This window comes from Cydia fagiglandana, chromosome 21 (assembly GCF_963556715.1).
Source record: "Cydia fagiglandana chromosome 21, ilCydFagi1.1, whole genome shotgun sequence".
Taxonomy (NCBI): Eukaryota; Metazoa; Arthropoda; class Insecta; order Lepidoptera; family Tortricidae; genus Cydia; species Cydia fagiglandana.
Window position 1 is genome coordinate 12,501 of NC_085952.1, and position 421,216 is coordinate 433,716.

General features: G+C 39.0%; 10 protein-coding genes across 10 annotated transcripts; 6 read left to right on the top strand and 4 right to left on the bottom strand.

Moving 5' to 3' along the window:
- Window positions 1-42,072: 42,072 nt before the first annotated feature.
- On the top strand, window positions 42,073-55,480 carry LOC134675109 (uncharacterized). The gene is made up of 19 exons (XM_063533271.1): window positions 42,073-42,286; window positions 42,357-42,436; window positions 42,780-42,928; window positions 43,298-43,531; window positions 44,098-44,205; window positions 44,296-44,478; window positions 47,536-47,629; window positions 47,991-48,137; window positions 48,457-48,592; window positions 48,756-48,933; window positions 50,610-50,847; window positions 52,030-52,512; window positions 52,547-52,768; window positions 52,803-53,024; window positions 53,059-53,280; window positions 53,315-53,536; window positions 53,571-53,792; window positions 54,871-55,092; window positions 55,127-55,480. Exons 1-19 carry the CDS (start codon window positions 42,247-42,249, stop codon window positions 55,478-55,480), a joined length of 3,756 nt encoding a protein of 1,251 aa, XP_063389341.1. The 5' UTR covers window positions 42,073-42,246.
- Window positions 55,481-58,579: 3,099 nt separating this feature from the next.
- LOC134675134 (THO complex subunit 3) lies at window positions 58,580-65,919 on the bottom strand. Its single transcript, XM_063533293.1, has 6 exons — window positions 65,628-65,919; window positions 61,456-61,577; window positions 61,083-61,218; window positions 60,017-60,282; window positions 59,716-59,816; window positions 58,580-59,455 (listed from the first exon to the last, which is right to left on the bottom strand). Exons 1-6 carry the CDS (start codon window positions 65,823-65,825, stop codon window positions 59,289-59,291), a joined length of 990 nt encoding a protein of 329 aa, XP_063389363.1. The 5' UTR covers window positions 65,826-65,919; the 3' UTR covers window positions 58,580-59,288.
- Window positions 65,920-79,258: 13,339 nt separating this feature from the next.
- On the bottom strand, window positions 79,259-102,968 carry LOC134675338 (titin homolog). Its single transcript, XM_063533545.1, has 8 exons — window positions 102,673-102,968; window positions 102,014-102,170; window positions 100,154-100,333; window positions 99,091-99,275; window positions 98,773-98,945; window positions 90,405-90,542; window positions 85,482-85,764; window positions 79,259-84,337 (listed from the first exon to the last, which is right to left on the bottom strand). Exons 1-8 carry the CDS (start codon window positions 102,869-102,871, stop codon window positions 79,548-79,550), a joined length of 6,105 nt encoding a protein of 2,034 aa, XP_063389615.1. The 5' UTR covers window positions 102,872-102,968; the 3' UTR covers window positions 79,259-79,547.
- Window positions 102,969-105,554: 2,586 nt separating this feature from the next.
- On the top strand, window positions 105,555-198,437 carry LOC134675339 (G protein-coupled receptor kinase 2). Its single transcript, XM_063533546.1, has 13 exons — window positions 105,555-105,982; window positions 123,772-123,867; window positions 183,481-183,593; window positions 183,885-184,032; window positions 185,197-185,402; window positions 185,781-185,970; window positions 186,263-186,395; window positions 186,735-186,870; window positions 187,195-187,335; window positions 196,785-196,988; window positions 197,218-197,401; window positions 198,018-198,115; window positions 198,300-198,437. The coding sequence occupies exons 1-13, from the start codon at window positions 105,931-105,933 to the stop codon at window positions 198,435-198,437; spliced, it is 1,839 nt and encodes a 612-aa protein (XP_063389616.1). The 5' UTR covers window positions 105,555-105,930.
- LOC134675025 (uncharacterized) lies at window positions 188,210-195,216 on the top strand. Its single transcript, XM_063533176.1, has 5 exons — window positions 188,210-188,556; window positions 188,922-188,996; window positions 189,701-189,790; window positions 192,022-192,683; window positions 193,485-195,216. Exons 1-5 carry the CDS (start codon window positions 188,453-188,455, stop codon window positions 195,200-195,202), a joined length of 2,649 nt encoding a protein of 882 aa, XP_063389246.1. The 5' UTR covers window positions 188,210-188,452; the 3' UTR covers window positions 195,203-195,216.
- A 6,247-nt stretch (window positions 198,438-204,684) lies between the features above and the next one.
- On the bottom strand, window positions 204,685-234,966 carry LOC134675035 (methionine--tRNA ligase, mitochondrial). The gene is made up of 12 exons (XM_063533182.1): window positions 234,655-234,966; window positions 234,295-234,393; window positions 221,275-221,456; window positions 217,849-217,968; window positions 216,192-216,300; window positions 215,302-215,420; window positions 214,834-214,985; window positions 214,261-214,466; window positions 213,323-213,517; window positions 209,741-209,859; window positions 209,284-209,442; window positions 204,685-206,670 (listed from the first exon to the last, which is right to left on the bottom strand). The coding sequence occupies exons 1-12, from the start codon at window positions 234,737-234,739 to the stop codon at window positions 206,539-206,541; spliced, it is 1,677 nt and encodes a 558-aa protein (XP_063389252.1). The 5' UTR covers window positions 234,740-234,966; the 3' UTR covers window positions 204,685-206,538.
- A 274-nt stretch (window positions 234,967-235,240) lies between these two features.
- Window positions 235,241-249,881, top strand: LOC134675106 (nicotinamide/nicotinic acid mononucleotide adenylyltransferase 3). The gene is given in 10 exon segments (XM_063533268.1): window positions 235,241-235,552; window positions 235,724-235,835; window positions 238,247-238,358; window positions 238,994-239,208; window positions 239,210-239,333; window positions 239,823-239,924; window positions 240,194-240,348; window positions 241,058-241,328; window positions 245,273-245,349; window positions 246,355-249,881. Coding segments are annotated over 10 exon segments (1,269 nt in total). The 5' UTR covers window positions 235,241-235,476; the 3' UTR covers window positions 246,380-249,881.
- Window positions 249,882-250,588: 707 nt separating this feature from the next.
- Window positions 250,589-257,493, bottom strand: LOC134675107 (beta-1,4-galactosyltransferase 7). Its single transcript, XM_063533269.1, has 3 exons — window positions 257,261-257,493; window positions 256,636-257,185; window positions 250,589-251,429 (listed from the first exon to the last, which is right to left on the bottom strand). Exons 1-3 carry the CDS (start codon window positions 257,355-257,357, stop codon window positions 251,174-251,176), a joined length of 903 nt encoding a protein of 300 aa, XP_063389339.1. The 5' UTR covers window positions 257,358-257,493; the 3' UTR covers window positions 250,589-251,173.
- A 12,534-nt stretch (window positions 257,494-270,027) lies between these two features.
- LOC134675137 (homeotic protein empty spiracles-like) lies at window positions 270,028-312,129 on the top strand. The gene is made up of 3 exons (XM_063533298.1): window positions 270,028-270,579; window positions 287,942-288,114; window positions 306,464-312,129. Exons 1-3 carry the CDS (start codon window positions 270,126-270,128, stop codon window positions 306,650-306,652), a joined length of 816 nt encoding a protein of 271 aa, XP_063389368.1. The 5' UTR covers window positions 270,028-270,125; the 3' UTR covers window positions 306,653-312,129.
- A 7,693-nt stretch (window positions 312,130-319,822) lies between these two features.
- Window positions 319,823-323,287, top strand: LOC134675340 (uncharacterized). The gene has a single exon (XM_063533547.1). It carries the CDS (start codon window positions 319,934-319,936, stop codon window positions 323,285-323,287), a length of 3,354 nt encoding a protein of 1,117 aa, XP_063389617.1. The 5' UTR covers window positions 319,823-319,933.
- Window positions 323,288-421,216: the final 97,929 nt, after the last annotated feature.

Below are 421,216 nucleotides of genomic sequence, written 5' to 3' on the forward strand. Positions count from 1 at the left end.
CGTTGCATGAATTATCTAACCGAAACAGCACTAACGCAACAATAAATAGCGCACACAAGAGCATTGTAGCCATCAGAGAGCAGGGACGAACCATTCAGTTCTGCTGGATTAAGGCGCATGCTGGCCTCCTCGGTAACGAGGAGGCAGACATGACTGCCAAAGCCGCAGCTTCCCAACATAAAATTCCAGATTATGCAAAATTCCCCTTGTCATATCATAAACGAAACCTTCGAATGGATACAGCCAAAAATACAGACAGAACATATCAAACCAGCACAACCGGAGCACACTTAAAACAATGGCTACCCACCCTAGAACATATAAATAAATTTAGACAATATTTTGATCTTACCTTTGAAATGACCCAATTGCTCACTGGTCATGGGTTTAATAAAACATATTTAAAAAGATTTCATATCATAGACTCCAACGAGTGCCCATGTGACGACGTCACTCCGCAAACCATGAGACATCTCCTGGAACACTGCCCAAGGTACCAGAAATCGCGTATAGAACATGAAATACTCTGCAACATTAACAACATAGAGCCATATAATATAGAACAGATAATAAATAAAGAAACAACAATTGACTCGTTTAAAAATCATATTAATCACATAATAAACACACTAAAAAAGTTTAATAATACGTAAGTTTTAAAAATGTACAACAGTAAAGTATTATGCTTGCTTAATTCATAATAGTATTTATAATAAATGTAATATACATCTTAATAGTAAAAATAACATTGACTACAATTCTTATTAACAGTTATAAACAGCATTGATTTAAGGTTACCCGTATCAATAGCGGGAACCTAAACATTCAGTAAAAGTCCAACGGTCGCCCGTATCCCTTGCGAGGGCCATTGGAACTATTCACAGCTTTCACTAAAAAAAAAAAAAAAAAAACCTAACCTAACCTAACCTAACCTAACCTAACCTAACCTAACCTAACCTAACCTAACCTAACCTAACCTAACCTAACCTAACCTAACCTAACCTAACCTAACCTAACCTAACCTAACCTAAAGAAAAAACCACAGGGGTTACAGTTGGAGTCCCACGACTTCGCAATCCCTGTGTTAAACTAATCGGCGTAATCAAAGATAATGCATGTGAACGCATAGTGGACGCATTGATAAAACAAAACCCCAGAATAATGGACGGCATTTGCGAAGAAGACAGGCATGCAAGATACATACGCAGTGTTAAGGGGCGAAATGACCTACTAAGAAATGTCGTGGTAGAAGTTAGTCCACAGCTGTATAACCGGATGATTGAACAGAAAGTTAAAATAGGCTATCAATCGGTCCCCGTGATGGACCAATCACCAGTCATACAATGCTATAACTGCATGGGTTTCGGTCACCGCGCAGCCAACTGCACAGTAAGTACCAAATGCGGGCGCTGTGCAGAGGAACACGCCACACGCAGCTGTCCTAAAACTTCCTCGGAGTTATGCTGCACAAATTGTCGTGGAAACAACAGCGATCATAGCCATCCTGCATTTAGCCAAGATTGCCCGGAGTGGATTAAGTGGGACCGGATAGCGAGAATGTCAATCCGGTACTGCTAAGGGCCTCCCTGCAGGAAACACAAAAGGCAACCAACACATATCAGTAATGCAGTGTAATCTGGGTAAAGGTTACAACGCTATGCAAGAGATGTTGCAAAGTATTAGAGATAATGAGTTCGACGTTATCTGTGTATCTGAACCTTATGTTGGTAACAACAAAACATTAGTTAGCAGTGTTGATGGATATGATATCTATCAACACTCTGGCAATAATGTAAGAACGAAAGCGTGCATTGCAGTAAGGAAAAAGTTTGGCAGCTATATCGGACTTACTCAATATGCTACCACAAATTTTGTAGTCGTTGAATTAACACACGCCGAAAATAATAACAAAAAACTGCTGGTCTCCTCGATATATGTTGAACCTGGGGAGGATCCCTCGAGCACGATGATGCTTCTGGAGCAATTCCTCCAACAAAATGCAAATAGGGAGCACATTGTGTGCGGGGATTTCAATGGATGGCATACATCGTGGGGATCAGCTAGAAATAATGATCGAGGAAAAGCTGTGTACGATTTAGCTGTCCACTTTGACCTAATAAATTGTAACTTAGGTAATGAGCCTACATATGAGACTATCACGCATGACCAAACGCGATACTCTATAGTTGATCTCACCTTTGCAACCCCTTATACAGCTAACAACATCCTTAGCTGGAAAGTAAATAATGAATTCATACCCTCCTCGGACCATCATGGAATCGAATTTTTAATTAAATTAAAACAAACAAGAAACGGCAAGAAAAAGTCAACATCTACATACAAATATAATACCGATCGAACAAACTGGGACAATTTCAAAACCAAATTAAAAGATAATATAGAAAGAAGTAACTTACATGTAACAAATATCGACGAACTGGACACAGCAGGACTAGATGAATTCATAAAGACTTTGACTAACGTAATCCAAAAGACTTGTGACTCAACTCTGACACTAAAAGCACCTCATCAGACGATTCCTTGGTGGACTCAGGAGCTGTCTGCCATGAAGAAAAATGTTATATTTCTACATCACAGACTAAGTGATCTTAAACGCAGCAATAAAGATCTCACTCATATTCTAAAAGAACTTAGTGAAGCCAGAGGGGAGTATGCTAATAAAATTCGAACCACATCATCTGAGCACTTTAGGGACTTTTGCAATCGTCAAGGCAAGGATGATGTATGGTCCGTTACGAATCGCCTATTGAAAAGTGCGCCACAACCGCAGCCGCCTGCAACCTTGAAAAGAGAAAACGGTACTTACACCACGTCGATCCTGAACACCGCCGAAACCCTCGCTGAGAAGTTTTTCCCCGACGACTCCGAGGCTAATGACAGCCCACACCACCTGCAAATAAGAAATATAATCAATAATAACAATAACATACAACCAGAAATAGAAAATAACGAACAACCATTCACAATACATGAAATAACCGATATCGTCAAGTATATGAGCCCTAAAAAAGCACCCGGCACAGATAACCTAACAGCTGACATCTGTAAACATTTCATAGAATGCTACCCAGAAATCACAACTAAATTATACAATAGATGCCTGTCACTTAATTACTTTCCCACTTGCTGGAAAACGGCGTATATTAAAACAATACCGAAACCAAACAAAGTTTGCTATACAGAAATATCTGCGTACCGGCCTATTGGATTAATAAACGTATTTGGCAAAATCTTAGAAAAACTTATCGCATCACGTCTTACATATTATACGGTGACAAATAATGCTTGTAGCGATAAACAATTTGGATTTAAGCAGCAGCGCTCTACCACAGACGCTCTCAATAGCGCAGTTAACAAACTCAAAGACTTTAAAAACGCCAATAAGTTAGTTGTTGCTATCTCATTAGACATTGCTGGCGCCTTTGATAATGCCTGGTGGCCTGCATTGTTGAAAAGACTGATAGATGTACAATGCCCCCATAATATAATTAGCATCATACGAAGCTACCTAACTGATCGAAGGATAATACTCAACTACTCAGACGCCTCTGTCACGAAAGTGCAAACCAGGGGATGTGTCCAAGGTTCAGTCCTTGGACCCATCTTCTGGAACACTATCGTTGACACGCTATTGGAACATAATCTGACAAACGACAATCATATCCAGGCATATGCAGACGATATCTTACTGATCTGCTCTGGTAATAATATACAGGAATTAGAAGAGAACGCCAATAGTCTATTAGATACTGTATTCAATTGGGGTATTAACAACAAATTAAAATTCGGGCCGGAGAAAACTAAAATGATCACGTATACACCCAAGGCAAAAGCAGCGAAAATATTTATGAATAATACACACATTCCTTTCGACAATCAGTTTAAACTCCTCGGAGTCATTATAGACCAGCACCTAAATTTTATTCAACACGCAGAATACACTATAAAAAAGGCACAAGCTATCTATAAAAGGTTATGTATATTTGTGAAACCTACCTGGGGCGTGCATGCTGCCAACATAAACACTATCTACAGGCAGGTGATCGAGCCCATCATCACCTATGCGGCCGAAATCTGGGGACAAGCTACCAATTACAAAAAGGTTTGCGATTCTCTTCTTAGACTACAACGCGGGTTTGCAATTAAAATACTTCATGGCTTCAGAACTCTTCCCACAATGCCTTCAATTGTGTTGGCGGGACTAACACCCCTACCCGAAAAAGTTAAAGAAGTGGCGTCTACAGAAATGGTTAAACGTACGAAATTAACTAATTACCTGCCTAATGATATTCATTATGACAAACGTGCACCGGTCACTGAGTTGTTGCATCCTGCTCGGCGACCAATTATAGAATTACAAGACATTAATAACCTAAATGACCTCGAACCCTACTACTCCACCGATATGCACAGAATATACACAGACGGTAGCAAGCATGATGGAGTGGTGGGGGCCGCGGTCATTATCCACTACCCAGATGGTCGGTGTAAACGTAAAAAACTTAAGCTGCACAACAGCTGCACTGTGTTCCAGGCCGAGTGTTTGGCTATAGAAGAGGCATGCAACATGTGTCACGTACAGGGACTGGAACAAGCTACCATCTTTTCAGACTCAAAGGCCGCGTTGCATGAATTATCTAACCGAAACAGCACTAACGCAACAATAAATAGCGCACACAAGAGCATTGTAGCCATCAGAGAGCAGGGACGAACCATTCAGTTCTGCTGGATTAAGGCGCATGCTGGCCTCCTCGGTAACGAGGAGGCAGACATGACTGCCAAAGCCGCAGCTTCCCAACATAAAATTCCAGATTATGCAAAATTCCCCTTGTCATATCATAAACGAAACCTTCGAATGGATACAGCCAAAAATACAGACAGAACATATCAAACCAGCACAACCGGAGCACACTTAAAACAATGGCTACCCACCCTAGAACATATAAATAAATTTAGACAATATTTTGATCTTACCTTTGAAATGACCCAAATGCTCACTGGTCATGGGTTTAATAAAACATATTTAAAAAGATTTCATATCATAGACTCCAACGAGTGCCCATGTGACGACGTCACTCCGCAAACCATGAGACATCTCCTGGAACACTGCCCGAGGTACCAGAAATTGCGTATAGAACATGAAATACTCTGCAACATTAACAACATAGAGCCATATAATATAGAACAGATAATAAATAAAGAAACAACAATTGACTCGTTTAAAAATCATATTAATCACATAATAAACACACTAAAAAAGTTTAATAATACGTAAGTTTTAAAAATGTACAACAGTAAAGTAATATGCTTGCTTAATTCATAATAGTATTTATAATAAATGTAATATACTTCTTAATAGTAAAAATAACATTGACTACAATTCTTATTAACAGTTATAAATAGCATTGATTTAAGGTTACCCGTATCAATAGCGGGAACCTAAACATTCAGTAAAAGTCCAACGGTCGCCCGTATCCCTTGCGAGGGCCATTGGAACTATTCACAGCTTTCACTAAAAAAAAAAAAAAACCTAACCTAACCTAACCTAACCTAACCTAACCTAACCTAACCTAACCTAACCTAACCTAACCTAACCTAACCTAACCTAACCAACCAACCAAAAAAGTGACCAAACAGTACCCGAATTTATTCATTTTTAGCACAATTTTAGTACTCGATGAGCCCGATTTTTTGATACATTACTCATTTTCATAGTCCTTCTAGTTCCATAAATATTCTAATTTTAACTTCTTTTCAAAAACTCACTTTTTCAAAAATTCATATCTCAGCCATTTTTCAACTTTACATAATTTTTCTTGTTCATAAAAATCACTTTTTGTAATTCCTAAATAACTGCATTCTTAAAATAGACTCTTCTTATACAACTACACTTAGAAATATCCAACTTTCTATACTTTTTAATTGCACCTGCCAAAAACCTACAGGCAATCTACATTTATATTAATATCTCTAAATCCAACCGATAGATTTTTCTGGTTTTTATTTTATCTGGTAAAGTAAATTTTTTCCATCTATTCTTGTCTTATATACTATTTTGCATCTCTTACAGTTTTTTGCATAACTTAAAAGTTTCCTTCCGTCGTATTTTAACCTAACTTTTTCACTTATTACAATAGTTTGTTTAGCGAATCTTATCTTAAAATTTTGAAACTTAGCATAAATTTAAAGCTCAAGAAGCCCTAGTTTTTGGTATTATTTATTTGTCTGTACGGGTTTTGGTTTCGGAGATATTTAATTTTTAGTAGTCTTGAAATTTTCTCAGTTTTTAAAAATTCTTAACTCGTTCGTTTTCTCTTTTTTTTATAATCTTACTTTACAATAAAATTTGCCTTAGTCATTCCTATAATTCTTTATCATAATATTAAATAGTTTTCTTAGAACTTCATAGACTAATTTTAAAATTCCCTCGATTTTTTGCGGTGCCTGTAAGAAATATAACGGCAATCGTTTTAAACTAAATTTTCTCCATTTTTAGCTGGTAGATTTCTCTTGTTTCAAATTTGTCTGATAGACTTTATAGTTTTTAACATTTTATTTAAAAATTCATCTCAAAAATCTTTCCTTTAGCCTCAAAATAAAACATTTCTTTTAAAATTTAATTTATCTGTAATTTCGCTAATTTTCATCCGAAAAAACTCAAATTTTGTTTGTTAGTAGCACTTTAGTATTTAAATTTTTCAGTATTAAACTTGTGTTGATATCTCTTCTAGATCATAAATTATAATTTTCTTTTTATCTGTATTTTTTGCAACCGAGAATAATGTTTCACACACCTCCCAACTCGCCTAAAAAAGCGCGATCTGCTCCTGCGGAGCAAACACAAACAGTAGAAAATAAGGAAGTGGCAAATAATGAACAGAGCCCCACCCTCCTCATCGATTTTGACTCAGAATCGGAAACGAATAATAGGCAAAACAAAACTTTCGTGGTAACGCGTGCGAAGATTCATGAGCAAACGCATACGGCTCATGCATCAACGCCGCTGCCTGCACCAGGACCGGCGGCCTCGAGGGTGGAACCGGATACCCCGACAGTGGTACCGGATGCCCCAATCACCACCGAGTCACAGTCACAGTTGCAAACCCCGGCGCCAAAACCGGCAAGTACTACTGAGCCCTCCGAAACGGACGGGCTTCCCTTGAGCGGCGAATCCGTTGCCAGCCCTAGCACTCGGAGTTCTAGTGGCAGGCTTAGGACAATAGTTAGACAAAAAGCTGAAAGAATATACAGCATTTTCAAACAGAACAAAAGTGTCACCAAAGGTAATAAGGCCGAAATCATTGAATGTGTTAAGGAAATGCAGGAAAGTGTGAACAGGTACAGTCAGGAGTGCGAAATAATGAGCGCAGAACGCCTAGTCGGGCCCGCTCCCACAACTAGAACCACCACCTGGCTTTCAAATCCTGAAAACTGTAGTTCTAATAAAGTCGACAGTGCGATTGCCTGCATACAAGAAGAACTAACAAGGATAAGGCAAGAACAAACCTATATTGGAACCCTGGTTGCCTCCGTGACGGGCGGCGCAGACCGACGGCTTGACACCAATCTCGGCTTTGACCTCAGCGGCCCTGCTCCGGGAAGACCCGATGAGCGCCTAATAAGACCCACGTATAGTGAAATAGCCAAAAAGCCAACTTTGGACGTCCCTAGAAACAACCCGGCCATGGTGGTCACGGTTGCCAACGCTCAAACTGGATTGGAGGCGCTTTCCACGTTCAGGAACGAGATTTCCTTCAAGAACACAAACTACGCCCCTCAGAAAATCAGACCGATTTCTAACAACAAACTTCGCATCGAGTTTCACAATGAAAAACAGTTGGACGAGACGATCACGCGAATCAATAACACCTTGAATATTAAGGCGGAACCTGCTCGACGTTTATCACCCATGATAATACTGAAAGGGATTCACAAAGATACCCCCTCACAAGAGCTCGTGGATATCATCATCACACAAAACCCTACCGTGAGAGACGCTGCAACGGGTCATGAGGCTATTCAACTTGTGTATACAAAGAAAAATAAAAATCCTAAGCTACTCAATGTCGTACTTAGATGCTCGCCGGGGACTTGGCGCGCGATGATGCATCTCGGCAGAATTAACATAGAGCATCAACGAGTACATGTAAGCGAACACTCACCATTCAAACAGTGCCTAAGCTGCCTTCAATTTGGACATACCAGAGTGCACTGTAGATCCACAGTCAAGCCCTGCTCGTACTGTGCTGACTGCACCCATACTTACAAAACCTGTCCGAATAAAAATCGGACCCCACAATGCTACAACTGTATTGGACACAACCAAAAGTACTCAACCAATCATAATGATAACCACACAGCAATCAACCCCATCTGCCCTTTGATTAAGGCAGCGATTATTAACCTAAGACAAAAGATTGAATATGTCTAATAACAATAACAACCAAACCGCTCCACACAAACCACACATATACAGTTGTTTACAAATAAATCAAGGACATGGACGTAACGCCTATCAAGAGACGGCTGTTGCCCTTGCCAACAAAGAAAATAAAATAGCATTTGCCTTTATTACTGAACCATACCTACAGGCCAAAACCAATATAATGAAATCCCCGCCTGGATACACAACATTTCAGTTCCCGTCTCCTGACCATCCTGTAAGAGCTGCCATTTGTGTCAAGGACTCTGGCATCTCTGCCTTGGGACACACAAAATACTCCAGTACTAACATGTGTGTCATACAACTGACAGATAAATCGGGAAAGAAAACGTATCTCACATGCGTGTACATTGAACCAAGACAAGACCCCCAAAATACTATATCTAAATTGGAAAACTTTCTCAGCCTTACTGCAGGATCCACACATATAATTGCCGGCGATTTCAACGGCTGGCACAGCCTATGGGGCAGCGCTGTCAACAATAGAAGAGGCAACCAAATAGCTGACATCATAATCACCAATGATTTGTCAGTATGTAACACCGGCACCACTCCCACCTTCGAAACAGTCACTAATGGTAAATTACGCAGTTCTATTGTCGATCTCACTCTGTATGAAGATAGAACGCACCAGAAACGCCTCTCCACCAAGGTAATAGAATGGAAGGTCGACCCTACTATCTGCCCATCATCAGATCACCATGCAATTACTTTTAAAATATCTACTGATACACACAAGTCTGCACAGTTTCGCCACAAAACAAAAATATCAACCTATCGCTACGACACGTCCAGTATAAAATGGGAAGAGCTGACTGACAACATTAGGGAAGCCTTGGTTGACAAACTTCCCTCTGAAGATTATATCAAAACCTGCGACGAGGACCAACTAGACTCTGTTATATTTTTCCTCACATTAGACATTACAGAAATGTGCGACGACATTCTGCCGCGTTCGAAACCTTTTCCCCAACGTCCGCCTTGGTGGAACGATGACCTCGAGTCCCAAAAAGCCGCGGTCGTCAAAAACCACCGCAGATTAAGCAAGGCTGTCCGGAGGAAACTACCTATAGAGGAAATTTTGAAGGAACGGGATGAGCTTCGCAAGAAATACTCGAGTGCCTGCTGCTCCGCCTCAACCAACGCCTTCAAGAACTTCTGTGAAAGACAGGGAAAGGAGGACGTGTGGGCTGTAACAAACCGCATTGTACGTTCACGACCTGCTCCACAACCACCTGCAACCCTCCTTCTCCCTGACGGCAGGCACACCGTAGATAGCCAGGACACTGCTGATGCCCTATTAAGAATTTTCTACCCTGATGACGATGCAAGCAGTGACACAACACAGCAAGCTCTTATCAGAGAGCAAATGGCTATCCCTCCTGATCAGGTCGACGAGCCCCCTTTCACATCGACAGAAATACTAGAGACTCTACAAACAATCAGTCATAAAAGGGCCCCAGGAAATGACCATCTCACTGCTGACATATGCCTACAGATAACCAAAATGTTCCCAGAAACAATCACATCCATCATGAACAGATGCCTTCAGCTAGAATACTTTCCGGACTCGTGGAAGGTCACAATAACGAAGATAATTCCTAAACCAGACAAGGCTGACTACAGCAAAGCATCTTCTTACCGGCCTATTGGACTGGTCAATGTCTTTGGGAAGCTTCTAGAGAAGCTTATAGTGAACCGACTCACATATCACATGTACTGTAATGGCAAGATTGTTCACAAACAATATGGATTCCGACTACAAACCAGTACCACAGCCGCTATCCGGGACGCCCTCGGCATTGTAAGAAATGCCAAAAGCTCAGCTGAACATACCCTTGCTGTATCACTGGATATAAAAGCGGCTTTCGACAATGCCTGGTGGCCGGCAATCTTCCGCAGACTGAAACATAATAACTGCCCCAAGAACATCTACCGCATCTTAAACAGTTACGTGACTGACCGAGTCGTACGGGTTGGCTTCGCCGAGCTGTTCTCAGAAAAACGAATGACTAGAGGTTGTATCCAGGGATCAGTCGTCGGGCCAATTCTTTGGAACTTGATAATAGATGAACTTTTAGTGACTGACATGCCCCCTGGATGCCATATTCAAGCCTACGCAGATGACGTACTACTAATATGCCACTCTAAGACCACCAGCGAACTACAAAACATAACTAATGATGCGATAAAGCGTATAACTGACTGGGGACGCAGCGTGAAGCTAGAGTTTGGCAGCGAGAAAACTCAGGCTATAGCGTTCACTAATAAAGCTAATAAAATATCTATCACGTCCGACAACACCCCCATACCCTTTGTAAACCATATAAAATATCTAGGAGTCATCATTGATAGCAAGTTAAAGTTCATTAAACACGTAGAATACATCATTGAAAAGACCAAAAAACTGTATAACAAACTTAAGAACCTAATTAGACCCACTTGGGGAGTCCATCCAGAAAATATAAGAACCATTTATCAACATGTCATGGAACCGGTGATCACATACTCTGCATCTATATGGGCAAGTGCACTCCAGTATAAATGCGTAAATGACAAACTGTTGTCCTTACAAAGGCTCTGCGCCATTAAGATAGCGCGCGGATTCAAAACATTGAATACTGCTCTAGCTATTACGCTGGCCAGGTTAGCTCCCCTACCCGACAAAATTAAATGCGTAGCTGAACTCGAAGACACTCGGTTACAGGGGCACACCTCCACTTTGCCCTCAGATCTCCACATCGAGAAACTCGCCCCCCCGTCTTCCTTGCTTCACCCCGCTGACAGGGTATCCATTCCGCACCAAGATATAAATGATCGCACTGAACACGCATTACTAGCTTTCTCCAGGGACAACTATAAAGCATGGAGAGTTTATACTGATGGGAGCCGTCATGACGGTAAAGTCGGGGCAGCTTTCGTCATTATCAAGCCTAATGGCAACATTATAGTCAAAAAATTAAAACTGCATGATTGCTGCTCGGTTTATCAGGCTGAACTATTTGCAATACAGGAATGCCTCAAGTACAGCTATCAAATAAAACCCATTATCAACAAGTTGCTAGTTTTTTCTGACAACAAATCAGGACTCATGGCAATATCTGATCCAAACAACTATAACCAAACAGTGGTAAACATACATAACCTTATATTTAACAGCAAAGCCCAGACAGATACGCACTTCTTCTGGAGCAAGGCCCACTGCGGCATACCCGGCAATGAAATGGCAGATGCGGCAGCTAAGGCGGCAGTTAATATGCATAAGAGCCCGGACTACAGCCTTGTGCCTATCAGCTTTGTTAAACATCATAATAAATCCAGATTATCAATAGCTGCACAACTTTTATACAATAACCCAGATCACTGCAAATACACCAAAACCATCTTTCCTACGTATGATCATATCAAACAATACATTACAAAATATACACCAAACTTTCATTCGACTCAGTATCTCAGCAATCATGGGTTCCACAAAGAATATCTTTTTAGATTTAAAATTACCACAAATGATCATTGCCCTTGTGACCCAGACGCTCAAATCACCCAATCGTTAGCTCATCTAATATATAACTGCCCTAGATTCTTTGTACATTCACAGGATCACATTATCATGTGTCAAAATTTAGGCGTAGATCCACTGGACATTGTAAGTGTGACTAGCAGAGAATCTTTGGCTGAAAGCTTTGACTCGCTATTGAAGTGCATCATAACAAGACTGAAGCACTTCAATGGCACTTGAACGGACACCTCGTCAGAACTAATTGTTGTATATAATGTTGTATATAAAATCTTACTGTTAATTGAAATGTGTTTTTTTATAAGAATGCTGATTATTGTTATTAATATAGTGTACTGATTATCTATCTCATGTAGTGTGTAAAAGGTTTTTGCGTCTACTCGCCTGCGTCCGTTTGCCGGGGCACCGGACTGGAACACGGCTCTTCCGGTGTCCCGGCGAGCAGACTGCAATTACTAATCAAATCTTCAACTAAACTTTCACCTTCTCAAGTCGGTAAAATAATATCGCCCTAACTATAAAGTCCTACTACCTCAATCACCCGATCCATCATTAGTCATATCAATTTTCTCCTTGCAAACAAATCTTAACTCCTCGCTCATCCATATGTTGAACACAAAGCGTACACCGTTAGCGCTGCGTGTCCAATAATAAAGTTCCTTACACCCAAAGGGGGAGGTTTTAGTCCGTAGGCGACTGGCGATGGCATTCCATCCTAGGGCGGAATGCCATCTTCAGTCGAGTCGGGCATGCCACCAGGACCGGCCTGGTGGTATCCAATGAGGATTTCCTTCACCTTCGAAAAAAAAAAAAAAAAAAAAAAAAAAAACCTAACCTAACCTAACCTAACCTAACCTAACCTAACCTAACCTAACCTAACCTAACCTAACCTAACCTAACCTAACCTAACCTAACCTAACCTAACCTAACCTAACCTAACCTAACCTAACCTAACCTAACCTAACCTAACCTAACCTAACCTAACCTAACCTAACCTAACCTAACCTAACCTAACCTAACCTAACCTAACCTAACCTAACCTAACCTAACCTAACCTAACCTAACCTAACCTAACCTAACCTAACCTAACCTAACCTAACCTAACCTAACCTAACCTAACCTAACCTAACCTAACCTCTTTACGACAAGAGAGTGCCAGTTACTGATCTATTACATCCCATCGTACGCCCACAAATTGAACTGAAAGACATAAACAACATGAATGACCTAGAACCTTACTACTCCACTGAAATGCACCGAATCTACACTGATGGTAGTAAGCACGATGGAGTAGTGGGGGCTGCTGTTGTAATACATTTTCCGGATGGCCGTAGCTTAACTAAAAAGCTGAAATTGCATAACTGTTGTACTGTGTTCCAGGCCGAGTGCTTGGCTATTAAAGAGGCATGCAACATGTGTCACGCACTCGGATTGGAACAAGCTACCATCTTTTCAGATTCAAAGGCCGCGTTACATGAATTATCAAACCGTAGCAGCACTAGCGCAACAATAAATAGTGCACATAAGAGCATTGTAGCCATCAGAGCGCAGGGACGAACCATTCAGTTCTGCTGGATTAAGGCGCATGCCGGCCTCCTCGGTAACGAGGAGGCAGACATGACTGCCAAAGCCGCTGCCTCCCAACATAAAATCCCAGACTATACAAAGTTCCCTCTGTCATATCACAAACGAAACTTTCGAATAGATGCAGCCAAAAATACAGACATAATATATCAAACCAGCACAACCGGAGCACACTTAAAGCAATGGCTACCCACCCTAGAAAATATAAACAAATTCAGGCAATATTTTGAACTCACCTTTGAAATGACCCAAATGCTCACTGGTCATGGATACAATAAAACTTATTTAAAAAGGTTCCATATAATAGACTCCAATGAGTGCCCATGCGACGATGTCACTCCGCAAACCATGAGACATCTCCTGGAACATTGCCCGAGGTACCAGAAATCGCGTATAGAACACGAAACACTCTGCAATATTAACAACATACAGCCTTACCAAATAGAAGAGATAATAAATAAAGAAACAACAATTGACTCGTTTAAAAATCATATTAATCACATAGTAAATACACTCAAAAAGTTCAATAACACGTAAATTTAAATTTTAAAGTACAACATTAAATCAACAAACCTGCTTAATTTATAATAGTATTTGTGACGATTACACAATAAACAGTACGACGCAACTACCCGCTAGCTTCACTCGGTGGAGAAGTGTCATGGCGAGCGGGTGGCTGGCGGAGTGCACGAGTGATAACAGTTGTTTCATTTAATCACCCAGTACACAACGGAGCCTGGACGTTACAGATGGCGACGAGGGTAAAATATTACAAAAATTACGGAAAGGAAAGGTAACGGTGGCGAAAAAAAAAAAGAAGAAACAAACCCAAGGTATTGTAACGGTTCGGGAAGCCCTATAGTGGTATAAAATAAAAGTAATAAAGAAATTGGTATTAACAAGTATATTAATTACACCAACAAGAAATTTAAGGTAATATTATAATAATAACTAGCTCAGTCGTAATTTAAATAAATAGGTATTAATTTTTTAGAGCACAGGGGGTGAGTCTGTGTTTCAATAGGCTGGAAGACCTTGGTAACTAGGGGTAAAAATATTTAAATATTGGGCGCCTTTATAAAATAATAAAAACCGTCTGACCTCCAGTTAGATAAGGAATGAGAAACGAGCCTTGCAGATTCGTGGTGGTGAGCTCAACCACTCCGGTGCCGCAGCCGCCGCCTCCGAACGTCCATGCTAGTTAAGCCGCCAAGGAAGCACCAGCTTCGCGCGGCCTGGAGCACATCCTTGCCCATACCGACGCCCTCGACTAACTGGGGTACTGAAGGGGTAAACGAAAACCTCATCTTGAAAGACCTCGTCTTGAAATACCTCATCTTAAAAGCCCTGCCTGAAGCCCTGCCTGAAGGCCTGCCTGAAGGCCCTGGAAATAATTTAAAAAACAATAAGTATGTGGCTTTGCCGATTCTCGACGAGAGTTAAAATTCACCAGAACGGTTGAGCAACTTACCCAATGCAGAAAAGAAGCCGGTTTGTAAGTCCGTGCTTTCATGTCGATGCATGGGGCCTTCAGAGGTTATGGTACGAGGAACATAATATTCTCCCTGAAAATAAGTAATAAAACAATAAGCACTGAACACGTCTCGAACAATTTGATACGTAGATCAAGAAAAATACTTACGATTAAGCGGTTTAAGCCGCGATTTAAACAATATGGCTCACTGGCCTTTGAAGAAAACGGATCGACATCCTACTCCATCACATCCGAAATAAAAATGACAGCTGACAGATCAAACCGAAGATACTTCCACTGCTGCGCTGCGTTTCGTTGCGCGCACGATGTAAATAAATACCGCCTCCAAAACTCGTTTCAATAAGAAAAGATACTTAATAATAATTTCCAAAAAGGAAAGAAGAACAGCAATTATACTTTTAATTAGGTTTTAATTTTTGTAAATTAATAAAATAAAACCTTTTATTTAAAAAAATGCAGATAGCGAGCTAACTCACGCCCTCTGTTGATCAATGCAAGTATTAAAAAACAGTATTACCAACGCTCAACGCTAGATGGCCTTTATATTAGAAACGAAATATATTAATGCCTATGAGGCTTTAAAAAAATGTTGTTACAGTACATCCCTCCCCGAATAAAATTTTGACGTAGGCAAAATTTTGAGCTGGTCTCCAGCTCCAAACATCCATCCGCAGAAAGTAAACAATAGTTACCCCGCACAAAATAATAAATTTAATAAAAAAAAAACAACCACCCAAATCGAACCCACGCACTAAACTATACTTACTTTATAAGGACTTGACATTCGCAAGTAAAGCTCTAAGCTACATTACTACGAAACGTCGCATCGCATATATTTCTTGGTGACATAACGAACGGCCCAGGCCGCGGGTTATGCGTCCAAGTGATATAGCGGAAGACGGCATATAGCCAAGTGAAATTAACTATAACTAAGATCGGTGACTGTACTACAACTAATTTAAATATATACAACGCGCATATCAGGCCGTGACTATCAGACGCCAAGGTCTGAACGCGGTAATCAGACAATAACACAACAACAATGATACGTTGACCAGCTGTGTCTGAACGACAGGCAGACGGTAACGTTCGAAACAACACGAGACACACAAGGAAGTCGACTGTACAGGCTCCATTTCAGGCAATGCAAGTCTGTCAGTCTGACACACAAAAATCCGATGTTTGCGGACAACGCTTTAAGGCGTGTACCACATAACAACCCCCTAACATCAACATTAACGTTCACGCATATGATTTAAGTCATACCGCAAAGCGTTAACAAAGAAGATGGCACTGCTATTAAGAGCTTGACGGTTTAAAGTCCGCCAAAACCCGACCAGCCAGTGCCGATTGGAATGCTGGTTTAAAGCGCCAGCACCCCGGTAAACACGCGAAGAGTCTTTAAATCGTCCTCTTCGCCCACCAACAACAAACAAACCACGTGCCTGAGTTACGTTTGCTCAGACACGATCGAAAGAAAGTAATACGTAAACAAAACTCCTGCACGCAACACATAAAAAAAAAACTCCTACCGAACATCAACAAAAAAACGCGCAATCACCGATAGTTAACTAATAAGTAAGTATTTACTCCATCTAAAGTAACAACAATAAGGAAAAACTCGATTTAAGTCGAGATATAGATAAGGAAAAGTAGGTAATTAACATAACTCCCGTACGAAACAACTACAATAAGATTCAACAATAAAGACAAACCTCAAAGAAATGAACCCGGATATTGTTAAATGCGCACGTTGGACTGAGTTAAACGATTAAAGAACTAAGAGGTCAACCAGTTATTCAAAACTTAAATGGATGTTACATTTTTTATTTTTAGAATCACCCTGTATGCTCTTCACATGTTTAACTTACTGTGTTAAAGTTCCAAAAGTACTAAATATTTAATATGAATATCTTGTGCTACCATTTACAAAACCGCAATTCACTATCATTAAGTTAGTAATAATATATTTAAGGTAAAAACAGCAGCAATAATTTGGCTGACTGTACTTAATTATTCTCCTACGCATCTATAGTGATTAATATTATTTAATATTAAATTAACCACCTTCCGGAACAAACAGTAATAAAACTAATAAATTTAGTACAACATTATAAAAAAATAAACTGCTGACTGTACCTCGTTCACATCAAAAAGACAAATTCATCTTCAACCATTAAGCATAAAAAGAATAGATAAGCTTGCGGTACTATTTGAAAGAAAATTTAGGTATAACTTGCTTGACACTTCACTTCGGTGAAGGAATAAAATAGGTAGGTATGGTCAGCACTTTTAGCAATTAAAAAATAAAACTGAATAATTATATTTGGTAACTCACTAAGCAAGGGTAAATAATTCCAACTGACTGTACTTTTAATACATAAGAAACCTCCTACAACAAAACATTCTAAATTAATTAATAATTTTTAACTAATATTTTAACAATTATTTTGCCAACCATACCAATGAGGATAAATGTACACTAAAATAGGTACAGAAATACTTGTAACACCTGTTCATAACATTCTACTTGAAATTATTTAACTTACTACCTTCATGACTACAAACTTAAGATTCATATAACACCCTCAAAAGTACAAATAAAATATTTAGATTTAATTACACAGTACCGCAACACTAAGGTAAATTAATAAGTAATTGTAAGAATACAAGGATGGCTATTGCTTTATAACCTCCTTTATACACATCACATGGTACTTAACCGCGTTAACTAACAAAGGAAATAATAAAAAGAATAATGGTCTTCCAGCTTGAACACACTAGAGCCACACGTAGGGCTGCCACTGTAACGGTTTGGGAAGCCCTCTAGTGGTATAAAATAAAGGTAATAAAGAAATTTGTATTAACAAGTATATTTACCATTCCAACAAGAAATTTAAGGTAATATTATAATAATATAGCTAGCTCAGTCGTAATTTAAATAAATAGGTATTAATTTTTAGAGCACAGGGGGTGAGTCTGTGTTTCAATAGGCTGGAAGACCTTGGTAACTAGGGGTAAAAATATTTGAATATTGGGCGCCTTTATAAAATAATAAAAACCGTCTGACCTCCAGTTAGATAAGGAATGAGAAACGAGCCTTGCAGATTCGTGGTGGTGAGCTCAACCACTCCGGTGCCGCAGCCGCCGCCTCCGAACGTCCATGCTAGTTAAGCCGCCAAGGAAGCACCAGCTTCGCGCGGCCTGGAGCACATCCTTGCCCATACCGACGCCCTCGACTAACTGGGGTACTGAAGGGGTAAACGAAAACCTCATCTTGAAAGACCTCGTCTTGAAATACCTCATCTTAAAAGCCCTGCCTGAAGCCCTGCCTGAAGGCCTGCCTGAAGGCCCTGGAAATAATTTAAAAAACAATAAGTATGTGGCTTTGCCGATTCTCGACGAGAGTTAAAATTCACCAGAACGGTTGAGCAACTTACCCAATGCAGAAAAGAAGCCGGTTTGTAAGTCCGTGCTTTCATGTCGATGCATGGGGCCTTCAGAGGTTATGGTACGAGGAACATAATATTCTCCCTGAAAATAAGTAATAAAACAATAAGCACTGAACACGTCTCGAACAATTTGATACGTAGATCAAGAAAAATACTTACGATTAAGCGGTTTAAGCCGCGATTTAAACAATATGGCTCACTGGCCTTTGAAGAAAACGGATCGACATCCTACTCCATCACATCCGAAATAAAAATGACAGCTGACAGATCAAACCGAAGATACTTCCACTGCTGCGCTGCGTTTCGTTGCGCGCACGATGTAAATAAATACCGCCTCCAAAACTCGTTTCAATAAGAAAAGATACTTAATAATAATTTCCAAAAAGGAAAGAAGAACAGCAATTATACTTTTAATTAGGTTTTAATTTTTGTAAATTAATAAAATAAAACCTTTTATTTAAAAAAATGCAGATAGCGAGCTAACTCACGCCCTCTGTTGATCAATGCAAGTATTAAAAAACAGTATTACCAACGCTCAACGCTAGATGGCCTTTATATTAGAAACGAAATATATTAATGCCTATGAGGCTTTAAAAAAATGTTGTTACAGTATGGAAATCCAAACCTAATAGCTACCGTATTTGTCCATTTCCTCCCGAGCTGCCGATTGTATTCAGGTAATACAAAATTTTGGGCGAGGTGATATTCAGTGTAATGAGTGACGTACGGTTGTACATAATACGAAAATATTAAAACTGCAACGATTTTGTTAGGCGGTACTTACGTAAGTAGGTTATGAAATTCCAAACTCACGTAAGAGGAGTATTAAAGGAACTAATGCAGAATTTAAATATTACTATAAAAACGTAGATCTAGTACCTATACCTAATTTTATAGCTTTGTTTACAATCAATGTTAATAAAAACAATTATGTATATGCACAGTTGATTTTGTCAACTGTTTTACATAAGAACAGTGGTTAACTTTACAACTATTATTGAGTAAATAATCGATGGTACGTAGCTCGGGAGGAATGTTTACTAAGCAAAGAAGAAATATACGCGTGCTTATTACACTCTTTGACAATGGGTACTGTGCGTGAGCCTGGTTACCAAATGTAAATCCAAAAGTGTAATCAATGCAAGATAGATCAATAATTGGGGTCACTAAAAAAATAAATAATGTAGGTACTCATTTTACATTATTCCTATGATGTGGCACCGATGTATTTATTAGCCATGAATTTTTCCATGAAATGACAGATACGAATATGCTGATAGTTTGCGTGTTACAAATACAGATGGTACATTCTTTATTTTCTGACTCAAAATTGTATATTAGAATTCATATGATATAAAGGGTAAATAATCAAACTACATTCGCGGAAATCACGATTATTATGAGTTGTGTATTTACCGTTCATACTTAAAATATACCGACCTACTTAGTCGTGTAATTAAGTACTACGATATTTTTACATGAGGGAACGTATAGAGAAACCAGCATATTAAGTCGGTATAGTTGTATACTTTTTATGGACCTTATGTCCTAAAAGAAATAGTGTTCGGTTAAAATAACCAGTTATAATCAATTGAAATGCTATTTATAGCACGATATGGGTATGAATCGATGTTAACTTGGTGTCGACTTAACATGTATTTTTATATACATAGGTATGTGCTGATTATGATAATAAACAATGCTAGCAGGTAACGGACCAGTTAAATTTTCAAGGACCGTTACGATGTCAAGTAAGTCAAGAACTATAGATAGCGTACTTAGACTGATGAATGCCGAGGGCTTTGTCATTGTTTTACTGTAGGAGTAGACACGTAAACTCAGCATCAAATGAATTGAGTAGTAAGTCGGAGTCGGACTAACAAGGAAAATAAATTGCAAGAAGTAAACTGTACATTACATCTATGCTGCAGTTGGTATAAGTAATAATTAGTAGGTTGAAACGTTCAACCGGTACTAGCAAAACAAACAATTAGTAGGTTGAAACGTTCAACCGGTACTAGCAAACAAATAATTAGTAGGTTGGAACGATCAACCGGTACTAGCAAAACAAATAATTAGTAGGTTGAAACGTTCAGCCGGTACTAGCAAAACAAATAATTAGTAGGTTGGAGCGTTCAACCGGTACTAGCAAAACAAATAATTAGTAGGTTGGAAAGTTCAACCGGTACTAGCACAACAAATAATTAGTAGGTTGAAACTTTCAACTGGTACTAGCTAAACAAAAATTAGTAGGTTGAAATCTTCAACTGGTACTAGCAAAACAAATAATTAGTAGGTTGAAACTTTCAACTGGTACTAGCAAAACAAAAATTAGTAGGTTGAAATCTTCAACTGGTACTAGCAAAACAAATAATTAGTAGGTTGAAACTTTCAACTGGTACTAGCAAAACAAATAATTAGTAGGTTGAAACTTTCAACTGGTACTAGCAAACCAAAATAATTAGTAGGTTGGAACTTTCAACTGGTACTAGCAAACCAAATCATTGGTAGGTTGAAATGTTCAACTGGTACTAGCAAAATAAAGAGTAGTAGGTTGAATGTTCAACTAGTACTAGAAGAACAAAAGAAATGATAAGCGAAATCATAACACTTATCTACGATACAAACAGAGAATAATTAGTAAGTTGAATGTTCAACTGGTACTAACAAACCTAAGAGTCAAATGTACCTACCTAGTAACTAGTCTAGTAGACGCGATAGTGGTGGTTGGTACTAACAATAGGACCTTATGTTATAGTTCGTCCAAATTAGTACTTAATAGTAAACTGACGCGATATAGTGTTGGTTGGTACTAACGACAGGATCCTGGGTTAGGTCGATTAGACGGATTCTTTAGCCGCCAAAACTTAATAGGGAGGCAAAATAGTCATAAACTGACATTATGTCAGTATAGAGTGACCTCCTATTATGTAATGTATTCATTGAATTCGGAATTATATACTAAGCAGTAAAGTTTAGTGCCTCTGCCTACTGTCCCAGTTAACTTAAGGCGTAGGTATAGATGTATGGCCTCGGGAATAGGCATATCAGATCTACTAATGTAGATTCAGGGTAAATTTTCAATAAAAAAAAAAAATAATAATAACTACGCCAGTTGGAAAATATTTTCTGTACCTAAAGTATTACAATTTAACCTTCTTCTAACTTATACCCGTATCATAAATTTACTGCATTTTACAGATGTTCGTATGGGTAAGAACTTGATGTATCAGCTTAAATAAAAAACGAACAAAGTCAACAAAGTCGTATAATATATTAAAATATATTATACGACGACTTAGAGGGTATTCCGGTAAAAGATTTTTGTAGCAATCCTGTTGGAACAGTTAGAAGACAGGTTAAAATAAATTATAGTTTATGAGAAACAAGCAGGTGACCAGGATAATAGTAATAATGCATGATGCGTAGGTAGCCGTGGAAATTGTGGAACACAGAGGCATGCCTAAACTGCCCAAATAAAACCTATAAATAGATGAGGATATACAATTCTTCAAAATCGTATATGACCCAGATTTCATATAATAAATCCCAATCCCAATCTATTTTAGACCCGGAATACATGATTCTATAGAATAATAATCAGGACAAAGCTCAATTACAAACCCAAGTACAACAGGTACGTAAATAGACGCTGGACCTGTCATAATACATCATGTCATGTAGTACCTAAAGTCAATGCTGTAAAAACGAAGTGGCGATGCGGGGAGCCTTACACGGTGAGGAAGCACTGCTTACTTAACTAAACTACGAAACTATAGCTACCCAAGGCAACCATGACTTAGGTACTAACAGCAAAACTCTAGTGGTCAGCGGTTAACCTAATGTCTTGTAAATAGACATACGACTTTTGTCGGTGAACAGTATAGATGACGAAGTCAATTTTTAACTACCTAGGTAGTAGGTACACCTACTCAGATGAAGATGAGTAATGTGTGTGATGTGATGACTAATTATAGGTATAATTAAGTGTAATTTAAAAGGCACTTTACCGGAAAATATTATATTTCCTTATTTCTGTCACATGCATAAACTTACAATAACTAAGGATGCTAAAACGCTTAGGTATGCGGTTGAGACAATACATACATGGAAATCATACATAGTCTCAGAACCGATACATTAAAACAAAGCAGAAACAATCTAATAAGTAAATACTGTGTGTAGGTGTAACCTACACATTATAAAATAAAAACAATAAGTATTCGAACTAACCGTGATTTTGGTCGCTCTCAATGACAGTTTGCCTGATTGATGTTTAATTTGTTGAGGCTAACTAATTAAGTAAAACTAGTAGATTAAAGTTGTAGCTTGAACCACTTCATTAATCTACCCAAGAGTACACATTTATTGTACTAATTAAGCGCTAAGACTCAAAAGACAAAAAAAAACCTAGGTCTTATCATTTAGAAACGTTAACCGTAACGATAAAATGGTAAAGTACCTGCCGGCCTAGCCAGGGTTATAATAATCACTATCGCTTCGACAACGAAAAGCTTTATGTCTCTCTATCACTCTTCCAAATTAGTGCGACAGTGACAGTTGCGTTTCGATCGCTACGGAGCGTGAGCGATTGGCATCTTGGCTACGCGGCCTGAACATTCGAAGTATACTCTGGTGTACTCATAGTATTTCATGGGATCATGGTTAGAATAATGCAATTCCATTGGTTCGTTGGAAGATGTTTATTAAAGTTAAATGACATACTTACCAATGGCAGGATATAGAAAGCAGACATACAAGGTGTATACCTATGTTTCAGGTTTATAAAATTTGTTGCAAGTTGTTGAAATAAACCGAAGAAAAAGTGTTTAAGTACAAATAATAATATTTATGTGACAGTCTGACAGTAATTATTGTGGAAATAATAATACAATACTTACTGGTCACAATTCAATTGAAAAATCAGCTTTCAATTAGTAAGGTGTTACGTTATTTTCATAACATAAATTGTAATCATGATTCTTCTCATAAGTAAGTTGCTAGAATAATATTACATCCGATATTATATTTGCTGTGTTACTTTTTGAGCAATAAAATGAATAAAATAAATATTTGGATTAATTGATGTCAAGATTATATTATTCAAGTATTATAGTTAAAGAACGATAGTTAGATATGTAGGTATGCAATGCAATAAGTAATAATAATGGTCAAATAGGCAGGTGAATCTTAGTAGGTACCTAACAAATTAATAATATATAAATCTATTTATATAGATTATTGTTTGCTTAACCTATTCACAAGTAAAACTAATCATACTTGTCGTGGTACCTCTACAACGAATGTAACATTCCTACTTTATTTGACCTTGGATTATCTACAAGTATTTTAAATTGCATTATACATATTAACATCATACAAGACATGTAAAACTGAGTCAATCAGTTATTGCCAATAAGTAACTAATGTAACGCTTGGCAAGTTTACAATGTTATTGTACCTAAATTATGAAATAGGTATTAATTAGTAAAATATTATATTGTATGCTAATGGAAATACCTGGAAATGTGTAAGCATCAAAAGGAAAATGCAGTAATTAAGGCGTTTAAAGTAAATCTTTGAGTTATAAGCAATTGAATAAAAAAACTCAAAACTGCAAATAGGAGAAGGAGAGGGACTGACACCTAAGAAGAAATTGTAAAAGTAAAATAATAGTTTTACAGATTTAAAGGCTTGCTAGTGTTGAAAAATATTTATTATTTAACTGTTGTAAAATGAATACATCCACACCTCGCCGAGTTTCTTACGCCGGTTCTTCTCGGGTCTGAGGTTAACCTTTCCGAACCGGTTGTAGTATACCTAGATTGGAAAAATAAATTAACCTAGCGAGTATAAAATAATAAGATAAACTGAACTACTGTTGCATGATAAATATATACAGTAAAATAAATAAATCATTATAAAAAGGGAGAGATGTGACGATTACACAATAAACAGTACGACGCAACTACCCGCTAGCTTCACTCGGTGGAGAAGTGTCATGGCGAGCGGGTGGCTGGCGGAGTGCACGAGTGATAACAGTTGTTTCATTTAATCACCCAGTACACAACGGAGCCTGGACGTTACAGTATTTATCACAAATGTAAAATTCGTATTAATAGTAAAAATAACATTGATTAAATCCTTATTAATAGTAATAAATAACATTGATTAAAGGTTACCCGTATCAATAGCGGGAACCTAAATATCCAGTTAAAGTCCAACGGTCGCCCGTATCCCTTGCGAGGGCCATTGGAACTATTCACAGTTTTATATTAAAAAAAAAAAAAAAAAAACCTAACCTAACCTAACCTAACCTAACCTAACCTAACCTAACCTAACCTAACTCAAAACCTAACCTAACTCAAAACCTAACCTAACTCAAAACCTAACCTAACTCAAAACCTAACCTAACTCAAAACCTAACCTAACTCAAAACCTAACCTAACTCAAAACCTAACCTAACTCAAAACCTAACCTAACTCAAAACCTAACCTAACTCAAAACCTAACCTAACTCAACACCTAACCTAACTCAACACCTAACCTAACTCAACACCTAACCTAACTCAACACCTAACCTAACTCAACACCTAACCTAACTCCGAACCTTACCTAACCACTCTATTTGTAAAATCACCACATGATTCGGTGGAAAATCTTAACAGCGCCATTTAACTTACACGCTCGTATTGATAAGTGCCATCTACCGGGCACACAAGGTACCGTTTTGTTTATGTTCGTAGACCCAATCTCACTTCATCAATAAGAAACATAAATATTACCTTTACATAAATTAGGACGGTCCAAAAAAAAAAAATAAAAAAAAAAAAAAATATTCAAAAAAAAAATCGCTTTTGTTTCGGAAGAAGTTTGTGAGTTTTAGGTTTTTAATGACTCTGTTTGCGTTGCGTTGCGCCGGTTTCTGAGGCGTCGTAGCGTGCCTGCCACTTATCGACCGTGTGTTGTCTAATAGACCTTATCGGCTCGCTGTCGTACTCGGGAGCGGTCTTCTTTCTAAGAGCTGCTTGCTTTGCCAGTTCATCTGCCCTCTCGTTTCCTGGCGTTCCAATATGAGTTCGCAGCCAATAGAATTTTTTGTCGGTCCCTTTTCTCTGCACTTGTGACATTCTTGTTTTATTTTTTGGGCCAGAGCGTGTGTCCTTTCTGGCGTTTTTAGGAGTTCCAGCGAGGATTTTGAGTCACTAAGAACACTGACGTTTGATCCGTATGTTTGTATGTACCCGGATGGTTATTAATTTTCTCTTTATTTATTTTTCGTCTTAAGTTAGGTTATTTATAATATGAATATAAAAGTAAAATATAAAATCACTTACAAAACAATATAAAATACATACTTATAAAAAAAAAAAAACCTAACGTAGGGTGCCGCCGGCAGCGGGGCAGAGCCCAAGCTGGCGGTGGTCAGGGCCGCAGAGTAAGGAACCTACGTACTATACGCACCGTGTCCAAAATTACCACCTTCTGCATCTGACCCTTGATCCAACCACTCAGCGAGACTCTCTCTAGGTGTTGGTCGAGACTCTTCGCTATGAGACCGTTCGCTTACACGACTATCGGAACAATGATCGTCTAGTCAACATCCCACATTGCGGTAATCTCATGAGCTAAGTCTAGGTACTTGCTGGACTTGTCCTTCTCGGCCTTCACGAGATTCTTATCATGGGGGATGGTGACGTCGACGAGCACGGTCCGGCGCTGCGATCGATCTATCAGCACGATGTCAGGCTTATTGACTACAATAGTCCTGTCAATGATGATAGATCGATCCCAATAGAGCGTCACGACCATTTTCGAGAACTGTTGTACGGCACTTCGCGGACCACAAGGCCGTATAGGAGGGCAAGCTGTGCTGGTGAATAATTCTGGCTACGAGATTATGTCTGTGCAAGTACTCGCCGTTAGCAAGATGAGAACAACCGGAGATAATATGCCTGAGTGAATCTCCGGGACAGCGGCATGCCCAACAAATGTCGACCGTACCGTCCTTCGGGATATATCTCCGGTAGTTATTCGTCATGATAACTTCGTCCGCAATTGCACAGGCAAAACCTTCGGTTTCTCCGAAGAGGTCCCCGAATCGTAGCCAGTTCACCGACGCCGGTGGGTCTACATCGGGTCCCATGAGGGACTTGTAGAACCGCCCGTGTAGCTGCTTATCCTTCCATAACGCCTTGCGGTCCTCGGTGTTTAGTACCACAGGTTTACGCCAGTTCTTGTTCGCCAAGGAGAGCGGCGTGAGGCCCCTGTCAGCTGCCACCACATCACGATGCATCCCACACTCGTTGTTGAGGAAATAATTCCTGAGATTGTACACCTCCCAGTTGTGGAGATTTTTGGCGTTTAGAAAGCATAACAGACGAACGTGGTACGTGGGTGCAGCATACGGTGTGTGGTGAGCAGCTGTCGGACCGTCCGATCCAGGGCATCCAGCTCGGTCTTATTTAATTTACTTATTATTAAAGGCGGTTAATGAACAAAAATGCTTTTATTTTTTATTGTGGTTATCAGATCACAATTTTATCGTCACGCTCCAGCAGGGAACCAAGGGAAAGTTCAGATAATTAAATAAAATACATAAATACCTACAAATATATGTGTTCCGCAATAATTAAATTATTTTATTATATTATAATATATTTATTTATCCATTAGCATTTCAATTATGTTTATGTTTAACGAAGATATTGAAGCTTCAATTAATCGCCATTTCGTTCCGCTGTGTGGCGTTTATCGATTTATAACATGATTAAAATCGACTTTTTACGTCCCTAAAAGAGCACACATATACGTTTATACGCACATACACAACCTGGTTCCACCTAAAACCGGGACACCTTGTTTTCAAGTCCATTTTGTCAACAGTATGGTTGTCCTTTTTTGACAAACGGCATTTTTAAAAGAACAAGGAGAGAGAAATAATACTAGTTGCTGCGCCGTCAAAGAGAATAGACAACGTTGGGGCCTTGGTCTTGAACTGAACTGAACGCGTCCATAATTGTTGCCAATTTAGATAATTCATGAATTTTCGAACAGCGCTAGAGCATGACAATTGACATTGACAGACGTCATCGATGTTAAGATAATCAACAAAAATGATAACACAATTTAAAAGCCAAACGAAATATTAGTTTCTAGGTGAATCATGCCCTAGCAAACTAACAGGAATAATTTACTACAGTTATATCCCTTCTTCAAATGAATTTAAACAGTCTTTGAGGTCAAAAAGAGGTTGGACTACCTAGTAGAAGCTTAGATGATTTGCATCTTTATCAGTCCGTAGCGTGATGAGTGTAGAGCGAGTGGTGGTGCGCCGCGCACGGCCCAGCGACGCGGCGGCGAGGGCGCAGCTGCTGCGTGACGCGTACGCCGCGCTCAACAACGACGCCTTCATGTATTTCTTCTTCCACGAGGTGAGACCGAGCCCTACCGGTGCTACCGGTTTGATGGCTTGAATGTAGGGCTGCCATCTCTAAATCCGCCAAGCGCAGACAAAAACTAAAAAAAACTCGGATATTTCGCGTAAATCTTTTCCCAGGACATGTAATTATATGGTTTTTACCTACTTTGTGCACAATAATGCCGGTAAATAATTAAATTCAGTAAGGTGTTTCCTCTCATAAGTCCTTTGTCTTTTCCCTGAACACTTTGAAAACCCCCCAGATGGTCCGAATAGTTTCCAAAAAAGAACAAACGTGGACGAATGGCAGCCCTACTTGAAACTTTAAGTAATCAGTTTTAGAGGTCAATCTTTGGTTTGTGTTGATAAGTTAGTCAGATATCAGATAGTCATTAAATCACATCATGACATTACATTAAATTTATTTAATTTACCCTGTAATACTCAAAAGCAGAGAGTGAACACCATTTAAATATAGTAAGAATGATTATATTGGTTTGAGTAGCTAAAGCACTTGTTGGCAGGCCACACTGCAAGCGGTAGTGCTGGTGGGTGCCGGGTTGTTCATATTCTTTGGCTGTGGACTTGGCACGCTGGCGGCACTGCCGGTGCTGGCAGCCGTGATCGTGTTCCTGGCAGTGCGATTAGCACATGATCATATGGCATCTGTACAGGTATTGTAATAATTACTTTATGAATTGAAAAAAAAATGGCTGCACTTAGTAAGAATAGTAAATTACAATTGTTAATTATTTTGCCACAAAAATCTCCTGGACTTAAATTTCTAAAAGTAACAGTAAGATGAATGAGCTCTTACACATTACAATGCTTGTTTATAATGTTAATACTTGATAATAGTTAGGATTAAGGTCAATGTGGCTAATTCTGTCATAGGGATTAATCCATCCACGAGACAAATAAATCTACTCTTTGATTTTCAATTGTAGGGATTGTTAAAAATATAGTTTTGTTGTCTATTCTCCACCAGCGACAAGTCGAAGATGACATTTACTGTAACTTATCTGTATCCGGTCTCTTGCAAATATGGCTTCCGCCCTCTAGCTGCCCAATTTTTGTGTCGTCCCTATTTTATTTATTTTTACACTTTTACATATATTTTTTTACAAGTTTTACATCAATTTTTTATTGTCGATCATATAAATAAAACAATATACAGAGGACATCAGTTTTATTTAATTTAATCACAAGATCTTCATCACGTGCCAACTGCTGCGCCAGCGTCTGCTTAACAGGTTAGAAACCCAGATTTTAGAAGATTCTTAGTGAACCAATATAGACTGAAAGTCATATTTAAATATTTCAAAGATGTCTGTGGAAAATGTATCAAGATTGGCATCAAATTTGGGCGGCGGTCACATAACCTCTATTGACCGACTGACTGGAATAGATAACTACATCCAATGGAAATTTGCTGTAAAAATGGTGTTAACATTAGAAAATTTATGGAAATGCGTGGAAGGTACCGACACCGATGCGGATCGCGACGCAAGGGCGCTGGCGCGCATTTGCTTGTCGCTGCAGTCGAATCTTTATCAACACGTGCGTAATTGCACTACAGCGAAGCAAGCTTGGGACAAGCTTGCGGAATGTTACGAAAACAAAGGATTATATCGTCGAGTTCTCTTACTGCGAAAATTGCATCGTGTGGAATACTGCCAATTCGCGTCAATGTCGGACTACATCAATAATGTCATGCTTTTGGTACAACAGTTGGAAGATATAGATAAAAAGGTGGATGACGAAGAGGTGGCAGAGATCCTGCTGTCTGGCCTGCCTCAGGAATACGACGTATTGGTATCCAGCCTTGAGACGGCGTGTCTCACTAATACTTTAAGCTCGGATGTGGTCCGCATGAGACTCTTGCAAGAGGAACACCGAAGAAACTCTGAGACTGCGTCATCTGCATACACCGCGACCAATAATAAGAAGAAGAAGAATGTAACCTGCACATACTGTAAAAAGCCGGGTCATGTGGTGAAGCGCTGCTTTAAGAGGAAGCGGGAACAGAGCAACTTAGAGACGGAAGGTCATACAATGCTTGCTGCTGCATTCTCCGCCATTACAACTACAGCATCAGACTTCATAATTGACAGTGGAGCGTCTCAGCACATGGTGAATGATGGGGGCCTAGCTATGGACATTAAAGAAAATATCTGCAATATTTCTATAGCCAACGGCCAACACATCCGCAGTGAATCTATCGGTAAGGTTCCTCTTTCTGATTCAGTTACCTTGCAAAATGTTTTAATTATTCCCAGTCTTTCTAACAATTTAATGTCTGTAAGTCAAATGACTCAGAAAGGTTATGTTGTTGTTTTTTCCAAAGATGTATGCAATATTTATAGAAGTTGTAAAACTACTGGCAACCCAGTTTTCTCTGCTACAAAAGTTAATGGTCTCTATAAATTTCAAATTAAACAAGGTGGGTCCTTACCCCAGGCAAACTCCAAGCCCCTGCATCTTAGGCAGGGGACAGTGAGTGCCTTCAAGGCTGATTCTTTGCCATTGAGCTTGTGGCATTTTAGGCTCGGACATCTTAATACAGCAAGTATACGCATGCTGGGTGATGGGGATCAGTGTTCTGGTGTTGTTTTACAGAAAAAAGACAATTGCCTGCGCAGTTGCGTCTCTTGTCTGGCGGGGAAGATGCATGAGTCATCTTATCCCGTGGCAAGCTCAAGACGTGCTACTTCTCCACTAGAATTGATCCATTCCGACGTTGCTGGGCCAATGCAAGTCAGCACATGGGGCGGAGCCCGCTACTTGTTAACATTCACCGATGACTGTACGAGGAAGACCTTTGGCTACCTTATGAAGTCGAAAAATGAGGTGAGTTCACACTTTATTAACTTTAAAAATATGGTTGAGAAGCAAACAGGGTTGCAAATAAAAGTTCTTCGTACTGATAATGGAACTGAATATTGCAACAATGAACTTACAAGTTTCCTAAAGAAAGAAGGGATAGTACACCAAACTTCTGTGCCTTATAGCCCAAGCCAAAATGGTGTATCCGAACGCGTAAATAGGACTCTATTTGAAAAAGCACGCGCTATGCTGCAGGAGTCTGGTCTATCCAATCGCTACTGGGGAGAAAGTGTAATGACGGCAATATACCTGAAAAACAGAAGTCCTACCAGTGCATTGGCGAACAGGATTCCTGAATGTGAATGGACTGGATCTCCTATAGATCTTAGTCATCTTCGCACATTTGGCTGCGTAGCATATTCTCTTATTCCTAAACAGAAACGGCGTAAGCTTGATGCTAAGGCTAAGCCCTACATCTTTGTAGGCTATGGAGAAACTTGTAAGGGTTATAGACTAAGTGATCCATCTGATCCTAGAGTAGTCATTTATTCAAGGAATGTGTCCTTTATTGAAAATGAGTTCTATGGAAAGAACACACAAAATACTGAAATAGGGCAAGCCAATCAAGAGCATTTTATTATTTATCATGATACAATTTTAAATACCAATCATTGTAATGATGAAATTTCAAATAACTGTGATACTAGTGATAAGTCTGATATAAATGTGTCTGAAAAAGTTTCTGATGCTAGCTCTTCTGATGTTTCAGATCAGGATATAGCACCACCAGCGTGGTCACCACTGACTGATCAGTACTGTACTGGCGAAGACAGTGCTTCCGACAACGGTGAGGAACACACTTCTCTGCCCGAGCCGGAAGTTGGGTGTCGAGGAGGAGGGTCGACTGCATCATCAGATGATGACGCGTCTTGCCCTCAACGCCCCGTACGTAGTACCAGAGGCAAATTACCACAGAAAATGAATGACTTCGACTTATCAGGTATGCTAGCAGAGGCCAGTTCGCCAGACGATCCTATTTCCTACGAAGAGGCTATGTCCTCGCCCGACAAAGAAGAATGGAGCAAAGCAATAAACTGTGAGTATGAAGCACTTATCAAAAACGGTGTGTGGGAATTAGTTGATCGGCCTAAGAAAGCTAACGTCATAAAATGTAAATGGGTTTTCAAACGAAAGTATGATGCTGCGGGTAAATTTAATAAATATAAAGCGAGACTAGTTGCCCGTGGTTTTACACAGAAGCAGGGAATAGATTACACAGATACCTTTTCGCCTGTAGTTAGGCACTCAACATTAAGAATTCTTTTCTCTCTAGCTACAGAACAAGATTTACAATGTAATCATATTGACGTTACAACAGCTTTTTTAAATGGCGAACTAGAGCAAACTATTTTTATGGAACAGCCGCAAGGTTTTAATTGTACGAATAATAATGATAAAGTATGTAAATTAAAGAAAAGTATTTATGGGCTAAAACAAGCTAGTCGTGTATGGAATGCAAAAATTCATAATGTATTGTGTTCTAATGGATATAAACAGAGCAAATGTGAGCCCTGTATTTATGTAAAAAGAACTCAAAGTGAATATGTCATAAGTGGGTCTCTATTGGTTCCCATAAATTTTTTGTTCCGATTTTTTCAGTTCATAACGTTTTCCATCATAATTTTTACTAGTCATATTGTCAATAGTCATAAAATTTAACAACATAAATTGTAATTCCGATTTTTGCAGGTCATTATTATTGTTAGGTATAAAATTTGTTACTCATAATATTCATAGTCCAGAAGGTACACCACTACATAATGTTGAAGGCAATAAACTCGCTTATAATAATCGTTGTAAGGTCTTTTATCGCAGGTTATAATGATAAGTCGGGGTCTCTATTGCATTCCCTAAATTTTAAGTTCCGATTTTTTTAGACCATTACGTTTCCGATCATAATTTTTATTAGTCATATTGTCAATAGTTATAAAATTAAACAATACAAATTGCATGCTTGCCTACCTACCTGGGGATTATTTTTTATTTGGCTTACTGATTTCCCCTCCATTTCTTATTTTCATTTTAAGCCATTTCGTCCCGCCAACGAGTCGACGGAGCCCCGCTTTGCGGGGCTCCTATTTCCGCTCTGAGGGACACAAGGTAACTAACGAACCTACCTGAGGAAATAGATTTTTTATTGTTTGCCTTACTGATTTCCCCGCCATTTCTTATTTTTCATGTAGCTTATTAAGCCATTTCGTCCCGCCAATGAGTCGACGGAGCCCCGCTTAGCGGGGCTCCTATTTCCTCTCTTAGGGACACAAGGTAACTAACGAACCTACCTGATGAAACAGATTTCTTTTGTTTGACTTACTGATTTCCCCGCTATTTCTTATTTTTCATGTAGCTTATTAAGCCATTTTGTCCCACCAACGAGTCGACGGAGCCCCGCTTCGCGGGGCTCCTATTTCCGCTCTGAGGGACACAAGGTAACTAACAAACCTACCTGAGGAAACAGGTTTCTTTTTTTCTTTATATGAAGGAGGATGTTATTGGTTTGGTTTCTTAGACGTAATTCACTTTAATCATAAAAAATGGGGGTCCCTTTGTTTGACATAATTATTGAAAGTCATAATGTTTAAATATAAACAATAATGTTTCATAGTAATAGCTCCTAAATATTAGAAACATTAAACGTTTTATTTGCCAAAAATTATGTTATTGATGTTTATGTCCATTAATCATAATGGATATCATTTTCTGACTATCGAAATTCGGAACAGTAAGTTTATGGGAAACAAAGGGATGATATTAAAACTATATGAATAACGACCATTAGTCCGATAAAATATATGCCTTAAAATATTTCTGAATAATTATTGATATACCTTTGAATGTTATACTCATCAATTTTATAACTTTTGTGATTATAGTGTTCAATATTATAGATGTTTAACATTAGAACTATGAAACGTTATACTTAACAAAAATTATGACTATTGATGTTTATGTCCATAAATTATATGGATATCAATTTCTGACTATCGAAATTCGACACAATAAGTTTATGGGAAACAAAGGGATCCCGTCATAAGTACTTGCTTTATACGTAGGTAGATGATTTTTATGTTTTCCATAATAACTGCATAAATAGTGTATTGGAGCTTTTGGAAAAACATTTTGAAATTAGACATTTAGGTCAACTTAAAAACTGTTTAGGCATAAATGTCACTAGACAAAAGGGTTCTTTAATTTTAGATCAATCAGACTATATTAAACGTTTATTGACTAAGTTTAATATGACAGAGTGTAAGCCGGTATCTACACCCATGGCTATTAATTCTAAGCTTGATAAGTCGGACAAATGTTTAGATGAAAATATATATAAGTATAGGCAATTACTAGGTTCATTGATGTACTTATCAGTCTGTACCCGTCCTGACATATCATATGCTTGTAGTCAGCTTGGTCAATATAACACTTGCTTTGGTATGGATCATTGGCGTGCTGCTAAGCGTATATTAAGATATCTTGCAGGTACAGTAAATTATGGACTTTATTTTTGTAAAGGGGATAATTTAAATATATGTGCCTACACAGATGCAGACTGGGCCAACGATTTATATGATCGTAAGTCATACACTGGTTTTGTTGTTAAAATTGGTGGCAACGTTGTTAATTGGGAAGCCAGGAAGCAGCGTTGCATTGCTTTATCAAGTACAGAATCGGAATACTTGGCAATCGGTAATGTGTGCAAAGATATATGCTTTGTTCGAAATTTCATGACTGAAATTGTTGACAAACCTATAGATGCAACAGTATACAACGATAACCAAAGTGCACAGAAATTGTTACTTGTAAAGGAATATTCACACAAAAGAACAAAACACATAGACTTGCGCTACCATTTCGTAAAAGATCTAATTCAACAAGGTTTAATTAATGTAAAATACCTACCAACAGAGAAGATGGTAGCAGATGTGCTAACAAAACCCTTGAGTACTGTAAAGCATAAAAATTGTATATCTGAATTGAGTATTAAAAATGTATAACGAGTGATTTTACAGGGCTAGCTATCTATCTTATTTCTTGTTATTGTATGTAAATGATAGGAGACATGTATGGTAAATTCATAATATAGAAATGTTTAAATTGTGATATATGTGTACTCTTGTCGAAGGTAGAGAATAAGGAGGAGTGTTAAAAATATAGTTTTGTTGTCTATTCTCCACCAGCGACAAGTCGAAGATGACATTTACTGTAACTTATCTGTATCCGGTCTCTTGCAAATATGGCTTCCGCCCTCTAGCTGCCCAATTTTTGTGTCGTCCCTATTTTATTTATTTTTACACTTTTACATATATTTTTTTACAAGTTTTACATCAATTTTTTATTGTCGATCATATAAATAAAACAATATACAGAGGACATCAGTTTTATTTAATTTAATCACAAGATCTTCATCACGTGCCAACTGCTGCGCCAGCGTCTGCTTAACAGGGATAAAAACAATTTGCTTTTGATTGCTTAAACTAAAAGTAATTGCTGCTTTGTTGATGAAATTATCAATTTTGCTCATTGTTTGAGAAAAATGCTAGTGAACGGAATAGTCCTTATGACGGAATTACGGGCTGTCCATAAATTACGTCATAGATTATTGACGATTTTTAAAATGTAAACCCCCCCCCCCCTAAAATCACCCAAAAATCATGCTTCGAATGACCCCGTTTCCTCCTACGTCATGCTACCATCATCCGATGTCCAGACCCCCCCCCCCCTCCTAATTTGAAATGGCGTAATTTATGAATGCCCCTTAGCCACAGTGACCTTACTACAACGCCTTGGGGGCAATTTCCGAAGTTTGTGTGTTCATATTATTTCCATGTATAAATGTCTCACAATGACTTATTTGAACTTCCATTATTACAATTATCAGATTCTTTTTTTGTCAATGGTAATGATAATAATGAAACTAATGAATGAAAGTCAGCGTCAGGGTCAATTGATATTACAAATATATATATATATATATATATATATATATATATATATATATATATATATATATATATATATATATATATATATATATATATCAACGTTTCAGGATTCTTAAAATGGGCGCATCGTCACTAATCAAAGCCCAGAAATTGACTTTTCTACATTTTTGTATAGTAAATTCGCGATGTTATTAAATTGATAAATTGTATAGGTTTACACCAAAATTAATTTGTAGCTGCTAGCTAAGTTGCACACAGAGATGTGAAAAATACTTTATAAAAAGTATTTAAATACAAAATACAAATACTTCCTTGATAATACTATTTCAAATGCAAAATACAAAATAGTTTTTGAATTTGTATTTTTTTTTAATTTTTAATTTTATAAAACCTTAAACATAATTAAAAACAAACTTAGAATAAAATTAACCTAAAAATATAAAACTACCTAAAAAACTAAAACTAATACCTAAAATATATATATATATATATATATAACATAATGTGGGTGATCTAGCCGAATATGTATATATTAGGCTAGATCACCCAGGTCCGAACCCTGTGGAAGGGTTCCCAATTTGTATTTAAATACAAAATACGAAATAGGTATTTTAAAAATACAAATACTTTGCGATAAAAGGTACTCTGAGTAGTGAATATCTAGTCTGAATTAAAAAGTATTACTCGGAATTTCCGAGTTGAAAAGACTCTCTTCTTCGAAATCAATCAATCAAATCAAATCCAAATCAATCCTCTATCTAAAGTGCAAATTTCTAGTTGTTTGCTCATATTAACCGGTAGGATGTAGGTATGGATGATGGTTTTTAATGGCCAACTTTTAAAGCGTTAATTTGTAATGTTTTACAGCTAGTATACCTAATGCCTCTCGTTAGTGTGATGAAAACGTCTCGTTTGTGTTTCACCAGGGCAGAAAAGTTTGTTCTCCTCTCTTGCCTTGAAACCCTCGCAACACTCAAGATTCCACTTTATTAACCACTCGCTACGCTTGTGGTCATGTGCGACGATACTAAACAGATTCAACAGTTCCTTGTTAAAAGAATGAGAGTTGCCAGGATTGTAACTTCAGAAGAGATTGTAACTCCTACCTACATTACCTACCTACTATAAAGTATTTTGTATTTTGAAAATAGAAAATAGGTCCCAAAAACTATTTCAAATAAAATACAAAATAGTTTTCTTCAAAAGGTATTTAAATACAAACTAGGTATTTTGCATTTTGTATTTGCATTTTAAATACAAGTATTTCAAATAAGCCACATCTCTGGTTGCACATATGTTTATTTTAAAACTGTTTGTTTCTCAATAAAACAAAAAAAAATTGTCTCGTCCAGGCTTCGCGCCTCCGCACGGAGCGCTCGGGCTGGGTGGCGGAGCGGCTTGGGCCGCCGCGGCCGCCGGGCAGCGCCGCGCCGGCGCGCGTGGCGGTGGAGCGCGACGCCGGCGCCGCGGGGGTGGCGGGGGTGGCGGGTGCGGGCGCGCTGGTGGGCTCGGTGTCGGTGGCGGCGAGCCGCGCCGGGGAGGGCGGGTGGCTGCAGGCGCTGGCGGTGGCGCCGCGCTGGCGGCGGCGCGGCGTGGGGCGCGCGCTGGAGGCGGCGGCGCGCGAGGCGGCCGCGCGGGAGCTGCGCTACGGCGCGCTGCACGCCGTCACCAGCACGCTGCAGCCCGCCGCGCGCGCCATCCTCCACGACGCGGGGTGACTTATCAAATCAAAATAAAATAAATCACATATCATTTATTATCAGGCAACTATAGTAGTATACCCTATAATGGACGTGGAACCAGTAATGGGACAAAAAAACATAATTCCTCTAAAATAAGTATCTAAAAGTAGTTTATAAACACTGGCTGTATATTATCATAAATAAGAGTCCTAGAGCTGTATCAGATTGAAGTTTCATTAAATTTGGTTATTTTTTAAGAAATTGGCGTCAACCCAAAAGTTGTCGTGTCACTGAAAAAAAATACCACTACGAATTCTTAACAACTTCGCTAAGAGAGGTGAGTTAATTTATTAAATTTTAATTAATTAATACTTGATGAAAACTAGAATGTGTTTTGTTAATTGCATTTACCATGAGATAAGGTATACAACACACTATGTTGTGACTCCACAGATGTAATAAAATAGTGGTATTTGGCCCAATCCCATTATAGGAGCTGTAAAACTGCGTACGTCCTATGATGGGACAATTGACAGAATGATGCTTGCCATGCCATAATTTCATGTTTAAACAATACAGAAGTAAAATGTAGTTACGAAATATTTCAATCAGGAGGTATTCTCGGACTTCGGATAAATGAATATCGTTTTTCCAAACTTGCCCTGTTAGTTAGTGTGGGTCCAATCTTGGTAGCTGAATTTGAGCCACTTTTCGATTTCCGATTCAGTTGAAATTTTGTGTAAGTACATAATTAAGTATGCAAATCGGATGATAATGTAATATTATGATAACATGGACCTGATCTGAGGGGTCATCCATTAATTACGTCACACGTTTAGGGGGAGGGAGGGGGTCAAGAAAATGTGACATATTGTGACATGGGGGAGGGGGGAGACACAAACTTTGTGACGTCACTTTAACTTCATCAATAACCGAAAATTTATTTAAATTATTTAGTTCGCTGTACATTTAAATAACAAGTTTTTAAAACGAAAATAGTTTTTAAGCGTTTAATTTTCTTTCCTAAGCAGTTTTGGGTTATAAAATTACTAATATTTATATCGTCAAAAATGTTTTGATAAAATATTAATAATACTTAGGTACTTACTTAATTCGATTTGGCGATTTCGTAGAAAAAATGTGACGTCACACTAGGGGGGCAGGGGTTTGCCAAATGTGACCAAGTGTGACAAGGGGGGGGGGTCAAAAAACCAATTCGTGTGACCTAATCAATGGAAACCCTAACTAATTGTGTTTGGGTATATTAGAATTGTCTCGATGGATCTAATACAATAATAATTGGCTGTGGAAAGAAAAATACATTCAGCGATAAAACCTTATACCAAAAATTGATTTTTTTGCCGTAATTTATTCCCCATTTCAATATTTTATACTGATAGAGCAATGTCCTTTATAGGGGGCCCATTTCTGGATCCACGCCCATTACCGGGGGCCCATTACTGGAGCTTTGGTGTCCATGACTGGAGAAAAAAAGCATAGTTTTAATTTGTTAAATATGTGGAAACTAATTGCAGTATCTTTGATACAACACGCCTAAAACATGAAAGACGGATAGGACTTTCATCTTTTAACACGCTAAGCGGTAGACCATTTACATGTATAAGGGAAATATCATAAATACTCCAAATTTCCTCTTAAATGTCCCATGACTGGTGCTGTTACTATAAGGCCCATAGATACATAAGTACCTTACAAACTAACATACATACAGTAGTAAAATCTTACAAGCTATTATATTATTTCGGCGACACGGCGGTTTCACTTATCGACCTTTTTATCCGACTCTAATTCCTACCATATTATATAAACTTGTAAACTCGTTTGTTGGCAGCGCGAGGCGCCTATAATTTGTAGGCGCGGAGGGTTACTTTACCTTAGTGATTATGAATTTCGCGTCTGACAGAATAATTGCCCGAATAATGTTTTTTTTTATTATCTCTTATTATTACATCGAATCATTTTTGTTATAAATGAGATTAATTTTTTACAGGTGGCAATGCACGGCGGCGTACGCGCGGCCGCTGCTGGGTGCGGCGCTGACGTTGCCGCTGGCGCGGCTCGAGAGAGACCTCGTCGAGCCTGCGTGACGTCACTGCACGGAGTGACGACACGGACTCGACGGACTGAAACACGACGTCGTCCCTCCACGACTGATTACTTGCTATTTGTCACTTGGCGCCTCACCCGGTGAACTATTTATGTCTAGCGACAAAAGAGACTAACGATAAATGACTAATAACAAATGCGAGGTGAACATATTACAGAAGAATCTCAACATTCCATCCAATTTTTTATTCAACTATATAAACATTTTGTAACCTGATAATAACGTTAAGAGTTTGATATAATTTTTATTTAAAGTGTGTTTAACACAAGCTTATAAACTATTACACCTGAGATTTATAAGTAACTAGTAACAATAAAGAGCGAAAATTTACATTAAAGTATTTAAAGTAGATTAAACAATGATTAGTTAAGTAATGAAGTGGGTACAGTCAGCAGCTGAAATAGGCAGGCAGGGACGACAATGTCACTCTGAACGAAATTATTACCAACGAGTAGTATATATTAACTACTGTGGCTACCTGTACCTACCGCGTCATAAATTCCGTGATAATCGACTAATTTTAAGTGATCGCAAGGTAGTTAAATAAGTGCATGTGAATTTGTTAATTTAGAGTTTTATGATCCGAGTGACCAATAAAAAAATTATACTTATGTGAACTGGTAATCCTTCTACATTTTTATACTTTACGATATTATATTATTACAAATTACTTACCTAAGTTTTTTTTTTTTGAAACCTTTGGTAGGATTTCTTTAAAAGTTTGTAAATATTAAAATTGTCATGAGCTTATGAGTGTGGTAAAGTAGATTTTAAATCCTTTTTTTTTTATGATTTTCATCATTTGCCAATAATAAAATTATTATTATAGTTGCTTAGGGGTCATCCATTAATTACATCACACGAATTTCTAGGTTTTTTGACCCCTCCCCCCTCCTTGTCACACTCGGTCACATTTGGCAAACCCCTCCCCCCTAGTGTGACGTCACATTTTTTCTACGAAATCGCCAAATCGAATTAAGTAAGTACCTGAGTATTATTAATATTTTATCAAAATATTTTTGACGATATAAATATTAATAATTTTATAACCCAAAACTGCTTAGGAAAGAAAATTAAACAAATAAAAACGATTATCGTTTTAAAAACTTGTTATTTAAATGTACAGCGAGTAAAATAATTCAAATAAATTTTCGGTTACTGATGAAGTTAAAGTGACGTCACAAAGTTTGTGTCTCCCCCCTCCCCCATGTCACAATATGTCACATTTTCTTGACCCCCTCCCTCCCCCTAAACGTGTGATGTAACTAATGGATGACCCCTTATTGTTGTTATTTACAACTAAGATTATATGACAACTAAAATTTACAACTTGTTTTAAATATTATTTATAAATAAAAATATTTATATTCTATTTTTATTTATAAATAAATAAACCTATAACATTTCGCTTACACCACAGAATAATTAAGAGAAACCTAGGGTAGTACTAGGTCCGGGCCTACTTGGCCAGTTTGGCCTTAGGGCAAACCGCCACTGGCTTATGTAAGTTATGTACACAAGAGCGATGAATGGGTCACACTGTTCGTTAAATTATACCAACACTTATTAATTAGATCCTCTTTAATGTATTATAGGTATGTAGAACTTGGGTAGACACTAATTAGGGGTCTCTTTAATTAATCTGGGGGCACGGCAGTGCCCCCGCCAAGTCGAGCAAAACAAAGACGCACGGCCGTACCATCCTTATCCCGAAGCGATTCAGGCGATTTTTGACTTCCTGTAATTGTAACATATAGGGCTTAACATGCTTTAGATATATTCTCAAAAACATCCAATTTGAACTTGTAGTTTAATAATTATTGTACGTCAAAGTTCCTAGTTTCGACACTGACACACTCACTCACGTACGATCATCATAATTCTAAGGTACTTCTAGCATACACACAAGCTTCAAATTTTAAACATAAGTAGTTTTCAGCTTACCAAGCCATAGAAAATCTAAAAATATTGCAAAATCAGTCACGTTTTAAAGATTTAAGAACTGCATAAGTAAGTTTGTAGAGCCATATAAATATATGGTATTACAAAGTTACTATTGCAGTTCCAACAAATAGTACGAGTATGAAGATGTGTAATGTACCTAGTTATTATATGTTTATAGTACGAGTAGGTTAATTAATACCTATGGCTATGAGATGAGTATGGTAAGGATATGTATATGGCATAGGTATGAGTGGCACTGACTAAAACAACCGACTTGGTTTTACATAACATCTCAAAACTTTTTTTGTAGTAGAAGAATTGCATTGCGAGACTTGCATCTTTTTACATGTAATGTTTTTGATGGGATTAATTTGTTTTAAATTGATTCTGAACTGAACAAAGTTGATAAAGCTTTCAACTAGCAACATTTTAAATATAAAGGAAAGCGAAGGCTGTCTGTTATCGATTAACGTCACTACAGAAGTGAAAGTAAACCTCTGCCATTGGACGCCAGCAACCTGCGGCGGTCAAGTAACCAATCACGCACGCGGGGCCTAGCCCGCGCCGCGGCCAACGAGAAAGCACTGACAACTTGACAAGTCAGCTGTCAAGTTGAAGTTGAAACCGGAAGTCTGCGCGAGAGTTGCGAAAACTTCGTACAAATAATGACCTTTGCGTAGAAAGTTAGGAACAATAAAAACTAGTGTTAAGGATTAACGTTAAGTGTAGCAATGTATTTAGCATGGCTAACGTTTCTAGTGCTGGCTACAGGTATGTTGTCGAGCTTTAGTGTGCGACTTTCTCTGTGTGTTGTGATGTTATTGTGTGCTGTTGGTTGCAGAGGGTTGGGCGCAGGACGACGACGACGACGGGCCCTACCGCGGCAAGCTGCTCGGGAAACTCAACTCCTACCATCACCAGGTACAACTCCACTTTTCATTCAAACACTTTAATACTTACTTCGTAATGTAGTATAAGTGATGACTAAGTTTGGAATTAATTTGAATCATTAACTAATGAAAACTGGATATTAAGTTGATTGCTTAACAATGTGCCTTGTTTATAATAATTATAATTTAAGCAAATTACTTTTATCTTGTGATTAAGGATGGTTTTACAAATGAAGTATTTAATATTATTTTTATATTTAAGGTGTAGGTCTATTATTCTTTCCTAATAACAATTTCGTGAAACACATGCATCCCATTTTTCTGTCAGCCCTGTCCCTGTGTCAAACAACCACTATAGTGAGGTCTATCTGCAGGTGACGGGTGAGGTGTATGCGGTGGATGACTGGACGCTGCTTCTGGTGAACTTCAACTATGATGGCACAGGGGATGACACCTTCTTCTGGGCTGGTGACTCAGCACGGCCTGGCCCACAGGGCTTCATTGTGCCTGATGAACACGGCAAGTAAGTTTAAAATAGACTCTAATAGAGTTTGATCATGCTGAGCTTGCTTTCTTTTGGCAGTAATATTGCAAGCATATCCCATAGACCCATACCTACCACTTGGCAAGAAAACATTGTTTGGTTGGACTCTATATATTATACAGAGGTGGCGGTAGGCGCAGGCCCTGCAGGCTTTGCCTTGCTATTCTTTATTTCTTGTGCCATCAGAGGGCCTTCTATATGTACTCGTCCTTGCCCACACCAAATTTTGGTCTTGCTCTGCCACTGAGTTGATTCAATTGAGTGGATTCATAGTTTGTTGTGTTTTAAAGCTTTGTTAATTAGTATTTTCTTATGTGTTAGACTACTTCTTGCTTATACACCCTACAGGACCAACATCCTGGAGCGGTACTACAATGCCGAGGTGCGCATCTCGCTGCCGGAGGGCAAGCGCGTGTCGCGGCTGAAGTGGTTCGCGGTGTACGACATCGCGTCGCAGAACGCGTTCGGCGACGTGTACGTGCCGGAGGAGTTCGAGGCGCCGGCGCCGCAGACCGCCGCGACCCTGGCCGGGACCGGGGTCTCCAGTGCCACCCTGCAGCTACTCGACGCCAAGACTATCCTGTGAGTGCACCACACGTTTTTGTACGAGCGATTTTGTTTGTATATTTTAACAGATTAATATCTACAAGAAGTGAAAACTACAGATGGTCTGATGACATCAAAACTGTTGCTGGGACAAGGCTGGTAAAAGACAGACAATAAAAGAAAATGTTAGAGGAGGCCTATGTGTTGCTGGAAACATTGATACAGGAATATTATTATTATTATGTCTTTCCATATCTCGGGACCATGGGGTTCCGGACCTTTGGGAGGCGTGCGTGGGGCCGAAGCCAACAGCGCAGAGCCCCTTTAAGACAAATTAATCTAAAGGCAAGGGATACACGTGGCGGATACCATCCCCGAACGCACAACGCACAATGTGATGCATCCATGCGTAACTTTTGCTATTTTTCCAGCAGGTTTTTTTTTCTACTATTCTGGCAGGCTTCTTTTTCTATTACTCAGAAATATTTCTGACCATTTGTCACAGAAAAAAAACTCCTATACCTGCAAATCTTTAGTAGATACGCGTTTATGCGGGACAACGGTGGACAACTCCTGATGCAGCGGTTTGTGGTGTGTTGCAGGGTGCCGGAGTTCCGGTACGACGGCGCGGGCGGCGAGGCGTACTTCTGGGCCGGCGCCGGCCCGCAGCCCAGCGCGCGCGGCTTCAAGCTGCCCGACGAGTACGGATAGTAAGTATACTACTAGTCACATAATACACAATATACATTTATATTGGTTTATGTGATACAGTCTATAAAGCGCTATGTGTATATGTACAGTCTGGAGCCGATCCCCGCGTACCGCGGCGCGGACGTGCGCCTGACGCTGCCGGGCGCGCACACGCTGTTCACGATCAGCTGGCTCGCCGTGTGGGACGCCACCGCGCGGCGCGCGCTCGCCTCCGTGCTGCTGCCCGAGCGGCCCAACGTGCCCCCGGCGCTCACCACCCTGCACCCGCACAGGTACTGCACTGTACATGCAGCCATATGTAGAGTAGCCGGCCCGGCCCGGCCCGGCCGCACGAGCTGTTCACGATCAGCTGGCTCGCCGTGTGGGACGCCACCGCGCGGCGCGCGCTCGCCTCCGTGCTGCTGCCCGAGCGGCCCAACGTGCCCCCGGCGCTCACCACCCTGCACCCGCACAGGTACTGCACTGTACATGCAGCCATATGTAGAGTAGCCGGCCCGGCCCGGCCCGGCCGCACGAGCTGTTCACGATCAGCTGGCTCGCCGTGTGGGACGCCACCGCGCGGCGCGCGCTCGCCTCCGTGCTGCTGCCCGAGCGGCCCAACGTGCCCCCGGCGCTCACCACCCTGCACCCGCACAGGTACTGCACTGTACATGCAGCCATATGTAGAGTAGCCGGCCCGGCCCGGCCCGGCCCGGCCGCACGAGCTGTTCACGGTCAGCTGGCTCGCCGTGTGGGACGCCACCGCGCGGCGCGCGCTCGCCTCCGTGCTGCTGCCCGAGCGGCCCAACGTGCCCCCGGCGCTCACCACCCTGCACCCGCACAGGTACTGCACTGTACATGCAGCCATATGTAGAGTAGCCGGCCCGGCCCGGCCCGGCCGCACGAGCTGTTCACGATCAGCTGGCTCGCCGTGTGGGACGCCACCGCGCGGCGCGCGCTCGCCTCCGTGCTGCTGCCCGAGCGGCCCAACGTGCCCCCGGCGCTCACCACCCTGCACCCGCACAGGTACTGCACTGTACATGCAGCCATATGTAGAGTAGCCGGCCCGGCCCGGCCCGGCCGCACGAGCTGTTCACGATCAGCTGGCTCGCCGTGTGGGACGCCACCGCGCGGCGCGCGCTCGCCTCCGTGCTGCTGCCCGAGCGGCCCAACGTGCCCCCGGCGCTCACCACCCTGCACCCGCACAGGTACTGCACTGTACATGCAGCCATATGTAGAGTAGCCGGCCCGGCCCGGCCCGGCCGCACGAGCTGTTCACGATCAGCTGGCTCGCCGTGTGGGACGCCACCGCGCGGCGCGCGCTCGCCTCCGTGCTGCTGCCCGAGCGGCCCAACGTGCCCCCGGCGCTCACCACCCTGCACCCGCACAGGTACTGCACTGTACATGCAGCCATATGTAGAGTAGCCGGCCCGGCCCGGCCCGGCCGCACGAGCTGTTCACGATCAGCTGGCTCGCCGTGTGGGACGCCACCGCGCGGCGCGCGCTCGCCTCCGTGCTGCTGCCCGAGCGGCCCAACGTGCCCCCGGCGCTCACCACCCTGCACCCGCACAGGTACTGCACTGTACATGCAGCCATATGTAGAGTAGCCGGCCCGGCCCGGCCCGGCCGCACGAGCTGTTCACGATCAGCTGGCTCGCCGTGTGGGACGCCACCGCGCGGCGCGCGCTCGCCTCCGTGCTGCTGCCCGAGCGGCCCAACGTGCCCCCGGCGCTCACCACCCTGCACCCGCACAGGTACTGCACTGTACATGCAGCCATATGTAGAGTAGCCGGCCCGGCCCGGCCCGGCCGCACGAGCTGTTCACGATCAGCTGGCTCGCCGTGTGGGACGCCACCGCGCGGCGCGCGCTCGCCTCCGTGCTGCTGCCCGAGCGGCCCAACGTGCCCCCGGCGCTCACCACCCTGCACCCGCACAGGTACTGCACTGTACATGCAGCCATATGTAGAGTAGCCGGCCCGGCCCGGCCCGGCCGCACGAGCTGTTCACGATCAGCTGGCTCGCCGTGTGGGACGCCACCGCGCGGCGCGCGCTCGCCTCCGTGCTGCTGCCCGAGCGGCCCAACGTGCCCCCGGCGCTCACCACCCTGCACCCGCACAGGTACTGCACTGTACATGCAGCCATATGTAGAGTAGCCGGCCCGGCCCGGCCCGGCCGCACGAGCTGTTCACGATCAGCTGGCTCGCCGTGTGGGACGCCACCGCGCGGCGCGCGCTCGCCTCCGTGCTGCTGCCCGAGCGGCCCAACGTGCCCCCGGCGCTCACCACCCTGCACCCGCACAGGTACTGCACTGTACATGCAGCCATATGTAGAGTAGCCGGCCCGGCCCGGCCCGGCCGCACGAGCTGTTCACGATCAGCTGGCTCGCCGTGTGGGACGCCACCGCGCGGCGCGCGCTCGCCTCCGTGCTGCTGCCCGAGCGGCCCAACGTGCCCCCGGCGCTCACCACCCTGCACCCGCACAGGTACTGCACTGTACATGCAGCCATATGTAGAGTAGCCGGCCCGGCCCGGCCCGGCCCGGCCCGGCCCGGCCGCACGAGCTGTTCACGGTCAGCTGGCTCGCCGTGTGGGACGCCACCGCGCGGCGCGCGCTCGCCTCCGTGCTGCTGCCCGAGCGGCCCAACGTGCCCCCGGCGCTCACCACCCTGCACCCGCACAGGTACTGCACTGTACATGCAGCCATATGTAGAGTAGCCGGCCCGGCCCGGCCCGGCCGCACGAGCTGTTCACGATCAGCTGGCTCGCCGTGTGGGACGCCACCGCGCGGCGCGCGCTCGCCTCCGTGCTGCTGCCCGAGCGGCCCAACGTGCCCCCGGCGCTCACCACCCTGCACCCGCACAGGTACTGCACTGTACATGCAGCCATATGTAGAGTAGCCGGCCCGGCCCGGCCCGGCCGCACGAGCTGTTCACGATCAGCTGGCTCGCCGTGTGGGACGCCACCGCGCGGCGCGCGCTCGCCTCCGTGCTGCTGCCCGAGCGGCCCAACGTGCCCCCGGCGCTCACCACCCTGCACCCGCACAGGTACTGCACTGTACATGCAGCCATATGTAGAGTAGCCGGCCCGGCCCGGCCCGGCCGCACGAGCTGTTCACGATCAGCTGGCTCGCCGTGTGGGACGCCACCGCGCGGCGCGCGCTCGCCTCCGTGCTGCTGCCCGAGCGGCCCAACGTGCCCCCGGCGCTCACCACCCTGCACCCGCACAGGTACTGCACTGTACATGCAGCCATATGTAGAGTAGCCGGCCCGGCCCGGCCCGGCCCGGCCGCACGAGCTGTTCACGGTCAGCTGGCTCGCCGTGTCGTTGAATAAATGATGTGTTTGTGTTCAGGTCGACGCTGCCGTCGTGCCGCCAGCTGCACCGCGACCTGCAGGTCAGCTGGGAGGTGTTCGGCAACCAGCTCACCATACAACTCGCCGGAAAGGTATCCACACACTGTCTGTCTGTTATACCTTTAACAGTAACATTTCGTCTAAAGTTGTCGACGGCTGATGATTTTCATTTCAGGCAAAATAATTACGCTAAAGTCGATCCCTTCTTTCTTTTTCCATTCCTGATGGTAAATACACATCCCTGATGGTATACATCCCTAGATCCCTTTCATACTATTGTATTTCATATTAGAGCGACACGATTATCACTGCTGTTTAGCAGCACTGGTGAAGTTTCCCTCGAAAATGGAGGCCAGGGACTGAATTTACCTGCTTTTGAAGTCCAGCAATGGAGAGTATAATCATCTTTTTCTGTAATATAAATACAAGTACAATGTGTTCGTTTGTTTTTAGATCGGCGATAACGAGTACATGGCGTTCGGGATATCGGGGTCGAGCGCGCGGTCGCAGATGCTGGGCGCGGACGTGGCGGTGGCCAGCTTCGAGCCCAAGTTCCAGCGCGGCCGCGCCACCGACTACAACATCACCGCTCTAGCACCGGTCGGTAACATGCTTCCAACCTCTGTCAATGCCCCTCAACCTTCGGCCTCGCTTTACATTACTGGACTTTGACATACTTGGAAGCTGTATTGGCCCCTATCTTCGCGAATTACAGTATTTATATTGGTCCATTGTTGAAAAAAAATGAGGATCCTACTCCCGCTGCGAGGCCTTATATGATATAAAAATATATCAGATGTCCCGTTCTACAATGGAATTCCGTCTTTTAATACTTTAAAGTATAGTATCGGATCTGATAACCTTGACACTCTGGCTGAAAACCTTGATAATATAATGAAATCCTATTCCTATACTCCAGTGCGTGCAAGTGTTAGGACAATGGCGCGGCGTGTGTCGCGACGAGCGGCTGGGAGCGCAGGACTCCAACCAAGTGTTCACCGCCTCGCGGACAGATGGCGTCACCGTCGTCACCTACAGGCGGACCCTGCAGCCCTGTAAGTAGTTAGAGTTCAGCCAAGTTAAGTTGCCAGCGATTTTGATAGCCCAGACTGCGCAAGTGTTATTTATGACGCGTGGCACTGACTCGGTGGCGTTAAACTGCTTTGTAAATGTTGTTCGCTCCTTAAATAAAGGACTAACTTAACTGAACTGTTTCAGCGGAGCCGATCGACCGCGAGTGGGTGACGGACAAGCCCATGTTCGTGGTGTGGGCCGTGGGGGCGCTCGACTCTGAAGACGAGCCGACGTTCCATCGTCTCTGGCCGCGGGCCGACGTCGTGCTCAACATCTCGCAGACTGCAGACCACTCCGCCGACGACTGCGTCGAGTTCAGCGTGTAAGTAGCCCGTGTTCGTGGTGTGGGCCGTGGGGGCGCTCGACTCTGAAGACGAGCCGACGTTCCATCGTCTCTGGCCGCGGGCCGACGTCGTGCTCAACATCTCGCAGACTGCAGAGCACTCCGCCGACGACTGCGTCGAGTTCAGCGTGTAAGTAGCCCGTATTCGTGGTGTGGGCCGTGGGGGCGCTCGACTCTGAAGGCGAGCCGACGTTCCATCGTCTGTGGCCGCGGGCCGACGTCGTGCTCAATATCTCGCAGACTGCAGAGTACTCCGCCGACAACTGCGTCGAGTTCAGCGTGTAAGTGGCCCGTGTTCGTGGTGTGGGCCGTGGGGGCGCTCGACTCTGAAGGCGAGCCGACGTTCCATCGTCTCTAGCCGCGGGCCGATGTCGTGCTCAACATCTCGCAGACTGCAGAGCACTCCGCCAACGACTGCGTCGAGTTCAGCGTGTAAGTAGCCCGTGTTCGTGGTGTGGGCCGTGGGGGCGCTCGACTCTGAAGACGAGCCGACGTTCCATCGTCTCTGGCCGCGGGCCGACGTCGTGCTCAACATCTCGCAGACTGCAGAGCACTCCGCCGACGACTGCGTCGAGTTCAGCGTGTAAGTAGCCCGTGTTCGTGGTGTGGGCCGTGGGGGCGCTCGACTCTGAAGGCGAGCCGACGTTCCATCGTCTCTGGCCGCGGGCCGACGTCGTGCTCAATATCTCGCAGACTGCAGAGTACTCCGCCGACAACTACGTCGAGTTCAGCGTGTAAGTAGCCCGTGTTCGTGGTGTGGGCTGTGGGGGCGCTCGACTCTGAAGGAAGGCGAGCCGACGTTCCATCGTCTCTGGCCGCGGGCCGACGTCGTGCTCAACATCTCGCAGACTGCAGAGCACTCCGCCAACGACTGCGTCGAGTTCAGCGTGTAAGTAGCCCGTGTTCGTGGTGTGGGCCGTGGGGGCGCTCGACTCTGAAGACGAGCCGACGTTCCATCGTCTCTGGCCGCGGGCCGACGTCGTGCTCAACATCTCGCAGACTGCAGAGCACTCCGCCAACGACTGCGTCGAGTTCAGCGTGTAAGTAGCCCGTGTTCGTGGTGTGGGCCGTGGGGGCGCTCGACTCTGAAGACGAGCCGACGTTCCATCGTCTCTGGCCGCGGGCCGACGTCGTGCTCAACATCTCGCAGACTGCAGAGCACTCCGCCAACGACTGCGTCGAGTTCAGCGTGTAAGTAGCCCGTGTTCGCGGTGTGGGCCGTGGGGGCGCTCGACTCTGAAGACGAGCCGACGTTCCATCGTCTCTGGCCGCGGGCCGACGTCGTGCTCAACATCTCGCAGACTGCAGAGCACTCCGCCAACGACTGCGTCGAGTTCAGCGTGTAAGTAGCCCGTGTTCGCGGTGTGGGCCGTGGGGGCGCTCGACTCTGAAGACGAGCCGACGTTCCATCGCAAGTATAAAATGTGAGCTTATTAGTTAAGTTGTGAAGGAAATGATTTTTGAAAAGAAGCATTGCGATGGGATGATTCGACGCAGGCGAATGCGGTTTCTTTTCGACTTTGTACAATTATAAGAAGAGGTTAGAATTTCATGGTTAATTAATTCAAGAAGACTATCGCAAGTTTTAGCTAAAAGATTTTTTTACCTTCTGTTTTGGTGCAAAATATGAGATGTATGTAATGTCGTTCGAACAGGGGCTCGTCATCGGCGGCGACGCCGTGGGAGACGGCGGAGCTGTTCGACCCGGCGCTGCGCGTGTTCTCCTTCTCGCTGGGCCCGGCGGGGGGCGCGCGGGGCGTGGCGGGGCGGCGGGGGGAGGGCGGTGCGGGGGGTGCGGGGGGTGCGGGGGGAGGGGCGCCGCTCGCCTGGTACGTCAACGGCCAGCTCGCGCCCGATCTACAGATACGGAGGGGGCTGCAATACACTTTCAAGGTGAGACTTTTGTTCAAATGTCAAACATATACACAATACAATAGTACATTATTGTCGAGGCTCGGAAGTAGCTACTTGCAGGCTGAGGATTCGTTTAATTGAATCTAGGGTGACCAGATACAAATTTCAAAAGTCCTGACAAAATTCCTGATTTTCGGCCGAAATTCCTGACATGAGCTGTCGCGGTCGCGGCGGCATTGGCATGCCGCGCGGCGCACCGTTAGTCCAGTTTCTACGTTATAACAGTGCGCGTGTCGTGTCCTTAACATGGCGTCTAGTAGCAAACGCCCGAGACTACTTTTACGGATGTTTTACGAATTAAATATCCGTTACTGAAAGAAGGTAGAGAACCGAGTGAAGTGTATTGTACAATATGTGACTTATGTCAGTAAACTGTTTTACTATTTTTTTTGTTATTTTGATTAAAAATATTATTTTACTGTGTATACCATTTTATTGTTTTGTTTATTTGTCCTTCGGGAAACGGAAATGCCAAAATTCCTGACATTTCCCTTTTCCGGCCGCATTCCTGACATATGCCTAAAATTCCTGACATGTCAGGAAAATTCCTGACGTCTGGTCACCCTAATTGAATCCGAAGCCAGCAAGTAGCCTTCCAGCCGAGTCATATATAGTGCTTTTCTCAAAAATGGTGCAAGAAATATAAATATCATAGAAATATTTTACAAAAACAACGTTCTTGCATATATATTTTGACAGAAAAAAGCACTTGCTGCCTTTTTATTTTTTTAATAAAAAATAGAAGTATTTTTCTGCCAAATATACGCCAACCTATTTGAGACATCTAAATAGTCGCGGTACTAATCATCTGTTTGGCTGTTTAATGGGCCTGTGCCTTTATTTGATATGGTCATTTCAACTTTTAAAAAGTTTGGAACTCGACAAATAATGGAATTTGTATGCAACATTGCAGTCCCAAAATCGAGACTGCAATGTTTTTAATTTTTTAATTTTTGACTGACCATAAACTACGCGCTTCGCAACCTATTTTTTAGACGGCAAAGTCGACTTTGCCGTCCATTTTTGAGGAAATACTCTTTATTGCACACCTCGTTACAGAAAACAATACAGAAAAGACGAGGTTAAACAATGGGCGGTCTTATCGCTAAAAAGCATATAACAGGTATGGTATGATTTATTTACAACGGAAATATGTTTCAGGTGTTCGGCGGCAACAACCCGCACTCGGCGCACGAGTACCACCCGCTGATCGTGTCGGTGGACCCGCGGGGCGGGCTGGAGCAGCTGCCCGAGGCGGCGCAGCGCGCGGTGCGGGTGCTGGCGGGCGTGCACTACACGCGACGCGGGCGGCTCACGGCCACGGCGGCGGGTCCGCTGTGCCTGGCGACCCCCGCGGCGGGCTCGGACCCCCGCCGCGCCGCCGACCACGCCACGTTCCGCGCCTTCAACCGCACGCTGCAGTGGAGCTGCGCGCCCGGCCCCGCCGCCGAGCTGCAGGTCGCCCCCAACGACACCTGGCCCGACCTCGTCTACTACAACTCCTTCACGCACGCCGGTGAGTCGCGTGACCCTTCAACCGCACGCTGCAGTGGAGCTGCGCGCCCGGCCCCGCCGCCGAGCTGCAGGTCGCCCCCAACGACACCTGGCCCGACCTCGTCTACTACAACTCCTTCACGCACGCCGGTGAGTCGCGTGACCCTTCAACCGCACGCTGCAGTGGAGCTGCGCGCCCGGCCCCGCCGCCGAGCTGCAGGTCGCCCCCAACGACACCTGGCCCGACCTCGTCTACTACAACTCCTTCACGCACGCCGGTGAGTCGCGTGACCCTTCAACCGCACGCTGCAGTGGAGCTGCGCGCCCGGCCCCGCCGCCGAGCTGCAGGTCGCCCCCAACGACACCTGGCCCGACCTCGTCTACTACAACTCCTTCACGCACGCCGGTGAGTCGCGTGACCCTTCAACCGCACGCTGCAGTGGAGCTGCGCGCCCGGCCCCGCCGCCGAGCTGCAGGTCGCCCCCAACGACACCTGGCCCGACCTCGTCTACTACAACTCCTTCACGCACGCCGGTGAGTCGCGTGACCCTTCAACCGCACGCTGCAGTGGAGCTGCGCGCCCGGCCCCGCCGCCGAGCTGCAGGTCGCCCCCAACGACACCTGGCCCGACCTCGTCTACTACAACTCCTTCACGCACGCCGGTGAGTCGCGTGACCCTTCAACCGCACGCTGCAGTGGAGCTGCGCGCCCGGCCCCGCCGCCGAGCTGCAGGTCGCCCCCAACGACACCTGGCCCGACCTCGTCTACTACAACTCCTTCACGCACGCCGGTGAGTCGCGTGACCCTTCAACCGCACGCTGCAGTGGAGCTGCGCGCCCGGCCCCGCCGCCGAGCTGCAGGTCGCCCCCAACGACACCTGGCCCGACCTCGTCTACTACAACTCCTTCACGCACGCCGGTGAGTCGCGTGACCCTTCAACCGCACGCTGCAGTGGAGCTGCGCGCCCGGCCCCGCCGCCGAGCTGCAGGTCGCCCCCAACGACACCTGGCCCGACCTCGTCTACTACAACTCCTTCACGCACGCCGGTGAGTCGCGTGACCCTTCAACCGCACGCTGCAGTGGAGCTGCGCGCCCGGCCCCGCCGCCGAGCTGCAGGTCGCCCCCAACGACACCTGGCCCGACCTCGTCTACTACAACTCCTTCACGCACGCCGGTGAGTCGCGTGACCCTTCAACCGCACGCTGCAGTGGAGCTGCGCGCCCGGCCCCGCCGCCGAGCTGCAGGTCGCCCCCAACGACACCTGGCCCGACCTCGTCTACTACAACTCCTTCACGCACGCCGGTGAGTCGCGTGACCCTTCAACCGCACGCTGCAGTGGAGCTGCGCGCCCGGCCCCGCCGCCGAGCTGCAGGTCGCCCCCAACGACACCTGGCCCGACCTCGTCTACTACAACTCCTTCACGCACGCCGGTGAGTCGCGTGACCCTTCAACCGCACGCTGCAGTGGAGCTGCGCGCCCGGCCCCGCCGCCTAGTGATGTGCCGTTCCCGGGAAAATTCCCTTGGTGGGAAAATTCCCGGAAACGTTCCCGGGAAAATTCCCATATGAAGGGAAAGTAGGGGAATTTTGAAATGGCGCATAGATATACTATTTTATTATCAGAAATTCAGTCAACACTTAGCATCTTAAACTTTGGAAAAAAACATTATAAACTGTATCTCATTCGCCTACGTAAATTCCCTATACTCCCGGGAAATTTTCCCTTTCTTCCCGGGAAATTTCCCATTCTTCCTGGGAATTTTCCCATAGTTGCTGGGAATGATTACTCGGCCAAAATACATTTTTTTAAATAATACGCCATTATTCAACAAAATCAATACAAATCATCACTGTTTAATCAGGGTCAAAATAAGTTAGGTACTAATAAGAATGGTGGAGTTCCTTAAACTTTTTACCAAGAAACTCTTCTACATACGAGTGTTAAGGACGGGTTCTTGTGAATGTTTTTGCATTACATTATCAAAATATCCAATAAAATAATCTGTAGCCATAATTTTTTGGAGATTTTTTTTTATATGTATCTATTTCTACGGAGAAAATTTCGAAATGATCTGACTTCGCATTGAGGTACATCGGGGGCTTAAAGTGATGCCATATATTTTTTTTGAAACATCTCAAGTGTCGAATGTTGTAAGCAAATCCACTTTCCAAGTGTTTTTTGGAAAGCCACTTTGCATTTTACGGTTTTTGGCTACTTTATTTTACTAAACGCAAACGCACTTGTCGTTACAGCTAGCTTTAATGAAAATTGTAATACACTTAATCTATTTCAATATTCCCCTGTTTGGGGAATATTCCCGGGAACACCGGGAAATTTCCCAGGAATTTCCCATATGGGAATATTCCTTGTTCCCGGGAAATTCCCACGGCACATCACTACCGCCGCCGAGCTGCAGGTCGCCCCCAACGACACCTGGCCCGACCTCGTCTACTACAACTCCTTCACGCACGCCGGTGAGTCGCGTGACCCTTCAACCGCACGCTGCAGTGGAGCTGCGCGCCCGGCCCCGCCGCCGAGCTGCAGGTCGCCCCCAACGACACCTGGCCCGACCTCGTCTACTACAACTCCTTCACGCACGCCGGTGAGTCGCGTGACCCTTCAACCGCACGCTGCAGTGGAGCTGCGCGCCCGGCCCCGCCGCCGAGCTGCAGGTCGCCCCCAACGACACCTGGCCCGACCTCGTCTACTACAACTCCTTCACGCACGCCGGTGAGTCGCGTGACCCTTCAACCGCACGCTGCAGTGGAGCTGCGCGCCCGGCCCCGCCGCCAAGCTGCAGGTCGCCCCCAACGACACCTGGCCCGACCTCGTCTACTACAACTCCTTCACGCACGCCGGTGAGTCGCGTGACCCTTCAACCGCACGCTGCAGTGGAGCTGCGCGCCCGGCCCCGCCGCCGAGCTGCAGGTCGCCCCCAACGACACCTGGCCCGACCTCGTCTACTACAACTCCTTCACGCACGCCGGTGAGTCGCGTGACCCTTCAACCGCACGCTGCAGTGGAGCTGCGCGCCCGGCCCCGCCGCCAAGCTGCAGGTCGCCCCCAACGACACCTGGCCCGACCTCGTCTACTACAACTCCTTCACGCACGCCGGTGAGTCGCGTGACCCTTCAACCGCACGCTGCAGTGGAGCTGCGCGCCCGGCCCCGCCGCCGAGCTGCAGGTCGCCCCCAACGACACCTGGCCCGACCTCGTCTACTACAACTCCTTCACGCACGCCGGTGAGTCGCGTGACGCTTTACGTCGTGTTTTTAAGCAAAAACCGATCGAGGGATTATCATTAAACTGGTTAGTTTAGGTAACGCGATCGAAATGTTCGAAATCTTTTGGAAACCGTTGTAAACGGAATAAAGATAGAATACAGATGGAACGGAATAAGGATATTATTCGAGTACCTAGGCATATTCCGATTCGCTTATGAACGTCGAATAAAGCTACACCAGCTCCGACCGTACGCCTCCGCCTCGAGAAGATTTAAGTCCCCTCTCGATTACGCTCCGAGAACGATGCTGAAAGATTAGTGTTTGTTTACTTACACCTAGACATGTTTTATTTAAAGACGTCGATGTCATCTAGCAGCACTATTTAATTTAAATAGGTTAGGAAAAAAAGAGATACATGTTTCCTCTAGACTAAACAAATGGTGTGTGTGCAGGTATGGGCGGACGCATCTTCGTGGTGGACCGGCCGAAGCGCAACCTGAACAAGAAGGGCAACGGCGCGGCGCTCGCCGGCGCCAGCCTGGCGCTGCTGCTGCTGGGAGCGGCCGCCGCCGCCACCCTCTAGACTACTCGGTAACGTGTACTAGGCTTGACAATGTTTACTTCATTAGGAGGCGGGCGTAAACTGTAGAGTGCAGCATAGGAACCCCCCGCTTTATTTCGAACATCATCAGTCCATAAGCTACTAAAATAGGTATACTACAGTCTTATTGGTAGGAAGTTTGTGGTCTACCTAAGCCGGTAGATGGCAACCTCCAACGGGTAAAGAAGTGTGTGTGAACCTGGTGGTGGCAGCCTCTATTTCAACGTAAAAGCTAATTTGGCATCAACTTGAACACAGTGAGTGTCAATATGAAAGTCATACCTATTTCGTAATAATTAATTAAGTTAGCTTATCAATGTCAGATTTCAGTTTTAGATTTAGTGTATGATTTTTTTAATAACCAGGATTTAAATAATAAGTATAGATTACAGGCACCTGCAATATTATGTTACTCTTCGAAGGCCGCAAAAATATCTGACACTATCTTATTTGTAGAGCCATAAGAGCGTGTCACATATTTTTGCGGCCTTCGAAAAGTAACATACTATTGCAGATATAAACTGTACTTACGTTTGGTTTGTTTTAATTTCAGAGACATCATTGTCCATGCAGTACTTGACTTTCGTCCTTCACCTCATAGCATAAGCAGCTTCTTGGTTCCGTCCACTAGTTGTTAAGTATTCCTTACTCATATATCACAACCAAATAGTTTAAACGTCGATCATAGGGCTGACTATTTGACTCGTATATTCAACATTGACGACAAACCATGTAATTAGACTGTTCGGTTGTGACGTGACAGTACCTCATACGTCACATAGTATTAGGTAATGATTAGGTAACACTCAACTCAATGTCTTCTTCTGTTACTTTTTTGAGTCAATTAGTATTTTATACCTTTGGAAAATATTTAAATACCTACCAAATGGGCCCATACTAGGGGCAAATGCGCCTACCTTGATACAATTGTAATTATAATCGAACTTATTTTAATATAAATCGAAAATGCCCTGTAGTTGACATGACGTGCACTGGGTGGTGGGTGCAATTATATTTTGGTTAAAGGCCCGCGTCAACCGTGATACAACTTTTCCCAGTAAGGAAAGGGAAAAGTTGGTAACAGTGCGGTGGAAGGACCTCTAACCCTTTACCGTTGTAGGTATCTAGCATCTAGGGTAGATTCAGACCCCAGGGGCGCGTGGGGGTATGGGCGGCCTTGTCCCGATTTACCTTAACTCACGGAATGTGCCCACACTTGGGCAAGAGTAAAGTATGAGAATTCCCTACAAGTGTTACTCTTGGCCCAGTGTTTGTCTTACCCCATCTGATCTTATACCTTTTAAGTACCTACATATTTTTGCTAAATTAATCGCATTGATATAAGTATTCGAAAGAAAGAAAAATTTATTTCATTTTTAACTACATACAAGATTAAATGCTAGTTGTTTACTGAAGTACAAGGATATCACTGCCAGAAGGTCGAAAATTTTAATAAAATAATTTATACCATACTAGCGACCCGCCCCGGCGTCGCACGGGTTAACAAACTATACACCTAAACCTTTCTCACGAATCACTCTATTGATAGGTGAAAACCGCATGAAAATCCGCTCAGTACTTTTTGAGTTTATCGCAAACGTACAGACAGATGCGCCGGGGACTTTATTTTATAAGGTGTATTGATACACAGAACCTATGATATAAGAAAAAACTATACAAGTTAAGTACATATTTATTTGATAGTATGCAGTCACCAGCAGAGCTAAGCAGGTGAGATCGTCAAAACAAAATGATAAAAACGGTCTTACTCCCTTAACAATAAAGGTGTTCCCAGAACATTAGGCACCTCGCCCGCTCAGCAACTACTGTCGCTGACTGTACTACCTATATTTTAAAATAATATGGCGGCTCAAAGCTTTTGCAATTATTACATAAGAATTCCTACAGAACTTTTTTGTAAGACTCGAATCGTGTTCACTTTATTGTATGTACTTACGATAGATCTCGTTTTTATACGATGTTTATTTTAATTTTTTATGTATACTAATTGCTCTTTACACTATACATTTAAATATATATAAGTATTTAAATAAAAAATTAAATATTTAATATAAGGATGCTGTATTTTTATTCGGTTGATTGACATTTGACACATTTGTTATATTGCAGTGTATTGGACACATTTGTTCTATTGGATTCCGACGTGTCGGAAGCCGGTGTTGCTCGAAGATTGGAATACATCAGTCAGCTCATAGATTTATGCGTTATTAGTTTAAGAGTCAGCTTAACAGACCCTATGTGGTTGCAATAAGGTTTACGAATGGTCACATCCCAGTCAACAAAACTATTAGTTTTGCTGACCGTACATATATCAGGATCGACAGGCGGCGCGCCGGCGCGGCCAATTAATTAAACATTTTTAGGAAAAAAATATTTATTAATCCTGCTTACATTGAGTACCTGATTATTATAAGTATTCTACACACATTTCGCTTTCATCCGGGATGGCAAACATTTATTTGCGCGTTTAGAACCTTGGATGAGTTGGATGACATCAGTCATCACACTCATTTTAATTTTGCATGTCTTTTAAGTTAAGTAGCTCAACAGCTGTTTTGAAGAGAATCACCCTGCAAAAAGACGGCAAGGTCAAATTTGCGGCTCGCGGCTCTTTTCATAGCCACAAATAACTTCACATTCACTTATGTAAACTATATATTGTCTCATTTACATTTAAAATGTCATATTTCACAATGATATTTACAAGAAGTCACTTATAGGTTCCATTCCAGACTCCAGACCAAGTGGCCGTTCTTGTCAGAGAGAGGGCGTCAATCATGCCAACCTGGACCTGGAGCCAATTTGTTTCTTTTTTTCTGAATGATGCAATCTTCATTTGTTTTAAAATGGACAAACCGGGAGAAAAGTAGTTTTACTGACGCTCTATTGGTCCTGGTTTGAAGGTAGTCTCCATAATTCAAGGAGCCAAAGACTCGTCTTAATACCTCTCGGAATGGCCCCTTTATGCAGGAGAGGTGAGTGGCTCAGCAGCCGGGTCCAGCCACAGTGCACTAGCTGCGGTCCTCGTTCAGCCCGCAGTGCTGTCGTTGTTCCTCTCGGGGTGGTAGCTGGCGAGTGGGTTAGTTGCGGTCCTGGTTGGGCAGCCCCCACAGCTTGAGGTTGCCGGCGTCCCTCTTCCTCTCCGGGGGCTCCTTGTCCTCGCAGGCGAAGGCGGCCAGGTACCGGCTCGGGTGCCAGGACACAGTGAATGTGGCTGCCGATACGGGGATTTCTGCTACTTTCTCTCCTGCGGATTAAATTCAGTATTAGTACCTAATAAGCAAATGATTCAGCACCATTTGGGTGTTTGTAAGCTTGCTAGGAAAGTTACGAGCTGAAGAACGCGCTACGCTTAGCGTATAAAGTGCTTTGTCCACTTTGAAGCGAACAACACCTACAAACAGAGAACCTGCCGAGCGGGTTTGTGGCAAGGAATGATGCTTCCTTCGATTAATTTATGAGTCCTTGGCATCCTAGAGGGTTCTAAGCCTGAAAAGAAGAATATACCTGTCTCCGTGTCCCCGATGTCTATGACGTGGTCCTCGCTGGCCGACGCCAGCAGGCGCCCGTCGAAACTGAACGACAGTGTACGCACCGGCCACTCCAGTCTGCACAAACCGCAAAGTGTTAGGTATTGTATAAGTAGCCTGACTCGGTGATCTAAATCTACCGCAACAATCACATTTTAAAACTATGTTAAATATCTGCCAGATGTCTATCGCTCTGGCATATTCGAGCAACAGAGAGGCAAATAGACGAACAAACTACGACTTATTTTAATGCTCCAAGAACATACAGGTATCCTCACCTGGAAAACACTCTAAGCGCGGCCAATTCTTGAGCATCCCACAGCGAGACCAAGGCGTCAGCCGAGCCGGTCGCGAAGTACCGGCCCGTGGGATCGTGCTCTATACATATACAGGTGCCCGGGTGCGCCTTGAGCACGGTCTGCAGCTGGAGCCCCGGGTAGGAGAGGATGTGCACGCAGCCCAGTCCGTTGGTCAGGTAGAACAGGTCCGAGCTGTTGTTCCACGAGATCTCGTTCACTTCGAAGTTGAATTGTTCCTCTGTCACCTGAAATGTTGTCAAGTTTTAGTGGGTATAAACTATAGTTCGTTTTTTTTAGCATTAGAAAGAACTTGTAAGAAGGTAAGCGATCTTGACAGGTCTTTTAATTGAAAAACCCTTTTAAAAAATCAAAAACTATTACTTAATAAAGCAGAAGAATATAAATGATCCTATTAGATTCATAATTGTTACATATTTGGCGTAACTTATTTTTAAAATGTGTTTTTCAATTAAAAGACACATCAAGATTGTTTACCTTATTTCTAATGCTAAAAAAAACGAACTATAGATAGATAAATATTTTACATCTTATTAAATTTTAAAACAACATCCACTGTACTGTACCATATGTTCCTTTTTTTTTTTTTTTTTATTGGGGACATCTTACACAGATCAACCTAGCCCCAAACTAAGCAAAGCTTGTACTATGGGTGCTAGGCGACGATATATATACTTATATAGATAAATACATACTTATATACATAGAATGAATAAACTGCGCCGTTCGGGGCCCACGCGATGTTGATGTTCTCGCCGTGCGTGTGTCGTGTCACTCACCACTTTGTAGGTGCACGTGTCTATGAACGACACCAAGTCCTCCTTGTTGCCGACGGCGATGCCGGCGCCGTTCGGGGCCCACGCGATGTTGATGTTCTCGCCGTGCGTGTGTCGTGTCACTCACCACTTTATAGGTGCACGTGTCTATGAACGACACCAAGTCCTCCTTGTTGCCGACGGCGATGCCGGCGCCGTTCGGGGCCCACGCGATGTTGATGTTCTCGCCGTGCGTGTGTCGTGTCACTCACCACTTTGTAGGTGCGCGTGTCTATGAACGACACCAAGTCCTCCTTGTTGCCGACGGCGATGGCGGCGCCGTTCGGGGCCCACGCGATGTTGATGTTCTCGCCCTTCGTCGGGATTACCGCCGCACACTTGCGAGATCTGTGAGATTTTTAATAATCTTGTGTAAGCGTCTTAATATCTTAATAGATTCTGTTCACGGCTTTGTGTAATGCCATGTCTTATTCTCTCTAGCTTATAACTCTCTGGTTTTAGTATATGGGCAGTTTATGGGTATTGCTACATATCAAATTAATTAATTTTAAATTACTTTATCATTGGTGTTATTGCTAAATATGTGCAGTGCTATAAGTAAAGGTATAGTAATTGTTAAGTGACCTGGTGTCCCAGATGCGCACGGACTTGTCCCCGCTGGCCGTGCTGAGCAAGTCCGCGTGCGAGGCGTGCCAGCACAGCTGGTCCACGGAGCCAGTGTGGCCGCGGAACACAAACTCTTGCACCTACAATAACAAACAATAACAACACTCCACTACAAAAGGAAACAATTCTAATTAAAATTGGTCCCTTCGTTTAAGCTTTCTAGCTAAATGTGACCTGTACGGTATAAGAGGTGTACTAAAAAAAAAAATTGTCTCAAGAGCTAGAACTTATATGGTAGGACACAATTCGCGGAAGTAACCCAAATTGACTCTTCCAATACCAATCATCCACTAATATCAACAATGTAGGTGTTCCTCAAGGGAAAAATGTTGTAGGTGTATGCATGCCAGCCACTGGTGAAATATGTGCTTCGCTTATTTATTATTTTTATTATTTTTTTTTTTTATTTACATGGAGAACCAACAGCTATAACTATGCTAATAACTACATCAATAGTGACACAGAGCCAATTATAGGATCTCACATATAGCAACATGTTAATATTTAACATTAAGTTAAATAGCACGCACAATGTTACATGGGCACATGCAATAATATATTGGCAACATTATGTATTAAATAGTAAAACTAATTACTTAATTTGGATTAACTTACACAATCAATAATTCAATGTAGTCATTGGATCATTGACTGTACCTAACAATATATTATATCTTTACATATGTTTAGCAAACAGCAACTGCAGTTATTATGACTAATTAATTAAGTTATGGTAAGTATGACTTAAAAACTAGATCTTAGATAATATAATATCTATATACCTAAACTATAACTACTTCGAGTTCGGGCATACATACCACCTGTCAGTCTTTTCACTTAAAGCAGCTTGTCACCAATTTACGTCTCACAGAAGGAATGGAACAGTTGAATATGTCAATATCTAGCTCTCTTGTCACATTATTTAAGCAACGACTGGCTCGAATCATAAAACTATTTTGCCTATATTTGGATGAAACACATTTAACTGAAAGAGGGGGGAAATAACGTTTAGACCGAGTAGGCGTATTAAATGAAAGCTTGTGTAGCAGTTTGGGGCAATCCAGATTACCACAAGTGATATTGAGAATGAAGGTGATGTCAGCTATTTCACGACGCTTATGTAACGGTATCAAATGGTGTTTTTTACAGATATTATAGTAGTAAGTTGAGTTATAAGGGCATTTAAGTTTAAAACTAAGAAATTTTAGAAACTTTTTTTGAACGCGTTCAATTCTATCAATGTAGGTTTTATAGCAGGGATTCCAAATTTGAGAAGCGTATTCCAGTTTACTTCTGACTAAGGAGCAATAGAGAACTTTCAGCGTCTTAGCTTGAGTAAAATGGACAGAGTTGCGCATTAGGAACCCCAATGATTTTAGGGCACTACTTACAATGTAATCAATATGGATATCGAAAAGAAGTTTTGAGTCATGTGTTACACCCAAGTCTCTCATGAATCCAACCCTATTCAATACTTGGTCTCTAAGCGTATAAGTAGTATGAATCTGGTTACGCTGACGTGTGAAAGTCAATGAGAAGCATTTAGATGGATTTAAGTCAAGCTTATTAGCTTTACAATATTCGTCAAGCCGCACCAGATCTGACTGGATAAGTAAAGAATCATGAGTTGATTTTATTTTTCTGAAAATTTTCATATCATCTGCGAAGCATAGGAGTTTGGAGTGCATAAAGCAGTCGCTGATGTCGTTAACAAATATATTGAACAGCAACGGTCCGAGTAGCGACCCCTGAGGGACTCCGCTCGGTACCGTTACCCATCCAGACATATAATTGTTAACAACAACAGCCTGTGATCTGTTATCTATATAAGATGAGAACCATCTTAGTAAGTCACCATGAATCCCTATGTCACACAGCTTCGATAATAATATGGAATGATCAATTCTGTCAAAACACTTACTGTAATCGGTATAAATTACATCTACTTGGAAGCCACTATCCATCGCTTCAGTGACATAATCATTTAGAATAATTAGATTGGATACAGTAGATCTACGCTGAAGGAACCCATGTTGGTTAAGGTTAAAAGAGTTCTTTAGAGTTTCATATACCTGATTATAAACAACTTTTTCTAATACCTTAGATAATATGCATAGTTTAGAAATAGGCCTGTAGTTTACTATGTCGGTTTTAGCCCCCTTTTTATGGACTGGAGTAATGTAAGCCGACTTCCATAACGAAGGAACAGTGCATTCTGAAAAAGAACGTTTAAAAAGTAACTCAATGGGGACAACAACAGTTTTAGCACAATTGATTAAAAACTGCGCTGGTAGGTCGTCTGGACCAGCTGACTTGGAAGGGTCTAATTTTAATAAAATATTGCTAAGTACTTCTTGGTTAACTTCAACGTGAGACAAGGTAACTGTGGAGTTGACTCTAGGGTTACTAGTCTTCGGATTTAGGTTACTAATATTTCTATCACTTGGTGGCGAAAACGTAGTTAGAAAGTAGTCAGAAAATGCACTGCATATCTCGGCACCAGTGTTAGCAACTTTATTATCATATTTTAAGCTACTGGGGATACCATGCGAACCAGAGCGCGATCTAATAAATGACCAAAACTGCTTTGGGTTTTTCACAATGTTCTCCTCCACCCGACGCATATACGCAACAAAACACTCCTGTTCAAGTTTACGGACTCTGTCTCTTAAAACGTTATAGGAAAGTAGGTCCGCTTTGTTTTTATATATCTTGTATTTTTTTAAAAATTTATACTTTTCTTTTATAGCCTTTTTAAGTGGAAATGAATACCAGTCGGGGAATGAGTCTGAGTGTATTTTTTTACTAGGTATGAACTTACTTCTTAGCCGTTCATAGGTTTCATAAAAGAAATCAATGCATTGAACAAAATCGCGTTTGGAAAACTCACACTCCCAATTAATGGATGCCAATTCATTATTTATGGAACCGTAATCACCCTTATTGTAATAATATTTTTTACGCGGAGCAGGCGGCAAGGTGTCGATAACTACGTATTTAATATATATAACTAAAGCTTTATGATATGGGTCTATAGGTACCAGGGGTTCGGTACACTCACATACGCTAACAGTGTCATTGGATAACACCAGATCCAACAACTTACCATATTGATTTAAAATTCCATTATATTGGCATAAATTGTGCATATTAATGTCATCTATGAAAGTACACTCATCACTGCTTGCATAACTAGACGGAACCATTGAAGTATCGCTTGCCCTCCATAATATACCACTCATATTAAAATCCCCAATTAATAAAAATTTATCATTGAGATTATTTAAAACGGCATAATTTAACTTATCTAAGTAATACGTTAGTTGTTGCGTGAATGTGTTACCCTGGTTTTGTTTGCATAGATATAAAACACATAAGTGAACTGTGACCGACCTTTTATTAATGTCCTTAAGTGACAGTGTAACCCACAGGTCCTCGGCTGAAGAGTTATAAGCTGGTTGTGGGATTACCGCCAACTCCTTGCGAGTGGCGATAATCACACCGCCACCCCGGGTTTGTCCCGTCAAGGATAGATCCCGGTCCCGGCGCCAGACCACATAGCGATCGTCGAATAGTTCCGCGTCCCGTATCCCGTCCACAAGCCATGTTTCGGTCAATACCACTATATCATAAGCAGCTAAACATAAATTGCGATAGAATGTTAGCGTTTTAGATCGAAGTCCCCGCACATTCTGATAGTAAATTGTAGGAAAGTTATTTATATTAGTAGGATTTAACGCCGAAAACATTTTTATTATTGTTATTGTAAACAGAGTAGTTAGATGATAAGTTAAATGTGACATTATCCAATAAATATGACAATGCAATTAGGCAAATGATAACTTATAAAATAATTGTTGATCATCTATTGAACTTAACCAACTTACCATGTTTTAAGCAAAATAAATGATTGATGATTATGAGCAATTCTTGTATTTATTTATATATTTCGAGCTTCTCGGAAACGGCTCTAACAATTTCGATGAAATTTGCTATATGGGGGTTTTAGGAGGCGAAAAATCGATCTAGCTAGGTCTTATCTCTGGGAAATCGCGCATTTTTGAGTATTTACATGATTTCCCAGATATTATAAACAAACATAACCTACAAACAACAAATAGCAAGCTCACCAGTCGGTTGCGCTCGAGATTGAAGATGGCGACGGTCTTGTCGAAGGAGCCCGAGGCGAGCTTGCGGCCGTCGCACGACCAGCCCACCGAGTGCACCTTGGACGAGTGCGCGACGTACTCGCGGACGGCGTTGTGCGACGCGAAGTACGCGCGTAACTCGGCCAGCTCCTTTATAGGAGTCTGCTTCGGTTCCTTCATGGTTGTGTTAGGATATAAAAGTGTATTAACCTAAATTATAAAGTAACCACGTAAATAAATATTCTCATTTGCAAACAACCGAGCGTAACAGGAGCAGAGCAGCGCCTCCGAGCCGGTTTGTTTGACAACTTTGACAATGGTTTATGGTTGGGTTTATAGGTTTGACATTTGTCGATTGTCAATTTAGGGTTACTACATTAAAAAAATGATGGATGCGTTCAGGAAGGACAGTAATGTTTTTATACTTGGTCAAGCAAATCTTGTCAGTAGAAAAAGGCGCGAAATTCAAATTTCCTATGGGACGATAACCATTTGCGCTTACATTTTTAAAATTTTCCGCCTCTCTTCAGACAAGATTTGCTTGTATATTGCGGAAATCTTCCCCGAAGAGAGAACAAAGGGAGGTGGAATCACAGATTAATCATTAATAATATGTAGCTAATCACAGATTAATAATATGAAAGAGTTAATGAATTGCCTAATAATTGAAGTAAACAATGCGCGAATTGAATGATTGCTTTTAGCATTATCCAGGCGATATCCCCACTTTAAGTCTAATAAGAAATAAAACAACAAAAATAATTAAGCTTTATTTATTTTTGACATACACGCGTATTTAGCTCTCAGGCTAGCGGCATTGAGCCATATTTGCGTTTCCAGATCTTGATCTGTGACATGAGTATGAGCGTGGGCGCGAGCCAAACCCCCATCATGAACGCGCCGTGCGCCAGCGACTCCTGCATGAGACACAACATTATTATTATCATTGTTACTAGACGGAATGACAATGCAATTAGGTATATGAGCAAATAAATCTTTGTCTTCTCAATGCTTAGGAGATTCGATTAGGTATAGACTATGAATATTCAGGAACTTTCTGCTAAAAAGGACAGGAAAGGTAGGTACTTACTATTATTTATGCTGTTTGTATTTAAGTAGTTTTTGACCAACGAATTTCCAAGCATACGCGTATAAACAAAGAGGAGTTGTGTTGGCGTGGAACTTACTCCAAGCGTGTGCGGGTGCCGCGGCGGCAAGCTGATGAACGAGGTGCACTGGTTCCACTTCCTCGCCGGCACCACGGTGCGGCTCGGAGCCCTGGCCGGCCCACTCAGGAGCGACAAACTTCGCAACATTATCATTACTTTAATTTCACAAGAAACAAGACAAAAAACAATACAGTATGCACGGCCAATTATTGACGCATCACTAATAAGTAGGTAAGTATAATGACAATGCGAAAGACAGGTGAGGTCGAAATTTAAATTTGATATTGTATGGGGTAAATAAATACGAGGAAATAGGTACAATAAGCTTCAAAAGAGGTAGAGTTAGACCAAGATAAGTCTGCAAAGATTTTGGTAGCGCACCATACTACCATAGCACACGCAGTACGCGTTGTTTATACCTAGCTACTTACATACATCATATCATTATTCATAGACGTTTAAAATAGAATAGAGTGCTAGTCTGTCTCTCTCTCTCTCATCAAAATCGTTGCATTCTTGTCTTGGTCTAACGTTACCTAACCTAAGTAGCTTTCTATCATAAGAATCCGTCTAAGCTAACTCTGCACCGATTTGAATAGAATAGTGAAGGAGCGCCACGCAGAGTCAGCTTGGTCCCACTTGAAGCTGCGTTCAATAGGTATCAGAGGGCCTGCCTCTAATTGTCTACCTACTTACCTCCAACATCGAAAAACGTGACCTGCCTTTCTATACTTATATCGCTCTTAGGCAATAGAGGTACTTAAAGTACCTACATAAAATAATGTTGATTATAAAGAAAGATGGTGTATAAAAGTCTAAAACAAATTTGGGCTTTGGATTGCACAGGTAATGTAGATGGCGCTTATACGGCTCCGTATATTTAACAAACCATATTCATACATGTAGGTACCTATATGACAAAAATTGGCATGGCGCGACAAAGCACTATCTATTTCAGCGGACAAACTCGGAGAATTCTTGTTTATCTATATATATAAATGCAAGTGTCCTGACTGACTGACTGATTCATCAACGCAGAGCCGAAACTACAAAAGCCAGAAAGTTGAAATTTGCACACCAGATTGCATTTATAAAGTGTACAAGAGATAAGAAGCGATTTTGAGAAATTCAACCCCTAAGGGGGTTAAAAAGGGGATGAAAGTTTGTATGGGGTTAAAGTTTTCTTTTAAGCTAGGAATTTGAAACTTCGTAAAAAGATATATTATTAAAATACAAGAAAACTAATTTCAGCATTTTTGAAAATTCATCCCCTAAGGTGGTGAAAAAGGGGTTGAAAATTTGTATGGATATCAAAAAAAATTTCAAGTGATGGACTGGAATCTTTGTATTTAGGGATATTATTAGAAGAAAGGAAAAGTAATTTCAGCGTTTTGTAAAATTCATCCCCTAACAGGGTTCAAAAGGGGATGAAAGTTTGTATGGGGTTAAAGTTTTCTTTTCAGCTACGAATTTGAAACTTCGTTAAAAGATATATTATCGAAATACAAGAAAACTAATTTCAGCAATTTTGAAAATTCAACCCCTAAGGTGGTGAAAAAGGGGTTGAAAGTTTGTATGGATATCAAACATTTTTTCGAGCGCGGGACTTGAATCTTTGTATTTGGGGATATTATTAGAAGACAATAAAAGTAATTTCAGCGTTTTGTAAAATTCATCCCCTAACAGGGTTCAAAAGGGGATGAAAGTTTGTATGGGGTTAAAGTTTTCTTTTCAGCTACGAATTTGAAACTTCGTTAAAAGATATATTATCGAAATATAAGAAAACTGATTTCAGCATTTTTGAAAATTCAACCCCTAAGGTGGTGAAAAAGGGGTTGAAAATTTGTATGGATATCAAACATTTTTTCGAGTGTGGGACTTGAATCTTTGTATTTAGGGATATTATTAGAAGACAGGAAAAGTAATTTCAGCGTTTTTTAAAATTCATCCCCTAACAGGGTAAAAAAGGGGTTGAAAGTTTGAATCCATTACAAATGGTTTAGAAACTTCTTAGAAAGGCATAATAGCCGATTACAAAAAAAAAGTGATTGCAACGTTTTTAGAATTTCAACCCCTAAGGGGGTTAAAAAGGGGATGGAAGTTCGTCTGCGGGTGCAAATTTTATTTTAAGCAAAGAATTTGAAACTTTGTAAAAACGTTTTAAATTAAAATACAAGAAAACTAATTTCAGCGTTTTTGAAAATCCATCCCCTAAGGTGGTGAAAAAGGGGTTGAAAGTTTGTATGGATATCAAACATTTTTTCGAGCGCGGGACTTGAATCTTTGTATTTGGGGATACTATTAGAAGACAATAAAAGTAATTTCAGCGTTTTGTAAAATTCATCCCCTAACAGGGTTAAAATGGGTTTCAAAGTTTAAATCCATTACAAATGCTTTGAAACTTCTTAGAAAGACATAATAGCGGATTACAAAAAAAAGTAATAGCAACGTTTTTGGAAATTCAATCCCTAAGGGGGCTAAAAAGGGGATGAAAATTCGTCTGGGGGTGTAAATTTAATTTTAAGCTAGGAACTTTCACTTTTTGGAAAAAAAGGTAATAAATTAAAAAACATGAAAACTAATTCAAGCATTTTTGAAAATCATCCCCCAAGGTGGTGAGAAAGGGGTTGAAAGTTTGTATGGAGATCAGATATTTTGTGAGTGCGGAATGCGGAACTTGAATCTTTGTATAAGGGCATAATAGGTACCTATTATGATCGAGAATACAAGAAAAGTAATTTCAGCAACTAACATCAAAATCCACTTGACTTAAAACTTCATACAACTTGCTAAAAAAGAAAAGTACTTAATTTCAATATTGCTTGGATATGAAAATTATAGGTACTAAAGATGTAAAATGTTGAAGATAAGATTCCTCGCGGACGAAGTCGCGGGCAACAGCTAGTTTATTTATATATATATTTCGGGGATCTCGGTAACGGCTATAACGATTTCGATGAAATTTGCTATATGGGGGTTTTCGGGGGCGATAAATCGTACTAGCTAGGTCTTATCTCTGGGAAAACGCGCTTTTTTCAGTTTTTAATGTATGTTTGTATGTTTTCCGAGCAAAGCTCCCATATAACCATTCCAGTCGCAGAATCATCAAAGTGGTAACTAAATGTCAGATGTGTCGTAACAGAGTCCACACAATGTGTCTAGAATTGTTTCGAAACAAAGTGTCGTCGCCGTGTCTACACTTTTCCGTAACAAGGTGTCGACACATTTGTGTGCACTTTGCGTGCGGTTTGCGACTAAATCTGACAGCAAATTTGTGACAGCAAATGTCAATATAAAATACCTCTTGAATACCAAGGTTTGTCAATTAGTGTCTCGTGTGCTCGTAATTGTAGTAAGTCATCATGGGCGATGCAAATGATAATAATCGACCGAAACCATATAGAAAAGTTTTTAAAGAAATGCAATATGCTACTTAGGTCAGGCAACGAATGCTCCAAAAAGTTGTAGAGGGAAATGCTCGGAACACAATTTTTGACTCCGTAACTTGGTTTGACAAGTTAGGAGGTGAACATATCAAAAGTCCCCGGCCGTAGCCCTTGAGCGGGGGGGGGGGGGAGAGAGGGGGGCTTTGAAGGTCTCATTTTCCGGTTTTTCGATTATATCTCGGAAACTATGCATCTCAGCGACATGGCTACTTATACAAAATGAAAGTTAATTTAATTTGTTACAAGTTTATTCCGTAAATTTTTTCGATATGTTGAATAGTTTTTGAGATATCCGCTCTTGAAGGTTTATTTAGGGCTCTCAATTTTATCTTGATATATCTATATCAGTGAAGGTGCTAGGCCGTGTTTGGTATCGTTTTCGTATAAATATGGGGTGCTGAATCCATTTAAGGTATCACATTGACACCATTTCACAAAAAAAAAATCTTTTTAGGGTTCCGTACCTCAAAAGGAAAAACGGAACCCTTATAGGATCACTCTTGCGTCTGTATTATGTCTGTCCGTCTGAATTCATAAAATAGTTCTTTACCTATAGATGACAGGAAAACCTATTAGAAATGTGCAGTCAAGCGCGAGTCGGACTTAATGTACGGAACCCTTAATACGAGAGTCCGACTCGCACTTGGCCGGTTTTTTTGAAACTCCTCTTGACGCTTAACCGCTGAACCGATTTCGTTGAAATTTGGTATAGAAATAGTTTGCGTCCCGGAACAGGACATAGGATAGATCTTATAACCAAAATCATCTTTTGAAGGCGTGAAAAGTGGCGTGGAAATTTGTACGGGAAATCAATAACCGCTGAACCGAAATTTGGGATGGTCTACATCTTTGATTTAGTTAAAAATTATAAAAAAACATGACTCCAAACCTAAACTTAAACAGTATTAACTTCAAGAAGTCAATTCTGAATTCCCCCCTACACCTCATTTCACACCTTTAAAGGATGATTTTTGAGATAACTTATTATGTCCTGTCTCGAGACTCAAAATATATGTTTACCAAATTTAAATTAAAACTGTTCAACTGTTTGAAGAGGAGTTTAAAAGAAAGTATTTTAATAAGTTTATATGTTTTTACTTCGGAATGGTGTCAATGTGATACCTTAATTAAATTTGGTACTGCGAATTTATACGAAAACGATACCAAACATGGCCTCGTAGCTTTACTGTTATAGAAGTCAAAATAAAATTGAGAGCCCTAAATTCTAATTACTTGGCCAAACTTGTGTAGAACGAAAAGGAAAAATAAAAGTCTTTGGCAGGAATATAAGACACAAATATATTTTTTTTTGCGTTATTATTTCAATCATCAAATATAAACAGACCTTGATTATATTATTCTAGTGAGAGCCTCATAGATAAACAAAAACATTTACTTAAAAAATTACAAGGTCGAAATGTCACGGAACTTGTGAGAGTAAAATGTGAAAAATAAAAACTTTTCAAAAAATCAAAAATCAAAAAGCATTTATTTCGTTAAATAGTATACAACATAACACATTCATGGTTGGGACTTCCTAGTAAGTATGTATGATACCTGTGACAGGAAGCCCCGCTCTTCTACATTTGTCTAGTACATTTGTACACAGTTAACGACAATAAAGTCTAACATTGTGCAAACGGCTATTATTTTAAGCACTTAAAACAAACTTTTATGACAAAAAAATCTGGACACACCCAATTGCGTCGAGGAATCATCTGTATTTTTGCTTGTTTCATTACCTCCTCGCTTCTTTTTTGTCCTTTGTATTCTGTAGCAATTTGTTAGATCTGAAAATAAAGATAACTTGCGTCGTCACGGATGTCGATCTATAGGTTTTAGGGAGTCCAGAATTCGAAAACGATGATCATTTTATAATCCAAGATGGCAGCTACGTATTTTGTCATAAAAGTTGTCATGAATATCGTTTTATAGGTTTTAGGAAGTGCCGATTTCGAAAATGAAGACCAGTTTGGAATCCAAGATGTCTGCCGTGCACTTTGTCATAAAAGTCGTCATGGATATCGGTTTATAGATTACCGATTCCTAGATTACTTTGTAATCTAACAATACCGAATTACTAAGTACAATTCCATTTGAGGAATCAGGAATCAATTTTTCGAATACTACGATTACTAGTAATAGAAATCAATGTCGATTCTTCATTAGGTACAGGAATATACAGGGTGATTCAGGAGACGTGAGCAGGACTAACACTGCGCATTTCGTAAATTATAAGCAACTGTTTCGTATCAGTATTAGTGAGGTTAACGTTAATTTTCTAGTCGTGGTGAAAAAAAAAAAGGTATTAATTTATTTACGACATGCATGGTCACCCTACAATTAGAATACTAAACTACCGATATTCTGTGTCAAATTGAATGTCATCGGTCTGGTTCCTTTTGACAACTCGTATCTCACTCAAGTTTGACAGTTTATTTTCTTCGTAATCTTAATGCTGTCATTACGGTTAAAGAGGTTTTATGTTTATTAATTAGGTCTTGTAGGGTGACCATGATTGTAGAAAATTAAATTTGCCCTCGCCAAAAAGTTAAAAAATAGGAAAAAGTGTGGTTGTTTCACCTAAATACGACGGTGATCGATCAATTATCAGTTACTGAGTGTGCAGGATTAGTCCTGCTCACGTCTCATGAATCACCCTGTATAAGTATTACTTGATTCATTTCAGATTACATTTCGTACTACTACTACATAAGTACTATCAAAAGTACATTTCGATAGTAGATATAGATGTTGTTGACTTACTAGGATGCATCTACCGATACCTTATTTGAAACAGGTGTGCAGATTTCGAAAATGATGACCATGACCAATAAAACGACATCCATGACGACTTTTAACATAGTGCATGGCCGCCATCTTGGATTCCAAAATAGTTATTATTTTCGTAATCTGCGCTCCCTAAAACCTATAAAACGACAGCCATGACGACTTTTATGACATACTGCATGGCCGCCATTTTGGATTCCAAAATGGTCATCATTTTCGAAATCAGGGCCCCCTAAAACCTGTAAAACGACACCCATGACAACTTTTATAATCTAGTGCATGGCCAGCATTTTGGATTTTAAAATGGTCATGATTTTCGAAATCTGCGCCCCCTAAAACCTATAAAACGACATCCATGACGACTTTTATGACATAGTGCACGGCCGCCATCTTGGAATCCAAAATAGTCATCATTTTCGAAATCTGCGCCCCCTAAAACCTATAAAACGACATCCATGACGACTTTTATGACATAGTGCATTGCCGCCATTTTGGAATCGAAAATGGTTATCATTTTCGAAATCTGCGCCCTCCAAAACCTATAAAACGACACCCATGACGACTTTTATGACATAGTGCATGGCCGCCATTTTGGGTTCCAAAATGGTCATCATTTTCGAAAGCGGGGCCCCCTAAAACCTATAAAACGACAACCATGACGACTTTTATGACATAGTGCATGGCCGCCATCTTGGAATCCAAAATGGTCATCATTTTCGAAATCTGCACCCCCTAAAACCTATAAAACGACACCCATGACGACTTTTATGACATAGTGCATGGACGCCATTTTGAAATCCAAAATGGTCATAATTTTCTAAATCTGCGCTCCCCAAAACCTATAAAACGACACCCATGACGACTTTTATGACATAGTGCATGGCCGCCATTTTGGATTTCTAAATGGTCATCATTTTCTAAATCGGGGCCCCCTAAAACCTATAAAACGACATCCATGACGACTTTTATGACATAGTGCATAGCCGCCATCTTGGAATCCAAAATGGTCATCATTTTCGAAATCTGCACCCCCTAAAACCTATAAAACCACACCTTTGACGACTATTATGGCATAGTGCATGGCCGCCATTTTGGATTCCAAAATGGTCATCATTTTCAAAAGTCATCATTTTATGACAAAGTGTTTTGCTACCATCTGCATGCAAGACATTTCTATTATTTTTACGTACAAAAATGGCCCCCTGTCAACTTTCAATCGAGATTTAATCGATAATTTATTCGATTAATATTCAGATTAATTCAATTTCAATCTATGTTAGGTCGACTAAATTAATCGCGATTAAAATTTGAGAATTAACTTTTTTTATTCCATTAATTAGTCGAATAAACAGTTAATCGATTAATGCCCATCTCTGACCACGGCATTTTTACACTTTGAGAATATCTGAAAAACAAATCAACACGAGGAGCCATTTTGCAACTCCAGTAACTTTGTTATAACTTTTGACAGCGCGTGTCATGTGTCAACACAGAGTCGACACAAAGTCGAAACATTTGCGACTACTTTGTGACTGCAATATTTCTCAGCCTTAAACCATATTTATACATCATAATTAACAAGTTTCGTAGTATGTAAAGCGTTATTTCTGTTATTTATAAAAAAAAAAAAAAAGTATAGTATACGCATCGAAGTACTATAAATGCATCAAATAATATAGTTATGAACACAGGCACTGAGAAGTAAACAATTTCATTTCTGGCTACACTAAAACAATGTGGTGGCGCGTTGATTATATTACACTTAGTTTATCAAATCACTCGAGCAGTTTAATCCCCCATAATTATTTAAGTCCTATTGTAATATAAATGCAAACAATATATAATTACGTCTTGTAATCCGTTTTAGAGATGGCGTATTAATGTCACTTATTTTTATTTAAGTATTTTTCCATCTGACAGTTTCCATTTGACAGGAACAAAATGAACGAATGAACGAATGATTTTGGCATAAAGTAGTCGCAAACCCGAAACAATGTGTGCACACGGCGACCACACTTTATGTCACTTTGTGTCATGTGTCGACCCTTCCCCATTTCTGGTAACTGTGTCGACACGGCGACGACTCTGCGACTGGAATTGTGACCGAAACAGACGGTGTCGACACAAGATGTGTCTACACCGCGTCGTAACGGCGACTGGAAATGGTTGTATGGGCTCGGTCTCCCAGATATTGATTTACTAACGTGGCGTGTGTTGGAATAAAACAAGTTATAGTAAAAATAACATTATTTACTTACCTACTTATGAATTAAGTAAATACTTAACACTACAACTATACTTAGGAGCAATTATCTTGGCTTCAGGCGCGGATCCAGCCCTCAAAAAAGGTTGTGGTCACAGCCACTCCAAAATCGGCCAAGTGCGAGTCGAGGGTACTTGATGATTCCCTGACCAATAAATTCGCAGAGGGATCGCAAGAGATTTATTTCAGTGTATACACAGCGCCACTTGCACCATCCCACTAACCCGGCGTTAACCCGTTAAACCGTTAACCCAGTGTCAAATTGTACTGGTAACCATGGTAACTCCAGGTTTAACCGGTTAACCCCGGGTTCGTGTGATGGTGCAAGTGATGACTGGCGCTTAGATAGATAACTACGCCACAAAAAACTCCTTCGGCTGTAAATTAAGAGCTGGCAATAAGCTGGAAATAATTGCCCCTGTTAGTAAATAATCTATATTCTTGCAAATAATTAGGGCTCTGTATTCAGCTGGGGTGCCTACCCTAATGATTCTCCGACCAATTTTTAGCAGATTGTCTATTCGCGTTGTAACGTTTCGCCAAAAATGGTTTCGTAGAGTCAATTATTCGTAAATGTAACTTTTGGTCGACTAACTTTGGTAGACTCTTGATTCACATATAATTCAGTTCGCTTCTGTGTAAATTAGCAGACCAATCATTAGAAGAATTTCATTTGGTAGAGTAATCTTTTCATCAAGCAACCTTCAGTCGAGTAACGTTTTATAACTTTTTTAAAGTTTTTGTCAAGTGGCACTCGATCATACTATATAAAGTATAATTACTGTGGACGGACACTGCCAGTATTTAAAGAATTAAAGGGTGTAACGAAAAAAAAACTGTAATCTTCAAATGAAAAATTTATGCAATTAACTGAAGGATTTTTGGATTTTAGTCGAGAGAACGGCACTGCAGGACGTAATGGTGGGTCTTACTTTGCTCATCGTCTATTAAAAAATGTGACTTTTTGTACGAAGGAAATTGTATGCTTTTTGACTTGGCCTAGAAATTAATACTTAACGCAAATTTTCGGTTATGTTAGCTATTCTAACTTTAGAACGAATCTAAATACTATGTATTTTGTTTATAGTTCGTTTCACTTTAGCCGAATATTTACCCCAATTTTTCACGTTAAATACGACGGGCATGCGGGGGCGGGCGCAAATTCTATTAAAAATATTTCTGATGGGTCACTTGTTCCTAGAGGTCTGCCGCTTCGAGACCTCTGTTCAAAGTGTTCAAGAGACAAATTACTAAATTAGTAGTATGGTTATTATAATATATGGTTATCTACGAGGTTATTTTAAGTGTATCGAAAGCAAGCATGGAGTATGTTGAAAATTTTCTTGCTATTTGGAAAAGACCAAATTTCAGTGATCTCTTCTATTCAGTAACGTCGTAAAACCAGAATTATTTGCACTATAATATATGTACATATAATCTAATAATAGGACTTTTAAATGCGATAAGAAAGCCGTCGTCATCATGCTTATAAATAAAATTACTACCGTTTGAAATTTACAGTTTTTTTTCGGCACAGGCTTTACTAACGATCGGGAACTTTAAAAAAATGCATTTTCTTATACAGTATGTTTTTTATAACAGGAGCAATAAATTAAACCAAAGGCTGTACTCCTCAAACTGACCAACATTTGTTCAGCAACTTGTGAAAATAACTCATGGTTTGATTTTTATTACACTTTAAAGTTTATTCTAAGACGCAATGTATTGCAAATTTTATTATGTTAAAAGCGTGACAAGTAACGTCAAACACACTGATGTCAGCGTACATTGAAGGCAATATTTATTTTGTATGAAAAAGAGGAAGTCTAAAAAATTCATAATTTTTAAAAGTTGCTGAACAAATGTTGGTCAGTTTGAGGAGTACAGCCTTTAGTTTAATTGATTGCTCCTGTTACAGGAAGCACCCTGTATTACTTACAGTTATTAACCATATTTTTAAGTGTACGGAGATTTTTTTGGCTCTGAAAAAAAAAATGTTAATAACTTGTAATTGTATATAATAAAAGTGTTATTTTATTAATAACTAAATTTTTATCCTCGTAATATAAATGTTTTTTTTTTTGTGAATTCGGTAAATGATACAAGTGTGTAAATAATCACAAAATAAGCTTCAAGGTTTCATTGTTGTTTTCTACAGTTTTCGCATTTCACCAGATGTTTAATTGATAACTAAATAGCATGGTTAATAAAAAGGAGGCAGAGTAAGTAGTGTACCTACCTATGGATGGACACCCTGAATAACGAAAAATTAAGCTTTATTCGTCTAAAGCTTTGCGTACAAAACGATGATTCCGAGGTCTTTGTAGACCCTGGAGACATTATCAAATCCAAAATATTTGCTGAAAAGTTGTACCAAGAATATTGTCGATAGGTACGAACCCTGCCAATATACAATATAATATCATACAAAAATATCAATTTTAACATTTATTTTAGATCTCTGGTTCCTATTTAGCTAACATGATAAAACTTGTCTGCAATAAAAGACTATTTAATAATTGTTCAAAAGAAATAAATAAGTTTTTGACATTGTCAATAGTTTATGATTTATGAACAAAATAAGGCCAAAATCTGGAAAATGTGCACATGAGCGCCTCTACACTTAAGTAGTCGGAATTTTACCAAAAATTGCATGCGATTTTTTTGTAAGGTATATGTAGCACTTTCCATACCCATATAGACATGCGCTCTAAAGCTCCTATGACAGTCAATTAAAAGCTGGAATTATTTTAAGAAATTGTACAAAAAATTCTGAATGTTTAAATTTAAGACTCCATAAGTTGACAATTTAAAAAAAAATGCTGTTTATTCTGTATCACTAATAATTTGAGTTGTCAGCTGACATAAATACAGCAAGGAGTTTTATTTCACTAAGTATCTGTACTGTGTTTCGGCCAATAGTTAATTTACTCGGGCAATTTTGACGTTCATCAAACGATAATTCTACGAAAAGTAAATCTGCGTATCGATCAACTGACTACTCTGCGTACTTATACCTAATGAAATTCTGCCAAAGCGTCTGCGATACCAAAATCGGCATAATTCTACTCGGGGAATCAATAGGGCACCCTATTAGGGTTGTGGGCATGCCCACCGTGCCCACAACGGTGGATCCGCGCCTGCTTGGCTTCTGTAATTAATTATACAAAAAAGTAAAATAATAAGTTACGTCAAAAGCAACTACTCGTAACGCGCGGGCTTACAATGTATTAGGTAATATAGACCTTCACGTATTCCAATAAGGTTTACTTTAGCGCGTTATATTTAAAAGGCGTATTTGAATGATTGAATAGTATACACCAAACCGAACAAGGGGTCATCCATTAATTACGTCACAGGAATTTCTAGGTTTTTTGACCCCTCCCCCCTCCTTGTCACACTTGGTCACATTTGGCAAATCCCTCCCCCCTAGTGTGACGTCACATTTTTTCTACGAAATCGCCAAATCGAATTAAGTAAGTACCTACATAAGTATTATTAATATTTTATCAAAATATTTATGACGATATAAATATTAGTAATTTTATAACCCAAAACTGCTTAGGAAAGAAAATTAAACGAATAATAACGATTATCGTTTTAAAAACTTGTTATTGAAATGTACAGCGAATAAAATAATTTAAATAAATTTTCGGTTACTGATGAAGTTAAAGTGACGTCACAAAGTTTGTGTCTCCCCCCTCCCCCATGTCACAATATGTCACATTTTCTTGACCCCTTCCTCCCCCTAAACGTGTGATGTAATTAATGGATGACCCCCAATGAAAGTTTTTGGAATAAGTATCAAACTAATAATTAAATTAAAGACGTCCATCTTCGTCATGATTCGTTATTAATTATCAAACTGCACAACGGGACTTAATCGCGTATTTAAGTTTTAAGATTTACCTCCGACGTTTCGAGGACGACGTTGTCCCCGTGGTCTCGGAGAACTTCGGTCTTCTTAAAACTTAAATACGCGATTAAGTCCCGTTGTGCAGTTTGATAATTAATAACGAATCATGACGAAGATGGACGTCTTTAATTTAATTTAATTGAAAATCGAAATGTCGGAGGTAAATCTTAAAACTTAAATACGCGATTAAGTCCCGTTGTGCAGTTTGATAATGTTTAATAATCGTGAAAGTTTAAATCAGTCGTTATTAATTATTACGAATCGGTTTCGCACAATAGGCACTTACTACTACCCTAACACAAATCTATCACATAGTCACTAGAATTGATCGAAACTAATCACTTTCGTTTCAGAATATTCTTCTCTTTTGTTTCGCAACAAACTCGGCTCAGCTGAACTGCCCTGAAACTCCTGAATGGCGCTTATATCTGGAAGATTTCTCTCGACGTATTTGCTGAATCGTTCTGGTTTATTTGGGTGTCCTTGGTTCTGCGGGGTGCTTGCATTTTCAAGAGGTTTCCAGTTTAAGTATGGGCTAGGTCTTTCTGGTTCCCTGTGCAAGGTGCTTATTTTCGGAAAGTCCATGGATTTGCATGGTTTTCCTTGTTTACTTGGATGTGCCTTGTTCTGTGAATCGCTTGGATCCTCTACGTATTTGCTGGGGTTTACCCTTTCTGGTCTCCTCTCTTGCAAGATGTTCACTACTTCCGAAAGGGTCACTTGTACAGGTTTCGTTCCTGGATACTTCTCCTTCTGTGAACGGCTTCCAACCTTTAAGTATATGCTGGCTCCTGATTGTTTTCTTCTTGGCGTTGTCTTTTGTGAGGCGCCCGCTTCTAAAAGACTCCCATCCATGGATTTGCTTGCTCTGTTTCGTTTTCTTGGTTGTGCTTGGTTATTAGAAGCGTTATTATCTTCTTGAAGACTCGAATTCATGTCTGTGCTGGCTATGTCAGAGGTCCTGTTTAGCAAACTGCTCTCTCCCCAAGATTTCCTTGGGTGCTTCTGACTCTGCAAGGCGCTACTATCTTGTAAAAGTCTCGAGCTTAAATATGTGCTGGATCTTTCTGGAGTGCTCCTCTTAGAGATGTTTCCTCTTGGAGGGTTTCCAGCTACGTTTTGGTGCGGTCGTGAGGCGCTTTGATCTTGAAGACTCAAGTCAAATTTGCTGCATCTTTCTGGAGAACCCTTCTTCGAGGCACATAGTTCTATAACACTCCCATCGGTGGATTTGCGAGGTCTTCTTCTTTTCCTTGGCGGCTCCTCGTTCCGTGAGGGGCTATTATATCCTTCATGACTCGAATCCAAGTATATGCTGGATTTTTCTGGGGTGCTCCTCTGCGAAGCACTCGCTTCTGAATGGTCCTCGTCCAAGGATTTAAGAGGTCTCCTCCTTTCCCTTTGGTATTCCTGTTTCTGTGAGGCGCCTTCACCTTCTTGGAGACTCGAATCTGAGTATGTTCTCAATCTTTCTGGGCTGCTCTTATCAGAGTTGCTGTCTTCGGAAACATTCCTTTCTAAGGATTTACGAAGTCTTGGTATTACTCGTTTTTTAGGGTGCTCTTGGTTTTGCGGGGTGTTTCTTCCCCCTTTCCTTGGATGTTCCTGGTTTCGTGAGGCGCGTTCATCTTGGGGATTTGATTTCTGCGATTTTTCTCCTGAAGGCTTTCCATCCACATACTTACGAGGTCTTCCCCGTTTCCTTGGTTGCTCTGGATTCTGCAATTTTCCGCCTATAGGCTTGCCATCAATGTATTTACGGGGTCTACCTCGTTTTCTCGGTTGCTCCTGGTTCTGTGAGGCGGTTTCAACGTCTATATGTGTCGAATCTAAATATGTGCTTTCACCTTCTATATGACCCGAGACAAAATATGCGCTGGATCTCTCTGGGGTGCTCCTCTGCGAGGCGCCTACATCTGGTGTGTCTTCGTCCACATATTCGGGCGGTCTTCCCCGTTTACTTGGATGCTCTTGATTCTGGGAAGTGTTATTATCATCTTGAAGTCTCGAGTCTAACGTATTGGATATTTCTGAACTTCTCCTTAAGGTTCTTCCGTGTTTCCTTGGCTGATCCTGATTTTGCGAGATACTTTTAGCTTCTGAGGCTTTGTCGAGTCTTTCTGATCGCCAATGCTGCGAGTCGCTTTCTTCTGAAAGACTTTTATCCGAGAATTTGAGGGGTTTTACTGGTTTCCTTGGTGGGTAGTGATTCTGTGAGGCGCTTTCGTCTTCTATGTCTCCGCTGAGAGTGCCGAATCTTTCTTGTTGGCACTCCGGTGAGTCGCTGTCTTCTGAAACACTTTCATCCGAGAATTTGAGGGGTTTTACTTGTTTCCTTGATGGGTAGTGATTCTGTAAGGCGCTTTCGTCGTCTATGTCTCCGCTGAGAGTGCCGAATCTTTCTTGTTGGCACTCCGGCGAGTAGCTGTCTTCTGAAACACTGTCATTCAGAAATTTGAGGTGTCTTCCTTGTTTCCTAGATGGGTCCTGATCTTGTGAAGTACTATTTCCTAAGTATTTTCTGGATCTTTCTCGTGTCGACTGCTGGGAGTCGCTGTCATCCGAAGGAGTTTCGTCCAAGAGTTTGAGGGGTTTTTCACGTTTTCTTCGTCGATTATGCAAGGTGCTTGAATCTTCTGAACTTTCGAAATTACAGTCCTGCGGGTCGCTAGTGTCTGAGATAAGATTTTCTTTCGAGTGTTTGGGAAGTTTTACTCGTTTTCTCGGCCGATTCTGTGAGGTGTTTGAATTTTTGCGGGGTCTTTCTGGACTGGTGTCCCCCGAGTCACTAGTGTTTGAATGGTTACCATCGAATGTTTTGCGAGGTATTCCTCGATTCCTTGGTAGGTCTTGGTTTTGTGTGATGGTTGCATCTTCCAAGTCGTTGCTGGATCTTCGAGGTTTCAAGTCCTGCGAATCTGAGTCACTGTCATCTAAAATAATTTTGCCCAGAGTTTTGCGAGGTCTTCCCCGTTTCCTTGGTTTGTCTTGATTCTTCGAGGTGCTGGACTCTTTTAAGTTTTTGCTGGACCTTTGTGAGTTATTGTTGTTTTCTGAAGTATTTTTGTCCAGGGGTTTTCGGGGTCTTCCTCGTTTCCTTGGCTGGTCCTGATCCTCCGAGGTGCTTGAATCTTCAGAGTCCTCGCTGAGTGTGTCAGGTCGCCACTCCTGGGAGTCGCTAGATTCTGAAAGGTTGCCATTCAAGGTTTTGCGCTGTTCTCCTAGTTTCCTTGGCCGGTCCTGACTCTGAGAGGCGCTTGCATTTTTTAAGTCTTTGCGGAGTCTTTCTGGTCTACAGTGTAAGCCACTTTCTCCTGAAAGATTCTTGTCCATGTGTTTGCGAGGTCTCCCACGTTTCTTTTTGGGGTACTCGTCTAAACGAGGCTTGTGTAAGGGGGGTCTTCCCATTTTCTTGGGTTCATTTCCTTTTCTTTGATTTTTGGGCAGTAGTTTGAGCATCTGTTTCTCGATTTCGGTGACGAGGCGGTAGAGGCGCAGCGGCGAGATGTCCAACACGGCAGAGCACTCCTTCAGCACGAACCAGAAGCTGCGCGACGAATTCTCCTCAAACTCTTTCTCCAATCTCCGGTCTGACTTCAGGAAATGTTTGTTGTCTTTAGGTCTTGCATATAATAACGTGAACCAGTAATTAAATCTGGTGATACGTTTCGGATCGTCCACCAAGTGATTGATATCGGTCTTTATGATCATTGCCCCCTTTTTCTTTATTTTCGGATGTTTCATCTGGCGGATGGTTTGGTCGAGGATGGCGGTGAGTTGGTCGTCGGGACTCGCGGCTCGCTCGGCCTCCGGGGGGAGCTCCTTCAGCTTCACGTACAACTGCTCGACGTCGTGCGTTTTTTCATCAAAATCAGCATCGTTTTTAAGAACAGGGTCGTAGGCGTGCTCTTCACACGAGTCTTCGTCGTTACTTTTATAATTTTTGGCTTCATTTTCAATAAATTCCACGTCTCTAGACTCGTCCACATCTCGGTCTTCCACGGCGTTTCCGTCCGCGGGGCGGCTAGGGTCCGCGAGCTCGGTCGCGGGCTCGATGACGTCGGCACTCTCGTTCGCGTTCGTGAACGCGCGCACTCGTTCCTCCACCTGGTGTAGCACGTCGTTGTGCAAGTTGCCCCTGTAGGCGGCCACGAGGTCCTCGACCTTGGCCGCATCTTCCCGCTTCTTGAGCCTGTTGGCCCAGTACTGCGTTCCGATGCCGTAAACGTACTCCCGGATCGGGGCCGCACTGGGGTACGTTTTCTTCATCTTTTTCGTCGGTTTCTCACCGAGAGGTAGATATCGCGCCGGGATCGGCACGTGGCAGTCTCTATAGGCGGCCGCCATCATCTCTTTGATGACCTCCTTCCTGTCGAAGGTGTCGGGGTCGAACCGCGGCTCGACCTCGTCGTCGCTATCGAATACGTCGCATTCGTCGGCGTCATCTTCGACGCCGGCGCTCTCAAAGTTGTCAACGTCGTCGCCCCAGTTTATATCACGTTTAGTCTCGTCGACGTCTATATCATCCTTCGAATCGGGTTTCTCGTCCTTGATCGGCATATCACAAAAATCATCGTCAAAAATATTCGTGCCCTCGTCCTCTTCCACAAAGGTCTCCAAGTCGTCATTCTCTTTCTCGTGTTCAGTGTCCGGGGAGCGGTACGGTGCGTCGCCTGGGGCTCGCACGTGCGCGGCGGCGGGGCGGGCGGCGCGCGCCCAGTGGCGGTTGGCGCAGTCCTTGACGTAGACCGGGGTGGCGTCGGCGAGGCTGCTGTACACGGCGTCCCCGAGCCGTCGTCCGCGACCGTCCTTCACTCTGACGCCTCGGAACAGCTTCCCGTGCCGGGAGGGCGGGGAGGGGAGCGCGAGGTGTCTGTACGCGTACTCGAGGGAGTATTGCGTGAAGTCCTCGTCGAGGAGCTTCCTCCGCTCGGCGGGCAGGAGGTGGCCTATGGCCCTCGCTATCGCAGTCTGAGGTTCCCTCGAGGCCATGGCCGGCCTGAGCTCCTCGAGGGACGGGACGCCGACTTCGTACCGCTTGGGGATCCTGTCCAATATCTCCATGGTCACTTGGTCGGTTAACCTCGCTTTGGCGCCCTTCTTGATAGCTGGATAACAGAAAATAAGAATTTATTGATTATTAGTATTATATTATAATATTTTTGTGACTATAATATTTATATATATATCGGAAAGTAAAAAGTTACAAAAGACAAGTTACGATTTCAAAGTATTTTTAACATTAAATTTTTTTAGCAGAGTATTATCCGTAAAATAAACGACATTTATGTCCAAATTACACTTTGTAAAGAAAGACGAATAATAGATCCAGACCAGATCCAGAGGTCGCGAGTTCAAAAATCCGAGTTTAATAGCATAGTTCGCAGACGTTTCTGCTCTTTAAAAATTAAATTAATAGTACGAGTTCTTTCTTATTTAGATTTAAGAGCGTTTTCACATCGGCCGATCCGATATCGGATGAGAGTAAAATGTGAGACAGATGTGGATTTTTGTATTTGTTTATTCAATTAACCTCTTCAGGCCCAAGGTCCTACCTGTAGTACTTAATCATTTCGATGAAATTTCAACCATAATGGAATAAGAATAGAGTTGCAATTGTTTTGTTTCGTTCAACTTTTAAATAAAACATACTCGACTCCCTGCATTGTAAGTTCAAATTTCAGTGGCAAATTTTGGATTTTTCATTTGTATGGCTGGGCCTTAGGAGGTTAATAAATAGCTAGTATTTCTTCTTCTTCTTCTTCAGCGTGTGTTCGTCCACCGTCGGGCATACGCCTCTCCAATCTCTCTCCATTTTGAGCGGTAGTCAGTCTCCCTTATCCGGACCGGTCTCGCAGTCTCTTTTATGTCATCGGATCAACGGGCGCGCGGTCCGCCCGGCCGGGGTCTCCACTCCGAAACGCACTCGCTCCACCGTTCGTCGCGAAGTCGGCACATACGCCCCACCCGGGCCCATTTTAGCCGGGCGACCCCGGGACCTAAAAAACCATAAACGACGCAAACGAGGCGGACCCGACGCCACACGGCGCACCCCCGCGGCCGCTCTTTTTATAGGCGCCGCCCGACATACGATATCGGAATCGGAAACACGCTTCCGATTTTAGCCCCGTCGGATCGACAATATTCTGTTCGGGCGCGAATGTAGGGCGACGTCCGTCGGAGCGCGCGGGACCGCCGAGGACGGCGCCCGGGCGCGCCCCGCGGCCCGACCGCGGCACCGCGGGATCTCACAATCCACATCCGACACCGGACCGGACGACGTCGTAGATAAGAAGGGACGGGCGACGTCGGTCTCACTCTTGTCGGGATCGTGCCGCCGCTCGCCGGCTCGCTCGGTGAAGTGCTCCATGGCGGCGTCGTCGGCGCCGCGCCGGGCGCGCGCCCAGGCGAGCGGCGCGGCGTGGCGCGCGGCGAGCGCGGCGCGCAGGCGCAGGTGCGCGGCCCACGCGAGGAAGCTGAACAGCCGCGCCGTGGGCTCCGGCGCCGAGCCGTACGCGAGGGGGTGCCCGGCCTCCTGGAAAACAAAAGGTTCCGACTCACCAGGCCCCCGTTTCACCAACGTGACAGGTGCGACGAATTGTAAAATCACTGTTGCTGACGTCACAGGCATCCGTGAACTACGGTTACCGCTTACCATCGGGCGGGCCGTATTCCTGTTTGCCACCATCATTGTATTATTTAAAAAAACTTTATGATATCGGAAAAAAACAGATATTTCTCTTGCTAAGTTTATGACAATTGTCACAAGAAACACTACAATTGTCACGAAATTCCGACATATAACTCATTACCTGTCAAGAATTACCTACAATTCTTCTAAATCTTTGACAATTAGGATTGTTCATTTTTTTTCAAATGTTCTATTTCGAAAACCATTTCGAGATATAAAGTTTTTAAACAGTTTCCGACATTTGCTGCGATATAATAATTGAGGATTGAAGATATTTCAACAAATATCCTTATGACCTTAGTTTGACCTTCTCCTGGGCTGAAGGTAAAGTCATTGCATAATAAAAGTTATCGAACCATAGTAAATAAATCCGTCACTAACGTATTGTCAAAGTTATCATTGTCATCGATTGTCATAACAAAATTTTTCAGTTAAACCGCTGCGCTTGTTTGTTACAATTTGATTTATAATTAATACCTAAACAGTAGATTTCATTGCTTAATAATATATCAAAAACCTTGTTCTTATGTGTGGGAATGATTCACAAAAATAATAGTTCGAATCCACGAAGACCTACGACGTGAAAGATGGTGCCGTGAATTAAACTTGGAATACCTACCTACTTCACGTGCTACACACAGTATTGCTGTGAGAATCACGTTGATGTAAGTATAAAATTATTATTAATTTACTACAATTAAGTATTTAAAAGCTCACTTTATTGGTAGGGTCGTGGTATCTATTTATTTTCTGTGGTAATGTAGCCAGAGTATCTAAAGGCAAACCGTTAAACAGAGATGGTGCCTACTAGAAAGAAGGAATATACAAGAATACATAGCCATACTCAAAATTCAGCCTGAAACTGCTTTAAAAAGATATAATTTCTAATTTCCAGGTACATCTTGCAGTTCAAGCTGCTGATATCATGGTGGACAAGACTTAATAAAGAGTTGTGAATAATAAAACATGTTTTTGTTTACCTACTTTTTTATTAATTTGGGAAATATGTTATAGGTATATGTTTCCAAAAAAAATAGTAACTTTACATTAAATGTATGTTTATCATGTTCTGCACGAGCATCTGACAATGATGGCTTCTTGTTGACCATCCAGAAGAGAAGTGTATGGTTTGTTATTTACTCTGTTCCCAGGCATTATTTACGGTCGTAAAGTATTACGACGATTAATAATTAATATGACGTTCGTTTCAATACAAAATGCTCAACTTTGTTCTGGGCCCAAGTGCAGTTACATATCTCACAGCTGTATCTAAATAGGAATCACGATGACCTGAAATAATAGGATATAATTAGCAAAATTGGCATGTTCCTAATATAGTAGTATAAGTATGTAGTATACAATATCCAAACAATGGTGACAAGCCGGCAGAAAGCACCCACCACCCACTGGGTGCTAAGCTACCTAGTTAGCAATGGACGCTTGTAACGATTTTATGAATCCAATCTTCTTACAAATCGAATCAGTTAAAATATATATGATGTAGGTAACTTACATTTGTATTTTTGCTCCCTTGATTTCAGCCAAGTTATGGTTGGAGTTGGATGCTATATGGATACTATGGGAGTTATATTATATAACTTAGGCAGATTTCTGGAATCAGCTTTCTCAAATTTATAGCGTAGGTATTTTGAAATTAATGATTCAAAATAAACGAGTTTTCCATTCCAGACGATTGTTATTTATAGAAACTCGTGACACTGCCATTGTCGACGGGTGACATTACAATCAATTGACAATGACAACTATTTTTTTAATGCTTGTTGTTGCTTGTGCATTATCCTAATCAGCCGACAACATGTAATTTACGAGAAGTCGTATCTCATATTTTCAATAAATTATAAATATTCAACCGAGCCACGAATTACTAAATCATTCAAATTGGTATCTTAAATTAACCTATATTTTTAGAAAATAAAATAAAAATGGGGGTCTAAAAAAAATGAACAATCCTAATTGTCAGAAACTTCGCATGAGAAATATCTGTTTTTTTCCGATATAATAAAGTTTTTTTAAATAATACAATGAAAACAATGAAGGCAAACAGAAATACGGCCCGCCCGATGGTAAGTGGTAATCGTAGCCCATGGATGCCTGTGACGTCAGCAATAGTGATTTTACAATTCGTCGCACCTGTCACCGATGTGAAATTGGGGCCAGGCGGGCCTCCGCCTCCTCCGGATCGCTAAAACTTAGGAGTCGTTATCGTTTATTCGTTAACGGGCCGGACTTTAGTTTTTCTTTAGTATCGCCGTTAAGATGCCGCCCTTCGCCCCGCTTCATAGTAGATCGTTAACCGAGGGTGGAGAGTGATCCGTTTTACCCGAGATATTTTCCGCGCCGATAGTTCGAGGGTGAGACGGTTACTTTTACCCGAGTTAAACGCTCCACTTTTCATTTCGACTATGAGGAGAGTCAAACGCGAGAAATGTAGGATGATTATTAGTAATTATCATTATAGATGGTCAAGCGAATCTTGTCAGTAAAAAAAGGTGCGAAATTCAAATTTTCTATGAGACAATATCGCTTCGCGCCTACATTTTTCAAATATGCCGCCTTTTTCTACTGACAAGATCTGCATGACCGACTATACATTACATTCATTCATTCGGTTTCACTTTTTAAGGCGCGTATACATTATGGCCGTTTCAGATACATCCCAATTTAAGATTGATTGTCTATGGTTTTCGATTTTTTTTCGATCAAAATATAAAAGGCGCCAATTTCAGTCATGCGGAACAGTAGCGTGCCTAGGGTTTTGGAGTAGGGCAAGCCGAAAGATATGTTTTCGTAATAACTGTCCAATCTTCACTCTTCGGGGTCAAATGCATCTGCTAGCGTGACGAGGCGAGCTAATCATAGCGCACGTCTGCTACGGAATGAATAATGTCATTTTGTATTTTGTTAGACAAATAGCTTGGTTTGTCGCTTTGAACATGTTTTTCTAGAACGCCGTCATATTTTAATAGCAACGATACAAGTTCCAAAAAATTGCCCCTATTTAACGAAGTGTTTGACTCATCGTGTCCTCTAAAAGGAAGTTCTTGCTGTGCTAAATGGCACACAATATCGACTAACCTCTGAAAAACACTACAATTGTTGTCAACACGCATGTTATGTTTTGATATTTCTTCTGATAATTGTCGCGACAAAGAGGCCTCGATCCTTTGTTTCCCAAAATTGCTAAAAGAAATCACTGCACACATATGTTTACCGGAATTCATGTGCCTCTTTATTGCTCCAGATAAATTATTTAAATCGTTATAGCCAGAAGTATTCCAAACGTTAATATGGTTCGAAAAAAATATGCAACACCAGCAATACATCTTATTTGTATGGGAACAACCAACAATCCAATGAGTTTTGTAGACGGCCCTACAGACATTTCTCTTACGCGACTTGACTGAGAAATACACAAGTCGGGTGTTGGTTTTGCCGCGGAAATTAGGTCCCGTTTTTCGACAAAGGTCAAAGACTTTACCTTGTTTTGGTTGACTAAAACGTGGACGCATTTCAAACCGTCACAAGGAACCACTTCTTGATCCATTGTTAACACTTATTAAACTAAGCGCCACAACAATGAACAAATTCACATTCACTATTTAATCAAATTCACATAAACAAACTTTCATTACTTTCGACTCGACCACTGACTCGGCTCAACTAAATAATAATACACTTGAAGTAAACGCGAACGCGCGCTGTGCGAACTTATGCAGCTAACTTCACACAAAATCCAAGCATAAATCGTCTTATAAAATTGCTATACATACCAACAAATAGTTACATCGTTCTTTGACGGTTTGTAGGCTGATAGTGCTCAGAGCGGGACGAAAAAGCAAGCACGGTTGCAAGCCAACGAGTGCGAGCTCGAGCAGGATAGCTAGAACATCCTCCGCCTAATTTAGTTCGCGCGGACGAGGCGCCACGCCGCGGCATAATTTTGCAACACGCTCGTGCCGCGGTTCGAGGCCGCTGTGGCTTGAATTTAATAATACGGGTTCGTTTGGCGCGCGATTTTCAAAATAATCTTTATTGATCTTATCACTACGTAATTTCGGTAAGGCAATTAGTTGCCTTAGGGCAAGCCCGGCTTTTGGGCTTGTATGGAAGTCCCGCCACTGATGCGGAAGCTAATATGAGAGCTTTTAACTGAATAATAATGGCATATATGGCTGTTAGCTGTTGCTCAAAGTAAAAATTAAAAAAAAAAAATTACTTTCCACCCTAGGGTGGGAAATGAAATTTTCCACCCGGTTATCAGCCTATGATAGGTGAACTTTCCGAACAGGAGAGATGAAAACTATTTTACCTTTATACGTTACCTCATCGAACCGTTCGTAGTCTCCGCCGTCCCGGGCGGTCTCGTGGTCGAGCCTTCCCTCCCCGGATCCGTCCTTTAAACACGCTTTAACCTTAAACGACATGTAGTCCTCGTCGGGAAGTGTTACGGTAGAGGCGGGTACCTCGTTGATCAGGTCCACGGCGTCGGAGAGCCGCCGCTCGCGGTCGTCGTCGAGGCCGAAGCACATCTTGAGCGCCACCACGATGTACGCCATCACCGTCGTCTCGTAGTCGGGGAAGTAGTCTCCTCCCAATTTCTCCTTTAAGCGCAAAAAACTTATTGAGTGGCGGATTACGAGCGTTATTCTCGATATATTTTAACGGACTTCAAAAAAGAAGGTTTTATTATCAATTGGATTGGATTGTTTTTTAGAAAATCTTTGAATGCAGTTTTGTTTCTGATGATGGGTTCCATGAGATCCAATTCCTCAAATTTTGATGGCTTCAGATCTAGACCTTGAAACTTGATACGTATTCGAAGCGCAAAAATGTATAGTGACATTGACAATTTGGCCAGACGGATGTGACAGTAACGAGTCTTACAGAATGATGCATTACTCCTAAGAAAAACTTAAAATTAAAAATGAAAAAACAAAATGAATTACAAAAGTCATACTTTAATAAACGGAACGGAATGAACAGAGTCGAGATATTTAGAAATAAACATCAAGTACTACATATTTACTCAAACTCAATCGCGGATAACTGAGCTCGTATTTTTTACTTTTTTTAGTACGCGATTAATCGCGACTAATCGCGATTAATGGGACTTAAGTCCCATTTAAATAATAAATAAAAACCGGGCAAGTGCGAGTCGGACTCGCGCACGAAGGGTTCCGTACCATAAAGCAAAAAAAAACGGAAAAAAATGCAAAAAGAAAACGGTCACCCATCCAAGTACTGACCACGCCCGACGTTGCTTAACTTTGGTCAAAAATCACGTTTGCTGTATGGGAGCCCCACTTAAATCTTTATTTTATTATGTGTTCCGTACTCCACATCGGATATCTTCATTGTTCATTGAGAGAGTAACGCGATCGTTGACCAATGATGCCGCTAGCGTCTATGTAGTCGCTCCGCCCCACGCCGTGACGTAGTTCCGCTTCCACTTCCTGCGAACCGTTGCTCGCTTCCCGCCACTCGCCACCGCCATGTCATTGTTTCGTCGACCGTCTTGACCGATGGTCCGCAAATATTTTTTGCGTATATTTTTGCAGCATGGTGCTTTAACATTTCCGATCCAAAGCTCGGTCGATTAAATAGTGAGATATGGCAGAGATCGCCACTATTAGTCTTTTGGCGGTCTCGCGATCGAAGTCATCGAACGGTGCTTTTCGATTCTACCCACTTTTTTCTTGCTAAATTAATTTTCACATTCCATGCTGCTAAAATCGTTACCGTTAACTCGCATTTTCGAGATCGAAGTAGGAAGTGCGTCAGTGGTTTTTTGTTAACAAGTGGTAACAAGTCGCTCCGCATCGGAGAGGGAACGTGCGGTCATCGTGCCTGCGGCGGCGGCGGCGGCGCCCGGGCGGCGCGGCGGCGGACGGCCTGCGCGCGCTGCTTTCGGGCGCCGCGCTTCGCTGATAAGGAGGTTTGGATTGTCTCGAACCATCCGGTGAGCCAGTTTAAGATATTCTAATTTTATTGGCGTTCAGAAGTTACTTCGACACTCGCGGAGGGTTCTCAGGCAGTAGCCTGGGAGTACCTCGTGTTGTTAGTTGCGGCGCGACCGGGGCGCCCCGTCCCCCGGCGCGGGGGCGCGGGCCCGGCGCCCGCCCCCGCCCGCGCGCGCCGCGCCGGCGCCGCGTCTTCTGCTGTCGTCCAAGGTGACTCCGAGACACCGCGACGCTGCGGGCCACGGTGGACGCCTCCAGTCCGCAGGACTCGGCGAGACGTCACACGCCCGCTCCTGTTGCTGCAGTCGCGGTGCGGACGCCTCCAGTCCGCGGGGCTCCGAGAGACGTCACACGCCCGCTCCTGTTGCTGCAGTCGCGGTGCGGACGCCTCCAGTCCGCGGGACTCCGAGAGACGTCACACGCCCGCTCCTGTTGCTGCAGTCGCGGTGCGGACGCCTCCAGTCCGCGGGACTCCGAGAGACGTCACACGCCCGCTCCTGTTGCTGCAGTCGCGGTGCGGACGCCTCCAGTCCGCGGGACTCCGAGAGACGTCACACGCCCGCTCCTGTTGCTGCAGTCGCGGTGCGGACGCCTCCAGTCCGCGGGACTCCGAGAGACGTCACACGCCCGCTCCTGTTGCTGCAGTCGCGGTGCGGACGCCTCCAGTCCGCGGGGCTCCGAGAGACGTCACACGCCCGCTCCTGTTGCTGCAGTCGCGGTGCGGACGCCTCCAGTCCGCGGGACTCCGAGAGGCGTCACACGCCCGCTCCTGTTGCTGCAGTCGCGGTGCGGACGCCTCCAGTCCGCGGGACTCCGAGAGACGTCATACGCCCGCTCCTGTTGCTGCAGTCGCGGTGCGGACGCCTCCAGTCCGCGGGACTCCGCGAGACGTTACACGCCCGCTCCTATTGCTACAGTTGCGGTGCGAACGCTTCCAGTCCAGCGGGACTCCGAGAGATCCGCGTGGCTCTGCGAGACGTCACACGCCCGCTCCTGCAGCTGCGGGCGCATCGCGGGTGGATCGCGCCAAGGTGAAGGCGGACCGCTTCTGCGTCCCGACTGCTCGAGGGGAAGGAAGGTAAGTTACGTGTAAGCAGTGGAAATGCTACGAGTACAGCGACGATCGCCGCGTTGGTTGCCGGCCGTCATGACGTCGCTGGTGACCTACGCGCCGGTGGTGGCCACCACGATGGCACCGCCGAGGGCAACAGCGTCGCCGTGATGATGCGTGCAACTACGAGCCTAGCCATCGGCGCCTCCCGTGCCGGTAACGTCCGTCACGCGCACCGGCGCCTGTCGAGCTGGCCGCCACGACGGCGCCTCTCGCACCTGAGCCTGGCGACGGTGGCCGCCATGATGGCGCCGCCCGCTCGATGACACCGCCTGCCCCCCGAGCTGGCCGCCACGATGGCGCCTCTCGCATTACGCATCGACGCGGCGGCGGCGGCTGCCACAATGGCGCTGCCCGCCACGATGATGCCGCCCGCCACGATGGCACCACCACCTGCGCACTGGCGCCTCTCGAGCTGGCCGCCACGATGGCGCCTCTCGCCTCACAGCAGTGCCTCCCAGACCAGCCAGCCAGACGGCGACCGCCTCATGCACCGGTGCCTCCCGAGCTGGCCGCCACGATGGCGCCTCTCGCCGCACGCACCGGCGCCTCCCGAGCCGGTGGCGGCGGCCGCCACGATGGAGCCGCCCGCCTCACGCGACAACGCCTCTAGAGCGGGCTGCCACTATGGGTCCTCGCCTCACGCACCAGCGCTTCCCGAACCAGTGGCGGCCGCCATGAGCCGCCCGGCCTCAGGCACCGGTGCCCCACCCCCCCCCCCCCGAGCCGGCCGCCACGATGGCGCCCCTAGCTTCACGCACCGGCGCCTCCCGAGCGGCGGCGGTTACCACAATCACGCCGATGCTGTTCACCGATGCTGCAACTACGACGATGTCGTCCCTTGCTCGCTGGGCGCCACAGTATCAGTTTTGTCCTGTCCACATGGTTCCATCGAGGTACGCAGGCGCCTATAGCTATGGTGCAGGTATAGGTATGGTATGGTACAGCACGAACAGACCGCTAAGCTCTTGGTTTCGGTTAAAGAATCCTCCGGCGACGGCAGACAAGGTCGTAAAGAGCCCCGTCCTAGCGCGGCTCGACTGCCCGGAGTTGAAAGCGGTAAGATATGTCGATACTCAGAGGAAAATACGTCGTGTTCCTCGGGCTTCATAAAGGTGCTGATCGACTTCGCTGTGTCGTTCGAAGCTCCTACGACTTCTCGAGGCCATGGAGTGGTCCAACCGGAGAACAGCTAGCGACAAGGCCCTGTGCGACCGCTCGAAACCGAGGTGAAAGGCATCGAAAAGGTCTGCAGACTTCACATAATTATCTCTGCTTGCTCGCGCTCTCCAGCTTAAATTCCGTCTTACAAAGACGAACTCGTGCGAAAAGCCATAATAAACAAAATGGGACAAATAAACCCGCTGCGCCTGAACAAGCTTGAGTTTCCGGTGCTAAGAGAAAGGGGCCAGGAGGACTCCAGCAGTTTCCATCTGTCTGTATTCGACTTTATCGAAACAGTTTTGTTACGCAAAGCGCCAAAATCGATTTTAGACTTGATTTCATCAGTTCGATTTCCTTAAAAGCATGCTACTAACTCGATGCCCTATACTAACCCCATCACGCTCCTAGACATCACGTGGGACACGCGGCACAACACACCGATTGAAAGTTTTCTTTTTCGCGACATACAGGCCTGCCTTGCTGCAGAGTTTCTCGCAGAAATGAGACTCAATGCCTTCTGTTCAGTCTCAAATTCACAAACTTTAGTTCATGGAGGAAGGTGAAGCCTTCGCAGTCCCCAGCAACACGGAGCTGCCGAAAGCCTCGCACCACTTTCTTCCTCATCTTATGCAAGCAGTCCGTTACAATCTCCAATATTGGTAGACAATGTACGAGGTAAGGCCCTTTCAGCGAAGAGTAACCGTTAACGGGCCGCATCTGCAGCGCTGACGACAGAAGTGTAAACATACAACCGCACCGGTACAGTATACATAAAACGACGGCGACACTACATCCCTTCCGTTACTACGGCTGTCGCAAAAACTGCTGATGCCAGCAGATCGTCTACAGGTCGCGCTGGTTGCTTGCTACTTGCCAGGTCGGTACAACCCCCGAGGGCAACGGTTTATCAAGAAGTCACTGCGCGCCCGAGTGGCAGCTGCGCCCAGCAACCGCCGAGACTGTCTTCACCTGACAGGCGCCTTGTTGGCCGGCCTCCGCTTTCGAGAGCCCTCGCACTGTGCCACGGTATTTCTTAACAGACTCATTGAACTGCTACCACGACCTTTGACAGCTGCCTGTGAGACTTGGCATGGATGTCTCCACCTCCCAGCCTAGTCTGTGTACTGCGACGGCGTGATAAGGAGTCTTAAAGCAGCTGTGGTAAGCTTGCAATTTACTGGCGGTCCTAGTGAACACAACGTCAGACCGCCCTCCCTTACGAGTCAACGACCTTAAGAATGAGGCGTAGCTCCTGTCAGATAGGACGCTCCAACACCGAGCTGGCGGGATCAGGAGTGACGTCCGCTACTGGCGTGACTGGCGCATGCATATAACATGCCAAGGTCTAACGCTACGTAGCGAACGAAACGCAACTGTCACTGTCTCACTAATATGGAAGAACCGGATATTCCCGATTCCGGTACTGTGTTTGTATAGAAAACAGTAACGGGAGCCCCTAGATCGTCCCCTTGTCTAGGCTGCATGTACGGCCACAATGTAGAAACGGTCTTTATGGTGCATCAAAAATAAGATCAACTGCCAGGTACCTCTATCTAGTGAAGTAGCGAGCTATCTCAGACGTCTATTTCTATTATCCATGTTAGCTTTCAGAACGATACTCGTTCATAAGCCTCTCACAAGTGCTGTGTATGAACCACTATCGGACACTATGCCTTCTTCCAACGCCATTAATAGCGAGACCAGCGCCTCCCAAAGCACCAGCTTGGGACGCGAGACATCTACTTGCCCTAATTTAAATAGCCCTACAACGTTAGGTACGTTAGAAGAAGTACGATAGAATAGCTGCCGCACTTTTGCTGTTAGCATCAGGCAGCAGGGTCAATGACCTTACTCTACTACACTGTAGCCCGGGCAATTACATAGATAACTTTAACGCTATTATTTTGTGTCCGAAATTCGGCTCTAAACCAGATAACGTGTCTTACCGACTGGACTCTTAGAAGCTCCGGAATAAAGTATAGACCCAGTATAAGTAGGTAGTCTGGGTACGTCACCTTGCGAGAATTACACAAAATGTTAGGGGACACTTCGCTTATTTCTTTCAGCCACAGTCTCATCCAAGCCGGCCTCGCCTACGATTGCTTTTGATCCACGATGTACTTAATAACTAAATGGCTGGAAAGCTACTCACTTAGCGATATTTTCGCTTATGTTAATTGGGAACATGACTCGCCGAGATTCTGCGGATCGGATACGATTTCGAATGAGAATTCTCTTAAACCAGTTTAACGTCAGATTCGAACCTGAGATTACAATTTCAATTCTCAATTTCCTGTAATTCACATTATAACGAGTCACTGTGATTTCATGGGTTGCAATATGGTGTATACATATTTATTCGTTCTCTGAGTTCTATGACAGTAGGTGTAGCCCTATCGCTTGCGCGCCCGCTAACTCGCCACCAGGAGATAATAAACAGGTCTCAATGAAGATATCCGATGTGGAGTACGGAACACATAATATAAAAATTTTACCTTCCAATAAAATTATTATTATGTTTCCTATCCACATCGGATATCTGAGTAATGCCTTCCTGGCAGGCTACTAGGCTACTTTTATGCCGACGGTACTTCTCAACAATGACATGGCGGTGGCGAGTGGCGGGAAGCGAGCAACGGTTCGCAGGAAGTGGAAGCGGAACTACGTCACGGCGTGGGGCGGAGCGACTACATAGACGCTAGCGGCATCATTGGTCAACGATCGCGTTACTCTCTCAATGAACAATGAAGATATCCGATGTGGATAGGAAACATAATAATAATTTTATTGGAAGGTAAAATTTTTATATTCTGTTTTTAGTATTTGTTGTTATAGCGGCAACAGAAATACATCATCTGTGAAAATTTCAACTGTCTAGCTATCACGGTTCGTGAGATACAGCCTGGTGACAGACAGACGGACGGACGGACAGCGAAGTCTTAGTAATAGGGTCCCGTTTTACCCTTTGGCTACAGAACCCTAAAAATTGCAAATATCGCGATACGTTAAATCGGCGTAGACGGCGTGGACGTCGAGTCCCGTAGATAGTGATGTGCCGTTCCCGGGAAAATTCCCTTGGTGGGAAAATTCCCGGAAACGTTCCCGGGAAAATTCCCATATGAAGGGAAAGTAGGGGAATTTTGAAATGGCGCATAGATATACTATTTTATTATCAGAAATTCAGTCAACACTTAGCATCTTAAACTTTGGAAAAAAACATTATAAACTGTATCTCATTCGCCTACGTAAATTCCCTATACTCCCGGGAAATTTTCCCTTTCTTCCCGGGAAATTTCCCATTCTTCCTGGGAATTTTCCCATAGTTGCTGGGAATGATTACTCGGCCAAAATACATTTTTTTAAATAATACGCCATTATTCAACAAAATCAATACAAATCATCACTGTTTAATCAGGGTCAAAATAAGTTAGGTACTAATAAGAATGGTGGAGTTCCTTAAACTTTTTACCAAGAAACTCTTCTACATACGAGTGTTAAGGACGGGTTCTTGTGAATGTTTTTGCATTACATTATCAAAATATCCAATAAAATAATCTGTAGCCATAATTTTTTGGAGATTTTTTTTTATATGTATCTATTTCTACGGAGAAAATTTCGAAATGATCTGACTTCGCATTGAGGTACATCGGGGGCTTAAAGTGATGCCATATATTTTTTTTGAAACATCTCAAGTGTCGAATGTTGTAAGCAAATCCACTTTCCAAGTGTTTTTTGGAAAGCCACTTTGCATTTTACGGTTTTTGGCTACTTTATTTTACTAAACGCAAACGCACTTGTCGTTACAGCTAGCTTTAATGAAAATTGTAATACACTTAATCTATTTCAATATTCCCCTGTTTGGGGAATATTCCCGGGAACACCGGGAAATTTCCCAGGAATTTCCCATATGGGAATATTCCTTGTTCCCGGGAAATTCCCACGGCACATCACTACCCGTAGATAATTAATCAATTACGGATACAATCATACTCACTTATAATCACTTTGTAAAATTTTACCTGTACAAAAAAAAATTAAATACCTGATTGCTTTAGAAAACTATTACTTAGATGAGTATAAACGGCCAGCATTTAATAAATACAACACGAGGAGGGTACGTGAAGGGAAGTTAATACAGCCTGCGGCGGTTAATTATTATGGGAAAAGGTTAAATAAATATTTAGTGCCTAGGCTGTTTAACGAAATAGGGTGGTTAAGAGGTAAACCTAGGTTAAGTAAGCCGATCCTTAAAAAGAGATTAAAAACATACCTTTTAGAAAATTAAACTTTGAGACAATGTGAAGACTTGTTAGGCATCTATGCATGTTAGTTTTTTTATATTATAATAAGGATTACCTATTGTTTAAGTTACTAATTGTTTTGTTTAGGTGCATGATTCCATTAGTTAAGTGAGCGCTTCATTCGCCAACAAACTGGTTACAGTTTGGCGATATTGTAAATTTTGTTTATGAGCATGTACCTTTTGTGTAAATAAATTAAAAAAAAAAATACATTTTCGGAATCTTTCAATCATCTGAAGCTTAAGATTCGACCGACGCTTAAATAAAGGGAGATCTTAAAAATAATAGGACACACCTTCGGCATCAGTTTCGTTTTCGCTTTGAACGGCACGGGGAGCAGGTCCATGAGCGCGCACACGACGGCCGCCAGCGCGCTCGGCAGCCGCAGCTCGCGCAGCTGCGCGCGCAGCACGCCCGCCACGTCCGGCGTCAGCGGCCCGCCCAGCGCCAGCAGCCGGCTCACGCGACCTGAACCCGGCGAGTGGATCACTTCTACTTACAGATTTCATTTTGGAGGAAAAAAGTTACCACTACTTTTGAAGTTATACAATTTCTAACTTGAAAAAAAAACGGCCTACAGGGAAACGGTTCGATTCGGAAATGAAAATCTTACACATCATGACGGGGAGGTAGTGGAAGACCGTCAGCGGGTTACAGTCGAGCGGCAGGGCGGCGAGCCGCGCGGCGCGCCGGCCGCGCAGCCCGGCGAGCACCTCCGCGGGCACGAACCGGAACTTGTCGGCGACGGGCAGCAGCCGCCAGCGCAGGAGCCGCAGGAAGTGCGACACCAGGATGGGGCTGGAACGATGCACGTTATTTTTTAGCCCATCTTGACGACGCTGAGAGCCGAAAAAGGCGTAGGTAGCCTAGCGGTTGTGCGATTTTCAATCTGGAGGTAGTGTTCAATTTTTGGCTTGTACCCGTTAATTTTTCGAAACTTCTTCTTCCTAGCGTCGTTTGTCCCGGCTTATTGTCAAGGCTCATGGAAGCCCGTGCTCCACTTGCCGAGCGGCTAATGAACCTAAGAATTGACGTCAGCGCTAGTTTATACGAAAGCGACTGCCATCTGACCTTCCGACCCAGAGGAGAAACTAGGCCTTATTGGGATTAGTCCAGTTTTCAGTTCTCTCACAAGCCGTGACAAAAAGCCGGGATACCACTTGAAATATGAATGGTCCATCTGGTTGTTGCAGACAATTTGCTCCAAAACTACAAGATCGATCTCTTGAAATTTGAAGGGAAATATTTAATGTTGATTTGTGTAAGATTGTCCAATAATATTTATTTTTGTTTGTTTTCAGGGTTCCGTACCTCAAAAGGAAAAAAAACGGAACCCTTATAGGACCAGTTTGTTGTCCGTCCGTCCTTAAAAACAGGGTAAAAACTCAATTACGACAAAGAAATGTTACGGCCGTTTATGCCGCAAAAACGGATATTTCGACACTTTCCACTTTCAAAGAATCATAGAAGAATTTATAAGGCACTTCCCGTTGACCTTCCCCTTCTTGATACCTACAACTATGAAAAAGTAATATCTTGATACACTATAAGTAAAGGGAAAATCTGAAAACAGTAAAATGTTATAAAAATAATATAAAAGTTAAATTTGTACGGAACCCTCGGTGGGCGAGTCCGACTCGCACTTGGCCGGTTTTTTTAAATTATGTTAGACACACCTGCGGTCGAAGTTGAGCGCCAGCGCCAGTATGGCGACCACCACGTAGTTGGTGACGCGGTCGACGCGGAGGGCCCTGGCCTGGAGGGAGCGGGGCCCGAGCTCCTCGCCCTCCGCCTCCTCCGCCTCCGCCTCGCTGGAGGAGGATCCGACCTCCAGCTGCTTGAGCACTTGATTGGGGCTGACAAGGGGGTGAGTGTTTAGACAAGTACACTTACTTACTACACTATCGCATTGAGTATCTGTTATGTTATGAGAGCTGTACAGTTATTATAAATACATTTACAATAGCACAACGTGCAATGTGGGAGGTAAGTGAGATATTACCCCCACAATAGTCTATAATATTCTTACCCCCCGTGTTACACACAATGTTTTTCATCACACTTGCGAAGAAAAAAAACTAAAAGTGACATTTCAAACATTTGTCTGCTATAGCAGACAAATGTTTGTTATTTCTTGACTGGTTAGGCAGCCACAATTGAAAATTGTGTAAAAATATTTTAAATGGCTATTAAATTAATCAAATGAAATAATTTAAAACATAAACAAAAATATAAAATTACAATCATCAGTAAAAGTAGAGCTCCCTTATACCGTGACATTAAATAAAATTTGAGTGGTTGGGTTGAGCTGGAGCGAGGCCACAAGGGTTGCTGAAGATAGGAAGGTGTGGTGCGAGCTTGTGAAGGCCCTTTGCACCTCTGGGGTGCCACAAGACAACATCAATAACAACATAATCCCTGTGAGAACAATACTTTTTTTTTTTTAATCTTTTTTTTTTTTAAGGGGTTTTGTCACGCAGTGACAATGTCACCCCCGTAATGAGATCTAATAATAATAATGATGTAGTAGTGAAGTATTACCTACACCACTACATCACATTTAAATATAGTTTGCACATCAACCTGGCCTCGCCTGATAGTGGCGATGCCAGGACGATGTTGCAACTACCTATGTTGGTGGATTTTATAAATGTCATGTCACTCCTCAGCGCCTCATTACGGACACATTCCATCAACACATGGTGAACATCTTCTATTTTATCGCACTCTTGGCAATTTGGTGAAGCCGCTAGTTTCATCAGGTGCTTGAATTTGTTTGATGGAATGTGCCCGGAACGAAGTCTGAGGAGTGATACTACCTGTTTCCTGCTTAGCTTTTTATCAAACCACGGGACCTGAGGGGGCTGACATTGAACTGTTCGGTACCAGATTCCTTTAGTGAGAGACCGCTTATCAAAGTATTCCCTCCACATCTGCCTGCAACTAATCCTAACTTTACCTAGTACTTCGCTGTGTACTGGTAGACAATGATATGGAATACCGTCGGTTATTGCAAGTTTTGCTGCTCGGTCAGCCTCCTCGTTACCCATGATACCAACATGAGAAGGTATCCACTGTACAATCACTTCCCTATTTAACGTACGAAGTTTGTTGATGGATTCAAGGATGGTGTAGGCTATCGGAAGCCCTCGACTGCTCGAGGGTAACCGAGCCAAATGTGAAAGGGCGCTCCTTGCGTCTGACAGAATTACACATTTGTTATGGTCTATAGACTCTACATATGACAACGCTTCGGCTATGGCAATAAGTTCACAGTGCATAATAGATATATCAGCTTGTACGTTAAACTTTCCCCGGAAATCCACCTGAGGGTCAAAAAAAGAGAACAATACTTATAGGCCTTTATACCCTTCAGTACACCTGCATGAAATAAGATCTTTTTCAAGCAAATGTGATGAAAAAAGTATTTTTACTCTTGGAGTGCCCCATTGTACTAATTTTATTACAGAGTGGGAAGGAAATTAGACACTTGTACAATCCAGCATTGTGATTAAACACCTTAGCTTTCCACTCACCCCATTGCCTCTCTTTTCTGGAACATCTTGATGTAGCGGCTCCAGATCCACAGCACCTTCATGCGCACACTCGGGGCCGCTCCGAGCTCGATGAGCAGCTCCGTCAGCCCAGCCAGGAGGAAATTGGACTTGTGCCATTTGTACCACTCCGGGCTCACTTTAAAAATTATGAACCATGAGAGAGTGTTTGTGTGGGGAGCATTTTGCCACCCATAATTAAAATGATTTTTTTAGTTTAAATAATGGAGAAACCAGTTTATAATAATTTTTATGGGATAAATCAAATCAAAAACCATTAGAACAAGTAAGTTTTACACTTAGTAGTAAAAAAAATACCTTCACAAATGTATGGTACATTTTATCAGTTTTTTTTGTCACAAGCAGCCAAATGCTCATAGCAGCATAGCATAGCTTGACTACTCTAGGGTTAACATTTTTTATTGTTTAAAGTTACACACTTAACAGTTATTATTATGAATAGCAGTTATTGAAGGAAATAAATATAAGAAATAACAGAAAAATATTAGCCAAGGATTAACTAGATTTTAAAGCGCTACGCTATTGATGAGCGTAAGCAACTTGTTAAGATGTATGTGGCCGGGCGCTAAGGCCAAGAAGGGGAACAATAAAAAAGCCAAAGAATAAAAAGAAACGCGTACTTTCCACTCCCTCCTTAATCTTGATGGAGTACCGGGAGCGGCGCGCGATGGTGAACGTGCCGTCGGCCAGCGCCTGGTGCTCCACCACGGTCTCCTGCACGTTCGTGTCCTGCGTGCCGCACTCCACGCAGTAGAAGAACCCGTCCACCAGCCGCGTCCTCGTCTCGCCGCACACGCCACAAGGGTCGCCTTTACCCATGCTTCTTGGTTTCCCTCCTACCTTATATCATAAACTTTACTCATTATTTATAAAGTCACTACACGTGCGTACGTGAGAAACGAAAACTCGCGGACTGTACGAGAAATGTCAAAGTCAAAGTCAAAAGAGAACGAATCGGACTGTCAAAACGCTGGCGGTACTGGGCGGTACTAAACCTATCTATTTTTTAATCAATTTCTGAACGAAAATATGATTTGCGATGTTGGCAACATTGAATTTCAATTGACGTGTTCTTCCTTGCCAGCATGAATGGTCTACTAAAATAGTAGTTTCAATTTAAATCAGTTTAGTCGTTGGTTGGTTTAAAAGGCCTCTCCAAGCGTATGTGATATATGTATAGTCGCACCAAACAAAGTTTGCGGATTTGATAGCCCACGCAGTGTAAGTGTTATGTATACGTCATAATTTCATACAAGTTTGACGTTTAAAATGACACTTGCACTGCGTGGGCTATCAAAATCGCTGCAGACTTTTTACGGTCTGATTATACATATTTATACTTGGTCAAGCAAATCTTGTCAGTAGAAAAAGGCGGAAAATTTAAAAAATGTAAGCGCGAATCGTTATCGTCCCATAGGAAATTTGAATTACGTGCCTTTTTCTACTGACAAGATTTGCTTGACCAAGTATAACATTTCACTTTGTCCTTAACAAAACTTTACACACATGCAGTGCATTATATGCACATGCAGAGTTAGCTTGGTCTGGCTCTATTATTATGGATTCATATGAAATGTTGCAATTTATGGCCTTGAATAACTAGACCCAATAGACCATAATCATTATTTATTTTAACCACTCATTATCATTTAAACAACTACCCATTTTGATAAAAACGATTACGCTGTATCCAATATGATCTTCTGATAGTAAAGTTGTGATGGCTTTAATCATGATTCAAACTGCTCTTATCAGTGGCGGATTTGCAGTCTTTGCCGCCCTAGGCCCCAGGCCCTGTAGCCGCCCCTTTCAAGGCACCCATAATATTGATTACATTTTGAGTAATTTCTTGTTACTACAGCGAATTTTTTGTCAAAATTTGCCGCCCCTAAATATCTTACCGCCCTAGGCCCGGGCCTACTGTGCCTTAGGGCAAATCCGCCACTGGCTCTTATTGTGATTTTCAGAAATACATGTTTTAACGGTTCGTCTATAGTCCGTCTTTTTTAGCATTAGAAATTAGGTAAACAATCTTGATGGGTCTTTTAATTGAAAACCACATTTTAAAAATAAGTTACGGCAAATATGTAACAATTATGAATCTAATACGATCATTTATATTCTTCTGCTTTCATAAGTATAAGTTTTTGAATTTTAAAAAGCGTTTTTCAATTAAAAGATATGTCAAGATCGCTTGCCTTCTTGCAAGTTCTTTCTAATGCTAAAAAAAACGAACTATAGTCTAGTTCATTTAGTTCAATTAAATGTATGTACCTATTCTAAACTCAAAACCAAAGAATATAATACTCACTAGGAGAAGAACGGTAACTCCATACAAAAAAATGTCCCCAACCGTTTATACTAGTGGCGCCGTCTTTGTGTACCAATGGAACTAAAGTTGACAACCGGTTTAGCCTGGCGGGTATTGGTAGGTAGTAATTCTGTTGATAACCATATTTGTTATCTTCATATCACGAAATATATGCAAGATGCAAATATTACCCCTTGTTTGTGGTATTATCAATTGATTTAAATAAAAGGCATATTTATGTTTATAATATTATATATATTATTTATTAAAAAATGTTTTACATATAAAAATATACACTGAAAACTGGCAACTGGCAACTTAATAAAAAAATAGACATTAATAAAGCGCATTCACAAAGTTTTCAGTACCTTTTATACAAATAACATTAGGCATGCCTACCTATTACACTTTACACACAGATACACTACACTTTACACACGGCATTTTACACAGATTTCCAACTTGTATTCATACATTTCTTCACGGTTAATTAATACGCTTTCCAGATGCGTTATGACTCGGTTCCTTCTGAACCCACTACAGTTGTAAATTTCACTCTGGCTGCTTCAACAGCCGTTGCTCCGCATTTAGCACATTTTCTATGTGCATTGTGTAATCCATGTAGGTACAGACTTACAGTCTTAAGTGGTACGTAGCGGTACACGTTGTATGTATTATTTAAAGAGTTAATTAATAAAATTTTCGTTATGAACTTTAACCACAGCAGTTGGACAGAGTCATTGACAAATATATTTTTTATTATGGTGGGTAGACGTACCTACCCTCCATATATTTTATGAACATTGATAAAGACAGTTGGAAGCAAATATTCATTATAAAACTTAATCGCATGTAATTAAGTTTTAAGCGTTTTAAGTCCCGTTTTATGATTAATATTGTATAAAATTCGTGATAATTTAAATCAGAGTTGGGAGCAATGTTGCTGTAGAAAAATGTTTTTATTTATATTACTCGCAACTTTTTCCCGGAGGCCAACGCACACATAGAAGCTTAAGGCGCACACATGCGCAATTATTTGGGGGACATGACTTTCTTAGGAAGTGAACAGGCCTTGCTCAAAACATAGGCCTACTTGTCAATGTCATTAAAATAGTACCAAGGAAAGTCCAACTCATGCCGCTATAGTAGAAAACCGTAGTTTTAGCGTATAGTGCGTATTTAGGGCTGGCAACCGCATTTACAATTTCTACCTCACAGTAATTTTATAGCGTTTCGCGTAGTCCGTCGTCAATAATTCGCTAATATTCGGGCGTGTTCACCGATTACGATCAAATAACTGAAACAAAGTGACCGCTTAGCGCCGCGGTGTTTAGTTTATTGGCACGCGGTCGCCTTGCAGTGAGACGTGTTCGTGCCACCACACCCTCGGAGCGCGGTGTCGGTGATAGTCGCCGAAGTGTTATGTGGTCGGGCTAGCCGCAGTGTCGTGCAGTGTGCGTGCGGGGTGCATTGATGGGCTGCAGGGGCTGGCGCAGCGCGGCGGAGCGGCCGCTGCGGCGAGACCTCGTTTGCCGGAAGGACGCCTCAACTCGCCACACTGGAACTAATGGAATTAGAGAACATCGTCGCCAACACAGTCTATTTGAAGGCCAGAGAAGGTATGGTCGCTTCTTATCGAGCTCCTGATTGCCCCGGTAGCCGAAGAGCTTGTAAATTTAAAAAAATAGGCGCGTGCTCGGAATTATTCATGACTACACGATTCTGTATTCAAATCAGTTAGTCTGGGGCTTGTCAAGTGGAAAATAGGCCCAGTTGTCTCTAGAAACGTCGTCTCACTTGGTAGTCTATATTTGAGAGCAATTTGAATGTAATGAGATATCAATTGCATAGGTTAACACTGTGTATCTCATCGGTGTTGATTACTGAAGGAATAAACACATTGAATGCTTTAATATCTGTAATATCATATTTAGCAGCAGTTGATGTTTGTAATGGACAAGGTTTGTGTGCATCTTCATAGGTAAATAACAGCTGAACTTATCCTATATGAGAGCTCTTTCAGCAAGCTTTTGACTCAATTGTACAAGATTAAGATAGACAAACCAACTACAATTGCATGCATGTGTAAGCTTGTTATTTACAACAAGAACATCATCAAACAAACATGTATATCTGGACACTGATCCAATCACCTGTGACAGGGTAACTGCTCTAGTGAACTAAATAAGGCCATGTCTCTTCCATTCCGAGCATGAAGGCACTAACAGTAAACACAATTCAGATCCTTACTTCCTTTTGGCCGTGTCTGGGGTGAAGTATCGTTTTACAACTCAATGAGTTGTGGTTGACAGTGCAGGCCACAGATAGTTTACAAATATTGCCTGACAGTTTGTAAACCTTACTGCAATGATATAAGGTGTACTATTGGTCAGCAAAGTGTGTTGCAGCTAGAACATGCATGTAATGTATGTACGTTTAGTGTAGAACAGTTTTATTGGATCATTAATTGGTTTATTGACTGACAGAAACTTTAGACTTTAGGGAGCAATCTATGAATATTGTATTTGTTTAGGTTTATTCCTACTAGTTTAGTTTCCAAGTTTCACAAAGTCGGTTTGTACTGCATGAATGGTCAGATATAGTGTGTTATTAGAGCTACAGAACAGATGATGATTTAACTGTTAAATCATCATCTGTTCTATAGCTCTGGGGGCAGTGAATGTGTTAAATTTTAACACATTCACTGCCCCCGATGCACATGTGCGTCCACCATCTTACAAGTTTGTTCCTAGGCCTCGCCCCCTGGCAGTGAATGCATTAAACACCATCAACAACTATAAACAGTACAAATTGGTAAACTTTTTCTTTATTTGTTTATCAAAAACTATGAGCTAGCTAGCGAGCTATTTGTCTTGTATCTCTTTTGTTATAGTAGTAGTAAACTATAGTAAAATCAACATGAAATGTTGACAGTAAGTAAGGTGCAAAAGTGTAAACATAACTTTGACATCAACTGAACAAAACTAAAATTAAATGTAACTTACATTAGGAGAAGGTACGTACAAAAGTAAACTTTTTTCCTAAGTGTCTATACTCAGGCAACTGATTTTTTGCAGATTTTATTAAATATGACCAAACTTGATATTGTCACCACAATATTCAATTAACCCTAAATTAACCTCGGGAAAATGGAATATTTTAGCCAACTGGTTAATAAAAATGTAAATGTGTGTAAAAGTTAATGGCAGTCTGGTACCTATAGTGATAGCTTATCACGGACTAATGAATGTTTGAGGCCGGTTCTCAGAACTTGAGTTAACAATGTTAATCTAATGTGCGCTTGATATTTACCACTAGCTTTTTTAAGGAAAAATAAACAGGAAATCTTGTACAATTGTGAAGAAAGCCAATCTCTAATCGCCTATAAGTAGCTGTTATGTGTAGTAGTAGTTGTGTTGCTTAAGAAATGCTATTAAAGATTTTTTTGGAAATTATAGGAGGCTGAGATTTGGATGAGATTATAAAATGTTTAGGTTGGGTGATGAAATATAATCTGTCCAAAAACAGCTACTAAGCATTTGAGAATATATGTAAGTACAAACATTTGTTAGTGGCACACTTGCTAATGTTTCTACATCTTCATCTAATCTTCCATGACTGTAGTACTATAGGCCTATTAGTTCTATCTAACTTAAATTATTTGCATTACCTAGGCACTACTAATCCTTCAAGACTTACTTTTACTTGTATAACTATTAGAGCTAACATTTATATCACCACTGTTTATTTACCAAGAAGTATGGTATAGATAGTGAATAAGAAAAGTATTATTACACTTCTTTAAAATACACATGTTAATGTTTAGAAAATATTCACTACATACAGGAACGTTTTTTAGTGGGACGGTGTGGGGAAATAGAAATAGGAAACCTATTTTAAACATCGTCATATGCCGCATCATCTCCTTTGTTTGTGAGCACAATATTAATATGATAACAGATTTATTTAACTCATTCACTTTTACGCTGCCGTCGTAGCCCGGGCATGGTGTTGTTACGGTTCTGGTGCGGTGTGTAGCGAAAATGCTTCAAGAGGCCAGGGCTCGGAACCGGTATTGAAATACCTGTTAATATCGTTCCAAAATCGTTATATTATTTCGTTCATTAAAAAACCGGTTAATTGATGGAACGCGAACTAACAAATTACGTTCTCTCTCCTAACTCCTAACCGGTAAGAAGAGGGAACGGAACTTTATGGTTCGCAGGGAACGATATAATACCGGTTACTCTTGGCTTTCGGAGACTCTCGGTTAAACTCGTTGTCATACGTGAAAGAGATAGCAATATTTACTCGTTCTATCTCGCTTCGATATTTTCTATTTAACCGGTTAATTTCGTTCCTCGAGAACGAAATGAGAACGTATATGGCATAAACCGTTATGTCAAAAGAACAGTTCTTTAACCGGTAACCGCAAACGGAAACGAAAACGAAATCCTTTTCGTTCCCGGGCAAATGACCGAAACCGGTTTGACAAATGAGAACGGTTTCCGAGCCTTGGTAGAGGCAAAACGAAATTGTGACGCTACAGTCCAAAAAAATACCCAAAAAAAATTATTATGAGAATTTGCAAAAGTAGCAGATTTAGGCAAAAAACTATCATTTTTCTACAACAAACCAGTCAAGTGGACTGATTAATGTTGCTAGGATTTTATTTCCCATAAATATGCATAAAACATAAAACTTTTCCTCTACTTAAATATTTATAGGTATGTATTTAAATATTTTCTATGGAGTTAAGGAATGTATGTATGTATCTTAGAGCATTTAATAACTGGAGTCGCCTTTAAGATCTTACGCCTCTGCCGAAAAACTTGCACAATTGTGCAAACTTTTGTATGGACTGACATGGCTATTTGTACGTTACGTACAAATCATGTAGACATAGCAATACATACATTTGACGTCCCCTCCCTCGCAAAAATCGGCAGATTGTTTCGTACAGAAAATGACAGCCATGACGTCTCCAGTTACTAAATGTTCTAAAATATATATCGATAGCAGTCAATATCTATTGATATTATGTCAGTCTTAAATTTTGCAAGAATATACCCATAAAATGACCCGGGTATGTCCTTAAACTACGTCCAAGATCACCGGTAGATGTAGATGTAGTGTAGGGACGCCCGGCCGGAAGCAGGCGGGCTGTCGATCGCTTGTCGCGTTCATTTAGCCCGGTTCCCGGCGGCATTCCCACACTATTCTCCTCAAATCTTCTTGTTTTCCTGCAGAACAGAAGGACATCTTTGAGTTCGACGTCCTTTAGTTCGTTTTCTTCTAGTGTGTCTCTACCGAATGTATTATATCGCGGTGCCGCGTACATAGTACATTCTGCTAGTAAGTGTAAGCTAGTCTCCTCCTTACCACAATGTGGACAGGAGGCGTCTCTACTAATTTCCATTATCTTAAGGTGTCTGTTGAGAGTATTGTGACCTGTAATGATACCTGTCAGTAGTCTCAGACTGCTCTTACCTAGTTTCAAAAGATACCTGGTTCTCCTGTGGTCTATACCTTTGATCATCATCTTCGACTGTCTGCATCCAGTCTCTTCTTCCCATTCTCTCTGTGCTTCCATCTCTTTTACCTTCTCTATGACTCCCTTCGTGACATCAGCTGACATAGGCAGAGCCGGTTCCGGACCTATGTACATATTCCGTCTCCGCCCCTATCCTCGCCAGCTCACCGGTGGACTACTCGACTGCGATCGCCAACCCGCCTGCCAAGCATTCACCCCATACAAGGGGGAGGCCTATGTTCTGCAGTGGACGTTTTATGGCTGAAAGATGAAGATGAAGACCCATAAAATAAAACGGTCCTTGCTTCTTAATACCTAGTTCGTTTCTAAATTTCCAGTGTCTAATTTAAAAAAGTAATTCTGTATATTGCAATAAAGGATTTCATGTCAATTTGGGAGCTGCACGTTCCTCAATGCAATAAGTGCAAACAATGCAAACAGTGACTCGCATAAATCGCGCATTACCGACTGAATAAAGCCGCATTTACATGAATTCGCCGTAAAACTGAATTGTGTACACTTGTACAGAACAGTAGTTTTATGTTGGCGCGCGACGATGCCAACTACCCGCTATCTAAAACTCCGAGATCTAAAATGTCAGAAATAAGGGCTTGTGTAATTTACTATTTCACATTCTTAGGTCATTATCACACTGATGCGGCGTCAGTGTGATAATCGCCTAAATTATCTTGCTGTCCGATAAGCTGAAATTAATATAAATTGAGTAGTAGTGAGGTACAAAATTAAGGACCTAGGTAGCAAAATAGACCTAGTTCACTAGGTAGCAAAATTTGTTCACCACGCCCTCACAATTCTAAGAATTCCATTTTTAGGGTTCATACCCAAAGGGTAAAACGGGACCCTATTACTAAGACTTCGCTGTCCGTCCGTCTGTCCGTCTGTCTGTCACCAGGCTGTATCTCATGAACCGTGATAGCTAGACAGTTGAAATTTCGACAGATGATGTATTTCTGTTGCCGCTATAACAACAAATACTATAAACAGAATAAAATAAAGATTTAAGTGGGGCTCCCATACAGCAAACGTGATTTTTGACCAAAGTTAAGCAACATCGGGCGTGGTCAGTAACTCAGTACTTGGATGGGTGACCGTTTTCTTTTTGCATTTTTTTCCGTTTTTTTTTGCTTTATGGTACGGAACCCTTCGTGCGCGAGTCCGACACTTGCCCGGTTTTTTTTAACCGCAAGCGTAGCGATTTTAAAATCCTTTGCTTGCTCGGGTCTTAATTAATATTAGCAATAGGACTAAACTTTCCTCGATTCTTATATATATTTCTTAGTAAAATAAATGAAAAACTTCATTGGCGAATGGTGGCTTTGAGAAAAATATTGTGCAGTAATATGTATGAAATAAGGTATTTTAACCCTTAAATACTTTTGTCACGAATAAAAACATTCTATTCTATTCTAAATGCATGTTTTTTTCTTTTTGCCCGAAATTTATATATGTATCACATAATTGTTTGCCGATTCTAGGAAAAATAGTAAAAAAAATATAACTTCGATTTTCACTGCGAAATCAGTGTTAGAAGTTGAATTAGCTAAATCATATTTATGTAAATATGTAATTTTCAGTAATATATAAATGAAATTTTTTACTACCATTACAAAGGTACACTATTTGTGATATACTTATGATAAAGTTTTTAAATATAAAATAATTACAAACCCCGAAAAAACCGTTCAAAGTCACATACTAAAAATTATCAACTTGTGGATTTTTCCAAGTTTGCCGACTTGTCGTCTTAAAACGAATGTAATTTTTATAAAATATAAATAATGCGTAAATTTAACCCTTCAATCATCACCCTATTACTTGACGTTTGGTATAAAGGTGCGTTCAAGAACGTAAGCCTTTTTATTTTAAAACCGTGAGCTGTTTAATGGTTTGTAGACATTTGGCAACACTATGCATTTAGGGTTAAACAGTAAGGGTCGGTTGCACCAAACTGTTCGTATCGTTAAAGAGTTCGCTAAATTTTTATGTATGGAAAGTTTCATAGTGGCGCCGGCTGACGTTGATCTGTCAAATGTGGTTGGTGCAACTGGCCCTTGGTATGTAAATGTTTGCCAATAGTTCCAGGGTCGGTTCTCGGACCGGTCACACTAGGGCTCTGCTTTTATTGCCCGCATCCTGCCCCATCGGGTTTATTTATATCGCGGCGACACTAGTCGCGAACCGATCACAATATGCACATGGCGAGGGGCCTATTTGCTAATCACAACAGTTAGGACCGGTTGCCCAAAACCATTTGTCAACATGATCGGCTTTGACCGCCAGAGGCGTCAACTGACGCGCAGCTACAGCCCAACATAGGTACCTATCAGCCTTCGTGCATTGGCGTTTGATATGACCAAATCAGCTGCCATTGAAGCGTATACATCATGTTTATATTGCGTTATGTTATGGTTATGTGATAATTTTGAAACAATAATACAATTTCGCATAACAACATTAAATCATCTCCGAACACGACGTCAACATCGATGTTCGAACGAATCGAAACTGAGTGCAACTCTTCAATCAATCAATCAATCACTTTATTTGCAATAGAACATACTTAAAGGCATGCAAATACAACCATACGGTGCACATTACATTCAACAAAAATATAATGAAACAATCACAACAATAATAATTCATTAGAGATATTAGGTATATATTTCTTCATTTCATACTGTTACTAACTACACGTCCCTCCTTGCGTCGTTATCCTCAGTGCTGAGGGTACTAACTACACGTACTACAACGCCAAACATCCGTTTCGTCATACAATATGCATGAAAGGGAATTTACTTTTAAGATATAAGTAAAATTGAGACACAGTTGGTATACGGTATCATAACAAGAGTTGTCTTCTAGAGAGATTAAGCGGAGATATTCGTTATCCATCGACATGCGAGTGGCTCGCTTATCTAAAGTGCTTTACTTAACTTGAGGTTTGGGCGACAGGGTTCCGTGACAGCTACTCGCCACTACATAGATTCATAATGAATAAAGCTCACCGGCTTAAACTAAGCTCTTTTCACTACATATACGGTGGCCCTAAGTTTTATAACTGTGACATATTGATAATTTTAGCAAACGTTCGCATTCGGGTTCGACGTACAGCTAAAGAAGAGTATTTTGAAGATAACATGTTTTGTTTAGTTAAATAACTGTAGTTTTACATCTTAATAACAATAACTATAGTCTGTATCTTTAGGTATTTAAATAAAAGTACTTAAACAATTTATACGTTTTCGGTTGCCCGGTTGGTTATAATTTATAATCTTATAACATTTTTTGGTTAACCAACCAAATACAAAACCAGATCATGCAGTCACTGCACTGCACAATCTGCCTTTATTTCATTTCATTTCATTTATGTAAGTAATATATACCTATAAGTTTCCGAAGGAACCCCGACTAAGTATTAGATAACATCAGTAACCGTAACGAGCGTCACCGAGATAACGGTCTGGCCACTTAAACTTGCAGTAGCTAATGTTTTTAAACAATGCTAATTGCTTTCAATTACATTGGTTCGTTTCGTCTAAGGCCCCTGCCTTAGAAACCCTTTTCTCGAACTTTTTACCTCGCGCCCTAATCAATTTTCTACACGGTGTAACATGAGCAAACCGAATAATTTTAACAGCGTATTCCTGGTCATATTTAGAGACAAAAATGTCCTCTAAACTTTTTTGAAATTCGCCTAGTTTCAGAGATATTATAAATTTATTAAAAAACAAGTTTTTATTGTTGCATAGTGTAAAAGGCCTTTTTGATGGTGATGTTGCTGCTATGGGACGTAGTCTAAATATCCTTATTGATAGATGTCAAAAAGTGACAAGTAACACTTTGCAAAAAGTAGGTTTTACGAAAAAAAAATGTAAAAATCAATTTTAAGTGACAAGTTTACCAATAACATTTATTTTTTATGTACAAATACATTCAAAAAAATTAAAAAACAACAAAAAAAATTTTTTTTTGGCGAAATTGACCTAAACTCATATTACATTTTTTACTTCTTTTGACCTCAGAAATGCGTGGTTAAAATTATTCGGTTTCCTCATGTTACACCGTGTATAGATGACTACCACCCATGATGAAAGAAAAACATCACACTACTTATATAATCTTTTTTATAAACTCTCTCGGTACAAAAAGTACTGAGGTTGACTGAAGTAGCATGATAAATAGAACGATTCATAGAAAATACGATGTAAAACAACTATGCTCTACATCTATATACTGCACGAATTAAACTCTCTATTACAAATTAAACTTGTGGACCATAGTTGTACTGGAACTGGATTATAATTTGGTGGTTTTAAGGTATCCAGTTTAGGCCCACTTTCCACAACATCCGCGACATGCATCAAAACTCCGCTCCATACAAGGAGTCCAATGAATATAAATCAGTAGGTGATCGATAAGCCGACCGGAAACGGCGATAATTACACTATCGGTCCTGACCGGATGCTGCCCCCACAACTTGATTAGGATTACAAATCCCTTTAAACAATTATTTACGCATATAATATGAATATTCATTCTAATGCAGAGTGGGGTTTTGTTATTATTATTAATCGGAACGATTGTTCGCACTTAATCTTCTTCTTTGTCGGTTCCTCAAGGCTGAGGGTCGTGACCGTCAGGAGTACAGTTCTTCACCACCGCTCTCCAAACCCCCCCTGTCTTGGGCCAGCTGTATTGCTCCCTTATCATTCCCGCCCTTCCTGCAAGCAGGTGTCTATGGGTGATTATAATTGCTTACCATCAGGTCTGCTCGTTTGCCTCCTAAATCATTAAAATTGTGAAATTAGAATACTGCTCACCACATCGGTTGTAAACAGTACGCTAACACTAGTGGTAATGGTAAGCACCACAGCCTACACAGTAAACACACTACACGCGCTACCCCAACGCCGCCTAACACTGAAAAAGCTCTGCTCCTGAACACGTCATCAATACGTTACCGTCATGTTTATACGTCAGTGACCACTAATCGAGCGGCCGCCGACCCCGCTCCTATTCCTAAATAAAACCCGTCTATACTCGGACCCCTAGACCCCTAACAAGTATATAGAATGAAGGCTCAAAGTATACTAGTTAGAAATGACTTTGATCGGGAATGGACGAGGCCATAACATTTTTATAGCGCGGTTTCGTCTCGTAAAAGCGAGCATTCGAAGAACCGTATTCTATTTTAAGTGCAATTACTATTTCGCGTATCTGATGCTTATTTTAGAACTCCCATAAAATTGTTTATCACGATTACTTTATTATCTTTCCGCAATCGTAATAGGAATGGAATAAAAGATCTATCGCATAAGTAGGCATGTATATGTATATTAAAAAGACAATATAATATTCCTGGCATTCTGCACAACGTTTTCCTATGTTATATGTGTTTGAGGTTTATATGACTGGGTTTGTATATCCAACATATTTGTCGACCTTTTATTACTAGTTTCACATTAGATTTGCGTGCACGTTTTGTTTTGTTTTCACTAGTATTTGGTATTCACGACCTTCCAGTTCGTGAGTGGAACGCGAATGGCGTAACCGGGCCAAAGGTGACGGGGATTAATTTAGTTTAATTAAAATAATATACATATACATTTAGTATGAGAGCGCTGGTAATTATCCTTATAAACTAGCGGTAAGAACTACGATTTTCAATCCGGAGGTTGCGGGTTCTAAGCTCGTACCTATAATATGACTTTTTGGGAGTATATGTACGAAACATATGACCAATTTATATAATGATATTTATTTTATTTAACCAATCGAGTGTCGCTGAAAGAAAACACCTTGCTTATTTGAGCGATATGCCCTCAGGAGTGGAATGAACGTAGTTTCGCCTGTGATCCGGCTCAAGGCCAGCTGAGAGGATGCGCGGGCGGGATGGCGCAATTGCGGGTCAGAGGCGAAGGGATTGCGTATGGTTTTGGGTACTAAATACCACCGTCAAAACTGTTAGTCAAAATGATTTACTACTAGCTTGTCCACGACGTTGTCTACGTGGTATGTTGATAAAGATTGATAAAACTATCCTATGTCCTTCCCCGGGCCTAAAACTATCTATATCTATACGTACCAATTCTTTTCAAAATCGGTTCAGTTGCTTAAGCGTGAACTGAAGAGGTATAACAGAACAGACCGACAAAGTTGCTTTCGCATTTATAATATTAGCAGGGATTAATTGAAGAGCCTGGAGTGTCCCACTGCTTGGCAAAGGCTCATTGAAGAATCATTGTGTCATTATATTGAAGAATCGTTCTTACAAGTAGGAAGTTTTGTTTGTGAATTTTAGTGCTTTCGTTTCTCAGGAATTGTACATAGTTGAAAAAGTAAACTTTTATAGAAGCTACATATTTGCATCGCGACACTGAAGCTTGTCCTCTCAAAACATGCTTGCCTCGAGTTTATAAAAGTTTATTCTGTAACCCCGCTGCGTAGAATTCTTACAAGTCTTACCGCATGGTGTCTTGCGATTTGGAAAATAGAATTTAAAGAAACACGTGGCATGAAACTCCACTCTTATTTCATTTGGATATTTGCGTAGAAATGCAACAGGTCATGTCATGTAATAGGAATATAAATACAATGGAAGAAATCTTACATTAATCGACTTAGAATAAGCTTGATAAAGTAAAGCTTGCTGTATTGTTCGTTTTGTATTATGCCCTGAAACAAATATCTGCTCTTATTCGCAAATAAATGCTTTTATCGGAATTTGAACACGGCTTTTGATTTATACTTGCGTGTATTCATTTAATGTTTGTCCACAGTCGTATTGGCTTAGCTGAACAACAGTTTACTGAGCTTGTAAAAATCTAAAGCCAATTCCAGAATTCACCGTCACCTTGTATCTTGTATCCAATGTCGTTCTTACAAACTGTGCACGTGCCAAGCGCATTCAAAAGAAAGCAAATCTAGTTTACCCCCGAGACTGAGACCTACACAATGTCGTCTTCTAAGCGCATTATTCTTGAGCGAAACCCGCGATTACCATCACAAAACCCTCCTTCACAATACACTTGTGCTGAATTCATCGCTTGAATAGAATGGTGAGCCCCCGCGATGTGTGCAAACTGAGTGGATGCCTGAGCGGGACGTCCATGTTAAACAAATGCTAACTTATACAAGCTGTTCTAATTCTAGGGATTTCAAGGAATGTCGACCCCCCGCTGGCATAGCCAAGCTGACGATCGTTGATAGGAAATGCCAATCGAAACTTAAATAATATATAGAAATGGTCACGTGACTTTTCGTAGTATTTGTTATCGCGATACATTTTTTCTTTTCGGTGGGAATGTGTCGTTCTAAATGTTCTAATGTGATTGTTATCTTGGCTAGGCCTCCAGAATCATCTTCATACTGGTTTGTGTTAGGCCAAAGATCGGTAAGTATACGTATAAGGGTTGGGAACGTCCAGGCTAGCCGGAGCCCGTTGCGGAATACCTACCAAATTGAAGGTCCTCTCTGAATATACAACGCTCCTAAGATAGTCTCGACACAGCGGAGGCGCCGACAGAAGGTCTGATGTAACTAAAAACGGCCGATAACCGTCCGTTGAGCAAAGTCCATTATGGGATACCTACCAAATTGAACGCGCTTTCTCCGAATATACAAGGATCCTAAATAAAGTTAATCTCGTCACAGAATGTCCCATTTTTAAGTTTTATTCTGATATCCGACAAAAAAATTAAAGGTTGATGGATTAGGTCTCTCGAGATCCCTTCACAAAATAACTTTCTAAGCTTCTTTTGAAACCTACAGTACCTCTGTAAACTAAGTAATGACAAAAGCGAACTAGGCTATCTTCAACTTTAAGCTAAGTATGATGACATTTCTGAAACATTCAAAATCCGATTTATATTTCATAGAAAACTAGAGACAGACCTAGTAGCAAAATAATATTGAAAATGTGATAAATACTCGACGATATATACGTATTGGGGTGAAGTGGCTTTAATCTCTCGCCCAACCCACCACGATAAAAGCCAATTTCAGAAGTACCTTTACGTGTCCTTTTTAATCTTCAGTTGGGTATTTTAACAGGACTGACTGTTATTTAGTTAAGTGTAATAGTATAGATAGGACTTCAATCTGAAGGAAGGAAGGGAGTTTGTGAGGAAGCCTCACAAACGACTTGTAAATGGCGTAAGTTGGCTACGAGTATATGGTTATTTCATTGTTCATCACCCACGATCGTGGGGATGCAAGTTGCGCTCCTGCATACAGTTTGTTTGTGTATAGAAGAGCCCTACAACACACGAATGTCCCCGCAGACCTGCTGTGCCTGAGCCCCTGGCGACCTTTCAACACGCTCACATATTTGCAGAACGGTTGAGCTGGAGTTAACTACCACATTTTGCTGGAATTACGCAGTTTGCTGCTTAGGAAGGCGTACATAGTCGTTTTTTGCCCGGTTTTATAGGGTGTTAACCGAACCTGAATGCTAAGTGCTTTTTGTCTCCATATATCCGGATCCATAGTCCGGATTCATCCTGAGGGTCGTGAAGTTGGAATCTCGAGACAGTGTGAATTTTAATTGTTTTGTGCTGAGCGTTACGACTGAACATCTAGCGACCTTGAAGGAGGAGTTTTGGTCGAAGGGTGTCAAGTTCCGGCGGTTCCGCGGCCGGCTCCCTGACACTGTGGGGTTGCGAACTGCATCGCAGCCAAAATTGTGCTTTTAGTTTTTAAGATATATTTGTAATAATATGTAGGAGAAACTTGCCTAATTCGTACCCTTTAAGAAAAAATGCTAATTTCGTGAAAATGCAACTAATTAAAAAAATACAAATGGTGGTTAAATAATGAAATGTATGCAACCGATTACCGTTCTGATGCGTCATGACACAACACGAGATGACACGCCAGGCAGAAATTGTGAATCCGGATTTACAATACAACTTGCAAGCTATCATGGAAAAGGCCGTGGATTGCAAACCGTTGTCGTCACGTTAACAAACGATTCGTAACCTTAATTTCAACGAGATAAGGTCTACCAATGGGCAACTAAGTGTAAAACATAACAAGGTCCTCCAAAACTATTTGTGTAACCATTAGAGGTCAAATATTTTTGAACTCCGTATAAAACCTTTATTGGCGTATTATTTTCCTGATTCCCTCGGCGTTAAGAGAGGCCACAAGTGTGTTTACTCGACGACTTTTGTCTGTTTACATTCGCGTTCAAGCCTCTCCGAGCGAGTGCTAAAGCTGACAAAACGTACGAGTGTTACGGTTAGGTTTTCGATTTATGCACATTAAGTCTTGCAATCCCTAGTACAAAATTGTCTCGGATATTTTGCACGCAAGCAAGATGTTGTGAAAGGAACAACCTGTAACCAAAAACAAGCAACTTGAGATAATTTCTACTTAAGCCCGTCACAGGCGTAACGATAATAATAATATCGGCAGATACCGTAAGATGCCGACAGATATCTTAGAGTAGGCATCGCTAAGCAGTAAGCACCACACACTCAACTATACCAAAATATTTGTCGGTATATTACGATAACGATATATTTTGGTATATTTCATCTCTCATAATGTAGGTGCTAGACAGAGAGCAATATACATTATTATATTTTGTCATAGTTGAGTGTGAAGATGAGAAAATGCCTTTCGATAAGATATCGTCTTCGTAAGATACCAACATATATTACACTACAGCTCCGTTACATTACAGAGTCCACACTGTCAAATAGTACGTAAAAGATATCGTAAGATGCCGCATCTTACGGTATCTGCGCATATATTATCGCTCCGTCTGTAACGGGTTATACGGCCACTTACATTTGTGTATGTTTGTTTGGCTTGAGTAATCACTAGCCATCAAATAGGAAAGCGACCGCATAATATGTCCGTCAATAACAAATGAAACACGACTTTAATCCCCGCCCACACCACGTTACATCTCCCTCCGACCAGTATTTTATAATTATAATGCTTATACTGGTCTTGTTACTGGACGATTTTGGTCGCACTTTTTTTAGTAGAAATTAGTCAACGTTTATTTTTAATAAAAAATCATTATGTATATATTCGTTATTTTAAATTAGAGTGACTTTATCCCGTTGGTGACATACACTTATTTACTTTGGCCACCTTGGCATAAGACATCTTTTAATTATAATCCAAAGACACCGATCTGCAAGTTCGCTCGATGAAAGGCAAATGAAGACGCCCTCAGAATGTTTTGCGAGTAATTATCGAGTCGGCGGTTCCTTTGCGGATTCTACGGTTGCTATTAAATATGAATAATCACTAGATGATTAATAAAACGCTATTCGCTTATTGAACGCAGCTGGTCAGTGAGAATCGGCGCACTCTATTAGTTTTTACAAAACTTACAAAAGCGACTCCCAACAATCCCAACCCAACCGACGCGACGAAGTTCCACTTCCAACTCAGGAAACTATAGGCTTTAATTACCTCTTAACCTATCACTAATACACAATATGTACTTATTATTGTTAATAACACGTCGGTGGCAAAGAAGGTTACATCCCGCCGATGGTAAACAGTCACCGTAGCTTATGGACGCCTGCAACTCCAATACAAGGGTGTTACATACGCGTTGCCGACCCTTTAAATACCCTTTAAAGTAGCCCGTTGAGAAATACTCGGCAGGGAGCTCATTCCATAGCCGGAGTGTCGCGGGAGGAAATTCCTCTTAAACCGCACAGTGCGCAGTGCGGGAACAGCTCTAGAATGTGATGGCTCCTCTACACGATGGGCCAAAGCCGGCCACTCCAAGGGACGCATTTATGCGTTAGAGGGAGCAAGTGATATTGCTATCTCATTCTACCGCATAGCTGCGTCCGTTGGAGTGGCCGGCGTTGGCCCATCGTGTAGGTAGAGGAGCCATGACCCTGTCGACAACGCTTACACCTTTTCCAATGTATACATTACGAGTATATTGTCAAAAGTTGACTATAGAACTATAGGTATACAAATCGACTACCACAAATCACTTATGGCCTGTATAGCGCGATCTACTTCAGCTGTCAAACTCGGAGGCACTATTTTACTTAGATACACAATTACACTCCATTCTACATCTTCTATTGGTAGTTTGGTGGATATGTTTTTGGTAGCTACATATATAAGTTGCCAGAGTCGCGAGTGAGAAATTCCCACGGTAAATGATTAATTCGGTTTAAAATTACCCGTTTCACTGTTTCATAGTATAAGAAATCATTGTTTTCAACGGAAATACTGTCTAGCGTCCTTTATGCGAAACTCGGTTGATCCTAATCAAATAAGGACCCAATAATCCCTACCGCGGTTACAGGGCCGAACAGTTCCCTATACACGGAGAGCTGGCGCCGGAAAATATTTAAAATGTTGGCCACGACGGGCATCTGTATACGGCTACCATCAGTTTGGCATTGGCATAAACGCTATCGTGAACGTAATTTGCTATTATCTCGCACATACTGACATATTAGGGGTCATCCATTAATTACGTCACACGAATTTTAAGGTTTTTTGACCCCTCCCCCCCATTGTCACACTTGGTCACATTTGGCAAACCCCTCCCTCCCCTGGTGTGACGTCACATTTTTTCAGCGAAATCGGAAAATCGATTTAAGTATTATTATTTTTTTGTCATTATATTAGTAAATTTATAACCCAAAACTGATTATGAAAAAAAATTAAACTAATAAAAACGATTATCGTTCCAAAAACTTGTTTTTGAACTGTAAAGTAATTAAAATGATAAAAATAAAATTTTGGTTACTGATGAAGTTAAATTGACGTCACAAAGTTTGTGACCCCCTCTCCCCCTTGTCACAACATGTCACATTTTCTTGACCCCCTCCCCCCCCCCCCCCTAAACGTGTGACGTAATTAATGGATGACCCCTTAGTGCGAAAGAGATATACAGTGTGGAAAGATAAGTCGGGCCCTGCTGGAGGGAAACTACTTTAAATCCTTAAGCTGGCTCATTTTACTTAAAGGAGACATTCCTTTATTTTTAAAAAGAAACAAAACTGCATTCAAAGATTTTCTAAAACTCGCTTGCCTCGCCCGGGACTCGAACCGGCTAAAAATTCCAAAAAATAAAAACTCGCAATTTTATTGTACTAGTCGATACAGTTAATGTTAATGATAACATTTCTCCAAGAAACATTAGGTCTTACACTCGTCTGTCGTACAAAATATCCATAAAATCTAATATTTAGTACTCAAGATTTTTTTAGACAGCCAAAATTGAAGAAAAGAAGAAAAATAACTTTAATGCAGCTTTGTTTCTTTTTAAAAAATATAGGAATGTCTCCTTTAAGTAAAATGGCCAGCTTAAGGATTTAAGGTAGTTTCCCTCCAGGGCCCGACTTAAATAAATAAATAAATATTAGAGGACATTTTTACACAAATTGACTAAGCCCCACGGTAAGCTCAAGAAGGCTTGTGTTGTGAAGACTTATCTTTCCACCCTGTATAAAAAGTAAATAACGTTCACGATAGCGTTTATGTCAATGCCAAACTGATGGTACTTAGCCGTACTGGTAGGTGTTGATCGGGCGTGCGCTGGAGGTTAGAGTAGAATCTCAGCAAAGGGAATTATCGAAAAACACTGTAGTCAATTTCATCCGCGCCATAAAGACGAATCGATTGACCATTGATAATTTTACTTCCTTTAACTGGCCTGTCATATTGGGCTCCGCTGTTGACCAGCTGCACACTAAACTACTATAACAACGAACGTGCAGACCAAACTGATATGATGACCGTGGATTCGTTAAATTTCTTACTCAGACTTGCACGATGGTAGGAATAATTAATATGTGTAGTCGTCAGTTTGGTTTGCGGATAGTCGGTACAGACGGGTTACGTTGATCTCAAAAATGTATACTTACCCTTATCCGGGGCTCTAGCTCTTAGTCTACTGGATAACTAGATTATCGAACCGGGAAACTAAACTTACCTATCTCTGTCACTGTTAAACTACGTTTTGTTTGAGTGAGGGTACCTACAGACAAATTTGTCGGTTGTAAAGACGCCATTAGTTCGCTTTTATCGCTTGGTTTAGGGTGATTTAATAGGGTTTGGCGGAAATAAGTCGATGTACTTGGTCAAGATGGAAGGCGTTTAAGAGCCAACAGGGGTAGTAATTTCTCCATACAAACGTACTCGACTGTTTCCTCCGTGGGTTTTGATGCTAGAGCAATGATTTTTTCAACACAGATTAATATTATCAATATCTGTGTCGGACCGTTTTGCTTTTTTGAGATTTTTGTTTTTTAAGGCGCTAGAACCCATCAAAAATGCCCAAAATGGCCTCATTGACTATGCCGTAATAAGAGGCGTAGTATTCAAAACTGATATCAATTAGCCAAAAAAGCAAAACGGTCCGACACAGATAATTACAAAATCATTTAGATTTCCAAATTTGGTTACGATTGGTTAAATTTTGGAGGAGGAAACAGTCGAGTACGAAACCTCGATTTTTGAGATTTTTACGCAGGATTTTTCACCTTGTCCTTATCGCACTAGTTTTAGGAGCCGCTTCCGTTAGCGAGACGGGTATATTTACGTAAAATATTTAAAACTCAGCTCCTGTTTCGTCTTAATACAAGGATCAAGAGGATATTGCCGGAATGACAGGGCATGTTATGGTAGAGTAGGACTACGCTATATTTTCACGCCAAGTACAGTAAAGTAAAGCCCTCTCCGACATTGTTAAGTATGTATATGTACAGGAAAACTATAACTTTAAATTTGTAAATTTGTACGGAACTCTCGGTGGACGAGTCCTAGTCGCACTTGTCCGGTTTTGTTTTTGTTAGAATTCAACGGTTTTCTACTATGTTGAGGTGTTTAACTTGTTGTGTTGTTTGTCGGCAGGTGGCTCCGATAGCAACAAGGGCAAGAGCAAGAAGTGGCGCAAGATCCTCCAGTTCCCTCACATATCACAATGCTTAGATATCAAAACAAAAATAGGTAAGTGCCCTACTCTTATACCTGCCTGCATGTTTATTCGAATACTCAGGTTAATGCGGAGAGGACCGTCTATCCGGTAAGCTGTCTCGTAGGTAGCAGTCCACTCTTGATGTGTTTGTGTCTGCACATACTCCATTTACTTACAGCAGAGGGAGCGAAGCTCTTCCTTTCTGTGTCTGACAGAAGTAGCTTTAGGTTTTTATGGTTTATTTTATTAGGCAGGCGTTGCATAACACTGAAGTAATTCGCCAAAAATGAAGTTGTTGTATATGAGAAATAATAAGGTTTTTAAGATGTCTAAATGATTAATGGAAGTGATGCCTCGGATAAGATCCGCAGTAAAACATTTCACCTTTGGAGTGCAAGGGTCCTCTTGTTACTCTAACCTGGTTAATGGGAACTTGATAGGATATTGAAAAGATAAAACCAAATATATGACATGCAATTTAATACAATTCGCTAACTACTACAATGCACTCCGCTTTAGGGCGGGCGCCGCTCAGAATACAATCGGTTTCTCTAAACTGTCGGCGGTTATGGGGTGACACTATAGTAAACCTTAATCTACGATCGCGAGAAGGACGAGACGCGGGGTTTTGGCCAAAACCTGGGATAAAAGTCTAGTGCACTCACGGGTACCGAACGTAGCTATCATCCACAGGCCCGCTGGTATTTAACGCAGCAGGCGGATCGCTGACGGTGGGCGGCGGGCGTTCCTCAAGCTCCGGCTTTGGCAAGCCCGGGCGAGAACAACCCGCGGCGCTCAGGAGTTCCACAAGAAGGACCCGCGCGATGAGACCTTGGGGTCGTCGGACCGCGGCAAGGCTGTCCGACACACGGCTCGCGGGTCAAGGCCGTGTCAATGCATTGTCGTGTATAAAAAATGAGGTTGTTGTGTATGAGAAATAATAAGGTTTTTAAGATGTCTAAATGATTAATGGAAGTGATGCCTCGGATAAGATCCGCAGTAAATCATTTCACCTTTGGAGTGCAAGGGTCCTCTTGTTACTCTAACCTGGTTAATGGGAACTTGATAGGATACTGAAAAGATAAAACCAAATATATGACATGCAATTTAATACAATTCGCTAACTATTACAATGCACTCCGCTTTAGGGCGGGCGCTGCTCGGAATACAATCGGTTTCTCTAAACTGTCGGCGGTTATGGGGTGACACTATAGTAAACCTTAATCTACGATCGCGAGATGAACGAGACGCGGGGTCTCGCCCTTTTCGCGCACAACACACACACACACGGCGCACTTTACATATATCCCAATCTTCCACCGGCCAGGGCAGGCGGCGGAAGGGGGCGAGGCGGTTTATTTCGATATTCAATTAGGAACTGTATAAATGCTAGCGTGCCCCAGTACCAACTCCCCATCCATTGTCGATTCTAGAAAAATCCCCCAGCCCTCCGTTTCGATCCATATCGACGCATCAAACGTCAAACCAACTTAAACCTTTTCCAAATCATATGACTCTCGAAAAAATATCAATGCTCATTAATACTTGTAATATTTTAACAACAACAACATTCATTTTTTATATACGACAATGGCGCCCGAAAAAAAGTTTTAAATATCAACCTGGTTGCTGTGAGCTTGGGAGAGCGATAAGATAAATGTATAAAATTAGTACCAGTTAAAAAAAAAAGAATTAAATGCAATTATTGGTCTTAAAAAAATACAATACCATTTAATTTGTAACTTTACTTGTGACAGAGTAGCAAATTTATTATTTATTGTAATTATTATTAGGCTACACTATGAATAGTTAGCATAGCGCTTAGCCACAAATTATTTTTTCTACCACGCTCCAGTCGAGAGCATAGTGGTAGTTTACTTCAATACTTCATATATCTACCGAAGTGTTATTAGCTTATAATACTTAGGTGCACACCCTGACACAAGTAAAGCAGCAATCTTACCGACATGTCGGAGGAGGAAGGGGACGAATTCCATGACACAGGTGCGAGGGAAGTCAAACCCCCCACCACTACTCGTGAATTAACAGGATTCAATCCTTCGTATGTCAATACACGACCGCGGGGTGCTGCTGCAGACGCCCACCCACCCGGCCCATCCACGCCAAAACCACTAGAGTCTATTTTACCATATTTGGGGGCTCCGGGCCTTGTCCGTCAAACCAACTCAACCTTAACAGGGGCAGTCACTACAACCCCTACGACGGGGACTACAGGCAGTACAGAACGCATCGTGCATGTATTGCGCGAGGACCATTTGCGGTCGTGGAATTTGAAATTTTCAGGTGACTCAGATGTCACCGACTTCTTCCTTAGGATTGATGACTACAGACGTAGCCGAGACACTCCGGAGCGCAAAGTGCTTAAATGTTTTGCAGATTTACTAAGCGGTAAAGCCTTAGATTACTATAGGCACATACGCGACGGAGTCTCCTCGTTGTCGGAATTGCAAGATCTTTTCAGATCGTTTTTTACATCAATAGACAATGATTATACTTTAGAAAAAACTATTCGAGAACACCGACAATCACCAGGCCAGTCATTACATTTTTACATATTGGAGATGCAAACTATGAATGCGCGGCTCACAACAAAATTATCAGAAACAACCTTACTGCAGATAATTAAACATAACATTTTGCCATCATATGGACACCTGTTGGCTGTCGACGACTCGAATAGCATTCAAAATCTTATTGCTATAGGCAAACGTTTTGAAGCTTATTCAGGCTTACCGGGGTCTACAAATAATTCCAAAACAACAAAACAAATAAAACAAATTAACGAAATTAAAACTTATAATCAGAGAAATTTCAAGAGCAATAATACACAAAGACAGGTAAATAATAAAAACAACCAACTCACTTGTAAAAAATGTAAAAAATCGGGACATTCATACCAACAATGCCGCACTATTCCAGGCATTGTTTGCTTTCAGTGCGGTCAGAAAAATGAGCTTACAAGCACCTGCCACAAGTGTAATCCTGCCAAGGGCAGACCAGCGCCGGAAGCAGACAATGTCCAAAAAAACTAGATAGACCAGGAGCCATCAAAACAATATCAAACACACTATATTTAGGTGCGGTGACTCCTGGTGTAAAGGCGGTTGAAGGAGATAACCGAATTTACATTGATTTTGAGGTACGAGAACGAATATATACAGGTCTAATGGACTCAGGAGCAAATTTAAGTATAATAGGGAACAATTACCATAAACATTTCTTAAATTTAGGATTTAATTTAATAAATTACACTACAACTGCGACTTGTGCAAACCGTTCTGTCGTTGAGGTCATAGGTAAAATCCTATTACCAATCAATTTCAGAGGGATGCTTTATAATATCATGTTTATGGTAATCCCAGAAGTATCTGATGACTTCATTTTTGGCATGGATTCTATATTAACACTAGAATTAATAGATCTTTTTAAATTAAAAGATATTCACCTTCTAAAAAGGAAAACATCACTTAGGCCGGAGTCACTAAAAACATTATGTGCCATAGTGCCAAAACATGATCTCTCCCCTCTCGAATCAATTCAACTGGACAAAGTAATAAATGAATTTAAGTCAATCAGTACAGAGGAGCGAGGTCTGGGTAAAACATCTCTAGTAGAGCACAAGATCACAACAACGGGGCCACCAATAAAACAACGATATTATCCGCTTTCACCGGTTAAACTGAAGGCTTTAAATGACGAAGTAGACCGGATGCTTCAGCTGGGCGTGATAGCACCATCTAAATCACCATGGTCTAACCCCGTTGTTATGACCCCAAAAAAAGACGGTTCCTGGAGATTTTGTTTAGACGCCAGAAAACTTAACGACGTCACAGTCAAGGACTCATATCCTGTACCATACATTAATTCAATTTTAGATAATTTACGTGGCACACGTTATTTAAGCTCAATCGACTTGTCGGCGGCTTACTGGCAAATTTCTTTATGTGATTCCGACAACGTCGACGGCTCCGGCACGTCATGTCAAAAATGTGCATTTGTGGTACCAAACCGCGGACTATTTGAATTTAAACGCGTCCCGTTCGGTATCTCGAACGCGGGCTGTGAATTACAACGTTTGGTAGACTCTCTTTTTCACCATAAATACGGCGAGAAGATATTCGCATATTGTGACGACCTTCTCATAGCCACCAATTCGTTTGAAGAGCATATCGTTATTTTAAATGACGTTTTTCAAGCTTTAAGCAAGGCAGGTCTAACTATAAATTTTAGTAAGTGCGAATTTTGTAAGTCAGAGCTTAGGTACCTTGGATACATAGTCGGTTCACAAGGTCTACTAACAGATCCACAAAAGCTAGATAGCATTAAAAATTTCCCGCGCCCAACAACCGCTAAGCAACTACGCGCATTTATAGGGCTCTGTTCTTATTACCGACGATTCGTGGCAAATTTTTCAACTATCATAGCCCCGATGACAGCTTTAATTGGCAAGAAGAAGGGTAGAGACACCGTAGACTGGACAGTGGAAGCAGAGAGGTCATTCCTAGCGCTTAAAGAAGCCCTCACCCAGGCTCCGGTGCTCGCCTGCCCTGATTTTTCCAAACCATTCCAGATCCATTCAGATGCATCAAGCGTCGGCATCGGGAGCGTACTTATTCAGGAATTGAGCGGTATAGAACACCCTGTAGCTTTTTATTCTAGGTTGCTTACGAAAACCGAACGAAATTACAGCACAACCGAACGTGAACTCCTAGCATTAGTGGACTCAATAAATCATTTTAGACCGTACATAGAAGGTAGCCGCTTTGTGGTGGTCACCGACCATATGTCGCTAAAATGGCTCAAAACGCTAAACAACCCTTCAGGTCGTTTGGCGCGATGGGCAATGCAGTTATCTTGTTTTGACTTTGAAATTAGACATAAAAAAGGCTCCATGCACGTAGTTCCAGACGTTTTGTCACGTATTGAGGCAGTAATATTCGAAGGAGGTTGCAGTTCTAAAGATAATTGGTATAATAAATTATTTAAAAATGTAGAAACAAACCCAGTATTTCATAAAAACTATCAAATAAAAAATAAAGTACTATTTAGATATTCAAAACCAATATCAAATTTACAAACCGAAAATAATTGGAAAATAGTTTTGCCTAGAGAATTAATACTAGAATGCATTAAAGAAAATCATGAAAAACTAACAGTACATCCTGGCACATTTAAAACATTATCAAAAATTAAAGAAAACTATTTTTGGAAAGGCATGTATGCAGACGTGAAAAATTATGTGGCCACGTGTGAGAAGTGTAAAGCATACAAACACTCAAATCAGCCTCCACATGGGCACATGACAAACCAGAAAAAGGTTAATAAACCTATACACACTCTATCTATCGACCTAATAGGTCCTTTAGTACAATCATATTCTGGTCACGTCTACATACTATCTATAGTTGATGTATTTACAAAATATTGTTGGATTCACCCACTTAGAACTGCAACAACTAAAACAGTAACTACATTTATAGAATCAGAAATTTTAAATAAAGAGGGAATCCCATGTGTTTTAATCTGCGACAACGCAACAATATTCCAAAGTAAACAATTTAAAGATTTTTGTGCCACACACTCAATACCAAGGATATTTTATAACGCATATTACGCACCTCAATCTAATACAGTAGAACGCTTTAATCAAACTATTGAGACCTGCCTAGCTATTTTAGTAGGACAAGACCAAAGGAACTGGTCCAAGTACCTACCGCAAATCCAGCTATCTTTGAATAGCACTATTAATATTGTAACGGGGCATACACCATTCTTGTTGGCAAAGGGGCGAGAGATGATGACGGATGGCATGCTGCATTCCATTAGGGGCGGTATTCCAAATTCGTTAGACGACCTCCAAATTTCCAACCGGTCCGATAGAGCAACTGCTCTCAACGAGATGGCAGATATCTTCCAGCGCGTCACTGATGCTTTGACCAAAGCGTACAAACAAAACGCGGTACGATATAACCTGCGCCGTAAGGAACTACGGCTAAGCGTAGGCGATATCGTATGGAGGCGTAATTTTGTACAGTCAAATGCAGCACACTTCTTCTCCGCAAAATTGGCACCGCGCTTCCTGAAATGCAAAGTCATTAAGAAGCATTCGGATGTCGTATATGATCTTCAGGAGATAGACACGGGTAAAATTGGAAAGTATCATGTCAAGGACATAATTAAAGTCCCACAAGGTGTATGTCACACGTAACAATTTATTTTATATTATTAGGGCATACTAAGATTTAGCCCATTCTTTTTTTTCAAGCATACATGCTTCTTTGACCCAACTGGTCAACATTTGTTCCAAGCATTTCCTAGGAAATCAAATTTTATAAGTAACTACATACCCTAAGGGCCCAGGGTGACTCAATTATGGTGGATATAATACACTAAGTAGGACATGGAAAAGAAAACCAAGTTTTTTCTTTTTCAATTAATGCAAGCCCATTGGCTGTATATTGGAATTTGATTTAAGTGCGGGTTACAAGTAACTTCCACTATCACTAGTATAAGTAATAAATAAAGACTACCAACTAGTAACCACATTATATTAGGGTACTAGTGGCTTTGTATTTGTAGGAATATAGGCATAGCAGAGCATGCTATAGTAAAACATAACTATTAGTATATCAATAGGTAGCATTACATTAGGAATAGAAATACATGTAATATACTAATTAATTAGAATAAATTAGCCTAATCAAAAATTTAAAATATATCAACTAGCCTCAAAATGAGAGTTAGCTCATTATTAACTATAGCGACTACATTAGACAACTTAAGACTATTTCAAAGGAAATCTAGGTTATATTTTTTAGTTGAGTAGCAGAAACCACAGTGTGGTGGCCACACGCTGTGATTTCTAATGTGAAACACGTGATAGTCATGATCTGACCACAGCATAGTGTTAAGAGGTATACGTCTACGTTATAGTTTTAGAACATAACATAGGTAAATTAAAGATAAATATTAAGTAGCATACGAAACAAATAAATATAGGTTTAGTGTCAAACGATAATAAATATGGAGCGCATGTATATGTCCGCATGTATAGTTAACGTCCTACTGGACCAGATGATTTTTTGGGAAAAGATTTTTTTTTCTCCGGTTACCCCGGCTGCCTCGGTTAAGCGGCGCTTAACCTCTTTGCCGAGAGAGGGGATATTGTAGCGATGCTACATATTTGCCTAGGATAAATACATGCTTTTCCATACAAGATAACCGGTACAACATGACTGTCGCATTTCCAACAAAATAACATACACCAGAGTATGACACTTATGTAAAACTATAATGTACCTTCTCAGCTGTAGGTTGTTTAGCATATCCTGCCTCCTGGTTAGCTGGTTTCGAAGAAACAAGTCTAAAGAGTATGCCACTTGAACGGAACTTGTCACCCAAATTGCGCGGAGGTTGTTGAACCAAACCTGGCTTCATGCATATCAAAATGATCCTCCTAGTCTACCTAAACTGCTCAAATAGGTCACTTCCTAATTTAATTAGTATTTTAGAATCATTTTCGGAATTTTTATGAAACATAAATAAGGTTGAAATTTTGACAGGAGAACTGTCAGAGAGTAGACTATGCGTTTAGTTACCGCATCGGAAAGAAGGTATTCTGAATGAAACAAGGTAGGAAACGTACGATAAAAATATAATTATTAGTAATTATTATTAACCACCTAAAATATTACAAGTATTAATGAGCATTAATATTTTTTCGAGAGTCATATGATTTGGAAAAGGTTTAAGTTGGTTTGACGTCTGATGCGTCGATATGGATCGAAACGGAGGGCTGGGGATTTTTCTAGAATCGACGATGGATGGAGAGTTGGTACTGGGGCACGCTAGCATTTATACAGTTCCTAATTGAATATCGAAATAAACCGCCTCGCCCCCTTCCGCCGCCTGCCCTGGCCGGTGGAAGATTGGGATATATGTAAAGTGCGCCGTGTGTGTGTGTGTTGTGCGCGAAAAGGGCGTAGCCCACCGAGTGCTTTCCGTGCCGCCGGCGAGCGCAAGCATGGCCGACGGTCGTGTTGCTCCGAGCGCCGTTGCGCGCTCCCTGATGTGCTGAGCGTCGTGGGGACGCTGGTTTTCACCGCAGGGCGCAGTTTCCAAGGCCTGTGGGCTGCGTGCCGCCTGGCGATCCCGAGGTGCTTCACACAGGCCCCCCCCCTTCACTTGCGTGGCCTGTCGACTCCGAGGCGCGACACGTTGGCGCCACCATCAAGCCGTAGGGCACGGCCTTGACCCGCGAGCCGTGTGTCGGACAGCCTTGCCGCGGTCCGACGACCCCAAGGTCTCATCGCGCGGGTCCTTCTCGTGGAACTCCTGAGCGCCGCGGGTTGTTCTCGCCCGGGCTTGCCAAAGCCGGAGCTTGAGGAACGCCCGTCGCCCACCGTCAGCGATCCGCCTGCTGCGTTAAATACCAGCGGGCCTGTGGATGATAGCTACGTTCGGTACCCGTGAGTGCACTAGACTTTTATCCCATGTTTTGGCCAAAACCCCGCGTCTCGTCCCTCTCGCGATCGTAGATTAAGGTTTACTATAGTGTCATCCCATAACCGCCGACAGTTTAGAGAAACCGATTGTATTCTGAGCAGCGCCCGCCCTAAAGCGGAGTGCATTGTAGTAGTTAGCGAATTGTATTAAATTGCATGTCATATATTTGGTTTTATCTTTTCAATATCCTATCAAGTTCCCATTGACCAGGTTAGAGTAACAAGAGGACCCTTGCACTCCAAAAGTGAAATGTTTTACTGCGGATCTTATCCGAGGCATCACTTCCATTAATCATCTAGACATCTTAAAAACCTTATTATTTCCTATACACAACAACATTATTATTTTTTATATACGACAATGCCCCCCGCATGACGTTTGATTCGAGAGGAGAGAGATCATGTTTTGGCACTATGGCACATAATATTTTTAGTGACTCCGGCCTAAGTGATGTTTTCCTTTTTAGAAGGTGAATATCTTTTAATTTAAAAATATCTATTAATTCTAGTGTTAATATAGAATCCATGCCAAAAATGAAGTCATCAGATACTTCTGGGATTACCATAAACATGATATTATAAAGCATCCCTCTGAAATTGATTGGTAATAGGATTTTACCTATGACCTCAACGACAGAACGGTTTGCACAAGTCGCAGTTGTAGTGTAATTTATTAAATTAAATCCTAAGTTTAAGAAATGTTTATGGTAATTGTTCCCTATTATACTTAAATTTGCTCCTGAGTCCATTAGACCTGTATATATTCGTTCTCGTACCTCAAAATCAATGTAAATTCGGTTATCTCCTTCAACCGCCTTTACACCAGGAGTCACCGCGCCTAAATATAGTGTGTTTGATATTGTTTTGATGGCTCCTGGTCTATCTAGTTTTTTTGGACATTGTCTGCTTCCGGCGCTGGTCTGCCCTTGGCAGGATTACACTTGTGGCAGGTGCTTGTAAGCTCATTTTTCTGACCGCACTGAAAGCAAACAATGCCTGGAATAGTGCGGCATTGTTGGTATGAATGTCCCGATTTTTTACATTTTTTACAAGTGAGTTGGTTGTTTTTATTATTTACCTGTCTTTGTGTATTATTGCTCTTGAAATTTCTCTGATTATAAGTTTTAATTTCGTTAATTTGTTTTATTTGTTTTGTTGTTTTGGAATTATTTGTAGACCCCGGTAAGCCTGAATAAGCTTCAAAACGTTTGCCTATAGCAATAAGATTTTGAATGCTATTCGAGTCGTCGACAGCCAACAGGTGTCCATATGATGGCAAAATGTTATGTTTAATTATCTGCAGTAAGGTTGTTTCTGATAATTTTGTTGTGAGCCGCGCATTCATAGTTTGCATCTCCAATATGTAAAAATGTAATGACTGGCCTGGTGATTGTCGGTGTTCTCGAATAGTTTTTTCTAAAGTATAATCATTGTCTATTGATGTAAAAAACGATCTGAAAAGATCTTGCAATTCCGACAACGAGAAGACTCCGTCGCGTATGTGCCTATAGTAATCTAAGGCTTTACCGCTTAGTAAATCTGCAAAACATTTAAGCACTTTGTGCTCCGGAGTGTCTCGGCTACGTCTGTAGTCATCAATCCTAAGGAAGAAGTCGGTGACATCTGAGTCACCTGAAAATTTCAAATTCCACGACCGCAAATGGTCCTCGCGCAATACATGCACGATGCGTTCTGTACTGCCTGTAGTCCCCGTCGTAGGGGTTGTAGTGACTGCCCCTGTTAAGGTTGAGTTGGTTTGACGGACAAGGCCCGGAGCCCCCAAATATGGTAAAATAGACTCTAGTGGTTTTGGCGTGGATGGGCCGGGTAGGTGGGCGTCTGCAGCAGCACCCCGCGGTCGTGTATTGACATACGAAGGATTGAATCCTGTTAATTCACGAGTAGTGGTGGGGGGTTTGCCTTCCCTCTCACCTGTGTCATGGAATTCGTCCCCTTCCTCCTCCGACATGTCGGTAAGATTGCTGCTTTACTTGTGTCAGGGTGTGCACCTAAGTATTATAAGCTAATAACACTTCGGTAGATATATGAAGTATTGAAGTACACTACCACTATGCTCTCGACTGGAGCGTGGTAGAAAAAATAATTTGTGGCTAAGCGCTATGCTAACTATTCATAGTGTAGCCTAATAATAATTACAATAAATAATAAATTTGCTACTCTGTCACAAGTAAAGTTACAAATTAAATGGTATTGTATTTTTTTAAGACCAATAATTGCATTTAATTCTTTTTTTTTTAACTGGTACTAATTTTATACATTTATCTTATCGCTCTCCCAAGCTCACAGCAACCAGGTTGATATTTAAAACTTTTTTTCGGGCGCCATTGTCGTATATAAAAAATAATAATGTTGTTGTGTATAGGAAATAATAAGGTTTTTAAGATGTCTAAATGATTAATGGAAGTGATGCCTCGGATAAGATCCGCAGTAAAACATTTCACCTTTGGAGTGCAAGGGTCCTCTTGTTACTCTAACCTGGTTAATGGGAACTTGATAGGATATTGAAAAGATAAAACCAAATATATAACATGCAATTTAATACAATTCGCTAACTACTACAATGCACTCCGCTTTAGGGCGGGCGCTGCTCAGAATACAATCGGTTTCTCTAAACTGTCGGCGGTTATAGGGTGACACTATAGTAAACCTTAATCTACGATCGCGAGAAGGACGAGACGCGGGGTTTTGGCCAAAACCTGGGATAAAAGTCTAGTGCACTCACGGGTACCGAACGTAGCTATCATCCGCAGGCCCGCTGGTATTTAACGCAGCAGGCGGATCGCCGACGGTGGGCGGCGGGCGTTCCTCAAGCTCCGGCTTTGGCAAGCCCGGGCGAGAACAACCCGCGGCGCTCAGGAGTTCCACAAGAAGGACCCGCGCGATGATACCTTGGGATCGTCGGACCGCGGCAAGGCTGTCCGACACACGGCTCGCGGGTCAAGGCCGTGCCCTACGGCTTGATGGTGGCGCCAACGTGTCGCGCCTCGGAGCCGACAGGCCACGCAAGTGAAGGGGAGGCCTGTGTGAAGCACCTCGGGATCGCCGGACGGCACGCAGTCCACAGGCCTTGGAAACTGCGCCCTGCGGTGAAAACCAGCGTCCCCACGACGCTCAGCACATCAGGGAGCGCGCAACGGCGCTCGGAGCAACACGACCGTCGGCCATGCTTGCGCTCGCCGGCGGCACGGAAAGCACTCGGTGGGCTACGCCCTTTTCGCGCACAACACACACACACACGGCGCACTTTACATATATCCCAATCTTCCACCGGCCAGGGCAGGCGGCGGAAGGGGGCGAGGCGGTTTATTTCGATATTCAATTAGGAACTGTATAAATGCTAGCGTGCCCCAGTACCAACTCTCCATCCATCGTCGATTCTAGAAAAATCCCCAGCCCTCCGTTTCGATCCATATCGACGCATCAGACGTCAAACCAACTTAAACCTTTTCCAAATCATATGACTCTCGAAAAAATATTAATGCTCATTAATACTTGTAATATTTTAGGTGGTTAATAATAATTACTAATAATTATATTTTTATCGTACGTTTCCTACCTTGTTTCATTCAGAATACCTTCTTTCCGATGCGGTAACTAAACGCATAGTCTACTCTCTGACAGTTCTCCTGTCAAAATTTCAACCTTTTCACACCTTCATATTCACTATTTATGTTTCATAAAAATTCCGAAAATGATTCTAAAATACTAATTAAATTAGGAAGTGACCTATTTGAGCAGTTGGGGTAGACCAGGGGGATCATTTTGATATGCATGAAGCCAGGTTTGGTTCAACAACCTCCGCGCAATTTGGGTGACAAGTTCCGTTCAAGTGGCATACTCTTTAGACTTGTTTCTTCGAAACCAGCTAACCAGGAGGCAGGATATGCTAAACAACCTACAGCTGAGAAGGTACATTATAGTTTTACATAAGTGTCATACTCTGGTGTATGTTATTTTGTTGGAAATGCGACAGTCATGTTGTACCGGTTATCTTGTATGGAAAAGCATGTATTTATCCTAGGCAAATATGTAGCATCGCTACAAGTCCTTATTTCTGCTTTATCCTTAAGCATCGACTTGGACAATATGGACATAATCGACACTCGTACTCGACATAACCGTCACGTACTCTCGTGGTGAGAGATATGACCCCGGTGTCCGTCTGGTTTGGGTCTACTATAGCCTGGCTGTTGCTAGGCGCATTTTTACCCCACTTGTGTCGTGTTTATTGTGAAAAGCAACGTTTGACAGCTGACAACTTGACAATAACACAGTTTTCCTTGCTGGTGCGAACGCGGTTAACCATACCGCGTCACCTACTTGTGAATAACAATGTATTTATGAATTTCCATCAACCCACAAGGTCCCATTACAAACGCATGAAGAGTTAATGGAACCAGTGTGATTGTGTTAGTTAAAAATTCGGGTTTTTAGGTTACAGTTCTCATCTTTGAAGTCTTGTAAAGGCTGTCAGATGAGTATCTGAATCTGAAGGTTGAAAAGGCAGCCCCTTTTACTTTTTTCAACCTTTAGAAATAATATAATGAGTACCATCGTCAAGATAACAAATTAGAATGGAATTGAACCTTATTGCAACAAGATAGAATCCATCAGTATCTAGTCAAGTGCGTTGCTGTTATCAACGTCCTCGTTGTTAAATTCGTAAACATTATTTCAACGACATCGGTTCTACGTTGTATTGCGGAAATGAGGCAAGGAGCAATTTGTTATCATCCCACAGTTCATTAAGCAATATTTCGAGTTTCAGGAGCCATTTTATGTTATCGTTCATACGCACCCTCATGGGTTGAGCACTTGTTAATATTGAGTTTTTTTATGATAAAGGAGGCAAACGTGCAGGCGTGTTGCCTGCTTGTAAGCAATTACCGTGGCCCATGGATACCTACAACACCAGAGGAGTTACAAGTGCGTTGCCGACCTTTAAGATTTGAAGGTTGTATCGGCTCAGAAATACCGCGGGCCACAGTTTAACTGTGCGAGGCAGGAAGTTGCTGGATAAACGCACAGTTGAGGACTGCCAACGACTGCCAATCACCTAAGATCTAAGTGGTGAATATGGAAAAGTTGTCACGTAGAGCGATGGCGGTTTACGAACTGATAGTGAACCGTGTTGACACTGTTGACGATTATACATCACTTCAGCAGCGGTAGTTAAATCACGCACGCCATCGCATTAGGAATATTAGTAGGATTAGCCGTCCAAAGCAGTGCGTGCGCGCAGGAAATCACTACTTATTGCCCCCGCATATACACGCAGGGCTGCCCTACACACACATTTCTCTACAACGTATATAGGGATTGCAATCCGGTCCGGCGGCCGGCACTTTTTAGAAGCTACCGGATCCGGTTAAAATCTCCGGATCCGGACCGGATCCGGGAAAATAGAAAAAAAGACCGCACGCAGCACCCACTGCGCGTTTTGGGTGAGATAAAGGCGACGGATAGAAGAAAGAAGTTAAACAGAATAAAGAACAAATGAAAAAATCTAAATTTAGTAAAATAAGAAGATTATTTAATATGACGATGATTGAGAACAGAAGAGGATTTCCTCTTCTTTCATGTTGGTGGCACGAATTGGCACGATACGACGGTTACTTAAATAATTAGAAGTAATAATTAAAGGATGGAGATGTCATGGAAGGCATTTGGAACGACCGGTCTGGCCTAGTGGGTAGTGACCCTGCCTATGAAACCGATGGTCCTGGGTTTGAATACCGGTAAGGGCATTTATTTGTGTGATGAACACAGATATTTGTTCCTGAGTTATGGGTGTTTTCTATGTATATTTATCAGCATTTATTTATCAATATACTATACGTATATATATCATCGCTTAGGGGTCATCCATTAATTACATCACACGTTTAGGGGGAGGGAGGGGGTCAAGAAAATGTGACATATTGTGACATGGGGGAGGGGGGAGACACAAACTTTGTGACGTCACTTTAATTTCATCAGTAACCGAAAATTTATTTAAATTATTTTATTCGCTGTACATTTAAATAACAAGTTTTTAAAACGATAATCGTTTTTATTCGTTTAATTTTCTTTCCTAAGCAGTTTTGGGTTATAAAATTACTAATATTTATATCATCAAAAATATTTTGTAATACTTAAGTCGAATTAAGTCGAAAAAATGTGACGTCACACTAGGAAGGAGGGGTTTGCCAAATGTGACCAAGTGTGACAAGGAGGGGGGGAGGGGTCAAAAAACCTAGAAATTAGTGTGACGTAATTAATGGACGACCCCTTAGTAGTACTACCTAAAGCTAGCTAGTACCCATATTACAAGCTTTACTTGGTTTGGGGCTACGAGTAGGTCGATCTGTATAAGATTGTCCCTAAATATTTATTCATGAATTATTTATTTATTTGCGATTTAGGTTATAAAACTATTTTCACTGATAAAAAATGACAGCAAGATAATATTGGAGCGCATTACATACAATTTTGGTTAAAAGTAAAATAGCTTGTTACTAGAATGGATGTCAGCGTTACAAATACATAATTCCATCAAAGAACAGTTACGAAAACTTGTCCTTTCAAGGAGTTCCATTTCCCATTCCATAATTATCCCATTAACAGGCTTTGGAATCTAATCAAATTTATAATTTTATTGTAAACGTAAGCAGAATGTGCATGATTGAATATAATAAAATTAATAAATGACTTAGATTTCAAATATTTATTTTTATTTTCAGATTGACGATGTGACACTTTTTAATACATAGTTTTATTTTATTGTTAAAAAGTTATTTCTTATTAACTTCAAATTGTTGTTTTATGACTATATTTGTAAAAATACCCTTTATTTCTCATATAACGCATAAAACTTGAAAAATATGTCATTTAATTAACTTTTCTCAAACATGCAATGAAATATTGATGTTATGTTCCTTATAATAGGCTGCGAAGTATGACGTTTCAGGTGCGGCTAGGACAAAAGGTCGTTAATGGAATTTCATACACATCTTGCAGGCCTAGGCCGGCAAAGTCCTCTTTTTTAATTTTCATTTCACAGATATTTGTGACACAGCATCGTGGCATTCATCCATTTAAAAAAACTAGAGGCAGTATTTGCTTTATGGTTCGTAATGACACTCTGCCACTACGCCTATAAAAAAAAAACAAAAAACAATGTTTGCTATAATTTGCAGTTTTATTTGTATAAAATCAACATGAACTTAATAAATAATACATTCTATAATTTTATAATTTTAAATTATAAATTTAACTACACAAATAAAAACATTTAAAATATTTCATCTAAACGTTAGCGATAAAAAGGTCTACTCAAACACGCGTAGTTATTTTTTTTAAATTGTTATGGAGGTAAAGTTGATCTTCCGCCAAGTCAAAGACGAAGTATGTATATGGTTACTTATGGCAATTTTATTATTTGAGAAACTAAGAAAAATGGCTTACAGTTTATTAGAAACAGTTTTGTGGCATATTTTAAATGAATGTAACTACAAATTCGTCAACACTGTGGAAATTATACTTATTTACTCCATGCATAAAGCAACGATGTATGTGAAACATGATATCAACATGAAAGACTATGTAAATCTTTGTGACGAAAACGACAGTCAGACGGATACAAGGTGAAAAAATCAAAGATACATGAAAATATACGGGTAGTAAAAATACACGACTCGTGTAAAACATACGCGTGATAATGATATAGGTACGTGTTGGTTATATTTTGGGTGTAGTTTAATTTTGGTTTTTTCTATAAATAAAACTTGGGATTCGTGGATTTTTTATTTTATTTATTTCATTGCATGTTTGAGAAAAGCACTATACATACCTCGGCGGGAAATGGGGTTGCCCGCGCTCAGACCTATCCGGCCTCGCTTCGCTCGGCCGTCTATATGTCTTCGGCCGGCAACCCCTTTCGTCCCGGCCTCTGTAGTAATGTACTATTAATATCCTTATACCTAACCGGATCCGGTCCGGCCGGATCCGGCCGGATTGAGCCCAAAATCCGGCCGGATCCGGCCGGATTGAAAATCAATCCGGTTTGCAATCCCTAAACGTATACCAACCCCCCTTCTGCTATGCCTTCGGCGATATAGACTTGCTCCCCCCTAATCCATCGGCTGGCGACGCCCTTGGTCCTATATCTAATACAATACTTATGCCCTGCTCTGTTTTCATTAAATACAATAACATTACTGACCATCATCATCATTCATTTATTTATTTGAATAACAATAATCATATTATATGTAATACATGTTTAGTAACTATTTATGTACACGACGCTTATCATTAACAGTGGCACAACTCAAAATGAAATGCTATTGCATTTAATATTCTATCTTTTACTGGTAAGATTTAAAATCGAATGGCATTTCATTTTGTTTTGTGTCACTATTCATGATAAGCAACGATATGTAGCATAGTATTTTATTTTATAATATTATTTATGTATGTATTTTATTTACGTTTGGACATTTTGGTTAGTTACTTTTAAAATGTTACTGTGCATTACGTAAGTTTGTCTATCTCATTTGCATTCTCCCCTCGAAGGTTGGCTGAAAGAGATCCCTTACAGGGATAAGTTCGCCTTTGTAACTTTATTTCTGTAAATATTATGTAAACCTGTGTTGTGTGCAATAAAGTGATTACTACTACAATAATCATTACAGCATTTAATCGCTAAATGCTGCATACGCCACCTGTCCCAGCGCTGAGCTAATCTCATCTAGAACAAAGTGACCCGCAATCTTCCGAACGTTCCGAATGTCGATGTCGTCCACGCGGCCCGGTCCACCCAACGACCCAACGCACACAGGCGCCGAGGCGCCTCTTTCATCCGGAATATTCCGCAAGTGGCCACCAATCCATTAACATGGTTCAACTCTTTAGTTTGACAATGTGGTGTCCCACGTCCAGGGGCATTCCACAAAAAGGTCTATTTTGTCGGGACGCGACGCTACGTAGTTGAAGTTAAAGCTAAGTTATCAAACGTTATTATGCCAAATATCAGTTTCTTAGTTTTATCACAAGTTCACAAGTGTTAAAAAATAGCGTCACATAACCCGATACTTCTGGATTGCCTATCTTGCAGCTTGGTGCAGCGGTGGATTGCGAGATTGCGACATTCCTGAGTATGGTGCTCTCCAGGGCTCTCTGTGCAATTAAGATTATATGCACAGCCTTTCACAATGCAAGTATTTAAGCACGTTCTTGAAATAAATCATATTATACATATTGCTGCATTGGCTACAAAACGCCGATGCAATATGCGATAGCTCTTCCCAAGTGTCTTTTTTTAACGAGCTCAAAGTTCAAAGGTTTTACTTTTACGTGGCACAATAAAAAATGTCGCCGTAAAAAATGGCGTAAAAAGTTGTTTATCTCCAACAAAGAGTTCCCCATACATTATCGGGGCACATTTCCCGGCACTAAAAGCTTCGGCGTAATTGAATTGACAGCGACTTTTTAATTTTCCTTATCGGCAGCGCAGCCCTGAGTTTATTGCGACGGCGCTGTAGGGCTGGCAGATGAGTCGCTAGGGATTAGAGTTGACATCTAAGTATTGTCTTTCGTTGCCGGCTGAAGGGTTAATACCGTAGTACCAATCTTGGGTGAATATGAGTTTTAGTAAGTACATACTTAATTCTTCTTCTTATCACACGGTTTTATTTAACTTGCAATGTTTATATTGTAGGTATGCGTTCGGGTCAAATCTTGCAGTTAGTTACCACACCACTCTTTCTTTACTTATATTACTCTATGGCAGTAGCGAGTTCCCAAAACGCGAAATAGCATAGATAGGTATCGCGGCAAAAAATTGACGGTGCGACGCGACGTCTCGAACGTCATCAGCGGAGCATGGCATGTCTGCATCCTAATTACCCCGCGCTGCGCGTGAGCATACTTCATTATTTACATTTTACATATTTAAGGCCAAGTAGTTGAAGTAGTGCACGGAAGTCCCGCAAGTGATATGGGACTAGAACAATTCCATTTAAAATCTCAAGAAAAGTACAAATAATAATAATAATAATAAATTTCTTTATTTCGGACAAACAAAAGTATCCATAGAGTGTTAGTAATACATACAGGCAAATATCTTAGAAACTAGTGTTAGTATTTTTAAATTTTAATTAAACATCTATGTTTGGCTAATTTATAATATAGATACCTGCCTACACTACTACTACAGCATAGCAGGCACCTATACTACAAACTGGGCTACACCTTTTATCAATTCGGTCCAATGCTTTAGCATCGGACAATCATACCTATCAGCAATTTCTTTTAGAATGCTGTTGGGACTACACCTCACACGACTTAGTAATGAGACTATATTTTTACGTAATACAGTCTGAAAACCATCCGTGTGAGCAGCCACAAACATGCCCGATGCAGAGCACCTACTAGGCAGTCCCATCAGCATTCTAAAAGCATTGTTATACTGTACGCGCAAGGCGTTGTAGGCTCGTTTCGTGTACCGGACCCACAGGCTGCTCGTGTACAAGGATTGACAGTACGATTTAAATAGCGTGATTTTTACATCACGTGAGCAACGAGCAAACCTGCGGGTTATCATATTACTCCGAACCGCCAACGCCCTGCGCTCCCTTTCTAAATCTAAATCATCCCTTAGGTCGCTCGTGAGGACGTGTCCCAGGTATTTAACCTTGTCCACGACTTGTAATGGGCTAGAGTTCAACATAATAGGTGGTACATAGTATGGCTTAATTTTACCCGCCTTAAATACCATCACCTCACTCTTTTTAGTGTTGTACTCTAGCCCATGGGTCAAGGCGTAGGCTTCGCAGTGGGCAAGCAGCTGCTCCAGCGCACCGACAGACGGGCTCAGTAGCACCATGTCATCGGCATAACTTAGGCTGTTGACACAAGTGCCCCCCACATAGCACCCAGCATGCATGCCACTCAGCCCGACTATCAGCTCGTTGATGTATAGGTTGAAGAGCTTCGGTGAAGTGATACCACCCTGTCTTACGCCACATTCAAGCCTATACTCACTGGATAAACTGCTCGCCCACCTGACCTGGTTTAACTGATTGCTGTACCAGTGCCTAAACAGTCCCACACACTCCGTCGGTATACCTGTCTCACTTAGTTTTTGCCAAAGCAGATCATAATTGACTCGATCAAATGCCTTGGACAAATCGAGGAAACAGGCATACACGGGGGTTTTCCTATCTGTATAATACCTGACCGTGTGCTTAAGACATAGAATTGCACTATCTGTGGACAGCCCCGCTCTAAAGCCAAATTGGCCGTCGTGTATATTTAGGTATTTGTCTAGCACATTGTCAAGCACACGGTCAAGTATCTTAGCTGTAGTGGTGGCGAGCGAGATAGGCCGATAGTTCGCCTTGTCAGATAGGTCACCCGTTTTATTTTTAACCACTGGTACAACAATCGTCCTCATGAGCTCAGCCGGAAGGTACGAGTGACCAATGCATAAATTGAGAAACAAAGACAGTACTCGAGGTAGGTGCACTCCTGCATATTTAAAGTGCTCTATACTAAGGCCATCATGGCCAGGCGACTTACCCCTCTGCATATTACTGATGACCGAATTAATTTGTTTAGAGGTAAAATGGATAAAACGCCCGGCCCCGACGGCCCTCTCATTAGCTTTTTGCTGGGAGACAGAATTTACATCAAGCAGCGATTTGACATTGAAGTGCTCTCTAAATATGTCAGCAATCTCCCCACAGTCCGACTTACCCTCCACACTCACCGGCAAGCCCGGCCTCACGTTCATTTTCTTAGTCCCATTCCAAAAATCCTTGAACTTTTTATTTTTGTGGGAGGTAGCTAGTTTGTCCATAAGGATCTGCTCCTGCCTGCTTTGACACCACTTAAGTCTAGATTTGAATATTTTCCTAGAATGATGCATAAGATCAAAGACCCTACCCTGACGTGGTTTACCAGCTAACTCCCACAACTTGAATTGAAGCCGGGCCTCCTTGTGAGCTCCTGCAACATATTTATTCCATCCTGCTAGACAGCGACCCCTGGCTCGCTTACCACATTTAGCTGTCACCTTCGCAGCGTTAGATAAGGTGTTAATGACCTTGATATACATGTCATCGATAACTTTACAGTGATTTCGGTTATCACACATCCCGTCACAACAAACCCCAAGCGAGTCAGGAAGGTCAATGTCCTTCAATTTACTATTACATATCCTATTATATTCATCAATTTGATCTATCTGCCTTACACCCCATATTACACCACTATTTACATATTTATCACAAATATTAATTACAGGTTCCAATACATTAATATTACATTCAATGAGCATAGGGAAATGATCGGACCAAAAAACATCGTACATAACCGTAACGTTGCTTATAGTATTCCAAGCACATTTCGTCACAATACAATGGTCCAACCATCTCCTACACCCATGTATGTCACTAACATATGTATACGTATCAGAGCCCACGCCCAATTTATCTATGTCCGCACATATCCATTTTTGCTCAGAGCAGAACTCCATCATCTCATTATAGAATGGCTCATTAACGTGAGCGTTATAATCCCCCAGTATAAACACCGCTTGCACATCATTATTATCTGCAATAGTCGAAGAAAGCGCACCTAAACACTCTGTGTACAACGGCATATTATCATTTGAGTCCGTAGGCATGTATATACACCCCACTAAAAAAGATACGTCACCAGTTAAGACTTTCACGAATGTTATTCTATCACTATCACACTCAACTATAGTTACCGCATTAAACGCACTTTTCCGCCAAAGGATACCCACTCCACCGTGAGGGCGCCCTTTCAATAAACCAGCAGACACGTCAACCGCCGATTTACCCGTCCACCCGAAGTCCTCATCAATCGTACTAAGAATAGGCAGGTCAAAAGGAAGAAGCCATGTCTCTTGCAACGCCACGATATCCGCACTTTTACACAAAGCTCTTATACCATCTATAGACCTTTTTGCCGACCTACAATTAAAAGTTATCATTTTGCATGTGTCTCTCATTTTTCGGTGTTATGAATTTCACTCGATTTAAACTCCGTATCTGCCACTCTCCCTCTAAACATAACAAAACGTCTAAAGGTTATACCACTAGGCCACAGGTTGTCATTTAGGTATTCACCCAATTTTGATTTACTTACATAAATTTTATAAGAGTAATAGCCCTTATCACGCTTCATGGCAATCCTTTGTAAAGTTACTCGATCTTGAATTTTTTCATATATATACTCAGATATATCTTTTTCCGATACCGATTGGTCTACGTTCGAAATAAACATTGGCACCTTAACATCTGCCGCTTTAAATTTCGTATTAAACGATGTTTTAGCACTCCCAGTTTTACCTATAAACTGGTTTCGATGCCGCCTATATTGAACAAGTTTCCATTCCTCATCCATCTCCTTATCCTTCCATTCACCTATTTCCGGTATACATTGGGCATACGACAGTTTATCGTTCGTTTGTTTCGTAACAATTGGTTTATCTTGCGAATGATTCTTATCTAGGGTTGACTCAGCCGACTTCATATTTTGCTTATTCTCATCTACGCCCGCATCGATAACAGGTTTTGCTACTGTCGATCGCTCCTGCTGCGCACACGTCGACTCGCTGCTGTGCGGGAGCGAGACGGGTAAGCACGGCTCAGGTATCTGAGCAGGTACGCGCATCGGGTCAACGGTCGCGGGCGGTTTCACGACCCCGCTCTCAGCATTCGCAGATAATGTCGAATTATTTGTATTTAAAGTTGAACTTTTAACGGTCGAATTATAAAGTGTCATACCGATTGGTCCACTATCTAACAAAAATGCTCCTCTTCTACGGTTAACATTTAAATACGATTCATGATGACTCATACAGGATTCCATATGTTCCTTATCTTTACAACTCTGCACATCTTTTATTAACGAATCAAGCTGATTTCGTGTCACATACGTATCCTTTATTTCTCGTATCTGACCCTGCAAGTTGACGATGTCCTTCAGCAGTCGTGTAACATCTATATTTTCAAAGTTGACCGGAGGTAACTTGTGCAGTTCCTTAGCTACAAATATGGGCAGTTCGTCTGTTTTTGTATTTTTGATGCACCGAATAATATCTTCAATGTCCCGCTCCAACTTCTCCTTCCTTCTTGTTATATATTTTTCATTTCCATTTAAACACTCATACAATAACTTCTTTGCCGTCTCCACATCCTCAGCCGAAAATCCCGTTGCACATATTCTCACTAAACTGACATCATCCATAACATTAATCTTATTTTGCACGAATGCTAGCACCTCGTTGATAACAATATTGCACGATGCACATTTCACGATATTAGACAGCGACATATTCGCAGCGCAAGGTCACCCTTACACGCGCGCACACCTCTCAGCGCTTGCGCGACGACTGTGAGGGGTGACAAAAAGGGGATTGCTTCTTTTTGAGACTTGAGACAAGAAGAGATTATCTACAATTCTAAATATACCCCCAATCAAATAGCCTGGGAATAAAAATCAATATTCAATTCACGCTGATTTCGTTGGACACCCTACCAGTGTTGGCATCAATCTGAACTAAATCAATCCGGATTGATCAATCGAATTGACGCGTCAATCCGAATTGATCAATCCGGATTGATCAATTCGAATTGAATCAATTCTGATTGACGCGGCAATCCGATTGAATCAATTTGAATTAACGCATCAATCCTCAATTCGGATTAAATCAATTCTCAATCTAGATTAACCATAGTCCCTAAGATTACTTTTCAAAGGTTTTTGGGACTTACTTACTGGACTTAAATTCGATATCTGAGGTTCCCAGAGGTTCGAAAACATGTTCCTGATGTCAGTATTGACTGATGTCCCTTTTTGGGACATTTTTCGAAATTGGCCGATTAAGTTCATATTCGTAATCGATGTCGACCATAGGTCCCTAAAAGTTTTTGGGACTTACTTACTGGACTTAAATTCGATATCTGAGGTTCCCAGAGGTTCGAAAACATGTTCCTGATGTCAGTATTGACTGACGACCTATAATTTTATTATTACAGGACCGGGAGTACTTATTTTATTTATTTTATATATTATTTATTTAATGTATCTTATTTATTTTATTTACTTGATTTACTTGATTTTTTTTATTCTTTTTATTTTTATTCTTTTTATTTTTATTTATTTTATTTATTTTATTTATTTTATTTATTTTATTTATTTTATTTATTTTATTTATTTTATTTATTTTATTTATTTTATTTATTTTATTTATTTTATTTATTTTATTTATTTTATTTATTTTATTTATTTTATTTATTTTATTTATTTTATTTATTTTATTTATTTTATTTATTTTATTTATTTTATTTATTTTATTTATTTTATTTATTTTATTTATTTTATTTATTTTATTTATTTTATTTATTTTATTTATTTTATTTATTTTATTTATTTTATTTATTTTATTTATTTTATTTATTTTATTTATTTTATTTATTTTATTTATTTTATTTATTTTATTTATTTTATTTATTTTATTTATTTTATTTATTTTATTTATTTTATTTATTTTATTTATTTTATTTATTTTATTTATTTTATTTATTTTATTTATTTTATTTATTTTATTTATTTTATTTATTTTATTTATTTTATTTATTTTATTTATTTTATTTATTTTATTTATTTTATTTATTTTATTTATTTTATTTATTTTATTTATTTTATTTATTTTATTTATTTTATTTATTTTATTTATTTTATTTATTTTATTTATTTTATTTATTTTATTTATTTTATTTATTTTATTTATTTTATTTATTTTATTTATTTTATTTATTTTATTTATTTTATTTATTTTATTTATTTTATTTATTTTATTTATTTTATTTATTTTATTTATTTTATTTATTTTATTTATTTTATTTATTTTATTTATTTTATTTATTTTATTTATTTTATTTATTTTATTTATTTTATTTATTTTATTTATTTTATTTATTTTATTTATTTTATTTATTTTATTTATTTTATTTATTTTATTTATTTTATTTATTTTATTTATTTTATTTATTTTATTTATTTTATTTATTTTATTTATTTTATTTATTTTATTTATTTTATTTATTTTATTTATTGTATTTAATTACTTTTATTTACATTATTTATTTCTTTTACTTTATTTCTTTTATTTATAATATAATAAGATTTATAATAAGAACACACCACACAGGTAGATATAAAGATAAACAGAGGAACGGCAAAAAAACTTGTTTATGCTGGAGGCTTCATAGATCGCTCATGCCAACCTCGGTTATTCAATAACAACTTGAATTTAAGTGTGCATAAAGATTACAATCGTTTGAACTGGTCAAAAACTTTATAATGAGGTAACTGAATAGACTGGGTTTTTATTTAGGTTACCGGTAACAGAGGTTAACCGTATCTGATACGGTTACCGAATCAAAGTGTTACCTTATCAGACGGTTACCGTTATGGTAGGTGTTTTTACAACCGCTTCTAAAATAACCCTATGAAAAACCCCGGTTAAGGTAACCGGTTCCTGTCCCTGGTAGAATCTAAATATTGCCGTTGAAACCATGTTTTGCACCTTAGATATCGATTTTGAATGCAAGCAGTCACTTTCAAAAAATGTCACTAAAATGTCCCGAAACAGGACACCTTTCAATATTGCAGTCGAAAAGATGTTTAGAAACCTCTGGCTACCTCAGATATCGATTTTAAACGCAATCGGGTAATTTCTAGAAATGTCCCAAAAAAGGGCATCTCTCAATATTTCCCTCGGAAACAAGTTTCGAAACCTTTGGGCACCTCAGATATCGATTTTGAACGCTATCGGTTAATTTCAAGGAAAATCCCGAAAATGTTCCAAAAAGGACATCCTTCATAATGCCGTCAGAAACATGTTTCGGAACCTTTGGTAAACTCGGACACCGCTTCGGAACGCATTTGGTCAGTTTCAAAAAATGGCCTAAATAAAAAGGACATTAGGTGTACATACAAAGTAATCGTCAATCCGAATTGACGATTGAGGATTGAGGATTGACCGGTCAATTCGAATTAACGATTAGTAATCGTCAATCTTCAATCAGTAGATTTAGAATTAGTTTCGTCAATCGTCAATCGTCAATTCGAATTGATCGGTCAATCCTCAATCGTCAATCGTCAATTCGAATTGATATTTTGCCAACACTGCACCCTACCAAGGGCGCAAAATTTTGATAGGTAATTTAATTTTTTTAGCTTTTGTTATCTTAATTTGTAGTTATAGGTATTTAGTTTTAGGCATATTATAAATATAACACTGTAGAATAGTTTTCTTGGAGGTGGGGCGTGCGGGATGAAGGCGAAATTAAAGGCTTGATTTCTAGGTGTTCTAAGTGTATTCCAGTCGGCGCTAATTAATTACAGTTATACTTAGACTAACAAACTATACTATACTAACTACCTAAGGCCGAACAGCGTCCTAAAGGACAGCAGTCGAACGCAAAGGTGTACTTGGAGATTTTTAACTATATAGTCAAATAGGGCCGGAAGGGTCCCAGAGGGTACACAGTCCGTTCGCCTAGCGACTCCTAACTAATTCTCCACTTTAACAATATTCGGTGTATCGGGTCCTTATTCTAGGAAAAATCTTAACACCGCCATGTAGGATTAGTATGCGCGCTGTACAGTGACATCTAGTGACAAGTTGGTAAACAGTTAAATTGTACGAACATGCGCGTTGCTTTTATGTATGTTGAACTATTTAGATACATTCGATATATTTTTAGGAACATGTTACATGATGTTCTGTATTTTTTACAGGTTTCAGAAACGAGATAATAATAATAATAATATAGCCGTTTATTTCCAATAGAAAACGATACATGCTTGATTCATTATAAAGAACATTAAGTAATTACATTTTCAGTAACTTAATCTAATTATAATCTAGTGTTATGAAAACATATTATTTACAATTCTATTTTTGCGACTTTATTATTATATTGTGTTTTTTTTTCTTGATTGTAACTATTTAATTAAATATTAAATTTCCACCTTCACATGGGATAGGGTGTCGTACGAGGCGACTAAGTCCACAAACGAAGCAAGAAGCTATTTCGTCTCAGCTGCACAGGGGAGATGGTCCTCTTAGCATTGGTTTGCAATCCATCTAGGAGAAGGATACTCCAAAATAAAACCCGGAATGGAGTTTCCGTAAGGCGCGAGTAGGGTCCAACCTGAAATATGCGGCAGATTCCTGCAGCTGACCTGTCTCCACACGTATTGGCTCGCCTTTCCTGTGGCATAAGACAGTGAAGCCGAGAGGGTAATGCAGGTGCTGGGCATCCCTGCGTTTCCTTAATTCCGTCCCAGGCGGTGTAGTGTATGTTACACCATAAATCGTCTGCAATAGACGTAAAGGCCAATGATGATGAAATATTAAATTCTATTGGATGCCCATTTATGGACATAGGCCTCCACCATACTATGTCATAATGTTATTTTCTGAGATTTTTGTTTTATTGCTTTTAAGTACTTATGTATTATTATGCTTTGTCTTTCCTTCGATTGTCTGGTTTAGTATGGAGGGTGCTGGTCTTCTACTCCCACGGTGACCAACCGGCTTGGGAGAGTTTTGTATTTTATATTCGTTTTGTTTAAATTTTCATTTCAGTAGTAGATGGAGTCCTTGTTGATTGCTATGATCTGACTGGTTCCGTGGCATTTGAATCACATTCTGACTTTGCGGATGGCCCGATTGTGCGCCAGTATGACGTCAGGGTGCTATTCGCTGCTGTTTTGTTTTTCTTACTCTTCCTGGTAAAGTTATCTTTGCTACGTGATGCGTTAGAGGTCTCCGGGGATGGCGACATGTTACGTTTGTTGGTATTTTGTTTGTTCGTTGTTTGTTTTAAAGGTGGTTTATTTTGTAAGATAACGATGCGATCGTATTTTAAAATAGCATTTTTTCCTTCTTCTCTTAGTGTTTTTAATTCCTCCGCTAAGGCTCTACGCTTTTCTAGTACATCGGGGGGGAAGTCCTCCTTCATATAGTAATTACTGTTATCTAAGCTTTTTTTGTTTTTTAAAAGTGTTATTTTTGAGCCCAGCGTTGATAGGGTTATCGCTATTGGTCTGACTTTATTTTCATCTTTTTTACCCCGTCTTGAAACAGACTCTATATCTGTTCTAGAGAGCTGTGTTTTCATCGTGTTGTTAATAATGTTCTGTATGTTTTTTTCTAAATTTTCATAGCTTGTCTCCGTTTCAGGTACTCCAAAAAGTAAGACGTTTCTTTTCCTTATTTCTTTTTCTAGGTATTTCAATCGATTTTCTTGTTTTTCAATTTTCTCTTCCATGTCTTGGTGTTTTCCTTCGAGAAAATCAAATCTATCATCTAACTTCTGTGTAATAGTATTTGTTATCCTATTTTCCATTTCCTTGTTATCTTGTTTTAATTGTTTCATATCTTCCTGAATAGTTTTTAACATGTTTATCAGCTCGTCCATTTTTAATATTTAATTCAGAAACGAGATATGCTAGGCCTATTAACGCCATCTTTATGCAGATAGGTGAACTATATATGTATGAATGTTCAAGATTACGTTAATCCAAATCTATACATTTGCTACGTTTTAGTAAAAATACAAGTGTTATGAAATGCTTAAAATCATAATTTTAAGACTCCAGGAACATTGGGTTTAAGAACAAAACATTGGGTACTAGTAGAGCCATCTTGTGAGGCGCAAGGAACTAAAAATTGCCTAGGAACTGAAAGCTATCAGATATACATTAATCTTAGTTTGCCTATTCGTTATGTTTACATAAAAAACTAGGCAACACATAACACAAGTTACACAAGGTTTTGGATTTTTAAAACTACGGGAAAGATAAAATATCGCTAATGTTTACATCGAAATCGAGGACTACTAGCGCCATCTAGTAGGCTCCATGTGAACTAACCATAGTTTATTGATATATTTGGGAAAGTTCGCGTTACAGTCTCCCCCTCTGGAACTGCAGACGACCCGGCGCGGTGACAGGAAAGTCTTTGTTGCGTTGAGGCCGTTAGGTGGACGTTTACTCGTGACTGCTGGTTCAGGGGTAGTCTTTAGGGGAACCCTCCCCCTCTTCGGTAAGACTGCACGTATTCCCATGACATATTTATAGTCTGTTACCGACTAAGCTTGGGCAATACATGCTCTATACGCGACGGCTGGTTCTACTGGGTTCCGGGAATAGAGCAAGCGAATTTGGTGATAGCTCGACTTCCGATTTTAGAAGAGTCTTCTCAGCGTCTTCGTACAGACAATCCACAATCTCGGAGAGTAACCGTCGAATAGGGGGGCCTCTAGGAAGTCTAGGGGTTTCGTCCTTTTGGGAGCGGGTACTTCCGGCAAATCGGCGAATGTAATCGGGATCAGTTTGTAGGGGACGGTAGCATTCTCGGAAGGTAGATCGGCGTCGAAGGGCAATGCTCGTTGAAGAAATGACCTTCTTGAGCAGCGCGTTGAAGAAATGCGTTCCGCAGGAGCGCTCTCTGACACCGACGATGCTGGGGGTCCCTTTGTTTCCCATAAAGTTTTAAGTCATAATGTATTGTTTGTCATATTATCGTTAGTCATAAAACTGAAACCGTTAACTTTTCAGGATTTTCATAAGGTTATTCTGTAGATAGGTTAGGTTAGGTTAGGTTTGTTTTATGGCAATCCTGAAAAGTTACGCTTTTCTGAGAAAAACCAATTATGACTAACGAAAATTCGGACAAACAATACATTATGACTTAGAACTATTTGGGAAACAATAGAGACCCACGATGCTGCTATGCCATGGTCATAACTTACAGCAGGGTCTGACCAGTAGGTCGATGAAGTACCCTCGTCATCCTCCTCTCCCAACTCGTAAATACTTGTGGGGTTGTCAATGAAGTGCCACGTCATCTGTGGCGCATTCACTATGATTCCAGCATCCTGTAGAAAAGGTATCCCCAGGAGTGTTCGTGTATCCCGTTTCCCAGGGAACACGATAAATTTGGTAGGTACGGCGCGGTCACACACGTTTACGACGCATTTCACCTTCAGGACTTCTTGCAACCTTCCTATTCCATCGGCAAGCGTCACTCGTGCGTGATCGACCGTGATATTACGGTAGCCACGCATTTTCAGGCAAGTGTAAAGTTCATATGACGCCACATTGCTCTTGGCACACGTATCAAGGAACGCTGTCCCCGTAATTGTTCCAATGCCGATGCCAATGATGGGACGCTTGCGTATGTCCATCGAGTCATCTTCAAATATGCCAGTGGCGCAGAAATCGACGCGTTCCGTCTTGGTCGTTTTCTTAGTTTCGGCACACTTCGGGCATCTGCTTCGAACTACGCCTGGCGTCCCACAACCGTAGCACGCAAAGATGGGCTGAGACGGAGACGGTGCCTGTGTCGTCGCCTCAGAGGCTGTAGCTGTGGCTGGTGGCAGCGCTTCAGCTTTTATTCGGGTTGCTGCACGTGTTGCTGCCTCCCTCTCCTTTTTACGCCACACGTCCTCAGTGTGGCCTTTCACTCGGCAGTAATTACACCGGATACGCTCCTTCGGTTTGACAGTTGGCGGTGGAGGGGGTTCGTCATCCATCAACTCTTCGGCCGACTGTGCTGCTTCCAGAAGGGCATCGAAGGAAAGAACGGTTTCCCTCGGAATCTTCTCCTTGATCCGCTTGTGAAGAGACCCGTACACCATATCGAGCTGCTGAGTCTCAAGGAGTTGTGGCTCTGGCATCTGTGCCAGCAAATCCCTTTGCTTGGCAACGAAGGTCTCGGTGAGCTCCTGAGGACCTTGTTCCGCCAAGCAAATCTGCTTATAGAGCATGTGTGCAGGCTTCTTGGGTGCAAATGCTCTACGGAGTCTGTTCTCAAAATCACTCCATGTCTTGACTGCGCTTCCCACACCATTCCACCAAACAGCTGCCGCATCCGTCAAGACTAGTGGCAAACTCTGCAGTGCATCCTCGTCGGTGATGTTCGCAACGCGTTTGAAGCACGAAGCCGCTGTTAAAAATGTTTGCACGCTGGTCGGATCACGTTCGCCGTTGTATGAAAACGTAGCCTTCGCGAAGGAACTGGATTTGGGTGGAGCCGGAGCTGGTCTTGCAGCACTGGTAATTGCTCCCAATAGCTGCTGGAACTGGCTCTCTGTCATGCTGACCGCCATTTCCACGTTTTGCCGCAATAGTTTCGCTCTTCGCGTCTCGACAGGCATATACCTTGCGACGTCACGGCACGGCCCTCACGTTGTGCGCCAGATGTAGAATAGTTTTCTTGGAGGTGGGGCGTGCGGGATGAAGGCGAAATTAAAGGCTTGATTTCTAGGTGTTCTAAGTGTATTCCAGTCGGCGCTAATTAATTACAGTTATACTTAGACTAACAAACTATACTATACTAACTACCTAAGGCCGAACAGCGTCCTAAAGGACAGCAGTCGAACGCAAAGGTGTACTTGGAGATTTTTAACTATATAGTCAAATAGGGCCGGAAGGGTCCCAGAGGGTACACAGTCCGTTCGCCTAGCGACTCTTAACTAATTCTCCACTTTAACAATATTCGGTGTATCGGGTCCTTATTCTAGGAAAAATCTTAACACCGCCATGTAGGATTAGTATGCGCGCTGTACAGTGACATCTAGTGACAAGTTGGTAAACAGTTAAATTGTACGAACATGCGCGTTGCTTTTATGTATGTTAAACTATTTAGATACATTCAATATATTTTTAGGAACATGTTACATGATGTTCTGTATTTTTTACAGGTTTCAGAAACGAGATATGCTAGGCCTATTAACGCCATCTTTATGCAGATAGGTGAACTATATATGTATGAATGTTCAAGATTACGTTAATCCAAATCTATACATTTGCTACGTTTTAGTAAAAATACAAGTGTTATGAAATGCTTGAAATCATAATTTTAAGACTCCAGGAACATTGGGTTTAAGAACAAAACATTGGGTACTAGTAGAGCCATCTTGTGAGGCGCAAGGAACTAAAAATTGCCTAGGAACTGAAAGCTATCAGATATACATTAATCTTAGTTTGCCTATTCGTTATGTTTACATAAAAAACTAGGCAACACATAACACAAGTTACACAAGGTTTTGGATTTTTAAAACTACGGGAAAGATAAAATATCGCTAATGTTTACATCGAAATCGAGGACTACTAGCGCCATCTAGTAGGCTCCATGTGAACTAACCATAGTTTATTGATATATTTGGGAAAGTTCGCGTTACAACACTTATTATAATAAATGAGTTTCGATCCCGCCAATGGCGTTTATCATAAACTTGTACTACAAAACGATTCCAATTTTGATAATCGTTTGTCTCTATTTACTAGTATCATATTATCACATTTGTGATTGTTTTCAAATTTCCATACAGCCAATGACATATACATAAGACAGTCTTAAACAACTTAATACATAAAAAGACGGCCTCGCCTTAAATAATTAACATGAGAGCGCAACAAAGTGTGCCCGCCATGCGAGGCATCATTTATTCAAATACAGAAATTGCGTGTTGTAAGATGATGCGGGCGACGCAAAGTTGTGATGTCGTGTGACGTCACACAGGCGCCATTAACAGTGCCTTGACTCCGTCCATACTGTAACGGCGCACAACAACAACAACACAGTCTGTTGGCCGGCACGAAACCATCTGTTAACTACAGCTTAGTAGTTTAAACCTCTTCAGGTAACATATAGACAGACAGAGTTAGTTTCGCATTTGTTATTTTAATTGTAGGTAGGGATACTGATTTTACTGATAGCCTAGAGGTAAGAGCGTGCGATATTCAATCCGGAGGTGTGTGGTTATTTAAGTACCAGTCGCTTTTCGGTAAAGGAAAATATAATGAGGAAACCGGACTTATCCCGATTGCCTAATAACTATGTAGTAGGGATACGAATAGTCAATTAACGGTGTAAAATCCATTTGGTAAATTTTTCAAGTGTGCACCGCTGCTTTCTGAGCATCCTGTGTAAGAAACCTCGACACCAATGATGAACTATGTAAATAAAATCCTAAGTAGCTTAACAACTAAAGTCCATGACTGTACGGTCAGCCAAGAAAATGGTCTACCACTTTTCGACTCTATCAATCAGAAGATAGAGTCGAAAAGTGGTAGACCACTTCCTTGGCTGACCGTACAGTAAATGCCATGCATAAATGTGTGTACACTTTATATTAATGGAATAACGTGAAAAACGATTCAAGATCAGATGATTGACGCAAAGATGTGATGTAACGACGTCATACAGAAGCTGTTGACGTGCCTTGACTTCCTGTAACGGCGTTATGTACTCAGTGTCCGCGACTACTGAGGGTTCGTGTATGACGTATGCAGATTATGTTATCTTTATTTAAGGTGTGGTTTGATGAGCTTTGACACTTAAGAAAGGTTAGGATTTATATTATCGGTTCTGTTGACGGCCTTTTTGTAACATGTCATCTGACGCAGTATTCACTTTTGCTGAAACTGCCCACAATTTGGTGCGTCTTGAGAGTCGAGTCTCGCTCAGTGTGGAATAGTCAGCATGAATAGTGGCGGATGAACAACACTCCAAAAGTATCTGCCCTTACTGGAATTATTTTCCATATAGAAACATTAAACATACTTCTCTCCAGTTCGCGTTCTAAAGTGTCGGTCACAGTCTAATTGTTCTGTATATAGGGATATGTATATTATTGTCAAGCTATCAGTAATTTAGAGAGTGGTCGATGCCTACTTACTTTTGACGCGTAGTTTGATCCATCACATACTTTTGTTTTGATTTTGATTGTAAGTGTAAGTACTGTACACATCACACTGACTCTAGGTACTGCTAACTCGAGTGTGTGTGTGTGTGTGTGTTCGTAAAACTTCGCTAACCCGTTAATGAGCAGCACTTTGATGGAGTTGTGCAAATATAATAATCTTGCGTAAACAAACCCCGCGTGTTCACTCTTATACCTATATATAACAGCTGACACGTGCGTTGTATAATTCACACACAATTTGACAGCTATTAGTGTCCAGGTATGGCATGTTTAGGTTTTCATAGTATTCTATGCTACACTGAGAGAAGAATCATTAGTAAACTAAACCAGGAATTAAAAAACAGTTCTGTACTGGGGGAAAAAATGAAGTTTAGTAATAATTATAGACGTTTTACTATTTCTGTAAAGTTTATTTATTTCTACAAACAGCTCAGTAATCCTAAATCTAATTTCAACAAACAAATAATAGAAATTGCAAGAACCAATAGAAATTGCAAAAGTCAATTTGTTCCTATTAGTTGTGACTCTCCTTGTCCCCGGATTAAGTTTATTTTTGTAATTCTAAGTGTGTTTTTGTTATCCTTTTCTCTCAGTGTATGTATGATTGCTCCGTTATTTATTTTTATGTTGCATTTTCTTTTACAGTTCTGATTATAGTTTTCAAAGCAAAAGTCGGACCAAGCTAACTCTACACGCCATTTTCAATGACTAAGTGTAGCCATGATAAGATTAATGATAAATTTCTATGAAAATATGTCGTTTATACTGACCACCACCTCACTTTAATCTATTCAAGTATTATGGGTTTGTTCTCAAAGTTATTTTTTTCTTTTGTTATCCCTTAGCTCGCTTTTTCTCGCGTGTTTCCACACTAAACAGCAAAACTTTTAACTGATCTTTTACAAATTGTCATTTAACTGTGTGGACGATGGTACTTGTCTAAAATTTACTTGTATCATCATTATCTCGTGTCTCGAGTACAATTTCCATGACCATGCCAGACTTACGAATTTCGAATTTTAGGCGAGGCTTATAATGTATATGTAGGTATAGTTTTAGTTTCATCGCCATTAGACAGTGAGAGAATAATATATGTAAGTTTTATCTGTTATCATGCCAACTAGCTATCACGTTAACACCACAATATAACTGGCTAATTAATCTCCTCAATGTATGTACCTCCTACTGTTTGCCTAACGCCACGCAACCTTATTCCCTCGATATAAGGTCGTTTATATTCATGTACATAAAAGATTAGTAAATGTGCGAGGAATTTCACAAGTCGTAGAAGCTAATGGGAATGTTTTTAGGACATTGTCGCAATTATAAAGCATTGAAGTGAGAATGGAAACGTAAGCAGGTTTAATATGACAGGATTCCACATTTACGAGTATTCGAATTAAGAAGGTTACTAATATCTTGTAATTAAGAATAAATGGAAGTTTCTCTGCCTCGGGCGAGATTTAAACTCGCAGCTCGCTGTAACACTGACCACCTACTTAGCTACAGTGGTGTCAGTGGTTGACACAAAATAAAGGGAATTTAAAAATGAGAACAGGTTATTTGTCATGTTGTGTTCAGTCAGACGACTCTGTTATACATATACATATTACAAACACGAAGTAGGCTCTACGTCTCTCGAAGTTCCCTGGAGCCTTGTCATATTAAACGCATTAGTCTGAGAACATGTGCATAGTTGTCGAAGTGTCTGCGACAGGGTCGCCCCTCCGAGGAAATACGACAGGAAAAAACATTTTTAACCCTCGGCCAAAATTCTCAGCTAAGGAGCTTTGGGTACCTTCACTACCTTCTAGTTGTTTATAATACATACATTATTAATATATTAATTGCAGTCTTGAAATCGTTTCGCCATCGCTTTGTTCACTTGCTAAATATGAAACTCATCTGTCATCGGTCTGCTTCTGCTGTTTCGCTTTAGGAAATCTTTTGTTTCTACTTATAGGCGATAATACAGACTAGTTTGAAATTTCGTATTCAACCGTAACTTCCGTAGGTCCTGGTCCGGGTATAAGGTCTAAATTCCTTAGATGTACGTGAGTAAGGGAGGCTGTGGCGTTGGCCCGGCATTTTCGGGCGTCGCCGCCGGCCCGCGATATTGCCCCCGCGGAGGTATGCAGGGGTCGGCTCAAGGTCAAGAGCCGAGGGCACGCTAAATGCTACTAAGGAGATAGATGCGAGAAACCGTATCGATACAAGTTTCACTTACATTTTTGACTGCTGGCAACATATTGAACGAATGGAATCCACCGCAGAAGTCGTTTTAAACTTTTTACCCCATTTTCGTCCCCCAACAAGAAAACTCTAATTTTCTACATATGTATGTAACAGCATAAATCTCAGGTTAAAAACGAATGCTGATTGTGCTAACTTTTATCAATGAGTATCATAAATCAGAATATTGTTAATATTCTCCAGAGAAGGAAGAGCGCGCGGTACCTCGCCTCGGATCCTGGCACAGGATATACATATTAAAGCTTAAGAGCCCTTCACCCAACGTGCACACTAGCGCCACACCTAAATAATCGTAATTATTTAAATTTAGCGAAATATATTGAAAAAAGGGGGCCGCTACGGACTGTATTGTGTATTTAAGTAACTTTTGAATACATCAAACTAGTTTTTAGTGTTCCGTACAAAACTTTGTTTACGGAACACTTATGGTATCACTTCGATCTTGCAAATCAGTTAAATACGTTTTTCTCAGAGACCGTTTGACATAGATACCTAAAATTTGGAACAGTTATTATGTTCCTGGTTTCGTCAATCTAGGTACTCAAAACAAAAACGGCCGTTTAAACTTTGGACGCATAGATTGACAAATCCAGCAACATAAAAACTAGTTTGATGCATTCAGAAGTTACTTAAATACACAATACAGTCCGTAGCGGCCCCCTTTTTTAATATCTTTCGTTAAATAATTAATTTAAATAATTAGCTGTGTCGCTAGTGTGCATGTTGAAGGTTCCAAGCACTAACTTTAAAATGATTATTGTGAAAGTAAATAAATATACATTTTTTTTATTTAACTCACTCATCCTTTATTAACTCACTCGAAGCTAATAACTCTGCACCGACTTTGAAATGACAAAGTGTGAATGACCATTCGAAGTACAGTCACCTGCAATAATATGTTACTCTTCGAAGGCCCCAAAAATATATGACACGCTCTTAGGGCTCTACAAATAAGATCGTGTCAGATATTTTTACGGCCTTCGTTGTGTAACATATTATTGCAGGTGACTGTACACCTAATATGGTGGCACCTCCACACGTTGTTATTGCAAAGTTAAATTAGTCCAACAGAAATTGGAATTTACTATTGAGCGATCGACTCTCCTGCGCCCAGCAATTGGAATAATTCAGACAACTCACTTCCTCACTTCACTCCTCTCTCTCGTTCCAACATCAACTGTATTTACTCAGTGTAAGGTTTACATTAGCGGAGTGCCTGGCGATGCCAATTTTAAATCAGCTTTCCTTTCATTAGGCTGAAACAATAAAACCAAATTAAGGCCTAATTATGCCGCTTTATCTTACTGTCATTAAATCGCGTCGCCTCACGAACGAACTGTAATTATAAATACAATTCTTACATAGAGCTCCTCTTGCATGTAGTTGTGTAGGTTGGTAAAGTTAAAATAGATAAAAAAGTACACAGTTTACAAAAATGCAATAGGGTGATCCAAAATAGTTATTTACAGCACATAACATAAGGTCCTATTTTCCCGCACTAGTGCGTGAAATAGCACTTTTCGTGCGCATGTCAAAAGTTTAACAGGAGTGGTCATTTCTCCATACAAACGTACTCGACTGTTTCCTCCGTGGGTTTTGATGCTAGAGCAATGATTTTTTCAACACAGATTAATATTGTCAATATCTGTGTCGGACCTTTTTGCTTTTTTGATATTTTTGTTTTTTAAGGCGCTAGCTAGAGCCCTTCAAAAATGACCAAAATGGCCTAATTGACTATGCCGCAATGAGAGGCGTAGTATTCAAAACTGATATCAATTAGCCAAAAAGCAAAACGGTCCGACACAGATAATTTCATAATCATTTAGATTTCCAAATTTGGTTACGATTGGTTAAGTTTTGGAGGAGGAAATAGTCGAGCACGAAACCTCGATTTTTGAGATTTTTACGCAGGATTTTTCGCCTTGTCCTTATCGCACTAGTTTTAGGAGCCACTTCCGTTAGCGAGACGGGTATATTTACCTAAAATACTTAAAACTCAGCTTCTGTTACGTCTTAAGGTTTACGATTACATATGTAGTTAACAGTGTAATGTACGCAGCTCCCGTCACGTCACGTTCGCGGACTTAATTAAAAATATTAATGAGCCCTCTCGCGCGCGTAACGTCGTTAAACAAGTATAATGGTCTCCGAGATAAGTGTGTAGGTGTCAAATGCGGGGTAGGTTAATAGATTACGCTTTTTAGCAATAAGACCTCCTGTTGTCTACCATACTTTTTTGTATGTCATATTTTTTCGATATTGGTGAGCGATAAAGAATATTTGTGACTAACACCAAAAGTCACTAACACCATTGAAATTATTGGACGATAAACCGTGTTACAAGTGTAATAAAGTCAAAAGTGCATTGTTACTTTAATTTTTTGATAGTACTTAGTGACTTTTGCTTATCACCTGACGATTTGTATTGATGACAAACTAGGGTCCAAACTAGGGTTGCCAACTTTTTTTTAGTGAAATATAGTATTTTGCAAAATTACATAAAAAAGATATAGTACACTGAAAGAAAATATAGTACAGTCAAGGAGATGGCTTAAAATAAATGAAAAGTATGCCAAACATCGCGCGTGTCAGTAGGCGTGTGTAAAATCATGGGTTGGACTAAAGCAAAGGGCACTTAGAAAAATAAATCATGCGAGTGATGTTATTACGACATCTATTTTTCATGACGTTATCGTAGAAATACGTTAAAATAAGCATTTTTTATTTGAAACTTTTCTCTAATATCAAAAATGGCCGAGATATTTAACCCGGAAGTTGAGAAAAATCTGGACATTAAAAATTACGATGGATGTTGTGTCATCATAACACCTATTTTTTGTTGTGTTACTTATTTTATAGAATACGCTAAAATAAGCATGTTTTGTAGGAAAAACTTTTCTCTAAATCAAAAATGGCCGAGTTGTTGGACTTTATATTTTAATATTTGAAGCCAGTGGCAACGAGCAAGCAAGACCTTTCTGGGCAGAGCCGACTTGGATATGGTTAGGTTAAAAGACTAAGGCGGGAGCAAAGCTTAGTCTTTGAGGTAATTTTTTTCAACAACCCAAAAAACGTAATTACACACATTACACAGCAACTTTCGGGTCAATATCCCGACTTTCGGGTCAAATATCTCGGCCATTTTTGACTTAAAGAAGAATTTTTCCTACAAAACATGCTTATTTTAGCGTATTCTCTACGATAACACATTAAAAAAATAAGTGTTATAATGACACATCATCCATCTAAATTTTCCAAGTCTTAGACTTTTCCCAACTTTCGGGTCAAATATCTTGGCCATTTTCGATTTTAGAGAAAAGTTTTTGCTACATAACATGCTTATTTTAGCGTTTTGATTGAATTTTTTCTACGATTCCTATACATTTTGCACTTTTGGTCAAAAATTTTCTGTCTTTTTTTGCACCCCCTTTGCTTGAGGCCGACCCATTGTTCCTATTATAATCCTTATTACTTTGATCAATATTAGATTATCATTTTGGTCATCCATTTCACAAGTAGTTTGTAATATTATTTCAATTTATTTCGTCGATGCAAAGTTACAAACTTCTGAAACTTCACATCACAAGATGAAAAAACCGTTGACAGTTGACTGAGCGCTGTATATGAGGACGTGACAGTGACACTGATAGTGTCACTTTTGACATAACACTCTTGACAGTAACATTGACATGTAGGTTCACGATCAAGCATGCAACACTCGCGCTTGTTCAGTTTAAGAACTTTGAGTTATGTTGTTATTTCATATTTATGAAAAAAAAAAAGCACAGCGTAAGGACCCATCGAAATATAGTATTTTTGCGTACTATATAGTATCCTAAAAATATATAGTACGCAAGGCCGAAATATAGTACAATACTATATTATATAGTACGGTTGGCAACCCTAGTCCAAACTAACTCCACGCAGAGTGATCACATTCTGATAGTCAGTGTCATTTCCAAACTCTGTCGCTTGCTAAGTCAGTGGCTCAGTGCAAACTCTGTCGCTGGCTAAGTCAGTGGCTCAGTGCAAACTCTGTCGCTGGCTAAGTCAGTGGCTCAGTGCAAACTCTGTCGCTGGCAAAGTCAGTGGCTCAGTGCAAAATTAGTTTGGTGTGACTATTACTCGTACCTTTAACCAAGGTAACCTATAGCGAGTAGTTAATGAACTCGCTGTAGGTATACCTATAATGAATGTCTATAATTACATACCGATTTTCCCACTGTTATCACATTGACGTATGAAGTACGTAATTGCTCTGCTTTATTTATAGTGGTTGAACTGTTGCCACCCGCCGCGAGTACAGCGTGGAAGGAAATAACAAACAGTTTTGAGTAAAATCCCCTCGAGAGCCAATGTGTACGTGTTATAAATAAATTTACATTATGGACTACTTAGGTAAACGTAATAATAATAATTATTGACATAAGGTAAAGGTAAAGTACATGTGGTTTTAATATATGTATTTCAATTGTAGGAGTATTAAACATTTTTAGTAAATGCCTAAATTATCTACATATGACGCCTTTACGAAACTACATCCAAAATAATTAAATAATTTAAAAATCAGCAATTACTCGTGTATACAGTGAATCCATTTTGTAAGTAATGCTGTAGGTTCCGTTGCTCAAGTACTAAATCTAGCTTATACCGTTATGACGTTTTATAAAGATTTCCTGATTTGATTGCTCTGTATGGAAACTACTGAAACTAGCCCATATATCGACGAGTCATTGTGTCTAGATTGGAAGATTTTTTTCCTATTAAAAAGGGCATTCCAATAGGCATAGTTTGGGCGAGTGGATAGCCGGCACTTTGGCAAAGTTCCACGGCTTCCATACCGTTCCCTCGCTGCACGTCGTTTAACTTGCCAACTTGTAACACAAACCGTTCTAAGAGGAACATTTCGTATATATGATAATAGATTTCGTATAGCAATATTGCTTAGGAACATAATTGTAAATTTGCTCCGTTAATAATTTCAAAATAGGTAATTTTGGCACGTTACCAAAGAGCAAGGGCTTAAGGGCCTCTATCAGGTATTGTATGTTCGGTAAGTCGGAGCTATTTTGGCATTGCTCTTTCTTGGATATTCGTAGAATGAGGTGGTCAAATCCTTATAATTAGATAAGCCGGTAGGAATAGAGTTCAACAGACGCTTCGGGTCAGATTAAAAAAAAAATATAAAATATCCTTTTCACACATTTTAATTAAAATTATATCAGCTTGTACCTCTGTCTCTGTCCCTATGTTTCGGGTATATCAGTTTATTTAAACGTTCAGCCCTCTCATTCATAAAACTTTACGGGTCTGATTTAGGTTAATTATGTTTTATCCCTTTCTTACAAATACATAAGTCAAAATGAAAGATATTTAAAGACAAACGATTCATAGCTAATTCAAGCCAGTAACGCTTTTATTGAATAACGCCATTAATATTTTACGCTTAGGGCAACCCACACTAGCGTCTTTCGAACGTCGGCGTCTTGCCAGCGTCTTGTCAGCGCCTGCACTGGGTTCTTGCCCCGCCCATGGTTCGAAAGACGTTAGAGACGTCGCGTCGCGGCTGGTGAAACGCTGGCGTGCGATAAACGCTGCTGCCGTCGCGCCGACGTTGCGTTGACGCAACACGCAACGCAAAAGTTGCGTCGCCATTGCGCGGGCGCTCGAAAGACGCTACCGTCTGTGTGGGGTGGCCCTGGGCCACCCCACATTTAGCGTCTTTCGAGCGTCGGCATCTACAACTCTATGGCCGCTGCTCGACGCAACGTCGACGCAACTGCGCAGCGACGTCATTTTCCATAGCGCTGACCAGACGCCGACGCTCGAATGACGCTAAATGTGGGGTGGCCCTAAGATTATTGCAAATTAATTTCTACACTGAGAGAAAAGTACAGTCACCTGCAATAATATGTTACTCTTAAAAGGCCGCAAAAATATATGACACGCTCTTATAGCTTTACAAATAAGACCGTGTCAGATATTTTTGCGGCCTTCGTTCTGTAACATATTATTGCAGGTGACTGTACAACAAAAATACACTTAGAATTACAAAAATAAACTTAATCCGGGGACAAGGAGAGTTAACTAATAGGAACAAATTGACTTTTGTAATTTCTATTAATTCTTGCAATTTCTATAATCTTTTTGTTGAAATTATATTTGGGATTACTGAGCTGTTTGTAGAAATAAATAAACTTTACAAAAATAGTGAAACGTCCATAATTATTACTAAAACTTCATTTTTTCCCCCAGTACAGAACTGTTTTTTAATTCCTGGTGATGATTTTTCTCTCAGTGTATGCAGGGGGCGTCACCTCTCTCTGCAGCTGACTGTACTTATGAGCAAATTTTATACTTCAGTTTACCTTGAAAAAGAAAATACCCACATCCGTCCGCTAGGACAGTGTCTGCAGAGATAATCTTATCACTGTGATATCACACACATCACCCGCGATCACGAAACTATATATGATACGCAATCAGCTGATTGATTGTGAGCGTTCAATTTGACTATTGATTGTTATCTTTCGCAGAACCAACTGACTTGACGTAGCACTAATTTCATTTATTTCTTTACAGGTAAGTGTGGGCGACAATAAAGGTAAAATAAGTTTAAACACGCTTCAAGAACGAATTGGATAACGCCATCAGGGAATGAAGTCAATAAATCGCTCCAATATTCCTTTGTTTCATGAACTGTAATTTACTTAGTATACAAACGGGCGACGGCGTATCAGGATGTAGGCCTGCTCCGCCAGCGTCGAACATTCTATCCAAAATACCACAAACAAAACAACAATCAGGTTTCAGCATTGTTAATGACGGTATTAGCACCATTGTTGCCAAAACAACCCGCTTGATCTAGCCGACTAACATGCCGCTAATAACAATGCTCTTTCCGACCATTAATCGACCTTATGTATTAGCATTAAGGTCTACGAATTGACAAGGAACAGTGTGAACGATGGAAAACTAAACTCGAGATCGAAAAGCTGTTTCACGCGCAGTTGAACCATAACAGAAAACATTGCTGGTGCTGCCAAGGCAGAATCATAGGATAACGAATTTTCATCACGCTTGCTCGTAAAAGGTATAAGTATTAGGAGTATGCTATAATAATAATAATGGTCAGCCGTGGATTCGAACCGAACAACTTAAATCCATAATAATGGGTATACTTAAGTAGTTGAACATCCCCGATCCGATAGTGCGTGGGTGTCTTCGGCAAGTTATTGGTTCGCGGACTCGATTACGGCGCTATAATACTGTGTGTATGTATTGAATTGGAAGCGATGCCTGCTCCAATTGGACAACTCTTAGCATTAGCAGCCGCCGTAACAGAAGCCAGGCGGTAATGTTCGGAGGTCGGCAATGGGTTCCGTCTATTTGGCATAACTTCCGTGACCCGAAACGCATCTGGCATAACCTATTTGGCAGAAATGTTTTTCGACGAATGTTAAATTTGGAGAAAGCTTCAGTTTGTACATATAATATGCAATAGGCCGAATGTTTGCAAGTCCGAATTTTAAATATACTACTATTATTTTGGCCGACTTTTGGTACGAATAATTTTATTTTGCATTTGTTTAAACTCGAGATCGAAAAGCTGTTTCACGCGCAGTTGAACCATAACAGAAAACATTGCTGGTGCTGCCACGGCAGAATCATAGGAAAACGAATTTTCATCACGCTTGCTCGTAAAAGGTATAAGTATTAGGAGTATGCTATAATAATAATAATGGTCAGCCGTGGATTCGAACCGAACAACTTAAATCCATAATAATGGGTATACTTAAGTAGTTGAACATCCCCGATCCGATAGTGCGTGGGTGTCTTCGGCAAGTTATTGGTTCGCGGACTCGATTACGGCGCTATAATACTGTGTGTATGTATTGAATTGGAAGCGATGCCTGCTCCAATTGGACAACTCTTAGCATTAGCAGCCGCCGTAACAGAAGCCAGGCGGTAATGTTCGGAGGTCGGCAATGGGTTCCGTCTATTTGGCATAACTTCCGTGACCCGAAACGCATCTGGCATAACCTATTTGGCAGAAATGTTTTTCGACGAATGTTAAATTTGGAGAAAGCTTCAGTTTGTACATATAATATGCAATAGGCCGAATGTTTGCAAGTCCGAATTTTAAATATACTACTATTATTTTGGCCGACTTTTGGTACGAATAATTTTATTTTGCATTTGTTTAAATGTCCGAAATGTGATTTGCATAATCTGTTTAGCATATTAGGATTTAGGCGAATATTAACATCGCAGAAAACGTATTTCGATTGTTTCTATTTGGTATAACTTGTATGATCTGCAACGCATCTGTCATAAGCTACATTTGGCAGAATGTTTTTCGACGAATGTTAAAATTAAAGAAAGCGTTGGCAATGTTTACCAAACTTTTTCATGAGCCTTTCGTAAGAAAAGACCACGACTACGAGTTTGTATTTATAGTTTTTTGTTAGAGTCCTGCTGTATTGTAAATAATTAACCCCAACGCAACAACACAACTCTACAACAAACCACAAAGTTAGTAAAAAAAAATTAAACTGTATATTTCTTTAAAAAAAAACGAATACATGCTTTGAGTAATTAGCTTAATCTATATTTATTTTAGATCAATGTTATAATCTGATTAAACTATACTATCAATCCAATCCAATAGAGGTAGATGTTCAAATTAAGCACTTTCAGAATGGCGGCCGGAGAGATTGGCCCTTGAGTCCCGAGGTCCCGGCCCGAACTTGATCCCGCCCACTCTTTACGACTCTTATTTCTAATTACGTGAAGCCTGTAAATATTGCGGGAGCGGCGGTATCTTTAGCTTTCGGTCGAGGAGGTCAGTGCACCTAACTACTTAACTATTTGTGGCGTAGAATCGCGATTCTACGGATTAGCTATATTTGGTAAATATCAATTAAGTAGGTTGAAGACCATTTAGTTCTTCCCAATTAATGAAAAATCTGATCGTCATCATTGATCTGATCGATTCCAACTCGCTACACCGATGAAGCTGTCACATATTTCTGTCTGATCTTTGACAGCGTGCAACATCATCTGACATCTGTAGAATTCCCATCTAACAAACGGGTTGAACGATATATGTATTTAGATGTAGTTTTCTGTAAAATAATGAGATACATCTAGGATTATTTTCAAATGTCGGGACATTTTTTTTTAACTTTAGAGTCTAAACTTTTGCTATAGGGTACATAGTTAAGTAAGTCTTTGAATTGGCAGGAAAGCTTGTTTTCCTCTCGTGGTGCACCCTCGCCTCGCAACGCTCAATTAGTTTTGGTTTGGATTAGCATCCCCTACCTACCACTACCTACACCTACATCACTTTTGCGTCGGCATTCTCTTTCGAAAAGGCATTTCGTGGTATTTCCGCACCACAAAATAAAATTTTGGTTTCTAAAATTCCTTCGGTCCCTCAAGTCATGCTTATTTATCAGTTTTGATTTGAAAACTTAAGACGTAGCTGACGTAGGTTTCACGTAAACACAAGTACCTACCTAGTTATCACTCAAAACAGGCGCCATCCAGAAATTCACCCTGGTTTACCTTACAATAGTTCTCAACACATTTTTAACCTGTTCATTTGTTCAAAGTCTTGCAAATTGCTAAACTTATAGGTACTCGAAGCAACTTAGCATACTTGCTTTAAAAACACTTCTTGGTATATGTGTATCAGTTACCAGTCAAGTTAAATGAATGTAAATAGGTGTTCAATTAAATGCTCCCACGATCTCCGACCTTACGGTCTCATCGTCGGTTAAATGTTCTCCAAACAGGAGCTCTCGTCCAAAACACTTTTATTATTGATTAACAGTCAACCTAATTACTGTGGAGTAAGGCTGACAGTCGATCAGTGTTTAGGCGGTGACCCGAGATAAGCCCGTGAATCACAGAGGCCCATTGACGTCCATATTTCGAAGCAATTACTTAATGATAACAAGTGAGTCACTCGTCTCATTGTGACGTCGTACAGGGTGAGAAGTCCGAATGGATCAATATCGGAAGTTTAAGAATGTTTTAGGTAAATTTAGGAGTAATCGTAACTCCTCCCCTCACGAAGAGGAGCCAACAATTTAGAAAAACTAGTGGTGACGGGAATGGTCGAGGGTAAAAGACCTAGAGGATAAAGTCCATAGAGATGGTCGGATCAGATCTCCAAACAGCTGAATTTACCGGTTACCACCGCTCTCCATCAAGCCACAGACCGAAACAGTTGGAGGCAATTCATAAAGTGCAAGTGGAGTCACGATCCTCTCAGCAATGGGGGAGCGATTAAGAAGAGAACCAAAAAAATTGCTGTAGCATTAAAAAAACATCGACGTCTGATCAGCCGACGGTACAGCATTCTATTGCGAAAGTTGGGTGGTTAATTACCTACTATAAGTATCTTTAAGTTGATAACATCAAGTAAAAAGAGCTCAGTATGAGTGATTGAATGATTGACTCTGAAAATGATCCACATTATCATATGGTAGTATTTGATTAAAAGATGATTACTTTAATTATTGTTATTTTTCAAGTAAAATTAATGTTATACTAAGTACTTATGGTCACCCTATGACTTTTGACATTTACGCTGTATGGAAAGCGACTAGACGTCACATTGAGTAGGGTCACCAAATTGTATGCAAAAATGTTTTTTCCTACTTGTCACCTGGAAAATAATCATCATTATTGGTGATAAACAATAATTAACAACATCATTAGGCTCATTTTTGGATTCTATATGATGTCTGGCTCTCTTGCTCCACGACCCCGAAATCACCCTGTATAATTGATACAAAAGCAGAATGATGGGTAATAACTAGAAGCGCTGATGGCCTAGCGGTGAGAGCGTGCTACTTGCAATCTGGAGGTCGCGGGTTCAAACCCCGGCTCGTACTAGGGAATGCAAATCGGTTATTTTTTGTATGGAAATAACCGCGGTTTCGGTTAATAACCGATTATTTCCATACAAAAAATAACCGAAAATAACCAATTTGCATTCCCTAGCTCGTACCAATGAGTTTTTCGGTACTTATGTACGAAATATCATTTGATATTTACCAGTCTCTTTTCGGTGAAGGAAAACATCATGAGGAAACCGGACTAATCCCAATAAGGCCTAGTTTACCCTCTGGGTTGAAAGGTCAGATGGCAGTCGCTTTCGTAAAAACTAGTGCCTACGTCAAATCATGGGATTAGTTGTCAAGCGGACCCCAGGCTCTCATGAGCCGTGGCGAAATGCCGGGATAATGCGAGGAAGAAGAGAGATGGGTAATAACTTGACTTAGAAATTGTAATTTTGGTACCAAATTTGAATATAAAACAGAGCCACTTTTTTCTTTTCTTATAGTAGTAGTAGTAGTAGTAAAACACTTTATTGTACAAAAAACAAAACAAAACAGGAAAAATAACATTCGTCATTAGTACAAAGGCGAACCTTTCTTATACCTTCTCTTAGAAATGTTTGCCTCTGCAATAATATTATTAATTGTGTCTCTGTGTTTTTTTAGAATAAGTGTTTTAACTACTGCTTCCACCCTGTATGAATGCTCTCGACTTACGCTCCTCGGTCAACGACCATTTTACCGACCGCAGACTAAAAGGCCTTAACTTACGATCCTAATATATCTACACATTGGTCTTTGTCGCATGTCGGCCGCTCTGGGTGTTTACGAACCAACAGCGATCGCATTGTATGTTTATTAGTTACGTAATGCGTCGTAAGTGTCGTAACTCCCAAACGTTGTCGTTTGTACATATGTAAATAATGTAATGTAAGACATAAGTATGAGCGCTGGAAGAGCGCTGGTGGCCTAGCGGTAAGAGCGTGCGACTTGCAATCCGGAGGTCGCGGGTTCAAACCCCGGCTCGTACCAATGAGTTTTTCGGAACTTATGTACGAAATATCATTTGATATTTACCAGTCGCTTTTCGGTGAAGGAAAACATCGTGAGGAAACCTGCATACATCTGCGAAGAAATTCAAAGGTGTATGTGAAGTCCCCAATCCGCATTGGGCTAGCGTGGGGACTATAGCCCAAGCCCTCTCGCGCTCGAGAGGAGGCCTGTGCCCAGCAGTGGGACGTATATAGGCTGAGATGATGATGAATACATAAGTATGTGTAAGTTCATATTAGTTCATATTTTAACATTTAATCAGCATTTAATAACAAATGACATTTACACATGTAATTGTTAAAGAATAAATGCACGATTTCATGTTATATCCACTAAAAACCTGTCAAACCTTCGTTTAACCGATGAATCATCTAGCGAGCGAAGTAATAGAAAAGCTATCGAATACGCTTCAGTTCCTCAGCTATCCTTCCAGTTATATTTCATGAGTTTCTCCATAAAAATTCCGAGAGTCATATTTAAACTGCCATCTCCGGTCCAAGTTTGAGATATATATGGCTGCATCGCCGCGTAACTAACTCGCGAAACGACAATAAAGTTGCTGATACCAACATTTCCAATAATATTTGTGAGTTTTTGGATGCATGTTTGGATAATAACATTTAGTTAATAAATGCTTAGTAAAGTGAAATGTCAATTTACCCATAAATGGGTCCTTAGAGCGCACACATTTATTTTGCTTTTGAAAATAGTCAGAAAAAAAGATGCGATGAGTTTTTCGCGAGATTTCGCGTTACATATTGATTTGTGCGACTGCTCTTATTCTTCAATTTAGCAAGTGATATATTGCCGACATATTTAACTGACCTATCGTAGACCGTGTGCCACCGAGATACGGTCTACCAAAAGTCAACAATGATCGCTGTTATTACAGAACAAGCAAACAGTGGATTGGTCGCGCTCATTCATATTGAGAGTCGTGACGCGTGACATTCCTTGACGGTTGTCACATCGGTGCTGGTGCCCTGCGGGTTTTCTGTCGCCTCCAATGTTTGTAAAGGTGGCGCCATACAAAAGATGGAGACAATACCGATGAATCATCAGTCATCAGTCAGTAGAGAAGGTGTAGAGTAAATGATGAACGCGAACATAATTTTACTTCGAAAACGAGGGTGAGATAATTTTCTGTAGAGTAGAATAAATAAAAAAACATATGTCTGTACCTACAACATGCATAACAAGAATAAGAAAATTGGCTATGTTTTTTATATTTGACATTCGGCCATATTTACGCATTAAAAACAAAAAAAATAAGCGAATGCTCAGGAAAACCCCTCTGGTGCTGCAGGTGTCCGTGGGCGACGGCAATCGCTTACCATCAGGATATTCGTCTACTCGTTTGCCTCCTAAACAATCGCGGCCGCCTTCGCGTAATATTGACAAGTAAAACACCAAACTTAATGACCGACAAACCAAAAAATCATCGCTAACCTTTTGGTGAAAGTATTTCTTGCAAAATAAACATTAGCCACCGTCAAGAGAGCAGGACAACTTAAGTAAATAAGTACAAGATGTTTAGTTTTGTATTTATTTGTGTACAAATGGCTTGAAGTGTTTAGGGCCGAGTGTTAAGTGCTTGTTAGTTTCAACTCGGTACTCGTTTCGAGTGCTTGGCTCTTGCTGAGCACTAACAATAAACTTCATTTGATAGACTTTATCTCGATGTAACATGGTTTATGCCTGGTCAGTTGTCTGTGTACGGACTGATCGGCCCAGCATCTAAGGAGGAACTCTTAACGCCTGTTTGTTTCAGGAGCATAAACAAGGTTTTAGCTGACTGTTAATTTCAGCTCCAAAACTCACGGAAAACACGGGTCAGGGTCGTAGCGTGGGAAATAAATTTAAATAAGGTGAGAAAATAAATCGATATAAATCGACAAAATTATACGTTTTAATGCCTATGTGTTTGTAATATAGTTTATGAATAGTTAGTGAACAATGTGAGCGAAAGTAACTGTACCTATATAGTTGAAGAGAATAGGAGATTCAAGTGAAGTGAAGTAAACTAACGGAGTTAGTAAGTTGGCCGCCAGCTTCAATCGTCTTATCTCCTGGATACGACTCAACTAAACTAAGTACTTGCCACTTGTACTGCTTACTTACCTACTTGAAGCATTGTTCCATTCTGATACCATTGTGCATGGATTTACTAAGGACGATCACACCGTCTTTTAGCTCCAACTGATACATACACAATACAAATTATTTTTTCTATGAACGTTAGTTGCAGGCGTCCATAGGCTACGGTGACTGCTTACCATCAGACAGGCCGCATGCTTGTTTTCCACCGATGTGGTATGAAAAAAAAAGTTAGGTAGAGTCCATGTAAGGTAAATTTACACCGACTTGAATAGAACAAAGTGAGGGAGCGGAGTGGGTGTGGTGTGGGAGATAAACGTCATATTTTCATAGAAATTTGACATTAATGATGACATTCTCACATTTGTACCTTTGTCATTGCAAATGCCATGCAGAGTTAGCTTGGTGCGACTCTACAGCACGTACACTTTGACTTTACTTATTTTTGCAACTATATCTATAAATATATATTAAAATCGGCTCAGTCTCCAATTCTCCATATCCATGTTTATGTTTACTTGGGAACGTTTAGTAATCAATTGTGGTAAACTCAAAGAGAAGGGAAAATTTTGGAAGTGTAAAGTATGCATTGGAAACAGGTCACAATTATACTTCCATTAAGAGTGCATTTTCATTGTTCTGAGAACTAGTGTATTAGAGAAGGGCGGAAATCATTAGTCGTTGTCTAATGATGAATTAATGCCAAGATTGATAACTGCTCTGTCAACAGTCGAACGACGATGAGAGCCGCTTCACTGCAAACTGAACCTTGACGTGAAAACACAAAGTTAATATTTGAGTTAACAAAAGGGATACTTCCATACTTGGGCCATAAGATATCGATTGCTATGCTTAGAATGTCACGACTCGATATTTTTTGTATAATAATATATTTGGGGACAAATCTCATACAGATCGTCCTAGCCCCAAACAAATGAATAATACATATAAGTGCATGTACATAGATAACATCCATAATCTAGAAACAAATACGTGTGATAAACAATATAAACACACAAGTAAATGCCCTTAGGATCGTACCAGGCGGACTGCAGCCCGACTGCAACTTGCATGGGAACTGCACGCCGACGTTGCAGTTGGCGTGCAGTTCCCATACAAATTTCAGTCGGGTTGCAGTCCGTCTGTATCGGCCCTTACCGGGATTCTCTCCCGTGACCTCCAGCGTCGTAGGCAGGGTCATTACTGACTAGGCCTTGGAGCTTCAAACTAGTACTCATAAATGGCTAACTGTTTAGCGTAATATTTCTTATCGCTTGTCACTGTAACAAGTTACCAAGTTACACGGATATACAGAACTCAAATGAATTGGCTGAACTGTATCTGTATTATAGATTTAAGTAATAAGTGTATTGTATACAAAGACAACACAACCCTTCTTGCAGCGTAAGCCAGAGCAGTTGGCAAGTTTACAATAACTTCGGCGCCGATCTCCTGATCCTATTCAAAAGCCAGTCTGAATCGACTGAGCTCAGTACTGTTTGAGCTCTCGATTCCTAGTACATGTTTATGTTAAAAACTTGTTTTTTTTTCTGTTCACATTGTTTGACCGTATTTAAAAAAAAAACGTGCACGTAAACGCACGAGTGACCTTATAAAGGTTTTTCCTTTTGAGGATTTGAAGCACCGACAGTCAGATATACTCTAAAATGGCAATATATTCCATTATAAGTCCTTGACCACGACTATTCCACCATGCCACCCAGTCTTCATTTGTACGCCCCTAACGTATAATCCTGTAGTCCCCAAAGCCCCACAGATTGTCACCAGATGCCGAGTAACGCTGGTCCCCTCGCAGAGCAAGCTTCGCGAACAGGCAGCTGTCCCGTGAATATTGGCCAGCTCTTGCTTCCATAAATCAATAGTCTAATTTCGCCGAAGTTAAATAAAGCCTCTGCCCTTTCGGCTGCGTCTACACAAGGCTTTCTCTGACAATTTAAATTCTCATTGCAGGTCCGATTTAAATAACAGGAGTCTGACTGATCGCACCTGCTTTCCAATTAAGAATCGAAACGGTTTTTAACAGAATTCCAAAAGAAGGAGGAAGTTCTCAATTCGTCAGGATGCTATTGTATGTATTATTGTACCAGTTTATGATATTCTTTTTTTGTTTGAAATATTGGTCCCACTGTCATTATGAAAATTTAGGATCACACCTAAAGTAATCAAGGAAACAGGGGCAGGAAAGGGTTTTTATTTTTTATAGTAACTAAAGCTGTAAAAACCATAAGTTTATGGTATTTAAACCCTGTTTTAAAGAAACCGATTTTTTTGTTAAAATTATTAATAAACAATATTGAAGCTTTTTTCAAATAACAAGGCACATTGAAACATATAGAATGATGAATAGACACAACGACGCTCCTGTATGATGAAGGAAGAGTAATATTGATGTTCCGCTCAATTTGGCACAGAACACATCCATCTTGCATACATTTAGGAAGAACCTACCTACTGATAAAATCAGCTCCTTATTCTATACCAGTATATATTCCATACCAATATATTCTAGGGTGTTTCATTTTTCCGAATTTTCGAGTTTCACCTGACTGCTCGAATTCTTGTTCTAACTGATAAAAAAATATTATACGTTAAAAAAAATGAAAATCGGTCAACATTTAGAGCAGTGGTTCTTAACCTGGGGGTAATTACCCCCGTGGGGGTAAAACTGGTATTTTACGGGGGTAATAAACTAACCTAATATAATAATACAACAAACGTACACGTTTTATTTTTTATTACCATTGGGAGGAGGGGTAAAATCAGGTTCCCTAGTTAGTCATAGGGGTGACCGGACTGAAAAGGTTAAGAACCACTGATTTAGAGGTTGCACAACATCAACAAAGATTTTTCAAATAACCAACGACTCTACATCGGAGGGTAGAAAATGGTCTAAGCGGCTACCATCAAAGCGGAGAGTAGTGTGATAATGAACCTTCTACATATAAATAAATTTTAAAATTAGTAGTAAACTTGGATTTTGGTTACTCCATAAATGTTCTAATTAAGATTTTTCAGTTTTTCCACCTGTTTCCAAAGGAAAAGTGCTTTTATCGTATTTTAGACGCAAAATTCAGTTTTCTCATTCGATTTCAGTATTAGATCAGTATATTTTGTCATTTTAGAACATAGTTCATTTTCACGTAATGTATGGGTTTCTCACTCTACCTTTTCAACATGTGCAACCTCTAAACGTTATTCGATTCTTTTGAAAATTGACATAGATAGTTTTTAGTCTGGGGAGACTCCATTGGTGAGCAAAGTCAGGAAAAATATCACAACTTTTTTTCTCCATACAAAAGTGAATCACCCTATATAATTCTAACAATTTATCACCACTGGGTAGTTCCGAAAGGCAATATCAAGAAGATTATTTATCGAAAAACCCTTATAACTATCAAGAAGCTTCATCGTAAAACGCTGACTCGATTCATAATGATGTAAATATTCATGTTCTGTCCGCTTCATACAAACTTATCCTATAGGCTCCACACTGGACGTCACATTTGGCATGTGAACTTCGCGAGGCCCGACTAAAGCAAACCAAGCCCCATCTCTAAGATGGCCCTTTTGCAAATAAAATGTCCTCGTTTTCGTCTATTTTATAGTCCCAAAATACCTCTCGTAAAATATCTCGCCAATTAAATATAAGTATAAGTACACATATACCTATTAACCTATCTATGAGTACACATTGACACGCTGTGAGATTTCTCTCTCGGAGGATGTTCAAAGACATTAAGTCCATTAGTGAGGACAAACTTAAAGCCTTGTAGCGCCTTCATGAATAACGCCATTAGTTATCACTGAACCCTGCGGCTTGCATTGGGTTTCATTAGTTCCCATCGGAAGTGGAACCCTAAAAATGTTGGTGTGCTTGAAGTTATAAAAACAAAAATGTGTCCCGACGAATTTACCGTGTTTCTGACGATATACTGCCTGATGATTTTACATTACTCGGTTATTTTGGTAATAGCGTGACTATCAGGAGGCGTATTCTGATATAGTAATAACAGGATACAATACAATACAAAGACTCTTGATTGCACAGCTCATTACAGAAAACAATACAAAGATTACAGAAGGGAAGGGGTTAACCAACGGGATATTAATTTGATCTGGATTGGTTATGGATGATCTACCAGGGTTAAGTGACGTTATTGGATGAAGAAACACCTTTTCTCCGGCTGCTACGCCAGATCTCCCGCTTCTTACGAGATACCGTGCTACGCGCTACAGGCGCTACGGCGTAGCGCTACGCCATTTATTAGCATTGAGGGCAATTCCAACTTACAATCAGATCAGATATCAAAATGTTGTCATTTTAATTTGTCGTTATGCATGTTGCGTTGTTGTAACAAGACTTACGGCGCGATTCGAACTTTAAGATATCGCGCCGTTAGACATTCACTAGAAATGAAATAGTAAAGATATGTGACGTTCCACGGCAAAAGGTACCTTATGGCAGCTGGCGCTTACGCTTATTATTAACGCCGCTCCAATATTAAGTCGGGGTAGTGGTACCTTTCGCCGTGGAACGTCACATATCTTTACTATATCTTATCTAGTGCATCTCTTATCCATTTCCCGAATCGCGCCGTTAATCACCAATAGGGTGATAAGGAAGATTTGAAATTGCGACCTAGCAAACTCTGCAAACCATTTTCAATGCGTTTATAACGACCCTCCTTGACTTTGTTCTACCCGAGTCGGTGCGGAGTTAGCTTAGACGGACTCTACCAACATTTTCCTTGTGCCAATTTAGTAACAGTTCAGATTCCCAGAAAGCCATGATCCGCATGAATAACGGCTATTCCTGGCGCCGACATTAATTGGAGTCATTGTGGCATTAGCGCCGACTATTTATTCTGAGTGTCCCTCTACTTGATGTGCTAAATTCTCTTTTAACACGACAGGTATTCGCGCTCAGGCTGTGCGATTTGTGAAAGAGTTTAAAAGACTAAAAAAATATCAAAAGAAATATGCTTAATCTTATTTTATTTGACAGTTGGATACTGCGCCATGCTTTGCGGTAACTCGATTGTCAAACAGTTGTTTATGTTTGTAGTCGATCTGATTAATCAATTAAATTGTCAAGTAATTGTTGTGAACAGACGAATTCTGTTTTGGATCTTGAAAGAGCGATAAATCAACACTGGACCATAATGCGCTGACCCGAGTAGATGTATTCCTGGCGCCGCGCCAACGTAATTAATTGGCTTCAAATGGCGAATTAGCGGCGACTACCGACTATCCAACAGTTGAAGTGCGGAATCATTTCTATTAAAACGTTAACACATTCACTGCCTGTGGCTCGCTAGGCGGGTTTTCTATTTATAAGCGCTTTTCGCTACATACGGGTTTTCCCGTGTTATCGACTACGCTCGTAGCTCGTAGCGCGTAGCTCGCGCTGGCGGTGAACGTTCACTTCTTCTCTGCGTATTAGGTACAAGGATCCTGATTGAATTTTGAGTCATTTTTTTTTTTTTGCTATATACAGCACAACCCAGGTTTGAATCCACGATGCTTGACCGCCACACACATATGGAAGGTTAAGCGAGGTTCAATCATATTGCACACTGAAATACATAGTTTCAGTCAGAGCTAGTTATACCTATTTAAATGTAGTTAGTGACAGTGGTGACCCCCGCCCCCCGGGCCCCGGGGCCGGGCCGGCAATTGATACCAATTAGATATGAATTAACGCGACACGCCCGATACGACCCGACTGCTGTACCTACTTGCAATATTCATCACTGCGGAGACATGCAGTACATTACTAATAGAGGCCAGGAAATATCGGGATACCGGCTAGGACATGGTGGTTCGCAGCCTATTATCACGAATACAATTTTTCAGCGTAGGTTTGAGAAAACATATGTATATGATTTTTTAATTTTTAATGAAAGAAAACACGAGTTCGGGTAAGATTTGGACTTGCGACCTTTTGGAACACCGGTCCAATCGCTGTTAACAAACCGTTACCGAAGCTACCGAAGAGAGCGAGTCTGACCAAGCGAACTCTGCATAGCATTTGCGATGGCAAAGTGTGGCGATGACATCATTAATGTCATATTTCTACGAGTATACATATAAACATTTACACTTATATAACGACATCTCCTCACTTTGTTCTGTCCAAGTCAGTGCAAACTTGATTAATAAGTCTCAATGAATGAACATTTACTTATTACTTGTAGGTACTTGTCGCGGCGTGAGTCCATGTATTCCCAAGCCATTATAATTACAGAGATAGCCATCGCTCCACGTAGAGTAGGTTATCGTATTAATCATATATGAACTCAATGCGATTAAATTTTCATTATTACAGGGCGGCCGAGCGGAGCGGAGCGGTGATAACAAAGATTAATAGCTCGTTAATAATAGCCATTTTTTTATTTTTAACTATCGTACGGTTAGTACGCATGCGAAATATCGCTTGAAAAATTAACTCCTTTTTCAAAACTATCCCTTTCGCTTGCAGTCCATTTTCAAAACGTTCCATCTGCATTATGTTCTTACCTACTATTAGTCGCTAAATTTCCTCAATGCAAAAGTCTCTATTTGAAAATTTACTTTTGCGAAATATACCTTTTAGAAATATAGTGCAGGCTCTCTAGAACAGTGTCGTTTGTATTATTATTAGACCGCAGTTTGACTTTTGATCTTTGAAGTAGAGAGTTCCTTTAAGAAACCCCAATGTTGACAGGCTTCAAAGTTGTACCGTTCCCCACCAGTTTCTTGACCTTATTACATTTTGATATATTCGCCGTCGAATTCACAACTTTATCTCACATTATTGATTTAGTGTTTTCAACAATATTAATATTTAATATCGCCTGTTCAAACGAATATCATGTATTAAAATAATTCTATGTGATTAAATGTTGATTATTGTCGCGGGCGGCGGAGTGTTTCTCGCGTTATAAGTATGATTAACAGCCAGTAACGAATCTACTAATAACCATATTTTACTATTGATTGTTGAATGAATAGTGAAAACTTGACAATGCTTACTGCTGCTGACCTATATTCAGATACAGTCACGACTCGGATATAATGGCTTATTTTATGTACTCGGTATACGATGCGCTTTACCACTTCTTATTTCTTTGAATGCTAAGAATCCTTATAATCATTATGTGGATCGTTTGTTGTTTTCAATATACCGTTATCTATATCGTTATAATAATATATTAATCAGTTAATATTGTATGAGATTATCCGACGTGGCGAGTAGCTGAATAAAGCAGCGGCGTGAATATTGTATTAAGTTCACGATTGCCGGGATTACGGGCTATATGTAGCCCGTATGCGGGCTTCATAGAATATTCACTGCCGGCGTCGAGAGCGCGAACTTGACGACTGATCTTTAGTGGACCTTATCTCCTTAATATAAGTTAATATAAGGGTTGCGAATGGTCAGCGAAGCGAACTATCCCTGATTTAAAGCAGGGAAACTTGGTAACATCCCAACTAGCAAAATCACGCTAACAACAGTCTCTAGACTACAATTTTGTCACTCTTATATTGATTTTATATCATCGTATAAGCCCGGGTTTGGGCACAAAGCATAAGCGTATTTATTTTAATATCGTTCAAATATCAGTCTAATTGAATGTTGTTTGCATTCACAGTAATCTTTTTCAAAACTATATTAAGCTGCTTTAGGCTAATATCGCTTTTACGTAAGTATCTTGTAAGCCTACATAGGCTTATATTGGTCGAACGTAAGTATCTTGTAAGCCTAATACATAGGCTTATATTGGTCGAACGTAAGTATCTTGTAAGCCTACATAGGCTTCTATTGGTCGAACGTTAGAATCTTGTAAGCCTAAATAAGCTTATTTTGGTTTGAAACATTATATTTGTGAAGTATAAATACGGGTGAAATTAACTGCAACGTGACAAAAACAATATTAGTGTAAGTGTTTATCAAACTTTTTATGAATTATGTTTAAATATAATAACGTGCTGTTTATCATCGTCTGTTTATGTTTCAGGGTAAGTATTCACATGGGAAAATATTATTTATTGTAAAGTAGACCCTGTTTTACACTTCAAACTTTATGCGCCTACTCAAATATGGTATTTGAATATTTTTATAATTATTTTATTTCTTTATTTTGTATTGATAGTCAGCCATTGATGTAGGTGCATTTTTCAAGCGCACTATTAGAGTATTTTAAGCATTCTGAATACAAATGATGTGGCCATGTTGAATTACTTATACTAACAATAGTGTTCCCAAAAACGATTTAAGATCAAACCATCTGATATTGATCTTCTCTATTGTGATATAAGTGTCTTGATCTTATATCACTCTAATATCTTACTAAAGTGCTGCTGTTGATCTTACTATAGCTTTAGTAAGATCAGAAAAGTACGTACTTACAGTGTTCTTATGCTATGTTAATATTAGTCTTACATTCTTACAATAGCATTTAGAAATCTAATATAAAATCAAATGAACTAAGAGAATGAGGATATAAGACCAGGTACTCTCAAGTTCAATGAGACTTCGTAAAATGTTGTTGTAAGAGCAAGAGGCTTATAATAGTATTATGCTATGTTGATATTAGTCTTACATTTTTATAATAGCATTTAGAAAGTCTAATATAAGATCAAATGAACTAAGAGAATGTGGATATAAGACCAGGTACTCTCAAGTTCAATGAGACTTCATAAATGTTGTTGTAAGAGCAAGAGGCTTATAATAGTATTATGCTATGTTGATATTAGTCTCACATTCTTATAATAGCATTTATAAAGTCTAATATAAGATCAAATGAACTTAGAGAATGTGGATATAAGACCACGTACTCTCAAGTTCAATGAGACTTCGTAAATGTTGTTGTAAGAGCAAGAGGCTTATAATAGTATTATGCTATGTTGATATTAGCCTTACATTCTTATAATAGCATTTAGAAAGTCTAATATAAGATCAAATGAACTTAGAGAATGTGGATATAAGACCAAGTACTCTCAAGTTCAATGAGACTTAGTAAATGTTATTGTAAGAGCGAGAGGCTCATAATAGTATAATGCCATGTTGATATTAGTCTTACATTCTTATAATAGCATTTAGAAAGTCTATTATAAGATCAAATGAACTTAGAGAATGTGGATATAAGACCAGGTACTCTCAAGTTCAATGAGACTTAGTAAATGTTATTGTAAGAGCGAGAGGCTTATAATGGTATTATAAAATGCTCTTATATACATATATAAGACTAGGTAATAAGACTAAACTTACTAAAGTGCGTATTAGCTTGTCTAAGACTAATATAAGAGCGATGACAAGTTCAAAACAAAAATAAGAGCGCTATAAGCTCACTACTCTTATAAAGTGCGCAATCTGAGACTTTTTTGCTAGTTGGGATATTTCTGTGTTGGGTAAAGCATTGAGATTTTGTCGTTTATCATTATAACCAAAATATTTGTGTTTGAGAAATATCTACGTGTGATTATTATATTTTGTTTAAAACTAAGCGTACTGGAGTCTTTTGACCTAGCATTTTCCTATGTTAACCTAATAGTGCTTATTAAAGTTCATATACTCCTATATCCACTTTGTTCTAGCATTCTAGCAAATATCATAATTATCATAAATATCCATATTTCAGCGTCTTGTTGCTCACTCCTGCGCGCTGCGCATAGGCCTCTTCGTTCCCGTCTCCCACCCGTATCCCGTTAATACCTTTTAAATTGATACATATATACGAGTACATATAACAAATATAATATTTCTACTTGTGCTTCCTCTAGGATCACCGGATTACAAAATGAAGGTTAACTTTCCGACCCGATATAGACATACAAATGGTATCTTTATCGTGTAGCGTCCGTCTAACAAAGCTATCAAACTGCACCGACTTTTGTAAAGTCCCTTCATATTTAGTTTGGTCCGACTTTGCGTTTACGAGTGGGTATGTAGTTTTACCTCTGCTTAATTTATAACTTAGTTCCCAAAGTCAGAATGCACCTGGAAATTAATTATTTATTTCTGCTTGTTACAGATGTAGGTTACGACTACGTGGTCGACCAGCAGCCGATCGGCAAGCTGCTGTTCCGGCAGTTCTGCGAGCGAACCAAGCCCGAGTACCACAAATACAACAGCTTCTTAGATGCGGTCAGTATCACTACGAGTACAGACAGACTACTTGAATCTCATCTTTTCCGCGACAAAGATACGAGTACACATTTAAACTCTTCCTCCATTGCCTCGTTTCCGCAATCGGAGTTTAATGGCTCCTCTACAGGATGGGCCAACGCCGCCGGCCACTCCGAGGGACGCATTTATGCATAAGGGGGAGCAAGTGATTTTGCTATCTCATTCTACCGCATGGCTGCGTCTCTTGGAGTGGCCTGCGTTGGCCCATCGTGTAGAGGAGCCATAATGTAGACCGTTGTGCATTTGCAGGCGGAGCGATACGATGTGGAGATGGAGGAGACGCGGACGGCGGTGGCCGTGGACGTGTTCCGGCGCTACCTCACCGACGAGGACGGTGAAGCGGTCACCGACGTCGTCGACAAGCAGGCGGTCGACGACGCGAGCTCGTCGCTGGAAGGTAACTGTCTCCAGCGCTACCTCACCGACGAGGACGGTGAAGCGGTCACCGACGTCGTCGACAAGCAGGCGGTCGACGACGCGAGCTCGTCGCTGGAAGGTAACTGTCTCCGGCGCTACCTCACCGACGAGGACGGTGGAGCGGTCACCGACGTCGTCGACAAGCAGGCGGTCGACGACGCGAGCTCGTCGCTGGAAGGTAACTGTCTCCGGCGCTACCTCACCGACGAGGACGGTGGAGCGGTCACCGACGTCGTCGACAAGCAGGCGGTCGACGACGCGAGCTCGTCGCTGGAAGGTAACTGTCTCCGGCGCTACCTCACCGACGAGGACGGTGGAGCGGTCACCGACGTCGTCGACAAGCAGGCGGTCGACGACGCGAGCTCGTCGCTGGAAGGTAACTGTCTCCGGCGCTACCTCACCGACGAGGACGGTGAAGCGGTCACCGACGTCGTCGACAAGCAGGAGGTCGACGACGCGAGCTCGTCGCTGGAAGGTAACTGTCTCCGGCGCTACCTCACTATAAGAGAACACATTTGTAAGGGCGATCGAAGATGTTTGCTGTATGCCCTCAAACATCACTCTTGATGAATGTAGGACAATCTTTTATTCATGGCTTTTGAAGTTACGGGGAAGAATCTTTTGATGTTATGGGCAAGACTGTCATGCGGCATCAATCATGATGGTTTATCATTAATCCTAGGATTTTCAGCAGAAGTATTTTTGGACGGCGTTTGTAAACGACACTGGTGGAATAGTCATGTGTAATGTAATATATATATACGCTATAATATTAAGCGCTGGTGGCCTAGCGGTAAGAGCGTGCGACTTTCAATCCGGAGGTCGCGGGTTCAAACCCCGGCTCGTACCAATGAGCTTTTCGGAACTTATGTACGAAATATCATTTGATATTTGCCAGTCGCTTTTCGGTGAAGGAAAACATCGTGAGGAAACCGGACTAATCCCAATAAGGCCTAGTTTCCCCTCTGGGTTGGAAGGTCAGATGGCAGTCGCTTTCGTAAAAACTAGTGCGTACGTCAAATCATGGGATTAGTTGTCAATCGGACCCCAGGCTCCCATGAGCCGTGGCAAAATGCCGGGATAGCGCCAGGAAGAAGAAGAATATAATATATATATACCTAAACACATTTTTTTCTTATTCCAGCCGGCTCAAAAGACATCTTCAGCACGTGCATACGATGCGTGAAGAACTTCCTCGCGGGTACGCCCTTCTCGGAGTTCGAGCGCTCCATGTACTTCCACCGGTATCTGCAGTGGAAGTGGTTGGAGGCCCAACCTGTGACGCAGCACACCTTCAGGATGTACAGGGTGCTCGGGAAGGGAGGGTTCGGAGAGGTTTGCGCTTGTCAGGTGAGTGTCCTTGGACTATCGGCAGTGGAAGAGGGGTTCGAAGCCCAGTGTGTCACCTAACATAAGTTCAGGATCTAAAGCGAGGTTTGCGCCTTACACACGGCGTCTGTCTACAGAATGCCCTAATCGCGTAATGTCGCACATTAATATTAGTCTGGTTTTCAAACAGTTTAACTTTAAGCTGACAACAGATCCCAGTCCTCATTGTGCTTTTAAGTACTGACAGTGTACGAAAATCCTGGAATCACAGCCATCCTGGGCCAATAGGCCAGTCCTGGGTTACTAAGGCCATGTCTCAGTACTAAAGTATATTAAATATTATCTTTTTAAATATTTCTAGACTGAATTTATCTCAAACCCATGTGTTAATAATGCCAGGTGCGCGCGACAGGCAAGATGTACGCGTGTAAGAAGCTGGAGAAGAAGCGCATCAAGAAGAGAAAAGGAGAGGCGATGGTGCTGATAGAGAAGCAAATACTCCAGAGGATCAACTCCCGCTTTGTCGTCAACCTCGCCTACGCGTACGAGACGAAAGACGCGCTCTGTCTCGTTCTCACTATTATGAACGGTGAGCGCTCTTTTTTGCCAATCTGCCTTTTCCCCATACAAGGACACTAGAGGAAAACAAATGGTAATGAGTTTTTTAACCTACTTAAGCTTTGGGTTGGGTCGCTGACTCAACAAAACTATTTGTCTTTTCTGGCTTCAATAAGTATTCACTATTCATATTTTGTTTAGTCTCAGACCGCTTCCCTTCCCATCTCTTGTATCTTTACATCCGCATTCCTTTTTGCTGTCGTCTCTGTACTGTTAACTGAATGTTATTTCTGGTTTTGTTATACTGATTGTTGTGATGGCAGGAGGCGACCTGAAGTTCCACATCTACAACATGTGCGGCGCCGACACGGGGCTGGGGCTGGAGCGGGCGCGCTTCTACGCCGCGCAGGTGGCGTGCGGGTTGGAGCACCTGCACAAGATGGGCATTGTTTACAGGTACATTTTTGCGATTTTCTTTTGTCTAATTCTGAAATTTTGAAGTCTAATCTTGACAGTTTATCGATGGTACTAACTAGTCTGTGAATCTAGAAATGGCCTTAAGCTAAACACAATAAAGCAGTGGCTGTACGATTTTTTTCTATCTGTTTGTACAGTCGACGTTAAAGATATGTGCACTTTTGCACCATACTCCCGCATTGTTGTTACGGTCTTTACATGAATTTAGTAACGTAATAAGGATTAAGGAATTGTATTTAAACCAAATTGTCTAAATATGAATCCGAAAACCATGCACATGCGATCTGTGTGATGAAAATTTTGGTCCATCCCGTCCAGGGACTGCAAGCCGGAGAACATCCTGCTGGACGACGCGGGGCACGTGCGCATCTCGGACCTCGGGCTCGCCGTGGACGTGCCGGACGGCGGCTCTGTGCGCGGCCGCGTCGGCACCGTCGGCTACATGGCACCCGAGGTAAACATCATCACCTCTTTAATTGGACTCTTTCTCCCTGTCTTATCATGTTTCCTCTACAAAAGCCTCCTTTATAGTGTTTATACACTGCGTAGGTTTTGTTACCTGTTAAAAATACGAAATATAGCTTAGTTAAATAAAATAAATTGAAAATGTACTGGCGCAGTCGGTAGGATGGTGAAATAAATGTTTTCTACAGGTCGTCTTTGGTTACTAATAATGTTCTTTCGGGCTCGATTAGTCAGTAAATCTTTCTTATTCTAATTTATATTTTTTGTAGGTGGGATCATTGTCTAGTAATTTAACAGCTGTGATCGATTTCAGGTGATCGACAACGAGCGCTACACGTTTTCTCCCGACTGGTTCTCGTTCGGCTGCCTGTTGTACGAGATGCTGGAGGGACGCGCGCCGTTCCGCGCCCGGAAGGAGAAGGTCAAGAGGGAGGAGGTCGACCGGAGAGTCAAGGTGAAGATATTAATAGAATGTCGTACAAGTGTCGCACTATTATGTACATACAAGTTATAAAATGAAGGACTATGTTGAAAATGTACGATATAATAATAAATAATTCTTAAAAAATTTAGGGATCATTTATGTATCGCGAGGCTCAATATTAGGTAGGCGCGTATCCGTCGAAAGAATTTTAAATTTCGTTAAGGTGAAGGGGTGGGCAAAACCGGAAAAAAGAGGTGTCTTTGTCGAAATAGTTTGGTCGTATTATGGCATATGGTGGTCTGGAAAGTGATTATTCCTGTCGAAAATACACTCTAGTATTGGATAATGTAATCGTTATGTGTCTGTCTGTTATAATGAAGTCTAGAAAGTACATTTAAAAACTAGTTTTAATAAATACTTATATGCATTTTATTCCATCCGGACAGAGTTTTACGACAGCAATTTTTTTTAACTTACTTGTTAGACCTTTGTCTATTTTCTGAAAGTGCAGTTTTCTTCAAAATAGTTGTATTTTTGGTTGTAGACCCAAAACCACCTAGTGCCTACGAAATCGTCGTACTTAATCGTCGGACTACGATTGCTCTGTATATTGCGCAGGCGCTTTTATAGCGTAAAGATAAAAATATTACACGAATATATACCATGACATAGAATAGAGTATACCCTTTTAAAGAAAAATCTAATATAATGCGTAAATTATTCTAAAAAAAAATAAAAAACGATCTAAATTAATTTAGTAAATAACGTGGATTTGAACATACTTTGTTTTTAAAATTATTAGATAAAGGTTTTGTACCGTTTAGCAAAGAAAGAAAGCGACGTTGCAAGTTCGTGCATTGTTCGAAATCGCCACGAGCGCTTTGCGCTGCTGCCAGACTGCTTCGTTGTTTGTTGTTTGGACATTTAGAAAACTTGTCAATCTTGCTTGCCATTGTGTTGTTTATAGCGTTCCGCGACGATTCTGTCTGAGTTAGCGTGTATTCCTTATCGTTTTATTCCTGTTACTTGTTATCATTCGTTGTTATTGTTTTGTTTGTTATTGAACTTAGTGTTTTGTGTGGTACAAGTCGTTTCGTACTAATAACGTACGTGTGCGTACGTACTTTATGTTTGAAAATCCCTTAGAATGGGAAACAAGAAAGGACGAAAACCTAGTGCATCAGTGAGGTTGAAGCGGAAACGTATAAGCAAATATGCTCTGGAATGTCGTAACAACAAAGCCGCTGCACAGTAAGTACCTACCTACCTACAATAACAAACTTACCTCTCGTGACATAGATCCGTGCGTGAGAGTATTGTTTTTATTTTTATTATAAAGGTTACTTTCAATGATCAGACAGGCCGAATACTAGGGGTTTAGTCTAGCAGACCAATAAAAGCTTGCAGCGATTTTGATAGCCCACGCAGTGCAACTAGTGCAAGTGCTATTTATAATTATATTTTCATAGAAGTTTGACGTTTACTGATCAATAACTAGGTACAATAGAATAATTTCCTTATTTTATTATTATTGCCTAACAAAATAAGACTAATGATCTCGTTAATTGGATGGAATCTTTATAGTATAGCTCAAGTACACTGTATTTTTCTTCTAGGCCACCTGATCCACATGACCAAATTGACAGTGAAGTGTGTCATTCTGTTCAAGAAACCACAAATCAACCTGAACCGTAAGTATTATTAAATTTGGATGAGTAATAATAATAATATTAAGTAGGTACTTATGTTTAATTTTACCTCACAGCCAGGTTAGCCTGCATTTATGCTAGCTGGAACCAAACTGGTGGTACATACCCGCACCCGCAGATATTCATACCTTACCCACATGTCAATATTTAACAAATTCCTTCCAGCATGGTTACCATTGGAACCATATTAGTAAGCCTCTGGTATCTATTTTTGAAGTTTTCAATGCGTTTTTCTGTCGTTACTTAAAAATGGTAATAAATTGCATTAGGTACCATAGTGTCTGTAGTCAATAAGTCGGGCAGCAGCTCAAAATTTCTGTAAAGCAGATACAGATGGACTGCAACCTAACTGCAATTTGTGTATGATTTGCACGCCAACTGTGATGTCAGCATGCAGTTTCCATACAAGTTGCAGTTGGGTGCAGTCCGTCTGTACCGGCCTTAAGCTGCTCATTTTAAGTAATACAAATAAATCATTTTGTGAAATAGGTCCTGTGTCTGGTGTCCATGTCCCAATATATATCTGTAATTTAATTGAGTTGACTTGTTTTAAGCCGGAAATTGTAAATAAGTCAAAATACAAACATGTTTTTCAAATAGGTTTGCCATACATGGAGTCGGTCACATAATGGAGCATGATGGTTACTTGTTTAATTACAGCTTATTTATATTTTTCATTGTTGCAGATCTTCTGCTCATGGAGATAATTTGAGTGAAGACACTGAAGGCAATGATTTTATTATAACACCTGAAAATATACCTACTGGCCCTGAACAGTAAGTAAAGATTTTATTTTATATTTATTACATGGGTTGAAAACATTGACATATATCTAAAGATGGGCCTTACGGGCGTTAATTCGTGAGTGACACTGCTGAACTAGCATCATTCTTAGTGTAGTGCCTGTAAGGATCTATATATTTCAATGGTTCAATAGCACTGTTCAATAGTTATTTGTTTTACAGGGGGGCAAAGTTGTTGTTTAACCGCTCATGCTAATATTGATGCCCGAGCAAGCGAAAGATTCCAAAATTGGAAAAATGGAACCTTGAGCGTTGCGAGGGTTTCAAAGCACGAGGGTTAAACAAAGTGTGAAACACAAAATTTTTCACCACATCAAACTGAAGCAATTATCAAACGTAAAATATCAAACAAAATCAAACCAAATCCAAATTAATGTTATTAAATGTTTATCATCCAAAATCATCATTTAAAAGTCAATTCTACCAGCAAACCGCTACCGCTTCCAGGACCAGAGGCGACACGACCTAGATCTGCCGAAACATAGATTAAGAAAATCTGCTCTCTACTTACACATACTTAGGACCTAAACTTTATAATAAGATCCCAAGGAGTATAAAAAAACGTTCACACCAACTTAGGATTTATATTAAAACTGAAGTCGTTTTTAATCCAAAAGGCCTATTATTCCGTTGCTGAATTCTTGGATGAATAGCTCGACGATAAATATTATTTTTAATTTTTTATGACATTCTGAGAATTTTATTGTTGTATTTTTATTCTTTAACCGACTTCCAAATCTCAAAGAAGGAGGTTATCAATTCGGTTGTATGTTTTTTTTTATGTTTGTTACTCCATATCTCCGTCATTACTGGACCGATTTTGAAAATTCTTTTTTTGACTGTATGTATATGCATACAGATTGGTCCCGTTTTTGTCAAAACCCAGTTCTGATGATGGGATCCATGAGGAATCGAGGGAACTCCTCAAATCTTAAAGGCATACATATTGTGATTTTTAGGTTTTTATCAACAAATAAAGGATATACATCCAAAAAAGTGACATTTGATGAAGTGGAACTGCTGATGATGATCAGAACGGAACTCTTCAACGACGCATAGCTCGCGTTTGGCGATTTGTCGTCTTCGTTATGTTTATTAAGCAAGTTAAGTTTTTGAGACACATTTTTGTCAAGCTCGAGTTCTGATGATGGGATCCATGAGGAATCGAGGGAACTCCTCAAATCTTAAAGGCATATATGCGTATAGAGATTTTTGTATTTACATCAGAAAATCAAGCATTTTAATTAAAAACTGTCGCATTTGATGAAGTGGAACTGCTGATGATGGCCAGAATAGAACTCTTCAACAAAGCAAGTTAAGTTTTTAAGCCACATTTTTGTCAAGCTCGAGTTCTGATGATGGGATCCATAAAGAATCAAGGGAACTCCTCAAATATTAAACGCATACGTATAGATTTTTTTGTATTTTTTATGAATATGAACAAACATAAGAAAACAACTCAAAATTTGCATTTGATTACAATGATTACTTTGCCTCACATGTGAATAAAATGCAACTTTGCTATCAGTTTTTGAAGTGCAAAGTAAGCCTTTCCGAGCTGGTGTGGTGAAAAATAAGTGAATAATTGTATCCCAACAATTGGCTGTCGTTTTAACTCGCCGACAAAAGAATTGAGTTAATAGTTCGTTTTTTTTTAGCATTAGAAATAAGGTAAACAATCTTGTTGTGTTTTTTAATTGAAAAACACATTTTTAAAATAAGTTACGGCAAATATGTAACAATTATGAATCTAATACGATCATTAATATTCTTCTGCTTTCATAAGTAATAGTTACTGATTTTTAAAAAGCGTTTTTCAATTAAAAGACATATCAAGATCGCTTACCTTCTTGCAAGTTTTTTCTAATGCTAAAAAAACGAACTATATATTGGTGCCAAGTTCTGTGCTGTGTATAAAATCCTGTAATTAAGGAACTTGGCTTTGATTTTGTAGCCTAATGAAAAAAGGGAACCTATTTCTTACAAACTACTTAATACATTTTTCTTCCTCACTCTGTATAAGATAAGGTGGGTGAGAACCTTTAAGTTTTTGTGATCTCTAAGATGTGCTTATGACTCCCTTCTCCCAGTGAAGCGATATACATGTGAAACTGTATTTAATGAAATATTTCTAAAAGTTTATTTTTAAAAGGTAGTTTTAATTAATTTGTTGTTATTTTATTAATAATTTTCTATAATTTCAGTGGCCACGAAACAAAATATGGCAGGAGGATTGTCAATGTGGCCCAGTTCTTTGACAAGTTACAAGAAATATCTGCACATGGCCCTCTCAATTGCGGATTACAATCAGTTCAGATCATATCAGAAACACGAACTGGTCTTATCTCACTTTACACATTGGAGTGCAAAATGTGCAATATGAGGTTTCATATTCACAATGACAATGCTGCTGATACATTGGACTTGAACATTAGCGCAGTGGCAGGCACAGTAGCAATTGGGTGTGGCTACACTCAACTCACTGATTTAACAGCTGCTATTGGCATACCTCCAATGTCAAAAAATATATTTTCTGCCAGAATGGCGGTTGTACACAAAAAGTGGGAAGAAGAATTGTATAAATCAATGACCCAGGCTGCTGAAGAAGAACGCGAATTAGCTATAAAAGAGGGAAGAGTCAATTCTGAAGGCATTGCTATCATAGATGTGATAGCTGATGGATGTTATTCCAAAAGGTCCTATAGAAAGAATTATTCTGCTTTATCAGGTGCAGCTGCTATTATTGGCAAAAGGACTAATAAAATATTGTATGTAGCAATAAAAAACAAGTATTGCTCAATTTGCTCTGTAGCACAGAGTAGAAACATAGATGCAAAGGAACACAATTGTTTCAAGAATTACTCAGGTAAATATAAAGCCCACGTGGGCAGCGTATGCAATGCATTATGGAATCTGGACTCTGAAAGTTGTGTTGTGTTGCGTATGACAAATATGTTTCTAAGCATATAAATATCAGGATTGAGATTTCATAATGCTTACCCTGTTAATGGTTACCCAGGGTCACTTTAAAAACATGATTTATAGTAGGAACCTATCTAAATATATAATAAATAATAAAAATAAAAATAAAATAAAGCCCCTTCTGTAATGGATAACTTACTAAGCTAAAAGTATAAAGTGTTGCCAAGGTGTGTGTGTGTACGTACTTAGACAAGGGCCAGAACAGAAAAACATCAATAAATAGTTCATTGACCCTATTTCTTTTTTTCGTTCCTACTGATATTATAGGTACCATGTTGTTTATCTAAAATTTTAAAATATGCTAATAGTATAAGGAAACCTACGGGTATCTATTGTTTCCCAAATAGTTTTAAGTCATAATGTATTGTTTGTCCGAATTTTCGTTAGTCATAATTGGTTTTTCTCAGAAACGCGTAACTTTTCAGGATTACCATAAAACAAACCTAACCTAACCTAACCTATCTATAGAATAACCTTAGGAAAATCCTGAAAAGTTAACGGTTTCAGTTTTATGACTAACGATAATATGAAAAATAATACATTATGACTTAAAACTTTATGGGAAACAAAGGGACCCCGGAAACCTACACATAATACGGTTACAATTATTCTCTAAATGTGTATCTATTTACTATTATGTAATCATCTAATTTTGTTTTACCTACATATTATGCATTTGTTTCAGGGCCCTCTACTGGAATGGAGTCAGAGATTTTAGTAGAAGGTTTCAAAAGGAGCATTGATATGCATAACCTCATATATGGAAGGTTGATATCGGATGGGGATGCTAATACTTATGCAAAAATATTGCAGACAAGACCATACAAGAACCACACAGTGGAAAAAATTGAATGCCGGAATCATTTACTGCGCAATATGTGTAATAAACTTGCTGCTCTGCAAACGGACACAAAGTATCTCCTGAAATTCAGGAGATATGTGATCAAAGACAGAATTAAGTCAATCAGAAGAGTCATCGTCAAAGCTATAAAAGAACATAAAGGTACAAATAATGTTGATCGTCTTTATCGAGACATTGTTACAGCACCCGATCATGCTTTTGGCATTCATACAAAATGCAAACCATACTTCTGCAGCCAAAATAATGAAGATCAAAAAATAGACCAGGACTTTTTCAGCAATAGTATTTGGCAGCAGATAAAATCAATTATCAGCCAATTTGCTGTCCATACGAGGAGTTTAATTTTTGATGTTGACAGCAACGCTGTTGAGAGATATCACAGCATTGTGGCAAAATTAGTAGGAGGAAAGCGGATTAATTTTACACAAAGATACCAATATCAAATGAGATGCAATGTAGCAGCGTTAACGTTTAATACGCAAAAACCTTTATCCGTGCTGCACAAAGCAATTGTAGGACGAAGCCCTCGTAACGAAATTGCGAGAAATGAAAAAAACAAAGCAAAAAGTCGTTTGCTAACAGCGAAATACCCGAGAAAGAAGAGGAGGTTATTTCAAAAAGAGGATACAAGAAATTATGGCCCGGATTGCTCAAAGCCTGATATCGACGATCACATGATGATTAAAGCCAAACAAGACTTTTTGAAAAATCTTGAAAAATCCAGCGCTGAACGAGAGAGAATATGTCGAGATACTATTCTACAAGCAGGCAGTAGCGAATGGCTTGAGTTGCGACGAAATATATTGACCGCATCTAATTTTGGCCGCGTAGTCAAGAGAAGGAAAAATATTAGCTGCCAAAATATTGTGAAAGATATTTTGTACAAAAAATCCATTGAACATGTGTCTTCTATAAAACACGGAAAAGACCATGAAGCAGACGCTTTGCAACAATTAGCGCATCAAGAAGGAGTCAAAATAGAGCCATGTGGACTGTACATTGACTCCGTAGTCCCATATTTTGGAGCAACGCCAGACGGATTGATTTCAGATCAAAAAATGATAGTCGAGATAAAATGCCCAAAATCGGCCTACAATATAGGATTAGAAAAGGCGATCGAAGAAAAAAAAATCCCGTTTTATAAAATGAATAAAGATGGTGTACCACAAATAAACAAAGAACACAATTGGTATTACCAAATTCAAGGCCAACTCCATGTTACTCAAATGCAAAAATGTCTGTTCGCAATTTGGTTAGGGGCAAACTTCCCGGTGAAAACCGAAACAATATTAAGGGACGACAAATTCTGGAAGGAAAAAATGGAAAGGCAGCTAACAGAATTTTATTTAGATTGTCTTCTGCCCGAAATTATTGACCCCAGGCACACACGGAAAATGCCGATTAGAGACCCCGCCTACATAACAGAAGCCATTAATGAGAAAGAGAGGAAGAAAACCTCTGCGCCACCAAGAAAAAGAAAACTAGCTGAAAACAGTGAAAACATACCACCGCCCCCCAGCCGTCGTAGTCGCAATAAATAAACGATAAAAACTGTTTTATTTGTATTATTCCAAATATAACATTATAGTGTTCAAAATTACACGAAGAAAACCGAGATCTTGGTTTTTATTTTAATTCTACTAGGTAATGCAAAAATTGCTTTTATGTCTATGTGTAATTCTGAACACTAGGAACTTTTTTATTTTATTAATTACCTTTCCATGGCCAGTGGTGAATTTGCAGTCTTGGCTGCCCTAGGCCTCAGGCTCTGAAGTAAATAGTCACGCTTTGGGATTGTTGAACCATTTAGACTCCTCACTAAATTGCTTATTCAATACGTACGCTATGGAATGTCCAATTTAGCTAGAGCCCTAAATGGATCAACAATCACGGAGCGTGACTGTACTAGCCACCTCTTTCTCAGCACCTACCAATCCTACCATATTATTATAAACTGGCCACCCTAGGCCCGGGCTTTAGGGCAAATCCGCCACTGTACATGCCTGATATAGGGGATAAATGGGGATATTATTAATCTCATCGGTCACTTATACCTACATAGGACCGAAAAAAATATGGGCTCTGAAGGGACTCTACCTTGAAACGTTGAGATAGCTTGCTCAAATTAAAGTTCGTTATTTTTAGCATTAGAAAGAACTTGCAAGAAGGTAAGCGATCTTGACAAGTCTTTTAATTGACAAACGCTTTTTAAAAATCAGTAAATATTACTTATGAAAGCAGAAGAATATTAATGATCGTATTAGATTCGTAATTATTACATATTTGCCGTAACTTATTTTTAAAATGTGTTTTTCAATTAAAAGACGCATCAAGATTGTTTACCTTATTTCTAATGCTAAAAAAAACGAGGTATAGGTACAAGTAGAAAAAAACTGAATGCAGTTTTACTATAGGTACATATAGCAAAATTAAAAGAATGTTTCCTTTTTACGTAAAATAAGCTAAGTATTATATTTATTTGGTATTATAAAGATTTAAAAGGTAGTTCCAGGGCCCATAGAATTTTTCTATTATGTATAGAGTTGACCTAGGGAAGTCTGCAACGATTTCGATAGCATGCAGAGCAAGTGTTATTTTATACGTCATAATTTATTTCATAAAAGTTTGACGTTTAAAATAACACTTGCACTGCGCGTCCTATAGAAATCGATGCAAACTTATCTTGGTCTAACTCAAGTTGTTAGATCAGCAGTTGATGTGGAACAGAAACTTTATTTCACTTGTCTTGTCATTTATTTATATTATTTTACCTGTATAAGCGCCATCTGTTTGTTAAGCCGCGCGACTGTTCAACGATAGTCGCAATAGCGCTATGGATCTTAACTCTTGAATAAATACAGAGATGGCGCGCAAATCAAAACCAATCGATACAGACATCCAAGGGCACTTGCTTTACTATACACCTTAAACTCGGAGAAAAAACAGAATCCAAAAAGTTTCACACATTATATTTTTCGACGAGGACGAAAGCGAGTAGAGGGTCACAAGAGACAATACGTCAAGGTTCAGAACTCGCGGCTTCGTTCGATTCATATCGGATCAACGTAACATTCAAATCTAACGGAAGTTTGAAGACGGCCCCTTTCGACATTTCGATTGCAGCACGAGCAGGAGAAGTACTCGAGCAAGTTCAGCGAGTGCGCGCGGTCGCTGTGCGCGGCGCTGCTCGCCAAGAGCGCCGGCGCCAGGCTCGGCTGCGGCGCGGGCCGGCGCGGCGCGGCGCACGTCAAGCAGCACCGCTTCTTCAGCTCCCTCAACTGGGCCCGCCTCGAGGCCGGCATGGTGGACGCGCCCTTCGTGCCCGACGTGAGTACCGTCCGCGTCTACCGCCGAGACGACCGCCGAACTAATATTATCGGCCCCGACGCCTTTCGATTGGACTGTTTCGTTGCGTAAAACGAAATTATTGATTTTATTTTAGTTATTTAATGCGATTATGGTTTCGCGGCATTCCGGCATAAAACTATCGGTGCGCCGGGAAATTTAACTTAAGCTCGCGAACTGTTTCATTAATAGATAACGTGTTCCGTTTCAGCCGCACGCGGTGTACGCTAAAGACGTACTGGACATCGAGCAGTTCTCGACGGTGAAGGGCGTGGCCCTGGACGCGGGCGACGACACCTTCTACGGCAAGTTCAACACCGGCTCCGTCTCCATGTCGTGGCAGACCGAGATGATCGAGACGGGCTGCTTCACCGAGCTGAACGTCTTCCAAGCGGGTATGTGTCGCTCGACAGGCGGGTCACTCCCAACTTTGACACTGATCATAGACGTAGTTATCTAATGTGGGTTGTGCTTTACGTTACGTTGACCACCAAAGACGACAATTGACACTCGCGACAATATCAATCTTCATGCATTAGATTCAAAATAAAGTGCCTGACGTCGAAAGGGTGACATGTGCGACGGTGAAAGGGTTAACTAAATATAATAAACGTTAACAGTGTTTGTAATTTATTTGATGCCACTAGAAATAATTCATATTCTATAACTCATCACGGTGTGATGGAATTTGACTCAAAACGACCAAACTACGAGTTGTATTGACGCATCTATTCTGCTAATATTTCTAAAGCGTGATTAATATTTAATATATCTTGTGTCATTACGGTGTATTAAAAGTTTCATTGGATAGTGATAAAATTACGAGTAGTTTTTGATGCGTGCTTACAATTTCTTCTGTCTGACTTCTTTACTCACAGAAATAACTCATCACGGTATGATGGAATTTGACTCAACAACGACCAAACTACGAGTTGTATTTAACGCATCTAGTAACTTATCTTGTGCAATATATTAAATAAAGTTTATAGTACATTGGTTATGTCTGTGCAGGCGAGGAGCAGACGGAGGCGCCGACGCCGGACCTGCAGCTGACGGCGGTGGCGCCGCCGCCGCAGGACGACAAGGGCTGCTTCGGCTTCGCGAGAAGGGTAAGCTCTGTGTTTCGTGTTCAGACGGATTTGCAGCTTATACATGCACCTCTGCGAACACTTTTGAGGCGTAAGTGTAGACAATTTTACTAAAAAAATACTTATACAGTCTATAAACACTTCCTCGGTCGCCCACATGTTCTCGTTTTTGAAATCTAAGTACTTACACATTTTGGTTTTCCAGGTATTGTGTCCTACCAAGAAAGTCCCGGCGCGGCTCCGCGTGGTGCCTGTTCCCGAGCACCTGCTGCAGCCCTCGTCTCCTGCACCGCAGCCTGCTGCGCCTGCTGCACCTGCAGAACCCCCGCAGGCTCAGAGCTGACGGACCGACGCAGACCCTTAGCGCGGTGTTCGGTCCCAGTGCCGCCGGCATCCACAGAAAAATGAGGTTGACTAAAAGGACGTCACGAGAGTGATTCAAACTACGGCTATCGCGTTTTACGTCTTTCCGTATGAGGTGAAGGACCGGCGACTTAGATGTTGAGTTTGAGAATTTTTTTATCGGTGAGTACGCTTCTAGGTCGAGATGAAATACTTCTTTCGTGTTAGTTACCCGCCAAACACAAATTGTAAATTAGTGCTATCGGTTGACCAAAATCAGCTGCAAATGGTGTTAAAGATATGAAAATCGGCACGATTCATCTTTAGGCCATTTGAATCAATTCGACCCGTAGCACCAAAAAAAAAAACAAACGGAAAGGAGTTATGACGTACTCTTTTTTTTGTATGGAAAAAGAAAAAAAATTGATCAGAAACCTATTGTGTGTGGTATTAAATGAAAGGGCATTTTGAGCCGGTTCTAAAAATATATCACATTATTATATTTCCGTCACTTGCATTCAATTAAAATTAAAATAATTTTCAAAACATACCAAGTTTGGGCTCCTCCAGATACGAAACCGTTGAATTATTTTTTGTAAAATATACCTAAAGTAATACCCAATATCCTCATATCTAACCCCAAGAAATAGGTTTCGAAAATATTTAGTCTTAGTATTTTTTTTAATTTTTTTATTATTACAAATTGTGATCTATCAATCTATCAATGAACCGACCTCCTAGTCTTGTTGATAGTGACCCTGCCTATGAAGCAGGAGGTCCCAGGTCCGAATCCTGGTAAGGGAATTTATTTGTGTGTTCATCATCATCATCACACAAATAAATGCCCTTACCAGAGCTTGTATATATGTGTATATGGGCATTTATTTGTGTGATGGTGATGATGAACACACAAATAAATGCCCTTACCAAGATTCGAACTTGGGACCTCCTGCTTCATAGGCAGGGTCACTATCGACTAGGCTAGGAGGCCGTTTCATTGATAGATTGATAGATCACATTTAGTAATAATAAAATTAAAAAAAAATATACTAACCCTAAATATTTTCGAAATATGGAATACACATATATTTATTGATACAAAGTCAATCTTAAAATCTACTTAAATAATTTACATGCAATTTCCTAACTTAAAATCTAAACATATTACTAATATACCATCCTACTTTTCGAAATTAATTTCTTGGGGTTAGATATGAGGATATTGGGTATTACTTGAGTTATATTTTACAAAAAATAATTCAACGGTTTCGTATCTGGAGGAGCCCAAACTTGGTATGTTTTGAAAAATCTTTTTATTTTAATTGAATGCAAGTGACGGAAATATAATAATGTGATATATTTTTAGGACCGGCTCAAAATGCCCTTTCATTTAATACCACACACGATAGGTTTCTGAACAATTTTTATTCTTTTTTCATACAAAAAAAAGATGACGTCATAACTCCTTTCCGTTTGTTTTTTGTTATTGGTGCTACGGGTCAAATTGATTCAAATGGTCTAAAGATGAATCGTGCCGATTTTCATAACTCTAACACCATTTGCAGCTAATTCCCAAATTTGACGGTGTACCGCTATTACTAAATCAATGTGACCCATAACTGTGAGCACCTACTAGATTTCGACCGCAACATGGAATAGGTATTTTATGACTTGATGGAGTATTTTGACGACGTTTCGCGGAAGGAAATGTATATAATTTATTTATAATCAAATTATTAATCGGAAATACGGTGGCCGAATTTCCAACGCTCCCACATTTTAAATTATAAGAATAAATGTATTATTGATACAATGATCATCAATCGTGAAAAAATGTCTACGATTCAATAAACAATAATTCCAAGATGCGTTACCAATGAAACGCGGCAGTTATTTATATTCGACTATCGAGCCGATAGTCGATTTTTATATCGATTATCAACCGTGTCGTGTGTCGATGGACTTTCCCGAACACGCGCTTGACAAAATTGTACATACTTGTATAAGAAGTTGAACGATTGTGGCCAGTGTACGTAAAGCAGAAGATTAAGGTTAAAAGCGTTTTGTTCGGGAATGTAGCTTTTTTGAATTTTATATCGTGAAATGTATTAAACTTGTGACGAAAATGTAAATTTAATCGATTTTTAAGACATTGAACAACAAAATTAACCTTTGAAACTTATCTGATATGATGCATTTTGCAATGTACCTGTCGGTTCCGCGCGTGTGACGACATCATGAACAATTTAGTTATTTGTAAGTAAATGTTGATATTTGCAGTTTTCTCGACTGATTTTTTGCTTCGTATTATTTCGGGACGAGTATTATGTGAACAAAACATATGTATAAGTGGTATTTATGTAGTTATTTTTTACGCAAAACTTTGTCGGTGTGAAGTTAGATGGAACCATTTTTTTTATTAGTACCAAATTTTGCTAAAATATTTCTTTACATGCCAGATACCGTATACAAGATGTAGTCTTCGCACAAAGTTTTTCTAAAATATATTTTTAACAAATATTTTTGTAGCTTTTTATGGCTGACTTCACACCAATAAAGAATGTACAGTGTCCATGAATTACATACATATTTGATGTACGTATGTGGCAAACAAGGTGCTCATAAATATTCGCGCTCAGAAGTTTTTTAGCACATTGTTTTGTACATGTACATACATCGGAGACGTTAAACCTTCATGTATGTTTGATGGCGACTGTACGTATCCCGCGCTCGACTGTACTCCTCTTGTATCGGAACGTCGGGTTGGTATTGAATTTATATTATTTACATGACTTTTGAAATGTATATTTTTGTAGAGGACGAATTTATATGTTTAGGCTTTTCGGACATGTTTATATAGTGGCTTCCGGAGTAGGTTGGGTCAGGAGTTAATGCACAACGGTGACACTTTACAATAGACCCTACGGCATTGTTATAAGGTTCAAAATAAGATACTTAATTGTATTCAACTTATTATTCTCTAGAATGCAACATACTGATGACAGGATATTGAATGTTTTTAAATTTTGACCGTTAGAAGTACCATCAAACTATCCATCGGTGGACCTTATGCCTTTTGTAATAAGGTCCATCGATGGACAGTTAAGAGTGTTGCTGTTTGTACAAGGAGTAGTCGTATCCGACAATTTTGAACTTTAATAATTAATTAATAAAGTTCATATTTCTGTCATCATTAATTTGCATGCTATTGTCAAAGGAATTGTACTTTAGAGGTTACAAAGTCTAGTGACGTCATCGTCCGGGGTGTGACGTCATTATACGAGATTAACTCAGAGCAATAATTATGAAACGATGTATATTTGGGAGTTGTTCCAAAAATAAGTACCTTGTCACAGTAATGTCACTTCGCGGTGTAAATGTGTCAAATTTATAAATTGACAGGGTACTAATGTAATCTGACAGGACAGATAGAAACGTCTGATATATGTTTGTAAAGTGAGTGTCAGATGATTCCGACGTCGTGTCAGATGTTATTGCGAGTGACTAAGGGGTTCGGTGTTTATAAATATAATATTATTAAATTTAACTCTGTATAGTTGTAAAAATACGTATATCTATTATCTATACGCGGCTGTGGGGTCGAGTATTATTCGATTTGAAACGACTACATGTTAATTTATCGTACCAAAACCGTATAGGAAAATACGAAATATCCTTCTTAAATGAAAACATAACATAATACATGTTTCCACTTTATTTGAACGTTATAAGAAATGTATGTTTACTACTTTGGTTGTATAATATAATTTAATATAAAACTTGGCCCTTTCGGGCTATCCTGCCCGCGCCCACAGTCCCACGTATTGCACAAACTTTTGGAAACCGTTTACCGCATGATATTGAGGGCGCCACTGTCCTGCCGAGTAGATAAGTATTGAATTTGGTGTGTGTTGTGTGTCAGGAGAACGAGCGGCGGCGGTTGATTTGTAATGTCTTCAATATTAATTATTTTCTTATAAAATATTCATAAATAATGACATTAATGACTTATATTTAAACTCATTATTAAAACTGGACATTGAATAGAAATATTTGACTATCAATAAAAAGGTAAAATTGATTATTTACTCTGATTACTAGCCTATAAATTGGTGTAAAAAAAACACTTAAAATAATCGACAATCAAGTAAACAGATAAAATACTTTCTTGTATTTTTTGCGTGTGAACTGTAATATTTGCTATTGACAAGTTTATTATTCGTATATACATTTTCATTAATAAAATCAATGAAAGATTTAAAATATTTAAATTGTTTGTACGTATGTGAAGTATTATTATGATGCCGTCGTCGCTTCTAACTCACAAGTCGAAAAGTATTGCCATAGCGTAGGCCACCCACAGCAACCACTGGCGGGCGACGACTCAAAAGTTTCCATTCAAAAAATTCTCCATTGGTTTTTTTTAGAATTTTCCGAGATTAATCCAAGTGGAAGCATTCGCATGACCCTGCGTAGTCCGCCGGTGAAGGGGTTGGGATAGTTCCTAGGAGCTTCAGCTAGTATCGCCGCTCGACTCGCCTTGCGAGTCGCACCCGGAACAACCCGCGAGGCGGGGCCGCAGGGCAACTGCTTAATTTATGACGTCAGTTGGCTTGGATAGCGGTTCAATTTAGATTATCATATGAGCATTTCCAAAAATTTTGTACAGTTTAAAGGTGCTTTGTGGATATGTTGTGTAAACAGTACCTACTCAGAATCACAAGCTATTTAGTCCGAATAGGAGGAAAAATGAGATAAAATTTCAATTGATTTTCCCATTAAGTTCTCGTAATACCCACAAAGTATAAAAAATTGATACAAAATGAAAAAAAAAAATTCAAGTTTTATTAGAAATTCATTCCGATTGACGTCCTAAAATATTTGACAAGTTTAGTGGCCTGCGAGCGGCGAGTGCAGTCAGGTGTCGGTGTTCGCCAATTTGAGCATTTACCTTTTACCGATTTTGTAACATTTTATATAATTGTACCTACTATTTGTAATCGTTCATACCTGTACTATACTCATCGACTGCATTTGACTCGGTGTATTGGCTGATCGGATGTAGGGCGAATCGTCAAAGAATACCTTTTTAAGAATGGTTTAAATAAAAATACATAAGAATATTTTAATTCATAATTTGTGGCAAATAACTGAAAATATTTACAGCAACATAGTTTTGGTGTATTTCCATTTATCGCCAGTGACCGCCGCCATACATGAAGCGAGGACAGATGGGAATAATTCATATGAACGCACCTATTCCCGTCTGTGCCCGGCGGGGATATATGGGAATACATTATAATTTTAGAGACGTCACCTACAACAGTGATGTGGCTTTAACCTTTGTATAAAGAGCAACGGGTTTATAAAACTTGTCTCTGATCAAAATAGGGTAAACTACCCTATTACCGGCACCCTGCCAATAGTTGGCACCTATCAGCAGTGAGTTCCTTCAAAACAGGTGCCAATTACTAATAATGTTGAGTGCCAAGCATGGCTAGTTTACCTGCCTTGTTGCAACCGCGCCGCGCCGGGGCCCTCGTCCGATCGGCGTTGAGATATTAGTTGTAGGTAGGTCTTCGTCGGCTGTAAGTAGCTTAGTATAGCGGGATGTTAGCTTGACCTGTTAGTCGTTATTGCAGTATTTCCATGCAAATATTATTATTTCATAAGCGTATTCGTAAATATAAATTGACTCCGATATATTTGATGTTTTATTTTTATTCCTTTACCGCAATTATGCTAACTCTACCGACTTTCATTATAGTTCGTAAACTTAGAAGACATAACCAAACGGAGACTCCTTGTCTGTAATTTTCGGTACAATAGTCTGCCGATTTTGGTATTGTCTTGGCTCGTCCCATTCGTTTTTCGTCAAGTTCTTAAATTAGTCCTATTCTGCTTTCGTCACTCATTCTATATTCGTCACAATTGTCGGTGGCTTTCAATGTAGAGTGAGTGACGAAAGCAGAATAGGACTAATTTAAGAACTTGACGAAAAACGAATGGGACGACCCAAGACGATACCCCGATTTTTGCGGGGGAGCGGCACGTCAAATGTATACGTAACGTACTCGTAAAAATAGCCATGGCAGATAAACGTCAGTCCATACAATGTATATGACCATTGGCCGCCTATTTTCGACAGAGGGGAACCCACCTGTTGGCTAATCCGTATGGTTATATCCTCCAAGAATTTAAAGGGTACTTAGGGGATGTCACAATACTGACGATAAATGTCAAACACATTAATCGATTAATATCATATGTATTTTATAGGTCTTCCCCCTCTTCCCCCAGATGCCCCAGCTGGCGACGCTCTTGTAAGTATTACTTTAAGGTACCTAGGTGAGATATAAATTTAAATGTAAACAAGTAGAAGTATAGGGATCTATCATGGGTAAAAGGCACGAAAGACTGTTTAATTCAACAACAAATGTAATTGCAATTAAAATAAATAACAATCAGATTTACAAATACCTACACAAATGCACCACATATACATTGACTGAAGGAGGTTGAGATAAAATGTCAACTCCTCAAATACTTACAATACTAAAGTTAGCAAAGTGAACACATTGAGATATTACGGTAAACGAGCCTATGATTGACACGTCACCACTGTTGCGTTAAACTTGAAGGTGCCAAGCATTGGCAGGGTGCTTGATATAGGGTAGGTTATCCTATATGATAGTTACACAGGTAGAACTATTTATTAACTGTAGGTACATTAGGATTGGCAAGAAAATAAATTAACGATAAATGTACGAGTAAAACAATAAAAAGTTCTGTATTTCACCTTGCGGCAAGCGGTGCGGGTGATATTATTTATAATTTGCTAAAAATATGTGTAAACGCCAAGTACAAGACTCATAATAAATTACTGGACTAGTCACTTTTTCCTTCATAATTATGATCACTATTTCAGCTTACAAATTACAATAAAATTAGCTGTCGTACTGATAAAACCGACAATGATTTTAATTTGCACGTTGCAATTGCAACATTAGGTACTACATTATAGCCAGCAAAACTATTAGCTGGCGCACCTGCATACATATGTATTTGCATTTGTGTAAACGCGTTCGGCTTTAAAATGACCTGATACACCTTACATATAATATGTTATTGCACAATCATTAAACAATCCCAGTAACATATACACCCACTATCTGTAGATAATGACGAGATCATTGCTGACACCCTTCATTTGGTATTGTTCTTATGAACGTATTTTATGACCTTAGTATATTTTCTAACTACTATTGAGCACTCAAGAAGCTTGAAAGTCTTGAAACATTATTTTCTCTTTTTACCAAATTAAGGGTTTATTTGTGTGAAGCGTCTATAATTGGTTATGATAGACTTTTTTCTGGAAATCTTCATATACAAAATGCCCCATTTGTGGTAAAAATATTAAATGCGCGGTGTTTGTCTTTTCTTGCACTGGAGCAGTTTTCCAGTCCACATGATCAACGGTCTAATTTAATCTTCCACGGTGTCGGTGTAAGATCAAATCACTCAGTTTACAATACAAGTCTCTCCCCATACTTAAACTTAATCTACCTACCTGATAATATAGTACAGTCAGAATTGAATAAATAGCGACGCCCAGAGTTGCCAAATGTACCGGAAGACATTTAATTGTATGGTAACAAAGATGTGTGGTGATATATTTAGCCACTTTGGCCGTCACTATCTATCTAGTTTCCCCAAACTAGTATGTACACTCAATCTAAACAACTAGGTACTCAATTAATTATAAGATGCAATATAGTCTCGACGAATTTCTTGCCTGTCCCATATCGGGATGTCCTCCAATCGAGGGGGGATTTAAATCTTCTCGAGGTAGAGGTATGGTTATATAGAGCCGGTGTAAGAAATGCCGATCGACTACCGGTCACACAGTCGTCGCAGTCGACGTAGGCTGGAGACTACCTCCTCCGAATACCTTCTTTAGTCGCCGCAACTATCATACGCAAAGACGCCGGGGCCGATGACGATGATGAGCTTTATTTGACGTTCATAAGCGCATTGGAATATGCCTACATGAATAATAAACTATCTTGACCTCAATGTCGGTAAGGTGTGTGTGAGTCAGTTCACAGCGCGGCCTTCTTCTTGTTCTGCGGCGCGGGTTTCTTGTCTGTGTAGAGTCGCGGGAACAGCAGGAACTTGCCGCCGCGGATGTTCTTCGTCTCGTGGATGGCGCCCGCCACCCGCCACGACGGCGTCTGCACACACATACCACCACATTATACGAACGAAGGAAATGCCTTCATGACTGCCAAACATTTACAAATGCATAAACTAAAAAGATAGAAGAAGAAGAAAGAGAAAAGTATACATCTAATGTGATGGAATGTGATTATCATTAGATAAGATAATATTTTATTGTCAAAGTTGTGTAAAAAGTATAACATGTTATAAATATAAATGTATCAACAATTTTGCCCATTTCGAGCGTACAATAAATCTTATATGACTAAATTAAATATTTTATGAAGGTTTTGTGTAATCTGAATGCTCTGCTGTATTGATATGTTTCCCCACACAAACATTACTTATGAGAAAACCGAAACAACGTAACCATAATACGCTAAACCACAATATGTACCTTGTGTTATGGCATGAAATGGCTTTTGTAAGTATATATGTATTGTATATTATTACATGCAATGAAGCTCACCTCACAATGCTCCCAGCTCCTGCAGTCCTTGGGGATCAGCAGCCGGTCCAGCAGGCTAGTCGCCAGCTGCAGTATGACGGGCTGCAGCACTATGGCGGACACCCGTAGGGTCTCCAGCGCCAGGTGTAGGACTACATCCAGCTCGCGTTGCCGGTTCAATGCTCACCTCACAATGCTGCCAGCTCCTGCAGTCCTTGGGGATCAGCAGCCGGTCCAGCAGGCTAGTCGCCAGCTGCAGTATGACGGGCTGCAGCACTATGGCGGACACCCGTAGGGTCTCCAGCGCCAGGTGTAGGACTACATCCAGCTCGCGTTGCCGGTTCAATGCTCACCTCACAATGCTGCCAGCTCCTGCAGTCCTTGGGGATCAGCAGCCGGTCCAGCAGGCTAGTCGCCAGCTGCAGTATGACGGGCTGCAGCACTATGGCGGACACCCGTAGGGTCTCCAGCGCCAGGTGTAGGACTACATCCAGCTCGCGTTGCCGGTTCAATGCTCACCTCACAATGCTGCCAGCTCCTGCAGTCCTTGGGGATCAGCAGCCGGTCCAGCAGGCTAGTCGCCAGCTGCAGTATGACGGGCTGCAGCACTATGGCGGACACCCGTAGGGTCTCCAGCGCCAGGTGTAGGACTACATCCAGCTCGCGTTGCCGGTTCAATGCTCACCTCACAATGCTGCCAGCTCCTGCAGTCCTTGGGGATCAGCAGCCGGTCCAGCAGGCTAGTCGCCAGCTGCAGTATGACGGGCTGCAGCACTATGGCGGACACCCGTAGGGTCTCCAGCGCCAGGTGTAGGACTACATCCAGCTCGCGTTGCCGGTTCAATGCTCACCTCACAATGCTGCCAGCTCCTGCAGTCCTTGGGGATCAGCAGCCGGTCCAGCAGGCTAGTCGCCAGCTGCAGTATGACGGGCTGCAGCACTATGGCGGACACCCGTAGGGTCTCCAGCGCCAGGTGTAGGACTACATCCAGCTCGCGTTGCCGGTTCAATGCTCACCTCACAATGCTGCCAGCTCCTGCAGTCCTTGGGGATCAGCAGCCGGTCCAGCAGGCTAGTCGCCAGCTGCAGTATGACGGGCTGCAGCACTATGGCGGACACCCGTAGGGTCTCCAGCGCCAGGTGTAGGACTACATCCAGCTCGCGTTGCCGGTTCAATGCTCACCTCACAATGCTGCCAGCTCCTGCAGTCCTTGGGGATCAGCAGCCGGTCCAGCAGGCTAGTCGCCAGCTGCAGTATGACGGGCTGCAGCACTATGGCGGACACCCGTAGGGTCTCCAGCGCCAGGTGTAGGACTACATCCAGCTCGCGTTGCCGGTTCAATGCTCACCTCACAATGCTGCCAGCTCCTGCAGTCCTTGGGGATCAGCAGCCGGTCCAGCAGGCTAGTCGCCAGCTGCGGTATGACGGGCTGCAGCACTATGGCGGACACCCGTAGGGTCTCCAGCGCCAGGTGTAGGACTACATCCAGCTCGCGTTGCCGGTTCAATGCTCACCTCACAATGCTGCCAGCTCCTGCAGTCCTTGGGGATCAGCAGCCGGTCCAGCAGGCTAGTCGCCAGCTGCGGTATGACGGGCTGCAGCACTATGGCGGACACCCGTAGGGTCTCCAGCGCCAGGTGTAGGACTACATCCAGCTCGCGTTGCCGGTTCAATGCTCACCTCACAATGCTGCCAGCTCCTGCAGTCCTTGGGGATCAGCAGCCGGTCCAGCAGGCTAGTCGCCAGCTGCGGTATGACGGGCTGCAGCACTATGGCGGACACCCGTAGGGTCTCCAGCGCCAGGTGTAGGACTACATCCAGCTCGCGTTGCCGGTTCAATGCTCACCTCACAATGCTGCCAGCTCCTGCAGTCCTTGGGGATCAGCAGCCGGTCCAGCAGGCTAGTCGCCAGCTGCAGTATGACGGGCTGCAGCACTATGGCGGACACCCGTAGGGTCTCCAGCGCCAGGTGTAGGACTACATCCAGCTCGCGTTGCCGGTTCAATGCTCACCTCACAATGCTGCCAGCTCCTGCAGTCCTTGGGGATCAGCAGCCGGTCCAGCAGGCTAGTCGCCAGCTGCAGTATGACGGGCTGCAGCACTATGGCGGACACCCGTAGGGTCTCCAGCGCCAGGTGTAGGACTACATCCAGCTCGCGTTGCCGGTTCAATGCTCACCTCACAATGCTGCCAGCTCCTGCAGTCCTTGGGGATCAGCAGCCGGTCCAGCAGGCTAGTCGCCAGCTGCGGTATGACGGGCTGCAGCACTATGGCGGACACCCGCAGGGTCTCCAGCGCCAGGTGCAGGACTACATCCAGCTCGCGTTGCCGGTTCTCCTACAAATACAAATGGGTTCATGTTATTTTGTTGTTGATTTTCTACAAGCTTTTATTTAACTTGCAATGTAGTTATTTGATTTGAGGTGGCGATTGGAACTTTCTGATTAAACAACGCAACCTAATTGTGTTTGGGGTTCTTAGAATTATCTCGATGAGTATTCGTTGCCAGTGAAAAGAAAAGTACAGTCAGCGATAAAAGCTTGTACCAACAACTTAATTTTTGCCAAAAACTTATTTATAATATCCGGATTGATTACTTTGGCTGTAACACACACACTTTATAATAGGTGATCACCTTGCGCAGTTCCCAGGGCTTGAGCGCCTCGAAGAACAGGTTGCAGGCGTGCAGCGTGGCGATGGCCTCGTCCACCGCCTTGTAGAACTGGTACGACGAGTAGTATTCTCGACATTGCTCTACAAACATGGACAGGCTTTTATTTACATTTATTTTATCACACTCACCTCTCGTATCCCAGGGACACTTTTACCGACAAAATAAAACTTTCTATGGGAAGGTCAAATTTGTGTATAGGTAAGTTAGTATGGTAATTAGCTATCACAAAATATAGATTGAAATTAACGACTGTAATGACTGAAGACTGTAATGTAAATGAAATTATGAGGCACCAGTTACAAATATATAAATGTATTTTTTAAGCTTTAATTGGATGTATGCGACGTCTCGCCTTGCGAGTTGAGCGTCCTCAACCTCGTACTGAAGGGTACCCGCCTCGCGGGTTGTTACCTGGCAATCTTTCCACTCTCGTGAGTAGCGCTTGCGCGACGTCCCGCCTGGCGAGCTGCGCCGCCTCGGCCTCGTGCAGCGCGGGGAACTCGCCTCGCGGGTCGTTACCTGGCAATCTCTCCACTTTCGTGAGTAGCGCTTGCGCGACGTCCCGCCTGGCGAGCTGCGCCGCCTCGGCCTCGTGCAGCGCGGGGAACTCGCCTCGCGGGTCGTTACCTGGCAATCTCTCCACTCTCGTGAGTAGCGCTTGCGCGACGTCCCGCCTGGCGAGCTGCGCCGCTTCGGCCTCGTGCAGCGCGGGGAACTCGCCTCGCGGGTCGTTACCTGGCAATCTCTCCACTCTCGTGAGTAGCGCTTGTGCGACGTCCCGCCTGGCGAGCTGCGCCGCCTCGGCCTCGTGCAGCGCGGGGAACTCGCCTCGCGGGTCGTTACCTGGCAATCTCTCCACTCTCGTGAGTAGCGCTTGTGCGACGTCCCGCGTGGCGAGCTGCGCCGCCTCGGCCTCGTGCAGCGCGGGGAACTCGCCTCGCGGGTCGTTACCTGGCAATCTCTCCACTCTCGTGAGTAGCGCTTGCGCGACGTCCCGCCTGGCGAGCTGCGCCGCCTCGGCCTCGTGCAGCGCGGGGAACTCGCCTCGCGGGTCGTTACCTGGCAATCTCTCCACTCTCGTGAGTAGCGCTTGTGCGACGTCCCGCCTGGCGAGCTGCGCCGCCTCGGCCTCGTGCAGCGCGGGGAACTCGCCTCGCGGGTCGTTACCTGGCAATCTCTCCACTCTCGTGAGTAGCGCTTGTGCGACGTCCCGCGTGGCGAGCTGCGCCGCCTCGGCCTCGTGCAGCGCGGGGAACTCGCCTCGCGGGTCGTTACCTGGCAATCTCTCCACTCTCGTGAGTAGCGCTTGCGCGACGTCCCGCCTGGCGAGCTGCGCCGCCTCGGCCTCGTGCAGCGCGGGGAACTCGCCTCGCGGGTCGTTACCTGGCAATCTCTCCACTCTCGTGAGTAGCGCTTGTGCGACGTCCCGCCTGGCGAGCTGCGCCGCCTCGGCCTCGTGCAGCGCGGGGAACTCGCCTCGCGGGTCGTTACCTGGCAATCTCTCCACTCTCGTGAGTAGCGCTTGTGCGACGTCCCGCGTGGCGAGCTGCGCCGCCTCGGCCTCGTGCAGCGCGGGGAACTCGCCTCGCGGGTCGTTACCTGGCAATCTCTCCACTCTCGTGAGTAGCGCTTGTGCGACGTCCCGCGTGGCGAGCTGCGCCGCCTCGGCCTCGTGCAGCGCGGGGAACTCGCCTCGCGGGTCGTTACCTGGCAATCTCTCCACTCTCGTGAGTAGCGCTTGTGCGACGTCCCGCGTGGCGAGCTGCGCCGCCTCGGCCTCGTGCAGCGCGGGGAACTCGCCTCGCGGGTCGTTACCTGGCAATCTCTCCACTCTCGTGAGTAGCGCTTGTGCGACGTCCCGCGTGGCGAGCTGCGCCGCCTCGGCCTCGTGCAGCGCGGGGAACTCGCCTCGCGGGTCGTTACCTGGCAATCTCTCCACTCTCGTGAGTAGCGCTTGTGCGACGTCCCGCGTGGCGAGCTGCGCCGCCTCGGCCTCGTGCAGCGCGGGGAACTCGCCTCGCGGGTCGTTACCTGGCAATCTCTCCACTCTCGTGAGTAGCGCTTGTGCGACGTCCCGCGTGGCGAGCTGCGCCGCCTCGGCCTCGTGCAGCGCGGGGAACTCGCCTCGCGGGTCGTTACCTGGCAATCTCTCCACTCTCGTGAGTAGCGCTTGTGCGACGTCCCGCGTGGCGAGCTGCGCCGCCTCGGCCTCGTGCAGCGCGGGGAACTCGCCTCGCGGGTCGTTACCTGGCAATCTCTCCACTCTCGTGAGTAGCGCTTGTGCGACGTCCCGCGTGGCGAGCTGCGCCGCCTCGGCCTCGTGCAGCGCGGGGAACTCGCCTCGCGGGTCGTTACCTGGCAATCTCTCCACTCTCGTGAGTAGCGCTTGTGCGACGTCCCGCCTGGCGAGCTGCGCCGCCTCGGCCTCGTGCAGCGCGGGGAACTCGCCTCGCGGGTCGTTACCTGGCAATCTCTCCACTCTCGTGAGTAGCGCTTGTGCGACGTCCCGCGTGGCGAGCTGCGCCGCCTCGGCCTCGTGCAGCGCGGGGAACTCGCCTCGCGGGTCGTTACCTGGCAATCTCTCCACTCTCGTGAGTAGCGCTTGTGCGACGTCCCGCGTGGCGAGCTGCGCCGCCTCGGCCTCGTGCAGCGCGGGGAACTCGCCTCGCGGGTCGTTACCTGGCAATCTCTCCACTCTCGTGAGTAGCGCTTGTGCGACGTCCCGCGTGGCGAGCTGCGCCGCCTCGGCCTCGTGCAGCGCGGGGAACTCGCCTCGCGGGTCGTTACCTGGCAATCTCTCCACTCTCGTGAGTAGCGCTTGTGCGACGTCCCGCGTGGCGAGCTGCGCCGCCTCGGCCTCGTGCAGCGCGGGGAACTCGCCTCGCGGGTCGTTACCTGGCAATCTCTCCACTCTCGTGAGTAGCGCTTGTGCGACGTCCCGCGTGGCGAGCTGCGCCGCCTCGGCCTCGTGCAGCGCGGGGAACTCGCCTCGCGGGTCGTTACCTGGCAATCTCTCCACTCTCGTGAGTAGCGCTTGTGCGACGTCCCGCGTGGCGAGCTGCGCCGCCTCGGCCTCGTGCAGCGCGGGGAACTCGCCTCGCGGGTCGTTACCTGGCAATCTCTCCACTCTCGTGAGTAGCGCTTGTGCGACGTCCCGCGTGGCGAGCTGCGCCGCCTCGGCCTCGTGCAGCGCGGGGAACTCGCCTCGCGGGTCGTTACCTGGCAATCTCTCCACTCTCGTGAGTAGCGCTTGTGCGACGTCCCGCGTGGCGAGCTGCGCCGCCTCGGCCTCGTGCAGCGCGGGGAACTCGCCTCGCGGGTCGTTACCTGGCAATCTCTCCACTCTCGTGAGTAGCGCTTGTGCGACGTCCCGCCTGGCGAGCTGCGCCGCCTCGGCCTCGTGCAGCGCGGGGAACTCGCCTCGCGGGTCGTTACCTGGCAATCTCTCCACTCTCGTGAGTAGCGCTTGTGCGACGTCCCGCGTGGCGAGCTGCGCCGCCTCGGCCTCGTGCAGCGCGGGGAACTCGCCTCGCGGGTCGTTACCTGGCAATCTCTCCACTCTCGTGAGTAGCGCTTGTGCGACGTCCCGCCTGGCGAGCTGCGCCGCCTCGGCCTCGTGCAGCGCGGGGAACTCGCCGCGCGGGTTGAGCGCGGCGCCGCAGCAGCGGGACACCAGGTTGCCCAGCGTGTCCGCCAGCTCCGAGTTCACCACGTTTATTAACTTGCTCTCACTGTAATCTGAACACATAAACAAAACATGAAAGAAGTAAAACACTTACTGGGATCTAGATCTAGGGATAGGACTAAAAAGTTTTTGGCAAAAATTTCATTTTTGGTACAAGCTTTTATCGCTGACTGTACTTTTCTTACGACAGACAACTAATACTCATTGAGACAATTCTAAAAACCCCAAACACAATCAGGTTCCATCACAGAGTTCCTATGGCCACCTCCTGTCTCCATCATCAGATCAGCTTGATGGTATGTACGGCATTGTCATCCGATTTATTTATACATGCATGCAAAATTTCAGCTCAATCGGAAACCGGAAAGTGGATCAAATTTAACTTGCAAGATTTGATTACAGACAGACAACGGTCAGGTGAAACTAAATAAAAGCTTGTAAAAACTCACTGGGATCGCTTTGTAACGTAACAGGAAATATTTTAATCTCCAGTAATCAGAATACTTCGTGGACAATAATATTTCCCAAACATTTGGACATCTTGATACTGTCTAAAGTCTACTGGGAGATATGACTACCCTGAGTGAAAACTGTGCCTATTGCATACTTACATACCTACTTATAGTAATGTCCCCTCTCTTCTCTAAGCAGGAAATATCGTAAAGACTCTCCTGTAACCGGTGTATTTCGTGGACAGACAACATTCCCCAAATATTTATACATGTCGACACTGTCTGCGGTCACCGGACCATCGGGGAGGCGGATCGGGTCAGAACTGCGCCTACCGTATACTTACTGGCATCGCTATGTAACGTGCCCTCTCTCAGCAGGAAGTATCTCAGAGCGTCGCCGGTGACGGGCGTGTTCCTGGGACAGACGACGTTGCCCAGAGACTTGGACATCTTGACGGCGTCGACGGTCCAGTGCGCGTGGCAGGCGAGGCGCCGCGGCGGGTGCAGGCGCGCCGCCATCAGGAACGCCGGCCAGTACACCCCGTGGAATCTGCAATAGTATATATGTACCTACAGGGTCATTTTTGGACCGTCAGCCATATTGTGCGAGGGGATTAAATAGGTCATACTGAACAACTTTTTCTATGGGACCGACCCCGCAATCCCAAAAAAATTGGCCTTCCCGTAGAAAACGTCGACATCCTCTCGACCAAAATGTAAGAAACGGCCAAAATATTTTTTGTGACTTCGGAGTTGGGCTCATAGAAAATTTTGTTCATTATGGCCTACCTAATCACCTCGCACAATATGGCTAACGGTCCAAAAATGACCCTGTATATTGTAAAGCGAGCTGAAAATTTGCATACAAAGGAATTCATTGATAAAGTGGGCATGCAATGTAGCAGCTACCGTCGTACTTGAGTATATCCTTCCCCACGACGTGGACGTCGGCGGGCCAGGCGCGGCCGCGGGCTCGCACGGCGTCCTCGTCCGGGTACCCGGTCACGGTGAGGTAGTTGACCAGCGCGTCCAGCCACACGTATATACTCTGGTTTTCGTCGCCTGGCACCTGGGGGTAATGGTGTCTCCTGCGTTACTCTTAAAATTGTGGTCTCTTAACTTTAAAACATTAATTTCTTCATAATCTATGCTTACGGGAACGTGGCATATAATTATTTCAGTAAAGATTATTTTTTGTCTCCTGCGTTACGGCAACGGTGACAAGATCAAAAGAGACTCGAGCGATCAATAATTAAAACGGGACTCAACGCGCATACATAAACTTGAATATAACCTCCAAGGTTTCAATTGCGACCAATTGCATCCCAAGAGTTTTTTTTCATTTCCATTGTTTTAAAGACTAACTGTTTGAAGAGTATAGTTACCCGGATAGCCCAGTGGACCCGCGAGGCGGGTCGGCTGACGGAGATGTCGGGGAAGTAGGTCTCCCGCTCCAACTGCTCCTGGAGCTGTTTCTGGTACTTGCTGGGCGTTATCACTCCATCTACAATAATATAAACACTAACACTAAAGTTGACAAGCCGATAATAATCGTTTGTCCCTTTCCGACGTATTGGTATGATGGAAAGGGACAAACGGTTATTATCAGCTAGTCAACTTTAGTAAACGTTTATGAATAAGGGGGTAAATTGTCACAACACTTCCTCCCTTGGCCAACTCATACCTCCGAACATTCGAGTTTTTGTTGATACAATCGATTGCGGAAAAATACTACTGACCTATATTCCGAGTCCGGACTCAACAAGTCAAAGGAGTACCGTATTCTTAGATTTAGTTTCGTTTTTTAGTATGTGGTGTTGGCGAAGACTGCTGCGCATACCTTGCACAGCTAGAAGAACTAACATCTCTATTTTGGAAGAACTCAATATTACCACAAGGCTCTCCAAAGCATGCCATGAACGAACCCATAGATTTTTCGGACACATTATGAGATCACCAATGCATGATATGGAGAAGTGTATCATCTTGGGGCGAATGAATGGCAAACACGCTCAGGGTGGGGCTCGTAAGAGATGGTCTGACGCCATGAAGAAGACGAGTGGCGGCAGCCTGCACCGCGCGTCCACTTGGCTTATGACCGCAATCAATGGAGAGACGTTGCATGTGGTCGCGATCCTCAGCATTGAGGGAACGAGGAAGAAGAAGAGATTTACGACAAATATTTATTTTTATATAGTTTATAACCTATATTTAAGTATGTAACTAACACCTCTGTGGAGTCCTGGTGCTCTGAAACACAGATATTGGTGTGTACCTGTTTTGAGCCACCGCTGTAGATGTTCCCGGAAGGCGCTCAGCCGGAACATGTAGTTGGGCTCCTCCGTCCACTCCACCTCGTGCCCCGACTCCGCCGACACCCTCACCTGCACACCACCGGATACTCATAAGGCCCCCCCCCACATCTAGCGTCTTTCGAGCGTCGGCGTCTGGTCAGCGCTATGGAAAATGACGTCGCTGCGCAGTTGCGTCGACGTTCCGTCGAGCAGCGGCCATAGAGTTGTAGACGCCGACGCTCGAAAGACGCTAGATGTGGGGGGCCCTAAAGTTGACAAGTTGATAATAATCATTTGTCCCTTTCTGACGTATTGGTATGATGGAAAGGAACAAACGATTATTATCGTCTTGTCAACTTTAGTAAACGTTTATGAATAAGGGGGTAACAATACACCACCTTGCTATAGCAGATAGCACAGATATTTATAAGACAGATCGATTACCCTAGTTGGCCCAACCGATCTGAACAAAATTGAACTATAAAACAAAATTGGTACAATATCATCATTGAGGTGATACTGATGGTCGAGTATAAATTACAGACTAGGTATAGTAACTAAATGAATGGCGCATTTTGGGGAACATTCCTTTCTTAAAACTTACTTAGCATTAGGTGCAACTTAAACACCTTGCAGAGTATGACTAAGGGTTGAATACACGCTGTATTATAGAAAACAAGAAGCATCGACTTGCTTGGGTTGGGACGTCCGCACCAGCCCACAACTACTTCGTCATATAAAGCAGTAGTACCACGATTCCGACTATCGGGTCGTCCGGCCTGGCAACGAAATTATAAAATATCCGATAGTCGGGTTTTCGGCACTAAATGTGTTAATGAAAGAGGAGTGGTACCTTCCGTCCGTGTTGCGCGACCTCCCTCGTGTGCGCCTCGGGCACGAAGCTCTCGTCGCTGACGCTGTACCAGCCGGAGTACACGGCCTTGTAGATGTGACCGCCCTCGACCAGCTCCTTCTACAATACAACATATCCTTACAAAGAGGAGTGGTACCTTCCGTCCGTGTTGCGCGACCTCCCTCGTGTGCGCCTCGGGCACGAAGCTCTCGTCGCTGACGCTGTACCAGCCGGAGTACACGGCCTTGTAGATGTGACCGCCCTCGACCAGCTCCTTCTACAATACAACATATCCTTACAAAGAGGAGTGGTACCTTCCGTCCGTGTTGCGCGACCTCCCTCGTGTGCGCCTCGGGCACGAAGCTCTCGTCGCTGACGCTGTACCAGCCGGAATACACGGCCTTGTAGATGTGACCGCCCTCGACCAGCTCCTTCTACAATACGACATATCCTTACAAAGAGGAGTGGTACCTTCCGTCCGTGTTGCGCGACCTCCCTCGTGTGCGCCTCGGGCACGAAGCTCTCGTCGCTGACGCTGTACCAGCCGGAATACACGGCCTTGTAGATGTGACCGCCCTCGACCAGTTCCTTCTACAATACGACATATCCTTACAAAGAGGAGTGGTACCTTCCGTCCGTGTTGCGCGACCTCCCTCGTGTGCGCCTCGGGCACGAAGCTCTCGTCGCTGACGCTGTACCAGCCGGAGTACACGGCCTTGTAGATGTGACCGCCCTTGACCAGCTCCTTCTACAATACAACATATCCTTACAAAGAGGAGTGGTACCTTCCGTCCGTGTTGCACGACCTCCCTCGTGTGCGCCTCGGGCACGAAGCTCTCGTCGCTGACGCTGTACCAGCCGGAGTACACGGCCTTGTAGATGTGACCGCCCTCTACCAGCTCCTTCTACAATACAACATTAACGTTTTGAAATTGGCATGAAAAAAATTTATGACCAATTGGCTTAAATAAAAAAAAAACTTGGGCCCCCTAATATTCGCTATACTGTGCGAGACCGAGACTTACCATGGGACGCATTTAAAGTGCCACTTGGCCTACTTTAGACTACGTTTCCTTCAGAGATGTGCGAGGATGCGTCGCGAGCGATATATATATTAATAACCAATATTTGTATGATGAATTGCCTATATTGTTGGTGATAAACGCATGATTTTATACTTTGTTTAGGTGTTTTTAAAATTTCCAATAGTCATGTCTTTGGCAAAATAGATAATTACAAATTAAAAACTTTAATCAAAAAGTTCTACTCGTCCAATATAGATACGAATAAAGTTACATGTAATATGTTACTAGGTAATATAAATTGTGATCCATTAACTGCAATTGGCGACAGTTTTGCTTGTTACTTTTACTTGTTTGTGCTACCGTGACAGTTTTTCTCCGACCTTGGCCAGTAATTTCACTGACGTCAACGCCGAGAAGCCATTTACCCGATGGTTACTAATGAAATGTCTATATGTTACAAAGTACTTTGCATTCCATTGTGACTCGCTATTCTTCAATTATTTCTACTTAAGATCAAATACCCGATTTGTTCCTTTCTTGGAGAACCAGACCTCATCCAAATTATTAAGCCTAGTTTAGGTATTTTTTCAACACCATGATAGACAATTGTAGAATGTAAAAGAAACAAAAACGTCATTACATCAGGGCCTAATAACCTAACTTATGAAACCATTTTAAACTTTTAATGAAATATCCAAGATACAGTTATATATTGTTGTATTTTACGGTAACGACCGCTTTAATAGTGTATAGTGTATGTGTTTCAATGGTGTTTGATGAGATGATGTGAAAATTCAAGGAGAAACAGTGACAAACATCAAACATCATCAAACATCAACATTTATTCAGCAAATAGGCCACAAGGGCACTTTTACACGTCAACATTGAATTTACATAAAAGCAAAAATAATAACATCAACAATTTTATAAAATAAAACTAACAATTCAATCTAACGTATTACAATTACTAAGAGATGTATATGGTCTCTTAATGTCGAATTACATACAAAATACAGATAAAAAAACACACAAAAAAAATCTATAATATTTAGAGGTGTAAATGTCTCTAGGTGTCAGAACTATAAGATTATATAGTTTATCAAGTTATCCTTAGAGATGTATAAGGTCTCCAAGAGTCAATATCCTGTATAATTAATACATTCATTAAAAGAAAAGAAACATACGAGAACAGAATGAGGCGTCTCACTGTAATTAATTAATAAAAGTTACTAAGTATAATAGCTCGTGTTAGCTTAACAGACCAGTCTCCACAAACAGCACCCGTTCACGAGTATGACGCGTATCTCAGCCATCGCCTCCCTCAACCTTCATTCGGGAAAGTGGCGACCCGATCAACAACGCCACCGTAAGCAAAGACTTTTAAGCGAGCATGACATGTTCAAGCTACCGGCCTATATTAATATTAAAATAGTAATAACATGTAGCTGTAAGACACGGCATTTTGTGCTCATATGTTACATAAAAAGACAGTAATATAGCTTCACATAATTACTAGCCTAAGTTGACTTAGAGATGTAAAGGTCTCTAAGTGTCAAAAACATTAAAAATATAGGTAAGTATGTACAATCAAAAATAAAAATCAAATAAATAAATATGTACTTAGAGATGTATAAGGTCTCCAAGTGTCCAAAACTAAAATTAAATTAAACAATATAATCAAGCGAGAACATCATTGTCTCATGTGTCAATTCTACTGGACACTAGCATATTTAATTCACAATGTAAAAAAAAACAATATTTATTTAATTCTTATTATACTAATGAAATCAAGCTACCGGCTTAAAAGCATCTCTATCGTTTATAAAATCATTTACAGTGTAGTACGCCTTACGTAACAAGGAGTGCTTAATGTGCGACTTAAATTTATGAAGTGGTAAATTCACTACATCAGTGGGGACTTTGTTATAAAAACGTGTACAGTTCCCGACGAAAGACGTACTAACCTTACGGAGGCGGTGGGCGGGCACAGCAAGTTTATGTTTGTTTCTAGTGTTATAGTTATGGATATCACTGTTAACCTTGAATTCGTGGATGTTTTTCCGAACATACATAATATTCTCTAGTATGTATTGAGATGCAACGGTAAGAATGTTAACTTCTTTGAATTTCTCTCTTAGGGATACTCGAGCGCCCAGTCCATAGATGGAACGTACAGCTCGTTTTTGCAGCACAAATATTGTCTGAATATCTGCCGCTTTTCCCCACAACAGAATTCCATAAGACATAACACTATGGAAGTAACTAAAGTATACCAGCCTGGCCGTCTCTACGTTTGTCAGCTGTTTGATTCTCCTCACTGCATAGGCTGCTGAACTAAGTTTTCCGGCTAGAGTGCCTATATGTGCATGCCATTGCAGTTTGGAGTCTAGAGTGACTCCCAGGAAAACAGTTCGGTCCTCAAATTCCAGCGTATCACCTTTTATTTTAATCTTGCTGTTATTTACCTGCTTGACGTTAGGTAGCGTAAACTTGATGCATTTGGTTTTCTTGGCGTTCAAAAGCAAATTGTTTGCCGTAAACCAGTTTACAATGGTAGATAGCGCGTCATTAATGCTCTCGAAGCTATTTTCCTTTCTGTCCACTTTAAATATAAGGGAAGTGTCATCTGCAAATAACACTATATCATGTCTATCTTGCACAACTTTTGGTAAGTCATTAATGTATACCAAGAACAGGAAGGGACCAAGAATTGAACCTTGAGGCACTCCGAGGGCTACCGGGGACCCCGCCGATTGAGTTCCATTAATAACTACTCGCTGAGTTCTATCCGAAAGGTACGATGAGACCAGGTCAAGGGCACTAGCTTTTATCCCATAGCGGCTTAATTTTCTCTTTAAATTTTCGTGATCAACGCAATCAAATGCCTTTGACAGATCACAGAAAATTCCAACAGCATCTTGAGCTTTCTCTGACAAAACAAAGTTACGTCCTTTGTTTACAAAGTTAGCAAGTTCTATTGGGATGGACTTACCAACAGTTACTAACAGTTATACTCACAATTTTACTGGACTAAATTGGCATCACATTGGCATTGTTAAACAGGTTTTGCTTGTTACTAGTTTTGCCATTTGGTACAATTTATTTTAATAAATTAGGATCCAAAGACATTCGTATCGTAGCATTCGTAGCCAGAAACTCCCTCGATCATCGTTAAAAGGATCTTACCCAGAAGTGTGCCACAGCCTTCTTGTGCCTATCCTCCGTAGTTCTGACGAAGTCTGTGTGTTCCACGTTGTACTCTGCGAAGAGACGGCGGTACTCCTCGGAGATTGATGAGCAATACTCGGCTGGCGCTTGTCCGACTTTTGAGGCCGCTTGCTGGATCTTTGTACCGTGCTCGTCGGTGCCTGACCATCAATAATAGTCTTAGAACAAAAATACTGTATATTCTTACATATTACAAATAAAGAATATGAATATTACCTAAATCAAAGAGTTACTAACGTAGAAGTGTAAAGTCTAAAGGTGGCGACTGATGTGAGCATTTGCTCGATGCGAGCGCGTTCCAAGTCGAATATTCGGCACGTCAGTACAGTGAGCGGAGCAGCTCGATGGCGAGCGCCGAGCGCTCGAGCGCGCTCCACCCGGCTGTCGGTTTTTTGGCGAATCCCTTTGAATGTTACATTACACGTCAGTCGCTAGCGCGAGCGCACGTGGAAGCCACTTATTGCATTTTATCATATTTTATGTGACGTGAATTTTGGCATTCCATAAAATGCAGTGGAGTCAAGAAAAACTCTCTTATTTTTAATGAAAAATATGACCAGCACCCCCAACTGTGGGATCCTACTCATGAAGAGGACTACGAGTATAATGCCAATACTGAAGAAAAAGGACGCATGAGTCGAAATAGCAGACGAGACCAACGAAAACGATAACGTTAACGAATATTCACATCGAGCAAATGCTCACGTCAGTCGCCACCTTAAGAAAAAATCGTACACAGCTGAATTAGATGGTGGTATTTGGCATCATAGTACATTACTTAAAAGGTATATATTCGTTCTGGTGGAATAGCAACTTCCTGTTAAGTTTTATAAACAAAATTAAGGAAGCAGGTAAGTGGAAAATGACACGAGTTGGAACCGAAAACATTTATAGATCACTGATGTAGGAACATTAAACATTCTAACAATTGGCAGCTCTATTCGGTTAGAATTTGAACTGCTTCTGTAATGCTGGTTTATTTTCATACCACTCTCTGACTCTTCAACATTGTTATAAGAACTTAGACAATAATACCTATAGTCTGTGTTTTTCTGCAATTATGTATAACATGTTTTCCATGTACGTAATTTGCTCAGTGGCTGGAGAAACTCAAATTTCAACCCTTACATGCGTAAGTAACTAGATATATATCTGTCTCTATTTCGTATTCAGATAAATATCTGGGAGACCGAGCTTTCTTCGGATAACATAAAGAAAAATTCAAAAATGCGCGTTTTCTTACAGATATTTTTCACCCCTGAAATCCCCTATATAGCAAATTTCATCGAAATCCTTAGGGGTTATCCATTAATTACATCACACGTTTAGGGGGTGGGAGGGGGTCAAGAAAATGTGACATAACGTATGCGGAGTGAAATTTGGTCGAAGTTTGTTATATAAAATATAAAAACACAAAAATCTAAATAAAAAATATGTGTTGTCAATGTAAAGCCAATATATCTGTCAATCAGTTTGGTAAGTCTCATAAAAATTGGTTGTTTAATTTTGTAATTATGGTAAATCAACAAGAACGCCGTCGTCAAACAGTATGTAATTTCTATAGTAGCCATCCCCTATGGCCGAAATCAAAGGTGGTGGAACATTTTGTGCAAATGGGTGAGAGTCGAAGCACTATTTACAATATTCTGGCGTCCTTTGCCTTGATGATAACCACTGCCAGAAAGCCTGGTTCTGGAAACTATTCCAGCTTGAGCAAGGTTTCTGAGAGAGCTCGATTAAAGAAAATTAGGGCCGGCCGTGTCGCACCGACGTGTCTTATAGAGAGCTCGGAAGAAAATTTAAAACTGACGGCAAAACTGTTAAAAAATATCTTAAAGACATGGGCATTGATAAGCGATGTAGAAAAGTTAAGCCCACTGTCTCTGAAAACCAAGAAATCACTCAGAAAGTACGGTTGTGTAAATTAGTCAAAGAAATATTTTACGCTAAAAACAATGTCACTTGCGTTATGGATGACGAGTCATATTTCACGTTAGATGGAAACGAGTGGCAAGGCAATTACTATTTTGAGAACACCAATGGTCCAACCGATGAGAACGTGAAATATGTTGAGCATACAAAATTTCCTAAAAAAGTTTTGCTATGCTTGCCATCAGTCGACGCGGAATGCCTAAGCCTGTATTCTTTGAGTCAGGTTTAGCTGTGAACGCCGACCGCTACATAGAGCGTTGTTTGCCATTAGAGGAGAAAATGTAGTGTTTTGGCCAGACTTAGCCTCAAGCCATTATTCCAAAAAAACCCTTTGCAAAATGGCGGAGTTAAACATCCCATACGTACCGAAGACATCAAATCCACCTAATGTTCCGCAACTTCGCCCTATAGAAGATTTTTGGGCAAATCTAAAGAGGCGAGTATATTGCAATAATTTTCGTCCCAAAAATCTACAGAGTTTGATTCGAAAAATAAAATCGGAGCTGAATAAAATGCCGACATCTGTGTTTTCGACAGCGATGGACAAAGTACCACAGAACTGCCGTAAAGCATCTCGCATGGGAGTAACCTATTTTTTACACTAAGCCTTGATATATACTGTGACGTTTACACAATAAAAGTGCAATGCGAACTACCTGCAGGTCGACATTCTGTTGTCAACTGTCATGGCGTGCAGACGGGTCGCGGAGCACATGCCTGACCAACTGAGTTTTATTTATTACCTCGCAATACAACAACAGAACCTAGACGTCACAATGGCGACGAGGATAAAAAACGTAAGAAAAAGAAAACAAAACCGATGTAGTTGCTAAATATCCGACAAAAAGTGATCAGTTTGAAATTATTTTTCCATTCAAGGGAAGGGATAGCTCTGAGCACATAAACATCTTTATAAGGTACACTTCTGGTACTTAAACTATATTTTGGTCGAGAAAAAAACTATTTTTACGCAAATAGTATTACTATAGGGCACATTCCAACGTCTTATTCAGTTTAAATACTATTTAATGCGTTTAGCTTTCCAAAAACGGGTCGGTGAACAGAAATTAAGCCAAATACGGTAAAATAAGTTATTATAAAATAGAAATAAAACTTTTATAGCGACTGTGAATTTATGGAAGCGTGTAAAACTATAATTAAGCTATACGTATAATAAATAAACTGTCGCGCATATTGCTGTATAGTGCTGAATATGTCTGTTCACCGGTAATTTATTATAGGTAACTAAGTATACCAACGTGGTGCTGTCTGCGTTAACGGTTGTTGAAACAATATCTGGGTTCGCTGTAGTTTATTATTAGCTCACAAATGTATCAAATTAAGGGCAAATGCTTAATAATACTTCACATAATAAGGTTTATTACTTTTAACCGGAAGTTATCTACCTAAATAAATAATAAATGTACTCTTTATTTCGAGTCAAACTCAATAATAATCAACAGATCAGCTGCTAATGCTGCTATACAATATGTTCTACTTAGTTTACGTGCTACTTAGATATGCATTTAAATTATTTAACCAAATGAGCATAATATATTATCTGGGTCTTGTTTCTATAATGAAAAAGGAAAAATAAGTAAACAAACTGATACTGTCGGTGAAATTTGTCGTAAAGCTTAAGCTCAATACGAGAATTCTCCAAAAAGGGAATTTATAGTTGTCAATGTTGTTGTGTTAATCTGATGGGTAATATTGCACTTACCCTCCTGGGGCCCAGCCATACAAGGAAAAATCTGAACTTGCTATTGAAATCTGAATCTATAATGTAGAATTCAGGGTTGATTTTGTTTTTTTTAAAATGGAACGAAGCAAAACAGATGCAACCGTGCTACAATTAAACACAACCTATGTCGCTAAGGAGCAAAATGTTATTGTTACGGCGACGCTGACGGCGAACATTGAATCCTGAACGAAGCGAGGGATTCTAAAATGGAATACTGAGTTTAGTGAGGGATTCAAGGGTTAACGCCCAAAGTGAAAATAATTTTGCTACCATGTGACCCATACTGTTTTTCACATCACAAAACAAAGTACCAATCTGTGGCGATGCGTGAAACCTTGCACTCCCACTGGGCTACTTTCTATATGACTTGTTCCTAATCGTGAAAACATACACATACGAAAATAGTAACCAAGTTCGTAAAACGGACTGCCAAAGTGATGGCATCAATATCGGACAATTACCCAGATAGCCATGAGTTTTAAGTGTAATAAAAAGGCACGTTAGAGGGAAATTTATACTGTGTACGTATAAAACCCTAAGGACCAGACGTGATCTTGATTGCACCAAACTACAGTTTGCCAAATTGAGGTTGAGATTAACAAATCAAACAAACCTTGTAAATTGAGGTTGCAGATCGAACCTCTTTATATTTTCAAGAGTACATATATTATATTACATATATTATCAGAGAGTGATTTACTTAAGTCGTTGTTTAATAATTATCGTACTTTCGGTACTTAGTACCAAATATGAACGAAAACCCAAAATGGCCTAGGGTTTTATTAAAGCAACGGAAAAATAATAAAGTAAAGTGAAACCGTGTTCATGGTAATGACATTCCATTGGTTCCTTGTAAAATATAAATAATTAGAGTTAAACAATATATGCCACAATCAAGGCAGGAAAATGAATATACACAAGTGCTAGTTTTGCTCTATAATATATTTTTAAATGATTGAACCTAATGGAAACAAAATGTCTATAAAAATAATAATAATTAATGTGACTGTAATCATGATCAAATTAAGACTGTATATTGTAGTCAAGGGCTACTGTAGACTATAGTCAAGGCTAAAATCAACTTCCAATTAGTAAGCAAGTATTGGAGTTGTTTTCATGACATAAATAATCTCATTCATTATATGAGTAACAGTAAGTTGCTAGATTAACAGAACAGGTATTGATCTGTATTCAGCAAGTATTGTAATTAAAAAACGGTAATAAAATAATATATCCAATCCAATGCAATTTATAATAATAACGGTCAAATATGTAGGTACCTACATCATTATACCTGAGTAATAGAAATCTACTTGTAGGTAGGTATAGATCATGGTTGCGTAAATATCATACCAGGCCGCGTAGCCGGGATACCAATCGCTTACGCTCCGTAGCGATCGAAACGCAGCTGTCACTGTCGCACTAATATCGAAGAGTGATAGAGAGACATAATGCTTTTCGTTGTCGAAGCGATGGCGAATGTAACCTTGGCTAGGCCGGCAATACACAAGTAAAACTAAACAGGTTGTGGTGTATCTTGTAAGACTTTTTACCTTATTTAACATTGGACCATTTACGTATATTATAAATTGCATCCTATCTATATATTATACTGTATTACCTATCAAACAAGCCAAGTAAAACTGAGGCAAACGGCTGTTGCCAATAAATAATGTACAGGTACGAGATGTTATTAGAAAGCAACCTGCTTGTAACAATTTTATTGGAAACTCTTGAAATAGATATTAATGTGTGAAACATGTACATAGCTTGAATGCAAATGGAAAAACCTAGAAAATTGTAAGCATCCAAAGAAAATATGTAGCAATTAAGGTTAAACTCGTAAGATATTTAAACCCGAGTTATCAATGTGAATAAAAGAAAACAGACTCAAAACTGCAAAAAGGAGAAGGACAGGGACTGACATTGTAAAAGTAAAACCATAATTGTATTAAAACACTTTATTACACTAAACAAGTACATAACAATAAGAGAATTATAAAGAGAATATAATAAATATGTACAAAGATGAACTTATCCTTTTAAGGGGTCTCTTCCAGCTGACCGCTAAGCAACTGAGAGAGATACTAGGAAGAGTTCTAAATATTCCAAGATTGATATTGTTAAAAATGTTTATCGTTGAACTGTTGAGAAATAAATATATATACACCTAGCCGAGTTTCTTCCACCGGTTCTTCTCGGGTCTGAGGTTAACGCTGTTTTCCGGACCGGTGGCAGTAAGTCGGAATTAGAATCTAAATTAACCTAGCAGTTATAAGATAAACAGATGTGAGATGGTTGAACTATTGTTGCATAGCTAACGCATAATGTAAAATAAATAAATCATTTATAAAAAGGAAGAGATGTGACGTTTACACAATAAAAGTGCAATGCGAACTACCTGCAGGTCGACATTCTGTTGTGAACTGTCATGGCGTGCAGACGGGTCGCGGAGCACATGCCTGACCAACTGAGTTTTATTTATTACCTCGCAATACAACAACAGAACCTAGACGTCACATATACATTATTATAAAAACATAATTATTTTAAAAAAGGATGGTGTTTTTTTTATTTCAAATAATATTGAACTTTGTCCAAATTTCACTGCGCATACGTTATTGTGACATGGGGGAGGCCCCGGAGACACAAACTTTGTGACGTCACTTTAACTTCATCAGTAACCGAAAATTTATTTAAATTATTTTATTCGCGGTACATTTTAATAACAAGTTTTTAAAACGATAATCGTTTTTATTCCTTTAATTTTCTTTCCTAAGCAGTTTTGGGTTATAAAATTACTAATATTTATATTGTCAAAAATATTTTGATAAAATATTAATAATACTTAGGTACTTACTTAATTCGATTTGACGATTTCGTAGAAAAAATGTGACGTCACACTAGGGGGGAGGGGTTTGCCAAATGTGACCAAGTGTGACAAGGAGGGGGGAGGGGTCAAAAAACCTAGAAATTCGTGTGACGTAATTAATGGATGACCCCTTAGAACCGTTTCCGAGATCCTTTCTCGTATATAAATAAATATACAAGAATTGCTTGTTTAAAGGTAAAGGATATTTGTCCCAGAGAAAGATTACATAATAACGGTTTCCGAACGGTCCCCGAGCTGTCAGGCTGACTTGAGACCAGCTGATTTCAAATATTGAAAATTAATTATATTTTTAGTTTAAAATTAGAGTTATGGTGAACTTTAATAGATTTAAGTAGTAAAGAAACATCAGTTATATAATTTATGTGCAATTGACAACGATACATCGAGTATTTACTGTACTTTGGGGCGAAACTACCTAGCTGTCAACGAGTGATCGCCGTTGGATTTTCGTGTTTGAAACCGGGAGAGTATTTTGTTCTATCTTACTGTTACCACACTGTTATTATTATATTATACCATATATTACTTAGTATTACATTTGTACAAAGCTCATTGTACAGCCGTGAGCAACGTCAAACCACAAATACATTGGCTCAGTGCAGTTTCTCTTTGCTTGACGAACTAGTGGAAGTAAAAGTTGAGACAAGGCACATTCGCCACAGACACAGCCCACTACTGACACACTGCATACATCGTTCATAGTTCATATGTTCTAGCTTTCATCTCTCTTGTCCTGGCAAAATTCCACTCTCAATTTTATTGAGATAAGTACTCATCCTTTATTATTTACACCTTTCAGAACTCGTGACAAGTGACAATGACCATCAAAAGCGCTGCCAACACTCGCAAGGCAACTGCGCGCCAACTAGAGATGCAACTTAAGACTACTACACAAGATCTACAGGAGTCGAGGGCCTTGTCCAAGCAGTTGTTGCAGGATAGGGAGGAGAGCGAACTACAGTTCAAGAAATTGGTCGACACAAACTCAGATTTAAGACGGGACCTGGCAGACAATGATGTGCAGTTGACTGATGCCCGTGGTGAAGTGGACCGTTTGCAAGAGGCAGTAGACTCATTCAATCAGTGCGCTTCTACGCATGAAGTGGCCTTAACCCGCATCACACATTTGGAAGAGGAACTGGGTGCGGCTAATGATGAACTTAATTTGTTTAGGAGAGAGCGGGAGCACTATGATGCTTCGGAACTACAAAATGTGTACCAAGAGTTGGCAAGCGGTGAAACTCAAATTAGTAAGGACTGTAGATATTTAGTATATTTTAATAGTAGCAATAAGTTAAAAAAGTATATCAAGATTAATAGGTATATTAGGAGAACCCAGAAGCTTATCAAAGGCCAGGCATGCATTAAAAAATATAGTAAATTAAAACATGCATTATCGGTTATGAAAAATAGGGTTCAAAATTGTCATTTGGAGCTTGAAACCAAGGAATCAAATTTCCAGAAGTTACATGCCGATATAAATAGGTTAAAAGATGAGCTTCTGGTAATAACCACCATGTATGAAACCACCAAAAAACAAGTTGAGGAGCACATCAAGGCTTTTAATAAATTGCTGCAAGAAAATCAAAATTTAGAGGAGCAATGCAAGTCATTACTTAATGGAAATATTTGTAATTGTGGCCAAATGCCACCAGCAAAAGTTGTTGAAGCCGATGTGGCCCTCAACACTTCTAGGCCAGCTGTACCAGTAGTCACACAGCCCCCTAGAGCAGTCAGTAAGACTGTTGTTTTTTCAGATCAGATTGGGCTAGGAATGGGCCCATTATTAAGCTACAGATTAGAGCAGAAAGTCTCAAATTACTGTTATCAAAACATTACTTTGTCTCACTTGTGTGACCTTATTTCAAAGGGATGTTATGATAGCAGTACTACACTTGTAATTTTATTAGGAAATAGCCTTAATGTAGATAAGCCTAGCATAGATAAGTTGATGTCCACTTTAAGTATTATTGAAAAATCTGGTGTGGGGAAAATCATTTTATGTGCACTGCCTTATGCAGAGAATATGTCTTATGACTATAATAGTAAAGTAGCACACTACAATTCTTTGATGTACCATGCCATATCTGTCAATAAAAAGTACCATTTCTTTGACTTAAATAAATTCATTGAGCGCTTCATGCTAGCTCCAAGGAAGGTATTTCTGCCAAAGAAATATTTTGTATACCTAGTGGATTTATTGGCCTATAATATTGAGCCAAATAGATTTAGTAGTGTTATAGCTAATTCTCAGTCAGCTGACAAAGTCAAGGACCCCATGCCAAATTTAAACTAGATTGTAAGACAGCGGAAAAACGCCTGAGTATGAATATTATTCACCAGAATATTCAGGGTTTTTCCAGCAAAGAATTAGAAATAGGTTTATTTTTAGATAATAATAATGTTGAAGTTATGTGTATCACTGAACATTGGCTGAAAGATGGGCAGTTTTTATTTGATTTTGTTAACTTTAAATTAGTCAGTTTTTTTGCTAGACAGTCTGCTGTTCATGGTGGTTCCCTGATAATTGTTAAAAATTGCATGAAATCTAAAGAGCGTAAAGATATTGTAAATTATTCCATAGAAAGAATTATCGAAATTTCCTGTGTAGAATTAGAAAAATATATTATTGTATGTGTTTACAGACCACCATCAGCTGACTTCAGCACATTTGAAACTACAATGGAAAGTGTGCTGAAATTAGTATGTAAGGGCCAAAAACATGTTATAGTCTGTGGAGATTTTAATGTTAACTTGCTCGAGTCCTCTAGTAACACTGTTAAAATGCTGTGTTTGTTTAAATCATTCAATTTATTTAACTTGTTTCTTGAACCTACTCGGGTAGGGATAACTAGTGCAACATGTCTGGATAATATATTTTGTAATTGTGAATGTATAGATAAGCAAATATTTAACTGTTTTTATTCTGATCATAGCGGTCAAAGGGCTGTTTTCTTAAGCGATATTCGTGATACTCCACAAACAATAACATATAGACCCATTACTAGTAGTCGCTTGGAATTATTCAAAAATGAAATTCAAAAAAGTCTTTGTAGGTTACCATTTTCACATTACAACTGTAATAATTTGTATGAAGATGTTTTTAACGTAATTCTTTATCATTTTAATCAAAATTTCAGTATGAAAACTATTAGTGGGTCAAAAACTAGAACAAAGTTTAGTGAATGGGCTACTGCAGGCATTTATAAAAGTAGAAAAAGGCTTTATGAACTTTATAGTGAGAGAGAGCTGAACAAAAATACAGATTTCCTGGACTATGTGAGGAACTACTCAAAAATCTTCAAGAGAGTGTGTTTAACAGCCAAAGCAAACTATACAAGTTCTAAACTGAAAGTGTCGGACAACAAAGTGAAGACAACATGGAATATTATAAATAAGGAAGCTGGTAAATGTAAATCACGCGATTGTCAAGTCAACATTGTCTCGGATAAACAACAGACCATGTCAAACAACGATGTTGCCTCGGCATTCGAAGATTATTTTTCTAAAATAGCTATTAATACCACGAAATGTCTACATTCATCTTCGTCTCGAGCTCATTCCTTACTTTGTGCTAATGTTAAGAAATGTAATATTAACTTTGAGTTTAGTCTAGTAGATTCAGCAATTATTGTTAAAACATTCAAGTCACTCAATTTAAAGAAAACGGAAGACTTATGGGGAACATCCGTTAGAGTCATTAGTCATGTCTTGGACGTAATAGCGCCTTACTTAGCCGTAATTTATAATATTTCAATTTCACAAGGAGTCTTTCCAGATCTTATGAAATATAGCAAAGTCATACCTCTTTTTAAATCGGGTGATTCGAGTGATATGGCTAATTACCGTCCAATATCAATACTTCCTGTACTAAGTAAAGTTTTTGAAAAGTTAATGTTAAATGATCTACTGGGTCACTTCAACAGACATACTTTACTCACAAGCAATCAGTTTGGTTTCACAAAGGGCCGTTCCACGACCGATGCTGCTTCGGTACTTATTAAACATATTTATGATATTTGGGAAAATTCTTGTGATGCAATTGGCATATTTTGTGATCTTTCTAAAGCATTTGATTGTGTGGATCATGGAACGCTCATTTTGAAATTAGAACACTATGGTCTGTCAGTAAATGCCCTAAACTTTATGTCTTCTTACCTTAGCAACAGAACACAAACAGTTGTTGTAAACAAAACCCGGTCTAGCGGTACTGTAGTCCAATTAGGAGTGCCACAAGGTTCTATTTTGGGTCCATTCCTGTTTTTGGTTTATATAAATGATTTGCCATGTGTAGTAGAAAATCTTTGTGAAATTGTTCTTTTTGCTGATGACACATCATTACTTTTTAAGGTTGATCGTAAATCTACCGATTACAGTGTAATTAACAGCACACTCGTTAATGTACTAAACTGGTTTACTATGAACAATTTGCTTCTTAATGCTAAGAAAACTAAATGCATTCGATTTTCTTTGCCGAATGTTAAACCAGTCGATACTAAGATACTTTTGAATAATGAATGCTTAGAGATGGTAGATAAAGCACTGTTTCTTGGTTTAACATTGGACAAAAATCTACAATGGAGTCCTCATATAAGAACACTAGCAAACAAATTAAGTTCGGCCGCTTACGCTGTGAGGAGAATTAGACAATTGACTAATGTTGAGACAGCTCGCCTTGTTTATTATAGTTATTTTCATAGTGTAATGTCATATGGTATTCTGGTTTGGGGCAAAGCAGCTGACATACAGACTATATTTGTCTTACAAAAGAGAGCCATTCGTTCTATATATAATTTAAGGGTGCGTGAATCATTAAGAGAACTTTTTAAAGAAATTAATATTTTAACTGTAGCTTCCCAATACATATATGATAGTATTATTTATGTTGTTAAGAATCTAGACTCCTTCACTAAGAATTCTGATGTCCATAACTATAATACTAGAAATAAAAATAAGCTTGCTATCAGAAAGTTTCGTGTTCGTAAAGTACAGAAGTCATTCGTTGGGCAATGCATTCATTTTTATAACAAGTTACCTGAGGATGCTTTAAGATTACCCTTTCCAGCTCTTAAGAATTACTTAAAAAAGTCATTGATGTTGAAGGCTTATTACAGAGTCGAGGACTACTTGACAGACAAACATGCATGGTCCAAACCAGAAACTGTAATAACGACAAGTAGCAATTAAAAACATTGTATTATGTGTAGAGTTAAAGGTGACTCAGCTCAGGTAAGAAAGCACATCAAATTGTATGAAAGCATCTCATAACAATCAGTTAGATTCATATAATATGTATTCTCATTTCTTTTATTGATTTTATTTTCTTTTCCTTTTGTAAGATTTGATTTGTTTTCTGAAAGAGCTACGTATTTGTGATTTCATGTGCATATATGTTTATTTTTTATATCAAATTCTATAAAGTTATGTACTCACTGAGTATAATTGCATGAATTCTATAGTAATTTAAATTGTATTAATTACTCGTAATGCATGTTAATTATAAGATGTAATAATGTTTTGAAAAGATGTGTCCCGCCGAGTTTGTTGCCGGTCCCATATTGGGATACCCTCCTCCAATTGAGGGGGGATTTAAATCTTCTCGGGGCAGAGGTGTACGGTTGGAGCCGGTAAAGGTTTATTTGACGTTCATAAGCGCATTGTAATATGCCTACTTGAATAAACTATTTTTTATCTTTATCTTTATCTAATAGACAAACTTGTGGGCAAAAGCTTGTATAGAATATTTGTATTTTAATAAAATGTGGTCATATTTCATATTTGAAACCGAAAAGTAAAACAATAGTGTAGCAGATAGGCAACATTGAGTCATCCCATAATTTTTACAACCTGCTATAAAGATAACAGGTAAACTGCAAGTAATGTGATGGTTCTACTGCGGCTCATTTCAAGTGGATTTGTCTAAATTAAACCACCTATAAAAGCAGCCATAAAACACTCATAAACTGAACATTATCATGTGCTGTACTCATTCACAACATAATACATTCTTGTATTATACAATAAACATATTATATAAAGATGCAGTTAATATTTTTCCTTATTGAGAAACTAAGTGAAGCTTTTATGTGGTCAGGGTGCACACAGAAATGATAATGACTCACTTGTGATTAGTTGTGCTAAATATCCCTTCTCTACTGGTCTCCTTGCAACATTATGTCTTAAAATTTTGTCTGATTTGATATAATACATTTACACAAAAATCCTTTTCATTTTACTTTTTCCGATTTTATTAAAAATTCTTTTTTTATAAATGAGGTTTGTTACTAAGGACTAAAATGGATGACTATGGGCTGTCTAGCAAACAGGTGTTGGTTTTGTCAAGGGTCATGTTGGCAGTGGCTCCTAATATCATACAACAACCTTTTTAACAAAATGTAACTTATATTACCTGTGCTAAATAAGACATTGCAGTTGGGGTCTATGAGCTTCTCGAACCTTTGTATGGCGTCCGCCACCACCGCAGAGTACAGGTGCCCTAGGTGAGGGGCTGCAAGAAGTAATTCACTTATTACAACCAGGACTGGGCTAGAAATGTATATAGACACAGGCACAGCTATTATGAAATAATTTTAATAGGTAGGTAGTTCGTAATAGTTGTATTTGTATCATGATTAACTTATTAATATCTAGCAGGGATTGCGACGCCAAATTGACTATGAACTCAAAATAGGATTGGAGCTATAGCTTAAAATAATTCACAGATCAGCCAGGAAAAAGTTAGCAAAAGAGCCTTAATGATATAACTTACCGGCGTTGACATAGAAGATCGGTGTAGAAACGAAAAATGGTCTTTTTTGAACAACGGAAGAAAATAATCGCAACGTTAATCTCATGTTTGTTTTAGAAAACCACAAGAAAATAACCTCGAGTGAACAATTTATGAGAGAAAGGTCACCCGAAATGAATGCACTCGCCGCTTATCTCTGTCTGCCGGCAAAGTAAACTGTTATAGCATCGCATGAGATAAAACAAGACACCTCTGTTTGATGATTAAAATGAAAATTGTCTTTCAAAAGGAAAACATTTCCACGAGACAGCAGGCCTAAGTGTTATGAAAGTAATGTAGGAAATAGCCTTACCTAAAGCATTTTTGTTGAAAATGTGATGCAGTTAATTTAGCTGGGTTATACGTTCTGTGTTCCGATTTACGTACTGTTACAACACTAGGTCAAATGTCAAATGTTATGAAAAGATGATACTTTGATTACAAAAAATGTTGTAAAAACATTTATGAACTGTATTGACGATACGCTACGATTTCAAAATATGGTTTATTTTTACTGAAATTTTATTTACGTTTTGATTTGGCTGATAGTCAATCATTTCCGCCACCATATGGTCACTGTCATTTTTTTAAGAAAATGTTTGACAGCTGAGAGCATCCTGCTAAATTAAGATGACCACATGTCTGGTGCTTCGGCTTACATGCGCAAACTACACGAGTTACTTTCCTATTTGATCGTATTGCCACAAAAATCAATCGATTGATCATTTTTGTTGTGATTTTGGAGTGATGATACAATCAAGATAATTACAGTATTATTGAATTGTGACTATAATTTTTATCAAAATGTCCCAAGGGAAGATAGTTTTAATGGCTTGTGGCAGCTTCAGCCCACCAACATACATGCATTTGCGAATGTTTGGTAAGTTGTTATTGCGTAGAAAATTTTCCTATTTCTTACAAGAAAACGCGACCTAGGTGTTTAAAGTGTGACGGTCATATCATGTTAATTATATGTTTGTGGCCGTACGTGTTTGTGTGACGTATAAAGGTGAGTTTATTAAGTAGTTTCAATGGTATTGTGATGTTTCAGAGATCGCCAGAGATTACATCCACACGCTGGGTTTGGGCACCGTGGTCGGCGGGATAGTGTCTCCCGTGCATGATAAATATGGCAAGAAGGACTTGGTGGCCGCACACCATAGGTGAGGCCTTTATTCTAGTTTGAGACGGAGGAACTTTCTGAAGGAAGGTAAACATGTTTTTGCCAACGATGAGCTTAGCAAACATGGTTGTGTCCTTAGTAATTGAATTATTTATTGACTTAAGTAGAGGGAGAGGTTCCTTAGTCAGATAATTGCTTGATTTGGGCCGCTATCCATAATGCACATCCTTGCTTAAACCTCATTATCTTCCTAAGTTATTGATTTTTATAATATAATAGGTGAAGAAATTTCAGAGACAAGTCTAATGTTGTAACCCTATATTAACTATGAGTTACAGGTGCCACTATTACTAAATTTATGGGTTGGCAAATTGCCTAGTTTTATATTTTGGAATATTGATTTTGTTTGTGGTTCACAGAAACTGCAGTTCTTATGCATAAGTCAAACACCATGAGGGATAGAACTTACTAATATGTCTATTTACATCTTGATTGATAGATGATTAACATCTTTGTGAGAATTGTTTTATTTATCCTTATGAACGTGTGATGCTGTGTGTACAACATTTTGTAGACCTATATTAAACTTTTTATTTTCACTTTTTATTGACTAGCTAATTAACCCAACTAACTATTTTGGCTCAGCGATCCAAAGAGAATCTTGGCCTCCGAAACGAGAGCGTGCCACCTGTCCCGATCCTGCGCAACTTCCTGCCAGTTACTGACGCGAAGCTGAAGCAGATCCGCCGCCACACTGTCTTCCCAGACACCTAATTACCATTATTATTATTTTAATTAATTAGACTGGCTAATTACCTTTTATCAATTTGAAATTCAAAAACTAAACAATTGCTTTTGGACCTCAAAAAGTACCGTCTATGTATTATATTATTTAAATGAAAATATTATCAGGTTAATTAGTTGCAGTAAATGCATTGTTTACACATTGTTCTAGTGTTTAGCAATGTGAGATGCAATAATATTTGTCTTTCTATTATTATGAGGCAGCTGTTTACATAACATTATATGTCCCATTTATTTCGTTTAGTAGTACCACTGTATATATCTTGTATGCAGAGATGGGCATTTCGTAATTGATTCCTGATTCCACAATTACTCGAAATTACTTTGTAATCTGATTACCGATTCCCAGATTACTTTGTAATCTACAGTACCAAATTACTAAGTACAATTCCATTTGAGGAATCAGGAATCAGTTTTTCTAATATTACAATTCCTAGTAATTGGAATCAATGTTGATTCCTCATTACAGGAATGCATTACTTGATTCCTTTCAGATTACATTTCGTACTTCTACTATCAAAAGTACATTTCGGTAGTAGATATGTATAGATGTTGTTGATGTTGGCTTACTAGACATAGATGCACCTTATTTGAATCATATAAATAAACTATACATATACTTAACTACCATTACATAAATTATATTGAAGACTGTTAAAAAAACAATATTTCTTAATAACGTAAAATAATTATCCTATTAATTTAACATGCCTTATCATAATTTATCATACATAAATGTGACAGGAAAACTGCTTGTTAATAATGATCACAATAAAATATGCTAATCTGATTGTATTTTCACATACTAATAGCATAATAAGAAGTTTGTGAACTCAACTGTCCAATACATAAAAAAAAACATAACAAGTCATTTCCCAGTCAGCCATTCAGTCCCTTTTATGTATGTAATCTTTATTTCAGAATAATATAATTCTTAGATAATATTTTGGGTGGGTTGGGTTATAGTGTGTGGGGGTGAGGGTGGGGGTGGAAATGACGACATAATTCGTAACTATGTGATTATGTGAATTATGTCACCAGTTATCGGCAGTTGCGCGGGTCAAGGCGCGAGATAAGCGTGTCATTGTTTTGATAATTTATATACTACGTACTTATCTATGACCTAAAGGTTCCCGTCAAACAGGCGCGTCTTCCGGGCGAGGCGTGAGCGTTTTATATGTAATAGCGGCGCGCCCCGCCCGGAAAACGCGCCTGTGTGACGAAGCCTTAAGAGGCCAATTCCAACGTGCATCTGACATCAAAACAATATCTGAGTGATGTCAGTTATCATTCACCCGTGCGTCTCGCTTGCGGTAATACATTGTAAAGACAAGTCCGGACTCGAGACAAGAGGGCACAATTATTTGAAGCTGGGGGCTATAAAGAAATGGATGTTGGGGTTTTTCAGTCGATTTTGGCGGAACCCCTATCTAAAACTGCAAAATTAGTGTACCATTTTTTTGATAACTAGTATAACATTTATTGAAACTAGATAATGTAATGTAATGTGTGTGTGATGTAGGTAATGTAGAGGCCCAACGGAGCCGACATGTCCCGTTTGATAAAGGCTCCTTTTAAAATACGTAGGTTAAAAAAAAAGTCCGAGCGAAAGGAACTCGCGAATGAATGTATGTATGATATTTGCAGGATATCCATGTTAAAGCTGGCGCTGCGATCGTCCGCGTGGATCAAGGTGTCCGAGTGGGAGACGCAGCAGGAAGGCTGGACGCGCACGAGGGTCTCCTTACAACACCACCAGGTATATTTCTGAGGTCTAAGTTAATTATAGTATTTTACGGATTAACTCATGTATTTTTAGTTATTTGTGCGACATGTTTCGGAGAGCCTAGGTCTCCATTTTCAAGCACTAACAGTGCATGAGTAGCGGTATGTCACGATAACTGCGCGCCGCGCAGATAACCGGCTGGGGGTGGTCGTGCACGGTAATTGTAGGTGGGCACGGTGGCGGGTTACGGTCACCCATCACTTTGCGACGATCACGACGACGGTCACAACACGTATTAGAGTACTGTACGTTACGTACGTACAACTGACGTACAACGTAAATGAGATATGCACCAACGTCCATAAGAGCGTTGCCGTTACCTGTAGTTTTGCTGTTCTTGTGGTACAAATAATTACATTCCCTTTTGTTTCCGGCATCTGGAGTATTTGGACATACTTGACTGGAAATGGCAATGATCACAGTAGTCACGTCAGGAGTTATGACACAATGCGGCGGAGTAGGCACGGTCAAGGTCAATTTGATTTCAGATTTAATTAGTTGACTACAAATACAAACCGAAGGAAAAAAAAGTGTTCTGTTTTTATTTATTTATTTTATTTTTTATTTATCTTTCTATACTGTCACTCTATTGTGTGTCTACGTTACAGGACACGATCAACCAGCACCTGGCCTCGAACAGCTGCGACGCCCCCTCGTGGCTCCCCGACGACATGCTCAACGTCAACAGTCTGGACGAGCCCGACAACCTCGTGACCAAACTCAACGGCAACCAGGATGAAACCGTCACGGTTAAGTTACTGTGTGGCGCGGACCTGTTGGAGTCCTTCGCTACGCCCGGCTTGTGGTCTGATGACGATGTAAGTTGACTTTGACAACCTGATGACTAAACTCAACGGCAACCAGGATGAAACCGTCACGGTTAAACTACTGTGTGGCGCGGACCTGTTGGAGTCCTTCGCTACGCCCGGCTTGTGGTCTGATGACGATGTAAGTTGGCTTTGACAACCTCATGACTAAACTCAACGGCAACCAGGATGAAACCTTCACGGTTAGGTTACTACTTTGTGGTGCCGTGGTGCGGATGGATGATGTAAGTTTAACTTTCGTTTCAATTTTGAATTATCTTAGCGTGTTTTTATGCACGTGGGTTGTATCTACCATATGTACAAACACAACAAAAACAAGATGGTTAAAAAAATGTGGGAATGTGTAACGAGCAGCCTTGCGAGGCAATATCCTCACGCGGCAAACGGCCAAGCGCGGTAGACGTGCCTTGGCCGAAGCAGCGCGGCTTATTACGGCTTTGTAATAGAGACTTGCCGTGGCCCGTATACCTATGACCTATATATCCACAGCCGGAGCGTTCAAAAATCAAAAATTAACGGAAGGTAATTCCTCGAGAAAAGTTTCACGGTATTCATGGTTTAACTCGAAATCCCCAGTTGTAGAATTCCAGCCTGTCTGTGTTGATTACAGCTGGAGACGATAGTGGGCCGGCACGGGCTGGTGGTCGTGAGCCGCGCCGGCAGCCAACCGGACAAGTTCGTGTTCGACTCCGACATGCTGTACAAGTATCGGGTGAGTGATCACACCTGCTAATAATAATAAATAAGTGCTCATAGCGCATCAAGAATAGAGAGTAGGCCCAGAGAAAGCCTGGATAAAGTTGACGTCAACATCTTAAGCGGCGTGAATATGAGCATTATTTCTACGTATTTAATTTTTACCAAGCAGAAACGTGCGAACGATGCTATTAAGCTTGGAATCCAGAGGCCGAGAGCTCGAGTCGCACTCGAGACAGTAATTTTTCCACTTTTAAATTTATTTTTATGTGTTTTTTTTTTCAGAGAAACATAACCCTGGTGACGAACTACATAGCCAACGAGGTGAGCTCGACCGTGATCCGGCGCCTCGTGCGGCGGCGCGAGAGCGCCAAGTACCTGACGGACGACGCCGTGCTCGCCTACATCCGCCAGCACCGCCTCTACGGCGCCACGCTCAAGTGAGTACACACGCGCACCTTGCCGGTCACTACCGCGACCCACCCGCGTGCGTTTCACACGTACAAGTTGCCGGTCACTCTCGTCAGTTACACGTGTTAATTGCTCCCGTCTCTCACTCGAGTGACCCATTACGAGTTCGACTCGATGTTAGTTTGCGTGAGTCGTGAGGGCATCTAGTTTTACAGGTGCCTTTTGTTTGTGTCATAATTATTCTGGTTAAATTTTGTTACAATGGGGTTGGCAACTGTCAAAGGTTTGCATAGATGGCGCCATCATAGCTTGCCCCTTTTTCTATGAGATTTGGCTTAAAGAACTGGCATCCAGGGCATTAAAAAAAACAAAAATTTGACACAATTCTAGGGATGGACAGGGCAAGCTATGATGGCGCCATCTGATAAATACTTTGACCGGCCAACCCCATTTAAATAAATTTTGACGATATTTAACATAAAAAAAAACATAAATAACACGCAAACTTTGAACTCTTCTTAAGCAAATTCAATCGTACTAAAATTGCTGGATTTCTCAAAATATGGTCGACCTCAAATTTATTTTATGTTTTTTTATTTTTCAATAAAATGGTACTGGTTTTGAATTTAAGCAACTTTAATATGCATTCAAACTTGTAATATAAACAACTAACCTTATCAATATTATCCAGTGACAAATAACTAACCGTGCCCTCTTCGCATGCCACCCTGGATACAGTGAGTACCATCTCAACAATCTCAGGAAATCTCCACAAGACGTTCCCATGGCGTCCCCGGACGAGACCAGCTTCAAGAACATCCTCATCTCCATCCGGGACAAGCCCACCATCACCGACCAAACTATCACTGTCAAAAGAAAGAAATCCAACTACCTGATGCCAACTATGACGGATTCCATCAGTCCCATAGTTGACAGACCGCGGCAAGCTTACGTTGACAAGGTCCCTGTCAACTACGTGCCGGGGAAAGCTGTCAAAATTGTCAGCGAGGTAAGCGAAACTTACAACTCTCTCGACAGCTATTTAGCCAAAGACGAGTGCGAGTATGAACTTTATAGGAGACGGGTAAGTGAGGGCAATGTGGATACCACGCTTAAAGTGGAACCGAAAAAAAGATGTACTTCAACGATTCGTAAATTAAATAAACCCGATATAAAGAAGAGTAAGTCGGAGGTGAGTAAGTTGTGTGACAAAATGAAGAGTATTAAGTTGAAAGAGAAGGAGAGCAGGAATTATAAGACGCGCAGTTGCAATGATATCGTTAGGCTCATTTTGACGAAGCATGGGATTCATGTAATAAGCGATACTGAGGCTATTGTTTAAAACACCTGGCTGTATTTGGACTAATATTTGTCTTTTCTTTTCGTAATATGACAAGAGATGCAGTCATATGACGCGATGATAAATCACGAAGTGAATTTCTGGCATAGACCTATATAAATACAATCGTTGGCAACCAAAGCTCGGCTAAAAAATAATATCAACTATGTAATTCCAAATTTTATGAAAAATAATGATATATCCTGACAATACCCGTTTTGTTATGTTTTTCTGGTTGTCAACTGTCTATATTGCCCTGTAGGTCTAATAAATAACTCGTAAAACGACTATGAGTCAGTATTATAATTATTAAAACCAAACGTAATATTCAGCTTTAACGACATTATTACCTGATAAAAATAGTTAACTTTAGATTTTGTGCTGTAATTTTTCATCGAAAACTATACATAATTATTGTACCAAATGTATCTTGGTATCTACATACCAATCCATCGGTGTGTCAAATTTATTCCCTGTAATTTTCACGCAACTGCGAATAAAATTAATAATAATTAATAACTATCCCAAAATAGAACGCTTCCATAGAAATCAATAAAGTACCTTATTAAGTAGGTACTTACTGTTTATTCGACTAATTAATGGAAATAGATACAGAAATTTACAAACTTATAACTAGGTAAATATAAAAATTAAGGGTATTATAGGAGACGGGTAAGTGAGGGCAATGTGGATACCACGGTACTTACTTAATTATTAAATAATAAAATAATACGAATTGATGTTAGTTAATACACGATATAAATTAGTTAAGTACTTACCAATTAAAATAGTAATTTATGTATACTATAGATAGACTATAGTAAATTGTACCCACCTACTCGATGTCTCCAAGTATCTATAGAGCTAGGGCTAACCCAAACTAGAAGATAAATATGTAATATGCATGTAGTATGTATTAATATATTTATACTCGTAATATACCTACTCAACTTTCCTAAAAAATCGATAATAATTCCGTACAAGTCCTGAAAAAATCAAATCCAGCAGCTAATTGTCGTAATGCCAAACTTAATTTCTATATTAGAATAGTTAAATGTATTTTGAATAAATGTGTATACATAATAAATGATACTATAGGAATAAAAATCTTGCAGTATTTTACTGCGAAACAAGATATATTGCATTAGGATAGGATAGTAACTTTACTGTATGAATACTGTTAATACGTCATATTACCACAATTAATTCGTACTTTAATGCGTCGTAGCTTAAATAAACTATCTCAAGACACGAGTTACATACGCCTGCAAAAAACCTTACGAACGCTTGTATGTAATATAAGACAACTATTATATTCCCAAGTCTCCTATGGTTAATATATAGAACGTATGTCGTAGTACAAAAAAGATAAAATTAGCCAAATTATCGCTCAAACTTCGGATGCTGTCTCTTCATTACAAAGATACTTGTCAATATCGCACTGTGTACAATTTTATTTGCCGTTGGTCGATATACATAATATATGTATGCGTAGGACGGCTCAGGTCGAGACTTCTGTTGAAGGCGCATTTGGACAGTGCGGTGCATAAGTTCGGTTTTGCGAGCCATATACCTACGTGCTCATCAGAGAAAATTGTAAAGGTCGCCGACTTTATTTTACTTTAATTTTAAAAGTGTACCATCGCCCACACTGTTAACTGTACATCGGTGGACCTTATGCCTTTTGTAATAAGGTCCACCGATGTACAGTTAGACGTTTTGCTGTTTGTACACAAGACAGACTTAACGCCAGAAGGCAATCAATAAATGCTGTGTGTTATTGTGTTAAAATATCGACCTTAGTGTCTCCGCAAAAAGATAACAATAAAAACATCATAAATCATGATCCAATCACCATCGCTAGGTGGTTGGATCAAGGGTCAGATGCAGAAGGCGGTGATCTTGGACACGGCGCGGGTAGTCCGCCGGTTCCTCTCTCTGCGGCCCTGACCACCGGCAGCTTGGGCCCTGCCCCGCTGCTGGCGGCACCCTAGGTTAGGTTTTTTATAATGTGTTTATACTTATTGTTGTTTTTTATGTGTTTTTGTATTTTACTTTTATATTCATGTTATAAATGACCTAGCCTAAGAAGAAAAATAAATAAATAAAACATCATAACATAAATAGTAAAAGAATAGTGTGTTTTAGCGATATTGGCAAGTCTCTTCATAAGCATCTTTCAATTAAAGAGAGAATTTTTAGAAAAATATATACATTTAATTGTTTATAGTCTCCGAAACCCCTCTGTGATAGTTTTTATACAATTTAAGACTAGTCCTACCGTGGCACAAAAATGATTTGATACCTATAGATAGCCACTATATTATAGCAGTTAGCCAAATTATTGTATAACTTAGTGGTAATTGTACTTCAAAATATATTGTTTGTTTTGCGAGATCTTTTACGTAGGTAAAGCTCTAGTACTTGCTTACACAAGATAATATTTAACAATTGTGTACGCAACGCAATAATATTATATTTATAACTTTACTATTTATTTATATCAACGTTTATATTATTACTGCATGTTTTTTTTAATAAGTATGTAAGTAAATGTTATGCATTATCCTTAAAAATAAGAGGCGTTACTCGTAAGTATGCTTCCTAACCATTATACATATTTAATTATTTACTTAATATAATCCAAATCTCCCACAAAATATATCTTATGAGTGGGTCATAATCATAAAACGTATTAAGTAGATACCAACATATCTAATGTGTTTTCAATTTCGATCGCATTTGTTATTAGTTGTAGCTTTTGGTTTCAAATATTTCATTAAAGTCTTGGTATGATGTGGTTATCGGAACATCTCTCCATATAGGTAAACGCTCCATATAATATAAAGAGAGGGGCGCTTTATCCGGTCATTGTCACGTCAATAACCTCGACGCCTGGCTTCAGTACGCATTTATGTTCCGAAGCCAATACCATGCATCGTCCGCACTGCTGACCTCGTTGCAAAGATATAAGTGTCAGTGTGGGGGAGACATTATGCATTTAACATGTTGGTTGGGAAGACGGTCTAAAAGCAACATCTCTCGTATTTGAATCCGTACGTCGCTCAAACACAGTCTAAACCAGTGGTTCCCAAAGTTGACAGGGCTCCCCCAGCTAACAAAAACTGCCAACTTCGGGACCCACCTCTTGACTGTCTTAAAAAGGGGGCATAAAATATTATTGGTAACCCTCAGATTTCCTAGTAGCTTCAGGGCCCACTCAATATGCGCTCGCGAAGTAGCGACCCACAAGTGTTTGGGAAATGCTGGTCTAAACGGAAGGAGGAGGGACGGAGTAGGTTATGTTAGAATAGGCTGTCTTCCCCACATTGACTTTAACCCTGTTCCAAGCTTCCAAGCCGCACCAATCTTTAAAAGGTTCTCAAATAATTCAAATATATTCTTATTAATCCAGCTTTGATGATTCATTTGAAGACTCATGCACATCTCCCGAAAGTGCAACCTAATTTAAACATTGGAATGCTAAATTTGAAATTGTATTGGCGCGTATGTGGTTGACTACGCCTGGTACAGGGTTACCTAAGGTTCGACCGTAGTCAGTTAAGGGTGTAGTTAGTACACATATTTTTCTAAATAACTGGATTCATTCACAGAAATTGTACAGCGGCAGGATAATGAGACAAAGATATCTTCGTTATTTTCGCCGTCGAGATGAAAAAGAGACATTTCTGTGAGTGTTGTCCGTTTGTTTGCGTTTTCATTACACATTACCTATACCTACTTACCCTTTATTTATTTTCAACTTCTATATTACTTTATTTATTTATTTAACACAATTATGTTTACACGGCATTACAGTAAAAATACCAATGCGCCGAGAAACGCTTACAAAATATTTCATTACAACTAAAATATAACACAAAGTAGGTACAAGATACAACATACACAGGAAGAACAGAAATAACAAATCACATAACATAGTATTACCTATACACGGACTGTGGAAGGCCTGTCATCCATCGTCTCACAATACTTCAGACACTCACGGTACACAGTCGTCCATCTCCATGCAAACAAATCACAATCAGGTGCTGACGTCAGTTTATGATTAATGATTATTTTTGTCTATGAAATACGCATGGTACCTAACACTTCATTATCTCTTTTTACTTGTACAATTTATATAATAACTTTGTTTGTTACTGATTGATCCCATCTGATCATCTGATTGATTGTGTTTGATCCCATTAGAATAGAAACCTAGGAATAGTCGGAATGCGTAATTTATAGCCAGTCCTATTTTAACGCCAGCCTCATAGTACTACGGGATATTTAACAATGCATCATTCATCTGTTTTTGAAGTTGAGTTAGTAAGTTTATTAAACCAAGTTGTTCAATACTTCAAGATTCTCAGTCCCGTCGTCTGTGCAACTGTCTTTATTTGACATTTTGGCCTCAAATATTTTATTCAAATGTAACCAATAGGCCAAGCACATGATTGGCGCGACAGTATATCGCGGCGAGATAAACTACCCGTCACTTTAGTAACGAGATACTGTCGCGCCAATCACGTGCTAGCCTGGCTGTTAACTTCATAAGGTTATTTAGAAAACAAATCTTATCCCAATGATTTTCTTCATTGGGTACACTACATTCGATTAAAAGTTTTGAGGCCTTATTCCTTAATGTTGTTTTGTTTGTTTGCTTGTTTGCTAATGTTCCTGTATGTCGTAGGGAGGCGGTTGCCCGCTGTAGCTGACGTGCTGCCCGCGCCCGCGAGAGCGCGAGCCACTCTAGTCGCAACCGCATGCTAAATAAGGTCTAGTTTCCTATGAGTTAACTGACCACTAGTCAATATAACACTGGGTTTTAAAGTATGGAGGCTAAGCATGAAGATTTTGGTACATTGACTCGCCATTTATTATCTTTATCGCACGCGCATAAATTTATTGCTTTTCCGCTCGCACAGTCATTGCAGGCATTGACCGCCGGTACACGGCCGCTATATTACGCTACGCTACAATACGCGCGTGCAATAGAGATGTGAGCAGGCGGGTTAATGTCCTAAATTCTTCATGCTTAGCGTTATTAGTTTATTACCTTAGTATCAAGGGATTGAGATGTAATTGACTACCACGTACGTTTATTACAATTGGTAAATTTTTTGAAATTTTTTAAGCTTTTATCACCCTGGGCGCATTTTATAAAGTGTAACTTTATGAGAATTATGAGTTTCAATCGGCGACCTTACGCCGGCGACGATATTCAAAACGTCCCTTTGTCAAGCTGTCATTGGTCAAGTTGAGAAAAACACCGTTTCAGACCTATATTTTTTAATTTTTCCAATTAATTTACCTGAAGGTTGACTAATGGTCAGTTTTCAAGTGCTTTAGATGGCATCGGTTCTGGGCTCGACTTTGTGATAATAATAGTTGTTAATTTCGAAATATACAAGGAATAGTAAAATGTATTGGATCAATAACACTTTTAGTGATTTTTATAAATGATCTGAAATAATTTAAGACTATAAAGTCAAGCCCAGGAATCATTTTGGATGTTTCCCCTACGTACGTATGATGTTGACAGATGTCAGTAAAAGCGTATGAAGTTCCTTATCGCCTGTTACTTAATTGTCTCAAGTTTACTTATTTATTTTTCTATATAGAAACCGACCAGATAAACACGATTTTCGTTATTAAAATGATACTTTTGTTCAAACTTAATTTTATCGTTAAAGGGAAACGAAATTACATTAAATTTAGCGCCCACAAATAAACAGGCGCATACTTATGTAATGAAATCATGTTCAGCTGGGATAAAGAGGAATGGAGTTCCGAGCCTTATTGTCCGTTCACATCCATAATGTTTATTTCTCTTGTTCTGCTGCCACAAATATAACTGAATTTTAAACAACTAGCTTGGCAATATTTTACTTAATTTGAAATTTACAATTTGCAATAGGTAGGTATGTTTTCAGAACTTGCTTAATGTAAACGCTCAAAACATTCCGCTTTCATTATGAGAGTTTTGGTGGCCGCCCTGCCTGGTTGGCTACTTGGCGCTGTGACCAAACTCATAAATTCGAAAGTAAACCAGAACTAAAGGTTGTCTGTTTATTTGACAGACTATGAGTCCTGCGAATCGCTCGAGCGTATGTTCACAAAAATTTCATAAATTAGCCAGACTGACTGTGATAGTTCGCATGCATTTAGTTAGCCCATTGATTGATGTGTTCAGTGTCTTTCGTTCCCAACATACCACATTAATAAAATTAATTACCGGTGTGCTAGAGAGAAAACAATAGTACCATCGCCGACACTGTTAACTGACAGTTCGTAAACCTTATTACAAAAGGCATAAGGTCCGCCGCTGGACAGTTAAGAGTGTCGCTCTTTGTACCTACTGCCTATTTATTTTGATGATATTTGCTTTCGAAAATGTGCTATTTTAGAAACGAAGTTCATTTTACAGCAATCATGCCTGTTGTCTTTGTACCTACCTATCTAATAGCTTAAAAATCTTAGAGTTTCCAATACCTACATAGCAGTACCAAAACTATATATGTATAGGTATTTAAAGTTTACGAAGAGAAAGCTAGGTATGTTAAGTCCTAAGAGATTATATCTAGGATTTCTTTTATATGCACACACCTAATGTGGACAATGTGTACCAGATTTTTTAAATAAAAGCAAGTATTAAAAATTAACATTTAAATCGAGCGTTTCTCTATCTCGTTCATAGTCCGACATAAAAATAATAATTTAAAATCTGAATATAAAATAAACGAATTCGTGTGCTCGTGGCACGAGCTCATCGTGCAATGTTATTTTATATTTATAACAGAAAATATGATTCAGCTATTTATTACTACATAGTTACTTGTATCATTTATACATATTAAATATGTAATTGTACTTATTTTACATGAATGATCTGTGAGCATCTTGTATTAGTTGAATGTTAAACTAAAAAGCGGACTTAAGGCAGAGAGTAATATCCTTTAGATGTGAAGAATGTAGGGGATAAGTAGGTTATACCTTCTTATATTTTAAAATCCCTGTAATAACTGCCGTAAGTCCCCTTTTTGATCAAGATTGTGACGGTCGTGGCGCTCATATTATAACTCTATAGATATATTTAAAAAAAGTTGTCTTACTTTATATTTTAAATATTTATTTTACTTATATCAATCCACATAAAAAATATTAACCTACAAGTAGTTTTTAGTGTACCGCACAAACCTTTGTTCGCGGTACACTTATGTGATCACTGCGGTCTTGCAAATCTGTTAAATTTGTTTCTATTGTACGAGTATCCACTATTCAACTTATGTTTTAAGTCTTAACGTTGATTTTTATTTAACCAAGTACAAAGACATATTTACATAGATAGTGATAGTGGCGCCACCTCTGTCACGTGTATTTTCTGAATGTTGTATCTATTGGATATCATCTTTGGACATGTTCCTATTAATTTATTGTACTCATTATAGGTTGTATTTAATTTTAAATTAGTTTAATTAATTTTTTTGTTAGCGTCCAAAAAACATCAACCCTGTTACTTTTGTGTAAATACTTGAAAAAATATCGAACCTGGTAGTTGTGCACCCAACGGTATTACATTACACTGACTACTATTTAGTGATTCTAGGCGTGGCGGACACTAGAGTCAGATCATGCTATTAACATGCAGACTGCAGTGAAAAAGTGTGGCAGTACCACCATCTTTCAAATTTATAATGGCGTTATTCAACGTCTGTCAACTCTAACAAGCCATTGATAATCGTTTGTTCCTATCCGTCATATGGACATTTGTGTTGCTTAGAAAAAAATGATAAATTGAACATAAGTTGGTTAAAGTTTATAAGCGCATATCGTCGGGTGACAAGCAAAAGTCACTAACACCATTGAAATTATTGGACAATATACCGTGTTACAAGTGTAATAAAGTGCATTGTTACTTTAATTTTTTGATAGTACTTAGTGACTTTTGCTTGTCACCCGATGATATGAAAATACGAAGTTCATAATGGCAGTGCCACACTCTGCAGAGCTTAGACACACTCTACTTGACACTGTCGACCGCGATACATGTCTCATCACGTCATAAACGGTTCAATGTTTGTTATTTATGTTCATGTTTGTGACATTTATGAATTCTATTTGCCATCATTTTGAAGCTCTTTATAGAAATATTATTAAATAGATATTGTTAAAATAAGCTTAGAAATGCTTCAATAAAGTGGTTTATTTATTTAAAAAGTTGTTTCCTTTTTTTCACTCTTTTGAGAATGAAATTAAAAAAATTAGGATCAACAAATATGTTTATTGTCATTATAGTATAAAATATTTACAAAATGTTCATTAAACTATAATAACAGAGTAATTATTGCTTACATTACAATTAATTGAAAGGGAAGTTTTAGTCCGTTTGAGTGATGGTACCTACGGATCAATTATTTAGGTATAAATATTTATATAGTGAGAAATACTTCTCTGTAGAGAGACTAGACATAGACTTTTAGAAGACCTTACAAAATAATATTTAATTTTTCATAGGACTTCCATAACAATTTTCTAGCAATGGGTATTCAATCCTTTAATTACCATGGAATGTCACAGGGTTACAAAACTTACAAAGGTACAGTAACTACATTATAAAACAAGGTAATGAGAACTCTAGGTTTAACAAAATTTCAGAAACATTTAATACTTACGGTCCAAAACTTTCCGTTTTAATACTAATTAATGACTAATAACCAATCGTTAACAGAAATAGTTGTCCTGAAGATACTTAATTGTTCACAATTTTATACCTAATTGACTATATCAGACCAAGTATATGGCTACGCTTTGGCCATTATCTTCAATGACCCTCAAACTTCATACACAACAACCTATAAGCCCGTCCCAAACAGAAATCCTGGTTCCACCACTGGTTACCGTGTAACCAGTGGTGGAACCAGGATTTCTTTGTCTTATATTTCTCCGTCTCTTAGATTTCTCTGTCTTATATTTAACCGTGCGGTTTCGAGTTTTTTGTTAAATATAAGACTTAAAAACTGAGTCAGTTCTTAGCTCTGGCTTCTTAACAACACTACTAGGACACTGGCACCACGGCGTCCTCATCTCGTCACAGACCAGCTCCACGGACTGCATGGTCACGGCCGTGGCGTTCGGCCCGTCGAATACGGTATGTTCACTGTACACTCGGTGGAGGCTGGTGTCTTATAGTATAAGTATGTTTTAAACAGTCTTTACATGCATAAAAACCTACTTGATACTAAAATAACAGTTACTTTACCGCAATTTGCCTAATCGATCTATCATTTTAGTACTAAATTTGTACAAAAATGGGATGATTGCGAATCAAATTGGCCAATCGAACTGACTTGCATCAATATGCGCGAAGCGCATAAAGCACAGACAGTGTGAATTGTAAAGTTTTCTTAATATACTTTCAGTATCTGGCATATAGAGCAGGGCTTAGGTTCCAAGTGTCAACTTTGTGTGTTATGTAGGTATAAAATAATATGAGTATGAAAGTAGTCATATTAACTCTTTGCCTTAGCCTCTGGCTTCTTAACAACAGTACTAGGACACTGGCACCACGGCGTCCTCTTCTCGTCACAGACCAGCTCCACGGTCACGACCGTAGCTTCTAACCCATCCACCGTCACGGCATGTTCACTGTAGACTCGGTACGTGACGTCATGCAGGCCGGTGTCGCGGTCGCGGCGGCGGGTCACCTCGCGCTGGTTGTAGCACTTGCGGTGGTCGCGGCGCCGGTACGTCTTGTCGTGGATGTGTCTGGAAATTTAATGTGTTTGGAATTATCAATCAAGTAAAGTGAGGCCTTAAAATCATATGATATGGATGTTAGAAACTGAAATAGATGGCGTTGGTATACAGAAAAAAGTGACTAGTGGCAGAGGCCAGATTTATATCAGCGCGGCATCTTCAGGTATGGGTGTTACTAAAATAACAAACTAATCTAGCTATTTTCACTTCTGTTACCTGATTGATCTTGCTCACTGGAGTTTAGAATGAAAATGAAAAAAATGAAATGTAAAATGATTTATTCTAAACATCTTAAATTATACCAAGATAAAACTGTACTATCAACTTCTTACTTTGTTATTGTGCTTACTTATACAAGTCAGACATGTGACTAATCAATAATAATTTATGATACACATGTTATTCTAATCACTAATCCGCAATCAGCAGATTAATGAGGAATTAATGACAATGGTTATGAAACCTATGAATTAAATTTACAAGATTTAAGCAATTATTTAATTATTGCATTTTGAAATTTTGCAATAATCTTGCCTGGGTAATAAAGTTGATTTTGGGCAAAACATATTTATGTAATAAACAGTTAACAAATCTACATTATGTAATTTTTTTAATACACATTGTGTCGTGGATAAAAAATAATTAGATTCTAAAGTGTGTTGTAGTGAATAAAAAATAATAAGGTTTTAAATGTTTAAATAGTTAATGGAAAAATGCCTCGGATAAGATCCGCAGTAAAACATTGGACTATTGGAGTACAAGGGTCCTCTTGTTATTCTAACCTGGTTAATGGGAACTTGGTAGGATATTGAAAAGATAAAACCAAATATATGACATGCAATTTAATATACCCCGCTAAATAATTACAAGGCACTCCGCTTTAGGGCGGGCGCTACTCAAAATACAATCTGTTTCTATAAACCGTTGGCGGTTATGGGGTGACACCATAGTAAACCTTAATCTACGGTCGCGAGACGGACGAAACGCGGAGTTTTGGCCAAAACCTAAAACGAAAGTCTAGTGCACTCACGGATACCGGGTGTAGCTTTCATCCTAGAACTTAGCGTAGCAGACAGATCGACGTAGATCAGCGGCGGGCGTTCATCGAGCCCCAGCTGTAACAAGCTAAGGCGAGAACAACCCGCGGTGCTCGGACTTTCACGGGAAGGACCCGCACGAAGACACCTTGGAGTCGTCGGACGGCAGCATAGCCATCCGACACACGGCCTACAGATCGAGGCCGCGTCCTACGGCGTGGAAGCAGCGTCAGCATGACGCTCAGCAAAATCGGGGACGCGCAACAGCGCGCCATGGAACACGATCACCAACCGTGCTCATGTCCATCGGCGACACGGGACGCACTAAGTAAATCACGCGCACAATTCACGCACAGCGATATACGCACTTTACAAATCGGTCTCCCACCAGCCGGACCAGGCGGCGGAAGGAGACGAGGCAATCCCTCTTAATCTTTAATTCGAAACCATCTACATCCTAGCGTATTCCCATTCCAAGTCCAAGTGTAAGTGACAGTGACAGTTCGAAATCTTCCCCTACCGGACACGTTGCGTTTCGATTCACATCAACACATTAAACGTCAAACCAACTTAAATCTTTTCTAAATCAAATGATTCTCGAAAAATATCAATGCTCGTTAATACTCGTAATATTTTAAGTGGTTAATAATAATTACTGATAATTATATTTTTATCGTACGTTTCTACTTTGTTTCCTTTGGAATATATCCTTGCTTATGCCTGAACAAAACGCCTATATTCTTAGCTGTCACCGGGCTGTCAAACTTACGACTACCCAACGAAAGTCTTTTTTATGTTTTTATATAATTTCATAAATGATTCTAAAATACAAATTAAATTAGGATGTGACCTACTTGAGCAGTTAAAGCGGATCACGAGGATAATTTTGATATACGTGAAGCCAGGTTTGGTCCAGCAAACTCTGTACAATCTGGGTGACAAGTTCCGTTCGAGTGGCATGCTCTTTGGACTTGTTTCTTCGAAACCAGTTAGCCAGGAGGCAGGATATGCTAATCAACCTACAGCTGAGAAGGTACATTACAGTTTTACATAAGTGTCATACTCTGGTGTATGTTATTCTGTTAGAAATGCGACAGTCATGTTGTACAGGTTATCCTGTATGGAAAAGTATGTATCTATCATAGGCAAGTATGTAGCATCGCTACAATATCCCCTCTCTCGGCAAAGAGGTTAAGCACCGGTTAACCGAGGCAGCCGGGGTAACCGGGGAAAAAAGAAATTAACCGGATACCTAATCAACAAATCCATTAGGATGTTAATTATACATATTCGTTTAACATTAAGCTTAGAACCGTATTTACAGAGCATGCTAACTATCATTACAACTTAATTTATCTATGTCCATCTCTGGGACTGTAAATTTTATTTCTAAATTTTAACTCTATTAGAAATCACAGTGCGTGGCCACTACACTGTGGTTTCTGCAACCTAACTAAAAAATATTTTTTTAATTCAAGTAATCCTATATTGACTGGTCTAGCCACTATTCAACATAAATAATAATAAGCTAACTCCCTATTCTAAGATTCACTAAAGTATTTAAATCCAATTTAAATATTAAGTATTTTCAACTATATTTATAAATTCTTACTATTTAGTATATTACAAGTAGTCATATACATAATGCAATATTAAGAATTAAGTTTTAATATGGCATGCCCTACTATGTGCATGCCTATGACTACAAAATTAAATTACTAGTACCTTAATGTAATGTGGCAACTAGTTGCTAATTTATATCTACAAATAATATCAATAATAGTGGAGGCTAACTTGTAGCTCACACTCAAGTCAAATCCCAATGTGTAGCCAGTGGGCTTACACTAAGTGAAAAAAAAACTTAGTTTTCTTTTTCATGTCTAAGTCAGTGAATTATATCCAATATAATTACATCACCCTGGACCCTTAGGGTGTGTAGTCACAAAAAAATTTGGTTTCCCTGGAAACCCTTGGAAAAAAATCTTGACCAAGTGAGTCAAGGAGGTACGCGTACTCAAAAAAAATGGGTTGTTACCTGAGTTCACCCAAATAAAAAAATAAGTTACTAACTTGAAAATACACCTTGCAAAATATAATATTGAGCATAATGTCACTGAACCAATGCTTTAAAATTAAATGGTAACTGATTTTTTTCAGATTACCTTAACTACAAAGCGGTTTGCTCTAGCAGTCGGAAATTCGGAGGTTATGTGACGAATCAGGAATACTACTCCAAATGGAATGCAGCATGCCGTTCAACAACATGTCCCTACCTTTAGCGAATACAAATGGTGCATGTTTCAGCAGAACTTTAAAAAATGCTATGCTAAGATAGCCGAAATTGAGGTTGATTCTAAGACCAATTTCCTCAAATTTCAAAAAAATAAAAACAAATAATATGAACATTTAAGTTCTATAAAATAGTTCTATTTAGAACTGAATAAGTCAAAAACAAAGAAATTTAGAGTGTCTCGTCTGTCATACTAAGTCACCAGAATGAAAAGTTTGAGTTGGTTTGAGAAATAAAAATGAATAAATATTTTAATACTTTTGAAATGGGTGGGTCGGGCGGGTGGTTGTCTAACGCGGCACCCCATGGTCGCGTATTAAACAATGAGGCATTAGGCATGGGTAGGGATGGGTAGATAAGGTATCCCCCCCCTCCTACTTCATGAAACCAATATTTTTAAATTCAGTCCATTCTCACCCAGCTTTATTTTCTCTGCTTTGTCTAGCGATGTGCCGTTACCGGTAAAATACCCAAGGTGGGAAAATTCCCAGTAATGTTACCAGTAAGATTCCCCAGAATCAGTAATTAACGGTAATATTCAAATTAAGTAAATGTCAACATAAGTTATTTTACATAAAATCATTACATGTCAACAAATGCATCATACGAAGTGCAAAAAATCAACATAGGTATACTTTTCTAGTAAATTCCCAATACTACCGGTAATTTTCCCAATGTTACTCAGTATTTTACCAATATTACTAGGAAATTTTCTCCTTGTCTGGGCAAGTGGGCATAGTCAAAACCAGTTCCAGTCAAAACCACTCAATGAATAATACCAGAATTTTAGTAAAACTAAGACGAAAATGTAAAAATCACATTGATTTCATAATAATCATCACATTTTTATTATGAGTAGGTAAGGTGTAGTACAATGACATTGTTTTTATATGTTAAGTGGTAATTTTTTATAGCTTAATAACATTGATATAACAATATTCTTATTTTGAGCGTGTATATTTAGTTGATTTATTTAATAAAAAAAAATTAATAAATAATTCATAAATAATTAATTTATACTATTTATATTTATTTATTTTATTTACTGTAGTGACAGAAAAACACCTCCGAACTTTGATTTTTGCGGTTATAGCCCAGTACGGGATACAGCGTAATTAATACTACATTGTTTCGCAACTCCGCTAAGATTTAGTGAAAGAGATAGCTGAAGCTACGAGTGGAAAAGACGTAAAGATAATTAAACATACATACATTACATACATTATGTATGTTAGTCTGTAAGGTATTTGTAATATGGGCCTTGTTGCCTGAATTAAATTTCTAAATAAATAAACCATTTCTACATGTTTCAAATTAAATTGATTCAATTATAACGTAACAAGCGTTCAAGTACGAGTATATTACCCGCTTTTGGGAATATATCCGGTAAGAATGGTAATTTACTGGTAATATTCCCAAATGGTAAAATACCGGTAATGGTATTTTACTCTCGGCACATCACTAGCTTTGTCTCAAGGTTGACTGGTACATTGCTTTATGGCACTAAGTTAACTTATTTTGTCCAGTTAAGCTTAAATAAATGAAGTAAATTGTGGCTTTCCATCAGAGAAGGGTCTTTGTGCTTCATCTGCAATAAGAATGTTTCTCTATCAGAACTTCTGTTGGAATTTCAGATGAATATGTCCTTATTGCACTTGAAGCGTAAGGACCTTTCTGTAATGGAAAGCCACAATTATTTAGCTCACTATGCTCAATACAATTTCAATAATTCTATAAAATTATGTCATTCTGTGAACAACTGAGTCCGATAGGTACATTAAGATTATCATGGAATAGACTATACTATAGACTGTGTCACAGAAAAATCAAAAGAGTAGCATTTATGAAAACAACAATGTGGTGGATAGTTTATAATATAAATACATACTTAAATGTATCTTCAGTCCCAGTGGTGATCCCCTCGGGGCGCTCCACCTGCAGCCCGGCGTCCTTCAGCCGCAAGTAGAACTCATCGTCTTCCAGCCCCCAGCCCCAGTAGTTGTTGGACATGCCGTGCACCAGCTCGAAGTGCTCCCGCTTGATCAGCAGGATCCCTCCGATAAATGTTGAATAGTGATAATTAGGATGCGTCTGCGGTGACGATATGTGAACAGGATTTGCAGCTGGATATGTATACTTCAAATCATCATTCATAGGTAATAAATCCACGTCATGCATCGCTATATAGTCAAAGTCTTTCTTCGTATGTAAAAAACCCACATTGATTAAGGAAGCTCGGTTGAAACGGTTGTTATCCTTCTGCTGGATCACAAATATGTGGAACGGGATCCCTTGCCTGTTTAAAAAGTCGTGCATATGCGGAACGAACTCTAGGAGCTCTTCAAATCGATCTCTAAATGGTACTATTACTGCTAATCGCTCCTTTTGAGACAATTTTAAGATATGTTTTTGAACTGGTTTAGGTGATGGCAGCTTCTCTGAGGACAAAAATTTTAACTGTTTCATGTGCTAGGAATAATGACGAAATACCTATTTCTGTAGTAGTTACTCACCGTTTTCTATAGGAAGTAACGCTAAATAGCAACCTACGATACAAGTTAGTCCCAAACACATAAAGAGACATTTGGAGCCGCACATACGATAACCCATTAAGAAATAAATTTGGATATTGACTAGCAGATAGAATTACGAGCTACGAAGCATAATTATGAAAAACAAACAACTATTTCATTTAAAAATAACTAAAAATACGAGAGAATTCCCACAATGCATACAGTCATTGGTATCTTTCGATTGTTAAACTCAAACAAGTGTCAAGTGCCTCTAGTGACATTGACAGCTGTCATATTACCTCATTTAGAAGGGCTCAACAGTTCAGACATTTTATAAAAATAAGTAAAATTTGCTGTTATTATAAACAAAATCATCATAAGTTATCAGTGGCCTATTTTATAAAGCTACAAGTTACAATTTACAAGCGGAAGTCTCTTTCTAACCCTATGTTTTAGAACGAGACTTCCGCTTGTAAATTGTAACTTGTAGCTTTATAAAATAGGCCACAGGTATTGTATATATTCAAAAGAAAAAGAAATTAGATGCAAACATTCAAGAAGTTAAGTAAAACGTTTCAATAGTTTGACATTAGGTTTGGTGTTTACAAAGACTATTTTGATACGTACACAAATGCGAACAAACACCAAACAAAGCACGTAAAATAATACGGTTTATTAACTTACATTGTATTATATCTGGTAATATAAATTTTAATTTGTGTTCATAAAGTGTGACCAAAATAAAATTTCTTATGAAAACTAAACTTAATCTCATCGAGCACGGTGATTAGTAGTAAACTATAAATAATAGATGGCAGCACATATCCTAAACTGAATCATGGGAGTAAATATAGATGGTCAAGCAAATCTAGTCAGTAGAAAAAGGCGCGAAATTCAAATTTTCTATGAGAAGATGTCCCTTCGCACCTACATTTTTCAAATTTGCCGCGTTTTTCTACTGACAAGATCTGCTTGACCAAGTATAATTATAATCTATAGGCCTGTGCGAAACTCCTGACGTCGGCCAAACTGGGCTCCGCTCGGCTCAGCATTGCTTTGAGCAATTATTAGGGTTGACACAACTTGACGTCCCTTTGTGTGCACCACCACAGATAATATAATGGCTTGAATTTTGACAACCCTAAATAGCCGAAAGGGATAGTGCCATATATTAGAAAGGGACAGCTTGATTGGACCCTGAGCGGCTACCGCGAAAACCGAAATTCGCAAATTGCGGGGATCTTTCTCTTTTACTCCAACGAAGGCGTAATTAGAGTGACAGAAAAATCCCCGCAATTTGCGAACTTCGATTTTTGGGGTTATACCCCTGAACCGCTGTCAAACTTCGGTTTTGTAGGAAGTTTCCTTTCTGTACGGCAGTACTATTATTTATTCCGTGCTATAGGTATTCCACTGAAAAAATCGTTATAGTTTGGCAAGTCAAGTCTGTCGGTAGAAATAGGCGGCAAGAATAGGTAATTGTAAGCGCGAAGGGTTGTCCTACTTGTCCTCCCATAGAAAATTTGAATTTCGCTTTTCTATTGATAATGTGGGTTTGCCAGAGTATAGTCACAGAATAAATAATAGTAACGTACTACCGTATAGAAAGGAAGCTTCCTACAAAACCGAAGTTTGACAGCGGTTCAGGGTCGAATCATGCTATCCCTTCCTAATATATGGCACTATCCCTTTCGGTTATTTAGGGTTGTCAAAATTCAAGTGATTATCTTATCTGTGGTCGTGTACGCCAAAGGAAGTCAAGTGGTGCCAACCCTAATAATTGCTCGGAGCAATGCTGAGCCGAGCGGAGCCGAGTTTGGCCGATCTCAGGAGTTTCGCACCCCTGGTATAGTCAGGTAGGCCACTGTCGCCAGTTCGTGCGCTCGTTTGCCATCGACATAGTAAAAAAAAATAGTGATAAAAACACGGACTATGAGGGGATTTTTTACAGATATTCAGAGCTTGAATCTACATGGTTGCTTAATCCTTTGACCAAAGACGTCAGCTGACGTGCGCGGCTTCAGAACAATATCAACCTTGATGCATTCCGATAAGATCCACTATGACGCGCCGCGCCGCGCACGGTCGGCTTGGCATTCAAATGGTTAATAAATTCAGATATACTTTGACTATGGGGATTTTATCAATATCATATAAAATAAAACAGATACCTTAGACAATATCTGAATTTATTAAGTGACCATAGAAATTCAGGCTCTTATATTTTTGCTCGGGTGTGATGTGCCATACAATACGCTACCGTTCTCAGTGGCACGTGATTTCCTTCCGATAAAAATGCTCGACGGTATAATACCACTTAACTTTTTACAGAGCTAACTTGCACTAAGCAGCGTTTATCAAAAGGTCGGCTCAAACTGCAGTGTATCGATTCATCAGCCTATTAATTATTAATTAGACCATTGGCTCAATTCGAGCCTGATACCAGAGATAACTAAAATATAAGGACTGTTAATGACTGTACAACTTGGTACAACGTTGCGTGTCTGGTCTAGCGTGTGGTAGACGCTTAAAACATCCAAATAATATTAAGGTATCAAATCATTTTTAAAAACATAGTTACTTTAGGCACCCAAGAATTTGGACTAGTCAAAATAATATTACGTATGAGCCCAATCTAGAGGGGTCTACTAATAGTAGCTACCGAAGAGTTCTACCAGTTCTACTTAAGCATAGATTAGCAAAATATGATACAGAAGCAGTTTACTATAAGTACGTTACCTAGGCACCCTTTTCATTCTAAAAAGGCAACATTGGCACACCCCGGACACTGGCGATAAAATGTATGAAACAAACGCGTTCCTACGCACAGACTGTGTGCGTAGGTAAGCTCGTGTAGGTAAACGCGTACCATGCTTGTGTGAGTGAGATAAGACGTGCGAGGGTTCTCGCCAGTTTGTTGTCAAGTTCGATGACCTCAATTACTCAAAACTCATTGCGCGAATTAGGAAGAAATAAGAATCGTATTATGTTGTAAGGTGGGTATCTAAGCTCAATTTATAGAATAGTTTCCTATTTTGAATCAGTATAAACAAAGCAACGAAAATTTTGTAGGGTAATTCAGGCCACCAACATATTACGTAAGTTGTAAACATGATTTTTTTATTCATATAGGTATTGTACTGGTTTCAGTGTAATCTGATAGGTTTTGTAAATATTTGAATATTTTACGTGGCCTCCGCTCTGCGCACCGCGTCGTCGCGTCCTTGCCAGCCGGTAACTGTGAGGTAACCGAGAGCGGGTGGGCGGCACTTTCAACGGGAGGCAGGGAGTGTCCATACTGTACGTTAGTACTCTTTATTATACTGTGACATTGGTCAAAAAGCGCACCCATCGGTGTTCAAACCCGTATCAATCAATATTTTGGCATTTACTTGGTAGGGTTGTTTTTATTATTTACCTTTCTTTGCCGCAACTAAATTGCTACAAATGGCCGATCAAATAAAACGGAAACGTCTCTATAGTCACCTGTTATCGTAAATACTATCAATATATCGTCCATTTTATAACAATTACGGCCTTCGTGCGAGTCCTTAAGCCGAATACAGCGTCTATTTAAAGGACATTATTCTTAGCTTATTATGAATGGATAATACTCATGTAATAAGGCTATTTGTGGAACAAAGACTCGTTAAAAACGCTCCGCGGGCGATCCATAAATAAGATCCCCGTTTCTGTTTGTTAACTCGAACCCTCAATTAAAGTTCGGAAAATAAACAAATGCCACAATACCAGCTCTAACTCCTTATTCTTAATTACTTCGACTAAGACGTAACTCAATGCTGAAAGTACCTATTTAGTAGACTTATCTAAGGACGTTGATGTATTGCTCCGTGAAACGGAGCGTTTTTGGTTTTTTTTTAATCGCCCAGGGCCGCGGTCGTTCAGCCAAACCGTGTAATTAGGGCGATTATAAAAAGTTTAGGTAATTAATTGTGTTCCATTGTGTTCATAGCGAGTGTGTTAAATTGATATTTATTGTTGACAGTTCGTGCCGTGAGCGGAGCTCGTATTTAAATGTTGTTAATTTTTATTCATTGCATTCTCAGGTTTTAATAAAACGCGATTTGGAGATAGGAATTTTGTTTGCAATTAAAATTGCTGGATGCGCTTCCCAATCTGAAGTTTCATCTATTATTTTAATTTAAGAGTTTATTCCTGCTGCTAATTAAAGCTAAGTTTTTCTAATGATTATAACTATTAGTACCTACCTGTAAGTAGGTAGAATAAACTCGTTCAGATTTCGTGATGAAATAGGTTTTTAAGAGAAATAGTAAAATAATAACAAAAACGGTGGGTATTTGTTATCGTTAAATAATTTCCGACATTTCGAGTCTTTTTTCGCTCGGATTAGGTAGGTATAGCCTAATCCCAAGAAATAACGTAGGCACTCGCTTTTACGAAACTACCATCTGACTTTCCACCCAGAGGGACACAGCCTTATTGTAATCATGTAGTGCAACCGTCAATGTTCAGCTCAAGTTTCATTACACGTGTAGTTTTTAGTTGTTTAAAAAATAATTAGGTAGCTTATTAGTTTAATCTTTATATAAACGCAAATAAATAATTTATGATTTATGATTATGATTTATGATTTATACTATAGTTTAAATCAAAACACTATCCCATTAAATAGCAACGGAAGTGCAAACAATAATTACAAAATATGAATTAATCGTCATTACAGCCGCGAACGCTCGTAAAACGGAGTGTTTACAAAATGGCCGCGTTTTTAATTTCAACGGTACTCTCCTCTCTATGGCTGCATTTTACTTTAAGGGGAGTGTTCTTCAAAATGATGTAGGAAACTAGGAAGTAACTTTATCTATTACAAATACACTTTGCCGACCAAGTTTGTCAGTAGAAAGAGGCGGTGAATTTGAAAAATGTAGGTACGGAGGAGCGACCCACATTTTGAATTTCTATTTTTTTTTTACCGACAAAGTTGGCTTGCCAGAGTATCTAGGCATCAATAGCCCGTCACTAGCGTATGCTAATTTTTTTTCTAATTACACCGCGGCACGAGCGATAGAGCGATCAGCCGTCGCGTGGCACCAGCTATTCGGACAAGAAAGGTTAATGTTGTCTTCGCCCTCTTTTAGATAACGCGTTTAGGGGTTATTACAACTACCTCTTCGTCGGACACTTTCTACTATAACAATGGATGTAGTATCAATAATGAGACGTATAGATGTGAAAAAATTACAGGTATTGGTGTAAGCTATAAACATTCAAAAATAGCCTAGCCTATTCTAGCCTAGTAAGCACTAGGTAGTGACCCTGTCTATGAAGGTTTTGGGTTCTGGGTTCAAATACTTGTGCATATATTTGTGTGATGGGCACGGATATATTTTCCTGAGTCTTTGGTGTTTTCTTTGTAAGTATAGTAATCATAGTAATTATATCGTTGTCTGAGTACCCACAACACAAGTCTTCTTGAACTTACTGCGGGACTTAGTCAATTTGTGTAATAATGTCCTATAATATTTATTTATTTTAAAACTACTCAATTTTTTCTCTTCATTGTCTCATGATTGCCGTTACTATAGAATAGATGGTCAAGCAGATATTGTCTACTGAAAAAGGCGCAAGATTGAAATTTTCTATGAGACGATACCCCTTCGCGCCTACATTTTTCAAATTTGCTGCCTTTTTCTGCTGACAAGGTCTGCTTGACCATCTATATATCTTGCTGCTAAGAGGAACAGGGAAAGAACATGTACTCACCCATTTCTGTCGCGCCCAATAGAAAGTATCTATCCGGTCGGATAAATGTAATACCCCCTTTTGGCCGCCGCTTTGTTAAGGATAGTTAGTTTAAGGTTAGAATTAGAATAATGTTATCTAGTCACTTATTTCGATAGCGTTAGGTGAAACGGTAATGGGCGGGGTAGAAATGGCTTAGATTTGCATTAGCCCATTTGTCCTGAGCTGTTTGGTGGATTTAGGTTAATGATGACTGAAATACTGAGGTTATTTACTAAGAATTACGTTTCAGTTCATTAAGTTAACTTCTTAAATTTTAAGAATAACGTTTTCGCACCGCTACGCTCGTAGCCGGTCCCAGCGTATTCCCGCTTTGTAGAGGAAAGTGACTGGAAACAGTGATCCCGCCGATGTGTTAATTCAGTTAATTGAAATTAGATATGAATTTATCAGAATTAATTAGCTAGAGGTCAGCTGTCAGCTCCAAATTTAGTCGTGTCTTTAATAGACCTAAATCTGCGAACTTTTGCAACGAGTCGCCCCTTAAGTAGTGAGGTGGGCATATCGAATAATATCGATAGTTAATTAATTAGGGAAGGGACCGCCCGCGGCGAGCGCCCACCCGCAGCCATTGTTCCGCGACACTTTTATGATCGATTCCGCTAGGGCCGAACCGATATGAGGGAAATGTCGATAGACAGGTTGAAATCTACATATATTCTATTTCATTCTTACAATTGGTGATACATAGTAGATGATAAACAAATTTGCGTTGAATAGGTATTTTTCAGCAGCTTAAATTCTAAATAATGTATGGTATTTATTCGCTTTTGATCATCTTTCTTGTTGTATGTTTTTGAAGGATATAACATTATTAGGTATATAACTTTAATATGCCACAGCACAGCCCTACGGCTATTACCCGACTATATAGTTTTAATTGTTTCTTATTTCAATACTTGCGGGGCCCAACAGAAGCCATCGCAACTCAATACGTGTAGGTAGTATAATGTATTAGGTATCGTTTCAATCGATATCGATATAAGTGTGTCACGTCCCTACGGCCATTACCCGACTATATCGTTGTTTCTGAGTTCATTACTTGCGGGGCCCGATTCGACCCACTGCCATTTCTCAATCCGTGTATTTCATGCTTTTAATCCGTAAGTATGCGTAATTCGGGAGCGAGCCTTTTGCTCTTATTTCATTTAGACAAGGCTCAATTCTAAAACGTACAAATATTGTGATAATAAATGTCGTGGGACGGGACAGAGCCATTTACTTCAGCTGTCAAATTTAGTATAATTATAAACAAGGCTAACCCAGACCAGATGCATTGAAAGGGTTTTATTTTTTGTAGGTACAGTCTTACTACGACGCTAAGTTTTCATGCCAAGTCATTCTCAAATAGGTAAAAGTATTGGATATGTATGCTATGCATAATCTTAACGTAAACAGCCTACTTATAGGTACTTATAAAAAAGTAAATCGACTAATTGTTTTGTTGCACTACCCTTGGCAAAAGTCAATATTAAAAAGCGATACCTACCTACTATAAAAATATGAGTTGTCATTTAATTAAACGTGTTCAGAATGTAGCAAGTGACGTTAAGACAGACACATTTACATATCAAGATGTTGAAGTTGATCACCATTTTACGACAACATTTAGCCGCGACTCACATTAAGAGTCTTTACCCTTAATGGCCAGCTTTATGTGAAATTTGATCTTTACCTCTTGTTCCTTTAACTGAATAACTTGTTTTGTTGTTTGTTCAAACAATTCAGTTATTTTTGGAGCTGACACCGAGGTATTTCCGGACCGATACGACGTTCAAACCTTCAAGGATATAGCGTACTCCCATCTTAAATTCCGGCAGCGCATTTGCAACCTCACTGGTGTTGCTGTGTCTATGAGCGACGGTGACCGCTTCCCATCAGGCTGCTCGTCTGCTCGTTTGCTAAATACCACATAAAAAATAAGAATAAATATTACCTACGATTCTAGTACGTACAATGGGGTTGCCTACATTTTTTGTGAATATATTTCGGTCCAAATTCAAATTTTCTATGGGACGATATTCCTTCGCGCCTACATTTTTCAAATTTGCCACCTTTTTCTACTGACAAAATCTGCTTGACCAGCTATATTTACGAGAATAAAAATAAACTAGTCTCAGATATAACGGGGAAGGAAGTGGCAAGTATCTCTAAGTTTGGTTTCTTCATGTAGGAACATCCACCTAATAGTTAACCCTCCCACGGCCCGCGACCTCCGACTGTAGCTGAAGGTACCCAATCATCAGCAGCCACTTTATTTGCTGTAGCCGGCAGTTGCAGGTGATAAAAGTCCCGTGATTAGGGGGCAAAAGCCTAAACTCGTAGGCAATCATTTGATGGTACGGAACTGGGGCACGGGGTAGGGATGCGGCATTAAATTATAGGTAAGTACCGGTATACACGACTATACCGGTACCTAGTCAAGATTCATGAAACCGGTACTTTCACATTGCATTAAGAGTCACGGTCTTACAATCGAAGTTACGGTCTCGTTTTAAAATGGCATTTAATTACACAAAATTTGGCATGAACATAATCTATGTCTGGTACTCATTGTCGTTGCTAGAAATTGTAATACTACAAAGAAATTAGAGCGAGTAGAAATAAGGGTCACGAAATGCTGAGGTGCATCAAATCCATTTAGACCTAGAAAGCCCTCAGCGTCATTGTCAAATACTTGAAGTACTTAAAATACCATGATCTTTTATTGATGAACCCAATACTATATGTACCGGATTACCGGTACATATATACCATACCTTACTGTGATCGAATGGTTTCACTACTGAGCTGAGTATTCAAATGCAGCTACGACACAATAATGAAACTATCGAGGTATAGTCACTACCTAGTACCCAGTACTGTGTATACAAATGTAGTGCATAATTATTTTCCACCATATTTTCATGGAAACGTACTCAGCGTGTCTAGATATTTCAGTCAGTCTCGGTACAAATAATAAGGACGTTGACTGAAGTAGCATGACAAAATACGATGGAAAACAATTATGCACTACATCTGTACGGGAATACCGGTACCTGTATATATATAAAGGTACTTACAGTGCGCAGCCTTACTCTAGGTAATCGAATGGTGAAATCATTGAGCTGAGAGTATTCAGTATTCAAATGCGGTCACGACGCGATAATGTGATGCTATCGAGGCTCTAGCCACACCTTTGGGCTTGTTTGTTCTTTCAATATTTAATCAGATAATATACTACGTGTATAGGTGTGTAAAAAGGAGTTCTATAGAAATGGCAAATTATGTAAGTAAACAAATATGACAGAAATACAATTATTTAAACAGATTATATCGTAAACCGGGTTTACAGCCAATTGCAAAAACCGGGTTTTCACTTTGACAAAACCGGCTCTTTCGAGTTTTTCGATATTACAGTTTTTTTTTTCATAAAAAACAGCAAATTTATAAAAAATACATTTTACGCACTAATTGTATAATAACTAAACAGCTTTTTAGTCTCCAACGTTATAACTATTTGCGCAGTTTTGCAGATAGGCTGCTTAGGTGCTCCTTGAAATTGAGGCTTCAATCCAGAATGCTTCGGAGATATTTAGGAAGGAAGTTGTGTCGGCGAAGATTGCCCCTGAATTTTACCCTCAGCTCTTTGTTGGCCAGTTTGTTACACAGGTGAAAGCAGGACACCTCGGTCTGGAAGTACTGGGGCGCAAACGCCACCGAGAGAAATAGTCATCTAATAGATCCAGATCCTTTCCAGAGTATTTTGTCCCATTTCCAAGCTGTCTTCTTGTGTCACATACAATGGCCAGGTCATCAGTATAAGCAAACTTCCGCGAGATGGTGCCTAACAGGCAAGATACGACTCTACGATCGGTATTTTCAGACCTATGACAACTAATACTAGGGGGTATTGAGAGTGTTGAAAATCCGCTAGCATGTACCGCTCGGCAGCCACTGAGGTATTATCTATTGCTCTCGTGAAGACTAGGCCCGGGTCATGGTCACTGCTCCATCGATCTGATTTGAACGTTCCTTTGCCTTTGTTACAAACGGCTAAAACGGTGTTGTTCCTATCTGCCCAGTGCATGATCGCCTCCCTGTTGGCGTCAGATTTCCTTTATCCCCAGATGGTATTGTGTATATGTTGTGGAAGATTTAATATTTAAGCATTGATCCTAAAAATACCTATCTACTTCCTTATTTTACAAATTATACGTATAATCGAAATCACCGAAAAACTCGGAAACCCGGTTTTGCTGTTTCACAAAAACCGAAAAACCGGTTTTCTAAATTACGCACGGTTTTGTGACCCCTAATCCCGACGTTTTGAACCCTTTTAGAGCGCTTGTGGTCAACGGGTCTCCGTTTAAGTAGTCCAATTTCATGAATCGCAGTAACCGAAGATAATACTGCCTAAATAGCTTGACAGATTTTGTTAACATTTGACATAGGTAGATGTATATGATACATAATGTGATGATAAATCTTAGATTATATTATAATTAAATTATTGATTAGATTGTATTATAATCTAAGATTTGTACGAAGGTTATTTTCACTGAAACATTAGTAATTAACATAAAAATAGGTAAAGGTATGTATTTTAACTAGAAATTGATATTGATCAAACATATTTTAAATAAAGGTCACTTCTGTGGACAATGCAATAAAAGTTAACGACTCTGATACATAAATATCCCGTTTTTCGTATTTGAGTCTTAAGTACTAAAAAAATGTATATTGCCTGGAAAGGTGCCGCGTAATAATTAGCTTTAGGTTCCCTTAAATTTGCGGTGTCTACAGGAAAGACTCGAAAAATTCCGAACACCTTGTAAAAAGAGGTCACTCTGTGGACAAAAGTTGACAACTCTGGTAAGTATATACATAGATATCCTGTTTTCCTTATTTGAGTCTCAAGTACTGAAAAAATGTATCCCGTCCCGCCTGGTAAATTAGCTTTGTATAGATTCCCTTAACTTTTCGATGTCTACAGGAAAGAGGCGAACGAGTTGTGTATGCTATACCTAAATAAAACTGCGAAGTGCGATATGACATTTAACTAACTTTCAGCCTGCCCGAAATTGAGGCGGTGACACAAGACGACTGATAAGTACTAGCTTATACTATATGAATTACTAATTTTTATTTATTTATAAGATTAAAACATAACTTAACCGAAACAAAAGTAAAGAGCAGATTTAGCTTAAAAAGAGAGAATAATAAGTAGGTAATTTAATTATTTATACCTACTTTAGCTTATCTTGCGTTGCATTCAGATTTGAAAATTAAGTAATATAGAGGATGTAGTAGGTATGGATTCAATATACGCGATATAATATAATCCGTTTCAATAGTTTTATTTCATAATATAGAGAATTTTGGCGTGTCGGTTTCTGGGCTCAGCAAGTATAGTGTTGCAGGGATGGCATGTATCTTAGCTTAAATTTAGTTTTTAGTATTTATTTGGGATGAATATCTCTTTTTGTTTTGTTTTTTAACCTAGATTTAAGTATGTAACTGTAACACCTCTATTCAGTCCTGGTACTCTGAAATAAAGATTGGATTGAAATTGAAGAAGGCTGTTTTGTTTATTGCGAGGTTCTTGTGTATACTAGTTATCATTATTCTTATTAGAAAAATCTTGGTCACTTTTTCTAATTAGAATTTGGTCGCACATACGTTCAATTAGATTTTATTATGTCTTTTTTTGGAATCTGTGCATAAGTAACCTAACTTTCTACGAAAAAAAAATAAGAATCAGTAATAAATCTATCCAAAAGAAGTATATCGGAATAGAAGAATAAATAAAATTGCAATAGGTATACAGGATGTGTAATGCGTTTATGAGCGCTATAAGTATAGTAGAGTATAAGTACGGGCTTTACCTGAAATGAGGAAAGTGAAAAAAGGGGGACCATTTATTTTATTTTATTTTTTATCAAGTGAAAGAAAAAAGTGGACCTCTCTACCTACCTATTAGCTTGTCTATAGCTTCGTTCATAATACGAAGCAAAAATATCTAAATATAGGTAAATTACCACTTAAATAATATATGTATAATTAATCTTATTTAAACTATAGTTTGTTATTTAATTACCTATAAGACTGCTGCGCCCTTGAACCTTGAAGGGTCCATAATTATGTAATAATTATGTTCTCAATAAAAATGTTTTAAATTTAGACTTTTGATAGGTACATATCTTATTTAGAATTTGGGTACTTACCTACCTAACGTACTGTTCTTGTTGTACTTACCTACCTACCTTACCTACCTACGTTCACAACGTAATTTTATCTACATACATAATGTATAGTAATTAAATATAACATGGCGGAACGCATACATTTTCCAAACAATAACTAATCACAGTCATACCTACAGCGCTACAAAACACAAAACAATTTTAATTAAAAAATCAAACTATTTACCAAACACTATTTAGTTTATAATAGCGTAAAATTTGCGTGAAATTCAATCCTTATCGCGTTTCATTAAAAAATAATTCAACAATATGCGGGTTCATATCAACGATAAAAATAATTAGAAATGCCAAAATGGCGGGCCGGGCGCTGCAAATTAATTGTTTCTAAGAGAAATCGCTGAAAAATTCTTTATCTCGCGGTATTAAGTTAATAAACTATCGGAGTTAATTAAAGTGTAAGTATTATTTCGAATGCGGAGGCAGCGGGCCCAAAACGAGCAAGCCCAATCCGGGCCTTAATTGATTGGTAACCCGACCAAAACGCGGAGCCGAACCTTCGCCGGCGCCGCCTCGCGCCGACTGACGCCCGCACCCGGCAGGCTTACACGCAAGCTCCCGGCTCCAACCGCCCATCGCGAAAGCATTCCAAATTCAAACACAACCTCCCCGATTCAACTAACCAATGACAACGCGCTGCTTCAAATTTGAGATGCAACCTCTACGCCCATTGGAAAACGCCGACCAATCGCTCGCGCGGCATCCATGTTCGTTATTTTTTCCCTCGCCGGGCGTCGGGCGCGGTAGTCATTCGGCCGCGCGCCGCGTTGGCGTTCGTATCGCGCGTCACCATGGATTGTGCTCTGTGACAGTGCTAAGTGTTTGTGACTCGTGAAAGCATGATGCCTCTCGCACCGACCCCTGTGCTGGCGGTGCCGTCCAAGCCGAAGATCGGTTTCAGCATAGACAGTATAGTGGGTGGCGGGCCGCCGAAGCACGCGTCGCCGCCGCTCGCGAGTCCGGGGTCTCCGTCGCCGGTGGCGTCTCCTAGGACGCCTAGGAGCCCGTCTCCTAGGCCCCTGTTGCGGCCTAGCGCGTTGCCCGCAGTGTTTCCGTCGCCCGAGTTGAAGAGGCTGCCTTATTTGGAAGCGCAGAGTCATCACCAGCAGTTCTTAGCGCACTTCCAGGGCGCAGCACTGGCGGCTGCCCTCGCGCACCAGCAGCAAGGGTTCGGCGCGCCGCTGCCCCCGCACCCCCCGCCGCACCCCGCGCCTGTACCGCGAGAGTCCTACCAGCTCTACCCCTGGCTTATCAACAGACATGGAAGGATATTTCCGCATAGGTTTCCTGGGGGTGAGTTTATAATTTTGTCTCTATTAAAGGTCAGAGACCACACCTAATTCAGCCTTACTAAATGAAGTCATTATTATGTATGTATGTATCTTAATATGTCTGACCCAGACATAATATATGAATCTCTACCAAAATCTGATTTAATTTCAAAGGAGTACCGTCGTTTCTTATAGTCGGTTCTAATTTTCTTACTAGATTTGCTTCATCCCTCAAGTCAAAAGCTATTAAAAGTTTTTTTAATTTTTTAAATATATTCTGTCTGAATGAACGCTTGTGCGGTACATGGGTGATTTTTCCGCCGACGCCGACTTGACAAGCGGGACCCGCGGGACTTGGGAGGGTTAATCTTAGGTTAACCGGCGAAATTAAAAAAATATCTTGAAATAACAAAAGCTAAGAAATAAAAATATACGTTTATCTATCTAGAAATATCTATTCATATGTAATTTAAATTTTTAATTAAAGATATTACAATTTAAAACATTACACTAAATTATTAAAGAAGAAACATGTTTTACCTATAATGTCCAAACTTACTAGCTAGAGCACCGTTGGTCACCGCAATCAATATCTTGAACATGATCTCGACGGATATAGATCTGTTTAACTGTTCTCTTACTGAGTTCACAGAGGTCACTTACAAACATTTAAGTAAGTAGGAAATTGATAATAGATATCGTAAGGACTTTTTAAAATTGTTGCAAATGATGTTAATTAATGCTAGATTTTTTATTTATATTTATTAAAAGACATTATTATTATTGAATTTATTATGGAATTGCTATGGAATTAATTTGCTGTGTGTATAATGTGTATTAAATGTTTTTATTTTTAAATTGATGTGACTAGTATGTAAGCGCTTTACTTTACACTGTAATGCTTATATATGCTGAAATAAACAAATGAAAATGAAAAAAAAAATAACAAAGAGCTAATAAATTAAGAGGCTGTTGCTAAATAATGACTATAAACATAGGTATTGGGTGAATTAAAATGAAAAATAACATTAGCGTATCAATCTCCTTACTTTCCTTAGGCAACTACCCTTAAACTGAAATACAAATCACAAACAAAATTCAAAGTATTTGATTAAATCGATTTGATCCCTATTTGTATACCTACTACTTATAAAAAATATAGATCTTCTCTTCTTCGTCGTAACCTCATGACTGAGGGTCGTGACCGCCATAAGTTGCGTTTTCTTGGATTGCTCTCCAACCTGGCCGATCTTCTGCCTTCCGCATAGAGCCCTGGACTTGATGCGTGTGACTGCCTCAATGGCATCAAACCAGCGTGTGGGTATTCTGCCTCTGCCTCTTCTGCCCTCAACATGGCCACCGATCATCAACTAAAAAAAAATATATATATATATATATAGATACTTACCTAAAAATCAACATTTAAAAAGACATTAGGTTACCTAGCATTTAACCGACAAGGTGTTCGTTAATTAGGTATAGTTCGTTTTTTTTTAGCATTAGAAAGAACTTGCAAGAAGGTAAGCGATCTTAACATGTCTTTTAGTTGAAAAACGCTTTTTAAAAATCAAAAACTATTACTTGTGAAAGCAGAAGAATATAAATGATCGTATTAGATTCAAAATTCTTACATATTTGCCGTAACTTATTTTTAAAATGTGTTTTTCAATTAAAAGACACATCAAGATTGTTTACCTTATTTCTAATGCTAAAAAAACGAACTATAGGTACCTACTTACCTACTATACAGTGTATGTACATATTACTAAATAAAGAAATGGAAACAATTAAAATTGTAAAGAAACTATACAGTGTATGTATAGGTACACTAGGTACCTATTTATTACCTATTACCGCTATAGAAAGGTATATAAGCACCTATTGTATATTATCGCTTAAGTATATAAATTAAAAATATTAAGTATCTGAATACAATGCATGGATAAGTATTAAAAATAGGAATATGTAGTTAAATGCAAAATTAAGTAGGTACCTAGTAGGTATTTCATTGTTGCGATTAACTATTGGTAACTACTAACTAGGTACTATATTTTCATGGTTGCTTGAAGATGTGTGAAACTAAGTATAAACTGATTTAAAAAAGTTTCGGATTACTGAGGACGGTCTCTGCGTGCGCTAAAGATAAAAATATTTAATTTTTGATTTGAAAATATTTCAGATAACATCTAAATTTAAAAATTTGATCAATCAATCATAGGGAAAAAATAGTTTTTTTAATAGGTACATACCTAGATACTTACCTAAATATTATTCTTGTTTTCAAACAGGTTAGCATGCTAAATTCACTAAGCAACTATTTAAGTCTTCCTTGTCAATTTTACATTTATTAGACAAAAGCATACCAGTCCCACGCTGCCTGTCAAACACAAATGTCAGCGTTGCAACTGCGTCTTGATTTCCACTTAATTGCCTGGTCAAGCCTTGACAGTTGACAGGTCGAGCAACTCGTATTAATTTGCTAAACGGACGGACTGTCAAATTAAAGTTATGTTGTTGAATCATTTACAGTTATAAAGTTCTAAGCATTTTAGAATATTTTCCATGCATTTTGACAAGCAGAAATGATTAGGCTGTTTATTTTCTGAAATTCTTTCACAGAACGATCCCACTTTTTTTAAATCGTGATTTTAATCGCTTTTTTTATTTCGTATTGACTTATAAATTTGTGTTTTTAAATTGAGTTTATTGTCAATTAATTTCACGAGCATAACAAACTACAAAGTTGCCCCAACAACTAGGTAGGTACTGTTATCATTTAAACATTTTAATTTATTTGTGAAATACATACAAAACAATATTTTCCGTGTTTCATTACACATAATTCAAGATAATAGAAAATAAAAAATCTCTACATCGTCCTTTGCCCGCTATTCCTATAAAACCAGTAGGGGGTGCGACGGAATGATGTGAAACTTCACACCCCCTACCGATGTAGCAAATAACACTCTTTTGGCAAAAATACTAGGCCTCGACGCAATTTTTTTATCGATATCGATATTTTTTATAACTCGGATTTTTTAAGCTCTGAATTCCGTACGTCTACTTTAATATTGTAATTTTTTAAAATCATTATTGCCTATACCTCTGAGTAAACTAATTATCAATGCCTGCCTATACAAACTGTACTGACCTATGCCTTAAAATAACTGCCGCTCTTATTGACTCGGCTACCATTCTAAACCTTAACCCGACTCTAGAAAAGACAAGTAATGTGTTTTTCTTTTATGAATCAACAAATTATAGCATCTCGACAGGAAGTCGTATTTTAGATCTCCAGCGGATATTTTCTTAGGAGAAGTAGTTAAGCGGCAGGTACTCGATAAATACTTAGCCACCGGGTAAATACAGGCGCGGCTCCTTGACATTCTCTTCTATAAATAGGATTGAAATTGGTCCGGTTGTTACTGAGATATGTTGCTGCGGATAATATTTACAGGTGTAACCAAAGGATCATCTACTTTTGTTTACATATATTATGCTTTGTTTTGTAGCATAATTGTATGTAGTTATTATTTGATGTTCCTATATTATTAAATGCTCTATTACTTATTTAAGTACTTTACAATCAGTTGGCATTTTTTGGCAACATCTTGGATAAACAATTTACGTAACGTCTAAAAAACGCTATACATTTCTCTAAACCTTTACTAGGTTATTTTTTTCAAATTCAGCTTGTACGGTATTCTGGCAGAGATTTATTATGTCTCTTACGGTAGTATAATTCCCCAATCGTAACACACCTACCTACTAACCGTATTAAATCAGTGTCTATTATTCACTTCACCGATGTAGCAATTAAATTTATCTCTGACTATAAACGTACAGTTAAAATCAGCTTACGCTTAATCAATGCAATTAACCGTAGGTTTATCTCAAACGGCTCATTAATCCTTCACCGACTTACAAACTTTTTGAAAAAAAAAGAACTTATCTCAAAACACCAGCGTTTACGATAACGTTATCTCTGGTCTGTCGGCGCTTGTTTAAAAAAATAAAAAAAGTAATCCGGGAACGTTTGAATTCAGAACGTCCTTTTTCGAAAAAGGAACAAACTGTCGTTTTGTTTGTACCGATCGTGGTTTTTGAAATAAGTTAATTGGCTTTTCTTTGGCGTATTTTAACCGAACAACTTTGTATGGGACCTTAAAAGGTTTAACGGATTGTAGGATTACTCAGTCCATTTAAAAGCCGTTATACTGGGCACTCTTTACGTTTAATCCGATCGTCTTAATTTTCCGTTATATAATTCATTTAGCTTATTACCTATCAGGTTTAATATTTTTAGGTATCTGAGTAAGATAAGTTACTTGCCTGGATAAACAAACTTAATTAAGAAGCTATACAACAAGATATTACATATAATGGCGATATTGTAACCTCAAAATGATACCATATTTCATACGCATAAACTGCAAAAACAATAAATCATTCAACAATGTTGCTAATTATGAGACAATTAAGTTATCTGCTCATAATTACGCTTAATAGTGCGATAGTCACATTGTAACGGTTTTTGTGTCGAAACGTCGCAAGCGCGCGGGTGGCACTCCGTTATGTTACGTTTTCATTGTAAACGGTATTGAATCGAGGTTATCGCTAAGTTATGAAATCTTCGTCCTAATAGCGCGGGATCAAGTGTCACGAGTCAGAATAACATCTTTATTGCTTTTAAATTATCTGTTTGGTTTATTAACGAAATATTTTTGTTTATTTTTTTGTAAGAACCGTTAATTAGATAGAAATGAAGCTCATGTCTTTGTTATTATTAACCAACTCAATATTTATCAACTCTGCCTACTATTACATTGTTGCAGCTGAAAAAAACACAAAATAGGTATCTACTTAAGTGATGTAAGTACCTACGTGTGCTCATGTGATAGGTGTGGTTATCATATATATCGGATATTCGCAGCACCACTTTCTTCGTCGAAACATAAAGTTAAATGAAACTCAATGAGAGAATTACCCACATCTATATGCCGATATGTAGGTACCTAATATCCAGAATTACATAAAGTTCATTTGACAATGATAAATTAATACTTTACATTATATTGTAACAATTGAACAGAATTAACTCCACTAACTAAGCCATTTGTTACACCAGTTATTCGTAACCAGTAGCAATAAAAATCAAATTATCCACCCCTCGAAACGGCAGCCATTATCTACGCACCACCCCTCCCCTCCCTAATTCCTTCGGATCAAAAGCAAATATTATGTGACAAATAAGCAATAACGAAACGCACCCTCTATAACAACAATATTTTTATGAACCGTCAGAAAAAAAACAGTTCATTTTAATTAAACTGGCTTAACGCGTCCGTCAGAAACGGTTTAAAAAATGTTTTAAAAAGTTAAGCGCTCTGACAAAGGTCTTTTGTGAACCGAACGCCCGCGATTATCAACCGACGCCATTGTTGTTCGAAATTTGATTGTTCCGTAGTGCGGGGCCTGGACCATCGATGTTTTTAATCTGATTTAGGTATGTTCCTCTAACTCTAAGACCTCTAAGTTACTCTAGGCAATTTATTTATTTAGCTACAGTCAACTGTAAACATATGGGTGAACAAATCATTTCAAAAATATGTCCCATAACTCTGATTTAAACTTTCACGATTATTAAACATTATCAAACTGCACAACGGGACTTAATCGCGTATTCTTCTCCGAGACCACGGGGACAACGCCGTCCTCGAAACGTCGGAGGTAAATCTTAAAACTTAAATACGCGACAAAGTCCCGTTGTGCAGTTTGATTATGTCCCATAACTCTTAAGTCAGTGAATTAAGAACTATGGGACATATTTTTGAGTAAGTTGTCTACATCCATATTTTTACAGTTGACTGTACCTATATATCGATTACAACTATTTTTACTTTTTGATTAGTTAATGTTTGATAGTAGTTGCAGAGAAGAAAAAAATAAATATTATTAGAAATAAAGAGTACTGTCATACTGTGCTATATAGATATACTCTAAGTATTAATAGAGCAACCGCATAATACAATGTTAGTTCGATTAGGAGTAGCATAACAATTTAACGTATAGCCGTTATAAAGAGAAGCCACATTAAAGTTTTATGTTTATTATGGGATACTTCGTTACAATATGATAATGCTACAAGATAATACATTTACACACTTGTCTATTTTAATTAACCGCTCATACTAAAAGTAAATTTGATTACCTATTGTAACCCCTCCCCTGGCACGTATTGTCCAACTAATCAAGCGCAATGTCCCGTTTGTCCTACAATCATAATTAAAGATTCCATCATGTAATGTACGCATAAATTATGACTCGCTATAAAACTTTATAACCTCTAAGTGCCAATTGTGTCTAAATAAAGAGTCGATAATCGATATCGATAGATTGCGACATCGTCACGGCTCTATCTCGTTAGAACGTCACATTTCTTAATTACGCGATTGTTGTGGATGTTTTTTAACAGTATTCGTCTGAAAGATTTGAATGACGGGTAATTGTGTGTAATTTGAGCTACTTTGTTGGTGCTACTGGCTTGAGCGGGTGTACACACACAACATACACACACACACGCACACAAGTTCGTTCATCGCTCATTAAGGCGGTGACAGACAGATCTTTTGATAAAATATTAGTAATTGTATTTCTTTTAGGGTGTGGTGAGTCCACGGTGGGTCTCAGTGCAGTTGAAGTGCAAAATATACTGGTAGGCTTGTTTTTAAGTCTATGCGTGTTCGAGTAGAGTTCTAAATCATAAGATTCTGTTGACCCCGGGACCAATAAAATAGCAACATGTAACATGCTTTAAAAAAAAGCTATGAATTTGTTACAACTTTAGTCGCTTTTCTGATTTGTTTCTAAACCTATTCTATATTTCTTGGTAGAGTCTTATTAACTAGCTCTTTTTTCCAGGTTTCTTCTATTAATACAATAATGTAACTAAAATATTAGATAAGTACCCACTCAAATAATGACTTTTAACAAACAGATGTCTCTATGGAACTATAACCAGGTTAACTAAACAGTTTATTTAATTCCAAACCCGTGTGTACTGGACTTAAAAACAGACAATTGATCTCCTTTGTCCGACCATCTTGATCAGTAGTTAGAAGTGATTTATCATTAAAGATAATTGTGATTAATTCATCATCCCTCTTGAGATGCTTACAAGGTCTTATTGAAGTTTAACGTTTTTGGTTGATGTGACTTTTCGCGAGGGTATAGATATGTTATGACTATAGTTTGAAAAGGTCTTACGCCATACAGGGTGTGTTTGACCATGGGGCTTTAAATCCAGGACTAGATTCGACTCGCTAAACTGAGCTACTTTTATTACGGCACCGACCCCGAAATCCCAAAAAAAATTTTTTACTTTTTCATACATTTTGGCTGATCAGATGTCGACGTTTTCTATGGAAAAACCAAAAATTTTTCCCCGATTTTAGGGTTGGTCCCATAGTTTAAGTAGCTCAGTTTAGCGAGTAAAGTCAAGCCCTGGATTTAAAGCCCCATGGTCAGACACACCATGTAATTTATATATGTAGGTAGGCTCGGAAGGCTTGGTATAAATGTACCACCACGCTCCGCGATTGTTGCACCACTTAGGGTCCTAGCTAAATTGGTTGTTCAATACTTACGCTATAGATTGTCCAATTTAGCAAGAACCCTAAATGGCATAACAATCCCGTGTGGTGACTATAGTACGAGTACATATGATACCCAATAGTTAGCTGTAACCAGTTACTTTGCCTTTGTTTATCGTTAAAAACAATTTTCAACCCCATAAGGGTTGAATTTCAAAAATTCCTTTTTTAGAGAATTTTTGAAAGATACAAGGTTATGTTTCGTTAAAATGTCATGGTTCCACTTTCTCATAGTCATAGTTTATTATTTGCTAGAATTCTGCGTTAGGCTGAGCATAGCTTTCAGTAATAAGTGACAAAACTATTTTATACATATATGACTTTTATGTATTCGACTCCCTAAAACACATATTTAACAAGCATTTTGGCTCCAAACCTAATTGTAAGAAACGTAGTTAGCACATTTTTACGACTCAGCTTTAATGATTGGTAGGCGTAAGACACGGGTTATAATTAGCCTCGTTAGAGCAATTAAAAAGGGTTTGTTTGAGGAAATTACACTTGGTTTATTTTGAGGTTTTGGAGCCTTTAAATTGTGCCTCGCGGCGGTTAAGTGGACGATTACTTTGGTAATTCGAAGCTTGTTTAATAATAATTATTAAACAAGTTTTGTTTTGTTGTGATAATTAGTGTTGGTAGGAACTCGAACCTTTGAGTCTAAATGTGAAGATCTAAACCCGTTTCTACGCTACTCTGCGCTTAAAAAGCTTCCGAGTCTTATATACATCTTTTTTTTGGGATTCTTTTTACACTGGCGTTTGCGATTTCGTCCTACACCTAGCCTAAGAAAGAGGGAAATCTGCCAAGAATAATTTATTTTCTGTAGGTACAGTAAAAGTTACTTTTTCTCAAAATGTCACAATACATTTCTGGTAATAATTATACGTAATGTGCCAATTAAAAAAATTACTTCACTTTGTGCTCTATTTTATAATTAGCATAATAGGTACAAGTTAATGACATTTAATGACACTTTAAAATTTTGTTATTACCTATAGATATTTTTTAATACTTATCTATATTTGGGTATGTATTGTATTTCACCTCTAATTTCCCCGAATTTCCGACACTATTAATAAAAACTCTGAAGACAAACAACATTAGTAATCCTATTTTGACAGCTCACCGCATTCTCCATACAACAAATGATATTAATTAATGATCGACCAATGATGCGACTGTAATACGATAGTCATTTGTTATATTTTATCATTCGGATTGGATGAGAAGCAACCCTATGCGAAGCAATGATTATTGTTTTTATGTTTTATTATGAGATCTAACATTTCTGATAGGGACTCCTTCAGCCGCCCACAGAGCAAAACTTGCCAATATAAATGCAATTTTGACGTGTCAAAATAATGATTTAAAATACAATAAAATAGGAGGCCTTTTTAAAGGTTTTTTTTAGTTTACTAATTGACAGTTCTTTTATCCCATTATGATGCGCTGTCAAATAAATTGCATCTGAACCATTCATGTTATTACATTACGACATTTTCACAATGACACTTTCACAGAAATTGTTAAAATGTCATAACCCTCATTAAAGTTCTCAACTGTGTCACAAGAGTCACAAGTTTACGAAATTATTTAATTGCCCACTAAATTATATTTTTTATCTCTCACAATATGATTAAGTAAACGAAAATATAATAATTACTCATGATGTGTCTTTATGACGCAGATAACAATTTAAAGCTTTTTATTTCGAAATAGACGTATTTACGAGAGGACTATGTTGTACTGAAGCCTTTATTTATTTAACCCTTTGAATGGCACGCCTGTCGTGCGCGGCGCGTCATATTGACCCTTGTCGGAATGCACGAAGGTCGATATTGGGCTGTAGCCGCGTGCGTCAGTTGACGTCTTGGCGGTCAAAGGGTTAAGGAATAAATGTGTTATTTAGTATTAAAAGGGATTTTATTATCAGTGGCACTTAACTTAAGTCGGCAAGCGTTGCTTAAAATTAGTCTTGTTGGTAAGGATGTAAGCGCCTCCCGACCTTTTTAAAAAACCGGGCAAGTGCGAGTCGGACTCGCGCACGAAGGGTTCCGTACCATAATGCAAAAAAAAAACAAAAAAAAAGCAAGAAAAAAAAACGGTCACCCATCCAAGTACTGACCACTCCCGACGTTGCTTAACTTTGGTCAAAAATCACGTTTGTTGTATGGGAGCTCCATTTAAATCTTTATTTTATTCTGTTTTTAGTATTTGTTGTTATAGCGGCAACAGAAATACATCATCTGTGAAAATTTCAACTGTCTAGCTATCACGGTTCGTGAGATACAGCCTGGTGACAGACGGACGGACGGACGGACGGACAGCGAAGTCTTAGTAATAGGGTCCCGTTTTACCCTTTGGGTACGGAACCCTAAAAACGACCCATTATTTGATATCGTAAGTTAAAAATATAGTCGGTGTACAAGAATATTAAATTATAATTGACAATTTTATAAAAGTAAAACTCCCTTATACCTTGACTTTAAACAAAATATTTTACTTATAACCTACATCATCATCATCATCATCATCATCATCATCATCTCAGCCACAAGACATCCACTGCTGAACATAGGCCTCCCCCTTGCCACGCTTGGCAGGCGGGTTGGCGATCGCAGTCGAGTACACCGAATTTGAGGGACGCTGCTGCTCGTCCACCGGTGGTCTTGGACGTAGTTTAAGGACATACCCGGGTCACTCTTGGACGTAGTTTAATAAAATAAATAAATAACCTACATGGTTCGTATGAATTAGTGACATAATTAAATATATATATTTTTTTTACAATCCCTAACTCCCGCGGAAACAATATAGGAACAATATAGGCCTTTTCATATAAAGTACACCTGCATGAAATAAGATCATTTTCGAGCAAGTGTGATGAAAATTAATAATAACAAGTCAAGTGTGACTAATAAAAAAATACACAAATATTCTTTAGTCACAAAAGTCATATTTGATTATACGAATAAAATAATTTATATTCTTTTAATGAATAGTTTCCGCTCTAGGTACATTAAGTTACTCATGAGCGCTAGCGTTACCAATACAATTCGCATCCAATTTTATTTCAATTTCAGCGGCCAGAGAATCGATCCCTGTAATTATAATAATTATAAATAGGTACTTGCGTGACTTTGCAGATCGTTAATTTGTACAATCTGTTAAGAGGACAGTGGACCACTGCACGTACATACAAACACTCCCCATTTTCCTCTCTCGATATTAACATAATGGGTTTGTACGTAATTGGATGTATGTATAATACAGCTATATACGTCTTTCGTTTGATTTTTTTGGATTTTTTAAGTATGTAATTATAAAAGTTAGGAGCTTCGATCTATTTGCAACTTTGATCTTTTTTCGCTTCTAACTCTTATAATAAATAAGTCACTTCGTTTGACTAAGTTCGATTCATTACGATTCATAAGAACTTAATTGTTGCCTACATGAATAAAGTATATTTTGAATTTGAATTTGAATTCCTTTTGAGCTTTACTTAATAATTATTTTTACATCAAATTGGGTAAAGCTATTTTCCGTAATGTAAAAACCCAGAGAGGAAAATGGGGACTACGTTATTATGGCGAAGCGGTCGTCCGCTATCATCTTAAAGTTTTAATTGGAAGTAATTACTACTAGTAAAACACTTATCACAGAGATAAGTTAATGTATGTTTCTAGTGACGCTTTCTAGGGGTTATCTACTAATGATTAGGAGTCATTATACCAACTAATATGTTCTTAGACATTTTAAATTATATGACACTTTAACTAATATGCAATTGATGATATAGATGATAATATAATGTAGCTAGGTAGTTAATTTAGGTACAAGTTTATGGGACGTAATGTGTTTAATAAAATATAATAAATGTAGGGGAGAAGCGGTGGTGGCTATGACGTCCGATTTTCAACCCGGGGGTCACGGGTTCAAACCCTGGCTTCTGTTGACTATAATATAATAATATAACTATAATAATCAAATGTGTTGCTTAACGTTGACGTTAAAAATACTTTTCCGAAGAAATAAGGTGTGGATTATAGAATATGAATATGTAGGTAAGTATCTAAATAAGGTTAGCTGGTAGACGTCCGAGTGTTCGTCACTGTCCTAGTTAATTTCATAGTTAAACTTACCTACGTCTTTGTCATATAAATGACAGTACATCGAGTGTCATATATTGGGCATTAGCATGTCTGGTCTAGGGGGTAGTGTCATGGTAGTGACCCTTCTTGCCCGTGCCTTTTAAGTGTTGATGTTGGAAGCATTTTTTCCCTTGTTATGTTGGGTTAGGGTTAGGGTATGCCACTTCTACAGGGTAAAATATTAATCACCAGCCATACTCTTCGTAGTGACTTTATACGAGTAGGTCATACTGAACAACTTTTAATATGGGACCAAGGCCGAAATGGCGAAAACCAAAAGCTTCATACATTCCAGCTGATGTGATGCCCCTGATTTCTATGGCTATAACCTGACCTGTAAATTCACTACGCAGAGTATGACTGGTAATTAAAAAATTAACCTCCATAGTTATAATATCATTGTTAATCTACAGTTTATTATTTATCATAAACGCAATGCTCAATCTGATCCTTCATAATCCCAATCGCGTGTTTATTCCCCGCTGGAGGCTAATTATCAAGTAATAGCCGTAATACGTGAAACTGCGATTACGGACAGACAGACGGACGGCTGAGGTTACTGTAATGATACTCTTTAACTATTGTTATCGCGCTAATTACGCTACCCTACTTATATTACGACACGAAATCGGTTTTTATTATATCGTTAATATTCAGACCAAGATTACTCGTCTGCAGCTATTTTGATAGGAAATAGGAATAGACTGTGAAAGTGTTATTTAAAAATTCATAATTTCAAAATCGCTGCAGAGCTATTTTGGCCTGAATCTAGCAATGCGCGAAAGATAATTTTTAAAAATTGCAAAGTTCTCATAAAATGTTCTCGGTATTTTTTTCCACGTTTATATGATTGCCAAACATTTACTTATATGTAGTAAGTATCGGCTGAATGCTGTGAATATGTTTAAATTAAGTATGTAACAACATGTATACTATTGTATACATGTATACAATAAATATAATGTAATGTAATGTGTGTAATGTATGCATGTGTGTATGTATTGTAAACATGTATACTATAGATACGTATTTTGCTAATATACGTTTCTATTCTATTATCTATCGACATAATAATTATAATAGCTTGTGTTATTTAACCAATTTTTTTTTTAATCCGTGTATGATCCGGATCCGGCATTTATCAACCCTAAATTAAATTTGTTGTTTCCCTTATTATAAAACTCAACAGTATATATGTATAACTATACCTAATTATGTATAAACTCAGCCAAGGACTAAAGGAAGGAAACCAATTTCATATAATTAATTCGGTGTTACCGGCTATTAAGACACATTAGGAATAATCCTTAAGTGGTCACATAAGACTCGTATACCGGTATAATAAGGGATATAATAGCTATTTAACGACGTTTTAATAGCTAGGATTGTCACCGCAAATGCGAGTTTCGCGTGATGCGAATTTCGCCTTAATGACTTTTCACACTTTATAAAGGTTTTTATGTGGTTAAAGATATAAAGTTTTATACTGAAGTGATGAGAAATGTCATGGAAGAGTGGGTGTACATGTAGGTACAGTCAGCAGCAAAAGCTACTAGTAAATGTTTATGAGTTATTACCGCGACCAAAGACCAAAAATGAAATTTCATAAAAATATCATTCTATTTTTACTAAGTACCTGGAGTACCCCAGGGGGGTTAGCCAAGAGAACAACCGATAGAAACGCCAATCAAAACTGAAATAACGTATGAAAATAGTCACGTAACGTGAGTTTTCATGGCATCTGTTAGTCAATTGTCATTCCGATATATTTTTTATTTTCGTTTGGCGTTTGTCGGTGTCGTGTTTGTTTGACTATTGTCATCTTGGCTAGGCCCCGAGGGCAGCAGATGGCGGACATACCATACTACACGGAAATCATTTTAGTTTGCGCCGTTTTCGGTGACACCTCCACACTTGGTCATTTTAAAGTGCGCAGAATTAGTTTGGTCCGTCATATTAACCTAGGCAGGTACATAATAGGTATATTCTTTGATTTTGTGTACGTGAATGTTCTGCTAGCCGTACATACATGCAGCAAAATGGACAAAAAGGCTTCAAACGTCAGTCTGGTGGTCGCTGGACCAGGGAACACATTAGTTAACTGCAATCTTTAAAAAAAGAACTACTTACTTAATGCTAACCATCAGCCCATTATCTACAATGCAATCTTAGTTAGGTACCTATTTAGGTCATCAAATATCGATTAGCTTAATATAAACAATTGAACATTATGACATTTAAATGTCAATCGTGAACAGTTACTAACATATGAAATATAATAAAACTGGTCACTCACGGGTCGGTCGAGCAACTTTCGACTTAAAATACGTGAGTGACCTGGGTATATTTAATGTGCCTGTGTCTCACCGAAAGTTTTGTTATTAAAACAGTTAGGCACTAACGGCGTATTTCTTTATATTACTTAGAAGTAGAACTATTAGGTATTTTAGTAACTCATAAAAACCTGTTATTCATTATGAATAACAATAATTTTCAGAATTTATAGTGGTATAAGATAGTAAAATATTTTTGATCTTTTGAATATGATTGTACTTTATGAAGAGTTTTTGAACAATTTTTATTTACGAGTAAGTAATTAATTTAGGCATATAAATAATATTTTTTATTTTTTTATTGGTAGTCTTTTCTGTCATTATTGTACGTAAGTAAATATAAAATGCCAAGTCGTTATTAATGTAATCCACTCATTAAGCCTCTACTAAATAAAACGAGATAATATCTCAATTTTACGATACAACGACGCAATTGATATCAATTTTAAATGTTAAAATATAACCAGTTTAGTGAGACCTTTCTGAGCTCACTTACTCTGTTAAGAGTCTCACGAACACGCCGCGAGAAACCCGCGCCCATACAATCGAAGCTACGCATTACATGAATCTTGGCATGAATATTTACGACATACCTACAGTACCTACATTTCAAATATTTTGTATGTAAAACTATTACTCGGTCTAATTTCTATGTATTAAAATTTCAAGCTATGAAAACTAGTACAAGACATAGAAAAGATATGTATATGTTACTTGAATGTTCATGTTAAATTTCATGTTCGGTATTTCATAATATCGTTTTAAAATGCGAGCGTAACCAGGCGTGGCTCTCTCCGCGGTTTCGTCGCTTTGCTGCAGGTAGCTAAAAAATACATCCGTTCCACACCAGTTTTGGTGGCTAGCCATAAGCCGCGCGTGGCGCTGTCGCCACCTAGCGGCCGTATCTGTCCTGATCGTAACAGACGCATTTTGTTAGAGAGTGAGTCTTCTGTACCTAGTAATATTATTTATTCTGTGGCGTAACTTCGACTGTATAGCGGTGGCTAGGCTCGTGTGCCTCTTAAATATAAAGGTGTAGAAATATCTTATTATAGTGGTCGTGTGTACAATTATAATGTCATTAGTTAAAATGTCAGGACGTCGCTACGAGGTCACATCATGCGGAACGCATACAAACTATAGCCCACACAAGTCTTACACCCCACCCCATTGAAAAACCGACTCTATCCCTTTTGAATACGACTTATTGTAGCTTGTTTACGTTTATTAAATGTACACATATTAAGATATGATATTGTGATGACATTTAATAGCGCATAATTGCCGGCCGGGCCGCAAAGTGATTGCTTTCCTTAATGCCTGCAATCGGCACAAAGTCCCCGTTAACGATGCTGGAGGGGCATTCGAAATTCAAAGATATGATGCTTTCAAATAGAGGAAAAGCGGAAAAACTCACTGTCTCGGGCAGGATTCGAACTCGCGATTCTGAGATACCAGCTCATCGCTTTTTCAACTGAGCAACCGAGACTTACCCGTTGACAGCGAATATTTTTTACCATATCCGTCGAGCGACATCTACTGCAAGAGCATTACACTTCTTAAACGGCTACTGTACCTACATAGTTCCAAGTCATATTGGAAATTCACCAGTAACAGGCCACACCATACAAAATTAATTTTGTATTGAGCAGAAACGTCTGCCAACGATACCACAAAGCTTAGAACTCTAAGACATAAGTGCTTGTGGGATGAACTTTGTGTAGGTAATATGAAATCGAAATCCCACTTTCAAAGTCCGAATGCCACTGGTACTCAGTAGATAATTATTTGAGTTCGCGGAACCTCAGCTTTTGTTGGGCTTAATTTGATGTTATTTCAGGCCCTTCAGGGCCACCTTGTATATCCTATTGTAGGTGTTTATCTTATAATTTTTAAGTGTAGGTACCTGTTTGTTTAAGGCCTGCGCACACCGAATGCATGTGCACAGTCGTTGTTATACCTATACCGATCCTTATGAGAGACGGTACGAGCATGTTAGCGCACGTGCACGTGCCGGTGTGCTCAGCAAACCATTATGGATCGCTTTATCTACATTTATCCACGTGATAAAACAACTGTCACTTTTTAACTCTGCGGGATAGAAAGAGACGGACACCGTTTTATCACGCTGTCACGTAGACAAATACGACCATCATATCCATATACGACTTTAATGCTTACCTATTTTATCTTGCGGTAGAGTCAGCAACTAGTGATATACATTATACATAGATACATGTATGCAACCCCGACTCATATGACTATTTAGGTTTTTCCGTAATTTTGGCTCTATTAAATATTTGATGCTGGCTGCAGTTTTGTAATGTACTTATTTAAGTTTCGGTATGATAATGTATAGGTATCAAGAATTATGGTAACATTCCATTTCTAACCGCAGCTGCACTACCGGTACTGAACGCGTCGCTGTCATTGTCAATTTCCATAGTAAAACGAACAGTAATGCAGCTGTCGTTGGAAATGGACTGTCACTTTTAATGTTTTTTTTAAGTAGGTACTTATGAAACGTATAGTTCTGACACTACACGTAGAGTTCAGACTAACAGCTAAATAACTCTAAGCTAAACTTATTACTTAGTTGCATTAATTTTAGCAAATCATGTTTTAACCAACGTTTACTAATCCAGCTCCGGCACGCCCACAATTTGTAATACACTGGTTTGCTTAATGCAGTCTTTCATTAGGTCATATATCACATACCACTTGAAACTAAACGTCCTATGTTGTTGTTTGACTCCTTAGAGTTTCATATAGAACGTGTTCTCACTGTACTGAGTAAACCTCGGCGGGGAGTTCATTCCACAGCCGGAGCGTCCGCGGAATAAAGAATCAACTTGCATGTGGAACACTTGTGATGTGAATTCACCAGTCTACATCTGTGCCCTGTTTATCAAAAGCTTGTAACTTGTAATACAAGTGGAAGTCCTTTTCTAACAAAAACTGTCAAAAAGGGACTTCCACTTGTATTACAAGTTGTAAGCTTTTGATAGGTCTTTGGTTTGTGCTTTTTTACTAGCCATATTTTAACTCTTTGTTCACTAATCTATGGATGGTAGGCGCAGCCAGCGGCCTAACCTAATGCAGTCAGAAGGTCGAAAATTTTGTCTTACTTAAGGCACTTAACTGACAACTCCCTAGAGTCGGGCCACGATAAGTTTTCATGCCAACTTCGCAAGAAGACAATATACCTATGTAATTGCATCTACTTACATTGAATGTTTTGTCTCCAGGTCCAGACATCCCCGGGTTCCTGCTGCAGCCGTTCCGCAAACCGAAACGCATCAGAACAGCCTTCAGCCCCTCACAACTCCTTAAGCTCGAGCACGCCTTCGAGAAGAACCACTACGTAGTCGGCGCGGAGAGGAAACAGCTCGCACAAGCACTCAGCCTTACAGAGACTCAGGTATGTACACTTATTAGACTTGGAACCCTCTCTCTCTCTGTGGTCGCTCCCTAATGACTGAGGATCGTGGTCATCGGTGGATGTGGATGCTCCACACCTGGAACCCTCACAACTGCTCAAACTAGAACATGATTTAGTCATTATTTATTTATGTTAACATAGAAAGAGAAGTAGAGGAAGAGCGCCTACCTGGATAGATACAGTAAATGCAGTACCCAAGGCCCAGGCTTGCCTGCAAATGGCAGAGGATAGGAAAGCCTGGAAAAAACGTAGTGCTAAGCATCTTTGATCATCACGACTCTCAGCAATGAGGATACGGCTGGAAAAAAGAATTTATGTTTACATTTACGAGTAAGATAACAGTTCAATTAAATCATTATTTTACTGTGTCAACATTGTTACGGTACCCCGATTAATACGGGGGTAGTTGGGAAATTAAAATTACACTGCTGGCAACACGGTAGGTAGTGAGGACACGGAGCAAGTTGGAACTTGGACAGACGCGTTCATTTGGGTCGAGGCAGGCAAAGAGGATACATCATGAAGGAGCGGTCAGATCAGGGTACCTGCCAGTACCTCTATTGTTGTATTAGTAATAGTTAGAGTTCGAGAAGAATCTTCACACTTTCAACTAGAAACAATACGCAGTTGAAGCCGAGAGGAAACGAATACTCAGATACGTTATAAATAAAATAAAATAAATAAATAAATAAATTGATTTTATTTCAGGCAAGCACCCATATAAGTATTTACTCGCAATAATTTCTTAAATGTTTTTCTATTAACAAGAACCGAACAGGTGATTTCATGGTTATTAATTTTAACTGAAGTCTTTTACGGTCAATCGTAATCATAAAACACGTATCTATTTACCTTTATACCTAGCTATTGTCTAGACACTAACCCGTTGGTATGCATACCATTAGCACGCCCTTTAAGTTAATTGATAATTATAAACACCAACATACCGTATTGGTAGGTAATTAAATAATGTTTGCAATAAATACGGTTTTATCATATAGGTAAGTAATTACCCAATCACTTGTTTTTTTTTACATTAGTAGGTAAATTATATAAAAAAAAAAATGTAAAAAAAAATTGTGTATGTGTATATCTATGTGACTTAGCCATCCCGGATGGATGCCCATCCGTATCTAATGAACTTATTCATTATTATTACGCCTGTGAAAATGTCAAGAGAAAAATAAATAAAGAGCAGACTAAAACAATGCAGCAATGGTCTGGCTATAAATAATGCAGAGTGCAAGCAGATCAACAGATACTACGGCTATTACTACGAGTATACGTACGAGTATCTACGACGGTAATTTTTTTTAGACGTCTTAATGAGGATCTGTTGTCAAGATACGAAGGTCCTCAAACCAGGTATTGTTTTAGCGTCTGAATTTTACCTAAGAGTGCTTTTACAACTTGGACATCATAAAAATACCTACTAATGCCACACGACTCTTTGAACACCAAGCATTATTGCGTACGCTGTCTAAGTAGGTAGTACCTACCTATAAGATTTATGCTTTAAGTTGGTTTATAGGTAGTTGGTAGATTAAGTATAAAATTGGCGTCTGCTTTTCATTTATGTAAAAATATACAGTTTAATAATTTGAACGATTAATTTTATATTTAGATTAGTGTCAAATCTAACAAAATAAACTGCTAACATTAGCATTTGCTAGTTTAATGTTTGTATTTTAGGACGGAATAAGGGTTCTATTCCTAGTAACTTCTCAAAATGCATGATATAATTTAAGTTCTATTTTTAATTTTAATTATAATTTATATTCTTATACAATGTAAATTGTGACTGAATAAATGAAATGAAAAACCCTGGAATGGGCAATATGAATGTCCATATTGTAGCATTACGACCGATCTCCTTATAGAGGCTTCGCGCGCAACTTAATAATACAAGTTGAAAAACATATTAATGTGTAGTCCTATTTTATTGAACAGTCGTCGTATGTCTTTCTATATTGATTTTTAGCCTATTTGTAAACAGGTATTTATATTATCTGCTAGAAAAATGACAATAACCTAACCTTTTTACAACATCGCAATTATGCTTTATTTGACTTGAAAATGTGCAAAACAGCCTCAAGTCTACAGCTAGGGGAAATTGCTATAATGACATAATAATGTATAATTATAGCAAATGCATACCAATTAGTGGTCCGGGCAGCTCGGCTGTAATGGGCTAAATAATATTGATATAATTTATTATAATTTACAAGTTACAACCTTTTACTTGCCCCGTATTTCTCGGGTTATTTACGTCGTTATAATAACTAGGTATTGTTTTTCAGCGGTTATGTTATGTGCCTTTCATTTAATTAACATAAAATTGTAGTGTTATAGAACCACGGGTTGTTTAATTTGGTCAATTCGTAACCGCAATTGGCTCGATTTTTACCATAGTGTGGTAGCTTTTTATTATAGGTTTAGGTACTAATGCTTTTAAAGTGTACGTTAGTGTACACATATTGAATTACATATGATTTCAAACGATTTTGAAATAAACGTTTGTTCATAAAACTAACAACTGATTCCACGGCAGTGACATCCACGGATGTGACATGGACAGAAACTAATATGTACTTAATCCTAAGTAAATTTTTTTTTTATTTGATGTGATTTATAATTGATTCTTTATTTTTAATGTTTTTTGTGTATATGGGATAGATTAACTGAAGCCACAAAATACTAGTATACATGTTGATAAAGTATGCTAATTTCTTTCATAGTGACTTTCGATCGATTCCGCGGTGACATCCATGGATGTGGTTGTGGGTATACTAACTCAATCGGCTACTAGTAACGAGGCAGAGTAACTCAATCGATTACTAGTAAAAACACAAACACGGTTAGTTCGCCAGTTCCTTAAAATGAGTTATTAAATGATGATAAAAAGCCGACGGCAGTGAAACCAGGGCGCGTGGAGCCACACCCGATTGGCCCAAGAGCTCATTATAGTACAGTGTGCACAAAAATCGCGATAAATAACTACCGCACCGATTACCGTCTTTGATACTGGGTCAAATTGTCTTATATATCACATTAGGAGAGTAAGGCAAAGCGTAATGTCATCTCGTTCGAACTGAAGCGCCGTTTTCTACGAAGACCTCCGCTATTGATAACATCTTTATTTAACTACTCTGTAGGTTTGTATCGCTGTATTCATGGCGCAGATTTGAGGCTGCGAGAACTCACGCTCACAAAAAAGAACATTAAAATTCAAAAAGTCATTTAAAAATGGTTTTCTAATGTTACTTACGGTTGTTAAGGATCCGAAGTGAAGGTCCTGCAAGCAATTAGATAATAAGCTACCTACTTACTTAGCTAGAAACTTACCTGATATTAATTTAATAGGCCTAATTGAACACAGATTTCATATCAGCGGCCAATAATAATATAATTTACGATTCGCGTGTTATGCGAACGCTACGCGCCTAATGATAGGTAATTAAATCATTTTTTCCGATCCTCGGGCAATTAACGCCGCTGATACACTTAACGTTGCGCGTACGATTGTTTTAATCACTTGCAGAGCTAGGGCGAAGCTTACTCGTATGCCATTTACATTATAGTTGCTAAAGAACTAATTGGTCAGAATTATTTTGTTTCTGAGCACCTTACGTTTTGTTTTTGTGTCGTTAGTAAGAAAATAAAAACACGCGGTATCATTGTATATTATCCTTCTTGTTGTTATTAACAAATATTTAATATAAAAAGTGTTGTATGAAAAACCTCTCAGGAAGGTACCTGTGTTATTTAGAGACAGAAAACAAGACAATGCGGCAATAACTTCGACCTTATAGCAAATACGCAAGCTATGTTTCATGAAAAATGGGGGTAAGGCTCAGGTAAACGTTGCTTTCAGTCCAATGTCTCAGATTACGCATCTCACTGGTTCACGCGAGCCCTCGACTCGCGAACCATCACACGGTATAATAACTTCCGATTCAATATATTCACACTACAGGGAGAAATCGAAGCAAGGTTAGCGATTAGCGCAGTTTAATTACAAGTAGCCAACGCCCATGCATCGAAAAAGGATATCATTTTAGAAACGGATACTATACTGATTGAATAAAGGTAGAATATAACAAGTCACCTTGCCAAAATCTACTTATCACAGTACGAGGATATAATTGAAAATAAACAGATTAGCTGGTACTGATACATACTACATAAACTATAGTTCGTTTTTTTAGCATTAGAAATAAGGTAAACAATCTTGATGTCTTTTAAATTGAAAAACACATTTTAAAAATAAGTTACGGCAAATATGTAACAATTATGAATCTAATACGATCATTTACATTCTTCTGCTTTCATAAGTAATAGTTACTAATTTTTAAAACGCGTTTTTCAATTTAAAGACATATCAAGATCGCTTACCTTCTTTGAAGTTCTTTCTAATGCTAAAAAAAACGAACTATAAAATCCATTCAAATACCATGTAATATATGTACTACAACTGACTTTATTAGTTGATCTGTGAGTTCCTTGATCCTTCACTATTAAAATGAGAGCTATTGATCTGCATTGATATTTAAAAGTTCTGTGTGTCGATGATAGTTGTTAGAATTTATCATATAAGTTAATGTAAATAAATAAATCATTAAACATTGTCAACCTTCATGGTTTGGATTAAACATATAAACGGACTCACTAATTACATCAACCGGGCCCTGTATATGCTCAGTTTTTGCTAAGCTAGTTGCGCCATACATACTTACGTCGGTCGCGCACCGCCGACGACGCCGCTGTCAATGCAATAGACGCGGCTGTGACAGCTTTGTTAATCTTGTCACATTTAGCTTTAAGTATATACACTACACATAGCTTAATCAATGATTCCAATGCCTAATTAAAACAACTAAGTTGTGTACCTACAGTTTTAAATGAACCAAGAACGCTGAATACGAATGAATGCAGAGCACTTATAAAGGGATTTGTATGGAAATTCGATACTATGTAACCCATTTTTATTGCGCTCGATTATTATAGATTTCAAATTATTAAGTTTCTAAGTACCGTAAAACGGGGTGAGTAGGTTTCGCGGGGAGAGTTGGGTTATGAATGGGGAGAGAAGGTTTGAGACCCCTCTCACCCCCCGGTGAGAAGGGATTTTATGGCTACTGCTACAAAAATAATGTATTCCAATTTAAAATGGGGCTATAAAAAAATCGATCCAACAATCTTCCAAAATCACCTTTGTATGAAAAACCCTCTCACCCCAAATACGAGGCACTACGGGGTGAGGTGGGTTTTCCTCTTTATCGTCAAAGTTATGAAATGGAACTACCCAAAATAAAATACAAACGTCCGAACCACTTATTATATACACCATTCAGTTTTCACATGTAAAAATAAAATTTTATCGAGGTTTGAAAGTCAAATTTCACCCAACTCACCCCATTTTACGGTAAGGTCAGTCTAATCAATTGAATGTAACACATACAATACTTGCTTGCAAATGTCAATTACCTATGTCACTACCATTATGCGGACTAAACAGTTTTAAATAGAATACTGAATGAAATATATTCCAATGATAATCATATATGTAAATTAGTAATAATCTAATGTAATCCACAGTGGCCTTTTATTACGTCATTTAATAATGAATTAACACTGCGGATAAGGATGAGACAATTACATGCATGAATATGGCAAAATTAGTAGGTCATTATGTTAATCGTTTCGTAGTTTTATGTTGTTTTAAGCTATCAGGATTTACACATACTTATTTGAAGAACGGGACTTAATAGCGTACTGCGATATCTGTTATCTGACCTTTGAGGAAAGGTCAGCTAGGTCAGTTAGGTCTTACACCCGATGTCTTATTTACCGCACGTCGATCTACTGCATAAATTTGTGAGCAGGGATCTTGAACAGATAAAGCGGAACTTTAGCAAAAAAAAAACTGAATTAGATGTCTTTTACTAACTAAAACTTACTTTTTACTGGGACTTTTTCAGACTAAGATTCGAGTGACACAGATTACTAAGAGTCGTCAAAATGTTTGGCACGGGTGTGATATTTCATTTTATTATAAATAAAGCCAATATGTTTAGCTCGGCTGTGACAACACTTTGAAAATAGGCCTAACCAAAGAGATTGATGTAATCGTTTGGTAGGTAGGTGTGGAGGGCGTCATGCCTTTTATTCTAAAAATACATACAATATGTTTAATTATAAAACCATGAAAATAAAAAAAATACAGTAGCTTGACTTTTTAAATAAGATAAAACACAGAAAAAACGTTATCGACATATTAAAATCGCGGGAAACGACACCTATATTCAAATAATTAAGAGTATGGACTAATAGACGTGTTCTTTTGTTTTTGCTGGGAGCAGGAATGCTGCTCATTAATAAAACAATAGAGCATTAGCGCAAAATTGGCCGCCTCATGCAACGCGAACATACCTGTTTTTATGAGTTAGATGGGATGTGGAGACAGGCACAGTGGGTATGCAGAGATATTGTATGTATGTATGTAGATTCATATATGTACTTATTACTTTTTTTTAAATTTGGAATCAAGTCTTCTTCTCTCAAAATCAGGTCATACATATTGCAATAGAATATTCTTACATTGTCTATGGGAAGCTCAAAGTTAATCTATCACTAATCACTAAATACTGTGTGGTGTGTTTTTTGGCAAATTTAGTCTCTCTATCCGGTTGATCCTTTTGTATTTAGGTAATTTGAATAAAACTACATTCAAATTCCAATTCAGGAATTCAGATTTTTATTCGTAAAACAATATTTTACATGTCAAATTAGATGGGTACATAAAACAACAAAAGAAATATCATTCATATATGGATAGACGTAAACAGTTCGAGAGTTATCGTCTCGCATCTCGCGATCCGACTGCCAAGACCGAGTATTGTGTTTACTCTACTTAGGTTTACAGAAAAGTGGCGATGCATGAACATTTTGTTTAAAGGCTTTTTGAAAACAACAAGTGATTGCGAGTGATATTAGGCAGTAATTATAAGTTTAGATGCGCGCCTGCTGTATGCCTTTGTGTCGTGCGCACGAGTGTATTACGGCGCTAATGTGCTGCGGATCTGCGGAATAACCGCCAATGGGCCGTGCCCGACTTTCTGATGCTAATCTTCTGCAACTAGCCAAACTAGTCTCGCCATGCTACTTCCATTATGTTTTTATAGTATCACACCTCATCCACTGCCACCCAAGAAAAATATTGTCCATAATTATCGATTTTTGATGATGATGTCCTTTCGTAACCTACTCTTCTCTTCTCTCTTACTCTTTCAGCTACTAGTCAACTTTTCCCTGGGCCTGCTATCCTTGCCGCACCCATATGTTTATAGGCTATTACCATTTTTGGGCAATATCTTCTATGGATGTTCCGAATGTGCCGTCACTTCGTTTAAAGAATAAGCTTACATTATAGGGGCATTTCTTACGAATGATGACTGATTCCACGGTAGTGACATCCACATAAATAAGCGATACCTACACAAAAGTAGCTGTGTCGTGGAAATTTTCCAATGTCACATAAAAGCTTTTTTAACCTTTCTGTTTGTAGGTCACTTTTCAATTAATTCTTGGTCAAAGCTACTAACAAAATGTCAAGTATTCATTAGGACACATCAAATATCATCTTCATTGATATATAAAATTCATATTCTACACTAAACGCAGGAAATTACTACGTTGTACTCGTAAACTACGATCTTCCGGACAGCGATTAAAAATCGAATAATCGAATAGCTATAATCGATTAAGAACTTGCAATAATCGAATTATTAACGTAAACAAGGGCTAATGGCGCGCAGCTGCTAGTTTACTTAATCGTCTGAAATTACCACAACCGTACCTCATATAAAATAGAGTAAAACAGCACAGAGAAAATTGTGGACGCACTATATTAACTGGCTTCAAACGTTTCGGATAATCTCTTTTACACAAGTAACAACACAAGCCTTATTGCGACACATTTGATTTGTTTTGTAAGTTTGCGTATATCTGCTTTTCGAAGGGCTACTACAATAAGTCTTTGAAAATTATTTTTAAAGCATTGTTCAATAAATTTTATATCTACCTACATGTTAGCAAATTGAAGTGACATCTTATTAATTTTATAAATCTAGGTATAATATGAGTATCGACCATAATATAGCAACAATTGCGTGTCCTTTACTTTTTCTACGAGTAACTAACAAAGTTAAGCTGTATAACGTTGTACACGTTATAGAACACAAAATTGCACTAATACCTCAGTATCTACAATAAAAACGTAGTGCATCTATTGTCGTGCATTTTTACGAAGTCAATAAACTGTCGACAGTAAACCCGCTGTGGCCGGAGGTTCTCTCGCTTGTCGTTAAATGGCACGTCGATTCAAACGATACATTACGTGCTTTCAATATCGGGATTATAGCTCGAGACGGGCCACGGGCGTGTTTTATACAAGTTATACAACTGACTTTAAGTATTCCTTATACCGTGGCAATACGGTTTACTAATGATCTTATTGTGTCAAATTTGATCAAGTAACAAGAAGACTTATAAGTAAGAAAGTAACTGATTGTAAACTGAACGCCTTTCTTACAGGATGTATTTGGTTTATATTCCACAAATCTCTCTTGTCAGGCTGGTGGTAGATCCGAATCGGTCTATTCAGTCTCCAAAAAAGGTGTCTCTCCGGTGTTACACCATAAATCGCCTGCAATAGATGCAAAGGCCAATGATGATATGCACTAAATCATAAATAAAAAAATGGTATAAGCGCCGTCAATTTCATACACAGAGTACCTAAATGATACTTTTTTTTTAAATTGTTGGCCTAGCATAAATATTATTAAATAAATAAATAAACGCGATAAAACAAACGCCAGACGTAATCACATTAAAAATCACTGTTATTAAATAAGTCAGTGTACTTTATTTATACTTAACGTGGATCTTGTTTCCTGAAATGTAGATTTATTCAATTATTACATATAACTCATAACATATAACTTAAAAACATGTTTATGTAGAGCTATACTTATGTTTAACATAAAAACTGTTTCCTGCCTCTAGGCTTAGTTTCAATCTAGATTCTAGACAAAAATAACGACCGCTGTCAAAGATAATGCGTTTTTTATCCCATGACCATAATAAAGACCTAAACTATTGACAACCCACTTAGAAAACCTGTTCTATAATTATATCAATTGACAGGACATTAATTCAGTAATATCCTGTCAATTATACAATGTGCGGGAATAAGTGAGCCAATAAATTAAAGGTAGTTACGTTGACAATGTAGGTAATTGTCTGCTTACACATACAAAGTGATTATACTAAAGATCAAGTGTGACTCAGACGTAGCAAGCATTGCATTACATTTTTACTAAAGCATGGGTATTAATATGACTGCCAAGATCGTTACCAGCCTAAATTATGACGTGACAACATCGAATCAAAATCAACCAGTTCAACGGATTATATCATACTACGCACCCTCAGCGCAGCGCATGCGCTTTTGGCTCCATAACTCTCTCATTCATAAATCAACCTTAGCTCCTTGATATTAAACCTATTATCGCTTGCTCTATGACACCCCTATGCTACACTCGTGTGATCTGTTCGGGTGATTTATCTATGCAAATAGAGACCTTAGTACTTTAACATAGAGTTGATAGTTGCCTGATGGTGTAGCTGGGCGGGTATTAGCACAACCCCCGTTGTGATTTTGATGTCGCCGCCGGGGGTTGGTTTAGGGTTGTCACATAGAGTATCTAACTTTGTTGCCAGATATTTTGACCTATAATATACGTGGTCCAGATATTATGGTCTAATATATGTCACGACCATGTCCGCAATATATTATTTATGATTTTATAGGGTACACAGGTTTTTAAGAGAGGCAATGGGCGACGATAATGAGCTCGGAATATTAACAATACAATCTAAAATTAGATGCAAGTAAGTAATGTAAATGGTTCGACCGTGGTTGTGACATCGGTCATGAGAAATCGTTCCCGTATTTTTTTATTGACCCTAGTGACACCCCTAGTTATGACGTCACCCAGGGGGTCCATGGTAAGATGAGGAATGGTGGGAGCTTGTTCGTGCGATGTCTAGTAAAGTATTATCAATTTCAATTTCAATTTCAATTTATTAACGCAAAATGCAATTTTACAGGACTAGCCTAAGTCATTACATTTCTTATACCTAAGTTCAATTATAAATTAACTAATAATAATACAAATAAAACAAAACGATTACATACAGATCATGTCATACAATACATCGAATTTAAACATTTAAATCATTTGGTTAGTAACTCGCATATTTTCAAACAATCTTTCTCAATAACCGTCCAGCCGTCCGCAAACAAATCGCAGGAGTGTTGCACAGCACCGAGCTTATTGAGCGTGTTCAGCGCTCGGCAAACGGGCGAGTTGCGCCGCGAGACCGTGCGGGCAGGCGGGACCGCGAAGAGACGCAGCCGGTCAGCACGAAACCGGGTACGCTCGTCCGGGACAAATAGTCGACATGCCTCACCAACTAACTCGGGGCAGTCCAGGCAACCACGCAGGATACGAAGCACGGTTATCAGCTGGTCGAACAGTCTGCGCGTCACTAGTGCGTTGTATCCTAGCGTGCCCTGCAGGTAGGCTGTCGGATACATAAAAGGATAGTACCCGTACAGTTTCCTGAAGAGAGTACGCAGAAAACGTTTCTGAACCTTCTCCAGCATTAGCATGTAGGTTGTCTCGTAAGGACTCCACACGCACGAGCTTGCTTCCAGTTTGGATCGTACCAGAGCAGAGTACAAAACTTTAAAGACCCCTACATGCGTAAAGTCTTTGCAGATACGTGTAACAAACCCCAATGTAGGAATGTGTATAGTTTAAGTACATAAATAAAATAGTAGAGTTACTTCCATACATTTATTATTGTTACTACTACAAGCGAGTACATTACATGTAAGGAATGCAAATCGGTTATTTTTTGTATGGAAATAACCGTAGTTTCGGTTAAAAACCGATTATTTCCATACAAAAAATAACCGATTTGCATTCCCTAATTACATGCAATGGTTTAGAAATCTAACAATCTAACGAAGACGGTTGTGACATCAATCATGAGAAATCGTACCCAAAATCACAATTCCAAGTTAAACAAGAATAAGCATTTATGTTGAAGAGTTTTTTTTGTATGCTGATACTAGAAATAATAACAAATACGTGACACAATAAAAACAGTATACCTACTAACATTATTTAGAGTTCCTTGACCCGTCCCGTCGGCCATTAATGAAAAGCAATAAAAGATTTCCTCCGGAAGCTATCGATTAGAAACAATTAAAATAAAAAAGGGGCGTGCGTCCACCTCAACTATTGGAAAATATGTTTATCCAATTATGGTTACGTATCATTATCATCATAATCATAAAGAAGTAGCACTCGAACGTTGAAGAACTGTTTGAAATGCACAACTTGGATAAGTAAATAGACACGAGTTATTAAAATCAATATCATTATAAAGCTCAGATTTAAAGTTTATTTTGAAAATGACGATAGCGAATATTTCGGGAAGGAGTATATAAACATTACCATCAAAACAAATTGCCATAAAAAACAGTGGTTATGCAAAGTGGATATCAACGAAATATTTACTTAAACTATTTAAACGTTTTGCAAAAATAATAATAATCTAACTTAAAAACGAATTGCACAGCAAAAAAATGCACATCAAAACTGCATTCTGATGTGCGAAATAATTATTCTACTGTGCATGTCAGTATTTTTGAGGGACCTATTATATTCCATTCTCAAACACTAATCTTTCTATAAAATATTAGCTACCGTTCACAAAAACTTTATTTATAAGATCCGGTATCCACAGAAATGTAAATAAGGTCACAGAAGAGTAAATCGAACCCTTAATAAATCCGAATCCCACACATTTTCCAGCAACAATAGAAATCTTCAGGGCCGCCATCTTGGCTTTAAACGCGAACCGGAAATGCTGTTGAACGTCCGGTTTCCCGCCGGAAATGGACTCTACATTGTTTTCTTTCGGCCGGAAGTGCTTTATGGCTCGCGTTTGGTGATTATTGATTATCAATTATGTCATTGTGGATCGCATAATGCTATGCGGTTATTTGGCATCACCTAGATTTAGTGTCATAATTAGTGAGGTAACGAGTGGTACTTCTACGAATATGATTAGATATAATCGAGTCAAATAAATGGTTACTCGAATTATTCACAATACCTTCTGCACTGTATATATTTAAATAAATACATTATTTTAGCAAATATGAGTGTAAGTACTACATATATGTACATATAAAATACTTCCGTATATTTATTCCTGTGACAGCTATAATTTATGATACCTACTAAATCCATTTATGTATCTTCATAGTTAAATGTTAATTCCTCGTTACTCTCGTTAGTTCACTGCATAATATGCTATCAATATTACACTTCAAACACCATTAATGAGCAAAGTTCAACTGTAATAACTTGTTTCAACGAAAACATGACATGAATCTTCGTCTATCCCCGGCCGTCATGTGGAACTGTCTTCACCTAACTTACGCAACCCGTACTTAGCCGGCTGTTTGTCTTGCGAATCTAGATCCAGACCATCTAGACTTGGTTTATGGCCTTGATAGCGACCGGAAACGCGGTAAACGCGCGCTTTCCACTTCCGGTGCCAATGTTAATGTTGTTACAGGGGTAAGTTTCAGAGATGAAAATTAGTGTACATCTATCTATAGCTTTATTTAGAGAATTTAGTTATGAAATGGACGTTTTTACTTAAATTGTTACGATTAACTGTTGACATTTTATACCTCAAAATAAGATAATATCTATAAAAATACTGGCGCGTTACTTTTTTAAAATATCAGTACAAAATAAAATCGTTACATAAACAACACGGGTATACTCACACGGCCCCTTAAAAAAAGAAGTTGTTTATGATGTAAATACTTTAAATAGTTAACTACTGGTAAAATGAATACTTTTTCTCGTACAAAGGATGAAATAGCAGATCATTCATTATCTGCAAAAGTCAGTGCCAATTTATTAATGTAATTATCAGTATAAAAACTCAGTCAGTACTACATCTTCTAAAACCAATTATATTCAACTAAGCACAATACCCTTAATCAATTCCTTCCACACAAAAGATAAATAAAAAAATAAACTACCAATTTCTAACTTAACATTAATCAAACACTCACAAAGACAACGATTAATCTCCCGTCCCCCTCGCACACCCCTCACCCCTATCACCGTCCCTATTACCCGTAAAAATTGCAAATGGGGTCGCCCAATTTGTCGCATAATTCCCATCGCTATCTCCCTCACTCCTTAATCATCTCCCTCTCTCCGTAATGGCTCGACAATAAAGTAATACACGAATAAATAGCTTTCCGTTTAAATTTCGCTCCGAATTCACGCCACTTAATTGCTTGTCTCCCCTCTGTGTATCCATCCCTGTCTCTCCAGTTCACTTAATCGTCTGTCTCTTTTTGTGATCCGTAGGGGAGTATAATCGAGCACATAAGTACTTAATCGTATTTCGGGTTTGAATAGCTACCCTTTATTTATTCAGTGCCCTGGGTGTTATGAGTTGCGATTCCCTTTTCCCATTAAATTCATTGTTTGCCTTGTTATAACCAGAACATTGGGCCACTTATTTAGGAGACGGTTTTGCGTTTGTGTGTGAGAGTTTCTGTATTGTGTAGATACACTGTAAAAGTACACGCACACAGGGGATATGTGTGTCTGTATTGTGTAGGTACACTGTAAAAGGACACACACAGGGGAGGTAAGGCTCGCGGCAGATGCGTAGAGTAGCTGTATTAAGTTTATGTAGAGGGAAGCAAATTTGCATCAAATAGCTATAATTGTTTTATGGTTGTTTAAATTAGTTAGAGACGAGGGGGGTTGGTGTCTTTGTAAATGAGGCGATGATGTTTTTGTGTTATTTTGTCATTGTTAGCGATGAAAGCTTAGGCTGGTTATGTTTTTATCGAGGAAACGGGGTTTTTTACATGTACTGCCTTATTTAAAAAGCATTCTAATCATTTATGTATTAGGTACTAGGTAATCCTTAGATTTTTAGACAAAGTGTTTTCCTTTTGCAGATACAATATCAAATTCGACAAGTACTTACTTGGAGTTGACAATAGCTATACTCTGTATCTTTAGGTATTTAAATAAATGTAAACAAACAATTTGTACATTTTAACATTTATTGGTTAACCAACGGTAGTTTTAACATTTATTGGTTAACCAACCAAATACAAAACCGCTTGGATCTGTCAATGAACGACCTGACTATAAGTATCGATCGTTTTCCACCTAGCTTGATGTGCAGTTACCTACGTGATTAAAGGAGCTAGACAAATTTATTATTTATACTTGAAATTGCATAAGCAGGCTTGTCAATCACTTAAGCACTGCTCCTCTCATACGTCGTCAACTCGTCAGATAAGTACATTTTCACCACACCAGCTCGGAAAGGCTTACTTTGGACTTCAAAAACTGATAGCAAAGTTGCATTTTATTCACATGTGAGACAAAGTAATCAAATGCAAATTTTGAGTTGGTTTCTTATGTTTGCTGGTAGAAATGTAGAAACTTTTAAATGATGATTTTGGATGATAAGTATTTAATAACATTCATTTGGATTTGATTTTGTTTGATATTTTACATTTAATGTTTGCTCCAGGTTGCTGTGGTGAAAAATTTTGTGTTTCACTCGGGGGCAAATTTTGTTTAAACCTCGTGCTTTGAAACCCTCGCAACGCTCATGATTCCATTTTTCGAACCACTCGCTGCGCTCGTGGTTCAATTTTGGAATCTTTCGCTTGCTCGGGTATCAATATTAGCACGAGCGGTTAAACAACAACTTTGCCCCCTTGTAAAACAAATAACTATTGTTCTTGTCAAGCATGCTCGTTACTTAAACATAAAGCAAGACATTAGATTGCCATCATTAAAGTATCTACAGTTGTTTAGTTTTTAATACGATTTAGTATTTTTATTGCAAACTCTGATATCTATAAGTATAAAAGACGTGTCATGTTATAGGATCCAATATAATATCATAACCATAACGTCATAATCTCATCAAAATCATAATCGTTTGGGGTAAAATCCGCCCCCTGGGGGTTGTTAGAGGGTTGCTAGTAGTAAAAATGAAAGTAGGTAGATTGACGAAATGTATAGGTAGGTACTTACCTACTTACTTAGGTAAAGTGAGCCGATCTTTCGAACAAGTTTGAACAAGATCGGCTTACTTTATAATCTCGTCAACTTATTGATCTGTCAAAAAGTGCAAGGTTTTACTTACTTTTTACTCTTAGTTGCAAATTTTTAATGAACACAAAAATCTACACTTATCTCCTTTTAAAAAGTCAAAATGGAGAATTTTATAACCACATCCCTATTCTGTTTCAGTAATTTGGAACAACTTTATTTTTTCTTTTCACTACAATGAAAAATATTTTTCCCTTTCTAAATACCTTAAAAAGTCCCCTCTAAGATTCTCAAAATGAAAGTAAAAGCTAAAAACTTGGAAGATTGTGCAAATTACTTGTACTTACCTACGTACGTAATGTCTCTGTTTTCTGCTTTCAAATGTAATGTTATACTAAACATCGTACATACAAAAGGTGCTAAGTAACAGCAACTCCTAAATTTTCGATCCTATAGCTTTTGAAAACGGTTTACGAGTGAACAGTTCTAGCATCCACTATGGTAGGTTTTATTTATGAAAGCCGGGCCTTTTTGCCAACGCCTATTGCGTCAAAGATGTTTTGAATACCTTATTTCAAAGACATACCATACACGGGTATAAAGGTACCAGTTATTAGTATTGGAGTGTGTTTAATAATAGCGCAAGCGCCGTCCGCAATAAGGTACCTTTACCCGTGGAAAGTAACATTAAATGTATGTTTTACAATTGCTTTTATGTAAGAACCACCTATTGGTTTTGAAAGCTTTCGCTTTAAGTACCTACCATAAAAACAAAAACTACATACGGACAAAAGGCGTGTTATGTGTTTAAGGCTATTTGTTATTAAAAGTTGTCGTAAGAACTACGACAAAGGAGTGGGTAGACTAAGAGAGTTGTACAAATACATATTAACAGCCCATAATGAAAGGCAAGGAAGTGCCAACTACGCCTTCTTCGAGTGTATGTTTGATTTGAATGTTTATCTATCAGTTAACTCTATAGCCTGAGTGTGTGATGATGTGACGATAAATTAGGAGAGATTTGGAAGTTGTAAATAATTTTTACACTCTGCTATACCAACGAGTTAAGCAAAGGGCCTGCAAATTTGTTTTGCGCAACAACGCAAAACATATTTATTACATTACTTTTTCAAGATATTATTGCAGGTTCAGCCGTTCCTAAATTGACATACTTAGATAAATACCTACTACTGTCTTCTATTGATATTATTTTTCCATACTCCCGATAACGACATAGCATTTGCCGCTCACGCGCCATTGCCTCGCGATTGATATTTGATGTGGATGGCGCCTAATGTAGCGTGACATCCCTCGGTGTCATACTTGATTGACCGTTCGTACACCTTATTGTAAGGCAATAAGGTATATTGTTGGCCAGTTAAGATAGAACCCTAGAGTTATACATATAATGTATAATTGATTTAGACGGGCTTGTGTGAAAATGATCGCTTTTGTTATGGTTTATGGTAATGTATTGGCTCGTTTGAATATTGTTTAGTTATTAATGATGTAAACTATTGGTGATGGCAGACTGGCAGTAATATAATGGATTTAGAAATATTTTGTTAAGAAATCGCCACGATTCGAAAGTGCTTGATGCCAGGCGGCCTATTCGATAGAATGTTTTGAATCTTTGAATTCAAAATCTTGTGCATTTTAAGTAAGTACAAAATACTTTATAGTTAGCCTTTCTTTTTCACTTCTTTATGACAGCTTTACGTAAAATGTAAAAAAGTGCATAAAAAAATTATTCAGAAAATGCATCCTGCATTCGGTAGCCACGTTTAAAACCCAATAAAAAGCGAGCCCACCGCTCAAATCTTAAACAAACGAGCCATAAACATAAACCGCACAAAATCCAAACCAATAACCCTTATCTGGAATCGATAAATCATTAAAATATCGCAATAATAATAACTTATTAAAATTTCCATTAGCCCCGGAGCCAATGGCGTCGGTACAGCAATTCGAAATGTCAGTAAAACATAATTTGCCTTTGGATTGCCGTGAAATTGTGCAAATGTTATGGCTTACATACATTACTACGAACAAGTTATAAACTTATTATTTACCTACCGCTGATAAAGCATAATCGGAAATTACTCGTTATTTTTGGAACGAGATTGTTATTGCTTTTTGTTTAAATGGAATGGCGTTTACTTTTATGGAGCTAAAACAATGTACGCACCGAGAGTAACATGGCCCAGAAACTTCGGTTATTGCAGTATGTCTTTTACTGCAACTTACAACTGAAAAGGCCAGTTTATTCTCATTTAAAAGAGTTGTTAACATTTACATTGTTGTATAAACATCACCAAAAGAGAAACTTAAACTAATTTTCTGTAAGAGACGCCATTTTGTAATCCAAGTGGCATTCTTTTGGTGCGACTCTGTTTGCCTTTTTTAAAGTCCGAGTAGGTTCATTGCACGTATTTAAATAGTCATTATAGATCGCCAAGGTTTAAGTACCTATCAAACTTCGGATATTATATACAACCAAAATCCACACAAACGTTTTTATTGTAAATATCTCAAACACGATACTGCCATGCGCCATGAATAGATTTTTCGCACCATTAAACTTGACAAATCGTTCAAAATGGCGGACGATTTTTACGCGGGAAATCCATTCTCTCTCGCAGTTTCGGATTTTCTTTGAATAGCGATGAAATATGATTAGGGAGCGATGTTCCCGACAATGCTGTAATAAATGGCAACGATGTCACGGAAGCTTGAAGATGGCTTAGAAGGTCTTTAACCCCTTCGATGAAATGATCGTTTTAAATAAATAACTATTATACTCTGTCACACACCCCTCTATTGTATCTATAGCACGGGAATCTCGAATTACTATTTTTATTACTTTTTAGCACATGTTTAATTTGAGGATAATAATATTAACCAATTAATTTTAATATGAAATCACCGACAGTATTATGATTAACGGACGCATTAAAATATTATCCGTTATGCTAATTTTATGTGAGCGATTAACATAAAACAGTTTTAAACTATAATAAGAAGCCATTTAACATTGAACCATAGATAACTTTTTTTTCTTGTTACAGGTAAAGGTGTGGTTCCAAAATAGAAGAACGAAACATAAACGTATGCAGCAAGAGGAAGAGGCCAAAACGGGAACCAAATCTGGTTCCTCGAGCAAACCAGACGAACAGTTCAACAACTCGTATGAAGATGACGAGGAACTCATCGATATGGACATGGACGAACTAAGTGAGAGTGAAAACGAAACGTAGGAGTGACATAGACAATCGAGTGTAAATATCTATCGATAGATTCTATTTATTTATTATAGTTTTTGTAAATAGCTTAGCGGTAAGTAAGTATTTATTACGGTAATCGAATCCAATGAATGTTTAGAGTGTAGATTAATTTTTAAATTAACTACCTAATACAGCAAACATTGGTAAAAAAGTAGAGTAACGAGTTCTAAACGCGCCCCAAATGAAGTTCTAACAATCATCGTTGTCTCGACTCATAAATCATCATATAAAGCGTCCATTATAATTAAATGAAGGAAACCCAAATTTTAAAACGGTTTCAAAACGCCTTGTTAGCCACGAGTTATTACATAACATAATTGGTCCCATTATAATAGTTTTGGGACTAAATTAATTAAAAATGCCTCTTTGATGCGTGCTCCAGTGATGTGGGTATAATTAGGAGGTTAGATTTCGAGCGCTGATACGTATGTTTCTAAACGAAGGCTGTCAATGATAGAAAAGGATAGTCTCGCTTCACAAACGCCGGAGCGAGATAAATATAGTTTTGTGATGACGTTTGAGATTAGCGTTGGTCTGTGGGTCTATTATTAAGAGATGCGTTCAGAAACATATCTTGGGCTCGAATCGCGTTTCGTAATTGCTCGCGACGCGCCCAAATTGTTTTTAAACAGTTGACGATTGTTCTCCACGGCTATTTGTCTATGGTCTGATACGATCGGATTGGCTCGTTAGGCTTTCACGCGTCGCACACCTGCTTTAATTTTGAATTTGGAATCGACAACGTGTTAGGAATTTAAATTAATTTGTTCCAATTAAAGATTGAAGCCTCGTTTGAGATAAGTGGAGCGTTTTGGTTCTTGTAACTAAAACAAGATTCTTTCCAAATTAAGAGCCCATCAATGTGGACACTAGTGCCACTGCCAAATAATCGTGATTACCTATTAAAATTTAACTAAAGATGTTTAAAAAAGGGGACCGCTACGTACTGTGGCTTGTATTTAATTATCTTTTGAATACATCAAACTAGTTTTTATGTTGCTGGATTCGTCAATCTATGCGTCCAAAGTAAAAACTGCCATTTTTGTTTTGTGTTCATAGATCGACGAATCCAGTAACTTAAAAACTAGTTTGATGTATGATCAAAAGATACTTAAATACAAACTACAGTACGTAGCGGCCCCCTTTTTTAAATATCTTTCGTTAAATTTAAATAATCACGATTATTTAGCAGTGGCGCTAGTGAGCACGTTGATGGGCTCTTAATTCTGAAAGCAGACATTTAACTATAATTTGTGTAACTGAAAGTGATCGTATAAAATGACAAGTTTTATTATTGATTTTCTAGTTGTCAAGGGGTTTCAACATATTTTTTATCAATTATTCTTTTTTTTTAAACTTATCGAAGTAAAATTATGGTCCTGCCTGTCACGGAACTTACCATAGCAACTCTAGGCTCTTTAATTATGGGTGAATCTCAAAATGATTACAAAAATTTTACGTCTGTTTGACACTTTATTCTAACATTATTTAAACTATTTCTCTTAATATATATTTCGGTACGAAATAGGACTCATCATTTCCTTCATCTATCCCCCATTCTTTTTCATAATTTATAGACAATGACATCTAGACTTTTAACTGTTCACATTTTTTTGCAGACCATCCTTATTATAGGTAAGAAAGCCTTTATGAATTTGTGCAGTATTTCCCTCGCTAATCTGATATTCACTTTATGCCGCAATTAAAGGCGGAGTTAATGAGTCGTTTAATTGGCATTGTTCGCGACAATTAGCCCGGGATTAAGGGACAAGCGTGCTAGGTCACCACGTTGCTCTTATACCTACATAGGTATATTATACATATCACTTGTACACTGTACTTACTTAACCATGCAGCTAAGCAACCGAAAGCTACAAAGATTACGTATCGGTGTCCATAAAACATCATTCAACCAATAAGAGACACTTTTCATTTACATGTCAGGAGACCTCGTAGCATATACCCGTTTACGTGGTTATCACACTGAGGACAGTAATAAGGACCTAACCTCCAGCATCGAAAAATCGTTATCAGCCTGAATATCGTTCGAATTTATTCCACCTCACATATTTGTATTTAACGGTAGATAAGTAACCATATATAAAAAAGCGACATCTGTTTTTTTACATGCATTGTAATATAATATGCCTTAATGAAATTTAAAGATAAAGATGAAGAGTAGATATTTTGCTGCTTAAGTAAATGATAAAAGAAGTTAGCTCTGGCATTTAGAAAAAATACAAAAACTGAATTGATCAAATTTTTTTTATATAATTATCCAACTTGCTCCAAAAATTCACGAGAATCGGTTGAGAAATACCTGTAGAGGAGAACAACAGCCAGCCGAACAAATATAAGGAAGCCTTTTTGCCCAAGCTAAATGGAAACGCTTCGTTCCAAGTTTAGTAGCAGCCTCCCTGGTCACCACAGTAATGGATTACAAGGTTAATTTGTATTTCCCCTTTGTTCCGTCTTTACGAGCTCACTTACCACGCGAGCGGCTGTTTCATGCTCGAGCCTTAAAAAGGTTGCTGACCTGAGAGAAACATTACAACAATGTTTGACATTTCAAACAACAGAAGATGCAAGATTTTAAATAAGAAAGGGAAATACGGATCTAATAATTGTCATACTTAGCAGGAAATAAATACCATAGTTTAGTGCATAGTTTGAAAACTTGGAAAAAAATGTTCCTGCCTATATAGTGCACACTCCCTACAATCATAAATTACTGGCAATCAATACTCGAACAATTAAAAACCACGGAAAATCGTAAAACGCGGACATGGTCGCTAATCGGAATCACTTAATGAAGAAAATCGATAATTAAAATCGACTAACAGTTAATCGACTTGAAAATGGAATGCTGATTCCATTCAAAATGGCGGGATCGTTAATACGGGAATAGCTTTAGCTATGTCATATCTTGCTCTATAGATTGACAGCGAAATTGATCTTAAACTTGTTGTGTTAAGATTGAAATCTGAATGATAGGCTAAGATGAGATGAGAGGTATTTGAACTAATGCTTTGCTAATTGTTTCATAGGTTATGATTGATCGAATGTGTGCCGGATTGAGAAACGTAATAGGAAAGGATATATATAATTGTGAAGCTAATTGCATAATTGGTAAACGAAAACTCTTGGTAATTGTAATTGTTATTATTGGTATAATTAGTTAAATAATGGTACTTATCTAATTGTGTAATACGAATGAATGTAGGTATTACATACATTGCGAGACGCTATAAGTACCTAGTTATACTCTTATTTTGAAAAGAAAAAAACCAGGAGCTCTTTTTTTTTTTCATTGTTGTCTTTAAATAAATAAAATTCAATTCAATTCAATTAACCTATTTACCCACATCACTAGTTATTGTAATTATGTTATTTAATTTCTTATTTTACAAATGACCACTTATTGTTTGATTAGGATTACTATAGTTACTTTTGTACCGGTCACCATAATTGATGCTTAAATTATCACCCACGCCAAACAAAATAGTTTTTTCCAAATATTTTTCCCTTTTTGTTCTGTCAGATATTAAATATAGAGTTGATTCTACTTAATATAAATGGTTGTGTGTGTTTTAAAGTAAGTAGATTCATGCCTTGCCGTGGATCGTGGAATATAACATTCCTAAATAAATGCATTCATCGGATTCGATCACCTAAATTAAATGTCGATTGAAATTTTATCAAAACATGGCTTACAATTATTTGGAAAGATGATATCCGTTGGTAGTAATTAGTGATATCGTTCAATGGCTCAATAACTAAATATTTAACTAATAATAAGACAGTTCCTTTAGTATAATATATGTGAGAATGGCTAAACTTTGTTTACATCCAGTATTATTGTCTACTTATGAAAATAATATTTAAAATCAAATGCCCTTCCAAAATCTCAAAATATTGTATGAAATATTTTTCGTCAGATTTCGATAGAATTTGATGGATAGATAGAGTTCCCAATTATGTACAAAATAAGCGCAATTACACCGTAACTTTAAATAAATCTTCCACCAAGTTACGAAAAAGTTTTCGTAACTCTACGGAAAATTACTAAAGTACTTGAAATTTATTGGGACATTTTGTGATTTCGTATTTATCCCGGTCGTGATTAGGAGCTCTTCAAACCACCGATTCAGATTCTGGTACACTTTTTTATTATTATACGCTGGTAAATATGATGCCCTTGTATTGTATTCACAAACAAAGAATTCTAATTTAGACAGCCCTTTAGTTTTTATAATGGTTCTCGACTCAAAAATCTACTTGTTAACATTTGTCTACAGTCGCCATCAGATATATCGGAGCGGCCAAGGTGCTCACAAACATCTGAGCACGCCTCTATTGTCAAGGCGTTAGAGTGCATGTTCAGATATTGTGAACGCCTTGGCCGCTCCGATATATCTGATGGCGACTGTATCATAAAGTCCTGAACACAGAAAATATGAAATTTTCTTACAACTCTGCAATTCTAGGCTAATGTATCCATGTAGTTGGATAAAGTCCGTCGGAGAACTTTTATGGAAGTTGAAAAATTTGGTCTGTGGGCATTTTCGTTTTAACCAATGTTTAATTCATGACTGACTGTTTGTTAGGTGACATTTATGCGATTTGTCTAATAGATATTGTTTCTTTTTGCTTTTAAGGCCCAAAACTGGCCGGTAAAAACAAAGATAATGAAAATGCCCCTGTGACTTTGTAGTCAAAACTATGTTGTTGTATTTATTATTATTTATATACTCTCTATGTTTTAGATACTTTAAATACCTTTGTCACAAAACTTATTCTAAATGTTACTTTAAATCAGAATATATTATGCATTAAACATAAAATGCCGAAATGTATTAATAAACAATAATAATGTTATTTTGCTGAATCGTTAATATCAAAAATACTATATAACTTAGCTGTGATTATGTATGTATGAGAAACTGTGTTTGATATTGGGCTCATCCATGCTCATGGCGTGTACCGAACTAATGATATTATTATGATGTTTCGATTCGATGTCCCATTTTGTTGTTTTGTATCGAATTGGTGTAATGAAATTTTCTTCATTAATTTTGGGTCAGCTTTGTACCTAACAATAATCTATTTATTTCCTTGGTACTTAAACTTAATATAAACGAATATCTATAGATGAGTAGATGTAAATCTCCTAATACGGTTGTTCCTTCTGTCATCTTACGCCATAGACTCCAATTGTAAATAAAATTAGACATAAATTGTACATTTTATTTTAATTTAACTAGCGTTGTACATACTGAGTGGTAGAATAAATGTTTCTATATAGCGTAGGCTATGTTAAGTATATGTGTGTATATTCGGCTAACACTTTTCTCCGCGACTGTCCAGTGAAGGTTTCTTTTCGTGACTGTACGAGAGTGTACCTAATTTAAAAGACGAGTGATATAAAATATATGTTTTTACTCATTTAATTTGTTTTTCTTTTACCTATTTTATCATCATATAAAAAAACCTAGTTTAAATACAACGATATACTTTTAGACACCAGGTACGAAACAACAAATTCAAAGGAAAAAATAAGAACAGATATATTTTAATTTCTGATAAAATGTCATATACATTCCATCCTGTATTAATAAATCCAAATTAGAACACCATTTACAAAAAGAAATGGCCAACTCATGGCAGTGGTCAAATTTATAACAGCTCCTGCTTTGGCAAATTTTGACAGATGACATTAATCATTCGACAGACCTGTCAAACGGGCGACAAGAGACAAATGGAGGCCCATGGCAATGACATGGCAACATCAGTGACTAACCAGATACTAATAAGTATTTATAGTTGGTCAAACCAATTTGTCAGTCAGTAAGAACCAGGAAAATTATACTCATCCTTTTCTTTTGGGTGCTAGTACTAGTGTAAGACAAAGATAGTATGATTCTCTCCGTCTATGATTGAAATGAGACAGTCCTTTGACAAACTACATACCTATATACCTGTCTGTTATCGGCGCTTTATAGGCACTGACGGCTCAATTCGAACTTTAAGATACGTCAGTTTACAGATCTAGGAAAGATATGGATTAGATATGTTAGTGTCAAGTGTGACATTTCCTCAAACAAAAACGTCACTTTTGACACTGACACATCTAATCCATATCGTTTCTAAATCTATTAATTGACGTATCTTAAAGTTCGAATAGTGAGGAACTAGCTCTGTGATAACTCGACACAACATAATTGTGTTTGAGTTTGTTAGAACTGTCTCGATGTGTAGAGAGATAATTAATTAATTTATTGCCACAAAAAGGATTATGAAGTACATAATTTTAACACACTTAAGCTATACTTAGAGTCTGTTTGGAAAGAGAAGAGTCGTGAAATGTATGTGACCCAATACTTTTCCGCACAGACTCAAACATTCAAAGGAATGTAAACCCCACACGCCGCAGTGACGTCACCTTGCACATCGATTGCACGTGCCCGGGCTCGCAATCGACTCGATTTTATCGATATCGATATTCGGGGGTTTAATGTTTGCACGGCGGGCGACTGCTAATGTTTGGGTAAAGTGCCGGATCCGCCTGTCCTTGGGTAAAGTCACTGACGGAGGAAAAATACGCATTTTGATTTTACAAGTTAAGGTAAGTACCTACAAAAAACATTGGGCACGTCGGGGGAAATATTTATAATACAGGGTGTTTGGTACATCGTTTGCCAAATTAAAACGGCAGATAGGTTCAGTCATTTGCTATCTTCTCAGGCCTAGAAATGTTTAATTCGGCGTAATTTTTTTTTTCACTTCTATGCCCGTTTTTCGTAAATTTCAAATTTTTACTTGCATAGCAAAAAAACCATGGCCAATTTTGTTTTTCTAGGCTTGAGAAGATAGCAACTGCCTCAAACTATCTGCCGTTTTAATTTGGCAAACGATAATTACCAAACAGCCTGTATATACAAGCTCTATCGGTTGAATATTTATACAGGGTGTCCCACGGCTATGCCACATGGAGGGAAAGTACCCCAAATATTGTAGATGGGACATTTTACTGAAAGAAGACATTATTTTAATTTAAAAAACAATTTAAACTGCATTCATAGATATTGAAATAATTACATGGTTGAATCGGGAATCGAACCCGCTACACGAGAAATAAATCACCCTGTAGCTTTATCATACCGATCGAAAGGCTTCATCATAAGGATTATTTTTTGCTAAATAACATAGTGTCAGAAATAAAAGGAAGCCCACGAATTTTAACATTTTTAATTCAAAATTAATCAATTTAATAAAAATGTAGTCTCATTCTGTTGATACAAAGCCGCACTCTTTTGATTATTTCGCTGAATTTCACATCAAATGTTAAAATTCATGGTCTTCCTTTTATTTCCGACACTATGTTATTTAGCAAAAAATAATCCTTATGATCAAGCCTTTCGATCGGTATGATAAAGCTACAGGGTGATTTTTTTTTCTCGTGCGGCGGGTTCGATTCCCGGTTCAACCATGTAATTATTAAAAAATCTATGAATGCAGTTTAAATTGTTTTTTAAATTAAAATAATGTCTTCTTTCAGTAAAATGTTCCATCTACAATATTTAGGGTACTTTCCCTCCATGTGGCATAGCCGTGGGACGCCCTGTATATTTATAATTATACGATGCTGATAGTAAAATTTCGATTTTCGACTGTTGCGGTATTAGAGCGTTTTCACACTTTGTCCGATCCGATGTCCGATGTCGGGGTGATCTCTGGACCAAAAGAGCTGCTAGAACATGACCCACCGCATCAAGTTTTAAGGATGACTCACGTTAGAATGGCCCGGGTCCGGGCCAAGGCATGCGGCACTTATGTTTTGTTCCTATCAATTTATCTCCTTCAAACTAAAAATATTGAAAACGACCTGACATACTACTCCGAATTAAAAAAATGGCTAACTAGAAATGCATTTTATGACATGTCAGAATATAATAATTATGATTTAATCGTTACTTTATTTAATATTTTATTTATTTGAATTGTATTGATTATTTTTATATTGTTTTATTTTATTTTAATGAATTGTAATTTAATTGAAATGGACCTAATTAATGAATAACCCTTTTGACATGTAAAGTTTGTAATTTTATGAATAAATGAATATGAATATGAATATCTCCATACCAAATTTCATTTCATTTATTTATGTAATCTTTATTGCACATAAGAAAACACACTGTACAAAAGGCAAACTTAATGCCATAAGCCATTCTCTACCAGTCAACCTTTAGGCAAAGCAGATAAGTTGTAGGTGGTGCAAAAATATGTGGTAACTATGATGATATAATTAAGTACCTGGACGAACACAATATCATAAGAAATAGACAGACATACACATATGTACATATACATATTGTTCGGTGCAATGCACCTTAACACGTTTTAAGCCTCGTGCGGCGCGTGCGTCTAGTCAGCAAAAGATGCATTACCTCAATAATTTACAGTAAAATTACTTTTAGTGTACTTTTCGGGACCATCGCGACCGGGTGCATTCGAAACATTAACATTCACTATTTTTACTAACATTATAACATTCTAGACTTAACATTATTTAACATTTTAAACTCTAACATTGAACATTGTAATACAATAAACCCCTTTTGCTACTACTCTCCGGACGTTTTAACATCACCGCCAACCCGCAACCCGCACATTGGTCCTTCGAAACGTGGACTTCGCGCGCTATAAAATTAATTTTGAGTAGTGAGTGAAGTGATTGAGCTGGTGAACATTTTGTGGGTGAGCGGTAACAGAAGCAAAGGCGTAGCTAGCAACAACAGCAGCGAGGCGAGGCAGGAGTGTTCAGTAACAACATACATAGAAGATTCTCAAGTAAGATCTTTCCTATTTTACTAACAAAACATCAAGATGGCGAGCGTGATCCGTCAAGAGGAAATTCAGCGCACCATTGAGTCTATGCTTACTAACTTTAAGAAAGACAGTGCAGAGAGAAAGACGAAGCCTGAATATTTTAAGAAACGGTTAGACCAGTTGAGTAGCTTGTGGCGAGAATTTGAATTTAATCATGAACAGATAGGAATGATCGAGAGTCAGTCTCATCCCTACTATGCGAACCGTACTTATGAAAGCGCGAAACAGACTTATTCAGTGCTTAATTCTGTTTTAAGCGCGGGTTATCAGGCTCTAGCGCCGGAACATTCGCCTCAGGTAGTGCGACAGTTAACAGCGGGAGCACCGTCTTGGACCGTGGAAGATAACGACGAGAAAAGGGATCAAGCTCAGGGAGGTGCCATCCCTAAAGAGCGTGAAACATTACGAGAACCTAGGCAAGATGCTCATTTAAGCAACCATCAATTTAAAACAAATGCGGGAACATCTAGTAAACATGACGAAATGTATCGGAAACAGTTAGCTAACATGAAGGCTTTCGTAAGAACAGTAAAAAGTATAGAGATCGACACACTAACAGATAAGTGGGAGCTAGAAGACGCGCTCAAGTCCTTACAAGCTCGTTGGACAGCGATAGATACACTTCATTGGGAGTTAGAGAGTGAGGGCACGGAAACAGACGTCGAATACGAGACTTCATTTAACGCTCATGAGGAAACATTTAACAGTTTGAAAAAAGAAATAAATAAGAAGATTTGGTCAGTGGCGCATCGCGAAAAATCAACACCTAAGTTAGATATACCAACTTTTCATGGGAACTACAACACTTGGGTTTCATTCAAAGACTTATTTTGTGAAGCCATTCATAACAACACTGCTTTATCAAATGCACAGAAAATGCAGTTTTTAAAGTCCAGAGTGAAAGGAGAAGCGGAGAGACTCATTCAACATTTACAAATAAGCTCTGACAATTACATCGTTTGCTGGGATATTTTAAACAACCGTTATAACAATACTAAGCTAATATTCACTTCCCACATGAATATATTACTAGGCCTACCTACGATGCAACAACAATCTGTGACGCAAATAAAGAAAATGCACGACACGACAAATGAGTGTTTACACGCGATAAAAAATCTAGGGGTCGATATAAGCTCATGGGATCCCATAATAGTACATATCTTATCGCAGAAACTCGATGCCGAAACTCATATGGACTACGTGGAATCGTTAACCAACTCCCGAGCGCTACCGGTCCTGCAGGAATTCATGGAATTCATGGAAGGCAAGTTTACGAGCCTTGAAACATCTCGCCGAAAACAAGACTCTGTCAATCCTAAAACATATGGGAAATCATCTACAAATAGTATCTACGATACGAACCAACGAAGAACATTTCAAACACAACATAATAACCGACAGTATCCTAACTCCACTTATACAAACAACGGGGTCAATAAAAATTACGGAACTTCAACAATAGGTAAAACATTGCACGTGTCAAGCATCCAATGTCCCATGTGTAACAATCAACATGGAATCTACAATTGTCGTCAATTTTTACAATTACCGATAGAAAAACGATATCAGACAGTTAAAAAACTGGCACTATGTATTAACTGTCTTTTTACACACCACGGCAATAAATGCAACTCAACAAAAACGTGCCACAAATGCACTGGCCGACATAATACGCTGATACATGAGGCGTGTGTCAAAACATTATCGTCAGCACCAGGGCCGTCGACCTCTGCTCCATCAGCAAATGGAATCATTACGGAAAATAACAAGTCAACAAACATTTCGCAATTACCTACATACGAGGATTCGGAGGTTTTGTTAGCAACAGCCCTGATTAAGGTTAAGGCTGGTGATGGAACTTATACAACACTTAGAGCATTCATTGACCAAGGGAGTCAAATGTCGATTATGACTCAACAGGCCGTACAACTATTAGATTTAAAGAGCGAGAAGTTTAATGGGATTTTTAACGGTGTTGGAAAGAGACAAAACAGCTTCAATGGGAAAAGGATTATAGAAGGCGCTTCGCTTTACAACGATTTTGCTTTCTATGTTGAAGTTTTCATTGTGAAAGACCTGATGGACGACTTACCTAACAGAACATTCCCCAAGCCATCGTGGTCTGTTATACAGAACCTAAATCTTGCCGATCCCCAATTCTACGTAAAGCGACCCATAGACTTATTGCTTGGAGCCGAAGTCTACCAGCAGATTATTATGGACGGAATGATTAAAGGAGAGGACTATACCCAGCCTCTGCTACAGCAAACTCAGCTAGGGTGGATGATAAGTGGGAATGCTCGTACCTTCAACTGTAACGTAGTAATTAACAATTTAGAAGACATCAAACAATTTTGGGAGGTAGAGGAAATTACAGAAGAAGGAGACTTATCTCAAGAGGATCAGGAATGCATCAAACATTATCAAGAAAACACGAAGAGGAGACCCGACGGAAGGTATGAAGTACGCATTCCAATGAAACCTCAATTTCAAGAAGAACTTGGAGAGTCAAGATCCAGAGCAATCGCCCAGTTCAAAAACATGGAAAGGAAGTTACAAAAACAAGAAAAGTTAACAGAAGCTTATAAACAATTTATGGATGAATATAGTGACCTAGGGCACATGAAACCAGCAAACACAAGTTCGGAATTAGAGTCATACTTGCCACATCATATTGTGGAACGTGCTGAGTCAGCAACTACAAAACACAGGGTCGTGTTCAATGCATCAGTCAAAACATCTACAGGGCGATCTTTAAATGACTTGATGTATACAGGCCCCAATTTACAGCAAGACTTGCAAGTACTTTTGTTAAAGTGGAGACAATACAGATACGCATTTACGGCGGATATTGAGAAAATGTACCGTCAGATACTCGTGAATGAGATTGACCAACATTTACAGAAAATAATTTGGCGAGATAGTCCTGAAAAACCATTACAAACATTTCAACTAACAACACTAACATACGGAACAAAATCAGCACCATTTATAGCGATGATGACGTTAAAAAGACTAGCAGCCGACGAACGAGAACATTTTCCGGAAGCAGCGAAAGTAGTCGAGGAAGCATTTTACATGGATGACCTGTTACATGGCGCACATTCATTAGAACAAGGGAAAAAGTTAGTCTCTGATTTAAACAATCTTTTAAAAACCGGAGGTTTCAATTTACGGAAGTGGTCGTCAAACAACAAGGAAATCTTAGAGTACATAAACAGAGAACAGGGTAGAGAAGAAATGGTATTCAACTTCAAGGCAGACAACATTACAAAAACATTGGGTTTATGCTGGAGCCCGACCGAAGATAACTTCACATTCAAATGTAAAATGCCCGAACTTAAAGAGAAACTAACAAAAAGAACACTTTTATCCGAAATTTCCAAACTGTACGATCCACTCGGTTGGATCGCCCCATTCATAGTAAAACTCAAAATATTATTTCAAAAGGCATGGAAAGAACAGACTCAATGGGATGACTTGGTTTCTGACGAACTCCTCTCAGAATGGTCAAGGACGATAAGGGATATCGAACAACTCAACGAATGCAAAATAACACGGTGGTTAGGGTGTAAAGAGAACGACGTCATTGAACTCCATGGATTCTGTGACTCATCCATAGAAGCATACGCTTGCGTAGTATATGCGAGAATACCGCAACAATCCAGAGTAATACTGGTGGCAGCAAAAACAAAACTTGTGCCCCATAAGAAAACATTAACATTAGCCCGGCTCGAGCTTAGTGGTGCACATTTGCTAACAAGACTGATGAAAAAGATTAAACATTCCTTGAACAAACATGAAATGATAACATTTGGCTGGACTGACTCAAAAATAGTCCTTGGGTGGTTACAAGGCGACTCGAACCGCTGGAAGCCATTTGTGGCTAACAGAGTAACACAAATAAAAGAAGTAATGCCTGCAGACCAGTGGAGGTATGTTAAGTCATCAGATAATCCAGCAGATGCAGCTAGCAGGGGTCTCACAGCATCGCAATTAAAAAACCATACTTTGTGGTGGCAAGCTCCATCCTGGCTCTTAACATTTCAACCTACTTTCGATAACTTAGAACATCCACAGTACACAACTAACGAAGAAGAGAAAAAAACCCGCTCAAACAACATAACCCAAACAAACATTAACAACAGTACCCTCCTCTGTCTGACGCAATCGGATAACCAAGACAACATTATAAACAACTTATTACATAAATATAGCTCAATTGCAAAAGTAATAAGAATCGTCGCATGGATTTTCAGGGTATTGACACCGACTCGTGCCACTTTACCTACATATCTCACGTTACCGGAGTTGCAGAAAGCTAAATTGACAATAATAAAACATGTGCAAACAGAAGAAATGGGAACGGACATAGAGTACTTACGTAAACATGACAGAGTGGAAACAAAAAGTAATCTTTTGAAACTAAACCCTTATATTGATGAAAACAACATTCTACGGGCAAAAGGAAGACTTAACGAAGCTAACATTCCCTACGAGATGAAATTTCCGAAAATCATCCCAAAACATGCACGATTGACAACATTGCTAATAGAACAAGCACATCTCCTAACATTCCATGGTGGTGCCCGACTCACCATGGCTAAGCTTAAAGAACAATATTGGGTGATGGGAGGAATGAACACGGTGAAGAAACAACTTGGAAAATGTGTCAGGTGCAAGAAAATTGAAGGAAAGAAACAGCAACAAATAATGAGTGCGTTACCTGCCGCTAGAGTGAATGAAGCCAAGCCATTTTATCACACAGGTGTAGACTACACAGGATATGTGGATATCAAGGCGAGCAAAGGTCGTGGCATAAAAACATTAAAGGGATACATTGCGATTTTCGTGTGTATGGTTACCAAGGCTGTTCATCTGGAACTGGTGACTGAGTTAACGAGCTCAGCATTCTTAGCTGCTTTACGAAGAATGGCGGCCAGAAAAGGAACTCCTCGTCACATGTATTCTGACAACGGAACCAATTTTGTGGGCTCGAACAACATTCTACAAGAACAATGGCAAGACTTACGGAACATTTTTAACAACAGCTTTCTTTCGGAAATTACGGAAATGGAGATTGAATGGCATTTCAATGCCCCGTCGTGGCCCAGCGCAGGTGGCCTCTGGGAGAGGGCAGTGCGAAGTCTTAAACACCACTTAAAGAGAGTAATAGGAGAACAGAAACTTACGTACGAAGAATATTCTACGATTTTAGCGCAACTGGAGGCCTGTTTGAATTCAAGGCCGTTATGCCCACTAACTGAAGATATCGAGGACCTTGACTTTCTCACTCCAGCACACTTTTTAACAGGCCGAGCAGGGCTCACGGTAATAGAAACAGAAGAGGACGCTAGAACGAGATGGCACCTAACACAAAAAATTGTTAAAGACATTTGGAAAAAATGGAAATTCGAATATTTAAGTCAACTGTCCGCCAGACCGAAGTGGAACACACCTCAGAAGAATCTTGAAATAGATGACATGGTAGTAATACACGACGACAACCTACCCGCGGGAAAGTGGGCCCTCGGAAGAGTTGTAAACACTCACGCCGGACCAGACGGGTATGTTAGAGTTGTTACTCTGAAAACAAAGAATGGACTCCTAAAGCGCCCAGTAATAAAACTATCTCTCTTACCAATACCAAAGGACACCGAACAGCAAGATAAACAAGAATCCCAGCCTAAACAACAAACGAACAAACAGAAACCTAACAAAAAGCTCGGATGTGCAACTACAATATTTATGACATTAATGTACCTCATGTCATTATTAACATTGGGAAGCTGCGTTCAAGTAACTCACGTAAATAAAACTCAAGGTCTATACTTCGATAACATTGGAAACATGCTACTCGTGAAAGATGAATGGAAGCTAGTAGCGTACCAGGACCTCAATCCATATTGGGAAGGAATCACGGCCTATAAAAAGTATAACACTCAACTAGAAAACATTTGTAAACAAGTTAAAACATTAACACACTGTGATATCGTTATATTGCAACTACGTCACTCTTATGACGAATTACAGCACTACAACCGCATTTTATCGAGTCAACAGTTGAAACCAGAGACCCGGAGACGGCGTGGCCTAGTTAACGGAGTTGGAAATCTCGCAAATACCCTGTTTGGAGTTCTGGATGATAGATTTGCAGAGCAATATCAAAAAGACATTGGACTAATTAAAAACAACGAAAAGCACCTCGTCAACCTTTGGAAAAACCAGACATCAGTAATGGAGGCCGAATACAACATGTTATTAAGAAACAAAGATACCATACAAAAACAACATAAATTGATACACGCTCATTTAATTAGCTTAGATCAAGGGACTTCCGCATTGCAAAAAGAAGTAAGCGCCGCAGAGTGCATGGCGCAATTCAACATGATAGCGATGGCCGCTAATAACCTACTAAATCACTTAACAGTTATTCAGAATGATTTACTAGACACTCTTACAAACATATATAACGGAAAAATGAACATTCACATCATCGACCCTAAACAATTTCAACGAGAACTGAACATAATATCCGGACAACTAGTAAGCGACTTATCGTTACCTATTGATAACATTCAAACCAATTTGCAAGACATCTATCACCTATTAAACATTAAAGCCAAGATGACTGACCAATACATGATTATAGAGATCCGTATTCCACTTGTGAGCCGAGTTAGTTATGACTTATACAACATTATACCCATACAACACAGTACAGGAAGAAACATGATATCGATTATCCCTATAGAAAAATACATAGCTATCAATTTACGAAAGGATGCCTATTTGCCTATAACGGAGAAGGAAATAGAGCAATGCATTACTCGAGACGTGACAACAACTATGTGCTACCTAAAAACCCCAGTTTTCAAAATGAATTCCGACAAAGACCTCTGCATTAAAAATGAAAATTATCAATGCAAAATAAACACAGCTGCTTGTCAAAACAAATGGATAAGTCTATCGAAAGTGAATCAGTACCTATACTTCTGTTGTGACGCGTGTCATTTGCGCACGCTATGCAAGAGTCAAGTTACGTCTCAGACGGTATCCCAGACGAACATTATTAACGTAGACGAGGATTGCGTTGTGAAAACTGATAACTTTACTATTCACACGCATCAAAATATGCAAAGCCAAGTTAATGTGAAACTAAACATACTAACACCGGAAATAGACCCTATAAACCACATTATAAATATAACATTATCTGACTACGAAAATAGCACTAGCGATAGCTCATACAATGAGGAAGAATTAAAGGACTTAGGAAACAAAATAAACACTATGAAACAGAATCAACCCCTTCTGGACAACTACTCCTCGAATGACATACATCACTATACCGCTATATACTGCCTATGGGGTGTAGTGATCATCGGGATAATTATTTATGCGAGTCGAAAGATGCGCGGCCACTGGAAGGTCAAAGTAGCACCACCATCGATAATTACGGAACCACAAGGAGCAGCTGATCCAGTACGTGTCGCCGGGCAGGGCCAGGCGCAGGAGCCGTCCCCCGCTCCGCGCACGCGCAGCCCTCGCGGACGCCGCGGGCTGACGCGTCATTGCAGCGTCAGTGATAGTGATAAGTGCAGTGCAAATGTGAAAAAAGTGGAAAAGTGCGATAAACTAGAAAACATTGAATTAAAACAAGTGGACAGAAGTTGCTCGCCAGTGTTCCGACAAACATCGTTTAGAAATTAACTACATAGATTTAGAAACATTGTTGATCATCCTTGTACCACTTAAATATCTTAGCAACTCATCCCATCTCATCGTTTGCCCCCGTCAAGATGTTCGGTGCAATGCACCTTAACACGTTTTAAGCCTCGTGCGGCGCGTGCGTCTAGTCAGCAAAAGATGCATTACCTCAATAATTTACAGTAAAATTACTTTTAGTGTACTTTTCGGGACCATCGCGACCGGGTGCATTCGAAACATTAACATTCACTATTTTTACTAACATTATAACATTCTAGACTTAACATTATTTAACATTTTAAACTCTAACATTGAACATTGTAATACAATAAACCCCTTTTGCTACTACTCTCCGGACGTTTTAACATCACCGCCAACCCGCAACCCGCACACATATAATATAAAAAATTACACATAAATATATTATAATTATATACGGCCCCGACACTATCATTAGCAATGACATGAAATTTCATGACGCTCCAGCGTTTGGTCCATTCAGGTCATGACATTCCTACGAGTAAATCTCCCCACACACTTATCAGTATTTCTATCAGTATTTTCATCATTACCTTTCACGGGGAATTTTAAATTATTATTTTCCTAACCTTAGTTATGTTGTAGTGTACGTTTTGAAGAACACAAAACCAAGACATTATTCAATCATCGATTCAAATATTTCTAACCTGTCGTAATTATACTATGTACTGTGGCAACTCTATGCCCGATGAGCCAGAAAAATGCAGAAAAAGAAATAGTTAATTAAAAAGAATATTTATTTGTTTCAACCTTTTCTTGCGTGCGTGCGCCATGACTGTGTGAAAGATTGGTAGTTAAAAAATGTATCCAAATATTTTTTTTAGTCTTACCACGAACCGGGAATCAAACTATTCTTAAAGTACAATCAGCATCATATAGTAGGTAGCATCCAAAGTACCTATTCAAATAGTTCGGTACGCCATACATACCTATTGTATGGTGTACCGAACTATTTGAATACTTTGGATGCCACCTACTATACGACGCTGACTGTACCTACTGGATTCTTCTGTTATGTAAGAATGTATACGTATTTGGTTAAGAAAAAAGGTACCTGATTATGTACGGATTGCAATCCGGTCCGGCGGATCCGGTAATCCGGCCGGATCCGGCACATTTTTCAAGATACCGGATCCGGTAAAGTGAATCAAAGCGCTATAATATAAAATAACAAATAAGCTTAAAACACTGCTAAAATTTAAAAGTTCTCGCCAATATTCGAATTTTCTCGCTCGCAAACAGCAACACAACAACTTGTTTGTTAGTTGACGCCAGTCTTCTAGCCGACGAAATATGTGTAGTCGTAGCGTTGAGATTTCCGTGCACCGTAAGTACTGGATTGGTTTATATTCAATTTATTGTGTTGTTTCATTGTAATTTAATATCTGGGACAGCATATCTGGGGGTCTACCGCGAAACACGAAATTTCGTTATCTAACCTCTCTATCACTTTTCATCATCATCATCATCCTCACTTTTGCATATTCGAACGATAAAGAGTCAGATAACTAAATTTAGATTTTCGCGTTTCCCGGTAAAAATATAATTAAATTGTTGTAAATAACATAAAATAAAAGGTTTTTAATTTTTATTTCATGTATGGAAACTTTTAGAAAGGGACAGAGATTTTCTTTGTGCATCGTATTCTGCATGTATCCTTTTTTCTTAAGAGTCAAGTGAAAATAAACTTTAGAGCAATGATACTAGATTAGGTATACTTCACTTATTGATTTAAATGCCAGTAATGACTCTTGTTAGTATAAAACCTTCTTCTAAAGTACTTTAAATGACGGAATGAGGGATTAGAGTGATGCGCTCCACTCACTATCAGTATAATGTCATTATTTTGACATTTCTTCAAAAATATTAAAAAAATTTAATAACTTCATTATCGTCCATCATTCTTTCTGTCATTTCTGATTCCATCATTCTAACCAATTCACTGTCAGTATAATGTCATTTCTAGTATCATTACTTTGACATAACTCCAATTCTGACGGAAATTATTAAAATAAACTTCATTACTTGCCGTCATTCCTTCATGACACTCCCTACACTATCACTAAAAACGTCATTCCGTCAAAGTAATGTCAGTATCCATGATAGTGTCGGGGCCGTAATAAATTTTATAATATCTGTAGGAAGAGGGGTTACTTAAATAAATATCTATACCTATGTTGATTTGATTTGATTGATTTTATGTCTTAGATTTTATCATAAATATGTAAATATGATAAAAGTCTTAGAAAATTAACTTTTTTAATTTCTACAGAAAAGTTTCCGGGTTTCCCAAACGGTTTTTTATAATGCCGCTTTGTTTTACTGACAACATTCGCTTGCCAGACTATAGATAATCGCAGAAATCGAATATTAGTACTATGATATTGTAAATAAATTCCCACACAATGTTTCAATCGATATTTAGCGAGAGTTTAAAACAAAGTTACAGTTACTTTATGTCATAGACTTCCTCTAATAGACTGCGCAATAACCCCCTTATTTATTTTCAAATTTGAATTGATTTCATCTACCTATATTATAAAACTATAAGGGCGATTCTCAGAGATGACATTCGGTGCCTGACTTCGGTGCCAAAATTTTTTTTTAACTTATATAATATGCGAGTTTATTTCCTAAAATCTACCCTTAATATAAAAAATATTGGTAGTGGAGGCCTCCATTAGAACCTTATAGTTTTCAAGATATTTGAGATTTAAAAAAACACCGAAATCATGTGCAGGCACTGAAATCAATTTGCGTCACCGAATTCAATAATGCTTACACCAAAATCACATTTAGGTTTTATATCTCAATTATATAATTATCTTAATCATATTTTTAGAAAGCTTACATAAATTTAATAGATATAGACTCAAGATTTTAAAATAACCAAATTACGGCTTGTAAATCAACAGCTCTAGAAGATATCCCACACTATATGACTGGCTTCATATAATAGGGTGATGTGTGGGCCTGAAACGAGTTTCAGACATGTCGACATTGTCGACCACAAATTCGCACATTATAATCATTTATTCATTGCATTATTATATCCATGAAGGAGAAGTGTTTCACGCAATCCGACCGCACACGCATCTAAAAAAAACTTATGTTACCTGCACCCGATAAACAATACACTCTTGAGTGGTGTTCAATGCTCATTAAATATTTAATGTACTTATAAAGCAATGTGATGCAATACGGAAAACAAGTATTTTTTTAATAAAAGAGTTTAAAAGCGTGAACTCCGTCAATTTAAAACTATAATATTTGAAGTAGTCGAGTAATGCTTGAAGATCCAATTACCAATTAATTATGATCTCCAGCACCCTCAAACACTTGAGCTAAATTGTAACAAAGTTGTTGACAAAGACATAAGACATTGAGGATTGTTAAAACATTTGCTGTGTTCAATTTGTGTCTATGGCTATGCTTTAGGGGCATTTCTCAGGAGGGCCGTTTTTACGTGTCCGGGGCAGTAATTGATTAAATTTACTGTTCAATAAATCTGAATTAATTTAGGCATGATCTTCAGCTTATATTCTGTCTGGGACACTATTAAATTTTTTATTTATTATTTAAATAATACCAGAAAAAGAAATTCAAATGCCAAAAATGATGTTCGGTGGGCGTGTCCCGCACCCAGATTTTATGAAACAAAAAATTATTACTCAAGATGGGGCATTAGATCGGAGTTATTATGGGTATTCACGCATAGGGTATTAGTTAGCTTATCATATTCTTTATATCACAATAATGTGTTTGCTCAACACATTGAATAAAACCAAATTTACGATGTGTCCCGGGCTAGTGACTGATATCGGTGTAATTTGCAAAACATGTCAGTACTCCTTCAAAGTTGTAGACCAGGAACTCAGCGTCTCAAACATAGTATGCTTAAGTTGTGCCTTAACCGTTGAATAAAGTAGAGGTACAGTCAACAACAACATTTGCTGTGTTCAATTTGTGTATATGGCTATGCTTTAGAAATATCGATCAGTAGGTACGCTCAGTGCCTTTGAAGCGATCTCGACATTAGAATGGTATTTTATTTTTAATCCCTTGTTCTGTACATCCTGTCCCTTGGGTTCACCTTGCATAGTACTTACATACACAAGTTATTTTAAAAGAAGTGGGATCTAATTGACTACATTTATTTAACATGGCTGACATGTTTAAAGGTATCGAGGTGTAGGGCCTCCGGTGATACAGAGGACAACGAACATAATTTACTTAATTGGTTGGAAAAGAATATCAAGACAGAGAAAGAAACATTGGGTCTATACGTCTGGTTTAAAAAACTACTCATAGTGAACTAGTGATTTTGTGTACCTACTATGACATAATTTACTTACAAACATAATATTACGTTTGTACAACGTATCTTTCATTTTTTAGACACAATAAATTAGTACAACAAACTAGTTTACAAAGCAGGATTTGAATTCAGTGATCACTTTTTTGATATCGGTGGTCAAAAAATCCACCGAAACCAGGGAAATCAACACCAGCGATATCAAAATTAATCGCTTTTTAGCAATTACAGAAATAGCATGAACGATACAGAGGAGATGTAATAATGGTGGATTTACGTACTTTCAATGATTTCTTAATCACTTACATAACGATAATTGCACTAAAACTTTCGAAGTAAATTGCACCACCGATCTCAAAAAAACATAGTACCAAACCCAGCGAAGGACGGAGAAACGTTTAAAAAATCACTTTATTGTACTGTGACTGTACCTCTACTTTATTCAACGGTTAAGGCACAACTAAAGCATACTATGTTTGAGACGCTGAGTTCCTGGTCTACAACTTTGAAGGAGTACTGACATGTTTTGCAAATTACACCGATATCAGTCACTAGCCCGGGACACATCGTAAATTTGGTTTTATTCAATGTGTTGAGCAAACACATTATTGTGATATAAAGAATATGATAAGCTAACTAATACCCTATGCGTGAATACCCATAATAACTCCGATCTAATGCCCCATCTTTAGTAATAATTTTTTGTTTCATAAAATCTGGGTGCGGGACACGCCCACCGAACATCATTTTTGGCATTTGAATTTCTTTTTCTGGTATTATTTAAATAATAAATAAAAAATTTAATAGTGTCCCAGACAGAATATAAGCTGAAGATCATGCCTAAATTAATTCAGATTTATTGAACAGTAAATTTAATCAATTACTGCCCCGGACACGTAAAAACGGCCCTCCTGAGAAATGCCCATAAATAAGTTTAAAGTTAAGGTTTATTAGACTATACTTCATATAATATCAAAATATTTGCAAATTTCTGTTACACATTGAACGCCGCGCTCGTAATTTGCAATTTGGAATACTAAAATCAATCATAGGTGCCCGGCGCCGGCGCGGCATCAGCGTAAGTAGCCTAAGCAAATTAGAAAAATCTGCGGAAATAATTCGTGTGGTTTTGAAAAATGGTACAGGTGTACCTTGTGGTGTCCAGATAAACATACTAAAAGTCCTCGAGGGTAGGGGGTGTGCTGGGGGTGTAGAGGGGGGTTGAAAGGTACCTTTTTTCATATTTTTGCTCATATCTAGAAAATATGTACGAATAACATTATAATTACTTTCAGACAAAAGTTTTAACATAAAATTTACTACAAATTTGGTTATGTTTATTTTACTCTGTGATCAATAGTTTAGGAGCTACAGGCTGTTAAAGTTAAATAAGTGATAAAAAATAGACGGTTTAAGAAAACGTCGTTTTTTTGTAATTGTTCATCATAACATCAAACATGATGATGATGATGAAAGACTTAACAAACTTATTATCAGAGCTCGGCACGGGTGAGCCATTTTGACGTCACTTATGTCAAGTGTAGATATTAATATAGATACACCTTAGAATGAAATATTTAAATAAAACTTTATTAATTATAATTAAACTAAAATGTCAATGCCTTATGTACAAATAAACTTTAATAGTAGCATATGGATGGATATACATATATTATTATTTGAAGAGGTTTACTAAAAAAACTTGCTATAAAATTATTTTGTTTTAATGGCGACGTAAAGATCGTAGCGGAAAGGCAGCCTAAATAAAATAATTTCTTTACTTATTAAATTACACTACATATACCATCGAATGACAAGGCATGTCCATGTTGTGCAAACTCTGAAAACAGCTCACCCCCGCCGAGCTCTGCTTATTATCATATTATCAACGGCTCGGCTTATTAGATTTGATGGATAATATTTAATATGAATATGACTAGCGTTGACAATATTGTCTTAAAGATATAATTATCCGTTATTTACTTGAGGCGCTTAGAGGAAAATGGGGTTGAGCCAAATCTCAACCAATCTCAAAAGAGTGAGGACGAGATATCGAAAATCTCACGTACCTAATTAGTTTTCCTCGAGTAATGGTAAAATTCTGTCTTGATTATATCTGTATCGTCATAGGTCTCACGTCGAATGATGATCCCAATGAAAGTTCCTGTTTTGTTGGGTTTAATTCAAGAAATATATTTAAGTCTATTTTTGACCGAGTGAAGCAAAGGTCTCCGTTTTAGCTTGGACAAAAATGCTTTCTTATGTTCTCTTCTACGGGTCGCTTTTCTCACCCGATTTTCGTGAAATTTTGTGAACATGTTCGGTAGTTAAACATATATTTTTAGGCCATTACATTTTTGGGAATATTTCGAAATGTCGGAGCCATGGGGTTTCACGAGGTCTACTGCAAATTAAATGTTACCTTTCTAAGTTAACCCATTGGCTTAACTTCCAAAAATGTCTACAAGGTGTTCACGAGGAATGCGAAAGATTTTAACCACGCATTTCTGAGGTCAAAAAAAGAAAAAATGTAATATGAGTTTAGGTCAATTACGACAAAAAAAATTATTACGTTACAGCGAGTCTATATAAAAACGAGCTGTCATAACCCTTTTGCTTTCGGGGTATATTATAATTCTATAGTAGAGACTCTACGTTGGAAAGAGATCTGCGCCTGGACCAAGCGAGTTATACGGCCCATCTAGTAAGTAAATGATCTGTGTCCTCCACCCACATAGCGCCATTTGCGGCGATAATCGTAAACACAACACTACAGGCGACATAGACAACACTGTATTACCGCGATTGTTTATGTCTGTCTATCTGTCGGTTTACGGCTCCTAAACACGAGAGTTACGAGTGACAACCGGACAGTAAAGTAAGGACGCTGAGCACAAAGAGTATCGTTCATTGACCCGCCATTCCCTATCTCCATCGCACGCATATATTTCTGACCCACCTATGATGCCGGCGGTCAATGACACTGTGGGAGCGCAACAGCAATAATACACGTACATTCAATTGTAAAAATATGGGTGCATATGTCGGCGGCCGATCGTAAGATCAGGCATATCGTGAATTAATGGGACTATCGTCAAAACATTACACAGGAACATTACGATCTGCCTGATCTTACGATCGGCCGCCGACACATATAACTTACTCAAAATATGTCGCATAGATCTCAACTCGCTGACATAAGAGCTATGGGACATATTTTTGAGTATGATGTGCGCATCCATATTTTTACACTTGACTGTACTATAGAGATAGAAAATGGCGATGGTAGATGACGAACTGTCAACTAAGTACCGGCTTCAGGCTGTCAAACATACTGGTCAAAAATGTTGTTATTGTAAATAGAGTCATATATACCGGATAAGGGGGAGGCCTATGTTCAGCAGTGGACGTCTTACGGCTGATATGATGATGATGAGAGTTATACCGGGTGGGGTCTGTAACAGGAGCAATAAACTAAACGTAGGCTGTACTCCTTAAACTGACCAACATTTGTTCAGCGACTTTTAAACATACGAGTATCTTGTGTTTTGATTATTAGTACACTTTAAAAGTTTATAGTAATAATATTAAAGTAAACATAACAAACATTAGTTATACATTGCGTCTTGGAATATACTTTCAAATGTACTAAAAATCAAAGCACAAGTACGATACTATATACTTTCGCCTTAGATTAATAACCCTCCGACGTTCCCACAGACTTTAAAAAAAAGTTTTTGCCTCTTCAAACACTGTGGGTTCCCAAAAACCTATTAAATAAAATTAAAAACAGCTTACTAGAAGAAATTAGATTTAAATTATACGCGACTAAATCCCAAAAAAATCTTCAAAACCACAAATTTCAGTCGAGCGCGAAAAGTCAAATGGTTAAAAGGATTAGTTTAATACCGTCAGGTAGTGGGTTCGAGTTCGGACCCAGATGTGGTTCTCGGAACCGACGCGGGTGGCTCACTTAACGACATTAAAAGATTTCACAAACAAATACTTAGATAACTGAGAAATTGGCAAATTTTTTATTGAGTTGACAGCCCTGGGATCTAATTTCTCCAAAGCAATTTAAACTTTATTGCCCATATTTTAGAGTTGTATTTGTGTTGTTTTTTGGTTTCGTAATAAGGGTTGCCTCTTTTACGTATCACCGGTTTTGTTGAAAAAAAAAGTGCGAGTAAAGTACTTTTATCATTATAAGGTGTTTGTAAAAGGATAATTCTGTTTTTAAATACATTATCCCGCGGAACCTTTACGGGCTTATCCAAAATGGCGGCAAATTTCAGTGGATTTGCGGAATGCCGTGGGCGTTGAGGCTTTGAGGGTGATAATGTTAAGTAAAAAGGATTATAATTAACTCATTAACTCGTGTTTGTTCATGACGGTTAGCTCTGAAGTTTTCTTTAATAGGTATTTATAAAAACTATACTATTAAACTTACCGAAACTATAGTTTACTTCAAAACGAATAAATTTGTTGTAACTAAACAGTTTTCTTTGTATCATGCTGTTCTTGAACACATCATAGAAAGCTTATAATAAGTGCGTAGAGAGAACAGTGTGCATAATTAGTCATCAAAACATTCGCATGATCATAATATGAAACTCACTTCGTTCGTTTCATGAACCCACACTCCTATATTAATGCCTTTCATTATGTAGCAATGACCTAAACTAAGCACAATTAAGTAATTAGTTATTATAAGTAAGTTATCATGATATATAACAAGTGTAGTACATATAATAATATGACAATAAATGAGCCACAATTTTTTCATGTCAACTTAGAACTAGATAGGTACAAATGGTACAATGAAATATAAATCAATTTAAATGGTTTAAATATCGAAACCATTTCTTCTGGCAGCCGTTGATAAAATGACTACTGCTTTAACGTGTTATTAAGCGATCATAAAATATCCGATCATACAATGTAGTTTTATGAAATTGGTAAGTATGTATGAATTACCGGCCGAACACAACGCGGAGAGGAATTTATAACAGATTGAGTTATCTGTTCGTAACAAATGATTTGTCAGTGCGATTGCGCTTGGTACTATGTTACAAACTTTTAGCGGAAAGTGGCTTTACAGCCGTATCCGAACAATGAGATACGTCAAATTCTAGATTGAAACGACATGGATCGGATATGTAAGTGTCAACATTGACTTTTCTTCAAACAAAAACGTCACTTTTGACAGATTTGTAAGCTCGCAAATACTTATTAAACAATGTAAATCGGGTATTATTGAGTATTTTCAGTAATAAAATAAACCTCTTCTTTGACATATAAAATTTCAGGCCTATCTATCTTTGTGATCCAGTTTGAAAGCAATCGACTATTATGTGCTAATGCTTTAATACCTCGAGAAATGAGCGCGAGACGACCTGCGGAGTCGAAACACTTCCAACAATCGATACATTACATCACGTATCATTATTTATTGGTAACTTTCTAAGTAAAACGCTATAGCTTATGCCTTAATCCCCTTGAGTCGAGCGCGGGACGACCTGCGGAGTCGAAACACTTCCAACAATCGATACATCACATCACGTATCATTATTTATTGGTAACTTTCTAAGTAAAACGCTATAGCTTATGCCTTAATCCCCTTGAGTCGAGCGCGGGACGACCTGCGGAGTCGAAACACTTCCAACAATCGATACATCACATCACGTATCATTATTTAGTGGTAACTTTCTAAGTAAAACGCTATAGCTTATGCCTTAATCCCCTTGAGTCGAGAGCGGGACGACCTGCGAAGTCGAAACACTTCCAACAATCGATACATCACATCACGTATCATTATTTATTGGTAACTTTCTAAGTAAAACGCTATAGCTTATGCCTTAATCCCCTTGAGTCGAGCGCGGGACGACCTGCGGAGTCAAAACCCTTCCAACAATCGATACATCACATCACGTATCATTATTTAGTGGTAACTTTCTAAGTAAAACGCTATAGCTTATGCCTTAATCCCCTTGAGTCGAGCGCGGGACGACCTGCGGAGTCGAAACACTTCCAACAATTGATACATCACATCACGTATCATTATTTATTGGTAACCTTCTAAGTAAAACGCTATAGCTTATGCCTTAATCCCCTTGAGTCGAGCGCGGGACGACCTGCGGAGTCGAAACACTTCCAACAATCGATACATCACATCACGTATCATTATTTAGTGGTAACTTTCTAAGTAAAACGCTATAGCTTATGCCTTAATCCCCTTGAGTCGAGCGCGGGACGACCTGCGGAGTCGAAACACTTCCAACAATTGATACATCACATCACGTATCATTATTTATTGGTAACCTTCTAAGTAAAACGCTATAGCTTATGCCTTAATCCCCTTGAGTCGAGCGCGGGACGACCTGCGGAGTCGAAACACTTCCAATAATCGATACATCACATCACGTATCATTATTTAGTGGTAACTTTCTAAGTAAAACGCTATAGCTTATGCCTTAATCCCCTTGAGTCGAGCGCGGGACGACCTGCGGAGTCGAAACACTTCCAACAATCGATACATCACATCACGCATCAGTATTTATTGATAATGATCCAACTTATATTTATATTTACACCTAGGTGTCGGAGCCCCATGCGGTGCGGGGGTGCCTTTCCGGGTGCTATTTGTATGTGTACAATAATAAATATGCTACACTATTTAGGTATGTCTGAAAAAATATGTAAACCAAACCTGGTACTCTATAGAGTCTTCTGCATGGCATGTCACGTGAGGCGATGTCACCATTACTTAATGTCAAATTTCTGTGAAAATATGAGGTTTATTAAGTTTATTTAGGAATTGTTTCCTCCACTTCGCGTTCGGCGTCCTCGTTTGTAACCATATCCATGTAACTATAATAAAAATAGGTACACAAACCTAATCAGGCGAAAGTATAGACTTAAAATTAATTAGATGATCCAATAGTGAACATCTCACAAGATAACGACTCAAACAAAACACCGCCCTAACATAAAACACATCGGTACACTTCAAACATTTTAGCCAGGTCACATTTACCACCCACAAAACTTACAAACAACTTTACTATTGTCTAATAGGGTTGAAATTGGAACAAATATTAGTTTACCAATGCCATTTGTGGTTTGTTGACAATTGACATGTGTCAGGCAGTGGTTATTAATAATTAATTATAGTCAGTTGTCATCAATCTGTGGTTGCGTTAAGGGCAGGTTTCCGCTTTGGACTCCATTTTACACCGAGTTTTTGGTCAAACAAAAATGTAGGCGTCAAATATTGCCAAAAGAGTGGGTAAAATGAAAAATTCTTTATGCAGAAAAACCATGCGTACATCGCAATTGTTTTAGTGTAAAAAATTGCCTTTCTTTTTTAAATTATTCCACTTAAAAGAATGAGGAGATATCCAAGCCAACCAAATTTTTATTCAAACGTAACGAAAAAAATATTACCTAACAACAAAATAAAATCAGCCATTATGCCAAAAACTTTCAATAACTTTCAACGATAATTAAATCTAAATCTAGAATGTAAACACGAAAGCGGGAACTTCGTTTAGCTTTGCGCATTCATCTTCATTCCACAGATCAAATTCACAATAGCCTACTCCATAAAAGTTAAATCCTAAACTTTACAATTATAACTGGCCACATCACCTCTGTGGCCACAGATAAGATAAATTAGACGAGATTTGGAGCGCACAAAACTAATTTAACCCCTATTCACCTTAACCGGGCACTGAGCGCGCAAACGGCTGTCAACGAATACAGATTCAACGATAAAATAACCTAAAAACCATCATACATTTACACTTAAAACATAACCTAAAACAAATTGCCTTCATCCTTATTTGAAATAATTTTAAAGTTCAAAATAGCTTGTGAATGTTGTGAAAATTTCGTTTTAAAAGTGAAAGTGACAGTTGGTGCGCGCGAAGTCTATTTACCGCCATAATTTGATTATAGTTATCAAGATGGAGTTGTCAATCGCCATTACACGGACGCCATTTTGACAGGTAAACTAAACGTTAGAAATTTGAATCGTGGAACACGTTTTTTCAGTTATTGGTTATTGGGTAGGTATTGATATAACGGTTTTTTGTAGTTTGTACCTATTTAGCATGTGAAAATAAATTACTAAGCATTCAACGCTGTCTGTTAATAAATAATATGTGTGGGACTTTAGTTGATTAGAGTGACAGAAATGTCAAATATAGGGTATTTTATCATTGTCATACCATATTAGGCAGAGGGGATACTTTGGGAGTTGAATATCTATGTGGGTCAGAATTTTATGGCTACAAATATAATGACCACCAGAAAATACTTTGGTACCCTAAATAAAAAAATCATGCTTACCAAAAAACATTATTGAACACCAAAAAAATACGGCCTAAAAATACAAAAGCACCACCATTTTAATTACGACTGCACTTCAAATTGTATTCAAATACCAAATATATTGAATGATCACCAAAAATCATTAATGATCACCAAATCTTGAAGACCAAATTAATGCGATATTTTCACCTAAATAAACCACTATGATTACCAAAAAATGTATACATATTAACAAATAAAGTAAACTGATGCCAAAATTACTAGCCCCTCTCGCTCATACCCCCGTAGCCCGCACCGCATACCTACCTAACCTAATACGAAACGAAATGCTACTAGAAAAGTGGGTTAGGTTAGGTTTGAACTGCGACCTTTACAGAAACGAATTGCTACAATAAAAGTGGGTTAGGTTAGGTTTGAACTGCGACCCTTGCAGAAAAGAAATGCTACTAGAAAAGTGGGTTAGGTTAGGTTTGAACTGCGACCCTTACAGAAAAGAAATGCTACTAGAAAAGTGGGTTAGGTTAGGTTTGAACTGCGACCCATGCAGAAACGAAATGCTACCAGAAAAGTGGGTTAGGTTAGGTTTGAACTGCGACCCTTGCAGAAAAGAAATGCTACTAGAAAAGTGGGTTAGGTTAGGTTTGAACTGCGACCCTTACAGAAACGAAATGCTACTAGAAAATTGGGGGTTAGGTTAGGTTAGAACTGCGACTGTTACAGAAATAAAATGCTACAAGAAAAAGGTGACGAAGTGGATTAATTAATTTAATAGGATAACGGTATATTAAATATTTGCACATTTTAAATTATATCTTTGGGTTTACAATGATTATTTTGGAGTCATTTGCTTTAATAGGATAGCAAGATTTAAAAATTTGGTTATAATTTTACATTAAAATGGAGTTCTAATTTTGGTGGTCATTTACTATTTTTGGGTGTACAATGATTATTTTGGTGTCATTTTCTTTAATAGGATAGCAAGATGTAAAAATTTGGTTATCATTTCACATTAAAATGGGGTTTGAAATTTGGTAATCATTTACTATTGTTGGGTTAATAATGATTAGTTTGGTGTCATTTCCTTTAAAAGGATAGTAAATTGTAATAATTTTGGTAATCATTTCACATTAAAATGGTGTTATAATTTTGGTGATCATTCATTATTTTAGGGTGGTAAAATATATTTTTTTGGTATTAAATTTTACTAAATCTGGTGATCAGTTAAATAGCAGCCGAATTTTATTATCGGGCCAATTATAAAATGGACAAATAAGACTAAGTACCTGTTCTCTAGAAACATCTAATTCTTTTTAAAATTCTACAAGTAGCTGATCCGCTAAAATATCAAAGACAAAAACATGTAAATTAAAAGATTAAACAAAATACAGAAATCAATACAATTAGTAACAATTAACCGTAGGTAATTAGAAAGACAATGTTAAAATTAAAACCACAAAAACCAAGGAATAAGAGCAGCACAAATAATAAAATGAAATATAAATATCTGAAGTGCATACTTATTAAGTTGATCTTCTCAGTCCCAGGTATTTTTGTTGTTAATTATAATCTGTCGTAGGTAGTATAAAAATAAGTTTTTGGCAAAAATTTCAATTTTGGTACATCTTTTATCGCTGACTGTACTTTTCTTACGCCAGGCAACTAATACTCATCGAGACAATTCTAAAAACCCCAAACACAATTAGGTTGCGTTGTTTCATCTCAGAGTTCCTATGGCCGCCTCCTGTCTCCATCATCAAATCAGCTCGATGGTACCATAATATTGCATTTTCATCCGATTTATACATGCATGCAAAATTTCAGCTCAATCGGAAACCGGGAAGTGGATCAAATTTAACTTGCAAAATTCGATTACAGACAGACAAAACTAAATAAAAGCTTGTAAAATAGTATAGCTTTAAAAATTAAACTACATTTTTATTTTAATCATTTTGTTCAATCACATTGGAAGGTCAGTACAGTTGTGCCGTTTTCGAGTGTTCTCCGTTTTTTGTCGAGAATGTTCTCACTCGAGAATATTTCTGATAGTAAACGGAGAACATTCTCCAGAACGGCACAACTCTAGATTCCGGCTACTGTTCCCAACCACGCTTATTTGCCTCTAGTTTTTATAAGATCACAAGAAATCTTTCCGTTCGTGTCGTGTTTGCAAATTTTATACGATGCCCCGGAGCATCACACACTGATCTTCACTTAAATAGTGTCAGTTAGCTAACAAGCCGACTTTAACAAGGTTATTTTTTACAACAACCAATAAAAAAGCAATAAGGTGTATTCGAATTACGGGCTATTCTGAAGCAATCAAACGATTAACTACATTAGTTAACCTTTTAACGCAAAAACCACAAGTCTCAACATCTGTCAAAAAGGAAACACCCTATTACGTAAGTACAGCTAACCACACGTTGCGGTTATTTTTCAAACCATCGTATCGTTCATAGAAACATCAAAATATGATACGACGTTTTCGTTGGTATGCTGTGACTTTTAAACTTTGCCTTGCTGCTCTAGTAAATATTAGCTCTTATGTTTAAAGCCTTAAGTGTGTGTATCGTGTGTGGGAGGGTGTACGTAATAAATTAACATTTAATAAGAGTTCAGCACAAATTATATTTTTCAAATTGGAGAAATTACGTTTATCATGAATGGGGTGCGCCTAAAATTAGATTAAAAGCGCGTGTCCATTATCCTATAAGGGAGTTTTGGGAGAAAGAGAAATTTTGTCAGTGAATCTTTGCCGGATTGAGTTTTGACCGCTTACTTTTATTCCATTGTAAACTTAATCTAATATGTAAGAGCACATTGAAAAACAATGTCGTTTTGGGAATTAATGTCATAAATTATGCTCATTATTTAACATGGCCTTCTTGCATTCCTGTCCTTAAGAGCGTTTTCATATTGTCCGATCCGATATTAGATGTCGGATGCGACCACAAAGACATAAAAGGCGTTTTTTTAAATTTATCATTGCTTAGACCCCTTAACCCAAAAAATTATGAGTTGATGCCATAGGGCACTCTGTAGCAGTTGCTTTCCTCCAAGGATCATCCAACAACCGATATTGGATCGGACAATGTGAAATTTAAACACTGTCACGGGTTTTGCCGTGTGACGTGTGGCAATGCAACCGCGCACTCCGCCCGCTGATGGGCTAAGTGGGTGTTTAAATCCCCATTCGGGCAATTTCCCGTCACTCACCGCCCCCACACGGATGATTAGGGGCCTCATGTCACAAAAACAACTACAATCTTTAACTTCAAGTTTTCTATATAAAAAATATAGTTTTTGTTTTATTTGTGGCGGAGCATCAAAATATGCATATAAAAGCAAAAGCTGTGACTTAAATAGTTTAACTGTCTGAGAAATTAATAGACAAGCCAGCGAGAATGGAGTTCATAGGACGCTCCGCCACTGCTAGGTATCCTCTGCTAGTGTATGTGGTGCCCATAGGCCCAGCCAATGAGCCACTGTACCTATATTTTATGTCTTGTTTTTTTAGTAGGTACGTGCCACCTCGGTGGCAACCAAGCATACGGCCCGGCGATGGTAAGTAGTCAGCGTAGCTTATGGACGCCTGCAACTCCAGGTGTGTTGAATACGCGTTGCCGACCCTTTAAAAAGGTTCCTCGGGAAAGGCTCGGCAAGGAGCTTTAACCTATAAATAAATAAATATTATAGGACATTTTTGGACAAAGTAACTAAGCCCACGGTAAGCACAAGAAGGCTTATTACAACGATACCTACAACAATATAATATGGGTATAATACCTATAACGTGTATAAAGGATGACTCACGGTAGAGCGGGCCGTGTCCGGGCCGGAGCTTCCGGCGCTTATCTTTCTATGACATGACAGGCGATCACGTAATGCTTTCCATAGAAAACGATGAGCCGGAAGCTCCGGCCCGGACACGGCCCGGTCTAACGTGAGTCATCCTTTAACCTAATTCTTACGAATATGACGCCTTTTATGACCTGGTATAAACTCTTATGGTGACTTGTTTCATCAGCAACCTCAGTAAACAACACCACAACTTTCCCTCCTTATTAGCCCAGCTGCCAATACTGTATAGGTACAAGAAAATTCAGTAAGCAAAGAGTTATTAATACTTTAGTAGATATGTAAAGCTTAAGAAAAAATCGTGCCTAATAATTGAAGGCTAAAGCTCGCTGCAAGCTCCATACAGTGTGCAGTAACTATGATGACTATGGGCCCGATTCGGATTTTGAAATATACATCTATTAAATATCTTTTAGACATCACCAAGATACGGTAACGATATGTTTAAGATCTAACCTGTCAAATTTGGCATTTGCGCGATTCTGGAGATACTCTTGAACGATTTCCACAGGATATGACTTAGAGATCAAATTCACATCTATAATAGATATCTTTCTCTATCTAACGTAAAAGTGACATTGGTTGCCCGAATTGCGCTGCAAAAGAGAACTAGTTGATATCTAAACTATAACGTATCTAGAATGGATCTAGTACGTGTCGTCTCTTGTGAATATCTTGAAGTTCGAATACGGCAGTATGACTATTTAGATGGTTGGCAGTTCTCAACTGTGAGTTGATCCTGAAACTTCCTGCCTCGCACAGCTAAACTGTGAAACGAATTCAAATTTAAATTAATAGCTGGCTGGCTGGCTGGCGATCCCTCTGATGTTGCACGTGTTCATGGGCGACGGAAATTGCTTACCATCAGGCGATTCGTCAGCTCGTTTGCCTCCTATACCATATACGACATACCTATACCTACCTATACGAAAAATATAGTTCTGCTATCAAACTTTACTTAAAGTTTACACCTCTTATACAAATTCTACAAGCAACAACTCTTTGTCAAGTTTCGCAACGTTACTTAAACCAATAAAGCCCAATAATTACCCACAATCACCCAAAATTACCGCTCAAAATGAAATTCGTGTGTGGAAATTCAAAATGGCGGTCATTAAAAAAATTGGTAGGATATAATCATGCGCTGGCAACACACAATTATAGCGGGAGTTAATGAGCCAACATTGATCTTTTAAAACATCTAGTTAGGGCCAAATTATGGAGATGCGGCCCGTGAATATGAATATGCTTCGTAATGTCAGACGAGTTTATAATAAAGACTGGTCTTAATACAAAGTTGCATTTTATTACAAGCTTTATTTAACTTGCAATGTCATGTCCGGGTCAAATTTTGCAAGCTAAATTAGATCCACTTCCCATTATTCGATCGAGCTGAAGCTTTGCATACTTACATGTGTAACAAGTTCAGAGACAATAATGTAGTACCATCGAGAAGATCTGATGGCTAACACAGGAGGTAGCCATAGGAACTTTGTGATAAAACAACGCAACTTCATTGTGTTTGGGTTTATTAGCATTTAGTGTAGCGCTCGATGAGTATTAACTTCCCGATAAAAGGCTTGTACCTGAAAATTAAATTTTAGACAGATTGTGGAAATTGTTGTAGATGGCGATATCAATCGTGTAATACATACCTACAATCCAAATAAAAAAAAAATCTCGAAGATAGATGTGTTGATGCATATCTTATCTAATCTGCTTAAGTTCATGCAAAATGATATTAGAATTTTATGTATGATGATAGAACGGTATAAATATCAAATCCTAGCACGGCGCAGCAGCAGTAGCAAGTTTCAAAACTTTTTACTTGAAATTTATGCATTCTTTGTATAGTTTAGGGAAAAATTTCACAAAAGTAGGTGATTTCGCATTGAGGGAAAAATATCCATAATATATTTATACTTATTACTTATACGTACTTACTATAGATAGCAAGTCTTTATTTTACTACTCGTCTTTGTTAATTGTAGAAGGTAAATGCTTTGAATAGGTATGGGAAGATTCAATGAAACTGAGGCGATTAATTCAGAAATAAGAAGAAGTGTCGGCACATGATATACCTACTATTATTATTGAAGTTTTGTATGATCATAAGCCTATGTATAACGAACATGGTAGAACCTTCGGAACCCCCGAATCACTAGCCGAGGGACATATTTAATAGAAAATTCAGTGAAAAATTGTGTACAGGTCCTAAGGAAACAAACATTTAAAACAAGACGCCTTTTTTGTTGAACGTTTGTTAAGTGAAACAACGCGATAAAAAAAAATAGGTAGGTATATAAAAACTTATGTGCGTACATTTTTAGATTATCACACTTTTATCTATAATAGCTAGGTAATAGGCACCTATTATAGATAAAAGCCTATGTAAGTATTTATGTCTACAAGAGTTATTCTACCTAAATTATCTACTTACTTCAAAAAAGCTCTCCAACCTCTACTAATTCCCCAGTTTAACCAAGAAACTAAGTTCAGCTGCACAATACTGTTATAATAAATTACCAAAATCATTTCAAACAACCATTTATTCCAAATACCGCCTAAACTAAACGCTCCGTTTAACTTAAATTTTCCCTCCTCTCTTTTAAAAGGACTTAAAACGACAAATTTTTCTATAAACATAGTCTTTTTGTGTGAATAGTATAGTACAGCTGTCTCTTTCTCTCTAACAAGGCTCATAAATGAGCCTAATATTATTTGAGCCGCGTAATGACATTTTAAGCGGATAGGAAGCGATTAGTATTAAGCGTTGGAGTGGTGCTCGGTAACTTGGGCCAAATTGGTGGCAGTCACGCGATGATTAACTTATAGTTTTTTGGGGGTAATAGAGAGATATTTAATGAAACTAACATTTTAGGTACCTATTTGAGGCCCAAACAGGCTGGTCTTTCTACGGAACACATTTCATAGCTGGTTGGCCATTTGCGCCTTCGTACAAAGCATAGAGTAATATAAGTAAAGAAAAAGTGGTAACTCCATACATCAGTTTTCTTACCGAAACCACAGAATAAATAATAGTACTAGGTACTGAAGACTCACTCTCTAACAAAACGCGTCTTTTACGATCAGCACAGATATGGCCGCTAGGTGGCGACAGCGCCACGCGCGGCTTATGGCTAGCCACCAAAATTTGTGTGGAACGGATGCACTTTTAGCTACTTGTAGCAAAGCGACGAAATCGCGGAGTGAGCTACGCCTGCCAAAACGCGAGTTATTTCGTGGTCGACATCTAACGTCAAGTAGTGGAACTATCAGTACCGCTACTTGATACCAGATGTCACAAGTGTCGCTACTGACGAAAAATGTACTGCTAAAACAATTCACAACTAATATTACAAGCAGAAGTTGAAAATAGACTTCCAGTTAGTCCGGTTATTATATTAGCTGAAATTGTTGACCATTGGAGATTTCGTTAGCCGCGACGTCTATTGTCAATTACCAGTACTGATAATTCCGCTACTTGACGCTAGATGTCGACTCCGAAATAACTCGCGTTTTGGTCAGAAAACTGATGTAGTTATGGAGTTACCACTCTTTCTTTGATTATAGTACTCTATGTACAAAGGAAGGTATCTACAGATGTGGGGGATTAGTCAAAATTACTTTAAAGTTTCGATTGGCATTATAGTATATGATATAAATTTGATCCTCTGTTTACGCCAAAGCCGCAACCGTCATGGAAAAAGCTAATCTGCAAAATGCGTAAAGAAAAACAAGATTACAACACAACAATACTTAAATATGAATATATCTCTCTTCTTTTAACGGTGTTTTAGACAAAAAAGTTAAGGACTATAATCAGCTTAAATTGACAAAATCCATATCCATTTAGTGGTCGGTCCTTTTTAACAAAAAAATGATCAAAACGAATAAGTAGGTAACTGTAAATTGTTAAAACGAATCTCGGTAAAACCTACCGCAAAAGCTAATAAAATTAAGGCATTAGGAGGATTTTTACTTTTTTTGCGCTAGCAATGATCTGAAGACCCGAAGGACCCTTTTTTATAAAGTTTAACGGACCCTTTAAAACTAATTTTAATCGGTAGTAATTAAGATAAGGATAAATGAGTTTTAAAATTAGTTAATATCGCCGCCTATAAAAAGAAAATTTTATTTACGTAGGTATTTTAAAGCAAAAACATCTGAAAAAGTAGCAAAGCACTTAGTATATTATTTTATTTTATTGATTCAAAAATATACACAGCATTACAGCGAACTAATACACTGTGAAATTTTAAATATAATAGACATTATTTATAGAAACTAATAGGTACATGATACATAATTACATACACATACATACATAGAAAGGACAAACAGAACAAAATGTAAGAAAGAAAAACTAATACAAGATGTATGTTTTTATTAGTAGGTATGTTATTATAGGTAATGATTTTGACTCTAATGAAAAAAAAACAATCATTTAGATAAATGTTTCTTCTACATAAAGAAGGCTTTATTTTGTAGTATTTAAAAACACAAACTTTATATTATGTGGACCTCGCTAATGATAAAAATAATTACCCGGCTATACGAGTATATGAATCGTGAACTTTCCGAACAAAAAAAAATGTAGAACTCTCTTTAATCCAAGTAAATCGTCCGTTTAACCTGTTTTATCGTTGATATTAAGTTTATATGTTGGTGGGTTATTACGGGGCCGACTAAACACACTCGCCGGCGATTTAAAAATGCTATAAGATAGTAAATAACGTGTTTAATGCGGCTAATAGGGCCCAACATGAGGGCCTGGGGGCGACCCAATTAAGGAGAAGACATTCACTTACCCATACCCGTCCATAGTTCTGCAATTTAAAAAAATCCATGAATGGAATCGATACAAAAAATCTTTATAATTACATATTTAAATTCCGTGCTTTTGTGCAGCAGAAGATCAAGCACATTTACGTTAAGACGTAGGGTAAGTAAGTAATTTACGTGATTGGCAATCCAGCTTGAAGTGCGCTTGATGTAATATCTAGCCAAAAAAATCTCAACCTCCTTCAGTCTCGTAACCACGCATGTTTAGGCTAATTCGTATTTTATTAAATCTGTTTTTTTTAAAGCATGAATTTTTACAAACTTATTTTCAATTGGTATAGATTAGTAAACCTAAATAGGTAGGGTTTTAAACAAATTTAGAGTTATTTCGTGCTTGTTAAATATGAAATGCCCCACCTCCCCTTAACAGCCGTGTCCGCGCGCCTGTGTGAGTAAGCGCGAAGAACTTGTTTGTTCAGAGATTTAATACACGGTAAATTTCTTCACGTTGCCTGCCCGCCCCGTGGAGAAGGCTGCAACTGACTTTCAGTGGCGTCACGGCGAATATCCTTCAGGTAAAAAGCTTAATTTGATTTTTTATCAAGATATATCTTTAAAATACCGGTTTTTTGTTTTAGTATGTCGAGCTCAACAATGACTAGGTTCACCAAGAGTATTGCTGATAGTAGTACCTATTATACGAACCGCCTGATGGCAATCGGGCACCGCGTTACATGCGTAAATATGGGACTGTGCTGACTCTGAAAATTGCGACTGCGGAGACTCTGAGCCACCAGTGCACCATAAATAAATAATCATCGCAGTCTTTGAAGACATATACTGTAACTCCCGCGGATTCGTAAGACTCTGTTTGCGTTTATGCACGTTATGGCTTTCAGTGACTATAATTAACACGGATTACTCAAAAACACTGTTACTTATATCAACAATGAAAATATTATTTATTGTTGATATAACAGACAACTGAAGGTTACAAAAGTAAGCCTTAAAAGTTAAAGAAAACTCTCTTAAAATGTTACATTGCAGTTATTCCAAAATATAGGCGAACACCAAACTACACTAAGAAGCCAAACTATAAAAAACCAACACAGAGCTTTTAAAGCTCTAAAAAATATTTTCAAAAATGTCAGCTCCGCTCTTCTCCACCACATCAACTTAATTGGATATATCATACGCGTCTGTTTGCGCATGGCAATTGATTGCAACTTAACAACATGCCAGCAAATTGCCTGCGAGAGCGAGACGGCTGCACACGCTGTGTGCGCGGTAGAGGGAGACGACTGTAGTTTGAGAGTTTCGGGTGGAGTAGAACGGTATGATGGCGTTGGGCAGTGGCGGATTTGGGGTTAGTTTTTGTTGAGTTTAAGAGGGGTTTTATTCAGTGTAAGTGAGTTGGTCTCTGTTAAATGCTTGGGAATTAGTTTACCATTTGACTTTATTATGGGCCGGCCACTATCATGAATAATGGCATTACTTTGAAGGAATGACCTTATTAGTGATAGGGATTGTCATGATGGAATGACGGCAAGTAATGAAGTTTATTTAAGAGGGCGTCGAGGAGGGTAAATTTTCAGATTCTGTCAAATTACCCCATTTCACACACAAACGCAGCTCACACACACTACCTCAATTTACTGGGACAGGTCAGTGACCCCTAATGTTTTTTTAAAGGTGCTGTTTCGAGTTTAGTGTTAACTACGGACCTTCTTTGAGGAATTTAAACTGTCAAAGCTTTCCTTTGTGAGAAGACAGAGAAAAATCACTTTTTATATATAGCTTTCCTTGTTTGTTCATGTCATGTCATAGGTATGTGACGTATTAGGTAATTAATTATTTTCGTTGTTGACTTTTATTTGTATTAAGATAGGTACAAACGGCGATGCTCTTAACTGTCCATCGGTGGACCTTATGCCTTTTGTAATAAGGTTTACGAACTGTCAGTTAACAGTGTGGTCATGGGCGATGGTATGCGGTTTGTAAACATAGTCCGAATTTACCTACTCGAAAAAAGTGGACTATATCTAAAATGATCCCCTCATTAGTTATAGGGCTTGTAATATTTTTTTACAACTAAAGACGCTTATTATATTTCACTTATAACTTAATTGATAATAAGGCTTTAAAAACCTCTAATAAAATTCAGGTACTACATATACTTGGTCAAGCAGATCTTGTCAGTAGAAAAAGGCGGCAAATTTGAAAAATGTAGGCGCGAAGGGATAGCGTCTCATAGAAAATTTAAATTTCGCGCCTTTTTCTACTGACAAGATTTGCTTGACCATCTATATGTACTACATTTATACTTTTGTAAGTCAGTAAGTGATGCTTATCGGGAAATCAAAGAACTCATAATTACCTATATAAAAATAATTAAATTTACTATTTCGTCTCACGTTCAATAAGGCCCGGGGCCGGGCCTTGTCACCCGCACAGACAGAGGGCCTTTTTAGCCCAAGTACAAGTTCAAGAATAACAGAGAATATAGTAAGTATAATTTAGTTTACTTATCTCAATTATACAATTTTCACACAGGTAAAATGTACATACATTTCAGCGTGTAGGTACTTATCATATAACGATCGTTTTTGTTATAAAAAAATATTTATTTATTACACTGTGCTAAACATGAGAACAATATGTTATAATCTAGTTCCTTTTTATCCTATTCAGTTCACATACATTGTTCGTGGGTAATAAGGCCTACAAAATTTCCCTTTAGGCCTTATTATCCTTTATCTGGAATTAATTATGCCTTAAATTTAAAATGGTATACAGGGTGGAAAGATAAGTTGGGCCCTGGAGGGAGCCTTAAATCCTTAAGCTGGCTCATTTTACTTAAAGGAGACATTCCTTTATTTTTAAAAAGAAACAAAACTGCATTAAAAGTATTTTTCTTTTTTTATTCAATTTGGCTTGTCAAACGAAATCTTAAGTACTAAATATTAGATTTTATGGATATTTTGTACGACAGACGAGTGTAAGACCTAATGTTTCGTTCGTTGTAGTCTAGTTATCTGGCTTTCGAAATCACTCGGTTTTATAGCTTGAGCATCGATTTTTTTATATAAATTTTACTAAACGCTGACACTCGTTCATCTCATTTTAGGTACAACTTTGCAAGTGTATTTATTATATTGTAAAAGATTTCAGATTTTCAAGGGTGATTCGTTGTAAACACACTCTTTGGGATAATAATGACATTTATTATATTTTTTTTATCAAGAGATGTGAACGCTAGCGACTAAACGGTGACTGCCTTTTCCGCTGATTTTGCTCGACACAAACGATTTATAAACGGCAACTAAGCCACTAGTATTGGGTTGCCTATAATCATTTTTCCGTGAATGTACTCGTAAACCTCTATCCGTTAGTATGCGATTCATTAATGGACGCACCATCGGGACACGGTTCTTTAACAGGTAATGTTAATAATCAGTGAACATCTTTAATTACGCTCAAATGCTTAAGTTTCAGTACAGGTAAAAGTACATATGAGCTGTACTTTTAATTGTTAGTACAATCGGCATCAAATAGATAGTGACGGCCAAAGTGACCAAATATAGCTATAGGATCTAAATGTGGACGAATAAGGCCAGGTGAAGCATATAAGGCCCACCTTTATTTTAACTGAAATAGTTCTATTAATAATCAGGATATTATTAACAAATCAATTCAATATAGATTTCTCATTTGTTCATGTTTCTTCATATACCAAAATAGTTATATAAATATTCCAGCGCTTTTGAAAAATACACGTTTTATAAAAAAAAACCGGGCAAATGCGAGTCGGACTCGCGCACGAAGGGTTCCGTACCATAATGCAAAAAAAAAACAAAAAAAAAGCAAAAAAAAACGGTCACCCATCCAAGTACTGACCACTCCCGACGTTGCATAACTTTGGTCTAAAATCACGTTTGTTGTATGGGAGCCCCGTTTAAATCTTTATTTTATTCTGTTTTTAGTATTTGTTGTTATAGCGGTAACAGAAATATATCATCTGTGAAAATTTCAACTGTCACTAGCTATCACGGTTCGTGAGATACAGCCTGGTGACAGACAGACGGACGGACGGACGGACGGACAGCGAAGTCTTAGTAATAGGGTAGTGATGGGCCAAATCGAAAAATTTTCAAAACGAATAAGTCGACTCCGATTTGACCAAGTCGATTTAACTTCTACTTTTTAAGACTTAAAATAAGTATCAGTTGTTCAAACCGCTCCGTAGTCTTTGAGTTGAGGAAATTGAATTGTCAATTTTACGCTTTGTTCCATCCGATCGACAGCAAAAATGTTGACTTAAAAGTTTTGTAATATTTTTTTAGTTTTGTTGCGCGGTAAATCACAATTTTATAATTTCTAAAGCTAAAACGGGAAAGCACTATACGAGCAAGCAGGAAAGAGCGTGCGGTCTCGTGCGATTTCGTGTCATTGCCGCGAAACGTTGAGTTAGCAAATCGACGCGGCGCAAAACTGCCAAACCGATCAAAGTATACCGCCAAATCAATCGCTTTAAGCCCATGCGAAATTGAACCTTACAACATAAACAATAAGTTTCATTTTACTTTACCTGTAGATACCAAGTTTCGACTCGACTCAATAATGGCGGCAATGTGCATGGCAACATTTTTCTTCGTGGTTTGAAATCGATTTGCGTACATTTTAATCCTCAATATGTCAAATGAAAGTGACGCATCAACACATATGAAAGGATGCGTTTAGAGCGGGTGAACGTATCTTAAGTCGATTTACGGAACACTCACGTCGATTTAGTCGACTTCAGACCTAAATCGGTTTGAACCGATTTGTGAAGTCGAATCGTAACATCGCTATAATAGGGTCCCGTTTTACCCTTTGGGTACGGAACCCTAAAAACCATACCATGTTGGTTCGGAACCGGGCCTTGTTACTTGCACTGACAGTTGAACACTGACTTGAACAGAAGTTCAAGAATAACAGAAAATATTACCGGGCCTTATTAGCTTTTATCATGAATTAATTTCATCTTCAATTTAAAATGGTCTATAGTAAAATACGGCCTACATGAGTAATGGAAAAACAAATTGTATTTTATTTAGAAAGTACTTATATGTTGTTCATAATCTTCAGTAAGCTGACTTCTAAGAGTCTATCTATTATAATTAATGTAGATTGACAGTTTACTTAGCAAATTGTACTTTTATACCTTTAGGTTTTATGTCGGAAGTATTTCAGCCAATTTGTACTGAAACAAGCATTTGAGCGTAATTAATGATGTTTACTGATTGTTAATCTTAAATATACCTATTATGTAGGGCACTTAAATTATTTTAGCGGACCGAGCGGATATGTATGTTTGTAGACCACTTATTTATTTAAATAATTAAATTGTAATTCATTCAAAAAAAGGTTATTAAATGAGGGATATAGATACCTCACCTACCTTATTACAATGCATTACAAAAATGTCCAAAGGCCAAAGCCACGCTGATAAGACATAAGACCTCATAAATACCTATAAATAAACGTTCACTGAAAAAACTTTAAGGCATTTCTGATAAGTAATTATTTTTCGTTACTGAGTTATCGTTTTGCACCGAATATCAATGAAATAAAAGCACTTTGTTATTTGATAGATACATTTATATAAACATCGTCACATGAAACCAATATAGGTACTCGTAAACCATACCACTGCGATGGAAATATCGTTCTTTCAACTGATAATATAGCCACAAAAACTCGCTGAGACTGCAGGTCGAGTCTTGGTTTCAATTTCTTGATGATATATCATTGAATTAACTTTCAAAGCACGTGATAGCTCAGAATAGCAACAAAACTGGTTGAAACTAAAAATTTTATTGCTGATATTATGTGAACAACATTGCTTCGTCTTCATAAATAAAATTTTAATAATTTATATTGTTTACGTTAAAATGTGAAGAAATTTGTTGATAAATTGTCTATCTAGTATATTGACATTATGTCATATATGTTTTTAAAATGACATAATATGAATGCCAGCACAATGAAAATTTATTCCAATAAGATAAAACAAATCTTCAAACTTTTTTAATTTTTAGTGAATTAGGAAGAAACTAATTACGCTGATTTGGTTGTGTTTGTATATATTTTAAATAATTTGTTATATTTTTAAAGTATTATGACTTATGAATAAAAACAAATCAAAATTTTAATGACTTTGGTTTTCTTGTGACATTATTCATTTACCCTATTTATTTTGAACACAGTTTTTCACTGGTATCATCATTCGTATACGGACATGAATTTCTGTCAATATATATGCCAAATTGAACTGTCAATTTGGAAAAAGCATGTACGCGTCCGCTTCCAACGGCCCACAGCGGGCATCTGAGGAGAAGGAGAATTTGACAGATATGGCGGATGTATGGAAATTTTACGAAAGTTTACGTTTACGATTGAATTTCTCTGTAGCCTTTAAGAGGAAAAATAGGAAAAGCCTGATTCGTTGTAGTCTAGTTATCTGGCTTTCGAAATCACTCGATTTTGTAGCATGAGCATCGATTTTTTTATACAAATTTTACTAAACGCTGACACTCGTTCATCACGTTTTAGGTACAACTTTGCATGAGTGTATTTATTATATTGTAAAAGATTTCAAATTTTCAAGGGTGATTCGTTGTAAACACACTCTTTGGGATAATAATGATATTTATTATAATTTTTTTATCAAGCGATGTGGACGCTAGCGACTAAACGGTGACTGCCTTTTTCGCTGATTTTGCACGACGCAGTCTTAAATAATTTCCGTCAGTATTGGAGTTATGTCAATCCAATGACACTAGAAATGACATTACTACTGACAGTGAATTGATTAGAATGATTGAACCAGAAATGACAGAAAGCATGACGGAAGATAAAGAAGTTATTAAATCTTAGGCAATCGTTTTTTAATAACGGGTTGGCTAAGTAATAAGAAGTTTTTTTACGAAAAACATAAAAATAAAAAACAGCTATTTGTTGGTTCTTGGTTTGTTTCTAGGTATAATGGAAAACTATAAGTATATTTGCCATTATAAAGCATTTGGATTTTTCGTAACTGTCTTATGATCTTCCGCATTATGCTTTAGACAACGTTTTAGGTAATTTTCACTATTTTTTTACATTTACTTGAATTATTGCGGCATATTTAATAATTTTGAACGAAATTTTGATTGTCAGTGTTATTTTTCGTAATTATTCATAATGTAAAAAAACTGACAATCACAATATAAATTCCTAAAAATTTACCATGTGTTATTTTAAGTGACATTGTCTATTGTAATATAAATAAATCATATCACATCATATCATATCATATCCATTAGGCCAGATATCCTTCACAATATGAATCCACTGAAACTTGCTTCCAGATCTGCAATTGATCGCGCTTAGTGAAAATGTATGCGATGGTGTTTTATACTAATTTTAGGCGCTCGTAGCAAAACGACTAAAAGATTCCCACCCTCTGAATGTCCTTGGGTCATTCTCTGAGAATATGTCTGCGGTTGAGTCTAATTGCGACGACTTTTTTCATACATTTAATTATGGGTCGCGGCAATTAGATCGCAGGCATATTTTTTGAGAATGACCCCCTTAAGGCTCGACCACTCGAAGGTTTTTGGGCTACTTTATATACATTTATACATATGTGTTTGGCGATGTGTGGGAAGTTAAATTTACTTTGAAAATTTATAGTCTCTATTCGACATTCGCCTATTAGCCAAATCCATATGGCACCGGCCTTTCTTTTTTTACTTTAAAATTTAATTTAAAGTATCTATTTAACATTCACTTATTAGCCAAAGCCATATGTCACGGCACATATCTAATAACAATAAAGTCCTTGTGTCTGTGTCGCCGTAAATCCCGGCTAGATCGTATCGCGTGCGGTTCGCGCGGGAATAGTTTATTTCTGTGCATGCTACAATTTTACCCAAAGGTTGCATTGTTATTATAAACCAATAAAGGGTGGTCAAGTGCGAGTTGGAGGCGCAGGCAAAGTCCTTAGGCTACCACTTACCTCAGGCGGTAAGTATTAGTAACGGAGTTGGGCCATTTTAACTTTTTTTATAGATTTGATAATTTTTGTGTTATTTCTACTCAAAATTACGACCTGTTTAGGGCCTAATTAGGTGAATAAAAATGTTGATTCCCATTTCATTCCTTTCCCATTTTTACAGACGTTTTATAAAACAGTTTTACAGGTGTTTTATAAAAGAAAAGTAAAATTATAACAAGTTTAATTATAATTAGTTAATTAACCTATATTATTTTAAAATAATAGGTAACTTTGTGTGCAAAATGTATGGCTAGACTATTATATGTAGGTACTTATTAACGACACTACTTGTTTGCCATGTATGCCACCATAAAAACGCTTAGGTACTCTTATTTCCTAGTACTATTCGCATTTTAAATTTTATAGCGCAACCGTCATGGAAATATCATATTTACTGCTGGGAGTGCGTAGCGATACAGACGGACAAGATATCTCGTGGCTACTACTAATTGGGTACTTATAACACGCTTTAATATTACTATTACATATTTATTTTATGTTTAACTGCCGTAAAATATGATATCGTAAAACAGAATACTCGTCATATCTGCATTCTGCTTACATTCAAGACTTAAACAGGTTATTTGGTTGAACCAATGTATGTATATAGAAAGTGAGCCTTTTTTATTGTACTTTGCTCAAAAATCGTTTTATAAAAGTAATTAGTAGGTAAATTAAAAATTCCAAAATTCAAACTCGCTCACAAAATCATGAGAATCGGTTGAGATTTGCAAGGAGAGCTAGGAAATAATCCGGGCATAGGTACATTTTTGCCCAAGCTGAAACGCTCACTAACGCTCGATCGATTATTGATTTGAATAATTAAAATAGGCGACCCAAACCGCAGGATGCCTGTACGACCTCTTTTAATACCCGTTTGGACCTTTAGATCCTCATACGAAACTCGATCGCATGTAAAATATGAAAAACGCCTAACAAGCCTCCAGCGCCACTAAATAACGCAAATCGTTTAATCTTCCACGAGGCGCGAAACAAGAGTATTACATCCCATGGATGTTTCGTGTTGAGCAGCGAAATTTTCACCTTGTTAACTATATAACTTCTCCTTTTGTGTTTAGACCAGCGGCTCTCAATGTTTTTTGGAAACAGAACCCTTTTCCAAAGCAAAATATTTGACGGAGCCCCAAATAAAAAAAACTGTGGACCAGAAATATAGGAGAGCTATTAATTTGATTTCTCTTTTCCTTGCGGAGCCCCCCTATGTTGATTACACTCTGTGTATGGTTCACGTAAATATTTTCTTTCAGAACAACGGCCTACCACCACATATGAAGAAAATTCCAACAAAAAATGTGATGTTCGCTTTAATTTCGTTCCTAGAGAATTCTTCCTTCCCATCTTTCCTTCCTACCCTATGAATTTTCATGGAAAAAAGACGCAAAATGTGACATTGTTCAAGGACAAATTATATTGCGCCTCAACAAAATAAATTAGACGGAACATCCAGTGTAAACAAACCTCCTTGACCACAAGTCGCGAAGCGCCACAAAACCAAAATGGCTGCTCGGGCATAATGCAAAAATTAATTTCGTTAAAAAAGCAAAGTGTTGCGCGCGCAGTAAACGTCCCGGTTTGTTTACGACTCCGCTTGTATTTATTTATTTCGATATAATTCGGCCTGTGTTTATATTCCGATGCATTGAAACGCCAAACGCTCGGGTACACGGCGGAGTAATACCTACTGAATATGTTCAAAAGTGGAAGACCTCGCGATAAGATTAAAATATAAAAATAAAAATTAACAATACTTCTTAGTGTCATTGTTACAGCAGGCTAACAATGGTCTTAAGGGTCAAGGGCGCTTATTAAGTTCTCTATGTCAATTTCCATCATTTTGAATCTGAAATCAGATAAGAAATACGACCTGCACTGCAGGGGAGAACATCCGGACATACGAAAGCATTTTGCCCAAGCTGAAACGGAGACCTTCGCTAACGCTCAGTCAATTACTCTATAAATATTTTTCAGTAGCAATCCACTCCTAACCTAATGAAAAAAAGTTATCTAGTAGAGACAGATTTGACCTTTGAATAAACTAAATATTTTTTGAAGCGTATGCTGACAGTTTATTTCAGTATTAAATATATTAGATACTGACTTTTAGGACGATAATATATTATTCCTAATTTTTCCCAAAGGTCTTGCCCGCTCGACCTGTAGGCCGATTTAATTTCTGTAATGTGTAATACCTACAAGCGATAGTTCCTTTTTAACGGAGGAGCTGAAAAAAGTCTTTTAATCGATTTATAAGTTACAGGATCTCAAGTACAAATAAGTCCTGTACACAATCTTTCTGTTAAGCCTTTGGTTGATTGGTAGAGTCTGCTTTCTGGCGTTAAGTCCTCTATTTGTCCTTTCCTATCCTATAATGCCTAAATATCCCTCGGCAGTGTTACTCGGTCGTTTGGCGCATTTCATTTAACGCTCGATCAGATTTCGCGAACGCATTTGTACAAGCTTTATTTATATTATATTGAGTTAAAATCACGCAATAAAATATATTCCAATGAAAATATGATACGCAGAAGTGTTTATTAAATAATAAATGTTGTTTGATAAAATTGTGCTAACACGAAGTTTTGAAGAGTCTATAGATAAGTATAAATACTAGTTGTGCCCGTGACTTTACCATCAATGTATGATTTAAGTCTGAGTTATTTCCCTTTTTAGGGTTCCGTACCCAAAGGGTAAAACGGGACCCTATTACTAAGACTTCGCTGTCCGTCCGTCCGTCCGTCTGTCACCAGGCTGTATCTCACGAACCGTAATAGCTAGACAGTTGTAATTTTCACAGATGATGTATTTCTGTTGCCGCTATAACAAATACTAAAAACAGAATAAAATAAAGATTTAAATGGGGCTCCCATACAACAAACGTGATTTTTGACCAAAGTTAAGCAACGTCGGGAGAGGTCAGTACTTGGATGGGTGACCGTTTCTTTTTGCTTTTTTTGTTTTTTTTTTTGCATTATGGTACGGAACCCTTCGTGTGCGAGTCCGACTCGCACTTGCCCGGTTTTTCTCTTTAGGGGTGATAAGCTCTTTTGCTACAGGAACCTAGTATAGGTAGAGTCCGTCTAAAGTCTAAAATAACTTGGCACAGACTAAAACGAGGAACTGTCATTATGAACGTGATAAACGTCATATTTCATCAATGATGACATTGCCACACTTCTTCATCGCTAATGCCGTGCAGAGTTAGCCTGGTCCGATTCTAGGTAGGTACCTAAAGTAGGTACTCACCCATTACAAATCATAACATAACCTATCTTTTTAGTTTTGCCGTATGCGGGAAAAATTGGGTGAGGCCTAACTCCATAACTCAATGCTAGTTAGTCACCTAAAAATAATAGCATTGGCAGTTTAGTCTACCCTGCTCACGAACGGACAGACAGACGGACAAATTTATACGCGCGTTAACGAGACACTCGTGCGCAGTGCACGATCACGGAGCTGACAATTTTATTTATTTAAACTTTATTGCCAAGTGGACCATTCAACCATTTTTAGGGTTCCGTACCCAAAGGGTAAAACGGGACCCTATTACTAAGACTTCGCTGTCCGTCCGTCCGTCCGTCCGTCCGTCCGTCTGTCACCAGGCTGTATCTCACGAACCGTGATAGCTAGAGAGTTGAAATTTTCACAGATGATGTATTTCTGTTGCCGCTATAACAACAAATACTAAAAACAGAATAAAATAAAGATTTAAATGGGGCTCCCATACAACAAACGTGATTTTTGACCAAAGTTAAGCAACGTCGGGAGAGGTCAGTACTTGGATGGGTGACCGTTTTTTTTTTTGCTTTTTTTGTTTTTTTTTTTTGCATTATGGTACGGAACCCTTCGTGCGCGAGTCCGACTCGCACTTGCCCGGTTTTATTTGTACGTATCTATGTGACCCTATCACATATTTAGATACGTACAAATTTTGATTTTGATTACAGTTAAAGACTAAGTGGTGGCCTAGCGGTAAGATCGTGCGACTTTCAATCCGGAGGTCGCTGGTTCAGACCCCGGCTCGTACCAATGAGTTTTTCGGAAATTGGTAAACGCAACACCTCGACAGGCATTTTTTTCACCCATCCCACACTCCACAAACATGAAGTCGAAAAGGAAAAAGAATAGGGTTAAACACCGGCTGCACTTCCTCCCATTGAAAGTGCACCTCACCAACATCAGGGGGTTGCACTCAAATATCGATCCGGTCCACCACCATCTTGAAACCGAAGAACCGCACCTATTCTTTTTGACGGAGACGCAAATCAAAACCCCAGCGGACGCGTCGTACCTCAACTACCCAGGCTACTCACTGGAACATAAGTTCAGAGCACGTGCTGGGGTCTGTGTGTACGTCCGCGATGACATTTGCTGCAAGCGTCTCCGTTGCTTTGAGGCTGCCGGGTTTTCCACTTTGTGGATTATGGTTGACTCGGGCTCAGAGAAAACTCTGTATGCCTGTGTCTACCGATCGCACAGCGGAAACCAGGAGACAACTAGGCTCTTTGACCACCTTACTGAGATGGCAGATAAAGCCCAACAGCGGTACCCTGCGGCTCAACTCGTATTCCTTGGGGACTTTAACGCCCACCACGAGGAGTGGCTGTTCCCGTTCAAGAATACCTGCCACGCTGGGAGGGAAGCGCGCAAATTTGCTGTATCCCTAAACCTTACCCAGCTGGTAAATGTTGCGACGCGGATACCGGATGTTACTGACCATACACCCAATTGCCTTGACCTTCTGCTGACAACTGATCCAGACAGGCACTCGGTTTCGGTCTCAGCTCCGCTAGGATCGTCCGATCACTGTCTAGTGAAATCCGTGTCGATCCACTCTCCTCCTGATCTCTGCCCTAGGGGCACGAGGAGAGTATGGCGATACGAGTCAGCGGACTGGGATGAGATGCGGCATTTCTTTGCGTCTTTCCCCTGGCAGCAGGTCTGTTTTTCTTCGGGTGACCCCTCGTGTTCTGCTGAGGGTGTTGCGGATGTGATTCGGCAGGGAATGGAATATTTCATTCCGTTCTCCGACCTATCGCTCGATCACAAGACCCGAGCATGGTACAATTCGGACTGTGCTAGAGCCGAGGCCCTTAAGCAGTCTGCATACCAGGCTTGGGTATTAGCCCGCGATACCAAAGCTGGAGCACAGAGGGTTCGCGCGAGGAAAAAAGCCTTTAACTCAGCTGCCAAGTCCTGCAAACGGGTGCTTCAAAAGGCTCGATTCGACCACGTCAGTCGAATAGGGGCCAAACTCGCCTCCTCCGGCGGAGGGTTCCTGGTAGCAAGCGGTTCTGGTCCCTGTCGAAAGCGGTCGAATCCAACTTCTGCCGACCCACATTGCCACCTCTGCAGAAACCTGATGGGACACTGGCCCACTCCGCGACAGAGAAAGCTAACTTGTTTGCTTCTCTGTTTGCGAGCAATTCACGTCTAGATGCAGGCTCAAAACTTCCACCTACGCTACCTCAATGCAGTTCCTCTATGCAGAGAATTGCTATACATCAAAAAGAGGTACGCCGAGCTCTGCAGAATCTTGACGTGAATAAGGCCAATGGACCAGACGGTATACCTGCACGTGTACTAAAGCAGTGTGCGCCTGAGTTGTCTCCTGTACTGACACGCCTGTACCGCCTCTCTCTCCAAACAAGAACGGTGCCGAAATCCTGGAAGCTTGCAAACGTGCAGCCAGTACCCAAGAAGGGTAGTCGTGCTGATCCCTGCAATTACCGACCAATCGCCATTACCTCCATGCTCTGTAAAGTCATGGAAAGGGTACTTAACTGCAAGCTGCTGGCATACCTCGAAGCAAATGATCTGCTCAGTGACCGTCAATATGGCTTTCGCCGAGGTCGGTCTACTGGGGATCTTTTAGCGTATGTCACGCACTGCTGCGGCGAGGCCATCGAGAGGAACGGTGAAGCGCTTGCTGTTTCACTGGACATCTCGAAGGCCTTTGACAGGGTTTGGCACGCAAGTCTCCTTAGCAAGCTTCCTGCATACGGCATCCCTGCTGACTTTTGTAGCTGGCTATCTGATTTCTTGAGTGAACGGTCGATCAGAGTAGTTATTGATGGCTGCTCTTCGGACCTCATGGCCATTGACGCCGGTGTTCCTCAGGGGTCTGTTCTCTCCGCAACCCTTTTCCTGCTCCACATTAACGACATGCTGCAACCCAGCATTGTAGGTTATGCAGATGACAGTACGGTTGTTGGGAGATATTTGGCTAGTGCAGGGGACAGCAGGGAGGATATACGTTCACAGAGAGAGGCCATGGTTGAGCGAATGAACTTGACCCTTAGTCTCGTTTCCCAGTGGGGTGATGACAATCTGGTCACGTTCAATGCCTCCAAAACGCAGACGTGTCTATTTTCCGCAAAACGGAGTCCATTCGACCTGACTCCTTCTTTCCGGGGTGCATCTGTACCTATTGCCGACAGCCTGGAACTCCTCGGCATGGAGCTGAGTTCAGTCCTCAGCTTCGGCAGCTTCATTGAGTCTAAAGCTCAAACTGCGGCCAGAAAGCTGGGCGTCCTAAATAAGGTGAAGCGATACTTCACACCTGGACAGCTTCTAACACTTTACAAAGCTCAAGTCCGGTCGTGTATGGAGTATTGCAGCCACCTGTGGGATGGCTCAGCTAAATACCAACTCGCCGCTTTGGACTCAGTGGAGCGCAGAGCCAGGAGGATGATTGGCGACAAGAAGCTAACGGCTAAGCTTCAGTCTTTGGCCCATCGGCGGAAAGTCGCCAGCCTGTCGGTATTCTACAGGCTGCACTTCGGGGAGTGTGCCCAAGAGCTACACGAGCTTATACCACCGTCCCCATTCTACCATCGGACTTTTAGACGCACGGCCGGTTTCCATCCTTACATGGTAGATATTCCACCAATTCGCACGAAGCGCTTTGCTTCTACTTTCCTTATGCGCACTGCCAAGGAATGGAATTCCCTGCCGGCGTCTATATTTCCGTGTTCTTATAACCCGGCAACCTTCAAATCAAGAGTGAACAGGCACCTTCTGGGCGAGCTCGCTCCATCGTAGGCCACGTCTACGCCTCGGCTAGTCTGCGGCCATGAGTAAGCCCATTCATAATAAAAAAAAAAAAACTTACCTATATACGAAATATCAGTTGATATTTAACAGTTGCTTTTAGGTGATGGAAAACATCGTGAGGAAACCGGACTAATCCAATAATCTTTATTCTTCTTAGGGCGATATTCCACCTGTCCGATATCTTAGTCCAATGTGTAATTACTGTAATTAGCGTCATTTTGACATTTTGCTTTTCAACATTTTGCTTAATGACAGTGAGACACAATGCAATACCACCCTCAGGATTATAATATAATGCAATGAATTTCAAAAACTACCACATTACAATAATGTTAGAGGTAGTGTGGAATGTCCTCCAGTTAATCTGTAGATGAGAATGAAAAAATCCTTAAAATCGACTTCAAATAAAAACTATAAAATATGAAGTTGTAACTCTCAGCACCAACATGATTCAAAACACTCCAACAATAATAATAAAACGTAAACAAATAAACAATCATACGCAGGTGTGAGCTGCCGGAGCGACAGGGACGGAACATACCACCATCGCCTCGTACTGTTGGAGTGGCAGAGATGCAAGATATCACCAATTTACCATCGCCGTGTTGTTATCATGAGCTGCGCGGATGGAGATGAGTCGAGTTTCTGGAGGTCAACATGTCAATCGTACAAAGACGAATGCCAAACGAAAATAAATATCTTTTGTCATAAATTTTAATTTTGATACAAGCTTTTATCGCTGATTGTACCTACTCATCGAGATAATTCTAACAAACCTAAACACAATTATCCTGTGTCCCTCATCAGATCAGCGGGATGCAATATTATACATACCGTAATATTGCATCACTCAACTTTTATATGTAAGCTTACCTAATGGCTCCTCTACACAATGGGCCAACGCCGGCCATTCCAAGGGACGCATTTATGCGTTAGACGGAGCAAGTGATATTGCCATCTCATTCTACCGCATGGCTGTGTCCCTTGGAGTGGCCGGCCATAGGAGCCATAAGCCATAAGATGTGAAGGTTTTAAAAATGTATCGGAATGACAGATGCCACGAACATTACAACCACGTGACTATTTCCATACATTATTAAGTTTAGATAAGTAGGCGTTTTCTAACAACGTATCCGGGGGCCAAATTACAAAGTGTAACTACACTAGGCCAAGTGGGGTATCATTGAAACAGCTTAATCAGACCTGTATCTTTATTATGTTTGTTTCTTTGCGTGTTTGACTCGGTCGAGTTTGTAAACGGTTGGAATGAGCTGGGAGGGACGGATGCTCCGTGGGCTGAACTGTTCTCCTATTCTGTACTTTGTCTTACAAGTGTTCTTGTTAGGGTTCCGTACCCAAACGGTAAAACGGGACCCTATTACTAAGACTCTTCTGTCCGTCCGTCCGTCCGTCTGTCACCAGGCGGTATCTCACGAACCGTGATACATAGACAGTTGTAATTTTCACAGATGATGTATTTCTGTTGCCGCTATAACAACAAATACTAAAATCATAATAAAATTAAGCAACGTCGGGCGGGGTGGTCAGTACTTGGATGGGTGACCGTCTTTTTTTGCCTTTTTTTTTGCATTATGGTACGGAACCCTTCGTGCGCGAGTCCGACTCGCACTTGCCCGGTTATTTTTTAACCCACGGGTTTGAACGGGGTGGGCAGATAAAATGGGGATAATTATATTTCCTCAAATTATAAGACCGATTAGATTTATTTCAGGATGCTGCTATCTATTACAAATAGCCACTCGAACTATCAACAGAACAAGAGTAGGTGAAATTCTTAGTGTTAAATTTGATCTGTATAATAATCCAATGTTATTATATGCAATAATATTAACATCAATAAATTGCTCTGATAATTCTATTAAGATAATATGTAACTATTCGTAAGTGCTTGTTCCTATTAGGCCTACGTGAATAAAGTATATTTTGACTTTGACTTTGACTTTGACTTTGTAACCTTCATGTTAGGGCAACGAATTAATGAAATTATTTTCTTTCTAAATATTTTTCCGAAAACATATCCCTTTATACCTATTAAAACTAATTACATAATAAAATACAGTTAAATCAAAACATACATGTAAACATAATTCAAACAAAAGATTGAATAAAATTAATTTGAAAATATGTCAAATAACTGCATCTCGGCAAATAATAAATAAATCATAGGTAATTGCATTGTTTCAAGGACTTTCTCATTATTTTATTCATTATTTATATAATAGCCTGCTGAAACCATAAGTTTCTTAAGATGTTTTTGCTTTGATCAGATAAATATTAAATTCGATTCCATGTAACATTTTTTTTATCTAAATCTCATCGAATGTGCAGTCACACACGATCCAACACATCTCCCATCACAAACACGTATTACAAACAAACATATATTATTATCTATCTTAACTAGAAAAGTATCGCTTTAACTGTTAGTTTAACTGAGGCCTTAACTTTGGATCATTCTTACATCTCAATCAGTTTGGTTTGGCTGATGCCGGCTGCCATACAAATTGTATTTATTTACATTAAATAAAATAGTTGTGTGTCGTAAGAAAGCTCGTACTAATTTGTTACAAACGTAGTTACCTACCTAATATACTAATAAGTTCTTAAGTAGTCTGCACAGGAAAACATCGTTGAGAAATATGTATTTGAGTAGAAATTGTCAGTACATGTGTATATAAGTAAGCGAAATTATTACTTAGTGACGTAATTCATAATAGAGGATTATAGGTTATGATAATGATACCCGTGAACCCGTGACATACATCTGAACATTCATATTAGAATAGAATAGAATAGAATAGAATAGCCTTTATTGACCAAAAAAAATAAATTTCAGTACATATTACATTTATATAAATTCACATTTCATTTATATCAATTAGTTTCAATATTTTTTCCTTATTAACTTTAATAAATAATTGTAATGTCATTGCTTTTTAATAATTATTTAAGGCAGACGCCTTCTTGGCATAGGCCTCCCCCAGCTCTCTCCACAGCTCTCTATCTCTTGCCTTGCCTTGATGGAAAGAGGAGAGAAGGGAGACCAATAATGAGGTGGTCGGATGACATAAAGAAGCATGCGGGGCCAAATTGGATAGGAACAGAGAACATTCATATTAGGAAACAATAACTTAATTTCTCTCTGTCGCACTAATATGGAAGAGTGATAGAGAGACATTACCGGTTGCTTTACTACGGCGCAAACGATTGGCATCTTGGTTAGGCTCTCTGATTAAGGCTTGTAAAGTTTTATGAATTTCAAACCAAAAAACCAGATGTTTTAAGATGCCAGTGCCTAGCAGTATCATGAAAAAGCATATAGCCTGGGGAAGGTAACGATTTCTACTTTTCTATCTCATTTGTCGGTGAGCCGGCGTCTATTATCCTCGACACGCGTTTCACTGAGCCCGTATCAAGTTACCGATGTCTCTATCCGAAATTACAGTAAAGGCATATATTAGGTTTCTTTCTATTGAACGTACCTATATAATTATATATATACCTAATTTATTTATATTGCATATAGCTTAGTGGGATATCGTTTGGTTAAACTGTTGGCTATTAAAGTTATTGGATATTTAACATTCTCTGAAGGCGTAGGGGCAGCGAATGGCCGTTCGCTGTGGAGATATTTGGGGGAGGCCTTTGTCCAGCAGTGGACCTCTTTCGGCTGGGATGATGATGATGATGAAGGCGTAGCTAATTAGATAATAGAGTAGAAAAAGCTAAACGAAACTTATGTATGGAAATGACACGATACGTTGCATTGAATCTGTCCCCCGATACATATTATTATGTTTCGGTTGCCATCTTGGCTAGCTGTCGTCCCAAAAGAAATAACTTCTTTCTGTGTGTGTTCATGCAGCAGCTATTTTTTAAAGGCAAATGAGCAGACGAATCGCTTGGTGGTGAGCAATTACCATCGCGAATGGACACCTTCAATGCAACACCATACAGGCCTTTTAGATAGTACGCTCTTTCCCTGAAGCTTTGGAGACGGTCGAATTGGTCCCGAAATACCGTGTAATAATGTTTAGTTTAGTACAACCCACTAAGAATTTTTGTTAGATTTTTTTCTTAGCTTACGAGTAGCACGTGGAACAATTAATTCACACCTGCATTGTCAAGTTTGATTAGCTAATAACAGGAACTTATTAATGGTACAATAGTCAAACAAACGTATTCGTAAGGCCACACGTCGCGCCTCTAATAAAATTCTCACACTGAGTACTGTTGCCCGCTTGTATTGGTGAAAACATTTTTTATATCAAAAAAGTTTTTAATTTTATTTTTGGTAAGAAGCTTTTACCGTTCCTTGTACTTTTCTTTCAACTAATATGTACCTTACTCATCGATACAATTCTAAAAAACCTAAGTACAAATTAGGTTGCGTTGTTTTTTACAGAGTTCCTAGGGCTCCTGCGTCCATAATCAGATCAGCTCGAAACTCGAAAGGTAGGTACTATAATAATGCATTGTCAGCCAACTTACGTATGCGAGAGGAGTTTCAACACAATCGGAAGTAACTAAGGCTTTGACCCGAACAAACATATTACACACAAACATTGCAAGTTTAATAAATAAAAGCTTATAAAAAAGATTGAAGTATGTCTAAACTAGACAGTATGTCTCCAGCCTATGAAGCGTGGAGGGCGACTGTACACGTACACTTCGATGGAATAATTGACCGGCTATTCCGAATGACGGCCCATTATTCTGCGCCGAGATACACATCACAAATTCGAGCACACACGGAGAGGTAAACGTACGGAGACGCGGCAGGTCAAGACCAAGCAACTTTTTAACAGAACCTCTAACAAAGTCCAGAGCTTAAATAAATACTTTAATTAAAATATTTTTTTTTTTTTTATTATGAATAGGCTTACTCATGGCCACAGACTAGCCGACTTAAGGCTTAAGGCTTAGGCTTAAGGGTTCATCATCATCATCATATCAGCCCTTTATCGCCCACAACTGAACATAGGCCTCTCTTCTATATAGTACACCACTTGTCTCAGTCCTGAGCAAATCTCATCCAGAAGTGACCCGCAATTTTCCGCAAGGCTTAAGGGCTAGGTAGCCTTAAGTGGTGAATGTACATCTGTATTTTCACCACTTTTTGCTTATTTAATATGCGTCCGGTTATACGCATATTTAAAACAATCTTATTAAGCGTATGGACTATGTTTCATGAGAATGATTTGCGCGGTCTCTGCGGATTTGAATATTTTGAACGATAATTAGCTATTTTCATCAACGGAAGGTTAGGTAGTTAAACTCTACCTATTTATTTTCGGTTGTATCCAAGAACTCAATGCTTTTCCATTTGATCACCTTAATTACAAGAATTGAAGTAAAATTCGTAAGTTAAAAGTTAGAAATTAATTCTAATATGATTCTCTAATTCATAGGAAACATGTACTGGAAACTAGTGTAAAGTATCATACGAACAAAAGGTCCGAAAAACGCAGCTTTTTTAAACCGCAACCGCATCCGTATGTTTCCACCAGTAACAAGTAAAGCACGATGTATAAAAACTTTCCAAACGTGTCAGTTGTTCGTGTTTGTTTTGTACGTTTGACACCCAAGAATCATTAGGTGTGGAAGGTACCTTTACTTGTATGTCCACTTCAGAGCTAAAAGAGTTTATGTAAGAGCTAAGCGTGAAAGTTATCAGGTTTAGAATGTTTTGTAGTACGTTTGACACCCAAGAATCATTCGATGTGTAAAGTACTGTTTTTACTTGTAACTTCACTTAGCCGACGAAACGCGAACGCGACGAGCGCGGTTATTTTTTCGATTGATGCACATGTTCAGAAAATATCTCATAATACTTTAAGTAGCAGCAGCGGCAGATCACAGACACGGACAAAATAGTCCAGTGTGCTAAAGTGCGAAGCCGAAGGCCGAGCTCCACATAGAGTCGAGGCCTGAAGCGTTCAAACGTGCTGGTACGCTGTGGAGGCCTGAGGCAAAGTTGTACGTGAGCAGACATTGAACAGTGAACATGAAGCAATAGACAAGTGGCTATGAAGAAGATCACCGCATATGACTAAAACTTAATGCGTCTCAGCGCGTCCTTAAAGTATTTTTACCATACTTAAATGACAATTTCATTTGTCTGGGCGGTTTTCCGAAGTATTCTAAAATTGAGGCAGAAACGCTCGCTTGAAATTTAGTGACGCGATGTCTCGAGGTTTCATTAAAACAATCGAATCCCTTTTATGGGACCTTTCGTTGTATCTTTACCAGAACATAACCAAAATGACTTATATTGTGATAAGTTTCATTATATTAAAACGTTTTAGTTATGAGATAGTTTCACATCGGTTAGATTTAGATAAGGCCGTGATTTTATTGAACGTTTAGATGTTTTTGCTGTCAGGTGTGATGTGTTTATTAAGGTGTAAGGTTTGGGTGGCTCATTAGGATTTTGTTTCGTAACTTTAGACCTATTTCATAATGAACACATTAAATACAACGAAAGTTGAGACGTGAAACGAAGTATCCTGCTTTAATATACTTAGCTCGTTTATTTTATATCAGATGATAAACATTGATCGTGTCAGACTGTTTAATGTAGTTTATAAATTATTCGAACTGTGTATAATTTGATGAGTGAACTTATGAACTCGTTGTCGCCATTATTTAGTAATTGAATCACCAATAATATTTTGTACATAATTGTAATTCTTAATTGTATTTGCAATTACTTTTTCCTCATCAGGTCATTGCAATTCTTCTTTTCAATTGTAATCGTTCAATTATTACACAATTGAAATAGCTTCTGTTCGCGACTTCGACTGTGTGGAATGATGATGATGATGATAGTTAAAAACTATCCTATGTCCTACCCTAGGCCTCAAACTATCTCCATAACTTTCGTCTAAATCGGTACAAATAACTTAAACGTGAAGAGGTAACAGACAGACTGACAGACAGTCAACTTAGCATATATAATATTAGTAGGGAATAATTTTTAGCTACACTGTTAGGAGTCACCTTTAAGAGCTTACCCCTCTGCCGAAAACCTTCCGCAATTGTGTAAACTTTTGTATGGACTGACGTTTATCTGACATCGCTATTTGTACGTTACGTACAAATCATGTACAAATAGCCATACATTTGACGTGCCCCTCCCCCGCAAAAATCAGCAGACTGTTTTGTACCTATAGAAAATGACAGCCATGGCAAACCACATTTTAAAACTGTTTAATAAATATTTATATTCAATCTTAATTTCGCTCATTCATTGAAATTAATGGCTCAGTTTAATCATTACTTAACTTTGACATAAAGCCCATTTTAACAGCCATAAATATGGCCTCCACCGAGACCAATAGAGACATTACAGGACCCTATCATAAAAAGACCTTAGTTCTTTTAAATATTTCAAAAATGAACCTAATGGCGAAGCATTTAGGTTACTTTTAGGTTGTTTTTGAAATCGTTAATGTCCTTTTTGTGTAAGAGTGATCGTAATCGGACATTTTATTCTGCTCGTACGCTGTATATCTGTAACACGACACCGTAGCCCTCGGACGTTTAGGGGCTCGGGGAAATAAGATTCTTTCATTACTTTATGGTGTCATCCGATCATAGATAGTATTTATTCGATTATTACTTTAAACAAAAGTTAAAATATGTAATAGTATTTCGTATTGCCAAGCTCAAACTAAAATTAAATGTATTATTTTAACAAGACGTATTTTTTTATTGTGTAATTTTTATAATTTTTAGTATTAATACTCTTGTACAGAAAAAATACCATTGCACACTCTTCGGGGTAGTGAAAAATCAAATAAATAGTTTTGTAGGACATTCTTACACAAATTCACTAAGCTCTACATTTCCTGAATTCCATTCAGCATTTTCGTGTGATGTATGAACATATAAATCATTCAATCAAAACATCCATTTTAAAATACAATCCTTCACATTTACAAAGAAGTTTTTTAACTTGAAACTGTAATGTTATTCATTTATTTATTTATTTAAACATCAAATGCCAAACTTAATATTGTCAATAGAAATCAAAGTGCAGCAAAAATAATAATTTCATGGAAATTAATGGAACCCAAATGACTAATAAAATAAATAGACACGGGATCCTTGTCACACACACACACTTAAGTGCTAGATTGAGTTATCACCGTAATGTTCATGTTTATCGAGGGTGATAATAAATTGGTTACGTTTCTTGAGCCTGTACAGTCACCTGCAATAATATGTTAGTCTTCGAACGCCGGAAAAATATGTGACACGCAGGAAACACCGCTCTTTTTAACAAGAGTGTGTTAAAAATGGCCACAATCATTTATATTCTTCATTTGTATTCTTCTTCTTTAATCTTTAAGTTAGCAGTGCTTTGGTATTTTTTTTTACTGTTATGCTGTTTAACTTGTTTTGGAATAAATAAATAAATAAATAAATAACAGATTGCCGAATGACATCCTGCAACTAAATTTGAAATTATTTAAGAAGAATTAATTAAATTATTGTTGCAAAAGTGTTACTATTCAATTAAAGATTACCTAAACGATCAAATGCTATAATATAAAATCTACAAATAGGATCGTGTCAGATATTTTTACAGCCTTCGTTGTGTGACATATTATTGCAGGTGACTGTACCATGGACGACTAGTCAACTGATCAACAAGCCAAGCTGATTCAAGCTGATTTTGGTTGAGCTTTTCAAGTCTCACCCAAGACAGTATTTTTTCCACTTTTAAAATTTATTCTAAGCTTAATAGCATCGTTCGGAGACATTTCTGCTTGTTAAAAACTAGTCAACTGATCATTCGCGACCCGTATTACCACTGGTCAAAGTCTTGAATGGCCTGCACGTTTTCATTTTCCTATAGTTCCTAGACCTACCATTCTTAAGGAATGGGATATCAACGGATTTCTTGCGATAGTAAAGTTTATCGGGTTGGGGCGGGAAAAGCGGACCCGGCAGATATTTTTCTGTTAGAAATAGAATGCCCCGTTTAGAGGCTTTACGCAAAAATAGACCCTAGCAAAGTCTTAGAATTTTCCTTTTTAGGGTTCCGTACCCAAAGGGTAAAAACGGCACCCTATTAATAAGACTCCACTGTCCGTCTGTCTGTCACCAGGCTGTATATCATGAACCGTGATAGCTAGACGGTTGAAATTTTCACAGAAGATGAATTTCTGTTGCCGCTATAATATAATACTAAAAAGTACGCAACCCTCGGTGGGCGAGTCCGACTCGTACTTGTCCGGTTTTTTGACATGGCTATCCAAACGAACCCTGTTTCAGAGACAAAAACACTAAATTGCCCATTTACCATTAATCCTAATCTCTTCTTGACCATCGTAACTTAATCCGGCGATTTAACAACTTAACCAATAAAATAAATAACGTATCACGGCGATAAATCCACGCGTCCCGAACGCTCAAAATACACATACGTTAAGGGAGTTCCCACCATCAATACAGAGGTATTATAACTGCTTGCCGACGACACACCAATGCCAGGCGTGGCTCACTCCGGGATTCGTCGCTTTGCTACGGGTAGCTAAAAGTACATCCGTTCCACCCCAGTGAGCGTGAGTCTTCTGTAGGTACCTAGTACTATTATTTATTCTGTGCCAATGAAGGCTTTCATTGCAGATTATGAAGCCGATGGTCCCGGGTTCGAATCCCGATAAGGGCATTTATTTGTGTGATGACACAGATATTTGTTCCTGAGTCATGGTTGTTTTTCTATGTATTTAAGTATCTATTTATATACCTATTATATGTGTATATCGTTGTCTGTGTACCCACAACACAAGCCTTCTTGAGCTTACCGTGGAGCGTAGTCAATTTGTACGTCCCATAATATTTATTTATTCTATTTATATTTATTAACAGGTATCTTCTATACCTTGGGTTGGGATGTACTAAATATCCAAATAATGGAATTGAAAGTTACAAGTCAACGGCATGATTTTTTCACCACACAAGCTCATAATGCCTCACTGTATTCTTCAAAATCTGATCAGAAAGTTGCGTTTTATCCATACGATTAGCAAGGTCATTTGATGCAAACTTTGAGTTATTTACTCATGTTGGCTGGTGGAATCGACTGTTAAGTATGATAAATAATTATTTAATGGCGTTCATTTGGATTTGATTTGTAATGGTTGTGTTGTTTACACACATTTTAGTATTTTATTCGAGTTGGTGTAGTGAAAAAAATTGTGTTTCACTCGGTAGCAAAGTTTGTGTAACCTACGTAAACTCAAGATTCTACTTACAAACCACTCGCATCGCTCTTGATTAAATTTTTGAATCTTTCGCTTGCTCGGATATCAATATTAGCACGAGGCACAACAAGTTTGCACCCTTATAATAATTAATACAGAGTAGGTTAGTTATATGCCCATACACCGTGCAGGGCAGGTTAGTGGTTATCGTCTCACCCAAGCTCGCTAAGCAATAGCAACACACGGACAGACCGTGACAACTCAATCTAACACTTCGGGAACACGCGGCTATTTGAATATCGATAGCATTCCACCTTCATCATCTGAGCTCCGTACAAAACGAAACATACTGCAATTGCTTTCAACATAACAACAAAGTTAAACTATGTTTTTTTTCTCTATGGATATGGTGGCATTTCTTTTAAAACAGACTAATGTATGTTTGAATTACAGTGTACTTACCTACAACTTTATATAAAATCCTCAGAAAGTTCATCCTCTGCAAATTTTAAGATAATGATCATAGGGTCATAGTGTCAGTTCACCGTCCAGTGCCGGTTTCCGTCCACTTGACGTCCTTCGTCATCATTGGCCTTTACATCAATAAAATAATGGTTCAAACAGCGTCGATAAGAGTGCGGCAAATGACTATTGACTAGTAAGATTGCGTATAATTTGAATATATGCTTATATATTCAAGAAATGTGTATAATTTGAATATATACCTGAATATTCAAATGATACGCAATTCTTTGTCCACTACGCCAAGTGGACGGAAACTAGATGGTGAACTGACGCAATGGCTCTATATTATTGCCGTAATGTGTGTCTGTAGTTAGGGCAAGTTATAACATTGTTAGTATTCAATGTCATTCGAGTAAGAGTGGGAGTTTATTCCAATGCTAAGCCATAAGTCCCCGCAATGACGTTGTAGAACAAAATATGTATAGAGATAACGCTCGGTCGAGCTCTCCTATGGGAGTCGGGGCTAGTATAGTATGGAGAGGGCTTTTGTTACATTTATTTAGCTCAATATAGTCACACTAGGTATTACATTTAATCTGCATTGAAGTAATATATCATAAACATAAAACTTCTGTAAAAATGTCACATAATATGACGATCCTTATTGGAAGAAAAATTACATTAAATTAATTTTACATGTTTTATTATATAATGTTTGACGATCACGATAAGAAGATAAACATAATTTTAACATTGATTTTATTGTGAATTAATGAAACCTAAATAAGTATATAATCTATGGCTTAGTGTTAAGCTAAGGCCCAAAAATACATTGAAAAAGAATTTTTAAGAATTTTTTTATCGCGTCTTTTACATAATGTCATGAATTTTTTTCACTAAAACAAAACATGTATATACCTACCTATTATATATTTTAGTAATATACTTAGCTTTGATACAAACACGCAAACGTTTGTTCAAAGTATAAAAAATATGGTGTACAGTAATAAAAGTATCAACACATTTTAGACCACCTGTTATGACGTTAAACTTATTAGTATTTTCTCTGATTTGGGAACCTTTCACATAACCAATACTTATCACTGTTAATCTTGTATTGACTTGTAAAAGAATTTTGCATATCTCTCTCTCAATATTCTATATTTATTTTGATGTGTAAGAATATTTTACGTTGGTAACAATTCTAACTTTTCTTCTTCTTCTTCGATCTAGCTACATTTCTATATTCTATATTTATTTTGATGTGTAAGAATATTTTACGTTGGTAACAATTCTAACTTTTCTTCTTCTTCTTCGATCTAGCTACACAAATAAGTATTGTTTAGTCACAGAAATGATCCTAAAGCCACGCCTGCGCCTGCGCTCTGACGTTTATATTAAGACGAGAGTAAGTTATCTCGGCCATCATAATCTAACAAAGGATCACAATAGAGTGTTGCTCCATCATCAATATATTACCCGACAGAGCAGGAGCTGTTTTGATACTTGTAGCTAATGATACAGCTCGATTCGAGTCGAATGAGTGAATGGAAATATGTATGTAACAGATAAACCAATAAAATGATGACTCTGGCTAGTCTGGCTGTATACCGATACATGGTGTCAATCACACATTGATAAATATAATTCGTTTCGTTCATAAATTCCATTCGTGCCAGCTTTCGTGAATCGACCTACCTATACTTATACTTATTATTTTATGTATAACCCCAGAAAGAATATAGGCGATTCAAAATTGAATCACTCAAATTGTATATTATGTACAAACAATTGCTCTTTAGTCGCGCCTAGGCAAGATATAACTGTGCAAGTGTGCAGTACACATACTAATGGTAGGGGGGCCCAAGAAGGGATAGTTTGTAGTTACTCGAGCTTGTCAGATAATTAAGTGATATTGTGAAGTGAAGTCTACCTTAGCTACTTTTAGCCGTCTATGTTGAGCCGTTACAAAACTCGTTAAGAAGATTGTTGATTTGGTTAGTTTGGTTCACGTTGATGCTATAAGTAATAAATTGTGCTAATGCTAATACTTAACCTGACAATTGAGACGCTTAACTTCAAACTCGGATAAATCTATATGTCAGATTATGCGATTTTGGTATTAAGACAAGGTAATAAGGTCGATATTTGCTGTGAGGGTCGAATGGATTTACCCGAGTTTGAAGTTAAGCGACACAATTATTTTAAGGTAAGCATTTTCTTAATCTGACGGATAAGGTGTCAAACTTGTCAACTTGTCAACTTGTAACCATCAGATTAATAAAATGCGTACAAATAATTGTCAGATTGAGTATGTAGTAGGTAATAAATAAAATATACATATATTTAAATTTAAAACAATGTAGGTCCCTACTACCCACTAAAATTCCACAAATACGCGCCAAACAAACAAATAAATAAAAGCTTCACTAAACAGTAAAGTATCAAGAAAGTTATAGGTGGGCTAATCCAAGCCCACGGAGGTGTGATCGTTGTGAATTACGTCCCAGCGGGGACTCGAACCCGGGACCGGGGCTTCTCGGAACGTGATATGATCACTGGCATGTTGATTGTGGCGAGCAGGTGGTAAAAAACGGAATGTTTGGCCGCTGGGAAAAACTAACACTAAACATAATATATAATAGTATTTAAATCAATTAAATAAAATCTAATCCATGAAATGTATGCTTCCTCAGCAGGAAGTTGATATAACTTCTTATATAAAATACTTCTTTAATGGACGTGGCATCAATAATGAGATTTACACCACTAATCATGTAAAATAAGTATTTAATATCAGTTTTTAAACATTGCCAACATTTTTCCATAAACAAGAGTCATAGGGTTGCTTAAGTTGACGTTCATATAAATTTATAGAAATCATTTGAGTCCTAAGGACACAGAATAGTTTGTATTACTGAAATCAGACACAGACAAACTCGTGAGCAAAAATTAATAAATAAATCAGTCACAAATATGATTATTTAATTAAGATAAAGATTGTGGTCAAACCAGCTCAATGCCACTTACACTTGAATATTATAGTTCATAAACTAATATTGGAAACTTAGCAAAAACGTACTTAGATAAATCACCGACGCGACGGGGAACTAGCGCTATTAAGACATTATTATTTTGTTAGTGAGAAAATTATTAATAGATCTTACATACTGCTAGAATTATAATAATCTTAAGGCTATCCTAACGTATTAAGGAAATAATTTGCCATGTTCATAGAAATAGACCTAATGACGCCTAAATTGTAATCCCTCTGTCGCTGGATGGGCTTTAAACGAACCAAGCTGTACCCGAAGCATTGTCTTGAATAACACACCTAAAATAAGACCTACGTTGATAGTACTATCCTCGTGCCGCCCACCATACAAAATTATTGCCAAGGAAATTAGAATCTTATTGTATATTCAAATGGGCTGAATTTCATTTGTTCGAAAATTTTACAAGACAAATGAAATGCTGCCTAATTCGGTTTTTATTAAGGTTGACATTCCATCGAAACTGATTGTACATCCTAATGTACATTGGGCGGCACGAGGCTATCAACATACAATATTTACTTACTTAACTAAATGTTAATGGAAATAAATGATGTGTAAAAACATATGTAAGCTCATGCGTAGTAGGTCATCATCATCATCATCTCAGCCATAAGACGTCCACTGCTGAACGTAGGCCTCCCCCTTGGACCTCCATTCGTACCGGTAGCGGTGCGTGGTAGGTAAGTACCTACTAGTAATTCAGAGAGTTAGATTCGATATCGGATCGGACAATGTGAAAACGCTCTAAATTTTTATAGGTATTACACGACAGTATGTAATCGGGGAATAATCCTTATGCAATATAAGGGGAATTACATATTCGTTTTAAAATCGATTTTAAGACACTTGCAGTGCATTCTTCCTGGTAATAAACTGGTATGTGTTTAAATCACATAAACTTAATGGCTTTACAAACATGCTTCTTTCACCGATCGAATAAAAAATAATTGCTATAACTGTTCCAAATTTTAGGTATCTACGTCAAACGGTCTCTGAGAAAAACGTAGTTAACTGATTTACAAGACCGAAGTGATCCCATAAAGTGTTCCGTGAACAAAGTGTTGTACGGAACACTAAAAATCATCACGTATGAATTAAATGAACGAAATTCGATCTGATATTTAACAGAAATCAGATGCGAAACTGTCACATTAAGGCGCGGTGTGTAGTAAAATGCGCTTTTTTGTAACCATATTTACAGACTTTTACAAGGATTTCATGCATTATTTTCTAGTATGTATAACTTTAGTCCTTGAACTACGTTATTGCTTGTCAGAAACACAACGGCTCATTATTTTCTCGATAGAATCTTAAGTTGAAAACATGCTTAAAGCTGTCTTTTGATCCATATTTTAGAAGTACTACGACGAAAATGGATATGAAACTTACCTCATTCGATAGCTTTTAAGTAAATCTTCGTTTTTGCTGGTCCTTTTATCGATACGTTAATCTTTTCATTCATAATTTTATGAATTCAACTTTTGCCTACTAAATTACACCCTACGCGGCAAACCTTGCGCCTATTCCCCGCGCCAGTACGCCCGTGGCCACTGCCAGCGTCGGACCTATGCTAGTTTAGTGGACGTTTCATAAAATGGGTAACCACTGTATAAATATGCAAATATGTTATACACACAATGTTTTTCAACATTCTTACGAAGAAAAGCAAAATAATTCTTAATTACTGTGACATTTCAGACATTCGCCCGTCATATTGTCAATTTATAACAAGTTGGGAAGCAAAGGCACACACCCGTCTAACCAATCCGGAATTCAGTCACGATTGATAAATTGTGTAAACAAATTTTATTAAAGGCTATTTCAAATTGAATCATTTTTAAACATATGTGTACGGGATTCAAATACCTATGTGGGAGTGTTTAGTGTATGGTGGTACCCTTCGAGCAACACCGGCTTCCGAGTGGTACCTAACCATTTCACCGCTTTTAGTTTCCGAGTTACCTACATGCGTTTTAAGGGAAGTGGTCGAAAAATGCCTAAAATGGTTTTGTGTTTAATATTAGGTAAGGTAGAAGTACTAGTGCTCGACGCTGCACTAGTATTCGACATGGGTATAGTGTGTAGCTTTCAAATAGAGCTCGACGGCTAATCCTTTTTTTTATTATGAATGGGCTTACTCATGGCCACAGACTCCTATTGTCTATTGTTAAGTAAAACCGCTCATGCCACGTGCCACAACCACCTGCATAAAAAATACGTACTCCGGTTACTGAGTGCGGCGAGTCGAACGCTACAGAACCAGTCTAAAATGTGTCATCGAGATGACACAAAGGCGCGTTATCGGAGAGCGCACCTACACTGGTTTTTTGAGCGTTGGCCTAGCCGGCGCTCAGGTGCCAAATAAAATAATTAAGACCCTTTTTTGCACGTAAGTAGCACGTGCGGTTTTACTTAACAATAGACAATAGGATTAGCCGTTGAGCTCTATTTGAAAGCTACACACTATACTTTATGTCAAAGTAATATAGGTTAAATTTGAACGGCGACGATCTTTCTGTATTCAAATTTAATTCTTGTCACTTTGACATAAAGTGCCCGTGTCGAATACTAGTGCAGCGTTGTGCACTAGTACTTCTACCTTATTTCCGCCAAGTCCGTACCGTGCTATATGGAAATTTATTCCAAAAAATGCTGTTTTTATATACCACACTGGTGGCAAGCCAGCATACGACCCGCATTCACCATAGCCTATGGACGCCTGCAGCTACGGGGATATGACACATCATGCCAAATGTTGATTGATTTTATATAAAATAAAAGTCCTAATATATAAAATAAGCTTTCATAAGTAATAGTTACTGATTTTTAAAAAGCGCCATTCAATTAAAAGACATGTCTAGATCGCTTACCTTCTTTCAAGTACTTTCTAATGCTAAAAAAAACCAACTACAGTATTCCTCCTTATTTTCAATACCTACTTGCCCGAAATTGACTTCTAGAATTAGACCAAGTCTGCGAAGATTTTGATTACACACGCAGTGCAAGTGTTAATCATAATTTCATGAAGGTTTGTCGTTCAAAATAACACTTGCACTGCGTGTGCAATCAAAATCGTTGCAGAATTTTCTTGGTCTAACTCTATTATATTTTTAAGGTAAGTACTTAAGTACTAATTTCTGTCTCATAGTAATTGGGTATAATTTTATTAGGTTCTTAGTTTGTCGGGGTATACTCTCATATTGTATATAATTTCATTAAGTACTCATTAAATTACGAATTTGCTAATAAAACTTATTCGATATTATTTGCCGGAAAAAATCCCGGAACTGACAAATCAGAATATTCAGAATACCGATGGCGCCAGAATAAGGATGTAGACGTGCTGCGCGGGAATGGTGCGGCGGGGTGCGCGGGGCGCCCGCCCGCCTGTTCTACCACTCGTCTGCTTCACCCCCTCGGAAACGTAAAACTCAACTATAAGAGCGCCTTAAATTTTAACTAGGAGTGTTTAACATGGTTCTTAGGCAAAATAAACAAATTAATTTAATTTATTAGACACCTCGCCTGACGTTCACATTCATTTATTCATATAATGCCATTAACGTATAATGTTAGAGCCGTTAAGCCAAAATTGGGAAATGTTCCATGTTTGCGCCTACTCTTGTGTCAAAATTACTGTGGTGACACATTATAGCTACTATTAAAACGGTTTTTACTTTGGCATATTTTGTTTTTAGATCTAAATATTGGTGATTCTTGCTTTCTATGTCAAATGTAATAAAATTATATTTTTAATGTTGAAAACTGGTGAGGTCATTTAATTGTAAATACCTACCTATCATCAAAATTGTTAAAACCCTTTTAGATCGAGAAACCATTGATTTGATTGATTGAACTATTTTATTAATTTGTCTGTAAATAGCTGTTAGGTCCAGCTGTTTTGATCCCCAAGGGATCAAGAACTTAAAACCTAATTTTCTGCTCCTTCTTATCATACAATATGGCTGTGGAAGAGACAGTATATTTGTTTTAAAGTCCGTGTATAACCCAAACAGGCAGCTTTTCGGCACCACAAGCTGTTTTGCATTACCATAGAAATTTTATAAGCTCAGTATGGGGTCCTATCGGACTACTGACGCGCCTATGTCTTTATACATTAGGATAAAACCATCCTTTTAAGCCAAGTCGGCTTAAGCGACGCTATGAAATAAATCTATTATCAATTCAATGTCAGTCCAAATAAGGTTGAGGTTTGATTGATTTTGGAAATTAATTGAGTTGTTTTGATTTAAAAACGAAGTGTTAGATACCAGTTTGGTTAATTTGATAGAACAATAATGAATTTAGTTTATTGAACTACCGAGTATTCGGTAGTCAATTTGTTAAATGTGTTTATTTTATGTATTTTAAGTTATTTAGGAACGCCTAGAATTTATTTAATTAATATGTTTTAAGATTTGTTTCTATTAACGGTAAAGTGAAAGTCGTAATTAAATTAATATTTAATTATAATAGTTAATTGAAATCGAAGAATGGTTTTGGAGAAATCATTTGATATTCTTATTTATCTGTAATTTAAAATGACACGCTTATAAATTTCATATAAGTATTTAATACTTAACCTTGTGCCTACATTTGTCCTACGCAAAGGACATAGAACACCTCTATGTATGCGACATACAGGGTGGAAAGATACGGGCCCTGGAGGGAAACTACCTTAAATCCTTAAGCTGGCTCATTTTACTTAAAGGAGACATTCCTTTATTTTTATAAAGAAACAAAACTGCATTCAAAGATTTTTTCTTTTTTTCTTAAATTTTGCTTGTCTAAAAAAATCTTGAGTACTAAATATTAGATTTTATGGATATTTTGTACGACAGACGAGTGTAAGACCTAATGTTTCTTGGAGAAATGTTATCATTAACATTAACTGTATCAACTAGTACAATAAAATTGCGAGATTTTATTTTTTGGAATTTTTAGTCGGTTCGAGTCCCGGGCGAGGCAAGCGAATTTTAGAAAATTTTTGAATGCAGTTTTGTTTCTTTTTAAAAATAAAGGAATGTCTCCTTTAAGTAAAATGAGCCAGCTTAAGGATTTAAGGTAGTTTCCCTCCAGGGCCCGACTTATCTTTCCACACTGTATAGTTTAACTTAAAATACGAGTAGGTAGGAGGTTAAGTATCTACACCTAAATTAAATTTTGACTTATTTCGAATACATAAAAATGAGAATGGAAATCATGTTAAGTACTAGTACCTACGTTATTTAAAAATCAACTTTAAATGGAAAATTGAAATTAATAAACACACTTTGGAATAGGTAGGTAATTACTTATTATGACAATACAGTACACTAAATTGACAGAATGAGAGATGAAACAATAAAATGAGTTTATTTTGTATGAAATTTTCCATCCTATTTTCATTGCTTTTAGGCTCTACTTTATAGCCAAGTGTTACAATTTGAAAAAAGTTACATAATATTTATTACGCGTGCTTATAGCTTTAATTTATAAATAATATTTAGCATGTAATTATTGTAATGTAATGGGTTCATACCTAAATAAATAACATTTTATTTATTTATTATTACAAAGTTTGTTAGGTAGTTTTTTTGTGATAAAATATAATGTTAAAACACTTTAAACTGGCCACGAAGACAATCTAATGTGAAATTTATATGCGCCGCCAATTCAAACACAAATATATATAAATTTCAATAAACGTGACGTTAACGGGCCATTTAAATAAATAAGTCGATGGAACAATCGGATCAAAATGGGAATATCTCGTGGCGATAATTTCCGGGATGGGGAATTTATAAGAATTTATTCTATTGCTACCGAAATAATTATTTATTAAACTTTACCGAAACTTTTTCTACAAGTATGTTTCCTATGCATGTAGGTATTAATTATGTTGATTAATTTTGCTAATGATTAGTAAGCAGAATTAGTCTCTAAAGTAACGAACGGACGAAAGGACGAAAGGACTCTAAAGGACGAAATACAACATAGGTTACGTCTGGATCTGATATAAAACTCCCAAACATTCTAGCTGCACACGCCATACTAAGGGCCAGTTGCACCAACCACATTTGACAGACTGATCAACGTCAGCCGGCGCGCCCCGGCGCCGTACTATGAAACTTCCCATACATAAAAATTTTGCGAAGTGTATAACGATACGAACAGTTTGGTGCAACCGACCATAAAACAGCCAAACGGAACCAAAAAAGAAGCAGCCCTCAACAGTGGCCCTATATACCAAGGGCTACCTATCTATTCGAAGAAATTCTAAGCGAAATATAAACATAGATGGTGCGTTTTTAAAGTTTAGAAAAAGCAATGATACAACCAGCAACACTACTAACTGTACATCGGGGGACCTTATTACAAAAGGCATATGGTCCACCAATGTACAGTTAACTGTGTGGAAAAATAAATTTCTGCAAACAATAAGTAGGTAGGTACTTGAACATGTTAGCTACACAAAGATAAGTAGGTAGGTAAGTAGGTAATACCTAACGCGAAAAATTCCATTGTGTCATGATTAGGCATTTTACATGCAAACCCTGCATCGCAAACCTGGCATTATGTGTAAATTAACTTAAATTGAAACCTAACTCCTACTGCTATTTCAATAAAGCTTAATATCCTCCAACAAAAAAAATCTTTTAAAAAGCGACCTTAATTAAATGGCGCTTACTTCGTAAAGAGTAATATTTGTATTAAAATATATTTAACAAAAGAATAAGCGCCAATAATCATAAGGTTCTTTTTCCTGTGGATTGTCTCATGTTCTTTGGTATGTACAGAAGTATGTACTTACTAAATTGTGGCCATAATTAGACCATTTAAAAGCCCCGAAGTGGCCGAACCAGGATGTAGCTTAATAGCGGATTGGTTGGTTTTGAAAGAGCTGTGGTATTGGTATTCGATTGATGTAGAGTGTTGGGAGTACGGGGAAGTCTGGGCAGTTAAACGATCAGTAGAATTGTAAAGTAATTATCCAATCGCACGCCAGAAGCGAATGATGTGAGCAAAGAAAAGCCATGAAAAGAATAATAAATAAGGAGTATTATATTTGGAACGTTTTAAGCCTTTAAGAATGGCGCGAACGTAGCCACCGCGATACAATTGAAGTTACACGCTACTTAATAAATGATTTTCTAAAAAATAAAAATATGAAACATTCATAGTTCATTTTCTTATTTATATGTACATCTATTATAAAATGAAATTAAAATTAAATGTATCATTTAAATTTTAATTGAAACAAAAATATGGACTTACAAAAATTGACAACGAATATTTTGGCAATTACTGTATACCTAAAGCTCTTTTTCCATGTAAGCCTGCCGCGAGTAAACACTAGAATTGTCACACGCCACACAATTTATTGCACTTCTCCACTCCTTGCCGTGTCGGAAAAAATCCGACGTCATACATAAGAATAGGTACAAGGAAACTTGGCTATCGGCCTCTTCAAACGTCAGCGATAATGCTTAGGCAGCAATTATCTAAAATCACATGCCATTTGTTGCAAAGTCTGTAGAAGCCTTATACAGACAGTTTGGTTCTCATAAAAAAAATTATTTCACAGTCTCTGGATCTATACCTTGGTTATATTAGCTATAAGGTAAATGAAGGTATTAACGCCCCCCTTAAGGCAGTTTAAAATTCGACCATAGTTTTTAAGTATACAGGTTGCCCTCAAATTCACTTTTCCATTTTTATATGCTAATATCATGTTTGTAAAAGGTAATTACTAAGTTGCCTATACATAAATAAAGGATTAAGATGTAGAAAATAATTTATAAAGTTACTGAGTCAATTGTTACTATTACCGACCCATAAAAATGGCTGTGAGGTTATTAACGATTTTAAAGCTGCTAATTCCGATCGTGTATTGTATAAGAGAAAGTATGTGCCCAGCAGTGAGACGCATATGGTTGCTGGTGTAGGCTGGTGTGGTGAAACAAAATAAAAATGCAAATATTTGCTTCTATATATTATTCTATTTTTTATTTAAAAAAATAAAAATAGGACCACTTCTTTGCTAAATAATTTTACTTTTAAGAAATAATCAACATGAATTTATTATGATCTCAAAAAATATATCAAATTTCATGACATCCAGACATAAACTTGTATAACTTGGATGTATTTATCTATATAAGTATGTATATCGTTACCTAGTTTCATAGTACACGCGTGTATTTATAATAATAGATACCTAACACAAAATTAAGTATAGTAATATCGATGATCGGTAATACTTTCTTATGGTTGCTATTACCGATTCCTATGAGTCGGTGATAAAATATGTAATTACGAATATAAAATGTATTACCGACCCATTTTTTTTTAATTTTTTATTTAATTGACCTTGTGACTACAAAACACTGTGATTATGTGACTTAAAAAATATAAGCACTAACACGCAGTTTTAACTAATAAAAAGTTACATATTAATGAATCTTGTTACTACACAACATCGGTCCTCCAAAAATTACATAACTTTGCGTAATTTTACAACGTTGAAAGAAGAAAACTAGATAATAACGTGTATGTCGGTAATAGATTTTTAAAAAGAATAATTATTTAGATTTATACGGGTCCATTAAAATAATTGTTTTGTTATGATATAATATTATAAAAGGACGAAAAACTAAACCTTATGTTATGGTCATTACCGACTTACGGGTCGTTAATAGCTGCTATAACTAAAAGAAATGAAGCCATTACCGTCCAATTAAAATTTAATGTTTTATGGTTGTAAATGACTTTTTTTAAACAAATTGTTATACAAAATCAAGAATTTACAATAGGAAGAACACATTTAGTAATAAATAGTAAAGTACAGGAGTCAATTGTTAAAATAAATATCTTAAACAGAAAAGTCACGTACTTACTTGAAGGTACAAGCGCCAGTATGACAAGACTTGCGTACACGCCTCCCACGGCTTAATTGGCGTATTTCATCTTTTTTTCGGACTACCACTCAAACTAACGTAAAACTACCCGGTACTCAAGGAACAAACGTTTGTGGAAGTTTACCTACCTACCGCTGAAATAGTTCAGGCTACGAAAACATATCTAATTAGTTCAATAGGTCGGCAATACCTGCAGATTTTTGGTGGGGCGTTGATAGCTGCGTTTACCTTATAGGGTATCGGATTAGGACAAACCCCGAAATCACCCGAACAGTCCCGAAACCCGGCACATTTACACAATGACTATTCTGTTTTCGAAAGCTCACCACGGGAGATTCACACATCTTCAATTCTACTACGCTGGGAGCGGTATGAGCGGATACGCAACTTTTGATGACTCTCAAAGCATCGCCGCATCGTATTTCTCTGTAGAATATCCGCGAGACTTATGCCAAGCGTCAACACACTTTACTCGTTGAGTCATTAACCACCACGGAATACAATAGTAAGGTAGGTACAATGTTCTGTGTCGTCGACATTGGATAACGTCGCTTATCTCAATTCGGGGTAAGTACGTGCTCCCAAAGATAAGGTAATTGAGACCGCAGCGCCGTGACCGACCCGCGAACGGTAGTGTCACTGGATTATTGCGGCATTTAGACTTCTTATTGTAGTTTTGAGGATAAAAATAACTTTCATGACAGTAATGTTGAGAATAATACGAAGTTCAAGGTTCTGTAGAATCTGTTCTTAATGTAGAAAAAGGATTTTTTTTTTGTAATCCGTCGTGTCGTAGGTACTGAGATAGATCTGTAGGGGTAATATGGTCGGCTCTTTATCATTTGTCACCATTCCTGTCACATTCAAACAAATATATAAGTGCGAAAGTGACGCATGGCATGACAGGTGATAAAAATGCGACCATGATACCGCTGCTGCTTAGTTTTAGATACATGGACTTTATAAATATGTAGGTAGTAATCATTTTGCAACAATCTTATGCCTAGCTTTAAGGTGAGGTATGCCCGGGGAAAATTTTCAGATTCTGTCAAATTACCCCATTTCACACACAAGCACGCGTCACGCACACTACCTCACTTTACCGGGACAGGTCAGTGACCCATCCTGTTTTTTTTAAGATGCAAATGAGAGTATTTTGAGTTTCGTCTTAACCACTAGCCTCCTTTGAGGAACAGAAACTCTAAAAAAGTTCCATTGAAAGAAGGAAGACAAAACAATATATTTTATCTTGTTCTCCTTGTCTGTTCATGTCACATGTGACGTACTTAAATGTAAATTAACTAAATAATCGAATTCATTAGATACTCGAACTAAATAAACCGAATAAATACAGAAGTCGTCAAATGAAAAACGTTATTTAGGTACTACTCTAATCAATAGGGCTTTCGATAAGGCACAAATCAATTCAATGACAATTTCATTAAAATCATATGTGTACTTATTCCGATGATGTTATTATTATATAACTTACCTTAGCTTAGCTTCAGTTTGTATATATTTAGTTATACTACCTAGCTACTAAGAAAAAATTGCATGCTTCTTCAAGTGAAATGTAGGGGAGAGCGGGGACAAAAGTAACTGCGGGTGGAAAGTAACTATTGCTCTGTAGGTTTATCTAATAGACAAAATACCACTCCGCTGCTATTAAGTGATAGACAGTGGTGCCCCCTTCACTCAGTCAGCGCATTCAGTCGAAACGGTCGCCACGTGCTATTAGGTTGTGTGAGAGGACGCAACGTGATTTTTCGAATCTAAAGTACGTTTTTTGACTTTTAGTTATTTGATGTTTATGTTGTATTAAAATTCATACATTTTCTGAATATTTGCATATCCCCTAGAGTGGCATTGTCTGGCTCCCAGTCTCTATGGTGGCGGGGAGCCGGGAGACGGACAGTCATAACAAGCCGTTGAATGGCGGCGCCTCAGATTTAACGGTGGCTTGAGGTTGAGTGGCGCGGCCAATTTAGAAAAATATACTTCTAGTGGCGTGGCCTCCATGGGTGGTCATCGCGAATTTGGCGTGTGTTAGAAATATGACCATTTCTTTAAAAATATGTATGAATGATATTAATTATGTATCATTGAATTCAGCATAAAATGGCTTATTTGATTGTATACCAATGAATTTCATTATATTTATGTGAATTATGCTGGACTTGATCAAATCTCATAATACCATTTTTTTTTCTTTCATGTATAAAAATACGTATAATTAGGAAATAAAACAATTGATTGTAGAAAAAGCAGCCTTTATGACAAAACATTACATTTAACACGATTCACACAGTTTATTTCACTTTTTATCACTGCGTATTCCATTTGTATACCTTTGTAAGGACAATGTTTTTAGCAAATAAATTTCTGGTTTCTAAATGTTCGCGGCTCGAGAGTCGGGTTCCGTAACTCAAAAAGAAAAAACGGAACCCTTATAGGATCACTCGTGCGTCTGTCTATCCGTTTGTCACAGCCAATTTGCTCCAAAACTACTGGACCAATTTGGTATACATATGGAAGTCTGCTACCCAAAGACGGACATGTAATATAAACAAATGAATTTTAAGTATAGGCGGCTATTTTAAGGGGAATATGAGTAAATTAGAAAACCAAGTTTTGCAAACCATATCGTGTTACATAATAAAAGGGCTTATTTTGAGGATCTATATTTTTTTTTTATAATTTTATATGAAACAGTTTAAAAGTTATTTAAGAAAATAGGCAAAAAATGACCCTCTTATCTCCGATAAAATTGGGTCTAAAATTTTGAAAAAAAATACACAACCTTCTACCTCTAGATGACAGGAAAACCTATTAGAAATCTAGAGTCCAGCGTGAGTCGGACTTAAGAAAAAAAACGCAGTTGGGCTGTTTTAGGGACACAGCCGCAATTGTTTACGTGAAACTGAAACGCGGTGCGGACAGCTAGTGCGAAGGTCGATGGCCAAGCTCTGCGTTGGGCCGAAGGCCTGAAGTATCCGAGAGAGGTGCACCTCCACGCAAGGTCGAAGCATGAGCTTTAGGAGGTTAGTGCTCAAACAGAACAAATAATTGGTTTAAGTACGAGTAGCTAAGTGAGAAGGCTGAACTGCCGTATATCGCGACCATCGAATTTCGCAAATTGCGGGGATTTTTCTTTTACACCAATGAAACCGTAGGTAATTAGAGTGACAGAGAGAAATGCCAGCAATTTGCGAACTTCGATTGCCGCGGTTATAGCCCTGTTATCTTGAATTAACAGAGATACGCCTAACAATGAAAAAAAATGTAGGCACTATGCTTAACATAATACTTGAACAAAAAAAAATGGGTAACTAACTATCCTAAGATAGCCAGCCGTGTGTGGACGAATTGAATAAATAGTTGAATGTACTTAAGAACTTCGCTTTGCTCGCTCGTTCAAAAATGTGTGCAGTACTGAACCCTTGGGACGCGAATTCGACTCACACTTGACCGGTTTTTATTTTGATTTGATATGTCATATTATATTAAATTACAGCCCACTGTGTCTTGTTACTTTTGACCCACAACGTGTTACTTTCTGCACGCCAACGGGGTCATTAGTAACAAAAGACGATTTTTTTAAAACAAAATACACAATTATAATGTTAGTCAAGACGTTAATGTACAGAACATGCACTGACGTTATATACGAGTATGACTACATTAAACTCATCAAAATAATAATGGTTAACCAGAAACTAAGGTCAAAGTACATAGTGTTACGTTTCTCCCCGCTCTACCCCACGCATCCAAAATTACTGTCCACCTATGTTCATCACTATATTTTTTGCAAATAAATATATCGTTATCTTTATCAATAAATAAAGTCCTGGCAGGGTGGAAATTTCATTTTGGCGGATTCTTTCTCTCTGCATCTGACTGTACCTACAGCTATTACGGCATTTTTTTGGTAAACTTACGGTTATATGTTCAGACTCTGAATCTCTATAGTTAATATTTAAGATATATGGACATATCGGTATCGGCATATTTAAGATATATGGTCCTTGAACTACGTCCAAAGAGAGGTATGGGAATGGGAACTGAGAATGACATCTCGCTTTGTGTGGTAGGGCACAGCACAGCGGATGTCATTCCAGATCTAGAGCAGAGCTCAACCTTACAGAAATCTGCAGCCAAATAACACTAGCACTAGACCCTACTCATAGTGTCCTTCCTGCCGGTGAGTATGGTTGCCAGTTATCAACGAGGGGTGCGGAGTGTTAGACTCGGCAACGCGCATGGAGTTGCAGGCATCCAAAGGCTACGAAGATTGCTTATCATCAGACGGGCCGTATGCTTGTTTGTCATCGACGAGGTATAAAATTAAATATGCACAGAATATCATTGAACGAAAAACTTTGTTTTATTTTATAGTAAATTAGTATAACACTCGATACATAGGCAATCACAAACCAGGCACCGCAGTGGTTTTGGGCTGTAAGCCTCGTAGGCCAGTATGTATAATGTATATCTCGGCCTCACAAGCCGCAAAAACTCGCTGAGGCTAGACCATAGCCGTTTATTTATTCTTGATTTCATGAAGGTTTGCAGAACAGCACGTAACCGCATTATACATCTATCTTAGACGGACCTCACAGCAACAAAATAGGTGTACCACTGCACGATTTTCAAGTAGTACACGAAATATTTACATAATGTTCCGTATTAATAGGTAATATTTGAAGATCAAAAGTTCTCTAACATAAATACAAGATCACAACATTGTCATCACAGTTCATTGACGTTGACGTACAAAAGTACGTCAAATAGGTATGCAATATTAATACCAGCATAATGAAAATTAATTCCAATCAATAAGTATGAGTCTTCAAACTTTTTTCATTCTAAGCCGGGTTTCAAGGAGCAAATTACTTAAATGATATTGGAATCGTATTGTTTTAAGATAGTTTACTGCGTTTTTCAACCATTATGCCCCAACAAATCAAATCTAAGATGAGACTCGAGCTCCATGTGATGATAATTATTTACCCTGTTTTTTTAAATACTATTTGTCTACTGGTATACTTTTTCGTATATGTATATGACTTAATGTCGAAATAAATGCCAAAATCAACTGTCATTTTAATTAAATTCGCGATACGTGTGCTTTGATCCGAGCCCAGCGGGCATCTGATCAAAGAAGTTGCGTGCACGGAACCGCTGATATCATATTTTCGAACTTATTTAGTGAATGTGAAATTAAAAAAAAAAGTAATCCTGGTAGTCGTTCAAGCATACAATTGCGCGTACATAGAAGCAGTTTTCATATTTCTATCTTTTGTGCACAAATTGTTACGTATCTTTAAAGTCCGTTTTAGACCTATGTTCGTGATCGTTTTCTATCGAGCAAAAGTCAAAAACTTAGGATTCTAATCACTCCACTCACTAGAAAAAGCCCTCAAGTTTGCTAATTGAATGTATGGCAGCCGTATTGTGATCCAAAAAAGAGCTACGGCTTTTAAAAAACTCCGTTTTCTGAACTCACTGCACCTTAAGTAATTGTGCAATTTAGACTTATTATTGTAATTTTTAGGATAACCATAGGTTAATTATTATGGAAGTTATGTTGAGAGTAAAATAAAGCTTTCCACCACTGTAACTTCGGAACACGAAGATAATAGTCAATTTATTTTTTAAGCCAAAGACTACCTTTCTTGGTTCCAAGTAAAAATAATCATAAATTCACTCTTTTGATTGGATAATTCTAATCTAACGATTACGAGTATTACCACATGTATTTAATATTTCCACCTCACGATCATTCAACAATGTTTACTGTCCAAGTATCCACCCATTTAGACAATTTCATCGAATGGCGCCCGAATTAACCTAACACCAAATTAATTGATCAATACTCGACCTTGTACCTTTACAATTAGGTTCATACATGGTCAATAATACGATGGATTAATTTCGTAGTCATTCTGCGTGCGCCATTGAGTGGTTCTAGTAATTTTTTAATCGGTGTTGTGTCAAATTGGAGCCACGAAAACTTGGGATGGCATTTCAAAATTATTTCGGAATACTTTGGTAGGTACTAATGGTACTATGTATCTCTGTGAGCTGCATGTATACCTCACGAATAGAACATTCTTGAAAAACTAAATCAACACACAAGAAAAACTAAGTTATTATCGAACCTGAAAATCCAAAATTTTACGAGAATCAGTGAAAAACTGACAGCCGAACAGACCAATCAAAGTATTTTTACGCCCAAACGGAGATGCTTCGCTCGCGTTTCGTACTCGTTCGGTCACGTGGGTTTCATCAATTGAGAAAAGTTGGTCGGGCATTAGAAATAAAGCATCATTTCCGCAGTTTCCAAATTTATACAGCCGAATACATAAAGATGTGTCTACTTGTCATTTTTTTTAATCGCCTGTTTGTTGCTGGGCGAAGGCCTCCTCTTTCTTCCACTACTCATCACGAATTTATGTCTTCTATTTTATTCCATGTCCAAAGCTACAGTGGTCGTACGTCACTTTTGGGAACCCGTGGACGACATTATTCAAAAGTGGTAATGTCCGAATTGTTTTCTTTTCCCGGAACGAATGGAAAGGAAATTTAATTGCTACCGTGTCTACGAATTACTTGAAGAGCCGGTAGCACACTAATGGATAAGCGTTACGATATTAAGACAATGTACACACTCACTCACTCAGTCACTCACTTCACTGGCTCAACGACCCGAAGTGGATCTTGGCCTCCGACAAATTTCGCCATTCGTTCCTGTCCTGTGCGATCCGACGCCATTCAGCCGCTTGGATGTCGCACAGGTCCTTCTGGACCTCGTCGATCCACCGATACCTAGGCCTTCCGACCGGACGTCTCCCAGTTAGTGCCTCAGAAAAGCTCTGTTGGCTGCACGATCCTCCCCAATAGGGCAATTTAAATGGATTATTTCTAGACATTTCGAACTTATACCACCACTCATGGAAACAGACAAGTTAGGTAGGTAATTAACTTAAAAAGTTTTGATTCTGGCAAATTACATTAAGTACCTACTTAGTCAAATCTAAACTCTCATGAGTCATACTTAATTATTAACACTGCCTACATAATAATTTTATTACGGTTTTAATTAACTATTTTTAGTTGAACAGCTCTCTGGACTCTCAGTGCTGGAATCGCAGAATAGCCGTTCGAAGAGGTTATTTCCGCTAATCGCACGCCTTACTGCTAGGCTACCAAAGCTTCTCAGTCACTCACGATCGCCCCAATGTTGGATTTGCATTTTTAGAAGCTGCAAATACCGTAGCACTCAGTGTGTGGAAGCCTTACATATCAGCATGCGTGTCGCGCGCGACACACACTAAATCGATGCGCGTGCGACAGCGGCCGTAGCGAACTCTTAGGGCCTGTCCACTTTGCGATAGAGGCATAAGCAGTAGCTAAGGATATACGAGTACGTATAGATCTGGCAGATGTTACTGATGCTATGAATCCTACAAACCATTACGGACAGGCACTTTGAATGTTGAAATATGCTACAGCGACAACATTACGAAATCCCACATAACATTCATTGTTAATTTTCATTGTGACATCTTTTAAAACGACCCATTGGGTCTAACGACTCTAACCGAACAGTAGACTCATAAAATTGTAGGATACACAAGAACCTTGTTATCTTAAAATTAAAAGCATTAACTAAGTGACATTTGCACGTTGGCATGACAAAATAATTAACGTTTTCTCAGGAACACTGAAACATAAATTCAACGTGTATTTCACATGAATACTGTAAACTGTTTCACATGTGAATACATGTTTATGTCGCTCGGAGGTCCTCGGTAGCCGTAGTTTACTGATTTTATGTCCAAATGTCCTCCTGGGTACACCATGGTTGCGCGCGCGCAGCGATTAGAGCTTCGGTCGCCAATGTAGCGTGACCTCAAGAGATTTGTACCGTAACAACCATGATCAGTCGGCAGCAGAAGTTGCTAAGCGGGCTTGGTGTTCAAAATGATCTTGACGCGACTTTATTGTTAAGAGAATAAGAGCGTGTCAAGGTAATCTAGACACGCGGCAGCGTGTCAAGCCAAGTTCAAGCAAAGGAACTGGCTAGCCAGCGCCAAGTGTAATATTACACGAACCACTTGGTGCCACTTTTGACCCTTCTATAACTCAAAACATCTTTAACGTAAACACATAAAACTACGTGTGTTTAATTATATCCATAAGGACATCTAGAAGCCCAAATTTCATGAAGCTAGCTCAAACGGTTATAAAGATATGAAGGTCAAAAAGTCGTAAATTTTAAGACTGACTGACATACCTATAGTACCTAAACCTAACCTACTTCCAGATGACCTAGAAGGATGAAATTTGGAATCCAGCTCAGTTATTGTGTGAAAGCGTAGGAAAAAATCTAAAAATTAAAAAAAGTTATAAAATAGGGGGGGTCCCCATACAAAAAAACCATTTTTTATTGTGACTGACATATAAGTACCTAAACCTAACCTACTTCCAGATGACCTAGAAGGATGAAATTTGGAATCCAGCTCAGTTATTGTGTGAAAGCGTAGGAAAAAATCTAAAAATTAAAAAAAGTTATAAAATAGGGGGGGTCCCCATACAAAAAAACCATTTTTTATTGTGACTGACATATAAGTACCTAAACCTAACCTACTTCCAGATGACCTAGAAGGATGAAATTTGGAATCCAGCTCGGTTATTGTGTGTAAGCGTAGGAAAAAATCTAAAAACAAAGAAAAGTTAATAAATAGGGGGGGTTCCCATACAAATTTCTTTTTTATTGTGACTGACATATAGTACCTAAACCTAACCTACTTCCAGATGACCTAGAAGGATGAAATTTGGAATCCAGCTCGGTAATTGTGTGTAAGCGTAGGAAAAAATCTAAAAATAAAAAAAGTTAAAAAATAGGGGGGGTCCTCATACAAAAAACCTGTAATACGCGCTAAACAACCGGCCAACGGTGTGTCATTGGCGGCGCGCGGCACCACATAATTAATACAAAGAACAGAAGTAAAAAACATGCAGCGGAAACACAAGAAAAAACATTAAATCTCAATACCTGCCTAGTTTTCTTTACAAAAAGTATTGATATCCCATCAAAAACATAAATGTAAAAAAGGAGAGCCAAGTTCAATACAAAAATTATGCTTGGCTGTGGGGTTCGCCGCAAAAAGAATGGAGATTTAAATGAGTGCCAAGTTCTATGCAAAATCCAAATATGTATTTATAGGAACAAAATAACATTATAAACAAGTATTAAACTCTATTTCTTTGCTTTATTGGATACCTATAACAATTGCTGTTATTTAAAAAAAATGTGAGATCTTAAAGTAGGTTAGATTTGGCTTGGCCAGTTTTTATCAGAATTACAAAATATATATGTTGAATAACTTTATAAAATGACTGATGTAATGAAAACTGGCCAAGTCAAATCTAACCTGCTTTAAGATCTCGCATTTTTTTTAAATAACAGCAATTGTTATAGGTATCCAATAAAGCAAAGAAATAGAGTTTAATACTTGTTTATAATGTTATTTTGTTCCTATAAATACATATTTGGATTTTGCATAGAACTTGGCACTCATTTAAATCTCCATTCTTTTTGCGGCGAACCCCACAGCCAAGCATAATTTTTGTATTGAACTTGGCTCTCCTTTTTTACATTTATGTTTTTGATGGGATTTTGAACACCTCGCCCGCTTAGCAACTTCTGCTGCTGACTGTACGAGTAGAATGGTACCATCGCCAACACTAAGGCCTGTGAGCCCTTACTTTTGGTCAAAGGAAACTGGAAAGTCGAAGGCCTGGCCTTGGTCCTCTGGACGAAAAATTTGGAGACCTTGAGATCCCATCTCAATGTTAGGATCAAGCATACATTTCATTGGTATGCGTAATCAGAAAGCGTAGATTCTATTCAAACCTCACTTAGCTGTTAATCGTTTGTCCTAGTCTGTCTTTTTGACTAACGAATTTGTAAGAAAAGGATAAAACATAAATTAACTATTTGAGGCTTGTACAGTTTTATGAACAAGGGGTTATACTGGTTAACTAGAGACGTCAACTCGCCTGAATATAGAAGCAATCTGAATAACACCGTCATTGTTTCTTATTGCCCCTCTCTATAGAATTTGAATGTCCAAATAAATTATATATGCAACAAGCTTTTACTATTTTGTAGAAAACATGTTTGTTAAAAAGAAATGTAGTTAATGGGCCCAATTTTATTTATTCAAATATTATTCATTCTATCGGGTTGTGATCTGAATTGGTTATTTGATGATATCTCGTTGCAAGAATATTTATATGACGTCATAGTCATTTCGTCATTTGCAAATTATGTAAAGGACCGTTAATTGAATAGAATAGTCAGAAGCGAAAATAGTTAAACGGATGAGGTGTTCAAAATGACCTGTACTTCTCTTAATAATAAAGTTGAAAAGTCCTTGCACCTGGGTGCTGCTTCTGCGTGCGTCCCATGACACAGGCAAGGGTACCATACCAAGGGTTGGTGTACCTCTTTTTATCTCATTGAGCGTCAAAAGGGTCTCTACGTGTTGGTTTTGGTTCCGCACACGTCTGCCTGGTCTAGCATGAGTCATCCTTTAATAGCAAAGTATGCTGCCACGTTAAGGATGACTCTCGTTAGACCGGGCCGTGTCCGGGCCGGAGCTTCCGCCGCTTACTTTTCTATGACATGACAGGCGATTCGTGATGCTTTCCATAGAAAACGATGCGTCGGAAGCTCCGGCCCGGACACGGCCCGGTCTAACCTGAGTCATCCTTTAGTATATGTCGAGCTTGGTCGCATATAAACCTCCGCGTGCAACAAAGCATGTCAAAAGTCAAAGCAATCGCCTCCAAAAGGGGCCGTTCCACGTCGTTATCGCCCGTTACGTGATTACCCCGTAAACGTACGTTTACCGCCGTTTACGCAGTAACTGCGGCGAGTACATACGTTACCGCACTTGTGTGACATGTCTCTTAACCGTAGACTACCTCACAGTAGATGGCGTCGTGAACTCTAGAGTCGCACTCTCTCACTAATAATCATATAATTTTGGTAAAGGCTGTTGAAGTCTACACGTCTATAAATGGACTTTATTTACTGGTACGCGTGAGAGTTCAGTAAATTATTGCAATACGATACATTGAAAAAAAATTTTGCCCTACGAACTCATTGAGTAAGTAGTAAAAAATAGCATTATCCACTACTAATTTAAAATAATGAAGAAATATATTTTGCTAAATATCCTGAAACCGATTTTATAACAGGTAACAAATAGTTCGCAAGTCCCATTTTTTGTGTACCTAAGTTCTAACAAAATGTTTTGTTATCTACATATTTTGCATGGCTATGCAAACACTTATTTTCACACAGTCTTGTTTGCCGCATCTAGTGGTCAACGGTGATCGGTGCATAACAGTGGGAACGTCTGTAAACTAGTTCCTCGACCATTTTGGGGTAATAAGAGGTTTTATGCCCCATAAAATACCTACTTAGACCCGTTGTTTTATCTTAACAATGGCCATAATGATAACAATTCGTGTGTTATTATCTTAACTCCGGCTTCACACGCCATCTAAATGAAATGTATTTAGGTGAATGGTTATTATGGTCACTTATGTTATATAGAAACAACTTTACTGAACAATTTATATATTTCCGAGTTAAAACAATTACCTACAACAACGATGTAATACGTAGATTATACGAAAAAAGCTCAAGATTCCACGCTTAGAATTCTTCGCTACGTTCAGAGTTTGATTTAGATTTAGATCCTCTCTCCGCTCCGGTTCCAACAAGCCTCCCTCAATTAAACAATCTAATATTTTGCTTATTCCCATAGACAAGACATCCTCCAGACTGAGCAAACTATGTATTTTTGGCAGCATCGGTTTCATGAAATAATTGTTGTAAACTCCGTCTAGAGGATTCCTAGTCTATGGCTTATTCCTCAAATCAAATACCCATATTCACTCTACAAAGTATGTAACAGGGTAACATAACCTACCCTTTAGTAACGGTGAAAATCAAAAGGGAGCCGTAACATAACGTTAACAAGAAACATTTATTATAATCCTCGGAGACACGGATTAACCTTCCAAACTAATTCTCAGCAAAACCAATAAATAATCTCAACTAATTTGTTCTCAAAACACATGTTAATTATTAACAGCCTGTTTTTCTGGCTTTTAGTCATGGCTTAGTTAAAATCACTAACCAACATTTAACCTTAAATAAACTTTAATTATATTACAACAAGGTATGTTTTTGCTCGTTAGGAAGTGACAGTTATGTTGGCAGTTCTGCAAAAAAGGCGGCAACACAAAAGTAACGTCCGTAAAATGAGTTAGAATGATCGTGAAATTGTCTATGCCCGCCCAGTGTCACACAGATTGAAGGCAAACAGAGGGGGCCGATTGTGCTATAACAATTTGATAGTCTTTTGACGACCGGTCTGGCCTGGTCAGTAGCGACCACGTAGTGACCATGACTATGAAGCGGATGGTCCAGGGTTTGTATCCCAGTAAGGGCATTTATTTGTGTGATGAGCACAGATATTTGTTCCGAGTCATAGGTGTTTTCTATGTATTTAAGTATTTGTAAACCATGGTCCGAGTACCGACAACACAAGCCTTCTTGAGCTTGGGCTTACTTTATTTATTTTTATTTTATTTTATTTTATTCGGGCTGCTTACTGCCTAATATACATAGGTTAATAGACTTATCTACTATATGCAAATTACAAGCTTCCACATATATAATGCTAAATAACATAAATATAAAGGTCTCAAATTAGCAGAGTATTACACTATATAGGAATATTCCTGATAAACTAACTATGAACGCAAACTTAAGTCAGGTATCGTTAACTATCTATTGAAAATAATATTTTTAACATTATTAATCTTGCTGTGAAACAAATCTACATCGGGCATATCATTAAGTTCATTAAATAACCTAATTGTACGAGGGAAGAAACATTTTTTACGAATGTTATTGCGAGAAAGAGGGAGGCGAAGCAAGGGTCTTCTGCGCAGTTGCGAGACAGGTATATAAAATTGTACTTTGCTCACAAGATCCGGGGAATCGACTGTACCTTGGGCAATTTTCATTAATAAACTTACGTCATTTGCCAATCGTCTCTTAAATAAAGGGACAAGATGGAATTTTTTGCATGACATAAGATAGTTGTCCATAGATAGCTTAAATTTAAAGGAGAGGAATCTAACAAACTTCTTCTGAATTTTTTCAATATTTTCTGCATACACCTTATAGAACGGGTTCCATATTTGAGAAGCATATTCGAGTTGAGATCTTACATAGGCACAGTATATGATTTTAATTGTTTTCATTTTTTTAAAGTCACCAGCAGATCGAATCAGAAAGCCAAGAGCTTTATAGGCTTTGTCAGTAATACTTTCTACATGCTCATTAAAAGTAAGTTTATCATCATAAATGACACCTAGATCCCGGCAGGACTTTTTAGTTATAAGGTTATGTGATTTAATTTTGTACACACTTTTATAAACATTTCTTTTTCTAGTAAAACTCATACTAAAGCATTTTGAAACATTTAAATCTAAATTGTTGTTTTTACAATACAAATCCAGTCTATCTAAATCGTCTTGCAATAATTTTGCCTCAAATTCACTATTAACTATTTTGAAGATTTTCATATCGTCCGCATAAAGCAGAAACATACTATTGATAAAAATTGAACCAATATCGTTGATAAAGATCACAAATAAAAGTGGCCCTAACAATGATCCCTGGGGAACTCCGGAGGGTACCCTTATCCAGGACGACTTGAAGCCATTAAGAACAACAGCCTGAGTTCTATTTAATACGTAGGCCGAGAACCACCTGAAAAGATCACCACGGATACCCAGAGTCTGTAATTTGAATAATAATATGTTATGATCTATTCGATCAAAACATTTGCTATAATCGGTATATATCACATCAATTTGGTTACCTTTCCCCATATTGTATGAAACAAAATCGTTAAAAGACACTAAATTAGCAGTAGACTACCATTAGTAAATTTGTGTAAAGACGTACTATAATATTATTTATTTATCATCTATTTTGAGATGACCTTGACAGCGACCACCAATCAGCGTTATGTTACCTACATTCCATTTCTGACCGCAGTACGAACGCGTCGGTGTTATTGTCAATTTCCATAGTAAAATGAATGGTAGTGCTGTTGTCGTTGGAAATGGGCTGTCACCTTTAGCGGCTCACGCTCATGCTCTTCGGACTTACATTTGACATCAAAACCATGTCTTTTTGTTGTCATTTGCCCATGCGTCTCGTTCGCGCCAATACATATACGAACAAGAATGAGTGAAATGCACGCCAGAATAATAACAACATAGATAACAATATATAAAATGAATATCAAAGTGTACGTTTAATTTGGCCTCTAGGTCGTATCAAAATAAGTTAAAAACTATATAAATTAGTAAGCAGAATCGGCATTGGGGCGTCTGTCACACTTATAATAAACAATGGTTAACAATGAGACCGTTTTGTACAATGACTTCTTTGTAGTTTTTGCTCACGGGTGGATTTATCGTTTAGTTAATATTGAGTTAGCTAACAAGGTTGTAATAGGATTCTTCTTTTAAAGGGTCGCACGAACCTACTGTCCATACCGCCGCCATACAATCGAAAAAGCTGTCAATTTAAAACGACATGCTGAAATAACATGAAATTTTGTAAGAACATTCAAGTAAATAATATTATCATAATCATAAATATAGTTGGTCAAGCAGATCTTGTCAGTAGAAAAAGGCGGCAGAAAAATGTAAGCGCGAAGGGATATCGTCACAGAAAATTTTAAATTTCGCGCCTTTTTCTACTGACAAGATTTGCTTGACCAACTGTATATCTCTGGTATTCGCTGGCATATATTTCTCTGCTAGATATAAATAAATAAAATTTAATTCTTACGTCAAAATTAAAAAGGAACGTCAAATTGCGCGGGAGTGGCGGGAGCATTTTGAGCATGATATGAATAAGTTTGATTCTCCTCTGATGTGCAAAATGAGCCAGAGGACCAAATTTTGAGTACCCACAACACAAGCCGTCTTGAGCTTACCGTGGGGCTTAGTCAATTTGCGTAAAAATGTCCTATAATATTTATTTATTATATTATTATTTAAATCACTTTCATATATGTATTATTAGTAACTAACATGCAGATTAAGTAGATTAAGTTCAAAACTAACAATATGTGGACCTAATAAATAAATGAAATAAATAAAGAAATTTATTTAAGACCAACAAAGGATCAATATCGTTAGTGACACATTTTTAATCTTACAACTAATTACCTAATGTTGTCTAGTAATAAATCTCTCTCTTCAGTCGTTCCCTCATTCCTGAGGATCGTGATCACTAGGTTTCACATCCTTGATCAGCTGTCTCCATCGGTCTCGATCCATTGTTGCCCTCACTGCTTGATGGAATTTGCTCGAGGAAGTGGCTTCTCTAACTTGGTCAGTCCACCTGTAATAAATACCACAGTAATAAATAAATTCATTCATTTATATATATATAGATAGGACAAATACGTATTTATTATAGTATGATAAAGTCTAAGATATTACAAGAATCACCACTAATAATTCAATGATTTAATATACAGAAATTGATTGGTAGCTTATACCTATAGTCAATAATGAATTTGATGATTGAAATAAAATAACTTTCTAATACATCGGTGTGTAAGGAGCCAGTGGAGCGTACTGTATTCGGCAACACCCAATATATTATACCCCATTATGCTACGCTAGGGGTAGCCATGCTCAATTGGTTGCAAATTGTTGATAAATGTTACACTACGTTCGGTGGGAGAGGGTGCAGCTTTTATTTTTATTTATTTTTATTATTGTTACTTATGAACTATCCTTACAGGTTATAACCCTAATACAATAGTGCCTTATGTAAATTATACAACAAATGTATTAATGTATATTAATTATAGTAACAACACAAAACATTTAAACAGACTTTTACAAATTCGGACATATTAAATACATGCAAACAAGTCAGTTTGAGTACGTGTAGTTCTTTTTAACAAGACATGCGTAAGTATAGGCTCAACATTTTCAGTATTAGTATAGTAAGTACATATTTATATTAAATTTCAAGAAACATAGGAACACGATGAAAAGGATAATGAAATATACTAAGGTATGTACAGGCGGCCTAACCAAGGTGACAATCACTTGCGCTTCGCCATAGAATGGCTTTGTATCTCTCTATCACTCTTCCATATTAGTGTGACAGTGACAGTTGCTTTTATTGGCATGTTGTCTACGGGGCCTGGCATTAAAGATAAATTGAGTCTGCAATTTGTACTAGCGAATGATATTTAGGATATCAACAAGCATTCGTGTGCATTGTAATTTTTCTCATGTAAAAAAATTGTACCTAGCCTAAAGCGAGGCGTAGACTAGCAAGAACTTGCTTGCAATTTACATTACATTGCCGGCTACGAAGATGAGTTGCATTCAAAAGTTTCATCAGATACCGCAATGTAATGAAAATTGCATGTAAGTTGATAGTACTCGCATTAAAATGCTAATTTTGATATTTGTGAAACTAACCCGGGAAATAACATTCAGACCATGCGTTCATTCCGCATTATAAGGAAGATCAATAAAATAGTCGCAATTTTGCGTTGAGTAAATCAAATAAGGACCTACGTAATACATGAGTGATTATTTCCCAAATCGCACGCTAATCGAGCAAAGCGCCTATAGGCAGATGTGTCAATATTTTTTGCCCCCACTTTTTGTGCCACTACACTACCACAGAGCAATTGACTACGAGTGTCGATTTCAATTACGGGCCCTTTGTGTCATTGTGTGTCGTGGGCTACAGCTTGACTGTGACAGGCGAAATGACACTGACCATTGTCAGGCTTTTCTATTTCGAGTTAGGATGACGCCAGATTTGACAATGAGGTGAAAATGTTGCGTCTTCTAGGACCGAGTGGCCGAGGCGAGGCTATTTATACCATTGCTCAAAAAACCTAAGTACCTAGTAACCCCAGTAAGTATAAAATATTAATGTAGCTAGGACCCTAATGAAATTTGCTAAGATATTTTAGATAACAATTCCTTTCTTGAGGAAATCTATTTTGCGTAGATTTATCATTTCACTCCTTGCTTTATTAAGTTTACCTCTGTTAGAAAAGTCAAAGCTACCGAAAGCTACCGAAAAATCGAAGCGTATCCGTACCCTCATGAAATAGTAAAATATAATTATAATAGATATGTTTATGTTTATGTGGCAAATACCATATTGAAATTTGCAATAAAATAATTAGTATAACAAAACGTACGTGCATGGACTTGATTAAGTCCTATTTTCCTTTATTTTTCTTAGGTTACTCCTTTACAAGTACGAAGTCAATGTCTAGACCCCTTTATATATGTCGGCGGCCGATCGTAAGATCAGGCATATCGTGAAATTCCTAGGCATATCGTGAAACGTGAAAATCTTTGACTCGTTTCCTGAGTCGACGGAGCTCCTATTTCTGGGCAGTTTGCCCTTCGGGCATCTGAAGCAACCTAACGAACCTATCTTACCTATATATTGGTTTAATGTAACTATCCTCAAAACAATACACAGGAACATTACGATCTGCCTGACCTTACGATCGGCCGCCGACATATATAACATTTAGCGTGTTCAATAAAAAAAGATCTTATTGCCTTTGCCTTTTAAAACTCTGATTATGTTAAATAATTTTAAACTACTGAAAAACTCCACTTAGTCTCATAGAAAGTATTTTGTCGCGTATTGTGTCAATTCGTTTGTCGAGTTGTTGGCCACAAAGCATTCACTTGGAGTGTCGATTTCTATTTCAATTATCAATTCTTTGTGTCATTGTGTGTCGTAGGCTTCAGTTTGGAGTGATATAAAAAAATACATTCACCATTGTGTGTTATTAGTCTATATCGATTTAGAATAGCGAGAGCGACAAAGGATTCATAAGATTTTGCGTCAGTGATTTTGTCTCAGGTTTTGAATAGAATGCGTGTAGGTATATAATTTAAAACTTTCGCGTTTCGAACACATATTAACTCACATTTATATAGACGGGTCTATCGATATCGCTATAAATTCTCGATAGACTATAAATGTGAGTTAAAATGTGTATCACATAGGCAAATGCAACCTTGTTTGTGGTTTTTCAGGTACGATTGTCATTTGGCTAGGCACTAAGTAGAGTCTGTGCGGAAAGAGAAGAGTCGTGGCAGAAACGGGAACTAACATTTTAAATTTTATATGGCAATCAAACCTTTGACACCTGTCTTGTAAAAAGTAAACAAACTTCTGTCATTGCAAATTTTTATTAACAAAAACCGCAAGTTTTATGTATAAAATATTTTCAAAACACGATGAAACCGTACATAAAACCACAAGAAAAATTATATTTAACATTGTTCGGTTTTTTCAGCGGGAAGAAAACGGCTAAAAGCCGACTATCGACTTACAAAAAGTCGCGGAACGTGTTTCCGCTATTCACGGGTATTGATGTTGTATTTAATATTAAATAATTACCTATTTAATAAGCCCCCTAAGTGACTTGTCTCCGGTACATAATCGGTAAGTATATTCATTCAAAATATATTAATTTTCATAAATATGCAGGTCATTCATGATCTTTAAAATAACTGACAAATAGTCTTGATACTTGCCATTTTATGCATATTTATATGGAATTTCTTTTTCTGGATTGTGTAAAAGTACCTACGGTATCTCGAATAAAAGACCGCTAAGTAGGTGATATGCAAGAATTCGTAATCTACGTGCCGGATTCAAGCACATCCAGTTGAGATGAAGATAGTTCTATGAGTGTCCCTGGTTGTTTTGAAGCTAGCTCAAACATAAGTGACATTGAATATTTTAATTCAGACTTCGATTACAAAGAATGAAACTTTTTCTAATAAAATATTTCTTTATTTGTAGGTTCTGTTAGTTACGAAGTTATATTTCATATTTAGCAGTGACTTTTCGGCGAAGTAAAATATCGTGAGATGAGAGAACCGGACATATCCCAATAAGGCCTACCTTCTTATGCACTATTTTTATTCATATTCATATTTATTATTAATAAAGTACAAGTCAAGTTTACAATGGGTGAAATATATCCCAGATAAAATTACAGTTCTATTGCCCAATTTCTACCCGATCTACCCGGTTTTAATAACTGTTGGACTGCACAGATTAGGCAGTACATAAATGAGACTCTATCTTGTTTGGTACTAAAATTACAGTTGTATTGGGCAGATTCTTAACTAGTTTTAGCAGTTTTGTCAATCGCAGTCACTTTTTAGTACTTATCTGAGACATAAAAACAAGTGTGTTTTAAAAAGAAAACTAGTGCCTGCGCTAAATCAGAGGATTGAGTTGACGAGCCGACACCACCATCAGGCTCCGTTTAGTAAGCCGTGGTAAAAAACCGGAACAAAAGGGATTCAAGTATCATGACCTTTAGTGTCGTACTATAATCACGTGACCAGTGTTGTCAGCATAGCAAAAACCATAAAATAGCACTGGCGCGCCCTCAAATCCCACGACTCTTCTCTTTCCGCACAGACTCTAATTGGTAGGTGACGCAAATGTTTTTGAGGTATTCCCGTATTTCTGCCGTCTATGAGCAGCTGTCGTTGCAAAAAGCGCAGCCATATCTTTGACATGATTAGACTGTCAATGTTTTTGTTGACAGCAGTCAATGAGTTCCTCGGAAATAAGAATCTGACACATGTTTGGAGAATGACTTATTTGCGGTTGAAATGCAATGTCGAGTTGGTTGTTCGAGTTCATCTAATTTAACTTTGTACCACTTTTAATTCCGTTTGAATTTTACATTCATTATGACATTGCCACACATTTTGTCATTGCGAATACTTAAGTAAAAATAAAGTCTATGAAAAAATTGCACTCCCGTGTTTGACTGCTAAAAAATAGCGCTGTACGGCGTCTTATTTTATTCGGCTAGCTTGACCGCTATCCGCTTGACAACTAATCCCAAGAATTGACGTAGGCTGTAGGCACTAGATTTTTGAAAGCGAATGCCATCTGACCTACCAACCCGGAGGGGAAACTAGGCCGATTTCCGCACGATGTCTCCTTCACCGAAAAGTAACTGGTTCGTACATACTCGTAAGTTCCGAAAAACTCATTGGTACGAGCCGGGGTTTGAACCCGCGACCTCCGCATTGAAAGTCGCACGCTCTTGCCGCTAGGCCACCAGCGCTTATTTTGCTTATCTTACCTATAAAGTTACAACTCCAAAGACATTAAGATTAGAATTTTGTGTGGCCCATACAGGAAGAGCATACAATCAGAAAAGGACTACCAACATATAAATTCCCATTAAAACTATTTACCATTGTCATTTTGACACTTATGCCGCGGCCCGAATCCGTAGGAAACACACTTATTCGCCGTTACGCTACCGGACTATAAAGAACACTACAATATTCAACGAATTTAAAAATCGAGTTCCTTTTTCAAATTAGACGGCCATTTTCGAAAAAAACATTTTTACAATCTTACCAATGCAGCCTGTAAAGGCGCCACTGTCTTTATAAAGTTATTTAATCGTATGCAATATAGTTGGTTCCAAATTTCGCCGTCTGATTTTATAAATTTGTAATGCAATAGCTTAGGCACGGTACACAATGAAGGAAAGACATTTAACAGCGGGGCGCGCCGTATCGATTGTATCTAATTTATTCTAATTTTGTATAGAGATGTCACATTTATTAAACTAGTAGGAAATGTTGAATTCAATGGGTTATGATTGTTAAAGAAATAATGTGGTGCACAATTTAAAAACACCGTAAACTCTGTTTTAGTCTTGTCAAATAACGACTCTGATCACTTCAAAATAAGGTAGGATTTAAAGTGTGTGAATAAAATTCTTATTACAAATAAATTGGTACGTTTTTGGTGTGTTTCGTCCCGTGGCGTTGCTTATTATAAACATTTATTTGATTACACCTGTCTGTTAGTATTAGAGTAACTTAAAAAGATAAAATCATATACAACTTTATTTGAATGGTAACTAGAAATTACTGATAACGATTACAGGCAATTTATTAAGAAAGGCGTTGGTTGTGGTGCTACTTCCAAATTGGAGGTTATACGTTTGAACCACAGCCCTGGCTTTAGGTTTAGGTTGCCGAGCAAAGCTATGACTGTCGTTGATAGAAAACGCCAATCGAAACTTTAATAATGTGTGGACATAGCCAATTCTTAGGATTTTATTAGTAGCGTTGATATGAGACAAATACAAAATTAACATATCTTTTCAACGTAGACCTTGCTTGAGCTGTTAAAGGTAACTCCCTGCTGAGTTTTTCTCATGTCGCTACAGTATAGGATTATATAAAGTGTGACTGCAATAATATGTTACTCTTCAAATGCCGCAAAAATATGTGACACGCTCTTATGGCTCTACAAATATGATCTTGTCAAATATTTTTGCGGTCTTAGTTGTGTAACATATTATTGAAGGTAGTAAGGTATCTAGTATAGTAGTCAAAATGGCAAAAATTTAACCCTTATAGTTTCGTTATGTCTGTCAACCCGTATGTCACAGCCGGAAACTAGGTACTTACCTAACTATTAGATATACATACATATTATGATAAGAATTTGAACGTGTATTTTGTGAGCCGCTTTTTTTAGAAGTTATAATTTATAAAAAATATATAAGTAAACTTCATGTAAGTCCGTTATTAGTAACGCATCCTGTAATGTGCTCCCACGCATGCCCACGCGCACATAACCGTGTAACTTGACACCGTACGTGACGGTCGACCAGCGGAGCTTGGACTCTGAGGTGACACTCTTTAACATAATGTCAGTGGGGAGACACTCCTGACTTCGGTCGAACTCGGCTCCGTTCGGCTCAGCATTGCTCCGAGCAATTATTAGCGTTGGCACCACTTGACTTCCTTGTGCGTGCACGACCACAGATACGATAATTACTTGAATTTTGACAACCCTAAATAGTCGAAAGGGATAGTGCCATATATTAGAAAGGGATAGCATGGTTAGACCCTGAATCGCTGTCAAACTTCGGGTTTGTAGGAAGTGTCCTTTCTGTACGGTAGTAATATTATTTCTTTTGTGATAATGTCTTTTATACATAAACATATTATACAAAACAGTAATCCACGAAAAAATCTTATCAAAAGCCGTGTAACCGGACAAGTCGGATAAGACATATTAGTTACCTATTTGGCATTAATATTCGTATCGCTGTCAATATGCAAATGAAAGTTGAGGAAATTTGCCCCATCGAGCATGATCATCGCTTACAGTTTTACTTCGCACTCAGGTAGCCAATACACTGAAAACCGAGTTCTGGAATGCATACTCGACTCGTAACAATCATACTCCAATAAAAAAACGATTCAAACGCCATATTGTTTCAGATTAAAATCCGTTTACAGTCCAAGGCTACAGCGCATGTAATTTCAGCTTTCCGTTGTATCATAAACATTATAGCCTGTCAAACAACTTTCTCAGTAGAAAAACGCGCGAAATTCAAATTTTCTATGGGACGATACCCCTTCGCGCCTACATTTTTAAATAGTTATGACGCTCTTTTCTACTGAAATGGCTTGACAGACTTTATTTACGTATACGTACCTTAAAAACCAGGGCTCGTTGTCTCTGGTCGCGCGAGAATAGAGTCATCACAGCGGCGTCGCTGGCCGTATATCACCGAACCTGTAACATTACCCGCGCGTGTGTACGTGCCTTTATTATTTAGCTCTGGGTGTTATGATATATGTATTGCGTGCCGGTATTTTTTGGGGAAAATGTGGTATTTTGGGGAGTTATTGAGTAAGTATGTATCGGGCACTCATATAACAAATATTCATATCCCTGTACTAACATGAATAATAATACCAATCTAGAAGATTATGTACTATATTAACGAGAGTTCTTTGGCTCTAATCTCCGTATAATATGTAGAGTCAACACTGGCGCTATGAGAAATGACTATAAAGTGACATAGACAAGATCTGCTGGTATTTTTGGGAAAAAATGGAATTCATCAGGTTAAGCCATTGCAATAAAGTGAATAAAATTATACATATTTATGAACTCAACACTTGACTGTAGGACCTACAGTGATCTTCTGATCTTTAAGTGTTAATCTTTTACAACATACTTTTACAACAACGGAACGGACCCTTGACATTTCCATCAATAGCTACATATTTAGAACGAACAATATACTTATGCACATTTCCTTTGCTGCTGTTATGTGCAACAGATTTCGTGTATCGACATTTAAGTGATCAATACGATAGGAGCTTGAATTTCGCCATCTGCCCGACGTTTGACGGAGTCGTGAGGTGTCGGGCCGACCCGCGGACCCCCGCGGGGTCTGGGGTTTGGGCCGCACTTGGGACTTATTATAATTCTCTTATAAATAAAATAAATAAAAATAAAATAAAAAGCTTTTATTTCAGGCAGTGGGTAGTATATACAAAATGCATTAAAAACTAAAACTACAACTACTGACACTGTAGAGGGGTGCCACTCATGTTAAAAATATTAATTATACTTATACTATCACAGATACAACAGATTAAAAAAAGAGGTAAAAGAGGCAGAAGTAAATCGGAATGGAAGGACGTAGTGCTAAAATATATGTGCAAAGTGTCCGAAAACGACGTCAAGGATAGGGCGAAGTGGAAGCGAAAGACACGGAAAGCTGACCCCATCACCATGTGGGATATATAGCTCGGAAGAGAGAGAGAGATCACAGATACAAAAGGAAAGAGTGACTGAGTGATAAACTTATGACTTACAACACCTCGAGTGTTGTTGGTGTTCATAGGCGACGGTAATCGCTTACCATCGAGCAATTCATCTGTTAGTTTGCCTCCTTTCAGCTCTTTTTATTAATTAATTTATAAAATTATTAATATCTTCGGTTATGTAGCAGTCACATTAACTACTAAACCACTGTATAATACCTACGTAGGTAATAAAAATAGACATTAAATTATAGTGAAATGAATTGTATAGATGCGCACGTACTGGGTGTTTATATGTGAGTTATGTAACTCTGTAAGTGATGTGTCATATTTGTATCATTTTATCCACACACGGACAGTGATAGTCGGTGCACGTTTTGTGGTGATTGTACCGTAGTAGGTAGAGTACCTAGTGTACAATGTTCATAGAGTTACATGGAGTCGGACCAAGTTAGCCAAAAAAGTGTGGCTATGTCATCATAAATGTCAAATTTTCTATGAAAATATGATGTCGTAATGACACTCCTTCACATTGTTCTATTCAAATAGGTGCAAAGTTATCTTAGAAGGGCTCTTGGCATTTGTCATTAGTTCTGTAAGCTGAAGTTTTTCTTCAAATTCAAGCTTTTAAATCACACTACACCTACAATTTTAACCATAACTAGAATAAATGTTTTTTGAGACACACAATACACCGGTCAAATCTTACAATAAAAAAACAATGCGTGATGTAGTTCTGTATTTTTTGTATATTGTTTATAGTCCTTAGAGGAATGTGAGACTATGTTTTGCAAGCAAAAAAAAGTTGTGCTCTCTGCGTAATTTGCGAAAAACTGCAAAATTTTAGGACTTTTTTCAGATTTTACAGTTTCATCATAAAACTATGGGTTTTTGGTCAAAACTTGCTATGTAATGTTGAAAGAATATTAAATTTGGAACAATTTAAGCCTACAAACAGCGCCGTATGTCAAATAGTTCTTGAGATATGGGGCTTTAAAAAAAGGGTATTTTTTTCCTTGGAATGAAATTACAAGTTTTTCCTATATTTTAAGACAAATATCGGCACAACCGCTCATGCTATGATATATATGGCAATGAAAGTTATAGCAAATTTAATTACCTTTCATTTAAGTGCTAGAAAAAGTCAGTAAGTCTTACAGTACTGAAGTTATCGTAAAAAAATGAAATTGCTATAAGGGGGAAGGCAACTAATGTATTGTTTTAGGCATTATCAAAATCCCTTCAAAAGGCAGTACCATTGTCGAGAACGCAATCTACGATTATCTTTTACCGGTTTTCCCCGATAGCAGTAGAGCGACGTCGGAGATCAACCATTTTTAAAATGCACTCACGCCACTCATCTCTTAAGCACTTCATTCATTCAGTAATGAAATCAAGACACAATCTGTAGTTTGGCTTGTTTCTCGGCCCCACTTTTTGGTTGTAGCCGTAGATTTCATGATGCCAATTCTGATTTTACAATTTGTTATGGTTTTGAACTTGTTTTAATACGACCGACCTTGACAATAGTTCACGGTAATCGGCGTGGTGTTGATGAAACACACTGAAATTACTGGAAGTCATGTCATTAGTATCTAGCTTGCGCTCGCTTATTGGTGCTCTTGAGTGTACTCTGAGTCGTGGTAATGGTAATACAAGATCACGATAAAATCCTAACCATAACAAATTGATACATCAGAATCAGTTACCATTACCCACTCTAGGTATACGTTTGTGTTATAATCCACGGGTTTTAATTGGCAATATCCTGTTATTACTAGTCTTTACTAGATAGGTGTATAAACTGACAAACCAAATCATTTATAGAAAAAGAACTGAACGAAACACGTAGGTGAGTATAGATAAGTGTGTGTTAACATGATGTGCCAAGCCGGGCGGATTGCATACATTTGTTTCATATCGGTAAGCTTACATACCGGTTTCTTTAGCCCTTGACTCGTATAAGCGATATTAATAATGAACTACAGCATCATGTTGAGTAACTGGCGTGATTGGCGTTGGGCGAGCTTTTATAAGATAATTAAAGAGAATATTAATTAAGTTAAGATTAAAAAACCCGTTTTGAACACCCTAAATCCGATAAATTTCCGAATATTTTTAGTTAAATGCCTATATCTATAGTTCGTTTTTTTTAGAATTAGAAAGAACTCCACAGAAGTAAGCGTACAGTTTCTATCAGCCTCTTTAATTCTTAATAATTATTGAATTATCTAATGTAGCACGGTCAATACATAATTACATATAATTTACTTCAATTTATTACCGTTAAAAGTGCCGGATTTGGAACCACAAGCTTACTTCTGCGAAGTTCTTTCTAATGCTAAAAAAAACGAACTATACAATCCGAAAAAAGTTTCACTTGTATCGTGGTTTCATAAAACCACACAATTACTTGTTTTCTATTGATAAATTGACCCATTTACTTTCCAATTATTTTTATTTTTTTACTATAAATACATTTATTTTATACAGTAAATACTACTAGTGAAAGAGGTATTGCTAGTTACAACCCATGGATTGACAACTCTCTGAGCAGTAGCACCACATTCATTTCAGCCTTAACAACCATTGGAAATGAATTTGTAATTTATTGTGTAAATTCGGTAAACCATTGAAGAAGTTTTGATATACTGGTTACATGACAAGACTGAGTCACATACATGCCCTATAACTAAACGTTTACCTAGAGTGGGTAATGGTAGCTGATTCTGATGAATCATTATGTTACGGTTAGGATATTATCGTGATCTTGTATTACCACGACTCAGAGTTCACTCAAGAGCACCAATCTGCGAGCGCGAGCTAGATACTAGTGACATGACTTTCAGTGTGTTTATCCAACACCACGCCAATTGCCGTGAACTATAATTATTACCGTCAAGGTCGGTCGTATGAAAACAAGTTTAAAATCATAACAAATTGTTAAATCGGAATCGGCATCGTGGGATCTATGGCTACAAGCAAAAAATGGAGCCGAGAAACAAGCCAAACTACAGATTGTGTCTTGATTTCATTACTGAATTGAAGTGCTTAAGAGCCCTCTCACTTTAAAAATGGTTGATCTCCGACGTCGCTCTACTGCTATCGCGGAAAACCGGTAAAAGATAATCGTATATTGCGTTCTCGACGATGGTACTGCCTTTTTAAGGGATTTTGACAATGCCTTAAACAATACATCAGTTGCCTTCCCCATTATAGCAATTTCATTTTTTTACGATAACTTCAGTACTGTAAGACTTACTGACTTTTTCTAGCACTTAAATGAAAGATAATTAAATTTGCTATAACTTTATTCATTGCAATATATATCATAGCATGAGCGGTTGTGCCGATATTTGTCTTAAAATATAGGAAAAACTTGTAATTTCATTCCAAGGAAAAAAATACCCTATTTTTAAAGCCCCATATTTCAGGAACTATTTGACATACGGCGCTGTTTATGGGCTTAAATTGTTCCAAATTTAATATACTTTCAACATTACATAGCAAGTTTTGACCAAAAACCCATAGTTTTACAATAAATCTGTAAATTCTGAAAAAAGTCTGAAAATTTTGCAGTTTTTCGCAAATTACACAGAGAGCACAACTTTTTTTTGCTTGCAAAACATAGTCTCACATTCCTCCAAGGACTCCAAACAATATACAAAAAATACAGAACTACATCACGCATTGTTTTTTTAGGAGATTTTTTTGTAAGATTTGACTGGTCTACAACTGAATAAAATAAAAAGATGCCCAAATGCATCCCTGTACATTCTGGGCAAACAAGAATCAGCCCCAAAACTGCAGGAATCTGCTAATTATACGGGAAATAATGACCGCTCCTAATTTATGGTCTGCACCATAGAGAGATGGCCTTTTAATGGCTTGTCTATGGCCACAAATCGTTTTTGTTTTGTTCGGCTGTTGTCTATGGCCACAAACTGCTTCTTTTGTTTTGTAGTCATGGTTTATCTTATCTGTGGTACTCATGGGGGCATTGTTGGAACATAGAGAAGTTAATGGTTTTAATTGTTTTATTGTTGGTCGCGTGGCGGTTAGAAAGGATTTTAACTGTTTGAGTGGGTTTAGATCATTTAGGTTCATTTCAATATTACCGTTATTTTAATTAGTATTGGTAATTATTAATTAATGCACTTTTATGCTGAATTGTTTATTATTTTAGAACACGAAAAAAAAACATTCTATAGCTTTTTGAAATTGAGTTGTTTATCTTAGTTAGTAGCTCGTATTAAAAACCGAACTTGCATCAACCTTAACAATATTCATAAAGATGTATACTAAATCGATAAACGGCCAATAAAAGAAACAACGCCTAACAAGCTGCTGCTTAAATCTTTTCTTCTCCTTCACAAAACAACAATGGCCGCCAATAAACCAGCGATCCAAGTATCAATAAAACTAAATTTTATCACTCTACACAAAAACTACAAAAGAACATCATTCGCAACAAATTGTCATACATCTCGCGTTCTGCGAAGGCGCTAAAATTATTCCGCAGTTAAAATCAATACCAACTGTCAATTTTATTAATAAAAACTACATGCAGTTGGTTTTGTACTTTACTGTCCCATTCTCAACTTTACACGTACATCGGAACGGTTTCCAATTTTATTGGCGGTAAAATCTCCCTTGCCACAGATTATAATAGAATATAGACGTCAAAAGTCAAATGTCCAACGACAATGGGCCGTGATTGCTCGGTCCTCATTCAACGATTATTCACGGCCATTATATTCTATTTAGTTCCAAATAACCATTTAATAATAGTTTACGAACGTTCCCCTTAGCACGCTTATTAACAATACAATAAAATAAATAACAAATAACAGAAAATAAGGGCCACTTTACACCTTCTTGGAAGCTGGCAGTTGCGCGCAGCGTGAGTCTGAAAAAAGAAAAAATCCTTTTCACTCACATGTCTGTGTTGTCTATTCTTTTGTGACGGTTATTGAATCTATCACATCCCTATGCAGTCGATCATTATCTTTTCACCGCAACTTGATCCTTATTTTATACCCAAAGAGAGTTATAAGCAAATTTGGGAAGTACATTTTAAAGTTGTTAAATTATCGTCTGTATTACCAGTATAATGGCGCTTAGATGAAGTGGAAAATGATACAGTCTACGTGTCAATCCCTTTTCACGGTGTTAATATAGAATTAATACGCCGGTGGGAAAAAAACCTTGACAAATCATGTTGGCAGTCCGATTTTACGCGGCCTGGCGAACGGCAAATTTTGAAAGAATTTATGGTTCGAGGAAGTCATTCGAAATTCGAATTTTATTCGAGGTCGAATTTTATGTTTCACACATGACTCGGTTTTGATTGGATAGGTTTACGACTAAACGATTTTGTCTAATCGGTATCAGATCGACTTGGCTTGAATATTGATGAGTATTTCAATCGATTTTAACAGTTTTTACCACGTAGACAATACAGGTTTTAATTGTGCATTTTATCCTTGTATCAATCAGGAATAATTTGGAAGATTTGCTGGTGATACATAGTAACTATTAGAAGCCTTTGTGTGGCCAATTGACATTTTTTACGCAATTTAAAAATCATCTCACACGATCAAAACAAGTCAATGTCTCTCTTGACACAATATTTTTGTCATTGTAAAGTCGAGCAAGTCATAAAAAAGTTTTTTGACCTGACGATGAAGTCAATGATAACGCATTTTTAGGAACTTCATTTGTCTTCAATTCACTTTTTCTAACTTTTATTTTATTAATTGCTTTTTCTCTGAACTGCACTTTTTAGGATAAAATTAGCAGAGTTCAATTATCACAGGTATACCAACAGATAGGTAAGAAGGGATGTAAACTTTCCTAAAAGCATCCTAAATAAATCATCGAGTCACTTAATTTGGGCAAGTTTAACCGTAACGTACAACATTCTCTTACCTATTTAGATAATTGACTGTTCTAAGAAATACTTTAGGTTTGGGTCAAAAGTTTGGAAGACTAATAGGACTAGGTGTACCTAGGTGTCGGAGTAGGTAGGTACCTACTCTACTTGGAGAATGCAGTTCACTCTTTATTTTAAAATTATCCATTTATAAAAAACATATCAATTCCAACCTAAAGTAACCAGAGGATATAATATAATACCAAATTGAACACGAACGAAATATAATTTTAATCAACAAAACTAACTTTCTTCCAAACCAACTGCCGTATCAGGCACGTTACAACAACAATGATTGACAGATGCAACTTTTTTCCACGTTCCAATTCCAAATATTTTCAAACGGCCAATTAAAATGGCGATTTGTAAAAGAGCCGCTGACGGTCGGCTAATTCGCTAAAATAACAGTTTTTGTAACTAATAGGGATGAATGATGGATCGTCTGCTGTTTTTGTTGGAATTCGGGATGGTGTGGATTAAAAAAAAAACGATTTATCTATGACTAGAGGGCGGGAAATCTGAGAAAGGACAGTTGTGCTGGTACTGCTTTGGAATATTAATACGTGCTATTAATAAACCATTTATTTCAGACTTAATAACAATGTAATTATTATGTAAGGCATACCAGATAAGTTGCTCAGCTGATTTTCTAAAAATTAATGATGGTAATTAATTGTAAGTACAGTCCGCGTAAGCTCGCTCTGCACCGACTGATAGAACAAAACGTGTAAGTGTTATTATAAACATCATAGTTTCATTAAAATATGAAGCTAATGATGACACTCTTACACTTTGTCACTAACTTGTTCCGACTCTATCTACACCTATTAGAATCACATGGTTCGTATGCACCTTATAGCTAGGTACTTACCTAAACGTATTCTCGATAGATATAGGCTTCATAGATTCCATCTAAGCTAAATCTGAACTTTTACAGTGACAAAGTGTGAAGGTGTCAAGGTACAAATTTTGTACAAACGTCATATTTTCATAGGGATATGATGTCTTAATTCGGTAGTCGGTCACTGCAGAGTTAGCTTGGTCTGACTGAAGAATTCTATTGCCACTTGTTGTTTATTTAGAACTATTAAGCAGCTTATCTCACTGGTCTCTGAAAGAATAACTTCTTTGAAAATAACTTAAGACGGGATATTCAGTATTCAAATGATTAAGTATAGGTAATAAGGTTCTTGCTTACCAGACAAATAGGCTCATTCTTATTTAACAAGAACGAAAACCATTATAAAATTGCAATGTATTACAAATCAGAGGCGGTCGTTAACGACGTATGTAGAGGCCATTGTGCAACATTGAGAAGGAAAACCTTTATAAAAACTCTCCAAATTGTCAACCTCTCCGCGGACGGGCCACGCGCAAACAGCGATCGAATCGCTATAACATTCCACTCACGCGCCGATAAATCCGACCTTATTGCGTTTAGATGCCTGGGGGGAGTGGGGGGCTACCGCGAAAACCTAAATTCGCAAATTGCGGGGATCTTTCTCTTTTACTCCAATGAAGGCTTAATTAGAGTGACAGAGAAAGATGCGCGCAATCCGATTTTCGCGGTTATAGCCCTGAGGGCCTACCGCGAACCACGTTGGACGTTTTGCCTCCCTGTCACACTTACGTACGAATTTACACGCGCGACAGAGAGGCAACACGTCGAACGTGGTTCGCGGTAGGCCCTCTAGGTGCATTTGTGACCACATCAGTGACCGTTTGTGACCACACGCACGTGTTTGGTGAATTATAAGTTATAGACATTTGAGAAACGATAATCAAAGGTCTGTAATTTTCTACTTTATGGACCTTTAAGACTGCTTTTCGACTTAGGTGGAGATGTGGGGAGAAATGTTGTAAGTTCTCCGCTCCGGTGGATAGTGATACAAATTGTGATACAAAGAAAATAGAATTAAAGCAGTTTTGTATGTAAAATTTATACTAGGTACTAATAAGAAATGAAAGCATAATTTCGATTGTACGTATGCCCCAAGATTCGTGTGAATCAAAATTATGTATTGCCTATTAAGGGTCGATTGCACCAAACCGTTTGTCACACCGTTAAGACTGCGTCGTGCAAAATCAGCGAAAAAGGCAGTCACCGTTTAGTCGCTAGCGTCCACATCGCTTGATAAAAAAAATTATAATAAATATCATTATTATCCCAAAGAGTGTGTTTACAACGAATCACCCTTGAAAATTTGCAATCTTTTACAATATAATAAATACACTCATGCAAAGTTGTACCTAAAACGTGATGAACGAGTGTCAGCGTTTAGTAAAATTTGTATAAAAAAATCGATGCTCATGCTACAAAATCGAGTGATTTCGAAAGCCAGATAACTAGACTACAACGAATCAGGCTTTTCCTATTTTTCCTCTTAAAGGCTACAGAGAAATCCAATCGTAAACGTAAACTTTCGTAAAATTTCCATACATCCGCCATATCTGTCAAATTCTCCTTCTCCTCAGATGCCCGCTGTGGGCCGTTGGAAGCGGACGCGTACATGCTTTTTCCAAATTGACAGTTCAATTTGGCATATATATTGACAGAAATTCATGTCCGTATACGAATGATGATACCAGTGAAAAACTGTGTTCAAAATAAATAGGGTAAATGAATAATGTCACAAGAAAACCAAAGTCATTAAAATTTTGATTTGTTTTTATTCATAAGTCATAATACTTTAAAAATATAACAAATTATTTAAAATATATACAAACACAACCAAATCAGCGTAATTAGTTTCTTCCTAATTCACTAAAAATTAAAAAAGTTTGAAGATTTGTTTTATCTTATTGGAATAAATTTTCATTGTGCTGGCATTCATATTACGTCATTTTAAAAACATATATGACATAATGTCAATATACTAGATAGACAATTTATCAACAAATTTCTTCACATTTTAACGTAAACAATATAAATTATTAAAATTTTATTTATGAAGACGAAGCAATGTTGTTCACATAATATCAGCAATAAATTTTTTAGTTTCAACCAGTTTTGTGGCTATTCTGAGCTATCACGTGCTTTGAAAGTTAATTCAATGATATATCATCAAGAAATTGAAACCAAGACTCGACCTGCAGTCTCAGCGAGTTTTTGTGGCTATATTATCAGTTGAAAGAACGATATTTCCATCGCAGTGGTATGGTTTACGAGTACCTATATTGGTTTCATGTGACGATGTTTATATAAATGTATCTATCAAATAACAAAGTGCTTTTATTTCATTGATATTCGGTGCAAAACGATAACTCAGTAACGAAAAATAATTACTTATCAGAAATGCCTTAAAGTTTTTTCAGTGAACGTTTATTTATAGGTATTTATGAGGTCTTATGTCTTATCAGCGTGGCTTTGGCCTTTGGACATTTTTGTAATGCTTTGTAATAAGGTAGGTGAGGTATCTATATCCCTCATTTAATAACCTTTTTTTGAATGAATTACAATTTAATTATTTAAATAAATAAGTGGTCTACAAACATACATATCCGCTCGGTCCGCTAAAATAATTTAAGTGCCCTACATAATAGGTATATTTAAGATTAACAATCAGTAAACATCATTAATTACGCTCAAATGCTTGTTTCAGTACAAATTGGCTGAAATACTTCCGACATAAAACCTAAAGGTATAAAAGTACAATTTGCTAAGTAAACTGTCAATCTACATTAATTATAATAGATAGACTTTTAGAAGTCAGCTTACTGAAGATTATGAACAACATATAAGTACTTTCTAAATAAAATACAATTTGTTTTTCCATTACTCATGTAGGCCGTATTTTACTATAGACCATTTTAAATTGAAGATGAAATTAATTCATGATAAAAGCTAATAAGGCCCGGTAATATTTTCTGTTATTCTTGAACTTCTGTTCAAGTCAGTGTTCAACTGTCAGTGCAAGTAACAAGGCCCGGTTCCGAACCAACATGGTATGGTTTTTAGGGTTCCGTACCCAAAGGGTAAAACGGGACCCTATTATAGCGATGTTACGATTCGACTTCACAAATCGGTTCAAACCGATTTAGGTCTGAAGTCGACTAAATCGACGTGAGTGTTCCGTAAATCGACTTAAGATACGTTCACCCGCTCTAAACGCATCCTTTCATATGTGTTGATGCGTCACTTTCATTTGACATATTGAGGATTAAAATGTACGCAAATCGATTTCAAACCACGAAGAAAAATGTTGCCATGCACATTGCCGCCATTATTGAGTCGAGTCGAAACTTGGTATCTACAGGTAAAGTAAAATGAAACTTATTGTTTATGTTGTAAGGTTCAATTTCGCATGGGCTTAAAGCGATTGATTTGGCGGTATACTTTGATCGGTTTGGCAGTTTTGCGCCGCGTCGATTTGCTAACTCAACGTTTCGCGGCAATGACACGAAATCGCACGAGACCGCACGCTCTTTCCTGCTTGCTCGTATAGTGCTTTCCCGTTTTAGCTTTAGAAATTATAAAATTGTGATTTACCGCGCAACAAAACTAAAAAAATATTACAAAACTTTTAAGTCAACATTTTTGCTGTCGATCGGATGGAACAAAGCGTAAAATTGACAATTCAATTTCCTCAACTCAAAGACTACGGAGCGGTTTGAACAACTGATACTTATTTTAAGTCTTAAAAAGTAGAAGTTAAATCGACTTGGCCAAATCGGAGTCGACTTATTCGGTTTGAAAATTTTTCGATTTGGCCCATCACTACCCTATTACTAAGACTTCGCTGTCCGTCCGTCCGTCCGTCCGTCTGTCTGTCACCAGGCTGTATCTCACGAACCGTGATAGCTAGTGACAGTTGAAATTTTCACAGATGATATATTTCTGTTGCCGCTATAACAACAAATACTAAAAACAGAATAAAATAAAGATTTAAACGGGGCTCCCATACAACAAACGTGATTTTAGACCAAAGTTATGCAACGTCGGGAGTGGTCAGTACTTGGATGGGTGACCGTTTTTTTTTTTGCTTTTTTTTTGTTTTTTTTTTGCATTATGGTACGGAACCCTTCGTGCGCGAGTCCGACTCGCATTTGCCCGGTTTTTTTTATAAAACGTGTATTTTTCAAAAGCGCTGGAATATTTATATAACTATTTTGGTATATGAAGAAACATGAACAAATGAGAAATCTATATTGAATTGATTTGTTAATAATATCCTGATTATTAATAGAACTATTTCAGTTAAAATAAAGGTGGGCCTTATATGCTTCACCTGGCCTTATTCGTCCACATTTAGATCCTATAGCTATATTTGGTCACTTTGGCCGTCACTATCTATTTGATGCCGATTGTACTAACAATTAAAAGTACAGCTCATATGTACTTTTACCTGTACTGAAACTTAAGCATTTGAGCGTAATTAAAGATGTTCACTGATTATTAACATTACCTGTTAAAGAACCGTGTCCCGATGGTGCGTCCATTAATGAATCGCATACTAACGGATAGAGGTTTACGAGTACATTCACGGAAAAATGATTATAGGCAACCCAATACTAGTGGCTTAGTTGCCGTTTATAAATCGTTTGTGTCGAGCAAAATCAGCGGAAAAGGCAGTCACCGTTTAGTCGCTAGCGTTCACATCTCTTGATAAAAAAAATATAATAAATGTCATTATTATCCCAAAGAGTGTGTTTACAACGAATCACCCTTGAAAATCTGAAATCTTTTACAATATAATAAATACACTTGCAAAGTTGTACCTAAAATGAGATGAACGAGTGTCAGCGTTTAGTAAAATTTATATAAAAAAATCGATGCTCAAGCTATAAAACCGAGTGATTTCGAAAGCCAGATAACTAGACTACAACGAACGAAACATTAGGTCTTACACTCGTCTGTCGTACAAAATATCCATAAAATCTAATATTTTGTACTTAAGATTTCGTTTGACAAGCCAAATTGAATAAAAAAAGAAAAATACTTTTAATGCAGTTTTGTTTCTTTTTAAAAATAAAGGAATGTCTCCTTTAAGTAAAATGAGCCAGCTTAAGGATTTAAGGCTCCCTCCAGGGCCCAACTTATCTTTCCACCCTGTATACCATTTTAAATTTAAGGCATAATTAATTCCAGATAAAGGATAATAAGGCCTAAAGGGAAATTTTGTAGGCCTTATTACCCACGAACAATGTATGTGAACTGAATAGGATAAAAAGGAACTAGATTATAACATATTGTTCTCATGTTTAGCACAGTGTAATAAATAAATATTTTTTTATAACAAAAACGATCGTTATATGATAAGTACCTACACGCTGAAATGTATGTACATTTTACCTGTGTGAAAATTGTATAATTGAGATAAATAAACTAAATTATACTTACTATATTCTCTGTTATTCTTGAACATGTACTTGGGCTAAAAAGGCCCTCTGTCTGTGCGGGTGACAAGGCCCGGCCCCGGGCCTTATTGAACGTGAGACGAAATAGTAAATTTAATTATTTTTATATAGGTAATTATGAGTTCTTTGATTTCCCGATAAGCATCACTTACTGACTTACAAAAGTATAAATGTAGTACATATACAGGGTGTAATTTTTTACGTGATACAAAATATGTTTTTCTAACTCCATAAACAACTAGCAATTGAATGCTCCTACTCTCGTTGAAATCAGACAATTTTATTTTTAATTTTTTTATTTTTTTTCGTGATATTTTTTGTACTTTTAAAGGATATTATGATATTAAAACAGCTTTATAAGATATTTAAAATGTAAAGTGAACTAAATTACTTTTCAAAGTAGCATAAATCACAAAAAATGTTTAATGACTTGTGATTTACGCTACTTTGAAAAGAAATTTAGTTCACTTTACATTTTAAAGCTGTTTTAATATCATAATATCCTTTAAAAGTACAAAAAATATCACGAAAAAAAATAAAAAAATAAAAAATAAAATTGTCTGATTTCAACGAGAGTAGGAGCATTCAATTGCTAGTTGTTTATGGAGTTAGAAAAACATATTTTGTATCACGTAAAAAATTACACCCTGTAGATGGTCAAGCAAATCTTGTCAGTAGAAAAAGGCGCGAAATTTAAATTTTCTATGAGACGCTATCCCTTCGCGCCTACATTTTTCAAATTTGCCGCCTTTTTCTACTGACAAGATCTGCTTGACCAAGTATATGTAGTACCTGAATTTTATTAGAGGTTTTTAAAGCCTTATTATCAATTAAGTTATAAGTGAAATATAATAAGCGTCTTTAGTTGTAAAAAAATATTACAAGCCCTATAACTAATGAGGGGATCATTTTAGATATAGTCCACTTTTTTCGAGTAGGTAAATTCGGACTATGTTTACAAACCGCATACCATCGCCCATGACCACACTGTTAACTGACAGTTCGTAAACCTTATTACAAAAGGCATAAGGTCCACCGATGGACAGTTAAGAGCATCGCCGTTTGTACCTATCTTAATACAAATAAAAGTCAACAACGAAAATAATTCATCATCTCAGCCATAAGACGTCCACTGCTGAACATAGGCCTCCCCCTTATGGAGGGTGAATGCCATAATCGCCACGCTTGGCAGGCGGGTTGGCGATCGCAGTCGAGTACACCGAATTTGAGGGACGCTGCAGCCCGTCCACCGGTGGTCTTGGACGTAGTTTAAGGACATACCCGGGTCCGAAAATAATTAATTACCTAATACGTCACATACCTATGACATGACATGAACAAACAAGGAAAGCTATATATAAAAAGTGATTTTTCTCTGTCTTCTCACAAAGGAAAGCTTTGACAGTTTAAATTCCTCAAAGAAGGTCCGTAGTTAACACTAAACTCGAAACAGCACCTTTAAAAAAACATTAGGGGTCACTGACCTGTCCCAGTAAATTGAGGTAGTGTGTGTGAGCTGCGTTTGTGTGTGAAATGGGGTAATTTGACAGAATCTGAAAATTTACCCTCCTCGACGCCCTCTTAAAGCATTCGCTAAATTTATTTTTAAAATTTCATACTTCACTGCTGTTTGACGTTAATCAGTCTGTTAAATGTGGTTGGTGCAACTGGGCCTCAGTACAGTTTACTTATTTATTGCAATTGTATTTGAAGGGGAAATATAAATGATTGCTCTCAACGTAGCTAACTACATATGATTAGAATTGGAATGGAAAAATGTTAGTTAGCTTTTACGAAACTAAGACACTCAAATCCAAGTTTTTAAACTGGTCCATCAAAGGGTTTAAACATTTTCAACTAGGTATACCATAGGCTACTATCATCATAATGCATCAAGGTTCTCTCTGATAGCCCTTTAGGGTAATAATTGCGACGCGTACGCAGGAAACGAGCGAGGCATTAACGCCGACGCGGCGCGCATGCGTACGGTGATTTAATGCAGTTGCCATGCGCTAATCGAAGACCACCTATGACAGGACGATGGCATTATCAATATACTTTTCGTCATATTAAGAGGAAATACGAGCTAACGTTTCATCCGCTACGTAACGCTAATCATGTATAAGACTATCTCTCATCCAAAATTGAGCTTATAAGACTCAAATGGGACTGGGTCGGTCACGTCTATCGTATGCATCCGGATCGGGCTAACATAGCCACCAAGTAGATGCCAGCAGAGCAACGTGAGAGGGGCAGGGCTAGACGGAGATGGCGAGACTGACTGGCCGGATGAAGCACTGAATCGAGAGTTGTGGAAAACCGGGGGAAAGACCACCTCTTTTGCCCAGTAGGGAGATAAGCAAATAGACTTAAGGAAGAAGAAGAATACCTACAGATTGTCTCAAAAAAGAGGAGGAAAAAATAACAACTCCCGGGATCCAATCTTCGCTCTATTTGGGCCTCGCGATAGGTACCTACTTTTAATTTTATTTCGAAAACTATATATAGCAACAGGACCTACGCTTTTCGAATGTGTTTAAAGGCATTCTTATTGGATATTTAATTCTTATGCATTTAATAAGATTTTGATCTAAACTTAGTATCTAAGAAGATTGTTTCAAATGAGAACCAAAACTTCTAATCCTTTCCAATTTAACTACCCATCATAAACCA

Excerpts from the sequence above, each read along its gene's own strand:
- LOC134675109 (XM_063533271.1), top strand. The coding sequence starts at position 42,247 with ATGTATTTAGCATGGCTAACGTTTCTAGTGCTGGCTACAG. Across the intron at positions 43,532-44,097 it reads CTCGACGCCAAGACTATCCT|GGTGCCGGAGTTCCGGTACG; the intron begins GTGAGTGCACCA and ends GGTGTGTTGCAG. Across the intron at positions 53,281-53,314 it reads CAACTCCTTCACGCACGCCG|TGGAGCTGCGCGCCCGGCCC; the intron begins GTGAGTCGCGTG and ends CGCACGCTGCAG.
- LOC134675134 (XM_063533293.1), bottom strand. The coding sequence starts at position 65,825 with ATGAAGGAACCGAAGCAGACTCCTATAAAGGAGCTGGCCGAGTTACGC. Across the intron at positions 59,817-60,016 it reads GCGCTTAGAGTGTTTTCCAG|ACTGGAGTGGCCGGTGCGTA; the intron begins GTGAGGATACCT and ends CGGTTTGTGCAG. Across the intron at positions 59,456-59,715 it reads CATCGGGGACACGGAGACAG|GAGAGAAAGTAGCAGAAATC; the intron begins GTATATTCTTCT and ends TTTAATCCGCAG.
- LOC134675338 (XM_063533545.1), bottom strand. The coding sequence starts at position 102,871 with ATGGGTAAAGGCGACCCTTGTGGCGTGTGCGGCGAGACGAGGACGCGG. Across the intron at positions 100,334-102,013 it reads CAGAAAAGAGAGGCAATGGG|CCCCAATCAAGTGCTCAAGC; the intron begins GTGAGTGGAAAG and ends CCCCCTTGTCAG. Across the intron at positions 99,276-100,153 it reads GCGCTCAACTTCGACCGCAG|CCCCATCCTGGTGTCGCACT; the intron begins GTGTGTCTAACA and ends GCATCGTTCCAG.
- LOC134675339 (XM_063533546.1), top strand. The coding sequence starts at position 105,931 with ATGGAATTAGAGAACATCGTCGCCAACACAGTCTATTTGAAGGCCAGA. Across the intron at positions 185,403-185,780 it reads GAGAGGTTTGCGCTTGTCAG|GTGCGCGCGACAGGCAAGAT; the intron begins GTGAGTGTCCTT and ends TAATAATGCCAG. Across the intron at positions 197,402-198,017 it reads GCTGAACGTCTTCCAAGCGG|GCGAGGAGCAGACGGAGGCG; the intron begins GTATGTGTCGCT and ends ATGTCTGTGCAG.
- LOC134675025 (XM_063533176.1), top strand. The coding sequence starts at position 188,453 with ATGGGAAACAAGAAAGGACGAAAACCTAGTGCATCAGTGAGGTTGAAG. Across the intron at positions 188,557-188,921 it reads AACAACAAAGCCGCTGCACA|GCCACCTGATCCACATGACC; the intron begins GTAAGTACCTAC and ends TTTTTCTTCTAG. Across the intron at positions 188,997-189,700 it reads ACCACAAATCAACCTGAACC|ATCTTCTGCTCATGGAGATA; the intron begins GTAAGTATTATT and ends TCATTGTTGCAG.
- LOC134675035 (XM_063533182.1), bottom strand. The coding sequence starts at position 234,739 with ATGAGATTAACGTTGCGATTATTTTCTTCCGTTGTTCAAAAAAGACCA. Across the intron at positions 216,301-217,848 it reads TCGTGCAACACGGACGGAAG|GTGAGGGTGTCGGCGGAGTC; the intron begins GTACCACTCCTC and ends GGTGGTGTGCAG. Across the intron at positions 209,860-213,322 it reads GAGAGTGGAGAGATTGCCAG|AGCAATGTCGAGAATACTAC; the intron begins GTAACGACCCGC and ends CCATGTTTGTAG.
- LOC134675107 (XM_063533269.1), bottom strand. The coding sequence starts at position 257,357 with ATGGGTTATCGTATGTGCGGCTCCAAATGTCTCTTTATGTGTTTGGGA. Across the intron at positions 257,186-257,260 it reads GTTACTTCCTATAGAAAACG|AGAAGCTGCCATCACCTAAA; the intron begins GTGAGTAACTAC and ends TTTTGTCCTCAG. Across the intron at positions 251,430-256,635 it reads GGGACTGAAGATACATTTAA|ACACATCCACGACAAGACGT; the intron begins GTATGTATTTAT and ends TTAAATTTCCAG.
- LOC134675137 (XM_063533298.1), top strand. The coding sequence starts at position 270,126 with ATGATGCCTCTCGCACCGACCCCTGTGCTGGCGGTGCCGTCCAAGCCG. Across the intron at positions 270,580-287,941 it reads TCCGCATAGGTTTCCTGGGG|GTCCAGACATCCCCGGGTTC; the intron begins GTGAGTTTATAA and ends TTTTGTCTCCAG. Across the intron at positions 288,115-306,463 it reads TCAGCCTTACAGAGACTCAG|GTAAAGGTGTGGTTCCAAAA; the intron begins GTATGTACACTT and ends TTCTTGTTACAG.
- LOC134675340 (XM_063533547.1), top strand. The coding sequence starts at position 319,934 with ATGGGAACGGACATAGAGTACTTACGTAAACATGACAGAGTGGAAACA.